Source organism: Zootoca vivipara, chromosome 14 (assembly GCF_965207765.1).
Source record: "Zootoca vivipara chromosome 14, rZooViv2.hap1.1, whole genome shotgun sequence".
NCBI classification, from domain to species: Eukaryota; Metazoa; Chordata; class Lepidosauria; order Squamata; family Lacertidae; genus Zootoca; species Zootoca vivipara.
Genome location: NC_142597.1, coordinates 16791343 through 17349151, shown reverse-complemented (window position 1 = coordinate 17349151; position 557809 = coordinate 16791343). Strand labels below are relative to the sequence as shown.

General features: G+C 48.6%; 28 protein-coding genes and 3 long non-coding RNA genes across 60 annotated transcripts; 13 read left to right on the top strand and 18 right to left on the bottom strand.

Annotated features, from left to right (window-relative positions):
- The first annotated feature begins 22778 nt into the window (after window positions 1-22778).
- On the top strand, window positions 22779-28681 carry LOC148683513 (uncharacterized). 3 transcript variants are annotated; one of them, XM_088658183.1, is made up of 9 exons: window positions 22779-22973; window positions 23595-23704; window positions 23824-23960; window positions 24352-24541; window positions 25013-25226; window positions 26237-26375; window positions 27113-27298; window positions 28145-28290; window positions 28415-28681. In XM_088658183.1, exons 1-9 carry the CDS (start codon window positions 22924-22926, stop codon window positions 28491-28493), a joined length of 1251 nt encoding a protein of 416 aa, XP_088514309.1. In that variant the 5' UTR covers window positions 22779-22923; the 3' UTR covers window positions 28494-28681. The 3 variants fall into 3 exon arrangements, with proteins under 3 accessions (XP_088514309.1, XP_088514310.1, XP_088514311.1); XM_088658184.1 differs by lacking the exon at window positions 28145-28290; XM_088658185.1 differs by lacking the exon at window positions 24352-24541 and having other exon boundaries at window positions 22839-22973; window positions 23482-23704.
- Window positions 28673-39469, bottom strand: BUD13 (BUD13 spliceosome associated protein). The gene is made up of 11 exons (XM_035139934.3): window positions 39290-39469; window positions 37400-37496; window positions 37038-37122; window positions 35795-35852; window positions 33587-34011; window positions 33101-33453; window positions 32543-32651; window positions 31643-31781; window positions 31117-31301; window positions 30114-30195; window positions 28673-29742 (listed from the first exon to the last, which is right to left on the bottom strand). Exons 1-11 carry the CDS (start codon window positions 39436-39438, stop codon window positions 29649-29651), a joined length of 1776 nt encoding a protein of 591 aa, XP_034995825.2. The 5' UTR covers window positions 39439-39469; the 3' UTR covers window positions 28673-29648.
- A 2129-nt stretch (window positions 39470-41598) lies between these two features.
- ZPR1 (ZPR1 zinc finger) lies at window positions 41599-51441 on the bottom strand. Its single transcript, XM_035139838.3, has 14 exons — window positions 51223-51441; window positions 50290-50451; window positions 48882-48972; window positions 47766-47836; window positions 46913-46999; window positions 46647-46769; window positions 46428-46481; window positions 46150-46216; window positions 45789-45859; window positions 45617-45706; window positions 45420-45530; window positions 44807-44893; window positions 42849-42914; window positions 41599-41885 (listed from the first exon to the last, which is right to left on the bottom strand). The coding sequence occupies exons 1-14, from the start codon at window positions 51358-51360 to the stop codon at window positions 41751-41753; spliced, it is 1353 nt and encodes a 450-aa protein (XP_034995729.2). The 5' UTR covers window positions 51361-51441; the 3' UTR covers window positions 41599-41750.
- A 6361-nt stretch (window positions 51442-57802) lies between these two features.
- On the bottom strand, window positions 57803-61555 carry APOA5 (apolipoprotein A5). 4 transcript variants are annotated; one of them, XM_035140153.3, is made up of 4 exons: window positions 61297-61555; window positions 60991-61157; window positions 60417-60528; window positions 57803-58752 (listed from the first exon to the last, which is right to left on the bottom strand). In XM_035140153.3, the coding sequence occupies exons 2-4, from the start codon at window positions 61037-61039 to the stop codon at window positions 57813-57815; spliced, it is 1101 nt and encodes a 366-aa protein (XP_034996044.1). In that variant the 5' UTR covers window positions 61040-61157; window positions 61297-61555; the 3' UTR covers window positions 57803-57812. The 4 variants fall into 4 exon arrangements, with proteins under 4 accessions (XP_034996044.1, XP_034996045.1, XP_034996046.1 ...); XM_035140154.3 differs by having other exon boundaries at window positions 61365-61497; XM_035140155.3 differs by having other exon boundaries at window positions 60991-61054; window positions 61297-61491.
- A 4111-nt stretch (window positions 61556-65666) lies between these two features.
- Window positions 65667-71172, bottom strand: APOA4 (apolipoprotein A4). Its single transcript, XM_035140049.3, has 4 exons — window positions 71056-71172; window positions 70267-70361; window positions 68880-69006; window positions 65667-67111 (listed from the first exon to the last, which is right to left on the bottom strand). The coding sequence occupies exons 2-4, from the start codon at window positions 70313-70315 to the stop codon at window positions 66154-66156; spliced, it is 1134 nt and encodes a 377-aa protein (XP_034995940.2). The 5' UTR covers window positions 70316-70361; window positions 71056-71172; the 3' UTR covers window positions 65667-66153.
- A 9894-nt stretch (window positions 71173-81066) lies between these two features.
- Window positions 81067-87216, top strand: APOC3 (apolipoprotein C3). Its single transcript, XM_088658036.1, has 4 exons — window positions 81067-81157; window positions 85063-85138; window positions 85789-85912; window positions 86897-87216. Exons 1-4 carry the CDS (start codon window positions 81101-81103, stop codon window positions 86994-86996), a joined length of 357 nt encoding a protein of 118 aa, XP_088514162.1. The 5' UTR covers window positions 81067-81100; the 3' UTR covers window positions 86997-87216.
- Window positions 87217-88522: 1306 nt separating this feature from the next.
- APOA1 (apolipoprotein A1) lies at window positions 88523-91374 on the bottom strand. Its single transcript, XM_035139905.3, has 4 exons — window positions 91336-91374; window positions 90432-90499; window positions 89901-90057; window positions 88523-89511 (listed from the first exon to the last, which is right to left on the bottom strand). Exons 2-4 carry the CDS (start codon window positions 90472-90474, stop codon window positions 88878-88880), a joined length of 834 nt encoding a protein of 277 aa, XP_034995796.1. The 5' UTR covers window positions 90475-90499; window positions 91336-91374; the 3' UTR covers window positions 88523-88877.
- Window positions 91375-94920: 3546 nt separating this feature from the next.
- SIK3 (SIK family kinase 3) lies at window positions 94921-189376 on the bottom strand. Of its 3 annotated transcripts, XM_088658035.1 has the most exons (26): window positions 189120-189230; window positions 149983-150066; window positions 133150-133266; window positions 130976-131039; window positions 121985-122146; window positions 121549-121673; window positions 120818-120941; window positions 117364-117482; window positions 117003-117113; window positions 116767-116910; window positions 116124-116201; window positions 115916-116025; window positions 115466-115619; window positions 114976-115131; window positions 114031-114101; window positions 110971-111108; window positions 106244-106394; window positions 105452-105577; window positions 104230-104315; window positions 103432-103541; window positions 102837-103161; window positions 101520-102373; window positions 98466-98629; window positions 98150-98285; window positions 97560-97734; window positions 94921-96936 (listed from the first exon to the last, which is right to left on the bottom strand). In XM_088658035.1, exons 3-25 carry the CDS (start codon window positions 133189-133191, stop codon window positions 97577-97579), a joined length of 3708 nt encoding a protein of 1235 aa, XP_088514161.1. In that variant the 5' UTR covers window positions 133192-133266; window positions 149983-150066; window positions 189120-189230; the 3' UTR covers window positions 94921-96936; window positions 97560-97576. The 3 variants fall into 3 exon arrangements, with proteins under 3 accessions (XP_088514161.1, XP_034996036.2, XP_060124623.1); XM_035140145.3 differs by lacking the exon at window positions 149983-150066 and having other exon boundaries at window positions 189120-189375; XM_060268640.2 differs by lacking the exons at window positions 110971-111108; window positions 149983-150066 and having other exon boundaries at window positions 189120-189376.
- Window positions 189377-189584: 208 nt separating this feature from the next.
- Window positions 189585-190332, top strand: LOC148683512 (uncharacterized). Its single transcript, XR_015947139.1, has 2 exons — window positions 189585-189894; window positions 190241-190332. It is a non-coding gene; the product is annotated as an uncharacterized LOC148683512 (long non-coding RNA).
- A 13522-nt stretch (window positions 190333-203854) lies between these two features.
- LOC148683511 (uncharacterized) lies at window positions 203855-204882 on the bottom strand. The gene is made up of 2 exons (XR_015947138.1): window positions 204757-204882; window positions 203855-203984 (listed from the first exon to the last, which is right to left on the bottom strand). It is a non-coding gene; the product is annotated as an uncharacterized LOC148683511 (long non-coding RNA).
- A 360-nt stretch (window positions 204883-205242) lies between these two features.
- PAFAH1B2 (platelet activating factor acetylhydrolase 1b catalytic subunit 2) lies at window positions 205243-214022 on the top strand. 3 transcript variants are annotated; one of them, XM_035140178.3, is made up of 7 exons: window positions 205243-205384; window positions 205902-205999; window positions 206239-206326; window positions 207581-207670; window positions 208641-208757; window positions 209268-209390; window positions 211090-214022. In XM_035140178.3, exons 3-7 carry the CDS (start codon window positions 206246-206248, stop codon window positions 211366-211368), a joined length of 690 nt encoding a protein of 229 aa, XP_034996069.1. In that variant the 5' UTR covers window positions 205243-205384; window positions 205902-205999; window positions 206239-206245; the 3' UTR covers window positions 211369-214022. The 3 variants fall into 3 exon arrangements, with proteins under 3 accessions (XP_034996069.1, XP_034996070.1, XP_034996068.1); XM_035140179.3 differs by having other exon boundaries at window positions 206192-206326; XM_035140177.3 differs by lacking the exon at window positions 205902-205999.
- A 1980-nt stretch (window positions 214023-216002) lies between these two features.
- Window positions 216003-237698, top strand: SIDT2 (SID1 transmembrane family member 2). Of its 6 annotated transcripts, none has more exons than XM_035140172.3 (27): window positions 216003-216427; window positions 219050-219171; window positions 219537-219701; window positions 220503-220548; window positions 221152-221253; window positions 221364-221447; window positions 221948-222047; window positions 222761-222826; window positions 223468-223561; window positions 224115-224179; window positions 225742-225813; window positions 226042-226116; window positions 226394-226441; window positions 227728-227846; window positions 228362-228435; window positions 228688-228754; window positions 229036-229109; window positions 229217-229340; window positions 230905-231022; window positions 231384-231520; window positions 232014-232122; window positions 232977-233053; window positions 233704-233750; window positions 234641-234746; window positions 235284-235394; window positions 235810-235923; window positions 236222-237698. In XM_035140172.3, the coding sequence occupies exons 1-27, from the start codon at window positions 216215-216217 to the stop codon at window positions 236282-236284; spliced, it is 2592 nt and encodes an 863-aa protein (XP_034996063.2). In that variant the 5' UTR covers window positions 216003-216214; the 3' UTR covers window positions 236285-237698. The 6 variants fall into 6 exon arrangements, with proteins under 6 accessions (XP_034996063.2, XP_034996060.2, XP_034996066.2 ...); XM_035140169.3 differs by having other exon boundaries at window positions 225742-225873; XM_035140175.3 differs by lacking the exon at window positions 225742-225813.
- A 796-nt stretch (window positions 237699-238494) lies between these two features.
- On the bottom strand, window positions 238495-239716 carry LOC118097291 (palmitoyl-protein thioesterase ABHD10, mitochondrial-like). Its single transcript, XM_088658266.1, has 2 exons — window positions 239581-239716; window positions 238495-239133 (listed from the first exon to the last, which is right to left on the bottom strand). The coding sequence occupies exons 1-2, from the start codon at window positions 239698-239700 to the stop codon at window positions 238795-238797; spliced, it is 459 nt and encodes a 152-aa protein (XP_088514392.1). The 5' UTR covers window positions 239701-239716; the 3' UTR covers window positions 238495-238794.
- A 3985-nt stretch (window positions 239717-243701) lies between these two features.
- On the top strand, window positions 243702-252238 carry TAGLN (transgelin). Its single transcript, XM_035140180.3, has 5 exons — window positions 243702-243737; window positions 247719-247939; window positions 249212-249383; window positions 250576-250678; window positions 251560-252238. Exons 2-5 carry the CDS (start codon window positions 247760-247762, stop codon window positions 251702-251704), a joined length of 600 nt encoding a protein of 199 aa, XP_034996071.1. The 5' UTR covers window positions 243702-243737; window positions 247719-247759; the 3' UTR covers window positions 251705-252238.
- A 1495-nt stretch (window positions 252239-253733) lies between these two features.
- PCSK7 (proprotein convertase subtilisin/kexin type 7) lies at window positions 253734-291888 on the bottom strand. Of its 2 annotated transcripts, XM_035140182.3 has the most exons (16): window positions 291732-291869; window positions 289378-289890; window positions 286919-287053; window positions 284279-284444; window positions 274157-274247; window positions 272062-272116; window positions 271449-271587; window positions 268934-269034; window positions 264755-264922; window positions 263390-263497; window positions 262331-262433; window positions 260041-260197; window positions 258155-258249; window positions 257080-257173; window positions 256020-256137; window positions 253734-255090 (listed from the first exon to the last, which is right to left on the bottom strand). In XM_035140182.3, exons 2-16 carry the CDS (start codon window positions 289876-289878, stop codon window positions 254734-254736), a joined length of 2388 nt encoding a protein of 795 aa, XP_034996073.1. In that variant the 5' UTR covers window positions 289879-289890; window positions 291732-291869; the 3' UTR covers window positions 253734-254733. The 2 variants fall into 2 exon arrangements, with proteins under 2 accessions (XP_034996073.1, XP_088514389.1); XM_088658263.1 differs by lacking the exon at window positions 286919-287053 and having other exon boundaries at window positions 291732-291888.
- Window positions 291889-291977: 89 nt separating this feature from the next.
- RNF214 (ring finger protein 214) lies at window positions 291978-310652 on the top strand. Of its 4 annotated transcripts, none has more exons than XM_035139280.3 (16): window positions 291978-292135; window positions 294125-294275; window positions 295880-296402; window positions 298122-298181; window positions 301189-301329; window positions 302781-302920; window positions 303634-303702; window positions 305058-305154; window positions 305421-305509; window positions 306105-306195; window positions 307528-307626; window positions 307886-308265; window positions 309075-309213; window positions 309328-309435; window positions 309613-309708; window positions 310384-310652. In XM_035139280.3, exons 2-16 carry the CDS (start codon window positions 294133-294135, stop codon window positions 310447-310449), a joined length of 2241 nt encoding a protein of 746 aa, XP_034995171.1. In that variant the 5' UTR covers window positions 291978-292135; window positions 294125-294132; the 3' UTR covers window positions 310450-310652. The 4 variants fall into 4 exon arrangements, with proteins under 4 accessions (XP_034995171.1, XP_034995170.1, XP_088514390.1 ...); XM_035139279.3 differs by having other exon boundaries at window positions 294035-294275; XM_088658264.1 differs by having other exon boundaries at window positions 291978-292882.
- Window positions 310653-312968: 2316 nt separating this feature from the next.
- On the bottom strand, window positions 312969-334709 carry BACE1 (beta-secretase 1). Its single transcript, XM_035139285.3, has 9 exons — window positions 334066-334709; window positions 327425-327513; window positions 325245-325461; window positions 324121-324258; window positions 323511-323645; window positions 321035-321136; window positions 320032-320181; window positions 317104-317275; window positions 312969-316124 (listed from the first exon to the last, which is right to left on the bottom strand). Exons 1-9 carry the CDS (start codon window positions 334324-334326, stop codon window positions 315883-315885), a joined length of 1506 nt encoding a protein of 501 aa, XP_034995176.3. The 5' UTR covers window positions 334327-334709; the 3' UTR covers window positions 312969-315882.
- Window positions 334710-341494: 6785 nt separating this feature from the next.
- Window positions 341495-364627, bottom strand: C2CD2L (C2CD2 like). Its single transcript, XM_035140026.3, has 14 exons — window positions 364253-364627; window positions 353581-353676; window positions 351921-352040; window positions 351457-351567; window positions 349625-349741; window positions 348764-348878; window positions 347367-347490; window positions 346985-347049; window positions 346504-346631; window positions 345479-345641; window positions 344179-344277; window positions 343246-343379; window positions 342802-343075; window positions 341495-342657 (listed from the first exon to the last, which is right to left on the bottom strand). Exons 1-14 carry the CDS (start codon window positions 364625-364627, stop codon window positions 342434-342436), a joined length of 2145 nt encoding a protein of 714 aa, XP_034995917.3. The 3' UTR covers window positions 341495-342433.
- A 151-nt stretch (window positions 364628-364778) lies between these two features.
- Window positions 364779-373770, top strand: DPAGT1 (dolichyl-phosphate N-acetylglucosaminephosphotransferase 1). Of its 3 annotated transcripts, none has more exons than XM_035138925.3 (10): window positions 364779-365053; window positions 367532-367901; window positions 368465-368585; window positions 368710-368923; window positions 369452-369598; window positions 369828-369912; window positions 371018-371206; window positions 371572-371659; window positions 371887-372042; window positions 372782-373770. In XM_035138925.3, the coding sequence occupies exons 2-10, from the start codon at window positions 367747-367749 to the stop codon at window positions 372845-372847; spliced, it is 1221 nt and encodes a 406-aa protein (XP_034994816.1). In that variant the 5' UTR covers window positions 364779-365053; window positions 367532-367746; the 3' UTR covers window positions 372848-373770. The 3 variants fall into 3 exon arrangements, with proteins under 3 accessions (XP_034994816.1, XP_088514186.1, XP_034994813.2); XM_088658060.1 differs by lacking the exon at window positions 364779-365053 and adding an exon at window positions 365614-366482; XM_035138922.3 differs by lacking the exon at window positions 364779-365053 and adding an exon at window positions 366301-366708.
- A 147-nt stretch (window positions 373771-373917) lies between these two features.
- Window positions 373918-376571, top strand: H2AX (H2A.X variant histone). Its single transcript, XM_035138928.3, has one exon. The coding sequence runs from the start codon at window positions 375886-375888 to the stop codon at window positions 376318-376320; it is 435 nt and encodes a 144-aa protein (XP_034994819.1). The 5' UTR covers window positions 373918-375885; the 3' UTR covers window positions 376321-376571.
- Window positions 376572-377751: 1180 nt separating this feature from the next.
- Window positions 377752-393325, bottom strand: HMBS (hydroxymethylbilane synthase). 2 transcript variants are annotated; one of them, XM_035138927.3, is made up of 14 exons: window positions 393186-393325; window positions 390265-390318; window positions 387436-387508; window positions 386596-386645; window positions 386449-386504; window positions 385880-385957; window positions 385431-385508; window positions 385062-385137; window positions 383098-383211; window positions 382803-382841; window positions 381212-381331; window positions 379888-379941; window positions 379039-379128; window positions 377752-378286 (listed from the first exon to the last, which is right to left on the bottom strand). In XM_035138927.3, the coding sequence occupies exons 1-14, from the start codon at window positions 393207-393209 to the stop codon at window positions 378116-378118; spliced, it is 1077 nt and encodes a 358-aa protein (XP_034994818.1). In that variant the 5' UTR covers window positions 393210-393325; the 3' UTR covers window positions 377752-378115. The 2 variants fall into 2 exon arrangements, with proteins under 2 accessions (XP_034994818.1, XP_034994817.1); XM_035138926.3 differs by lacking the exon at window positions 393186-393325 and adding an exon at window positions 391095-391670.
- Window positions 393326-395087: 1762 nt separating this feature from the next.
- On the bottom strand, window positions 395088-408627 carry VPS11 (VPS11 core subunit of CORVET and HOPS complexes). The gene is made up of 16 exons (XM_088658056.1): window positions 407969-408627; window positions 407140-407288; window positions 406505-406640; window positions 406106-406269; window positions 405352-405599; window positions 404446-404647; window positions 403764-403915; window positions 402909-403095; window positions 402325-402468; window positions 400447-400635; window positions 399352-399513; window positions 398002-398141; window positions 397546-397748; window positions 396866-397037; window positions 396247-396469; window positions 395088-395837 (listed from the first exon to the last, which is right to left on the bottom strand). The coding sequence occupies exons 1-16, from the start codon at window positions 408102-408104 to the stop codon at window positions 395673-395675; spliced, it is 2772 nt and encodes a 923-aa protein (XP_088514182.1). The 5' UTR covers window positions 408105-408627; the 3' UTR covers window positions 395088-395672.
- Window positions 408628-408754: 127 nt separating this feature from the next.
- HYOU1 (hypoxia up-regulated 1) lies at window positions 408755-425003 on the top strand. The gene is made up of 24 exons (XM_035138876.3): window positions 408755-409021; window positions 410919-411012; window positions 411616-411694; window positions 412122-412276; window positions 412521-412597; window positions 412727-412908; window positions 413906-414021; window positions 414500-414683; window positions 414914-415048; window positions 415246-415328; window positions 415434-415566; window positions 415797-415984; window positions 416619-416757; window positions 416841-416901; window positions 417094-417176; window positions 417522-417695; window positions 418370-418569; window positions 418723-418810; window positions 419118-419240; window positions 419844-419977; window positions 421017-421101; window positions 421519-421768; window positions 422024-422107; window positions 423162-425003. Exons 1-24 carry the CDS (start codon window positions 408955-408957, stop codon window positions 423221-423223), a joined length of 2976 nt encoding a protein of 991 aa, XP_034994767.3. The 5' UTR covers window positions 408755-408954; the 3' UTR covers window positions 423224-425003.
- Window positions 425004-426688: 1685 nt separating this feature from the next.
- Window positions 426689-445215, top strand: SLC37A4 (solute carrier family 37 member 4). Of its 6 annotated transcripts, none has more exons than XM_060268438.2 (11): window positions 426710-426937; window positions 434074-434169; window positions 436493-436943; window positions 438412-438644; window positions 440057-440300; window positions 440554-440712; window positions 441830-441915; window positions 442097-442210; window positions 442923-442988; window positions 443676-443814; window positions 443898-445215. In XM_060268438.2, the coding sequence occupies exons 3-11, from the start codon at window positions 436796-436798 to the stop codon at window positions 444062-444064; spliced, it is 1356 nt and encodes a 451-aa protein (XP_060124421.2). In that variant the 5' UTR covers window positions 426710-426937; window positions 434074-434169; window positions 436493-436795; the 3' UTR covers window positions 444065-445215. The 6 variants fall into 6 exon arrangements, with proteins under 6 accessions (XP_034994768.3, XP_060124421.2, XP_088514184.1 ...); XM_060268439.2 differs by lacking the exon at window positions 426710-426937 and adding an exon at window positions 432305-432430; XM_035138877.3 differs by lacking the exon at window positions 442923-442988 and having other exon boundaries at window positions 426689-426937.
- Window positions 438789-442273, bottom strand: LOC148683510 (uncharacterized). The gene is made up of 3 exons (XR_015947083.1): window positions 442144-442273; window positions 440927-441007; window positions 438789-439534 (listed from the first exon to the last, which is right to left on the bottom strand). It is a non-coding gene; the product is annotated as an uncharacterized LOC148683510 (long non-coding RNA).
- Window positions 445216-445361: 146 nt separating the features above from the next.
- Window positions 445362-449106, bottom strand: TRAPPC4 (trafficking protein particle complex subunit 4). Its single transcript, XM_035140027.3, has 5 exons — window positions 448898-449106; window positions 447820-447994; window positions 447596-447699; window positions 446425-446551; window positions 445362-445766 (listed from the first exon to the last, which is right to left on the bottom strand). Exons 1-5 carry the CDS (start codon window positions 449070-449072, stop codon window positions 445688-445690), a joined length of 660 nt encoding a protein of 219 aa, XP_034995918.3. The 5' UTR covers window positions 449073-449106; the 3' UTR covers window positions 445362-445687.
- Window positions 449107-449209: 103 nt separating this feature from the next.
- RPS25 (ribosomal protein S25) lies at window positions 449210-451304 on the top strand. Its single transcript, XM_035138882.3, has 5 exons — window positions 449210-449255; window positions 449366-449461; window positions 450383-450566; window positions 451045-451142; window positions 451245-451304. The coding sequence occupies exons 1-4, from the start codon at window positions 449253-449255 to the stop codon at window positions 451137-451139; spliced, it is 378 nt and encodes a 125-aa protein (XP_034994773.1). The 5' UTR covers window positions 449210-449252; the 3' UTR covers window positions 451140-451142; window positions 451245-451304.
- Window positions 451305-452024: 720 nt separating this feature from the next.
- On the bottom strand, window positions 452025-459784 carry CENATAC (centrosomal AT-AC splicing factor). The gene is made up of 11 exons (XM_035138881.3): window positions 459578-459784; window positions 458842-459008; window positions 456729-456827; window positions 456133-456199; window positions 455974-456036; window positions 455286-455350; window positions 454987-455131; window positions 454190-454220; window positions 453491-453574; window positions 453225-453357; window positions 452025-452239 (listed from the first exon to the last, which is right to left on the bottom strand). The coding sequence occupies exons 1-11, from the start codon at window positions 459764-459766 to the stop codon at window positions 452173-452175; spliced, it is 1110 nt and encodes a 369-aa protein (XP_034994772.3). The 5' UTR covers window positions 459767-459784; the 3' UTR covers window positions 452025-452172.
- A 1497-nt stretch (window positions 459785-461281) lies between these two features.
- On the bottom strand, window positions 461282-468044 carry FOXR1 (forkhead box R1). 2 transcript variants are annotated; one of them, XM_088658054.1, is made up of 6 exons: window positions 467915-468044; window positions 464290-464388; window positions 463759-463874; window positions 462953-463182; window positions 461962-462194; window positions 461282-461725 (listed from the first exon to the last, which is right to left on the bottom strand). In XM_088658054.1, the coding sequence occupies exons 1-6, from the start codon at window positions 468033-468035 to the stop codon at window positions 461607-461609; spliced, it is 918 nt and encodes a 305-aa protein (XP_088514180.1). In that variant the 5' UTR covers window positions 468036-468044; the 3' UTR covers window positions 461282-461606. The 2 variants fall into 2 exon arrangements, with proteins under 2 accessions (XP_088514180.1, XP_088514181.1); XM_088658055.1 differs by lacking the exon at window positions 467915-468044 and adding an exon at window positions 467252-467402.
- Window positions 468045-485224: 17180 nt separating this feature from the next.
- On the top strand, window positions 485225-531217 carry BCL9L (BCL9 like). 3 transcript variants are annotated; one of them, XM_060268466.2, is made up of 8 exons: window positions 485225-485359; window positions 520122-520239; window positions 520795-520920; window positions 521976-522174; window positions 522589-522673; window positions 523021-525298; window positions 526723-526983; window positions 527537-531217. In XM_060268466.2, the coding sequence occupies exons 2-8, from the start codon at window positions 520200-520202 to the stop codon at window positions 528595-528597; spliced, it is 4050 nt and encodes a 1349-aa protein (XP_060124449.1). In that variant the 5' UTR covers window positions 485225-485359; window positions 520122-520199; the 3' UTR covers window positions 528598-531217. The 3 variants fall into 3 exon arrangements, with proteins under 3 accessions (XP_060124449.1, XP_088514178.1, XP_060124448.1); XM_088658052.1 differs by having other exon boundaries at window positions 520122-520503; window positions 526819-526983; XM_060268465.2 differs by having other exon boundaries at window positions 520122-520503.
- Window positions 531218-531377: 160 nt separating this feature from the next.
- On the bottom strand, window positions 531378-544434 carry CXCR5 (C-X-C motif chemokine receptor 5). Its single transcript, XM_088658053.1, has 2 exons — window positions 544346-544434; window positions 531378-537419 (listed from the first exon to the last, which is right to left on the bottom strand). Exons 1-2 carry the CDS (start codon window positions 544397-544399, stop codon window positions 536247-536249), a joined length of 1227 nt encoding a protein of 408 aa, XP_088514179.1. The 5' UTR covers window positions 544400-544434; the 3' UTR covers window positions 531378-536246.
- Window positions 544435-557809: the final 13375 nt, after the last annotated feature.

The window sequence follows — 557809 nt, the reverse complement described above, 5'->3', positions numbered from 1 at the left end:
CACCCTTTGATCTGAAGATCTCAGGGCAGTTCATAGCATAAAAACACAAAATGCATAATAAAACAGGAACAAACCAAACCAATAATGACTCCCACAAACACACTTAAAAGGTCATAGAACGTTAATCAGCCAAAGAGGAACATTTTTGCCTGGTGCCTAAAGATGTATAATGAAGGTGCCAGGCAGGCCTCACTGGGGAGAGCTCTCCACAAATGGAGAGCCACTGAAGAAAAGGCCCATTCTCGTGTTGCCACCCTCCAAACCTCTCACTGAGTGGGGCACACAAGGAAGGACCTCACATGATGATCACAGTGTCTGGGTTGGTTAAAATGGGGAGAGGTTGTCCTTGAGGTATCGCAGTCCTGAGCCATTTAAGGCTTTATCGATCAAAAGCAGCACTTTGAATTGGGCCCAGAAACTAATTGGTAGCCAGTGCAATTTGGCCAGGACTGACGTAATATGCTCAAACGGTCTTGCAACCTGGCCATTGAATTCTGCACCAGCTGAAATTTTCAAACTGTACTCAGAAGCAGCCCCATGTATAATGTGTTATAGTAATGTAACCTAGAGGTTATCAGAGCATAGATGGCAGACATTTGACTGTCCCTGTCCAGATAGGGACACAGCTGGGCCACCAGGCGAAAGCTGGTGGAATAGAGACCAAGAGAGGCTGGGACAAGGACTTGTGCAAGAGGTTGTTACATGGGCATAGCCAGGATTTTTGTTAGTGGGGGCAAGCCTATTGTTACGGGGGGGGCAGAACCTGTTAGCTATGTATTTTTATTGTTTTTTGTTTCTTTAGGGGGCAGCTGCCCCTCCCTGCCTGCACTTGCCTACGCCCATGGGCTGTTATAAGCCCTGGACACTGGAAGTCTCAGGCTGGCTCCCAGCCACCTGCTGGGTCCTCCCTTCTGTCCCTGAGGATGCCTTTTGCCAGTGGTTCTGCTCCTGCCATGTCTCAAACTTCCACAGCTCAGAGAAACTGTTTCACCTTCTGTTCCTTGCAGATGTTCTGATAAGAGATGACTTTTCCCTCCAGTGGGAGAAAGGGATCTCTTTTTCATTGCTGTTATTGCTTTCGCATCACTTCCTACCTACAGTTTTTGGGATGGCGGTCTTGGATCTTGAGTGTCTCGGCAAACCCTGCTTGGCTGATCATTGTGACGCCTTAGGTTACTGAAAATGAATATGGATGCACATCTGCCTCCACTTAACAAATTATTGGAGATTGTGTTAAATTGCCCTGAAGTTGTCCCATATGGCAGTGGCTATCACCATTCTCTCTCTCTCTCTCTCTCTCTCTCTCTCTCTCTCTCTCTCTCTCTCTCTCTCTCATACACACACATACACACACACACACACACACACAAGTTGGGACTTGCCACCAAACACTGCATCCCTGGAAAGTTTAAAAACTCACTGAATATTTTTTCCTGCCTATCCTTCCTTTATCCTCTTGCCATCTCCAAGCCAGAGTGGTTGTATGTCTGTATCAAAACATGGTGAAGAAGCAAAGGGAGCTTATGTGAGAGTTCAATCCCTCCCAATCTGGGGTGGATCTACACACAGGGACGGGGGTGAAAGCTACAAATAACTCAGAAATTAAATCATTATAACAAAAGGGAAAACCCTATGTAAAATCACATAGAAAAGTTTTGTGCTCTACAGTGCCATCTGGTGTTGCATGTTTATAATGCATTTAAAACATGGGTTTTTTTTAGTAATATAGTTGAGTCCCTGTTCTGGCTGGCTGGCTTGCCCAGTAGCAGGATGACAAAAAAAATCTACAGCCTTCTGTTCCACTCAGCATGATCCTGGCCATGTTTATACCTGGTGCTTCGGATTAACCCATTCATTTTCACACCTCTTGGTTCCTGAGTTGTGGAGCACTATGAGCATAAAGGATGCAGAACGTTGATACTGTCAGACCTTTAAAGAGAAGGATGTTCCTCCGCTAGTGAGCTGTTTGTCATGTGATGGGGCTAAGCAGGACTGGGCCAGGTCTTCTGCCTCCCGGGGTACCTCGGCTCACTGACGAAAGTGCTATGGTTCTCTTCTTACACTTTTTAGCTGATCAGAGCCAAGAAGAATTCTTGGCAAATTCAACATGACTTTATTAGAAATCACCCTTGGAATGACACCTCTTTGGGAGTGAATGGCCTGGCAGCCTTTCCTGAAGAACCTCTAAGGGTCTCATACTGCTTATTTTCATCTGCTTCAACATGGCCAATAAATAAGTTGAAGGCTAACTTGGCCCTAGGACCATAGCTCCGTGGTAGAGCATCTGCCTTGCTGCATGCAGGAGGTCCCAGGTTCAATCCCTGGTGTCTCCAGGTAGAGCTAGGATAGGAAAAGCCCTGTCTCTAGCCTTTCAAGGATGTTGCCAATCTGTGTGGACAACACTTAGCTAGGGGGACCGATGCTCTGACTCAGTATAAGACAGCTTCCTGTGTTCTCTTTGTTGCTGAAACACAGCCAAGCCACTTGCCTCCACAGCACCAACTTCACAGCACTGGCACGCTGATGCTGAACTGGTCTGGGTGCAAACAGATCCCACAGCTCTCTTGGTGTCTGCACTGACTCACTCTGCTGTTTCATTTCTGCTTTTAAAGATCCATCACATTTTGCCTTTCTGCTTCCTCTTGACCTGGCCCAGGACCATACCTTGTTGCTGCAGATGAAAGTTCTGCTCTGGAAGAGGCTGCTGTATAGCTACTTGAGGGGGTTCTAGTTAATGTGGAGGGAAGGCTCCTCAGGTTTAGTCACCTCAAAACATTGATTGCCAAGGAATCGTCCTAGTTCCCAGTAGAGAGTCAGTCATGCTGTCTTGAAAGCCACGTATCTCAAAGCACAGGAAGCAATCTACATTGGAAAACAACTCTTTGCACCGGAGGGAGAGGAAAGGAAATTACATTCCTCATAGGCTGCCAATTCCTTTCCTGTCCAGTGTCTAGCCTTTCCTAGAATCATAGAGTTGGAAGAGACCACAAGGGCCATCCAGTCCAACCCCCTGCCAAGCAGGAAACACCATCAAAGCATTCTTGACATATGCCTATCAAGCCTCTGCTTAAAGACCTCCAAAGAAGGAGACTCCACCACACTCCTTGGTAGCAAATTCCACTGTCGAACAGCTCTTACTGTCAGGAAGTTCTTCCTAATGTTTAGGTGGAATCTTCTTTCTTGTAGTTTGAATCCATTGCTCCGTGTCCGCTTCTCTGGAGCAGCAGAAAACAACCTTTCTCCCTCCTGTTTCTCTTCTGCATTTTCCTTGGCAATTTAGACCTCTGCACTTTCCTGACCATGCACCCCTCCTCTGTCCTCTAGATTTCACCCACAAAAGGTGGCGGGCTAAAGGATTCTCTCTTGCATTCATCTCTTTTCTTCCTCAACCCACCCCTGTCTTCTTCTTCTTCTTCTTCTTCTTCTTCTTCTTCTTCTTCTTCTCCTTCTCCTTCTCCTTCTCCTTCTCCTTCTCCTTCTCCTTCTCCTTCTCCTTCTTCTTCTTCCTCTGGCACTCAAACACCAAGGCACCTGCTTCATATTGGCAGCCAGGAAAAGCAGCAATAAAGAGACTGGGGGAGGGAGAACTGAGTCACAAAACTCAGCCAAGGACATCCAAGCAGTTACAGAATTTGTATTATTATTATTATTATTATTACTACTACTGCTACTCCGTTCGTCCCACTTAATAGCCCAAAGAGGCTTTCAACACCACTTACAAAGATTTGCACGATGCAATTGCATTCAAAAAGATTTGCACCTTTAACCAAAAATAACGTAGTGCTAGGTTTATTCAACATTTTCTGCCCCCATTCTTTGATTTGCCTGGTGTCACCAGGCAGGCGGATTCCACTGGGAATCTCTGAGGAAAGGAACTCGCTGCTTTTTGCGGCTGAGGATGCTCAAGCACAGAAGACACTAGGCGGCAGAAAGCAACACCCCTTCTCCAAAAAGGGCCACATTAGCAGATCTGCAAGTGAGGCAAAGGGAACGGGATCTCCTTTCCCTTCTGGACTGGCACATCAGCCTTGCAGAACTGGAGCACCACACGTCCCACTTAGGTGAGGGGAAATATATTTTGCATGTGCTCAGGAGCATTCTGTTCTTTACCACTTTGCACTGAAAAACAGGCTCCGTGGTAGGAGCTCTGGACTCATAGCAGGAGTTGTCTCTGATGGGAAACATATTAATTTAGCAAAATCCTGCCTCACCGATGTGAATCCAGGGGTTCCTCACTAAGGCAGTGCTCCATTGGCCAGCTCCACCTGGTCCATCCCGCCCTTTTCTCTCCTCCTTCTCCTCCTCCTCTTCCAGCCCAGTTTTGTTCACCTTGATGAGTTCTTCAGAGGGAGACAGGGGGCATCCTCTGGTCCCCCCGCCCTCACCAGCGTCGTCTGCCACGTCCAGCCGCTATCAGCTCCTCCATTGTAAATGCATTGTGTGCTGGCTTTGAAGCAATTATCTGGCTGTGGCAGAGCCTTGGAGGAGCTTTGTGTGCGAGAGACAGCAGCATCTCAGGCGCTCATCTTATCAGCCTGGTGTTAGGTTAATGAGTTTTATTGAATTCCATTCCCTGTGCATATGAATGGGCCTCCAGCAAGAGGGAGTGACAGCCAGCCAGCCGGAGCAAAGGTCGGGCCCCCCTCTTGGCATCCACCTCACCGCACAGGACTGCACAGGGGGTGCAAGGGGAGGTGGGCGATTCCCTTCACTGCGGAAGAGCAAGAAAGATGGGGAGACCAGAATTGCCTAAAGAAGGCTGCCCTTCTCCCCACTGTGACTATTATTGTCTCCCTCATCAGAAACTATACTCCAATGATGAAAAACAACATGTTTCTGGTGTCCTGGGTGGCCTTTAAGGAAACTTTTGTCAGCCTGGTGCTCTCCGGGAGTTTGGAACTACAACTCCCATTAGCCCCAGTTAACGTGACCATACAGTTGTGTTCTCTAGTGCAGATGGGAGTTGTAGTCCAAGGCATCTAGAAGGCACCAAACTGATGAAGGCTGGTTTGGAGTACACACCAGCAGGGGCGGAGGATGGAGGGGGCAGTGGGGGCAGGCCACCCCGGGTGCCACCACTGAGGGGGGGGCAACATACCAGGCAGCACTCACCAGGGGGCCTGCAGCGCACCTGAGCCACGCGTCTCTCCTGGGAGTGACACAGTGGCTTAAGCGCCTGCAGGCTCCATGCTGCCCCAAACAGTCCACCCACCACCTCCCCCTCAGCTGTAGGGCGGCTGAGTGGGAGGAGGCAGGCAGACTCCTTGGAGGCCCTGCAGAGCGTCCTGCCCTGGCTGGCCCTGCCCCTGGGCGCAGGGCACACATGCCTCAGGCGCCCGATCGGCTTGCTCTGCCGCTGCACACCAGTTAAGTGATTAGGCCAGAATATTTATTGCCTCCCTCCCATGAAGAATTATCCACAAAGTATCCACATAATTGGTTTGACAAAATTCTGCAAATTCTTTCCCTTCTGTAAAGCCACCTCTTATCCTCACAATCAAAATGAAGCTTAAGTATGAGTACTGTAATTCCATTTGCACACTGTTCATTCCTTGTCCCCTTGAAAATTTAGATTGGCATCTCAAGGCCGGGTCAGGTAGGTGGAGGTGTCTCTGCAAAGTGTCTTATACACCAATAAGACAGACAGACAGACAGACAGACAGACAGACAGACAGACAGACAGACAGACAGACAGACAAGCCTCCTGTGTCAACATGGCAAGAAAACTCAGCCTCAGGGCTGACCTGAAATTATTGAAAGCATCTGTTGTGTGATGGTTGCAGACATCACATCATTAACACGAGACCCAGAATTCTGGTGTCCTTTTCTGATTCTGGAATCTAATTAGGATTCACTTTCTCCAAACTGAATTTTGGACCCTAAAACTATATCTATGGATGCTGGGAAATAAGAGGAGCAGAAGAAGTTGCCTTGGTTCACCTCATCTAACCCAGTATTGTCTACACCAGGGTTTCCCAAACTTAGATCTCCAGCTGTTTTTGGACAACAACTTACATCTTCTTCTTCTTCTTCTTCTTCTTCTTCTTCTTCTTCTTCTTCTTCTTCTTCTTCTTCGGCAATCACTTGTAGCCAAGTAAGATTGTCTTCCATGAACACAGTCTTAAAAATGAGTCCATAAGTGACAGTGGAGGCCAATTCTGGATGAAAACATCCTTCCACAGTGGGGACATAGGTTTCTGGGCAGGAGTTGATCACGGTGAGGGTTTGCCAAACATCCCTTCCTCTTAACACGTTTCTCCCTTTCATCCCAAGTTCAAGCATCTTCAAAGTTTTTGACACCTTTGGTAAAGGCTGTTCTCCAGTTGGAGCGCTTGCAGGCCAGTGTTTCCCAATTGTCGGGGTTTATACTACTTTTTTTTAGATTTGCCTTGAGAGAGTCTTTAAACCTCTTTTGTTGACCACCAGCATTACGCTTTCCATTTTAAAGTTCAGAATAGAGTAGTTGCTTTGGAAGACGATAATCAGGCATCTGAACAACATGACCAGTCCAACGAAGTTGATGCTGAAGAATCATTGCTTCAATACTGGTGATCTTTGCTTCTTCCAGTACACTGAAATTAGTTCACCTGTCTTCCCAAGTGATGTGTAAAAATTTTCAGAGACACCATTGATGGAATCTTTCATGGGAATTGTAGTCCAAAAACAGCTAGAGGCCCAAGTTTGGGAAACCCTGGTCTACACTGTCTAGAGGCAGCCTGCTGGGTTTCAGATGGGGAATACCCTGTCCAGTTCTGGGTGCCACAACTTAGGAAGAATATTGACACACTGGAATGTGTGCAATAGAGGGTGACCAAGATGATCGAGGGTCTGGAAACCAAGCAATATGAGGAATAGTTGAAAGAGCGGGGTATCTTTAGCCTGGAAAAGAGGAGACTGAGAGGAGATTTGATAGCCATCTTCAAATATCTCAAGGGCTGTCACATGGAAGAGGGAACAAGCTTGTTTCCTCCTGCTCTGGAGGGTAGGATTTGAACCAATGGCTTCAAGTTACAAGAAGGGAGATTCCAACTAAACATCAGGAAAAACTTTCTGACAGTAACAGCTGTTTGTCAGTGGAACAGCCTTCCTCTTGGAGGTTTTTAAGCAGAGGTTGGATGGCTATCTGTCATGGATGCTTTAGCTGAGAATCTTGTACTGCAGGGGGTTGGACTAGATGACCCTTGGGGTCCCTTCCAACTCTACAATTCTGTGAGTCTATGATTGCATCTGGATATGTGGTTCTGCCTTTGTGGACGGAATTGAAAGATGCTCCCTAACAGAAACAAGGAGAAGCTCCCTGCAGCAGCTGCCACCAGCCTGCTTCTTCTGAGCAGTTTCAGAGTAGAAAGTCAATAGCCACAAAAGGAAATGGGCTCAACAGAGGAGCAATCTTTAGAAACTTCTCATCCCTCGGAAGCCCAGGGAGCAGCGTGACTTGCTAAAGGTGACCCCCAGAATCCGTGTTCCTCCCTTCCCTGCTCTGCCACCACTGCCTGCCGGAGGATCCTTCCCTCCCCAACGTGTTTATTTCCACCCAGGCTGCTTTGTAATTTCATTATTTATCTCCCGTTTAGCCTTTGACAGATCAAAGTCTCAGCCCAGGCAAAGCAAGTTGCGGCATGCATGCAAACAAGCCTGATACATAATTAATTACCATAGAACAGTTTCATTAGGAGATGGTGTTACACGGCTGTTTGTCTTAAAAATTTAAGCTGTGTAAAGAGAACAAGGAAAAGTATGTCTTCGCCATTCAGCCTGCGGTTGTATGACAGCTCTGGGGCAGGCAGGGAGAGGAGGGGGGTTTCAGGGAGAATATTGGATAAAAGATTTGGTAAGAACTCTTCTTGTTTATCTTTCTTGGCTGCCCACCGTGAGAGGGATCAGGTTCCCTGAAGCCTGACAGAAGGTGGCTGTATGGCGCTACTTCAGGGACATTTATTTTAATAGAAACCACCCACAAAAGTACAAAGATCAAATGTGATTTCAAGCTCGCTGGCTCTTCTTCAGTCTGGGCCAGGAGAATTAATCCTCTCACGGATACAGACCGCATCTCAAGTCCACTCACTGCATCAAAATACTTACCCACATTCAGACATGACTTGAAGCCATGCCTTCGCCAGCAAATTGCAAAGGCTCACCCTCAGCCTCGCCAACAAGACTGATGCGCCAAGTCTGGTCCCAGAAGATGACAAGATCAGGCAGTTGCCAGGGTCCCAAGACCAACAGAGGGCCCCCTGCCCTAACAGCTCTTCTGCATCCACGGTGCAGCCAGGGAAATGAGGTGCAACAACTTAAGAGGAATTGTAGTTTGTATGCCCTGCCTCTTCTATATTTTTTATTTGGGGGGGGGTACAGCTAAGGGCTTCCAAAATCCTGGACCCAGCACTGGGATGCATCACAGCCCAGGTGTACTGAAGTATTTGATTTTTTTAAATGACCCAGTTTTCTTTATATATCACAATTATTTATATCCCACCTTTTCCCCCAAAAAATCCTTTAAATCAAAGAAACTGAAACCAGATCCAGGCACTCTCTGATTATCTAGAGCCATTTCAATCAGGGTTTCAGCCTGGTTTCGGCATAGAAACTGTTTTGGTCACCCTGTATACCTCTGTCGGAAGAGAGACAGGGGAAAGGTGTCCCTGTTAATTCTCCTCGGCTTCTCAGTGGCTTTCGATAGCAACCAAGCACGGATATCCTTCTGGAGTGGCTGTCCGAGTTAGGAGCGGGTGGCACCTCTTGAGGTAGTTCTGGTCCTGTTTGGAAGTTATATACTGAAGACACACGGCTCTGCTTCTCCTTTACATCTGCAGGTGTTGTGGTGGATTAGACCGCTGTCTTGCCTCAGTAACAAGAGCCAACAACCTGAAGCCCAATCCAGATAGGAAACTGCTAGCGGGTGGTTCCCTAGACCTGATGGGTGATGGGTGGGTGCCTACACTTGAGGAGGTCACACTCCCTTTGAAGCAGCAGGCAAGTAGAGGGTCTTCCATCAGCTTCAGAGAGTGGCCCAGCAGCAAAGGTAAATGTAAAGGTCCAGTCAAAGCCAACTATGGGGTGGTGGCGCTCATCTCGCTTTCAGGCCGAGGGAGCCACCATTTGTCCACAGACAGCTTTCTGGGTCATGTGGCCAGCATGACTAAACTGTTTCTGAAGCAACGGAACACCGTGATGGAAGCCAGAGTGCACAGAAATGCTGTTTACCTTCCCGCCACAGTGGTACCTATTTACCTACTTGCATTTTGATGTGCTTTCAAACTGCTAGCTTGGCAGGAGCTGGGACAGAGCAACGGGAGCTCACTCCATCTCGGGGATTTGAACCGCCGACCTTCCAATCGGCAAACCGAAGAGAATCAGTGGTTTAAACCACAGCACCACCCGCTGCAGCCGCCCAGCTGCACCCCTACCTGGACAAGGATGGCTCTGGTAAGCTCTGCCTCTGAAGACGGTTCAGAAACTTCAGCTGGTGCAGAATTTGGCAGCAAGGTTGCTTACTGGGCAAGACCGTGTGAGCGAATGACACCGATCCTGGCTTGACTGCACTGGCTACCACTGGTTTTGGCCTATAAAGCATAAAGTAGCTCAGGACTGCAATACCTCAAGGATCACCTCTCCCCATATGAACTGACCCAGGCCCTGCAAACATCCTTTGAGGTCCTTATTTGTGTGACTCCTCTGCAAGAGGCTTGGAGGGTAGCAACACAAGAACAGGCCTTTTTTTGCAGTGGCTCCTCGTTTGTGGAATGCTCTCCCTAGAGAGGCTCACCTGGTACCTTAGTTCAGCGTTTCTCAACCACTGTTCCGCGGCACACTAGTGTGCCGCGAGACGCTGGCTGGTGTGCCGCGACGTGCGGCGACGAGAAGGGCGATTTGCATTGTCACATGCCTGGCGGCCGCCAATGACCAGCACTAACCCGCCGGAAAGCAATATTTCTCCTCTTCTTTCCCAAAGCTCAGTGCAAACGAGCCTGGCGGCCGCCAATAAACTACACAGGCCCACCGGAAAGCAATATTTGGCAAGCGTTTCTTACAGTCATAATTATAATATAGGGCGGCACAGAGTTAAATTTTTTAACTTTTTTAATGGTGGTGTGCCTCGTGATTTTTTTCACGGAACAAGTGTGCCGTGGCCCAAAAAAGGTTGAGAAACACTGCCTTAGTTCCATAGCTGCAGGCACCAGGCAAAAACATTCCTCTTCCCCCAGGTTAATAGTCTAAGGCCTTTAACACTATGGTGGGGTTCTTGTTTTCATTTGTTATTATGGTATGCATTTTTGTGTTTTAATTTGCAAACCCGTCTGGACTGAGCTGGCTCCTTGTACACAGAGGCCCTGTAGGGATCACCCCATGGATACCTTTGAAAAGGTCTCTGTCTGTTTAATCCCTGCACTCTTCAGCCTGAGCTACAATGAAAGCTCGTCCATTAAGTTGCCTTTGGTCACATTTGTTAGCCTCCTCTCCTAGCTTTCTCCTCTCTCAGTTCACTCCCTGCTGTCAGCTTGACATGACAATTTTCTCGGGGCAATGATCTGCCTCTCCAGTTTCTTTTGTAACATGATATCATTTATTTATTTATTTATTTATTTCATAGAATTTATACACTGCTTGCTTGTAAAAAATAAATTAATTAATACGTCAAAGCAGCTTACAAAGAGATGAAAACAATAAAATTACAGTGGTACCTCGGGTTAAGAACTTAATTTGTTCTGGAGGTCCGTTCTTAACCTGAAACTGTTCTTAACCTGAGACACCACTTTAGCTAATGGGTCCTTCCACTGCCGCCGCACTGCCAGAGCACGATTTCTGTTCTAATCCTAAAGCAAAGTTCTTAACCCCAGGTAATATTTCTGGGTGCTTATGCAACCTGAAGCATCTGTAACCTGAAGCGTCTGTAACCTGAGGTTCCACTGTATCAGTAACAACAGCAAAAGCAACTATTTGAAATGTTCAGAAAAGAAAATAGCAATAAACTTAAAACAGATTAAAATACGCATCAACATTCTACATGTCTGGGTAGGCAAAATGTTTTTAAAGGTAAAGGTACCTCTGACCGTTAGGTCCAGTTGTGGACGACTCTGGGGTTGTACGTTCATCTCGCTCTATAGGCCAAGGCGTTTGTCCGCCGACAGCTTCTGGGTCATGTGGCCAGCATGACTAAGCCGCTTCTGGTGAACCAGAGCAGCGCACAGAAACACCGTTTACCTTCTCGCCGGAGCGGTACCTATTTATCTACTTGCACTTTGACATGCTTTCGAACTGCTAGGTGGGCAGGAGCAGGGACCGAACAATGGGAGCTCACCCTGTCCTGCGGATTCAAACTGCCGACCTTCTGATCGGCAAGCCCTAGCCTCAGTGGTTTAGACCACAGCGAAAGAGTCCAGTGCAGTCACCTGCCTGGTGTCAATAGGCAGGGAGTTCCAGTGAAGATGCTGCCACACTAAAATATTGATTCTTAACAACTGTGAAACAGTCATTCGGCACCACGCATTCTGTTCAGATGGTACTGGTATACATATTTTTCCAAAAGCACAAACACAGAAGTTGGGGGGCAGGCAACCCCACACCCCTTTCACCTCCTTTCTGATCTCATCCGTGACTGCACCAATCTTGGGCATCTTTGCTTATTATCTGGGTGTTGTTGGGTTTTTTTTTCTAATTCTATTAAGAGATGGCCAGGAGAAAGAACATCCATTTCGGATTAACAAGGTTATTAGCACTTAATTATGTGAGGTGTCTGTAATTGAAAAGGGAACAGGCGGCACTCCATCAATATCCCCAGACTCTCTAAACTCCTTAGGGCTAAATCTGTAGGTTTCTCTTTTCCTTCTTTTTTTAAAAAAATATTATTCACAGGGATATGAAAGTATAAATATTAAAACATCTTGCAAAAAAAAACAAAGAAAAGAGAATTACAAAGAGAGCGCAAGGGGGGGGGGTTGCGCTTCCCCTCTGGATATTCCGGTGCGTGGGAGGCTCTCGCGTTTACAAATATTCATTAAGGAGGATCTGCTAAGTACCACCATAGCTCACAGAAAGCGGGAGGGGTGTTAATTAGCCGAGGGAGGGGGATTCAGAGTAAATATTTTTGTAAGTTTTCCCTGTGAACATCTCCACGCATACAATCCCAAGCAGAAACAGGCACGTCCATCCGCTTGCTCCAGGGGGGGCAGATGGAGAGAGCGAAATAAAGATGCTGCCGCAGACTTCCATATGAAGGTAGGAGGGGGGAGGGAGGTTTCAGGGACCGAGATTTGCCTGGAGGAAACGTAACCCCAGGTATGGAAACTTTGCAAGAGCGAGGGTCTCTGAAAGGGGGAGGCGAGGACGTAGCCGGTGAGGAACAGGAAGGGGGGGGTGATTCAAATAAAGAAAGAAAGAAAAATACTTAACTAAAAGTAGAAGCTGTAGATTTTGACCGATTGTTCTGAGCACTTGGGATCAAAAGAAAGTAATTTAAAACAACAACTGTTGTTGAGACATTTCAATCTGAAGTTGCTAGACAGAGCCAGACAGACAAGTGGGTGTCCTGCCCCCTCCCCAATATAAATCCTAGCTACGTCCATTGAGGGGTGGCCTTCCTGGGACAGGGAGGGACGGGGCGGGACGCTGCCGTTTAGCTTCCCAGCTGCAGGAATCCTTCGCCTCTGCTGAGGGAAACCCGAGGATGGGGGAGGGATCCCGAAACCCTCTTCCTTTGAAGCTGAATCCAGCTAAAACGCAGCCTCCCTGCCCCGCCATTCCCCATCCACCATGGCACCTCCTACCTTTTCAGGCACCCCTGCCCCCCCCCACCGGCAAAAAAATCCCCGCAGCTGCAGCATCCAACCAACCTCCTTCGCTTTGTATCAAACGCGCATCTGGCGCACTGCAGCTCCGGCCACGCACGAGCCAGGCGAAGGCGCCCGGGCAGGTGGGCTCCCGCACCTGGATTGGCGTTTGCTGCCATCTGCTGGCTGCGCGGCAGGTTGCAGGGGCGCAGAGCTGGCTTGCATGAGGTCGAATGTAGAGATACCTGGCCAGCGGTCCGGCCCAAAGGCTCAGGTTGCACCCACGCAATTCCCTGCAGCTTTTCGTTATGCAAATAGCAGCCCCAAGCAGCAAAGCCGGAGCAGCCTCCCGCGGGGGTGGAGGGAGGCGGAGTAGAGTTTAACTCAGGCATAGGCAAACTCGGCCCTCCAGATGTTTTGGGACTACAACTCCCATGATCCCTAGCTAACAGGACCAGTGGTCAGGGATGATGGGAAATGTAGTCCCAAAACATCTGGAGGGCCGAGTTTCCCTATGCCTGGTTTAACTCTTTCTCTCCCTGCTACAAGTCTTCTGAATCTAACAAAGTAAGAACATAGCAAGGGTCTTTGCAGCTGGATCAGGCCAAAGGGAGCCCCCCACCCCACCCAGCATCCTGTTCTCACAGTGGCCAACCAGCAGGGGTGGACTTTTGGCCTTTCAGATTTCAGTGGCATCCTGATCACTACATCATAGTTGTGATGCCCTGCGATGTCCCCTAGGCCTGGTGCCCAGTACAGCAGAACTGCCCTAAATCCACCTCTGCAACTAGAGGCTGCAGTGGGAAGCAGTGGCATAGTGTTGGTTGCCAAGGTACAGGGCAAGCTGCAAAGGGGTGGGGCACCATGGCTCCCCTGTAGCCTGACACAGGAAGCTCCACCAGTCTGGCCCTGGAACTGGCACACTGCCAGCTCACGTGGCCACCTCTTCATCCACGCTGGGCACTCTGGCGACAACCCGCCATGCCTAGGGCTGCCTGATCCCTCACGGGGCCTTGCAGCAGCCCTGTGACATAAGGGAGCCGAGGGGGCCACCCGGTGCAGCAGCGACCCAGCGCACATGGCAGCGGTGCCATCCAGGGTGCAAGAAGCATGCAGCGAGCTGTCCCAAGGCTAGAAAAGGGAGCCAGCAGTGGTCTCCTAGTCAACGTGATGCCTTTGGGACTGCTCCAGGCCACTTGCGCCCTTCTGAATGTGCGCCGGGGCAATGGCCCCCAATACCCCCCTCCAGCACCCCCTACACCACTGATACGAAGCCCCCCCCCCGGGGGGAAACAGCACCTGTACACCATAGCAACTCTCCCCACTTGCAATTCCCTCCCACAGGTATTCAGAGACACCCTGCCTCCTCCTCCTCCAGGGAAGGTAGGATAGTCATAACCACTGATAATTTTATCCTTCATGAATTTGTCTAAGCCCCTTTTAAAGCCACCTATTTTGATGTCCGTTACTTCTTGAGGTAGCAAATCCCATTGTTTGCTTACACGCTGGGTGAAGGAGTCCTTCCTTTTGTTTCTCCTGAATTGTCCACCATTCAGCTATATTGGATTTCTTGCCCTTTTTCTAAACTAAAGAGCCCAAAACGTTGTAACTATTCCTCAAAGGCGAGTTGATCCACCCCTAGAAGCAACTTAGCTGCCTTTTCCAGCTTTGCAGTATCCTTTCTGAGGTGGCTTAACCAAAAACTGTATGCCGTAGCCCAAGTGTGCTCCTTACCACAGATTTATATAACGGTTTTAATCTCGGAGGTGGAATTTGCCTTTTCAGCGGGGCGAGCATCTTCACTCCTCCAAGTTTTCAATCCTGCTCAGTCACTGCCAGTTCAGACCCCATGGGTTTATATGTGAAATTATGATGGATTTGCCTCCATGCGCATCACACATTTACACTTGCCAACACGGAACGGCATTTGCCCTTTTTCTACCCGTACCACTCTTTTAGAGCTCCTCACAATCCTTTTCCATTTTAAGCACACTGAACTTCACCCCTAAGTCTAGATTATTATTTTTTTAACAAGTTTAAAAGCACAGGCTCTGATCCATAGCTAAAGGTAAAGGGATGAGACCTCTGACCGTTAAGTCCAATCACGGTGCTCATCTCGCTTTACTGGCCAAGGGAACCGGCGTTTGTCCGCAGACAGCTTCTGGGTCATGTGGCCAGCATGACTACGCTGCTTCTGGTGAACCAGAGCAGCACATGGAAACGCCATTTACCCTCCCACCGGAGCGGTACCTATTTATCTACTTGCACTTTGACATGCTTTCGAACTGCTAGCAGCAGGAGCTCACCCTGTCGCTGGGATTTGAACTGCCGACCTTCTGATCAGCAAGCCCTAGGCTCTGTGGTTTAGACCTTCCTCCATTGGGAGAACTGTCCATTTATTCCAACACTCTTTTTCTTTAATCATCAGTCATAAAATGACCAATCGCCATCATTACATGCCTTTAGGCCTTTAGGCACCAGGCAAAAACATTCCTCTTTATCCAGGCTTTTAGCCATTAAATAATTTATGGTCTGTTAAAGTTGGGGTGGGGGGTGAGTGACTGATATTGTGCTTATTTTTTATTATACTGTCTGTTATAATGTGTTTTATTATGTTTTTATTAATGATGCCCCATATAATGTGTTCTTAATGCTATACACCACCCTGGGATCTTTTGATAAAGGAAGGTATATAAATTGAAAATAATAATAATAATAATAATAATAATAATAATAATAATAATAATATCTGCTGTTTTCATTTCAAGGGCAGCTCCCATTTGCAAATAGCAGCTTCAGAGGGGCTGCTTTTATGATGACTGTGACAGGAAGAAAAAGAGTTAAAACTTCCCTTAGGAAGGGCCATGGCTCAGAAATAGAGCACCTTGTTCATATGCAGAAAATCCCAAATTCAATCTATGTCATCTTCAGGTAGGGCTGGGAGGGACTCCCATCTGCAGCAGAGAGAAGTCCAGAAGCAGATGTAAGGAGGACAGCCAAGAGGCACAAACGGGTCAAGCTGGGGAAAGCTTGTGACAAGCTCCCCTTCCCCCTGGTATCCCAGAACCAGGAGAGGCATGAAAGGGGCAGAGGAGAAGGTGGCTCCACACAGGTGCAGTCTCAGATTGCTTGGGAAAAACCCTGGAGAGGTAGGGACTGCAAAGAGGCAGGATGTACTCATTAGGACTGACACTCCTGTGCAGATCCTGTTTTTGTTAATAACTTGCCTGGTGTGATTTACTGCTGGCTCGCTCCTGTCAGTCAGGCTAATGTGAGGGGATGTGGCTGAGGAGGTGTGGCCCGTGGAGACCCCTGAGGAGCCAGTTAGAGAGGTCTGAGCAGCCACATTTGGTACCACTGCCTCTTTCAGTTCCTCACCACTCTTCCAGACCTGCATCAACTTTCCAAAGAGGACCTGCACCCCCTAAAAGATCTGGGAGGCCCTCCCACACACGACATCCATCTTCCTCTTACAGCATCCCTTATTTCTTCGCAAGCTCATTTGATATGTTGATGACAACCTGGAGCATTCCGCCCCCTAACATGGCTGTAATTGCAGAGCATCTGCTCCCAACAGTGACTGATGAGCCACCAACTCTGACATCAGCAAGAGCTATTAGAGAGGGCGGCAGCGGCAGCAGCAACTGAGAGCCAAAGGCAAAGGGGTAGCCTATCCAGAGTTGCTGTTTTCCAACTTCAGCATGAAAGGAAGTGTGCCGAGGCCCTGGAGCTCTCCAATGTGGAGAGGTGAATTAATGTATAAACCCCTGCCACTGAAAAAGGATGGGTGGCACCCTTGGCCAAGGCTTCCCTGTGCTTATTCCATGCCTGGCTATTAAGCCAATAGAAATACCTTTAAAAATATTAATCGGCTAGAGACAGGAGGGGCAAGGCAGCCAAAACCAACCACCACACCAAAGCACATCAATCTCTGCCGAACTCTGCCGACACACAATCCCCTTTCCAGGGGGACCACCAGGGAAGACCAGAACTCTGGGTGACAACATCATAGGCAATATAGCAGAGAAACAGCAGCTACGCCGGCTTCCAAGGCAATTCCAAATCAAAGACCGTTCTCCCATGTTGCTGTAGAGAGTTCCCAATACAGTTTGGAGGTTCAATTGCAATTGAAACATTGAAATTGGGAGGTCCCCCCCCCCAGACAATTCCAGTTGGAAGGCCTGGTTGAGACTAGGGATGGGAGATATGTATCATACAAAACTGGTTTGAAGTCCATATTGTGATATCGGTTTCATAGTTTTCGACCTGGCAATGTATCGTGAATCGTGATGTTTGTTGGGAGCTGGGCATTACCGTATATCATCCAAAACCAGTTACAGGTCTGTATCGTGATACTGGTTTCATAATTTTTGATCCGGCAGTAACCATGGGGTGTGGGTGTGGGTGTGTATGTGGGTGTGGGTGTGTGATGCAAAAATCACAATGTGGGAAAAACCATGAAGCAAGCCAATGCCTCTACATAACTCCATCCTTATTTCAGACATTGTGGTATATCAGTATATTGTGGTGTTCAGCTAGTGATCTATCGCGATGATAAAAACCAGATATTGCCCAGCCCTTGTTGAGACCTAGGAAAGATGTCTCATTCCCCAAGTGTCTTCTCCTAGCTGAGGCACAGGGAACATCTGTTGCCTTCCAGGTGGTTCTGGGCTCTATAACTCCCAGCAGGTGACCTGGCTCAAGATCCAGACATGATGGGAGTTCTAGTTCAACAGTATCTTGGAGGACCTCCTCTGTCCCCCAGCCCAGGGCTAGCTGGCAAGTGGCCTTTCCCACTGTGCCCTCCCACCCACACCCCTCAGGCATGTTTCTATGGAGGTGGTTTGGAGAAGGAAGATGGGGGGGGAGGAACTCTGGGTGATGTTGTGCACTGAGGACTAAGCCCTTAATCTTAACTAAACACATTACTGATGAGCTCATCAACAAAAATCTAATTATTATGTGTGAGGCCAAGCTTAATTGCTTGTCCTTGACATGCATAATGTACCACATAAGCCTATTACCCAGTGTAAGCCTATTATTATTATCATCCGGCTTCCTGTCAAAAGTATAAAAGTAAAACAGTTAAACATTGGGGGGCGGGGGCGGGGAATAATGCCGCACAATTAGCAGCCAAGCCGTCATACAAGAGATCTCAATTCTCAATAGCGTCTGGATTTTACCCTCGCATCCCCTCAGGTGCGTCAGACAAAATGAGCAACAGGGACACCCTAGAGTCTCTGTCCTTTCCCCCCACACACACACCAAAAAATACACAGCGGCCAAGGAGGTGCACTTAAGCTCACACACCCCTCTAGTGCAACCAAGTGATAAATCCAGGATGACATACCATCTCCTAAGTTCTGTAGTGAGGCGGAGTAGAATCTACCCACAAACATGCCTAACTCCCTTTCTGATCGGATTACCTGGTTCTCAAGTGTACAGAAGTGTAGGCAAGGTGTTTTGAGGGGCACCTAATCCACAACGTGCGAGATGGAGCATGCACCTTAATGAGCTGTGGGCTGATTTTCAGCCCCATCAAGTTTGCAAACAGGTCTTGATAACGGGACAGCGCAAGGAGGCTTGGGAAGAGGGAGGAGTTTGGGGGAATGATGTCACAATGGAGAAACAAGACCATCTTTGGTGGGGTGCCTCTTCTAGGCGAGAGGGTGGTTGTTTTGAGGTGGGGGAGCAAGTTGGGTGGAAAGTCCACCCTTGGCTTGCCCTCCTTCAGCACTTCCTGAGATAACCTCTTCCCTTTGTTTTAATAAAATTTATTTGGTTTTTGAAATAAAATTTTTACAGAGATATATCAAACATAAATCATAAAAAGAAGATTCCAAGGAATCTCTTAGACTTCCATCCTCCCCTTTGTGGGTCCTTTTATTCATCCTTTCCTCCTGCATCTTTTATGATCAACCAAATCCTTTACCTCTTCCATTATGTCCAGAATTCAACCTTAAACTACAAGTGATATTCCAATCCTACTAACGATTTTAACTGTTTACAATGGTCTTTAAGGTAAGTTATAAATTTTCCCCATTCCTTGTTAAACTTTTGGTCTTCCTGATTTCTAACTCTTCTGGTCGTTTTAGTCATTTCAGCATAGTCCATTAACTTCTCCTCTGGTGGTGATAACCTCTTCCGTCCAGGTCCGCAAATCTTACAATTTGCAAATGTGGACATTATTATACCGTGGGCAGAGGCTGCGTTGTCTCCATGTTGAGTACAGCATCGAGCGCAAAGTTAAGAACCACCAAGCCAAGGCTCTGCCACCTTCAACTTTCGAATACCTCTTGCCAAATAAAATCCAAGCTTGCCACACCCTCTCCTTCCCATCAGCTCGGTCACAGGCACCCCTCCTTGACCCGCCACCCTCGCCAACCCCGCCGCTGTGCCCACCATCCCTCTCACGCTGCTTGACTCCTGCTCATCACTCCCTAATTAAAGCGTGCTAATGAGACAATCAGGATGCCAGCGCCGGCTGCACCGCGTCCCCACCCGTGTGCCAGTGCCATGCAGACTTATCACCACTCGCAGGATGTTTACAATAATTTTTAATTTGTACAATTATTAATCATTTTTCTATCTGCCTCATTTGCATAATGATTAGCCTGCTCAGTGTTTGCTATGACTGTGAATGACAGCATTTTAAATTAAATTAAGATTTTAATATCCTCTCCCCCACTCTCCTTCCTATGGCTAAGGCTAATCAAAGTCGACCGGCGACGTCGGTTTTGAAGGCAGCAGCTGCCTTTCCAAAAATAACACTCAAAGGAACATGGGTGGCAACTGGGCTAGCGGCTGCCGCACGGAAGGCGCAACGCCACCCCAGAGCCAAGGACTGGGGACGTCTCTGCGGCCAGCCCAGGGGCGGAGGAAGGGGGTGTGGGAGGTGAGGATCACCCCAGGTGTCACCACTGAGGGGGGTGACCAAATGCTGGGTGGCACTCACCACGGGGCCTGCAGCGCGTTCGACCCACTCATCTCTCCTGGGAGAGAGCTCTGTGCTGGGCAAGCTCTGCGCTGCCCAAACGGTCCACCACTGCCTCTTCCCCCCCCCCAGCTGCAGGGTAGCTGAATGGGAGGAGGCAGGCAGACTCCAGAGGCCCCACAGTGCGCCCCACCCCGGTGCCCAAGCGGCTTCCTCCAGCCTCTCCGCACAGGAAATTTTCTCCAGTGGGGAGGGGGGACCACGACGCACAGAGCAAGCTGTCAAAAGTCATGCTACAGAACCAAAGGGCCTCTTTCTTTCTTTCTTTCTTTCTTTCTTTCTTTCTTTCTTTCTTTCTTTCTTTCTTTCTTCTATCTTTGAAATAATTTTTATTTGATTTTACCAGTAAAAAGTTATAAAAATCCAACTAGATCCATATCCAGAGATTTCTCCGAATCTCAGGACTTACCCCACCCCACCCCCTCCATGGAGTCCCATTTTAAGCCATCAAAACTGCATCTTCTTCCAAACTCTAACTTTTATTTCAATCCATATTGTCCATGGTCATTGTTACGCTACAAGTGAAATCAAAATCCTGCCCATGTTTCCATCGGCTTACAGTGGCCTCTTAGATAACTTATAAAAAAAATTCCCATTCTTTTATAAAGTTTTTGTTCTCTTGGTTCCTGTGTTTCCCAGTCAGCTTTGCCATTTTGGCATAGTCCATCAGCTTGGTTTGCCATTCCTTTCTGGTAGGAGGGACCTTGTCTTCTTTGGACCATCTCTGGGCTAGTAGCATCCGAGCGGCTGTTGTTCCGTACATAGAAAGTCTTTTCTGGTCCTTTGGAATGTCAGTACCTGTAATTCCTAATAAGAAAACTTCTGGCTTTTTAACAAAAGCTATTTTAAACAAAAGGGCCTCTTTCGATCCATATAGCGCCAGGTAAGTGTCCATCAGTAGCAGGTATGCTAAGGTCCTTGGAGGCAAGAAAAGATCCAGCCAAAAATGCATTCCAGATCCAGCCCTGACATTGGGCAGTGGGGCAATCGCCTCAGGCGGTAGATCTTGGGGCAGTGGTGGCAACCCTCTCCTGCAGCTTTACTTCCTAATCTCCGACAATTGAGCCCCAGCAGAGGGAGGGGAGACTGTGCCGTGTGTTCAGCCACCTTGTGCTTTGTGGTAAAAACCTCTCTCTGGCCAGGAGAGTCAAGAGGTCTGCCCATGAAACTGAAAATGGAGGGTGCAGAAGTGCAGCCCCCCAAATTAGGGGTGAAGTCTGTCGCATCATCATAATTCAAGACACCATGCAAACCTACGCCCATGCCCCTTTCCCTCTGCCTTCCATCACTTATTTGGTGAAAGCAAAGCTGTAAGTTGTTTTTTTAAAAAATAAATTAAGCAATAGTAAAATAATGATGATTGATTGCACTTGGTTCAACCGAGGCTGCCTCACTCCCACATACAAAGCATACAGAGAAAACTCAGCAGAGAAACACAACAGTGAAGAGAGCAATTCCAAGGCGAGCTGATAGAAAGGAAAAGAAACACACATTTGTTCATCTGCCGAGTATTTAGGGGCCGGACGGAAAGGTCTTGGAATACGCCCTGAAAACATAAGCTCCCAGGTGTCCCTGTTTGGGGGGATTTAACCCTGGTAAATCCACACACGTTTAACATGTAAGCATGCTACAACCGTTGTTCCCTAGGGTCTCTAGCAGTTTCTTCCAGGCAAAAATGCATCTTGGTTTCCAGAGCATATGCCACGGATTATGCATGCATGCCTATGAACACGGAGGTATGATGCAGTTCACCACCTGCTCTTTTACACACAGCAGGAAAATTTTAGCACTGTTGATTACAGATTCATAGGGCAGTTGGTCTCACAAACATATGGACTCTAGGAGGGCAATGCCAAGTGTCAGCCGAAGACATTCTACTGCCCAATGTAGAGCTCAAACGGCACCGCTTCCCCCCCCCCAGTTCACAACGCCTGAAGGAGGCCACTTCACCCCATGCTGCATAGCAGGGCCGGCCCTCTGCAGGAGCAGCAGGTGCCTTCCAGAATGTGTGGTTTGATTAGGGGAAGGGGGCTGTCAGGAAGTGATCCTTGGCACAGGGACTGGGGTGTAGCATTCAGGACTTTGTAATTGTTTGTTTATTTGTTTGTTTATTTCTTTATTTCTTTATTTATTATTATTATTAATTGTTGTTGTTGTTGTTGTTGTTGTTGATGTTATATTTATATTTATGTCAGCCCTGAGTTCTCACTGGAAGGACAGATCCTGAAGCTGAGGCTACAATACTTTGACCACCTCATGAGAAGAGAAGACTCCCTGGAAAAGACCCTGATGGGAAAGATGGAGGGCACAAGGAGAAGGGGACGACAGAGGATGAGATGGCTGGACAGTGTTCTTGAAGCTACAAACATGAGTTTGACCAAACTGCGGGAGGCAGTGGAAGACAGGAGTGCCTGGCGTGCTATGGTCCATGGGGTCATGAAGAGTCGGACACGACTAAACGACTAAACAACAACAACATATTCATATCCTGCCCATCTGGCTGGGTTTCCCAAGCCACTCTGGGAGGCTTCCAGCAAGATATAAAAACATAATAAAACCTCAAACATTAAAAAATTCCCAATACAGAGCTGCCTTCAGATGTCTTCTAAAAGTTGTGTAGTTCTTTATCCCCTTAACATCTGAAAGGAGGGCGTTCCACAAGGAGGGTGCCACTGCCGAGAAGGCCCTCTGCCTGGTTCCCTGTAACTTCGCTTCTCGCAGTGATGGAACTGCCAGAAGGCCCTTGGAGGTGGATCTCAGTAAGACATATCGGAGGAAATGCAAATATGGTCTGTCAAAACTTAAGGAAGGCAGAGCATGCAGCAGAGAGAGAACCAGTTGCAGACCAGCTTCCAACTACACAGGCCCTGCCTGCTTTGTGCTCCAGCTGTGCCAGGCACTGGGACTCTGAGAAATTCCACACCTCAGCTGGCAAATACAGAAGGCCTCTTGGGGAGCAGCTTTCATATTCAAATCCCCCCTGGCAAAGAGGAGGGGGGAGAACAAAAGGAGGGATTTGTGGACCTTAGCAACCAGCACAAACCCCTTGAGTTGAGTTCTGGCCAAAAGCAAAGGACAAGCCTCTCCGAGCAGGAATCCGAGCAGTTTTAGTCCTCTCTACAGAGCTCGACTCTGCAACGGTGAAGATCTCTCTCACACAACATGGAGAGCCCTCCCTTTAAAGAGTGCCTCTGCGAACTCTGCGACTGTGGGTAAGTGCAGTTCCTCTAGGTTTTGCTGGTGAAATGGTAGCTGGTGACAAGGAGCAGCTGGCGATGCGTAGACCTTTACCCAGGCCCCGCATTCCCCCTTCCTCACTTCCAAGGGTGGGTCCACTCAACCCAAACCACTTGGACCAGGCGTGGCGAACCTGGAGCCGTGAAAAATGTTGTTGGACTCCACCTCCCATCTGTTCTGACAGCCAGCGGGGCCAATTGTCGAGAATCTCCGCCAGCACTTGGGAGGGGCACAGCTTCTCTACCCCTGACTCAGAGTTTCCGTAGCTGGAAATAGATCTGGTTCGGCTTAAGCAAGTGAGCCCATCTACATACAGAAGAAGAAGAAAAGCAGGCAGCAAGCAAGCCCAGCTGCATTGGAGCACATTGCAGAGAGGATGGTCTGGAGGCTTGGATTTTTAAGGGATGCTCCGATCCCAGAGCCCTCACAGTGGTACGAAGCCTGGCCCATCCTGCCCACTGCACTTTCCATTTTCCAAACCAGGCCTTTATCTATCGAGGCGGCCAGAAAACGTCCGTTACAGAGCAGCCTATAAAGCAGAGACAAGCCCCCTTGGTGCCACCTAGTTCTCAGGTGCTTGCTTGCTTCCCATGCAGCCGCCACAAGCGCCACAGGAACTGCCGAAAGCAACGGGTGCTGCTGGCGCAGCCGAAGACTGGGAAGGGCTGGCTCTCTCACTACAAGGCAACTTACACTTGCCCACCAGGTAAGAGGGGAAGGGGGCCCCAGCTGGCCTGGGAAAAGGCTGGGTCAGTCCCTTCATTTCCCTGATCTCAACCCTATCCCAGCACTTAACTGCTGTTCTTTCCCCCCTGCACCAAACAGCTGTGCACCCGCGCAGCAGCAAGAGGCCCCCCTGCACCCCTCCACACCCAAATCCTCCTCCCATGGACCTCCAGACCACCCAGAGGGCAGAGTTTGTCATCTGGGATCCAGGCAAGAGAACCGAGCATCCCATGAAGGTAAAGACAAGGGGAGGAGGTCTCCTGTCACCTGGGGTGAGGGGGAGGTCCCAGTTCTGCACGCAAATACCTACTTAATTTGCCCTCTTGCTTTTAGCACACCTCAGGGGGAAACAGCTTCAAATACCTTGGAGGGAAGAAAGGGGGGCTTTTGGTTGGAATTATTTCTGCTAAGTGGGAGGAAACAAAGTTGTTTTTTTCCCTTCATCTCTATGCAGCACCCTGCGCAGGCCAAACCTTGGTTCAGGGTTGCTTGTGCATTTGATAAAGCACCCTGCTCTTAAATGTAACATCATCACAGCGCTTCACAGTTTTGTGAACACACAGGTGGAAAGCCAGAGGCGTGCAGGTGAGATTTACTGAGCGAGTTGTGGGGCCATCTGCTTTGCAGGAGAGGAGAGGCCAGCACCCACAGGGACCCTTCCAGAGCCGGGCTCTCTGCTGCCTCCCCTCCCCACCACAAGCATCTGCTATCTCGCAGCATCCAAGCAAGCTCCAGCCCTGCAGCCCTGCAGTCAAGAACAGCTCCAGAAGCAAGGGGAGCTCCCAGGGATTCAAGAGGGAGCTTCCAGACCAGCCAGGTAAAGCTAAAAGTGAAGAAAGCAGCAGCACCAAAACTAAGCTTGATAAGGGACATTCAACTAACCTCAAATATAGTATTGGTTCTACCAAATCAGAGCCACGCTGGGGCAGGAATGGGAGCCTGGTTGCATTTCTAAGTTGTTTGAGCTAAAACAGGCATCCCCAAACTTCGGCCCTCCAGATGTTTTGGACTACAATTCCCATCTTCCCCGACCACTGGTCCTGTTAGCTAGGGATCATGGGAGTTGTAGGCCAAAACATCTGGAGGGCCGCATTTGGGGGTGCCTGAGCTAAAACAAGCAACTAAAATGTTTCCTCTCTTCCTGTATCTGCCCCCACCTGAACACAGTACAGGTGAGTTTTTCCTAGGATTGAAAGCAGCCTTCCATACAGGGCGAGTTGCAAGGCTTAGGATCCGAACTCTTCACACCAAAATAAAAGGGTATCATTCACCATTTTCTGCTCTGCAGGAGTAAATGTCATCACCACCCCCAGCCACCCCTTGCCCTTGGAGAAGGGGGCATTCCTTGGAGAGAAGAGGGCCATCACAAAATCCTCAGAACCGGCAGCAGCTGAATATGTGACCAAGTACCAAAGCGATTTCCCAGAACAAAGGTCCTTTCTTGGCCAGGCTGCACCTGCCCTGCCTCCTCTGGACAACCTGGCAATTAACCCAGCTTTCAGGTGAGCATCACAGGTGCTGGGGGACGATTCTGGGGAGGTTTGGGGCTGAGGAGAGACAGGAGCAGGGACTTCACGTTAGTCTGATACCATCAAAACAAAACAAAAACCACAAAGAGGCCAATGGCACCTTAAAGACAAAGCCATTGATTATGGCGCAAGATTTTCTACATTGGGCAATTGTGCCAGCACCAATGGGAAAGAATAAATGCACAGAAATAGGATTTCAGAAAGGAGAACATTTCAACCTACCAGACCACTCTGCTGTTGATCTTGGGGAGGCAGGGGGCCATCCTCAGAGAAAGAAACTTCAGTGTGAATCCGCTGAATTACGACTCATCAATAAGTTCAATAACGTTCATTTGAGTCTGAATAGAAACCATGGCTTCCTGTCCAACTATAGGTGTTAACATAATTATCTTTGCAGTGCTGGGTAAATGATCACCAATTTGCTGTGTCAAGGGTTCCTGTGCCTATTTAACATACCCTCTAAGCTCTAACTGAATTATCACTGATGGTACTTTTTGCATCTCATGACTGTTCAACTCCCACCTTGCATTTTTCTCCTCCTGCATCTACACCTGTCAACTGAGATATCACTTCATGCATCTGATGACGTGTTTTGGTCCACGGAAAGTTATGCCATAAACCAATAAATTTGTGAGCCTTTAAGATTTAAAGTCCCAATAAAGGTTCCCTTTCATCCCCTCCCAGGACCCCTCTACCCATGAGAAAGTGTAGCTGCTGCTTCTTGGGTATTGTTACATTCCCACAGGTGTACCCAGGGCAATTTTCATTGGCCAACCATGAAAAGGTCAGTGACGTAAGACCAGGCTCTTTTGAGACTCTAAAAGCAGTTCCCAAGAGGATCAAATGAATCACTATTCCTTCACAATGAGAGAACAAATACTGCTTCATGGTGCAACTGACTTAAAGGCCTTTTGGTAACCTGAGACTTAACAATGGGACTATTCACCGTACGTAGATTCTTACACGCCATCACTTCTGCACAGAACCAACTTCCAGACTGTCCACAGAGAGAGCTACCGTAGCTGGAACGCCTCTGCATACTCTCGTGCCAAGCTCATCACACTGAAAAAGAACAGGGGGGCAGAGGAAGCTGGGAAATTTGAAGGAGACGATGTTACCAAGGTAAAGGTTCATCCCAGCAGCAAAGGAAGTTGGTAAGAGAATGAGGGCAGTACTTTCCTGCTTGAAATTTATCTCCCCTCACCCCTAAGGCTTAGGGAGGGAAACAGTGGAGCCCATTGAATTTCAAAATATGAGGGTCCCACTTCCTATTGGCATCATGCCCAAGACCTTCAGGCTTCACTTACAGGGTAGCTTCAAGTCCTCATTGCTCGCTTGGCTCTACTGGAATGAAGCCTAGTCACATCCCAACCCAGTGTTCCACCTCTAACGTGGGTCAGCTAGCTGGACAAGCAGGTAATTCCCTCCCCTGCCTCCTTCACCACTTCTGCATCTACTTATATCCTTTTTGAAGGGACGCAGGTGGCGCTGTGGTCTAAACCACTGGGCCTCTTGGGCTTGCCGATCGAATCTGCTTGATGGTGATGAGCTCCCGTTGCTCTGTCCCAGCTTCTGCCCACCTACCAGTTTGAAAGCACACCAGTGCAAGTAGATATATACCGTAGGTACTGCTGCAGCAGAAAGGTAAACGGCATTTCCGTGCACTCTGGCATCCATTGCAGGTTCCATTGCACGCTTAGTCCTGCTGGCCACATGACCCAGAAAACTGTGGACAAATTCCGGCTCTCTCAGCCTGAATCGAGATGAGCACTGCACCCCAGTCACCTTTGACTAGAGTTAACCATCCAGAGGCCCTTTACCTTTACCTGTATTCTTTTTGCATTCCTCTCCTCTTGCAGCTTCCTTGTCACCTTCCTGTCATCCTCAACCACACGGAGCCCATTAAACATCACAGCACAGCCTTGAAGTCTCTGGCTGCCCAGTTTGAAAACTCCACAGCACACAGGTTCTTCTTCAGGGACTGGGGAGCTCAGCCTCGTATTCGATATGGAGAACCCCAGGAAGGAAGCTGCACCCACTCCTTGGTAAGGGACCCATTGAGCAGAGTGTGCTTCGGGGCAGAGCTGTAGCTCAGGGGCAAAGCCATCACTGTACCCTGGAATTCTGCCTAGTCACATCCTTGAATAAGGCTCCAGGTCCAGTCTCTGGCATTTCCTAATCTAAAGGTGATGAGAGAGATGCACCCTGCTTCAGCCCTGTCAGTCACAGCAGACAATACTAGGCTAGATGGAGAAGTGGTTTGTTTTGCTGCAAGGATGTTAGAAAGAGGAGTGGGATGGCTGTCCTCTTCATGGGTCAAGGAAGAAAAACTTGCCCCAGATGTATAGCTTCTGTTAAGTAGAATCACAAAAAGGGATGTGTTGCAGGCTCAGGAGCCTAGAGGCATCAATAGCAAACCCCAATCTTGCTCAGTAGGTGAACCGATGTGAAAAAAGCAGCTCCCACCCCCCCTCGCAAGAGCCAAAAATACCTGTTCCCAATCTCTCAGGGCACTGCAGATTTCCCAAGGGAAATGCACCTGTTGTTCAAGCCCAAGGAAGTAGGAGTTGAAATCGGATCAGCTCTTCATTAGGAAGAGTGAACAAGATGCATGCACACTGCCTAGCATCATTTTCAAATTTCCTCAAAGAGCTACTCCACTCTTAGTCCTTCCCATTTCTAGTTAAACTACCTCTTCTGCAAGTATATATGAAGCGGATGTGAACATGGTGGATTGGGCTGCTCTCTCACCGGACCGCCCTTTGTTGGCTCCTCTCATGGCTGTGGCTTAAGGTGCCTGGTCATGCTCAGACAAAGGACATTTTAATACTGCATCCCATCTCTGCCAATGGACACTGAAAGCATCTGCTGCTTGTGTTTTGTTTCAAAAGGGCCATTTTGGAAGCCAAACCACAACATGCAGCACTTATCTGCTGAAGAGAGCGGAGAAGGCCAAGAGCTACAAGCCAGAACTGAAACCCATCCAGACTGAGGGAGGAGGGCAAGATTTTGCCACCATCCACCGAGAGGCTTACAGGTATCCAGCCAAATAGTGGCCAAGAATTAAGCCCCAGGGAGGCATCCAAAAGTTTGGATGGGCTGTTGCAGGGTAGAGATTGGAACAACAGCAGCTTAAACAAGCTCTGCGTTCTCTTTTGCAGGCATATTCCACTCCCTGTCTGTCGATTGCAAATGTACCTATCCCAGCAACAGAAGTCTAGAAAAGAAGCAGACAACTAAAGTGTGGCTGTGCCAGAAGGATCAGACCTCAGGGACTAATGGCTGAACATCGTGGATTTTAAAGGGGGCTGGAATCTATGCTCCTTCATAAATTCTAAAATTGTACTCTCAAGTTGTGTTCGTGTTTGGATATCGCCATAGCAAAAACGTACTTGTGTTCAATAAAAAGGAGTAATATAAACTTGAAACAGCTTAAGACCAAATCTTTCTTGTTCCCTGGTACAAACATGGTGGTAACAGAACTTTACAAAAGGAAAAGGAAGTTGTTATTTACAAACTGTACATCAAAAATACAAAGAGTAGTAGAAATTTTAGCTGCAAAGAATCCCATTTCCTATGAAAAAGTCTTTGCATTTAGTTTCCCTATGTTTTGCAGGAACAGAAGAGACTCCTTCGGTGACACCAGCAGATGCTTCAGGGGAAATGCAAAAGGGTTTCAGAACTTGCACGTTGATTTCCCAACTAGCTCCTTGAGGTGCTGTTGGAGGCAAGTACTCAAATACTACAGTGTGGATTTCCAGCTGGTCCTTTTAGGAAAAAGCTATGGGAAAATGTTCTCCCTGCCCAGGCAAAAGCTGCACAGTCCAGAAGTGCGTGCACCCGACAGTGCAAGACAGAAAACCCAAGATGGTGTGCTTATTTACACCCGGATGTTCAGAGCCACAAACCAGCCAGTGGTTTCAACCATGGTGAGCAGCCACAAGAAAACAGTTAAACCCTTCCAAGGCGCAGAAGGAACACTATTCAATGAAGGGAGTTCTCCTTAACCTCGTCTCTCGCTGTCCCTTACCCAGAAAAAGCACCTGAGATTTCAGATACAGCTTTTGTCAGCTGCAGCATCCTCAACTGCTCCATGAGGCTAATATGGAAGAGACCAGTTTCTTCCAGCAGTGGATTTCCAGAGGTTTCCATCCGAAAAGGACTTGGGGCTTCTGCACCATAGGTGGCTCTCTCTCACACCTCCTTGTCCAGTCTATATATACTGCAGGAATTCCATCAGCCTCACCTTCTGCCTGGATACGGCAAGCTGCCTCCAAGCCCTTCCAAAACCACCTGGAATAGTCTTGATAGGTGGACCCCTTTAACCCTGTTGCAGAGGAGATCCTTCCATCTCCAGCACTGGGAGAAGGTTCCGTCGCATCTCAGGATGGAAAATCACATGTCCTCAACACTCCACTTGTATGCCAGCTCCTGAACTGCCTTCTTACTTGAGATCCTAGCAAAGCGCTTCTGCTCAAAGCCGTTGGACCTACAGGAACAGAAACAATGTCAATAAGGTGACCCAACAAACAACTGGGGCAGGCAGATTTGTTGGGGGAGCTGGGTGGCCTTCACGGTGCAACCAAGTCCTTCAAATTTCCCAGCCCCAAATCTTGGTCATGAGAAAGTTGCCAACAGCAGCTGAATGGAGATATCCCACCCAGCCGCAAACTTCACAAAGAAACCCCACTAGGGATACTGCTTCAGAGTCATAATCAGGGACAGAGGACAGACGCGAAACCTGAAGTGGTTTCAGCAATAAGTCAAAATTACATGTAGGAAATGCCACATGGGTCCATCACGTGGTTCTTTGTAACTGGAGACCATCTATTACCATTACTAGCAGAAAGACAGACTTACCTGTCCACTCCATCCCAGCGATACCCAGGCCAGATGTTGAACCTATTAAGTGGGGGTGCTGGTCCATTGTATCTTGGTTTTTCTGAAGGAGGGAAGAAAAATAAGCAAACAGCTTCAACATTTTTTTTCAGTGAAGCCAGGGAGTTATGTTAGCACTGACCCAAAACACATAAAGTCGAGAAGAACCAACAACAGTGGTCCTCAAAGACCGTGTGATTTACAGGGAAGACAGTGTGCAAGGCACAGGGTTCACAGGAAGATAAGAGGCAAGGCAAGAAAGCAGAATGCCTAATACAGTGGAACCTCGGTTTATGAATGCGATCCATTCCACGGAGGCGTTCGTAAACAGAGGCATTCGCTCCCCAAAGGCACACTTCTGTGCGTGCGTGAAGCGTCGATAGAGCGCTTCTGCAGACACACGCTGCACAGATCAGTTCTGTGCGTGCACGAGCTGCGCAGATCGCGTCTGCGCATCCGACGCCGCGAAACCCAGATGTAAACACTTCCGGGTCCGCGGCGTTCGTAAACGGAAGCGTTCATAAACGGGACTGTTTGTAAACCAAGGTACTACTGTATGCCATCCATCACAAAATGCCATCCTAGAGGAAGCACCCATGAACATCTCCCCCCCCCCCAAAAAAAAACAACCAATTTTTGTTGAGGGGAGCTTAGAAGTAGAATGTGAGGACTGGGTGTAACAGAGAAGGATGAAGGGGGAGTTTCCTGCCCAGTTCTCTTCACCACAAAGCTTTACTCACTCCTCTCACTCCTGACACCCTATCCTTTTCAAAAGGCATTGTTGAAAAATCCATTTAGGTGCATCTCTTAGGATCAAAGTTATTTCCAAGCCGAACATTCCACCTCTTAGCTGTAACAGACCAGAACTCACCTTTGGGAAGTACGAGAATTAGCACAGTGCCTCTTCCTGTCTGTCAACCACAGCCACCCTCCCCACCGCCACAAACCTTTCTACCAGTAACACCTGGAGACTGCAAGTGCTGACCTTTTGTATCTTTCTTCTCCTTGGCCTTTTTCTTCTTAAGGAAATCAGCCATGGGGTCCCCTTCACGCTCCTGCTCCCGCAGCATCTTGTCCAAGTCCTGGTCGTCAATGTACCGGGCCAGTGGCTTCTGCATTTCTTTTGCTGCATCTTCCACATTCTGCTGCTGCTGCCGGCTCTGTGTGAGGCTGCAGGGAGAGGCACAAACCAAAGCAGGGCATAAGCGCCTGGAGTCACCATATTTTCTTGCCTTTTTTGCACAAGACACTATAGGAGGTTTGGAAAGAGAAGGGTCACCTGCTGTTGCCCAAGTCAGCAACACACCAAGGAAGGCTTGACATAGCGGCTCTTCTCTTAGGGTAACAGTTGTGGCTCAATGCTACAGGCAGGAGGTGTCAGGTTCAATATTCTGAGCTGGTGTTAGGACACCTTCCTTTCTCACTGTTAAGTGAGTTTCCCATCCCCATTTTTCAGTGGTCTGATAGGGAAGTGGGGCTTCTGCCCTGAACACAGGAACCATTCAGCTTACCCCTTTCCCCATTTGGCATACTGCTCATCTCTCTCAGATTTCTCCTGTGCTTTCTTGCGCTGTTCCAGCAACTCCTGCTTCAGGTCCCTCTTGCGGCCCGACTTGTCCCGGAAAACCGTTTCAGTATGTCGCGATTCAACTGGGGGAGGGAAGGGGGGGGGAGAAGGAGCCAGGTATTCAAGCTAGCCACAACAGGAGGCTGAAAAATGTCGCACCATCGAATTTATCTGTTTGGTGAACTCAGCACACCCAGTAAACATTTGATTATTTCTGTAGAAAAGCAAAGCTGTAAATGATAAATTGAACTGGTATTTTTCCGCTTGCAGGAAATGTGGGTCTCTGGACTGCAGAACTTTGCTTTTAGACTTACAAGGAGCCAAGGACGAGACAAATCGTATGACTCACCACCACAACTGCTAGCAGCTCTTGAGTTTCAAAGGTCTATCTGCATTTCCTTTCAATCTGCTGGGTGCTAACTTCATTGGGTGTGAGCCATTAGACCCCAAATATCTGCACATTTTTCAGTCATAGCCCCTCACACCCGCAGGAAAGGATGGTGGTTCACAGTTTAGAGAATGCAGCAGCCGCAACTACCAATTCCTGCAACTAGCAGTCCCAGCTGATCACCACTGCATTTGCAGGAGGACCTGCCAAAACTCTGGTGGGCCCTGCTCCACTATGAAGGGTCACAGCCAAACATTTCCTTCTGAAAGCCGCTTTCATTCCTACTATAGTTACCCAGTCTTGGTGGTGATGACATGTCCCGATGGGTTTTAAACAGAGGGGCCCATACAACCCAGGGGGTGAGGGCTGGATTCATGTCCTACTTGTGCCACGAAGTCACTGTGTGACCCTGAGAAAGTCCCATTCTCCACCTCTGCCTCCCACCCCACAGCTCACCTTCCAAATGTTTGCTGCTGCTTTGCTGTTTCCTGAGCTCATGCTGCTCCTTCCTCAGTAGCTCAGCTGACACTAAGCCAGCTTTGCCTCCCGAAAGCATCTGAGGGCCCTGCAAGCCAAAAGCAGCACAACAGCTGTGTCAAAAAATAAAAATGCTACCCTTGTGCCAGTTCCACAAAAGTACTGAACCCCATACAATTCCAGTGTAGCTGCCTCTGGGGGAAGTCATTCCCCATAGCACTTGGGGAAAGCATACAGGTAACCTTTACAGGGTTCCACAGCTCCTTACTTATTTATTTAGAGCATTTTGTACTCTGCTCTTCAGCTCAAAAGGCTCCCAGAGTAGTTAGATACAATCAATTAAAACAAGACATCCCTGCCTGAAGATTTACCATCTAAAACAAAAAAGAAAAACACAACACACAAAGAGAAAAGGGGCAGGGAGAGAAGAAGAAAAAGCAAAGTCTGGCACCAATTCTTAAGCAGCAGTTCTTATCATGGTTGCCATGTTTACAAAACAGAATCAGCACATTTACTGCTGAATAACAAAGTCCCCACCTTTTGGACGCCATCCTTCCCTTTGGTGTCCTTGGCCCGTCGAGGTGGTGAGAGGTCAGGGGGGCTCTTGGACCTGTGGGCCTTCCTCCTGCCTTCTTGACCTCTTCGGGGAGGGGACAAATCAGAGTCTGAAGACTTGCACCGTGTTCTTCTGGGAGGAGAGAGGTCGGAAGGAGAGCTCGGGCGCTGTGAGTGTGTACTGCGAGAGGCCCGTGGTGGGGAAAGGTCCGAATCTGAGGAGGTTTTGGCACTCCTCCTGGGTGGGGGAGAATCGGAGTCGGATTCAGAATCATGTCTCTGGCGCTTCCTTGGTGAAGGTGCTGATGAATGGGACTGTTTATTGGCTTCAGAGTCTGTAAAGTGGCATACAAGCATCAAAACAAATTACCAAATGTGACTGGACGTTTACCAGGACTTCCAATAAGAATAACTCACCCTCCCAAAACATACTCCTCTCTGGAGAAAGGCTTCCACAAATCTACTCACCTCTGGCGTTGCTTTGCTTTCCTAGACCCCCAGTGGGCAACTGCCGTTTCTGAGACAGCAACGGGCCGGCATCAGAATCACGCATCTTCTTCTGGGGTGGGGACAGGTCAGAGGTAGCTTGCCACCTCTGATGGGCTGAGGGCTTGTCAGCGTAGTGTTCCTTTCGGCCTCCATGCGAGCTTCTGGTATTATTTTTGCCTGTGTCAGAATGATGCCTTTTAGGTGATGGATCAGGTGAGTCCCGGCGGCCCCTCCTGGGTGGGGACTGATCTGGTGAGTCACAACGGGTCCTCCTGGGCGGTGACTGGTCCGGCGAGTCACGGAGGACCCTCCTGGGCGGTGATTGGTCCAGCGAGTCATGACGTCTCCTCGGCGGTGACTGGTCTGGCGAATGCCTTGCTCTTTTTTGTTTTGTGGCTTCTGAACTGGAAGGGAAAAGAACAACGAAAACCAAAATGCACATTAGTCAAAGCTTCAAACAGGCAAGTCACTTTCAGTAAAAAAATTGCTGCCGTATATGGTTTTGACACAGCAAGCTGGCAGCAAGTAGGGAGTAGTAATCCTGACCAGAGAACACCCCGTGGGCTGACTCAGCCTCCTGGTGTTGGCACTTGAAACTCTGCCACTGCCAGTTTCTTTGCCAATACCACCACAGCCAGAATGCCAACAGTCCACTATGTGTGCTCTTTCTTTGGAATCAAGCGACAGTTAATTATTTATCTTGACGCCGCCCCTCTTATACCACAATATGGCCAGCCTAGTTCTAACTATGTTCATAAAGATGTTGGGAGGCTTACTGTGCCCTTTTCAACTGTGCAGAGCCTACGCAGTATGTATTCAATGAGCCTGCAGCAAGCTTTATGCCTTAGCTTCAAAGACTTCATACAGCTGGTGTGCTGCAAACATGAAGTGCTAGTCATTCCTTCCACTCACAAACTATGTTAAATAGCTGCTCCAATCCAGAAGGTTAAAGCCACTGTCACAGCAGCTATTAAAATCATCTTGAAGGAGCTGCTCCTCCTCCTCTTCTTCTTCTTCTTCTTCTTCTTCTTTTCTTCCTCCTCCTCCTCCTCCTCCTCCTCCTCCTCCTTTGGTGATCCCTCGTAGACAAGTAAGACTGTCTTCCACGAACACTGTCTTAACATTGAGTCTGTAAGTGACTGTGGAGGCCAATTCTGGATCCACCCGTCCTTCCACAGTGGTAACATAGTTTTCTAGGTGGAGTTGCTCATGGTGAGGATTTGCCAAACATGCCTTCCTCTTAACACGTTTCTCTCTTTCGTCCTGAGTTTGAACGTCTTCAAAGTCCAGGACACCTTCGGTAAAAGCTGTTCTCCAATTGGAATGCTCGCAGGTCAGTGTTTCCCAGTTGTCAGTGTTTATACTATGTATTTTTAGATTTGCCTTCAGTCTTTAAACCTCTTTTGTTGACCACCAGCATTACGCTTTCTAGTTCGGAGTAGAGTAGTTCCTTTGGAAGACGATAATCAGACACCCGGACAACATGACCAGTCCAATGAAGTTGATGTTGAAGGATCATTGCTTTGACACTGGTGATCTTTGCTTCTTCCAGTACACTGGTATTAGTTTGCCTGTCTTCCCAAGTGATTTTTTTTTAAAAAATGGGGACACCGTTGATGGAATCTTTCAAGGAGTTGGAGATGGTGTTTATAAGTGGTCCATGTTTCACAAGCATGCAGTAAGCTTGGAAGTACAGTAGCTTTATAAACAAGCATTTTGGTTTTCCTGTGAATATCCCAGTCCTCAAACACTCTGCTCTTCAATTGGGAGAAAGCTGCACTTGGCGAGCTCAAGCAGTGCTGGATTCTGGCATCAATGTCAGCCCTTGAGGAAAGGTAGAAGTGATTAACACTTTTCAATGTTACACCATTGAGTTGGATTTGTGGCAGAGAGGTTGTTTTGTGCTTGTTGGTGCAGCACTTTGGTTTTTGGGATGTTGAGCGAAAGGTCAAGCTTTTTGTAAGCTTCTGCAAAAATATTTAGGATGGTTTGGAAATCATCCTCCGAGTGTGCACACACTACGTTGACATCAGCATACTGAAGCTCTATGACGGAAGTTATGGTAACCTTACTCTTTGCTTTCAGCCTACTCATTAAAGAGCTTTCCATCTGTTCCTCCTATACCACAGATGTCTCCTAGTCAGGAAAACATAAGCTGTTAAATGCTCAACTAAATACCCTCCTTACCTCTTTGTTGACTTTGCAGTCACAGAACGATCAGATTCTTGTGACTCTTTCTTCTGATCTGAAAAAAGAACGCAATTCAAGCCATGTTTATGTAGACCTCTGAACTGTCTACATAAAAATCTACATTATGAGGGGATGCAAATTTTGTGGCTTTTGCAATGGTCATGCAAAGGACAGCAATGTCTAGAAAACTAACCCAGGAGCAGTGATGTGGAGTGGAACATGTTCCAGTGCTTTATCTTTCTGCAGAATGCATTCCATCTCATATGGTAATTAGTAACAATGTTATAATACAGTGTTAGGCAAGTCAGACAGTGTCAACCTTTCTAAGTGTTGTTTACTAAATATAAGTAAAATAAACACACTATATTAGATCACCTTTTAGAGCATCAGAAAGTTTTCCAATGCAAATTACCCCAATTCAAAAAAAAATTCTGGAAAATTCACATCACTGTCCAGGAGAGCACATATTTTTCCATGCAAAAGATCCCAAGGATAATACCTGGTGTCTCAAGGTGGGAGAGACTCCTGCTAGCTGGATGGATCAAAATCTGACTTGGTATAAGGCAACTCCCTGCATTCCTATGCTCGCCCTGCTCCCTGAGCAAAAGTAAACCCCCGACAGGCTTTTTTGGCAACCCACAAACTTCTTTTTCAAACTCCACTTCCCACAAACTGTTTCACCCTGCAAATACTGCTGGACTACAACTCCCATCATCCCCGAGCATTAGCTATGCTGGCTGGGGGATGATGTGAGTTGGGATGTCATTGAAGGGTCACTGTTGACCCACTTCTGTAGCATAGTCATGAAAAACGGATTACACTTGATACGTCAGAGCAAAAATATTCACACTAGCTGAATTCTACATGAGATTTCATTACTAACAGTTTGCATTCTTATGACTCATAATGTCTTATTTTTTTAAGACCCCAATGAACCTCTACATTGCCTAAACACTAATAAGTAGAGTGTGTTTATTTTCCTTCTTCATTCTTTTTTGTGCAGTGACCGCAATCTCTTGGTTACACTTCCATAACATTTACTAGGCTATTTCTCTGTTCACCTAACCTCACTCTTCTGCCACACCTACAGAGAGACATAACTACACAAAAGAACCCCCTCACTCCTCCCCCAAAAAATGTGCTCGTCTTGGCTGTGTGTCTACATGCAGAGCTAACCTGATGAAAGCATCTCACAAAGCACAAAATCATCACCCCATTAGAAGAATTACAGAACACTAACCTCCCAACAGCTTCCACTTGTTACTGGTTCGGAATTCTTCCATCCATTTAACCTCATCTGGCCGCTCATCAATAAACTCAGCCACCTGGAAGGAAAGACAGGAGATCTAGGCAATCCCAAGAGACATGTCGCACTGCGAAGCCAAAATCTCCCCAGCTGAGCGACCCTTTTTACAGTGTGTACTCAATGCATCTGTGCTTTTCTGAACCCTCCAATTCCAATGAGTAAAATGGAAATTATATTGACTTCCACTACACACAACTGAGATGAAAAGACGATGTACTACTCAGAGAGTTAAAACAGTTTTAAATAAGTGATGGTACAGCTAAGCACTCTGTTTCCAACTACCTCCAAATACTCACCACAGGTAAGTCTCCATCATCCCCCTCCTCATCCTCTTTTTCCTGCTCAATAGGGATATTTTTCCAGCTCGTGTCATCATCATCCACTATGCGAATTCTGGATGTCAAACAGATAAAACAACATGATCAAAGATCAGCATATTGTTTAAATGTAATATCTGAAAAAAGAGAAGCTCTCTATAATAACAAATCACAGTAGTATCACAGTGTAGCATCTTACAAGCACTTCAATTTATTAAGCCATCACACTCATGAATAAATTTTCTAGATAACTGCTAGGCTGTTAGAATGTAGTTTTGCTTATCATCTTGCTGCCATGACGTGCCTATTACAGCCCAATTTCATGCATGTATTCAATGGGGCAACCTTAGGCCCTAGAGCAGAGCTTTCCCAACTTTTCATGTTGGTGACACACTTTTTAGACATTTTGTGGCACAGTAATTCAGTTTTACTAGCAAACTGTAGGTTAAACAAACCCCTTTCCAACCCCAGGATGAGCATGGGAAGCATTTGTGTGACACACCTACACACTACAGCCAACACACTAACATGTCGCAACACAGTTTGGAAAGCTCTGCCTTAAGAGCAAGGGTGGGCAACTGCTGCACTCTGCCTAATTTCATGTAGGTGGTAGAGAGGGGAAGATGCCATTCCCCAAACAGATTAACCCCTCCCCTAAATGTGGCTCTGAACAGGAAAAGGCTCCAAGGTACCATAAGGGGAGAACAATTTCATAAATCTACCTAGTTATTAGGTTTCCCACATCCAAGCCCAACATGCTAACTACTCTGTTGGAAGCTCAGAATGCACAAGTGGGCTGCACCCTCATTTTTCTTATTACCGGTATGTGGTGTCCACTGCTTTAAGAGGTCGTTTGCTACTCTACCTGAGTGGCATACTAAAGGCCTCTATGGGCAGCACCATCAACATGCTTGCCATTTTGCAAGATTCTTATACAAAGACTACAAACTCCTGCATTCTAGGACCTTACAATCTGAAAGCTATAGTAAACTCCTAGGAGAGGCAGGGAGGGAATAGGATGAATGGCAGGCCAACACTACTGAATAATACTGAGGCTTGGTTACACAGCTGTAGAGAAAGAGGGTAAATAGAAGATTGGTGGAGGCATAAAAAGAGTCTCGCATTCCAGCACTAATCTGGTAGCAATAGGAAACCAGAAATTGCACAGACAAGATCATGAAATGCCACACAAGTGATGTGAGCAAGTGGGCTGCCTGGAACGCTCTGTCAGGTGGTCCGGTGGGAAAGACAGAATTGGACTGGTTCACCTTTGTCATACGGGAGGAATTTCACAGGTACGGCATAATCCCAGTATGAAATGCAAGCAGCCTGCTAGAGAAGGAAGAGTCTCCTCTACCCCACCCTGCCGGGCAATGCTCCATCCCTCCTCTGCCCAACAAGCAAGTAAAAAATGCTGCAGACCAGTATATTTGGGCATATTTGCAAGGCTATTAAAAACATAAATGGGCGTTGTGGCTTGAAAAGCAGGGCGGGAAGTCTGACCAACCAAGGCTGCCCTGCAGTGAACTTCGGCATTCGACCGTCATTTATTCATTTATATCCCTTTCTTTTTGCCCTCAAGAAGCTCAAGGGTGGCACACATGGTTCTTCCTTCCATTCTCATTTAACACCCCCCACACACAACAACCCTGAGAGGTAGGCGAGGCTGAGAGGCCGTGCGAGGGGATTTGAAGCGCAGAGCTATTTCTATGCGTTCACACCCCTCAAAAGGAGGGGGAAAGCAGAGCGGGGAAAGGGAGGAGGGTCTCTTCGTCATCGGCAGGGAGGAGGAGAAGGAGGAAGCGGCGACAGAGCCAACATCTACCCCCGGCCCCCCATCCTTATTCCCTCCCTCCTTCCCTATCCCACCTTCCCGGAGGCAGCTCCTTCGCCGCCTTCTTCTTCTTGCGCCGCTTCTTGGCCTCCGAGTCCGCCGCCGGCCCGCCGGCCTCCAGGTAGCGCCGCCGCAGGTATTCGGCCTTGGACAGGCCCGAGGCTGAAGCCGAGGCCGCCGCCATCTTCCTCAGGCGGGAGGAAGCGGAAGCCAGGTCGGCGCCAGGGTCAGAACCATAGAGAAAGAGCCTCTTTTTTTTTTTTACCCTCCCCTTCTTCTCTATGGTTGGAGCAGCTGGGGCCGGGAAGAGCGTTGGAGTCTGGGGCGCCCTCTAGCGGCAGCATCTCTGCGCGAGGGATGGGAAGCAATAATCCCGCGCCTACCTGGCGGCCAGGCAAGGGGGCGGGGGGAGGGGGCAGAGCAGCGACCCTTGTTTATTATTGCAAGCCTATCCGCAACTTTTCCTTCAGGGTGTTCAAGGTGACTCGCTTGATAACACTTGTAGTTTAATGGTGAATTTTAGATATAATGAAAAAAAATGGATTATTATAAAAAATGCAGGAGAAAATGACTAATGATAGGACACATGAAGAGGAGGAGGGAAGTCCAGGAGATTCTATGGAATCTTGTCTTTATGTTGTATGTTGGATATGTGGTTGTAAGACTGTAATTTGAAGAACCAAATAAATAATTTTATTTTTAAATGTGAATCGCCTGGTTCTCTTCCTCCCCACTACAACCCTGAGGTGGGCTAGGTGGAGGATACAGGAACTGGCCCAAGGTGAGTTTCACAGCCAAGCGAGTGGGGTGGGGAACAGAATGACAGAACTGCAAAGTTGGAAGACCCCAGGGGTCATTTAGACTGACCCCCTGCAAGCAGGAATCACAGCTGAAGCATTCCTGACAGATGGCCACCCAGCTTCTGCTTAGAAACCTCCAATAAAAAAGTGTGCCACCTTCCGAGGGAGTCTGTTGCGCTATCAAACAGCTCTTAGCGCCTGAAAGTTCTTCCTAATGTTTAGTTGGAATCTCCCTTCTATTTTAATCCACTGCTTTGGGATAGTCCCAAGAGATTGCCGTAGTAACACAGTCAAAAAGAGGAGTGGAGAGAGAAGAGGCAGGTGCAGACCAACCGCCTATCTTAGGATCCCTCATAGGGATGCATTGGAGCCAACTCCTATATTTGAGGGAACCAGGGGGCCCCAAAGCTGATGGGCGTTGCCACTCAAATGATGTGTGTGTGACACGTCTTGTAATGCGGGGCAGAGCTTACCTGGCCCTCCAATATTTTATTGAAGTTGGCACCCTACAGGCCAGCTATACTATTGCCAGGCTGGGAGGCTTCCACATCCCAGGAACAGAGCAATATGAGTGATTGCCTGCTGCTGCCCTCACCTCCTCCTGACTGTGGGTTTCCCAGAGGCACTGGGGGGGGGGACAGGACAGCAGGATATGTACTGTATGTCTGATCCAGCAACACATTCCTGTTTGGTATTCTCTACCCACTGCAGCACAGGCCAGAGAGCCAAGAACATTTCCATGTACACCTTTCGTCAGGTAGAAAATATGATCACAGACACAGATCTTCAGAAGCCCCGTAATTTGCAGGAGCCTTTGTCCACCTGGTACCCTCAAGATGTTTTGAGCAGTCACTCCCATCAGCTGCCCTTTCCACCCACCAGGATGATCATCCAAAACAGCTGGAGAGCTTCAGCCTGGCAAAGGCCAATTTATGCCAAGATGGAGAGGACTACCTTATACAAACCCCATTACAAGTGTGCAACGGACAGATCTCAGCCTTGACAAGTTTTTAGACAAAATTGCCCAGCCTTAGCTAACACATGAAGAGGAAAGCAGACTATACTTAAAAGCCCCTACCCTTGCGAAGCAGAGATAATCAGCGCTGCTTGTGTGAAGAAAATGATACTTTCAAGGTTGGGTACCAGCTTTTAGTTTAAGAGGGAGCCAAGGTCGATTACATCCCTACTGTTCTTCAGGACTTGAATATCCCTCATTTCTCTCCCAAGAGGAGAGTGACTTTAGCAGAGGGCGAGCAGGAGTTGTCTTTTCACACACCTCACTTTTATTGCTCTGGAGGGGGGAAAATGCAAAAAAAACCAAACACCCGTAAGGGAACAGGGGAGAAGAGAAGACTGACTATGTTGCCTCCCTTAGTGAAAATGCAAGACACTACTCATGCAGGAGGCAGCACTCAATACAGAACCAAGTGCTGAAGATCCTGGGCAATGATATACCTGGGCATCTAACTTCGATGGGCCAGTTGGGGGAGTAAATCAAGCAGAGGATGACCTGTGCCATAACAGAATGAGCCTCAAACGAGAAGCAATGCTTTTGCTTTTTATGAGAAGCCCTGCTAGCAGCTTTCCATGGGTCAAATTCAATCCAGAGAGTCACAAGACGACCCTTCCTTCGCCAGGCAGGCGCAACTGTTCATCTTTCTCTGCACAACGCTGTCCTGGCCTGTGTGTGGCGCTGCTACCGCTGGGAAGAGCCGTCTGCTTCGTAGCCCTCTGTTTTCATGTCGTTGAGGCCCAGCTCTTCGTTCTGCTCAAACCGCCGCTCGTAGTGCTCCACTTGCATCTCCGGGTCTTCCTCAGGAGCGTAAACGTTCTGCGAGCAGCAAGAGGCGGTTGTGTTATACGGGGATACGACACCGAAACCCACCCTGCACAGCCCACAAGGAATGAATCACCAGCTTTGGGGAGTCCGGGGTGTAGAAGGGCACCATGGCCTGCTCCCTGTTTAGCTCATTTTAGGAAAGGGGTCACGTGGCTTGCGCAAGGGCCAAATCTAGAGCAGGTGTATATTGAGATCAGTTACATGGAACATGCATGTGGATGAGAGCTATCAGCCAGCACAGGAGGTGGTCTGGGATGTTGAGAATTGAGTCCAACATTCATCTGGAGAACACCAGGTGTCCCATCTCTGACTTATATACACTTCTCTCTCTCTCTCTTGAATTCTTTTCAATGCATGCAAAGCTGGGCCTGAGCACAAGCATGCTTGGATTCTCCGGCATTATGTCTGAAGGCACCTGGATATCCGAGGTTTTTCCCAATCTCAAAACACCCCACTCATCCTCAAAATCCGGAACACTAAAGCCAAGAAGATTGCAACTTGGCTCAAGCCATTTTCTGTCCTGTTCCTGACATGGATAAGGAAGGTACAGACTCCTCTGTGGCCCTGTAAACACCCCTGTTGTAACCTCCGCTCCTCCAGCATTCCCATCCTCCACTGTCCGGAGGTCTCCAGCTCTGTCAAATGACTCTGCCCTTTCTTCCCTTGCTGTCCCGGGTGCTGAGCTGGGTCACATAGCACCTGGGTGGTGCCATCTTAGCCTGTTCTCAGCAGTGTCAATATCTTAGGTGTCTCATCATCACCATCATTTTGCGCTCTTTCTCCCCAAGCACTTTGAAACTCAATAGCCAGACACATGCATACACCACAGCCTGTCTTTTTTTAAATGGGCCATTCTCAGAACTTTCCTGTTCTCAGGAACCAACATGGCCAGCACTTGCTACAGAACGATCTGCTAAACAGTCCCTTGTTTCTTCCGTCCCAAGTTCACTGTACCTGGAGGTAACTGTTCCCTGCAGGGTCATCCAGGACAAAATGTATCCTCAACTGTCCATCAACTACCTGGAGAGAAACAGAAAAGGGATGCCCATCAGAGAAGGCTTCACAGCCTCTTGACCCAGCCAGAAAATTAGCCCAAGTACAGGACGAGCATCAAGCCAAAGAGCCCAAATGCCCTTCTCATCATTTATTTAGCTTATATACCACTTGATCAGAAGGTTGGCAGTTCGAATCCCTGTGACGGGGTGAGCTCCCGTTGCTCGGTCCCAGCTCCTGCCAACCTAGCAGTTCGGAAGCACATCAAAATGCAAGTAGATAAATAGGAACCGCTATAGCGGGAAGGTAAACGGCGTTTCCATGTGCTGCTCTGGTTTGCCAGAAGCGACTTTGTCATGCTGGCCACATGACCTGGAAGCTATACGCGCTCCCTCGGCCAATAATGCGAGATGAGAGCGCTACCCAGAGTCGGTCACGACTGGACCTAATGGTCAGGGGTCCCTTTACCTTTACCTTTTACCACTCGATATTAGCAGTCTCAGAGAGAGACCTCAGAGATTATAGTGGGTAGCTCAATGAAGGTGTCAACCCAGTATGCAGTAGCTGTGAAAGGGGCAAATTCCATGCTAGGAATCACTAGGAAAGGAAAGGAAAATAAAACTGCCATTATACAAATTTATGGTGTGACCACTTTTGGAATACTGTGCAGAGTTCTCCACCTCAAAAAAATATATAGTCGTACCTTGGTTCTCGAATGTAATCGGTTCTGGAAGTCCATTCAACTCCTGAAACCATTCAAAAACCAAGGCACGACTTCCAATTGGCTGCAGGAGCTTCGGACGTTCGGCTTCCGAAAAACATTCGCAAAACGGAACACTTCCGGGTTTTCGGTGTTCGGGAGCCAAAACGTACGAGTACCAAGGCATTCGAGAAGCAAGATACAAGTACAGTGGTACCTTGGGTTACAAACACCTTGGGTTACAAACACTTCAGGTTACAGACTCTGCTAACCCGGAAGTAGTACCTCGGGTTAAGAACTTTGCCCCAGGATGAGAACAGAAATCGCACACTGGCAGTGCAGCAGCAGCAGGAGGCCCCATTAGCTAAAGTGGTGCTTCAGGTTAAGAACAGTTTCAGGTTAAGAACGGACCTCCGGAAGGAATTAAGTTTGTAACCAGAGGTACCACTGTATTGTAGAGTAGGAAAAGAGTAAAAAAAAAAAACACAGGCAACCAAAATCATCAAAAAGAGGTGGAGAAACTCCCCTATAGAGAAAGGTTACAGAATTTAAGGTGAATAAGAGGAGACATTAAAGAAATGTATAAAATTACTCATGGCATGTTGAAAGTAGACAGAGGAAAAAATTCCTTCTCTCATAATGACAGAACTTCTGGACATCCAATGAAACTAAAGAATATAACTCACACAGTAAACAGCTCACAAATATGAAACATAACTAAAAACCAGTAGGTAAAAAAGGTAAAGGTCCCCTGGACGGTTAAGTTCAGTCAAAGGCGACTATGGGGTTGCGGCGCTCATCTCACTTTTAGGCTGCAGGAGTCATGTTTGTCCACAGACGGCTTTCCGGGTCTTGTGGCCAGCATGACTAAACCGCTTCTGGTGCACAGGACACTGACGGAAACCAGAGTGGTACCTAGGTATCTACTTGCACTGGCGTGCTTTTGAACTGCTAGGTTGGCAGGAGCTGGGACTGAGCAACAGGAGCTCACCCCGTCACAGGGATTTGAACCGCCGACCTTCTGATTGGCAAGCCCGAGAGGCTCAGTGATTTAGACTACAGCGCCGCCCGCATCCCATTTACTAAAAATCAGTAGGCATATATCAATAACACCATAAAATCCAGTAAAATTAAAATTTACGAACTACAGTAAAAAAAAATGTACAGAAAAACAGAATACCAGAGAATGCTGAGTTAAAGGCATAAAGAGACACCAAACCTGTTGCAGCTTCCTGCCAAAGGCACAGAGTTTTTCTGCTCTGTCTGATGTTGAGCTGTCCCCCAGAGTGAATGGGTTCTTTGCCACCTGTAAGAGATGAGTCAGAATTTAGTCCCTGTTCAAAAGCATATCCCCCTCCCTAAGCCAGTCAGTGACTCTGCTCACATCCAGCAGATTCAATCTTCCCAGTCTGTCACATGAATCCTGTCTCCTGTCCCTCCAGAGACCAACACCTGCTGGCAAGACCCACATCTGTCTAGAGCAGGCATAGGCAACCTTGGCTCTCCAGATGTTTTGGAACTACGACTCCCATGATCCCTAGCTAACAGGGCCAGTGGTCAGGGATTATGGGAGTTGTATTTCCAAAACATATGGAGAGCCAAGGTTGCCTATGCCTGGTCTAGAGGAAGGACATTTCTCCAGCTGAATTGCAGCCAACAAGTCAACTCTAATTTGTTTTGCATTCCTACAGGTTTAAAGGTGTCTCTCCCCACCCCCCCAGCTCTTAATTTAACAGCTTCTTTCCAATATGTTTTTTCATTAAGTGCAAGTCGCTTTGTGAGGGCTTTACCTTCCAAGGTAGGATATGCATTTATTTTATTACAAAACTCACCAGGGTCTGGATATCCTTTAGCAATCCTTCCAGAGTTGTGAATTTCCCACCCAGGGCTCCCATTCCTAGCTCAAATTCAAGCTCTGGAATCTCCACTCTGCAGGTTTCGGACTGCGGAAGGAGGAGGACATTTCACTTAGTTTCTGGAGGCAGAAATTTGCAAGAAATGGGCAATGACGAAGAAAACAGCACCACACCTTGAGGATGTCCCTTGTCATGTCTGATGGGTCAGTCACATGAAGGGTTATCTTGGTCCCCAAAGGCTCTATGGCTCCTCCAGATTTAACCTGTGGACAAGTAGGAAAACTGTAAACCCGGACAGAGTTCATCCAAGGAAACATCAACCCTGCCAGACCAAAAGCCTCTCACCTCGTTTGTTCTGTGGCCACAAGCATCACAGTTCATAGCCATGATAATGACTTCTTTGAAATGAGGAATCTCTGGAGAAGGAGAAGTCAAGGAAACCAGCAAACAGCTAAACTCACATACCTGTTTTACTGATACATATGCAAGACCCACTTCTTTGCTTTGTCAGATCTCCCAGCCCTAGAACAGCACTCCAAACCACCCTTGACACAGTTCCTCCACCACTAAAAAAAGGAATAAGGTATGTTTGGTTGAACTGCGCTCTTTGGCCAAGAGCAATGCATCTGCACGCACGCACTTTATTGGCCCCACATGACCAGACTGGAATGTGACATGTTCCTCGTTCACAGACTCAAAAGGATACGCACCAGCTTCATGTTTGTACTGGCTGGAGCATTACATTCGGGACAGTTGGTGCCAAACTGCAGCACCTGGAATACAGGAGAGGGGCACAGTCAGTAGAGCATGAGACTCTGGATCTCAGATTCCTGCATTGCAAGGGGTTGGACGAGATGACCCTTGTGGTCCTTTCCAACTCTACAATCCTATGATTCTAAGTCCTTTTCTGTAGGATGACCCCTGCTGGGAACAGGAACCCTCCAGAGGGCGCAGAAGACTCTGCCAAAACCTCAAGGTACTCACTTCATTCTTTAGGTCGTCCACAGAGTCAGCCAAGTCCTCCTTGGATTCCTCAGCCTAAGAAAGAACAGAGATGTTGGAATTTGTCTGTTGCACACTCTTAGGACCTGCAGCACGGCTCAAAGGTCAAGTGCCACATGAACTAGAACGCCATTGCCTAAACACTAAGTTGCGGAGCCTTCATGAATCCACTGAGCCCAGACACGCTCCAACTCGTGCTACCTCAATTCCAAGAAGAGCAGCCTGCTGAGCAGTTCTCCTGTAGTGGGTCACCACCAGGGCTTCGTCCCTCTGTGGGGCATGAGGGTTTTCCACAAAGCTGTTGCCAGAGGGGTCATCTAGGATCTGGCAGAGAGAAGGGAAGTGGAAGGGAAGAGCCATTAATAGCCTCTGTTTGCTTCTGCAGGGAACAGTTGGGTGCATGCCAGTACTGTATAGGCCAGAGCTCCCCACCCCCCTAAAGGCAGCCCTGTCCTGGTGGTACTTACAAAAGTGAAGGTTGAATCCACATCTTTCAAGCGCTTCAGTTTACAGATGAATTCCTCAATCTTCTCTGCAACGTCTGGGTGGGTTTCCTGAGTCCAGAAAGCAGAAGCAGTTGCTTTTAGCCTCTATTACCCAGGACAGCTTGGAAGAAGAACTTGGGAGTCCAACATCACACTTAAAATCCAACACCACAGGCCACAACTCCCCTCACCCCTTGCACTCAAGCAGGGCCAATGATCAGGGAGGATGAGAGCAACAGCCGGAGAACCAAACGTTCCCCTTCCCTGCTTTACAGCAAAGGATTTTAAACAAACAAGCACAGAGAAAGCTGCCTTATATCCTCTGCTTTAGGACCAAGCTCTCTGCTATTTGTCCAGCATCACTTGCTGCATGTTATTGCCAGACATATTTAACAAGTGAGTTTTTGTTTACCAAAGGGGGGGCAGGTAAGGTGTTAGCCACCCATATTCGGAACTTCTGGGGCCTTTAACAATACTGCTAGAAATATTTGGGACCAGATTTACTAGCTCACAGGAGTGCGAAAGAGCTGTCCAAACCAAATAAAGGGAGTTCAGTGCTTCTAGGCATTTCTCAAGTTCTGCTTCCCGAAGGGTGACTTCTAAACCTAAAGAAGCCCAAAATTCATTTAATATTCTGGCCATGCAGTGAGCACTGCCATAGCAACTGCCAATGCCAGGTATCTTGTTCAATAAGCAAGAAATCATTCAGCAGCTGATGTCTCCAACACATGCATCTTTCCCCCAGACAGATGACCCAAAAGCTCCATTAAATGACAGGTCAGCCCATACAAGCAAGAAAGTCCTCCCGCCTGCGGAGCCTTTGCAAGCAACTTACCCTGCGGAATGGCTGGTCCTGCTTCAATCCTTCTATGGCTCTCTCAATTAACCCTTCAATGGTGGTAAGAGCTAGTGAGAGATGGATAGAGAAAGGGCAGACACATCACTACCCAGCAGTCCACATCCCACCAGTTATATTCTTCCACACTGGCACGCAAAAGTGACTGTTATTTCTAGAAATAATGAGGTTGGCTCTTTTGCTGGCTCTCATGGACTGATATCAGTCCATCCTGCCAGCAACCAGATCCTCTACAGCAGGCACCCCCAAACTGCGGCCCTCCAGATGTTTTGGCCTACAACTCCCATGATCCCTAGCTAACAGGACCAGTGGTCAGGGATGATGGGAACTGTAGTCCAAAACACCTGGAGGGCCGAAGTTTGGGGATGCCTGCTCTACAGTGAGCCAAAGACTGGGTAGAACAGGGAAGGGTGGCCCCAACTTTTGCTTTTCAAAAGGCAGCCTGGCAACACAATTCCTTCTCTGCCTTGTACCCCCATCAATTCCACTGCCCTCCCCACCCCACCCCAGCCGCCCTTAGAAAATAATAGCAGGTGGAACTCGCACACTGGCAACCACTGCGAGTGCACAGAACACAGGGTGAGCTGGCATCCCCATGATTTAACCAAGGAGCACCACTACTTTGGAAAGCAGTCAGCAGCGTCAGCCACCAACTTGGATGGCTTTAGAAGAGGGGTAGGCAAATTAACGGAGGAGAAGGCTCTCCGTGGCTACCTGCCGCAGTGGCTACGTTCTCTCTCTGCTGTCGGAGGCAGTAAGCCTCTGCATGCCAGTTGCAGTTGCACTCAAGTCCTGCTTATGGGCTTCCCAGAGGCATCAGTTTGGCTGCTCTGAGAACAGGATGTTAAATGACATGGGTCTCTGGCCTGATCCAGCAGCCCAACAGTTAATTCTCATGTTACTCAGATCAGGAGAAACATGAAAGCAGACTCTCAGAAAGCAGGAAGTTATCTAGTGGAGATCTGGAAAATGTTCCTTTTCACACCCTCAAACAGCAGCTCCTCCTCCGGAACAGGTCGTCAGGAATGTGCTAGTAGCTCCTTGCACCCCAAAGACCAGCTGCCCCAAGACATAGTGAAACGACCATATACCCACCTCCCTTCTGAGAAAATGCAGGGATTTCAAAGTCTAGCTCGGGGACTCTAGCTGTGGCACAGTCAGTCTTCACCACTTCCCTATTCATATCCTGGGGAGAATGATTTACAGGTTATACCAGTCTAGAAACCCGGCAGCCCACCTGGTTGGGTGAGGACAAGGACAAGCCCAAAGCACACATGAACTAAAGGGGAACACAAGCTGAGTGATAACACCTCCCCAACTAACCCAAACCCAGAGCAGGGGTGGGGAAAGAGGCCTTTTGAGTCACCTCCAGCCCACCCCATTCCTTCTGCCTCTTCCTAGAAGCTTGTACCCATGTTACCATTTATCCCTGGTAACCAGAGATAAAAGGGTGACCAAAGCCAACCTTTAAATGTGCAACGGAGACAGGTGGCTGTTAAGTTACCCCACAGCAAATGGCACGAAAACCCAAATGCCTTTCAGCTATTTGCAAACAGATGTCACCAAAGTATCTCTTCCAAAGAGCAAGGCAGCTGTTTTCCCTTCCAGTTTCAGGATTCCACTTTCAAAGAACATTCGGTGTTACAGGAAAGAGACCAACCCCTGGCCCTACATGTTTGTATGAAACACTGCCATGGATGTCACACATTCAAAGGTTGCCCCCTGTCCAGTTACCAGTTAATTCTAAAGGACAAGCTGGACCCAAGTTCCGATCCAGAGCACACACACCCATTTACTTTGCCCGCATGGTTTGACTGAAAACTGTGTGGGCAAAGGAAAACAGGTCACCTGACATGATGACATCTGGTGACTGACAGGTGGGTTGCCCCATGCACCTGTCAAAGTTGGCCCATGGGGAGTTGGGGGGGGGATGTGTAAGGATCTGGCTGCTGGCTGGATCCGGTTCCCAAACCCTGCTAGATGCCTATGTTATGTTTTTATGCAACCTGGGGGTCACAGGCGTTTTTGAACTCTGCACTAGAGGAGGGGTGTAAAAGGCACAGTAAGTTTCTGGCACTGATTGAGTGGTTTTCTATATGTAATCTGGGTTATGGCTTCTACACTGCCTTGGGTCTTGGGAAGGTGGCTATTAAATCTTTATATAACATAAGATCACACAGAGCGACCTCAAATCTGGATTTCTTTAGTCCGTGATTTCTGCAATGTGACATCAGCAGCCAGCCCAGCCCACTTGCAGGCACACACTATGCTGCCCTTGTATTGTAAGAAAGCACGCTTAATTGATTGAAAGCTTACTTCTCTGCCAATTGTGGTTTCTCAAGCCAGATCAGCTTTACAGCGAATCAGTTCTGTGACGCAGTGGATCCAAACGGGCAGGGATGGTGCCAAAACCAATCTTCAAACTTGCCAAATTTGCTTCTAAAGCAAAATCCAAGGTCCTTAAGCTACCACAGGGGAATGGGAAGCAGACAAACCCACTCACCTGCTTGCTACGCACAGTCAGCACATAGCATACACCTTGATCCTGGATCCGGCCTGCCGACTGGATCTCTGAGTTGGTCGAGCCACATTTATTGCAGGCGAAGGAACTGACAATGATCTCTTTGAAGAAGGGAATCCTTGTCAGCAACAACCGAGTCACCCCCTAGGTAAGGAAATGAAGAATAAAGCCAAACTGCAAGGGCTCAGCATCCCAAACATCTGGGCTGCTGCACAGTCACACTTTGCACCTTTCCCCTTTATATAAAGACACCACAACTTCCCCCTCTGCACCAAAGCTCTGTAACAGACATGCCTTATCCCAAACAAAAGCTACCTGCTCCTATAACCCCAATGCTGAATGAGGGTTGTATATGATAGTCGAATTCGGAGGAGACCCGCTGAAGTCAATGGGCATGACTAACTTAGGGGTGCTATGTCCAATGGGCTTACTCCAAACAGAACGAAGAACAGTCACCTATCCCCCCTCCCCAACCGAAATTTAATAATGATGTTTAGAAACTTTATGGCACCATGGGTGGGTTTTTCTGGGAGGGAGAGACGTCCCTGCCCAGAGGGCAGCTGATTGGGGGCAGGGGGGGGGAGAGAGAAACCAAGAGAGCAAGGCCTGAGAGGGGTCGCCCAGCACAAGGAAGGGGTTTCTCTCCAGGGGCAGGTCCTAGGAGAGGAGAAATAGGGAAGGAAGCGATGGAAGCGGCGGAGCGGGGTCTCCATCTTGGCAGAGGCTACTGCCATTAAGAAGAAAAACCTGCGTCCTAGCAAGCCCCCGCGAGAACCCTCTCGTCCCCCTCTTAAGAAGCTGCCCGGGGGGAAGGAAGTGTCCCACCACCCCCGGAGGACGGTGAGGCCCCACAGCCAGGGGCGGGGAGAGAGAAGGGACCAGCAGAGTGAGGACTAGCATCTTGGGGAGGCTCACGTTGGAGTGACAGTCCATGCAGAGGGACTCGATCTCGTCCGGCAGCTGCTCCACGTCATCGGCGCTAAGCGGACGGAACATCGCCGGGGCCGCTTCCCCGCCGCCCCGGACAGGCTCCAGGGTCCCGATAGCCGACATGCTTCCCTTAGCAGCAGCAGCAACAGCAGCAGCAGCGACCCAGGCACGCTTCCGGCAACCCGGAACTTCCACTCAACGCATGCGCATTCTCACGCACACCGCCAGATCCCGCGGCCTAAGTGGGCGCGGAAAGAGGGCATCGGCTTCGGGTGACGTCACAGGCGTCGTGTGACCGAATCAGTGCGTGGTACTCTCACGCGGGCCTCGCGGGCTTTCCCTAGGCCTCGGCTCGACTCAATAAGAGGGCCAGCGGGCAGGCAGAAGTTCAACGGGGGAGAAACCCCAGGGTGGAATTTCTGCCTGCATGGCTGCTGTACTGGAAAGCCAGGCTGCTAGATCCTCCCGCTGGCGGTTAGACCTCAAAAGGAGGCGTTCCCCTCCCAGTCCGGTGGCAAAGGCACCACCAGGAACCGCCTGGCCGGCTGGGGAGACAAGTCGAGCCTTTGCCGAGGTGAGCCTGGCAAGGCTGCAAGCCGTTGGGACATGAGAGGACTCGATAGAACCTCCAGATCCAGGGGCAGTCTACCTCTGGATACCACTAGCTGGGGAGGAGCTGCTTGCAGGCATCCTAAAGAGTTGCGCATGCCCAGTGTGGGTGGGAAACTGAGTGCTTAGCTAGACAGGTCCACCTTTGACCTGATCCAGGAACCAAGCTCTTCCAGTTGGAGGCATGTGGGCGTGCGTGCGCATGTATGGGGTGGGTGTCTGCTTAAAGTTTAATGCCTGGGCCAGAGTGTTCAGCCCTCCCTTTGCACTGTGGTAGACTGCAGATTCAGACAAAACAAGCGGCAGACCCAGTGGAAATGTTACTTTATTACAGTCAAAAAGCCATTTACAATACAGGACAAGGAAGCCAGGGTTGATGCAGAAAGTGTAGCAGCAAAGCTTTGTTCACAGATTCATACTGATCAGACATGCATGCGCACGCACACACATATTCAGTCGTACCTCCGTTTACCCCTCTGGTTACATAAACTTCGGGATGCACGCATGGCAAACCCAGAAATATTTTACCGGGTTTCACCCCGCGTGCATGCACAGAAGTGTTAGATGAAGCAGTCCTCTTTGTGGCAACCAAAGCAGAGCTTGGTAAATATTTTGTGCTTTGTTTAGCAACTATTGGAAGGCAATTGAAACCTGGAAGTTCAGCTGTTCTGCAATTTTAGTCCATTTTTTCATTTAAAAAATAATTACATTTCTATTCCACCTTAATACATCTATACCACCTTAATTACATTTCTATACCACCAACCCATCCAAGAATCACAAAAATACATATCATAAGTAACAAGAAAAAATAACACTCCCCCTACGCTGTTTAAAAGGACAGATTGTTTAATTAGCCAAAGGCTTTGAAAAGGAATGTTATTTTTTTTAATGATTTTTATTGGTTTTATATACACATCAACATCACACATAAAACAAATATTAAAAGAAAAATAAAAAGAACAAGTAACAAGAAAAATTACAATACAATACAAATAAAGAAACATGAAAATAAAAATACATTTAAACAAATATCAACTTAATTCAACTCTTACAACCATTGTTTCTTGTGCTTCCCCAAAACCCTTCTAACTGATTTTCCTTTTCAAATCGTCTTTAGCAGTTTCTTGTTCATTGCTTCAAATATTAATCATCATATTATTATTCCTTCTCTTTTTACCTCATTCCTTTAAATTTAATTCATTTATCTTTTTTCCTCCCATCTTATTCTTCCCTAATGCCTTAACAACAAATTATTCCCATAGATACTCAGTCTTTTATGTTCTAAAATATTTCCCTAAATATAATTTGAATTTCTTCCAGTCTTCCTCCATCATCTCATCTGCTTGGTCCCGGAGTCTTCCTGTCAGTTCCGCGAGTTCCATAAAGTCCATCATCTTCATTTGCCATTCTTCTACAGTAGGCAATTCATTTTTCTTCCAATATTTCGCAATTAAGATCCTTGCTGCCATAGTAGCATACATAAAAAAATTGACATCTTTTCTTGGGATTTCATCCCCAACTATACCAAGTAAAAAGGCTTTTGGTTTTTTCGAAAATGTATTCTTCAATACTTTCTTCAACTCATTGTAAATCATTTCCCAGAAGCCTTTTATCTTGGGGCAAGTCCACCACATGTGGTAGAAGGATCCTACCTCTTCTTTACATCTCCAGCACTTGTTGTCACAATTATGGTACATTTTAGCTAATTTAACCAGTGTCAAATACCATCTGTACATCATTTTCATTAAATTTTCCTTTAAAACAGTGCATGCAGTGAATTTCATTCCCTTCTTCCACAACCTTTCCCAATCCGCCATCATAATATTATATCCTATATCTTTAGCCCATTCAATCATTACTGACTTTGTTTGTTCATCTTTCAAATGCCACTCCAGCAATAAATTATACATTCTAGACACATTTTTACTTTTTGCCTCTATTAATTCTGTTTCCAGTTTTGATTTCTCTGTCTGGAATCCAATTTTTTATCAGTTTTAAACACTTCATTTATCTGTACATACTGGAACCAATCATCTAATTTATCTTTCAATTGATCATATGGTTTTAACTTAAATTGGTTCTCCACTTCTAACAAAATATCTTTGTATTTCAACCAGTTCTCCTCCATGTTTAACCATTTACGTTTCTTTGCCTCTAGAGGCGAGATCCATCTGGGAGTTTTTCTTTCTAACAAATCTTTTGTATCTTATCCACACATTGTACAATGATTTTCTTATAATATGATTTTTAAAACCTTTATGGGCTTTCACCTTGTCGTACCACAAATATGCATGCCAACCAAATACATTATCATAGCCCTCCAGATCTAGCACATCTGCATTGTCCAATGAAAACCAACAAAAGGCTGCAGCTTCAAAATAAATTTTTAAGTCTGGCAATGAGAATCCGCCCCTTTCCTTTGCATCTGTTAAAAGTTTGTATTTAATTATGGGCTTTTTCCCCTGCCAGACAAATTTGGACAATGCCTTTTGCCAATCTTGAAATCTTTTCAACTTGTCAACAATCGGGAGAGCTTGAAATAAAAATAACATTCTTGGCAATACATTCATTTTGACAGCAGCTATTCTGCCCATCATAGACAATCTCAACTTTGACCAAATATCTAAATCTCTTTTAATCTCATTCCATAACCTATCATAATTATCCTTATATAAATTTAGATTTCTTGCTGTCATATTCACTCCCAGATATTTCACCTTTTTCACACACTTCAATCCTGTACTTTCTTCAACCGCATGTTTTTCCTGAGTCGTTAATTTTTTTTCCAATACCTTAGTTTTCCTTTGTTTAATTTAAAACCTGCAACTTGTCCGAACTCTTGTATTATTTGCAGTGCCCTTACTGCACTGTATTCAGGGTCCTGTAAAGTTAAAACTAGATCATCTGCAAAGGCTTTTAACTTGTACTGTTTTGTCCCTACCGTAATACCTTTAACACCATCATCTCTCCTTATCATATTTAGCAACCTTGTCTAGTTCCTTTTTCAATTTGTATTTCTTCTGAGACCACATTATTTACAATAATTTTAGCTTTTTGCTCAGAATAAATGCCATTAATACCATTAACAAAGTTCTGATCAACCTCCATTTTGATTAAATTTTGCTTCATAAAGTTCTAAGAAATATTGTCGAAGGCTTTCTCTGCATCCACAAAAATTAGCATCGCTTTAGTATTTATTTTAACCTCCAACCTCTCCAAAATGTCTATTATATTTCTTATATTGTCTTTCTCTTTTCTCTTTTCACCTGAAGGTCTGCTTTCCATCAATTAGGCTGGGAAGAATAGGGGAGTCGCCCTTAGACATTCCAATACCCAAATAAAAAAATTCCTTCAGTAGCACCTTAAAGACCAACTAAGTGTTTTTTTTTTTGTATGAGCTTTCGTGTGCATGCACACTTCTTCAGATACACTTGAAACAGAAGAGTCAGACCCTTATGTATATACAGAGGGTGGTGGGGGTGGTTGGGAATGGGTGATGGGCTGATGGGAGTGGTAAACCTGTAGATGGCTGTTAACGACTGCTGATGACTGCAATTGGTCCTGCGGGAGGGGTAGCAAGGGCTGAGGCGCTAAAAAAAGCTTGATCATGCACAATGAGATAAGAATCCTGTGTTTTGTTCATCCCAGGTGGCTCCATGGTTGTAAGCTTGGTAATGAGTTCCAATTCAGCAACTTCTCTTTCCAGTCTGTTTCTGATTTTTTTCTGTAATAAAACAGCTGCTTTTCATAGTGGTTCAGCTAATATCTAATACAATAAAAAGGGCAGGAGAAATTATGTATTTAGATATATGGAGCATCAGAAGTGGCAAATGGCAGTAGTTTCATTCATTGTTATCTCTCAGTCTATCTGGCTCCTACTAAGCATAGCAGCTAAAAGTTGGGTATCATGGGAGCTGGTTGAACCTTGTTTTAAGCATGGCAAAAATGTTTAGGCAAAGTCACCACCATGTACTCACATGATGAACATAAGCCTTTGGAGGTTTCAGTTTTCAGTGCTTCTCTTGATGTGGCAATTTCTCTGCCCAGAGGTGCATTTACAGTGAATGCAGAAGTGAGTAAAATTTACACTGAGGAGGCACAGTGAACACGAGAGTGTAGCCTCTCATGAATAAAACATGGCATGGTAGGGTGAAGTTTATTTATATACCACCTTTTTTTAGCCAGAGGCCCCCAAAGAGGTGAACAACATGAATGCATATTATTACAAAATATATATTTACAGCATTACTACAGTATATATATATATATATATATATATATATATATATATATATATATATATATACCTACAATATAAGTAAAAGGTAAAGGGACCCCTGACCATTAGGTCCAGTCGTGACCGACTCTGGGGTTGCGCGCTCATCTCGCATTATTGGCCGAGGGAGCCGGCGTATAGTTTCCAGGTCATGTGGCCAGCATGACAAAGCCACTTCTGGCGAACCAGAGCAGCACACAGAAACGCCGTTTACCTTCCCGCTGTAGTGGTTCCTATTTATCTACTGTACTATTTATCTACTGCATTTTGATGTGCTTTCGAACTGCTAGGTTGGCAGGAGCTGGGACCGAGCAACGGGAGCTCACCCCGCCACAGGGATTCGAACCGCTGACCTTCTGATCAGCAAGCCCTAGGCTCAGTGGTTTAACCCACAGAGCCACCTGGGTTCCCCACAATAAAAGTACAATACATCAAATAGAAAACAGTGGTAGGATTTTTAATCATCAACATTGCCGGGGCAAGGGGAGGGGGATAAAATGTTCCGCTAAGAGGAGATTCAAGGAGGTACTCCATATCAGAAGCAGCCTCCTAACACTCTTAAAACATGAGTAAAATTAAGATGGGAGCCAGGTCTTAATCATTCTAACAGAGGGAGGTCCAATTTTTCGTACCAATTGGGACACATGTGTACAGAAGCCGTGGGACGGACACTGTCTTGCCACACAGGAGAGAGGAAGGCCAAAATTTGATCTCCCTCCCCTCTCACACACACACCCCTCCCCATGCTGCCTTCTCAAAGCTGGCTAAGAGATGCACTTTGGGAAGGAGGCACAAGGGCTCTGGCAGGGTCCTGGAGCCCTCTCACCTCCTTCCCAAAGCTGGGAAGCATTAACTAGGCTTTGGGAAGGAGTCAGGAGGACTGTAAGACCCTGTCAGTGCCCTCACATCTGCTTTCCAAAGCCCAGCACCTTGCTTACCTGGCTTTGGGAAGGCTGACTGGGTGTCAAATGTTGCCGAGGTCCACACTTTGGACCACCCTGTCCTAGCATAACCTTCAGGAAACTCAACTGCATGGGTGAGGAACTGGATGATCTGACCCACTGGGCCAGATTCAAAACTCGCTCACCTGCTATATTGCCACCTTTGATAGGTGAGTAAGCCCCACCCTCAGCCCCCTGGCATCCAATGATTCCTTTTCAAGTTGCAATTCGGCACAGTTGTGCCTTTTTCTGTCACCGCAAGGTACCAAGTTCAAAAAAAGTACTGAATTGCAACCAGCGTCTGGAAAGGCGGAACTGCTGGTGACTTCATAGGTTGTCAGGTGATGGACAGGTGGGCATGGTTTGGACCCAAAAATGCCCTGGACCTAATTGGGATGTGTGTGATTATGCCTGCAATGTGAAGGTTCCACATCACTGCTCTCATGGCTGTGGCCTCCTATTTAAATGTTTATCCCCTACCAAATAATAGAGAAAAGGAGAGGGGAGAAAATACTGTTTACCACAAGACATGATGTATTCGACTTAGCTGTATCCAATAATTCTACGGTCCTGTAATTTTGAAAAGGAGAATAAAAGCCACAGGAGGAGCAACGTGCCCAAAATAGGTCCCAACCATTAAAGTCTGATGTGGCAGTCTAGGGAAACCACTACTGCTCAGAAGGGTTTGATCTCCCCCACCCCAAAAGCAGGTTATTTCAAAGAGGCCTCCACTGCCTAATTTGCCTTCAATATAAGCTGGTGCTTGGCTCATTGAGACTCTGGAAAATATCCTTCCACAGGGAGTCTAGTTTGGCATGCAAGTCTTCCAGTGGCGTGGAGTTTTCCTGGAACTCTTCCAAGTATGAGGGTGTGGGAGAGAGCTTGGACTTCATTTCTTCCATCTCCCTGTCAGTGGTCCTTGTGAAGTTGTCTATCTGAAGGATTGTACCTCTCCTGAACTCCTCAATTCTCTCCTGAACCTCCTGAGCCATGTTTTCCAGGTAGGAGTCCACAGACAGCTGGTGGTTTTCTTGGCTTCTGTGGGAAGGATGTGCAACCCAAGTGCTGGGGTGGAGGCTCAGCTGCACCTTTAGTTGCTCCAGGTTCCTTTCAATCTGGAGGTGCAGAACCCTCGCATTGTGGGTGAGCTTGCCAGAGAATTCTTGTAGATATTGACTGAGTCGCTGGCCCATAACTGCAGTGTGAGGTGTTGTGTTTTTGTGGAGTTCTTCCATGGTACGGTGGATCTCAGTTGCCAACCTGTCAGCATATGGGTGGAAGATCTCCTTCACCTGGTCAATAAAGGTAGCTGCCTTTTCAGCAAAAGAGGCTGTAAACTTCTGGAACGCACCTGGAGTTTCCACCAACGGAGCCTCTGCGTTGAGGTTGGGCCTGAAATGCTGGTGCAATTCTCTTGCGCATAGCGAAACCTGTTCCATCAGCTGCTCTGTGAGGGGAGTCAGGCGGAGACGGAGAACTTCTATGTTCTGGCTGATTTTTTGGTGCGCCTCATCCATATAAGGAGAAAGTTTCCTCCGGAGGCTTTCGACCTCCCTCTGGATGATCTGCCGAAGTCCATCGGCGTCTTGGTAGAACTGGGGTCGGAATCTCCTTTGTCCTGGGGTCAACTTCTCAAGGACGTTTCCCACGTAGTTGGCTCCATCTTGGAGACTTTCCTTCACGTTTCTGAACAAAAGAGAGAATGCACACATTTGCAGAGGGGACACAGACCTGAAAATATAGTCTTGAGTCTGAGAGCCCATTATTAGGATCGTACCAATCCCGCCCCCTGTAACTGTTCCTTATGGCTTCAGCTTGACGACTGATCCACACTCCAGCCGGCATCTCTTCACCACTCTTAGCCTCTTCTCAGTTGTCATCACAAATCCCCCAAGACTGGTGCTCATTAAACAGACAAACAGGAATGCAAGTACAGTGGTACCTCGGTTCTTGGAAGTAATCTGTTCCAGAAGAATGTTCAAGTTCCAAAATGTTCGAAAAAGGTGGCCTGCAAATTTCATTGAGGAAATTGAGAAACGCACAGTGGAAGCCGTTCGACTTCCGAGGCACATTTGAAAATGGAAGCATTTACTTCCGGGTTTTCAGCATTTGAGTTCCAAAACATTCGTCAACGAAGACGTTCGAGAACTGAGGTACCACTGTATATGTTCCACACAACACTGCTCAGAATCCAGGCAAGCAGTTAAATTAATGATTAAATAAATACGTTGCAATGTAATAGCAAGCAGGTTTTCATCTTGTTTTAAACGTATTTGTTGTTTTTGTGTTTTAAGCTGTTTTTAGTTATCTTGAGATGGTGGTTTAGAAGGCGATTAATCAATCATCACCGTCACCCCCTGCATGTTGCACTGGGAGCCCAAACAATAGGGGAAGCCTCTACCAGTGGTCAATAGGGGAGACTCCTTCCCCTCGCTAGTTAATATTAAAGGCTGGTGAACCCCCCTCACCTCCCTCTTACCCCGAGAACCATCTCTAGCTGTGGGTTGCAGATGTGCAATTCCAGGATGTTACAGTGGAAAGGCAGGATATAATCTTACAAAATAAAAAGATCCTGGCTGCTGGGTCAGGTCAATGGAAGCCTATCTAGTCTAGAATCCTGCTCTCACAGTGACAGGCCAGAGGCCCCATTGGAAAACCCACAAGCAGGACCCCATTTCAATCAATGTTCCCAGCACAGTTTCCTTAGGCCTGATCAGGGGCTAATTCTGTTGGCTGTACTTGCTTTCTTCTGCCAATATGTCAGATGTTCTCTCCCCACAATGGTTCCCACCCCCAGGGCCGGCCCTATGGCCAGGCTGGGTGGCGCAGGGCGCCACGGTGCCGGCCCTCCAGGGGGGCGCATCGCAGCTGCGCCCGCCCGCTGGCCGCTCTTCCGCGCAGCAGCGCCCTCGGCAGTAGCGCTGCGTGCTGCGCCTGCCCGCCCACCCGTCGCACTGGGAAACGGGGCGGGGGGCGTCGGAGGGATCCGTCGCACCCCGGCGCCAGGGTGCCAGAGGTGCTTAAGACGGCCCTGCCCACCCCTTCCCCTACAAATCAGGGAATGGAGGGGTGGATAGTGTAGAAAACCTACAAGTTGTGTCCTTTGTTCTGTGAGAACCAGTGTGGTGTAATGGTTAGAGTGCCAGGCTCCACGCCTAGGAAACCAGGGTTCAAATCCCCATTCAGCCATGAAGTTCACTGGGTGACCCTGGGCCAGTCACCTGTCTCAGCCTAACCTACCTCACAGGGTTGTTGTGAGGATAAAAAAAATAGGGAAAAGGAGGATGATAAATGTCAGAAATGAAAAAGTACACAATTGTACTGATAAGCTTAGAGTGAATCAGACTCACTTCACCCCCTGCCCTCCTTTCAGCTGCTGGGCTTGCTCCGTGCTGCCCTTATCACGAGTCAGTTGGCTGAAGTAGTCCCAGACGTGGCTCTGCTGAAGACTGGCTGGAGACGCTGTGCAGATGAGGCAAAGAGGAAAGGACAAAAAGAAGACAGTCTATGGAAAAGCCAACCCACTCCCAACCAACAGAGTTCTCTCACATTGCTGGATTCTCATACTGAGAATGTTGCACAACAGTGCAAGCAACCAGGGAAGTCACCTGTGCAGCTCAGGGTCGTTCCTGCTCTTTAATGTAGCTGCTAGAGGGGTCTCCGGGGGGGGGGGACCCTCTGTGCCCAGGTGTCCAGAAGCTGAATCTATTAGGCACCGTGCCAGCAGCTCTGATTGGGACTTGTGACTAGAAGCAGAGCATTGTAAGCACTGTGTTAAGGCTGTAGCCCACAAACACATGCTCAGAGGTCTCCGAGCTGTCCCTAACACAACCCAGAACCTCCCCACTCTCCAAATGCACCTGTATATTATTATTACTATTATTATTATTATTATTATTATTATTTTATTAGAAAGAGCCTAACCTGAAAAGGTGGCCAGCAGCACTGCTAGGAGGGCAGCTTTGATGCACATGATGAAGCGAGGATTCTGCAACAAGGCGTTAAAGGGACATGTTAGCTGTGCAACCACAGCAATCAAGGATCTCCTCCGCCGTCAGACTCGGCTGAGTATGAATAATGCTCCTTCCAGGCTGTAAGATGAAGTTCATCTGCATGATTATCCCTTATTTCAATTTTAAAAAACTGAGGAATTGGTTGATCAGAAAGGTGTACTTTTGTTTGCTTAGAACCCAAAGTTCACATGCCAGATTGTAACCACTTTTGCCTTACCTTATTCCTTCAGGTATTTTGCTCAGCTGCTACCAAATGGTAAGATTGTTCCCCCTGTGTCCTCCTACTTGTATGCTTGGCACTGGTCTCCTCGTGGTTGGCTCCTGTAGGTGCCCTGCTGCCGCACCCTTTTATATATGCCAGGCAGGATTCACTGCCTTGCACACAGCTGCAGAGCCAGCCAGCCTGGCCCTCATTCCGTGTAAACACAACACGAAGGTTGAAAGACGTTGACAAAGAGATGACGTCTGCATCTGTCGTGAGCAGGGGACAGAGGGCTTACTTTGACCGGGGTGTGTGTGTGTGTGGTGGTGGTTTCTGAGATAAGGGGGGTCTCTTTTGATCGACCCAGCTCTCTGTACTTGGGAGGCAAGCAGGAATAACCTGTGGCCTTTGCCTTCCCATCCCAGTTATTCAGTCTTCTGCAACTCCTGGCCCAAGCACAGGGGAAACCATCATGGGACAATTAGTCCAAACTGGGTGAGAGTTCAAGGAAAGGAAAACACAGAGAGTGAACCCGGGGGGGGGGGGGCTAACTGCATCCCAGGCAATGCTACCCTGGCCAAGGGAGCATTGAGATGCAGGAAGGTAAAGAAGCTGGATCGGTTTTTTTTCTTTGTGTTGCTCTTGCCTCGCTCAAATCTTTCATTTCATGTAAAACTATCCCACCAATGAGGCTCGGTGGTTTGCAGTCCAACTCGGCAGGAAATGGCTTTGAAGGAGCAAGCGCAACTCTTTCCTTGGGAGGGTCCCAGCATTGTGAAGAGGTGAGCATGGCCTCTAGCAAGAGATGCATGTAAACCGACAAGAGATTTCTTACAAAACATGAAGCAGGGCATGAATTAAATAATAATTACCGTAGTTATGTGTGTATAAGACCATTTTTATTATTATAAAATAATGTTAAAAATTAGGGGTCATCTTATACACGGATAGTGCTGAAGGAGGGGTGGGCGGTTGTTTGCAGCTGCGAGCAGGAGATTGTCAGCGGTGATTGGGCAGGTGATTGGTGGCTGTGGCAAGGCCTGCTGTTGATTGGCTGCTGCTGCCGCAATTGTGCAGGTGATTTGCGGCTGCTGGCGGCTAGCGGGCAGACAATTGGTATCTTTGGCGGCAGGTGCAATTGTCAGTGCCGGTCTGGTGGGTGAACAATTTTCGGCAAACCCCCCCCCCAAGAAAAGCTCAACAACCCTGGGCAACCCCCCTTCCCCCCCCAAAAAATACAGGTCATCTTACACACAGGGGCATGTTATACACAGAAAAATACGGTGCCCTGAGCAAGATGGGCAGAGTTACTGCAGATTAAGGTGATGTTGAGGGACACGGGTGGCGATGTGAGTTAAACCACAGAGCCTAGGGCTTGCCGATCAGAAGGTTGGCAGTTCGAATCCCTGCGACGGGGTGAGCTCCCGTTGCTCGGTCCCGGCTCCTGCCAACCTAGCAGTTCAAAAGCAAGTTGAAGTGCAAGTAGATAAATAGGTACCCCTCCAGCGGGAAGGTAAGTGGCATTTCCGTGCGCTGCTCTGGTTCGCCAGAAATGGCTTAGTCATGCTGGCCACATGACCCAGAAGCTGTATGCCGGTTCCCTCGGCCAGTAAAGCGAGATGAGTGCCGCAACCCCAGAGTCATCCACAACTGGACCTAATGGTCAGGGGTCCCTTTACCTTTACCTTTAAGGTGATGCTGAGAACCAAAGCTGATACCCTCTCTCCACTGACCACCACAAACATGCATCTTTCAGGCCATTTCCCCCTGACTACTTTGAGTAAATGACTTTTTTACACTACAGGTTTATGCCATTTTTTCGAGTATATTTCAGACTGCCATGGCTTCTTCCCTGAGAACATTGCCATAGATCTCCTGCAGTTCCCCCCAGGATTCTCTAGGAAGAGGGAACGTTGCTTAAGCCAGTTTAAACCTGTACTGTGTTCATGCAGGCATGGAAAGCAGCCTCAGAACCAGCTCTCCATCTTGTACCAATGGCTGGGCTAAAGTAGCAGCACCAAAAAAAGGCTCAAGCAGGGGCAAGAAAGGGCTTATCCACACTTCCTCTTGCAGGCGTGCCAGGTTCCGCCCAACATCATGGGTGTCCAGCATGCATGTGTGATGCCACACATGCTGCGTATGACATCACACACTTGGAGGAGCACCGGTGCGCCCTCCGAAAGGCCCGGTGGGGCCTGCTGTGGCTGCAGTGGGCTCTGTCGGGCCCAGCCACTGCTGTGACGGGCTCTGTAGAAATCCTCTACTGCAGTAGAAGGGGCCAACGGAGACCACCTGGCTATAGAATATTGAGGGGCACCGGCTCATTCACTGAAAAATTTGTGGGTACCTGGGCACCCACAGCCCTGCCGAGGTGGCGCCAGTGTCCTCTTGTCCCCAAGGTAAAGCGCTCTTTAGCACTCAGTCGAAAAGCACAGGATTGCTGTTTGTTCCCACTGAAAACTAAAGAACAGGTTTTCCCTGGAAGAGGAGTAGGACAATGGAGAAACCACTCTGACCTGAACTTTCTGGGCATGAGACAAATGGGAGGTGAGGATGAGCCCTAATTCAATACAAAAAATTCCTTCCAGTAGCACCTTAGAGACCAACTAAATTGTCATAGGTATGAGCTTTCGTGTGCATGCACACTTCTTCAGATACACTGAAACGGAAGTCACCAGACCCTAATTCAATGTCCACAAGGCCCTAATTCAATGTTCACGTGAGTTGCCCTGGCACCTAATTTGTAAATTGGCAGGCATGTGGGGAGAAAGAACTGTTTTAAGAGAAAACAATCCAATGACAGCAACCCTCCCCCATCTCTTCCATGTCTGTAGGGAGTTTGGGGTGCGCCCCCCCCCAATCTTCAGCCATTCAGAACACATCCCTGGCCAAGGCCCTCAATGGCCACAGAGCTATTCCCAGCAAAAACCTCTGTGCGAATATTCAGAAGAGGTCAGAGTGTGCAGAGCCAGCCAAGACCAGCTTGTGGCCAGGGGAAGTTCCAAGCAGTCATTGCTCCCAAGCTGGTATCAAAGGGCAGCCCAGCCAGCCCCCAATTCTTCCCAAAGGATAGGCCTCTCCCTATGCAACTCACCCCCACCAGCAATCTCTAGCCCATGTCTTCCTGGGCAGAAATGCACTCCCTGGTGCTGGAGGGGATATATATTTTCTTCCCTGAAGATGACCTCTGACCTTTCCAAAAGTGGTTTCAACCAATAGATTCAACTTACAAGAAAGAAGAAGATTGCAAACTAAACATTAGGAAGAACTTTCCAATGGTAAAAGCCGTTTGACCGTGGAACAAACTACCCCAGAAGGTGGTGGACTCTCATTCATTGGAGGTTTTTAAGCAGAAGTTGGATGACCATCTGTCAGGGTTGTTTTAGTTGAGATTCCTGCATTGCATGGGGTTGGACTAGATGACCCTTGGGGGTCCCTGGCAACTGTACAATTATATGAATCTATAGTGCTCTGCATGGTCCAGCTCCTTTCACCAAAGCAACCTTCCACAACTTGGTGCCCTCCCTAATTTTTAGACTCCATGTTGGCTTGGGGGGTGAGGGAGTGTTGATAGGAACTGCAGTCCAAAACATCTGGATGTCATCAACTTGCAAGAGGTCACACTAAAGACTGAAGCACCCCGAAGCTCCTTGCGCTTTGAAACTTCATCTCCCCACTTTGTCCTTCCCATGGTCTGTAATTAGCAAATTGCAATCTTGCCAGATCAAAGCTATGTGCCTTGCAAGGTTCCTCAAAGGTTTCCATGCTGCTAGATCAAAGCTTTGCGCTCATCTCCTGTCAAGTCAGCTCAGATCATCTCTGCTAAAATGGAGTCATTAACGCCTCATGTCTAACTGCAGACACGCAAACCTAGTGGTATTTTTGCTTTTTCTACTAGCAAGCCAAAATTCTTATGTGAAAACAGAGAGGAGTCTTAAACCTGATGTTCAAATGCACATCGCAGCAAGAGGAGCTACTTGAAATATGTTGCTTGTAGCATGAGACATTTTAATACTTTTGCCCATCCACCTACGGTACCCATTTCTTTAAAAACTCTTGGATAGATGCCACCTGGACCCAGTTCCTGGTCCCCAGTTCCCCACCCTCCCACCATTGCTGGTAGGAGCACCTTCCCCACCCCAGTTTCTGCTGAAAGCACATAGACTCTCCCTCTCTAAGTCCCATGTGAGCTTTTTCTCCCACCCAATGTGAAATTTCATTTCAGCTGAAAGAACCTGCACTGTGTCAGACACTGCTATAGTGGCTGATACCTTTCCCTCTAACAACTGAATGCTTGTGAACATTCCTTGGCATCACACTCAATCAATGGTGTTGCAGTGGGGAGGCATTCCCAGAGAGGCAGGTGACAATCAGGTTGCAGCCTATTTATGTAACAGATTTTTATTTATTTTCAAAAACACACACCTGTGAATTTATCATTTTTGCAATAAAAGTCTCCCTGGGTGGGGGGGATGCTCAGCTCTGTCCCCACCATTCAGCCAAGGGCATTCTCATTTTCCTCTTCAAAAACACTTTCATTTGGGATCAGATTCCTCCATCCCACCCACCCCTTCCCTTCCAAGGTGGACCACATTAAGGGACAAAAGAGCAACCCGCAGGTATTGCTGAGGAGTTTGTTTATTGCAGCAGAGAGTGTGTGTGTCTGGGCACACAACAGTGCCTGGAGATTGTTAGCAGCAGTGGACACAGAGGGTAGTAGAAATGTGGCCACCAGCACCGCCCCCAAACATTTATTCTGGGCTGCAGCATCCTGAATCTTGCCAGGAGTCCTGTTTTCGGTGGTGTTTCAGTGGTGGCTTCAAGCAGAAGACACGCTGGGGCCGTGGTGTCAGAAATATAAGGTGCCTTCTACTATTCCTCTGAAGAGGGGAGAAGGGCCTTTTCATTGGCCATCTGCTTGAGGCTGTCAAAGAAGGAATTGAGCCTGTCCCTCACGTCTTTCTCCAGGAAGCTCAAGTGATCCTCCGTCTCACCAGCGTAAGGCTCCAGCTTCTTCTTCATCTCCTCCACCTTCTGCACCAGGAGCCTGTTGAAATTTTCTCCATAGGGCCCCACCACCTGACGGAACTCCTCGATTTGCAGGTCGATCTTTTTGTTCAAGCCTTCCACGTAGGGCGTCAGAGATTCGCGCAGGTCAGCCGCGTCCCCCTGCAGCTTCTCCCTCAGCTCCTGGGCAAGAGGGCTCAGCTTGAGGCGCAGATCCTCGGTCCTCTCCGAGAGCTGGGCCCGCAGATCCTCGATGCTCTTCTTCATCTGGAAAGACAGTCCCTCCAGCTGGCGGTTCAGCTGCTCTTGGGCGTCCTGGGTGTAGGGAGACAGGCTTTTCCGCAGCTCTACCATGGTTTGGTCCACCTTGCCCTTCAGCTCATCAGCATAGGGTGTCAGGCTCCCTTTGATGTCCTCCACCTTCTGGTTGACCTGCTGCTGCAGCTCATCGGCATAGGGAGACAGGGAGGTCCGGAGGCTGCCCATGTTCTCCTGCAGCTTGGCCTGCACCTCCTGGGCCAGGGCCTCCAGCTTCCTGCGCAGCTCTCCAGCATTCTGGTTCATCCGGGCCTTCAGCTTCTCTGCATAAGGGGCCAGGTTGGCCTCCAGCTCCCGAATGTTCCTGCCGATTGCTGATTGGAAGTCGTCGGTGTGAGGGGCCAACTGAGCTCGGAGCTGCTGCAGCTCCTGCTGGATTTGCTGCTTCAGCCTCTCGGACTCTCCTGCCAGCCGAAGTTGCAGGTCTGTGGCAAAGGGGACCACCTTGTTCTGCATCTCCCTGGCATAGGTGTTGAGGGCCTGGACGTTGCCTTGGAAGAGGGTGCTGTGGAGGAGCAGGAGGAGAGAGGTGAGCAGACAGGCAAGCACTCCTTGGCTCCCAAAACGCTTGGGAGTTTCAGCGTTCTTGCTGCCGTGGATTTCCCTCTGGTGCCCGGTGGCCACAGTTGCCCATCCATCTCCACTGCTGCACCACACAGCGCAGCAGCCGTGGCACTTTCCCACTAGGATACCCGCCCCACCCCACCCTGCGCTTGTGTCCCAACCCTGAGGTTTGTTCCCAGGCTGATCCTGTCCCTTCCAAGCCAGTTCTGAGAGGACAGCAGTTCAGGGCTTGCACCCTACACCAAAGGTGAGGAGCCTCAGGCCCAGAAGTTCAATGCATGCCCCCCCCCCCAGGCCTATACACCTGGCCCTCAAGAGCCAGTGTTCAAAATTAGCTGGGCACCAGGTACGTTTTGAGAAGAAGTGGAGATGTTTGGTTGCCAGGTTTGGCACCTAACATCTCCACCCTGGCTGGCTGGCATGGCTGCAATGGTGCACCAGTCAGCTGATCTGTGGGGCAGTGCAGCACCCAAAGAGACATGTCTTTCGGTGCTGCATGCATGAGACAGTGATTCACGCAGCAGGCATGTTTTATATCTCAGTTTCTAACACTGCATAGGTCTCTCCCCAGGCTGCATCCCTCACTGGTCCTATGCTAGTGATATTGACTGGCTGGAATGTCTGAACCCTGACAATACCTCTTGTTTCCTGAACAGAGGATAGAGGGTAGTGGGCATCTTGTAAAGCCCACCGCTGCTGTGAGACACGCCCTCCCCCCTCCCCAGAAGGTTGCTAAGAAGGGAAAGTGGCCCTTGGGCTGACAGAGACTCCCCACCCCTGCCCTACAACAAGGGCGAGCCATGTGTAGTACAACCCTGCATGCAGCACGTCACCCAATCCAGCAGATTATCATCTCCCGGAGAATGCCCCCCCCCCCCGGCAAAAAAACTACAGAAACACAAGCCCCACCCCTGCCTTATATTCTGCTCATTCTTGGTGTCTTTGCTGGTTTAGGTATTGCACAGGCTTTGAAGTGACCTCAAAAGTCACCTAGTTTTTAATTTTAAAAAATCACTATTTAAATTAAAAACAAGTTTCCAAATAATAGTAAGGGGCATTAAAAGAAGATCTTTAAAAAGCAGCTAAATGTGTGTGTGTGCGTGCGTGCGTGCATGCATGCGCAGAAGCAAAATAAATTCCTCACTTGATAAAACAGCAGTATCAAACTATTTCACAGCAAATACCCTATAATCTATCTGAGTGAATTTTGAAAGCCTTCCCATGACACCTGAAGCTTAAAAGTGACAGTTGATCTAGCAAAGATTTTAAGTGAGTTTTAAGAAAAAAATGAAGTGGCAACAACAGGAGGAGATGGACATGTGTTTGCAACGGGAGCGGGAAACCTGGGGGGTGTTGTTGTTGTTTTTAAAATGTATTAAATTAAAAGAATTTGGTTTAATTTGTAATCATTTGGAAAATCAATAAAATAATATTTTTTTAAAAAAGTGACAGGAGAATGGGGAGGGGTTATCTCACAAGTAGGGTACCCCATCAAAAAGACCCTTCCCTCCTTACCAACTGCCTTGCCTTCGAAGGCAAATGGAGAAGCTCGGAAAGGGACAAGGGAGCAAGCAGGCAAGGTGTGTGTGTGTGTGTGTGTGTGTGTGTGTGTGTGTGTGTGTGTGTGTGTGTGTGTGTGTGTCCCTAAGCCCAGTCACCATCATGAGCATTCCCCACCTCCACCGGCCCTGGAGGAAACAGCTACTCACTTCATCCTCTTGCTGATTTCTGACTGCTGGACTTGATCCACCGTCTCCTTGGCATTGTTGCCCATATCAGTGAAGTACTTCCAGACCACGTCAGCCACCTGGTCGGCGCTAATCTCGGCCTGGGCCCCTACAAGGATGAGGAGGGAGCAGGTTGGTGCTGTGTGTGACCCAGCTCAGAGCCTCCCACCCCAACTCCTCTGCCACTTGCCAATGTCCCACGTGTCTGCAGAGCCACAGCTGAACTCACATCATTTATGGGAATACTGGGAGAACCACACAGACCCTTCCCTTTAAGAATGCATGCACATATCCATCAAGTTTGGGTAGGACCAGGACTTCTTCAAACAGATGAGGCCTCTCAGCAAGGCTTCCAAGTTTAATGTATGCTGCCAGGCCCAGCACAGAAAGGCTAGCCACATGCTTCTTTCCACATGCCCAGATTTGCCAGTTTTCCTTTCCATTTCAAGCAGGCACCCTGTTTCAGCCTGATCTGCCTCCTACTCTGAAATCCAGTCTCTCGGTTTGCTTTTCTCCTGGCCAGTACATTGAGGTTTCTCAAACAATGTTATTGCCAGGCAGAGGACCTTCTCAGCAGTGATGCCCTCCCTTTGGGACACCCTCCCATCAAATGCCAAGGAGATAAAGAACTACACAATTTCTAGAATAAAAAAATTCCTTCAGTAGCACCTTAAAGACTAACTAAGGACCTATTGCAGTCATCAGCAGTCGTTAACAGTCATCAACAGGTTTACCACTCCTATCAGCCCATCACCCATTCCCATCACCCCCACCTTCTGAATATACATAAGGGTCTGGTGACTTCTGTTTCAGTGTATCTGACGAAGTGTGCATGCACACGAAAGCTCATACCAAAATAAAAACTTAGTTGGTCTTTAAGATGCTACTGAAGGAATTTTTTTATTTTGTTTCGACTCAGACCAACACAGCTACCTACCTGTAACTAAGACACCTGCAGGCAACCCTGTATCAGGAAGTTTTTAAAGTTTGACGTTTTGTTATGTGTTTATGTGTTGGAAGCCACCCAGATGGGTGGGGAATAATACGGTAATAATAATAATAATAATAATAATAATTGTAACAACTGGGCAAAGGGCTTTAGTAAAGAATCAATCTGCTGTGCACGACTCACAAGGTTTTAGCTTAATCACACTGATTTGCTACACCTGAGCTGCAAGACAAGCATCACTCGGTAAATTCTGAGATCTGAGCTACGCAGCATTTCTCCCACTATGCCTTGACCGGCCAGCGCAACAAGAAATAGGTCAGTGAGAATTTACAAAGACTGAACAATATTTAGAATTCAACAGTTGGAAATAGGACCAGAGTGAGTGCAGATAACAGGATCAGCAAAGCCCTTCTGGGTTACCTGTGATAGCCAAGAGGCTGAGGATCAAGGCTGCTGCCTTCAGAGTCATCTTTTGTGGCTGGGGGGTTTCAGACACCACCGTTTAAGGATCAGATCTGCGAAGAAGAAGAAGAAGAAGAAGAAGAAGAAGAAGAAGAAGAAGAAGAAGAAGAAGAAGAAGAAGAAGAAGAAGAAGAAGAAAGAAGAAGAAGAAGAAGAAGAAGAAGGGTCAAAACTAAGTCAGTGGCATTGCCATAAACACAGCCCCCTGATCTCACTCTTAGCCTTGCTCCAGCATCCCCTCCAAATTCCTGCCCCCCTTCCCCATCCCCATCTCTTATGGCTCTTAAGACATATTTTCTACATCACTTAGACCACCCTTAGCATTGCGCCCTCCAGATGTTGCTGTACTACAACTCCCATTAGACCTTGTAGTCCAATAACCTATGGTTGTTGGCAAAGGCAGAATTAGGCAGCTGAAGCTTCGCTGCTTAGCCCTGAATCTGAGCTGGGGGGGGAGAGGGGAGAACCACAGAGGTCCCCCCCCTCAAAACAACTTGAAAGGTAAGGCCAGATTAAAATTGGCCAGAGGTTTCCCCTTCTAACTATAGGTTGGGATAGAAATAAGGGGATCACAAAGGCAGTGCCCCGCTCTTCAAGTTCCCAGTAAGTAAAGCAGCACAAAACCTCCCCTGCTGCATTCTCCTGAACCAAACAGGGCTCCTAGCCCATCAGCAGCACCCTCCACATCAATAGAAGAGCAATGTTCAAGCCTGAACCCTGCAGGCAGCTCGGCTCAGCTCAGCTCACCTCTTCTCCTTGCGCTGTCTCCTCAAGGTGGCTCAGCCTGCTTTGCCCATCCAAATTTATACTCCTCCGATCAGCTTCTTCCTGCTTCCACGCAGCAGGCTGCTGACACATCCTCAAGCTTTTGGACTTTAGCAGGAGCGCAAACGTGGACGAGGGCTGGATGGCAGCAAGGGAACCCACCCACCCCCCCCGGGTCTTATCTGCTGGGCAAGCAGAGCTCTTAGCAGAAACAGCCACGCCAGCCTCTGACAGAAAGGCAAAACAACGCTTATGGGGGGGGCAGCAGCATGGGAGTGCATGCTCTCACAAAAGAATTCATGAGGACTTGTAACTGCAATTGTGCACACTGTGCGGACCCTATCCGCCCTATGGGAACAGCACCAAGATATGTCAGGTTCTTCGAATTGACCCCACCGCCCCAATCTCGCAGGCTGTCATCATGGCAAGGCAACAGTTACATACAGCTTCTCCAGAAGGTCATTCAAACAAACAACCTTTCCGAATGCTGGATTTGCGCACACGCCCCTTCGCATATCAACGAAGGGATTCCCCTGATAAGCACCGCCTTACTTTGGACCAATTCAGATCTACCTACCTTCTTCAGAGGAACCTCACGTTCCTGACACCAAACTCCCAATATATCTATCTAAGCGGTTGCGCTGTGAGGTCCCTGCACAAGGAGTTTTCAGGGACAGGGGACCATATCCCTATGACAGCCTACCGGCCATTTAAAGAACAGGAGGTCCCCAGCCCCCACGACTCATGGCCGAATCAAGCCAAACGGGGAAACGTGGCTCCGCGGATTCCTTCCTGCATATGGAGCCTTCGCAAACCACCTTGACGTCCTCCGTCTTGCGGACATCCTTCTACAGTTCATCAAAGAATCAGAAGCCATCACACTTGCGGTTCTAACCCAACTCACCCAAGTTCGTCTCCTTTCGACAAAGAACAGATTATGCACAGATTATTTATTATTTTCAATTGGAGGCGCTTGCAAACTAATAGGCACAGAATGCTGCTCTTATGTGTCAGACCAGACTCTCGACATCACCGGCCATCTTCAGACGCTCAACTCCCTCACCGAGACTTTACAATAAATTCCTCACGGGGGACTCTCTGACTGGGACCCATGGTCTTGGCTACTGTCGACCACATGGGTCCGCAACCTCGCTAAAGGGATTTTACTAATTCTCATGTCCGTCATGTTGTTCCTCACCCTCTTCTGCTGCTGCATACAGTGCTTCCCCACCATGATGACAGCACTCCGCAGGCCGCCACCCCTCAAATCCAAGCCCCCCTTCGAACCGGCACCACATACCCCAAGGTTGTTCCAATGTACCACCTGGGGAATGGAGAATACGTCACTGTCAATTATGTGAGGCAATGATTGGTTGTTATACAACAATATTGCCTCAGAGAGGTGACTGTTATAGAAAATTATTGGGGGGGCAGGACACCATTATTAATGAACAGAGAGGGGTGACCAAATTTGACAGCTGCATCTACCCAGAATCCTGTTCAACGCCATCTTCCCCATCTCCTCCCGCTTGGACACAACCCTGCCTTAAGGAAGGCTTAAGGATCAGCATATGCACACATTTCTCAACGTTAGCATAAGTTCACACATTTCCCCTCTTCACCTTCCCCTCCACCCCAGAACAAAACAATGACAGCGATTCACATTTTCAAGCCAGCAATAGCCTGTTAATCCTTTAAAAGGATTCAATGAGGTTTGGGTATACATTGCAACACTGACAGCCAAAAGATACCTTTGTTTCAACCTCCGAGATGATGTTTCCATGAAAAAGGAGGGGGAAAGCTGCCCAAAAACAAAGTGACAGTTCACTCAATAGTACAATCATTGAATAATGCAGCCCTTTATTATATGTCTCCTTATTATGTGCCTTTTTATACGTCTCTGGGAAATCTAGCCTTTTCCTTTAGATTGTCTCAACAGAACCTTTTTGCCTTAAGTTATGCCAGAATCTCTCTGTATTAGAATTGCTTTTTTATATCTTAGAACCTTTATATATCAGGACTACTACCTTTTGCATAGAATTCTCTGTATTAGATATCTCTTCTGTAAAAGGAAATGCTGCATAAACCATGTATGACCCCAGCCCACCTGAACCCTGCCCCATTGCCACCCTGTATCAATTCAAAAGACACACACGGACAATGATGGATTAGCTGGGACAGTTTATTCAAACTTCCAGAAGTGTCACCTTTAACATAATCCCAGGGATCATCCTTGCATGACCTGGAGGAAAACACCTGCCGGATGGACCCCAACCCCTCGGCAAGGCAATCGCCAGGAACGGTCCCACCTCGACTCCCATCTCGACTGATTGTTCCCTCCTGTCAAACAAAAGGAAAACCCATCAGCAATGGGAGGAGAACAATGGACATTTCCCCATATGAAGAAATAGTCGTATCAACACCCAGTTAATCCCATAAGCACCCATTTTCCTTGCCTTTCCCGTCCCTCCCAGTCCAGGGGTTTCCACGTGGGGACAGGAGGGTATAAAAGCAAGATGATGAATTGGCAGGATACCCACTATTGCCACAGATGCAGAACTGGTTTTCAATAACAGGGAACAGCCCTGAGGCAACAGCAATAAAACATAGTCTCTAGGCATGGGACACTACAGCTGTAGTCTTTTCATTTCTGTAATAAAGGGATCAGTTTGTTTTACATGACAGCATCATGTGGTCATTTTCCCGGCGGAGCTGAACTTAGCGCAAATTTTGGAGCTTCCGATCCGTGTCTGTCCGATCCGCGTCTGTGCATTTTAGGGTCATTTTTCCATAACAAAACCAAAGAGGTCAGGAGGAATGGAGTGCAACTACATAGGGCAGATAAATGGTAGGAAGCTTGATGGATTTTGGATTTTGGGGTGTGGCATGACTGAAAACCAGGCATGGGCATACTCCAACAGAATGTGGCTTGAAGGCCCAGGAGAGGGGGGTGTTATTGTGGTAAAATGAATGGTGGCTGTGGGCAGCTTCCCCGTCCTGTGTCTGGCTTCCCTCAAAGCGTCATCTCAGTCTGGTCTGCGCCTGGATAGAAAACAGCCCCGTCAACCTGCTCTCCCACCTCCAACCCTCAGAGTTTCTTTTTTAAAGGAAGACAGGGACCAAAGTGTCTAGTCCAGTGATGGCGAACCTATGACACGTGTATCAGACGTGACACGCAGAGCCCTCAGTGCTAGCACACGCCCCATCGGCCCATTCGCACTGTTTTTGTTCTTTCCCCCCCCATTTGTTCTCCCGCTCCTCCTCCTCTCCGCTGTTAAAACCCGGATCCCTTTTTGTTGTTGTTGTTGCTGGTAGCCAGAGATTGGTTTTTAACCCTTTCTGTGCTGGTTTTTTTGGTGCTTTGGCAGACTATGTCGGTGCTGCGTGTTAGTTCCAGCGAAGGTATTATTCGTCATTTATTTCTGTTCTCTTTCCCCCCCAAAAAGCGCTGCCGCTTTGGGGCATCCCCCCCAAAGCAAAGCAACTTTTGCACACACCCCCCAAAAAACCTCCAAAACTTTGGTCAGCAGCTCCCCCCAAAAAGCTCAACAACTCTGGGCACTTTGTGATAAATAAGGGTTTTTTTTGTTTTGTTTGGTTAAATAATTAGTTTTTGGTTTATTAAATACAGTTATATATTACAATCATACATTTTTGTTATTTAAACTATAAATATCGCAAAATTATGGTGTTTTTTCTTGAAGTGACACCACCTGAGTTATGCTGGTCTAATCTAACTACACCCCTTACCTAATCTAACACTGGTCTAATCTAACTACACCCCTTACCAAGCATGGCTCCAGCATGATCCAGGGATGGACATTCTGCCCTGTCTAGATCCCTGTAGCGTTTAAAGGTTGGGATATAGCTGCAAGCGATTTATTCAGCTGCTGCCAGCTTTGCAGCAGTTGCTCTGGATTAACTTGGCATCGGAGGGCAGACTTGAGCAACACTGGATTTCTTCAAGCGCTCGCTATGATGAATTGGCAGGATACCCACTATTGCCACAGACGCAGAACTGGTTTTCAATAACAGGGAACAGCCCTGAGGCAACAGCAAGAAAACATAGTCTCTGGGCATGAACAGAGTGCATTTAATTTGATTTGATTGACATCCTATGCCCTTTTAAAATGTGGTTCTTTTGGGGGGTGTTATTGACATTTCCCCCCTATATATATATATATATATATATATATATATATATATATAGTAAAGGTAAAGGGGCCCTTGACCATCAGGTCCAGTCATGTCCGACTCTGGGGTTGCGGCGCTCATCTCGCACTATAGGCCGAGGGAGCCAGCGTTTGTCCGCAGACAGCTTCTGGGTCATGTGGCCAGCATGACAAAGCTGCTTCTGGCGAACCAAAGCAGCGCACGGAAACGCCGTTTACCTTCCCGCCGGAGCGGTCCCTATTTATCTACTTGCACTTTGACGTGCTTTCGAACTGCTAGGTGGGCAGGAGCTGGGACCGAGCAACGGGAGCTCACCCCATTGCAGGGTTTCGAACCACCGACCTTCTGATCAGCAAGCCCTAGACTCTGTGGTTTAACCCACAGCGCCACCTGGGTCCCATATATATATATATATATATATGTGTGTGTGTGTGTGTGTGTGTGTGTGTGTGTGTGTGTGTATGTATGTGTATGTGTGTGTATATATATATATATATATATATATATATATATATATATATACACACACACACACACACACACACACACACACACATATATATATGTTTTATATTTGGATTTTGTCCTGCGAACCACCCTGAGACCTCCAGGTATAGCGTGGTATATAAATTCAATGAATAAATAAATAAATCTCTCTCACCCCCTTCCATAACCATTTCTCGCACATATTGGCTTAGGAGCAGGGCTTGTAAGAGGAGGCACACTTGAACCCAAAGGTACCCAGGGACTGGGTAGGCTAGCTCACCTTCTGGGTAGTAATTTTCAGAGGTGGAGGGAAAGCTCTGTTTAGCTTCCAAGGAAATTCTCTTTTTGTACCTCACACCCTCACACCCCAAAAAACCCAAGGGGAAAGATATAACTTTGTTTTCTGGAAAATCCTAATGTTGGGACAAGGTGTACATCAAGGGCAGAGAGTTCCCAGGTTTGGAAGCCACTACCGAAGAGGCCCTGTCGCATGCTTCTATTCTCTGTTTAACAACAAACTTGTTTATCCCCAGAGTAAGAAAACGGCCAACTCCCCCCACCCTGGACCCCCGCAGGATGTTAAACAAAGTTTATTGGGGACATAATGTCTTATGTGCTTGATAAGAACTGCTCAGTTTATTTGCTCTTGTTTGTTATTGGAAGCGCCTGGAGTTTCCCCTCTCTCCCACTCACCCTCAGCCCTCAATTGAGTGCTGCTTTCCCACTTTGGTGGTTGGTTTTCTGGAGAGTAAACAAAATGAAGGAGGGGAGGGGCATGGAGATGAAAAAACTGGGAGGATGAATAGCCCAAGATGTGGAGTTTGTAAGAGTCTTAACATGGAATGTAACAGGTGACAGGAAAGGTCAGCTACCAGTATGTTTTCTGGGTACAAACTGATAGCACCAAGGACTTCTGGGACAAAGAAGCAACAACAACCTGCCAGTTTCTCTCTCTCTCTCTCTCTCTCTCTCTCTCTCTCTCTCTCTCTCTCTCTCTCTCTCCCCCTTAGCATGAATTCCCCCTAAATAGACATGTTAAGAATTATCCCCTGGTGCAATGCACCTTTGTCTGCTATCTGCATAAACCAATGCATTTTTATGTACACTTTCTTCCAGTATGCATTTTGTACCCATTACTTGGCTGGAGAACCACGCTGCAAAATTCAAAGGAGCGTGAATTTCAAAGGAAGGTTTTGCTGTGGTTTGCTGATAGTTTGGAATGCAACAAGGTCTGGATGTGGCCATTGTCACCCCACTTTTGACACCCCCAGAGCTTGAGAGGTCATGGAGCCTGTCCCCTTCCATCTCAGCAACCCCCTTGGGTTTGGACTCCTTCTTGAGTGTCTGCTTGTGAGGCAAGGCAGGGGCCAAACTCCCTTGCGCTGCATTTCCGCACTGTAACCCTTGGCCATTTCCTGGTTTAGCAAAAGCAGTGGGCAAAGTCTCCCCCTTGCACATCACTCATCAGTCAGTTCAGCTCCTTTCTGACAGATGCTGAGCTCTCTCTTCACTCCCCCTCGCCAAGGGAGTCATTAGAGCACCATCTCTGTTGCAGAGCTCAGCAACATGAGACCGGGCTGTGCCTCTGAGCATGTGCAGAGTGCCTCTCCCTCCCCCACCAAGCGAAAACAGCCAACCCGCAACTGGCAGGATAAGGGTTTCGGGCTTCCAGGCATCTTTCTTGGTTTAGAAGAAACCACTTTATGGCATTGTTCTCTGGCCTGTCTGCAATGTGTTATCTTGGGGTCACAGTCCAAGGTGAGGCAGATTTGATGTGCAGGATGGAGGGGCAGAGCTCAGCCAGGGATGGCAACAGGCAGGAGGTCCAAAGATGAGCTCATTCATTCCTTAAGGCTGTTCCCTTGTGTAATACAAGATGGTTCAAGGTTTCCCGGATGCCTATTCTTGCCAATGGTTGCCACTCATTCCAGTGCATCCCTCCTATGCAGAGTACTATGGAGGCCTATAACAGAATTTTCGGAAGGAGCAAAAGGCTGGCCAGCTCAGCCCCCTGCTGGTGAGCTCAGGCAACCACCCACCACCCTCCATAATCCAGACCACAGCAAATCACAAGGAGGTAAGAACTGCTTGCAGGACAAAGAGGCGGCTCTGGCAAGTGAGCCAAGCCACAGGCTCCAGGAAGAGACAATGCACCCAAAGCAGCAACAAGAGTCCATTTAACCTGCAAGAAACCCATCCATACTGATTCAAGTCTTCCTGTACTTCTATTCTTAGCCAAAATTGCACCATGCAGTCCCAAGAGACAGATAGCAGACTCAGGTTAAGTCCAGGGTAAGCAATAGTACAAAAAATCAGCAGATAAATACTGGAGGTGGGGGAATGGCCCCCAAAATCCAAAGGCATGGAACACTGGGAGACTGAAACCCTCTTCAGGCATCACGAAGGAGGGACAATAAACTGTTGGACAGGTTTGAGCTCTTTCCCTTTCTAAAGGCTCCCTGGTTCATACAGTTACCTTCCGGGAGCTGGAAGGTGTTGGGGCAGGAACAGGGGGTCAGAGATAAATAGACAGATGAAAGAACCACCTCATTGCCTGGATAGGTCACTTAGGAACATAGGAAGCTGCCATTTAGCTCACCACTGTGCCATTTAGCTCACTCACTTGCACACAGTGGGCAAGTATCTCAGATCCAGGCCAACAGACAGTCCAGACTTGAGCGGGAAGCTGGCAAAGCTGTCACTCACGAGCTCCATTGTGCAGTGCAAGTTCCCCCAAGCAGGAATTGGATCCAAAGACCCAATTTCACTTTGTTTCTTCAAAATGTTTCTAGCCTTCTGCTCCAAAGCTCACGGCAGTTCACGACGACCGGTGGAAAGTACCGTTAACAATTTAAAAATACTCAAGCATATAGAAGGAGAAGCTTTACTGATGCAGAGCCAGCATGGCTTCTGCAAGGACAAGTCCTGTCTCATGAATCTATTAGAGCTCTTAGGAAGTGCCAAGAAGTATATAAGTAGAGGTGATTTGGCTGACACAGTCCGGTTGACAAAGCTGGTTGACTAACGATCTACAGTTAGGGGTGAGTAGTGAGGTGGCCAAGTCATAGCTGCCAATTTATCCCTTTTTTTAAGGGAAATTCCCTTATGCTGAATAGGCTTCCTCGTGAGAAAAGGGAAAACTTGGCAGCTATGGGCCAAGTTTGCTGATAATGCTAAATTGTTTAGATATCCAAATAGCATCAATTCTGCTGGATGTTTTTTTGACATCCGAAAAAAGGTGTAATCTCTTTCCTCCCTATGCTTGTATCTCCAAGAGTCTATCAAATCCAGATTGTCTGTTAAATTTGTGAAAGCTACTGGTATCCTCCCCTGACCTTTTGTTTTCCCTGATCTGTCTAAATGCAGATTAACCACCCCATTGAAATCTCCCCAAACTATCAATTTACTCCCCATATATTCCATCAATTTTGCTTCTATATATTTTTTTTACAAAAGGCCGTTTTTTTCTCATTTGGTGCATACAGTCCCATTATTATCATCTCTTCCCCCTGATGTGTTATTTTAACTATTACTATTCTCCCATTTACATCTGAGTATATTAATTTGGGATCTAGGGTTGGTCTTATATACATCACCACTACTCTTTTCTTTTTTTTGGTCTGCTAAATTGTTCAGGGTTCTTAAAAGAAAAAGAGACTGTGAAGAGCTCCTAAAGGATCTCTCCAAACCGAGTGAAATGGCAAATGCAATTCAATGTAAACAAGTGTAGAGTGATACATGTTGCAGCAAAATTTTTCTTAATTTCACATATATGTTTGTGGGGCAAATGCACATATATGCACTAGTGGTGACTGGCCAGGAACAAGATCTTGGCAGGTTATAGTAGATGGCTTGATGAAGATGTTGACCCAGTGTGTGGCAGCTGTAAAAAAATCCACAAATTCAATGCTAGGGATCATTAGGAAGAAATTGAGCATAAAATTGCTGATATAATGCAGCTATACAAATCTATGGGTGACCACATCTGGGCTGTTGTGTGCAGTTCTGGTTGCCTCACCGCAAAAAGAATATTTTAGAGTAGGAAAAGGTTTGTAAAAGGGGAGAGCAAAATGACCAAGGGAATGGAGCGACTGCTCAATGAGGAATGGTTGCAGCGTTTCAGATTCTTCAGATGCGACATAGGAGAAAGTAGAGAAAGTGGAAGAAGAAAAGTTATCCTCCGTCTCTCACAACACTAGAGCTCCTGGACATCCGACATAGCTGAATGTTGGAAGATTCAGGACAGAGAAAAGGAAGTGCTTCATGCAGAACTTGGAACTCTCTGCCACAGGAGGCAATGATGGCCACCAACTTGGATGACATTAAAAGAGGATTAGACAAATTCATAGAGGAGAAGGTTATCAATTGCTACAAGCCACAATGGCTATGTTTTACCTCCACAGACAGAGACAGCAGTACTTCTGAATACCAGTTGCTGGAAACCACAGAAAAGGAAATTGCTTTTCTGGTTGAATCCTGCTTTGTGAGTTTCCCACAGGCATCTGGTTGGCCCTGTGAGAACAGGATGCTCTACTAGACGAGCCATTGGCTTGATCCAGCAACAGGCTCTTCATATGTTCTAAACAAATGTTAAGACAAAAGATTTGTGGTACATCTGCAGAGCAAGCTGAAGCCAGGGTGTTTTTGCCTCCTGCAATCTTGTTGACAATGCAGTATTCCGAACTGCAAACACTGCCGGTGTTGACAGGCAGCTTCGAATGAGCTTTGCATGTGCCCCAAATAGGCAAGGATACGTACAAACATTGCTAGAGGAAGAGAGGCATCAATTCCTGCTCCCCGAAACAATGAGCAGGGTGGTGGTTGTGGTGCACAGGAGATACATTTTATTCAGGGTCAACGATGAGCCAATGCAGTGTGCAAGCTTTTGAACTGCACCGAACTCTCCCTCAAGAAGAATACTGATGAAAAGGAAACTCAGCAGTGCCAGACTCAGCAGCGCAGAGCACCAACCTGGGCACACAGTTTCTTCCTGACTCTGGGCTAGCGGCCCTTACGCAACAAAGATGACGGGAGCATCTTTCTTCAACAAATGGAAAGAGTACCTGCCATACACGGGCAATGGGTAAGGCTAGAGTGCTATTCCTGGGAAGAAGAGCCACCTGCTAGCCCATAAGGAAGACCAATGCCAAAGGCAGAGAGGGCCAGGCAAGGGCTGCCCACAAAGCAATGCAGGGACCTTGGTAGCGGAGAGAGGGGATTTCTCCACCTCCAGCACAGGCTTCAGCTGAGCAAACATGGCGACAGCATCGGGGTGGGGGGTAGGGAGTCAGCAAGAGATGGGCCCCCTCCCCTCAGGTCTCCTGGTTGACCTTTGGTCCAATAGCCCCTACAGCCTGGGGGTTTATAAATGAGAAGCTGCCCAGGCAGGCACCAGACAGCACCTCCTGGGAAGAAGAAGGAGCAGGTAAGAGTGGGAGAGACTTGCTGGGTGGGGCAAAGGAGGCGGGAGGGGAGCCTGTTCAGTCACAAACTGCTTTGGAGCACCTGACTTCTTCCAGGCCAATTTGTGAATTTAAAAAGGCATATCCCCCCAAAGGAAGAACTGCTCACCCCTACCTTTTGCCAACAGGGGAGCCAGGGCTTAATCTTGTTATAAGAATTATAAGGTCTCAATTCTACAATAAATAAACAATAAATGCAAATGTATCTAAATACAGTGGTGCCTCGCAAGACAAATTTAATTCGTTCTGCGAGTCAATTCATTTTGGGAAAAATTCATCTTGCGAATCGCGGTTTCCCATAGGAATGCATTGAAATTTCTTTTTTTGCCCGTAGGAACGCATTAATTAAATTTCAATGCATTCCTATGGGAAACCGCAATTCGCAAGATGAATTTTTCACAAAACAAATTCGTCTTGCGAGTCACCATCAGATCGCAAGACGCATTTGTCTTGTGGAAAATTCATCTTGCAGGGCATTTGTCTTGCGAGGTACCACTGTATATGAATCATGTGTCTGAAATAGTACATGAGAGCAATCCTGAAGCCATTTTGACTCTCCCAATGACCTCAAATATTCCTCTGCATGTAGGGAGGTAAATGAGGAAAGCCTTCCCATTGTCTTTTCACTTACAAATCCTGTTTTAAGGGCATAAAGGTAAAGGACCCCTGGACAGTTCAAGTCCAGTCAAAGGCAACTATGGGGTTGCAGCACTCATCTCACTTTCAGGCCAAGGGAGCCAGCGATTGTCCACAGACAGCTTTCTGGGTCATGTGGCCAGCATGACTAAACTGCTTCTGGCGCAACGGAACACCGTGTCGGAAACCAGAGTGCATGGAAATGTCGTTTACCTTCCCACCACAGCTGTACCTATTTATCTACTTGCACTGGCATGCTTTCGAACTGCTAGGTTGGCAGGAGGGCATATTTGTGTATGAATAGGGTGAGCCTGGATTCAGGAACTAAAGTATTCACCATCACAAAAGAATGGCCAGACTGCCCAGGTAATGCAATCAGTGACCATTAGCAGGCATCCTAGCAGACAGGATTTCTGCTGTAGACTGCCTCCTTTGATGTATGTATGATGATTTTGGGGTGGTCTTTGGTTAAGGGGGGGGTTGGGCAATGTCAAAAGTCTTTAAGGTTCCTGCACACTTTTGTTCAGGGTTTCTCTCCCTGCTTGGAAGGAGGGGAGAGAACTCTGTTGCAAAAGAAAAAATAAATATCTGCCTTGCTTTCCACTGGATCTTGCCCCCATCCATTCTTCTTTAACCGATCATGGACTTAGGAGACTTAAGGCCCCATGGGGAGTTGGGCAGCAAAAGCCAAACCTCAATTTTTACATCAATCTAAACCAGTCTGAGCCTAGACTCATTCCCAGGATGAAATAGGAAGTGTGACTCTAGGGATGTGCAGAGGGCTTTTCCCTCCCCACCAGAGGCAGATCTACGATGAAACTAATGAATCTTAAACCTTAGGTTGTTCCTTAATCCGAGAGGGGCCCCAGAAGCAACTTTAGTACACATTGCTTTTTTATAAAAAGGGTCTAGTAGACTCAGTTTCAGTTGCATTGAACGAAGTCAAATTGATTCTTTTTTGTTGTTGTTGTATATATTTCAATGATCCCAAAGTTTGAGAGTCAGTAGCACAAATGCTGTAAAGGTGTGGTGGAACAACCCCACTGAAAAAGGCAACAGTGGTTACCTAGACTTTGTTGCTGGTTGTGAAGGAACACCCCCCATGACAATTCAAGCTTCAGGGCCCCCCAAATGTAGGTCTGCCACTGCTCCCCACAAACAGCCTCATCACAATTAGGAAGAGAGAAGGGGCAAGGGAGATGGTCAGTTTAGGATCCCTTTATCCTTTTTAAAGATAGCTGGTTGAGATTTCAAGGAGCCACTGCTGCAATCTATGGAGCAGCAGATCCCACGGAAGCCAAATCAGCTGAGCTGGCCACACCCTGCCCAATCTGGTCTGGAACTGAGCCAGGTCCGATGTACCAGCTTGGATCATCTAATGGGCACAACAGGGCACCTTATCCTGAGGCAGATGTTGTTGTTGTTTAGTCGTTTAGTCGTGTCCAACTCTTCGTGACCCCATGGACCAGAGCACGCCAGGCACTCCTGTCTTGCACTGCCTCCCGCAGTTTGGTCAAACTCATGTCCGTAGCCACCATCCTGAGGCAGATATGTGGCATATTTGGCCCCGGCCATGCCAAATCTTTTTTTTAAAAAGGAATTTTATTACAATTTCAAATAAACCATATTCAACAACACAATAAACAAACACATCAACAGCAAACACATCAACAAACAACCAAAACAAAATTTTCTCATTTTACACTCTATTCAGCTATTTTACTTCTTTTTGCTCTGCCGAGCTTTGACTTCCCTACCTCCCCTCCCTCGGTTTTCTTATCCATTCTTATCTCGCAGTTCCTTTTAATCCACCTACTTAAAGTCAATTCGTAGGATTTATTTCAGTCCTGCAAGTGTCTTTAAACTTATACAGTTTTTCTCCATATAGTCCACAAATTTACTCCATTCCTTTTGGAACTTTGCCTCTCCCTGGTTTCGGATCCTGCAGGTCAACTTCGCTGATTCCGCATAGTCAATCATTTTCATCTGCCACTCCTCGATCATCGATATCGCCTGTGTTTTCCATTTTGGGGCTAATAAAGTCCTAGCCACGGTTGTAGCATACATAAATAATTTTTGATCTCCTTTTACAATCTCATCTCCTATGAGTCCTAATAGAAAAGCCTCCGGTTTTTTGGGAAAGGTGTATCTAAAAATCTTTTTCAGTTCATTATAAATCATTTCCCATTTTTTTTTAACTTTTTCGCATGTCCACCACATATGATAAAATTCACCCTCTTTATCCTTACATTTCCAACATACTTTACTACTCATTCTATACATCTTAGCTAATTTTACTGGTGTTAAGTACCATCTGTACATCATCTTCATTACGTTTTCTTTCAAGGCAGTACATGCAGTAAACTTCAATGTTTGATTCCATAATTTCAACCACGCATCATATTCAATATTATGCTCAAAATCCTTTGCCCATTTTATCATCACATCTTTTGTTAAGTCATCTTTCATATACAGCCTTGCCAAATCTGACTGGCAGGCACTGTCCCGTGTTAGGTAAAGCAAAGTCCCTTTCCAAGCCCAGCCACCAGAGACCTTCTTGATGCTGCTGAGTGGGGGTGGAACTTGAGACCCCCTGCATGCACAACAGGTGGGAGCTCTGTCACTGAGTGCTGATGCCCACCCTCCTGGTAGCAGAGTTGGGTGTGGGATTGAAATCTACGGGGGCTTGCCAAATCCCGGGGCTTGCCAAAATCTAGGAGCATAGGAAGCTAGCTGTCTTATACCAAGTCAGACGTCTGCCCATCTGCCTCAGTGTCTTTGTGGATTCTCCTTCCTTGGAGGTTTTTAAGTTGGGTGGCCATCTGTCATGGCTGCTTTAGCTGAGATTCCTGCATTACAGGGGGTTGGACTAGATGACCCTCGGGTCCCTCGCAACCTTACGATTCTATGATCCACACGGCTTGGCAACAAGAAGTTCTCTAGTGTCTTGTCAGGCAGGGTCTCTCCCAAACCTACATAGAGTCGCTAGAAAGCGGGGACTGAACCTGCGACCTTCAGCATGCAAAGCTGATACAAAACTGCATCAGAACCGATGTTCTACCCCTGGGCTACAGCAGCCCTTCCTTCTCGACACCCTGTTCTGCAAAGCCAATGACTACTCCGGCACTAGTCTAGCACAGGCCTCGCCTCAGCCCCAGACTACTGGGGATGGTGCCTTCTTGGCCTTCAGTGGCCAATGGTGATCTGACCTGCCTTTCCTTCCCCATCACAGGTCCAGCCAAGCGACAGAATGAGAAGCCCCCTTCCACTGCTCTTTGTCCTTCTGGCACTGCTTGCTGTGTTTGCACGTAAGAAATGCCCCACCCCACCCCCCTGTGCCAGAACTGTATTGCTCTCACACATGCCTGCCTGTGTGGGAGACGGTGCAAGGGGCACAACTGAATTCCAGCCAGCTACTTGGCTCCTGGTGGGAAGAGGAAGGGGGAAGGGGGAAGGGGGATCCCTCCCCTTGAGGCCACCAACTGAGTGCCTGTACCCTGCAACAATTCTCCAATGAAAATAGAGATATCCTACCATCCCATCCAACATTTCTCCGATGAAGATAGGGATGTCCTAAGGAAAAGCCGGACATTCCGGGATCAAATCAGAAACCAGGACAGCTTCTGTTAAATCCAGGACTGTCCCTGGAAAATAGGGACACTTGGAGGGTCTGGGTGCCACAGGCTCCCTAGCTTACATGAGCATCACTCCTTGGCTGAAGCAAGAGGCAAAGGCACACCTGGTTGGGATAGGAAGCACCTGAAAGAACAGATAATTCACACACCCATGTGGTCCCCGCCCACCCCTATTTCTTCAGCATGGGAAATCAACCAACAAGGCAGTTGAGATTCTGTCCTCCGCTCCCCAAAAATAGAGGGGGAAGTGTATGTGTAGGGAGGGGAGCGGGAGAGTGCTTGTTTGCTCCATATCCCACCCCTTTTCTTTTTTTGTCTTGCAGGAGCTCAAGATGCCCCAAAGGAGAGCCTGGTGGCCAAAGTGCAAGTCTTTGCCCAGCAAGCCATCCAAAAGACCCAGGAGCGCTTCACCACCCTCCAAGAGTCGGAAGCAGCCCAGCAGGCCAGGTGGGGGAGGCCTTCCAAGCTCAAGGAAGGGGAAAGTTGGGATAGAGCAGCAGGGAGGGAGGGACCGGGTGTGTGGGTGTGCATGCATGCCATAGGAGCCAATTCCAGGGGTCCATGGGTGCTTAGGCACCCACAATAATATAATGAGCAGAGCCACAAAGTCAATGAGCAAAGCCAGAGATTGCCAACCAGCCAGCCTCTGCCTCCAAGAGAGAAGCAGTTCAGCTCCGCCCTTTGCAGCCAGCCAGTGAGTCACCCGTTTCCAAGGTTGGGGCTCGGACTCGGAGGCAGATCTGCTGGCCACTACAACATGGACATGCGGTGTCACATGCACACACCTGCACATAGTGTGATGTCACAAGCACGATGCACAATGTTGCATTGTGGTTTTGGAGGAGCCCCCCCTCCAAAAATGCAACATGTGACATCACACACACTACATGCAGGCATGCGTGTGTGACACTGCACATCTGTGTTATGGTGGTGGGCACCCACAATCCTGAGGGTGAGATGGCACCCTTGATGCATGCCGTGTGGGGCTGCACATATAAGCAAACAGGATTATCTCCTGAACCTGCCCCCTTCCTAGAACCACCCCACCCCCTCCTTGGCATAAGGAAACCCTTAAGCGCCCCTTATTCGCTTTCACCCACTGTCTCCACTGGGGCAGCAGCCCCTTGCTGAGACCTAAAGGGTGCTATTGCCGCCTGTCACAATACGTGGGGCAGAGGTGGCTACTTCTGGGCCCACAGATGTGGAAGGTTCTTGCAACGCACAGTCGGCGTAGCAGAACTCTGGCAATAGCCAGGCTTTCAGGGGGCTTGGAAAACCCTACTTTCCCAAAGGGGTTGAGGTGGGGGAATTTCTGAAACCAGGAAAAGCTCTCACTTGCCACACTGCCCTAAGTGACCCTTTACAGGGGGATCCACAGCAATTAAATGCACCTTTTCCTTCAATCTCTCGCCCACCCCCACTGCCTTTTAGGGAATGGATCGCTAATGGCTGGGCAAATGCAGTTCAATACTTTGGCCGTGTAAAGGAGAAGATTACCACATTTTTGAAGACGCCGGCGCCTGCAGCATGATGGAATTCTGATTCTACACAATTCCAGGAGGATCTCTCGCCTTTCCCAGTACAGCAGCAGGGTGCTAAAGTTGTCTAGTGATAGGCAAGGATTTCAACATTTGCTACCATTTCTCCTTTTCCCTGCCCTGCCTAGTCACTCCTTCATTCCCTCCTTCCCTCAGACATCTCAATGTTCATTAAGCATGGCGCTTTCTCCCCATTAAATCTTGCAAACCCTTTGCATGCTTGAGTTTCTTGCTGTGAACCAACAAAGCAAACTGGGCAGAGGTCTTGGTGGAGCAAGAGAGACACTTTCAAAAAGACTTTTTGGGAGGCTTTCAGTGGTTTCCCACCAGAACCACCCAAGAGCAAAACAATCACATTTCCAGATGTGGGTGGGATCCCCTTCCTTGAGCAACTACGGTATGTAAGTGGGCAGGGAGAGGCATCCTGGGGAAAGGCCCTTTCCAGTTAAAACTCACTCTCCAGAATCAAGACTTCGCCCTATCCAGGCACCTGCTTAATCCCTTCCCTCCTGCTGCCAGGTGGGATGAATTTAGCCTGAATCTGGGGAAGGGGGCGGGGAGAGAGAGAATCTTGATGTGTTCGTGGTGTCCTAGATTTGGTGGGTTTGGTGGTGGCAGGCAAGCAAGCAGGGAGAGGCATCTTCACCTGACCAGGGGGTCTCCTGCAGCTCCTCCTAGCTCCATCTGCCAGCACAGGAGAGTTGAGAAAAGTTCTGCCCTGTGCTACCTAAGGACAAAGATCAGTTGGCATAGCAGGCGGCCACCAGGAGGCCAAATGGCCAAGACAATAATTGGCTAGGCACTTGTTCAGTTTCAGGTTTAGTCGCCCTGTTTTTGCTGAGTTGAGTGTACATTTTTGTGATGGGCTACACAGAGAGAGAGAGGGGGGGGGGAAGGCCAACCTCAAACAGCAGGGATTTTTTCCCTGGCTCTGCCCCGCTCCCAAACTCCCTCTGGTTGTTCCCAGTCCCAATATGTTTAATTTCAAGAGCTGGGAATAAACAGCAGCAACTCTGAAGACCCACAAATTTGTCTCACACAGTGGCAGCAGCCCTTCTTCCACTTGGCCTTGCCTAGAGATTGCCAGGGGCCTCCCTGAGCGCAGGATGCAGGGACACTGGGTAGCTGTGGTGTTGCCTGAAGCTTTGAGGTGGCTATCCTTGCCTGCAGATGACTCCCTCTTCCTTTTAATCCCCAAACTTCTGGCACCTGAAGCAGCCTCCTCTCCCTCAAAGTCTCCCCCTTCAGGACCCACCCTCCCATAGTCCAGGCCTTCCCCCACTAGGGCATTGGGCATGGTGGGGAGATACCCACAGAACTAGCCAGGAGGAAACGGGACCTTTGGACTGGCAAAACCTGCAAAAGGAACCCCCACCCTCACCGCAAATGCCAACGCTTCACTTCCTACCCACCTCTCACTGCCCTCCCCCTTCTGACCCCCACCCCCCACCCCGCCAGTCATGCCCCAAAGCTCCCAACCCCCTTCATGGGAGCAGACATCCATCACACAACAGCCATATCTCTTAAAGTTGCTTTTTATTTGGCAAAAGAGAAGACAGGCACTGGACTGAGCAGGTGGGGATGGAGGCAGGGAGAAGAGGGGGAGAGAAGCTAGGTTTTCTTCCACTCCAGCCTGAGGTCTTCCAGCTGGAGTTTAAAGGGCGTGGGGAGGAGTTGCAACCCCTCCTTTCCCTGCCCACCCCCCATAACCCACCCAGGGTTGTGGTGCCAAAATGTGGGGTGGGAAAGGTCAGCGATAAATACCAAACTGGGGAGGCAGTGCTTATTCAGGGGAACCCTGATTAGAGGGAAGAGGGAGGCCCAAAGGTCCAGGCAGGATCCTGGAAGGAGGGGGGGGGCTGCCATGCTTCTCTCTAGGCAGCTTGCTGTTCCTGCCCCTTCTTCACCTCGTCCTCCACGGCCTTTTGCACAGTGGCGATGAGGCCCTCCACATAGGTCTTGAAGCCTTCCACGCTAGCGGGCAGTTGCTCACGCACTTTCTCCACCATGGGTCCGATTTTCTCCCGGAGGGCAGTGAAGTGCTTCTGGGCGTCGGCCTGAAACTCTCTCAACTTGGGGGCGCCCTGCTCCCGGATCTCCTGCAGCTTCTGGCTCAGCCTCTGGCGCATCTCTTCGGCATGGGGGGCCACTTTCGCACGAAGCTCGTCCACGTGGTCCCGCAGCTTGTCCCGCGCTTCCTCGGCCACTGGCCTCACCTTCTCCTGAATTGTCTCCAGGTTCTGGCGGGCAATCTCCCGCACCTCCTGCCCGATGGGCTCTGCCTTGGCCCGGATAGCCTCTAGTTCCTCGTGGAGCTTCTTGCTGAATTCATCAAAGTAGGGTTGGATATTGGCATTCACGCTTTCCAAGTGCTTCTTCAGCTCCTCGATCCCCTTCTCCCAGTCTGCTTTCAGCTCTTGCTTTAGTTCTTCCATCTCGGGAGCTATTTCTTTGTGCAACTCAGCTAAAAACTGGTGCACCTTGTCCAATTTCGGAACCAGGCTTAGGCTAGAGAGAGAGGATGGGGAGACCGAGTTAGTGGGTGAAGAGAGGGCAGAGTTGGTGCCTAGCCCTCTTGTTCCAGCCCAGAAGAAGAAGGGAGACTATAAGCCCCCCAATATCTGGCTTTTAGCCAGTCAGGGGAGGGAGGTGGTTGGTGCTGCACCACAGTTCCATGAGGGTGAACGGAGATCTGGGGCATCTGGGTTTGGAAAGGCCTCCACAGATATCCACAAAGCCAGCCAGCCAGCCACTCCCCCCTGCCCCTGCGCAGATGGAAAGCCCTCCTGAGGCAGAAGCATAATCTCCTGAGGACGTCAAGGGGAAGGAGCTTTGGGCACCCCAAAAGCCTACAGCCTGCCAGTTCATTCCCTGCTTGCCCCTAATTTGCTACTCACTCCATTTCCTTGCCCCAGGCAGAGTTATCCACCTGAGTGATGGCTTCGCGGACACCAGCCCTGATGGTTTCTATGTAAACGGTGAGAGCGTCGTGCACGCGCTCCAGGGGGGTTTGTTGGGGCTCATCTTGCTGCCAGAAGTGGCGGGCCTGGGTTCCTGCAGAAGTAATGCAATAATGGTTAAAGCCTAAGGGCAAAGCGTTTAGAAAGGCATAGCTGCCAAGTTTTCACTTTTCTCACGAGGAAGCCCATTCAGCATAAGGGAAAATCCCTGTAAAAAAGGGATAACTTGGCAGCTATGTAGAAAGGGGCAGTCAGAAGCGAGCCAGGTCTCCCCAGTTCGGCCCTCTGAAGGCACAGCCCACTCCTCTAGGGCTGCTCCTCCCTCCACCCGCAAGCAGAGATTAGCGGAGATCACAGCATGTCTTTCAGAGCTCACACACACACCCCCAAGGTTCTTGGGCAGGAGTTGGGCTGCCTCAGGGAGAGCTGCCATTCCCTGCCCGTGAGCACAGGGTCGGGGGGACTCACCTGTGAGGAACACCAGGGCCAGGGTCACTGTGATGGCTCTCATCTTGCAATGCGTTCCAACCTGGAGACTGCAGAAGGGGATCAAGTCAGGCCAGAAGAATCCACAGAGATGTAAAACAACAACAACAACAGGATTTCTTGAGCTTTTCTCTCCCAAGACCAAGAAAGAGAGAAATTGGAAGTGAGAAGAAAAAGAGGCCTGCTAAAGATGAGCTATTAGCCAGAAGAGCCAATGGGAAGACCCACACCCACAGGCATTGGATCTTGCCGGTTAGCAAGCAACACAGGAGGACTAGTTACTGTAAAGTCTTGCTTGTGGGCTTCCCATGAGGCACCTGGCTGGTCATTTTGAGAAGCAGCCGGATTCGAGGTGAGGTGGGCTCCCCTTGGCATGACCCCACAGGCCAGCTCTTTCTGCCCTTAAGCAAGAATCGCTGTGCACAAGATCTGCTACGTCCACCTAGCCCAGCAGCAGCAAGATGCCCAGAGATGCTTCCCAAGCTGGGGCACCTGATCATTGGAAGAGTCCAATGAGCTGCCCTTCCAAAGGTATACACCCCAAGGTATCCATTGATATATCCAAGAGGACGTCCCAGGCAAAACAACCAAGTCAGCCTTTGCCAACCAAGTCAGCCTTTGCCAGCCTTCCTGATATGCTTCGGCTGCTGTGCTAGCTGGTGCTGATCAGATCTGTGGTCCAAAACATCAGGTGGGCACCAGGGAGTTGGCAAAGGCTGATCAAGAAAGAAATGGAGAGGCAACTTCTCCGCAGGGGAAAGTTTTTTCACAGAGCTTTGAGAGAGAGAGAGAGAGAGAGAGAGAGAGAGAGAGAGAGAGAGAGAGAGAGAGAGAGAGAGAGAGAAGCAAGCCCCGGAATAGTACCAGGAGAGGTCCAGATTCTTACCAGTCCTTTCAGCGTCTGCTGCTTCTGCTGCTTCGTGTGGCCGATCCTCCTCGGCAGTGGCTATTTATAACAGAGGTGGTTGTTTATTGCCGGAGATAAGTCAAAGCTGTAAATGGGGAATTCACTCCCAAGTCGTGACTATGTGGCGCTTAGAGTTCAAGGATCAAACACACATCCCCAGGGGGAATGCGCACGATCAAGGAGCAACAGGGGCCTGGCAAGGGACTCCGGAACAAACACAGAAGCTGGGCCCGGGGCCAGCTCTCTGACCCAGATTTGCACTTGTGGGCAGAACAGGAACCCCACGGACCCCTCCGCTCAGCTGGGCAGCCGCCAAGGAAGGAGATTTGCAAGGCTCCTGTTGTTGTTCCCAAGTGGCTTGAGGACTCTGTCCTCGGTGCCTTTAGCAATAACTTCAGAAGAATAACTCTGTGACCTGAAGCCTCCCAGCATGGACCAGGCAAGCCTTTAACAACAGGCCAATAACTGGGGTTGTTCTCCTCTGCTGGGGGACCAGTGTGAGAGGAAAATTGTACCTACCATAAGTTGCTTTCTATCCTGGCTCCCCACTTCCCCAGGCAAAACCTCACCTCTCTTGACAAGGGCAAACATCAGAGAAAGTGGCTGACTTGGGCCTGGCTGCAAGTGATGGTGAGGGTTCACACGCTGCAACGCTTCCCCATACACAAGAGGAAGAAAAAGGGGTTTGCACCTAGCAAATGGGCAGTTATCAGGCAGAAGGGCTCTTGCTTCCAGCAGGTGCCTGATTATTTGCAAAACATCTGGACAGAGCCAGGTTAGGGAAAGCAGCTCTATGGGAAGAACCACCTCAGCCGTAGAGGGTTGTTCCAACGATGTCCGGGGCTCTATCTACACCAAGAAGAACCTCCTGACTCCACTAAGAGAGTAACTGCAAACTGAACACATTGTGCAAACTCAAGCATTTGGATGCATTTGCTTATTCTGCCTACTTCATTCTTGGATTGGAGATAATGTGGATCACCTCTGCCCCACCCTCTGACCGCAAAGTCTCCTTAACAAAGGAAACTGCCTTATACCAGATGAGACTTTGTCTTGGCATGATACGGTCTACTCCAGCCTTCCGCAACCTGACGCGTTCCAGAAGTTGTCAAACTACAACTCCCATCAGCCCCAGCCAGGAAGGTCAAGGGTAATGATGGGAGCCACTGTCCAAAACACTGAGGAGGCTGGTGTCCTCTGACAAGGGCTTTCTAAGATCTTAGGCACGCAAGGGTCTTTCTGGTCATTTTTCAAACTTGATGACACCAGGGATTGACCTACTGTGGGCAGAGCAAGTGATCTGCCAGAGTTATTGACCCATCCCACGACTTCTGAGATTCCATCTCATTGTTCAAAGTTGGAAAGGCCTGAAAATTGCCTTCCCAACTTAATGGAATGCTCTCCCCCCCCCAAGGGAGGCCCACCTGGTGCCAACCTTGCCATCCTTTTGTTTTCTAGGGCATTTAGGCAGCACCAATGATACAGTATTGTGCTGTTTTTAATATGCTGACGTGATTTTATCACTGTTATGTTTTACTTAGTGGCAAACCACTTCAGGACTTTATTCAGTGTGAAGCAATACATACATCCAATAAACCTCAACCTCTCCCTGAGAGTGCTGGATTTTACATCAGATAGGAAGGTTGGTGACTGTGTGGTGCAACTGACTGCATGAAATTCTGGGCATGGCTTTCTCTGCCATGGGGACGGACGGACCTGATTACATGAAACCTCCATAAAAGACGAGAAACACATCCTGACTCTGTTTCCAGGCATGTGTTAGTCTGTTGAAGCAAAAGCCAAGTCTAAGGGCACCATAAAAACTAATAATCCCTATCGGCTAGCACCATTTTGCATGTGTCCCTTTACTGCCATTCCATCAAGAGTTTTGATATACAGTACAGTGGTACCTCGGGTTATACACACCTACTCTGCTAACCCGGAATGCCTTGGATTAAGAACTTTACCTCAGGATGAGAACAGGAATCGCACGCCGGTGGCATGGCAGCAGCGGGAGGCCCCATTAGCTAAAGTGGCACCTCAGGTTAAGAACGGTTTCAGGTTAAGAACGGACCTTCGGAATGAATTAAGTTCGTAACCAGAGGTATCGCTGTATATGGCACCTTTGAGGCTGGGGACACAGGAGAGAACAGCAAGGGAAACTCTGCCAGCCTTTTCACTGAAGCCCATACACATCAGAGCAGCCTTATGGAGGACTGCAGCTCAGTCATAGGAATGCCTTCTACTAAGTCAGCCCCATAAGGCCCAGCCAGCTCCATATAGTCAGCACTGGCTGGCAGCAGCTCTACAATGTCTCAGACAAGGGACAAAATGCATACAAGGAACTTCCAATCCAGACTTTCTGGAAGAGAAATCCAAGTAAACCCATTTGGGCACTGTGCTCCATTCTTAGCCTCCCGCCCTGGGAAGGAATCAGCAGGACTCACTGGGGTAGGAGAAGGAAGCAGTGGTGACACCAACCCATTCTCTTGAAAGCCCACCGCCCAAAGAAATGTGACTGAGGTTGTGGAGGTTCTGCTTGGGATCCTAGCCCAAGGCTACCAGTATCAAAATGACAAAAATGCTGCTCTTGCATCAGCCAGCTTGGCTTTAAAGGACAACCAACTTTTCTGGTGGAAGCAAAGGTCTCCTCAGGGAGCACAAATTGCCACTGGATGCCACCAGACTAAAACTCTCAACAGGACCCGACCTTAGCTAATCACTCCTTGGCATGCCATTTTCAGACAAAAATGCTCACATCATGGCACCCCCTCAAAGGGAGATGCTAAGCAGATACATACTAAGGAGCATTCTAGTCCCAATAATGCGCCCTTCCTCTAGGTCAGGCATGTCCAACAGGTAGATTGTGATCTACCGGTAGATCACTGGACGTCTGTGGTAGATCACTGGTAGCTCCCCCCAAAGAAGCTAAAATTTTTTGGCTCCCCTAAAAAAAACCTCAACATCTTTGCCCTCCACCTCTAAAATGACCTGAACCACCAAAAACAGGGCTTTCCTTCCTAAAAAAAACCTCAGTGTCAATGTTGCTTTCCTCCTCCCTAAAGAAGCTCAACAACTTTTACGTGAACCCCCCAAAACAGGGCTTTCCTTCCTAAAAAAAAGCTCAACAACTTTGACCTGGGGGTAGATCACTGCCAGTTTTTAACTCTGTGAGTAGATCGCACTCTCTTGGAAGTTGGCCACCCCTGCTCTAGGTCATGAGCAGTGTGCAGCAGGAGGGCCTTTTGATACTAACCCTGGTGATGGGATGCAATGGAGGAGGCAGGTGGGGCCCTGCGATGAAACAGGTTTGGGAAACCCTGTGCTAGACAATTCAACCTGGGAGCTTTGGCTTGTGAAGCAGATGTTCTGTCACTGAGTTATGGTCCCTTCCCTCGCGCCCGAAGCTCTACTGATCCCGAAGTACCAATGCAGCACAAGGGTCCTCTGCCTAAGGAGGGTCTCCAGAGCCATCACTGCCACTTGTCCAGGGACAATCCCAGCTTAAGGCCCCGCCACTCCCCAACCCTGGACACAAAAGCAAGAGAAAAGCCAGACCAGAGCTGCTGAGAGCCAATCATAATCATGGGTTTATTTGTCATGATCCCACGTCCAACTAAGTTACTAGTTGCAAAATGACCCACCAAAAACGAACAAACAAACGGAAAAAAAACTGAACTAAGATTTTGCTGAAAATCTGGGGAGTTTGTGTTTGTGTGGGTTCTTGTTTTTAGTCCAACATAAATGAGAAAAAATACTTTGGACATTTCCCCCAAAACAGAAATAATAGCAAAGTATATGATACATTCAACATATACTGCGAGTATTGATTACTACAATACAAAGCAATGATTAAAAACAAAAGAATCCCCCCCCCCCCGCAAAAACAAAAAAAACGAAACAAAAAGTGTGATACTGCAAAACAGCATAGCCAGGCCAGTCCCTGCACGGAGGTTTGTTTGGAGGGCGGCTGATGCTGCTGTCATCTCTCAGGATCATGTAAACAGAAGGAAAAACCAAAGCAAGAGTCCAAAGCCAGGCCAGAGGAGGCTTTTGGTGCCTTTTGGCCCCTCCCTCCCAGTGGCAGGAGGGAGCAGTGAGCAGCCCTCAAATCCCCCCTGCCCCTCCATGGCCCACTCTTCTTCCCTGGTAAGCGAGTCCCCTGCTGCCTCAGTGGAACAGTGGCCACAATCCAGCCTGGAGGGGGAGCAGGAGCAGGAAGAGGCTTCCCCCCACCATTGCTTGCACATCTTGGTATCCAGATGCTGCTGGAAAGGTGAGAACGAGGAACAGGAGGATGGTGATGATGATGATGATGACGATAGCAAAAGAACCTCAGCCATGCTGGTCTCACACTTCTTCTGTGCAAATTCAGGAGGGCTGCATTGATATATATATATTTATATATATATATATATTTAATCCTTTAAAAAATTCTTCCAAAAAGAGTCAGTAATAGGGATTTCTCTGTTGCAGCTTCGTCAAAAGTTCCAAAGGCAGAAAAGATGACACAAGAGACTCCCCGGAGGCCCAGCCGCTGGAGGTGCCCCAGACCCTGGACCAGTCACAGAAAACAAGTTCCCCAAGGGCTGCGAGAGAGGGAGAGACAGTCTCCGCGGCAACGCCAGGGGCACCACCGCTGCCACACTGGAGAAAAGCCAATACTGGGAGGAAGATGGGAAGGGCAAGCAGCAACATGGGGCAGGGTAGAAGGGGAGGGGCAAAATGCATCCTGCCTTTTATTAACAATTAATTTATTATTAATAACAATAACAATAATAATAAAACATTTACCAAAACAAATTCCTACATGATCTGAAGGGAAAGTAAGTTAAAAACAAGAACCAGGTTTTCTCGGGGGGAAAAGGGGAAAAAGAAGAAGTAGTAGCACATGGAATTAAATGGGGGGGGTGTACAAAAGAGAGAAACCGAAGAAAGGACAGAGTGACAAAATTTAAAACAGAAAGGCTGACAGAGGAGAGACACACAAAAGCAATATTGCACCACTGCGGGGGGGGGCAAATGGCCAAGGGGTGGGAGGCAAGCGATGCATGGAAGGCAGACGTGGAGGCTTGGCTCTCGGCCCCTCCGCAAGCATAGCCCCCAAGACCCCCACCCAGCCCCCTGGCCTGGAGGGGCCACTGCAAAGGCAGATCATGAAGAGGCACCGTCCAAAACAGCTGCTTATTGCTTGCGGGTGGGCAGAGCTCCTCTCCCTTTCTGCCATCAGGTTTTCCAGGCAAGGCTGACTGCCCCCTCTCCCAGCACCTGCCACTGACCGGGGAGGGGGCCCCTCCAAGCTGGCAGCTGCCCTCGAACTGCCCCCTGCAGCTTCTGTGCGAGGGGGCGTGCTCTGGTCCTTCCAGAATGGCTGGCGTCACAGGCAAATATGGCAATAATGAACATCCGAAAGGAACAAGCACACCGTTGAACCAACGAGGAGGTGGAGGAGGAGGAGGAGGAGGAGGAGCCGCCACAAGATTTCCGTCAAGGAGAAACGGGACGGCCATTTGGCGCAAGGCTGCGAGATACTGTTGGTTTGAAATGGACCTTTTTGTTTCAAAGCTGTACATACCCCTGCTGGAAAATGAGAGAGACAAAGAGACGGGAGTGGGTGGCAGGAATACTTCACACCTGCCTACACTGCTACACAGAGGAACCTCACCAAGCCTTTCTTGTGCCCCACGCTGCTTCACACCCCCACCGCCAGGCACAAAACTGGCTGGCCTAGCAAGGGGCCCTCTTGGCAATGGCTTCAGGAGCAGGAATAGCTCACTGGGGAGCCAGAGAGAGCCCCAAGCCCCGCCCCTTCCCAAGGGCAGCAGTGAGCAGTACACCTTTCACACTCTGAGCCTACTAAGCCTCTTGACCTCTGAGCCAGGAATGCGACGTCCAACCTTGGATGCCCCAGGGACGCAGACACAATATTTCCTCATGCCTGGCTCTTCTACCAGCAAGGTCCTGAGACTTGCGGCTGGTCCAGAGAGAGCTTTGCTCAGCTCCAGCAGCAGCAGCAAACACCCCTGCAGAAACTTTGGATGTGGCGCTTGCTTCCCCAGTGAGCACGGTGTAGTGCAGGTCCAGGTAGTGGGTAGACCAACATTAAAAAGGAGGGTAATTCCCCCCCATCCCCTTTCCTTCATGGAAGGGGTCCATGCATCTCCCCAGTGCCTGGCACAGGTTTGGACTCAAATGCTACTTACTGTAGCCTGCCTGCTCTCTAGACCCCAGCCTGCTCCATCCCAAAGGGCACCTCTGGGTGCTTGTAACTCAGCAGGACGTCAGTAATACACGTGGAAGAGTAACAAGAGGTGTTTAGATGCTGGTTGCCGTCTGCTAGGTTCAAGTGCTCTTGACCTTCCAAGTTCCCTCCACAGTCTGCAAAACCAAAGACAAGGGAAGCTGAAGTGACAGTTCAGGCAAGGCCTTGAAGTGTGTGTTTGGCTCCAAGATTTAGGAGCTACAGGGCATGCCAAGCGCAGCATGCCCCAGGACCCAGGGAGAGAGGACTACAGCTCAACCCGGAAAGCTTAACAAAGGATCCCGCTGTCCCATCTAGATGTTCAACCTGGCTCCTAGTGCAAGAAGGGTGGAGTTGTTAATGTGCCCGTTCCTACTCCAGGCCCACAGACACAGAGCACTCACAGACGCTCCCCACCTCTCAAATCTAGAACCATCCCCGTCTCACTTTCCTGGGCCAGGCCAAGCAAGCGGGTCACTCTGCCCAGCTCTAAGTCAGATGCCTTTGGCTGGACATGCAAAGAGGCACCACCTGGAGGGTGCAAGCGCTCACCTTCTTCACTCTCCCCACCATGGAGCGGCTGGCTGCCCATGAGGGAAGACTGGCTGAGCACAGCATCGGACATGCGGGCAGAGCTGAGCGCCTTCCCTGCCATTAGGCTCATGCCTGGCAGAGTGTCCAGTTGCACCTGGAGGCAGGAGAAAGGAAAGGCTCAGAAACCTGCAAGGGGCACTGCTAAAGAATGAGAAGGAAGAGGCTGGCCAGAGGAGGTGGGACCAGGGCCTTCACCTCCACTACACCATAGAACAGGTGTGTCACCTTGACACGGGGGCCCCCATCCCCACCCACACCCCTCTCCCCAACATACATAGGCATCATCACTGTTTTGAATGGTGTGGTGTCTCTGCAAAGGCCGGGATCTGTGATGCACACCAGGAATCGGCCTTGTGGGGTAACCCTCTGGCCCATCTGCATCTGGCATCTCCACGTGACCAGGAGAGCTTCTTTCCATGCAACCTGTGACCATGGAGTCTTTGTGGGCAAGGGAGGGAGGGAGGGAGGGAGGGAGGGAGGGAGGGAGGGAGGGAGGGAGAGAGAGAGGGAGAGAGAGAGAGAGAGAGAGAGAGAGAGAAGAGGAGGGAGGGGGGGAAACCATTATGTCCCTTCAAAGGCACCCATTCCTCAACCACAAGTACCCTAAAATCCTTCTGGCTCAGGCCGTAAGTAAAAGGAGAGAGAGACCCCTTTTCATTCCTTTTTCTCATTCACTGCACACTCTTTCCATCAAGACGTTCATGGGAATTACCCCACTTTTATCCTCACAATGGCCCCGCGCCGGAGCACAACCGGCTGTGTTGGGACTCCTGCTGTTGGACACACAGTTGTGCAAAGACCCACGAGCAGCTCCTGTTCCCTGCAGGGGAGCCTGTGCAGGAGATCCTTCCCCCAACAGGCATAAAGTGCCTAGCCCAGGCCCACAAAGCACAGCCCGCTTCCTGGCATAGGCCCACCTCCCCCCATTCCACACAGTGGAGACATGCAGTGGAACGATTCTAAAAGGCGGTGCTCCTCGTTCCAAAGGGGCCAGGCCAAAGATCAACTGCTGACAAAACTGTTGTGCTTGCAGGGTGTAAAGGCTGTCCTTTATCACCTCAGGAGCCACCACCCACAGGGCACGGAAAGGGCTGCTAGCATCTGCACAGCACAACGTCCTCACCTGTGTCTCCCCCAAAAGCTCTTTCCTCAGGCCTAAGGTGCAACAAGCCCTGGATCTGGCCAATGAGTAGGAGGCATGGAGGTGGCCTTTTTGTCAGAACTAGGATTCCATATTGGAAACAAGGACAGGAGGGAAAACACTCTTTGGGGCTCCTTTTCTCTAGCCCCCCCCCCTGACTGTTTTCAGCCCAGCTTGTTGTTTTAAAGAACTCTTAAACTTTCAGAACTGGCGCTTAAGCATACTCCCCCCCTCCCTATTCCTTTTTCTTTTTTTTTGTGTTGTGCCTTTTAGAATGCAAGGGGCAGTGGTGGGTTTTTAAAAATAAAGAAGTAAATAAAAATCTGTAAGCTGCTCTGGGAGCCTTTTCAGCTTGAGAGAGGATAAAAAAGGACTTCAAATAAATAATTAGCCAGGATTTCACAATCCCAAAGAGTACCCAGGATTCCTGTCTATCACACCACTCTTTCTATATGTAGCCACAAAGCTGGAGTCAGTTTAACTTTCCTGGAAAAACAAACAGAGGATGCTTCAGGCAGGAGAGGGAAAATATGGCTGACTCTGCCACTGCCCTCCTTCCTGCTGCTCCTCCAAATGGAGAGGACCTCCAGTGACCAGCTGCCTCCCCCTCCCCCTGACATCTGCTAGATCTTGCAGCAGCATCCCATTGCCACCACCAAAATGAGCAGCAGGCCATATTTGACCAGAGCAGGACAAGGCACGGAAGATAAATAGGGTCCTGATCAGGGGGCTCATCAAGCCCCAGGGCGAGGAAGGGTGGAAGGCATCACACAGGAGCTCTTAGCTTGGGCTGAGGAGGCAAATGTGAAGCCTGGCTTGCTTGCTTTCCTTCCCTCGGGCCACTTTCCCATGCGCTGAGAGCACCAAGAAGCTCCTTCTCCTCCTGAGCAAATTCACCCCCATCCCATCCCCATGCCACAAACACTTCCAGAAGCAAAATAAAAAAAATCCTTCAGTAGCACCTTAAAGACCAACTAAATTTTTATTTTGGTATGAGCTTTCGTGTGCATGCACGAAAGCTCATACCAAAATAAAAATTTAGTTGGTCTTTAAGGTGCTACTGAATGATTTTTTTTATTTTGCTTCGACTCAGATCAACACGGCTACCTACCTGTAACTTCCAGAAGCGTTTGCTTGGTGCCTGAATGCCGACCTGCCTGCACTCTTAATCCCCTGAACTTGGGGGGGGGGGGCACAAGGCACCATCATTCACACAAGGTCAATCCTTCTATACCAACTTGGAAAATGGCTCTGCAGTATTTACCTTGCTTGTCCTACCATTTCTGGGAATGGTTAAGACCAAGAGAGGATGGTGGCTCACCCCAGAATCCATGTGAGTTCCCAGCTCAGCTGAGCCTTGAGCCTGCCTCTCCCAGAGCCAATCCACTGAACTGCCATTAACTCAAGCAACAAACTGGAGGGCCCTAGATGATCAGAAGAGATCAGCAAACTATTTCAGCCGTGGGCCTGCCCACTGTCCCTCAGACCTTGTGGGGGGCCGTACTATATTTTTTGGGGGGGGGGGGAATGAATGAATTCCTACGCCCCACAAATAACCCAGAGATGCATTTTAAATAAAAGGACACATTCTACTCATGTAAAAACATGCTGATTCCCAGACCATCTGCGGGCCTTAGTTTGGGGATCCCTGAGCTGGACAAAGGCAATGACTCTTCTGGTCCCAATGCCTCTTAAAGATCTCAGAAGGAATGTATGAAGGCAACAGCCCCTGCTGCTATTGCTCCTCAGAAGATGGTATCAGGAGGCAGGAAGGCTCCAAGCTTGAGGTTTCCCTTTGTTGGCATTTCCTCTCCTCCAGGCTCCATGGATTTGTCTAACCCCCTCTGAAAGCCACAGGCCATCATGACATCCTGTGGCAGCCGATTCCATAAATTAGCGATGTCTGGTGCGAATAAGCCCCTTTCCCCCCTCCAACCACCACCCTGGCCACGCCCGTAAGCCATGGGACCCTGCCCTGCTCTCCTCCCACCTGCCCACCCTCCATCAAGACAGGTGCCACTTGCAGAGAAGCATGCGAAGGTGGCCTGCTTGGCAACCCAGGTCCCATTCCTCGGAGTTTCCTGTCTCTTTCCGCCCCCTGCCTGCTCTGCTCATCCGGGCCAGCCCCACCCAACCAGCCACCCAACGGTGCCCTGCTCTGTGCCCCTGGGCAGGGCCTGGCCTTACCTCTACCGGGCACCTTATTCCGACTGAAGGTGGTGGCTGGCTGGTGCCTGTAATGGTGCGCCCCCAATTCCTGCTCCTGCTTGGCAGTCCCAAACAAAGCGTCTGGGTCCCCAGGACCACCGGCACTTAAGAGCAGCGGAGCCTCGTGGCAAGCTTTGGTCTTATTGCCTGGGAAGCTGTCCCGTTCCCCTTCACACACGCAGTCCACTTCCTCCTCCATGCTCTCTGAGTGGACCAAGGTGGGCTGGTGAGCGTACCCGTGGGCCGGCACCGAGGCTGGCGCCTGCTGGATACATTCATGCGCCCTCACTTTCAAGAGGTGCTGGGGACTGGTGTGGTGGTGGTGATGGTGGTGGTGATGGTGAGGGTGGTGGTACGTGTCAGTGTTCTGATAAGGCAAAGACAGAGCCTGGCGCTCTGACAGTTTCTGGGCCACGCTGGTAGCCACATGTCCGCTCTCCCCTTGGCTCATGTGCCGGATCAGCTCCTGGAATTCCTGCTGCTGCTGCTGCTGCTGCCGCCGCTTAATGAGCTGCGCCACCTCGGCCTGGGGCAACCGCAGGTCCGTGTGGCCCGTGAGCGAGTGCCGGGGCGAGAGCAGGCCCTGCAGGATGTGTGGGACTTGCTGGTGCCGGCTGTAGTCTGGCGGGGTGGGAGACAGCAGCGCCTGCTGCAGGGCTGACGTGGCGTAGTGCTGCTGCTGCTGAGCGCTCTGGGAGAAGCTGGGGAACTGCTCCACCTGCGGAGGGAAGCCCACTGCTGTAGCTGGGCTGTAGCTGCTTGGAGAGACACGGGCCTGCTCCGGAAACAGGTGGGGGTGCAAGTGCACCTGGTCGTAGCCAGTCGACGGATACCTGTGCAGATTAAGAGATGGAAGGAAGGAAGGGGGCTCTTTAGGAGCACAGGAGAATATCCTCCTTCTGTGCCTCAAGAGCTTTGTGGCCCGGAAGGAGGATTTGGGCTGGTCTTCAGCAGCAGCCAGCCAGTTAGCCCAGAAAGAAGAGCTGACCTCATCACTTCCACAACCCACATCATCCAGCCTCAGGACAGAGAAAAAGTTCCATTCAGAGAGAGCCTGGCTAATAATCATTGCTCAGCTGCCCCTCTGCCCAACCCTTTCTCGAAATCTACTTAAGCGAGATATCATCACCACCAGCAGACCTCACAAATGGAACAGGCCTAGCATGGGAGAGAAGCACTGTGGTCCAGGGAGGACACCACTTGGGAATCTCGCACTCTGCGTAGCTGCTAGCCAGGCCAACTGTGAATTGGCACACATAACACCCTGAAACTACCTCATTGTTGCCATAGCCGTACCTGTGCGATTCTGCGTTGTCCGCGCTGAGCTGCTTGGAGAGGGGCCTGTGCCCGTAAGTCAGGGAGGCCATCAGACTGGCACGATGGTGCATCTGCAGCTGATTGGCACTGGTCGGGGTGGGCATGCCCCGCCCAGCCTGCAAGAGGCTGCCGCCCATCCCATCTCCTGGCTCCTGCATTTGGATGGCTACCGGTTGCCCCTGCACTTGCTGCGGCATGCCCATGCAGGAGAGGGCCACATTGGGGGGAGGTGAGCAACTGCCCGACTGCTGGAAGATGGCGCTGTGAGAGGGCATCCCTTGGAACTGCGACGGCGAGGCTGCACCTGCGAAATGGAAGTCTTTCCATTAACTGTCTTGGCTGGGATTCACAATGGCTACTCTCTGTGTAAGCAGGAGGCGGGGGGGTGTTCTTTGTCCACCATATCAGGAAACAACTGTGATTGCTCACTCATCCCTGAACTGAGTTCTAATGGTGAAGGTGGCAGACTGCCTAACCTGAGACTCTCCCAGCTAGCTGGAGCAAGCAACCCCCAGCGGGGATGGGGACAAAACAAAATGCAGCATGGCAGGAGAGAGATGCTGCTGGAACTTACTGTGGCTCTGGAGCATGCTGCTGCTGACTGGAGGGGGGCTGCTGTCCGTTTGCCTGAAGAGATGGTTGCTGGGATGGTTTGGAGGTGGGCTGGAGGGCTGGATCCGTAACCTACACACACACACACACACACACACACACACACACACACACACAGCATATCAGGTATGTTTATGTCACCATAGAAAATCACCAGCACAGGCCTAATGGCGTCATCGTAAGGGCGAGCCAAGCAATCTGTAAGATTTTATGGCATATCAGCACCCAGGCTGTATTGCACAATACATTGGATTACGTTGCCAGAATGCGAGAAGGCAAGAGCAGGCCTGGGCAAAACACACCACCACTGCCTTGGCCAAAGCTTACCTATAGCATGAAGTGCAAGGAGGGTGGGGTAGGGAACTGACATTGGAAGCAGCTGGGAATGGGGCTTCCTCACTTGGCCAATGCCCCAGCAGCCCTGCCATTCCCCAGCCTTCTCTATAAGGCAGTCCTTGCAGTGACTACATGGGCCTGTGCAGCCTTTTCCTGAAAAGAACACAATAAGACAACCTCCCAGCTGAGAAGGCTCCTGTCTGTCTAAAAAAAAAAACTTTTCTGAGTCTTCCATCTAAACTTAAGCATCTCTCCTTTTTGCCTCTTAGCTTCACAGATGCAGCCACCGAGGGAGCTACAGCAGGCCAAAGGGCCTAGGCTGATCAAGCTGAGACTGGGTCCCTTTGAGCAAGAAGATGCCCACACTTTCCTGCAAGGCATGGAGAAGGCTTGAGGCCTACCAAGCGCAGGAGCTGTTCCTTACCTCTGAAGCTGGTGAGTGAGCAAAGCAGGCTGGCTTTCTCCTGGAGCTTGCAGTGGTGGAGAAGGCTGAGGAGGGCGGACACAATCCTGCGCACCACACAGGAAAGAGGAAACAAAGAAGAGTGCTGGTGAGCAGTGGCATCCACAGTACACTCTGAGAGCACTGCAAAATGGGGGCAAAACAGCCCCATGGAGCCAAGCAATGCCAAGGCGTTCAAGCAACTCTCTTCCTGGCTGCCTCAGAGAAAGCAACCTGTCAGAAGCTCAGGAACGGAGAGAGATGCTGCTGACCCTTACTGTGGCTCTGGAGCATGCTGCTGCTGACTGGAGGCGGGGTGGAGAGCTGAAAGGGCAAAAGGACTACCTAACTCTCCAGGTTGCCCTATCTAAAGAAAGAGGGCCAAATCGGGGAAGAGTTGGTTCAATCTCTGGAAGCACAGCATCTCCAGCTAAAGCTGGTAAAGATCCTTGCCTGAAACCCCAGCAAGCCTCTACCAGCCAGTGTAGATAATATTCAGCTAGATGGACCAATATTCTGAATTGCTGTAAGGCAGCTTCCTGTGTTCCTATGATACTGACCAACAGGGAGGAGCATTTCAGCACTAGTCAACTCTTTCTTTCTTTCTTTCTTTTTCTTTCTTTCTTTCTTTCTTTCTTTCTTTCTTTCTTTCTTTCTTTCTTTCTTTCTCTCTCTCTCTCTCTCTCTCTCTCTCTCTCTCTCTCTCTCTCTCACCCACCCCAACCACAGTGGAAGCGCTTGAGCTGACAAGACAGTGTTTTCACTTGACACAGACATGCTCATGGATGTCAGGTGTGGGGGAGGCACAGGAAACTGACTCCTACTGAGTTAGACCTTTGGTTCATCTAGCTCAGTCTCTTTTATACACTGACTGGCAGTACCTGTTTCCAACAGGAGTCGCTCCCAGCCCAACCTGGAGCTGCTGCTGGGAATTGAACCTTCTCTATGGAAAGCATTCAGTGGCATTGGGTTAGAGCAGTTTCCCAAACTTGGGTCTCCAGCTGTTTTTGGACCACAATTCCCATCATCCCTGACCATTGGTCCTGCTAGCTAGGGATGATGGGAGTGGTAGTCCAACTACAACTGGGGACCCAAGTTTGGGAAACACTGGGCTGGAGCCATGTCCTAAAGGGGGCTGGGCTAGCATGGCACAGTCCAGAGCAGAGAATGCCCTCCTCCTCATGTTCCTTGGAAGTGCCAGTACCTGGATCTGCTGATGAAAGATCTGCTGATGCTGTTCCTGCTGGTACAAGATGTGCTGCTGCTGCGTCTTCTCCAGGGTCCTCTCGTCCATGTGGCCCCCATACATCTTCTGGAGCTGCTCACACTCCTGAAACAACCCACCAAGTGAACTTTTGCTGCTTCTTGGCTAAAGAAAGCCAGAGGGGGCACGGCAGGAAGGAGAGGCTCATAGGCAGCCTTGCCACTGTGGCTCCCTCTGGTTCTCAGATGAGCCCCACTCATTGCTTCAGTGGCACCAGGAAGAGAGACCCACATAGCACTTGCCCCTTCAGGCACTGCCGGCAACAGCAGCAAGGTAGCCAGAGGGGGCAAAAGCCCCAGATGGGGCCAGCTGGATGCAAGAGAAGAGAAAGTCTTGGGACTTGGGAGTGTTCCCTCCCCACCACAACAATCTCAAGGGCAGGTCCTGGGGAAGCATCTTATTTAAACGGGGTTCACCATCACATCTTTTCCTACAGGACACTGGGAGCTGCTCTAGTGCTGCGAGGACTCCAAGGCTTCCTAACCCCTGCTTTACATTTGTTGCAGAGCAGGAGACAAAGCTATTATTCAACCTGGCCTAAGAGCAAGATACAGGAAGGATGCAATGAACAATGGTGGGATGCTAGGTGAAAAGTGGATGGAGGTTGAACAAGGAAGGAAGCTTTTCCTGGGAGCTGCAGAGCTCCGTTCTGCCAGGAGCCTGGATTGCTGGCCCATGCTGCTCCCTTTCTTGCCTGGCTTGGTTTCCGCCCTTGATCTCCCCTCTCAGTACCTGCTGCAGCTGCTTGATGCTGCTGTGGTTGCCCATCTTCTCCAGCTGGGCCTTGAACGCCTGGATGCTGGCAGCCCCGTCTGAGAAACGGCGGACCGGAGAGAAGCGCTCCGTGGGGAGGTGCAGAGTGTTGGAGTCTTTATAGACATAGCTGTGCATGCACGGAGACAGAAAGGTGGGATTAGAGGCACCAGCTTAACCAAAACTATGTTCCCAGTAGCCTAGCCATGTTCTGCCCCCACCCCCCACAGTTTGGGCAAAGGAACTTGCCAACTTGCTCTTTGCGCAAAAGAGATTGGAAGTGTGGTGTCCTGGGGTGCTTGCAACCCTAGAAACAGGAACTCGTGGCTCTGCTCCAGCACCCATCAGTTCTCAAGCCATGTGAGACACCCAGCAGACCTTCCAGCTCCCAGGGCCTCAGACTTTTGCTCCCTGGCAATAACCGCTGGAGGACCTGCATTATCCTGCACAAATAAAAGGGGGTCACTTGCAAGCTGCTGAATCATAGCACCAGAGAGTGCCAAGAGCAGGGGATTGTGTCCCAGCCGGGGAGGCCTTGGCTAACTACTAAAGCTGCCCCAGCCAAATAAGAACAGAGGAACATAAGCAAAGCCTGCTGGAAGAACAGGCCAGTGGCCCATCCGGTCCAGCATCCTGTTCTCACAGTAGCCATCAGATGCCTGTGGGTAACCCACAGGCAGGACCCAAGCACAGGAGCCTCTCCCCTGCTCTGGTTTCCAGCTCGATGCGGAAGATAACCATTGTGCATGGTAGCCATTGACAGTCTCCTCCTCCTCAATGAATTTGTCTAATCCTATTGTCAGAGGTTGTTACGGCTACTCCTGAGTAATGACTATCCACATACTTGTCTTTTAAAAGTCTTTATTGGTGCATGTTATTTACAGTGTAGTGAGCTGTCGGTTTCATGTCCTCTCATTCCGTTTCAGAATCCAGCACTGCCCCATTGCATGATTTTGACCAACATAACAGCCTCGGGACAGTGAATCTCCTTCCCTTTCTCCTCCTTAATTCCGGTGCCGGGGGAAAGGGTCTACGATCTGTCTTTTCCCTGTCCCCCCCTTTCTGCCTCTCTCTCTTCCCGCCTGTGGAGCAGGGGCTCTCCCCTGCTGCCAGAGACCTGGCACTCTCTCTCCGCTTCCTGACTAGCCCCTTCAGACCTTGCGCTTTCATGGCTGCTTGGGGACGAACTGCTCCTGATGAGAGGGGGAGGTTCTCTATAATCTCTCCCCCTTACACCTATTTTAAAGCCATCCAAGTTGGTACCCATCACTGCTTCCTGCAGGAGTCAATTCTATAACTTAACTACCGTGTTTCCCTTAAGACACCGTCTTATAACTTTTTTCCCTCAAAAAAACACAGGGTGCCTTACTTTCGGTGGGATGTCTTATTTTTTTATTACCGGTACGGCTTTTACGGCTCAGGGCACTGCTGGGCTCTCTTAAGTGCTTGGCGCTGCAGCAGCCACCGGTTCCGGGTGGCGGGGCGGGAGGCGTCCTTGGCTGGGCCAGGCAGAGGCCACTGGCTCAGGCGCTCCGCCTGCTGCTGCAGGGCGCTCCAAGCTCCTTGGCTGGGCCAGGCAAGGAAGAAGCAGTGAGCCCAGCGGTGGTGGCAAACACGGAAGTGGCAGGGACAGCAGTGGACGAGAAGGCGGAGCGCGGGGATGCAGCCAGCAAGGTGGTAGCGCGATCAGCTGTTAAGCGGAGCTCTTGGAGCGCCGTTTCACAGCTGATCGCGCTCCTGCAGTGCCGGCCGCATGGAGTGACTCTGTGAGTGGAGGTGCCTGTGGGGGTTGGTTTCCGCGGCACGGAAGTATGGCTTATTTTCGGGGTATGTCTTATATTTCTCAAATGCTTAAAAACCCTGCCATGGCTTACTTTATGACTACGTATTAAAAAAGGGAAAACAGGGTATGTTCTTTCTTTCATCTCTCCTGAGTCTTCTCTTCCATCATTCAGCTTTAATGAATATCATAGAGTTCTAGTATTTCAAGAGAAAGAAAAACCCTCTCACTGTTCACTTTCTCTACACTGTGCATCATCTTCTACACCTCTATTGCGTGCTCCCCTTTTCTCTCAACTAAAATTCCCCAGATGCTGCAACTTTTCCTCATAGGGGTGTTGCTCCTCTCCCTTGATCATTCTGGTTACCCAGCTGGTTCACAGTATCAACAGATTTAGGGAAGGCGGCCTGTGATGACTGAGGAGTGAGAAGGAAAGACCCAGAGTCCCCTAAGCACTGCTCAACCAATATCCTCTCAACCAATATGCTGCCACTTGTCTCTCCCCCTCTTATCCCTCTTGCCTTTGTAGCACCCTTTTGTTGACAGTACTGTATATTACATGAACATATGATGGCTGGGAGGGCAGTGCCAGCCAAAGGACAGCAAAGGACTCCACCTCAAAGGGAACCCTTTCTTCCCCAATAAGCACATCTGGCCCAGGTTCTAGCTGCAATGCCCACAGATGCCCTGCGCTAAAGACATTTAGAAGAAGGAAATGGGTTTGTAGGTCCACAGCCTCTGCCTTCCCTGCTGCAAAGCCCTGCTAGGCTTGCCCTTCTTTATATGTAAGCATGGAATTGACAGGAATGTCTCACTGCAGAATGTAGGGTGAGCACACTGCAGAATGTAGGGTGAGCATACGATCCCCCTCCCTGACTTATTTACATCCCACCTTTCCACAGTGCAGGTCACATGGTCTCGTTAGGAATTAAGCAGCGCCAAACAAGTCCCACCTCTCCACTCCCAACCACAACATTGGATCCAAGCAAATTGTCTTAGGGTGGCAGCCCAGGAAGGTGCTCTGTAGTGCCATTTCCAACTGTGTTCCAGCAGAGGAGGTGGTTCCCAAAGAGCAGCAGGGCTCAGGCTGCTCAGCCCAGCCTATGTAAATCATGGCTCTGGTAGGCATCAGACAAGATGCAGCCTTGCTGAAACCCCTCTTAAAACACAAAGGATTTTCCACTGGACATGTTGCAGGGTTAAGTGACTCTCAGCATCTCCAGAGCCGGTTGCATTTCATTCTCACCCATGTGCCCTGCCTGCCTAGGAAACCCACTTCTGATGCCATCACCAACCCGTTAAAGGAACTTCAAGGGAAACAGCAACCATTTCCTTGCAATGTTGAGCCGGTTGTGGGTGGCTGGAAAGGAGCTTTGACACTGAATCATTGGTGGATTCAAGAAGAGCCTGTTTATGTGCCAACACCAAAGTCTATAGCAGGCATCCCCAAACTGCGGCCCTTCAGATGTTTTGGCCTACAACTCCCATGATCCCTAGCTAACAGGACCAGTGGTCGGGGATGATGGGAATTGTAGGGCCGCAGTTTGGGGGTGGCCGCAGTTTGGGGGTGCCTGGTCTATAGTGTTTAGTTACTCAGGCCTTGAAGTTACCTGGAGCAAAGAGAGCTGCAGAAAGAGCTCTTATCTCTTTCCCACCTTCCCTGGTGTAAGCCCTGGAGAAGGGCAGGTGTGCCAGGAGAAAGGCCTGCAGTGGTCTTCCTTGAGCCAGCAGGAGGAACTGGGCACCTGGGAAATGCACTGAGAGGCTAGGAGGAGGGAGATGTTGGGCTCAGAGCTGCCCCCACCAAAGAATTCTGTTTACTCAGCCCCATGATGTCCCTGTCAGAGTCACACAGGTCTGTGCTCCTGTCCTGCAGCAGAGCTTAACCAGGAGTTACCCAGGGCCAGCACAGCTTATCTTTGCTTTCCTCAGGTTCCAGCGTGGCACCAGCATGGCCTCAGCCAGCTCAGAGTTCAACTGTTCCAGCTGGCGATGTCACTGCTTGGCTCAGAAGCTATCCTGACAACAATTACAAAACAGGCTTGCAAGTCGCAGCAAGGTGGGTCAGGAAAAGGGCTCGGCAGCAGCAGCTCACACCTAGGACTAAAGGAACAGGAGGACAGCAGGGTGGGAGGGGGCGAAGGGCTACAGATCATATGTGGACAGACTTCCAGCAGGAATCCAGGGTTGTGTGTGTGTGTGTGCACGCCATATCATGGAGAGCCCATTTCGCAACAGTCAAAGGTCGCACTTGTTCCTCTGCCACAGCGCCACCCCCTCCCCTGGAATTTTAGCGAGGAAACATTGCAGGCAAAAACATACAGTTCCAGTGGTGCCAATCCCATGACAGAGCTGTTGACACAAACAAGGTTCAAAGATTCTCATCTAAGGGCTGTTATGGTGAGGTAGCAGCTCATACCTCTATCAGACTATTCCAATAGCCTCAGGTCACTCAAACGATGCTGTGTGAACCCCGTCCACCAGGGGTAACAATCCTGCAACTATGTACGTGGTCGCTATTCATATGCTGTGAAAGAACATTAAGTCGAGAGCCCCTGATCTTTGTCCAGGGGGGGGGCAGGAGGAGGAGCTGCTGACACTCTCTCAACTAACTTCCATTGCTGATTCACCCCTCCAACATATGGGGTCAATAAAAACAGCTGTGACACATCCTTTCTTACAGAGGTTTCCTGCTCCCCAACAGAGTAACAAAGCACCCCACCCTTGCTTTGCCATGCCCAGGGCTGAGCGACAGCTGCCTCCTACCTAATCCTCTCCTGCATGTAGAAGGCCTGGAGGCAGGGCAGCCCCTTCAAGAGCCTGATCCAAAAAAGCCTTTTCCTTTCTTTCTACTAGGGGGTGCCATTCTGCCCAGGACAAGTTCCCTGGTGCAGAACAGCCCAAGCGGCCGGTGCCACCTACTCACCGGTGCTGGTCGGGTGCCAGGTGTGATGCCCGGGAGCGGAAGGGCTGCTGTCCTAGCTGCCTCTGCAAGTCGGGCGGGATTTCCGCGGTGGGGTTGGTCATTGCCAGTGTGTGCCTTTTTGACCTATTGGCCAAGTATCTGCAACAAGCAGGAGCACATTTGGTGAGAGGGAGGGGTGGGGGCTGTGCCTGGAATGCTCCAAAGAGGGAGCTAGGGGGGTGGAGAGAGGGGACAGCGAGGCAGTGGAGGCACCCACCACCCAGCTTTCTCAAAAGAGTTTCTTTAATGGGAATGGAGGTGGGAGAAAGACCACCCTTTGGGGGCCCAGGGAAACTCTGGAGAAAGCAGAAACGCCAGCCTACAGAAAATCCAAGCAAAGCATTGGTGGAGGTTAAGAGCAGGCTCAGAAGGTTGCAGCAGGTGTAAGGAGGAGGACTCCCTTCTTGCCGTAAAAGGGGACTGTGGGGGAAGGTGCTATCTTGATGCTGGCACTGGGCCAATGAAGCTAACAAGCTTCCTGGAGAAACAGGCAGCTCATTCTGACACAGGACTCCCAAGCAGAACTCACCAGAAAAACTGCACACAGGGAAAGTCCCCTCAGCCTTTAAGAGTTACCCAGAGAGGAGAATTTCCACTGGTGCAGCCTTTCTGAAGACGGTGAGGTGGGGAAAATGATGGCTGCAACAAGAGTTTCGTTTGCGCCACTCTTAAAGGAGCAGGGGCCCTCTGGCCATCCAACCACTGCAGCACTTGGTCTAAGCGATGCTAGAAGGAAGCATCAAGAGCGCCACCTAGACTCTGTTCTGGGGCACTTCCAGGTGCACCTGGGCAAGAAGAGGGGAGAATAAGGGGATGTCCAACACAAAGGGAATTGTTCAGGACATGTATGTAAAAGCTGCCATGTTTCAGCAAAAGTTAGATAGAAGGGCAGCCTGTGCCTCTGAAAGACTCACTTGCCTCCAGGGAAGGGAAAGTTTGGGGGGGGGGTGACCCCCACAATTCCTGGATCTGTGCTAGGGACCAGCTCTTACAGGGATTTCAGCTGAGTAACCTACAACATGGCTTCCTGAGTTCTCTCCTAATTTCATTGCTGAGAGTGTTGAGTCCATTTATCAAAACCAGCTTAAAAGGCAAGTGAGGAACTTTGTTCAGGGAAGCCAGTGAGCTTTGGCTATAGTATACTTGTACAGACTTCAAAGATTTTAATGCCAATTATGTTGTGACCAAAGAGGAGCAGCAATTAAAGCTATTTGCCACCACCACCACCACCAAGCAGGAGAAAAGCAGAGTTAAGAGGATGGAGAAGAGTTAGTGCTGTGGGAACAAGCCAGCACCTCAGGTGGAGATCAAGTCATTTCCTGAAGAGCTCTAAATCTGCCGCTTGCTAACAGTGTTTCATTTCGATATCCCAGAGACCAATCTTTCCCTTAACTACATCAAGCAGTTTCGGAGGGGGAGAGAAGAACGAGCTGCAATTCAAGGTCAGATACTTCAAACAAACCCAGGGCAGGAGGCGAGAGACCAGCCCATGGGTCCCCTCCAAGGTTCTGCAAGCAGAGCAGCTAACACCGTTCTATGAAGGTCAATATTTGCACCCACCCCTGCCACTCTTGAGACGTGGCAGCCTGTGGCATGGTGTGACAGCCAACGCTAAGTGGGAAAGCAGGCAACACCATATTCTCTAGCCACGTAGTCTCATCCCAGTATGTGAGGGGATTTGACTCAAATATGTTGGTTCCATTAACCTGCCCAGCAAGACTGACATCTGTCGAAGCCCAAAGGCAATGGGGAGAGGACATAGTTCACAGGCAAAGCACCTGTCTGCCATGGAGGTGCTCCAAGTTCCATGTACATCATCTCCTATTCCATTTTTTGAGAAACAGGTCATGGGAGGGAGGATTTTCTGCCCAAGATCCTGGAAAGCCATGACTGGTCAAAGTTGGCAAATATTGAGCTGCAGTGGTCTCGGTTTAAAAACAGATTCAGGCAGACAGGTGTATGTATAAAAAGAATCCTAGTCCAGTGACCAGAGTCTCCAGTTAAGGGAACAGAGGCAAAGACCTCCATGAACCAAGAAGTTGGGCTCTAGATGCATTGCCAGCTAGACTACTCCAGGCTAGAGGAACTACTGGATCAACTCAGCATAAATAAGTTCCATGAGTCGTTATAAAGGATATAACACAGGGTTAGATTTAATGCCACAAAGGCAGTCTCATCTGATTTACATACTGCAGCTCTGCCCCATCATACAACGACTGCTGGAGAATGGAGAGTGGGAACGGAGAGGACTCTACATTCCCAAGGGCTTTGAAGAGGGGAAAGAGGAACCACTGGAAAGCCTCCCCCAGATACATGGAATAAGGGACCACAGCTATCCCTGATAGAATCCTCCATGGATATTTCATTCCTTTTAAAAAGCCTCAACTGCCTCACCAACCAACCTTTATACCCAGTTTCTGTCTGCCTTCTTCCATCTCTAAAGGGGAAAGGATACCCCAATCTTCAAGGAGGCATCTTTTCCATGCAAACTCTGAGCTCTTTACAAGCAAAGCTAGTTGCCTGGAAATCAGGAAGGCTACTGTTTAAATAGCAAGCTGCTTGGTAGATTCTGTTCACAGCTGCTACCAAGGCAGCCTGCAAGACTTTCCTTGGGACACAGGCTGCAAGGAGCATCAAAAGAAGCATGCTAAAGAAAATGGCTTCAGCAGCAGCATTGTAGTTGACCATTTTGGACCCCCATCAGCGAGAACTGATGTAGCCAGGGTGTCAACTGTAGGCATCTTCTTCAAAGAGCCATACTAACAGCTGAGGCCCCAAATACTAGAAGATCCACCTACCCAGGGAGGTTAGTGGGAAGACCAGGGGAGGGAGCAGGGGCAGGTCACAGCTGCAGCAGAGTCCACATGAAACACCAGTTCCCAGAGAAGCAGAGGCAAAGCAGAAACCACAAGCCAACCTGCTGCCTAGCTATGGCTAAAGCAGCTGCCAGGCACCAGAGGGTGCCTCCGATGACAGCACCACCACCAGCAGCAGCAGCAGTAGCAGGAGGAGGAGTGTTACCTCTGCACAGCTTCCTGATCTGGCTCTCCATCTGAGCTCTCCTCATCCACAGGGGTCACGGCGGGCACTGCCTGGAAGGACAAGAAAGGGAAGGGGGCTTGGCTCTGCAGAAAGGTCTTTACACGCCCAGGTACTCCACACTTGGCACCCTTCCCCACACCCTCCCATTCCAGACCCAGACCCACCTGAAGTTCATTGCTTCCACAGAAGATAAAGATACCCCAAGAAAGATTTTAAACAACAGAACTCTTCCCCAAGGGAGACACATCCTAATGCCCCTTAAGTCCAAAGGACTCAAGAGGGAAATGCTTGGCAGGGCTGCTTAGTTTGTGCCAATGAATGTCTCAATAAGAAGTCAGCCTTGGCCTCATTTCCTAAACAGGTTTTATAGCAGGCATCCCCAAACTGCGGCCCTCCAGATGTTTTGGCCTACAACTCCCATGATCCCTAGCTAACAGGACCAGTGGTCGGGGAAGATGGGAAATGTAGTCCAAAACATCTGGAGGGCCAAAGTTTGGGGATGCCTGTTTTATAGGGTTTGTTCTTTGTTTTTAAAAAGAGGAATCCTTCAGAAGGAATAGGGAGTTAGGCCATGGATCTGAGAAATACCATCTGGTCACATGCACTTGATCCTGCCCACTCCCCACCCACCCACCCCCAAAGCCCATGGACATAGAGCCAGCCAGCCAGTCTCAGGTGGGGAAAGGGTCAGTAGGAAAACTAGGGAGAAAAACTGAGTTGCAGAAGATGCATCCTACACCAGCAAGGATGAAGGACCAGCTGAGAGAGGCACTCTGCATGTGGCAGGGCCACCACTTTTATCTGCCATGAGTAAGCCCAGAAGAAGCAGAATGCAATCACTTGGTCCATATCCACGGAGCTGTGAAATACTGTGAAAAGTGGGCACAGTGCTGTGCTAGAACACCCCACCTTTCAGTTACTTACTGGTGTCATTGTAACAAGTGGAGAAGGGCCGCGGGGACGCTTCAAGAGCTGTTGTGCGTGCAACTGGATATTGGCTCCTCCATCTGACGCCCTCCGTCCAAGGGGTCCCATTCCGTTCAGCAACTGCAAAGTTGGGGGCTGCAGCAAGGACTGCTCCTGCAAGAAAATTCCGCATCTCTACAAAACCCGGCTGCATAACTCAAGAGTCAGGAGAAACAGCAGGGTCTGATGGGCATGGGAGAACCATGATCACACAAAAGCAGGCACTGAAATAGCAATGGAGACTTCATCCCCTTAGATTGGCAGCCAGGACAGTGACAACTTGGGTCTCCATGTCATACAGCTGTGTGGGCAGGTGGGAGGGTGGGTGGGTGTCTTCTTAATTTGGTTTCAGGTCCGATTCAACAGGCTCATGAAGCCGTGGTAGCTGGTAATCTCACAGGAATAGGGACTGATGCTCAGAGTTCCCAAGGAGTTTCCTTTGCCATACCTTGTACTCTAACTGACCAGTTGGTTGCAGGTGCTGCATTGGAAGCATGTTGGCTGCCATGTTCATGTTGGGAGCCACCTGCAGGAAGGGGGCCTGTGGTGCAATGCCTGGGAAACCCGGTAGCAGCTTCTGGAGATCCTCCATCACCTCCGTACTGCAAACACATGCACAATAACAACTCAGGAGACGGTCAACGCAACCCTGCTTCTCTGCTCACATTCTGGGCTGCTGGTTTGTTTCCCACCACTTAGGAGCAGCAGAAAGGAGGCTAGCATTTTCCAGGCCAAACTTGTTAGATAATGTGTCACTACAGAGGCCACACCTGCCACTAAGGTGAGACAGGAGCCAGGTCCCTCTTAGGACAGAGGGCTGCAATACTGGAGGGAAATTTGCAACGCCCTTTGATGGCTCTGGGATTGTTTGTAAGAAGCAGCAGGCACCAAAACTCACCGAGGATCAGCCACTCCCACCGTGTGCCTCCTCATGGAGAGGTAGCGGACCAGAGCTTCAGGGGACGGCTCTTCCCCTTCATCACTATCCAGAGTCATTGCTCCATCAGTCTAGGGCAGAAACACATACCGTAAGGCGGTTTGTGGGGAGAAATGCAGGCGCACCTGTGACTAGCAAGGGGAGATCCTGGAAGAGAAAAACAACTTACCTCCACTATTTGGTTCTCGGGGTTGATGAGCTGCACTTGTGGGACACTGATGCTCACTGGGTTGCCCGCCTGCTCTGCCTGCAAAGCAGACACAAAACCAAACTGTGAACACCAAATGCAGAAAGCCCATGGAAAGGCCAACCCCATTCCTCTTGCTCAGCCACCACCAGAGGCAGATACTTACCCTGGCCTTCGACACCTGATATATTATTTCCGGGACACACCCAATTCTTAATACTATTATTTATTTTAAGCTGTTTTTAATATTGTATTTTAAATTGCAGGCCCTGACACATTATGGGTAAGAAATTGAAATAATCTATTGTGGGACTCTCCTCCCAGCAACGGGAGTAGCTGCCCAAGGTAGCAAAGAAAGGCTGAGTGGACACCTGTAGGGATGCTGAAGGCAGCCCTGTAAGTCACCTTATCAAAGTAACGAACCCTGAAATATTTTTAAGAGGCCGTCTGCCTACACAGACAAGAGTTTTTCATTTCCAGCTCCAAGAGAAATAGCAATTGTTCTTGCACCAAGGCTAGTTTTGCACAGTGCAACCTGCTAGCCAGGCACCCTCTGGAACTGCCCCTTCTTGCATTGTGTAAGTTAATCTGAAAGCAACAGAGCTGCACCTCACAGAAGACTAACCTGGATGCTGGCTTGTGCTGGGAAGGCCATGGTCCGTGGGAGGCTGGGCAGGGTGGCAATGCGCAAGTTCTTATGCCTCTTTAGACGGTCACAGAGCAGACTGTAGATTGCACTGTAGTGATCGTAAGCATCTGTCCTCAATGACTAGGAAAGCAAGGAAACAACAAAATGATCAGCCTCACACCAAAGGCAAACCACTCTATTTCTACCCCAGAGTGCCTGGAGGCAGCCAGTACCTGGAGGGTGCGCTCTTTGTCCAGCCCCATCTCGGCCATGGCAAGCAGCACATCTTCATTCAGCGGTTCCATCTGCCTCTCAACCTTCAAGTGTTGACATTCGGCTATTAACTGGAAAGAACAGAGCGTTTCAACAGCCATAGCTTCCACAACAAGGAAAAGCACAGGAACTGTTAAAGGTTTGGGGCTTGCTGGTCACAGACTGGGCTGGGGAAATGCATCTCGATTCCATCTCCCAAGCAACCTCCTAGGGCAAGGAAGAGCTGAGAGATGCTGAACTCCTCAGGGAAACAAAGACAAAGGAGGCAAAGAAACTGCCTGGATGGAGAGCCACCAAGGAAGTAGAGTTGTGCTGGCTCACCGTGTCGAACTCCGTATCCACCTCCCCAAGCTTCATCCACTTGTGCTTGCAGATCTGCTCCATGGAGAGCCGCCTGCTTGGTTCCAGCACCAGCATGTGGCGGATCAAGTGCTCACACTCTGCAAGACAACAGCAAGAGGCTGCTGAGGAACTGGGGGGAGAGGGCACCATCACCAGCCACACCCACCTCAGCACATAGAGGGGAGCCTTTCCACTTCTGAACATCACCAGGATGCATGCAAATATCAGGAAAACCCCGTTAAGCTCCTACAACCCCGCAGGGCTTGGCTGCACACAGTGCAACCCCACCTCTCACAAGGTCTCTACATAACAAATCTTACTCCCTTATTGTAACAGCTACAGAACACAAACCGCCAGGCTCATTAGGATCTGACCACTGGAGAAACCAAGTGTGGCTTCTGCTGACCACCACAAGACTCCAAGAAGTTACTTTTTAAACACACGGGTGTGAAACCTGTGGGGCCCTACAGATGTTGCTGGACCTCCCCCCCATTCCACCAGTCCCAGTTAGCATGGCCAATGGTAAAGGTGATGGGAACACCAGTCCAACAACATCTGAAGGGCCTCCACAGATATTCCCAATCCCTAGGTTAGAGTATCCATTAGCAGAAACCTGGCATTAAGTCACACATTTATTTTTTGCTTAGTGGGGACTGGGCTTCCCACAAGAAACCAAAGGAGAATGTTGGGCTTTGATAAACTGATGTACAGATAAAATACATCATCATCATGTCTATATTGCCCTTCATCTGAAGATCATAGGCTGGTTTACAATACAAAACCACAAAAATACATACCACAATAACAAACAATAACAATAGTTGCCTCACACACAGTTTAAAAGGCCATAGATTGTTTAATTAGCCAAAGGCTCATAGAAGGCACTCTGCACCACCTGAGCCTCAAGCTACAACAATGGATCCACAATACCCCCAAGCTTCATTACCAGCTCCTTCACTAAGGTTGGAGAAGGCCAACACTATATGAGAAAAGCCGTATGGAACAAAACAGGGTTAGATTATTGAAACATTTCAACCAGGGCTGTGGAGGCAGTAACCTCATTCCAGCTCTCCTAAGGATGAGCTCATAGCAGGGAGACAGAGACTGTCCAAACTGGATGCATGCCCAAAGAGCAGCAGGCCCAAAGCTCTTGCCTGTCTTCCATACAATTCTGAGAGAGACAGTCACATCTGTACAACCCATTCACAATGCAAGTGCTCAGTTTTTAAAGGTGGGCTTTGCCTTCCGCAGCAAAGCTACATTTCAGGGGTCTCTCTCCTGCGCTTGCCCCTCACTGATCTCTCTTCCCCACCTTGACCCCACGCTCCACACCTCAGCTGCAGCCAATCATTCTCTTCCATAGGCCAGAGACAGTCATGCCACATCTTTGGCAGCAAGAATTGTAGTTCTGAAAGAGGGTTTTGGTGTATCAATATACTCCAAATAAGTTAGACCTGGTCAGCCAATGGGAATTAGAAAGGGACATCCCCCCCCCATGCCTCCAATAAAAGTGCAGACAAACACTCCAGCCAGGGGCTTCAGTGCCATGAGAGGGGAAATGAAGGAAACAGAAAGAAGGCACACTGTTCAGTCTCTGATGCATCTGCCTACTGGAAACAGTTTTGTTTTTGGTTTTTTGTCATCATCAAGCTAATATGGCTCTCGCATTTGAACTGGCTGGGCCACTGTTGCAGCAGCTGCTAGTCCTGGAGTGGTTTGGAGGTCTTAGGTAGTGCTACCAGGGAAAGCTTCGTGGGGAGGTCTCAGGAAACCCAAGGTAAGTTGGATTCACCAGCCACAAAGACAGCAGGATACACAAGCACTTTGCTCTCCGTGTGTGTGTGTGTGTGTGTGTGTGTGAGAGAGAGAGAGAGAGAGAGAGAGAGAGAGAGAGTTGCTCTAGTAACCATTTACAGTCATACCTTGACATCCGAATGCTTTGACTTCCGAAGGTTTCGACTTCCAAAGTCGACAACCCCCGGAGGTTCTTTTGCCGCGTGCACCCAGCACGCACGTTCCGCGCCTGTGCAGAGCGGCAGGTGCGGTTGGCGCATGCACAAAGTGCGAAATTTCGCGCTTTGCGCATGCGCCATAACAGCACTTCAACATCAAAAAACCTTGACTTACGAAGACGGCTGCGGAATGGATCATCTTCGTAAGTCGAGGTACCACTGTATGTGTGAAACAAGAGACTTTGGAAAATTAGCTGGTAAAGAGAGAGATCTCAATTCAAGCCCTTTGAACAACAGATGGACTGTCTCAACCAAACCACACATACAACAGGTACACTTACGATGGGCCTCTCCCACCCCTTGGTATACTTTTCTGCTTGGGGCTTCAGCTATCAAATGGGTTTCTTGCTGCTCAACTGATAAAAGCCTCACACTGCATCACTAGTCATTAAGCCACAATAAGTTCCAATTAACAAGGCCAACAGGAAGCCAGCAGTCATTTCTAGACAGTGCTCCAGCAGGCTGAAAATTAATTTTCCTCCAGTTAAATGTGGACAGTCATAAAACAGCCCTTTGCTCACAGGAAGATGAAGGACAACAGGTTCACTGGGTGGGCTTGCTGCATTGTGAGCAGGAAGGTCCAACTGTGAAGGTCTCTCATGACTGATTCAAAGCACAAACAACCAATGCATGCAAGCTGTCTGGGACTCTTCTCTAGACAGCCCTCATCCATCTCTTCCCAAGGTCCCAAAATGGCTCAGGCTTTCCCTGCTTGATACAGCCAGCATAAAATAGGGTTCCATCTTCCTCTTCGCCAACAGCTCCAGGAGCAGAATTTTGGGCAAGCTGGTGGGTTTCAAATTACTAATGTCTGCCTGCAGCACATTGGAAAGGGCACTGCAGCAGGTGGTTGGGGAGAGGGAAACTCAGCATTTCAGCTTTCCAGCTGAAGCAGTTTCTCTCTGACCCGCAGGAAAAGAAGGACACCAGAAACTGAAAATCCAGTTTTAACATAGTCATGAATTTAGCTTTCTATGAGGAGGCAGGTTCAGCTCCCATATAAGTAGTGCTCAAAGCACATAGAAGGAAAAGAGAGGGCAAAAGAACCCAACCTACAACTCTTGTCTAGCGTGTTGGCCCAGACCACCTAGCATCCAAATTCTCTGACATTCTCTGCAGTTCCTAGTTTTGCCATCACCTGGCGTCCTCAACAGCTGGGCACTGAAATGCAGTTACTCAGTCTACAAGGGATTTTGTTGCAGCTCTTTATTTCAAAGAGATCAGAGCGCCAGGCATGGGTTTCCCAAGTGAGGCCACCTCAAATTCAAGAAGTTGCCAGTGTTAAACTGAACCCCTGATGTCAGCCAGTACCTGTAGCTGCTGACTTTGCTGAGGAGGAGGAGGAGGAGGAGGAGGAGGAGGAGGAGGAGGAGGAGGAGGAGGAGGAGGAGGAAGGGGACATCTCCCCACAGAGCCTTTACCTGTGGACATGAAAAATGGAATGCGAAACTTCCCGCTCAGGACCCTCGCCCGCAAGTTCTGCAGCGTACTCCCATCAAAAGGCAGGGCCCCGCAGACCAGCACGTAGAGCACCACCCCAAGGCTCTGCAAGAGAAGAGTGCACAAACATTAGGTACCATTTGGGGCAACAGCAGCATGAAGTAAACCTGTGCCCTAGAAGGAAAATCTATTTAAGAAAAGGGGCCCCAATCAGAGGAGCCCCTTTCTAAAAAGGTCCCACTTATATCTTTAAAAAAGTTTAAAATTATTGCACATGGACAATGGCAAAAGTTGGTTCACTAGTCAAATACATATACAGTGGTGCCTCGCTTAACGAATGCCCTGCTTAACGAAATTTTCGCTTAACGAAAGGTTTTTTCTAGCGGAGGTTGCCTCGCTAGACGAATTCGTTTTCGTCTAGCGAATCGTGGTTTCCCATAGGAATGCATTGAAATTCAATTAATGCGTTCCTATGGGCAAAAAAAATTCAAAAAAAATTCAATGCATTCCTATGGGATTTGCTAGACGAATTTTTTCGTTATAAGAAAAGACCCGTGGAACGACTTAAATTCGTCTAGCGAGGCACCACTGTAGTGACAAAAAGGCTTTCCCCCAAAGCTGCTTCAATGTGCTCCAGAAGCAGCGTTCCTCTTCCCCCCCTCCCCTTGCAAAGAGAAATGCTGGCAGTGCAGAGTGGTTCTTGATGGTTTACCCAAATGTCCACCTTTGGCCCATCATACTCCTTCCCTTCAAAGAGTTCAGGGGCAGCATAGGGGGGACTTCCGCACCAGGTCTTCAGCAGCTGACCAGGTGTGAAGATATTACTGAATCCAAAATCTGGAAGAGAAACAGGAGGGAATCAATTCAGAGACCACCCAGTACCATAGGTTTTCTATAAAGGTTTCTAAGCATTTCTTTTGGATCAGCTCAGCAGTGCAACAGCAGCAGGGAAGGCTGGCCCCAGGTGGAGGTGCAGAATCATGAATAACTAAGCCCTAAAAGTCTGGCAGGGCAGTGGAACACCATCCTTGGTAGCCAGGAGCAGAAGCAGCAAGATCTGTCACTTGTCAGAAACCTCAAGTTGTCAGGATTTGACCTGTGCTGCTTTGCTTGGGTAGTCTATGCTTCCATCTTTTAAAATGGCCGACCTGCTATTTTGATGTTCAGATTTGCATCCAGAAGCAAATTCTCTGCTTTCAGATCTCTGTGGACGATGTTACGACAGTGGCAGAAATGGACAGCTGCCACTATCTGCTTAAACTTCTTCCGGGCTTCTTTTTCAGCCATTCGTCCATGGGCCACGAGGTGATCTGAAGGAGATGAGGTGAGGAGGGAGAAGAGAGAGAAAGCATAACTGTTGTTATTGGAGCAGTATAGACATACTTTGGTTCACTGGAGGACTTGTAAGGCCTGCACTGCCCAGAATGGATCTATCTAGTCTAGCTCATCTGTTGCTGGGAAAACAGCAGAAGGAGGTGGTGGCACAACTGCCAGGCGAAGTGTCGAGACGTGCCCCAGCTCACAGAAGCTAACCTCTCTAGGTCTGCAGCAGGAGAGCTCCTTTCCTATTTGGGCACATCTTCTCTGCCTATTTCAGTTGGATTCAAAGTCTGCCCTATGCCCAAGGATGGTGATAGGTACTCCAATCACCAGCCCTAATTAAAGGCCTTAGAATACTTCTGCAAGATGCTAAGACTCAGACTCCATGCCAGAGCAAAAAAAATGCCTCTCTGGGCAACCATAATGTTCCAATGGCACACAATTGTATTTTAGCAACCATGATTGATAAAAGATGTCAGCTGTAGGTGAAGGCTGTTGTAATTATGCTGAGCACTGTGAGTGAGTAACAGGGGAGACTCAGGGGTCACCTTCCCATGAAGAATTACAGGGATTGGGGCAAATTTGCCCCAGAGGGGGAAAGAGGCTCACGAGATTCACATTCCATATGCAAGAAACCAGAGGAGATGCAAATGAAAGAAAAGTCCCTGGAACAGCTGACCACTACCTTTGAAGGGGTGCATTAAAAAATAGTGTGTGAGGGAGTAGGTGTGTATGATATGTTGGATCCTGGAAAAAGGAAAAGGCTGAGGCTCTGAAGGGAAGGCAAAGTTCTGCCAAGCTTCCTTTGTGAAGATGAGATTTGATTTGATTTTGATTTAGCCCCCAGAGTATATGGAGCCCCTTTTAGTTGAGACAAAAGCCCAGGGCCAGCAAGGAAGAAGCCTCTGGGATGATGGCAGCAGCCAGAGCAGGGCAGTTTCCTGTGACAGTAGCTGTTGGCTCCAGCCTTCTCACCCTGACAATAGCTCTTTTAATAAAGAGGCAAGCAGGAAACTGGCCCAAAGGTTGTTTTTAGCTGTTTGCTGCTTCTGAAAACTGTGAACACTGTGCAACCTCCAGTTGTCAATGGGTTATTTAGAAAATGTCACAAAAGAAACTCCTGCAGAAGGCGGCCATGGATAAATAGTCCGCAGCTCTTTGGTGGGACTGGTAGATCACATGATGCCTGCCCAGCTTGAACAACAAGAAGTAGATGGCTAAAAGAAAAAAGCAGGGGGGAGATTATAAATTCCTACACATTAATGTGGAGGGAGGGGAATGGTTGGGTCAAGATAGAGAGCCTGTTTGCTAACCATTTGGGAATTCAAGGAGAGAGCCATTGCACAGTGAGCAGAGCATCTGTTTTGCATGCGGAAGGTCACAGATTCAAATCCCAGCATCTCTGAGTAAGGCTGGGGAAGACTCCTGCCCGAACTCCTGGTGTCACTGCCAGTCAGTGCAGGCAGTACTGAGCTAGGTGAGCCGATCATGTGTCTAGGCAGGAGGCCCTGTCTCAGGCCAGCTTCATTTGAGGCAAGGGGAAAGGATGTACATAAAGAACACCAGGTAAAGTATGGGCTCATTCACACTTTTCTTTGTCAATTAATCCCCGCAGGTCCAAAAGCTTTCCTTGTTGTTCTGCGGCTGTGTCTTCCGAAAGTCCAATTTTACCCGCTGAATTGGATCTTATCAGATGTGCAGAATATCCAAAGAGAGATTTTGCTGAACTGAGCATCAGTTTAAGGGGTAAGACCACGTTTTTGCAAGGCACAGTGACAGAAAAATGAGAAAAGCTCCCGGGTCCAGATGAATTAATCGGAACACAATACAATTAAACTACGGGTCAGGTGAAAGTGTGGCTGTGCTCTATTATTGCTTCTGGTAGAGAGGAACAACAGTTTTCAATTATAAAGCACTTTGGAACCATTATTGTATTTTGCTATGGGAAGTATTGTCTTTAATTTGCTATATGTATATGCCACTCTTCCTCCCAAGATTTGGCTGCATAAACACCTTTTGAAGTAGATCAGTCAGTCAGTCTGTGTCTCTCTCTGTCTGTCTCTGTGACAGGGATTTGAACCTAGAGTTTCCATGGCTTCTGAAGCACAATTTCCTATCTGTAATAGAGGTAGAATATGTTGGTGCAGGAGTATAAAATGTATAATGTAAGTATAAAAGGAAAATTCCCTGGGTGTCAAGTTCTAGATTTGGGACAGGTACTCTTTAGTGAGAGAACCCCAGCAGAGATTCAAAATAACAAATATGCAGCAAAGCATGGAAATAGAGGCTGTTAGACCTATAAAATCTATCCTTCCAAGTTCCTTCCAAAGTCCCTCACTTCTCCTAGCACAGGAAAAGGCCACACATTTGGTAAGTTAAAAATGGTTTCCTTACAAACTTTCCAAAGGTTAGATTCATGTGCAATCAGAAAAGTTGCACAAGCAGCAAATGTGGCTCAGTTACAGGGGTGAAAAAGTTCCTAAATTATTGGTAAAGGAACTCAAGAGAGGCTGGTTAGAGCCATGCAGTCTGAACTGCAGCAATCAGCTCAGACCTCCTCACACATTGAGCTTCTATGGCTGAGGCACAATAATACTCTTGACTACCTTCCTCCCAAGCTGCGGGAAAGTGACCTAGCTAAGCCTAGCAGGACAGCTTATTCTATGGCATTAACCCCTTCATGCACTAATTAGACTTAAGCGTGTGGGATATATGAGACTAGTTATCCCACAGAATAGTGAAGTCGTTTTACAGACAGGGAATTGATACCTTATTCCCCAGGCCTCACTGTGCTAAGAGTGGCCCTGCTATGAAGAAGTAAAAGTAGCAATATGATTTCTGTTGGCGGTGGGAAGGAAGAAACGGTGGCCCTCCAAATACTGCTGGACCGCAGCTCCATCATCTCCGAGTGTTGGCCATGCTGCGCCTGATGGACTCAAGCTATATCTCAAGGACATCAGATGCTTCCCACTCCTAGCCCAGAGAACTTAAGAGTCAAGGCCACAAGCCCTTCTTACATTCCCAGGTGGGATCAAAAGCAGCTCCCTCATACTTGTTTCCTTCTTTTCTCCCTTCACAGTTCATTTGGACTGCTTCTTGGGTATTCATAAAAGAAGAATTTACTCTGTAAATAGTTACTGGGCTCCAGAGGCAAGAGCCAAACCATGTCTGTAATCTCCTGGAGGAAGGTTGCAAACATTTCACCTCCTTTGTCTCTGAGACAAAAGCTGCTGCCTTTTTGCCATCTTCCCTTGTAACCAGCTTTGTATCATGGGCCTTTCTGCGTTCTAGTGATTAATGTCAGAGGTAGCTTGCATCTACAGCTTGTGAAATACAGAATTATCCAACAGGCTGCTCTTTGCTCTAAATCTTGCACAAATTTGGCAGCATTTCTGCAGCTGATAGGCCCACAAGCCATCTTTCAACCCATGAAGGAAGGTGGGCTCCCTCTCTCTTCTGCATTTCTACCTGGGTAGTAAAATTTCACACCTCAGCTTAAAGAAATATTTGCCCAGTATGTGCTAAAAGAAAGAAAGGGGCATATATGTGTGTGCACTCAGAGAGGCCAGGAGGGTTTGTGTTTTAGAATGTGTTTGTGTTTTGTTTCTTTGAATAAAGAGTTAACTTCATGGACACCTTGTGAGTTATTGCTGTTCCTGATTCCCACCTTGACATTAGGGAGGCTTCAGGAGAAGCTGCAATGTTCACTCCTGCATCCAAACCCAAGACTCTACCTCCTCAGCTGCTCCTTAAGAAGAACAGCAGTACAATCCTATGCATGCTGACTTAGAAGCAAGTCCCACTGAGTTGGGCTTACTTCCTAGTAAGTGTGTATAGGCACCCTCTGCAACTTTACCACACACCCACTTCACTGCCTGCACCTGGTATCTTTTATTATAAATGAATTTTAATCAGGGAAGGAAAAGAAGCTTGCTGGCTGAAAGCCCCATCAAAATATATTAGAAATACAACATCAAAAGAAAGAAAATGCTCTTTATCTGGAGAGGCAGAAGGCTTTTGATGTGTTTGTGTAATTAGTATTTACTGTGAACTGATTGTGCCTGGGTATTTTAATTAGTGGGCACTTTTGGCCAAAACAACCACCTAATGGGAAAACTTTAGCTTAATTTTGATTCTCTAAAGCAGACTTTCATCTTTTGCTCTATAATTAATACTGTTTATTAAGGGAAGCAGGTTGAAGCTGCCCAACCTTCCCCTTTGAGGCCAAAGCAGCAGGCGCCTTCTGAAGAAATGGTTTCTTGGATGCATCTGTGGTGTCGTTCCCAATACCACACACTGGCTTTCCCACTGCAATTGAACAGTTCCTAAAGCACAAGGCTGAACTAGGTCAATGTTTTTGGATGAATCTCAGCCCTTGGCAGGCAACCAAATGGTGATGGGGGTGGGCATATCTTGCTGTTCTCAGCTGAGAGCTATCATCTCAGGTGCATGTGCTCCATGTAAACAGTAGAGCAGGTCCTTCATGAGAGCAAATCTCCCTCTCTTCCTCTGTTACTCAACAGTTGGGTAAAACCAGAAGGATTTGCTTGATGTAGTCAGAAGCAGCTCAGATCCCATTCTAAACCATTCAGCACCTTCCAATTTTGCTCCACCTCTCTAGCAAGACCAGGCAATGGCTCCCTTTCCACCCCAACTCCCTTGTCCACCAAAGAGGCCTGGATCAGGCTGCAGACTTGGTCTCTCCAGCAGTCCCAGCCACCATTGGCTCTACTTGTAGTTGCCAGCTGGGATAAAGTCTACATGGCTTTGTTCCACTGACAGGAGGAACAGAAGTACTTTTTATTACAATTAATGATGTTATGAAGAGCCATTTGCCTGCTCCAGGAAAAAAGCACATGTTTAGCAACAAAGCCTTCCTGCAAATGGATCAAAGCTTTCTAAGAATGGCCAAGGATCAACCTTGCTGCAAAGGCACAGAGATTTGTGTCTATTTTCTTGGACCTGAACTGGTGTTCTGTTTTGTTTTTCTAAAGTAAACACTTCCCTAGGTTAATGACAAATAAATGAGTTCTCTCTAAAAGCTCTTTGCCAGACACCAGGTCATTGGTACCAGGTCATTTGGAGACAATATCTCTCAGGAGGAAGCTGAGTGAAAGCTCCCAATATCAGGTATGAATGGCGTACCCAGAGCAGCTATTGGTTCTCCTCTTGGTTGGGGTCACTCAGTATCAACTCTGCTTACCTAGAGCTAAAGTGGCAGCCAGCTGCTCCACTAACACCCTTAGAAAGTCATCCCAGCAGCACGTCCTGACTACATGATTTGCTCAACTCTCCCAGGGCCACAGAGCAGTAGTGGGTGGGCCCAGAACCACAAAGTGGCCCAAACAATGGATGGGACTACACATGTGCAGTAGGCTACAACCCAGTTGTGCACAAGCCACAGTTCTCTGCCCTCACCCCACACATTCAGGCAAGCAAGGGACATCATTACACTTCAGAGACACATTCCAGCCAGGCACTGGGGTGGGGTGCACAGACAGATGCCTGAAGTGCTGCGCTTGGCCCCTGAGCCTGTAGCTCACTACCTCTGGCCTAATTCGATTAGGGGAACTTTGGTGGACCATATGAGAAATTTGCTTATACTGCTAGGATCGATAGATGTGTGGTATGGATCATGTCTACCCAATAAGCAGCTCCGCTCTAGAGAATCCTAAACATGCTCCCCAATCTCCTGCAGCTATTGTTCCCATGCAATGAAAATTACTGCATCCTACCCACACTCTTTATGTAGGATTTACAGCTGTAAGGTATGCTTCATGCCCACCCGGCCCCTCCTTCTGAAGGCCTCTGAAATTGCTGAAGATTGTCAGAGCAAACGGTAGAGCAACACCACCCATCACCACTAGCCATCCCCTTCAAAAAGAAGACTGACATTCGCACCTATGTTTTACCTAAGGGGCAGGTTGCAAGTCCCACTATGATGCTATATGGGTGGCCCAGCCAAGAAGGGAAGGAGGAATTTGAAAACCCCTTGCCATTACACCACAAAGGCCCAGCAGCGTTCAACTGCCTGGAAGCAGCTCTGCTCAGCAGAGCTCCTGCTGCTGTTTCTCCAGGCAACGCACAGGCTGCTCTGAAGCCAACAGCGGCAATGATCTGCTTGGGCTGGCGGTGGAAAGGGTAGCTCAGCGCTCTGGATCATGTCAGGGCTGCAAGTGCTCCAGCTCCTTACCCGCAAACTTTGGCCAGATTACCAACGGAAATTAAAAAGTCACTTTAAACATTGGATAAATTAAGCCGTCTCCTCCCCCTCCCCCTAAATGTCAGGTTCCTTTTTACAGTAGCTGCAGTGTAAACAAGTGACAGGGCGTTATTAACACAGCTGCAGTCAGGGAAGCCGCTCTGAGAGCTGCTCACAGTGCAGCCAGTGACTCCAGTGGAACAAGTCACCCATACAGAGAAAGAGATCCTGAATGGAAGCCATGTGGCCAGCTAAGGGAGCTGCCTGAAACTTTCTTGTTTCAGCACAGAAACAAGCCAGCAGCTAGAAGAGACTCCTCTTGGGGTGGAAGTTATCAAGGAAGGGAGAGAAACGCTGGGCCTCTGCTTCCTTCAACAAATCTCTCTCCTCCTCTCTGGAGCTCCTGAGAAGCTTTTCACTAGGAAACACGGAGGAAGTTCTGGTTTCACTCTCCCAGCAGATGAGGGGTTTAGGGCTAAAGTAGATCTTGAGTGGCGGATGAAGACAGCTGGGGAATGATGGAGGTAAACAAGATGCACAGGCCAGGTGACAGAAGCAGGTTCCACAGTTAGGCTTGCCAGCAATCAGCTAGCAAGCAAGGCCACGGGGGTTGGATGGCGTGCAGCGGATCAGCTGCTCCAAACGAGCTGAATTTACTGCAGCATGAAGGGCTTCCAAAAGCAATGGGGAGATTTCCATCCGCTCTGCACGTAACAAGGTTATTTTAGTAACCATCAGAAGATGCCTGATCAAACTCACACAGGGCAGCTTGCTGGAGGGAAGGCTGCTCGGCTAAGGGCAGATATGCAAGGGACAGAAGCTGGGGCTCCCTGAAAAGGAGAGTTACTGAAGACAATTTGCATCTGACCAGCCAAACCTCCCCAGGTGTATCCAGCAGAGAGCTCATGCTTCTGTGTTCCCTCCACTGGACAACTCATCTCCCAACAAAAGTGAGAATAAGGCAACCACAGACCATGCAGTCTTCCTTGGAGAGTCCAAAAGGCAAGATCTCTTCAAAATGTTCTTGAGGAATTGATTGAAACAGTTCTCCCTGACCCCCTCCTTCTTGTCAGACCACTGATGTCAGTCGCCACAGACAATGCTGTGCTAGGTAGACAAGTGGCTGGCCAGCTATAAAGGCAGCTTTCCATGGGCAGGCACTTTACATTACTCTGTCTTTAAAAATGCTGAAAGCAGTTGCTCCATATGCAGCAATGTTTCTTCAGTTATGTCATTATAAAACATTTCATATCACTTTCCATTCCCAGCAAGGGCCCCCAACGCAGTTTACATGAAAGAACAAAATATCACCAAGTAACAGAAATTAAAACTAAAACCTTCACCAGAAGTGCCTATGGCTTCCTTTAAAATGATGACTTCCACTCTATGCTTGTGGCTTGGCTCGCTTGCTTGAGCTACCTTTGAAGGTGCTCTTGCTCTCTGTGGTCTGCTTTTCAGGGGCTAATCTCTGTCAGACGTGTGTGCGTGTATGGTCTGAGTACAAAAGAATGGTCCTGTTCTGCAGTGGCACACTCAGACTGGTGGCCTGTCTTTCTCTTCCAATTGAAAAGTGCTTGTCCGGGTAGCTACTCTTGAAAAATGCAGAGCAACAGTCCTCAGCTGTGCATTTTTCACTGACTTATCATATACTATCAACAGTTTAAAAAATAACAAACAAACAAAAACCTTAACCAGCTGGAAAATGTGAAATGGCTGGCTCTGCCTGGCACTGTAAATCAGATGCTGCCTCCTCTGCCCCACAGAGATTAATTCTGCAGAGCAGGGATGGAGAACCTCACTGTGGCCTTCCCTAAGCCACTGGTCATGATGGCTGAGGCTGGCAGGAGTTGAAACTCAACATCTGGAGGACCACAGCTTCCCTATCCTTGTTACTGAGTCCAGGGAAGAGAGCTAAGATTTGTAGAATGACAATTCACCCAAACCATTTTTGTAAAACACCTCACCCCCAAACCATAAGGAGGGCAAAGTGTTTTCAGGTGACACAAAAGCCCTGAGAATGTGGCTGTATTGTGCATGTGCGCATGCTGTTAGCCAGAATCCACAATAGAAAGCCACAGAAGGTATACTTGAGATTAACAAGAGAGCTTTGGAGATTTAGCAAGGCTGCCCAAGAGGTTATTGAGTTTTATGCACTGGAAAATGCAATTTTCTAGCCAGATATGCATTGGGACCATTTATTAGCAACTGTTTATCAAACTAACCCCCCGTTTAATTTTCACAGAAGCTGCAGTGGATCATTAGCTCCATCTTTCCCACAGAAGAGGCCAACTCAGAACAGCTTTGCTCTGATCAAATGCAACCACCAGTTCTGAAAATGAATTTTAAGCTGGCAAAACTTTTTCCAAGGTTGCACATTTCAGGCCTTTAGTTATGAAAGGCTCCCTCAATTTTTAAATGTTATGCCTCCCTAGGAAGGCAACAAGGCCAGTTCACTGAAGCTTGCAAGTCCTCCCTACCAAATATGTTGATCAATGGAAAGTTCCAAGACCTGAAGGGCATCACTCAGCTGAAAGCGGAGAGGAGGGGCAGCTATTTTAAGTTTACTGTAGTTGACTAAGTACATTATCTGATTAAAGAATGCAATAAATGTACTTACCAAATATTTCCCCTCCGCTCGCATATTCTGTCACCAGATAAATCATTCTCTCTGTCTCCATAACCTGCACAAGGACAGAAAACTGACAGATAAGGAGATTGCCTAGGACAAAAGGAAGCTGGCGCTAATTGGACCTTACTTTTTGAGACTTGCATCTTTAATACACTGAGCCACACTCAACAAATTAGAAGCACCCACCCAGCGGCTGCACTTAAGTGCACAAGGTCTTTTAAGGACCCAAACATCAAGCAAACAAGACAGGCTAAACTTCAGGCTAAAATGCTGGAAGTGAGTTTTCAAGATGCCTTTTCCAAGCTGAAAGAGCCTACATTTCCCATTCTGAGGGGCCAATGTTACTGTAAAGGTGCTTCCACAAGCCATGCTAAGAATGCCTTTGGGTCATTAATGCCTCTTAAGAACAACAACAACTTGCAAATATGGTAACTGAAGCCTATAAGGATGGGTCTGTCATTTTAATTCAAATTATATAAAGGCATTTAATCTGAATGACCTGACGGATGTTTTAGCCAGCAAAAAAGACCAGCCCATAGACCCTGCTTTCTCAAAAGCATCCAGGTGCAATGCTCTAAAGCATTTTCAGAGGTGGAGCTAAGCTCCATCGTTGACCTCATAACTTAAAACACTCAAGTAGCTACAGACTTGCCAGCAAAGGGAGCAGTGTCTCTTTGCAAAGGCAAAGAACACCCCACAAGCAATTCAAGCATCTCAACAGCAGAGGTAACTAGCTTGGCTATTCACACCGGAGGCCCTTCCATTCTGTTTAATCCAGGCCAGATATCTGACACGTCTCAGGCAAAAAATGCACCCAATTAAAGCCTTCTTGTTGTGCCAAATAACCTTGGTTCCTTGGGTAAATGATGCAGATAGCCTAACAAAGCCACTGTCTGCCATGTCATTCAGACCACTGGAGATGTAGCAGGGAAACTCCTGGAGAAGAGGCTGGTCAGCCACAAGTTCCCTGAAGGCCTCATATCCTCACCATGCAGGGCACAGTGAATTGTGGGGAGAAGTGGGCTGGAAGGCTGGAAGCCAAAAAATCAAGGCAAGAGAATGGTAATGGTTCTCTGCCTTGTTTTCCCATTGCAGTTCCCCAAATACTGTATCTGCACTAGTACCAATGAAGATGATGATGAAGAAGAAGTGAGGTGCAGAACTGGTGCTAAACAGATTCTTGCTGCAAGTGACAATGGCAACACAGAGCACAGTAAGCAGGTTTTCCCAGATCAAACTGCTAAGGTTCTCATTACTCAACAGGACACATGGAATAGGACAGGGGGTAGGGGAGCAGAAGGGATGGTTTCACTGAAGTGCCCTTTAAATGTCACACTAGCACAGTGGGAGACACTCTTCTGTAGACTCGGAGCAAAACAAAAGTGTAAAAGTTTAAAAAGCTTGTAACAGGGAGCAGTGTGTGCATGGATGAGGTCGAATGAGTGTGTCCGAAGGAATTTTCACCCCATGACAGGAGCACCAGGTCAGTCTTTCTGACAGCACCCCTTCATATTCAAAGGGGTCCCTGCCCAAATGGACCCTTGTAGTGAATTATGGAGCCTGAACGTTAGCCAGCCGAGAGATTCTCTCCCCCCCCCCCCAACCTTCGATGAGCAGAGTGGAGAAGGGCTTTAGCTTGGTATCTTTCAACTTATAGCTTGTAAATTGCTGGAAGGAAGGAAGGAAGGGACATTTCTAGTAGAAAATAAAATTTGGGCACTTAACAAGCAGTCCTTTTTGCTTTTGATGGGTATGGAGGAACCACGGAGGCTAAAGAAATTGCCTCCCGATCACCCCACTTCCATAGACTGGGGGGGGGGGCATTTCTTATGGATAGAGTGGTTTTTCAATGTGTCTCAAAACAATTTGGTGGGTGGGAGCTTGCTGACAGGAAGATGGTTGTGCAGATTCTGGAATGGTTCATCTTTGACATTATAATGTGCATTCAGTTGACAGAAAGCTGCTTCTCTCAAGAAGCTAAGAGGCCTCATTCCAGCAGCAGTCACTGTAAAAGCTGCCTGCCTCTGTTAATGCCTGTTGAACAGCTGAATTTGGAGGTTTCCCATGTCCCACCCTAGTCCCACCCATGGTCTTTACTCCCAAACCTCAAGGACACTAACAAGTGAATCCTCAGAGTGGACACCAACACACAGCATTCATACCTGATACAATCTGATGATGTGTGGGTGGCAAAGCATCTTCATGATCTGAACTTCTCTGAAGATCTTCTTGAGGTTCTCTTCATCCAGCTGGGTCTTATCAATTATCTTTATGGCAACCTGAAAGGGGCCAGCAAGACAGGCCATTAGAAAACACAACCTCAGACCGGTCAAGTGGAATTCAGAAACATCATTGCCTCTTATAGCAAAAGTGTCAGTTTCCAAACTGTTCACAAGAAAGGTGAACAAGAAAGGCACAGTCATTATTGGGGATTTGCACGAAACTGCCTAATACCAAGTCAGGCTATTGGTCCATCTAGCCCAGGGATGTCCAACAGGTCGATCGCGATCTACTGGTAGATCCCCGGGAGTGTTGGTAAAACAGAATCCAGCCCCGCCCCCTTGTCCCACCCTCCATTGTTGCACAATCTGTAGAGTGAAAGACGGAGATTACTCTATGAGGCTATATGTTTCCCCAGTGATCTGTTAGTGAGTGGCTGTTCCCCTTTCTCCTTTGAGAAATCAGGGCTTTCCTCCTCCCTAAAAAAAACTCAACAACTTTTTTCCTGCACCCCCCAAAAAACAGGGCTTTCCTTCCTAAAAAAAGTTCAACAACTTTGATCTGAACCCCCCAAAAGGGGGTAGATCACTGCCAGTTTTTAATTCTGTGAGTAGATCGCAGTCTCTTGGGAGCTGGCCACCCCTGATCTAGCCCATCACCCTCCATTTCCGCTGCCCAGGTCTTTCCCAGTCTCGACACCTAAGATGCAAGTGCCAAAGGTTGAACCTGTAGCCTTCCCACATGCTCTCATTACACTATGGCATACACACCCCACACTTATGTCTTATTTATTGGGTCAAGAAAGTTGTTCCACAGAATGTCTGCAACATCTCACATCAAGCAGCCTTGCTCCTTACGTGCAGAGGTGAAAAGGAAACAGGTTTTACAGACAGTTCCAAGCACTTTGAAGTTTACCACAAATGTAGAGAAACATAAGCAATCCCAGTAAAGCTTCTCTCTCCCCAGAGGAGTAGATCATTTTAAACAATAAACATCCAAAACATTCCATTTGCTAGAGATATGGACCAGAAATTAGTTGCGTCTCATGGGGCCACTTTCCAGTTGTAAAAACGCAGGTCACCTAGCACCCATTTTTTAACATCTTAAATTCCAGGATACATGGATAATTCTAACCAGGACTAGTCTCCTGGTTGTAGCCCTTTGGTGTAATACCCCGCAGAAGCAAGCCTAAAGCAACAGATCTCCAAAGCAGTTTTTAAAAAGAGAGAAAGAACTCCAATTCAGTGTCCTTTGAAGATTAAAGCACCACCATCACAGTGTGGAATAGTTAGAAAACAGAGTCCAGATTGCTAGCAGCCCAACATGTATTAGTACGACATATGTAGTCAAAGAGAATCCTGTCTAGGCCCTGATAAATTCAAGATTTCCTAGATCTAGGCCACTCTATTCATGTTACGTGCACTTATTTCTCATAGCATGGAATGTCTTCTGTACACCCGAATTATGCCAGCATGCATGCAAACAGCGCACACAGGACTATTGCCAGCTTACTAGTGGTAAGTGCTAGTCAGTGACACCTGCCTAGAGGAATCTGCTGCTGTCCTCTACCCAGCCCATTCATTACTGCTTCCTCTAGTGCTCTTCCTGGAACAGCAAGTGTCTCATTCCACACTGACAAATGTCCTCACTGAGGCATGCTCTACAGTGTTTGAAGCTGCCTGTTTACCCGTCTCCATGGAGATGTCCAATTCCACGTGAAACCCAAGTCACTGTTGCCTTCCTGGCACAAATGTCGTAGCAAAGCCTTTCACGGGTAGGGAAGTAGATTGAGCACAGCAGCTCTCTTGTCTTGCTGCTCAGCCAGCGAAATGTTTTTCCAGTCAAATCTTCATCACTACCCCACCCTTCCCTGAAATGCAGAATCATAGGTCACTGATGCATCTCTCTCCTCTTCCCCTTTTCAGTGCCCTTTTCAGGTGAGCAAATACCCCTTCCCTTCCAGCCTGCTGGCCTACTTTGTCCAAAGCACATGTAGCTGTGGATGTGTTCCAACATATGGTATAGAATATTGGTAGGCTGATCAAAAAGAGCTAATTTCTCCACCAGCACCAGCCATGTGTGTACAGTAAGCATTGGCAAAGAGACCACGTCAAAGGTCTGCCATTGAAATGGCCAATGTTAAAAGCTGCTGGAGCTCTAAGAGCAAGCTAAAAGAGCTGCCTTTAGGTGACACCTCCAGAATTCAGACAACTTCCAACCCAAATGACTGCTCCCGTTATAAATTCAGTGGGACAGATCAGCAGGATGCTGCAGCTTCAACAGCAAGATTCGTCAGAGAACTTGGTATGCTTCCCCTGAGTGTTACTGGGGAAGAAAAGGATTAAAATATGCCTTAATGTAACCCCCAGCTCATCTGAATATTAACCAAGTGAGTTTTCCTGGATAATTATAAAGTGTATGCCCATTGGCAAACCTCCCTCTGAGGCTCCTGATTCTTCAATCGGTATTACCCATTTATTTTCAGTGGAAGCCATAGGTGTTATCAACTCAACCCTGGAGGTAGTCATCTTCTCAGTTCAAGGTTTTGGCTGGGGATGGTGACCAATGGGGTGTACTGTCTCCACCAACTGCAGCTGAGTAGTCAGCCCCATATACTCCAAAGCTGCCTCAAGTTCATGCACAGGTTGACCCAGATTCTGCTCAATCCACTGGACTGCAGCCACAATTAAGTGTCAAACTAGTCTACAAACAGTATCTCATCAGTAGTGAAACTCCAAAACAAAAACCCAGGGAAATTAGCAATCCCATTATGGGACGCTAACAAAGTGTGTAGCATCTGCAGGAACTATGCCAGCTCCCAGCACTCATGCTGCCATCAATTAGTAGTGCTTAAAATCCAAGCTGCCTTCCACTTTCCTTCTGTCCAAACTTCAACATCACAATTTGAGAAACCAATTGCTTAAGAAGCAAGGTTGGGAGAACTACCCAACACTCTACTGGGAAGAAGTTAGGGGCATAATAGAGTTCAAAGCTCTATTGGGAGCAAGTGAAAGTAATGCTAATTCACAGGTGGTGCTGTTTTATAGTTGAACATTCCTCTGCATTGCTCAGCAATGAATTTATGGGAACCCAGCTGGTGGTGCTCTCCCTCCGCAGGGATTAGAGGTAGAAGGGGGCTAAAATCCAGGGCAGAAGAGGCTTGTCCCTACCCTCCAACTGCCAGTGTGCCACCTCTCAGACCCCTGCTCCTCATCTTGCAATTCTCAAGTTTGCTGAAGCAAGAGGCAAAGAGAGGTCTACTGCTTATGTTGAAAAGATGGTATGAGTAACAGCCAAAGAGCTGAGAGGAGCAGCCCTGGTGGAACTGCTCACACACTTGCCTAGGTACACCACCTATTTCATCTCCTGCATCTGTACCACTCTGGTTTTGAATTATTACGACACTTGTGGTAGAAAGTGATTCGGGGTGTTTAAGAGCACTGCTGTCTTCCAAGTGCAAACAATTTCATCTGAGCCAGAAACAAGTGCTCTAATCTTCCCGATATTGTGGATTGCATGACTGCTGGCTCTTGCTGATCTTGCATTGCTCCCAAGTTCCAAGATCCTCTATCATTATGGAACAAAAAGTCAGTGAAGCTAGAATGCCTTGGCTTTTGACCTACAATTTCCCAAAGTAGGTCAAGATGGCATGTAACTATTGGGCTTGTCCGCCTTCAAAAACGCCACAGTGCAAACACCCTGGAGTGGGATGCTACATCTTTTCCACCACCGTGCCATTTCACCCAGAAGGCTGGAACAAAGACTCTGAAGCACTTGCAAAGCAAGCCAGGGATTCTTTCGGCTGCTCCAGCATAGAAAATTGCTGGCTGTAGACTAACTCCAGTATTGTCTGCTTATTCCACAGGGTGCAAATGCCTCTGGCTCAGACCAGCAGCCAGCACTCTGCAGACCTCATGTTAATAGTCACTGGAAACTTTGCTAGGCAGGAAAGGTCTCCTAATTAGAAAGCCAGCCAGCCATTCCCATTCCAGCACAACTTGGACAAAGAGCACTGGGTAGAACAGACCCTGGCTCCAAAGTTGACACCACACAATTTTAATGAAAATAATCCTCTCCCCTTGAAAGCACATTCCCTTCCAAAAGAGAAGTGCAAGTGCCAATTTCCTGGAAGCAGCTCCTCCAGTGAGGGCTTGCAGCTTCCACGGTGCTAAACGCGCACATGAAACCTTCCTACATTGCACTGGGGAAGGATAATGCCTGCAGGAGTATGATAAACAAGAGTAGTCCAATGTCACAAATAAAACAGGCATTGAGACTGTGTATGCAGTAAACATACAGGGGAGTCGTGGGGATGAGAATGTGAGCTTACTATTGCTATTCCACTTGCCTCCCAAACTTATGGAGGGTGACACTGCAAAACAGGGAACCTTCCTCTGCTTACGGAGGTGCCCTGCACATTCTAGAACCCTGGAAAAATCAGGGTTCTAAAATGGGGAGGGCACCAACATGAGTACAACAGACCCCTCACTTCAGAAAGTGCCCTCCAACTCATGAAGGGTTGCTAGAACAGTGACAGCAGCAGAGTGAGAACACTCATCCCTATTGCTCTACTACTCCCCATGTTTATACCATAAACCATCTGAAAGGCAGAAGAAAGCTACAGGCGTGCCGTTTTTGGGACCATTGAAGAGAGAACAGCCCAGCCAAATGTTGCAAGAGGCACAGGATCACTCCTCACTGATTTGTGGAATAGCGCTGCTTGCTCCCAAATTGCTCAAGGTTCTGTAACTGAATATTACTGTCCAAGGTTCAAAATTAGCAGGGCGCCAGGCGCATTTTGCACCTAAAGATTCCCCATTTGCGAGCGCCTCAAAAAGTCTGGGTGCCATTTTTTGTGTCTGGCTGGTACTGAAGGATTACTGAAATGTATGTGCTTTGATGTTTCGAAGTATATGTTAAGGACAGACAACATGTTAAGGAGTTTAACAATAAAGAGTAGAGTTTTTGAAAACTGAAGAATGGCAACAATATTTTTTATTGCAAACACCAAATTAAACATGTATTAATAATTCTGTTAAAAATGTGATAATGATGTGTCACTTATGTGAATTGCATATTAATTCATGCTCATCAAAATAATAAATAAAAAGTGTTGCCGACACACACACACCCCCACCGTGGCAACTAGACATTCTGTTTTGGTGCCCATAACCCCAGTGCTTTTCTATCCCAGTTTCTAACACTGCCGTCCCTCTAAGAAAGAAAAGACGGGGCTGCTCTTACCTACTCTACAATGCACTTACAACCTTGTAGGCTTGTGTTCCAATGTTGTACAGCAACACAGGCCATGGAACTGCACTTCCTGATAGATACAAGGAAGAGACTATACCCAGAAACATTTGTTAGATTAACAGCCTGCACTGCTCAAGGAAAAACCTGATTGACTCTGCTTCTGGAGAGCTGCTATTTAGCAAGCTAAAGTGTCAGAATAATAGAATTGAAGAGTTGGAGAGGACCCCAAGGGCCATCTAGTCCAATTCTCTGCAATGCAGGAATCTCAACACACAGTCCTCCATCTAATTTGAAACCATACTGGATCCTGCTTAGCTTTGCAAATGTGCGAGCAGTTTTATTGCTGCACCACTAAGTGTACAAAAGTGTACAAAAAATAATAATACAGCACACTAGAGGCAACATCAATCTCTTTACACGGAAGGCAACACCCACTTGGCACAATGAGGAATCAACGAAAACATCCTGTTTATCTATTTCAAGTGGGAGTAACATCCAGACAGGATTCCTTGAAACTCGTATTTACCTGCTAGAATGTAAACAAAATCCATGCCAATACAAAGGGGTGGCAGGATTTAGTCCTACACTCCCCCCCCCCGCACTTCCACTTCATTGATGTTTCAAAATGAGAAAGCAAAAGGCCTCCATGTCGCTTGGCCTTGAAGCCATCAAGTCCATCTCAGATGGGCAGCAAGGAACAGCAGAAAAAACCACAATGCTCTTGGGCAGCTTTACTTCTTGTAGAAAGTGATATTTCCTGCTCAAGCAACATGAAACCCAAGCAGGACCGAACAAGACATCCCACTGTCTAACACGTGCAGAGACTATGACAGCAGTAGCCATACAAACAGAAGTAGGTCAGCTACACAAAGGACTCCAGGTTGAAAGGAGGCAGCCCTTTGTCACATTATGAACTTACCTGCCCCATTGATTCTTTGCTCCATCTTTTCCACAGAAGCTCCCCCTTCTCTCCCCAGAAAGCTCACAGTTCTCCCACCACAGACGACTGTATAACAACTTGCCCAGATACAGGTTTTTCTCTCCCTATCAGCTGGGAACTGGTCAGGTAAACAAGGAGCAGAGGGGACCGAATTGCCAATGCAGGTGAACTTCCATGCCCTGTGTCTGCTCAATCAAGTGCCGCCCAAAAGTCACAAAAGGCCCATAGAAGCCTATTAAAACAGCAACTGCAATTCTGAAAGAGATGCCCAACAGCAGCCATTCAACCTGGACTCCACAAGTTCAGCACCACAGTTTGTGGATGGGTCCAGAGTACCATCTAGTATTAAGGCATGCATTTCAGTTTCTTTGGCCTGTAGACATGGACAAAATCCTTGTAGGAGTACAGTGGTACCTTTGGTTAAGAACGTAATTCGTTCCGGAGGTCCGTTCTTAACCTAAAACTGTTCTTAACCTGAAGCACCACTTTAGCTAATGGAGCCTCCTGCTGCCGCCGCGCTACCGGAGCACAATTTTTGTTCTCATCCTGAAGCAAAGTTCTTAACCTGATGTACTATTTCTGGGTTAGCGGAGTCTGTAACCTGAAGCGTTTGTAACCTGAGGTACCACTGTACTGCTTATAACATGCTTGCTTGATCCTTGCCATCCTTGCCTCTTTTTTAACCTACCAGAATAGGTTGAAAGTCTGGGCCCAGGAGTTAAAAGGTAAAGGTAAAGGGACCCCTGACCATTAAGTCCAGTCGCGGACAACTCTGGGGTTGCGGCGCTCATCTCACTTTACTGGGCAAGGGAGCCAGCATTTGTCCGCAGACAGCTTCTGGGTCATGTGGCCAGCATGACTAAGCCGCTTCTGGCAAACCAGAGCAGCGTACAGAAACGCCATTTACCTTCCCGCCGGAGCGGTACCTATTTATCTACTTGCACTTTGACGTGCTTTTGAACTGCTAGGTGGGCAGGAGCAGGGACCGAACAATGGGAGCTCACCCCATCACGGGGATTCAAACCGCCGACCTTCTGATCGGCAAGCCCTAGGGTCTGTGGTTTAGACCACAGCGCCACCCGCGTCCCTACAAATGCCTAATTATTGGGGTGTGAATATCATCTGCCGTTTAGGAGGCAGTCATTAGGCAACAGGCTAATACGTTTTTGTTTTTCGCATGTTGAACCTCTGTATTCCCTACACCCTTTGGTGAGACTTGTTGAACACTGCCTTTCATTACTTTATCCTGGTTTTGTTCATTACTGTAAACCACTGTGGGGATTTTGAATCGAAGGGAGAGAATTACAATGTCTTAAAAAGTAAAGGAATCTATTATTTTGAGTGCTGCAAGTTATCAGGCCTTCCATGAAATTTGCTCCCCCTTAAGCTGTCCTGTGAAAGCCAGTAAAGGCTTGGTCTTTCAGGGTTCTAGAAGCAGCATTTCCATCCCATTGTGTGTGCAAGCAGCCAACAGATGGCAGTAGTGGACATCAACACCACAATAATCACCCATTGTCTCAGAAAACCAGACTGCCATGGGAAGCCAGTTCTCTGGCCCAAGAGCACTCTTCTTCAAGCCCAAAATGCCTTACAAAATTATCCCTGGGGCCACAGCTTGCCTGTCAGAGTCACAGAGGAAGCTGGAGAATAAAAAGTCAAGACTGCCATCTCTGAAGAACAACCAGCACTTTAAATCCAAATCAAGCACTCCCCAGGCCAAGAATATCAGGACACAAAATTGCCACACATTTGGGGTGGGGAGTGGCAGGGCCCAGAAGCTTTTGGGGGTGGGGAAGCTAAAGAGAGCTTTAGGGCGAATAATTTCAGCAACCTTACTGTGAGGGGGAGAGTCTTGTGGCTTATTTTATTTTACCACCACCACCACCACCTGGGTAAGCCTCTTGCTGCTGCCTTTCTGCCATAGTATTAAGCGACTACTGGAAGTTTCACTTTTGCTGCTCTGCAGCCTCAAATTAAATCCAGATCAAGTGAGGAAAATGCAGCCATTCAAAGAGCTCTGGGCCGTTTACTCACATCTGGAGCCCATTTTTATTGGCAGACGCACATAAATCTCAGCTGGAGACAAGGCTCTGAACTTAGACGCTTTTGTTGGTGACCTTATATAACAAACCCTCCATCAGCATTGGGCAACTCTCAGGATCACACCACAGCACACGGCTTCCAAGCATGCCGTCACTAAGCCCTGCCTGAGACCATGTGCCAAGGTCCTTTTGCACATTCAAGTCAAGCAAGGTGGCATCACCACTGTGCCCTTACTCTCTCGATCACCATGCCTCCCTGCCATGGCCTTGCCATCTGCTTCTGTTTGCAAGCTCTAGTGGAAGCTCTCCTGTAAAAGCACTGGAGTTCTTTTCAATTCTCAAAAGTAATGACGTATCCAGACTCTGTACCAGTTCCACAATTAGGATTCTTTTGAGGGCAATTAAGAGTTGAGAGCTCTGTTCTACTCCTCATTGTCAGGGGTGGTGGTGGAGAAAGGGCCCAACACTGACTAGATGGGGAGGTTGCATTTTAATAGTGGCAAATGTAAACCCCCTGAGAAGGCAGCCCATCCAAAACCTTGGTGCTCTCCCCTGTGGGGGTTGGGTGCATTTAGTGACAAAGAGGGTGAGAGGCACAGTCTCAGAGTCTTTCTGGATAAAAGGGACCAACTGCAAAGCTGCTATTTCCTGTGCCTGCCCCAGCTCACACTGTCAGACTTCCTGTAAGCCTGCAATTTCCAGGTACAGGGACAAGTTGTCCACAGTTTCAAGGCAGTCTCAGTAAAGCCCTGTTTGCATTAGACCCTTACACACCCAAATCTCTCTGCCATGGAGTTTATCTATATATATATAAATGTAAAAATTGTGAAACTGCGTGTTACACTTTTCTCAGTAACCGCTTGACCGATCGTCCTGAAATTTTGACACAACGATCCAGGCCACTCCCCAAGCGTTGTTGGGGACAAAAATCCCTCAAATCACACACCTGGGCAGGTATAGACCTGGTTTTCCACCAAGTCAAACAGCTCCCTCAAGTGGCGTTATACCCTCCTCCATCCCCTCCCTTCCTGTGAAATCTAAGCCACATCCACAAACCAAATGACATCATCAACCAAGCAACTGAAACCACCAAGGCGGCCATTATCAGGCCCCTAGGCCCCTGCCAGGCTCCTAGGCCTCCACTAGGCCCGGGGGGGGGAGGGAGAGGGCGAGTGCCCGGATCGCAGGTCACACATTGCCAAGTGGAGGTAGGGGCCTGCCTGGGGGGGGGGGCGAATAGGGAGCAGGGATACATAATGGGTCAGAACAGGGTGGGGGGAGACACAGGGATGAAACCTGCCCTCTCCACAGTATCTTGCCTCGACTCAGGGGGACTCTGAGGCTCAGGGGGATCTGAAGGGGGGCTATTACCCTCCATTTCATAGACTAACGCACAGCAACGCGTGCAGGGCCAGCTAGTTACCAAATAATTCTGTTAAGTGGCAATGCATTCCAAACACAGGACAATGGGGTATTTGCATACTTATCCTCTTGTACCAGTCACCCCCAGGCTGACAATGTTCTCGCCTGCCTTTAGCAAAGAGCAAAAGCTACCTAGTGCAAACTGGAGCAGAGAAAAGTGCTATCCTAGACCACCTCCCTTTCTTGCACATACACCACCATCTGTGAACAGGTCACTGTGCATGGCTGATGGTACAGGTGACAATATTGACAATGCCGAGCGGTTGCAGAGAGGAGCCCCAAAGCTAGCTGTAGGAGTCACCATACAGTCTACAATGGCCAAAGTAGTATAAGGTTTATCAGACACTGTAGTTCAGTTTTATTTTCTCTCCTTGCTCTGGGCGAAGAGATACCAAGTTGACCTTCCAGGCAACACAAGCATTCCTCCCTTCCCTCAAACTTCTGATTATACTACTCCTAAAGCAGGATTACTAGAACTTGAAGAGCAAAAAAGAGGACAGCCCAAGCCACTGACAGCCCAAGCCGGGGAAAAAGGTGCACAGGCATGAGGGGATGTCACCACGCACGTTTGCCCCTTTGCCTTGCTCGGGCTAGCAGTGGTTGCAGTTTTCAGAGCAGCCTGAGCCCCCCCCCCAACAACAGACATTTCCTTTTAAATGTAAAAACCCACCTGGATATTGCCCCCCCAAAGAGGACATGTCTGGGTTTTCCTGGACATGTAGCAACCCTACCGGAAGTAATTTAATTACAGGTAGGTAGCTGTGTTGGTCTGCTGTAGTCGAAACAAAATTTAAAAAATCCTTCCAATAGCACCTTAGAGACCAACTCTAACAAAAGCTCATACGAATAACAAACTTAGTTGGTCTCCAAGGTGCTACTGGTGGCGACATGCAGGTGGCGCTGTGGGTGAAACCACAGAGCCTAGGGCTTGCAGATCAGAAGGTCGGCGGTTAGAATCCATGCGATGGGGTGAACTCCCGTTGCTTGGTCCCAGCTCCTGCCCACCTAGCAGTTCAAAAGCTCGCCAAAGTGCAAGTAGATAAATAGGTACCGCTACAGCGGGAAGGTAAACAGCGTTTCCGTGCGCTGCTCTGGTTCGCCAGAAGCGGCTTTTTCATGCTGACCACATGACCTGGAAGCTGTACGCCGGCTCCCTTGGCCAATAATGCAAGATGAGCACCGCAACCCCAGAGTCGGTCACGACTGGACCTAATGGTCAGGGGTCCCTTTACCTTTACCTTTAAGGTGCTACTGGAAGGAATTTTTTTATTTTGAAGTAATTTAATTCTGGAGAAAAACTGTCACCTATTGCTGAATAGCAGAACCCAGCTTTTCTGGTAATTGACAAGACAAGTTCACTTCAGTAACCTGGTACATCGCACACATACTGCCAGTTATTATTTTGATTTATTCAATTTATTAGTTGCTTGGTATGTAAAGCATATCAAATTGACTTTAAAAACATAAAGCAGAACATAAACATGAAAAAAACAGCAATACTGTACATTATAACAAAACCCATACTAATTTCCATAGAAAAGAGTCAGTAAAACAACAACAACAATCATCATGATCCATCAAAGGCTTGGGAGAAGAAAGAAGTTTTTCCCTGGTGCCAAAAAGTTGTTAATTTTTTTATATTACTTAAGACCTATACTGCTTAATTATTCACATTTCTAAACAGTGTACATAAAAACTATTCACAAAAAATGGGACAATGAAACAATCAAAATTTATCATAAAACCAAACACTACTTTAAAATGTCTGCTAGAACAAGAAAATCTCAGTCATGTCTCTGACATTCAGCAAGGAGGGCATTAAAGATGGCACCAGGCAGACCTCACTGGGGAGAGCACAGAACTGAAAAGGTTCAGAGGTAAGCATTCCCATCCAGCACAGAGAACCTTCAAGCACTCACAACTCAACCAGAAGGAGTCTCTGGGGAGGCTCTCCCCACCCAGTCCTTTCCTAAGAACTTCACTGTCATTGAAGAGCATCCTCAGAATGCAATCTGGGTTTCTGCATCACATAGCAGGAAACAGGAAAGCCAAATGTGCACATCTTCCAATGATTGCTTCTTTGAGGTGAACCCCTGCATTTCCTAGTCACCCAGTCAAGGTCCAGAGGCAGCCACCCAAGAAAAGTTCTCTACATATCCCTCACTTCAGTACATGGCAGTTCCTACGAGAACTAATATGGCTAAAAGGTAACAATCCACCTGAACTATGGGACTGGAGGGAAAGAGAGAAGAATGCATTCTGATGCAGCTAAATATCATTGCTCATGGGGATAAAGGTAGGTAAAGGAAAAGGACCCCTGGATGGTTAAGTCCAGTCAAACTTGACTACAGGGTGCGGTGTTCATCTTGCTTCAGGCCGAGGGAGCCGGCGTTTGTCTACAGACAGCTTTTCTGGTCATGTGGCCAGCATTAGTGTTCAAAACTTCCATTGTTCTAGGTACATTTTGTGGCAGGGAATGTCATTAATGTGAGCAGTTTCTGAGCTCTGGGCACAGTACTGCACCTAAAATTTCAGATGAAAATTCCAGAGTGGAAGGAAAGGAGGACCCTTTTCTGCCTCCCCACTTTCACCTACTCTCTGAAGATGAGAGAAGAGACCCTCATAAAAATATTAGGGGGGAGGGCAGGGGAAGGACTAGACCATGTGAAAAATTAACAAAATATTTTAGCTGCAGTTCATTCATTTTCAGCTTTGTGTTCTTGTTATAAAAAATGTGTGCCTAGACATTCCGTTGTTGCGCCCATAACCTAGGTTTAAGGTGCCATTTAGCTCCTAGCTTTCATAACTCAAACACTGGCCAGCATGACTAAACCACTTCTGGTGCAACGGGACACTGTTACAAGTGCCACAGTGCATGGAAATGCCACTTACCGTCCTGCCGCAAGCCAGAGCACATGGAAACGCCGTTTACCTTCCCACCACAGCAGTACCTATTTATCTACTTACACTGGTATGCTTTCAAGCTGCTAGGTTGGCAGGAGCAGGGACAGAGCAATAGGAGCTCACCCCATCACACAGATTCAGACTGTTGACCTTTGATTGGTAAGCCCAAGAGGCTCAGTGGTTTAGACCACAGCACCACCTGCTCCCTCGGACTTGAATCCAAAATGTCAAGTATCTGCTATTTAGCAGTTCCTAACACCAAGGCCCCAAAGGCACATTCATGTTTGGAATATAGGCCCTTAAGCACTCATAGGGTTGGGCATTTGAATGGTTTAGATCTGGGAGTGCTATTAATCTCTCACTCTTCTGGCTCAAGCAACCTCCGTGTCACAAGGGCTCTTTTATCAATGGGGGTTGGACTGCAGCCCTTTCTGTAGAGGTAGCCTAGCCAGTTATCCATGCCCTATTAGCTTCAACACTGGAATACTGCAATGCACTTTACCTTTGAAGACAGTTCAGAAACTGCAGCTAGTCTAGAACACTGTGGATAGAATAGCTAACAAGGATTGGGCAAAGGGATCATGTATTGAAACAACTCCACTGGCTGTCAGTCAGTTTCTGAGCTCAATTCAAAGTGCTTGCATTAGTTTAAAATCTTATATAGCTTAGGACCCATATATTTGTTTGATCACCATTCCCCATATCAATCAGCCCATCCACTGACAGAGTAATCTGAGGACTTTCATGGAGTGGCGACTGGAGCAAGAGAATTTTTTATTTAATGGCCATGAGAGAACCTTTTTTGAGGTGTCTTCTCACATTTGGAATGTTCTCCTCAGAGGTCCACCTGACACCATCATTGCAAACATTTAGGTAACACGGGGAACTATTTCTGTTTTTCCCAGCTTTTAAGAATTGCTACTGTTGGGATCTTAGGTTAGCATAGATCAGTTTTCCAGTCTATCTGAATAGGTAGCTGAAATTTTACTTCATTGTTTTAATTTACTGAATTAGTTTTATGCCTTATTTTATCAATAAATTACACTCATTCTTCTTCTTACTGCTCTGTTAGCAATTTATGCTGAAGGTGAGGGATACAAATTAAACAGGCTAAATATTTTAAAATCACTTCATTAGCACAACAAAATGAAATGAAATCATACTTTTACTGTTCTGGCCAGTGGCCATGACATCATCCATAACATCAACAAACACTAAATATGCAATAAAACCACAATCAAATCTAACACAAACCTTTGATACAAGGACAGATAAAATAGAAGGGAGTTGCATATGGGATTAGTTCAGCAATAATAATTTAATAATAAAAATATTTGATGCCTATGCTACTTACAAGAGATTAGTTAATTTCTTTGTTTCACTACAAAAGTTAACCTTGTTTTTTATTTTAAAAATATCAGTTTATATTCCAACTTTCACCAGTGTTAGGAATGTTTTCTATAAAAGTGAATGACTCACTGAAACATTCTTCTTTTCCTTGGCTTTGGCTTTGATCACGCAACAGCAGCCTTTCCCAACCAAGTGCCCTCCCGATGTTGTTAAACTCAGCTACCATGGAGTATAGGGATATGAACAGCTACCAGCCACACAGTGTTAGAAACTCAGATATACAGGTGAAACTCGGAAAATTAGAATATCGTCGAAAAGTGCATTTATTTCAGTAATGCAACTTATTATTATTTTTTCTTTTAATTTTTACAAATGCTTTCTTTTGGAAATTCCACAGTAATAAAACAAATAGTTACAATAATACAAAAATAAACATCGCTATTACATTTCATTAATTACATTCCATTTATAATTGACCTGCCTAACGACAAATAATTACAATTACAACAAATAAAGGCTTGACATATCTTGCTTTGAATGTCATGCATCTACCTCATATATTGGTTGCACCTTTTAAGTTGCATTACTGAAATAAATGCACTTTTCGACGATGTTCTAATTTTCTGAGTTTCACCTGTATAAGCTAGGCACCAAATGGCTCCTTAAACCAGGGTTATAGTCGCCAAAATGGAATGCCTAGTTGCCATTTTGAGGTTGTATTTTTCAATATGATTTTTTGGTTCCTGAGATTCATTCTGATTGTGCAGATAAAATATAACGGATAGAATTCTACAGGATGTATTGCTAGTGTGTGAAAACAGTCGAGGTCCAAGGATCCCCAAGCATGAATCCCCAAGATGGTGGAGACATCAGGCGCCATCCTGGCACCCAGGCATCTTCACTTGGTCACAAATGTACCTGGCAAAATTTGAACGCTGCAGCCATAATGACTATGTTCTACCTCCACTCCACTGGCAAAGGAAGTATGCTTCTGAATACCGTACTAACTGCTACGACTCATCAATGGTGAGAATGCTGCTGTTGCACTCAGATCCTGTTTGCAGACTGGCTGGCCATTGTGAGAACAGGAAGCTGGACTAGATGAGCCCATTTAGTCTGTTCTAGCTCTAGGGCTCTTCGAATGTTCTTGGTCCCAATCACAATTGCCAATGGTCAGGAATGATGTGAGTTGTAGTCCAAAACATCAGGTTGGGGAAGGCTGCCCTACAGTTACAATTTTTAAGAAAATTGCAGTTTACCCTTTCACTACTGCTGACTCCTTGTGTTTATCTTTAGCAGGCAGCCAGCAGGAGAAGCTTTCCTGTGCTGCGAGGCTTGGAACTGACTTCTGCCAACTCAAGAGCCAAACAGCTCTCACTCCTGCCCTGGCTAACAAATGACATCACCAGGAAATTAACAAGCAAGCCACTAGCAAAAGTGTGGCATTCTTGGATTCAGAGAATAGTTGACAATATTTGGCTGCCATCAAATATTAGGCAGTCACTTGACAGGATCTGCCAGATGTCTGGCATGCCAACCCTAAGAGTCTTTGTTCCAATCTGTAGCTTCGCAGAGGTGGCCAGTTTGCCTGGGAAACCAATGGCATGCTAGGAAATGGCAGCAGAGGAGTACCAGTGAGACAGCAGCGACGCACAACAGCTTAGTCGCAGCATTCCCCGCAGAAATCCCCTGATGTGACTTGCCGCCACCACCTCCCAAAGGATAAATTACACATTCTTATTACTGCACTTTAGATTGGTTCAATCATTTGTGTGAACCTTATAAGAAATAGGTCGTACCATACGCCATCTGGAAGCAGGCCATCGCCTGTGCTGGGAGACAAGCTGCTTCTGGCTTTCTACCACCTGTCAATCAGCAGCCGTCTTTCCATCAGACTGCCTGAACTATTCCATTGCAGAACTGGTGCCCAAACTTGCCTTTTCCCTCCCCATCTCTTTTCCCATATGTGCCATGTCTTTCAGACTGTAGACCAGAGCTGTCCAAGCTTTGGACATCTGAAGGCAGCCCTGTTTAGGGAAGCTTTTAATGTTTAATAGACCACATTGTATTTTAATATTTTGTTGAGTGGCTGGGGAAACCCAGCCAGATGGGCGGGGTATAAATAATAATATATTACTTACTTATATTATTATTATTATTATTATTATTATTATTATTAATAATAATAATAATAATTTCATGTTGGTGACACACTTTTCAGACATACATACATCATTTTGTGACACAGTACCCAGGTGGCGCTGTGGGTTAAACCACAGAGTCTAGGGCTTGCTGATCAGAAGGTCGGCGGTTCGAATCCCTGCAATGGGGTGAGCTCCCGTTGCTCGTCCCTGCTCCTGCCCCCCTAGCAGTTCGAAAGCACATCAAAGTGCAAGTAGATAAATAGGGACTGCTCCGGCGGGAAGGTAAACAGCGTTTTCGTGCGCTGCTCTGGTTCGCCAGAAGCAGCTTTGTCATGCTGGCCACATGACCTGGAAGCTGTCTGCAGACAAACGCTGGCTCCCTCGGCCTATAGAGCAAGATGAGCGCCGCAGCCCCAGAGTCGGACACGACTGGACCTGATGGTCAGGGGCCCCTTTACCTTTACCTTTAATTTAGTTTTACTAGCAAACTGGAGGTTAAACTAACCCCTTTCCAGCCCCGGGAGGAGCACGGGGAGTGTTTGCTCGACACACCTACATACTGCAGCTGACACACTAACGTGTCACGACACACAGTTTGGAAAGCTCTGCTGTAGACTGTGGGCAGGGACTGTATTGCATCTGATTTTTGTAACCTCTGAGAACCTTTTTGCAGGGAAGTGTAGAGTAACAGTACTTTAACCAAATGAATGAAATAAATACATTTTTTGAGAGATTGGAATGGAATCTCTAGCTGGTCTCCTGGTCCAAGGTTTCTCTTTTGTCTCCAAGAAAGGAAGCTCTTAGCTGGAAGACAAAGGTGATATACATTTAGGAACCCCAAACCTGGCTCTTGACCAAAACTCTGCACTTTTATCCTAATTGTTTGAAGAAAGTTGCAGATAACCTATTCCCAAGATGTTTGCCTTGGCCTTGAATGCCAGGAAATCAGTTGTGTGCCAAAGGGGGAAAAAACCTAGTTTATGTCAGGGGCTTGTTGGGGGCAGGGGCACATTGAAAAGCAAGGAGAAAAAATGATAAATATATTGAAGTGAGTTCCCTGCTAGTCTGCCTGGGAGGATCTGACTTGGCCTGGCAGAATGGTACAAGTTTTCAGCACGGGGGTCAACCACAAGTTGCACATGCCCACAACTCTGCATTTCCACAAGTCTGCATTACTTGCAAAACCCCACACATATTTTGGGGACTCAACAAGAGGCTTACATTACCGGGAATTTCCTGCTTCTTCAACCCCAGATCTCTGCCCTGCTTATTTCTGGATCATCCCTGTCCTTGCTGCTTTTAACCTTGCCTCCCTGTGACCTTGCCTTTGCACAGAGTACCAGGCTCCTGGCCAGATCAGAGCCTCACTGGCTTGGGGGCTAGCTCAGATCCCACACCCACTTATTCCTGGAAGGGACTTCCTTCATGTCACCTCTTCAGAGAGTCTGCTTCCATCTGTGCCAAAACCACCCCTGCTAAGCCACCATGACTGTACAGGATGCTCTGGGAAAAGATTGCCAGCAGCACATCCTCGGTCCTCCAGGAAGAGCAGCATAAAGCTCAATGAGAAGTGAGTTCACGAGGCAACCATTTTAATCAAGGAAACACAAACACAGAAAGGCCTGGCACAAAGCAGATGATCCAAGCAGAGCTGTTCCGTCCTCCAAGCTGCCTTTTCCCACACATGTACCATAGCACGTGGGAGGGAAGAGGAAAAACAGCTCACATGTGTTCAGCTCCGAACCTCCGAAGGGGAGAGAGAGAAAGAATGAGGGGGGAGGCCAGCACAGACGTCATCGGGGTGCTGTGATCTTGCAAAAGGCCAGGTTGCCTGGAAACCAAAGAGGAAAGGGAAAAGCCATTTCTTCAGGAGCAAAAAATGCTTTTCATAAGCAAGAGTTTGGATCAAAGAGCTAACATGGGTGCTAATTAAGGGAGCTCAGCTGGGTGTATTGGTAACATTTAAGTCCATACAACCAGCCATGCAGTGGTACAGCATGGGGTTGGATGTGCATTCTCTGGCAGAGAATGGCAGAGCTGAAGGATTGGCAAGATTTCCTTCCTGTGGCAAATTGTGTGTGTTTGGAACTAAGAGATGACCAAATGGAAGGGTGGAACTGTATGTCCAGTTCCTAGAAACTGGTATCAGTTTCCAGAAACCAGCTATGTGATAAAGCTGGAACAACCCCCCCCCATCTCCTTTTAATACAAAAGTTTTTTCGTTTGGCTAGATTTTTGTTGACTCAAATCTCAGATAGGCATACGTGGCCACATCAGTGAACTTGTTGCAGCTAAATTACTTGGAAGCACAGCAGAACAAGTGAAATGGACCAATTTAAAAGACAAGAAGGAGATGGCAGCATGGGGAACCTACTGAGCAAGTTGCAGAGGAACCTCTAAAGAACCCCTTTGGAACATAAAAAAATGGCTGTGCAGCTGCAGGTACACTGGCGGCAGTAATGGTTGTCTTCTTCTTGGTAGTGGAAGCAGCGCTTGTTACAGGATTGTTAAGAGAGAGAGAGAGAGCTGCTACATGTCCACATAAACATTTTCAATCCCTTGCAGTGAAAGTGCTTCACGAACACAAAATGATTTCATTGCACAACTGCCAAGGACTCAAGAATGAAACCAAAGGCAGTCTCTGTCCAACTGTGTCAGGCTGCCAAACATTTAGCGATAAAATACCATATTAAAAGTGGTGTGCTCTCATAAAATGGAGGCGTGCAGCCCATGAAATCAAAGAGTAGCCCCTGCTACTTCACCCAGAACCAGCAGCCAGCAGTGGTAGCAACGTCTGTGCCAAACACTGCTGCTACCCTGGCCAAGACATTCCCTCTGCCAGCTATGGGACCTGCTCACGAGATAACCTGTCCCTTAATGAATGTGTTTCTTAGATTACCAGGCTTTGCACTGCTGCCAGAAGCACTGGAGCCCAGTACAGCTGCTACGCACTGGCACGACATAAGAGAGAAGCTGGAACGTCAGGCAGAGTTGTTTAGCAGCTTGGGAGAATCACATGTTGTCACAGCAGTTTTTGCCTTGAGAACACTGCATGCCAAGAACTGCCAATAAGCCTGCTGACTGACAAGCTCTGAGAAATCATTCTGCTGAAACACAGACAAGGCAGGCGGAATGAGGGGTGGGGGTTGCTAAATCACCCAAGGAAGCTGGACAGAGGTGCTGGAAAAGGTGGAGCAGCATTCGTGCCTAGCTCTGGAACTGTCTCAAGAGAGTTCACAGGAGGTAACTTGGTGAGGAAGAGTTAAAAGAAAGGCCTGTGTGGCTGCATGCACAGGAGAGATGCATCACCATCAATGCTATTCGCCAAAAGTGTTTATCACTCCCCACCTTATAATAAATACTTTTCTGCAAATGGGTTTCCTGTGCTTCCACCATATGGGTCAGACAATGCACAAAAACTAGCATCACACTCAAAAGAGCATTGTGTCACCAAGGAGGCTCTCCAAGGGCGAGCTTCTAAGGAAGGCAGCTGACAATAACTTGGACAATCACAAAGCAAGAGCAACAGCAGCTTTCACTCTTGGACACCTCCTCATTTCCTCTTCCTGCTCACCCCTAGAGTGCCCAAAGCCAAGTATTTTAACTAAGGCTCCTGCCATCAAGTCAAGCAAGCTGGCACGCAACCCAGGGCATGCTGCTCTTAGAGCCCCAGGCCCCAGGGTTGCTCAGCACCTCCCAAAGCACAGCACCAGTTATACCACATGGCCTCCAGGAGGAGATGATGCGTGGGATGGCTTGGCTCATGCATCCAACTGGCAGCAGTTTCCAGAGGAATCTGTCATTACGTCCAACAGCTCCTTTTACACAACTCCAGCCAGAGAAGCTGAGTAAATTGTTAGCAGCAGCTTCTGGTTGAGCTGTTACACTGAAGTCTCCTCCTCCCCGTGTTCAAAGTGGAGGCCAGTGGGCCCCAGCTCATGCAGGATTTAACATGCTGTAACAGTCCACAACAGCTAAGCTCAGGGCAAGAAGACCTCACCCTCTGTTATGCAACAGCAGACAAAAGATGATCCAAAGTGACAGGCAGAGGCATCTCTGTCAAATTGCCACTTCACTTTAGGTTGTGGGTATGGTAGTTTTGATACGGCAATGGAATAAGACACACATGGGCCTAGACACGTTTCTTTACAAGACTGGCGTGCACACAAGTGGGTATAGAAATATATACAAGGCTGCTGTATATACTTTTGGTGCAAAGACTTGTAAAAGTATTTACAAAAACTAGTGTACACACACATCACTTTTCACACATGACAGCCAGGAGTAGGAGATCGGAAGCCAAACCAGGAGGGCAAACTCCTCTGCAGCAAGGAAGTGGACTCTCAAAACGAAATTGTAACAAGACTTATGAGCGTGGCCCAATAATTCCTTGCTCAGCAGCCACATGCACAAAACTCAAAACAACCATCACAACCAAGAGGAGTTGACAAGGGTTGGCTTGGGTGGAAATTCTCTTAGAAAGGCTGCCCCTTGGAAGTTAGCAACCCCAAATTGATTTTCTAATGTATTTAGAAGAACACAAAAAGCAGGCTTATGTCAAGCTGGACCATCTAGCTCAGGACTATTTATGCATTAAAAATGTCATTAACAGCCTTTATACAGATACCAAGGCAATTAATAATACCTGAGGGGAAGTGTGGCCCCAGTACTGTGCAATCCCTTCTGTGGAAGCCTTCACTGGACCAGTTTTGAATGTGCTATATTCAAGCAAGGTGCCTGAGCATGTGGTGGTGATGGCCCAATTCTGAACTTTCTTGAATGAGGCTGATTATCTGCTATCATTTCCAATCTAGCTTCTGATTTGGTTTCAGGACTGAAACTGTCTTGGTCACCTTAGGATAGGAAAAACCAATGTAGTGCCCTCTAGATGTTGTTGGCTAATGCTCAGGGATGATAGGAGTTGGGCTACAACATCTGGAGGACACTAGGTAGCTACCCCTGCTCTGGTGGATGACCTGCACCAGGAGATAGCCAAGAGGAGTACATCTCTATTAATTCTCAGACCCTCTGAGTAGCTTTACCACAGGATCCTTTTATAGCACATAATTGAACTGTAGTTGGGGCACCGCACTTTGGCATCTCCAGTCATTCCTTGAGGGCCAATTCCACAAGGTGGTGCTGAAAAACTGCTCCTCCACATATCTAAAATGAAAGAGCTCAGCCCTCTAAAGACCTGGGATTTATATTAATTTATTTGCCCAGTTTTTATCTGATTTCCCCCCTACAGAATTCACAAAAGAGGCCATGCTAACATTGCCAGATAGGAAAAAGTGGACACAGTAGAACAATGTAGTCACCTATAAAATACCTGTGGGAGTGATCTAATAAGAGAGAAAGGTACACTCACTCACTAGCAGCAGCTCCCAGGTTTTAGGCAGTGTTTCTTTCCCAGTCCCACCTGGTGACACCAGGGACTGAGTCTGGGACCTTTTCAATGTAAAGCTCTACCACTAAAATATGACCCTTTGAGGAAAGAATGATAGTAAGAGTAGCTAAACATGGCTGCATCTGATGAGAGATGAAGTCCAACAACATATGCAGGGCTAATCTCTGGATTAGTTGATGTGAGAAACTGAGAGGAAGTTAGATTTTCTTGACAAGCATCTTCTATGCTATTTGCTGCCATCACCCAGCAGTTTCTATGGGAACCACTGTAAAGTAAAAGAACCATTTGGGCTCTTGCAAACTGTGGTAGTTTCCAGCATTTCAATTCTACAACTGCAAATCAGTGGCCGAGAGCACCAGAAAGACTTCCAATAGCCACTCTTTATACCAGAAGTAGAGCATAGAAGAACGCTCACATGAACTCAGCAACATATCTAATGGGTGGGGGTAACATTTTCACCACTTTCCAATGGCTTCTCGTTTCTCTCTTTTGGGGATATTTCTGAGATCTAACCCTATGTTCAAACAAGATGGCATTCCAGTGGAACAAAAATGAGCCTCCAGGCACTTTATCACAAGAACAGGGTTACCCCCCGCCCCCAATCTCTTCCAAAACCACTTACCCATCCAAAGAGACACTCGCAACCTCTCCTGATCAAACATTTCAAAAGTCCCCAAGGCAGCCAAAGCTGAAACAATGTGTAGATTCAGAGGCCAAGTTACGTTTTCTCATTTGGGGGGCTGTGTTAAATTCCCATGTCAGCCCATGGAACTGAACCACCAGCTGCTCTGGCCTCGCAATGCCTAGCAATGGGGCATTGAGGCAGTTTCCAATGCAAGCGGAAAGGTCGTGTTGGCAGTCAACGACTTCTAGATGACATACCCATTTTATACAAATTTGGGTCAGAGTACCACATAAACACATTTTCTTCAAATGGGCAAAAATTAAATAATTTAACAGATAAATGGCAATCAAAGAAGGAAAATATTAAAACACTCCTGGTCTTGCCATTCATGGACTAGGACGCTATCCAAGTGACAGCCTTTTGTTTCTCCAAGAACGACCAAAAAATTCTTGAAATGCTATCACCAGCTAATTCCTGGGTTAGTGCTGAGCAGCCGTGGAATGTTATCCTATCTGCACTAGCTGACATTTGCTACTTAATCACAAGGGCTGCTAGCCTTGCATTATAGCCACGATCTTACTCAGAAAGCCGACACCTGGTCTGTTAGAGACACTTGCAGCTCTTAGGTCACAGTTTCCACAGGAGCTGGCTGGGATTTGCAAAGGGGCAGGATGACTTGCGCTCTCCCATTTACAGATACACGTAGGAGGAGGCTGTTTAGTAAACAGCAGTGAGGTGAGCTGGTGGCAAAGAAGTATATTTGGGGCCTGAGAAAGGAGAGGCTAAGAAACACAGAGAGTTCCCATATTCCACATTTCAGCAATTAATGTGTTTAGAATGGAAGCTTTGCTCAAACTGCTGAGAGACCAAACACAACATTCCCAAGAAGGAAGCCATTTCAGGGGCTTCATACAACCTGCGCTAACTCAGATCATAATAACGTATCAGAAAACCGTTTTACAACCCTCTCGGATCAATCATACAATTTCTAAGAAATCTAAAATCAGAAAAGAGGCTCATTTTTTAATCATTCACTGAGGTGTCTACATCACACACATAATCACAGAATGGAAGGAATGATCTCCTTAGAGCAGGCATGTCCAAAGTTCGTTCAAGGGCCTAATCTGGCCCGCCGGTCGATTTAATCTGGCCCTCGTGGCAGTATATGTCCTGGGGTAATATTGTAAAAAAAAAAAAAAAAGCTCAACAACTTCAATCCTTAAAAACTTTGGTAGGCCTTCACGCATGTTCACTTCATCAAATCTGGCCCTCTTTGAAAAACGTTTGGGCACCCCTGCCTTTCACCGAGATAATTGTTGTATGAACTGCTTTGTGACCATCTATGGCAAAAGCAGTCTATAAATACAGTAGTACCTCGGGTTAAGTACTTAATTGGTTCCGGGTTGCCATTCGCACCCCGAAAAGTACTTAACCCGAGCAGTGATGGTGTGTGTGCGCAAAACGCCAATAGAGCGCTTCTGCGCATGCACATGCAGCAGAACCCAGAAGTAAACACTTCTGGGTCTGCTGCATACTTAACCTGAAAGTACGCAACCTGAAGGTATGACTGTATTGGAAATAAATCTTAAAATACACCTCCTTTGGCATATACTACACAATATAATGCTGATCAAATTTGCAGATAAGGCTTGGAAGCTGGGGACAATAAATGTCCAAGCATTTGTTGACAGATACCAGTTAGCAAGACTTGCTGAACGCACATCCAATATGCCATCAATCTACAAGCAATCCTATGAGTTTCAAAGGATAAAGCCATTCTCTCAGTCAGGTATTATTTTATGTGCTTCTGTCTTGCTTTTTCTCTAAGGACCCAGGACCCTGTAGGATCAGGATTTGCTCAAAAAGCTTCATAGCTGAGCAGAGATTTGAATCCAAGACAGCCCAGTTCAAGTGCAACAGTTGATCCACGGCCCCACACTGGTTATCTATAGCATATCACCAGCATGGCCAAAATATTGGAGCAAGAAGCACACGGTGTTCAAATGCAGCATATGGGCAACTTAAGGAAATCAAAAGAGAGGGAACTTAAAACTACTCTTAATTTGCATCCATGTTAGAGACCCAAATTTGTTTCCTGTAGGATGGGAGTATTAGTCAGTCTACAAGGCAGGAGAATTAATGAGTATGAAAGCCTGACTGGAAAGGCTTCCAAACTCACTAAAGAGGTTCGACTGGGAAGAGACTGGCAGCAATGGAGCTCTGCATCTTATAGCTTTTTTGCAATATGAAGAATTCCACACACTGTAATGAGGCAGGGGCATCCCTGGACTATCACACTGCAGCTGAAACCTCCAAGGCTATAGATCTCCTCTTCAGGTCCAGGTGCCCCTTTCACAAAGAAACAATAGCTTCTACACTAGTCTTTCTTCTTCCAAATCTCCACCTTCCTTGGAGGTTTTTAAGCAGAGCTTAGATGGCGATCTGCCATGTATGATCTAGCTGAAATTCCTGAATTGCAAAGGGTTGGAGTAGGGTCCCTTCCAGCTCTACAATTCTTTGATAATAGAATTCATAAATGAATGAGTGAATTTGTTCTTTAACATGGAAGCTGACCAGGTTACATTCAATGAGAGTACAATGATGCATATGATCGTGTTCGCAATATGCTCCTGTTATCTATAGAAAAACCATCTCAGATTATTCTTTTGTTCAATCATGCCTCTGTTTTCTTCACCAATCTTCCAGGGTTTGAATCCCCACTCAGCTTTGAAGCTCGCTGGGTGACCTTGGACCAATCACCACCTCTCAGCCTAAACTACCTCACAGGGTTGTTGTGAGGATGAAATGGGAAGGAGAACCATGTACCCCACAACCCTTGGAAGAAAAAAGGTGGTATATAAATGTAATAAATGCCTTTAAAAAAATAAGCAGCATTGAAATAGCTGCAAGAAAATGAATTTTTAATCACCATTAGTTCTGCCTTAGCTGATTCAATCCCTCCTGGAAGTAAACAGTTGCCACCTTATACTTAACAATGAACCACTGTGTTGCCTGTTATATATCATTACCCATTCTCAGGAGTTTTGTAAAATCTGTTTCTAACCACAGATATATTCCTGCCCTCCAATTACATGTGTGTAAAGAGACACCTGAAAGCAACATACAGTGCTGGGGTTGATACTGTGACCCAAGTGATATGTGTTCCCCCTTAGATCTTTGACCAATCCATGCCCAAATTCTTCTTCTTGCTCTCGTTACCATATCGGTCTTTGGGCTCAGAGTCCAAGAAACCTCCAGACAGCTCTGAGTGTTGGTAATGAGAGTACCGTGATCAAAAAGGTATTGTGTCTCAATCAAGCTATCCTGTCCTATCAACAGCAGGGGGATTGTGAAGTATCAATTCAGAAATAATTTTTAAGATTGCATTTTACCGCCTAACCCTTTAGGTTTTTCTTCCTTGATTCAGGAAAAAAACCCAATTTCCCAACTATAAACATTCTGGACTGAGCTGCAATTATTCCAAAAACAGATGGCCTTACCATGAGACCAGTTGCTACTGTCTTAAATTGTTAAACCTTTATTGGGGCAGGGGGAGTGTGCTAAGGCAAAGAGACTCCTGTACTCTTAGGATGGAGAAGGGTGCTGAGGGAACGCTACTGTTTAGCAGGCAGTTGTCCTTAGAACAACCTTCCCCAGCCTGGTGCCCTCCAGATGTTTTGGACTACATCTCCCATCAGCCCTAGCCTACGCTGGCTGGGGATGATGGGAAATGTAGTCCAAAACATCTGGAGGCACTAGGCTAAGGAAGGCTAATAACCACACACTGGGATGAGGAGCTACTGCTGGGTCTACAGTGGTACCTCAGGTTACAAACGCTTCAGGTTACAAACGCTTCAGGTTACAGACTCCACTAACCCAAAAATAGTACCTTGGGTTAAGAACTTTGCTTAAGGATGAGAACAAAAATCATGCTCTGGCGGCGCAGCGGCAGCAGGAGGCCCCATTAGCTAAAGTGGTGCCTCAGGTTAAGAAAAGTTTCAGGTTAAGAACAGACCTCCGGAACAAAATAAGTTCTTAACCAGAGGTACCACTGTATTCTGGTTTTGGTTTCATTTAATAAATACAAAGTAGGTTAATGGTTGATGCTCTCTGAACCCAAAATGGTTCCAAAGGGACCACATTCTGTTGTAATGTAAGGAAAAGAACAGAAAACCAGCATTTGCCTCTGGACAGAGGAGAAGACTTGCCACTGATGGGAGAATTCAACAACTAAGGCAAAACACATTTGCCCCCCACCGACAGAAACATTTTACTTTCATATTGTCAGGGCAGGGGCAGATGCTCCTAAAGCTCCAGCTCTCAGAGGAAGATAGCAGGCTCAGAAAAACAAGAGCTTTCTATAGCTCTGCCAAACTAGCTTAAAACACTGCTGTGCCTCTCTCCACTGGGCACACAAACAGCCAATTAGCAGCAGCCTTCCAAGACTGTCACAACTGCCAGAGCTGCAGCCCCATGTCCTTATGCAAGGCACAGTGACGCAAATGTCCCTCCCCTGCACATCAAGAGTGCAGGATGAGCCAGCTCGAAGGAATTTCAGATCACATTTCTGTTCTTCCCTGCATTCACTGGAATCCTTTGCTGTGACCTTGTTCTCCAGAGGGAACCATTACCAGGATGTCGACAGCAGTGACAGGCAGTGTTTATAGCAGTGGAAGCTGCACATTAAGAAGCCCCACCACCAGAGCTGTCTTGCAAAGAGGACCTGAACTTTCCCCCTCCTGGTCCGAGAGATTGTAATAACGTTACCAGTCACTTGCTACAACACAATGGTCGCTAGCAGTCAACCCTAAATTTTTAGCCACCTCAAGACTCCATTTAACCAACCCCACCTGAATAAAGGCCAAATACAGCTTTATCACTTGGGATGTCATTTATAATTTTAAATAAGGGAAGTGTAACTGAGGCCTTTGCCTCTTGGCTTTGGCATTGTTAGTGCTTCCTTCTTTGACACAGAGGGCAGTTGAGACAGTGAGTTCCTTCATGCTGCTGCCCCCTCCCCTAGCAGGTGGGTGGGTTATGTCCCCAGGAAACCCTGCTGAGCTCATCTGCCCCCTCACAACCACAATAAACGTTGAGTCAGGTAGAGAAGCTTCTTGGCTGCTCACTTTGCAGGAGATCCCATTTCACAATACACAAGCCAGATCTGTCAGTGGAAGCTAAATGCTGCCTTGCCATCCGTCAGCAGAAACTCCCGTGCTGCCGTCACTGTAGAAAGTCACCTTCCCACAGTCCTGGTCCAGAGCACTCTCCGATTCACACGCACAGGATGTTCAGTGCTTGACCCTCCCTTCACAAGCTCCAAGCCACAACCAGCTGATGACAACAGTAGGATTAAGCACAAGCAGTTCAGCTGTATCTATTTTTGTGAACAGAAAAAAAACGCCACTGAAGACTCAGCCCCCTTTGTGGGCTTTGGGGGCCATTATTCATACTCATGCATATCACAAGCCTGAGAGCTTCGGGGATGGTAATACATGACAGGAGGTTGAGGTGAAGAGATGGAATAGAAAGCATTTGCATAGAGGTTAAGCTATGGGGGCAGGTAGGTTGTTTTTTCAAAGAGTGAGTAGACTTCAAAACGGATCCCTAAAAATTAAAGGACTCCCTCATTGTAAGGAGGTGGCTTACCTTGGAAAGTATGGTGCTTAGGGTTGGGCTGAAGAATTTTCAATAAAAGATTTCTATGGGCTCCCTGCAAACTGTTGGGAGAATTTCGGGGGCCCTTGGAGAATACTTGGTGAAATGTCCGGTTCCAGCCTCTGCCTGTGAAGTAATGGGCGCATGTGCAGGGCCCATTTTGATATTTTATATTTTAAGATTTATTATTTTAAGATTGCTGAAGAAAAGTGTGAACTTGGCCCCTCCCTCCTTCCAGCTCTCCTCTGAGTCCACTGTATTCCTTCAGACACTAGTAAGAACCAAAGAAGACAATTTAATTTCAGTATGAACAGAGCCAACATTTATTAGAATATAATGTTTGAGATTTTTTTTCAGTCATTCGCGGTTGTTGGAAAATTCAATTGATCCTCCCCCCGCCACCCCATTTCATCACCCACAAATAGGATGCAGAATTTCTTGCCCAGCCCAAATTATTGTTTGTATTCCATGTCTCACTTCTCACTGTTTCACAATATTTAAACCATCTTTTCCCCTCCGCCCACTTTCCTTTCTCACCTCGCAAGAAAACCCAGAAGAACTTATTGGACATCAGGGGTTTTAAAGCGAGCTTTGCATAACCATTCCTTATTCCAAAGAATATGTTCCCAATGCACAGGCATGAAAATAAGAGCCAGACACCAGGAAGTACCGTAAGAGCCAAATTCACAGCCAATCAAAGATCACAGGGCTCAGACACGTTCAGCAAACAAACTTCTTGAAAACTGGTCAGCCTAACCTGTGCTGACACTTTGCAACTACCGTAGCAGAGGTAGTCAGTGCCCAACCACTTCCCTGACTAGCATTAAGAATTTATAGGAGCAGCAGCAATTTGAGAAGGCGCCCCAAATGCCAGGGGGGAAAAACAAGAGTAGATGGCTTGTGTTGTGGCTGAAGTTCAGTTGCACAGTAAGCCCCCAGCATGGAGGCACCAACCTATTTCCCTAAAGCAGAAAGTAGCTTTAGTGAGAAGACACTTATGCATTTTCATAATAGCTGGTCCATGGATTTGAAAAGCAGCAGACATAACATGTGTGTCAGAAGCTGCCAGCGCCCAGCATCAGGAGTGCTGGAAGAGAATGTTTCTTGGTGGGAAGTGGGCCTTACATTTATTTATTTATTTATTTATTTATTTATTTATTTATTTATCAAGAAGTATTTGTACACAGCTGTTCACAAAACAACATGATAGCAGTTTACAACAAATATACCTGTACATTTACACAACAAAAGCCATGAAAACATTTAAAACCAGAGATCCCTTATTACATGTATTTGCTTAATTGCCAGCATAAGCTTGGTAACCAGCCTAGGGGTGGCTCTCCCAGTAGCCCGCCAGCATAGTCAAGGGGCAGAGATGGTTGGAGTTGTAGCATGGCAACATCTGGAGGGGCACAGATCCCCTACCCCTGCTCTGGTCAAATATTGCTGAGTGACAAAGAAACTCTCTCCATTGCCTTAGGCAAAGAAATAGCCTTTCCAGCCAAGTTAACCAAGACTGAATATGGAGAGATTCTGCACTTGAAACCTTCTGCATGCAAAGCAGCATGTCTCTACCACTGAGCTAGAGTCCCTCCTATGAGAAAGCAAGGAGGAAACAGGGATAGGAATGAGGGAAGCACACACTGGCTTTAATCGAAGTTACCTTTTCTAAACTGCTTTTTACAGAAAGCAGCAATATGAACATACAACCACAGGCAGCAGCATCTACCCATGGCTAGCCTAACAGGCTTTGCCACCAAAGGCTTCCAAAAAACTAACAGCTGATTTGCACCAAGGTGTGTTATCTTCTACAATGAAAGCAAAAGTTACTCCTTGAAAATGGGATTTCAGTTCTAAGGGATCCCTAACACGCTTTGAGTTCAGCTGCATGGCCCTTGCTTGCCCCACCCCTTTGTGACGTAAGAGCGCCAAAGCCAACAGAAGAAGCCTGAGGAGGAATCAAGTCCTCTGGTGTCATGGAAGGCAGGGCCAACTGTTGCCAGCCCACAGATAGATGTCTCATACCAGTTATGAATAAGCAGAAGGGGGGAAAGCATTATTATTTTCCTTCTGCTTTGCACCTCCTGAAAACGGAAGGCTTAGTACACCCAACATCACACAACCATGAAGGGGTTTATGATACAATGATTAGATCAGACTGTGGAAAGAAGTGTAAATATCTGGACAAACATCATCAAGGAGAAGGCAGTTTTCTGCATCAAGTTGCATTACTGGCAGACAGGCACCCAAAGCCAGAACTGGAAGAGTATGCCTTCCCAGGCATTGGGGGCCTTGGCTCTCAAAACACTTCCAGGGCCTGGCAAAGAGAGCACTAGATACCCCTGCATTTTCAGCTCTTCTGCTCCATGTCTCCCTTTCAACCATATGTTTACTGAACACTTATTTTCAGGACTGTACACAGGCTTAGCAGTGCTTCCTGTGCTGCGCTTGGCAGAGAATACCAGAGACCAGTTGGCAGTGCCACTCAGTGCCAAGCTGCCAAATGCTGAGGCACCTGAAGAACTGAACAAAGTCCCAAGGTTAAAGAAAAAGAGACTGTACCATTCTTTTTGGTTGCAAAGGGGGTGGGAACTTTCTTGCCTCATTGGTCTTGCAGAAGACACCAAGGCCATTGGAGCAAGCGACAAAATAGCAGCAGGGCACTATTAAGAATGGCTGGTTTCTATAGTAACCCTGTATCAGTTACAGTTTCATGCCCATTTCTCTCCTCCTCTCACTTGAGAACCCTTGGCTTTCTGTCTAAGGGAGGCCTGTCTGTCTGTCTCTATGTGACCAAAAACAAGCAAAAATTTTCAGGCCTGCAGGAAAGGAATTGGGGGAGGTGGGTGTGGGAGAATCACATCTCAGCACTGGAATGTTCAGGACGATAAAGGGCAGTGAGATAGCATGAGGACAGAGAGAGAGAGAGAGAGAGAGACCAGTACAACACTCAGGTTTGTCCTCAGTCAACTGGCAATGCCAAAAAGGCAGCCCAAGAGACATAAACAGCTACCAAGATTCAGTAAAAAGTCACTTTCCTACAGAGACTTCAGTTTACAAAAAAAAAAAGCTCTATGTGTTAAGAGTGATTCACTTGAGAAGAATGCTCCATCACTCCAATGCAATGGAAAAATCTAGAGATTTAAATGCTCAATCTACCCATCCAAGCTTAAAAAGGTTAGAGCAGCATTTCTCAAGAACACACACAAAAAACTCTATTACTCATCATTGCTCCAGCTACACTCCACTGAAGAGGTGGAAAAATTAAGCTGAGTAGTATTAGCAGCTCTCATTGATTATACTGTAGTTACCAAACAACAGGCTGAGGGAAGATGCAACAGATCAGAGCTGAGCTACTTTACCACATCATCGTGGCCCGCTGCAAGCATGTGAGTTATAGATGCCCAAAACTCTGCCATTCAGGTCCCTTCCAGATGGAAATGTGTTGCTTCCATTGGTTTTGCCATCTCTGCAGCTTTTGTCAACAAGCTCACTCCAAGATGAGAGCTGCTCAGATTCAAAGAGTGTACCTATATTCACACAGTGAGAACAAACATATCCTATGTAAAAAAAAAAATTCAGTTTGACCGCTGTCAAGGCAGCAGCAGTGATTTGGCAACCTCATGATGAATCAAAAGGAAGCTCCTTAGTCTCAAAGCTTAACACTCCACAGTATTAAGAATGTGTATTTGTGAATATGAAATTTTCCTTCTCATGGCCTCCTCTGCAGTAGAATTAAACACCAGGTGTTAATTTCGTTACCCATCCTGCAACTTTGGGCAATGATTCAACTGACTCATGAAGAAGTCTAGGGCTTGTTTTCCCTGCCTGACAGTTCCAACGGAGCCCCCCCCCCCTGCACAGCTTGCTCACTTTCATTCACAAGAGCGTGCCCTGAACAGGCAAGAGCTAGTTGCAGTCAGAACATCTGGCAATGATGCAAGTGGCCGCTACAGGTGTGTGTGCGCGCACACACACACACACCTGAAGAAAGGAGGCAAAGAGTCCAAGGTTGACCCACTCAAGAGTTCACCTATCAGAAGAATGGACGGACATGCCTATGCCCCATGGTAAGAATCTTCAAACATTACAAGGAAGTTCCAAAGAAGTAAAGTTCCAAGGAAGTAGAAGAGCTGCTACAGCAGCCCTCAACTTGCCAGCTCCTTTCTTTCTATCTATCCATCCTTCCGTGTGCTGCATTTCTGGTAATATCCCTTTCATCTCAATCTATTTAGCAGAGTGTAAAATAATCAGACTTACTGTCCATTGAGTTTGGATGGTAAAGTCAGCAGTGGGCAATCATCAGCACAAACAGTCAAGATTGGAATAATGACTCTCAGCACCCCAGGCTTCCTATCATACTTCCAATCGAAGTAGTAAAGAGTTGTAAGGGGGACGATCTCCCAATGTTTCAGTGCATTCTTATGGGTGAATGGAGAGGCGCTCCAGCCTATATTGATTTGGAGAGCAGGCGAGATACATCACAGAGCTACCACTGAGAGTCAAGGCATAATTCTCCAAAGGGTAGAACTATCATCAGCTGACAGAGCAGGGGTAAGTTAGATCACTGGGGTCTGGCCAATTCAGAGGCAATTCTCGAAAGATTGATAGTTTGAGTCTTACTGAAAATGTAACATAGGAAAGGCACTGCTGGATCACACCAAAGTCATATCTACAACAGTATTCTGTTCACCTTGGGATGCCTATGTGAAGACCACAAGCAGGGACAGAAATGCAACAGCACTCTCCTTATCTGTGAGCCCCAGCAACTGGTATTATCAGAAGCATACTGCTTCTACTTCTAGAGGTAATGCAGCCATCAGCACTAGCAGCCATTGATGCTATGAATTTAGGGTGTTGCTGCCAATCTAGAAAGTGTTTAGCTCTATCAGGGTACAAGTACACCCCCCTCCCCCCAAAAAAGTAAACAGGATATATGGCACCTTACCAAACTACAACTGCAAAACAGGCAGGCTTCTGCCCACAAGAAGCTTATTCAAAATAATGTAACAGAGGAGTTCCTACTCATATCCTTCTGCTTAAATAACAGGGGTGGTAATGGGAAGGAATATGAGTTGGGATTGCAGAGATGGTGACAGTTAACACAAGACAGTTAACACAGACTGCTCTTTATTCTAAACCTATGTGAGTCCTTTTTCCCCCTTTAGGAAACACAGTAAAAACTGCTCAAAATTTACCATAGGGGTAGCTATGAAGAAAGGATTTTAAAAGAATAGTTCTTATGTTTTAGGAATAAAATATCCCTTCACCCTTGGAAAAAGATGATTTTTTGAAATGTGCTGGGGATACAGACCAATAAGTGACACTGTTTCCTTACTGTGCATTAAACTCCCTTCCTCAGTCCCAATCCAAACTATTGCAGTTATTAAACTTTTAAGAATATTGGGTGATCCAGTCAGTGTCGCCTGTAGTTGCGCCTTAGGCAACAGTAGGTGAGGCAAAGAGAAAATAAGATGAGGAAGAGAAGGCCAAATGCAGTTACAGGTCCTTTAAAACTTGGGTTAGTGTTGAGAAAGGATTAAAAACACACAGCAAATCACTTGACATGGACAATATACAAGATGTAGCAAAATGTAAGCACTCATAAAACATTATTTACATACATTCTACAGAAGTGGGCATGGAGGATATAGCATATAGATGCAAATGCTTTCTTTGTTTACCAGTTGACAACACTACCGGTATGTCAAAATATATACAAAACATAACACAAATACTTACTGAGTTTCTATTTTATACAGGGGTGTGTGGAGTGTTAAGGGAGTGGCAGTATCTCTGGTGGGAGACATGCCATGCTCCTGGGGCAGTTTGTCCACCTTTGGACCCCATCCTGCACTCAGTTCTTCTGGAAGCTGTCAGCATGCAACAGCAGCCACTTCTGGGGAAACAGCTTCAATGGGCCAGCTAAATCGAGTGAGGGTAGCCAATGAATCTCAGATCTTCCATGTGTTAGGGACTTCCCCTGCATGCAGAGACAGACTGGCGGATTGAGTGAACGAGACCAATAGTGGGTCCAACAGTCAAGGAAGCAGTTACTGCATGTGCTGTAGGGGGAAAGGAGGGGAAGATGGGGCTTGTCAACCTGGGAAGGTAGCTCATCTAAGAGAAGGAAAATTGTGGTTCTAAACCTCTGCTGCCTTGCAAATTTGTGAGAAGGGCTTTGGGAGTAAATGGTAAACCCTGAAGAAAAATCAATACTTTCTGCCTTGTGGGACATCTTTGGGAGAAGAAAAGGCTAAGGAGCAGAGTCCCTGAGACGGTTGGATGGCATCTTGTATGCCTCCTTCCAGCAACTCCTGCAGCCAAGCTGGTACCAAATGTATTTCCTTAGGACCACATCAGCGAGTCCGAAAGTGGAGTCTTGTCGTCTGGACAGCCCAGGACCTCCATACACACTGCCCAGGCTTGCGCCCCAAGGGTGCTGCTATCGCAGCAAAAAACAATGCAGGAGGCAGCAGTTATAAGTTACCAGTCTCTGCAGCCACAACAGGCGCTGTGATTCTCCATTCGTTTGACTTCATTCCCAGAAGCACCTTCCATTGTCTCTCAAAAGTCAAGACAGACAGATGCCAACAAAATTTTATACAACAGCATAAAATTTAACATTTATCCATCTCACCTGTCAGCTTCCAAGTGCTTCCTAGAAATGCTTACTGGCTTTAAGATGCTAGCTCTGGACATGCCATAGAGTTCAGGTTAGGTGTGCTTTACCTACATCCCAAGTCCAAAAATTTGGAACTCACAGCAGAATCAACAGGTCTGATGGCTATTTAAAATGCCCTGTTATGTGATTTACCCAGAAGTCAATCCCACTAAATCCATTGGAGCATGTTCCCCAAAATGCATGAATAGAATGTATTTATTAGCACTAATTTACTGCATTTGTGTCCCACCTTTTCATCTAATGAGCTCATGGTGGTATACATGGTTTCCCCACCCTCATTTAATCTTCACAACAACAGAGTTGTTGGGCAGTGACTGGCCTAAGGTCACCCAGTGAGCTTCAGACAGAGTGGGGATTTGAACCCTGGACTCCCAGGTCTCAGTCAGCACCGCTTTGCCACCACACAGCTTATTCTAGTTAACTTAATTAGCTAGCATTTCATGTTCCAAAGTCTTAACCTGCTCAACTACATGCAGTCTGTCAAGTAGCTTTGAGATTATTAGCAGGGCTCTAAATACATTCGTAGGTTAAACTAGAATATAGGTAGGATTTCCCAGAATACAAATTGCTAGGAAAGTTTTTAATGTGTGGTGTTTTATTGTGTTTTTAATATTTTGTTGGGAGCTGCCCAGAGTGGCTGGGGAAACCCAGCCAGATGGGTGGGGTATGTATAAATAAATAAATAAAATTTATTATTATTATTATTATACCACAAACTCCAGGTGTAACCTCACTTGTCTAACATGATGGCAATCCTTGCACAGCTTTTAAAGGTAAAGGTAAAGGGACCCCTGACCATTAGGTCCAGTCGTGACCGACTCTGGGGTTGCGCGCTCATCTCGCATTATTGGCCGAGGGAGCCGGCGTATAGCTTCCAGGTCATGTGGCCAGCATGACAAAGCCGCTTCTGGCAAACCAGAGCAGCACACGGAAACGCCATTTACCTTCCCGCTGTAGCGGTTCCTATTTATCTACTTGCATTTTGACGTGCTTTCGAACTGCTAGGTTGGCAGGAGCTGAGACCAAGCAACAGGAGCTCACCCCGTCACAGGGATTCGAACCGCCGACCTTCTGATCAGCAAGCCCTAGGCTCAGTGGTTTAACCACAGCGCCACCTGGGTCCCATTGCACAGCTTTTAAGTTCCCCAAAATACTAGATTGCTAAATTAAACTACTGAATGCAAGGAACTGTTGTGGAAAGTTTCTCCAAACAGCACATAGTACTCCTGATTTAATTTCAAACCCAAACCATCACACACAGCTCCCAAGGTAAAACAGTACTTATCAAATAGGTGTGCACACCCCTTAGCTGTGTTAATGAAAGCAAATAATAGTTTGGATGTGTCTCTTCCCCCCACCCCATATCACTTGTTTCAACTAGACCATCTGGCTCCAGCGCCTCTATGAAGTGTGACTCACTCCCGCAAGCCTGAGGTTTTGTGTCCTAGAGTACCTCAAGTGCAGACTTCAGAGTCAGAAAGATATAGTTTCCCTCCTGAATACCAAGAAAACAGGCTTTATTTATTTAACACGTTTCACCTTTCCTAGGGTAGTTTTCTACAAAACACACACACAACACCAAGAACAGAGTAAAGCAGTGCTAGGACCACTCACAGCAAAATTGGGGGGCAGGGGAAGCACAGAGTGTTCAATACCAATAAAATCAAAAGGGCATTTGCCTGTTGTCTAGGAGAGAGCAGTGGAGAGAGCAGTGAAGGTGCTAGGGGAGTCAGGAGAGAATAAAAGTACTGTAACACCACAGCTGAAAAGTGGAAATGCCCTTTCTCAGAGCCATGTACCTCACATCAGCTGAGGGAGGCAGCCAGAGGAAGGCTTCTGAGAGATATCTTTGTACATTCCCTGGCTGATGTGAGAGGAGAGGTTCCTGCAAGTACCCAAGTCCCAAGCCATGCAGGGCTTTAAAGCGAACACGAGCACTTTGATTTGTTCTCGGAAATAGACCAGAAGCCCGTGGAACTCTTGAAGCACTGGCAAGTTGCATCCCCGTTTCATAGCCTATCAACTAGATTCTGAACTAGCTAGTCTTCAAAGGGCAGCCCCACATACAACACACTGCAGCAGTCTAACATGGAAGTTACCAGAGCACGGATAACTGTAGCCATTCTCTCTCTTTCTCTCTGGGAGCATGCAATCCTTAAATTGGTGAAAGACACTCTGTGCCAATGAGATTCTTGGGCCTCTAGTAAAAGAGGTGGATTGGAATCACCCAGACTCCAAACAAATTACTTTGACAGGACAGCCAACCATCCCACAAGATGCTGAACACCATGTCTCTGGACAGATAAACCAAGCACTCCATCACATCTTCTAAGATGGCCCTTATTCAGTTGTTTTGAGTGTCATCTGCAGACTGATGGAGCCAAAACCCAAAATTCATCCCACAGTTTCATGTACTGTAGATGGTGAGAAGCCCAGTGGAAAAGATGGAGCTCTGTGGGACCCAATGTCATAGATGTCATGGGATTGAGCAGAAGTCCCCCACTACCACCATCATCACCACCTTCTGGAATTGGGCTCCTTTAGAAGTAGAAGCACTAAACACTAAACCCCTGACTCTCCAACTCAGTGAGCCTCCCTAGAAGATCTTCTTCTTCTTTGGCGATCACTCGTAACAGAGTAAGATTGTCTTCCATAAACACGGTTTTAACAATGAGTCCCTAGACCATGGTTAGTGGTACTATAGGTGACCTGAGAGACCCAGGAGAATTAGAAGCATTTTTCTGTAACATTTCTATGCCACTTGGTATAGAAGGCATTTGCACATATTCCCCCATTGCACTCCCCTGTTCTCCCAGTGCAGGCCGTCCTTCCGGGTGACCTGAACAGTTTCTGCAGTAGCAGCACTCTCAATCAGCAGCACTTGTCAGAAATGGGAGAGCTTCATTGCCAGGCTGCTCTGGATGTTATGCTTTAGACATTTCATTCTATCTGGCAGCTTGTGTTCTTCAGCCATGTTTGTCAACATAGCTCACAGTATCAGTACTGCCATCAGCACTCTTTCACAAGGCCTTGAACATACCAGACAAACACATAATGCTACCTTCTACCAAGTCAGATGATTGGTTCATTCAGCCCAGTTTTGTCTGACTGGCAAGAACTCTCCAAGGTCTCAGGCAATCTTTGCAGCCCTGTTACTTGGGAGTGCTTTCAAATGAAGATGCTAGGGGTGAACTTGGACCCTTCAGCATGCAAAGTCACATTATATCTATGGAGTTTTTCCCCAACTGGGAGCGGGAGCAGCCGTGGGGGGAGTATTTGCTTTGAGCTCTTTGCTCAAGACAGAGTATCTTTGTGGAATACAAGAAAAGCCATTTCTTCAGGGCCAGTGACTTTCTCCGATTAACTAGCACACTGCTTAAATCAGGCAAAGTGTTAATTGGTGGGATCAACTCCACTGAGACTTACAGCCCTCCAAGGAAGTTGTGTGGGTGCCACTAGAGTCTGTATCTGTGTTGTTCATGGTGTTGTTCTTCTCTTTATTGGAGCAAATTTACCCATCATTTTATGTATTCTCACCAAGTCAAAAAATGTACAAAGATCAAAGGTGTTGGTCTTCAGCTACTGGGGCAAGACACACTGGTGGGTGAGGGATATCCACATCCCCCATTGTTACTGTCCCTTTTCTTTAAGTGAAAGTGAAAAATGGGGGGGGGGAGAGTGCTGAGAAGCAGTCAAAGTGAAACACTTATTGCAGGAGGTTATAAGTGGGTCTCAGACCACAAAAGGAGGCTAACAACAAACCTCAAAACAGATTTCCAGCTCAGCCATCATGATAACGCAGGTGGACAGATCCATCTTCTTCCCCCATACCCTCACTGCTGCTTGTGCTCTCTCTGCTCCCACCCCCCACCCCATGTAAAAGGCTTGCCTAGGCAAACACAATTGTGATTATGTTTTCCACCAGCCCCTGAGTTAAAGCAATGAGGACAGAATGGGGTATTTTTCATTATGTAGTGAGAACACAAACGTGAGCTCAGCCCTTCAATTTAGAATACTCTGAATGGAAGATGGTCAGTGCTGTCTTTTTTATTTCATTATTGTTCATTATTGTTTAGACAGGAAACTTAAAATGGATAACTATGTGAAATGAACAGTATTTCTCTCTGGGTGGGGGGGGTGCACATATGTTCATATTTATTGGTTGAGCAACTGCACAAATCTACAGCATTGACATACTGGAGAGTATAAGGAATTGTACAGCCTCACTGTGACAGAAATTCACATTTTAGTGGTTGAAGGAAGGGCCATAGGAAAGACTGGCATTCCAAAGCCCTTGCCCACACATCCCTAGGGGCAGCGTGGGAAGAGAACCACACCCACAAAGTCTGAGGAAACTCTTCTGGGTGTGTTGCTGTGGATACACATTTGCATCCAGTTTAGCTGTTAAAATGAGACCAGCAGGTACAGAAGTGGGGTGAGCTTGTCTCCCTGTCTGCTGCCCAAGAGTCGCTGAGCTGAACTTGCACCATGACCTGTAAAGCAAACATAAAGCAGGAGAACAGCCCAAACAAGGCAAGCCAGGCGTCTCCCCTGCCCCCACCCCGATTTACCCTCAGCTGCTAATACAGACAACAAGGGCTCCATTGCTGCAGGCCTCCTCCACCCTATTTTCCTTTCTCTCTGTAGATAACCAAAATGTCACTCGGGCACAAGTAGGTCATCATTTTAGAGGTGGTCAGTGGACTGGAGAAGTCTGTCGCAACAACGTTCAAGGAAATAAAAGGAGAAGAAGAGGACTTCCTGGAGAGGCAATAAATCACCCAAATAAGGGGGGGGGAGAGATAAGAAGAACCATGCAGGGAGAGCTGAAGTGAAGAAACACACTTAGCACTATGTGAGCATCTACTGTAGGAGAAGGAAAAGGGCAGTTTGGGCAGCTGAAGACATGGTGATGTTTTTTATTGACTGGGTTTCCAATTCCCCTGAATGGAGCAGTGGTTACTGTTGCTAAGAAAGGAGCATTTGATTACACAGGGAGGGGAGAACTTGAACCATACCCTAGAATAGAAGAAGAGCAGCTAACCACTACCAAGAGGGATGGAGGCAGCCAGAACCCCTGCAGGAGCTACAGCATGCTGCCATTGCACATGAGCAAGGTTTTTTTTTGTCAGTGGAGTGGACCCCAGCCGCGAGCAAGCCACAACAGGCCCCATTAGAAACAGAGCTGATTTTCCATGCTCTTTAGCCAAAGTGGGAGCCTGGCACAAGGCTAGTGCTTTTAAGGGAAGCTGTCAAACATTCCATTTGAGGTTTGCAAGGAAAAGGGTTATAGACTGAGTAGGAATCTTTACCCCCAATGCAGAATACCCAATGCTAGAGTATCTCCAACTGATGGCAGCCAAACCTCTGCTTGAAAACCTCCAATGAGGCAGAGCCTACCCTGTGGTCATTATTTCCACTGTTCCAACTTTCATCAGCAAGAGGTTTCCCTAAACGTTCAACTGTAACAACTTCAGTCCCTTACATCTACACCTACCCGGGAGGGCGGGAGGAGAGCAGAGAACAATTGTCTATCTCAATATAAGGCAGCTTCCAGTATTCCTATCTGATGGTTCAGTTCATAGTCAATAAAATTCCATAAAATGTCAATGAATAAGGGAGTAATAAAATAACAAAAAATACAGACTTATGCCATCCATTTGACCAGCCAATGTACAAAATCATTTGAGTGCATAATTTGGGCATGGCCATCTTCATCCTCCTCCTCTGAGTGCATCACAATTTACCTATAACTTTCTGAAAGAGTGGCCCAGACACAAAACACAGTTCTCTAGAAGAGGTTGAATTAGAGCATAATAAAGTAGAACTGTTACTTCCTGTGACTTGAAAATAATGGTTTTATTAATGCAGCCTATAAATCATGGTAGCCTTTTCTGCAGTCATATCACAGTGATGGCTCATGTTCAACTACAATCCCAAAATCCTTTTCACGTGCTAAGTAACCCCCATGCTATACCCGTGTGTCTTATTTTTCTTACAGCCTAAATGCAGAATGTGGCATTTTTCTCTGCTGAGTTTCATGTTGCTTCAGCTCTGTTTTCTGTTCTATCAAGGTAATTCTAAATGTTATACCCCTCTTCAGAGGCCTTAGCTATAGCAGTCCCTCCCCATTTTGTGTCATCCACAAAACAGAAAGACTCGGAAGATTTACTCCACACCTTCATCAAAGTCACTGATATAAAAGTTGGAAGATAATCAAGACCACAGCAGATGTCTGCAGCATTCCACTCAAAACCTCCCTCTGGTAGGATGAGGAACCACTGGTGAGCATTTAGAGTATGGTTGTCCAAACAGCTGTGAATCCACCTGTCCAGGATGCTTAGCGCTGCAAGCCAGGCCTTTTAGCCACTTGCTTGGAAGCAGTTCTCATCACAGAAGAGTTAAAAATATTAGTTCTAGTTTCATGGAGATCCCCAACAAACAAACAAACACACACACACATCGTGAAGGCAAGTGGGCTAGTAAACTCTTTAGCTTTGTTTTCAAGGTCAGTCTTGGGGCAGAGCGTACAGACAAACAACTACAATGCACTGTAAAGCACATCTCTCTTTACATGAAGCAGAACAGAGTCTTTAATAAGGGGGGTGGGAATAGATGAACACTCACTTTGCTTTGTTCCTCAGCTCTGAGCAGCTCTCCTGGGCCTCTTAATCCCAGGCACTGGTTGTTGTTCCTGAACTACAACAGTATCCATTTCAGACCATAAGCCTATCTAAGCTTCCGGGAAGCCTCCCTGTGGATCTGTTCCAGCACGCTCCACTTTTGTTCCACAAGCCTGGGAAGCAGTCACAGCCCGTGACAAGCAGTGCACCCACTGCCATATCAAATCCCACCTTTGTCCTAAACAAAGCTGCTCCCTTTCTAAACTGCAACCCATTGGTGTAGCTTGCTTGACCCTCAAGCAAGCTTGTATGAAAAATGATGCCTCTATACAACATCAAGCACCACTGTGAGGCATCTGCATCAGACCTGGGTAGATGAGAAATGTGCTTTAGGAAATATAGACAAGCAAAATTCTGCAATGTGAGTAGGCAAAGGCTTTTTGAGCATGTTTCGAGCGCTACAAGCTGCCTTGGGACCAACGTCTTTGTACTTTTGCCACCAACTGCAGGGTGTGCAAATGCAGACAACCATCTACGGGTCAGCACAGATGCAGCACCAAGACAGCTGAACTTTCCACTAACGTTTGCAGCAGTTGTAGTTCCACACAAATATATAAATATGTGAGCACACATGCACACACAACGGTGGTATCTGAAGCACTCCAGAAGCCAAGGGAAGTTTTCAGATTCTTAACACTTAAGCAATGCCTCTTCAGTTCTGTGATCTGTATTGCATAAATCACAACGTGAAATACAGCTGCAGCTTCAGTTTCCAGAGCTCAGACAAGTGCCACTCGGAGGTTATGGAAAGTTCATGAGCACCGACTGGCAATTTGGCGGCAGCACTTGCGCTACATTTATTAGGACAGGACAGTCTCCTAAGCCTTCACACCCTGCAGCTCTGATCCCTCCCTGGACTCTTAGTTAGCCCACCACCCCCTGACCCCTATTGCCTTTTCACTGTTCTTAAGCCAGCAGAAGCAACTCTGTTCTTGGAGAAGGGGGCGAAGGTCCCTGGTTGCCAGTACAGTTTCAAAGTTATGGCAGAGTCATTCTCTTGCCTCAACCTCCGTGTGGCTGACCTGCTTTGTTTTTCTTTTCTCTCCCTGACAGGAACAGGGTATGTTTGTTGCCTTGGCAAAAGCTGCAACACATTTACTTTGCTTTGCACACAGATTTCCTGCCTCGTTGGCATTTGTTCTGGATGGTCAAGACTCTCCCCTGCTCTGTGACCTGCCATCTTTCTATGCCTTTATCTCACTCTAAGGACACTCCTAGGGCTGCCAACCAGTTAGGGGGTCCTTTGGTCTGTTTTGGTCTGTTTAACAGATTCAGAAAAAATTCAAAGGTTGCAAATGTACGTATTGAAAAAAGCTTTGGTGAACAGGTATTGAGGAATGGAAGGAGACAACCTCTCTGCTGCAAAATCACTTTGACCCAAGCCAAACACAGTGGCAGCAGACTGGGGCAACATGATGCAGGATGCCACTAAGAGCTTCTCCAAATAACCTACCGTATTAATTGAGCATCCATCCCAGTTTGCTGCCACAAAGCTTACAAAGGTTATATTCAATCTGGTCTTCATTGTGTATTCCTTCTGACTTGTCATCAGGAAGTTCATTCTTCTCTTACCCCAGTTTGTTTGCAAGGTGCTTACCATATCCACCTTCCCATCAGTTCACTCCACATTTTTCAATTCATTTACCCATCACTTTCCTAACCACAAAAGGTCTGTTTCTTTTTAAAGTGGATTTATTGAGCTAGGATAGAGCACTTTAATCCACTTTAATAAACCTACATTTCACAGTATTCCTTGAATTCCTCCTAGAAAATGTTGACAATCCTAAGATACCCCTAGTGAATATATTTAGCATGCACAGGGGAGGGCAGAAAGGAGTACTCAAAACTTCAGCTTGCGCTCTTACCAACCCAAAGCCACGTCTTGTCAGCTATTTTTTATTGTGGCTGCAGTCTCCAAAGCTGTACCAACCCGCACTAGGAGTAACACAATTAGGGAGAATGTGCAGGTAAAGGAATTGGCATTCCCTGGTGCCATCACATTTAACTTGTTTCAATGCAAAAAGAGATCTTACACAAGTAACCACTCACTGTTAGAATGCTACCGTATCTTTTTTAGTTATGTTTGTTAATTTTAAAGAACCAACTCTAATTAACACTGGATGCAACCCTGGATGACTTCAAAAACAAGGCTCAGAGATGTGGATAGTGCAGGACAGGAATAAGGAAGCAGTGGCTCTCCAGGCATTGTTGGACTCCAACTCTCCTTTTCCCCATCTGACATAGCTAATGGTCAGGGATGATGGAAGATAGAGTCCAACAACATCTGAAGTGTCAAAGGATTCCTATGCCTGGTGTAGGAGATGCAAGTTTAAAAAGGTATACTGACAGTGGAGCAAATTACTCTGTAGACTGGCACTAAGCAAATAAGATCTAGATAACTACACAATCCATTTTCCACTCTGAAAAACAAGAGTCTCCTTAGAAATCATATCCAAAATCTCAACGTATGCACACCATACATTCCTTGGGCAAACCTACGTCAATGCAGCCACTGACAGGCAGCTACCATCACCTTAAGCTGCCAGTGCTTTTATTATGAAAAGAAATCCACAGCAGTTACCCTGAAAGGCAAATTGATGCAGAATGGAAAGAAAACCCACTGCTGAAATATCATCCATCAATGCTGGTGCAGGGAGCAAAATACCAGGACCTCTGTGGTTTGCTTGCTGGCAGATCCTTCAAGAGTGCCAAGTTTTGGCATGATGTTCACATCATCAGTGAACCAGAGCCAGTTTTAATCTGGGATTTAAATACTAAATGACTGCAATTAACTGAAACATCTTGAGATACCAATGCTACAATCTTATTCCCGCTTCCCTGGGAGTAGGCCCCATTGAATTCAATAGGACTTCAGAGTAGATGTTAATTAGGAATACTAACAAAAATTATTAAAAGAGAAGAAATCAGAGTGTGGTGGTGTCTGTCTGCCAAGTACAAAAATCTACTGCCCAGAAGTTACATACAGATAAAGCATGAAGCTGCCTTTTACCATGTCAACATGAGCTACAATAGCCTTGACTTCAATGCGAGATGCCCTCATCAAGAGAGAAGCCTCAGTAATAGTTGTGAATGGCCAAAGGCTAGACACACAAGTCCAGCACAATGGCACCCAGAAGACAGCTACTAGGAAGGGCCATAGCTCAGGGACAGAGCATCTGCTTTGCATGCAAAAGGTCCTAGGTTCAATCTCCAGGTAGGGCTGAGAAAGATCGTAGTCGGTAACCCTGGAGAGTAGCTGCCAGTCAATGTAGACAATACTGAGTTAGCTGGACCAATAGTTTGACTCTGTATAAGGCTGTGTTCCTCCTGTCATGCTAAAATATATTCTTTGGTTTTAGTAGTCATTCTGGGAGGAGAACTACACACTATCCTCTCAGAGCACGTTACCAAATTCATGGGGGCCGGGAGAGACCACATTTGGAAGTCAGAGTCAAATCAGGAAACGGGGGCTTAACTATCTGAATCTTGAGGCCTAGCTGTGGAAGCGATGGGATAACAGCAGAGTTTGCTGAGGAGATTGGATAGGCATTGAATTAAACACTACTACCTTCATGAGCGGGACGCGGGTGGCGTTGTGGGTTAAACCACAGAGCCTAGGGCTTGCCGATCAGAAGGTCAGCGGTTCGAATCCCCACGATGGGGTGAGCTCCCGTTGCTTGGTCCCAGCTCCTGCCAACCTAGCAGTTCGAAAGCACATCAAAGTGCAAGTAGATAAATAGGGGAAGGTAAACGGCGTTTCCGTGTGCTGCTCTGTTTCTCCAGAAGCAGCTTTGTCATGCTGGCCACATGAACTGGAAGCTGTACGCCAGCTCCCTCGGCCAATAACGCGAGATGAGCGTCGCAACTCCAGAGTCGGTCACGACTGGACCTAATGGTCAGGGGTCCCTTTACCCTTTCCCTTCATGAGCATGATGTTGGGAATCTTGCATTTGTCTTAACTTTGGTAGCTTCATTCTCTCTCTCTCTCTCTCTCTCTCTCTCTCTCTCTCTCTCTCTCTCTCTCTCTCTCTCTCTCTCTCTCTCTCTCTCAAAAAAAAAAAGAACACACAAATTAGTTACATTTCTGGAAGTGTCTTAATCTTCCATTCTTCTGCAAAGCTTAGGCTGCTGCAGGGCCAAGCCTAGCCAGCCTCTTCTGAGGCAAATATGACACTAGAAGCAGCAAAGAACAAGCAACTTGCCTGCTTTAGTGCATGAGTGCTGGAGGTACCAATTTTGGCAGGGTATTTACAAACTCTGCATTATTGTGCTGGCTCTACTGGTTTGTCTTCTCTAGATGCTTGAAACACAGAGATTTTCTGGGTAGGATGTTTTTTAATAAAAAATGGAGTGCTACTCTGTGTACACAGTTGTCATTATGAGGACTATTCCATCTCACTGGCCAAGACAATTTTGCAATTTAAGTAGATCTCACCATCACTCCAGCATATCTATGTTGCCTCACAGCTGGGAAAGACGCAATCCACTTTCTTTAACCACCCTTCATAATCTTGGAGCCCAGTTTTAATCAGTTTATAACCTCAACAGAGATTTTCCCCTCCCAAGCTTATTAGTCTCTCCTCCACAAACTTCATAGCAACACTCAGATAAGCAAAACACTTGACATATGAGGTGTGTGAATGTCCAGCCCTGCATTGGCCAACAATTAACTACATACCAGCTCAGGACGCGCTACCTTGCCTTCTGCGATGTCAGACTGGAATTTCACAGTTAACCAAAACTGACAACCAAGCACTTCCAAAGCAAAGAAAGGTCACTATGTCAGATTCTCGGCCAGTATGCTACTGCAGGCTCAATCACATAAAACACAAGCACTGTTCAACCCCAGATTCTAAAGGGAAATTTTGGTGTATGGCAAACAGGCAACGAGGTACTGTTCATCAAGTTCCTGCCTTTCCTATCAACATTCACTATACTTTTTTTTTTAAGAAAAGAGACTGTTCAAAGCAGATTGAACACCGATTATCTGTGTTATCCCTATAACAATCCTATGAATTGTTTCCCATTCCGTCATGGAAACTGTGCCATTGCTTTCTGGAAAGCATGGTATGCTATCAGCCTTCTCCCTAACTTTCAGGCATTGTTGCAGCAACAAATTCATCCCCATGCCTTCCCAGCTCTAACTTTCAGGCATTGTTGCAGCAGCAAATTCATCCCCATGCCTTCCCAGCTCCATGAAATGAAATGGAGTATCCTGGAAGAGGGCCTGTCTGGAGGTGAACTGTGAACAGGAAGACCCTGTTAGAAACACTGCAATATTTTAATTCCCACATGGGAATTAACAGGCACCCTAGGAACTTGCTTGGCCAACCTGACAAAGTCACTCAAAAGACACAGTTAAAAGCCACACTTTCTTGGATGTACTGTATGTGGACAGACTTCAGTAGTTGTCATTTATACATGCAAAAAGAGAGCGGGCACTGCTACTATGTGTTCTTTCCTTCAGTGTAGCATTGGCACAAACTAACCTAGACATTTTGCAAGAAGGATGCGAAGATACCCTCTGCTGCAGATAAGAGCATCCACCATGCTCTTGCCCTCTTTTAACAAACTATTTTAAACCCTCCCTGCCCAACTCTTATGTTTTAACATTATGCAAAATGAAGAGTTATGTGGTACTCAAAAGGTAGATTAAAATGTCTTGAATGGTTTTTTTACTGAGACCAAATAAAAATCAGACAATACCATTCCAGTTGGGGGGGGGGGCAAGTTTCCAAAGTTAGCACCATCCTCCTTTTGCATGCCCAATAAGACCGACACATAACATTTTCAAGAGACAATAAAATAATGTGACAAAACTGATAATAGAATTGATTCAGAAGCAAAGAGAACATGCCCATCTCTTCAGACAGGGCCAATTGACAGACATCATGGGAGAGAGGGGACACACAAAGCAAAGGAGGGCTTGGAAAACATTATTATATATATAGAAACAGCGCAACTTGTTTCATCTAAAGCTTTAGCCCTGCTTTCACTTTTACAGTTGTTTCAGCTTTGCTACAGTAACTTGTCAGTGGCCACCCTGAATGCTGTTCATAGGAATAAGGTGCCATACAAATTTTTAATAAATATTGAAAGAGACATACTGTACCGAAGAAACTTTGAGAGATTTAGAAGAAAAAAGAGTCCTTCTTTAACCAGGCCTTTGGCTGATTGACATCCAATGCCCTTTTAAAATGTGTTGGGGAGGAGAGGGATTATTGGATTGTTCTTGTTTTTAGTATGTTTTGTGTTTTTATATTGTGATTTTATGTTGAGAACCACCCTGAGACCTGTGGGTATAGGGCGGTATACAAATTTAATCAATAATAATAATAATAATAATAATAATAATAATAATAGTACCATGCAGTGCCCCTAGGCCAAACAAGATCAGACAGACTGAAATGCCAAAGAGCAGTGTTGGGAACAGAGAACACTTTCATATTCTGTGATCTCCAGAAGCAGGTAATTCATATCACATCTGGCGCACGAATAAAAGGATGAGCTACAGCCTGTTAAGAGTGGCCCAAGAGTTGTCAGTAGAAGAAATATTATTGGTTGCATAGAGAGATTTTCTGTAGCCCAACAGCCTCCCTGTTACCTAACACACACACACACCAAAAGAGAGAATGATTCGCAGTCATTAGTAATTTTTAGAACAAGTGACTCATCTCCACGCAGAAGTCCCCAATACATACGTACTGAAAAGAGGGTACCACTGATGCTTGGGGCTTCTCCAAGCCTTTCTCTATAGAGCTGTGGCAGGTGGCTACACTTCAGGCTTTTCAGAAGTTCACTGGATGTAGGCTGGAATTTTATGTAAATTGAGTTCTGAATTTGTTTTGAATTTTATTATTCTGTTTTATTATTATTATTTTAATATTGATTTTATTTAGTCTTTCAATATGTATAAATAGCAAAACAGGGCTCCAGAAGCTTGGAAGTCCAATTTGCAAATGTGGAATTATATTACCTATAGATTCATAGTGATCTTCAGGTATGATCTTTAAAAAAACAAGTGATCCACAGAATATGGATTCGAGCAAAGCTTCACCACAGTTAACACAGATATTGAAAGCAATGGGCATTTAAGGGCATACATGCACTTCTCTTGTCCCCACCCAACATGAATGTGACCACAAGTCACTACAGTAATTCAATTTGTTTCTTAGAGCCATTTCCAGTCTTTTCCAACAATGACTCAAAAACCAGGGCACCTCAGAAATTTTGTGTCTTGTGGGTGGTGTACAGCCACAGCATGTAGGTCTCTGGAAACATCTGTGTCTGCCACCAGACACAGGGAGTCATGTGCATGCAGTATGCCAATTACCATTTTCCCTTCCAAAAGGGGTGCAACACAGAACACACTAGTCACAAAGTCAGTCAGCCAACTCTGATCCTCTTTCTGGCCTTTCTCCCACCCCAGCAGACAGTCACTGGAAAACAAGCTGCAGTACAAGCATCAAGAGAGGGAGGGATGAGCAAGTGCTGTTTGTTTATGAAGCAAACAAGTGAATTCTTCATAATGCGTTTTTGGCATTATCTAACCATGGAAAGAAATGCTGAACAAGATTTTGATCTACCTTAAATCTCAATATTGCAAAGAGCTCTCCAGCAACCATCTGATAAGAGCTTGAGAGAACACCAAAGCTCTGGTCTTGTTTCCTCAGATTTGATCATGTGGAGCTCTTTTCTTTGGGGAGGGTTAGGCAAGAGCTAGACCTTAATCCCCCCTCCCCCGACACACTTTCCGGTTTTTACAACCCTCACAAAGGAGGTGTTTTGAGACACACAAATGTCACCTGTCAACAGAACTGAGCTGGATGTGCTGAACATTTTATAGTGGTCCTTTGGCTGACTACACTAAAATACTTTTAGAAGTTAAGAGTTGTTTAGAGTCAGATAGCACAGTTAAATACATTTTGGCGATTAATGCATTCTTCTGCCTCTAAGGAGTGTCGAGGGAATCACAGAGTGAATACGCTGGCAACAGTTCTCTGCCTCTTTTCCACATCCTTCTTCATTCAACAGCAAACATATCAGGATTCTTTGAGAAACCACAAGCCCCAGGAGTACTGCTAGAAAAGGTGTCTTTCCAATAGATGTCAGACATATTTCACAAGATTCAATTGATAGAGGGGAGAGGGAGTCATAGTCCCTGTGCACTGTGAGTAAAGATCTGAACCAGAAAAAATGCCCAGACCAAGCTAGCACTATGCCATGATCAGGAGACAGCAGTCTCCTAGTATACATTGCCTTGTGTGGCAGAGGGAGGTACAGTATGTGCATGCGGAACAGCAAAAGAGTTGAACAAGGAAGGAGAACAGCCCTGAACATGACCCTTTTCATTTTCAGCATTCAGGCAAGTAACAAATCACAAATGCTCCCAACAACTAGCCCTTCCAAACATGCCATATAAGAAGTCCTGCAGATTCCCCAAAGAACAGACGCTTTTCCCCAACTCATCAAGTAGTAGTGCTTCGTTTGACGACGATGATGATGATGATGCATTTTGCCGATCTGACTACAAAGGATTTCAACAAACAGAATTGTGGTTGCTGTTCAACATCCTACACCTCAGACTCAGAAGTTAGGTCAGCCAGGAAGCCACATTTGCCAGAAGCCACCAAATGTGAAATGTCAGCAAAAAAAAAGCAGTTTCACTTTCCTAGTTAAAATATTGGTAAACTGGGAGGTAAACTTAGAGCAGCCTGGGAAAACAAGTGCAGATACCAATATTGAGGCCAGGGGGAGAGGTCTCTCAGTGGTAACTCTGGCAACTTGGCAAGTTAAGTTGCTTTCAGCTTACAGTGCAGCTTAAATTAAAATTGACTGGGGAGTGGGGTAGGGAAGAGTTAGACAACAAACAATCAACTTTTCAGGCAGGGATCGGCAAACTTTTTCAGCAGGGGGCCGGTCCACTGTCCCTCCGACCTTGTGGGGGGCCGGACTATATTTTTTGGGGGGGATGAATGAATTCCTATGCCCCACAAATAACCCAGTGATGCATTTTTAATAAAAGCACACGTTCTACTCATGTAAAAACACCAAGCAGGCCCCAGAAATAACCCAGAGATGCATTCTAATAAAAAGACACATTCTACTCATGTAAAAACACGCTGATTCCTGGACCGTCCGTGGGCCGAATTTAGAAGGCGATTGGGCCGGATCCGGCCCCTGGGCCTAGTTTGCCTACCCATGTTCTCATGCATGAGTGATGTGTGAGGAAAAGGCTACACTATCAGTAACACCTTCACCTTAGACTTGTCAGGATTGTCCCCAGCATATGACAAGGTAATTAGCCCTTGCAAGTTGAGCTTCCAGAAGGCAAAGGCAGGAAACCAAGAACTAACTATGGAGACTGTGAGTATGCATCTCAGACAAAGCCTACCTGGCCCTCCTGAGGACACAAGATGGAGGGATTGCAGCATTACTGAGAGAGCACTAGCATATTTGCCAAATGCAATGCGCTATTGATGCACATCAGGTTTCTGTACAAAATACTACCGGTATCTTGTATGCAAATACAGCTACACAGCATAATGTTGTGAGAGAGAATCACCAACAAAACTACAGCCAGAATAAATTAATGGATAAGGGCCCAAGCCTCGCCACAGTTGTGTAACAGACACCACACACATGGCACTGCCCAGTTATGGGGCAATTTCCAACTCCGTCTGCCTGCAGTGGCACTACTGGGTTGACAGTGCAGCAAATTCTACTCTGTAATTCAACAAGGCCACTAGAAGGATTTGTACACAACAGCCTAGTAGAGGGGTCATAGAGCATTTTCCCTCCTCCTTGTGCAACATCAGAATGTAAGAGAAATGAGGTGAAAGGACACAGGAAACAGAGAGGGAGGAACACAGTAAGATATCCTGCAGGTGTCCTGTTAATACCCCCAGAGAAGCAAGTCGGTTCCTGTCTAGCTGACAGCAGCATCCTTGCCATACACAAGAAGTTACCAGGATTTAAAATCAGCTCCTCTAAACCTAGCTTTGCATGCATGCATCAAAAGTTTATTTCACAGATAGTGGCATCTAAACATTGTCTCTGAAACCAAATAGCCTGCATTTTTCAAGTGAACAATGCTCTCTTACCACAATGTTCCATCACTGTGAATTTCAGCAAACAGATTTTCAAGGTTAGCAAGAACGCGGTAAATAAATGGACCATCTGCGCTTTTAAATGAAAGGGTCCATTTCAACAGTGTTTGTGGCCTTGTCCTTAGAAGGAAGCTTGCCAGCGTTAAGCTCAAAAGTATTTCTGACAGACAAGGAGACTGGAGACGGACTACTGGGAAAGCTGGAAGTCTCTACTGAGAAGCAAGGGGTCTTCCATAAAGAAAGGCAAGTAGGCAATAAAGTTACCCCTGTTAACAAGCAAGAACTTAAGGACTTGTATGAAGCAAGCCACAATGAGTCTCCCAGAATAAAAAAAAAACCAATGACAAGTTCTGTGAACCATGAAATGTTATTGGTCTAATACAACAGCTCCTCTCACCTATTTGCCCTTCCAAAATGATTCTCAGAGTTGTAAAACAGAAGCATGTTCCATATTTTTCAATGCTTGTGGCTTTACCAATTTTACTGAGAGTTCCATCCTCCAAGAGCTCTTAACAAACAGGACTCTTGGATTCTGCAGCTTCACCATAAGCAGACAGGGGAAAAACATGGGTAACCTCTACTGCAGTCAGATTTCCCCCCCCCCAAAAAAATGTCTCAATTACTATCACAAAAACTCTGTGAAACCTTTGGATATTGCCCCAGGGCTCCAGTTTTCCATGGATCTGTCTGTCCCTACCAAAGTCTACTTAAGTCAAGCCCCAGACAGAATTCCTGTTAACTAAAAAAACACTGGTCTGCTTTTCAATGGAGGCGGGTGGGGTGGGCATGGGGGGATTTCCCCACAACACTTTCCCACTTCAGTATTAGTGCCTTGCTTAACACTTCAGGCTTTCTGGTGGACTTTGTAAACAATCACTTATTTGTTTCTAAGCCTGTTTGCAGCCAGCCATCTCTGAATCACTACGGTGACTGCCTCCAATTGAGACCACAGAAAAACACAAGGACTGGATAAACCCCGCATGAGCAGACATCTGCTGGTCATGTACTCTGCTTGCTGGAGACAACAAAATGAACTTGAGGAACCTTTAGATGAAAAGGTTTCGAGAGGCACAAGGATCCTCTGCCCCTTCTTCAAAGTCTGCATTTCTTCTCTCACCTGCCCCCACACACCCACACATGTTTTGAGAGTACAGGTCAGATATTTGGCCTTCAAGAATTCACTTTGAACTCTTGATTGAATTACAAACTCGGGTCAGGCTAAATATTCTCAGAATGCAAGTTGCTCAAACTGATCAGAGACTCGACTTCCAAGGAACAGCAGTTCTTCTCCACCCACTGGCAGAAGTGAATCAACAGGTTCAAGAAGCATTTCAGATACATGCTAGTCAGTCTCTTGATCCAAGAAGCTATGAAAAAGTCTTTGCACAACTAAGACCCACTCTGAACAAAATAAGGTGGAGGAAATACAAATTTATTTTAAATTAGGATTTCTCGTGTCAGATGCAATGAGCTGAATCCATTCTCATAATGAACAGAGAGCTCTACTAGGTGCTTAAATCATAAAAAGGGGTTGGAGTGGCAATTCTCATCAATTCCTCCTTTCTCTTACAGTCCCCTAAAAAGCTGCTCCAGGGGATTCCGGAACAGCATGGGAAGTGATTCTGGGGGCTGGGGAAATAGAAGTTACTTCCTCCTGTCTCACCCACTTTCTAGCAAGAAGCCTCTTCTGGGTGCTGGTACCTTCTGCAAGTGGAAGGTGCCCTTGCATTAGCAAAGTGGCATGTTTTGATCCAATCCAGGAGCTCCTCAGTCAGTAAGTTTTTGTATTCAGGAATGGGCTCCAGATCGTAAGATATGCAGGGAAAACTCTCATAGAAGCAGGTTCTTCAAACTTCAGTTCCCATACTAAGCCTCTGTTATTCATTAACAGGGCTTTCACCCTGATATTTTCATAGACTTTAACATCAACCACTGTCAGTAATCCTGGTTGAGTCAGGCTTTTTAAATATGAATGTAACAATGGAGGATAGCTCTACCTGGGAAACTACCTGGAGTACATGCACCCATATGCTGTTGTTGGACTCCACTCTCATCATCCCAGCCAGCATGAGCCATGGTCAGGGGTAATGGGAGTTGTAGTCCAACAACTGGAGAGCCACGGGTAGGGAGAAAGCAGCAATTAAGCTCTGCAACAAACTGAACTGTAGCACCAGCAGCTGTGTGCCACCTCAGGTGTTGCACACCACAGCCATAGATGGACCCTGGGACTTCTTATATAGATCATAAACTCACCATCATATGACTACTGCTTTCTGCACAATGCAGAAACAAAATATCAGCACAAGTAACAGAGCTGATCTGGAAGCTCTGCTGGACTACCCTGCAGACAGAGATGAAGACTTTATTCCAGATTTCTGCAGAGCACTGCATTGCTGCCCTGGCACCAGATTAACAGTAGATGGGAGCAAGAAAAAAAGCAGGAGCACTGACTTATTCTCACCTGACTTATTCCAACAATAGGAGAATTTCTTATAACGTATATGTTGGTTAGTCAGACTTGCTGTCTAGCTGCATTCAGCAAGATTTGATGAACAAGCAGCTGCTTGGTACATCATCAGTCTAAAAGGCCCAGCAGCTAAGATGAAAACCCAAAATTCAGTTTCATGATCAGAGGATACAAGTAGTACCTGTGTTTGGTTCAATGTAGCATGTTGAAGACCAACTAATATGTTATGGCAAGTTTCATGGACAAGAGTCCACTTTATCAAATGCATAAAGTGTAGTCCTCAGTTGGCAGATATATATATATATATATTATAGGGGGAAGTAAAAGATAGAGTCAAAGATTGTAGTCCTTAAGCTTCAATGCCATTTAACAATTCAATTAGAAGTTACGTATGTGCAAAAAATAATAATCACAATGACCACTCATAGCACCAGTAACTGGTGATTAAGGAACAGACTACATGGCAGGAGACCAAAAAACAACAACCCAACAACCCCTTTTCTCCCACTATTGATCTCATCAAGTTGCTTTCTCCTCTTAGAACCAGAATTCTAAAGTATCATCAGACCAGCTGGTGACACCCTCCTCCCACCAGTCACCCGGGATCAACCATCACAAGCCAGACCACTCCGTTTCACATGCAGAATGATAATTGCCATCTCAGAAGATGCTTACAAGGCAAAAATCTTGAGATTACTCCTGCCAGGAGTCAGGCTTCATACTTAAGAGAAGGTGTAAGATTCCAAGGCTGCTGCCGCCAGATCAGACAGGAAATTCTGTCCTGCCCCAGACAGAAGTATCCTTGGAAAGTGACCAGCTTTGGTTTAGATTCTTGTCACATGGTGAATGAAATAATCTGGTCAGTTTCAGAATATTACACCTTGGACAGAGAAAATGCCAAATCAGATCCCAATTGATGGAAAGGGACCCTGCCACTATGAAGCCATCATCCAACCTGGCAAACGTAAGCAGCTAGCACAGGTACGCATTGCCAGCTAATGCACCAAAAGCATATGAAAGAAATTGACTAAAGAAAAAGGCACCAAGCTCTGCTAACAGGTGCCGGGCCTCACAAAAGGCAACACTCACTGCCCTTGCTCTTTTCAACAGCACAGAAGCATTCCAATCCTTCTTCACTGAATAAAAATTGGTCATGAGAAGCCTTAAAAGGTTCTGCTGTTTAAGCAAAATTTAAATGAAACAAAAATCTAAATGAAGTTTCTGAAGCATCTCCTAAAGACCACATAGCAGTGATACAAAGGTAAAACAGAAGGGACTAACCTCCCACAACACCCAACTATCTACACTATCAACAATGTAATCTGAGTGCTGAGTGATGCTTGCTCTCCTCTCCACAGACAGGTGCACACACACACACACACACACACACAGAGAGAGAGAGAGAGAGAGAGAGAGAGAGAGAGAGAGAGAGAGAGAGAGAGAGAGAGAGAGAGAGAGATTTTATTTATTAGTCGGAGATCAGCAGAGGCCCAGTGCAAACTGACAGCAAGACCGTGCCCGGCTTTCTGATGAACCTTAACAGTGCTGGAAAGCAAGGTGCTCTCAAAGTTACCACCGTGGCTACGTTGCATGGAGGCACCCAGGCTGCCTGCATCCGTAGCCATATGTGGCTGGTCCACAGCAGCGCCTGCCTGGACCACAGGCACTTCAGCGAGCCAGCAGGCAAAGGGAAGGAGCAGATTTGCTCTGGCAGGGAAAAGTGGTACTCTCGGGAGAAACCTCCCCTCTCTGGGAGCGCGGAAAGCGGGAGCACAAGCAGGGCAGCCTGGTTGTGGGGACCAAGTACTGGACGGGGAGGCGGCAACAGCATCCCTCACAGCAAGGAGGAAAGGGGCAAGACCACCTTCCCAAGCCAGTCTCCTGCAAGCCCAAGGAGCCCGTTGCAACGCCTCCGGGGATGCCCAGAGTCGCGCCACGCACATTCTCGGCGTGGCAGGGCTCGGAAGGCTCCCGCCGGCATTCTCAGGAGAAGAGAAGAGAGGAGGGGAGGGGAGAGGAGCCGGGGTGGCCGGTGCCGGGGTGGCGGTCTGGTCTCCCCTCTCGTTTTGTCGCTGCCGGGCACGAAGCAGACGCGACCCACCACCACCCCGCAAGGCCGCGGGGGCGGCGCGCTCCAGCCTCGGGGAGCGGAGCTGTCAGGCTACCGCGCGCCGAGCGGTGGAGGAGCGGGTCCGAGGCCCCTCAGAGTCGCGCCCGCCTCACCTTGACGCGCGTGACGAGGTGCGTGGCCAGCTTGACGACGGCGAAGTTGCCCTTGCCGATGGTGCGCTCGATTTCGTAGTAGCCGATGCGCGCGGGGCCCGGCGGCCGGGCCGCGGAGGGCGGCGGGGCCGGGGGAGGCAGGCGGGTCCCGGGCGCCGGGAGCGGGGGGCCCCCGGCGCTTCCACCGCCACCGCCGCCACCGGACGCTGCAGCCGCCGCCGCCATCTTGTTGTGAGGGAGCAGCCGCCCCTCCCCCCTCCTCCCGGGGCTGCGGCACCGCGTGAGCTCATCCGCACGGGGGCGGGGCCCCAGCCGCCGCCATGGCAACCGGCGGAGGAGGAGGAGGTGGTGGAGGAGGAGGAGCAGCGCGCGGGCCTAGCCGCGGCGGCTCTGACGCGAGAGAGACGTCAGCGCGCACGGCAGGCGGCCGGCGCGCGCGACGGCTACGGGGAGCGCGAAGGGACAAGCTGCCCGTTCGCTGTAGTTCCGGCGGCAGCTGCTGCTGTTGCTGCAGATCAGGCGTGCGGGAGACCACCAATGAAGTGGTCTCTTCCCCGCTGCACGAGGGCTGCCGGACACGAGGCGCGGCCCTTCGGACGTGCGACCCGCCGTTCGTCTGCAGAGCCGGGCGGCTGCACCGCCACATGAGGAAGAGGCGCGCCGGCTGCCGAGGGAGGTTGGGAGGCTGGCGCCCAAGGCCCGTTGGGCGCAGTGGGACTCCCCAGCGGCTGAAGCCCTCCAAGCCAGCCGCGGTCTCTTGGCATCAGAAACTTGGGTGGATTAGCCATTCTCTTGGGAGATTATAGGGACAGTTTTTTAACAAAATAATACCGGTATGTATGCACAAAAATGGGTGGAAGAATTCCCCACCAAAGAAGAATGGAGAAGTAAGGTCAGATGGATCATGGGCGTAGACAGGGTATTTTTTAGGGGCCGCCAAAGTTGTTCAGCTTTTTTTTTTTTTTTTTGCTTTCTTTTAAGGAAGTCAAAGTTGTTGAGCCTTTCTTGGGAAATCACGGGTAAAAATACACCGTAGAGGACAAGAAGACATTGCTGGGGGCAGGCTTCTGTTAGGAGTGCAGAACCTCGGAAAATTGAGTACTTTCTATGCTTTTCAACAGTGCTTGTGGATCTAGGGGAGCACCTCCCCCCCACACCCTTGTCTACACCCATGTGGTGGACTATACAGAACTGGCGAAGTTAATAGCCGAAACAAGAGAATCTAACGGTGATTGTTTTGTGGAAGAAGGGAAGCCCTTTTCGGACTACTTAAGGAAATCCTAGTTTGATGAAATTGCAAGGAGGATTTTAAATATGAGCAACAGAAGGAACTAGAGAATACAGTATTGATGTGTTGGTAAATGAGGTACACAAGGCAGGAAGAGGAGGAAGATAGAGCAGGAGCAACAAGCTCAGCTAGCTGGAAGCCTTGACAGGTTTCTTGTGATCACTGCTGAAAGCACACCAGGCTCATTAGCAGCAAATGCCACAGGAGCCTGATCCAGTGTCTGTGGACATGCCTGTTGTTGCTTTAGAACAGGGATCAGCAACCTCCGGCCCATGGGCTGGATGTGGCCCATGAAGGCCGTTTATCTGGCCCACGGGCCGCCCCTGAACCGAGCCGCCTGCTCGACGAGTCGCCCCCCCCCGGCGCTGTGCTAAACCGGCGCAGCATGGCATGGGGACTCGCCAAGCGGCACCGGAAATGGCGCCTGCGCCAATGCCGGAAATCACATCTGCACATGCCTAGACGCCGGAAATCACTTCTGCGCAGGTGCGATTTCTGGCATCTGCGCAGCCTCAGAAGCAATTTCTGGTGCTGCAGACATGCGCAGACGCCATTTCTGGTGTCTCACTGCACCCGTCCGGCCCACAGACGACGTCCTTGGGAACGATCCGGCCCATGGCCAGATAACCTTGCTGACGCCTGCTTTAGAAGCAGAAACAGCTTTGCCTGAGGATGCTTCTGCTTCTGCTCAGCCATATATTCTGCCAGAGAGTATTGACCTAAAACTTTTCGCTGTTATTAGCTATTGGCCTAAAACTGTTGATGCAATCCAGTTTGAGCATTAAGCACCAGATCACCACTGCACCTGCACAGATCTCCGTTAACCATCCACCAGGCATGGAGCACTTTGTACCACAGAGGGTTGTGCAACACCGCTGGTACCTGGGTGCATAAAGGTAAAGGTAAAGGGACCCCTGACCATTAGATCCAGTCGTGACAGACTCTGGGGTTGCACGCTCATCTCGCATTATTGGCCGAGGGAGCCGGCGTACAGCTTCCAGGTCATGTGGCCAGCATGACAAAGCCGCTTCTGGCGAACCAGAGCAGCACACGGAAATGCCGTTTACCTTCCCGCTGTAGCGGTCCCTTTTTATCTACTTGCACTTTGACGTGCTTTCAAACTGCTAGGTTGGCAGGAGCTGGGACCAAGCAACGGGAGCTCACCCCGTCGCAGGGATTCGAACCGCCGACCTTCTGATCGGCAAGCCCTAGGCTCTGTGGTTTAACCCACAGCGCCATAATGCTGCTATTTTAAACGAGCTCTGCCTGAGCAGCTTTTGCTACTAGGCATCGCTGCGTCACAAAAGGTATTGCACCTGCTGTTGCCATGGGCTGTGTACACATCTCACAGCCGTTCTGGGGGTGGATAAGCAAACCACATTGTAGTTCTTGACATAAAAAGGTCACATACATGAAAGCAAACAAGCCTTAATGTCCTAAAATATATTGCACCTACACTCCACACACCCAATTCAGTGTTCATACATAGCCTGAGCCATCAAAACAATTTGGTCAAGCTATACAATTTGCTTACCTCTGCACCCTAGACCAGCAGTTGCATGCTTGCAGTTCATTTTTGCCCTTCGGGGTAGTATCCAGGACCAGACATACTCTGTGTAGTGCCATTGAAATTATTCTGTATTCTGAAATTATTCACTGTATTCTTTTTGGTGCCTGTTGAAGGCGTTCTCAGGTGTTTATAAAGTTCTATGAGTTTTAATTTGTTTTACTGTATTTTATTGTGGTTTTAACATGATGGTTGAAGTTCTTTAAGTGATAATTTTCTTGTTTTAATCTTTTTTGCAAACTGCTTTTGAGGGTTTTTTTCTACAATCAAGCGGTATATAAATTTTATGAAATAAACAGATATGGCCTAAATGTTCCATTAATTCAGTGTGTCTACTTGGAATAACCATCAATTGGATACAGCACCGTACATTTTAAACATAATTCTTTCCTCTTGCCAAAGAATTGATCATTCAGACTCAAAGGGGCCCCCAGCTGGTCACACACAGATGATATGTAACATTGTCTTACCAAATAACTGCTACCAGCACATGGCCATGAAATGTTTGACTCCACAACTTAAGGAGAGACACTAGACTTGCCCTAGAAGAATTATAGATGAGCTGCCCTGAAAATCTGGTTCAATGTGCACAAGAGGCTGAGCTATGGTACTTCTGTACTCCACCATTGCCATGTGCAAAGCAAATTACTGTTTTAACAGCACAAAAACCAGTCAAAACCAGCCCCCATCCACATTAGTAGGATAGCCATTGTTTATTTTTGATGAGGAGCACTGCACAGTCACCAAGGGAACTACACCAGAAGCCTGTGGGCAAAATTGCTCGTTGATGGCTTTGGCTGTTCCATAGCTGCTGGTAATACAGTTTGAAAAACAGTGAATAAACCAGAGAACGCTCCACTTTTTAATCAGTGCCACCTCCATGAGACAAATTAGGGCCATGGGAAGCTGCCTTACACCAAATCAGAACATTGGTACATTAACATTTACAACTACTGTATTAACAAGCAGCAAAGTGCAATCTCGAAGGAATAGTAAAAGACGGTATAGAATCTAGTAAAAAGAATGAGTTCACCAGAATAAGTTATGCCTCTCCAACTTATTGAATATGATCTAAGATTGTTGGGAATGTGAGGTGCCGTGTTGGACTAGTTTTCCATCCAGCCCTGTATTGTCTACTATTGACTGACCGCAGATCTTCAGAATGTCAAGATTCTCCATTCCTCATTGCTCAGATGTTTTGTTTTTAATGGTGACTAATACTGATTGGACCTGGAACCTTCCCTTATATACAGCATGTACTTTGCAACTGAGCAAAAGTACTACATTTAAGTACATTCTACATAAAGAGAGACATTGGCTTTGGTTTGGAATCATCAGTGGCAAGAAGCACAGCATGAAGAAACAGCCTAGTAGGGACAAGCAATATCACAGGTTTAAGCAGCGCCAGGGAAGGGGCATAGGCCAGCAGAACTGCCTGGGTCACACACCCTTTGCAAAGACCCACAAAGCTAACTCATCAGGCTTGTCGTCTCCAGCCTCACAGTCATTTTAAGATGAGAAGTCTATAGTCTCGCTCCACCAGCAAAAATAAATGCAGACATTTATCCTCTGGAGTCTAGAATAAAAATGCAAAGCAGCAACATCAGCATAATACCTTTTTTCTAGGACAAAACAAACAAGTCACACCAGAACTCTCTTATAATTCACACAACCCCCAAAAAATGACAGTGAAAGGAGGACACTACAGGGAGATGCGCAACTTCTTGGGGAATAATGAGGCTCCCCTTCCTCAGATGAACACATAAAATACTTATCCTCATTCTCCCTTATTATCCAAGTCTAGGGCACAGCTCTGTATTGTTGAAAAAGCAGCTCTTTTGAATTTGTTGCAAGACTAGCAGTTTTGTTCCCTGTTGTAGAAGCTGATTTGTTTCCACTGTACTTTGCTTATATGTTTGTATTTAAATAAAATAAATGTTGCTAAGCCACTGTAAGCCTCTAGTTTTCGCTTTCATATCCAAAGGAATCCAGCCCAGTACAGCTACATCTTCTCAAGAACTAGGGAATTCATGAAAAATACCAAAGTCTTCAAACAAAAGCAAGCCTTTTAAAGCCTGTTAAGGCAAATCCTCAACCCCCACACCATTTTGCTCATCTTTGTAGCCTGCTTACTAAACAGCCTAATTCATCCTCATACCCAGAGATTAGGCTAAACCCATCTTATTTGTGTATGTTTAATGGTACAGGAACCTGGTCCTCTTTCCCAACCTAATTCCTGCATCGCAGCTATGTCCCATTTTTCTCCCTCCCATCTGGCAGTCTCATTTTAGCATGATGGGATGTTACAAAGCTGTACAGAGTGGAGAAAGATAGCTTTTTGTTACTCTTCTTCCATAACACCTGAACCCAGTGGTTTTCAACCAGTGTGCCATGGCACCCTTGGGTGCCTTGAATGGTGGTCAGGGGTGCCATGGGCAACACAGGCCTCTGTCCCTCTTTCTTTCCTTCCCTCCCTCCTCTGATGCCCTCTTGTGTCTCTGCCTCCCAAAGGCTTGCACAACTGTTTGTTGCCGCAGTAGCTGCCCAGAGGACTCTCAGGGAGAGGAAAGGAGGCTGAGGGAACACTGCACAAGGGACAGTGTTCAAAAAAGGGTGCGAGGCTGCCAGCTCTGCAGGCAAGGGGTGACATGACTGGGCTCCTGAGCCCCCACAGGGGTGCCACAGAAAGAATGTAGTTGCTTAAGGGAGCCGTGGACTCAAAAAGGGGTCCAGTAAAGTGGCAAGTTGGAAGGTTCAGAACAGACAAAAATAAAGGCTTTTTCATGTTGTTCACAGTTCATCAAGGGAACTTACTGCTGTAAGATGAGACAGTGGCTACCAACTTGGTTGTTGATGATGTCGACTTACTGTGGCAATGGCTCTCCAGAATGCCAGGTATTGTCAGGGACTGGGCAGAGGAGGAATGGTGACCCTTCCAGGGAGGAGGAGGAGGAAGACGGTATAGATTTAAAACAGGAGTTTGAGGGAGGTTGCAGCTCTGAGGCAGATGAGAGGGAAAGCTGGGAAATCGTGGGAGAGCCGGAAAAACACCCAGCTGATACATTGTCATTAGAAAGCATTCCAGGCCCTCCATCTTCCAGAACCCAGCAAGTCTTAAAAGTAGGAGAGCAAAGATCTCAAAGACAGGGGGCACGTAGCAGCATGCGTAGAGGAGACAATGAGAATGACGAATGAGGAAGTGGGAGAGGCAGGGCAGGTGGACGACGCCATTATCCAGGAGGCTGGGTTCTATAGCTTTAAATACAGATCGGAATTTAAAAGTACTGTCAGAAACTTTTCCTTGTCTTTATACTTTCCTTAGCAACCAGCCGGGAGCCACTGACAGCATAATGACAGGTATAAGTCTTCTCCCAGCCCTGTCTGAGCATAAGCAGCACTTGGTGTGGTGGAGCTGTGGCACTCAGCTGACCATTGCTACTGATTTCTGGGAAAGGGGGCATAGACATGCTGACAATGCCAGAGTGGCACTCCTGCTGGTGCTTTTGCACTGCACTGACTTTGCCACCACTGTAAGCAGCAGTAACATCAGGTGAGCACCACCATACTGTCTGCTACAACTGGAGACACCAGAGATTGAATCAGGGACTTTCTGCATGCAAAGCCCATGTTCTGCCATTGAGCCATCTCCCTTGTGCCCCTATTCCTGCAAGCAGTTTATTATGTACCTTCAAATGTCAGGCAAAAACATTCCTTTTTAACCAGGCCTTTTACTTTTAACTATCTATGGCCTTTAAGGGTGGGTGGGATGTTTACAAAGCATTCCCCCCCCTGGTTTTAATGTATGGCAGGGGTTGGAAAGTCGCTCTGAGTTGCAGTGGCAAGTAAAAAGGCAACTAGTAAGTTTAATAAATGGTGATGGTGATGCAGCTAGGAATAAATTACTGGCCTGGGTGGCAGCTTACTGCTGGCTGGATTTTGTGGGGAAGGGGTAGATATTCCAATAGCAGATTTGTTCATTCACAAATGTTGATCACTGGTGATTTATTGGCACTGTTATTTCAAGGAGAGGGGAAGCTCATGGATTTGGAAGGAATAAATTTCATATGCATTGCAGGTGGTAGGCAGCCGTTGCACAGGAGAGTGGGTGGGAGCTGGAGAGAGAAAACTAGGGCAACAGCTGTGAACACTGCAGACATTGGCAAAAGTGGAATCTGCACAGCAAAACCCCCGAGACCAAAAAAAAACACCAATCCTACAACCTGCTGTGCCCTCATGGGTCAGGCAACATGAGCCAAACTATCTGACCTTGCCCTTCATTGATGGGTTTGGTTCCAATTAGATGCCATCTACCTGCATCTTTCATTCATTAAGGCTGTCTCAGAGAACTTTGTTGTCATGGTTGCCAAGGGAAATGACTGAGTTAGCTTCAAGTGGCCCAACTGTTGCCCGTGGCAACACTAGAGCTTCAGCTCCCCTGAAAATAAGGGACAGGTGAGTTTCAGTTGCCTCCTGAAAAGGGAATTAAATTGACACAGCCTTTGTTTAATATTCATCTTCAGCCAGCTGCTCTCGTATGTAGAGGAAAGGAGATAGTGTGTGTGTATTGCAAGGGACAGGTCATTTGCCTGACTTAACTTTTCACAGTTCAGCTGAGGTCTCTGCACTGATGAACATGTAATTACAGCTTTAAAACCTTTTGGAAACCATCACAGCCAGTCTACTCTCTTTCCTTCATGCTCCCACTTTCCCACAGAACTATCTTCTTCCCTCACTTCTTCTGTAACGTGTGCTCTGCAGGGAGTTCTGGGTGATGACAACAGCAAGTTGACTTCAGGGATGCCAGGGGTGGGGGTGGGGGAGAGAGAGAGAGAGCTTGTTATGGCCAAAGGAGAAAGGGCCTTGAGCCATTAGCCAGAAGGATGCGAAGACAACATTAAAATAAGATGCAATCCTTAAACGCTTCAAGAAGGATATAGAGAGGATCTCAGTCCCTTGTTAAGAGATAACCATATGAGCCCCAGGCTTAACAACATAAATCTCTTAAAGTCACTGCCACGTTGAAGGAAGTGAATTACCGTAGTACAGTTGAGGATTTTCTCCATGAGATAGGAGGAGTGTGGAGGATTGGCTGCTCAGAACTGGGAAAATAGCGATGGTGGACAGCCAAGTACCTATATTTTGCTGACCAGTTGTCATTTGAACTAGTTTCCACAATCTGTAAGTGGGAGAATTCATGGATAGGCATAAGAAGTGGTTTGTCCACGGTTGCCTTATAATGAGGCCAGGATGGTAGCTGTGGGACTGCCTCAGGAATAGGAAGAAGCCATGTTTATGGTGGGAGAGATGGAGATGATCCTCCCAGCCACCAGCCTTTCTCAAGTGGCAGGGAAAAGAAAGAGAAGCAGCTTGGGGAGCTGCCACCCTCCAGCTCCTAGTGGTAGCTCCTCCCTCACCCAACTGCCCCCACCTAGCTGCTTCTGAAGGACTAGTGCAGGCATCGCCAAACTGCAGCCCTCCAGATGTTTTGGCCTACAACTCCCATGATCCCTAGCTAACAGGACCAGTGGTCAGGGAAGATGGGAATTGTAGTCCAAAACATCTGGAGGGCCGAAGTTTGGGGGTGCCTGGCCTAGTGTATTCTGAAAGTAGCAGAGAAGCAGCAATTGCAGCTCGTTCTAAACAGTTCTCTGTTCATTTTATTCTAATGCACTTTTTAAAATCAATGCTTTCAATCTTTGGTAAACAGCTATGTCAGGTCTGCCTGAAAATCAGTATAGAAATACTTCAAATAAATGCATTAATCAGCCTATGGAGACCCAGAACAAGTCCTGAAATCAAAAGAAGTTCTCTCTGTGTGTATCTTAATTTCTATGTGCTGTCCAGGGGAATATTTGTTTAAAACAATGAAGTAAAAGTAATTTTATTAGAAATGGCCTTTCCTGGGCTTCTGGTTAGGCTCGCCATGGCGGGGGCTGAATATAACATCGCAGCCATTTCACATGGAATGTTTTGAGGATGAGATGGGAGTAATCATCCTCCCTTTGCTACTGGTTGTTATGTCGTGAGTGTGATTTCAGCTCTTCGTGAAGTCAGCTCAGAATAGTGATTCAGCATACTAGCAAGGAACTGCTAGGAGTCAAGTATAACAAGAACAGTCTTCTTTATTGCAGTAGGAATCTTGACTGAACTGGAGGGAAAGGGTGAGCTCCTTTTATACTCTCAGGAGCAGGGGTTGGAGAAAGGATACATTTAGATTTTGGCGGGAACCTATCAGAGTGAGGATCCAAATTGTGCTAACAAGTTAACCAATAGCAACTGTCACTGCACCCATTTGAATCGCCCAGGAGCGGTAAAGGTACTTACAGGACTAGCAGAGAAACTCATGTACACAAATTAAACCAATACATAACACTGGTGATAAAGGTAAATGGTGGTCAACTGGGGAGACCAAGCTTCTCTTTCAGGAGGAGGAGTTTATGCTTTAATGAGCAGCTGCTTCTATGCCAGTGATGGCGAACCTATGACACGCGTATCAGACGTGACACGCAGAGCCCTCACTGCTGGCACGCGCCCTATCGGGCAATTCGTGCTGTTGTTGCCCCCCCCCATTTGTTCTCCTGCTCCTCCTACAGCTTGTCTCCGCTACAGCTTGTCTCTGCTGTTAAAACCCGGATCCTTTTTTGTTGTTGTTGCTGGTAGCCAGAGATTGGTTTTTTAAAACTTTCTGTGCTGCTTTTTTTCTGGCGCTTTGGCAGACTATGATTGGGTGTAACAGCGTTCGTTTTTTAACCCGTTCTGTGCTGGGTTCCAGCGAAGGTATTATTCGTCATTTATTTCTGTTCTCTCCCCCCCCCAAAAAAGTGCAGCGCTTTGGGGCATCCCCCCCAAAAAAGCAAAGCAACTTTTGCACCCCCCAAAAGAACCTCCAAAACTTTGGTCAGCAGCTCCTCCAAAAAAGCTCACTTTGTGTTAAAGAAGGGGTTTTTGGTTTGGTTAGGTTACATAATTAGTTTTTGGTTTATTAAATACAGTTATATATTACAATTATACATTTTTGTTATTTAAACTATAAATATCGCGGAATTATGGGTTTTTTCTTGAAGTGACACACCACCTGAGTTATGCTCGGTTTTTTGGCAAATTTTGACACACCAAGCTCAAAAGTTTGCCCATCACTGTTCTATGCCATCAAGAAGCTGTGGATATAGCAATAATATGTAAAATAGCTAGTGACATACAATTAAGCCAAACAAATTTGACAAAACACACTTGGGAATCAGATCTAGAGGCAGTAATTGAAGAGGTAGATTGGCAGAGCCCGTGAGCCAAGAGGCCCTTAAAGTCAGTGTCCATACTTATAAAAGAAAATTAGCTACAGTACTACACAGACAGCATTTTACACCTTTGAGGTGTAGTCTACAGTAGTCATATTAATAAAGTTATTTCTCCTCTTAGCTAAAGAGGGTGTAAAGACGTGGGAACACTGATGAGTGTATGACAGATTACAGCCACTTCGGAAAAATGTATGAATATAATATAATATAAATAGCTGATTAATTTCTTTTAGTAGGAGCCCTACAACTTGTTGCCCCAAACTGGAAATCTTTGCAATGTTTACAAATCTCACAATGGAAGCAAAAAGTATGGACTATAGTACTCTCAGAAAAATTGACCAAAGAAGTTAAAGCCTTAGCTGGAAAGAGAAATGAGAACAATTTTATAGAGACATGATACCCTTTCATCATATACTTGACAGAACATCAATTACAGTGGCATTCACCAGACTTGCGTTTGAAACTTTGGAATAACATTTCCCCATAGGACTTTGTGGCTTGGGGGAGGGGGCAGGTAAGGGGAACTGTTTAATAAGGGGAGTTATGTTCTCATGGTTTTTTTTTGGAAAAACCACTTTAAAACATTTTAAAAAGAAGCAGCCACAGATAACTTGCCAAACCAAGATGGGAATCCTGAGATTTCAGTAGATGAAATATGTGCCAAATGGAACAGGTTGAAATTAAACACTATCATTATTCTGTTTACAGCTCCATACTATATCATGCAATGCTTAACATATCTGTCAGGGGGTTGTTGCGGCTACTCTCGAGTAAAGACGCTACAGTCCACGCTGTCTTTAAGAGTTTTATTGTGCATACTACTTACAGTGCAGAGATAGCAGAAAACATGACCGCCTAGTCCGATTCAGAACCCGGCAATGGCTTCTGTCTGCTTTTCGGCCAGCATAAAAGTCTGGGCACACCAAAATGCTGCCCCTTTGCCCTACGTGTGGGCGCGCACCTCAATTTGGGCACCGGAATGAGAGGTCTCCCCTCTTGCTGGCTGAGGCAGTGCCTGGGCTCTGACGTCTCGCTGAGCCCCTCATCCGCTGACCCTCGACCAGAGCGGTGCGAAGGCTCTGATGTGTCTCTGAGCCCCTCCTGCACACACTGTTCCCCATAGCACTGCCAGGGCTCAGACGCCTCACTGAGCCTTCTCTCCATTCCACTCCATTCCTCCTTCCCTCCTCCTAACTTGCTGCTCATGCTGTCACTGGGCGAAGTGCTGGTCAGGATGACGGGGGGGGGGGGGGGAGGCTCCCTGTAGGGAGTCCCCCTGACAATATCCATATGAACTATTTCATCAATTGTGTTTGAAATATATGTTTAGAAACTTCAAATGGTAGGTAAGGGGTGGGCCATGATGCAGTTCATGTCCAAAACCGCCCAGTCAGCCTGACATCAATACCAGGAAAGATTCTAGAGCAGATCATTAAGCAAACAGTCTGTGAGCACCTAGAAAGAAACTCTGTGATCACTAAAAGTCAGCATGGGTTTCTGAAAAATAAGTCATGTCAGACTAATCTGATCTCATTTTTTGACAGAATTACAAGCCTGGTAGATGAAGGGAACGCTGTGGATGTAGCCTATCTTGATTTCAGCAAGGCCTTTGACAAGGTGCCCCATGATATTCTTGTAAAGAAGCTGGTAAAATGCGGGCTAGACAATGCTACCATTCAGTGGATTTGTAACTGGCTTACTGACCGAACCCAAAGGGTGCTCATCAATGGCTCCTCCTCATCCTGGAGAGTAATGACTAGTGGGGTGCCACAGGGTTCTGTCTTGGGCCCAGTCTTATTCAACATCTTTATCAATGACTTGGATGATGGGCTTGAGGGCATCCTGAGCAAGTTTGCAGACGACACCAAATTGGGAGGGGTGGCTAATACCCCAGAGGACAGGATCACACTTCAAAATGACCTTAACAGATTAGACAACTGGGCCAAAGCAAACAAGATGAATTTTAACAAGGAGAAATGTAAGGTACTACACTTGGGCAAAAAAAAATGAAAGGCACAAATACAGGATGGGTGACACCTGGCTTGAGAACAGTACATGTGAAAAGGATCTAGGAGTCTTGGTAGACCACAAACTTAACATGAGTCCGCAGTGTGATGCAGCAGCTAAAAAAGCCAATGCAATTCTGGGCTGCATCAATAGAGTATAGCATCTAGATCAAGGGAAGTAATAGTACCACTGTATTCTGCTCTGGTCAGACCTCACCTGGAGTACTGTGTCCAGTTCTGGGCACCACAGTTCAAGAAGGATACTGACAAGCTGGAACGTGTCCAGAAGAGGGCAACCAAAATGGTAAAAGGCCTGGAAACTATGCCTTATGAGGAACGGCTTAGGGAGCTGGGTATGTTTAGCCTGGAGAAGAGAAGGTTAAGGGGGGATATGATAGCCATGTTCAAATATATGAAAGGATGTCATATGGAGGAGGGAGAAACATTGTTTTCTGCTGCTCCAGAGAAGCGGACACGGAGCAATGGATTCAAACTTCAAGAAAGAAGATTCCACCTAAACATTAGGAAGAACTTCCTGACAGTAAGAGCTGTTCGGCAGTGGAATTTGCCATCAAGGAGTGTGGTGGAGTCTCCTTCTTTGGAGGTCTTTAAGCAGAGGCTTGACAGGCATATGTCAAGAATGCTTTGATGGTGTTTCCTGCTTGGCAGGGGGTTGGACTGGATGGCCCTTGTGGTCTCTTCCAACTCTATGATTCTATGATTCTATGAAAACCATGCACCATGTTATAAGCTTGTGTGTACAGCATCTTAGGTCAAGGGTGGAAAGTGACAATCTTCTGACAAAGGCTGTTGCTGCAAGTGCCCTATTTTTACCTTAAAGTACCCCTAAGCTCTCTCTAACCTTTCAGTTACTGCACCTCTTATGGTGCTTTTTATTATAAAAACAAACAAACATGCTTGGCTACCATTCTCTCCAGGGCCAGCCCTATTTGGCCAAGTAATAATTGCCTCAGGTGGCAGATGCTGGAGGCTGCCCCCTGACACTTAGCCCTTAACTCAGGCATCTCCAAACTGCGGCCCTCCAGATGTTTTGGCCTACAACTCCCATGATCCCTAGCTAACGGGACCAGTGGTTGGGGATGATGGGAATTGTAGCCCAAAACATCTGGAGGGCTGAAGTTTGGGGATGCCTGCCTTAACTGTTCCCAGGCACTCGTTTGCATCATCCACGGCCTTTTCTGATTCAGGCATTACAGAGAAATTGTGCTGAGTGGTGTGGGTTTCATTTTTTTTTAATAAATAAATTTTATTGATTTTACACATTACAAAACAGTACAAACATAACATATTTTCCACCTTCTTCCCACCCACCCCCTCCACGGGCCCTCTCCTGCCACAAGAGAATCCCGTGCAGGTGGACAGTCGAAGGTGGTCCATTTTATAATTGGGTTTATGCCCTCCTCCCTCTCCCCCGCCCCAGAGCCCCCCTCTGCCACCAGAGAGCTCCAGGGTAACAGGGCAGAAAGAAGGAAAGTGTCCACCCAACTATTTATCCACGTACTAAAAAAGAAAAACTATACTAAAAAGGAAAAAGATAAAAAAGATAAAAAAGGAACAATTAAAGAAAAAAGAAAAGAAAAGAACACATGAAAAGAGGGGGGGGGAATACTTTTTCAGTTCAGTATCCATAAACCATGTTTTGAGGGCTTCCTCAACCTCCCCCCTTCCCCGGTTTTCATTTTTTAAAATCTTCTTTAACAGTTTTCTTATCCATATCTCCTTAATCTTTATCCATTTCCTAAGGTTAGGGGAGTGGTGTGGGTTTCAAAATGAGACTGAGACCTTCTGCACAATAGGTCCTATTCTACTGTTAAAGGGCCAGTGCATGAGCACTGCCTTTACTTGTATCACATCACCCAAATTTAAGCAGCTTAATAATTATTAATAATTAAAACATTGTTTTGATCTTCTCTCTCCTGTTCCCACCCTGTCTCTGACTTTGAGTCACTTTCCTTTAAGGGGTGTGGAAGTCTAATTCATGTGATTATTATCTTCCTTCGGCTCTCAAGTTGCTAAAATGAATTTTAAAACTTTCTCAATTTTATAGGGAAGGTGATGGAGGAATTGAAACAATTGCAGAAACATGTAAATACAGTGCTTGTGAGGATACAATGTGAAAATAACTACGGTATGAGAGCAAGAAGCAATTAGAGAGATGAATATCAATTGCCATGTAGTAGAGGAAAACATTCCTGAAAACTTAATGGGAATCATTCCATTGTCTACTTTCCCACTGCTCCCAGAATCTTTCTGTAGTGATTTACCAGATGATGTGGCTGAACTAATTATTAAGACACGTCGTAATGCTATTTTGCTTTGAGTTATACCTGTTTTTATTAGGTTCTATTGCTTGTATTATTTTAGATGTTTATGCATGCATTTGATAAGTTATATCTCCTCACGCTAGAGAAAGGGAAGGACTATTAGCATGCAGAAGCTCCAGATTCAGTCCTTGGCATCTCCAGGTATGCCACGAAGAATCCGTCTTTGTTCCTGGATAACTGAACAAGATTGGAAGAGAGAAACTGAGAGAAACTGAAATTGACAAGAGTCACCCATCCTTACTTGCAAATTTATTATGGAACAAGTGTTTTTTGAGTAGTCTCCTTCATCAGATGCATGAAGTGTTTTCTTGAGAATTTATACATCCATGGGTGATGGTTAACAATGTGGTCAGGAGAAAATGACCTGTGGAAAAATGGAGTTGTGACAGGTGGTGTAGACTAGCCACCCAAAATATAACACGCCAGGCAGCCTCCAAATCTTTGTGGCTGGGTTTCTCTACATGTTTTTTGTCCTTGACTGCAGGGTGTGGTTTCCTATATGTCTCTTCCTCACCCTCCCTTTCCTAGAACTGGAAACTATTTTTTGCTATTGTGGAGGACCATGAGCCACAGACAGTTTTAGGGAAATGGTGGAGAGACAATGACACTGATTACCATTTTCAGGACCGTACTGTGTCCCATACTGGAACAACAATCACACTAAGAGTTGGACATATCAGAACAATCTTAAAATTCTTATAACACAATAGTAGCTATAACTTCATGTCAAATAGAAATGTCTCAATGGTAATTTATGTTCAGATCCAGAAAGGAAGCAGCTTACAGACAAGTTGCAATTTCTGATTTTCCAATTACATTTTAAAGAACTTAAAGAACTTAGTCCTTAGTGACACCAGTAATATATTGGGCTATATCAAACTAAGAGTAGAAACATTTTTAGGCTAAACAAAAAATTTAAAAAAAATCCATCCAGTAGCACCTTAGAGACCAACTAAGTTTGTCATAGGTATGAGCTTTCGTGTGCATGCACACTTCTTCAGATACCTGAAGAAGTATCTGAAGATACCTGAAGGAACAATACCTATGACAAACCTAGTTGGTCTCCAAGGTGCTATTGGAAGGAATTTTTTTTGTTTTTTTTGTTTCGACTACGTCAGACCAACACGGGTACCTACCTGGAAATTCATAGGCTAAGGTTAGTCATGCCCATTATTTTTAATTGGCCTTCTCTGAGTAAGAACATAATTGTACAGAACCCACTGGTTACCTGCTGCGAAAAAAATCTCAAACTCACACTACGGGACACCAAACCTATGGCATCATCCAGAACGCCACTCGTTTCATCGTGACGTCATGGGCCTGAGCGGTGATGTCACCGCCACGCGCCCACTGGTTCCTCCCGCAAGCCTAGAGTTCCTCCTCCTCTCAATATGGCGCCGGGTGAGACTCCGCAAAAAAAGAAAAGAAAAGAAAAGAAAAGGCGCTGAAGTAGCGTAGGTCGCATGAACCCTCCGGCGCGCCGTATTAGACCGAGGTGCGCCCCCTAGAGGATCCAGTTGAAAATAGCGGAACGGGAGTTCTAAATGGGCGGGATTTCCTCCCCGGGGGCGAAACTGATTCGCTAGCGAAAAGGGCGCAGGGCGGAAGCAGATCTTTGCGCAGGCGCACTCCAGGGGCGGCCGGAGACGGAGCTGGGGGGAGGGGTGCGCCCGCCAGAGCATCAGGGAGGAGGAGGAGGAGGGTCGAGAGGCGAAGAGACTCGAGCGCCATGGAGGAGCGGGGGGAGCCGCAGTCGCCGCCGGCGTGAGTAGGGGCGGTCGGGCCGGTTTTTCCCATGGGCCGTAGGGCGGGCCTCCGTTAGCCGCCCCTTCCCCAGCACGCACGCCCCCCGCACGGAAGGCCCGGCGCGGGAAGGAGAGGAGGTCGGCGCGCTCGCGGAGCCCTCATCTGAGGATGCGCTCTGGGGCTGGAGGGGGGCAAACAAGGGCGGGCAGGAGGGTGGGCCCCAGAACCCCCTCCCGGCCCCCCCTCCCCGCTGCACCGGGGTTCCCATGGCAACGAGGCTTGGCGGGAGGCCTTCGTTCTGCGCCCCTGCTGGCGCCTGGCCGAAAGGCACCGAGGGTCGCCTGAGGTTGATGGCCAGGGGGGCTCCCTCGGAGCTGAGCCGGAAACCCTTCACCTGGTTTCCACCTTTCTCATTTGTTTTGGCTTGCCGCGGCAGAGGTGGGGGCTCGGGGTCGTGGTTGAAATCTTAAAATATTAGGCGTGGGAAGGCGGGTGCGAGTATCTGTGTCCTTCCTCATCTGTTGTTCCATCTCAGAACCTGTTCCCTCCTCTGACTGACTGCCGTGCAAATTCTTCTGCTCCGTTATGTTGTTGACCCATGTGTTTCTTCGCGGTATGGTCCGAGATATAAAAGTACGGCTTCACACGTTTATTTGTTTACATGTACAGTACAGGCAAGGTGCTTTGCAGTTTTTCACATGTGGTAAATGCATGTTCTTTCACATAGTTTCAAACATGCTTGGTGCCTTGTGACATCTGAAATGTACCCCGAGTGGAATAATTGTGCTAATATATGTGTTTCTGTATAACTCGTTCATACGACAGATCTCACTGTTACAGAATAGGGCATGCTGAAACTGTTGTCTTCTCAGGGATAGGATGAGCCAGGGTGACTCAAACCCAGCAGCAATTCCACATGCAGCTGAAGATGTTCAGGGAGATGACAGGTGGATGTCACAGGTAAAAAAAACCATGTTATGCTGTAGCAGGGTTGAGTGGGTTTTTCTATCCTGTACGACACTTGAGGGGATAGTGATCACTGCTGCCACTATAGCTCTTTTGTGAAAGGCACAGTCTTTGTGGCAGTCTCTGTGAAGACTGTCTGGCTGACTTGCCTATAGGGTATACTAGTAGATCCATTCTTAACATAATCCCAAATTGGAAAGTGCTGGAGGCTTTACTTCAGTTTACATGTCAAATTGCTGAGAGTTGAAGACAGTGTACTGCTTTGCATGACTGTTCTCTATTACAATATGCCTTAAGGCAGGCGTAGGCAACGTTTTCCGGCTGTGGGCCGGAGGATTCAAACAGACTAACGTCCATGGGCTGGACATGCGCAGAAGCCATTTCTGGCGCCGCGCTGCCCATGTTTGGGGCACCGGAAATGGCTTCTGCGCATATCCGCGGCTGTGCAGACATGATTTCCAGTGCCACTCAGCAAGTCCCCGTGCTGTGCTGCCACGGCTTAGCGGAGCGCACGGGGGACTTGACGAGTGGGCGGCTCGGTTCACTGGCAGCCCGTGGGCCGGATAAATGGCCTCCGTGGGCCGTATCCAGCCCATGGGCCGGATGTTGCCGACCTATGCCTTAAGGAAGCTCAATATGCTCAAGACTGGGTAGACTTCCTATAATTAATGATATTATACAATTATTCTGCTTTTCATACATAGATTGTATCACAAACCCAAACTGCGGCCCTCTAGATGTTTTGGCCTACAACTCCCATGATCCCTAGCTAACAGGACCAGTGGTTGGGGAAGATGGTAAATGTAGTCCAAAACATCTGGAGGGCTGGAGTTTGGGGATGCCTGAGTTAAAAGGAGATGGCTCCTGCTCTCAGCCTTACAAACAAAAACGACAAGACAAAGAATAGAGGAGGATCAGTTTGGCAAGGCGAGAATGAAGTGACAAGTTGTAAATGGGCATTAGTAACCAGTTTTGGCCAGACATATCTTCCCTTGTTAGGACACTTGCTTGGAGAAAGGTTGGTTGCAACTACCTGTTAGTTCTCATTCCTTTTGCTAGTGGCAGGGGCCATGTGTATGTGTGCTCACTACTGTCCTCACCATAGTAGTGGGCATCTGCAGTAAGGAAATATCAGCAGCAAAATGGCAGAGTTGAGAGGCAGTCAGGATTGTAAGTCCAAAGATAATTGGCTCTGGGTGCAAGAAAGCTGCTTGGTTGTCTTAATGCTTTTGCTTCATTTTTATACAGCATAACCGTTTTGTGTTGGACTGCAAGGACAAGGAACCTGATGTGCTGTTTGTGGGGGATTCCATGGTTCAGCTGCTACAGCAATACGAGGTACTGAGTGGTGAGGCTGTGGGGCTTGTTATATTAACACACTTGCTTTCCATCAATTACATAATGTTGACAGTCCACCAACAATGGACAGAGCCTTCTTTTGAAAACCATGCATAGGGCTCAACCCATGGAAGGAAAAGGGAGCCTTTGACCCTGTGCTTGACACCACATATCCCTTTGGCCCAACTTCCTAGGCATCCATCTGTTGAGCATAATATCTGTGAAGGGTTAGCATGGTGGATATTTCCATTGGGAGGGCATTGACCTAGATCACCTTTGAGGTTCCACCGTGGCTGCAGTTCTTACCCTGCCCACAGTGGCTGCAGTTCTCACTCAGGTCATGTATTAAGTTTGACTGCAGTACTCATTCTGGCCACCGTGGCTGCAGTTCTTACCCTGCCCACAGTGGCTGCAGTTCTCACTCAGGTCCACAACATGCAAATGAAGGATTGAGACTGCTGTTCACGGATTGGGTAACTAAGGGAAGTTTTGTTACTGTTGCAAGTTACTGAGTACTATATAAGCCAGCCGGCTAAGCTATTGTGCAGTCCAGGACTCAGAGCTGAAATAAAGAGCTGGTTGTTTTAAGAGCTGTGTCTTCATCTGTCTTTCCCACAACTCAACACTTCTGATCCCAGGAGACCTTCATGTGTACAGCTGTATGCAAAGGCTTCTCTTCTGAAGATCTCCACATACCGTTAGCTGTATGGGTGGGCCTGCGACTGCACACAATATTAGTGTGGGGCCAAGAGGCACAGTCTCGCATCCCAGCCATGTTCTTAATGCTACACATAGACAGCAACATCAGAAAAGAGCTTTGAAGGTTCTTCAATCCAGGTTCTGTAGATACTATCCTTTTTAAAAAACAACAACCCAACAACAGATACCTTACCGGTGGGTTAGACTATGATCAAAAATTCTGCTTTTGTTCAAGGGTGATCTAAAAGAGTGAATTGGTTTCTGGTTATAGATATGGCGAGAACTCTTTTCACCTTTACACGCACTGAATTTTGGGATTGGAGGGGACACAACGGGGCAAGTTTTGTGGAGACTGAAGAATGGTGAACTGGAGAATATTAAACCCAAGGTAAGCTGGGGGTAATGACTGTGTGTATGTGGAGGCTCTCTTTTCAAATGAAGAGTTTGCTGGCTGTTGGTCCCACCGAAACAGTTCTGCGCTGATAAGCACATAATGATTCCATGCCAGTGTGTTTGTCTGTTGTATATATTACATTTGTACATTGTAATTTATAACTAGCAAGGAAGCAAAGGCCTAGGCTGTGAGTGATATTGTCAAAAATACCAAAGTCTGGGGGAGGCATCAGCAGTAGCCTGCTGAGGGATTTAACAGCAGGCTGCTTTGGCAACTATTTCCAGGCCAGAAGATTCAGGTGCAGTTGGAACATTTGAGAATTTCTAGGGGGGGTATCCTGTAACTATTGTCTGTTAATTGTATTTTAAATATATTTTATGTCTACAGAACTTTGCTCTGTAGGTGTAGTATGAATACGGCAAATAAATATTAAATGCATAATACAATATTCTTTCATTTGAGGTTGCGTGGGTTCTTTCTCTTGTCCCTTCTCTTCATCCACAGGTCATTGTTGTTTGGGTTGGAACAAATAACCATGAAAACACAGCAGAGGAAGTAGCTGGTGGAATAGAGGCCATTGCAAGGCTCATCAATACGCGGCAGCCTCAGGCCAAGATAATCGTGCTGGTATGCATTGCTGTGGTCAAAGAACAAGTAGCAACTTTGGGAATGTGTGCACTTTCTGCAAGCTCCTCTTTGACCAGGAGGAATGGTAGTAGCAGTATGAGAAGAGAAGGGCAGTGCCACTCCTTCTTGCAGGGATGCTTCTGGGAATAGTAGGTCTCTGAAGCCTTCTCTTGGCCAAGGCAGAGGAAAGAAGGAGCACTGGGTGTAATGCCTTGACCATTATTTATTTAGGGAAAGGTTTCTTGTGCTTCAAGAGTGGAAGCTGCTGTCATAGCAGATCAGCTAAATCCTATATAATAGCTGAGGATAATTCCCTAGATGTGCAGAATTTAAAAGGAAGTAGGTCTTTTGTGGAACGCTTTCCCTAGAGTGGGGAGACTTTTCCAATTTTGATGTGAGGTTTAAGATTGGCAATGTTCTCCCAAACGGAGTGGTGGGTTTTGCTGTTTCAGTTTCTCTGATCCTTTTAACATCAATTTTCATTATTTTTACTGTAAAACTTATTGTGGTTTTTATCTGTTTTGTTTTACAAATTGAATAGCCATTTGAACACAGTACAATCACACAGGGGTTGTGTTCACACATATAGACATACTTATACTCAAACCACCTCCTGGCAAACATCCTTATCCTTTCTGGAGCTGTGCGCTGAGTGGGTCAAGCAAGGGAGAATGGTCAAAAGCTCTTTCATTGCCAGGAAAACCCTGTGCAAAAAGAACCTTTAAGCTCTCCACATTCCATTCATTTAATTTGTGTGATTTCAACCGGCCAGCCTTCAGCCACATAAAGTTGAAATCACACGTGTTATAACACACATAAGCCGCAATTGAACTGTTGATTCATTATTTTAGAAAATGGAGTATTAGTTAATCATATTCCTTTCCTGTTCACTTTAAATTATGATAAGGGCACTGAGAACTTTGTATCAGTTGCACAGTTGGGGGGGTTATTGGTTTGTTTTTGTTTTTATTACCTGTTTTGTGCTCTCATTTTGTATTTTTATGTTGTGAACTGTCCTGTGATCTTTGGATGAAGGGCAGTATACAAAATTGATAAATAATAAGGCGTTGGAATAGTCCATGTATAAATCATTTTTTAAAAAAAATGGGAGAGGAAGGTACAAACCCTAGGGTGCTTATTCACCTATGTTTTACTTAGAATAGGCTTATTGAAATTAATGGCCATTCATTTCAGTGGGTCTACTCTGAGTAAAACTCAGTTGCATGCAGGTAGAGAATAAAAGTTGTCACGTGCTTCTTAATGATGAGGTTCCTAGTGGGTGAGAAGGAGAGAGATGGTTTATGCAGCATCATTTGCCAGGTCCCAGAGAGATGATGATGTGGATGCCTGGGTAGAGTCAGTGCACAGGGAGATGCCTGGGCGAGATTTCGGGAACATGCTTCTTACAGTGCGGTGAAGTGGTTAAGAGCAGTAGACTCATAATCTGGGGAACCGGGTTCTCGTCTCCGCTCCTCCACATGCAGCTGCTGGGTGACCTTGGGCTAGTCACACTTCTTTGAAGTCTCTCAGCCCCACTCACCTCACAGAGGGTTTGTTGTGGGGGGGGGGAAGGGAAAGGAGAACGTTAGCCACTTTGAGACTCCTTCGGGTAGTGATAAAGTGGGATATCAAATCCAAACTCTTATTCTTACAATACTGAGCGCCTTCTCACATGCTTCTGTCCTGTTCCATGCTCAAGGGCCTGCTCCCTCGTGGTGAGAAGCCAAACCTGCTGCGGCAGAAGAACGGCAAGGTGAACCAGCTCCTGAAGACCTCGCTGCCCAAACTCTCCAATGTCCAGCTGCTGGACGTGGATGCCGGCTTTGTGCACTCAGATGGCACCATCTCCTGCCACGACATGTTTGATTTTCTGCACCTATCGGGTGCCGGCTATGCCAAGATCTGCAAACCCCTCCATGAACTGATCATGCAGCTGCTGGAGGAGACCCCCGAAGAGAAGCAGGCGACTTTGGCCTGATCCCAGCTGTGTCCGTGACACCCCAGCTCCATCAGCGCAGTTCTTTTTATCCTGGCACTACAGAATCCTCCTTACTCAAAGTGCTTTCCATTGTTGAATGTTACTGGGTGTTGTGTTTAGCATTGGAAAGGAAAGGGGTCTGGGGGGGGGCGGTGGCTGGGATGGCAGCACATGGGTCAGCTCAGTCAGTCAGAGCCACCTGCAGAGGGTGGTTTAGATTGACCGAAGAAGGATGATACTTTAAAGTCATTTCTTGTTTACAGTGTGAACGTTCCTGTCACCTGTCCGTTGCTCATGTTCTGCTGTCACTCTGCCAGTTTCCTCGCCTTAGTGTCCTGCCAGGCTTATTATTCCAATAGCCCCTAAATGTCTGAGCTCATTAGCTGCACTCACATTCCACTTCCTGAACTGAAAGTAGCCTGCTTCTTTAAAAGTTGGAATTGTTTGGAGAGTTTTTATACTTAACTGGGGTTGGGTTTTTTGTTTTAAGTGATCTTAGCTGCTTTTCTGGCTTTGGCAGCAACAGAAAACAGGATAAAGCTACATCAGACAACTTCAGACGTGTGAAAAATTAATGTGTTAAGTGAGTGGACTCATTTAACTCAGCCTGTTTTCATTTTTGCTTGATGGATGTCATTCTTATGCTGAGGAAGAGGGGACTGCCCAATTTCTGCATCCTGGTAGAACCATTTGTTCTCTCTTCTCTCTCCCCTTCCCCCTTTTGTGTGCTTTGATTCAACATTCCCAGCTCTTAAAAGGCCCAGTGGCCTTGGAGTCCGGACAGTGGCCAATATAAACTGACATTTCTTCCCGTTGTTCCATATTGTGCTTCAGAATGCTTTGCAGAGCTGTTTGTGTTCTTTTTAAAAGAAAGAGCAAAAAGCAAGTGACTGTTACTTCCCCTACCCTCTTAACATCATAATCCTTGCTCATTTACCTTCTCTCAAGGCCAGGAGTAGGCTGAAGCTTTACAAGGCCCAAGGTTGTGTTTCTTGGTTGGGTCTGTCCTGTACAAGCATTTTATTCAAGCACATGAGGCCTCTGACAGCGAGGGACGTAATTGAGCTATAGCCGTTACCTCTGTTGAGTAGGAAAGGGTCCAGTGTGGAAAACATGTTTCTGGGGATTCCTGTATAGAGATTACCAGGGATATAAAGCCTTAATTCATGTCTACATGGATGGGAGAGATTTTCCCATGAAGGGAAAACCTCTTTCAGATTTCTGGTTTTAGGAATCTGAAAATAAAAATAAAAAAACAAATATGCTTCCATCTATGGTCTGCTTTTACCTGAGCTAGTTCAGCAACATCAGCTATTTAAACTTAGCCAATCGTGCATAGGTCTAACATGTGCTTCTGCCCCCCCCCCAAAAAAAGTCTTGTGCATGAGACTTTAGTGGCTCTTTTTGTCGTGGAAATGCTTTTTCATATCAGAAGGTTCTTGGGAGCAAGTTCACTTTCTGAACACGCTCACTTGATGTCTTCCAAGTAGGCCTTTATCCTAGCATTTATCCCCTCCCCCTCCCCCAATTACCTTGCTCCTGTAGACTTCCTCCAGCACAGGTGGGGAAATGCAAAAAGCACAGAGCTCCTACTCCACAAAAGAATGGTGGGAGAACAGTGTCTGCTGGAATCCTGAGCTGGGGATGGCCGTGGTTGAGCTGGCCATATACTGCTGGGGCTTTCCTGCTTACCCTTTTGTGGAAAAGGTAGCACTGGCCTAACTCTTCCTGAAATACCTCTCTGGTGTTCCCTCCATGCTAGTGAAACAACTGCTTGTGGTCCAAATGCTCCTTTTGGAAGATGTTCCTCCCCTTCACAGACCTGGCCCTGAACTAACTGCTTCTCTCGGGTCTGCCTCAGTTGCTTTTTGCCATTTCCCCTGCCTGCTGCCCTGGATCCGACCTAAAGGCAGGTCAGTATCTTCCTGTCTGTCCTGTCACAAAGAGAAGCTTCTCATTAACAAGACTGAGAATGTTGTAGATCCCGCCCCACCCCTTATTTGAACCCTTGCCCTATTTGAACCCTGTTGCATCTGCAAGTGCTGACATTATGTATCCTGCTCCTCTGTATCCCCAAACAAGATCCTAATATTGGGATGTGCTTGGCTGCCAAGTGCTCCTGGTAAGCCAGGAATATGTCTTGTGCATCATATACTGCCCCGCCTTGAGCTTTTACTTGGCTTTTCCCTCTAATCTCATTGCTGTTTACAGTTGTATGCTGCAGCCCAGAATCTCGTCTGTGCAGTGGTATATGAATATTGCTAGTTTTATATTTATTGCAGCCAAGAAAAAGTGTGAAAGAAGGTTAAGGAATGTTGTCTTTCTCTTGTCGTGTGTGTGTGTGTGTGTGTGTGTGTGTGTGTGTGTGTGTGACTGCAACAAAGGGACCCTGTGCCCACAGGAGAGAATTGTGGTTCTGGCAGCATGCTGGCTCAAGGGTGTAGAAACTCCTTGGAGCCTGACCTTTTGCTGTTGGGAGTTTGGGAGGGTGCTTTCTCCCCTCTTTTTTTATTATTATTTACTGGTAGCCAATTGAACTTTCCACCCCCACCACCAGAAAAAGTGATGATAATTGCTTTGGCAAAATGGCATTGATGACTGGTAGAGCTCACTGTTTAGTGCATATTTCAATATAAATGTATATGTTTCACCAATTAGTTCTTGTGAGTGTCTCTCATTTCATGTAGGGTGGGTGGGTGCGCTACTTGGAGCCTCCCAGACTCTTGAGGTCTAGCCCCAAACTGCATTAAGAACCATGTGTGCATCAGAAATGTACTAGCTCTCTGTGTGAAAAAGAAAAAAAAACATGGGGGAAGGGGACATGTATATCAACAAGGTTATACTGGAGAACAGGGAGCTGTAATTAAAACTGTCAGATTATAGAGGGGTGTATATTTTTATTAACCACAAGTAGGGGTGTTTGGGGGAGTAATTTTCAAATTCAAAAAATCATTCTAAAATCTTGTTCAATTTGGTCTTCATTTCTTGTTTGTAAGCTCTTCCTACAAGCGAGGATGTTCCTGAAATTCCCCTTCTTTGTGGGCAGCCAAGAGGCTATAAAATATAAAAATGTGCCTCTTAACGAGGGATTGTTGGTGTTTTCCAGGAGCACGGCCAGTGTCGTCCTACTGGTTACAGCATGGCAAGTTGCTGCCTACCAGCCATCTGCATGGAGGTGGGGAATGGCTAAGCTCTGTATCCGGGCAACAAATTATATAAACTCCCCTTTTGTCAGATGAGTGCAGTGGGTAAGCTCTAGACTAGGATTCTGTTAGAAATGCCCTTCCATCCACCGTTTTGGCCTCCATAATAGGCAGAAATGTCCTCTGTAGCCCGCCCCATTGTAGAAACAGCTGCCTTGATGCTGGACAAATAATAGGTGGCAACCTTGTTTCCTGGTAAGGAAGTACTGTACTGGTACACCTAGGGCTGAAATTGGAGTGTTGCATCAAAACTAGGTGATCCCATTTCAGCGGGGTTTGGAAACCCTTTTTAAAAGACATAAAAATTGCAGGTACCGGTAGCTACGTTAAGCCGGGGGACAGGTGGGATCTGAACTCTTTAAGAAGACCTTTATGCAGGCCAACTCCAACTGTTGGATTTAGGTGCACTTTTTTGGGGGGGGTAAGCATTTCTGAGAACCACAGCTAAAGAGGGCCAACAAATAAATGTCAGAAGAGACTAAACAAGTATTCCAGTTCAGGGTGAATGTTAAGCCGCCAACAACACAAGGTGGTGGCAGTGAGAACTGAGCATGCTGCTGGCAATGCCATCAAAGGCTCTTGCTATTGCAAGAAGCAACTGCAAAGTTCTCCTTTAGTAATGATTTGTAGCTTGCAGTTATGCACTGAATAGTAAGCAGGTTCCAGTTCGTCCTCCTGTCTTAAATTCCTGACTCCAGGAATGAGCTCTTTTTAGATTTTATTTCTTAAATTTCTATCCTCTCAAAGGAGACCCAGGCAGCAAACATCCAAAAGTTAATACAATTTTAAAAGACGTTTAAAACGCTTCAAAATCAACTAGAAACAAGTAAAAAAACAAAAAACCAGGCATTTAGAACTTTTTAAAGCAATAGCATACCCTCAAGCCTGCTAAGGGCAAGGTTACCCTGACCGGAATCCTCCAGCCACCGAGTGCCTGCATAAGCAGAAATGTGTGTACATTTCTCCTGAAAGTCAGCAATGCTGGAGGCAGAGACACCTTCCCATATACAGACAGGTAGGCGCACCTGCCGCCGCCTCTCTTTGTCATGCGCCTAGCTGACGCGTCCTCTAGTGCATCTCTCTTGCTGTGCATTGCCTTTCCGCTGAAAACTTCAGCATCTACTAAGAACCTGGATCGTCCGCGCACGGGAAATGCAGTGGCTGTTTATCACAAAAAGGGCACATTTCTCCGCGTCCCGTGCACCATTTCCTCTGCCGTGAGAGGGCGGGGGTGTGTGTGTCCCCAAAAAAGTCCTATTTACGAAAGAGGCCCCCAGCCCGAGGCTGCTCGTCTGCAGCCGGCATCCTACCCGGGCTGTGCATAGGCAGGGCAGCTGCGGCCGTCCGCCTCCTGCCCCTTTAAGGGGGAGCGTCCTCGGAGGTGACGTCACGGACCGACCGGCCCGAGTGTTTACCGCGCGGCCTCGAGCCAGTCGCGAGCTCAGCGAAGTAGCGAGAGGAGCCTTAAAGGGGCCGCGCTTGCCTCTCGCCCCATGGGGAGGCCCGTCCTCGGGCCTGCTGCGGGAGCCCCGACGCTTACCGACGGGCATGCTGGCTCCAGCCGCTGACGACGACGACGCCACCTGCTGCTCTTCCTCCTCCGCCCCCGTCAGCCGCCGCCGCCCGCCTGCCGGGCTGGGGCCATGCTAGGCCCGCAGGGGGCGCCCCGTCTTCTCCTGCCGCCTCCGCCGCTGCTGCTCCTGCTGCTCCTGCTCTTGCCCGGGTCGGAGGCGGCGGCGGGCGGCAACAAGACCGTAGTGCAGAAGGAGGCCGACTTCGACAAGCCCTACACGGACGCAGTCAACGGCGAGCTGCTCAACATCTACGCCTTCAATCACACAGTCACGAGGAACGCGGTGAGCAGCCTCTGGGCGTGTGCAGAGGGCGCCATTGGCGCGGGGACAGTGTGGGGCCCCGCTCGGGAGGGGGCGCTGCTGGGCCGCCCAGTTTCGTACACCGCTTGGAAAGGGACGGAGCTCCCCCACCCGCTGTTGTCCCAGTGCGGGAGAAAGGGGATTGCTGGGCATTGTGAGGGTACTGGGGGAAGGCTTTGGCTCTCTTGGGTAGGACCGTCCCCTTTCGCAAATCCGCGAAGTGCAAGCGTTTCTGGAAGGGACCCAGAGAAGCCCTTGCTTGTCCAAGCAGAGAGGGCTACAAGAGAGCCGCGTCCTCTTCCGCCCCACCTTGTCCATATTTGTTTACAGTCAGTCATAAGGCTGTGTGGGTGTCCAGCCAGCAGCGATTCCTGCCTTTCTTCCGCACTTGTGGAAGGCATAGAATTGTAGAGTTGGGAGGGACCCTGAGGGTCATCTAGCCCAACCCCCTGCAATGCAGCAATCTCAGCTAAAGCATCCATGGCAGACGGCCATCCAACCTCTGCTTCAAAACTTCCAAGGAAAGAGAGACCGCAACCTCCAACAACTCTTACTGTCAGAAGCTGGTTTCCTGGTGTTTAGTTGGAATCTCCTTTCTTGTAACTGGTCTCAAGTTCCTAGATCTCAAGGAATGGCGTCTGCCCAGCAGAGCTGTTGTCTCCGGAGCTGCGCCTCTACAGCTTAAACTCCCTTTCTCCCCAAAGGTGTGTCAAAGGTGAGATGAGCTGTAAGATCTTCTTGGCAGACCTTTGGTCTCCAAGTGGCACCGGGGAATTCTCACTCTGTGCTTTGTGATCTGGTGTGACACTTTGCTGGGTTGTGACACTTCAGCCTGTTTATTCTGGGCAGTTGGCCTTTGTATCCACAGCCTCCCAAGTTAGCAGCCAAGAAGGTAGAGGGCAAAGGTAGATATCCTTATTCACCACCAGCAGCTCCCAAGTCTAGAGGATGCATAGAGCTTACAAGCCCTTCTGCCAGCTGCTGTTTTCCAGGTGAAAATCCACCTGCAGCGTCATTCCTGTCTCGTCACCTAGTGCATGTGTACAGAAGGATCATGTCCCTCCTTAAAGCAGCCACTGTGAGGGGTGTGGCTTAAAGATCTGAGTCATCAGCACTAAGTTGAGTTCCTGCTCCTGGTGCTAAACTTAGAGAGAGAAGTTTTTCTACACTTAAACATGGCAGCCCAGGAAATAATACTTATTTAAATTCCGAGGCATGCCATTGGGTTCCTTTGGGAGGAAGAGAGGGGGATATAAATTTAACGAAACAAATATAAAGTTAAAAAAAACAAAAGGGCTGGCAGTGCTGTGCCAAACTGAAAATGTTGTTCTGCTCCCTTGGCACCAGTGCAAATTACAAATCATTCAGTACCAGCACAGGCAGGTGCCCAAGGTTATTATTTCACACACACAGGCATCTCACTCCTTCCAGTGCAGTTTTCTTGGCTTTCAGTCAGCTGTCATATTATTGCCTCCGTTACCCTGCTCACCACAAGTTAGGAGGATCCCATAGCATAGGCAAAAGCCAGCCTCCTTCTGCAACAAGGTGCAGGGTCATAGCTCAGTGGCAGAGCATCTGCTTTGCATGCAGAAGGTCCTGGGTTCAGTCCCCAATGGCACATCCAGGTAGGGCTAGGAGATATTCCTCTCTGAAAGAAACACTGTTGGTCAGAGTAGAAAACACTGAGCTAGAAGGACCCAGTGGTCTTGACTCCGTATCAGACAGCTTCCTCTGTTCCTAGCTGCTGGGAGTGCCTAGTAAGGGGTCTCTAGACACCATGCCAGCAAGAATGCAATGCCTCTTTTTCTTTTCCTGGGTCTGGATTGTTGAGAAGAGGGCTTGTCTGGGACTCAGAGGCCAGTCCAGGAGCAGCTCCCCACTGACTGACTCCTCCTTGGCTTAGGATCACCTCTCCTTGGTCAGTGTGTCTGAGATGCCAGGGCAGCCTTTCCTGGGATGCGGCAGAGCCCGACACTTTCTGCTCCTGAAATGGTCCCCCCTTGTTTTGCCCAGTCCTCCCTGCGCCAGGAAAGGTGTAGAATCCATACCTCACTGCAGAGTAACAATGACTGGTGGCCTCTGCACATCCTAGGACAGGCATCCCCAAACTTCGGCCCTCCAGATGTTTTGGACTACAATTCCCATCTTCCCCGACCATTGGTCCTGTTAGCTAGGGATCATGGGAGTTGTAGGCCAAAACATCTGGAGGGCCGCAGTTTGGGGGTGCCTGTCCTAGGACCTTTGCAGGGGGCCAGAGTAGAAGATGTATTTATTGAGCAACCCAAGCCTTCTTTTCTTTTTGACAGATGGGAGCACAGGCCAGGTCTGAGCTCTTGTGCAGACCTTTCGGGGAGTTGACCCAGGCGGCTGGCTGCAGAGTGCTTTCTTGGGCACCTGCCAGCCAGACTCATTAGCATCATTAGCTGTCTGCTGTCCTTTGCAACTAGTGGCCTCATGGGTGCCTTTGGTGGGTGGGAGGAGAGAGAGAGAGCAGGCGAAATGTCCGAGGATGCGGCATGCTTGGCTCTGCCTCCTGCCCCTTGTTTGCTGGACTGCTGCATCCTGAGCCAAACCCAAGATCTCCTCTTGTTTTCGCCCCTGCAGACGGAGGGAGTCCGGGTGTCGGTAAACGTGCTCTCAGAGCTGAAGGAGACGCCGGTGCTCTTTGTGGTCAGGCAGAAGGAGGCCGTGGTGTCGTTCCAGGTGCCGTTAATCCTCAGGGGCCTGTGAGTATCTCTGTGTGATGGACAGACTCTTCTTTGCCCGAGTCTTCTTGGCAGGTCCATGGGAGTGGCCTCTTCCCAGCTGGAGGGATGCAGCAGCGAAGCATCCTCCCTCCCCTGCCACCCATTCCCATTGGGTGCCCCATGGTCTGGCTCTTCTTACCGGGGGCTACCCTTGGCCAAGGACAAGGTGACTGTGGGCCTGAGACCAGCTGGGTAGAAGGATGCTGATGCCAGGTGGGACTTCTGCTCCTTCTGAGCCACAGAGGTCTCTCTCAGATGGGGCTGTTGGGTATTTGAATCGGACTGTGCTTGGGTGCCCCTGGTTGGTGTTTGCCAACGCCCTTCCTTCTGCCTTGGGCCTCCAGGTACCAGCGGAAGTACCTCTACCAAGATGTCAGCCGCACACTGTGCCAACCTCAGACCAAGAGTGAGGTGGAGATGCAGTTCTTCTATGTGGATGTTTCTACGCTGTCCGTGAGCAACGCCTCCTACCAGCTGCAGGTCACTCGTGTGGATAACTTTGTGCTCAGGTGAGCAGCCTCTGACCTCTGGGGGTTGAAGCAGCCGAGGAGCCAGCTGCTTGTCCTGGCAGGTCCTCTTCGGCTGAAGACCAGGCCCAGGAGTGGGTGAGGTCATGGTGGGAGCAGCAACGGTGCCCTTTGCTGGGTGCGGAATGGGAAATAAGATACAGAAGAATGCAGGGTGGGGGGAAAGAAGGGAACACAGGCCCAGACACTGAAGGTGTGAAGGGGATCACGAAGTTCCTCTGAGCATGTGCAACATTCTGCCCCCTCCCAAACCCTTAGGTAAAGTTAGGGGACTCACTTAGAGGGTGCAGCTTTCAGGCCAACACAAAATTGGCTCCTCCAGCCACTATAAGTGTGTTCCTCCCAGCAACAAACACACACTCTGCACACACTGCTTTGTGGTTTTGCTCTACAAGAGGTATGTAACTTGTAAAGGTAAAGGTACCTCTGGCCGTTAGGTCCAGTCGTGGACGACTCTGGAGTTGTGCGCTCATCTCGCTCTATAGGCATGTCCGGGTCATGTGGCCAGCATGACTAAACCGCTTCTGGCGAACCAGAGCAGTGCACGGAAATGCCATTTACCTTCCCGCCGGAGCGGTCCCTATTTATCTACTTGCACTTTGACGTGCTTTCAAACTGCTAGGTTGGCAGGAACTGGGACCGAACAACGGGAGCTCACCCCGTCGTGGGGATTCGAACCGCTGACCTTCTGATCGGCAAGCCCTAGGCTCTGTGGCTTAGACCACAGCGCCACCCGCATCTTTTATGAAACTAAGTCTTTCCTTTTCTCATTCCCTGACACAGGACCAATGAGCACTTCACCTTCAATGCCACGGCAGCCCAGCCACAGGTGAGTTCTCCACAGGTGTCTCTCTCTGTTAGGGCGAAGAATGGAGAGGGCACCAGATGGTAATTGCAAGAAGGAAGGCCTGTTGGACCGAGGTTTCGTTTATGAATCACGGACTTGTGGGTGGCTCTGCATCTGGTTGTGACGTGGGAAGAGCTTAGGCTGGTTTGTAATACCTCAGAAACAGTGGCTCTGGTGTTGTTGTTGTTGTTGTTGTTGTTGTGGGAATGCAGGAATCTCTTGCCCAGCAAGCTCAGGATTGTCTCTCCGGGGCCAGAGAGAAAGTTATTTTTAAGAACGTGGCCATTAATCTCCCAGGAGTAGAGATAGCACAGTTGGTAGAGTAAGAGACTCTTAATCTCAGGGGCATGGGTTCAAGCCTCACGTTGAGCAAAAGATTGCTGCATTGCAGGGGGTTGGACTAGATGACTCTTGGAGTCCCTTCCAACTCTACAACCCTATGATTCGAATTTCTGAGCTGCAGCTGATTGTGCTATTTTGGGGGAGGGGGCACAATAAAGGAAGGGGAAAAGGTGCTAGGGGTGGGCTTTGTGCCTTCCAGGGCCTGTGTGTGTCTCCTTAACGCCTCTCTCTTCTCCTGGACAGTATTTCAAGTATGAGTTTCCGGAGGGTGTAGACTTTGTGATAGTGAAGGTGACCTCCGCCATGGCCTTCCCCTGTTCTGTCATTTCCATCCAGGACATCTTGGTAAGTGAGATGGGTGGTTAGACCCGGGGGGAGGGTGTGTCTGTCACATAGGATCCTGCCTTTTGGGGGAAGCAGAGTGGCTGACCCTACTCCTTCCTTCCTTCCCACAGTGCCCTGTCTACGACCTGGACAACAACGTGGCCTTCATCGGCATGTACCAAACCATGACCAAGAAGGCAGCCATCACTGTGCAGGTACCGAACTCAGGCTAGGAGCTATGCCAAGTGCAATCTGAGCCCTGCAGAAGCGGCCGGGCTGGCTTCCCCATTGCCTCTGGTGTCTGGTAGCATCAATTAGCAGATGGTTGCAATGGTGTTGCTTGTGCCGGGGAATATTATCCGTGCCCTTGTGCTCCTGAGGAAGTGATGCTTGTTGGAGAGAGAACTGATTCTTCGGGTGCTTTGTGCAAACAGGAACAATTCCTCTGGCTCGGTGGCTGGCAAGTAACGGGGATTCGCAGCCCTGGTCTGGCCTCAAATCCTGCCATCAGTTGGTCTGCCACTCACTAGGAGCATCTTAGGGCGGTGTATGTGTGTATATAGGTATACGTATATGTATATGCTCTCAGAAGAGCCCAGATGCCCCACGTGGGAGTCCTTTAAGTGCCTGCTAGATGGCACGTTGTCATGGAATTTCTGCAGCCCAAGGAAGCTGGTTCCTGATACTGCTCTTTCACCCTCTTGTTAACTTCCAGAAGAAGGATTTCCCCAGCCACAGTTTCTACGTGGTGGTTGTGGTGAAGACAGAAGACCAAGCTTGTGGTGGGCCGCTGCATTACTACCAGTTTTCCAAAGGTACAGAGGTGGGAGTTTGGTGATGGGGTGGGGGCTTCAACAGAGGTGATTCCTATGTTTTGGGTTTTTTGCCCTGCCACTAGGGGGCCGCCATGGCAGAATCCCAAAGAGACAGCGACTGGGTGGTGGGGTGTTCTGTGAGTCTGGCATGTTTCTATATCGCTTTTTATTGTAATTTGCTCTGGGAGACTTGTTGCCAAATAAACACTTTGCATGCGAATACAATTAAACAATACCATGAAGTGATTTGGAAGAAAGTGCTAAGGTGAGCTAACAATAGATCCTTTGAAAACTACTGGAGATTTATTTTTATTTTATTTTTTTAATTTTTATTTTTGAGAGGGAGATGCAAATTATCTGTGCATTGTCCCCCTGCCCTCAAGCCTCTTCCCATTTCCCTTGGACTAGGAGGCATCCTGCTGCTGGTCTGTGTGAATAGCCCTTTCAGGGATCTGTATATAACCCTCTTTTAATAAACCTGTTACATTGCCAACCCCTATGTAGACAATGAATCACAGTGCAGTACGGTCAGAGGAAAGGGAGTCCCATGCTGACTCAAAAGGGTAAAATAGTGGGTAGTGTCTGGTTGTAGAAACGACCAAGAGAAAGTATTGCATCCTGCCTGCTGAAGAGATCCATCCTGCCTGCAGAAAAATGACTGTGTACTGTGCTGCCTTCTTCCTTGGCTAACCCTGGTCTTTTTGTCCATTCAGACGAACCTGTTGACCAAGGCAACCGCCAGAAGACCCTGGACGTGGTGGTATCGCCAGCAGTCACTTGTAAGTAGCCCTGGGTGTCAGCTGCACCCATTTGAATGGGTGAGGGAGCACAGGGAACAGAGACACCAGGTTCCACCTCCTTACCCTGACTAGGGTTTTGAACCGCTGCCACTCAGCTTTGAAGGGCTGCTGCAAAGAGCATGGAGCATATCTGTTTTCTGTTGATCCACTGGTTAGGACTCCCGACTGGTGGCTTCAGATCATCCACAAAAGGATTTAGTCTAAACGTTAGGAAGAGTTTCCTGATGCCTCAGAAGGTGGTGGACTCTTGAGCAGAGGCTGGCTGGCCACTTCCTCCTCCTCCTCTCATTGATGCTGTCGGCAGTGGGTTTTCCGCATCAGCAACAGAGGGTTGAGCTGGATGCCCTTTGAGGTCTGCTCCAGCTCTGTGATTCTGTGTAGCCCCCGATCATGTACTGAAGGGGCAGGAATCTTGCATGGGAGTGACTTAATTCCTGCACCAGACATTTTCACTGGACTATTTTTCCATAACATGGAGGTAAGCGGTAGAGAAAGGAAGAGAGCCTAGGTGGACCTAAGCAGACATCTCACCTGTGCTTTGAAACAGGACTTTAAGTTGTCAGCTCCAGCGGCAACTGCTGCACATCTACAAGGTCTTCCTCTTTCTCCCTTCCCTGCAGCACAGGCCTATGTGAGCGGGATGCTGTTCTGCCTTGGGGTTTTCCTCTCCTTCTACGTCCTGACGGTCCTCATCGCCTGCTGGGAGAACTGGAGGTGAGTCCTACCTTTGCACCCAGAGGTGGTGTGGCTCTCTCCTTCCTTGGCTTACCATTGCAGAGAAGCCGGTGCTCCTGCCATGCAGGTGGTCACCATCACAACTGTCCATCAGCTTGGAATACGGGTCCTTGTTACCTTCTGCCTTCCTAAGGTGTCCCAGAATTCAGTGTGCGGCTTGGCTGGCTTGCGAGAGCCATCTGGAAGAATAAATTTCCCTGCTTTCTATTTGGTGTCTGGATTGACGTGTGGCGGGGCACTCCAGCTTTGCAGCGGTAGTGTGAGCTGAAATAGCCCTCCCTCCCCAAACCGTACAGGTTTCCTGTGACTCCAGGCTGATACCATCCTTTGTACCTCCTGAAATCACCTCTTTTGGGGCAGAACTCTTCACAGTAGTCCTGTGGACCCCCCTCCTCCAGAGGGACAAAGGAACCATCCAGCCCACTCCTACCAGAGCCTCCCCCTACTCCCTTCCATGGGCTTTTTTGGGGGTGGAGAGTCTTTTTCTTTGTGGATGAGGCAGCTGTCTGAGGCCCTCTTCATTACTTTATAGGCAACAGAAGAAGAAGAAGCAACTGGGACTGTTGGCTGCCATAGAAACACCCAGTACTGAAACTGGTAGGTGAGGTCTGTGTGTGTGTTGTGGACTAGGAGCCAGGGTGGTTCTTGCTCCATGCCGTAATGCTACAATTTCTGCGTGTGACACCATTTGTGTCTGCCTGTGCAATTGCCTGCGGATGTACTTTCACTCAGCATCAACATCAACATCTCTGTTAATTAATAGCCTTCCACACGCTCATGCATCATGGCAACGTACAACATACAATAAAAACAAGTAAACACACACACACCAAAAATGGCAGCAGATAACTTTAAAAACAAAGTAAAGTAGACACTCATGCCAGAGACCTCTTTATCTAGCTGGGAAAGCCTGTCAGAACAATAAGGTCTTCAGTTGTTTATGGAAAGTGCTGTTAGCGGGTGCCTGTCATATCTCAACAAGGATTCGACTGAACAAGGGCAGCCACACCAAAAGCCCTGCCCTGAACTGCTGAGGAAGGGGCTTCTAGGTCTTTCTGGGTCCCCTGTAGAGCTTTTGATGGATCAAGAGATCTTTGAGCAAGGGGACAGGCGACGGTGATGGCGAGTGGGATGTTTAGGGAAGGGGGGTGTCAGATGCACAAGGGGAGGGCACTGGAGCCATGGGCAAAACCTCTGGTTCCAAAACTTCCTGCAAAATCAATGAGATCTAGTACTGTACCCATTTTTCCCTCAAAAAAGAAGCGGCGGAGAACTGAGTTGCTATGGAAGTCCAAGCTTGTCACAAGACTCAAGTTCCCACTCAGCATTCCACATTTGTGCAATTTCAGTTATCTAAATCTTCAACCTTGGGTCCCCAGATGTTGGTGCACTGCAGCTCCTAAATCGGCTCATCCAGTTGCCATGGAGGATGGGAGTTGTAGTCCAGCAACGTCTGGCAACCCAGGGTTGAAGAAGGCCGGCCTGAATGACCATTGACTGCTTCAACATTTGGATGGGAGCCCTTCTTGTTGCCTGCCGCTTCCGGCTCTTTCACAGCATGGGGGATCTGCACTGGCCAGCTGCTGTGTCCCCCCTCCCCTTGCCAGAGTCGGCTCAGGCTTTCCAGGGGCTCCTGCTGTGGCTCGGGGGGGGGGGCAGTTGTGGTGGAGCATCCCTTCGCAATTAAAGTTTGGGTGTTTACACCAGTAACTCTGTCTCTTTTTCCTTTTCTCTCTCTTGCTTCCCTTCCTCCTTTTTCTGGGGCACCTCATGCTCAGCTTCTCTCCTTGGTAAGCACCAAAAACCTCCTCCTTTCTCTTAACTTCCAAGCAAAGGATTCTCCCTCAGCTTTTTTGTTTCCTTTGCCTTGAGGGGGATGTCAGGTCCAGATGGGCTCTGAGGTTCTTCCCTAGACAGGAACCTCCAGAGCCATGGACCGGGGCTGCTTCTGGTTTATACCTCTTTGAAGAGACCTCTGTGATTGGGCGGTGAAATAAAAAACTGGGCGACCTGTTCGCTCTGCCTCCTCTTCCCCAAACCTTTCCCTGATTCAAGACTGAGTCAAGGAGGAGCTGGCACCTTCGCCTTCCCACTGCACCTGCTCTGCTCCTGCCCACCCCCGTTCCCCGCGGTCACTGTCTGCTGATGGTTTGTTGCAGGGCATCCCCACATCACCCCAGACTCCTTCCTGGGGCGCCAGCCTTACAACGGCTACAGTTATGGTTCCTTTGGTGAGTCCCAGGGGCAGATGGTGCCTCCCCCTGAAGCCCCTCACCCCACCTGTGCTGCAGGTATAGATACCAGGCCTGGCCTTTGGGAACTGCTGTGCCTGTTTGTCCAGGAAACGGGGGGAGGGAATTGCCGCCACCACCTCTCTTGTGATCACCTGACAGGTCTGAGCCTTGCTGCGCCACTCACTCCGTTTTGCCCCCTCCCTGCCCTCCCAATTGCTGTTGCAGACAACGGTTCTACGGCCAGCACAGAAAATGTCACTGACAGCCTGCTGTCCACGGAAGCATCCTACAGTTACGCAGGTGAGCTGCTTACCTGGACGGGTGGGAGTCTGGGGGATGCAGAGACCAGATTCCTTCTCTCAAGTGCCTGGGTTTTGCATGCTTGCATGGTGGGAGGCAGCCGGGTACCCCAAGAAGGTGGGCACACAGGGTGAGCCGGGCTGCTGGGCCTTGTGGATCTTCGGGCCTTGCAAACCTTTTTTGGGGGAAAGTTCCTGGCTTGTCGGTTGCTGTTGGCATTTCTGTGGCGGGTCCTGAGAGCTAACTCCTCTGTGTAACTCTTTCCTTTCCTTTCAAGGGCAGGATACCTGTCAGCATCGCCAGAGACACTGGGCCATTGCAATGGGTAGATGCTGGCAGAGAGAGAAATTGCCAATCATTTCACAATCAGGCATGGCATTCCTGGCACCAGACTTCCTCGCCCCACTTCCTTGACCAGGAAAGGGAGAGGGCATTTTGGCCAGGCACCTCTGCTGCGTTCTGTGCTCTTTCCGTGTTATTTCAATATCAGTTTCTTGCCCCTGACAGCTGGCAAGAGAAATACGGCTGGTGAAATCTCAGACATGGAGCTCAGTTTAAAACATGGATAAGAAGCGATGGGGCTACACCCTGCCTAAGCCACCCAGCCCTGACAGTACAAATCCTAGCAGTGGCTGCTTGGTGGTGCAAGGAACACAGTTCAGGCTGAGTTCTGCTGGGCAGCCAGAAGGGAGCTCAAGAGGGTCGAGCTTTGCTCTCCTCTGGCCTCCCTGGGGAGCAGAGGTGCAGGCAGACTCACATGCAGGATTCAGGTTGTTTTGCAGCTTCTCCTCCACCAGCTTGGAGATATAAAAATATACTTACAAAAATGAAGCACGGAACATGCAGTTGGCTGGCAAAGATGCTCCCTGGAACCAGGAATGTGATGCAAAGGCACAAACCCCAGCCCCCTCCCCAGTGCTCCATCTTGAGCTGCCTGTGGCTTTCTGAGGGGCTGCAATAGCATGCTGCTCCCATCACCGCCATCCAGCAACATGGGATTGGGATTCCTGTGGTTTCCTTTCAAGCCTTGTGGGGTTATTTGGATTCCTGTTGCAACCTACGGTTGCGCTTGTCCTGCTAAGAATGAGGCCACTTACCCTCAGAAAGCTCACAGCGGAGGGGTGGGTTAATCTGCATGATTCCAACTCCCACACCACGAAATTGCATGAATCAGGTGCATCCAGGACAGGTGATTGCTGCTCCTGGGGAGGGAGAAGGGGCCAAGCTCACTATGGGGGCGGGAGAACCGGGTGGCAGAGCACAGCATGTTGAGGGTCTTTCCTGACATTCCTTGGCCTACATTGGGCAAGGCGGCTTCTTGTCGCCGTATCTGCCCAGGTGTCTGAAGTCCCCTACACTGAGCTGTCTGCTCTGCAGAAAATGAGGCAGCCAGGAGGTCCGTTACATCGTTAATTCGATGGCCCTGGGGCTGATCTGACCTGTTGCCTTTTGGCCATGAAGGCTGCCAGATGCCTCCCCGAAACTAAATTGTGTTGGGCTGAATTCACCCACACCCACACACACCTGGGGTTGGGGTGTGTGTGCGTGCCTGGCAGACCAGCTGGCCATGCGTGTGTGCCTTGTCAGTCATGCTGCCCCCTCTGCCCACAGATCACTCCCTCGAGAACATGGCGGGGCGCCCACGGCTCGACTCGCTCAGCTCCGTGGAGGAAGACGACTACGACACGCTAGCTGACATCGACTCGGACAAGAACGTCATCCGCACCAAGGTGCCTTGCGCAGGGGAGCATGGAGGCATGGGAGCCCAGAGTCTTCCTCTGCCATCGCCAGCCAGTCCTGCCTGCCTGCCAGTGCTATTTGCCAGCGGTGGACCTGCCCTGTGTGTTGAGGGCTGGAAGTGATGCTGCTTCCCTTGCTTGCCATTTCGAACAAGTCAGAGAGCCACAGGCTGTGGCAAGGGAAGGAGGAGACACGGGAGGAAGTGGGGCTGAGTGAGCTGCACGTGGCCTGGCTGACTTGCTTGCTTGCATGCATGCTTGCGACACCCAGAATGATCTGCAGGTGGCTCTTGATTTCTATGCCTCTCTTTGGCTTTACCTGCAAGATGGGTTGCGCTGGGGGAAAAGGGATCAGACGAGATGAGCGGGGGTAAAAGCAGTCTCAGGGTCTGGAAATGCCGACCTTCCTTGTAGCCTCACAGGTTATCTTTCTATGGGGGGGGGGGAAGTGTCCGCTCCGAAGGAGACCCACAGTTCACCCTGCTCCTTGCATCTTCTCATTGCAGCAATACCTGTATGTGGCGGATCTGGCCCGCAAGGACAAGCGGGTGCTGCGGAAGAAATACCAGATTTACTTCTGGTGAGAGAGGAGATGGATATTGGGGGGTGGGGTGGGGTGACTGTGCCCCACCCGTACTGGGGGCTAGCTCTCCCTTCTAGCCATCAGTGCTGGGTAAATGGGGCAGCCTGGCGTCGTGGCTGAGTGGACCTGCATGGCCACTCCGGAATGCCCTCAGTGGGTCAACAGAGAGCCCACCTAATGCTTCATGGTGGAAATACATCTGGGGTGTGGGACACACATGTGCCCACTTACCTCTGGTTTCTCCTGTAGGAATATAGCTACCATCGCTGTCTTCTACGCTCTGCCCGTCATCCAGCTGGTCATCACCTATCAGACCGTAAGTGGTTTTCTTTCCCGGGCTTCTTTCCATGGGCCATTGATGACATGGCCACCTTGGTGCTATGTCGTCCCCAAAAGCCTGGTCTACCCATTTGCCCTCCTCTGGGCTGGAGAGGTTGGCTTTTGCCCCAGCCCAGCTCTAAGCACCTAGTGCCTTCTCTGTGTCAGTGTGAGCTGGTTTTCCCAAATCTGAGCTCTGCTAAAGGGGGCGGTGGATTGTCAAGCCAGCCCTCGCAGTTGGGTCCTCTGCAGTGCTTACACCCCCTTTCTCATTGGCAGGTGGTGAACGTCACCGGGAACCAAGACATTTGCTACTATAACTTCCTGTGCGCCCACCCGCTGGGCAATCTCAGGTAGGAGCAAGGGTCATTCAGTAGCCTCTTCCCTGGGTCAGAGCCTCTCTGGCTTTTGCCCAGCGTGCCTTGATGCAGACCTTTCTGCCTTGCTTTCCTCTCCCCAGCGCCTTCAACAACATCCTCAGCAACATGGGCTACATCCTGCTGGGGCTGCTCTTCCTGCTCATCATTCTGCAGCGGGAGATCAACTACAACCGGGCACTGATGCGCAACGACCTGCAAGCTGTGGTGAGTCGCGGTGGGGGGATCCAGAGGGTGGTTTCGGTACCCCAGAGCCTTCGACACCAGGTTCTGCACCCTCATTTGCCTCTCCTGCCCTGGGACGCCTTTTTCTTCCTATCCCAGATCCCTAGTCTTAGAGGTATATTCAAGAGGTAAGTTCAATGCAGAGCTAAGAACAAAGGCAGAGGGTGAAACTGGCAGAAACAACATTCACAGCAGCATTTTATTTATTTGCTAGGGGCTGTCACCCCAATCCACATTGCTTACCTTCCTCAACCCCTGCCAACCCCCAACACTGTTGCCAACCCTCCTTGGCTTTGCATGCATATTCAGTCACCAGCGTGCTGACGGATAAGTGCAAATACAGTGGTCCCTCGACTTACGAATTACTCGACATCCGTAGGTTTCGACTTACGAACGGGACAAATGGCCGCATGCTTACGAATTTTTCTACATCCGAACGGAAACCGTTGGCGGCTTTAAATGCGGTTTTTTTCGACTTACAAATTTTTACATGCAGTTTTTTCAACTTACAAATTTTCCCAAATATTTTTTTTTCCTATGGGAAACCGCGTTTCAACTTCCGAACTTTTCAACCTACGAATGTGCATTCGGAACGGATTAAGTTCATAAGTCGAGGGACCACTGTATAATATAGGGAGATAAATGTATCGGCTCCTGTTCAAAATGCAGTATTTCCCCACCAGTTTAAAATCCTATAGAAAAATAAACAGCGTAGTGCAGGTCACAGCAAAAGATTATGTCTATCTTTTCATAGCCTCACCTGTAGTTTTATAAATCATTTTACGTGTCAATACAAATGGAAGTTGTTAATGTTGCAGTTGTTGTATAAGGGATTGTTATTTTGACCTGAGTGTAATTGAAATTATTAAGATTTTGGTACACAGAAATAAAGTAAATAATCAAACCATCAATTCTAGCATGCGGGGAACCACTTAAATTATATAATTTGGTATCTGCATGAGTGGCATTAGCATGAGTGGTATTATAATGAGGCTATTACTGGATTTTAATTGAAAACTAATAAAAATTATTATTATAAAAAATGAGGGTCATAGCAGCAGTCAAAATACATCAGATCAATGAATGATAGCTAGCCATACTAAAAATGTGTGCTTTATGAACTTTAGTCTACACACCAACCAATGTTGCGGAACTACAACTCCCATCAACCCCAGACAGCATGGTCATATGATACTGGGGCTGATGGGAGTTGTAGTCCAACAGCATCTGGAAGGGAACAGGTTGGTGAAGGCTGGTAGAATCTCTCCATCTCTCCAGGCACACAAACACGCAAACACTTGGGGGAAGTACGTTCCCTTCCTTTCCCCCTGGTTTGCTGTAGTTGTGCAGAGAGTTCTGCTCTTCTCACCACAACTTCCCAGCCCCCTTTTCTCCCCAGTAGACGGGGGCACAGTCGACTGTGACCCATGGGAGCAGAAAGGGCTGCAGCTGAGTGCCAGCTTCCAGGTGGGTGATGCAAAGCAGAAGCCACTGCCCAGCTTCTCTCTGAAACAGGAGCACCCTCTGCTCCCTTCTCTTTTCCCAGGAATGTGGCATCCCTAAGCACTTTGGCCTCTTCTACGCCATGGGCACTGCCCTCATGATGGAGGGGCTGCTCAGCGCCTGCTACCATGTCTGCCCCAACTACACGAACTTCCAGTTTGGTGAGTGTCGCCTGGAAAGTGGGGCAGGACCGGAGGTGAGGGGCTGCCTGTACCCGGCAGATCAGGCACCCCCAACCTGGTGCCCTCCATCCTGCTTCCAATTGCAACTCATATCAGGCCCAGCCAGCATGGCCACGGCAGCTGGAGGGCACCAGGTTGGGAAAGGCTGGGCTTCACAGTCCAGGGGCCATGGAGAACTTACCAGAGGAGCCCTGCAGAAGAACATGCAGCAGGTGCCCTGCTTTGTACGTCGGGGCAAATGTGTACAAATAATGATATTAGGGGCAGCCCCTCTGCCCATGTGCCAAGTGCACTTTGCTTGGCCCTGAACAGCCACCTGCTGCTGGTCTCTTGCTTGCAGACACCTCTTTCATGTACATGATCGCCGGGCTCTGCATGCTGAAGCTGTACCAGAAGCGGCACCCGGATATCAATGCCAGCGCTTACAGCGCCTATGCTTGCCTGGCCATTGTCATCTTCTTCTCGGTCGTTGGGGTGGTGAGTAGCGATAGGAATCCTCCGGAAGGAGGGAGGCAGCTCTGAGCTGGGACAGTGGCCTTACCAACCCCTGGGGGCTGGTGTCCTGTTGGCCCGTGTGGGTCTTTTCATTCTTCCTTTTCATGGGTTTTTGCGAACAGCGTTGTCCCTCTCCAGTGTCGCCCTCGGTGGCCTTGCCAAAACATTTCAGATTTGTTTTAAAAACAGCGAACTGCGGGAGGAAAGCCTTTCCAGCGATTATTACGCTTAAGGAGTACAAATCAGGGGATTTGTACAAATCCACCCCTCTGGAAAGACGTTGCAGAAACCGCTTTCTGCTCCTCTTCCACCCCAATTTCCTCTTAGAATAGTGGGGAAACCCCAGAGTCCATTGAAAGGAGGGAGGAGGCAGAAAGGAGACTTCCTGTCTTGCCTTCTCAACCCGCTCACTCCCCCAGCCTTGAATTCAGTATCATGGCCCCTGCAAATGGCATCATACGCTCCTTTCTCCCAGGTCTTTGGCAAGGGCAACACGGCTTTCTGGATCGTCTTCTCCATCATCCACATCCTCTCCACTCTGCTGCTGAGCACCCAGCTCTACTACATGGGCCGGTGGAAACTGGGTGAGTTCTGCCAGCCCCTTTTTAAAATAATAATTTTTTAATTAAATTTTTTATTTCACAATTTCAAATAAATATTTTACCAACTTTAAAATATCCAGTGACTTCCCTTCTTCTCTTTCCGTGGTTCATTTACGTATCCTATATCCCTGCATATTTTAGTATAACCATTGAAATCAATTTTCCACTTTTACATCCATCAATAATTCTTTACTCTGTTGAATGTATCTTAATGCTGCCAGCATTTTCAGCTGTACTTTCCATATACTCAATAAATCTCTTCCAATCTTATTTAAACACATGTTCTTGTCTCTTATTCAATATGTTACAATCTGCAAGTTGTGTGTATTCTGTCATCTTAAGTCGCCAAGCCTCTTTATTTGGGACCTCGCTCACTTTCCATTTTGGTGCTAACAAAACAATGGGCGTAAGAACAGCTTCTGGCCTCTGCTGAGAATCGCCAGGCAGCCAGATTTACCCAGCCAGCACCCTCTGTTCTGTGCATCTTCCCTCCCCAGATGCATCTTCTCTGAGGACTGGCACAATGCAGAGGGCACAGGCCTCTTGGGGAGTCTCTCGTGCACAGACCCCCTTTGCACAGGGAGCCAACAGAGGCATGACTTGGGGATCAGGATGACCCTGAATTGCAGGAAGAAGAGGCTGAGGATTTGGTAGTGCGGGGATGGAGGCAATCTGGAGGCCAGACAGACCAAGAGAAATCTCGTCGCTGATTATGTAAACATGTCCTCTGCTTGGTTCCCAGGACCAGCCTCCTGCCCCCTCCGAGTCAGCCCACAGAGCAGGGTGCATTCCTGGGTCCACATAGCTTTAGCATGTCTCTCTCTCTCTCTCCACAGACTCTGGGATCCCGCGCAGAATCTTGCACGTGCTTTATACGGACTGCATCCGCCAGTGCAGCGGGCCCATGTATGTGGTGAGTAAAGCTGGATCTATACTAATTAAAAAAAACAACGCTATAAAATCTCTCAGTGCAAAATCCCATTGGCGACTGATCACTGCTCTACAGCGCCACCTGGTGTCACATGTTTGTAGTGCAGTTGAAAAAATATACAGTGGTCCCTCGACTTACGAACTTAATCCGTTCCGAATGCACATTCGTAGGTCGAAAAGTTCGTAAGTCGAAACACGGTTTCCCATAGGAGAAAAAATATTCGGAAAAATTAGTAAGTCGAGGAAACCGCATGGAAAAATTCGTAAGTCGAGGAAACCGCATGGAAAAATTCGTAAGTCGAGGAAACCCCATGCAAAAATTCGTAAGTTGAGGAAACCGCATTTAAAACCACCAACAGTTTCTGTTGGGATGTAGAAAAATTCGTAAGCGTGCGGCCATTTGTCCCATTCATAATTCGAAATCTATGGATGTCGAGTAATTCGTAAGTCGAGGGACCACTGTAATTGACACTTGTAGCTGAGTCCTAAATGTGTCTGGCTCTCTCCTGGAAGGATCACAAGGGCTGTATGGAAACTCCCCTCCCTCTCATTGGGCCAGGGCCCCCGTGGGTGCTTGGCTGGCCTCTGTTGCAAATGCTAGGCCCCATTGCCTCCCTCTCTTTTCCTCCACAGGATCGAATGGTGCTGCTGGTGATGGGCAACGTCATCAACTGGTCTCTGTAAGTCAGGGCTGTTGGGCAGGGCAGGGGCCAACCTGGGCAGAGAGGATTACCCTCCAGTCAAAGGGCAGGAGGGGTGTGCGTGTGTATTTATATCAGATTAGGCAAGAGACACAGGGCCTTCTCTCTGGTGATGCTGTGGGAGACGGGCTCCCTCTGCCCTTTCTAAAGGGAGGTTAGCAAATATGTATTTTTTTTAAAAAAAGATTCCGCTCGCTTTTAACACGTGGCCTGCTGCCATTATGGGATTCATCATCATCATTCTTTATTCGACCGTCAGTCAGAAAACCATTATGGGATTTGTGTTTTTCTTCAGGATGCTCCTAGTCTCGAATGTTTTGTGTGAACAGCTCCTGCCTTATTCAGGTTTTAGAGATCAAACGGAAAGGTTCCAAGAACTCAGGCCAGGAAGGAGATTAATGATAACTTCTTCAAACTGTTTAAAGCTTCAAGTAATGAGACAAATTCCAGTTCGAATAATTTTCAAATACAGGACAAGGCCTTGTTTCGTTTATTCTTGTCCTGTATTTGAAAATTATTCTAACTGGAATTCGTCTCATTACTTGAAGCTTTAAACAGTTTGAAGAAATTATAATTAATCTCCTTCCTGGCCTGAGTTCTTGGAACCTTTCCATTTGATCTCTTGATTTCACCAAGAACTCCAATTTCTACGGTTTATTCAGGGTTTTAGGTCTGCCGTTGTGTGTGTGTGTGTTTTAAATTGAATTTGCACTTACACGTGGTGGGGCAGAAAGGCAGAACAGATTATCATAACAATGGCAGGAGTGGTCCTCTCAGGCTGGCAGAGCCCCCCCCCCGGCCTTGAAGGGCCCCCAGATGTTGTCCTTGGGGAGTCACATTTCCACTTGACGATCTCCTTTCCCCCGCAGGGCTGCTTACGGCCTTATCATGCGGCCCAACGACTTCGCCTCCTACCTTCTGGCCATTGGCATCTGCAATCTCCTCCTCTACTTCGCCTTTTACATTATCATGAAGGTGCTGCGCGTAACCTGACTTGGCTCTTGGGGCCAGCTTCTCTCTGGGCGGAATATAAATTGCATAAATAATAACAATTGGGGGGGGGGGTCCTATTCAGAGGCGGCAGCTCACCAGGGCAATGGTGGGTGGTGAGTTGTGTGCGTGATGAAAGGATGTCGGGACGTATCCAGTATCAGTCCCCAGCGTGGGGCTGCTTCAACCTTCCTTCCCCTCCATGGCAGCCGCCGGCCACTGAAACTGTGCCAAGCTCAGCTCCGTGTTTGGCTTTCTCTGCCCCCTGATTGTTTTTTTGGACATTGGGGGGTTCCCCCAAAAATTATTGTATGTGGACCAAAAGGATTTGACCAGCATGAGTTGGTGCCCCTGCTCCCATTCATTATGGTGGGGTAGCTTCCTGCTGGGTTGGGGCCCCTCTGTGCTCCCTTTGCCTGTGAATTCAGTACTGTACATCCACAATAGCGACCAAGAAAGTTGGGATTTCTGCCTCTCTCCCTCCCTCAACTTTGTTTCTGATCAGCTTTCCTTGCCCTGCAGCTCCGGAGTGGGGAACGCCTCAAGCTGATCCCCCTGCTCTGCATCATTTGCACTTCTGTCGTCTGGGGCTTTGCCCTCTTCTTCTTCTTCCAGGGGCTGAGCACCTGGCAGGTGAGCCGTTTCCCCACCCCACCCCCAGGTCCCACACAGGCTTGTCCAGAACTGCCCATGGCAGAGCAAACCTCCCCCCCCCACCCAGCCCAGTTTGAGTAGCAAGTTGAAGAAGCTGCACCTATAAAAGGCTTTAGAAAAGCTCTCATGCAGAAGATCCAGCCTTGTCCTGCATCGCTGTTTGGTTAGGGCAGCCTTAGCTTTAACCGTGGCTCCCTCCGTACCTTTTGGGGCTACAACTCCCATTCAGCCCCAGGCAGCGTGCTGGCAGTTGCGTCCCCAGACCTCTGGAGGGTGCCAGTTAGGGCGCCAGTTGGAGCTTGTTGGGTGGGGGCAGCTGAATCCAGCGCAGGCTGCGCAGACCGCCTGCCTCCTTCCAAGCATCACGGGCCACCTTGTTGCTGTTCCTCTGCAGAAAACGCCGGCTGAGTCCCGCGAGCATAACCGGGACTGCATCCTGCTCGACTTCTTTGATGACCACGACGTCTGGCACTTCCTCTCGTCCATTGCCATGTTTGGCTCCTTCCTGGTAGGTGGCATGGGCCCGGCTGGCCTGGCAAGGGGCAGGAAATAGCAGCACCCAAACAGTGGTCCCCGGTGCCGGCTGCGCCACAAGGGCCAGCAAATAACTGGCGAACAGAGAATAATCTGGAGGGAGGTTCGCTGAGGCGGTGGGGTCCCTGCGGGCTGGGGCAAAAGCAGCACCCACGTACTCCCCCTTGCACAACAGCACAAAGCTACCTGCATTTCTGGGGGAAGGAGAGGGTGGGCTTTAAACCACCACCCACCTCCCTAGCCTGACCCTCCCTCCCTTCCTCTTCTTGTAGGTATTACTGACTCTGGATGATGACCTCGATTGTGTCCAGCGTGACAAGATCTATGTCTTCTAGAGGCCAGGATTCCCCAGCAAGGGGGGAACGGGGGCTTTCCTGCCTGCTGGCTTGGGACAGGCCTTGCAAAGGCTTCTGGCTGGAGCCAGGATTTGCAACAGGCCTCCCTACCCGTTCAAATGCATCGTGAAGATGTCACCTTTGGCAGAGCCTGCAGGAGCAACCTAGGCTGACGGTGGGGGGCACACCCTCTTTCAGTATTTGAGTCTTCACGGTGCTGGATGCCCCGGGCAACTTTGAATGTTGCCTGTCTTGCATTTCCAAGAGCTCTGGATGCCAGGCAGGCTCCGGCTGTGTCGCTTGGTCCCGCTGCTGCGCCAGGTTTTCAAGGAAATCGGCACCTCGTTGGCTGCCAGCCTCTGAGGGTTGGCCTATGTGCCCACCTACTCCCCTGGGCATGGCCTGGGTCAATAGGGAAATGATAGTTTCCCCCCTGCCGCTGCCTCCTCCTCCTTGTTAAAGGGGTGGGGGCTTGTTGTTAGGGGCCAAACTGGGGTCTTGCACTTCCAGCACGGGGCTCAGGAGTGGGCTGGGCAGCAGCTCCTAGGCAAAGGGGCTAACAGGAGCCTGCCTTGGGGGCCCTCGCCCTGGGAGTTCTGCATCCGCCCATTGCCTCACGCGCATTTCTGTCAACCCTGAGTTAAGCACATCTTCCCCCTCTGCGGCTGAGGCCACGTTGCCTCCTATCTCTGGACAAAGACTTCTGACCTCCACGACGCTGCCACAACTGGTGTGATCTTCCTTCCAAGCGTGGCCTTTCTGAGGGGTGGGTGGCGCTCAATGGGGCCCCTCTTGCCAACTAGATGCCACTGCCCTTGCTCTGGGATGACTGCCATGCCCAGGAGGAAGGGGGCACCGTTTTATCTCTGTTCTTAAAGCACACGCGGCATTGGGGAAGGGGCTCTCTCTTCAGTGCCTAACTAAATTAGGGTGGCAGGTTGGGCTCTGTCTCCTTGTCTCCCCTTCCGCCTGCCACTGGGTGGGCCTTGGCAGCTGCGTCGCCCCCTGACGGTTTACACTGCACTGCCTGAAGATGTTCGCTCCTTTTTACTCTTTGTTTTCTGCTCAGACCTAGAATCCGATCCAGGAGGCCTCTCTCCTCTCATTGTTCCATACGAGCTGCCCAAAGTAGCCGTACTAATAACAGTTATGGGTGGCCACTCCAGGCTGCAAGCCAAAGGCCTCCTTCAGTGGCCCCCACCCACTGCACTACTGAGCGAAGAGCCTTCCCCCCCCCCAAAAAAAATAACAATGAGAAGGGCCTCCTACATTCGTCCATTCCTGGTTATTGATTGTGAGTTTGTTTGTTTTTTAACCATTATTTGTGTAAGACATTGCAGAACAAAATAACCGTTTTCATTTCTTACGGATTCTGCTGCCAAATGCAAAGAAATAAACAAAAGCCTTGCTTTGCCCTTTTGTGTGGTTCTTCCTCCTCTGGGGGTGGGCAATGGTGCCGGCCTTGTGTGGGTACTGCCTCTCCTCTTCACCCTCCCCATCAAAAATCCCTTTTGGCTAATCTCTTAGTGGCATTGAGTGAGGCAGCGTGGTTCCCAGGCTCTCCCCGGCCCCCCACCTAACATCCCTCTTCAGGGGGAAAGGTTCCCCTCTTCACTGAGCAGGGAATCCTTTCCTTCGGGGATTTAGGGCACCGGGCGTACACTCAGCCCAGCTCATAGGTGCTTGTGGCAATTGCTCTGGGGGCTGGAAAAGCAGGAGATGTGAAAATGAAGGCGTTTGAGCAATTGGGCACCAAAAACGCTGGTGCCACGTATCCTCACTAAAACAATGCAATTTGGGTGCCATTCTTTGCTTTCCTTTCGCAGGGCTTTCAGTTGGACTAAGGTGCACTGGAATTTGTATCAAGAGGGTGCCTCTGGGCAGCTTTCAATATGAAGCAAAATAAGAGCCAATCTCAGTGTGAGGATGAATGCTTTCATCGGTGCCACGCACACCGTTTGCCATTTGCATTTTTTTAACAATGTGCACATTAAATGCAAATGCCTGTTGAATGGCCTTCCTCGTGTTGGCCTCGACTGAGCGTTCCCCTTTGCTGCTCCAGGTGCAGACCCCTGACCCCCCCCCAAAGAGGGGGCACAGCAAAGTGGGACATTTGTTCACAACTGGAAACGTCTAACCAGGATTGCCTGCTTGTCACCACTTCGTTCAATCCTGGGGGTCAGGGTGGGGAAAGTGAAAGGAAACTCCAGAAAGATGCAGGTTTGCTTTATTAGCAAAATCTCTCTTTTGTCTTGAGAATTTTTCATGCATGGCATGCAGAAAAGTTACGGGCACCTTCTCTGCCTGCAGCCTTCATCCCTTGCTTCCCCCTTCCTCCTAGGCCTTCTGTCCTTTTAAAGTGTTCCTCCACCCCCACCCCCACTGCAATGACCTGGGCAAAATGCTGTGTGGAGTAGCCAGGAACCCCTTCAGGGCCTCTGCGTGGTCAATCTAGGCTACACCAACTGGATCCTTGGGGGGCTGCCTTAAGCTTCTGCCCCCCATGAGCTTCAGCCTTCCTGTGGCACCAATGCCAGGAGGCCCCTGACAGCCCCCACCAGTTCGCTGAGCTCCTCCTCTTTGGCTAGCCCATGCTCCCCTCCTTTGAGCAGCATGATGTGGACATTGGCACTCTGCAGCCGCTCTGCCACCTCCAGCGCTCGCTGCCAGGGCACGGTCTCGTCCCTCAAGCCGTGCAGCAGCCGGACAGGGCAGGACACGCCGATGGATGGGCGCTCCAGCAGGCCGTGCTGCTCAGCCTCCTCAAAGAAGCCCCATTGCATGAACAGGGGTTCCTTGCCGGCCCTAGGGAAGGCATAGAGGCCATTCTGCTGGGCTTGGCTCCTCACCTGGGCAAGAGGGCAGAAAGGGCACAGTCAAAACAGGGTGGAGCAGGGGCCACCGTGGCCTCACCCACCCCAGGGCTGAACCTAGCCCCAGTCTGGATGGCAGCAGAGCCCCACATTTGCCACATGGTCCATGAGAAGCATGCCCTTTTGGGGGGCGGATACCAGACACCCCAATTCCCACCCCCCTTGGTGTTTATTTACCATATTTACTTGAATGTAATGCACACCTTTTTTTGCCAAACCACACTGCGAAAATTAAGGGTGCACATTAGATTTGATGGCGCCATCTAATGCTTTTTTGGTTCCGAAGTTTTGGAAATTGAGGTGCGCATTAGATTCGATGGCGCATTAGATTCGCATCAATACAGTATCGGCCAAACGTCTATCCCTCCCTCCCTCCCAAATGATCCCAGGGTGCCCCCCCCTCTTTGGCTAAGAGCTGCTCACCTCTGCGGGGAGCCCCCTAGCATGGGCGATGAAGGCATCCACGCCAATCCCTGTGGCAACTAGCCCAGCAACCCTGCCTGGGCGCTCCAGGGCCACCAGCAGCATCAGCCAGCCCCCCATGCTGGCCCCCACCAGGATCTGGAAGAAGAGGAAGAGGTGTTTTCCCTCTGCCACTATCTGGAATGGCAACCCAGATCTCCGGGTTCTCCGGGCAATCTCTGAGTTCTCCGGGCAACTCTATGCTGTACTTCAAAAGCAGCTGGTTTTTGTGCCCATCTGTGAGCTGTCTAGTCCCATTGCATGTTTGGGGTGAAGAAGCCTAAGCCATTCAGTGAAAGATTCTGCCAGGGGTGGGGAGGGGGGGTTGGGTAGGAATGGACATAGTGTCAGGCCCTATTGTGTGCAAACAGAGCCAGTATGCTAGCTCTTTCTTATTCAGTATGCTGTTTCCTTTTAATACCATCAACCATGACATCATTCTAGACCATCTAGAGGAGCTGGGAGCTGGGGGCACTGTTATACAGTGGTTCCGTTCCTTCCTCCTGGGTCGTGTCCAGAAAGTGGTGTTGGGGGATGAGTGTTCACACCCCTGGGCTCTCACTTGTAGGGTGCCTCAGGGTTCCGTCCTCTTCCCCTTGCTTTTTAACATCTACATGAAGCCACTGGGAGAGATCATCGGGGGGGTTGGGGTTGGGCTGGTTATCCATCAGTATGCAGATGATACCCAGATCTACCTCTCTTTTAAATCAGAACCAGTGAAGGCAGTGAAGGTCCTGTGTGAGTGCCTGGAGGTGGTTGGAGGACGGATGGAGGCTAACAGATTGAGGTTGAATCCTGACAAGACAGAAGTACTATTTTGGGGGGACAGGGGGTGGGCTGGTGTGGAGGACTCCCTGGTCCTGAATAGGGTAACTGTGCCTCTGAAGGTCCAGGTGCGCAGCCTGGGAGTCATTTTGGACTTGCAGCTGTCCATGGAGGTGCAGGTCAATTCTGTGTCCAGGGCAGCTGTCTATCAGCTCCATCTGTTACGCAGGCTGAGACAATACCTGCCCACAGACTGTCTCACCAGTCTGATCCCCCTGATCCCCCCTCCCCTCCCCCTCCCCACCCCCTCCCCACCCCTTCTCTACATAAGTGCCTGGGGACTCCTATTTCACTGTAAAACCAGTAGGAGAACATTTCAATCTCCCAGGACATTCTATACAAGATCTCAAAGTAGCTGTCTTACTACAAAAGAATTTCAGAAATAGACTGGAAAGAGAAGTTGCTGAATTACAACTTATCACCAAGCTCAAAACCATGGAGGGACCTGGTTTGAACAGAGATATCGGATTATTATCTCATTATACATGATAAGCGATCTTCAGCCATCTCAACCCTTGCTTTTTCATGCAAAACCATTTGCAGTCGTTTTCGGTCATCAACAGCTATCAGTCAGTCAATCACCCACTTCCACCACCCTTCTGAGTGATCCCCCCTCGCCTCCCCCTCCCCACCCCCTCCCCACCCCTTCTCTACATAAGTGCCTGGGGACTCCTATTTCACTGTATCTGAAGAAGTGTGCATGCACACGAAAGCTCATACCAAAATAAAAACTTAGTTGGTCTTTAAGGTGCTACTGAAGGAATTTTTTTATTTCACCAGAGTGATGCATGCTTTAGTTATTTCCTGCTTGGACTACTGCAATGTGCTCTATGTGGGGCTACCTTTGAAGGTGACCCAGAAACTACAACTAATCCAGAATGCGGCAGCTAGACTGGTGACTGGGAGTGGCCACTGAGACCATATAACCCCAGTCCTGAAGGACCTACATTGGCTCCCAGTACGTTTCCAAGCACAATTAAAGTGTTGGTGCTGACCTTTAAAGCCCTAAACTGCCTCGGCCCGGTATACCTGAAGGAGCGTCTCCATCCCCATCGTCCATCCCAGACACTGAGATCCAGCTCCAAGGGCCTTCTGGCGGTTCCCTCACTGTGAGAAGTGAGGTTACAGGGAACCAAGCAAAGGGCCTTCTCGGTAGTGGCACCTGCCCTGTGGAACATCCTCCCACCAGATGTCAAGGAGATAAACAACTATCTAACTTTTAGAAGACATCTGAAGGCAGCCCTGTTTAGGGAAGCTTTTAATGTTTGATGTTTTATCATGTTTTTAATATCCTGTTGGAAGCCGCCCAGAGTAGTTATTTGTATAGTGCATTTCAGGTGTGAAAAGCAGCGCTCTCTCTCGCTCTTTCTCACACACAAAATTACAACAGCCCTGCAAAGTAGGACAGTATTGCTCCCCTGTTGCTAAAGTGGGGGCTGAGGCTCAGAGAAGATTGAATTGCTTAAGGCAGCTAGTGCATTTGTTTCCAGATAGGGATTTGAACCAGCATCTTCTGCCTTAAGCTTGGATGCTATCCTGAGCTCACTTCCTTCTTTCCTCATTTGTTCTCTCTCCAGAAAGGCTTTATTTACATTGTTCTGGTGGTTCTTGTAACCTGTGTCCCCTGCACCTTTTGCAGCTGCAAGATTACCTCTGAAGGATGAGTCAGCCAGAGCTTCAGATGAAGATAAAAAAGGTAAAGGTATCCCTGACCATTAGGTCCAGTTGCGGACGACTCTGGGGTTGCGGTGCTCATCTCGCTTTACAGGCCGAGGGAGCCAGTGTTTGTCCGCAGACAGATTCCGGGTCATGTGGCCAGCATGACTAAGCCGCTTCTGGTGAACCAGAGCAGTGCACGGAAACGCTGTTTACCTTCCCGCCGGAGCAGTGCCTATTTATCTACTTGCACTTTGACGTACTTTCGAACTGCTAGGTGGGCAGGAGCTGGGACCGAACAACTGGACCTCACCCCGTCACGGGGATTCGAACCACCGACCTTCCGATAGCGGTTTAGACCACAGCGCCACCCACGTCCCATACGAAGCTGCAAATGACACATTTCTCAGTCATTTGTGTAGCATTTACCACTTACTATTCAGTGATTAATTATGTAAAATAAAAAAATTTAAACCCATACCAGACTCGGATCTGGGCTGGATCTAGACACAACAAAGAATATTTTCAGTTAAATGTGTTGCAGACTTTGTATGAGAAATCAGGTTAGCAAAAATGGGACTCCACAGTGCCACCTGGTGTCACAGTGTTAGAATACATAAACAACGCGTATAAAGTGTTTTTGTTCTTCGCTAATGTAGCTGAGTCCCTGGATTCGAATCTCAACTCAGCTATGGACTTAGTGGGACAGCTCACTCCCTCACATCAGCCCCAGTTCCCCAGTGTCAATTAGAAATAAGTTGGTGTCCTGCCTTACAGAATTATTTACTATAAATCTTGTAAATCACTTTGTGATATGCAGCTGCAGTCAGTTCTGGCAAGGCCAATAACTTGAGTCAAAAACCCAGGGGGGTGAGGAGCCAGGGAAGGCTCTGGCTGTGCAGCAAAAACTCCCATCATCTTGGAGATTCAAAGTTGGCGAACTGTTACATACCCTGTGGAAGAATTTCAGGGCATCTTTATTGGGCAAATGTTTAGATCCATGTGGGGGGGAAGATGTTCATCCATTACTATCTTAAGGAGATCTTTACTCAGCAGGGAGGGACTGGATGGTTGCAAAATCTTGCGCCCAACATCTTGAGGGGCATTAGGCTGAAACTCACCAGGTGTTGCAAAATCAAGAGTTATTATTCAAACAAGGTTAGCTCTCATTGGTACTTTATTCCTTCCGCCCCTCCACCCTAGCAAATTCTTTGTATTCTGACCTCACAGGGAAAGCAGTGATGAGGTCAGAGCAGAGCCCCCCCACCTCCTTCCCGTCTCCCTCCCTCCCTCCCTCAGCATCCTCTGTGCTCAGCATCTGAGCAAAGCCTGGAGGAAAGTCCTGCCTAAAAAAGGACTGACTCTCTCTGGTCAGGCCCAGGCAGAAACCACCGTCTCTCACTTAGGCATGTGGGGAATGTCCCTGGAAGGCTCCTTCATCACTGTCTTTTGGAGTCTTTCCCCAAATATGGTGTCTGGAGAGCAGAGTGGTGTGGGGGTGGCTTGGTGGGGAAGGGCCGGCGATGATGTCACTGGTCAAGGAGCTGGAGGAGCCTTTTAGCTCCAGTCCCAGCCTCCGCTGGCTGCAGAGCGTGGCCAGAGCATCATCGGAGGAGAGCAACGCGGAGCAGCTCCTTGTAAGTGCCTCTTTTTAGGTGTTCTTGGGAAACATGCGTTGGGGGGCAGGGGGTGCTGGGCAGAGGGATGGTGGAGCTGCTGGGCTGGTTATACTGATGGCCATCAGTGCAGCACATTTCAAATGACTTAAGCAGGCAATGGAGAAGTTGCACGTCCCAGGAGGGTCTGGTTTCTTCTTCACCTGTAGCGAGCCAGGCATGCTCTTGGACGAAAGGCAAACAGGCAATGGGATGGATACATTCCAAACTCTTCTCCACAGACAGTCCATGGCTAAATGGATCCTCCATCTGCAGCAGCTAATATACAGACCCTCCAAGCGTCCCTATTCCCAGGGACAGTCCCGGATTTACAGAAGCCGTCCCTGTTTCTGATTTGATCCCGGAATGTGCCACTTTTCCTTAGGACGCCCCTATTTTCATTTTTTATTGTAGTTAAGTGACTCCCCAAGCCAAGGACAACTATACAGGCAGCTCTGTATGGGGAAGTTTTCTAATGTTTAATGTTTTGTTGTCTTTTTGTACATGTTGGAAGCCACCCAGAGTGGCTAGGGCAACCCAGTCAGGTGGGTGGGGTATAAATAACAAAAATATTCTTCTTATGGAACAGGACATCCCTATTTTCATTGGAGAAATGTTGGAGGATGTGCTAATAGGCAAACTTTAAGGAAGGGTGGTGGTCCTCTTATGAGCTTCCTGAAGGCATCTGGCCGGCTGCTGGAAGAAAGCAGCTCTTCTGAGCCTGATGGACTCTTCTGATACATACCACCATTCCCAACTAGAAAGAGGCAATCTTTGGCCAGCTGGGATCCACAGCTTCTGTATGCGCTGCCTTGGCTGTGGCCCAGGCTGGGTGGGTGAACTTCAGTCAGAGCAAGGAGGGGCAGCTGGATCGCGCACCTTCTCTGAGTTCTCTTGAACTTTGTGCAGGAAAGTAGCCAGAAGGGTCTGGCTGGGGGAACTTGCTGCAGCTTGTAGAACAAGCACTATTTTGCACAGGCAAATCCAATAACAGACTGGTGCTATTTTTCGAGCCTGTCGGTTGCATAAAAAGAAACGTTGCCTCTTTGAACCTCTGCAGAAGTCACTATTTGCCACTGATGCTGCCTGTACAATTTCCTATACATAGAATCATAGAGTTGGAAGGGACCCCAAGGTTCATCTAGTCTAAGCCCCCAAAATGCAGGGATCTTAACTAAAGCATCCATGACAGGTGACCATCCAATCTCTGCTTAATAGCTTCCAAGGAAGGAGAGCCCACAACCTCCCAAGGGAGTCTGTTGCACTGCCGAACAGCTCTTACTGGGTTTCCCCCCCAATCTCCTTTCTTGTAACTTGAAGCCATTGGTCTGTGTCCAACCCTCCAGAGCAAGAGAAAACAAGCTCGCTCCATCTTCCATGTGATAGCCCTTGAGATCTTTGAAGATAGCTATCATATCTCCCCTCAGTCTCCTCTTTTCTAGGCTAAACATACCCAGCGTGTTTTGTTTGTTCGAAACTATTCTGCACCATAGTGATAAGGCAAGAGTGTGACCACCAGCAGAGTGAGATATTGGGGGGCAACCAGGGGGCCAATGCTGGCCAAGGGTGTGTCGCCAGCGGACCATCATGCTGGCCTTCATGGCTTCTCTGGCTATTTCTAACAGATCAACCTTGGATATTCCATCCAGCACAACTTGGCCTTCCGTGGGTCATTGTGAGGAAAACCTTTGGGATATGCTTGTGTGCCCCAATTCCCAAGCAGTTCCTTTTGTGCTCCATCAGAGAAGTGTGCCATGTGGAACTTGGCTTTCACGGAGGCTGCGAAACAGAGCCTGGGCAACAGGCAGGGAAATAAAGACTTGCAAAAGCATCTCTCCACCCCAGGGAATTAATCTCCAAAGAGCTTTGACTTCGAGAAAGTGAAGGGAACACTAAAGTAGGGATCAAACTACCTTGACAGGTTTGGGATCTGCTGGGGTGGGGCAGGGCACAAGGAAGGCTGGTTGAAGCTGTTACTCAAGTGAGCTGAAGCGCAGGGAATCTTAGCCATCCCTACTTTCCGACCTCCCCTCTCCAAGGTCTGTGGCTGACAGCCCCACTGGGAAAGTTCAGGTACTGCCCATCCTTCCAGGCCAATACCTGCTGTGCCTCTTGATTGGAGGGTCTTTCCAACGGATGGTTCCTAGAACCATAGCAAGGGGCACTGAAGGTGGGATGACCCGAGGCATCCATTCCGTAAATAATAATAATAACAATAACAATAATAATAATAATTTTATTTTATTTATTATTTGTACCCTGCCCATCTGGCTGGGTTTCCCCAGCCACTCTGGGCGGTTTCCAGCAAACTACAAAAACATAATAAAACGTCAAACATTAAAAACTTCCCGATACAGAGCTGCCTTCAGGTGTCTTCTACAAATTGAGTAGTTCTTTATCTCCTTGACGTCCTATGGGAGGATGTTCCACAGGGAGGGCGCTACCACCGAGAAGGCCCTGCAGCATGAAACACGCTGTGGATTTTAGCGTTATGTCAACATTACACTCACACCTTTCTTCCAGTGCCATCAAGGTGGCATGTATGGTTCCTTCCGCATTTTATCATCACAACCCTGTGAGGTAGGTTAGGCTGACTGTCCCAAGGTCACTCCTAAAGGGTGGGGATTTGAACCCTTGGTCTCCCACGTCCTAGTGAAACACTCCAAACATGATACCACAGGTTTCCCACCATAGAGACTTATTTTGACCGGCATAAGAGAGCTTACAGCCTCAGCTCGGAGGCAGCACTCCCTTCTTTTACCCCCACTTCCAGTGTCAGCGAGTCCCAGGCTTTTCAAGCCCAGGAACACCAGCACCTTGCCAGACAGAGCAAAAGATCTCAGGCTCACTGCCTCGCCGCCAGGCTTAGCTTCTGTTGAATGCTTAATGTGGGGCTCTGAGGCATCGGCCTCACCAGCCAAGGCTTACAGTCAAGACCGGACTTACTTGGGACCTGAACGCTTCAATACTGGGAAGAAAAGACCTGCTATGGAACTTATACATTTGGTGACATCTGCATGTGACAACTTCTGCATTTGATCTGAGCCGTTCAGCCTGTCTTGCTGGGCATGCGCCAGAGTGCATAGAAGTTACTTTCTGATGGGACGATTCCACAAGGATTCTCTTCTTTACTTCGGAATAAACCATTAGCATACCTTTGTCCTCCCATCAGATGCCGGAGAGCAAGAGAGGGGCAGGGCAGATGGAGAGCAAAAGGCACTAGAGGGCAACAGCCTCTGGGTCGTGCTTGTCTGCAAACAAGGACTTTGGGCCTCTGCCTTCTACAGTTGTCTTGTTGCAGCATCCTCTTTCTAGCGAAGGTTGCTAAACACAGTGTTGGCAGTTTCCCAGATGCGGCTGGGTTTTGTGGTGGTGGTGGTGGTGGGGTGTGTGTGTGTGTAAAGGACAGAAATGCTGAGCAAATGCCTTATCTAGGGTTGCAATACATCTGGGAAATCCCAGACATGTAATCTGTTGGGGGGCCAACATGCAAATGTCCAGGGTTTTTCAGGGGGAAGCTTTATTTTTTGGGGGGTTGCACGTGGCTTGGGCTCAGGCCCCTCTGCATGCCGCGGCCGCTTCCAGCCCAAGCCGGGGAAAGGGACTGGCAGTGTCTCGAGCTGTCCTCTTTTTTGCTCTTCGAGATCTGGCAGCCCTACCTTCTCTGTTCTTTGGGCTTTTCTCTGCAGTCAGAAATAAAGTTTATGCATCTCTACCCTTCACCCACAAATGTACACAGATGGGGAAATGGGAATTCAGCTCCCTCTGGGATGCAGAGGGTGCTGTCTATCTTGCTGGTCACATTCCCATGCTCCTGACTCCAGCTGCTCTCCGTGTTTTGCTCTGTGGGACAGGGGCAGGGGCGCAGGATTCTCCCGGCATCTGCCATTGTCCCAGAACCCACTTCCTAGCTTCTCTGAGCCAACCTCACCTCCCTGCCCACCTCTCTTTCTGTCTTCCCAGGTTTTCCTCCTCCTCCTCCTCCTCCTCCTCCTCCAACAAGCATGGCAAACAAAGGACCTTCCTTTGGCCTGAGCAGAGACGTCCAGGCCAAGATCGAGAAGAAATATGATGATGAATTGGAAGAGCGACTGGTGGAGTGGGTTGTGCTCCAGGTTGGGGCAGATGTGGGGCGCCCCGAACGTGGCAGGCTGGGCTTCCAAGTCTGGCTGAAGAATGGCATTGTAAGCACTGAACAGCCCCCTGCTTGTCCCTTTGTCTCCCTCACCTCGGGGCTCAGCTGTGGACTGCGTGGTGCAATGGCAAAGGAAACAGTGACTCGGGGCATGAAGAGTATTCTCTAAAACTGCCCAACTAATCCTGTGACCCCCCAACACCACCACCACTATTTGATAGCGGGGTTCCCAGGTTAAATGGGGGGAGCATAGAATCCAGGCACATGGAAGCCCTGGTATGCAGGCAGCCTCCATCACAGTCCATCGGTTTCTTACAATTGCAGCCCACCATTTTCCCACCATGGAGCCCAAGGCAGCAGCGACGGACTTTGGGGTCTCCAATTTCAGTGGCCCCCTCACACGCCGTTCAAAATCATAGTTGTGGCATCTCCAGCAGCGCCCCTGAGTCTCCTCACCCAGGGTGACCAAACCAGTCGTGCTCCCCTAAATCCGTCTCTGAAGGCAGCATGACTTGTACCCAGGCACTCGCCTACCAAAGCCCTGATCAGACCCAGGCCTGCTAAGCTTCAGTAAGAGGGTGGCTTCCTGGGCCTTCAGACCATATCCCGGGGCCCGTTTTGTTTGGCCACTTTGGCAGCTACACTTTTGACCTGCTCCAGGATTTGCGAAGGCAAATGCTTCCTTGAGCCAGGAGGAAACCAGTCTGTCAAATCGACCCAACCAACCAACCAACCACACATGCACTCAACCAGGATTGTGTGTGAGGTCTTACAAAGCTTGCCCCTTGGCATTTTCACTCTCTGAAATGGGGGAGACCCAGGTCTCTCTTACGGGGTTTCCCAATACATTTTGTCGCCTTAGATCACAGAATTATAGACTTGGAAGGGATCGTCTCTAGCCCAACTCCCTGCAGTGCAGGAACATGCAGCTACCCCGTATGAGGATCAAACCCGTAACCTTGGCATTATCAGTACCATGCTCTAACCAATTGAGTTATCCAGGACAAGAGATCATACAGTGTACACTCACTCACTCACTCACTCACTCACTCCTCAACTCTTCCTGAGCTATCAGGCTAGTGTAGGGGACCTAGGATAAACTCTGTGGTATGCACAGCTCTGTCCTCCAAGAGAGGGGAATAGCTGGTGGGGGGCCACAAAAAAGAGCTGGGAGGAATCCACTTCTGTCTCCCTCCCGGCACCTGCCCCCTGAGGTGGCTGCCTTATTCTGTCTAATGTTAGGGCCGGCCCCGGGGTTTCTGGTGACTTACGATGCTCCAAGTCCTTGAGTGACTGTGGCTCCCTTTGCTTCCTCTGGCAGATCCTAGGCAAGTTGATCAACAGTCTCTGTGCTTCCAAGCCTGTGAAGATCCCCGATACTCCTCCCAGCATGGTCTTCAAGCAGATGGAGCAGATAGCCCAGTTCCTGAAGGCGGCAGAGGACTACGGCGTGGTGAAGACGGACATTTTCCAGACAGTCGATCTGTTTGAAGGTAGGAGGGTAAGGAAGGCCTTCTGAGGCAGGTGGCAATGAGCAGGCAACAGAGAGCTCACAAAAAGTGGAAGGGAATAAGTGTGAAAATGCCTCTTGGCCTCTCCCCTGTAAAATTGGCATGATGTTTGCCTTCATGACAATAATGCAAAGTAAACTGTCATTGTATAGTGAACACACAGAGAGGCAGGCAGTGGCGCCTCCAAGACGGTGCAAAAGCAAGGCAGGACTTGAACCCAGTGCAGTCCAACCACCTAGAGCCCATTCAGGTTTAGACCTCTGCTGACATTTTTTGCCTCTCCTTTGGAATATTCCACCTGGCTGAATATTTGCTGGTGGAAGGTTGGCTTTCTAGGTTCAAGCTCTGTCTAGGTACGTAGAAGCTGCCTGGACCCCAAGAGCAAGAGAAGGGGAACCATTTCCAGTTCCCTTCTGGACAACCTTTTGGGGGTACATGCCAGTAGTGGGTGGGGCCAGAGGCAAAAGTGGGTGGAGCAATGGACATGAAGCTGGAACAGTAGGCTAGCTTCTATGCAAACTCTCATGCACCCCTCTCTGTCCTCGACCCAGACAAGCTACAGGCATGATGCATTTCAAGCCAGGCACTTAGCATTTGAAGTAGGATGAAAGAGAGCAAGTGTGGTCTGGGGAAGGAGCAGGTGTAGTTCATCATCCTTGGCCATGGGGCTGAAGCCTACAAGACATGCCTGGGTCATCTGGCAGTGGCCTGTCCTGGTTTGGAACAGATTTTGGGATTTGCTGCTTGGAACCTTTGACCTGCCAGATGTTGATGAACTACAACTCCCATCAGCCACCGCAGGCATAACAGGTGGCCACAGGTGGTGGGAGTTGTAGTTCAGCAACATTTGGAGGACCAAGGGCTCTGCACACCTGGTTTACTTCCTGAGCATAGGAAGCTGCCTGGTGCAGAACCAGATCCTTGGCCCATCCAGGGCTTCAGGCTTTCCCATCCCTACCTGATGACGCTGTTGTGGATTAAACCTGGGACCTTCTGGATGCAAAGTGAGTGCTCTGCCTCTGCATGACCCTCCCTTATCTGGAGAAGCTTGCAGGCTCTTGTTCTGTACAGCAAAGAAGAGGGGCGATCTGCTAGTGAGTTGTGGCTCTTGAGGACGCCAATGGTGCCTTGACTCAGGCCAACCTAAGAATAATCGCCTTCTCTCTCATCCTAGCAAAGGACATGGCCGCAGTTCAGAGGACGTTGATGGCCTTGGGCAGCCTTGCTGTGACTAAGGACGATGGACTGTATCGTGGAGACCCTTCATGGTTCATGAAGTAAGTGGCGTCTGAGCCTCTCTAGGGCGTGGAGCCAAGAAGAGCAGCAGGTGGATCGGGCCCAAAGGGATCTTGTTCTCGTGTCCCAGTTGGAGGACACAAGCAGGATCTGAGCGCAACAGCTGCCTGAACCCCAATCATTATTTCTAGGAAAGGGTATTAAGAGGCATTTTGCCCATTTAGACTTGGACAGAATTCTCACAAGGGTCAAGCGACTCAAATTCAGTTCAACTTGCCATGACTATTGTTATGTATTGGTTTACCATTGACATAACAACTATAGCATTCACCTAGTGAATGCTTCCATTCCCAAATCCCCAGTGCTAGAATGCAGAAATCCATCCTTTGGCAGCTAGATTTATGCACAAAAAGGGATTCCTGAGCAACAGACCTCAATTTAGATGCAGAATTTGTGTTAATGTGCCAACAAAGAAATAAAAATACAAAACAAAACCCCAGCCTTGCACTAAGGGGCAGGATACTGATTGGTGGTGTGTGTGTGTCGGGCTGGGCAATATCTGGTTTTCAGCATCGTGACATATCACCAGCTAAACATGATGATATACCAATGTATCATGATGTCTGAAATAAGGATGGAGCTATGTAGAGGCATTGGCTGGCTTCACAGTTTTTCCCGCATCGTGATTTTTGCTGGTGCCTGCTCTTGTGATTTTGCATGAGGCAGAGGAAAGCTGAGCTGGCAGGGTTAACAGGGGCTGCAGGAATCAAGAGAAGCATTGGCTGGCTTCACGCTTCCCCCCCACATTGTAATTTTTGCATAGCATACATAGGCATAATGGGCCAATATATCGCCCAGCCTCAGTGGCGAGTACTGCAAGAAGTGAGATCGCTGACCCTGTTTTCTCTCTATTTTACTGCAGGAAAGCCCAGGAGAACCGGCGGGACTTCTCAGACAGACAGCTGAAAGAGGGCAAGAATGTGATCGGTCTACAAATGGGCTCCAACCAAGGAGCCTCGCAGGCAGGCATGACAGGCTATGGCCGACCCCGACAGATCATCAGCTAAGCAGGATGCAACCCTCCCCACCCCACACCCTAGCAGAACTGGCCCTGCAGCTCCTGCACAAAGAGCCCCAATGCCACCCTGACGAATCATGCTGCAGGGGCAGCAACGGCCGCCAACTGGGATTTTTTTTGGGAGAACTTTTCAAAATCACCTTAACTCTGCCCCAGAAGTTACTACGTACCTGGGGGATTCTTACAAGGTTGCTACATAGCAACAGGCCTCCCCACCCCCCAAGGATCCTGCTTGCTTCATCTCCACGCCAAATGCCAGCCCCTTGCATGCTCGCTGCTTTGCTGCTTTTGCCCCTTTCGAAGCTGAGGAAGTGGCCATTCACAAAGCCAAGGGCAGGAGGGGAGAGGGGATATTGCAGCCTTGGCACCTGCCCTGGCGATGGAAAACCTTGCCCCTGATGCATATTTGAACGTGGCTGAAACTTGCAGATAAATAAGACCTCTACGTAAGTGGTGGAGGGGAGTGTGCCTCTCGCCCATTTTGTACTTTGTTGTTGTTCATCCATTAAAAACAATGACTCTTTTTTTAGGCTGTTTTCTTGGCTGTGTACCTGAAGCTGCTTCATTCTGTTGCTGCAGTTATTATGCTGGGAGTAGAAGGGCAAACTCCCTAAAGAATGAATCCCCTTTGCCTCCATTTGCTCCTCATTTTAGCGACTGCCCCAGTCTGGCCACCTGGGGCTTCCCTGCTTCTGGGCGAAGTGCTAAAGCCAGCAGGTGCAGGCCGATTGGCTAGACTAGAGTGTGGTGCTGCTAACACCAAGGTCGCACGTTTGATCCCCGTGTGGGGACGGCTGCATATTCCTGCATTGCATAGTGGGTCGATGATCCTCAGGGTCCCCTTCCAACTCTACAACTCTGTGATTCTATGAAGGGCAGAGAAAAGTGGCCAAAGGCCGGCAGTCCTCTTGGGAACTTCCCTTTCAGTGTTAAGCAGGGAAAACACAGCAACAAGGAAAATAGGCACACTTAAAAAACCTCTAGGCTCAGACACCCTAGCCTTGAACACTGGTGTGCTGGTTTCTCTCAATAGCTGCAAGGATCTTCAAATTGGCCAAGGTTACTCCCTCCCTGCTTGGAGATGGCTCTCCAAACTCCCCTCCTCCAAGATGCACAGGGAAAGCTACCCCAGCTCACTGCCCAGACACCTGGGTCATGCTTATTAAGCAGCTTCCGAGAAAACTAGGGAAGTTATTTTACTGCCCTAAACCTTGAGGTCTCCTCCTGGCACCCATGAAGCCTCTGAGCCCCTGTGCCCCCACAGCTATCATAACATGAAGAGTGGCTCAGGTTTTCCTCCCTTGAAAAGTACACCAAGCAGAAGCAGGAATTCTATTTCAGTGTATCTGAAGAAGTGTGCATGCACATGAAAGCTCATACCAAAATAAAAACTTAGTTGGTCTTTAAGGTGCTGCTGGAAGGAATTTTTTTTATTTAATAATAATACCCCACCCATCTGCCTGGGTTTCCCCAGCCACTCTGGGCGGCTTACAACAGAATATTAAAATACAATAATAATCTATTAAACATTAAAAGCTTCCCTAAACAGGGCTGCCTTCAGATGTCTTCTGAAGGAAGTTGGGAAGAGTGCCGCTCTTTCCCATTTCCTTTCTCAGCTCTATGGGCTTTGTCAAGGCTCAGGCCAACTGGATCTTTTCTCAAGATCCCTTGGAAACCCACGTGTGGGTGCTGCACACACTCTTATTTCTGCCTGTCTCTTGGCAGGCAGGGGAGAGACACGACCAGAGGGGCCGGCACCCGTTCATGAATCCAAAATTTGCCAGCGTGCCGAAAGCAGTTGGCAACCCCTGCCCTGAAACTTGACGGATTCATCTTATACAATGTATTTATATTCCCGTCTCTTGCGCTAAAACCCAGAGTTCAAAAATTGCTAATATCCCCCACCCTTTCCTATATTAATAAGAAGTGCCACCCTTTCCTGTATTTAATAAGAAGTGAAGCTCGTATGTGTATTTCCAACGTGCCGCTTGAAAATAATACAACAGAAAAGGAGAAGGCATATTTTAATGGGTTTATTGGAAAGCTGCAAAGAAAAGCTTTTTGCTGTTAATTAAAAAAAACACGCCCAACTGATTTAGAAAATAATAATTACCCACCCATCCCTGCAAAGCTGGATGACTTTGGGAGTGACACAAAGGGCTCACTTCTTCAGCCTACAGAAGACATACATGTCGTTTCTTCTCAATGGGATGTGGGTCACAGCAGAAACAGAAGCCGCCGCCCCAGCAGGAGAACGGCTCATGCAGCTGCCACCGAAGACTGTTTCGTTCGTTGACGTGGTCGCAAGCGATTGCCTCCACCCAGCCCTCAACTCCATGGAAAGCTGCAAATGCCCTGCTGCTGATCCTGGATGTGTCAGGATACATGTACAGAAAGGAAGTGCATTGAATGATACCCTTTTAGGTTCCAGTGGTGGAGGAAGGCCCCCGAAAGCGGCTCCTCTTTGCCATTCGTCAGCAGCAAGGCAGGCGATGCAGGAGGGGGGCACTGGGACAGTGTGAGAAGGCTGGCAGACGGGGGGGCACCGGCCAGCCCAGGGTCTGCTGTGCCACTTGGCAGCAAGATAAGGCAGCGAGTTGGTTGAGAGCCCACAGGCTCCTTTCCGCAAAGTTTGTGGGAGCACCGGGGCACTGCAGGGGCAGGCTTCCTCTGCACCCCACCCTCTTGGCACACCCCCAGATCTCAGCCCCAGGATAGGAGGAGCATTCCTCCGTCCTCACCGCAGACACTGAATAAGGCTGCCCACCCCTGGGCAAGGCTCAGCCTCTGTGCCAGCCACAGGCACCCTGGCAATCCCATGGCACAAAGCTCCTTTCTGGAATACTCCTCCTGTGAGACGGCACAGGCGGTGGCCCCCAAATACAAGAAGGGGCCAGGGTTAGGGGCAAGCTGGGCTACCCGCAGAGAGATGCTTCTGTCGGCCAGACTTCCTCCCTGTGCGCCAAACCCAGGGCAAGCACTGGTTCAGTTCGCGTGTCCAGGGCTCTCTGCCAGCAGTCAGTAGACCCCGGGTGAGGTAGCCTGCTCTTGCTCTGGGAGGTTCAGCAAGCCTCTCCCTGCCGATGGTCTTGGGGTGCCCACAGCTCCAGCCGCCACTCTCGCCGCCTCCTCCACCCCCAGGCAGGATGGTTGCTGCTCTGGCTCCAGCTCCTTCCCTCCATACAGGGGGACGGTCTCCTCCATCTCTAGCCCATCCTCCAGGCTCTTGGCTGTCCTGCCTTCCGAGGACCACGGGCAGGCCATGGCGTTGCTGCAGGCAGCCAGGTCAAAGGTCATGCTGTGGCGCATCAGAAACACCTCCAGCATGTAATAGAAGGTCCAGAAGACAGCAAAGCAGCCCAGCAGCATCAGGGTCTGGGAGGGGAGAGAGAGGGGAGGTCGGAACTGGCATGGAGTAAAGAAACCTTTGCAAAAGACAACAGACCCGGGAAGAGGGAAACCAGGGAGGGGAGAGCATCCTGGCTGAAACAGGAGTTCAAAGCTCCTATGGTCTTGCGAGCAGTGGAAAATATGGGGTGGTGGGTGCTTGGGTGGTTTTTTACCTAAGTGGCACAGAATCTGTCATGTCTGGCTTGGCTTGGGCCACAATCCTGGCAATTCAGTAGCCTTGGAGGCTCGGACTATGGCTGGCCCAGTATCACCCAGCGAACTTCACGGCTGGCCAGGGAGGCAGTGGATGAATGTGGTCTCACCAGCTTAAGTCCAACACGCCAACCTTTGGCAGACCACCCTTTGCCAGCCTGCAATTATTCTGAGACTGTTGGCAGAACCTAACTAAGTTGAGCTCTCCCTGAGGTCCATGGCTAGGGGGAGCTGACATGATGAGGCCCTGCATGTCAAAATTTGCCACTTCCACCACCCTAGTCTAGCCACCCCTCCTCACCAATTAGCCAAGATTACCCACAGCCTCCGATGACCCACAAGGCTGCGATAAACCTCACTGAACACACACGTTCCAGGGCTTGTCTGCTCCAAACCACCTTGCAGCAGTCAATCAAAAAGGGACCCCATTATTCCACTGACCAAACCCACAGTGGCCCTGTTGCGCTGACTATCGCCACGTCACTGCCCAAGCCCCTGCCCCTTGCTAGCTCAGTCGGTAGGGCTTGAGACTCTTAATCCCAGGGTTGTGGGTTAGAATCTCCACATTGGGTGAAAAAAATCCCGCATTGCAGGGGGTTGGGCTGGATGACCTTCATGCCTGCTTCCACTTCAACAATTCTATGATTTTTTCTTTCTCCACTGCCTGTTGAGGATCCTGCTAGAAGGCAGGTGTCCATTACCTTGAGGGTGTTGGTGGTGATGGTGTAAGGCTCCTGTGCAGGGATCTGCAGGCCTGGTGGGCAGGGCAAGGAAAAATCGCCGTCCAGGTATCGCCCACTCATGGCCTCTTCAACCAGCCTGCAGGAGAAACAGCCTTTTCTGAATTACACCAACAGGCAGGGGGGCAATTTTTCCTTTCTTCCTTTCAGCCAGATTTTTGAGGCAGGTTCCTACGGTCTACCCTCTCTGGCCAAAGCCTCCCCCCCCCCCGCCAATTTCTCCAGGATCCTGTTCTGACAGTGCCCAACCAGAAGTCCTTAAGCACAATCTGAGTGAAACGGCAGCACTCCCACCCACACTTGCGATTCCCAGCAACTGGCCTCCGAGCGTGCATAGCCACCAGACAACATCATCCAAGGTGGCTCGTGCTAGCTAGCCAAGCCACATATCACAAGGGAAAACAAAATAAGAAGAAAAATGTGAAAGCCAAAAAACACCCTTTGGGTCATTGCTAGTCTGACCTAAGAAATATTGCTTCCCCCTCCCAATTAGGGTGATCAGGCCCGGCCCAGAACAGAAGTATTTATCTGCTTTGCAAGCCGCCTTGAGTGTGTTTTGTAGTGGAGTCATTGAACACATGAAATTGATCAGGGGGGATCCTTTCCAGTGGGGGCAGGGGAGCTACAAGAACATTTTAACTGGGCATCCTCTTGCTCCTGACTGAGACTAGGGCTGGGCGATATACTGATGTACCATCCAAAACCGGTTTGAAGTCCACATCATGTTAGTGGTTTCATAATTTGTAACCTGGCGATATATTGTGAATCTTGATGTTTGTGACTATGCAAAAATCACAATGTGGGGGGAAAGCGTGAAGCCAGCCAATGCCTCTACATAGCTCCATCCTTATTTCAGACATCGTGACAATATTGTTATATCATGATGTTTAGCTGGTGATTTATATTGCAAGATATTTCCCAGGCTTAACTGAGACAGAGAAATGGAGTCGAATTGCCAGGCCAGGCCACCTCCCAGCGTCTCTGACGCTCGTGCCTCTGCCCCAAATCTCACCATCCTTACCTCTGTCGCTCCTTGATCTCGGCAAGGGCCCACGAGGATCCGTACAGAGTCAGCTGCCAGTGCTTCAGCACTCCAGCCCCCAGGGTCTCGTCCCCTGCAAAGGAGAAGAATTGGCAGGAAAGACTAGCGAGGGAGAGGCTTGTGGGAACACACAGACAAGAGGCAAGAGGGGAGCTCGCCACCTCTAATAATAATAATAATAATAATAATAATAATAATAATAATAATTTATTTGTACCCCGCCCATCTGGCTGGGTCCCCCCATCTACTCTGGGCGGCTTCCAAGTTCCAACAAAGATTAAAAATACATTAAAATGTCACACATTAAAAACTTCCCTAAACAGGGCTGCATTCAGATGTCTTCTAAATGTCAGATAGTTGTTTATCTCTTTGACGTCCAATGGGAGGGTGTTCCACAGGGTGGACACCACTACTGAGAAGGCCCTCTGCCTGGTTCCCTGTAGCTTTGCTTCTCGCAGTGAGGGAACTGCCAGAAGGCCCTCGGTGCTGGATCTCAGTATCCAGGAGGAACGATGGGGGTGGAGACGCTCCATCAGGCATACTGGACCGAGGCTATTTAGGACTTTAAAGGTCAGCACCAACACTTTGAATTGTGCCAAGAAACGTACTGGGAGCCAATGTGTACGTCTTTCAAGACCTGTGTTATGTGGTCTCAGCGGCCGCTCCCAGTCACCACTCTAGCTGCCGCATTCTGGATTAGCTGTAGTTTCTGGGTCACCTTCAAAGGTAGCCCCACGTGGAGCGTATTGCAGTAGTCCAAGTGGGAGATAACTAGAGCATGCACCACTCTGGCGAGACAGTCCGCAGGCAGGTAGGGTCTCAACCTGCGTACCAGAGGGAGCTGGTAGACAGCTGCCCTGATTCCAAGAATCCCTCTGGAAAAGGCAAGGGGGTAATCAAGGGACTTGATTCTAGGCGGTCACAGTGCTGGCAAGGAGCAGGTGAGTGGCACATGTGCAGGAAGACATGCAAGGCTCTGAGGAGACTTCACACACAGCAAGAGCCACATAGGGGGAAAGGAGGGGACAAGAGGCAGCGAAGCTGCAGGACTCACCAACATCCCGGATCAAGAGGCGGTAGGTGCCCTGCGCCTCCTCACCCCAGCAGCGCACGGTGGAGAAGGTCCAGTCCGCAAAGCCACTGGGATCCCTGCAGGAGAGACGGAGGACATGGAATCTGTGCTGCGTCCGCAGAGCTTAGAATTAGAAACCCACCCACGGATGACAGCCTTCAAGCCCTGAGTTACCCAGCCCTTTCTTGGCCTAGGGTGAGGAAAGAGACTCAGGAAGGCCCTACTGTGCTCTGAGGGGACTGAGTTTATTTGTTTGTTTCTCTCTCTCTCTCTCTCTCTCATTAAATTTTCTGTTTTACAATTTCAAGTACTCATTTTATACATCCTTAAGATTTCGATGACTTCCCTTTTTCTCTTTCCATGGTTCATTTTACATATCTTAAATCCCTGCATATTTTACAAAAAACTATACCAATCAGTATTCCATGATTGCATCCATCAAAACTTATTTACACCGTTGAATTCATCTTAATGCTGCCAGCGTTTCCAGCTGTACACAATTACATTCCATATAGTCAATAAACGTTTTCCAATCTTCTTTAAACATACTTTCTTCTGGTTCTCTTATTCTATATGTTAAGCCTGCAAGTTGTGCATATTCTGTCAGCTTAAGCTGCCTTTCTTTGGTTGGGAACTCGCTCGTTTTCCATTTTGGGGCTAACAAAAGACGGGCCACAGTTGTTGCAGACATGAATAACCTTTTCTGACACCTGGGGATTTCAGTCTGAACTATCCCCAACAGAAAAGACTCTGGGTTTGGGGGGGGAAGTACTTTTAAACTTTTTTTTCAATTCATTATAGATCATTTCCCAATACTCCTTTACCCTTTTACATGTCCACCACATATGAAAGAATGTTCCCCCCGCCTCTTGACTCTTTTCATTTCTTAATTGTACTTCTAGCCTGGTCTTTCACCAAATATTCCATTTTTTTCTTCAAAAATAAATGAACATGTTCTTAATTGAAACAAGTATACAACTTAAAAAACAACAAACCTAATACGGTTTACTTAAAATCATAAAATAAAACCACGAAGCAACCCATGGCAAAATAACAAACAAAATGGCAGTGTCGTAAGAACATGAGAAGAGCTTGCTGGATCAGGCCAATGGCCCATCTAGCCAAGCATCCTGTTCCCCCCAGTGGCTGACCAGATCATAGAATCATAGAACTGTAGAGGTGGAAAAGACCACGGGGGTCATCTAGTCCAACCCACTGCAATGCAGGAATCTTTTGCCCGACGTGCATCTCGAACCCATGACCATGAGATTAAGCGTCTCATGTTCTACCAACTGAGCTGTTCCAGGGGATTCCTGCAGGAAACCCACGAGCAGGATTCAAGCACAAAGGCGCTCTCCCCTCCTGTGGATTCCAACAACTGGCATTGAGAAGTGTTACTGCTGTGGAGCAAAGCATAGCCATCATGGACAGCAGCCATTAATAGCCCCTCACCTCCAAGAATTTGTCTGATCCTGTTTTAAAGTCATTTAGCTTGGTGGCCACCCAGTGGGAGTGAGTTCCATAGTTTTAAACTATACCCTGAGTGAAGAAGCCCTTTCTGTCGTCTGCCTGAATCTTCCAAAATTCAGCTTCATTATGCTTATGGGCAAGGGAAGAAACGTTTTCTCTATCCGTTCCGCGCATTATCATATATATATCTGCATCATGCTGCCTCTCATTTGCCTTTTCTCTAAATTGGTAAGTCTCGGATGCTGCAACCTTTCCTCCATCCCCTACAATATCCTGCCTGAGTCGAGGCGACCAGAGCAGCTCACAGCCCTTGCAAACACAAAGAGGTTTATCTGATGGGCTGGTGTTGCTTCCGGCGATTCCCCCACCCGCTTCCTTCCAGGGGCTGCCCCACTCACGAGTCCATGCTGCGCGGCGTCCCAATCCAAGACTTTATGCCGCTGGGACAGAGGAGGCGGATGTCCAGGTTGCCACGCCGGGGGTGGGTGATGGTGACGGTCACAGCCACGTGTTCCAGGGTCCTCATCCCCGAGAGCTCCAGGTCAGCTTCTGTGACTGAGAGGGGAGTGAAGCATCTGCACAATGGCCGCTTGCCCTGAACCCTAAGCGCTTCTCCTCCTGCAAGGCCTTGGGAAGGCTGTGCATGGGCAGAGGGGGTGGGCTGGGCATCATCCTGGCATGGATGCAAGTGGGACAATGCCCCATGGTCCACAAACCACAGCTGGGCCTAATCGGTTGCAGCAAACATCTCGCTTGACCTCCGGTGAGCACGACTTGTGCCATCTGTGTGCACGCCAACCACTCGTGACATTACTAGCACACGTGGGGCTCGGGACAAGGGTGCCAGCACCCACTGGGAGCAGCAGGTGGGAAGCAAGAAGCAGAGGAGCTGGCCAGGCTCAGATCTGCTCCTCCTAGCTTCCTGCCTTAAAAGCTCCTCCAAGTTTTGGCCACCTCCGTGGCAGGTTCTTCACTAGCTCCTCCACAAAAAAGTCAGTGTGCACCCATACCTTCCTCACAGGAAGCTACCAAAGAGGAGCCTGGATGCTGGATCAGGCCCGAGGGGGCCCACCTGGCTTAGCATTCTGTTCTCACGGTAGGCGGCCCGTTTGCCCCAAAGCAGTGTTTCCCAAACTTGGGTCTCCGGCTGTTTGTTGGACTACAACTCCCATCATCCCTAGGTAGCAGGGCCAGTGGTCAGCGATGATGGGAATGGTAGTCTAAAAACAACAACAGCTGGAGACCCAAGATTGGGAAATGCTGCCGCAAAGGGAAGCCCACAAGCAAGACCCCGTGATCTCCCTTTCAAGGCTGCAGTTCCCTCCACCCTCAGAGCCTGACTCTCGCATTCCTCTCTGGGGTTCAGCCGCTTTCTGGCATTTCCTACCCTTCTGTTTGTTGTTTCACATTTTGCCGGAGAGAATTCCTTTTACGGGAAACAGGCAAGGAGAAGCCCTGGTCTCCCTTCCAAGGACTCCAAGACTCTGGGGAGGGCTGGGAACAAGCTGAAGCCCACAGGGGGATCTCCCCCCCCCCACAACCTTAGGATCATGTTGCGTCTTCCTAGAGCTCCCCAAGGGCCTCTCCAGGGCATGTTGACTAAAGACAGGTTTTTTTTCTAGTATTGATGGGGTAGCAGAGGGGGCAGGGAGGACCCAAGACAGCCCCCCACGCCTCCCCATCCTAATAAGGCACTTCATGTTTCCCAGGCAGGGCTGGCCCTCTGTGCCCTGACAAGGCAACCTTATCTAAAAGTGCTCAGGAGCCCCATGGGGGTGGGGGGAGAGTCGGAAGCTCCCTGGTCAAGTCCTGCCTGCCCATGGCACTGGAGAGGCACTGCTAGGTCAGTGGGCCTCTCTCGCTGGTGGACAACGTGAGCCGCATGCCCTGCAACAAATCCCCCCACTTGCACGAAGCAAGGACACAAATTAGGAGGCCTCGAGGCTTCTCAAGGAAAACAGAGGGATGGGATGAAGGCTCCCCCGGGAGGCATCAGTAGCTGCAGAAGAGAGGTCTCGCGATGTGTGTGTGTGTGTGTCTTGTTTGTGTGGACGGAAGTTGGCCAAGACAGGAGCTGCTGCATTGCCTAAAATGGGCAGAGGGAGCCTCCAGCCTGGGCAGACATCCATGCGCACACATCCTGCTGTGGTGGCCTGGCGTTGGTTGGGGTAAAGAGGAGGGGGACAGCAAAGCAGTTCCAGCTCTCTTCTTCCTCCTGGCCGCAGCATGAGTGTGTTCACACAAATGCTCCCCGATTCTGCACTCTCCCCACCCAACTTAAACCTACCATCGTAGGTCAAAATGATGGAAAGTGCAAGGAGCATTGCTTTCTGTCCTGCTAGTTGACAGGGGTCCGAAACCACAGGGCGGTTCTCCTCTCAAAGCTCCCTCATTTCAAAGGAGCACAGGCAGAAGAGCTCCCAAGTGGTTCCTGCCCCAGGGAGTTCCACAGGCTGAAACTTGTTTTTTAAACCTAGCATGGCTCCCCCACTCCCCAGGAGTTGCGGGGTCTGTAGTTTTGCAAGGGAACGGGGAATTCCTTTGGAGAGCAACAGGCTTTCAAAGGCCTGCCCCTCCCTGGGTTCACTGGGGACGTCAGGGCAGCTAAACCGGCTGAGATTTATTAGTTCATGGGACAGACCTTTAGAAGCAGCCATGCCCCTCCCCTCCCCTCCAGGCTCCACGAACCATTCCAGGTGACCTCCAGCTGCTGTGGTGCCATGGGGATGGTTTTGCTCTCCTTCAAGGTGGGACTGACGTAGGAGGCCAGGTAAGGGACTGACTCCCAGATCTGCCAGTAGGGGAGAAGAAAGAGAGGAGAAGGGGAGCGTTGAGTACCACGCAGAGCTTTCTCCTGCTGGCCCCTGCATGCAGCACCCTCTACATGATGTTGTGCCCCAGTCTCCAGAAAAGGAGGGAGCAGGGGGCACTCAGCCCAAAGTCATTTCACATAGAATCATAGAACTGCAGAGTTGGAAGGGACACCGAGGAACATCTAGTCCAACCCCCTGCAATCTCAACTAAAGCATCCCTGATGGGTGAACCATCCAATCTCTGTTTGAAAACCTCCAATGGAGAGTCCACCCCCTTCAGAGGGAGTCCGTTCCACCACTGAACAGCTCTTACTGCGCACCACTGAACAGCTCTTACTGCGAGAAAGCAATAAAACCACTGGCACGTTTGCAAAGCTAAGCAGGGTCTGGACTGGTTTCAAATTGGATGGGAAACCACATGTTGAGATCCCTGCATTGCAGGGGGTTGGACTGGATGACCCTCAATGTGTCCCTTCCAACTCTACAATTCTAAGGTTTGGTCGAAATGAGTCTTTCTTGTAATCTGAATTCACTGGTTCTGGTCCCACCTTGCATGTGAAAGCCCTTCAGATATCTGAAAATGGCTCTTATACCACCAGTTCATCTCCTGGCCTTAATTGCAGAAAAACAACTTTGCAAGCCTGTCAGCTTGCAGGCATCGCCCCAGCCCTTTCAGCCTGCAGTGAGGGGTGTGGGCGTCTTGTAGGGGGTAGCATGTCCATCCCAATACTCTCTGGCTCCTGCCCCATGCTTCTGGTTGAGGATGCCCAGGTGGAAGGCAGCCCCCTAAGATGTACCAATCCTCTCTCCCTTTCTCGGGGTGTGTGTGTGTGGACAGGACCCAAATGAGAATCATGGGGCAGACAGCTGCCTTCCCCCCCACCCCCCATTCTGACAAGCAGCCCTAGTCCTTGGTCCTCTTCTTGCCAACTACCTTGGCTGCGTTGACCAGCCTCCAAGCGTTCAGCAAGCCAAACCCGTGCTGGTGACTGTGGCTGAAGCCGGCCTGGTTGACATCCCAGCTGGCCCGGTTGTCTTCATACTGCAAAGGGAGGCAGGGAGCTGATTAGCTGGGGCAAGAGCTTGGGCTTCGGACAGGGAAGGCGGGAGAGACCGCGGCTTCAGCAGGATGGAGGGGCCTTTGATGCTGTTGTGTCCCAGGTAGCCTGATTCAAACAGCGATGCGAGAAGGAAGGAGCTGAGCACCACCCCACCACCCAGGGCAGGCAGGGAGGGAAAATGCTGGGGAAGAGGAGCCTGGAGCCGCTGCAGAGAGTAGGGTGCAAGGCTGGATCTGAAACGCTGAATCAGCAGGGCTGAAAGGAGTAGGGAAGGTTGCAGCTCTGGATCTGAAACAGTCCAGCTGGCAGTCCCCCTGCCCAAGCGTCCTGCTTCGCTGATACACCTTTGAATCAGCAGGGGGTTGTGGGAGGAGGGGAGAGCACAGCCACACCCCACTCCTCCTTTTCCAGGTCTCTGGGATGGGAGTGGTTGGCTCAGCACCACCATTGATTCAGTTAAGCATCATATCCAAACTCACTGAAACATTCACGCAGAGTTCTCAAGTCCAGCCACCCCTGAGAAATGAAGGGGGGCGATGAGGAGGGCTTGCAGAGATTACTGTGGCTGGGGGGGGGGGTTGTGGGTTCAAGGTTGCTCTCCACCCCACAGACTCAGACATGGCATTGTGGGGGCCCCTCTTTGGGGCCATGCAGAGGCCCACACTACCATTCTCCTTCAGGGTTCCAAATTCTGCCCCCGAGACCTAACCCTGGTGCTCGACTCATCGTCAAGGATTGATGGTTTGCGGAGAACAAAAGAAGAGCTGCAGGATCAGGTCAAAGGCCCATCTAGTCCGGCATCTTGTTCTCATGTTGGCCAACCAGAGGGAAACTCACAAGCAGGATCCGAGCACAAGAGCCCACTCCCTGCTGTGGTTCTCAGCACATGGTATTGCTGCCCCCCGACTGTGGCAAAGCACAGGCATCCTGGCTAGCAGCGACCGATAGCTCTCTCTTCCCTGTGAATATCTCAAACCATCTTTTTAGGTTAGTGGCCATCAGTGCCTCCTGTGGGAGGGAGTTCCACAGTTTAGCGATGTCCTGTGGGAAGGAGGTGTCAGGATTTTGCCATGGATTGCATTGTCTCTTTCAGCTCAGTCTGCTTCCTTCCTTGCTTTTCCATCCTGCAGCTGGGCTTGGGCTCTGTTAGCCCATCTGGGCATGGCTGGCACTGTGAAGGTTGCCCACAGAGGAAGAAAGACGGGGGGTGGGGGGCTACAAAGGTGCCCTGGGCTCACCTTGGTGGCTGTGAAGACGATGATGTGCTGGACGTCCCGCCAGGTGAGACAGGGGCGCACCTGCAGCATCAGGGCGATCATGCCAGCAGCCAGGGGGGCTGCAGCAGAGGTGCCGGTGTGCCCCTCCGTGCACCCGGTGCCCCTCTGCAAATCCCAGTCTGTGGTTGCCTGGAAAGAGAAGAGAAGGAAGCTGGAGGTCACTGGTTCGAATGGAATGTTTCTGGGCCCAGAGGGAGGGCTGGCTAATCTAGAGGTGTCATGCATTGGCTGGGGCTTCTGGGAGATCCAGCCCCAAACAACTGGAGGGTACCAGTTCAGGGAAGGTGGCTGCAACTCAACCCAATTTCCAGCTAACACAGGCATAGGCAACCTTGGCTCTCCAGATGTTTTGGAACTACAACCCCCATGATCCCTAGCTAACAGGGCCAGTGGTCAGGGATCATGGGAGTTGTAGTTCCAAAACATCTGGAGAGCCAAGGTTGCCTATGCCTGAGCTAACACCTGCCTGGATACGTCACACAACACCCCTCTTGCATCTTTCGCTTCAATTCTTGAAAGATCACCCTTCTGCCGCTGTGAACATGAGTAAGCCCAGTCACCAGGACTGCCTTGTGTGCTCTGTAAAGCCTTTATTTATTTTCTCTTCCTAGGACCAGGCAGGCTGCTCTGACACTGAGCTTTAGTGGGCACATTTTTTCAGGGAGGATGGGGCTCCAAGCAGGTGCCAAGTAGGGAGGGAAGGTCACTCCGGAAGGAGCCCAGCTCAAAACAGCTATGGATCCCTTTTCCTTGGGGTGGATTAGTAAAGCTTGCGCAGCTCAAGGAAAACATTGAGGATTGATCGATTATCAAATTCTGGTGGTGTTTTTTCTCTACCAATGCCATTGCTCCTTCAAACTTCTCCTGCAGAGCCAGAAGATTCCTGTATCAGCCAAAAGGCAACTGGAGAAATGGACCTTAACAGCCTGGAGAGCAGAAAACAACCCCCACCCCCTTCCCTCCCTCTCCCCCTTCTCTGTCTGTCTCTCTCACTCTCACACAGCTGCCTAAGAAGAGTTTTGGGGGATTAACCAAAGGTTAAAGGTTCAGCTGGAGTGAATATAAACTTGGGACTGCTTCTCAAAATGAAATTACATAATAAGAGTAATAATACTCTAAGCATGGGGACCTGCAAATAAGGAAGCCCTTGGCACCTGGTCTGACCCTGGCTCCCCCTACCATCATTGCACTACAAACTTATCTCCTTCCTCTCCGAGGCTGGGTTTCTGCAAGGTGGGATGGGGGCAGAATACGGACGGAATCAATCCTTGTTTCTGGCAGCCCATGGAAGAAATGCACTTTGTGTCTGTCTGTTTTGGGTGACTTGGAGCCCCTGGTCTGGCTCTGAAGCTGCAAGGATAGAATTTCATGTGCCTTCCTTCCACCTTAGTGGTTCAGTCCACCCCTTTGTAATACCTAGTGCCTGATTTGCACATGCAACTCTGGGTGGGTGGGGGAGACATAGTGGGACTTGAACACTATGGGGCAGCTCTGCTGGACTGTGCAATAAACCAGCTGGAGAATCCCCCTTGTTTAAAGAGGGGGAGATGGAGTCAAAGGCAGTAAACTAGCACCAAGGGTTGACAGCGATTGGATTTCTGCCTTTGTTCCTTCCACCTTTCCCCACCCCACCTGCTGCTGTGGCTCAAAGAGGGCTGGGTCCATTTTTGCACCACTTCCAGCACCTTCCAATTGGGCTTGGGGAAAAGGGAGACACCCGGCTGCTTCCACTCCAACCAGCCCAGGAGAGCCTTGAGCTCCTCGGGGAAGGCACAGAAGCAGGGGAGGGAGATGTCCTTGCTTGGAAAGACAATGCCACAGAAGGGAGGAGGCCACTTAAGCAGACATAAAAGGAAATACAAAGGAAAACGGAATGGTGCACCTTAAAGGGGGGGGGCAGTGAAGGAATGCATAGTGCAAAACTTGGGAGAACAAAATGTCCTACATTTGTGGCACTGTTTTTAAAGGATTAGTAACAAGCTGCAAGGGGAGGGGGATTTGGATTGGGGGCATTATTATTATTATTATTATTATTATTATTATTATTATTATTACAGTCGTATCTCCGAAGCCAAATGGAATCCTTTCCGGAAGTCCATTCGACTTCCAAAACGTTCAGAAACCACAGCACGGCTTCTGATTGGCTGCAGGAGCTTCCATCGGAATCCCCATCGGACGTTTAGCTTCTAAAAATAGTTCACAAACCGGAACAGTCACTTCCGGGTTTGTGATGTTTGGGAGTCAAAACGTTTGAGAACTAAGCTGTTTGAAAACCAAGGTACAACTTTATTATTATTATTATTATTATTATTATTATTATTATTATTATTATTGAATTTTGTTTTAATCTTGCCCAAGAGACTTACACACAAACAAACAAACCAAAAGCCCCACATAGATATAGTAAAACCAAGGGGAAAACCAAAATGCATTAAAAACACCCCACACACTTCTAAAAAGCTACGGATAACTAAAAGCCCAAACTAAGACTGGAGGGTCAACTCCCCCCCCCCCCGCAACATGCTATATTGAGAGCCCCAGCCAGTTGCATGGGGGCCTGTATGAACTATCATCCTCGCCATCTGCCTGTCACCCTAAATTCCCAGGGCAGGTTACAACAATTAAAACACAGCATGTAGGACTGAAATAAATCCTACGAAGTGACTTTAAATAAGGAATAAGGAACTGCGGGATAAGAGTTGGAAAGAAAACCTAATGAGGGGAGGGAGGGAAGTCTAAGCTCGGCAGAGCATTGGGAACTAGAGATTTAGAAATAATTGTCTAAAAAGAGAAAAATTGTGTGTGTTGTATTTGTTTTTAAATGTGTTGTTGTGTTTATTTGTGTTTAATGTGTTTAATGTGTTTATTTGGAAAATTTAATAAAATGTCTTTTAAAACACAGCATGTAGGTACTTGTATGGTATCTGTATGTCTCGGGGAGTGATTAAGATCAGACATCTGTATTTGGAGAGGGGGAAAAGAGGTTAATTGGCTCCCGTGCCCCCACTGCTTCCTTGATTTAACTAGCAACCCATTTGCTTGCATTTAAAGGAAGCTGGGCAATCTCAGCTCTCCTTGTGCAACAGGCTGTTTTGCTCTTAGTTCTACTGCAAATAAATGAAAGGCAGGCCTAAGAAGAGTGAGGGGCTTTTTTGGGAGGAAGGGGGAGGCTGCTGCTATCATGCCTTGCCTACAAGGTCCTAGAGGCACCTAGCCAGCCATTCGAGCAACGGGAAGCTGGCCTAGGTGGACTCTTGCTCCGTGATCGAGCAAGAAGGCAGTGTTTACGGATTCTTGCTTTTTAAAAAAAGATCACAGCTCTGTTCAAACTGTGCCAGTGGAAAGGTCTGGCTGCCTCCTTCTGTCTTGCCAAGCACAGTCCTCCCCTCCCCTCCCGCCGCTGACTTTTAGGTTGAGCGTGGAACCATTCTGTCGGCTGTTGACAGCCTTTATTTGCACTTGGACACTAGATGCACGTTTTCAAACATGCACTAGCTTGGCCAGGAAGCGTCAACAGGAGCCAAGAAACTGGGTTAAATTCTTCCCATTAAGGACACAGTAGAACAGGGGTCCCCAGACTACGGCCCCCGGGCCGGATGCGGCCCAATTGGCCCCCCAATCCGGCCCGCGACGACCCCCGCCGCCCGCTGCCGCCGCCCGCTCTTACGGCGCACGGCGCAGCGACGATCTTCAAAATCGGAAAATCGCTGAAAATCCTTTCTGCGCATGCGTATGGGCCTCTCCCGACCCAGAAGAGGTCATTTCCGGTGCACTTCCAGGTCAGGGGAGGCCCATACGCATGCGCACAAGCTATTTTCGGCGATTTTTTCCGACCGTGTGCGTGTGCGCATGCGCACGGGCGCGCACTCCCCCGCCCTCCGGCCCGCTGCGTGCGCACTCCCCTGCCCTCCGGCCCGCCGCGGGGTCGGCGTGGCGGGCACCGGCCCGAAGCCCGGTAAGTCTGGGGACCCCTGCAGTAGAACATCATGCTAAAAGCCCCTTGTGGCGACGGGCAGAAGAGCTAACTCCAGAGTTTGCAAAAGCCCTGCATAGCAGAGCACACCAGGCTCCTTGCATGCAGCCTATCAGCGCCTGCAAGAAAGACCCTTGCTGGCATGGGGGAGGCCTGTTGGGACTCACAATGCTCCTCATCATCTTGTCCCCCCCGCTGAAAGTCACAGCCAGCATGGAGGCACACTCCTCAGCATAAAAGGGCATGTACCCCATCTCATCCACTGCACCTGGAGGGAAAGAAGGGGCAAAAAAAGGGTTGAAGAAAGTGGCACATACACACCATTTAGTATTTAGTAATATCCTGGAAATGTTTTCAGTGGGATAAACAGAGCCAAGTCTCTAGCAGGACAGCTCTGGGGGAGGGGGACACACACAAGATTTGGGCATCTGCAGCAGGACACGTGAAACAAAGTCATGAAAAATAACCTCTCCCCCTGCATACTTTGATTTGTCTCCTGCCTCGTGGACAGCTTCCCCAAACCCCACAAACATAGGCTTATTCATCCTGCAAGAACGACCTAGTGACTGCTAGTGCAAGAAAGGAGCAGAGATTCCCAGGTGGAGGGCAGACCTCCTAGCTCTTCAGGGGCTTCTAGCGCAGCCCGGCAACTGCAGCAAGAAGCCCAGGGCTGATGGGCGAGAGGAGGGGAGAGGGGAGAAAATCTCAGCGGTGGCGGCAGAGAAATGCTTTTCCTTGGGAACCCAGCTGTGCCCAAATCAAGTTCCTGCATTAGGAAAAACACATGCAAGCTATGAAGGGCTGCTTGAGAGAACCTGGATTTCAGAAAGAGGTTGGAGCCCAATGCACCTCTCTCTCTCTCTCTCTCTCTCTCTCTCTCTCTCACTCACACACACACACACACACACACAGAGAGAGAGAGAGAGAGAGAGAGAGAGAGACCTTCCACACAAAGCCCCCGCCTGCCCGTGTTGGTCCGTTGACAACAGTCCATTGACAACACTTGCATCTTCCGAATGGCCTGCATACAGATGTCGACTTTGTTTAGATACATAAGACAATATTTGGAATGAGTTTACGCAGAATGAAGTAGGCTATTACCATCTATATGTTTTAGGATAATCAGGGCCGGCCCTACGGCCAGACTGGGTGGCGCAGGGCGCCACAGCCGCGCCCGGCAGCCATGCTGCGCTCGCCCGCCCGCCCACCACGCAGCAGCGCCCGGCAGCCGTGCTGCGCGCTGAGCCCGCCCACCCGCGCTGGGAAAGGGGGCGGGCGCCGGAGGGATCCGCCGCACCAAGGCGCCAGGGATGCTTAAGACGGCCCTAAGGATAATAACACTATATCAAATTTATATAAGAATGTATGGGAGTATAGTACATTGCTCTTCTTTTTGGGGGGTATATATTGTTACAAAAGCCCAGTGCCTGCCCCTCTCTCCGCCAAACTATGGCAGGAACGCATGGGGCCACTGACACATATACCCGGGTCTGTGTCCCCTTGGACAGCGGAAGACACAGCAGAGACTGTACTGCTTTAAGAAATATGGGGTTTTCTCCTAGGTATCTACACCTTCAGTCTGCATGGAGGGGGTCCAGATCTTATAGCGTGGCCCAAAGTATTGCAGGCAGTCCTCCTTCTTCTCCCTTGCCAAGATGGATCTCAGCCTTTTTTCCCCTTTCTTCTTCCCAAAAGCACCTTGCCCTCTTCCTCCAGAGCAGTTACCCTGGCAACCTTCCTAATCTCCAGTCTCTAGTCACACCTGGGGCAAGAAGGTCTGTTGTCTTCTTGATGACCCCTTAACAAGTCCATTCTTCCCTCAGCCAGTCAGGCTGGCTTGTATAAGGCAGCCCGGGAATTCCCTGTCTGGCACAGCCCTGCAGTTATGATGGTGTTTTTTTTTAATTTTATTTATACTTCTCAAGGTTATACATTTCACTAATTTCACAATCATGTTGACATTTCAAAACTTGACTTCCTTCCCCCTCTTTCTGTGGTTCCTTAAATTTATTTTTAATATCTCCTGCATATCCAAATTAACTTAATTTGCTCATTTATTCATCTTCTTTAAATATATGCTCTTATGAAATGGCAGGTTATTACAATAATCCTGCCAATGTTTTTATCTGTTTACAATTTTTCTGTAAATATTCAACAAACCATTTCCATTCTTTTATACATAAAAAATGGTTATCTCGATTTCTTATTCTTCCGGTAAGTTTCGCCATTCCTGCATATTCTATAAGTTTTTGTATCCGTTCTTCCCTTGATGCTTCTTTCCATTTTGGGGCAAGTCATATTCTTGCCACTGTAGTAGCATACATGAATAGCAGTTGACCTTTTAATCCATCCCCCAATTCATCAAACCCTGGTATTTATTAATTTCTAGAGTTTAGAGCAGGCATCCCCAAACTGCGGCCCTCCAGATGTTTTTGCCTACAACTCCCATGATCCCTAGCTAACAGGACCAGTGGTCGGGGAAGATGGGAATTGTAGTCCAAAACATCTGGAGGGGCGAAGTTTGGGGATGCCTGGTTTGGGGTTCTGTAACACATCTTTGATTTCGCCTCTCCCTCACTTCCCTCGACCCCCCCCCCTTTGCATCACTTTATTTCTTTACAATTGAAATTCTTCCAGTAAAAATATTAATATTAAAAAACAGGCCCCTGCCTGCCCTATTACCAATGGTGACGGTGTAGATGGAGTTGGCGTAGCCATCATAGTTGCAATTGTCATTGTGCTGCCCTCCGTTCCCACTGGCCACCACGAAGATACTGCCAAAGCCCTGGCGGCCGGCCATCACCCCGTGCTGCAAAGCGGCCTGGAAGGGAAAGGGGTGGGTTAGCTGAGTGAGCTGGGGAGACCTTGCCCCACCCCTCCTCACAGTGCAGTGCATCCCCGCCAAGCCCCTTGCTGAAGAACTTCCAGCAAGGACAATGGGGTCTGTGACAGGGAAAGCCCTAGAAAGCCCACAGGACGGGAGTCCTAGACCAGTGTTTCCCAACCTTGTGCCTCTAGATGTTTTGGGACTACAACTCCCATCATCCCTAGCTAGCAAGACCAGTGGTCAGGAATGATGGGAATTGTAGTCCGAAAACAGCTGGAGGCACAAGGTTGGGAAACACTGTCCTAGACCCTTCAGCTCCCTCAAAACCCGTGCATGCAATCTGGTGGCTGGCGGCCAATCGCACGCGGCAGTGCTGCTTCCCTCCTCCAGAGCCACCCTGCAAGGGTCAGTGTTCTCCAGGTCTCTCGGTCCAGCAGGGAAGGAGACGGCAGAGCTCCAACTCCATACCTTCCCAAGCTGGTGAGGACCATCCACGGTTTTGCCATCGTCATCAGGGCCCCAGCTGCAAAGGGAAACACCGGGAAACAGAACTTAGGGACAAATCTGAGCGTCACAACAACCTGGGGCATCTAAGGTAGAGCTAACTGTTGGAGATGCAATAGGGATATTGTTTTTTCCCATTGTCCTATATCAAAATATTTTTGGTAGATGCTAACTGAAACTCCTAGCATTCATTTAACAACCCTTGATGTGCTGCTCTGTACAACATTGCCCTCAAAATCAGGTTGCCCCATGCTTGTTTGTGGATGTCCATCCCCTGTGTTAATCTACAAGACCCAGGTGGCGCTGTGGTTAAACCACTGAGCCTAGGGCTTGCTGATCAGAAGGTTGGCGGTTCGAATCCCTGCGACGGGGTGAGCTCCCGTTCCTCGGTCCCAGCTCCTGCCAACCTAGCAGTTCGAAAGCACGTCAAAATGCAAGTAGATAAATAGGAACTGCTACAGCGGGAAGGTAAACGGCGTTTCCATGTGCTGCTCTGGTTTGCCAGAAGCGGCTTTGTCATGCTGGCCACATGACCTGGAAGCTATAAGCCGGCTCCCTCAGCCAATAATGCGAGATGAGTGCGCAACCCCAGAGTCGGTCACAACTGGACCTAATGGTCAGGGGTCCCTTTACCTTTACCTTAACTGAAACTATCAACAGAACTAAATTAAAAAATTCCTTCCAGTAGCACCTTAGAGACCAACTAAGTTTGTTACTGGTATGAGCTTTCATGTGCATGCACACTTCTTCAGATACACATCTGTATCTGAAGAAGCGTGCATGCACACAAAAGCTCATACCAATAACAAACTTAGTAGGTCTCTAAGGTGCTACTGGAAGGAATTTTTTTTATTTTGTTTCGACTTCGGCAGACCCACACAGCTACCTACCTGTAACTATCAACAGAACTGTATGGAACATGGAACCTTACAAAAGGACAATATGAGGGGACTCCCTGTGCCCTTACCAAACAGCAAAAAGACTGATACTGATGAATTGGAAAAATAAAAATGCGGCTCCCTTCTACAATTGGATTGAAGACTTATACAAACTCGCAACATACAGGTGAAACTTGGAAAATTAGAATATCGTTGAAAAGTGCACTTATTTCAGTAACGCAACTTAAAAGGTGAAACCAATATATGAGATAGATGCATGACATGCAAAGCAAGGTATGTCAAGCCTTTATTTGTTGTAATTTTAAGTATTTGTCGTTAGGCAGGTCAATTATAAATGGAATGTAATTAATGAAATGTAATAGCGATGTTTATTTTTGTTTATTTCCATATTGTTGTAACTATTTGTTTTATTACTGTGGAATGTCCAAAATAAAGCATTTGTAAAAATTAAAATAAAAATAAAAAATAATAAGTTGCATTACTGAAATGAATGCACCTTTTGACAAAATTCTAATTTTCTGAGTTTCACCTGTATGAACAGCTTGCATATAAACGCAGACTTGCCATGGACAAATTCAATGACATTTGGAATCCATTCTTACAAATACTGTAATAGGTTAAGATCTGGTGAAGCATAACAACAACCTTGTAAAGTATACAGTTTGGGGTTTTCTTCCCTCCCCTCCCTTTATTTCTCGTTCTACACGGGTTCCGATTCTCTTTTTCTTGTTCTCTCTTTTATTTACGTCTCACAATATTTAGTGCACATATGATTTTGTACTTTTTGAACTTTCAATAAAAATGTTTTAACAACCACCACCCGGGATATCAGGAGTTCCTGGAAGTGGCAGGCCAGGGCAACAGAACCCCCTTTTCCCACTTCCATGGGGTCACACAGGCTCTGCAGCGAGTGAACAGGATTCCCCATTCTCTCCATCACAACTGACCCAACAGCTCCAGTCTGCAGGGGAGACTGTAGGAAAAAGGAAGTGCTTGCCCTGGGGTGATTCCATCATGCATCTAGCAAACAAGCCCTTCTGCAATTGGGACCAGAACCCGTGGCACGGACTTTGCCCACAAAGGGGACTTGGTTCACATCCCTGTGATCAAAGCCCTCACCCCAAAGCTTATTATTTATTTGCTGTTCTTCCAGCACTGACCTGCAGCTGTAGATGTCGTTGATTTGATAGTGCTTGTTGAAAGCCACAGCCTCCATGCTGTCAGTGAGCGGCCCATCCAGCACTCGGATCCCTGCACAGACAAAGACAGGTAAGGCAAGGGCAGGAGAGACCTGGCAAGCAGTTCAGACACACACACACACACACACACACACACACACACACACACACGGACAGAGGCTTCCAGTGCCATCCAAGAGCAAGGAGGCCTGTGTTCAAGTCTTGCTTGACACTGGCTGCTGCGGGACAGTGGCTTTCTCCCTCTCAGCCCCTCCAGCTGTAAAATGGGAATAAAAATAACCCACCTCAGAGGGGTATTGTGAGAACCCCCAAAAAGGGTGAGAATACTAGGTACGTTAAAGGGACTGCATCATGGGTGGGGGACCTTCCAGGGGCCACACACCTTGCCCTTTGAAGGTGACTCGGAAACTACAACTAACGCAGAATGGGGCAGCTAGACTGGTGACTGGCAGCAACCCCCAATATCAAATAACTGGGGTCCCAAAAGACCTACATTGGCTCCCAGTATGTTTCCGAGCACAGTTCAAAATAATCATGCCAACCTTCAAAGCCCTAACAGCCTCAGCCCTGTATACCTGAAGGAGGGTCTCCACCCCCATTGTTCAGCCTAAACACTGAGGTCCGGCTCCGAGGGCCTTCTGGTGACTCCCTCAGTGCAAGAAGTGAAGCTACAGGGCCTTCTCAGTAGTGGCACCCCACCCTGTGGAACACCCTCCCATCAGATGCCAAGGAGATAAGTAACTATACAATTATGCAACCTTTAGAAGACATCTGAAGGCAGCCCTGTATCAGGAAGTTTTTAATGTTTGATGTTTTATTATGTTTCTGGATATACTGGAAGCTGCCCAAAGTGGCTGGGGAAAGCCAGTCAGATGGGCAGGGTACAAATAATAAAATTATTATTATTATTATTATTATTATTACTACTCTCAGGCAAGCAAGGACACCAGCTCAGCCTCAAGATCTTGGAGGAGGAGTCTGGGAGGGCAAGCGTTAACATCCCCCTGCCCTTCAGGAGAGTCCATATGTCTATGTTCAACAGTTTAATAAATTGTTTTATGTTCACAAAGATGTGAACATGAGTCCAAATACTTTCATGTGGTGTCCCTGCAGTTGCAAGGGATGTTCCAGCCAGGTAACATCACTAGAGGAGGGCCAGTAAAGGAGCCAGTGAGGGGTGTGGCTTGAGGAAGGTGCATGGCCTGCACAGTCCAGAGGCCCAGAGAGAGGGGGATGCTGGGCTGCATTTGGCCCGCAGGTTGAAAGCTCCCCACCCCTGAGCTATTTAAGCAGTGCCTAGCAATGATGTATCCTTGGCGTGAAAGTGGAGCTGGTGGAAGCCACACCTGCTAAACAGCTAAAGGAAGTTGGGAGAACTTAATTCTCACCTGCTGAGCCAATCCCAGACTGTGTGTGTGTGTGTTACACAAAAAAAGGGGGAAGGGATGGAGTCAGGAGGTCAGAGGAGCAGCAAGAAGAGCTGGGCTGGAATCTGCCCTGCTTACCTCTTACGCCCAGAATTCCTGTTTCCACCATCAAGGTGGGATGTGTTCAGCTGCCACTCAGCTCCACTTCCATCTAAACCACTTGCAAAATGCCAAGGGATCGTTTCGGCCACCAGCCCACCCTGTGTAATGCACTGATTTCATACTATCAAACCGTGAACGTTTGCAGCTAGATTTGGTTTTTTCCAAGCCGCAAACCTCCCGCAGGGAGAGCTGGTGAGAACGAACAGACACACTTGATCCGGAGCCACATTCCCAATGAACCAGAGAGCTGCTAATTGAGCCAATTTGCATGGGAGGTCTAGACCGGCGGTGAGCAAACATCGCTCCAGATGGGAGCTGCCTCCCCAGCTCAGCGGCAGAACAAACATACCACCCTCCTTTGTTCTCTGCAGTTCGGGGAGCTGTGAGCAGGGTGGTTACTGCCTCACCAGATCATCTTGGAGGGGGGCCACAGACAAGCCCCCAAGGCTCAGCCAGGCTCCCCTCTCGCACTGCATTTGCCAGTCTGCTCTGAGAGCACATGGAAATCAGTGTTTGTGCAGTTCCAGTTTGCACCGAAGAGGAATGCATGCACCACACACCCTTGAAAGCCTGTGAAGCAAAGCAACCTATGCTCTGAACAAGAGGCGGGGGGGGGTGGGTCTGTCCTCCCCACAAGATTATTTTAGGAAAAGAGCACTGCTCATGATAGGGAGAAGACACCACCTGCTGTCCATAGTGGAGAATGGCAGCCTATGACTTTCAGGCTTGTTGTTGACACCCTCCCTTGCTTTCCACAGCCCCCACCTCCAGATGTGACAAATATTGTGCTGAAGCCAAAAGGTTAGGGTTGCTATATTTTGAAGAGCAAAAAAAAGAGGACACATTCGCCAACGCCTGCTTTTAACTATGGATAGCTTTGATGACTCTCGTTTTAAATACCCTTATTTAAAAATATGTAGGCTATAGCAGCTGGTATATATTGATACAATGGTACCCCGGTGTGAGGGACAAGGGATACAGGGAAGTCCCTCCCATCTTAAGTTCCAGCCCATCCCCAAGCGCTGGAGAGAGTAAGGAGAGCTCTGCCTCCAGCGGAGAGTCAGGAAGTGGTGTCCGAGGCTCAGGCAAGGTTGTGGAGCCCATGCCGCAGGTGGGACAGGAAGTTGGACGCACGGGGGGGGAGGCCAATCCCCCCAACTCCCGAATTGCGACGCAAACGTAGGGGGAAGAGGTTGGGTCTGCCAAAGCTTTGGTGCTGGAAGAAAACGCGCCAATCGCCATTCGGAGGTTCTGACACCTCACCTTAAGGATGCATTTTTACTGCTCTGAACACTGTAAATAATCAGCACTTAATAAAAGCCTTAAAAGACCATGCTGGAGTCGTTACTCTAGAGTAGCCATATCAGGCCCTCTGACAGCAACCTCCGAATCTTTTTTTGGCTACTTTGGAGTGCAGCGATGAGCGCTCAAGAGGCTGAGCATTGGAGGCTGGAGGCCGAAGCAGCGAAGCAGGAGCTACGAAACCTCACAGCGCAGGCACAGCAGCAATTGCATGCCGCTCAGGAGGAAGCGCGAGGGGCGCAGGAGGAGCTGAACAAGCTGGTGGACCAGGTGAGGACAAAAGAGGAGACTGAGAAACAGCTAAGGGTGATGGTATTGGACCTGCAGAAAAAGTTGGAAGAGGAGAAAGCCGCTAGAGGTGGGGGGGCGCCCCAGCCGCAGCTAGTCCAAGTGAGAAGGGGACAGAGCCTAGTCACCAAGTTTAGCGGCGACCCTAGGGAGTACCTAGGATTCGAGACAGAAATAAATTATGCGCTGGAATTGCATGCAGCAGAATTCCCAGATGACGCGCACAGAGTCTCCTTTATCATAGAGCATTTGACGGGGGCCGCCCGAGAATGGGTAAGACCGCTCATCGCGCAAAAAAATCCTTCCATGAAGAACGCAAAATTATTTCTAGAAGCTTTAAAAATAATGTACGCTAGTGACAGTGAAATGGAGGCCACTAAACAGGAGCTTCATAACTTAACACAAGGAAAATCGACAGTTAGGGACTACTGGGCGAGATTCACCATGCTGGTGCACAAATTGGGGTGGGATCTGCAAAGTGAGCCAGTGAAATCAGCCTTCTACCTGGGTTTGCACGCAGACGTTAAGGATGAGCTGGCAAGAGGTCCTAGACCGCGGACTATGGATGAGTTAAGCAAAGCGGCGCTAGCGGTGGGGGTGAGACAGGAATCCAGATGGTATGACAAACAAGCGACGCGCGCAGCAAAACCTTGGTTCCCACGCTCCCAGGACAGACCACATCACCAAACCCCACCCCAGGGCCCGCCCCCAGACCCGCCCAGACCAAGCCCAGAGCCGGAACCGATGGAGATCGGTGGAGCGCGCGCGGGGGCTTTTCAAACCCCGGCGGCGCCAAGACGCAAGGAGGGAAGAGGCGGGAATTGCTTTCTCTGCAACTCCCCCCGGCATCGCGTCAGAGACTGCCCTCATCGCAGAGAGTGGCAAGGAAAGGCGGGAACGGTTGTACCTTCCCCCACTGAAGCAGCACCACAGCAGGGAAACGAGACAGCCTGGCTGCAGGAGACAAGGGGCAGCAGCCAGGCACAGTCAGCAGACAACAGCCCCAGCCCGCCCACCCGCACAGAGAGGAGCAGAGCCAGCCCACCCCTCCCAGAGCAGGAGTGGTTCTAGAAGTCACGCTAACGCTCCCAAATGGCTATCCCCTGACAGTCCTCGCCTTAATTGACAGTGGTGCCTCAGCCAACTTCTTCTCGAGAAACTTTGCAGAAGAGCACCAGATCCAGCTTCTGCAGCTGGATTTTCCCCTGCACGTAGCCACCATTGACGGCAGAGAGTTGCTGGGAGGGGCCATCACTCATCAACCCCCCCCATGAGAATGACGGTGGGAAGGCACTCAGAGACACTGGCTTTCAACGTCACAACCATCTCAGACCCCCCCATCGTTTTGGGAATGAGCTGGCTGGCGCGCCACGACCCCTCCATAAGTTGGCACCAGAGATGCATCACGTTTGGGTCGGACTTTTGTCTGGAACATTGCATGCAGCACCAACCAGGGGAGGGGCCTCCAATAGCCACGGTGGCCACCATGCATGTCAAAGGGGGTGAGGCGATACCCAAGCAGTACTGGGACCTGCAGGAGGTCTTCAGCGAAGCGGAGTCCGACCACCTACCCCCACACAGGTCTTTCGACTGCCAGATCAACCTGGTGCCAGGGGCAACGATACCCCCAGCCAAGCTGTACGCCATGTCAGATCAGGAACTCGAGGATTTGCGTGCGTTCATAGACAAGAACCTCAAACGGGGGTTCATCAGAGAAAGCAAGGCAGCAGGGGGCAGCCCGGTCTTCTGGGTGGACAAGAAAGACACGCAACAGCGCCGTCTTGTGGTGGATTTCAGACGGCTCAATTCAGTGACAGAGCCAGTGGCTTTCCCCATGCCCAGAGTGGACGATCTCCTGACAGCGGCACGCAGGGGCAAGATTTTCACCAAGCTAGACCTGAGGGGGGCGTACAACTTGATCAGGATTCGGGAAGGCGATGAGTGGAAAACCACGATGTTCACGCCTCTGGGCTCTTTTGAATTTCTGGTGATGCCCTTCGGGTTGCAAGGGGGCTCAACATGCTTCCAGGCCTTCATGCACCACGTCCTGGGGTCCCTTCTCTTCAAGAACTGCTTAGTCTTCCTGGATGACATCCTTATCTATTCCGCTGACCCAGTGCAACATGTGAAGGATGTCAGGGAGGTATTGCAACGCCTGAAGGAGAACCACCTGTATGTGAAGCTGGAGAAGTGCAAGTTTCACACCAGGGAAGTGGACTTCCTAGGCTACAAACTGTCAGACAAGGGACTGGCGATGGACAAGGACAAGGTGCAGGCCATCCTGGACTGGCACAGCCCCAGGACGCGCAAAGATGCCCAACGCCTCCTAGGATTCGCCAATTTCTACAGGAAATTCATCAAGAACTTCTCGCGGGTTACGGCTCCCATCACGGACTGCCTGAGAGGCAAGCAGAAGTTCAGGTGGACGCCAGAGGCGCAAGCAGCGTTCGAAAGCCTCAAGAGGGTGTTCGCGTCCGACCAGAACCTGTTCCATGTGGTGCAGGATGCGCCCCTACGCGTGGAGACAGACGCTTCAGACCGGGCGTTGGGAGCGATCCTGTTGCAACTGGACGCCAACAGATAGTGGAGACCTTGTGCCTTCTTCTCCAGGAAGCTGACACAGCCTGAACGCAACTACACGGTGTTTGATAGGGAACTTCTTGCGATCCACGCTGCTTTCCAGCACTGGCGACACTTCCTGGTGGGCGCCAAGCACCCCATCCAGGTGTGCACAGACCACAAGAACCTAGAGTTCTGGAGAACGGCCAGGGTGCTCAACCAGCGACAGATACGGTGGGCAGAGTTCTTCTCAAACTTCAACTTCTCCATCCACTACATCCCGGGGGAGCAGAATGTCAGGGCGGATGCCCTCTCCCGCAAACCAGAGTACATGGAGCAGGAGTTGCCACCAGCGCCCAGGCACATTTTCCCCCCATCAGCATGGTCCTGCGGAGCAGCAGTGGTGAGCGAGGCAGAACTCACAGCACTGACGGCAGCAGATGAGTTTGCCTCCCGCATCTTCAGAGAGCTGCGAGGGGGGAGGGAGCAGGCTAAAGACTTTGAGGAAAGGAGGGGTTTGCTTTTTTACAGGGGAGCCCTGTACCTGCCCACCAAACAGCTGAGAGGTAAGGTCCTCAAGCAGATGCACGACAACCCAACGGCGGGTCATTTCGGAAGGGACAAAACCACTCACCTAGTCATGAGACACTTCTGGTGGCCAGGGGTGCGGGAGGATGTTCGGGAGTATGTAAGGGGATGTGACACCTGCCAGCGAGCAAAGGTGGTCAGAGCGCCACCAGCAGGTTTGCTGGAGCCATTAGCCACACCGCACAGGCCGTGGGAAGTAGTGTCCATGGACTTCATCACAGACCTGCCGTCGTCCAGGGGCAAGACCGCAGTGTTGGTGGTGGTGGACCTCATGTCCAAAATGTGCCACTTTATACCGTGTGCCAGGGCGGTCTCGGCAGAAGAGACGGCCAAACTGTTTGTTGACCACGTATTCAGACTGCATGGATTGCCTTTAAGAGTTATTTCGGATCGTGGCCGCCAATTTGTTTCCAGGTTCTGGCGGCGGCTAATGAACCTCCTGCAGGTGGAGGTCAGTTTGTCTACGGCTCGGCACCCGCAGACCAATGGACAGGCGGAGCGGGTCAACGCCATTCTGCAGCAGTACCTGAGATGTTACCTCAGCCAGAGGCAAACGGACTGGGTGGATCGCCTGCCACTGGCAGAATTTGCCTACAACAATGCGGTGCACGTCTCCACAGGGGTGTCGCCCTTTAAGGCCAACTACGGGCGCGACCTCAGATCTTTCCCGGAGAGGGAGGGGGAGGAGGAGGAAGAGGGCCCACAGGCAGAGGATTGGGCAGAGGACCTGGAGACGGTGCACCAGCAGCTCAGAGAACACTTGGAGAGGGCCAAGGAAGCGTACAAGAAGGGGGCAGATCGCCACAGGCGACCGGGAGAGGTCATCAGGGTGGGGGACAAGGTTTGGTTATCCTCGGAAGGTCTTCCCACTAGGGGGCGATGCAAGAAGTTAGCACCCAGGAGGCTGGGCCCCTTCACGGTCACGCAACAGGTCAACCCGGTAGCCTTCAGGCTAGCACTGCCTGAGGACATGAGAGTGCACCCAGTGTTTCATAGATCGCTGCTGTCGCCGTACAGAGAAAGTACCAGGTTCAGGGACAGCGATCAGCCTCCAGAGGGAGGGGGGGAGACGAGAGACGCCCGACAGCTCAATGAGGCAACTGAGATTTTAGACTCAAGGAGAGGGGTGAGAGGGCTGGAGTACCTGATAGCATGGGAGGACACTCCGCCGTCCCACAATGAGTGGATACCGGCCACGGAAGTACAAGAGGAATTCTTAGTGGAAGAATGCCACGCCCTTTTCCCCCACAGGCCCAAGCCCTGGCACATGGAAAGGGAGGGAGAGGGGGAGGGGCGGGAGGAAGGGATCGCAGGCAGCAGCTCTCCATGGAGATGGGAAGCGGAATTTGAGGATACGGAAGAAGAGGTGTGGGTTTCACCGAGGTCGACTACGTCAGAGGCAGGAGAGGACTGGCAGAACATTTTTACTCCCACCAGCTCTGACGCCACTGACTTCTTGGGATTCCCGTCTTCTCAGGGGGAAGGAGAAAGATCGCAGGATTGGGGGGAAATTTTTACACCCACAGGCTCGGATGCCACAGACTTCTTGGGGTTTCACTCGTCCCCAGCAAGCGGAGAGCCACTAGGAAGGGGGGGAGAGGAGCCTGGGAGGGGGATGGATGTGAGGGACGAGGGATACAGGGAAGTCCCTCCCATCTTAAGTTCCAGCCCATCCCCAAGCGCGGGAGAGAGTAAGGAGAGCTCTGCCTCCAGCGGAGAGTCAGGAAGTGGTGTCCGAGGCTCAGGCAAGGTTGTGGAGCCCAGGCCGCAGGTGGGACAGGAAGTAGGACGCACAGGGGGGAGGCCAATTCCCCCAACTCCCGAATTGCGACGCAAACGTAGGGGGAAGAGGTTGGGTCTGCCGAAGCTGTGGTGCTGGAAGAAAACGCGCCAATCGCCATTCGGGAGTTCAGACACCTCACCTTAAGGATGCATTTTTACTGCTCTGAACACTGTAAATAATCAGCACTTAATAAAAGCCTTAAAAGACCATGCTGGAGTCGTTACTCTAGAGTAGCCATATCAGGCCCTCTGACACCCGGGTTACGTACCTGATTCGTTCCGGGGTGCGGTACGTAACCCGAAAAGTACGTAACTCGAACAACCATGAAAGCGCGCTTCTGCGCATGCGTGAACTGCACAGAACGCTTTTGCGCATGCGCAGGCGACGAACCCGGAAGTAAACACTTCCAGGTCCGCAGAGTACGCAACCCGAAGCGTACGTAACCCGGGGTACGACTGTAGTAGGAATGTACTCAACTTTCAACAACAAAATAAGTATAATACATATTGCTCCCTCACTCGCCAAATGAAAGTATTTGGACTCGTGTTCACATCTTTGTCAACATAAAACAATTTATTAAACTGTTGAACATAGACATATGGACTCTCCTGAAGGGCAGGGGGATGTTAACGCTTGCCCTCCCAGACTCCTCCTCCAAGATCTTGAGGCTGAGCTGGTGTCCTTTTAGTTCAGCCACAAGAGAAGGGATTTATACAGTACAGTCATACCTTGGATCCCAAACCCCTTGGGAGTCAAATGTGAGTGCCGCAAACCTGGAAGTGAGTGTTCTGGTTTGTGAATGTTTTATGGAAATCGAACGTCCAACATGATTTACGCGGCTTATGATTGTGTGCAGGAAGCTCCTGCAGCCAATCAGAAGCCGTGTCTTGGTTGTCGAACGTTTTCAGAAGTTGAATGGATTTCCGGAATGGATTCCGTTAGACAACCAAGGTACGACTGTATGTAACTAGTTTAAGATGCTGCTCTGTTGCAATTCTCTGCTGCAGACCAGCTTAGGTGCGTCCCTTAGATTAGAGTCTAATGCACTAGAAAAAAAATCTCGGGTTACTGTAAACACAAGAACCAAACAAAAAAACCCTCCATACATTTTGCCAAATTTTAAAAATCCACCCGGACATCAATTTTAATCCCAAAGAAGAGGATGTGTCTGGGGCATAGCTGTCAACCCTCCCGTTTCCTGCTGCAACCCCGGACTGTAAAATACCCCGTAAATGTCCTGACTGGCTGCTAGCTCACTTGCCGAGTGCTGCCGGAAGCGATTTCTGGTGCCCAGACATGCGGACACGGGCAGCCCGGCACCAGAAGTCGCTTCTGCGCATGTCCGGACATGCGCAGAAGTGACTTCCGGTGCCGCGCTGCTGCTGATCCCCTATTTTCTAATCTGGAAGTTGACAGCTATGGTCTGGGGGGAAAGAGGACATATAGCAACCCTACAAAAGGGTTCCGGGGTGAGGCTGCTGTCGCATGCTGAGCTACAGGTGAGAGCTGAGTGCAGGGTAGGGGCCAGACAAACTACCCCAAAAGAAGCAACATGTCGCCCACCAGAAGAACTATCCCTCCCCTAACACCCCATACACCCCTGTATGCCCTGTAGTAATGTCATTATTATGCCCGTATCTGTGTATGTGTAAACATGCAGGGGTGTGTGGGTGTTAAGGGAACAAAGGCTTGCCTAAGGTCACCTCGTGAGTTCACAGTAACCATGAGGGGAAATGGGGACGCTCTGCCACAGCAGCTCTTGGGACACTGCTTTGCCTGCAGAGATGCAAGCCAGCTGAATCCCACCCACCTTCCTTGCAACAACTGGGCAGAGTCCAACCCAAACAGAGGAACACTGGAAGCTGACTCTTCTTCCGAGTCAGATTGCCAGCCCATCTAGCTCAGTGCGGTCTACACTGGCTGGCAGAGGCTCTCTAGAATGCCAGGCAAGAGATTCTCTCCCTGCAGATTCCAGGTGGGCAATGCTCTGACACTGAGCCACAGCAGCTCTTCCCTGCCATCGGGTGCCAGTACCTGCGATCCTGCTGCCATAGGCAACTCCCACAGCACAGAAGCTGTTGTTGGAGACGGCTGCAATCTCCCCAGCACAACGGGTCCCGTGATGGTTGCCGTTTTCCTCGTCCGGGTGCGGCATGGGGTCTGGGTCGTTGGAGTTCAAGTCATAGCTGCCTTCAGGGCTCTGAAAGAGACCAGACCCAGAGTTGAGAGTCCTTTTTCCTGGGATTGCGAGGGTAACAGCAGCTGGGGAACAAAGCACTCAGGACTCAACAAACACCAGTCACCGCCCCCCCCCAATATCTCCCCTGCCCCTTCTTTCCTGCTTTATTGTGATTTTGTTGCCTACAATACAGGTGAAACTTGGAAAATTAGAATATCGTCGAAAAATGCATTTATTTCAGTAATGCAGCTTAAAAGGTGAAACCGATACATGAGATCGATGCATGACATGCAAAGCAAGATATGTCAAGCCTTTATTTGCTGTAATTGTAATTATTTGTCGTTAGGCGGGTCAATTATAAATGGAATGTAATTAATGAAATGTAATAGCGATGTTTATTTTTGCATTATTGTAACTATTTGTTTCATTACTGTGGAATTTCCAAAAGAAAGCATTTGTAAAAATTAAAAGAAAAAGAAAAAAATAGTAAGTTGCATTACTGAAATAAATGCACCTTTCGACGATATTCTAATTTTCCAAGTTTCACCTGTAATTGCACTCGGTTTTATTCCTTGTAGGCTCTAGTTCCCAGAAGGGCTAATCTTTTAATTAAATAAAAAAATGGCTGAACCGCATAATTTCCTGAGGGGGGGGGGAATCATGTTTATTTATTTAAATTATTAAGTTTATGCAGCGTCCCTCATCACAAGATCTCAGGGCGGTTCACGGAATAAAATATATGATAAAAACACAAATAAATAAATTAAAACAAAAACAACAGACACATTTAAAAGTCTGAAGAATATTAAGTAATCAGCTTCCTCCTCATCCCAAGACCCTAAGGCAACAGGTGCTGCTTCTGGGCTCAGGATAAGACCGGAACAAGCATTTGGGTAATCTGTGGCACACCCAGGAAACAGTCCTCAGTCACCATTGGGTGCTCTGAGTCAGAGTCACGACCCTTGCCCCCTTCCATTTCAAAGAGGAAGTTGAACAGGACGGGACAGGAAATGTGGGTTGTGACCAGTGCTATTTTTCTACAAAAAGAGGTGCCGGAACTCACCATGAATGCCTCCCTTGTCTCTTATACTAGCAATGGAGCCTACCCGAGAGGTGCCAGAACTCAGTTCTGGAACAAAGCCCTGGTTGTGTTGACCCCAGTGCCTCCTTTCCTGCTGCCTCGGTAGGGTTGCCAGACTCAATAGTGGACAGGACTTTTGTGCCTTTAATTGCCCTGCTCTCTTTTGAGTCTGGAAACCTTAAAGAGAAACCAGCAGACCCTTTGTTTAATTTCCAAGCAGAGGGCCTGCTGGTTTCTCTTTAAGGTTTCCAGTCTCAAAAAGAGAGCAGGGCAATTAAAGGCACAGAAGTTCTGTCCACTATTGAGTCTGGCAACCCTATGCCTCGGGTGAGAAAAAAATGCAAAAGCAGTTGCACAACATCAAGACCAAGACTTGGTCCATTTTCAAAGACCTTCAAGGGTGGTTTTGGCAACTGCCTGGATCTCTACCATATTTGGGAGCGGCATGTATATAAGCTATCCTGAGCCACGCCAGGTCTAGGCCCGACCCTCCTTTGCTCCCATCTGCCTGGACTCAAGCTAACCGGCCAGTTGCCAATTAAGCCCCAGCCACCCGACCCAAAAGCCAGTTAGGTTGCTGCCTGCTGGATCCAGGTGGTTGAGTTTTAAAAGGCCAAGTGCAGTCCTGGAGGCAAGGCTCTCGCACCTCTACGGTAGGGCTGGGCAATATCTGGTTTTCAACATCGCGATATATCACCAGCTAAACATCGCAATATACCGTTATATCACAATGGCTGGATCTAGACACATCAAAAAGAAAGTTTCAGGAAAATGTTGTAAAGCTCATAATGCAAAATCACATTGCCAAAGGATTGAACTCTACAGCGCCATCTGCTGTCACAGTGTTATAATGCATTTAAAACACTTTTTAAAAAATTAACGTTGCTGAGTCCAATGTCTGAAATAAGGACGGAGCTTTGTAGAAGCATTGGCTGGCTTCACGGTTTCCCCAACAATGTTTTATTTTTGCATAGCATGCACACACTATGATTCGCAGTACAGTGGTACCTCGCAAGACGAAATTAATTCATTCCGCGAGTCGCTTCGTATAGCAAAAATTTCGTCTTGCAAAGCGTGGTTTACCATTTACCTGGTTTACCCGGTCTACCCATTTAATTACTGCGTTCCTATTCGTCTTGCAAAGCGCGGCCATAGGAAACTTCGTCTTGCGAAACGCCTCGCGCAACGCAAAACGCTTTCGTCTTGCGAGTTTTTCATTGCACGAGGCATTCGTCTTGTGGGGTGCCACTGTATATTGCCAGGTATGAAACAATATGGACTTTAAACCAGTTTGGGGTGGTATATCAGTATATCACCCAGCCCTACTCTAAGGCTCCAGTTGGGCCCTAACTCTCCAAGCCCAGCCCATGCAGCTGCGGTGCCCCCAAGGGAAGGGGTGGCACCAACTACTTACGTAGTTGGGCTTAATGTCTTTGATGGTGTGCTCCACCCCGTCATCCACCACGACCACTGTTACGCCCTGGCCGGTGACATTCCTTTCCCAGACGCCCGTCACATTGATGTCCATCCCGGGGCTCTTGCGGTTGTTCTAGGCCAGGAGACAGAAGGGAGGCACAACGTTCAGAGGGCACAGCGAGGAGGCAAGCCAACATGCACACACAAGAGCAGATCCTGGGTTTGCTGCAGATGTCATGGACCGGTTGGATGCAGAGGAACAGTGGGAGGAACCAGCTGGGGAACCCCCAAGGGAAGGAGGCTCAGAGTCCAGGGAATGGTGGTGGGATGGCGATGATTGGTCAGAGGGAGAAGACTGGGAAGAGAAGGTGTTGGCAGTGGAAGAGTAATAGGGCTTAGTGAGCAGGGAAGAGTCCGTGGCAGAGAGAAGTCCAGAATCAGAGGCAGAAGTAGAAGAGGGAGGGTGGGATGAGGGAGGCCAAGAGGCACAGATGAGTCAGGCTGGTGAAGAAGTCTCCTCCCTTCCTGCTGCAACAAACTCCCCTCTCCGCTGGTCTCCCAGGACCAGGAGAGGCATGAAACGGGAGGAGCAAAGACAGGCACACAGGTGCAGCCTCTGATTGCTTGGGAGGAAACCCTGGAGAGGAGGGGACAGGCAGCTGTGGAGAGGCAGGGACCTTCAGTCTTGGCAACTGCTTCATGGGGGGAAAGACCTACCAGGGATGGGTTGCTGTGCTCATTAGGCCTGACACTCCTGTTCCAAGCATGTTTCTGCTAATAAAGAGTTAACTACGACTCACTTTGTATGATTTTCTGCTGCCCACTCCTGTGAGTAGACAGGAGGAAATAGCTCAAAGGCCACCTCCTGATTTCACTCAAGTACCTGGACTCATTATATGTACCCTGAAACACAGGTGCCGAGTCCCCAAGGCTTGGGATGCCCTGGCTCCCATAAACATTTTAAATGGCGGGGGCAGGCACTCATAAAGCGTGGCGCAGCCGCAAATGTACAGGGCGCATGTGTTCTCCATCGCTAAGCCCCTGTGTATGCACTACATCACCGTGCCATGACACATGCTCAAGTGACAACAGCACGCTGGGGTTGTGGCAACGTAGCACACATGGCCCCAGCACACATGACGTCACATGGCCCCAGGCACCCGTGCTTGCGGGGGCAAGCTGGCACCGCTTCCCTGCAATGGGATAGCTGGAGAGCCTGAAGAGCACCTCCAGATGCTGCTTACCTTCCAAGTCCCAGACTGCAGAATCCAGGACCGGCAGCCGTGTGACGCTCCGCCCTTCTATGGGCACCAAAAATGGCCGACGACGACACCGGAAGTCGTGTCTATGCACTTCCGGACATGCGTAGATGCGACTTTTGAAGCCGGCAGCGGCCATTTTTGGTGCCCATAGAAAGGGCAAATCGGAAAGAAAAAATGGCTGCCGGCAGGAGAAATTAACGGAGAAAAACGGGAGACGAAGTGATACGGGAGACCACCGGGAAAAGGTAAGTAAAAACGGGGGTTTCCCGGGGAAAACGGGGTACTTGGCAGCTATGGATGCTGTTGGACCACAACTCCCATCTACCTTGTCCAGGGGCTGATGGGAGTTGTAGTTTAACATTGCCTAGAGCAGGCTTCCTCAACCTCGGTCCTCCAGATGATTTTGGCCTACAACTCCCATGATCCCTAGCTAGCAGGACCAGTGGTCAGGGATGATGGGAATTGTAGTCTCAAAACTGGAGGGCCGAGGGTGAGGAAGCCTGGCCTAGAGCATGGGTAAGCAAACTAAGGCCCGAGGGACGGATCAGGCCCAATCGCCTTCTAAATCCGGCCCGCAGACAGTCCAGGAATCAGAGTGTTTTTACATGAGTAGAATGTGTCCTTTTATTTAAATTCTCCCCTGGCCTCCTTGCTGGCCCAAGTAGGTCTAATTTAGCCAGCTGGCCCTGCTGACTATCTAATGTTTATTGGATGGATTTCCCCCAAATTGATTTTTGAACTTTGAATTTTGTTGTTATTCATGCTTTTATACTGTATTTTATGCTGCTTTTATGTTGTATTGCAATTAAGTGTTTTAAATTTGTTGTTAGCCGCCCTGAACCGCAGGTTTCTGAACCGGGAAGGGCGGGGTATAAATAAAAAAATATTATGATTATTAAATTTATTTAAAATGCATCTATGGGTTATTTGCGGGGCATTGGAATTCATTCATTTCCCCCCCAAAAAATATACAGTAGTCTGGTCCCCCACAAGGTCTGAACAACTGTGGACCGGCCCCCTGCTGAAAAAGTTTGCTGACCCCTGGCCTAGAGGGTTACAGGGGAAGGAGGCCCTTGGAAGTGGGCAGCAGCACCTGCCTCCTCCTCTGCCCCACCCAGAGTTCCTGGGCATCAGCTGGACTTGCCCCCCAAAGCTGTCTTTTTGTCCCTCCCACAAAGCCAGGGGCCCCACTCACCAAGTGCCACTGCTGCGGAAACTTGGGGTCGTTAAAGTGCAAGCTGCGCTTGGAGCGTTTCAGAAACCGCTGCTCGGCGTGCCACCTCACGCTGTCATGCTGTGCAAAGACCGCCTCCGCTGACCGCTGGATGGCCTCCAGGCCGAGGCCCGCTGGGCTTGCCAGCTGGTAGCCAAAGAGGTAGTGGCCTCTGAGCTCCCCGATCCGGCCAATGTTCACGAGGCCGGCCTCCTTGGCCAGTTCTTCTGCCCGCCAGTCCAGCTCCTCCTCAGAGGAAGGGGATCCCTCTGGCACCGTCAAATGCACTGCCCACGTCAGCTCCCCGCGGCAGTGGGCTGCCTGGCAGGGCTCGGCCCCACGAGGCACTTTTGCTCCCCAGGCAAATCCATTTGGCAACAGCAAAGGGATCCAGGCCGGGATCAGCCAAAGGCACATGTGGACATGCAGTGCGGCTTCCATCATCGCTCTCCATGATGGCTCCGTCCCCCTCCAGGGCGGCATCCGACAGGCGAACTGCAAGGGCAAGGGCAACGTCAGAACATGCCCCCCTGCTTTCCCCTATGCCTGGCTTGCCTCCAACCCCAGCAAGAATAGAGGGACTCACTTTGCCCCAAACCCCTGCTGAAACCCATTTACCTTGAGTGCAGAAAGCAGAAACACCCTCTTTTGCACTCCCTGTAGAAACTGAAACGGATTTCGTGTTTGGTATTAGTACCTTAGCGAGGGGTGGGGGGATGGGGGCAGAGACAGCAGGCAAGCTAGGGAATCTCACCTTTCCACCGGCAGAATGGTTACTAAAGGAGAGCATTTCTGACTCCTGGGCTGCAAAGGAGGTCAGGCGAGTTAATGTTTCATCAGCCGATCTTCTTTCTCTCACACACTGTCTGACTTCAATTTCTGCAATACTGTTTCTTAACCCCTTCCTGCTCCAATTCAGCAGCAGGGAGGTGAGGGAGAATTCCTCTTTATTACTTTACGGACAACAGCCTGGGAGAAAATGCACCTGAGTGGATGTTATGTTCAGGAGGCTGCTGCTGCTGCTACTCCAGAAATGATGAGTCTGCTGGCTTTTATTTATCCAAGAAGAAAAATAAGTCATGGCTGGTTCATCTGGCAAGTGCCCTGTTTTGAAAGTGGACACAACTTTTGGGATGCTGTCTTACATGCTGTTGTGAAGAAAGGATCAACTGGAGTAACAACTATTAACTCGACTAATATGAGAGACTGACGATGCTGCCAAGTGAGTGCCCTGCCCCCAATAGATACCTTTCAGATTTCTATTACTTAATTTGAAGGCTTCTTGCAGCAAAACAAGGCCACAGAGGCCGCATTTTATATACCTTATCTCTGTTTGAAACTTGCGAGCATTACCAAGGTGATCCATTCAGATGAGGTCAGAAGTCTATACAGTACCAAAGTTCAAATGCTTCCAAAGTCGAAAGAACATTAATTTGTGTTATTACAGCCGGAAGATGACAACTCATAGTCTGTTGCATTTGGTTCCTAGGAGCTGTTATCTCTTTGGAGAGGGGTACCCAGAAATTGGTCACCTCAACTGACCCAAGGGTTTTGTCCTGGCTAGTGTCTAGTCAAAGTTCATTCAAAAGACTCAAGGCATCAAAACCAGATGCCAACTTCTGGGTTTTGCTGTAGCTCCAAACACTGGTGCTTTTCATCTCCACCTCTTGCCCTCACCTGGAGCTGCACCTGCCCACCAAGATTGCCAGTGACTGGTTGGCAGAAGGAAAGCTCCCTTGTGCCAGCCCTGCAAGAAGAACCAAAGGTGGCAGCGGCAGCCCAACAAGGAAGTCCTGGGACGGGCCTGCTCCTTTGGCACCGGGTTGGCTTCCTTTCACAAACAGGCACTAACAATGGGGAAGCCGGTCAGCCGGTCCCAGCGGGAAGGAGCAGGAGGAAACCTGGGAAGGGCAGCGGAGACAGCAGGGGTGAATCTTGCATGTAGTGGCGGGGGCAAGGCTGGCTGCAGCACTCCAGCTTCTTCTCCGCCGAAGTCGAGGCGGGAATTTCTGGATGCTGCCCTATTTCTACTACGTATAGCCGGCCCCCTCGAGGTGGCGGTCGGAGGGAGTCTTACAAGCATCGGTCACAAAGCGCAGCGCCCCCGGGGGGCAAGTGCTGGGGGTGTGGCCCACCCAGCAACATTGGCGGCACCCCGGTCTCTCCCCGGGGCTGCTGCTAGCCGACGGCCTGGGCGCGTCCCGGGAGTCGGACGGTCCCCGACCGGAGCTGCGGCGCGGGTATCGTACTGGGCCCGCCAGGATCGGCTCAAGCGAGGACCGGGCGCGGAGACAAGCAAGCCGCTCCGAACGATCCCGAGCAGCTGCTGCACCTACCTCAGAGGAGGCGGAGCGGGGCGCATGGGTCCGGGCGCAGGCGGCGGCAACGGCCTCGCTCCCCGGGACGCAGCTGCCAGCCCGGCTTCTTCTGCTGCTGCTGCTGCTGCTGCTACTTGCCCGGTTCCGCGCAAAGGCAGCGGCAGCCAGCGAGGTCGGATCCGGCGGGGGCGGCCAAGGCGGCGCCACGGCCGGGCGCGTCACGTCCGGAGCCCGCCCCGTCGGCCCTCCCTCCTGGCTGCGCCCGTCCCCGAAGCCGGAGGGCGGGTAGGTGGGCTGCAGGGGCTGCGCCCCAAGCCTCTCCAGGGCGCGCGAGAGAGGGGTCGCGTCCCGGGCAGCGACCCAGCCACCCACCGAGTGTCGCCGCTTTCTGGAGGGTAGAGAGGGAATTTGCTGACGGCGCGGTAAGTGCGAGTGGTTGGAGATGCAAGAGTCAGGCTGACGCTCCCAAATGGCATCGAACGAAGCGCGGCGGTCGGTCAGCGTCTCCGGCGGCCCTTCCTGGGGACCGAGCGGCGCTTTTTCTCCAGGGCCACCTGCAAGATCTGTGCGGAGAGGGGGTCCCCGTCTCACCCTCGCCCCGGTTGCTTTTACTGAGCGCCGCGGCAGCGGGGAAGGAAGTCGGCGCTCTGCACACGCTCGGTTTCCTCACCTTTGCTTCTAACACCGGGCAAGGAGGTTCCGGGGCTCAGCGGGGATAGGGGGAAGCGTGCGATGGTGGCGGGCAGGTGCCCCCCTAGTTGAAGTTATTTTGGGGCGGTGGTGTGTTTGGTGGCTGGCTCTGCAGGAGTGCTCTTGTCCCTGGGGGTGGGGGGTGCATTGCGGGCGGTGGGGTGCTTGCTTTTTCTGCCTACCCTACCCACCCACCCACCCACCCCACCTCCTTCCAGCGCTCCGGTGGTTCGGGGGCTCCCTCCTTCCCTCCGGGGCGGCAGGGGGAGCTGTGCGCAGAGGCGCCTGCCAGGCCTCCCTCTTGGTCGCGCTTCCTCGGCGGGGCGGAAGGAGGGGGGGAAGGGGAAGGAGACCACTGCCGCCACCAGGCCGCGCTTCGTCCCGGGCCGCCGCCGCATCCGGCTCCCCCCGAGCGAGCCAGTTGAGCGTCCCAGGCGAGGCCCGAGTCGCAGCGGACACCAGAGGCAGCGCGGAGCACGGCAAGTCTCGGAAAAGGTCCCCCCAACCCCTGGCAACTGGCCTTCTCGTCTCCCCACATAACATGGAGCATTTTTGCAGATGGGGGGGGGTGCAGGAGTGCCAACTTAGCCCCGCGACCGTGGGTGCCCGGGGCCGTGGGTGCCATGCAGAGTGCATGGCCCTGGCACCGAAATTTGCGAGTGCCCGGCCCTTTCATTGGGAATTGTGTGGGTGTTCGGGCACCCAGGGCCCCAGGGAGTTGGCACCTATTGGGGGTGGGTGGGTTTAGGTCTCCCCGGCCCTACCCTCCCGCATCCCCAGGAAAGTGATATTCTGAAAGGTTTTTTCTTTCCTCCTCTCCTTAGTATTTTGCATCCGGATCTTTTGTCGGTAGAGCTGGCTTTGGTAACCTGAATTGATAGCCCCCCCCCCAAGCTGGTCTTCTCAACCTGGGCTGCAAAGGAAGCTCTCGCTGTGCTCCCTTCGGGGCTTAAATTCGATTAGACTTGGGGGGGATGCCTCCTGATCCTCTGGACCGCTGCTTGCCAAATATTGCACTCAGTTAGATGCACCCCAGACCCGTTGGGATTTGGAGGCCCAAGTGGCCTTTACTGGTGGCTGTTGGGCTGACAGGTTGGGTAAAAATAGAGCCAGAAGCAGCAGCAAAGTCCCTGCACCCAGTTGCCAAGGGAAGAGTTTTGCAAGCACATCCCTCTGCTATGCAAGGAACAGGTCCAGGAACCTCCCCTCTCTTTGTGTGTGATGGAACCTGGTTAAGGAGCAGGGAGCCCACACAGGCAACTAGTCACCTGTAAATCCTGTCAGGCGTGTTGTGAGTTTGACACCCGGATCTCTCGAGCAATCCAGAGGTTCTGCAGTGAGATCAGCCTCCTGTACTGCTGTACCCCAAGGTTGTTGGCTGCCGTATCGTGTTGGTTGTTCTTGTGGTGGTGGTAGATGCCTTTCCCTTGCTGCTGCCTCTAGCCCAGGCATACCCAAACTCGGCCCTCCAGATGTTTTGGGACTACAACTCCCATCAACCCTAACTAACAGGACCAGTGGTCAGGGATGATGGGAGTTGTAGTCCCAAAACATCTGGAGGGCCGAGTTTTGGGGTGCCTGCTCTAGCCCCACTCTGTAACACCCACACTGGTTCTGTATCTCTGCAATAGGAACCTGCTGCCAACTGGCCATAGGAAGACAACCCCAGAGTGAGTTGAGGTCCCAAGTGCAGCTGTGACTGTTGGATTCTCTGCTTGCAGAGAGAGCGATGGCCTCTGAGCAAACCAAAGATGATGAAGAGGAGGAGGAGGAGGAGGAAGAAGAGGTGGAGGAGAGCGAAAGTGTTCCTGCCAGCCAGCCTGCCCCATGCGACTCTGAGCTTCCCAAAGGATTTGCCAGTTTGCCTCTCAGGTAAGCTGGACACACTAAATGTTGCTTGGCAGGTGGGAGTCCAGAATCCTCTGGAAGAACAGCAATGGCCCAATAGAATAGAGCCCAAATGACTCCTCCAGTAAGGAGGTTACAGGGTGGTGGTATTCAAGGAAGCAGGATATGAGTTCCCTCTCGTTTGGGTACCTGCTGTGTCTATAGAGAGGAGTGGTGCTACAGCCTAGCTGTTTGCTTTGAGGGAGTGTCAGAGACCCTTTTCAGTGGCTTTGATCCTCTCTTGCTGTCTGTCCGGTGCTGAGCATCCTGATGCCTCTCCTTCTTTGTTGTTAAGGTGTGGTCAGTCTCATTCTGGCGGTGGCTTGACTTTTCCGCATCCGCGCTCTTTCCTTTCTGCCTCTGATTTAGGGATTTGGTTAAGAGGCTGTGCAGGCTACAATTGCAAAGCGAGATGTGGCTCCAGGAACTCCTTTGCTAGGAACTTGGGGTATACAGTGAGCTAACAGATGGCTATCCTTGCCATGTGGCTATTAATTGTGTAGCATGCTGTTCTGGGAGGCATTCAGAAGGAGCAAGAATTTCTGGTGTTTGCTTCTGAGTGCCTCCAAAGCACCGTGCAAGATAGACAAACCAACCCCACCCTCCAAAGTTGCAAAAGATTTTGGTTCATTTCTTAGTATCGTGTTCTCTGACCGGCAGTGGCTCTCCAGTGCTCTCAGGTGGGCCTCTTCCCCAGCCCTACCTGGCATTTAAGCCTGACTCCTTAGATCTCTAAGAGAGGTGATGTTAATGGTTAATGCTCAGCCCCTCCTACACCACCCCCTCATTGTCTCTTGCAGCCACCAGGCAAGTACTTAAATGCACAGCTAAGATAATGTATGTGAAACACTTGGAACACTCAAAAGGTGTTGTTGTTGTTGTTGTTGTTGTTGTTGTTGTTGTTGTTGTTGTCAGTATTTGACTGAAGGTGTGAAGTCAGGAGTGAACAATCATGGGAGTCACTTATAAATGACATGTATGGTGTTTTTTCCCCTTTCTTTTTTTAAACATTAAAAAAATTACAATTGTGGCACCAGTGTTACTGCCTCATCTGTATTAGCTTTTGAATGCATCTCTTTTTTAATTTATTTTTTCAACTTTTATACACACATAAAATGATATCCATCATTTATCCCTTTTCCTAGGACTTCCCAGTCCATCTCTCCGTAGCATTCTAAGCAAACCTTGATCGGCTGCATATCCTGATATTCCACCCATTTCCCTCTCAAATCTTCCTTTATTTGATGTTTTATCTGATGCTCGTATGTTAACTCCTATTTGCAGGTTAAATTGAATATTGTAGCCTCTTAAGATAGTCTCTGAAACACTTCCACTCTTCTCTTATTTGTATGTATGGTTTTTTTAAATTGCTTTCTGAGCATTCCTTTGTCACATTTGGAAGACTTTCTCGACAAAAGCTCTTAGCCATTCGTCTCTTTGCAAGGGCACCTGAGCAGGTAGCTTGCAAGTTCTTCCCCTTTCCTGGTAACTGTGTGTGTGAGGTGGAGTAACTGAGCGCTCTTTGTTGCACACTTGGGTGAAATTTACAGTGGGCATTGATTGTTCTCTCTTTTTGTTCTCTGGGACAGCATAAGTGACCTTTCCATTCACGAAGACGATTGCCTACCACTGGCTGCCACCACCAATCACACCCACCTGAAAACTAGCGAGAGCTGGGAAGGTGATCACTTGGAAGAAGCAGAAAAGGATTTTGGGGAACCGGAGAATGACTCACCCTTGCCAGTTGCCCAGGACCAAGAGACATCAGAAGAGCTTTTGCCTGGCCCCCTTACTGAGGCTGCCTCGCTGCCCTCAAGTGAGGAGCTGCCTTTGCCTGATTTGGACAATGCCGTTGGAGAAAAGAGACCACCTCTGTCTGGGGAAAGTCTACCAATGGCTTCACCGCTTACACAGGCAGACTGCTCCATGGACCAGACCAGTGACGTCCTGAACTGCTCCAAGGATGAGCTGGGATCTTTGATCTTGCAGCATGACAGGCGGCAGAATGGGTGCCCAGATCTGGAAGACACGCCCTTGGCAGTATCTCCAAGTGAGGAAGACCAAGACCAAGAAGGCGTATTCCAAAAGCCCTCCCAGAACATTGCAGTGCAGGTCAAGTACTCATTTGGGGAGGCTGCGGGAGGTGGGGTGCTTTGGAGAGACTCCTGTCTGATAGAGAGTCTTACCATACACTGAAATTGGCATAGTGGGGAGGGTGCATGGGACTTTTTTTCACAGCGGGGGCACCAAGGTCATTGGTAGGCCCTCCTTGCTTTGGCAAGTGAATGAGATGATATGGATACCTTCAGGTTTTCGTATTGTTTTTGATCGATTAGCATAGAGGAAGTTGGAGAATGGGAGAAATAACCAAGAAGCAGCTGGATATACTTTTACCTTTTCTATGGTAGGGTTCCTCATGGTGGCAGTTTAAATGGCAATACTTCTTGGCAATTCTATTTAAAAGGCTAAAGGTTGCATTTCTGCTGGCTGACGAGCTTTAGTTCAAGCTTAATAAGCTTTGCAATTTATTCTATAAACATCCCTTCTTTGACTGTCAGCTGATCCTAATAGGTTGTTACACTGTACACCCGTTGCTTTTGGGGGTTACACAGCTGAGAGTTCTTAGAAAATGGCAACCAAACATTTCAGGCTTAGTCGTGTGTGTGTGAGAGAGAGAGAGAGAGAGTATAATAGAGGTGCATAAAATTACACATGATGATGCGGGAAAAGGGGTACCCTGTTTCTCATATTTTAAGACATACCCATAAAATAAGCCATAGCAGGATTTTTAAGCATTCAAGGAATATAAGTCATACCCCGAAAATAAGACATAGTGATAGGTGCAGCAGCAATGCCGGCTGCGGCAGGAGGAGGAGGAAAAAAATAAGACATCCCTTGAAAATAAGCCATAGTGTGTTTTTTTGAGGAAAAAATAAATATAAGACGTGTCTTATAATATGAGAAACATGGTAGAGTGACTTACTAGAACCCTGAGGGTAACCAGTGCAGCTGAATGTTGGAAAACTGAAGACAGACAGAAAGTAGCAATGTTTCTCAAACTTGGGTCTCCAGCTGTTTTGGGACTACATTTCCCATCATCCCTGACCACCGGTTGAACTACAACTCCCATCATCCCTAGGTAGCAGGACCAGTGGTCAAGGATGATGGGAGTTGTAGTGCAACAACAGCTGGAGACCCAAGTTTGGGAGACACCAATGTAGTGCATAGTTAAAACTATGGAATTTGCTCCCACAAGATGTAGTGATGCCCATCAACTTGGACGGCTTGAAAAGAATTAGGCACGATGGCTCTGTTCTGTCTCCACTGCTGTAGGCAGCGTGCCTCTGATTGCCAGTTGCTGGGGGCCACAAGTGGGTGGAGTGACTCTTCGCTCAGGGTGTAGTTATGGGGGACCGCCATGTTTTGCTCCTGTACTTCAAAGTGTTTAACTACATTACTGACCAAAATGCCTCTTACCAAGGAAAGTAGTCTTGCAAAGTGTAAGTCTTGCAAATGGAGGCAAAGGGCTTTGCAGGTTTCTAGTCCTTCGCAGCAGGGTTAAACAGAAAGAGGACCCACTTAGTGGCTCAGCCTGTATCTGAAGCTGTGCATAACCCCTCCAACCTCTGAAACAGCATTTCTGTTTAGATTAGCTTTGGTAATCAAGTGAAAGGGGAGGCATGGCCTTGCACGCTGAGCCTGGGCCCTGTCGACTAACAGCCCCACAAAGCGACTTCACCAGAGCTTCTTGTCACTGTAACATCCAAAAGAGCATCACAAAATGCATCTCATGACATATTTGACAGGCTGGACTTTCTCCTCCCTTTGCAGACCGACTTCAGAACAGCTGACTTGGAAGTGAACACTGATCAGGATATTGAAAAGAGCCTGGTAAGCTGTGCTGTCTTCTGCACGGGTAGCTCCCCCTTTCCTCCAATAAGAAAGTGTGCAGGAAGGCAGCCTCAGATCTTCCTGCTCAGAGCGGGGTGGGGTGGGGTGGGGCTTCTGACTCAATCCCTGATGACTTCTGCCTTCATAGCGGTCAGGCGCTGCTGTGTAAGGAGAGCCCATTGCAGGGCTGAGCCCTACGTGGCCCTCCAGAACTCTCTAGCTGATCCCCAGGCCACACACCCTCCCCAATTGCACCACCCACAAGTGTTTTGTCCCTGGCTGAAATGTGTCCTTGAATACAGATAATGAATCCTGTGTGCCTGGATGGAGCACAGAGCGGGGGGGGGGGGTGTCTGTGAATGTCTGTGCTGAAGCTAGCCTAAAACGAGAAGTGCAGCCTTTATCTAGCAGAGTTCATTTTATTTATTATAGGTTTCCTTGTGATTTATGTGGAAATCGTTCAGTTTGGTTGCGTATTTTTATGTTTAATTTATTGTATACGACGGGTGTCCAACCGGTCGACCGCAACCGACAAATTGATCCACGAATGATCAGGTTGATTGCGGGATCCTTATCACTCGCGTTGTTTAGAACCATGTCTCTGCCCCTCTCCCCCGTTTGTTGTCTGTTAGCGGCTGTTAGCGGCTGTGTTGCTGGTGAGCGATTTATTATAATTATAATTATATAATATATAATTATATAATTATAATTATATAATTATAATTATAATTCTTCACACTCACTGTTTAAAAAAAGCTCATTAACTTTGACCTGCCCCCCCTAAAAAAGGCTCAACTACTCTGAACCCCCCCCCAAAAAAAAACAGGTAGATCACTGTTATTTTTCTCCCCGGGAGTACAGTCATACCTCAGGTTACAGATGCTTCAGGTTGCATGTTTTCGGGTTGTGCACCGCGCCGCACCCGGAAGTGCCAGAATGGGTTACTTCCAGGTTTCGGTGCATGCACAAAACCACTAAATCGCACTTGGCACATGCACAGAAGTGCCAAATGGCAACCCGCGCATGCGCAGATGCGGCACTGCGGGTTGCGAATGTGCCTCCCGCACGGATCACGTTCGCAACCCGAGCGTCCACTGTAGATCACAGTCTCTTGGGAGTTGGATGTCATGGTATGGACTACTTTTGTTACGTTGCATGTGTGTGTTTTGTGTGTGTTGTAAGCTGCCTTGAGCACAGTTTGAACACCGGAAAGGCAGCATACTAATAAAATGACATATGTACCTGTAGCACCTTAGAGACCAACTGATTTTGGTCTCTAAGGTGCTACCGGACAATTTTTTAATTTTATTTATTTATTTCAACTGTGTCAGACCAACACGGCTACCTACCTGAATCTACGTATGTACCTATTTGCTTCGAAATAAAGCTCTGTCAGACACAAAAGGATTAATCTCCTTTTGGGGATTCTGTGCACTTCAAGGGGAAAAGATGACTTGGTGCTGGGGGGGGCAAGGGGGTCACCTCTCCTCGTTCAGATGGTAGATCTGTTCTTTCTGTGTTGAAGAGTTTCTCTCTCTTCTCTTCATAGTTCAGGTTGCTTCCCTAACTGCTCCTTTAGCCCAGTAGTCCCAAGGATAGATGAGGACAACCCCAGCTCTGTGCTTGGGTAATTTGGAGGCATAGAGATAAGTGACATGTTTGCTGTAGATGTTTTCCTTGAATCTGTGCCCAACTGTGGCACCTGTATGTTGACCCACCTCATATGTTTGGGAAGGTAGAAACTGTACCACTAAGAAAAACACCTATGCCAACACTGAGGCTGAGGTTCACAGAAGAACCAGAGAACTAAAGAACACCTGGTGGATAAGAAAAAAGCTCAAGAGGTCCAGCACTTACCCGATACTCGTGATGCACAGAGTTTCCTTAAAGCCCAAAGACCATCTATGGACCATTAAATAATGGCATATGTCCCCTACGCTCAACAGATGGTGCCAGACTTCTAAAAGAGAAAGAAGATATTGCATTGCACTGAAAAGAACATTACCAGCATCTCCTTAACAACTCCCCCGTAGCTGCCGAGGTCCTCTGTGACTACACCTTTCTCCCAATTGAAGAGCAGAGTGTTTGAGGACCGGGACATTCGCGGGGGAACCAGAATGCTTGTTTACAAAGCTATTGTACCACCAACCTTACTGTATACCTGTGAAACGTGGACCACTTATAAATCCCATCTCCAACTCCTCAAAATATTTCATCAACAGTGTCTCCAAAAAAATTTACACATCATTTTGGAAGATAGGCAAACTAATGCCAGTGTACTGGAAGAAGCAAAGACCATGTGTCGAAGCAATGATTCTTCAACATCAACTTCGTTGGACTGGTCATGTTGTTCAGATGCCTGATTATCGTCTTCCAAAGCAACTACTCTTTTCCGAACTTAAAAATGGAAAGCATAATGCTTGTGGTCAACAAAAGAGGTTTAAAGACTCCCTCAAGGCAAATCTAAAAAAAAAATGTAGTATAAACACCAACAATTGAGAAACACTGGCCTGCGAGCGCTCTAGTTGGAGAACAGCCCTTACCAAAGGTGTCATATACTTTGAAGACGCTTGAACTCAGGACGAAAGGGAGAAACACGCTAAGAGGAAGGCACGCTTGGCAAACCCTCACCGTGATCAACTCCTGCCCAGAAACCTATGTCCCAACTGTGGAAAGACGTGTGGCTCCAGAATTGGCCTCCACAGTCATTTACGGACTCACTGTTAAGACCATGTTCATGGAAGACAATCTTACTCGGCTATGAGTGATCGCCAAAGATGATTATGTTTGGCAAGGCGGAAGTTGGCCTGGCAACGTGTTATTCATGGAAATGGAAAGCTTGCTGGTTCAGAACAGGACAGACTCCTCCCCTCCCCCCCCCAATTTCCAGGTTACCACCTCTTCGTTATCTGTCTAGGGAGAAAAAGTTACTCCAATGGGTGGTGTAATTGTGAAGATGGAGAAAGGGGTCCCTCTTTTCACTTCTTTCTTCTTTGCACCCTGGCAGGATAAAATGATGTCCGAGAGGGCTTTGCTGAAGGAGCGTTACCAGGAAGTGCTAGATAAGCAGAGGCAGGTGGAGAATCAGCTCCAAGTGCAGCTGAAGCAGCTCCAGCAGCGAAGGGAAGAAGAAATGAAGAACCACCAGGTAACCAGAGCAGCTTCTTCCTTCCCTCTTTCCACGGCAGCTAAGCCAAGGGGAGGCTGCCTGTCTCTAGTGTTGGACAGAACCACAGAAGGCAGGAAGCTGCCGCCTTGTACCAGGTCAGGCTGTTGATCTCCCTGGCCCAGTAGGGCTTCCTGCTGTGGCTGACAGTGGCTCTCCTTCAACTCAGGCAGAGCAAAGTCCTGCCTCCAGCTTCTGGCGGCAGCTACTGCTGCCTCTGCCATCACAGAGGAGGTACCAAAGACCGAGCGTGGGACCTTCTGTGTGCAGCAGGGCCACTTCTTGCTATGCGAGTGGTGTTAACAGTGGGAAGTATGAAGATATGGCCTTGCATGGGAGAGTCATAGGTGGTGGACTTCCTTAGCTTGGTGGGTTCAAGATGGAGTGGAAAGAAAACCTTGGTGGAATTTGCTTCTTAAATTTCTGTCCCACCTTTCCTCCCGAAGGAGCCCCAACAGCAAATGACAAGTAATAAAACCATTTTATTACAGGGCGAAGGTCCACTTGTGCAACGGGATGTGAATTCTGCTGTAGTGAGTGGACTGTTATGGAGAGCTCTCTGTTCCTTCCCACTTTGGACATTGTTGGTCAATTGGGAGAAACAGCCAAGGGTGTCTCTCTCTCTCTGTTTTTAGAGAGCCATTTGGAGGGTGATTGGCTTTGGGGAAAAGCATTGATTAGGCCTCCTGTGGTCGACCAAGGCAACCACGTTAACAGAAGCGGGAGGAAGACTAGGAATGCGCTGAAAGTTGCAATGAATCTGACCCCAATATTTTCTGGTCCAGAGCTTTCTTGTACCTTTGATAGCACTCTGCCACTTTCCTGACTTCAAAACGTGTATTTTGCATGCAGGGTAGGGCATAGCTCCATGGTGGGGCATGCATAAAGCCCAGCTGGTAAAGTCTCCTATCTGAAATTCTGGAGAACCACTACGGCAGTCAACATTAACGATACTGCAATAGATGGAGCAATGGTCTTTCTTGGGATAAAGCAACTTTCTATGTTCCTAGATTTTTAAAGATAATTTTTTAACATTCTAGGTAGTGTCATGGTGTAGCGCACCAGCTAAGAGTGTGTGCTGTAATTCAGGATGCCATGAGTTCAGATCTTGGTTATGAACTTGCTAGGTGGTCCTAGGCAAAACACTGCCCAGCCTCTTCTGGAATATGGGGGTGGTGATGATTACAGGAGTTTTTTTTTTTAAGAACTTGTAGAAGTTTTGTACTTCTTTTTCATTGGATGGCTGCTGCTGCTGTAGTAGTTGGGTTTATGTGTTTTATTTTGAGTATTTTCAACACCACTTTTTAGATTTTATCTGAATTTGTTAGCCACCCTGGTAACATAGTGATGCTGAAGGCATATAACCAATGTGAAGCCTTTTGAGCTCTGAAAGCCCAATATAAATGCCGGCTATATTGTCCCCATTCCTCTAGGAGATTCTGAAGGCCATTCAGGACGTGACTGTTAAGCGGGAAGAGACCAAGAAGAAGATGGAGAAGGAAAAAAAGGAGTTTTTGCAGAAGGAGCAGGATCTGAAGGCAGAAATTGAGAAGCTCTATGAGAAAGGCAGGAGGTATTTATGAGAGTTAGAGACAGCAATGCTTGGGCCGCTCTGAAGGTTGGGTCAGAATCCAAAACAGGAGGAAGTCTGTGTCAGGTTGGCCAGGTTTGTGGGGAGGGGTCCTTTTGATCTGCACCTTCTCACCAAGTCTGCTTTTGCTCAGCAACTTCAGCTGACCCAATGCACCCTGCAGGCTGCCTGGTGCTCAGCCATGGTTTCCGGGAGATCCCATTGGCCCAACTGTTCTCCAGTTGGAACTGGAAGCACAGTTGCGAAGCAACGTTTCTGTTCTCTCAAGCTTTCCCAGCCTGGTGACGAAGTCTCTGCCGTCATGTATCATTTTTGACTCTCACCTTTTTGTTGTTTTCCTAAATGTTTTTAGCTGCTTCTATTGTTTTCGGTAAAACACTTTGGAATGAACGTGGAAATAATAGCAACAATGACAGCAATGATAATAGAGATCGGCCTTGCTGGATGTGAGTGTGGCTGAGTCTTGACTTGGTTCCTCCACCCAGCCTTGGTCTCTGTGGATGTAAATGCAGCTCCCTATGGGCCAGGCATGGGGACCCTAACAGACTTCACCTTCCGTCTGCTTCAGCCCACATGGCTAAGGCTCAGGGATGATGGGAGCTGCAGTCCAGCCACATCCGGAGAGCCAGAGGTTCTCCCATCCCTTCCTAGGGCAACGAATTAACTTGGCATGTCCCGTTTCTCTTTCCATACAGGCTGCTGAAAGAGCAAGAGGAGAAGGAGAACAAGATCGTTTCCCTTATTGCTGAGCAGTCTGAGGAGAAGTAGGCCTCTTCCTTTTCTTAAGAATGTTTTTGCTGTGCTTTGCCCTCCTTCGCATCTCTCTCTCTCTTGGCGGTCTTACCAGGAGACTGTGGTTCACATGAGAGCGTCTGTTCCCACTTGTGGGGAGAACTTTTCAGTTCCCCTCTCTTGTGCCAGTTTGATGTCGGCATCAAACTATTACATAAAATGATACGTGGGTGTGGAGAAAAGGGATGGAGAGAAATGGTTTGTCCCTCTCACAGAATGCCACAAGTCGGAGGAGCCCAGCACATAATTAAAACAATAGAAGTAGCTCTTGCAAGATGGCCACCAAGTCAGATGGCTTTAAAAGAGGTTTAGACAAACCTGTGGAAGATAAGGCTGTGTTCTCCCTGCACTCTTAGGAGGCAGTGGGCCTCTGAATATGAGTGGCTGGGAACTGCAGGTGGGGTCCTGCCTTTGGGCATCTGGCTGGCCACATTGAGAACAGGATGTTAGACTTGATACACCCTCTTTTTGGTCTGATCCAGGAGCCAGGCTCCTTAAATTTTTCAAAAAATTTTTTACAAAGTAATACAGTACTGTAATAACAATTTATTATTGATATCCCGCCCATCTGGCTGGGTATCCCCAGCCACTCTGGACGGCTCCCAACAGAATATTAAAAACACGATAAAACAGTAATAATAAATAAATAAATAAATAAATAAATAATGTGCACCCCACCACCGAGACCATTCCATTGTAACTATCCAACCTCCCAAAATTTCAACACCTCTTGCGATGGTTCGACCCCTTTTCGTTTTAACAGTATAAATTCTACAAACACCCTCCATATCTCCTCAAAATAATTTCTCCTGCATATTCCCCATCTTGCCTTAATGGCACATGTTAATTTATCATTGATAGCTATATCCCACACCTCTTTATACCATTCTTCCATTTTATATTGCCCTTGCCCCTTCCACTTCCTAGTTGTAATATTTCATGCAGCTGTCAATGAATTTGTGAGCAACTCTCCTTCATAGCCTGCGAATCTTCCACCCCATCGTGAATTGTGGAGCCAGGCTCTTAGCTTCTCATGTACTCCATGTTCAGACAATCTGGAATTGTTGTTAACCTGGGTTATAGTTTCTGCCCGCAAGCATGGTTTGCAAGGGTTAGGGGGGGGGGACCTTTGTTTATGGCTACAAATGGATGTCCAAAAGATGATGCGAGGAGGGTTAACTAATCTGCGTTGTCCTCTGGGATGTGTGCACAGCCAGATTGGAGGCTCGCCAATGAGGGTTCTGTTTAGTGAGACAGGAATATCCTGGAGTAAGGGGCAGTTCCACTTCCTGGACCCTAAATTGGAGCACTTTTCTTTGCTCCCCAGGGAGGTGTGGGAGGTGGAGCTGGACAAGCTGAAGAACCAGCAGGATGAGATCAACCGGTCGATTCTGGAGGAGACAGAGCGGGCTTGGAAAGCAGAGGTAGGTAGGCACCCTGCAGCCCTCTTTGAGGCTGAGCACCCTCTGGGTGCCTACAACGAAAACAGCATATTCCATGTGAGCCACAAGGCCCAAAGGAGAGCAGAGCATCACTGTTGCTTGGCTCTGCATGCTGTGCCTTGGAAGTCACTGAGCAGCGGCTTCTGCCTGAGAAGGGGCTTCTTGCAGGACTGTGGTTGGGGAGTCCCAGAGAGCCGTGATCCAAGTGACTGAGTGCTTCTCCTGCCTGACCCTCTGTTCTTGCATAGATCCTGTCCCTGGAGAGCCGAAAGGAGCTGCTGGTGCTGAAGCTGGAAGAGGCAGAGAAAGAAGCTGAGCTCCACCTCACCTACCTCAAGTGAGTACATGGCCGGGACTTAGCAGAGGGAGAGGCAACACAGTGGAGGTTCGTAGGTTGACCGGGTGGTGAGAGGAAATTGGGATGCTTGCACTCTCCATTCTGGTACCTCACCATCTTTTTCTAGCAGGACCCAAGAGAGGAGGGTCTCCAGCTCTCCTTTGCTACTCTCCCCTATGAAAAACCACAAGGAGGTGCCCAGGGGCTCCTCCTCTGGTGATGACAACAACTGCCTCTGCCCTGGAATCCTTTTCAGGAAGCCTCACAGCAGGTTCTCTTTCGGTGGGCACTTGGCCCTGGGAGTGGGAGCAGCTCAGATGTTGAGGAGTTTTCCTCCATGGTTCTTTCCCTTCGAGTAGGAGCCAGGTTGTACCTTTGCAGTGCTGGAGGCTGCTACCTGTCCTGTGACATCACACATGCCCGTCTGTGACCTGAATGTATGCAGCACCTCACACAGAATCTCAGGGTTAGAAGAGGCTTCCCTGGCTCAGAGGCTCAGTGGAGTTGGGCAGAGAGGGAGCGGTGTGTGCTTCTCCTCCCTTCTTCCGGGCCTCTTCCTTGCTGAAGCTCTTTTGTTGCTGTTCTGTCCGGGCAGGTCAGCCCCCCCAACGCTGGAGACCATCCGGCCAAAGCAGGAGTGGGAGACGAGGCTGAACAGGATACGAATGACCAAGGAGAGCGTCCGTGTAAGTGCAAAAGGCTCCCGCTTCTCGGATTCTGCAAGATACAGAATCTTCGAGATACAGCAGAATCCCATTATCTGCACTTTCCGGAAACAGCTGAAGACATTTTTTTCTTCCAACAGACTTTCCCAGTTGGATAAGTGGGTCTCTACTTTTTTTTTGCCACTTAGTTTTTATTCGTTTTCAAATTTATAACACATCAACACTGAATTAAAATTAATTTAATACAGTTTTTTTAAAAAACAAACAAACAAACCCTGCTTTCCCACTCTCTCAGATATATTCCAATTTATCCCCTTTAACATGCTGCTTATTTTACAACTTTATCTCTTTTCTTAGCAAATTCCTTGTCCTTCAGCTGTCCCTTTATCAACTCCTGTATATAGATAAAAGAAAATTATCTCAAGTGAGGTTATAATACAGTGGAACCTTGGGTTATGTACCATCCTCCTTACGAATGCTTCGGATAACGAGCTCTGCTAACCTTAGTTGTGAACTTTGCCCCGGGATGCGAGCGGAAGTCGCACCCCAGCGGCGCGGCAGCAGCGGGAGGCCCCATCAGTAAAAATGCCTCATGTTAAGAATGGTTTTGGCATAAGAACAGACCTCAGGAACGAATTAAGTTCGTAAACGGAGGTACCACTGTAATTCAAATCTTCCATTCTTCTTTGCAGCTTGTATTGTTTTTTTGTTTTTATCCCTGATAATTTTCAGGCTCTGCCTTTTCATGTCCCCTTCTTAGGGTTTTAATATCGTTTAAGTGTAGTTGTTCTATTTCTGTTTTAGCTGTTTTAAACAACCTAATAATAATAATAATTTATTTATACCCCACCCATTTGGCTGGGTTTCCCAGCCACTCTGGGCGGCTCCCAACAGAATACAGTGGTACCTCGGTTTAAGTACACAATTGGTTCCGGAAGTCTGTACTTAACCTGAAGCGTACTTAACCTGAAGCGAACTTTCCCATTGAAAGTAATGGAAAGTGGACTAATCCATTCTAGGCGGTCTGCGAAGTACTTAAACTGAAGCGTACTTAACCTGAAGCGAACTTTCCCATTGAAAGTAATGGAAAGTGGATTAATCCGTTCCAGACGGGTCCACAGAGTACTAAAACTGAAAGTACTCAAACCGAAGCATACTTAAACCGAGGTATGACTGTATTAATAATAAAATAATAATAATGTGATAAAACATCAACCATTAAAAACTTCCCTAAACAGGGCTATAGTTCACCTTGAGGCGGTGGTTTAAAAGGCGAATAAATTAATTCTGATAATAACAACTCTGATACTTCTTTTTAAATTTTGTTTTGAATATGTGCGTTTCATCTCTTAGGACCAGTACAACGACCATATCCAGCTGGTACGGAACGGGGCCAAGCTGAGCAGCCTCCCACAGATCCCCACGCCCCCCCTGCCCCCACCACCCCTGGAGGTGAGCACTTTCCCTCCTCTCCCAAGTCCAGGCGCAGAATTTTTGCGGGTGGAGGCAGGCATGCACAACTGAACCTGAAGACGGAAAGGCAATGATGTTGCAAAGCAGCTCTTTATTCTGCCTGGCCCAGCTGCAGCTCCTAAGCTGTGCTAGGGAGTCCCTGTGACCTCAGAAGAAAAACCTGCTTCAAAAGAGGGAGCTGGCAAGTGGTCACTCTGAGCTAACGGGCACCCTTCCTCTTTCTTTTTCTTCCTCTCAGACAGACTTCCTCCTACCAGCGTTCCAGCCCAACTCCTCCCTTGCCCCGCGTTTGCCCTTCCCCATTGGGACAGTCCCCATGCCCATGGTCATGCCCAGCGCTGACCCCCGGGTGCTCTCCTTCCCGCTCCTCAACCCAACCATCTCCAGGCCCAGCCAGCCCTCGCCCCCTCTGCCCGCTGCTTCTCAGGGCAGGAACAGCCCCATCCTCAGCTCCCTGGCAGGTCCTCGCGTCACGCCTGCCACCGCCTCGCTCCCTCCCCCGCCGGGTCTGGGCGGAGTCAAAGCGGCGCCAGAATTCCAGAGACCCCCTCCGCCTCCCGTGGACAAGCTTGAGAAGTTCCTGGAAAAACTGCTGACACGATTTCCCCAGTGTAACAAGTGAGTTGAGCTCCTTGGCCTGTCAGAGCTGTCTTGAGAAACAGGAGCTGCTGGGGATTCACCTTGCTTGGCTCACCTGCAGCGCTTGTCTAGGGAGCTGCGAAACACAGAGGGTTCTCTTCGCAGCCCTGGGGCAGGTGGCAATGGCAGCCTGGGTGGTTGCTGCAGAGCTGAGCTTGCAAGCAGTAGCCTGGGGGAGTGAGGGTAGGGTAGGGGCATTGTCTAAATGATAGAATGGCAGAGTTGGAAAGGGAGCCTGAGGATCATCTGTTATGCCAACTGTCCCATGTGGGGATTGAACCTGTGACCATGGTATTATCAGCACCATTCTCTAACCATCTGAGCTATCCAGTGGCGAGAGGTGCATTACATTCTGGAGCAGCCCTGTTGCCAGCTTAGGCTGCCTGATCCATGGAAGAGGCGCTGCCTGGGGGAGTCGAAGGGTTGTTATGGGTGGTTTCTTAGCCTTCATATAAAGAGCATGTGGGGGAAGAGGCCACAGTTGACCCCAAACCCTCAGCTGCAAGGCGAATTGCAGGGAGCAAACTTTGCTGTGCCCTGTTCCAGTTGTTCTGCGAAAAAGGGGTCGTTGGATTGCTGCTGCTACTTGGTTTGAGGCTGAGGTTTGGTGCCTGAACTTGGGGTGGAGGGGCTGCTCCCCAAGATCAGGCTTGCTTTAGGGAAACCCCTCCCTCTCTCATCAGATTGTATGAGAGAACATATTGATAACCCCACCTCCTCTGGCGGGCAGCATCCACCTCCCCATTGTAATAACTGACCAAGTGCATACTCTCTCCTGCTCTCTCCAGGGCTCAGCTGACCAACATCCTGCAGCAGATCAAAGCCGCACGAAGGACTCTGGCTGGGCTGACCATGGAGGAGTTGAACCAGCTGGTGGCTGCCAAGCTGGTTGAGCAGCAGGAGCGGGTGGCAGCTGTCGGGACCCAGGTAAACAAGGGGGAAAGAAGGGGCTGGGACCCTCGAGGTGGGGGAAATGGCTTGGGCCAAGGGGCACCTGATGCTAAACCACCACCACCTTCCCGGCTCTCTCTGCTACTGCAGCCTCTTGGCCGGATCCATTCCCCGATGTTCCCTGCTCCTCTGCCGCAGATGACCAACCCCATGTTCTTGCCCTCGGCTCAGGTCTCCTACAGCGGGACACCACCCCAGGTAAGACATCAACATGTCCTCACCTCCCTGGCCTTTCTGAACTGGGCCTGGCAAAAGGGGGCAGGGAAAGACAGGGAGGTTGTAGAGGACACCCTCCCTGCCCGCTGGTCAAAGCCACCCCCATTAACTTGCCACCCCATAGCCTCGTTGCCACTCTCTTTTCTCTGTGCCCACCAGGTTCCTGCGGCCTGCAAACTGTGTCTGATGTGCCAGAAACTGGTCCAGCCTAGCGAGCTCCACCCCATGGCTTGTTCCCATGTGCTGCACAAGGAGGTGGGTGCTCAGAAGTGCCCTAGAGACAGGCAGCCTGTGGGGTATGCCCAACACGGCATCCATCCAGGGAAGGACTCACACCATGGGGTTCCGTCACCTGGCTGCGGCGGAGCAAATTGTAAGGCTATCACACATTCAAGCTCTAGTCCAGGCATAGGCAACCTTGGCTCTCCAGATGTTTTGGAACTACAACTCCCATGATCCCTAGCTAACAGGGCCAGTGGTCAGGGATCATGAGAGTTGTAGTTCCAAAACATCTGGAGAGCCAAGATTGCCTATGCCTGCTCTAGTCGCTATAAAGAGCTGCTGCCGCTGTTACTCAGGAGTTTCCCCACCATGAGCCAAATGGAGTGAAGGCCCTCTCCCTCCTAGGGGAAGCAGCTTCCTAGGGTCTTAGTAGGTGGGGTAGGGAATTTCAAGATCAGAGTCTGTTCCGCCTTGCAGCTCTCAAGCGCTGGTTTCAAGGACCCTTAACCTGGTTGCTGGTAGAGGGGTAAACCCTGAGAATCCAGCTAGGTCCGGATTAGTAGGTGGTAGCTGGCATTTTCTATAGCTGCTGCTGATGGGAAAAGACCCTGTGCGGTTTTGCCCGCTGTGCAAACACCGCTTCTAGCCCCCACCCCTTACCCCAGGGGAGGCGGTTGTGAAACGGCAGGCTTTGTCCTCTTCCTCCAGTGCATCAAGTTCTGGGCTCAGACCAACACCAACGACGCTTGCCCCTTCTGTCCCAGTCTGAAATGACCATGGGTGCAAAGAGGACAACAGCGGTACTCGGCCTGGGTGGGACGAGAGCTCCAGCAAGACGCCAGGCACCCCCAGAATTTCTACAGCTCTATATTTATATGGCCATGTATACACATGTACATTTTTATTCTATAGGGAATGTGTGTATAGAAAGTCTGTATACATACCAGTTCATAATAAAGTGTGTATATTATGCAGAATGTGTGTGTGTGTGGTGGTGGTGCTGTTGCTGCTGTCTGGGCCCCCTCCACTGCGGCTTCCTGCCCATTCCCCACCTCCTTTCTTCCTTTGCTGCCAGTCCTGCCACACCAGAAATAATGGGGCTTGAAGCAAAAGAGGCGGGGAAAGAAAAGGCTTTTTTTCTTCTCTTTAATGCAATAATTTACCATGTTAAACATTCATGTTTCTGACACAGACATGGGTTGGGGGGAGTTACAGTGCTGGAATCTCAGGTGGCGCCTATCCCAACTCCCTCATTTTACACTCGCTTTCTCCCAGCACCACCTGATTTTCTGCTTCTGCCACCAGGATCCTGGTTATGTCGCTCTTCGGAAAAGCTGTGGGGAGTGGGAGTGAGGCCAAGGACCTTGCTGCCCCTCTCTGGCCTTGGCTGCAACAAGCAGCAGCATCTGCAACCTGGCAGTCGTTGGGCCTCCCCACTTCGCAGTGCTTCCTTCCCCCCTTTTCAAGCTGCCTTGAAGTCCCTGTAGCAGCTGATTAAGGCAGTGTTTGCTAGGGAGCCCCCAGAGTCCTATGTGGCTGGGAGTCTCTCGTGCTGTTTACCAAATCGAGAAGGGTTGTCACCATGCAAGAGGTTCAAGTCATGGCTTGGGAGGTGGTGGCCCCAGTCCCCTAGGGGTTGGGCTACAGTGGCTGATGCTTCCCTACCATGATCTTAGAATCAGCTATGTCAGAACCTAGTACTCTTGCCATCACCTCATCCAAGGCAGGTCACCACAACCGTCCCGCTCCATACGAAGAGAAAGTAAAAAATTAAGTGGGTCAAACAATGCGTGGCTGAGCATGAAGGTCAAAGAGTACCATCCTAGAGCAAAGTTGGTTTAAGGCAGTGTTTCTCAAACTTTTAAACGGGGTGCCACCTTCTGAACTTACTCTGCCTTCAGTAAACACATATCTGCCCCACTTTTCTGGGATATGTAGAATGGGACTCTCCTACCGTGGCCATGACAAGGGAGGGCACTAGAATGCGGACAATGCCTTTTGCTCACCTTCCAAAGCCAGCTCAGGAAGGATGCAGAAGTGCACAGGTGTGCACACACACACACCCCTTGGGCCATGCTTCTTGGCAACTTCAGATCTGCTTTGGTAGCCTGGGGAGGGGCAGTGGTGCTTTAATTCTGCTGCAAGGGCAAAAAATGCCGTAGGGTGTGGGAATAGTGAACCTATTGGCCATGATGGGAGCTGGGGGTCTATCACTTAGAGGGCCACCTGCCTTCTCCATCACTGTGTGGGTCATAGCTGCCAAGTATCCCGTATCCGCCGGGAAACCCCCTTTTTTCTTACCGTTTCCCGGCGGTCTCCCGTTTGGTGAAAAATCCCGGTATTGTCCCTTAAATTGGCTTCTGCCCGGCGGCCATTTTTCTGGTGCCGCTTTGCCCTTCTATGGGTATCAGAAAATGGCGGCGCCGGCGCCGGAAGTCGCTTCCGCGCATCACCGGAAGTTGCGTGACGCGACTTCTGGTGGCGCTTTGCCCTTCTATGGGCATCAGAAAATGGCGCCGGCGGCGCCGGAAGTCGCTTTTACGTGTTTCCGGTCATGCGCGGAAGCGACTTCCGGCGCTGGCGCCGCCATTTTCTGGTGCCCATAGAAGGGCGACGCGCCACCGGAAGTTGCGTCACGCAACTTCCGGTCATGCGCGCGCTGCCGATCCCGGATCTTTACGACCCGGACTTGGCAGCTATGGTGTGGGTTTTTTGTTGTGTGCGTGTGTGCGTGCTCTCCCACAGTTTGAAAGCTGTGGGTCAAGGTGCTTGTGGGCCATAAGGACCAGACCAGATGTGCACAAAAAGGTGGACCCTCCCCTCCCCAAGCCTTCAGCAAAAAGCTATGAGTGGCAGCTGCATTGCTCTTCTTTCCCAACTTGCCTGTGCTTGGAAATGTCCTGATCTGTCCTGATGCTTATAAAATGGTATTGAGCTGTGGGTGGGTGTGGGTGTAAGGTGCTTGGCTAGGGCCATTGCTGTGCTTGGAGGGGGGGCAGGACAGGAGAGAGGGCCTTCTGCCATCACACCACTGAGGTTATTATTTGAAAGTGAGCTTTGCAAACTGCTTCAGTGGTGCTGATGGCCAACAAGTGCTTCACTCCCACTGTCCCACAAGCCAGACCATCCCAGGGAATGGGAGAGGGGCGAGAGAGAGAGATAACACCCCCCCCCAGCACCACATGAAGCCTGGTACAGTCTATAAAGTGCATTTATCCAGCCCAGAGCTATCCCCCCCCCCAACATCCACCCAGCCTCCCACCACCTGTCCATTAAGCCTTAGCAAACAAGTGTTTAAAAGGAACCAGACATTTACAAAAATAAAAAGGGTCACTTAGCTCCTTTCTCCTCCACTTCCATTTGAGATAAAACTGGGAGGATTTGGGAGCCAGTATTACAAATATTTACAGAATATTGTACAAGCAGATGGCATCTGGCATTCTAGCAAGCAGAAGGCAGTCACCTCCGTCCACACTGCGGAAATAGCCCTGCAACTATGCAAAAAGGTTTTTTTGGAAAATAACAATTTCAAGAACAGCCAACATAAACATATATATATATATACACATACATGTATTTGAAAACAATGGACATGTGTCATTGGAAGGGGAGAGAGGATAAAGCCACAGCCTCTTGCAACCTTCGGATCAACTGAGACACACACACACACACACACACTTCAGTGGCAGAAGTTTGTCCCTTCTGAGCAATGCCAGGCAGAGGCAGCCTCCCCGTCTATGGCTTTGGTGGCTGAGCAGCAGCTGGCCGCCAAATGCTTCTTGGTCCCATGTCTTTCCTGGAGCTGGGGCAATTCCTTGCTAGCTGCCTCTCGCCAGTGTGTGGCAGGCAAAGGCGTGGACCTCTGAATGCACACCCCTAGAAAGAGTGAGCAGCAGCACCAACCCGTCCCAACAGAAGCTACGGGAAGCCCTGCTGGACATCCTTGCAGGAGGAATGTGCCCCAACCCCTTCATACCCTTGAGAGCCCAGGCAGGGCAGTGTAAGGAGGTCTGCTGCTGTGAGTCCAGGCTGCTCTGTGCCAGCCTCCCCAAAAGCTTATACTCTACCCAGCAACAAGGGCACGGCACAGCCATTTGTCCTAGGCAGAGGCATCTAGTAGGACATCTACCACCAAGCAAATGGTGTGGGAGCTGGGGAAGGGAAATTCCTATGGTGATGTGATGCAGGGCTAGATTTCCTGAAGGAAAGCCTGGCCTCCTGCCTGCTCTCTTTCTGGGAAGCTAGTCATAGCAAGGCTGCGTGCTGCAGCCACCCAACTGCGAGGCAGGCAAGCCAGGCACCTGAGCAGCTGTCTCCAGGCCACTAGTCCAAAGTTCCACCCCCAACCTCTCCAGGTAAGGCAAGGAGAGACCCCTGCCTGAACTGCTGACAGCCAGGGGCAGAGCAGCCTGTCTCGAGGCCGGCACTTGCCTGGTGTTTTTGACTACAACCTCCATCCTTCCCAGCCAAGCACAGCTGTGCTCCCTTCTCCCAGCATCACACAGCTGAAGCTAATGGGAGTTGTAGTCCAAAAACAATTGGAGGGCACCACCTTGGGGGAGGCTCATGTTGGACAATATGGGGCTAGATGGACTGGTAGCCTCCCTCAGCAGAAGGCAGTTTCCTAGGTTCAGTGATGCTCAGGTGACAACGGTGGCCGCAGAGGCAGCACCTGGCTATTAGCAGTTGCCCAAGGATGCTCAGCAGGCAATGATGAAATGAGCTCTAAATATCTATGGCAACGGGCAGCCCAAAACTCCTGGACCATGTTCAGACCGTAACAGGGAAGGGGGGGTCCTGTTTCCTTGCAGAATAAAGAGTTTGGAACCCCCAAGAGAGGGGGAGCACAGCACCTTCCAGGTGGCCCCAGATCTGGCTCACTGAACCTCCACAGCTACCATTGCCCAGCCAGCAGGACTTAACAATGAAGAAGCCACAAGGAAAACATGGAAGGATGGAACTGGAAAAGAAAGGGAGGCAGGGTGGATGTGTGGGTGATAAGTCCCCTGGAGGCTTGTTAAACCCAAGTGAGTCACACATGGCTCCAGGTGTGATGGATGTCTGCATAAAACCATCCTCCCCAGATTGGTGCCCTCCAGGTGGACAACAATTCCCATCAGCCCTGGTACACAAAGCGGGCTGAAGCCCCACGATGGGCAGGTCCTGCAGAACTCCACCGAGTTCTGCCACCCCAGAGTCCTGCTCATGAAGGGGGCAAGAGATGCTCCATGGCGGGTGGGCTGCTCCCTGAAGAGAAAGAGCTTCTCCGGGGAAGCAGCTAGGAAAGGCAGCTAGACAGCCTTGAGGAGGGAAGAGGCAGCTGTTCCTTCTCATCAATGGCTACAAAACTCTTCCGACTCCTGAAAGCCATTTTGATGCCTGGGATTAAAAAGGGACCGCCAAGACCCATCCACTGCCAGGGACAGGAATCGTCCCTCCACTTTGCATGGTTAACAAACTGGAACCCTCACCTTGAGATGGACACTTGTGTGTCGCAGCTCGCCTTGCCCCCAAACCCTTTTTTGGGGGGGGGATTCCTTGAAAGGAGTGCGGCCAGTGAAGGGCCCAGAAGGAGCCCAAATGCTCCCTGAGTGGGGTGGGGATAGACTCCCCCTCCTTCAGTTTACCATTGTATAAGTTACATATATTTATATATATCTCTCTATATATATTTTAGAGAGAGACACACTCACAAACCCTTTAAGAAAGGACAGCCACTCTCATCGGCGCTACACAGAAGCAAGACTTTGGGGTCCGTCCATCCCCGCTGCCCTTTTCGGTAAACCCTTCCAGGTCATGAGACCCCGCGAGTAGTCCCATCGTCACACACAAGCAAAACGGGGAAACCAGCCATGAAGCCCTGAGGTGGGAAATAGCTCTGGGCCCCTCCTGAGCTGAGCAACCAGAGTTCCTGCTTCTCCTCCTTGCACGTCGACAGTAGGGCCTCTCTTGCCCACTTTGCGGGCAGCAGGAAGAGTAGGGCCTCCGTAAGCTGCCATCCCACAAACCACGGCAGGAGGGAGGAAAAGGTTGTGCGTCTTCTGCCACTTTTGGTGCAGCCGGCCAGTCCCCCGCTCGCAGGTGGCCCTGAGGCAGCCGCAGCCCCACACACGGCAGAGGTGGAAGGGGGTGGGAGGAGTTGGTGGCTCCCGGCAGCTGGGCCCCCCGGCTGCCGGCACAGGCCTGAGGGTGGGGAGGCAAGAGCGCTCACTTGAGCAAGGAGATGTCGTCGGCAAAGTCGTCGTGGCCCCGGTGCAGGCAGCGCAGGCAGCGCCACTGGGAGACCATGAGGCAGAGAGGGAGCATGAAGAGGGCGCAGATGGCCGCCATGACGTAGGCGATGGTCATCAGCGTGGACTCATCTGTCTGGGGGATGTTGTAGCCACAGTCCTCCATGTTGGAGTGAAGGAAGGGGCCGTCCACAGCAGCCGTGCGGAACTCGTCGTGCACTGAAGCCAGGGGAGCAGAGGAAACAGAGGATAATGAATGCAGGACAGCAGTGGTAAGGCAGACGATCACGTACAGAAGGCCCCAGGTTCGATCCCAAGTAAGTACCATATTTTTCCGTGTATAAGACGATATTATTTCCTTAGGTAAAGGGGCCCCTGACTATCAGGTCCAGTCGTGTCCGACTCTGGGGTTGCGGCGCTCATCTCGCTCTATAGGCCGAGGGAGCCGGCGTTTGTCCGCAGACAGCTTCCGGGTCATGTGGCCAGCATGACAAAGCTGCTTCTGGCGAACCAGAGCAGCGCACGGAAACGCCGTTTACCTTCCCGCCAGAGTGGTCCCTATTTATCTACTTGCACTTTGATGTGCTTTCGAACTGCTAGGTGGGCAGGAGCTGGGACCGAGCAACGGGAGCTAACCCCGTTGCAGGGATTCGAACCGCCAACCTTCTGATCAACAAGCCCAAACTCTGTGGTTTAACTCACAGTGCCACCTGGGTCCCTTTTATTATTTCCTTAGAAATAGGCAAAAATTGAGGGTCGTCTTATACGGATAGCAGGGGGGGGGGAAGACGGGCGATTTGTGGCAGCAGCCAGCAGGAGATTTGCAGCGGCAATAGGGCATGTGATTGGTTGCTGCGTCCAGGCGTCCACCTTTCTGACACAGTAAGAGCTGTTTTGACAGTGGAATGGTCTCCCTCGGGAGGTGATAAACTCTCCTTCCTTGGAGGCTTTTAAGCAGAGGTCAGATGGCCACCTGTCATGGCTGCTTTAGTTGAGATTCCTGCATTGCAGGGGGTTGGACTAGAAGACCCTCAGGGTCCCTTCCAATGCTACAGTTCCATGGTTCTATGAGATGCATAGGCAATGGTGTGCCTGAGGCAGCTGCGCAGGTGAGTGCCACCCAGCTCTGCCCACTGGAAGAGGCTGCCCGTCTGTCTGCCCCTTCTGCAGTCAACTCCTCCTGACACCTTACACTTACCGTGGCAGGCACTGACTGCAAAGCCGATGCGCTTGCGAGCCCGGTCAAAGACCACGTAGAAGCCCTCCATGATGACAGCGCCCATGACGGTGCCCGTGGAAGACTGGGAGATGGCGAACTTGTAGCATTCATCCTGAGATGTGGCCACGTCCTCAACAGGCCGCAGGTATTGCTGAGGGAGGGAGAGGCTTTTGGTAAGCTGGGGCGCAGAAATTCTACCTTCCTTCCCCAAATGAGAATATCCTGCCATGTAGGCTCAGAGGCATCAGGGTTGCCCAACGAGATGACGAAAGCACTCTGCCCATGCACAAAGGCACTCTTGTTTTTTCTCACAAGGGCTAGGACTGAGGCCAGCTGTCATTTGCTATCAAGCTGCGCGCAGTTTGTTTCCTCCCTGCTCATCAGGAAACACCAGCCAGAGCTAAGTTGCATAATTGCTCTGCTATTTTTGCTTCAAAATTTTGAATTTGTGATTTGAGTTTCAGCCAAATCACCCTCCTGAAAGCTCAGCTGCATTTTCCAAAGCACCTTGGTCTTCTGCACAGCTACCGTGTTTCCCCCTTTTTAATACGTAGTCATAAAGTAAGCCATGGCAGGGTTTTTAAGCATTTGAGAACTATTAGACATACCCCGAAAATAAGCCATACTTCCCAGCCAGCTAGCGGGACCCAGCACGCCGGCCGCGACAGGAGGAGGAAGCCTGCCGGGTCGGGTCGGCGCCTGTAAGCGGCGGCGGCTGCTGCAGCGCCGATAAAGTGTGCAGCAGTGCCGCACGGAGCACGAGCGGCAGGAGGAAAGAGAGAGAGAGGCTTGTTGCTTGCGGCCGGAATAGGGGACAGCAGCTTGGAGCAGCCCGTTAACGGGAACAGCTGCTGCTGCTGCGGCAGTTCGCTGGGCGAAGAGGGGGGAATTCCATTGCCGAGGCTGAGCCCGGGAAAACGTGTGGAAGGACGGCAGCGTGCGCGCGTGGCTGCTGACGAGGCCAGTGCGCGCCAAAGCGGGAAGCTGCAGCGAGGGCTGCCGAAGCGGGAGGAGGAGACAGCGGCCACAGCAGCAGCATCGCGGAGGAACAGGGAAGCTCTGTTTCCCTCTGGCATTTGTGTCCGGGAACTGGTGGCTGCAGCGCTAAGCGCGCTGAGCGCCCTGCCGGGCCGGGTGGAGTGCCTAAGCCAGCGGCCTCCCCCTGGCCCGGCCAAGGAGGCCTGCCTCCCCGCCGCCCAGAACTGGCGGATGCAGCGTGGAGCGCGCCAAGTGCTCCACAGCGCCAAGCACTTGGAGCGCCCTGTCGGTCCGGGCGGAATGCCTGAGCCAGCGGCCTCCGCCTGGCCCTGCCAAGGAAGTCTGCCTGCCTCCCCCCGCCCGGAACTGGCGGCTGCAGCTTGGAGCGTTGGAAAAGACTCCTGGATGAAGCCCTCTCTCCAGGCAGAAGAGAAGCTGGGGGTTTGTGAGTTGACCCCAGGGCAGAAGAATCGTGGGCAGCGTGGAGGGATGCAGAATGAAGTCGGGCAGAGCAGCGTCAATTGCACCTGCTTGCTGGTTTGCTTTGCCCTCTTCTGCTTTGCACTAAGCAGCAAAGGGCTTGAAAATGGGGACTAGTTAAAGGAAGTTTATTTTTTGCACAGCAGGTTGCTCTTACACTCACATGAGCAGAGCCAGTAAAAATAAGTTGGCAATCCTGCTGTTGCAATGTAGTCTAACAATATGTTTTGAGTTGTACTTTTGCAAGGTACAAGTAGGGTTACCATTTTTCCTCCTTCTTGATTAATCCCCAGGACCACCATTTATGAGATAATTTTATTTCCGTTCCTAGTCCCAAGTACAAGATAGATGCTTGTGACATCCATTTTGAAGTATGGTAACTGATACTGTGTTTTTATACATGAGTACAAAATTATCTCCTAAATTCTGCTTCATTTCTTTGCCATGAGAAGTTTTGGAAACTCTGCAACTGGCTTCCCTTTAGAATGGTTTGCTGGGCTGATCATTGCACAGGATCCAGCACAAAACTCAATTGTCTACCTAAAGACAACTGAGAAATCATACAGACAGATGTGCTCAAAATACTTGGTCAACTGGAGTGTCTGGTTCCTCAATAATAAAACATACCATAATAAAAACCATACTGGTAATAAAAAAATAAGACACCCCACCAAAAATAAGACACCCTGTGTTTTTTTGAGAGAAAAAAGTTATAAGACGGTGTCTTAAAAAAGGGGAAACACGGTAGCTGTCTTTGCATAAAACACTATCATAAAATAGTGATAAAGGTAAAGGGACCCCTGACCATTAGGTCCAGTCATGCCCGACTCTGGGGTTGCGGCACTCATCTCGCGTTATTGGCCAAGGGAGCCGGCATACAGCTTCCAGGTCATGTGGCCAGCATGACAAAGCCGCTTCTGGCGAACCAGAGCAGCACATGGAAACACCATTTACCTTCCCGCTGTAGCGGTACCTATTTATCTACTTGCACTTTGACGTGCTTTCAAACTGCTAGGTTGGCAGGAGCTGGGACCGAGCAACAGGAGCTCACCCTGTCGCAGGGATTCGAACCGCCAACATTCTGATCAGCAAGCCCTAGGCTCTGTGGTTTAACCCACAGCGCCACCTGTGCCCCAGTGATAGATAGCTATACATAAATATATACAATTGTGTTTGATGAGGATCGTAACTACTGTATTTTATATTTTCCTTTTTCTATGTTATTCTTTTCTTTTGGTGCATTGACTGTCTTTCTATAAAGAGAGTTTGGATTTCATTGCTTAATATGATACAAACTTCTAATACAATTCTATTAAAAAGGGGGAAATAGAGAACTCCTGGCTCCTCCAAGCTGCAAGAACTTCTCCTGAGAGCCAGATGCAATGCCCCACCTGAGGTTCCCTTCACACTCTGCCTACCCCAAAGCACACATGCAGTAGTGGCACCTACCTGTGGCAGGATGCTGATCCGGAAAGACTGGTTGGTGGTCTCGCCCATCAGGTAGAGAGAGATGACCGGGAAGATGTGCCAGGGGGTGGTGCCCACTTGCCAGCAAACCAGCTGCTCTCCCAGCCAGAAGCCATCAGGGAACTTCTCTGTCTGTTGAAGAGGGAGGGAGGGGGTCTTCTTGGCACCAGTACAAGCCACACCAGATTTTGGGGGAGGAGAATCAGGGTGGGGAGGCTGCTGCTTTTTTTTTTTGCTTTTCCTCCATTCCTCAGGTCAACAAAGATGGCACAGCTCCCATAGCTGCCAAGTCTCCCGTATTCCCCGGGAAACCCCCATTTTTCCAGCTGTCCCCAGCCGAAAAAACAGATTTTTTTGTTTTCCCCCGGTTTATTCTGGCGCGGTGGCCATTTTGGAACTGGGCGGAGCATGCTCAGAAGCGACTTTTGATGCTGCTTTCCCCAGTTCCAAAATGCCCACAGCGCGACTTCTGGTGCGGCAGCCATTTTGGAACAGGGCAGAGCAGCATCAAAAGTAGCTTCTGAGCATGCTCTGCCCACTTCCAAAATGGCGGCAGCGCTACTTCCGGTCTGCTACTTCCGGTCCAGTCCCTTATTTCTCAGGCTGGAACTTGGCAGCTATGAGCTCCGGGTTTCTGACTCTCCACCTCCACCCCAGGGAGTAATGATGCTTTGCGCTAGAACATCAGCATGGAGATGCTGGCTCACTTGCCTGGGGTGGTGTGGAGGGACGGTACCAGGAACGGGTTTCACCATTTCCATGCATTGCAACACATACCCAGAGGAGGCCCAGTTACTCTAACTGATTCATTTTTCACAATATATGACCCCATTGCAGGATGTGAATGTTCTGGTCCCGGAGCCCTTGGTTTTCAGGATTCGAACACAGAGCTGGGCACACTCCACTCTCCGCAGGGCCCACAGATAGGCAGACCAGGAGGTGCTCTTTTCCCTTTGCTGACCCCACCCCCCAATGCGTTTCTCACCGAGGAAGCTGTCTTTATGGACTTCACTGCTGCCTCAAAGACTTTCTTGGGGAGGCGGAGGTTGGTGGTGCCGCTGTCCACGATGCTCTTGTCATAGTTGTACTGCGGGGAAAGGCAAAGGCACTCAGGCTCCAGAAACGCCAATCCCCCCCTTCCCAAGCTCATGCACACCAGCTCCCAACCAGCCCTGGCAGTGGGGGACAGAAGCTGATTCTTACTGGAACCTGCATGGGTTGGGTGGGGGGTTTCTGAACTAGAGTTCCCCTGCTGCGGCCAGGCTGAGCACAACCTGATCCCAAATCTGTGGCAAGTCCCTGGGCAGAGGAGCAAGGGCAGGGTCCAGCCCTCTGTCCAACCTCAGTCCTCAGTACCAAAAGCTGTTCCTATGTCCTGCCTCCACCTCCGAACCAAGGCATCTCATTGGTGGGCACTGCTCAGGTGCTCCTCTGTACATACCATGTTTCTCCTAAAATAAGACACGTCTTATATTTATTTTTCCTCCCAAAAAACACACCACGGCTTATTTTCGGGGGATGTCTTATTTTTTCGAGCGGGAGCTGGCAACCGCGCTACCGGCCGAGCAGGGAGGAAGCACACGTGCCCTCCCAGTGTTCCCCAAGGGATCTTGTGGGCCGATCCCTCCGGACCCTCTTGGCTTTGGGGTCCTTCGCTCCCTTTCGCCGCCGTCCTCCCCGCCCCCGGGCAAGCGCCTGTCTCTCCCTAGGGAATGGCATCCACACGGCGCGCATTCCTGAGCCGGCGGAGGGGCTGCTGGGACTTGTTTTGGCTCAGAGGGCCAATTCCTCCATTCAAACGCCAGTGTGCAAATCTGCCCTTGCCTGCCTATAGCCCGGCCCCCTTTCGGCCTGGGACCAGGCTGGTGACTGGTGACTGGTGACTGCTCCCGCCAGGTGTGTGTGTGTGTGTGTGCAAGGGATGAGTAGGCGAGAGTATGCATGGGCGAGAGGCGGACCGGGTGCGGGGCTAAGACGGAGGAAGGCAAGGAGGGAGGAAAAGGGCGCGCGCGCGCCACCAAAAGACAAACGGAGCGGGGAAAGTGGACCAACTCCCCCAGCTGCTCCTTCCGGCTCGGGAGTTTGCTCCTTGGGATGCCCGATGCCCTCTCAGCTGATCAGGCGCCTCTTCGCCACCGCCGCAGCGCTCAGGGCGCTCGCCCCCAGTCGCCCACGCAGATCCCGGGCTTCACCTGCAGCCGCAGCTGCCTCTCACCAGGCTCTTCGCGCTGCGCTGCACTCCCCAAAACGGCTCCCACCCCCGCAAAACATAGTGAGGCGGCCGCGGGGGAAGTGCCGAGAGCGCCCAGGAGCGCAGCTGCAGCGACGGTAATCCCAGGGGCTGCGGAGGTGGCTGTGGGCACGCGCCAAGCCCCAAAGCACGGCGGCGGCGATGGAGACGGACACTGCGAGTGGCATGAAAAGAAGGTCGCCAGCAAGCGCGCTGTTGCCTCTTGCCGGCTCTTCCGAAGGCGCTTAAATGCCTTCCTTTCCTTGCCAGACCTGCTCCCCCCCGGCTTATTTTTGGGGTATGTCTTATATTTATTCTACTCATGAAAAGCCTGCCATGGCTTATTTTTAAGGCCCGTCTTATTTTAGGAGAAACACTGTACTCTGCACACACATCACCAGTCAGTAAGATTTGATTTAAATCTTCTTCTTTTTACAGAAAGATCTTGCTGGTATAATCTTAATATTTACAACCAGATGAAGCTTTCATTTTTGGAATAATAAATTTCCAAAGTAGTTTCTACAGTTATATCAAAAATTACTGATTTGGTTATATACTATTAGACATACATAGACCAATATTTATGAAATTATTGTGAGGTTTTATAAGTTAACTGTTTATATTTGGACAACTTTTCTGCTGTACAGTCGTACCTCCGCTTACATATCCCTCTGGATACGTAAACTTCAGGATGCGAACGCAGCAAACCCAGAAGTATTTTTCCGGGTTTCGCTGTGCGCGAATGTGCAAAAGCACTAAACCGTGCCACGCGCATGCGCAGAAGCGGTCCTCTGGTTGAGAATTCCTCAGGATGCAGCCGGACCTCCAGAACAGATCCCATTCGCAACCGGAGGTACCACTGTACTTTATTGGAAGGAGAAAAATAATCATTTCCTTAATAACAATTTAAACAATTTATTTAATTAAAACCATAACATTATAGCACATGTATCCATGTTTGTTAGCTGATGTGGTTAAACAATTTTTTAAAAAAACTTAGACTGAGTTTTAACAAACATGAAAAAGTTAAACAAATCCTTATTTCCTGATGAACAGTCTATGGACTATAGTGTAACTTAAACAGAAAACTATCTTTAGAAAGATTTTTCCTGCATAAGCATTTCATTTTAAAATTCCGATTTAAATATTAAAAAATCCATTTAAAAAAAACAAAAAAAAAATCATTGATTTTTATCCACCCTGCACCCGAGCATCCCTGGCTCCCTCTCACCTCCTTGCAGTCCATCTGCAGGTCCTGCCCGTTTATCTCTATCCTGACAATGATGACCTCGTAGTACCACTCTTTCCGAATCGGGGTGTACCATATGCTGCCCACGTAGAGGGACGGATCGATGCCTCCAATGATCTGCAGGGACAGGGGCATGGCAGGAAATGGCATTAAGAGGAAGGGGCCAAGAGGAGGGTGGTGGGTGCCCCGTTCCCCTCCTCTCCCCACTACTCCACAAAGCACCGGCAAACTTCCTGCCTGGGCTGCTGGAGGCTCAGAGCTGCCTGGAATCTCCAGTCCAGGCCAAGTGCAAATGGGACAAAGGGGGTGATGGAGAGGAGAGGACACTCTGCGTGTGCTTTGACACACTCTTCTCCTCATTAGAACGCTGGCCTTCCACATACTCGCCCCCAAAACAGGAGAGCCCTCTTGCCTGAACCTCAGCACCTGGAGTTGGGCTGTGGTTGCTTAATGGTGAGGGGAAGGCACTCTGCAGATGCCCAGAGGTGCTCTCAACCTCTGTGTTATGTAGCTGTTCCGAGACTGGGAACAGGTTCTGAGGATCCAACTTAAAGGAGGAGAACGAGACCCTTCTTGCCCCTGCGCCCCTCACCATGCTGCCCCCCACAGAAGCCAGGGCGTCCGAGACATTGGGTGGGAAGCCGGCTCCACACAGCTGCAAGGAGAAGAGGTTGGGGACCTGGGTTTGCTTCACCAGCGAGTCGAAGAAAGGCTCCAGGGTGTCATCAGGCTGCAGAAAAGGAGAAGGGACTCAGCATCAGTGAGCATGGAGTAAGCACGTAGGCTGTGAGCTAGCTCTGGGCTTCAGGCTCACAGGCAGGCCCTGCTGGGCTATGGAGGCTCGGATGCTTTACAACAGGGACGTCCAACTCCCAATAGACTGCGATCTACTCACAGTATAAAAAGACTGGCAGTGATCTACCCAATGTCGTTGGACGGACCAAAGTTGTTGAACTTTTTTTAGGAAGCCAAACTTGTTGAGCTTCCTGAGCTATGCTCCTTGGGAATGGGGAACGTCTGGGGCCCTGCCAACCCCAGCTACCACTGCCCCCAGCTAGCATGACCAATGGTCAGAGCTGATGAAAGGAGTCGGATTACTCCAGAAGAGCAACAAGCTCCCCAAACTCGGGACTAGACTGCGCATTTCATTCTGGGCAGCTTCTGTGTTGCCCCCTGGCAAAGGCGTGAAGACCTGCTCTCCAGAGACCGGAGATCCAGGGTGGCTAGCTGGTCAGGTTAGGCAAAATCTACTATGTAAAGTGCTGGAGGTCTTGCAGAGGACTGCCAGAGGACAAATGCAAGGAGACTGTTCTGCAGGTGGCATTCAAGAGGGCAATGCCCTCTAAGGGGAGCTCAGTTTTAAGAGCAACAGGATTGGCCCCCTAAGCCCCTTTGGGCCTTCCAGGAGTAAGGGCAAGGGGGTTAAAGGAGGGTTATCCTATGCTGCTTCTGTGGCTGCATTTTAGCTTCCAAAAGTAAAACAAACAAACAAACAAAAAACAGGTAAGCCTCTAAACTGGAAAACTAGGGAATTTTAATAAATATTAACTGCCCAACACATTTCCATTGGGAGATGTTGTGGGTTTTTTTTTTTACCTCTGCTGTTGTGATTTGTGCCGGGAGGGTTTGGGGACCCCGTCCCCTTACATGATACAGTTTCCACAGTGGCAAGGGGGTACATTTCTCCAGAAGTGCCCACACTGATGCCAGGCTCACCCGGGCAATCTCCGCATACGCCAGGCCCAGGATCCCTTCCCAGTTGGACCCGTTGATGAAGAACTTGTCTGACTCGGTGATGGCAGCAATGTTGGCGCGGACGGTGACATTTGGGCCGTGGGGGATGGTCACCAGGTCAGTGCCGAGCTCCCCTTCCCACTTGCCCTGCGTGTACGGCACGTAGACTCCTTTCCTCAAGTCCCGGTACGTACCAGAGCTGCAAGAGACACAGAGGAGAGGGTATGAGACAGTGAGAACACAGCTAGGCAGCATGTTGTTGAGGGAGCTACCTGCCTGAGGTAGCCTCTAAAACTCAAGGAAAGACCAGAAAAGACTGTTTATGTATGCAACAACAGCTGCAAGGATGTTACTAGCCCAAAGATGGAAAGAACCAAAAGTCCCAACTAAGGAAGAATAGCAAGCCAAACTGCTGGACTATGCTGAAATGAAAAAAAACTGACCGGGAGACTCAGGAACCAAGAAGATAAACACTTCGAAAAAAGAATGGGAAAAATTCATAACTTACTTAGGAGATCATTGTAAACAGATAAAGACGTTACCTGGACTTTAAAAAATCACTCGTAAAGAAACAAAAGATATGGACAATTTAGAGAAATGAAAACTGTGGAGAATGTATTGATATGCAGTTTTAGAAAAATTACTATAAGGACCGGACTCATGTAGGGGACGGGGCAGGAAGTCACAAGATTCAGTGAATCACATGAATTGATATGTTAAAGGTGGTCCCCCCCCCCCATTACTTTAAACTTGTTTGTGTAAAAACCAATAAAAATATTGAAAGAAAGAAGAAAACTCAAGGAATGGTGCAGAAGAGGCTGCAGTTAAATCGTATGATGTTTGGAAAGGGCTGCAGCTCAGTGGCAGACCACCTCTTTTGCACGCAGAAAGGCTCGGGTTCAAATTCCAGCAGCATCTCCCAGTAAGGCAGCGGAGGCAGGGAGCCCTGTTGGAAACCCTGGAGGGTTGCTGCCAGTCAGTGCACACAATACTGAGCAAGATGGACTAATTGTTTGGCCTGATATAAAGGAGCTTGCTATGCTCCTAGAATGTTCAATCGCTGCTCTGCTTTACTATGCCAGCAACTTGGAACATGAATGTTATACATAAATTAACAACTGCACGCCTCTCCTTTGTTTTCCTTTCGCTTCCCTTTCCAATGTCTCTTAACTTTTAAACTGCAAGCTTGTGTGCAGTCCTATTTTGTGTGGGTTTTTTTAAACTAATGATCAAGTACAGTACAATATGTGCCTCCAAAAAGTAACAGAACAATGTACGGTATATGGATGAACATCAGCATGGAAGATTTACGTTCCATGGATTATTCCAAACCCCCCCCCCCTTTTCCAGGTACTCCTGCTACAGTGACAGAAACACCTGCAAAGAGTCATGTGGGGGGGGGCAACCCCTACAATTAACAGCCCACAATGTGACAGCACAACTTTACACCAGTCCCCCTCTCCCCAACCTAGCACAAATAATTCCCTACCCACTGTCTTCATTTGGGATATTAAAAAAAAACGCTCTACCCCGACAGAGCATAAGATACAGTCTCTGCCAAGTATGATTGGATTTTGGTGGGGCTTGTAGTGCAGCAACACCTGGAGGGGAGCAGATGGAGCGGGGAAGGTTGATTGGCAGCCTCTGCCAGGAAGTGGCTCAGGCCCAGACCTTTAGCAAACCTCCACCAGGATAAAGGAACTGAGCAACAGAAGGGTAGGGCAGCCCCCGTGCCTCCCTGGTCTGCTTGTCTCCTGCGAGGAGGCAGTGAGCAGACTGAAGCGGAAGGGAATCAGCCTGCCATTGTCCATTGTGCCCTCCAGCAGCAGCTCAAGGGCCAGACAGTAGCTCAGCATTTCTTTCCCCCATGGCACAGAAAGAAGCCATTTAGCCCTGATCTGTGTGCTGGTGTCACCTGGCGCCACCCTGGCACTGCCAGCCTGGTCAAGTGTTTTCAGAAGACCAGAGACAGATGGCGCAAAGGGGCATAGGGATTACGGCTGGCGCTTGCAAAGGCAATAGCCCCTCGAGCAAATCAGGGGCTAAACACCTCCCTGGTGGAAGAGGCGGGCGGGACAGAAGAGGGGAGAGGAGAGGTTTCCTTGCAAGCTCAGAGCTGCCCTCTCCTGCCCGGCCCCACATCAGCTTCCCTGCATACTCACAGCTGGCGCCGGTAGTACCGCCTGAGGAAAGGATGGGGTGCTGCACCCACAGCAAAGTTACTGCTCCCTGTGTCCACCAAGATATTCAGCTGGGGGAAGAGAAAGGGAGAAAGGTCAGTGCGTTTCATGCAGAAAATTGCAGGGCAGCCCAAATGTGCACAGAAACATCCTGTCTGGGACAATGAGCTTGTGCCTGACCCACTCACAGCACAGAATATAATAGCTCCAGGGTGCATAATGCAGCACCACATCTTTTAAACAAGGCTGGCTTCTGTTAGCATTGGGCATATGCAGCCTTCTGAACTACACAGGTCTCTACCTCAGGCAGAAAGGATCTAAATTGGGCACACAGAGGCCAAGTTTGGCATCAAGATGCAAATGTTCTGTCGCTTTGGGCAGCGGCCTGTTCCAGGTTCCAAGTTCCAGGAGTGGAAGGCAAGTTCCCCCAAAGAAAACGTCTCTGTGCCCATGTCTTTAAGCCAAAGGGTGAAGCCGGCTTGGAGCACAAGGTCGCTGGTTCACCCCCTGCCCTTGGTCTGCAGCGACAGCAGCAGCAGCTCCTCTGTGTGGTTTAGCCCGTCTCGGAAGAAGCGTCAGCATCAGCAGCAAGCTGCAGGTGTATCAGTTTCCACGTCAGCTGGGGAAGGTCAGGGCTGCCAGACCCCAAGGTGGTGGTGCTGAGGCTGGAAGGAGCCTGCCTCCCCCCAAACACTACGTGGCCTAACCCTCTGCACACAAAGGGCACAGCAGAAAGACAGATAGCTTGCTAACCTTGTGGGGTCAAACGCGGGACAAATTGAAGTGCAGTTGTCTGAAACAGCACAGGAACACTGTCCTTTACACCAGGAGTGAAGAACCTGCCCCCCACCCCAGATGCTGTTAGACTTGCACATCACTAGGGCAGATGGGAGGTGCAGTGCAGCAACAGCTGGGGGCCAGAGGACAGATGTTTTCCACATCTGCCTCCAAGAAAGGAAGGGACACCCCCTTGCACTAAGGCACAAATACCCTCCAGGGATGGGTGCTTTGAGAGGGTCTGAGTCACTCACAGAAGAATTCAAAGAGGGGTTATGAAACAAGACTATTTCAATGTTCTGTGCTCACTGTTCATATGCTTTATAAATAAGAATAGTGCACTGAATAGACCCCCAACAGCACATGCCTCCACGTGGCAAGGCTACCGTACTGACATGAAACTCCTCCCAAACATCGCTTTGCAAAATCTATTTCATTAGGATGCCTGCAAAATTTTATCCCGGCGGCAATAATGTGCTCCACACAGTATTTGTTTCTTAATGGACTGTCTTGTTCGTTTGCTGCTGTTTTTGAAAACTGAGTGAGCACATCTTTGAAAAGAAAAGCACCAACTCTCCTGCCTGGATAGCAATGCAGCAAGACAGGCTGTAGATGGGAGAGTATGATGCCCATGCAGGCTTGAGCCCAGCAGCTTGGGAAGGAATTTCTCTCCAGTTAAAGGTCATCGAAAAAGTCCCTCCTAGCCTTGCTTGCCTTAAGCAGCCCCAAATGGAGCAGGGAAGAAACCTTGCCGTGGAGGCAAGAGGTCAGCACAGAGGCAGGCTGCAAGACCTCAAGTCACTTCCTCCAAATGTCAGAACAGGCAAAGGCATTTGGAGCTGTGCTCTCTCCACATTTCTGGGAAGAAAGGCACGTGTGCCTAATCACAATGAGATCACAAGCAGGATGCCAGATACTTGTTGGCTCCCACTCCTGGATCGTTCACATAGGATTCTTCTATATTTATACAGCATTTTACCAAAATTCATCATCGTTCCGTTCCATATGGCTCACTTAAAAGGTCCATCAGCAGCCATTAGTACACAGGCTTCTCTAGGCTATGAGCTTCCTGTGGCTCAGTTGCACAAAGATGCAGAATGCCCAGCACATCCTTAAACATTTATACAGCACAGAGCACTTGGCTTGGCACCTCCTGCATTTTATTACCAGCACTTCACATAGGGATTCCCCATACATATTCACCTCTGCCTCCTGACCACCCCTACTGGTTTCTTATAGGCAAGACTCTTAAATGTCAGTGACTACCTGGCAGAGTAAGAAGATGCTCTGGTAGGTCAGGAACTCTCAGGGCTGATCTAGAACTCGAGACAACCCCAAATGACAAGCAATGACCCTTAGCACAAAGTGTGCAGCAGCAGCAGCACCTCAGCAGGAGTGGAGAACCTCTGGCCCGTCAGATGTCGCTGAACTACAATTCCCATCAGCGCAGAAAGCACGGTCATGGATGATGGGAGTGGTAGTTCCCCACCCTTGGACCTCAGAGGCCAAGACCAAAAAAAATAAAAGAAATAAAAAATCCAAACCAAAAACAAACAAGAACCTCCTAAGCAGACCATTGGTTCAGAAAGAGCTTTTGGGTTATAGTCAGAGGCAGGAATGCTGCAGAAAACCACCAGAGGAAGAGTCTACTTGTTCTGCTTGCAGCCCTCCCATAGCTTCTGGTTGGCCACTATGAGAACAGGATGTTGCACTCAAAGGGCCATTGGCCTAATCCAACAAGCAGGCTCTTCTTTTGTCCTTATGTTACCAGTGATTTGCTGTAACTGGCCCATCTGCAAGTGGTTAAGTCACTGCAGCCAGGTGTGCACCGACCCAAGTCCACATGGGTTGCACATAGGGTTGCCATACTCAATAGAGGACAGGACTTCTGTGCCTTTAATTGCCCTGCTCTCTTTTGAGTCTGGAAACCTTAAAGAGAAACCAGCAGACCCTTTGCTTGGAAATTAAACAAAGGGTCTGCTGGTTTCTCTTTAAGGTTTCCAGACTCAAAAGAGAGCAGGGCAATTAAAGGCACAGAAGTCCTGTCCTCTATTGAGTCTGGCAACCCTAGTTGCACATCAACAGAGAGAACTGAACTGAAAAGGAAAACAACAAAGAGGTGATTGGATCATTAGGAAAGCAGTTCAGGAAGATCCACACCTCAAAAAAAGAGTTTTGTGCTGCTATTTTGTTCTTATCATGTTAACTTATTTCATAAGGAAAGGTGGGAGCCAAGAATATTTCAATGGTGTTCTTAGGGGCAGCCAATTTCAGTCCCTGGTTTTCAGAATGCATTGCAAAATTACTCTGTACTGTAATCTTGCGACTGAAAATGGTTGTGCCTAAGAGTGCCCTGGAAGAAGGATTCAATTTTGTTGGGCTCAATTAAAGCCCAATTCTGTGCCTAGAGGTCTCCTTCATCCTTTCCCTGCCTTTGGGGACCTGCCATCTCACTTTCTCTACATGCGATTGCATGTGAAAACCCAGGCACTTCTTGTTAGTATCTGAGAGTGTGGAGAACAGAAGCCTACCCACTGTTTTTGCCCAGGACAGCAGTTATTCACTGCACCAGAACAGCCTCTTCCCTGCATCCCAGAGGACATAGCCGCAAGCCACCACTGGGTTTGCTGGCAGTAATTGAACTCCCTCTGTTCAGCTGCAAACCTGGGCAATAAACACAGACACCAATGGCGGAAGTGTATCAGAGCAGCCATACCAATCTCCTCTTGGGTCCTGCTGCAAAATCTCTCAGTGAGCAGCTGGGTGGGGTCTAAACAGAGAGGGGGCATTAGAGAGCCTTGCCAGGTCATGCTGCTGGGCAGCCTTAATCCTGACCTCACAAGAGCTCCGTCTTCTCCTAATCCCCCACCGAGAGTGTGCCAGGAAAGGACTTACTGCTTTTGCACTAATCAGCAAACCACAGTGCACATGTGTACACAAAGCACAATCTCTTGCTTTTTTTTTTGAATGCTGTCACCTGCCTCCTTTGAATACTCACCATCCAGGCAACAAACAAATTCAAGTTTCCTTGGGTTGTCACCAGTGCCAGCCCTACACAGAGTAGGCCCATCAAAGTTAATGGATATGGCTAATTTACAACCAGTTGGGTTTAGTTGGGTCTACTCTGAGTAGAACTTCTTTGGCTCCAACCCTGCAAGTTTAACTAAATTAACAGATGTCAATGAATGGGGCTGGCTTGTGCACTCAAAGCCATCTTCGGGGGAAACAGAGTCTGCTCTCTGCTTCTGGTGCTACCATCTCTTTGCCTGAATGTGAAGAGTTGAGCATAAGGCATTTAAGGGTGCAAGACCAATACACTCTGCACAGGAGTAACTCCAATTGAATAGAATGGAGCTTACAACAAAATGAGCCTGCAGTGACCCTGGATGGCACAACATCCTTTTAGACTGGAGGAAGCAAAGCCACGTGAGTCAACGTGACTCTTCCCCCCACCCACCCACCCAACAGAGTTTGTTTTTCCACCCAGTGGTTCAAACACTCAAGCACCACCTTGACAGGGCTCTACGTCCTGGCAATGGGTCCCAGAGGGAGATGGCAACAGCCTTTGTTCCAGAAGACAGCAAGGTCAGCTCCCCAACCCAATGTCAAACACTCAAGCCCTGCCAATCTCACTTTGCAGCTGGCACCCAAAAAGGCCAACAGTTTGCGCACACACACACACACACACACACACACACACACACGGGGTCACCACTGAGGATGCTCTGCTCACTTGCAGTCAGACAAAGGCTGCTCACCAAACCCCTTGCAAACTCACATTTCCCCTCATCCACACAGATATGACGCCCTGTAGCTTGTGGCACCACATTGTCACTCTAGAGAAGGCATCCCCAAACTGCACCCCTCCAGATGTTTTGGCCTACAACTACTCCCATGATTCCTAGCTAACAGGACCAGTAGTCAGGGACGATGGGAAGTGTAGTCCAAAACATCTGGAGGGCCGAAGTTTGGGGATGCCTGCTCTAGAGCCTCTCCAAAGTCCAAATACAAGCACTTTTGGGAAGCAATGCCAGTGTTTGCTCTGGCTTTGGAGGCTCAGCTTTGCAGAGAGGTTTAATTCACTAGCCCGAATTTTGCCACTGTGGGCCTAAGAAAACAAATGTGCTCATAATATGCACACCTGGTACCACTTACTCACGCACACATATAGGCTTGTACTTTTCCCACTTGCTTTCACACACATACACACTTTATATAAGGAACCTTTAATTCCACTGAAAGCACCATATGCTGTTGGCATCTCTTGCTTACTTGGCCCACAGCCAGAGAGCTGAAGAGGCAGCCGGCAGAGGAGGGTTGGGGAGCTGCGGGAGCCTTCCTGGAATCCGGCAGCTCTGAGCAAACCCGCTTGGCAAGGCGGGGCAAAGGGGTGAGGGGTTTCGAGGCCTTTTCCCCAGCGGCAAAAAGTCAGCTTGGCAGTGGAAGGGCACAGAGAGCCCCCTCACCCACAATGTGGAGCACGCCATGGTCAGTTTGGAAATAAGCAAAGGAGCTGGAAACACGTTCTGCACATTCTCAGAGGCTATCGCCACTGCCCCGCAATATTTCAGGCCAAGCCCCAGCGCTAAAAATAAGTTCCACGGCTAAGCTGTGGCTTAAGCCTCAACAAATGCCCAGGTACATCCAGCTGCTTGCGTAGAAGCAGGCAACCCGGCTACACAGAGGGATCCCTGTGAAATTTTGTGTCTTCGTACACGACAAAAATGCCACTTCTCCCCTTGCATCCACGTACATGTTCCTCACCCACCCAACCAGTCGCTCTCTACCGCAGTTTCTCATAAAGAGAAGCAGCTCCAGATAAGCACAGCCTTTTTTCACCAGTCTGTTTCAGTGGAGAAGAAATGCTCCGGTATCCCATAGGAAACAAATGATTTCCACGCTCTGCTCACTTTAATCAATGGCGGCACCTCTTCCGAAAGCCCTTCCCCCAGTCTGTCCCCTGGGGGGACCCCAAATAAAGCTGCTGAGGAGCCAGCAAAAACAGCTCCAACCAACAAGGACTGCTTTGCTTTGCACTGGAAAGGCTGGAGGATGTCAGCTAAGGACACAATGGGGCTGGCCCCACGTGAGCACAGGGACGGTCACTAGTTGTGTGGTCTGGTTAGACATAGTGAGGCCCGATTTCAGGGACAGTCCATGTCTGAATAATTTTCATCCATCTCCTCCTTTTTAAAAAGTGTTTTGAAAGGATTCAGATAGGACTCAGAGCAGATGGCCTCCCTTGCCATCTTGCCCTCCCGGCCATGAAGCCAGCCCAAGGGCGAACAAGTGGAGGGTGGAGCTCCTGAAAATCAGGTGCAAAGTGCCCCACCAGAAGCCCAACTGAAAATCCTGGGCTGGGGGCTAAGAGTCAGAGCTGTGAGCTAAAAAGTACAGGCTGCAAGGTTTATCTCTCTGCCCTGAACTTGCCAGGTGGCCTTGGGGAGCTTCCCCACCCCACACAAGCATCACACACACTTACTCTCTCCCCCACACAGCCCCATCCCCACCTGCAACCCACCGACTTTCTTCGGGGGGGGGGGGTCCACTGGCCTTGGATAGGAAGCATTCTGAAAGCATCTAGAGCACTGTTTCCCGAACTTGGGTCTCCAGCTGTTTTTGGACTCCCTGACCACTGGTCCGGCTAGCTAGGGATGATGGGAGTTGTGGTCCAAAAACAGCTGGCGACCCAAGTTTTGGAAACCCTAATCTAGAGGGACCCTCCCCCAGCATGGCGAAGGGCGCTGGCCTGACCGGATGCCCCTCGCTGCCCGCCCGCCCGCCCGCCCGCCCGCCCGCACACGGGGGTCAGTGGGCGCCAAGCTCGTGGCCCGATGGCAGCTCACCTTCTGCGGGGGGCTCCCCACCGTCATCTCCACGTAGTAGCCCTGCCCGGACTTGCCCCGCAGGTTGTCCAGCATGTCGGCGAAGACGCCGCCGCCGCCGCTGCCGGGGCGAGGCTCGTCCTGCTCGTCGGCCGAGCGCGGCGGCCGCGACTGGATCGGCGCGCTCCGCAAGGGTAGCCGGAGCCCGACGGGCGCCTGGACGGGGCCTCGCGCCACCCCGGAGCCCAAGCACAGCAGCAGCCCCAGCAGCGCCCGAGCCATGCTCAGCTCCGCCGGCTCCTGCTCGAAGGCCGCGCGGGGAGGAGGAGGGAGAGGAGGAGGAGGACGGGCAGCGGCGAGACGGAGCGGGCTACTTCCCAGCGGCCCGGCGGCGGCCTCGGGAGGCACCTCCAGGCCGCGGCGGGAGCTGCAGCTGCATCGGGCGCCGCCGGCCTAGGAGAGATGCAGAGGCTCCTGTTGCTCGGCACCGCGGGCCGGCTCCAGCGCAGCAGCTGGGAGGGCTCCGCGCTAGAGCCTGGGCGGCGGCAGCGGCAACTATCCGAGGCAAAGGCTTTTCCTTTTGCCGGAGCTCGCTGGGAGTTGTAGTCCACGGGCGGGCCGAGCCGCAGATAAGCAGCGGCTCCTTCTGCGCACGCGGGAGCGGCAGCTTGCTCGGAAGGCGCGCCTGCTGGGAGCTTCGTAGCGCCGCCTCCTCCTCTGCGCGTTGGCCCGGCTGATGCCCAGGGCAAGGAGCATATTCTCTCGGCCTGGCTCTCCTCAAGACGCCTCCTGGCCGGAGGGAGGCCGGTGCCCGCGGCGCACAGCACGAGCTAGAGGAGTTGAAGTCCCTTTGCCCCTCCATAAAATATTTGACGGCGCCGGACAGACCCCCCCCCCAAAGCTGATGGTGGGCATCAGGGGTGCCAACTTGAATAAAATATTGGGGGGAGGGCAGGTAAACCCCGTCCTGCATAATCAATAACGTGACGGGGTGCTCGCACACCATTTGAATGGCAATGCCCATCAACTTAGGGAGGCAGCCCCCTCAAATATTTTATGGGAGGGCTGAAGACCCATTGGTCCCTAGCAATTGGCCATTCAAGTGGTGTGCAGGTGCCGTGTCTTGTGGTCGATTATGCGGGGTGGGGCTTACCTGGGCCCCCTCAATTTTGTATTCAAGTTGGCACCCCTGGCACAAACCAAGGCGGACCAAGTGTTGTTTTTTCGCACCAGAGGCAAAGAGGGCAAGCAAACGGCTGCCCTTTCTTGGCGAGCCTCAGCAGCTCCTGGGGACTGCCTCTTCAGACCTCTTAGGTGGCCCCCGTTGCCTATATTGTGTGGCAGGCCCAAGAGGTCAAGGAAGTCCCTGCAAGAGAGCCACAGCGGGAAAGCCCAGCTACAGAAGAGCAGACAGTGGGGTTGTCGAGGGAGGGGCCAGACAAGGGCAGGCAGGGCTCCTGGCCATCTACAGGAGTCCCCACCAAGTACTGTACAGTGGTACCTCTACTTACGAATTTAATGCGTTCCGAACGCACATTCGTAAGTCGAAAAAAAGTAAGTCAAATCCCATAGGAATGCATGGGGAGAAAAAAATTGTAAGTCGAAGCAACCCTATCTAAAAATTTGTAAGTGGAAAAAATCCCTATCTAAACCACATCCAAGATGGCGGACGGAGCTCCATTCGTAAGTAGAAACATTCGTAAGTAGAGTTATTCGTAAGTAGAGGTACCACTGTATTGGGCTGGTCAAGGTTTCACGCTGCTGGCCTCCATGGTTGGACAGATTCCTTGGAGAAGTGAGACCAGGCCTGTGTCTGGTTGACCTTTGCCCATCCTGGCTGGCCAATGGGGCAGAGTCTGTCATATCTAACTAAGTGTCTGCCCTAGTAGGTTCCTTCCTTATAGTGGGGGTGGTTCCCACCATTCTGAAGGATGCTTTGTACGGAGAGAGCCTTACTAAAGAAATCTGCCCTCGGCACTAGTGGTATGAGTAACTATTACCATAGATAGGGTGCCGGTGCCTTGGATTGCATCTTCAATCCAGGTTTCTGAGTGAAGTTGAGCACTTAGATCCATTCCATTCAGGCTTTAGGCCTGATTTTTGGAATGGAAACTGTCTTGGTCACCCTGATAGGTGTCCCATGCCAGGTGATTTTCCTGGCTCTCTTAGCAGAGTTGGTACCATCAGTCACGGTATTGTTCTGGATCTGGCTAGGATGGGTATACATGATGCCACCTTTCAGTAGTTCATCTAAGAACATAAGAAGAGCTTGCTGAATCAGGCCCATGGGCCATCTAGTCCAGGTAAGGTAGAACATCGCCATCAGGATTAGTAGCCATTGATAACGTTATCTTCCATTAGTATTCTCCCTTTTTTCAAGCTGTCCCAATTTGGTTCCCATCACTGTGGGAACGAGTTCCATACTGGTGCACGAAGGACTTATTTTTGTCTGTTCTGCATCTTCCAACATTCAGCATCATTGGATGTCCATGAATTCTAGTGTTACTTTCATCTTCTCCATCCCCTTAACCTTTCTGGTTGTTCCAATCTAGAAGCCCAAACCCAGAATACTTGGAGGTGCTTGGAGGTTGAAGTTACTGCTATGACCTTTGTGGTACCACAGATCCTCATCTGTGCTTTTTAATATCTACATGAAACTAACTGCTGGTTGAGGCAATTGAAACAGCATGGGCCTGGTTCTCCTATGCAGCTGACACACCGCTGCTCTGCCTCTCATTCCCATCACCCAATCCCAGGTGATGTCATTTTCAGAAATGGATGTGGGTTAAGAACATAGGCCGCCTTCCGCAAATCAAGTAAATAAATAAAAATACTGAACTAAAAGTAGAAATTACAGATTTTTCTGAGCACTTGGGGTCAAAGGAAAGTTTTTTTAAAACAACAGCTGTTGAGACATTTCATTCTGAATCTGCTAGACAGAGCCAGACAGAGGATGGTGACAGGTGGGTATCCAGCCCCTCCAACCCAACAAATTCTGGCTATGCCCCCTCACCACAGTGCAGCAAGGCTGGCAGGGGTAAAACAACGAGAGGGGTGGGGCAGCTCCTAGAGACAATCCTACGGTTTAAACTCTGTACGGTGGAGAGAAGCCCATTCTTTTGTCTGCTTTGAACCTCCCAACATTCAGCGTCATTGGATGCCCCCGTCTATGTTACAGGCTGTTTGCACGCTACACCTTTAACCAGAGTTTGCTCCTGATTCACCTTGTTTTCTTAGACAAGTTGTTGCAGCTGGTAGGGAACGAGAGGATGGAATGAGCTGCTCTCGGGACACAAAGGCTGAATTCAGCCATGCTTACAAGTGCCCGAGAGGGAGCCCTCGTATTTTGTGCAAAAAAAAGAGTCTACGCCGGCGATCACTTGTCTTAGATCAGGTATCCCCAAACTTTGGCCCTCCAGATGTTTTGGACTACAATTCCCATCTTCCCTGACCACTGGTCTTGCTAGCTAGGGATCATGGGAGTTGTAGGACAAAAATCTGGAGGGCCGCAGCAGTTTGGGGATGCCTGTCTTAGATCCACCGATTTAGCAAACTTGCTTGTTTTTCGGGTGCTGCAAAACTTTGCGGGGTATTCTCACCCGTGCTGCCGCCCAGTGGCCAAAATCTGCAAGGGCTGCCTGGTTACAGCACGTTGGAGAGCGCTTGGAGGACTGGATAGAGAAGCGGTTGCGGTGGGAGGGGGGAGGGCGGAAAGAGTGTGATGCGAGGGTGAAGAGAGATTGATGGAGCAGGGGAAGGAAGAGCAGGGGAGTCAGTGTATCACTAACTCAGCACTTTCCAGAGGGTTGGTGTTTTTGTGTGTTTCCCCCCTACATACAGATCACGCAGAAGGAAACCTTCCTTGCCAGAGTTTGCTGCAGCTGTCAGAAATGCAAGGGCAAAAGAAAGCAACTTAGACAACTCAAAAAAAAGAGTATGTCTCTGTTTTGACAAGCAAGTCGAAGAGAGATTTGTATTTGTGACCCACCCGGAAAGAACCCCAACCAACCAGCAGCTATGAGAAACAGGTAAGGTGGAGACCGCTTGTGGTTCCAATTCCATTTAATAAGTTAAAAGTCCAGGCCATCACACAGCAGTGGAACTTTCCAACATATACAAAGGTGCAGAATTTCACAATCATCCTTAAATATATTTTTTTCTAGTCCTTTAAATATCTACACAGTTCCTATTTCTTTTAATCTAAGCAATCTGGGGGTTACAACAATCCACCCACAGAGAAGGCCTCAGGTACAGAGGAGCCCATGTGTTTGGGGAGCAGGAGCATGTGAGCTTGGGCTCCATTTTGGGGGGGGGGTTTGGTCCAGCACCTGCACAAAGGTGACACAGCCTAGAGGGCAGTGACGGCTAAGCAGTAAAGGATGGTGGTCGGGTGGGGAGACAAAGCAGCTCAGCTTCCCATCAGAACCCACCTTGTGGAGCTCCTCGCTGCCACCCCAAAACATGACTGAAAAAGCGTTGTGAAAGCAGAGATTTCTCCACCCCCTGCCTAGTTACTGCCCCATCCTGCCTCAGGTGGGCAGCCATTACCTGCCCGTGAGTTCACAGCCTGCTATCCTTCCTATTAAAATGGCAAGGATGAAATGAGAAACTCCTTGTGCCCGGGGAGAAAGGAAACTGAATGTAGATGGACAAGCGGTGAGCAGAGAAGGCGAGGGGACCCAGCTTGTTCCAACCTAAGTAATGTTCAAGGTGCTCCGCCCTCACCTTCCTGCTGGTGCCTGGCAGTGAGACATTAACACTTCCTCTCCCTCTTCCCTATGCCACCAGCCAGGTTTGGTTTTCCTAACTCCAGGTGGAAATTGGACTTGGAGGTTGGGGTGGGGTGGAAGGTGTTAAGACAAGGCCACAAATTGTTGCATTCAAAAGTTGACAAAAGCAAGTGCTAGTCCTTTTTTCCACAGGGAGAAACTGAAAGGAGAAGATGCCAGAACCTTAAATTACTATTTAGCCACCACCACCACCCTGAACATTCATCTGAGTCTGTCACATTTCATTGCCTTGGAATTTTTTATCACATAATGCAGTTCCCAAGAGGAGACCCTCGTGCCCATTTCTCAGCTTGATAAACCCTGAGCAGTGGAAAGGTTCTCCCTAACCCCCCACCCCCACCCCCATACAAGCTGTTGGCAGCATAGCGGGTCCAAGTCTGAGCTACTCAAGATACACATCTCCATGCTGTGCTGTGCTCAGCCTGCGCTTTTTAATTCTTTGATGGTCATTGGCTTGGAGATTCCTTCATTACCTGAATCCAGGGATCTGTATGTTTGATTTCCTCATCAAGCTGTGTATATACACTGACCAACCTGAACCATCAGCAGCCTTTTAAAAGCAAAAAAGACCTGGGCTAAAGTGCCATGGCGATGAAGCCTCAACTCCTAGCATAAGGTGGGGCCAGGAACCTTCAGCTGCCTATCTCAAGAACAGGAAAAAACATTTCAAAGTCTCTTAAGAGGAGATGATCCCAGGGAGACCCATACCCATCTGCAGCCAGAAGGCTTCCTCTGTCAGGATCCCTGACATCAATTTTTAAGTGTGCAAAAATTAAATCTGTCTGCATGCCCATCAAGTCTGTAGTGAAACCCTTGCATTTTAAAAAAAAAAAATTGCCAAGAACAATGCCTAAGTGCAGGCAGCCCCTGCCAATCATCCGGTTCAAGCATACCACCACTGTTGCAAATTTATGCAGCCCCAAGAAGCAAGCCTTATGAAAACAAGAGTGGAAGAATAAGTAGGAGTATTATTATTATTTTTTACGACTGTGATCCCGTATTTTTTTTTTAAGACTGTGATCCCGATCTATACCCCACTCAGAAATGCAAAAATGGCCAGAAGTGCAGAGAGTAGAAGAAGCCCCTGAAAACCTCTAAGGAATCCATGATTAGTGAACTGACAAATTAGGGAAGATGGACAAAGTTGCAGTGTTCAAACTGCTTAATTCAAGTGAAGGGGTTTCGCCCAGGAGATAAGTAGGTAGGTAGGTGAATTGGGGGGGGGATTAGGTGTGGGGGGAGCAATGCACACAGCACAGCCTATCTTCACAGTTCAAATGGACTGGGGGGGGGGTTCAACTTGTACTGTACTGCCACCACCATCCTCCCTTGGTCAACATGGGCAAGTGCAGCTATCGGTTTACCCTGTGCACAAATGGCTTCCAGAAGTATCTGCCTTCTCCGTGGCTGAAATAGCCTTACAGGAACATACCATGTGGGCATCCCCTGGATAAGAACCGCCACACCTCCCCATTATTATTTTTTATCCAATAAAGACCAATTCCAATAATTTGTTAAAATGCGGTGGAGTCTCTGGTCCAAGGCTGAGACAGCCATTGTGCAGCCATTGTGCAGACAGAACAGTCAGGTTGTTGCAGTCCTCCAGATGTTGCTGGACTCCAACTCCTGCCCTCCCGGATCATTTGCCAGGCTGGCAGGGCCTGGTGGGAGTTGTAGTGCAACAGCAGGTTCTCCACTAGTGCTTTAGCAGGAAGGAAGTCTCTGGGGATGGGCAGCAGCTCAACATCTCCCTTTCCACAGTGTTCCTTCAATACCAGGGCTGGGGAGCCTATGGGCCTCTAGATGCTGCTGGGCTGAAATTCCCATCACCCATGACACAGCTGGCTTCTGTGAGCTGCAGTACAGCAACAACTAGAGGCTGGCAGATTCACTATCCTGTCGAGCTGCCCTTGCTCTGCACTGCCAGAAGTCTCCCTACAGCACACCCTCCAAGAGGACTTCTCCCCATAGTTTCTTCCAACCCCAAGACAGAATCCAGCCTCTTCAGCCTCTGCCACTTTGAACCACAATGAAGACAGAGACCCCAAAACTAAGAGGGATGGAGGGCTACCTTCAGCCTACAATGGTGACAGAGGGGGTCTGCAGAGGGGACAAGGAAGCCACAACTGCAGCACAGCAAGGGGTTGCCTAGGTATGCTTTGCACTGCAGAACAAGCCATGATTTGCCAAAAGGATGCAGCTGGCCTCGTGTAGGGGAAGACGATGGCAACTTCGCTTGAAGACACAAATTAGAGGAAAAAGGAAAAACGGAGGGAGTAGACACCATGAAGCCAGAGGCTGCCAGTGGCCCGGTCATTGCTGGCCAAGCCTTACCTCTGCAGAACTCAGATAGGATTGCTTGGATTCATTAACCCCACTATGGCTGGGCTTCTCCAGCATCTTCCTTGGACTAAAATGCCCTGCAGTCTCTGCTTCCAAGAAAAATACATTTTGTCTCGGGCAAGTGTCTTCCGCAATTGTTGTAAAACCTGAGTACTGAATTTTTGGATGACCCAAGTGTTCGTTTCCTTAGCCCCTGCCCCCACCCCTACCCCTCATCCGTTTTCAGTAAGCTGCAGGGAGGGACCAGCCCAGCCTAAGCAGATCCCTCTCTCCCTCCCTCCCATCCCTCCCTCCCTCCCATCACACACACTGCCTGTCAGGATACGGCAGGATTTTACAAAAGGTGCTGCTCAACTTCACTCAGGTACACACAAGGCCTCATTTCAGGAGAGCTGCTTCAGCCCTCTGCCCTACTCAGAGTCAAGCACAAGTTTCTGCTGGAGTGACCTTTCTCCGGGCTCAAAGGGAGTTGGGAAGCCGTTTCCTGCAGCACCGAGTTCTCTTCCATGCCCTGACGCAGGGCAGATCAGCAACCGTCCTTCCACATAAGCTAATCCCAGTTTGTCAGAGAGAAGGTTCAAAACACAGAAAGGGCCACTTCTTTCTATAGAAGGCAGAGGCCTCCCCCTGCCCAAACACTGTGCAGGGTCCCCTTCTCATCTCCGTAAGACACAAGCCAGGTAAGTGCTGGTGGCAGCAGATGCCTCTGTATCGGAGGGCCACAACTGGGAGTTCCTACTACGGTGACCTTCGTTGCCTCCATGGAAGAGGAAAGAAGCCACTGGATTCCTCAAGGAGGCTCATCCAGTTTGACATGTCCACACAAATTGGGCAAACACCAGCAGCTTAGCCAAATAAGCTGGAATCAATTGATACCTCATTCCCTGTAACCATGTCTTATACACATGCCCAGCACAGAGAGAGGGGTTCTTGTTAAGCCAACCACCAAAGTCTCCTCCTTTGCGCACTCCCAGGATTTCAAATTCAGGCTGAAGGTAGCATGGGGGGGTCTGCATCCCCCGCCACGGCAAGACAGTGCACACAGATCAGCTACAAACAGGGCCATTGTGTGCCATTTGTTCCTCTGGGAGGCAGCGGCATTCACAGTAGCTACGTGGCAAAAGCTCCAAACATCAAACACCAACCATCCAGGTAGACTCTGGAGGAGAGAGAAACTGGGCTGTGATGTAGATACGGAGTAGGGAAAGCTTCGACAAAAGGGGGCTCCTAGAGAACAGCGTTTGACCACTGACGTCTCAGTGCTTGTCCATGGCCAATGTACTCCCGTTGGCCTTGGGTTTGGGCTTCGACTTGAAGGAAAAGCGCTTGATGAGGCGCCGAGAGAAGCTGCCAGATTTTTTCCTGCCAGAGGAGCTAGCACCGGCATTGGGCAAGTCATCATGAGACTGGCTGAGGCCGGCTTCCTTCTGCTTGTTCTTCCTCCGGAAGATGAGTTTGGTGCCACTCCGGAGGAAGTTCACTGCAGTGGGAGAGAGAAACACGTGAACATCCAGGGGACTCTGCCACATCTTATGCCACCATCCGAGCTTCTCTGATGCCAAAAGCAACAGGGTGAAGCTCTGCTGAGGTTCTGGGCACCACCTGGGCACACACACAGCCTCACCTTTGTGATCTTTCAAGCTCCTGGTCTCCAGAGCACCTGTCGAGCCTGTTTCGGATTCCACATCCTCCAACGAGGGCCTTTCGGAGATGTCCGAGCGCGTCGTCTCATCCAGCTCCCTTTGGGCAGAGTATGAGGCTTCCAGCTGCTGAGTGGCATCTGTGGTGCTCTGCCCATATTCAGATATGCCGGTTGCAATAGAGTCATCCTGGAGATTGCCCTCCAGCGAGGCAGCGTAACCAAGAGAGAGAGCCATCTCGTCTTCGGCAATTGGTACCTGGGGTTGGGTTGGGTAGGCGAGTGAGAAGAATGATCCAACAGAAGCCAAAAGTGGTCACTGTCTCCCTGCCCCCACCCTCTGATCAGGACTATCTCTTCCTTCCTCTTCATCATTCAGGGCTTCCTAAGAAAGGATGGCTGACTCCAAGCAAGTAGATAAGCAATTACCTTGGAAACTCCCGAGATTATCAGTGTACTTCGCTTTGTCGGGGTCTTTTTGGCAGGTTTATTGGTCAAATCTGTCAGCTGCCTGATTGCCGTCTCAGCCACTGGGTCCAAGCCATTGGATACGTGGCTGCTTCCTGGAGGAGACACAAACACACACACATGCGTGGATATTTGAGAGTCATTGTATTGTTTTATGGGGAAAGTGAAAAAAAGTGTGGAAGACCTTCCTTCTTTGCCACTCGTACTGTCTAGAGCAGGGGTTCCCAAACTTGGGTCCTCCAGCTGTTGTTGGACTACAAGTCCCATCATCCCTAACTAGCAGGATCAGTGGTCAGGGGTGATGGGAATTGTAGTCTAAGAACAGCTGGAGACCCAAGTTTGGGAAACACTGGATTGGAGGTCCAAACTGATCGAAACAGATGTTGAAGTGCAGTCTGCTTTTAATATACAAGGTGGGCCAGTTTCTGCACTCTGTTTTCACCCCATCTTTCCTCCAAAGGAATTCGGGGTGGTGTATGTGGCTCTTGCTCCCTCCCTTTTCCCCACCTCAGTTTTATCCTCTGAGCAATCCAAGTAGATTAGGCAGAGGAGATGGTGACTGGCCCATGATCACCCAGTGAGCTGCATGGCTGTGGGGGGATTTGAACCCTGGACTCCCAAGTACTTAGTGCAACACTCACAATTACGCTACACAGGCTTCTCAGTGGCTCATCCTGGTCTCCTCCCAGACAGGAACAAAGCAAGCCAGCAAGAAAATAGATGAGGAAGAGGACAAGCTTTCCATGGGTTCATCTCCAGCTGGGCCCAAAGGACTCTTCAAGCATTTCCCTGGCATGATGTGGGGCAGGGAAAGGGATGCCACTTGGCCTAATCCTTGCAGCTCTTTCTAGTGTGATCAAGGACAAAAAAAAAAATGGCTCCCTGGTGACTTACTACTACTGCAGGGGGAAGAGCTGGGACAGCCATTTTCTGGAAGCATCGTGGTCACTTTCTCTGTCACTTCCACCTTCGATGGAGACCTTGAGGGTGAATCTGGGCTCCAAAAGAAAAGGGGTGCAAAATCAGCAAACAGGGTTGCAGGACCCAATAGATGCTTCACACACAAACAAACACACACCCCTTTCCAGGCTTTCTTACAATAGGCATGTGGTTCACTTGCTGGGGAGGTGGGAGACTCCCTGCCCTGATAGAACTCAGTATCCAGTATCCTCAAAGCAGGCGTGCTGTTATACGTCAGAGTGATACTGCTGCACAGGGCCCAATATCCAAGGGAAGGCAGGGACTTCAAAGCAGAGGGGTTGCTATATAAACAACAGCCCTGAAGGAAGCGGGCCATTTCCATCGGGAGAAATCCTCCTCTACCCACCAAGTATGTTTTGCCTGAAAGCGTTGGATGAACTTTAAGACAAGGCTCATGAGACCTCAGCCCCAGAAATATAGGTGAAACCCAGAAAATTAGAATATCATCGGAAAGTGCATTTATTTCAGTAACACAATTTAAAAGGGTGAAACCAATATATGAGATAGATGCATGACATGCAAAGCAAGATATGTCAAGCCTTTATTTGTTGTAATTGTAATTATTTGTTGTTAGGCGGCTCAATTATAAATGGAATGTAATTAATGAAATGTAATAGCGATGTTTATTTTTGTATTATTGTAACTTTTTGTTTTATTACTGCAGAATTTCCAAAAGAAAGCATTTGTAAAAATAAAAATAAAAATAATAAGCTGCATTACTGAAATAAATGCACTTTTCGACAATATTCTAATTTTCCGAGTTTCACCTGTAGAGATCCACACCAGGGACAAGTAAAATATTACTACTACTACTACTACTAATAATAATAATAATAATAATATTCTGTTTATACCCTGCAGTGAGGAGGTCCTTCTGCCTCTCACAGCACTTGCTGCCAAGTGCATCTCCTTTACAAATCGGTCACCAGCTACTTGCTGTATCTCTCCAGATCCTGGATAAGATGCTCTGTTTCCAGAAAGGTGTTACTCCCATCACTATGGCCCATTTGGCAAACAGGCTGGGTTCATAATAAATTGCTGGTGCCTCTCCAGCAACTGCAGTTCCCTCTTGGCTCCCTTTGCCATTCCAGAGGAGCAGAGAAAGCAGCACCACTGCGCTTGTGAATGAATTAACACACACACACACACACACACACACACACACACAGAGAGAGAGACAGGTGAACACACCCTGAAAGCAGGGTCCCCTTACCAATCTTGCAGTCCATTTTGGGCCTGGACTGGATGGTGGTGACGGTGGTGACAATGGTCCCGTCAGGCATGATGGTGCGGTCCATCTCAATCTTTTTGGTGGGGGTGATGCTGGTGCGCAGCGAAGAGGCCAGCTGAAGCTCCGGCAGTTCCTGATAGAGCAGCTGCCAAGAGAGCCAAATGCAAACCCTTCAGACAGACAGAGGTGGGGTCACATGGACACACACCGGGGGTGGCACTCAGCTCAGCAGCTCCCCATCAGCAGAACCAGCTTCCCTCCAACAGCGGGTGATCTTCTTGCCCCAGAACAGGAAGAGACCAGCACCCCAGAACCTGCCTGCTTTGCTCTTTCTGCAGCCAAATTGCCTGACATAAAGCTGGCCTGGCCTTGGGAGAGGGATTTGCACGCAGAACAATAACAACAACATTTTTATTATTTGTTATTATTTATTGAATTATATATACCCGAAGGTCTCAGGGCGGTTCTCATAAATTTATATTTATATGCCACCAAACTGACTGGGTTGCCCCAGCCACTCTGGGCGGCTCCCAACAGAATACTTGAAACATCAAACATTAAATACTCGGGTTTCACCTGCAGCTTCTCCAGGCAGAGCTGAGAGAGACTCCCTGGCCCAAAACCCTGGAGATGCACTGCCAGTTAGTGTAGGCAATATGAGCTAGATGGACACAAGGGTCTGACTCAGGATGAGGCAGCTTCCAGTTGGTTCAGTTGGGAGACAAGGGTCCGTGCCCCTCAAGGGACTGTGGCAACATCAAGGAAGGAGGCCGGCGCCTGTGGCTAATGGCTCTGAAGCAGGGGTGGGGGTGGGCGGGGGACCCTCCAGTAAGTTGCAGCTGGACCACTTCAGTCTCAGTCTCAGTCCCTTGCTTCTCCCTCCCCAACATCTGCATACAGAATCTCAAACTGAAAGAGGGAAAGCCCTGCAGAGGCCGCTGGTTATTCTACTCCAGAGATTCCTGCATGGAATCCTTGCCCCTTTCGCCTGTCACTTCACACTTCACCTCCACTGCAACAGCTGCTCCTGCAGGCAGCTTCCTGACAGCTCCTGGGGTCAGTGCGTACTGCCGCTGTCCCCGTGGCTCTTTGGAGGGGGAGTCCAGCGGAATAGTGGCAAATCCCAAGAGCACATCTGCAAGAGAGAAGCAACAAAGAGGGGACACAAGTGGAGATTCTCCTTGGTTCCAGGCGCTGGCAGCAGCCCATGCTATTCCAACTTAAATCATAGAAACAGAGAATTGTAGAGTTCAAAGGGATCCCCAGGGGTCATCTAGTCCAACCCCCCCAAATCACTGATCCCTTCTTCCAAGTCAGCCTCCAACCTAGCTGCTCCCACTGACCACTCATTAATATCCAGCCACCGCTTCTCAGTGTCCAGCCAGTCCCTGACACTTCATTTGAGAGCCGCCACCAGGCCCAGCAGCCTTGGCCACCCACAGGTTACAGCAATCCTCAGCTCCATGGCTGGTCCCAGAAAACACTTACCTTCTCCAGAACTGCTGCGCCCAAGCACACTCAGCTTCAGCTCTCTGCTCCTCGATCCAAGCTCCCTGTCCAGGCACAGGAAGAGGAAACAGGCATTCAGCGGTTTAGAACACTCTCCCCCTGCAAAACACGGGCTCCTTCTCCCATCCTCAAATTTGAGGTCCATGAGTAGTGCTCTCCAGGGGAAACGGAAGCTGCTCTGCCCCCTCTGGGTGGAGGTGCTGAAGGGAAAGCATTGAAGTGCTGCAGCAGGACACACAGTCCAAGGAAGTTGGCTGCAAACCAGAGATGGCGCTGCCTATTCCAGAAAGCCCTTGGGTTCTGGCCAGCCAACACACCCTTCCCCAAATATGCAAAAGAACAAAAAACCGCTGCTCCTTACAGAACGAGCTTGTCTGCCCACTCCACTTTGGCTGCAGGGCTGGAGCTACTGGCTGGCACCAACTTCGTCCTCTTCAGCTGCCGAGGGCTGTCCAGCTCTGCCACGCAACACAACTGCCCACTTCCTAAAAGGGACAGAGAGCAACATTGGGGTGAGGCCGTGCAGACACCTGAGAAGCCTTGGGAGGTGCTGCCCAGAAAGAAGAAGCAATAGGGGCCACTCGCTGAGCATCACTAGGCTGAGCAGGGATTTGTCTGCCCAGCCCAACTCACCTGGATTCCCACCCAGATCTTTGCACATCTTCAGCACATGCATGGCGGACTGGAAAGGAAACCCGCACTTCTAAAGTCACCCATCCCCTGAAATCCGGCTCTCCCTTCAGAGTCTTAACCCTTTGAAAAGCCCCAAGCAGGTGGCTATGTAGTGATGCTGCTTACAGAATCGCCTTCACCCCTTGGCAAGAGGCATGCTTGGTTCTGCAAGTGAGAGGTGTGACGAATGTCCCTCTCTCTATTACTAAAACGCGACACAGGAATCCAGAGGTGAAGCCACACACACTCTTCTCCCGCCGCCTCCCAAATAAACCACTTTATACTTGGGAGTTTATAAGTAAAGAGACCCTCCTTCCAGCTCACGTGGCCTGATATCAAAGGAAAAACTCTAGGCTGTTTGAAAGAATAACCTCCTGTCACCAGTAAAGGGTCCCTCTCGGGGCCTGATTCCCCCTTACTGTAAAAGTTTGCCCCTTTCCACGCTGGCAACTTGTGGACACCTCAGGTTATCTTTCTAAGCCTCCTCAGTGTTACTCTAAGACACAAACTTTTGCCTCCTTTCCTGAGCTAAGTTTTGTCCTCTAATGAGTTACCACTTCTGTGAGTCCTGATACCTTGCTGGAAAAATAATGGCGATACTTCTTGGCACAAAAGAGAAGAATTTTATTAGAACATAGTTATTTATTTAACATTTCATGTGTTTATAAGATTCATTTCGGATGTAGGTAATCTCCGTCAAACACTTAACATCTAGCCTTCCTGAACCTCATCTAGATCCCCACTCTCCTGGCCTCTCAACTCTTCTTCACATCTAACCACTCCCTCCCCCTCTCCTTAACTGACAAAACCGCTACTCCCTCCTTTTAAACTGGGAACAGACCCGCCCCCATCAGAATGTTATGTCAGTCAGGCTGGAGGTGGATTAACTCTTTTCCAGCCAGGTAGGAATAGATATTTCAAAACCGTGTCAATCCGTTTACAAGAGGATGCAGCCAACATTAGGTCTTCACACCTAGCCCAAAGCTGGCCCAGGATGCCCCATGCCATGCCTTCAAACACAGGTGCTCACTCCCACCCCGCAGAGCAGCCAAAGGCCTGAAACATCTCCTGTGCCTGCAATCATACCTCGAGTCTCCTCAGAGCCCAAGTGCAGAGCTCGCAGGTGCTGGAGAAGCAGCTTGGGCACCACTGGGGCAGCTGTGCTGGATGGGGACCCCTGGGAAAGTTTACTGCAGGACACCTGAGATAAACAAGGAAGGAAAGGACATGAGCAGGGAACCACTGGCACATGCAGTCCCAACTCCCTCAAGTCATGAATGGGGACCTGCAGAGGTGGTTGGACCGGACCACAATTCACATCAATCTCAATCATTGGGCTAGGCTTGATGGGAGCTGGATTTCCAAAACTCCCCATCCTTGCTGTAAAACCAAATGGCTGACAATAAATGCCAGCTACATCCAGGGGTGTGGATAATAAATAAAATAAATAAATAAATAAATAAATAAAATCTTATTTATTTATTTCCCACCCATCTGGCTGGGTTTCCCCAGCCACTCTGGGCAGCTCCCAACAGAATATTAAAAACACCATAAAACATATAAAAATTCCCTAAACAAGGCTGCCTTCAGGTGTCTTCTAAAAATCAGATAGATGCTTATTTCCTTGACATCTGATGGAAGGGCATTCCACAGTGCGGGGGCCACTACCGAAAAGACCCTCTGCCTGGTTCTCTGTAACCTCACTTCTCCCAGGGGGGGGGAGCCGCTCCTTCAGGTATACGGAGCCGAGGCCGATACCAAACTTCCCCCGCTCGTACTGGGCTAGAAGGAAGAGTCCCCTCACTCAATAGCAAAGAGGCAATTTTTTTCCTGGTTCCAGGTGAGGCTGTCCATGAGCCTTCCCCTACCACCACCCCCTTACCCAACCCCGCAATCACACAGCAATTCCATGTGGGGAAAACACGCCAATGTGGGAAAGATCTTTACCGCATTGCTGCCAGCGACACAAGCCTTCAGATTCACCATCATGGCAGGCTGAGTGCTGACGACAGAGTCCTCAATCAGGTCCTTTATGGTGGACAGGTCCACTTTCCCGTCATTCTCCTGGATCACAAAAATAAGGTCAGAAAACAAGCCCAGAAGGTGGAAAAGATTGCATTTCTTGCAGAGAGTGTCCCTCCTTTACAGGAAGGTTAAAAGGCACCTGCAGCCAAAGGGAGGCATCACTCTCAAGACTTCCACTGACCCCAGGAAAGGAGCTTCTATCAAGTGTTCCGTGTGTGTGTGTGTGTGTGTACTTTTTTTAAATTAAATTTTCTATTTTACAATTTAAAAAACTGATTTAAACATCCTTAATATATTAATGACTTCCCTTCTTCTCTTTCCCCTGGTTCATTTTGCATATCATAAATCCCTGCATATTTTACTAAAACAAAACCATTCAGTATTCCACTATCTTTTATTTTTATTTTTTAAAGATTAAAAATTATCTTAATTGATTCCTTAAAAAAAATACAAACAACAACAAACAATAGTATTCTGCTATCATATCCATCAAAACTTATTTACTTTGTTGAATTTATCTTAATGCTGCCAACATTTTCAAGTGTACACATTCCCCCCCCCCATATATTCAATAGACATTTTCCAATCTTCTCTAAACGTATGTTCTTCTCTTATTCTAGATGTTAAGTCTGCAAGCTGCACCCTCCACTGACCCCGGGAAAGGAGCTCCTATCAAGTGTTCCTATAGCACCATCTGGGTGCCAGGAGTTGTAGAATACAAAGCTTTCATTTGAGCACCCCACGCAACGCAGGTCCTTTCAGATTCATGGGGCATCCTGAGCAGGTTGCAGAAATGGCCCGCTGAAAAGCAAGGCAAGTCTGGCAGCACTTTCCTATGCTAAGATGTCTCACGTTATAGAGAAGCCACATTTGCTCCCTCTGAATGTAGCATCACGTTCAGCAAGCAAGCCCATGTAGGTTTGCATGAAAGACAGGGACATATGTCCACCCTGCTGGAGCATGGAGGTGAGCCAGGACAAGCATGGTAATGAGTTTGGTTCTATTACTGATGGCTTGAATCAGAGTAACAGATTTTCAGCACGCTGCATGTCTTCATTAGCTGACCAGCAGTAGTGGCTGGAACCCTTGGTAGGTGAAACCAAGTAATTCTAGTTTTGTCCCCATCCTCCTCCCTTTTGAGCTCTACAAGGGGCCAAGGAGGAGGAAGCTGACAGCCAATGCTGATAGTTGTAAGGAAGAAGGCAGGCAAGTGGGGGCTGGCTGAAAGCAGACTGAAATGGGGAAGGCAGCCCCCCCCCATTTGCCCTGATGGAAAAACATTCACTGCTTATCACTGCTGAATATTTGTGTTAAGAGCAATACCCGTTTGCAAAGGGTCACCAATCAGCTTCAGCATAATCTGTACTTTTAACTTCCCTCTGACCTCCCTGGTTACAATTCTAGCCCCCCGTTACCACCGGCGCCACTCCCCCGCCCCCCCATGTGTATATATGACTGCAGTTTTTTGGAGAAGTCTCCATGCACCGCATGAAGTGGGCTCTAGGTCATTAAAGCTTTTGGCATAATGAACTAGTTGATTTCGCCAAGTTGCTTTGCTGTTTCTGCTGCAATCTCACTAGCCTTGCACACACAGTAGCCAAATGAGGGGTGTGACACTGAGCTTTCTCTAGCAGGAGGGAAGAATTCTAAAGCAGTCATGTGTGTAGAGTCAGGACCAGTGGAGTCCTCTGGCTCCTCCTTGCAGAACAGGCAAGTGTGACCTCCCACCCGGCATTCCTCATCTGTTTGCTCACTTCACGTAGCTGGAGCCTTGGAACGACGGACAGGTTCAGCTCTGGTCTGTCTTTGAATGCCCAGGATACCAGCAACCCTTCATCTTGAATCTCCTCCAGGTGGATCTCCAACTGGCCCAGGAAAAATAAAAGTCTTGTCATCACCACCACCACCACCACCAGGAACATCATCTGCACCAAGATATTTATACCCACCTATTTTGTATAATCTGTAGGCTGGCAATATTAATCCAAGTAAACAATATCACAACCCAAGCTTTTATGCAAAGTAGACTTAAGCAAAATAGGCAGAGGCCTCTACCTGCAGATGCGCCCAGGCACAAACACTGCTAGCAGCAGCCTCTGCCTACAATAACTCAGAGGGTGGCCCAGGGCAAACTTCCTGGCAGGGGGGACGACACAGAGTGGTGGAGTGGGCAGGGGTGGGAAGGAGAGAAAGCCTCAGATCCCAGCCCCACAGTTACCTGGGCCTGCAGCACAGCCAAGGTGACGTGATAGGTGTCCATGGAAACGGCAGCTGGAGACTGCTGAGTGACTGAGACAGGGAACTGCAGGGTGCTGGCAGAAAGGTGGCAACACAACATCTGGAAGGAGAGTCGGGAAGGGAGAGATGGTCATTGTGCCCAGCTGGAGGGCCAGCCAGAAGGCAGGTGACAAAGAGCAGCAGGCAGTGAAGACGGTTCAGGGGAACATTCAGGGGTTCATTGTTACCACTACGCCCAATACCAGACACCTCCTTTTGGGCATAACTAGGGTTAGCTGGTAGGGGGAAATGATTCTATGTTTTTATATGTGCTGGAAGCTGCCCAGAGTGGCTGGGGAAACCCAGCCAGATTGGCTAGGTATAAATTATTGTTGTTGTTATTTCCCCAACTACATCTCTCTCATTTTATACATAAATGTAAACCCTGCACTCAAGCATGTGGCCTTGGAAGGAACACCTCTCCCCCCCTCTCCCCCCTGCATGCTTATGGTGCAAAGTGGGGGACACTCATTCTCTCCACAGCAAATGTGTTTCTCCTCATGCCTGCTGAGAATCATGGGTTCTCTTCTGATTTCCTGCCCGGATTCTGCCCTGGTCTTCTCCATGTCACGGCAGGAGCTTCCAGCCTCTGCTGCTGCGGCAATTAAACATTCATGCAAGACTCACTGCCTACATCCTGCACAGAACAGCTAACTCTTCTTTGATTGCCTGTTGGCCTCCACTTGTTTCTCATGATGCTCCTTGGTAGCTTTCCTTCTCTGTTGCTCTCACACCATCTCTCTCTAATCACTACTAACTTCTCGATGATGTTTGACCTTCTCCAAAATATTCCCTTTCAGATCCGCTGCCTCACAGCCCCAGTGTCTATGGGGAATCCTTTTCAGACAGAGGGCCACACATTCCCTTCTAGGCAGCAGCTAAGGGCCACATGCCAGTGGTGGGTGGGGCCAGAAGAAAAGTGGGTGGAGCAACAGATGCTATTTTGACTTCCATACAGTAGGCTTGCTTACACACCCCTCTAACCTCCACCCAGGCAAGCAACAATATCAAAGGGCACATTCCAGCATGGGAAAAAATTTTCAAGGAGGACACGGAGCAGGATCTGTCAGGGGTGCGGCCTAGGAGAGTCCCAAGGGCCGGATAGAGAGGCCTGCAAGGGCCGCATTCTACCCATGGGTCTGAGGTTTCCCCTCCCTGGTCTAGGCTCTTGGTTGAATGTTAGACTGGTAGTTTTCAGCAGGTATGTTTTCATCCGACACTGAGAGGGTCAAGAGCATCTGTCAGGAGGTCTGTGTAGCTCCTGAGACTGCCAAATCTTCCTGCCCACACTAAACAAAGCTGGGCAGGCCCAGGGCAGAAGCTCCTTTAAGCAACCATTTCAGGAGTGCAAATTAACACAGGAATCTGCAATCCAAAAACAGAGCCTGAACATTGCAAAGAATGGCAGGAAGAGGGCAGGGCAGCTGTCTGGATCAGGGCGGGCTTTCCAGTGGTTTGGTTCTGAGCACTGAAGGCCACTGGCTAGCAAATTCCGATTGGCTTTCACTGCTCCCCCCTGATCTAACATTGTGCTCCCCTCTAAATGTGGTGGCAGGGGAACGTAACAGCACAAGGATCAGAATGTGACAGCAGCAGCCTACCATACTGCGATCCGACTGGTCCGTGCACGTCACGTGGTCAATCTTGACAGCCGGTAGTTGCTGAGGACTCTCCTCAAACGTAATCTGGACTGAGCTCTGGGTCAAGAAGAAAAACTTGTTACTCCCCAGGCCAGGAAACCCCAACACAAATACAGTCATACCTTTGTTTAAGTATGCTCCGGTTTGAGTACTTTCAGTTTAAGTACTCCGCGGACCCGTCTGGAACTAATTAATCCACTTTCCATTACTTTCAATGGGAAAGTTCACTTCAGGTTAAGTACGCTTCAGTTTAAGTACAGACTTCCGGAACCAATTGTGTATTTAAACCGAGGTACCACTGCAGTTGAAAATGGGCAAGGCAAGCTTTGCCACACCAGCCATGGCACAGGGGGTGGGCAGAGGCATTTCACAAGGCTCATGGACCACCGAGGAATCCCCTGCAAGCATCCAGATGTTGCTCTACTCCGGCTCCCATCAGTCCAAGGCAATGTGGCCAATGGCATTGTAGGAGTCCAGCAGTCCAGAGAAGGGCACTGTTTCTCCACCTCTGGCTTATGGACTCAGAATTGACTTTCAAGCCAGTTATTTCCAATTCTCAGTCCATAAAGAAGACCCTAGCAAGTCAGACCTCCCCACCAAGTTATAGTCCAAAGAAGCTTGAGAACCCCCAAAGGCAGCATCTAATAATAAGACTTTGCATTTGTACTGTATAACTCTTCGAAATGTTCAAAGTGCTTCACATACATTATCTAGTTGGACTCTTTACAACAACCCTGCAAGTTAAATCAGTATTACTGTCCCACCCTACCCACCCAGTGTTCAAAATTAGCCAGGCGCCAGGTGCATTTTGCAACTGGCATGAGTCCAATTGCGATCACCTGGAAAACTCTGGATGCCAGGTTTACAACTGACATTTCCATCTGGCTGACCCTTCCAGGTTTCTTAAACAGCTAAGCAGAAGAGCTTATTTATTGCATGTATATCCTACCTTTTTCACCAAAGAGTACATGGTTCATGCCACAACCCCCTCCCCAGTTAATCCCTACAATGACCCCATGAGGCAGGTTAAAAGGCTATGACTGGCTCAAGGTCATCCAGTGAGCTTCATGACTGAGTGGGGAATTGAACCCTGATCTCCCAGGTCCTAGTCCGACACTCTAACCACTACACCACCTATGGGGCAGCTCTATAAATCAAGCAGGTAAATAAATATGGTGAAAGCAAAATGTCACTTAGAGAAGGGTCTGAAATATTCTCCTTGAAGATTGCATTTGTTTTATTCTAGATTGTTTTATTTGATGTTTTAAATTTAATGTGTTGTAAACTGCTTTGAGATTTTTTTCTTTAAAATATAAAGCAGTTTAGAAATTAAATGAATACTGTAATAAATAATAATAATAATAATAATAATAATAATAATAATAATAATATATCACCACAAAAACACTCTGTTGTGGCATCGAAAACCTAGGTTTAAGATGCCATTTGGCAATTAACTTATACATCTGAGTTTCTAACACTGCTGCTCTCCCATAATTCATTGGGGAAAAGGAGAAAACTTGACTTCACTGCAGAAGTGAGGATGAAGCAGGAGAATTCCAGATTCAAGTGGTACTGGGGCAGAGGGAGAGAGGACCACACAGGTTGAAACCATAGTTTCTGGCTGGGGTTGTGTGCTGCTGAATAGAAACACAATGGGGAAATTTGGCAGGTGAAGCTTCCCCCAGATGTGAGCAATAAGAAGTCTGGACCTGTGCGATTTTGACCCGGTAAGCACCATGCAGAAAACTAGATCAGGCAGCTCCGAATCAATAACTCCTCTAATAACAGCCCTGCAGTGGTTGCCTGTTTGGAAAGAGAAGAGATTGGTGTGCCCTGCTGGGCAGTTCTTGGCAACAAGGCAAAAGTGAAGGCAGGAAAAGAGAGTTCTGTGCTTCACAAGCAGCAGGGAGAGCTCCCCGTTTGCTGCAGTTCCTCCTCTCAAGGTATTATTTACTGTGTGCCCAGCAGCCAAGGAGCTGCTGTGAAAGCAGCACTCCCCTCCATTCAAATCTCAGATCCGTAGGCTGGCCAAGGCAAGCAGGTTAAGCAAAGGCAGAGTTGCCATGGGAGCCGGGGGTGGGGTGGGGAAGCTGGCCCAGCGAGTGGCGGCACAGAGGCTGCCTCCGCACTCTGCAGGACCCTGGCAGTCACATTGGACAGTCTCTGAGCAACTAGAGGAGAGGAGAGGAGAGGCTGGCTGGCTGGCTTCCTTCCAGTTTGTTGAAGTGCCCCTTTCTCTGGTCGCTGGGATCCACTGAGGCAGATCCACTCACAGCCTTTCTCTGCTGCCACCAACTTGGGGAAGGAAGCCTCCGCTCCCGTGGCTGGGACTCTCCCCAAACAGGCCTTGATCTCCAGGGAGAAATGCAAACATTGGTTGCTGGCAGTGAATTCCACTCTGCAAGAGGGCTTGCCCAAGAAAGCAGCTTAGTCCAACCTGGAGGAAAACAGGTTTGGCTGGTCAGCTGCCATTGCCCTGCAGGGAGAGCAAGGGAAGGCCTCCCTGCCCCCAGTCAGAGGCACTAAGGCCATCACCTTCCTTGCCAGTCCAAACAGACACTGCTGCAACCTTCCCCCTCCCTCTTCCATTGAAGCACACAGCAAGGAAGGGCAGCTCTCCCCTAGGCTCTTGAGGTTATTCAGCTCTCTTGTTGATCCAGCCACAAAACACATCTTCACCAAGGCCTTCCGGACTGTTTCTGGATCCAGAAAAAACTCCTGGTCCTTAGCAAAGCTGCCTTATAATGAATCAGACCATTGGCCCATTTAGCTCAGTGCTGCCTACACAGACTGACAGCAGCTCTCCAGGGTTTCAGGCAGGGATTCCCTCCCAGCCTTACCTGGAAATGCTACCTGCATGAAAACCCCGTGCTCTACCACTGAGGTATTCGGGCCTTTCAGGCCATACTCCCTTCCCCATCAAACTTTCTGCAAGCATCTCCCAAGACAGTCCTGCCCAGCTCCTCCTGCGCATTCCGCCATCTGCTTCCAACAACTCTACCCATCTGGTGGCCCTCAGAGCAGCTCTATGTTCCTTCTAATCCTTCATCATGATCCACTTGTTCTATATGGCCTTTGGCACCATCCCTCAAGTCCTTTCCTCCCCTTCTGAAAACCAAGGTCATATAATTGGAGACACAACCTCCTATCCATGTTTCACTTCCACCTTGTCTTGAACCTTTAACCTGCAGGTCCCTGCCCAGAAAGACTCCACAAAGCACCATCAACACTGAGAGCATAACAACCAACAACCTGGGCAGGTCTCCCTAGAAAGACACAGGTCACAGCTGTCAACCCTCTCTTTAGGCAGCCCTGTTCAGGGAGGCTTTTAATGTTTAATAGATTATTGTGTTTTCTGTTGGAAGCCGCCCTGAGTGGCTGGGGAAACCCAGCCAGATGGGCGGGGTATAAATAATAAATTATTTATTACTATTTATTATTATTATTATTATTATTATTATTATTATTATTATTATCATCATGCTGGAAATTCCCTTATTCCAGCGCCGTTTCCCGCTACTATCCTGGATTGTTAGATATACCATAGACCAGGGGTCAGCAACCTTTTTCAGCTGTGGGCCGGTCCACCATCCCTCAGACCATGTGGTGGGCTGGACTACATTTTGTGGGGAAATGAACGAATTCCTATGCCCCACAAACAACCCAGAGAGGCATTTTAAATAAAAGGACACATTCTACTCATGTAAAAACACACTGATTCCTGGACCGTTCGCGGGCCGGATTGAGAAGGCGATTGGGCCGCATCCGGCCCATGGGCCTTAGATTGTCTACCCCTGGCTTAGACTGTCCCTGGGACAGGTGAGGCTGCTGATCCCTTATTTTCAAATCCGAAAGTTGACAGCTATGACACAGGTACACCTTCAGACGATGCTAAGACATGCCCCACCCCCCAACAAATCAGTGAAAGGTTGTTGTGTGGATGTAGATTGAAGCATCCAATAGCATGTTTGCATCGCTTCTTCTGTTAGTTTACAAAGGCTGAGATGCCTATAAGGCAAGCATCTCTTTTTCACAAGGTTTTGCCTTCCCTGGGATTAATCTTCCCCCAACCAACAACAAAAAAAGTCATTTATATTTATAGTTTGCCACGCTCTTTGGGAGAGATGAGCCTCACACTGGTCGCCTGATTCCTTGACAACCTTCTTCAGCATAACGTATTTATTTCTAATTTCCAAATGTATTTCTGCATGACTGCATCATTAAATATCAGGGTGGAAAACCATACAAATAATCACAAAAGTGACTGGCTAGTTAAAGAAAAAGGAAGGAAAAATGTGAACAGCTGCACAGCATAATAAAGCCAAGAGCTGCATGGAAGTTAGCAGCATGAATGCCTGCCGAATCTCTGCTCATGGGACAAGTGACACTACCGGTAAATTCCTGACTTCTGATTGAGGCTGGTTGGATCTGTATACCATGGGGGACAACTATAACTGTGCTCCTGCAGACGATCAAGCAGTGATACAAGGGCTCAGTTATCCTGGACCTAAGCTGTTCAGGGCCTTGTGGATCAACACAAGAGCCTTGAACCTACCCAGGTAGCTAATGGGCAACCAGTAGAGATATTTTAGCACAGTCATCACATGCTGTCAGCCACCTGCCCTCATCAGCAATCTAATCACTAGCTGGAGTTTCCAGGCACATTGCAGTCACCCAGTCTAACACATGGACTACATTGGGTATCATGAGGCTTCAGCAGCTGTTTGCTTGCCTTGTGGAGTGGAGCACATTGTGACCAACTTGATGAATCCATGACTTTTTGTGTGGAGCAGGGGAAGGGGGTCTTGTGGCTCTTCCGTAAGCCAAGCAAGTATAAAACCTAAAACCCAGAGATCCATTCTGGAAGGGAAGCACCTTGGACAGCAGCCACCTCTAGCATCCAGGTTTCTGAGGGCAGTAGCTCCAGGGCACCACTGCTCAACTAGTACAGAGGGCACAAGATCAATCGTGAGCCTTCATTCTCTCCAACCGGTGCCTCTTGTGCCAGCTCATAACTAGAAAATGCCTAGAGATAGGTTTGGATTTGTTCCGAAAAAGGAAAGCACCTGCTAACAGAAACAGAAACTGGGTGAAGAGAAGGTTGCAGAGGATGGCAAGCATGCTGTGCTATTAGGGTCTCTAAGCCACAAAGCCCCTAGGATGGAGGAAAAGGCAGCCCAATCCTGCCCTGCTCCAGTCAGCTCTGAGCACCATCAAATGACTCACACAAGTTATCCGAATTGGCAAAATTCAGCAACATTCTGACCAGGGCAGTTAAACACTTTAATGCTTGGAGATCGAAGTTAAGTCAAGTCCTTTTCAATGTGGCCAGTAAAGGTCTACTGTCAGCCTTACCATGATGCTAACAGTATGAGTCCTCACAGCAACAGAGACAGCCAAACCATCTCAGGCCACCATGTGTGTTGCCAGCTCTATTTTATCTCACGTAAACTGGCTCAGTATAAGGCAGATTCCAATCTGTCCATCATCTGCCCCAGTACTGTCTCTTTTGACTGGCAGCAGCTCACTGAAGATGTAAAGAGCTGAACCTAATCACCTGGTGAAGGCCAAGCAAGTGCTCTGCTACCACTGAGCAATGCTCCTTCCCCAAAGGGCAGGAATGGTGATCCCTGGACTGCTCTAACAAGAAAGAACAACGCAGAAGGAGCAGAAGTCAACATCTAAAATAAATGTGAGAATTTAACACAAGAGAAAACAACTGTAAGGTGCAATCAGGGCATTTTTTCTAGAAAAAGAGGATGCTGGGGCTCACCACAAACTTTCCCCTTGTTCTGTAAGAATAGCAATGGTGCTCACCTGAGAAGTGCCAGAGCTGAGCTCCGGCTGGAAAAAAAGCCCTGGGTGAAATAAAAATGCAACCTAGGAAATATACAGTTGGTTTCTGGTATGGTTTCATCAAAGCCAACAAGAATAAAAACTGGGAACATGAAAAATTATGAGAATTCTAAACCCATTACTATTAGGTTGATGTACCTGGAAAGCACAGCAATAGCAAGAGAACCAGCAAAATCCAGAACTCTTGAATACTCAGAATATTCAGGAAGGGACAGAAAGCCTGCAGAGTATGACCCAATATCTAGAAGTAAGGTTTCTTCTTTCATAAATTAACCCTAATCTGGTTGTGTAGGGTTCCCTGTATGCCTTCCAGAAATCTCGGGATGCATTGTCATCTGAACAGGATGCTTGTGAACAACAAAAGACTGCTATTTCATGAGTCCCCAGAATGTGATTCCCATCTGCTTGGGCAGCAATAATGCTTTAAGTCATTAAAATATGAGCAGGAAAGATGACAGAAGTTCATTGAGTCAGCTGTTTGTGATAAATCACTGGAAGATGTGAAGCCCGATGGCTCAGTCCCTTCACACTCCCAAATGCAAACAGAGCTTGGCCTCAAACTCTTGCCGTCTCCTTCCTGCACATGCTGGTGGAGAATTAGAGGGAAATGGTGAGGCAAAATATGTAGAATATTAAGTCTAGTGCACTGTGAAATGCAAAAAGGGAATGAGAGGTGGGGGGGGGGAGAGGAAGAGAAGTTCCACATACATCCACATCTTTTCCACCCAGCACATTTTTAAGGATTTTCATTTTCATGAAACTAAACAAGCATCCAGTTCTCATTAGCTCTCGCATCCAGTTCTCATTAGCTCTCCCACCCGCCTGCCCGGCCGCCGCCCCCCAATCATCCCAGGGTTTTTGTTTTTTTTCATGAGCTAGATTTCTGTATGGCTTCTCTACAATTCAAATTGCTAAGAGGGGGAAACTGTGACATCAGAAGGAGCTAAAAATAATCCTATCCAGAGGGGACCTGAGATCAGTTGCCTCCAAAAGAACATTTATCCCAGATTCCTCTTGGATTTTCAGAGGGAGAGAGAGAAGTTTTCATCACTGATTGCACAGAGAAGGATCCAGCCTTAAGCCCCTCCTTGCTCCCCAGATGAAAGATCATCATCATCATTGCAGTCATTGTGGATTAGGCGGGGGGGGGGGGGTAGAGAGAAAAAGCTTCTTATTAAGAGGCCAGAATGTTTTCAGTGGCAAATCACCAAAGCCCATCAGTACTCTGCTGAAACTGAATTTCACCTATGTTAAACGAGAGGGCTGGCAGGTAGTACAGGAGCAGCCTCCTCTTTGAAAAGAAACTCTACAAACAGGGTCGGTCCCTTCTGGAGACCCCCCCCCCAAGCTTCAGCCTATCCTGAAAAGCTAGATACTGGTTGCCAGGCATGGAACATTCCAGCTATGCCAAGAGAGCCCAAGCAGACATGCAGGGCAGGTTGTTGGGACTACAGAGGAAAGATGGAGCAAGCAACTGGGCTTATGATGCTCTTTAGCAAAGAGAGAGAGAGAGAGAGAGAGAGAGAGAGAGAGAGAGAGAGAGAGAGAGAGAGAGAGAGAGGAGGATGGTGTCTCATATTTGCCAGCTTCCTTCCATAATATCTGTAATGAAGAAGGACCCCAATACCTACATACGGTTTTGGTCACATGAAACCTGCTTGTTTTTGAGACCACAGAAGCACCTCACAAAGGGCAGGAAAAGCTCCTGCCCAGTTTCACACGCTGATCAGCTGACAGCTTGCAAGCTTGATTAGGTTTCTGCCCTGCCGCTGCAAAGGTCATTACCGGTTGCTCTTTCAATCTGGCTCCGGTTTAAAATTCAGATCTTGCGGAAACAGCTAGAGCTGCCATCTTTATTCTATTCCTTTTGCTTCTAACGTTGCCTCCCACCCAGTGAGCTAGTCATGCCTGCTCCCTTATCAATCTCCTCACTCTGGCTAGTTGTGAGCAGATTTCTCAAGTAGGTGGGTGTGAACCTAATGCATACCCCAAGTTCTTCCAACAGGCTTCTTCACCCAAGAGGATTTTTCTGCCTGGGAATCTGTCTAGTGCAGGAAACCATGCATACAAATCATAACATATTTATATTCTGCTGCATATGGTTACAGAAGCATAGAACTGTAGAGTTGGAAAGGACGCTGAGGATCATCTAGTCCAACTCCCCCAACCCCCGCAATGCAGGAATATGCAGCTGTCCCATACAAGGATCGAACCTGCAACCTTGGCATGATCAGCACCATGCTCTAACCAACTGAGCTATCCTGTGTGTCCAAGAAAGGCATTTATGGCTCCCAGCCTCTGTACAGGTAGCAAAACAGAGAAGCACCTGTGACATGCTATGGAGTGCAGCAAACAAATTGGAATGGGTTCAAAGGATGCCAAAAAAGGTGGACCATGGAATGGAAAGCAAGTTGTCCCCTGAGGAAAGCTTGAAGGAACAAGGTAGGTTTAGCTGGGAGAAGAGAAGACTGAAGAGGGGGAGGAATGTGGAAGTACTCTTCTTGCAGGCAAGAGGCAACGACTGGCATTCTCTGCAGCTCCAGAAGGCAGGACTAGACTGAATAACCTTACATTACAGGAGGGGAGATTTGGGCTGAACACGAGGATAACCCTTTGGATTGTAAGAGCAGCTTGGAAACAGAACCAGCGACCCTGGATGGGTGGCTGGGCTCTCTCCTGCTGGAAGTACTTGAATAGAGGCCACCCAAGTGAGGTGGATGAAGCAGCAGAAGCTCTGGATTTCCAGCACTGAGGGAGTGGGGCTGGACAAGGTGTCCCTCCCTAGTTCTATCTAGGTACACAAAAGACTCCTGAGGAAGAGTCACCAACTCCCAGAGGCCACCATGAGATGGGGAATCGCAAGTACCGGTTGGCCCACATCCACTATGCAAGTTTATGATGAAGCTGCCCTGCGCTGGCTTAGACTCACTCTCTCCATCATCGTATTTGTAGTCACACCAAATAGGGTGACAGAAATGCAACAGTATCAGAAGACAGCTTGCATTTCCTTTAACAGGTAGGGTTGCCAGACTCGGTAGAGGACAGGACTTCTGTGCCTTTAATTGCCCTGCTCTCTTTTGAGTCTGGAAACCTTAAAGAGAAACCAGCAGACCCTTTGCTTGGAAATTAAACAAAGGGTCTGCTGGTTTCTCTTTAAGGTTTCCAGACTCAAAAGAGAGCAGGGCAATTAAAGGCACAGAAGTCCTGTCCTCTACCGAGTCTGGCAACCCTATTAACAGGATGCTGCATGCAATGGGTGCTGGGGCAGAAGAGAGACAGCAAGAGAGAAAAACTCACACAGGAAAGCCTTGGGTTGGGAAGGGGGAAGATCTGAGGGAAGACTGAAACAGGAGGCCCTTAGGAAGGTGCTTTCCATCCATACACAGCTGCCGTTGCAGTTTTCCTTTGGATTTGGTATCATTTACTTTAAACAAGACGCAAGTGAAGGTTTCAGCTTGCACTGGGAGGAGTCAGCCTGGCCTCTTGTACATACCAAAATGCCACTGCCCAGGCAGCCAGGAGAGTGGGGTGCCTGCCCATTGTGTTAAAATGCCTTCTTAAAGAGCAGCTCCTTCCCCCCCCCCAAAGGAAGATGAACCCAACTCCACCCTGTTATCAGTGCAATGCTCTTTAGTATAATTGCAGTCTTGGTATTTTGCCCTTGTTTGCAAACTTTCGCCACCCCAGATGGAATTGCAGTGACCTTTGGCTGATGTAACAAAACACTTGATTATGTAGTTTACAGGAACACCAAGGAAGAGGGTTCGGTTCCAGGAGTCTGCCAACTGGAGTCCCAGCACCTGCAAGACTGAGAAGCCCAGGAACTTTGATGCACAAGGGTGGCACATTGCTGCCACCCCAGCCAAGCATCCCTTTCCTCCCCTACTTCTTTACTGGTGCCAGAGTCAACACAGAGTCAAACTGGTTTACTCTCCAGGAAAAATCAGGGCTGACTTTCCATTTATTGCCATTTTTATTGGAATAATGCCCCCCCACTTTTTTTTAAAAAAAAAAGCATTTCGAAATTAGAGGAGAGGGAGAATGCACTAAACCTTTATACACCAATCAGAAGGGAAGCAGTTCTGGGGGCTTTTAGGTTCCCCAAAAAGAGAAAGGAAAGGCATATACAAGCAAGAAATAAAAACTTTCGCCTCCCCTTCCTCTCCAAAGGACGATACCACCTAGAGGCAAAGTGCCCCTGCCCGGTCGCTGCTCCCTAACCTCTGCGAGAAATTGGCCTGGCTGGCGTGGGTGGACAGCGCCGGCGAGGAACCTACTGCTTTGCACAGGGGCGGGCAAAATGCGGGGGTGGAAAGGGATCTCCTGGCGGCGGCGGTGGCAGGGCAGCTCCTTGGGGAGAAAGTGGAACCCGCATCGCTTTCGTCTTTGCTGCTGCGTTTGGCTCTCGGGCTGAACCACCGGCAGGACTGCTGGGGACCGATCTCTGAACAGGTGCAGAGTGCTTCCCTCTGGCATCAGGTGCCACCTCGCGCAGGCTTCAGCCTGGGACGCCCCTTTCTCCGCGGGGTCCGGCAGTGCCGGGAAAGAGCAGGCAGTCGAGGAAGGCTGGCTCGAGGCCCAGGTGGCTCACCTGTCACCCTCTCGGTGTCACCCACTGAGGGCGCTGCCCAGACGCACCGCTTGCCACCCCTCCACACCGGGACCCCCTGGGGCCAGGCAGTCAAGCGCCTGCCCTCGCAGCCTGGGAATGGGTGAGGGTGCTGCTGCCAGGGGACCCAGTCCCCACCCCGTCCCGCCCCCCGGCCTTGCTTACCCCGTGCCGGCGGGCCTGCTCGTTGAGGGCTCTCAGCCAGGCTCGCTGCCAGTTATCGCGGAAGGCTCGGAAGGCGAAGAGCGACTCCAGCAAGCCGCGGGCCCCCGCCGCTCCCTCGGAGCCGGCCCCTTCCCGGGCCGAGCCCAGGCGCCGCAGGGATGCCCAGAGGCCGGCGGCCGCAGTCGCAGCTCGGCCCCGCGACTGCAACGGCGGCGGCGCCTCCTTCGCCGGCCGGTGCCGTCCACGCCACAAGCCGCGGGCGAACTGCAGGAGCCAGGCCGAGACGGTGAGCAGCGAGGCGGCAAAGAGCAGCACCAGCGCCGCCCAGCCCAAGCTCAACCCCGGCTCCGGCTCCGGCTCTGGCTCCGGCTCCATGGCGGTGACTCACGGGGCGTCGCGGCACATCGCGCTCCCTCCGGGGCAGGGGCGTCGAGGAAAGAGAGCCGCTTCCTGCCTTGTTCCGCGCCGGCTTCGAGCTACAGGGGGAGGCGCGCAGCGCTCTCCTTCCTTCCTTCTTGCCTTCCTTCCCGACCGTGCTGGGCGGAGCGCGTTGGAGCTGGAGACGAGCTGGCCTCGACGGCCAGTAGCGGCTTAGCTGGGCAGGGCCAAACTCTGCTGCTGCTGGTGGTGGTGGTACTGCTGTCGCCGCCTCTTCCCTTCCGCTCTCCTCTCCCTCCCTCCGACCTCTTAAAGGCGCAAAAACGAGCGCACCGGACCTCGAGCTCGGAGACCACCGAGGGGAGCTACTACTGGAAAGGACTGAGGCAGCCCAGGGGCATCCTTCGACAGGCCGCCCGCTCGGTAAGGGTACCGTCTGAGGGTATGCGGGAAGCGTGAAAAGATGCGCAGCCAGAAAGAAAGAGGCGACTCCTGCGTTGGGGATCAGGATGACATAGGAAAATGAAACGTCCGCAGGTCGACAAACATCGATCATGCCTGGGGAAGCCGGGACGTTCCTTTTGCAGCTCAAGCCTAACATTATGACAGGAAGGATGTCTAGGATTCCTTCCCAGGGAGCGAAGCCGAGTTGAAGTCTCCGGGGAGAACTCTTGAGTGCTCTGGTCGTGTCTAGGGAGGTGGGCGGACCGGGTTGGGGGTGGGTGGAACCAGGACCTTGGCTCCACCAGTAGACTTTTTCTCTTTCTGATTTTTTTTATCGAGCAGGATATGGCAGGGACTTTGGGATGAGGATGGCTGTTGATATGTAGTAACCGAAAGATCTGAGTGGAAGTACCGTGGCGCTGACCATCCGCGACGGGTGGTTCTGAAATGGTTATCGCGGGCACCATTCTGTTGCGGCAACATGCGGAAACAAGAGCCTTCTGCAGAAATTTTGGACTCCAACTCCCACCACCATACAGTATGATTCTAAGGGCTGATGGGAGTTGTAGCCGAAAACATCTGGAGGGCATCATGTTGGGGGCGGCTGATCGTGTGGCACCTTAAGAGATTGGCGGGTTCTGCTACAGTCGATTTTGAAGATTCCAGAACATGTCTTGCCTGTTGTTGTTTTTTTGCAAGAGGTTATCACCGTTTGGAATAGGGGTGTGGTGTCTCATGGCCCTCCAGATGTTGCTGGGGTGCCAAATGGCCATCATCCCTGACTACTGGCTATGCTTGGCAGGGGCTGCTGGGAGTTGTACTCCAAAACATCTGGAGGGCATCGGATTGCGGTAGGCTGGTCGTGTGTCATCTTACTGCATCATCTGAAACTAGGGTGGCTTACCTGTGCCCCAGCAGTGCCACCACCAACACGTGTTGTTGGAATTACAACTCCCACCATCCCTGAAATATGCTGTGCTGAGTGAGGCTGACGGGAGTAGGAGTCTCAACATCATCTGAAAAAACACAGGTTTCCCCTCCCGGACATAGAATTTTAGGGAAGAGCTCCCCCTCCAGCTGGCTTCCTGAGATTTCCAAACAGCAGCTGTCCCTTTAAATGGCCCCGCTTGGCTCTGGAGCGCCGCGCCGAGCCAATCGGCAGCCAGGTGACGTGTAGTTTAACGAAACGACCAAGGGCAGTTGTCACGTGATTCTCGGGGGCCGCCATGTTTGGTGTGGGCGTCCCTTGTCTGCGTTACAAGTCTGTGACCGTCGTATTTCCTCCGCCAAACTTGTCAAAGAGTAACACCCGATCTTTCGGCACATGGCCCGGTTTTGAGGATCCGATATGCCACACCGTCGATTAGCCAGCAACGAAGATGGTGTCCGCGGCTTCACAACGCATGGAGTGCGTTTTGTAATATGCTGGCACTGAGTGGGTCGCGCTAGGATTTAGCGGTGTCACGTCATATAATGTCCGGGTGGAAACTCCAGCCAAGCTTATAGGGAAGTTAAAAGGAAATCCCTCGCGTCCTTGCCAGAGAGACTCCCTTCCCGAGTCTCGCCGACAGCTGGATCAAGCCGGTGTTTCGGTGGCCACGGGCAGGAACCCAGGGGAGCATCCTGCGCCTCTGGTAGGCCGGAGTCTGGCCACTTTCTCCGAGCTGGGGGGGGGGAATATTTGGGTGCCGGGGAGCAGACAGAAAACGATAGTTCCAGCTCCGGAGTGATTACCCATTGACCCTCCAGGTATTGCTGGACTCCAACTCCCACCATCCCTCACGGTTGGCCATTCAGGATGCTGGGACTGATGGGAGTAGGGATCTAAGAGCACATGAAGTGCTGCTCTTTAGCGGGTGCACGGTAGGGATTGGCTAGTCTACCGTCTTCCATGTGTTGTTGGACTCCACCCAGCGTGACCAGTTGTCAGAGATGTTGGGAGTTATAGTCTAGCAACATCTGGAGGACCCTAAGTTATCCACCCCTAGTTTAGGAGGAGACAACTGTACCCCATCACCAGGAACAAACCAGAGAGTTCATAGAATCGTAGAAAAGTAGAGTTGGAAGGGACCCCAAGGATCATCTTGTCCTACCCCCTGCAGTGCAGGAATATGCTGCTGTCCCATAAGGGACTCGAACCTGCAACCTTGGTGTTAACAACGCCACAGTCTAATCCACTGAGCTATCTAGGTCCATATCCTATTCATTGGCACATGTGTGCTGTTTCAGCAAAGTGTGTGGGGCAGTGATTTATGGGCCCCAGATTGCTTGATCCAATGCACTTTTTTTTGGTCAATGGTCATCTTATGCCCACCTGTGGTGATCCTCCCTCCATGGGCAGGATGACCCCATTTGTGGCTAAGGTGTGCATTCACATCATCTGAGGAGAATATGAAATGCATGTAAATTTTGCATTCAGTATGAATTGTTGGTTACCAGCAATTTTTTTATTCTTAGTTATGAAGATCCATCACCATGGCTGCTGCTGAAGCAGGAACCTTTTGCCAGTGGTTGTGGCCTAAGGGTCCCTTCTCTGTTATGTTACTTCTGACAAGAGGTGTCTGCTGTGGCTGTCCCAGATAGGCTGCAACTGGAAAAAGTGCACGGACGACAGACAGACTTCCTTGGCTTATTGGCTTCGTCATTTGGGAGCACCCAGATCCAGCTGTGAGATGGGGAAGCTGCTAACCACCCCCCTGCTGATCAATTTCTTTGGCTCCCTTGTGGGCTTTGTAGCAACACTGACACTTATTCCAGCCTTCAAGGATCACTTCATTGCTGCCAAACTCTTTGGGATTGATTTGAACAAAACTTCCAAGCAACCCATGTGAGTAGCTCTTGATTTTCCTGTATTCAGTTTTGATCCAGCCTACACTTGGGGGGCTGCCAAGTTAGGGGCCTGTGAGGAAGTGTGGGGCTCTGATCTGGTGCAGGCATACTGGGGCCCTGTGCAAAGACTGATAATCCTGGGCTGGATCTCATACTCCCAGAGCTGGCAGCCAGCGGTCAATAAAGGGGATTCCCTTTTTCTCACTGGGCGTTCCGGCTTTCTTTCAGCTACCGTGTTTCTCATATTATAAGACATGTCTTATATTTATTTTTTCCTCAAAAAAACACACTATGGCTTATTTTCAAGGGATGTCTTATTTTTTTCCTCCTCCTCCTGCCGCGGCCAGCATTGCTGCTGCGCCTATCACTATGTCTTATTTTCGGGGTATGGCTTATATTCCTTGAATGCTTAAAAATCCTGCTATGGCTTATTTTATGGGTATGTCTTAAAATATGAGAAACAGGGTAAGTCTCAACCCCTATCCGGCACCCCAGTAAGCAGGACAATCAAGGTCCTGGTGAGATGAGGTACCCATTACCTTGTTTGTTGTCTTTTCCCAGCCCGGAGTCCCAAGGTGTCATAAGTGGAGCAGTGTTCCTGATCATCCTCTTCTGCTTCATCCCAGTGCCCTTTCTGAGCTGCTTTGTGGAAGAGCAGTGCAAGGCATTCCCACACCATGAGGTGAGAGTGGCTGCATTGGGTGGAGCCTGGAAAGGAATGCGGGGTGTGTGTGGTGGTGTTAAGAGTTGATTCGGTTAGATGAGTGAAAGGGCCAAGACTCTTACAGCTTCTCCCTACCTTGCAGTTTGTGGCCCTCATTGGCTCCCTCCTCGCTATTTGCTGCATGATCTTCCTGGGCTTTGCGGACGATGTTCTCAATCTGCGCTGGCGCCACAAGCTGCTTCTGCCCACCATGGCGTCCTTGCCCCTGCTCATGGTCTACTTCACCAACTTTGGGAACACCACCATTGTGGTGCCTAAGCCTTTCCGGATGTTGCTGGGCATGCACTTAGACCTAGGTAAGTGCCCCAGGGCTTGCCCAAGCAGGTCTGGTCTGAGAAACATGCTGAGCATTAGAGACACTGCCAAGCCTCTCACCCTGTCTTTCCCTGTGGATAATTATTTATTTATTCAACTTACACACTGCCCTATACCCGGAGGTCTCAGGGCATTTCACAACAAGACCACAACATATAAAATCAAACCAAAAGCAGTAACCCAATAAACTGCCCCCCCCCAAGCCACATTCTAAAAGGGTGTTGGATATCAATCAGATCAACCAAAGGCCTGGTTAAAACGGAACATTTTTGCCTGGCGCCTAAAGGTGTATAATGAAGGTGCCAGGCGAACTTCCCTGGGGAGTGCACTCCATAGACGGGGAGCCACTTCAGAGAAGGCCCGTTCTTGTGTTGCCACCCTCCGGACCTCTCAAGTAGGAGGCATATGAAGGGAGGGCTTCGGAAGATTATTGAGGTTATTGCGGTCCCGATGTTGCATGGTTTGTGTCCTCACAAGGAATTTGAATAAAAGTGGTTTTTCTCTTGCAGGAATCCTGTACTACGTGTACATGGGGATGCTGGCTGTGTTCTGCACCAATGCCATCAACATTCTTGCGGGCATTAATGGCCTGGAGGCTGGGCAGTCGCTGGTGATCGCTGCCTCAATTGTAACATTCAATATCGTAGAGCTAAACGGTGAGGAAGATTTAAATGTCAGGGGGCTGGCACGTGGAGTTTCTTGAGTGGGATGATATGCAGTTCTTCAGGCTGGATGCAGAGCAAATGTGGGGCTGCCCCTCAGCATACATGCTGGGATTGTAGCAGCAGCTGTGGGCTTGGTGTGGACTAGCACATGTGCAGCTGGAGTGTCTGCAGTTGGTGCCAACTGGTTGACCTTCCTCCTTTTTTAATTTTTTACTCCCAGGAGACTACAGAGATGACCACGTTTTCTCTCTCTACTTCATGATGCCCTTTTTCTTTACTACATTGGGACTGCTGTACCACAACTGGTAAGAAACTCCATGGAACTGAAAAAGCCAGCCTGTTTCCAACGGAAGGGTGTGTGTTTGGGGGAGGTTGCAGGCTTCTGAGTTCACTCATAGCAAGGCAGGTTATGGTGCCTCGATACAGCTGCCATTTGGTGGGTTTGCCTGGGTTGCATAATTCCAGCCAATGTTCTTGTTGGGAGTTCTAGTGTGAGAAATAAAATTTCCAGAGCAGTGCCTTCTCTGGATTGTTCTACGGGAGGATCTGGTGGCTATGAGGGCAACTGCATTAGAAGGAGCTTCAAAGTGCTATGAAACTAAATGCTCCCATTTAGAATATTTAAACAAAAACACAACTGTGCTTGTGGGTCATACATGTGAAATCTAACTAGGAGGAAGATCCCCACCCTACCAAATGCCAACAAACGCTACTGTAGGTGCAGCTTTTTGACACCACTGAAACTGGAATAAGCACTCGAGGACATATCTCTTTCCTCTCATGCTGTGCCCAGTGTTCCACAAGCTGTTTCCTCTCCCTACATCATTCGCCACTCTATATTTAACAACAACAATACCACCACCACACACACACACACACACACACACACACACAGTCAAATCTTGGCTCCCAAACGCCAAAAACCCAGAAATAAATGCTCCAGCTTTTGAAGATTTTTCAGAAGCCGAACGTCCAACACGACTTCCGCTTGAGTGCAGAAAGCTCTTGCAGCCAATCAGAAGCCGTGCCTCCGTTGTCGAACATTTCAGAGGCCAAACGGGCTTCCGGAAAAGATTATATTCAACACGCGAGGTTTGACTGTAATATGTTTTCAGTTCATAAAGTCCATAAAATCCATTGTGAGTTGGGGGGGGGGGAGAGAAACTAATTTAACCCAGCAAGCTCTTCCCTCTCTCACACACAAACAAAACTCACTGCAATTAACTGAATGCAACCAACCATGCTCTGGGCTCTCCAACCTCATGCACCGCCAACAAAAACAAACACGTTATTTACATTTGACATAATAATGGGTAGCACATGAGTGCCAGGAGTGACCCCCTGCTGGGTCTTCTTCTGCAATGCATTGCCTGTGTTCTGATTGACCGTCTCTCCTCTGGATGAGTGCAGGTATCCATCCCGTGTGTTTGTGGGCGACACCTTCTGCTATTTCGCCGGCATGACCTTTGCTGTGGTGGGGATCCTCGGGCATTTCAGCAAAACCATGCTGCTCTTCTTTATCCCACAAGTGCTCAACTTCCTCTATTCATTGCCACAGCTGTTCCACATCATTCCTTGTCCACGCCATCGGCTGCCCAGGTAACAACAACAACGACAAAAACCCTCCGCTGTTAGATGCCGCCTTGGTTTGTGTGCAACTAGAGCGCCACAAATGTAGTCCTTGGCTTCTAACCAAGGGATGTTGAGAACTGTAGTCCGATAAAGGGGTTAGGGAATCACTATCAAAGGCTGGAAAGCAGTTGTAAACTCCGGTTTCCAAGAATATTTTGTTGAGGCCTGGATAGTGTAAATATGCCCGTCAAAGCTGTCTGTTTTCATAGGGAATGGATTGGTGAGAGTCTCCTAGGTTGGGTACTTTCATCCATTCCTGGCAGAACTTCATCCTGCATTATTTCTCCCATTGTGTCCCTTTCCATTGCTGATGGGAGCCTATCTTTTTGCAGATTCAATCCAGACACAGGAAATCTAGAGATGAGCTATTCCAGATTCAAGCCCAAGAACCTCTCTCCCTTGGGAGCAAATATCCTCAAGGTAAGGACAGAATAATATCACCTTCCATACACTTTGATAGCTCGGCTGAAATAAAAGGCTTTGAGAACTAGTTAGAGGGGAAAGGGGTTGAGTAATAGAGAAAATTGCAATGGAGGTGGGAGCACCTAGGTTTACTTTGGGCTAATGAAATACGATTGGGTGGAACACTTGCTGCTTCTCTAGCTTAATCCTAGAGCAGCACCTGGTAACTAAGGTTCTCTCCCCAGATATCTGAGAAACTCCATCTAGTGGATGTGCATCAAGGAGTGGACAAAGATGGAGAATTCACAGAATGCAACAACATGACACTCATTAACTTTGTGATAAAGCTTATAGGACCAACCCCTGAGCGAACCCTGACCCTTCTGCTGTTGCTGATGCAGGTAAGTGGCACTGGGAGAAAGAGCAGGCCAGTGTGGAAAGTTTCGAATAATGCTGTACCTCTGTGTCTCCTTTCTGCAGAAGTGGGTTGGTAATCCAACTCCCTTCTCCGAGTTAAAATTTAGTAGGCATTAAATCACATCAACTGCCGCATGATTTTTAATCAAGCATTGATGGTGGGGGGAAAGAAAGAGCAGAGAAATTTGCCCTTCCTCTAACCTGCCATATTCATTTTCATGGTGTTGAATGAAATTATTAATACGGTCGCAGGCCAGCATCAACACGCACAATATCACAGATCATAAAACACATCAAAAATACAAAGGACAGTATGAGTATAACAAGGATTTAAATATAAAAATTAAAATTAATTATTAGCGTACCCCCTGTAGTTAACATTTACGGGTTTGATCATTATGGGATACCACTTGCTTCCTGCAATTGATTGCAGACACACAGAATTTGGCTAGCGGTACATTTAATGTAGTCTTGGGATTCTTGTCCTCTAGCAGTAGTTTTAAACTATGGTGTTCGGATTCTTTCATGGACTTTTGCAAAACAGGTGTAATAAAAGTCAAACGTATATCCTCATAAAAACGACAACGTAATAGTAATAGTACGTAATAGTACTATGTACATGTACGTAATAGTACATGTGAAGCAGTTTCATGGTGTTGACAACTATGTGGGCAATATCCCATCTTCTCGGATTACACAATGTCCTTTGCCTCTGTTTTACAGGTTGTGGGGAGCATCATCGCCTTTTCTGTCCGGTACCAGCTCGTGCGGCTGTTCTATGACGTCTGAGCTGCCCTTGCCCCGTTGGTGCTTGCTCATGGACTGCCTCGCAGATCTCTCCCCCATGGCCCACAGCTGCACTTGCCCCAGGGCAGTCAGCCTTCCTTCTCAAGAGGCAGAAAGGCTTCTGGGGGCACTTTGGGGATGCACTGATGTCTTGTGGGCTTTGGTATCCATTTGGAGAGCATCCACTGCTGCTGCTGCTACTCCTGTTGTAGGAACTGCACTTTGTTTGTATGTCAGCGGTCTCTCTCTCTCTCCATGCTGTATACTGACAGGGGAGGAGATGCCATAATTTGGGGTGGCAGGAGGGTTGGCTTTTGAATATCTTTCTGCAGTGGAGCATTGTGCTGCTACCCTGAAGCGCAAACAGGCAAAAAAGTGCATGTAAGCAGAACTCAGCTCTCCCTATTGCAATGCTCCCCACTTCCCCTGCATCTTTTGTCCTTCAAGCCTCCTGCTATGAGAGAGAGAGAGAGAGAGAGAGAGAGAGAGAGAGAGAGAGAGATAGCTCTAGGAGTGAGTGTGTTTGTCACTCCCCAACAGAAGGAAGCAACTTTCCCCTTCAGGCTACCTGTAACTACTTGAGCAAGGCTTCACTGTCAAAATCTTGATAGAATCAAAGCAGCAAACAGCTCTGATGGGGGTGTGGGCTTTGCAAATGCAGTTTCCCTCCTAGTTGTTTGTGCTGTATTTGTTCTGAAGGACTTTATTGTTATGGTCTCCTGGCTAAAACAGTGCCAAAACAGTGACCCCGAAGCTCCTCCGACCAAAGTGGGAAGGAATTCTGATTGGACCTGGTGGGATTGACTTCAATTCAAACCTGCTTAAGATCCTGTTGACAGTCTATTCAGGGCTGCTCTTCCAAACCGTTCCTATACTACTGTCCAACTCTCTCTCGCAAACCCAAATGAAGATAATTTGGTACAGTATAGTGCTTTTTGGTTTCATTGTCTTGTGCTTAAACAGAGCTGGCCTGAGTGTTGAAATGGAGGAGGAGGATTGGATTAGCTGGAAGTGACATCTTGTGGATGGAGGAAAGAGGGAGGAGGGAATGAAAAATAATACATCACCAAAGTGACATCCTACCTTTTAGTCATGAGGGAAGGACAAACGACTGAAGGAAGAGGCGCACAACGAAGTTTTCAAGCTTTCTTAGCCAACTATCCCTCTAGAACAGGCACGTCCAACTCCCAAGAGACTGTGATCTGCTCCCAGTATAAACATTCTGGAAGTGATCTACCCATGGGGGGAGCAAAGGTTTTTGACCTTTGGGGGGGGCAAAGTCAAAGTTGTTGACCTTTGGGGGGGGGCTAAAGTTGATAAGCTTTTAAAATTTCAGGTAGGTAGCCATGTTGGTCTGACACAGTCGAAATAAATTGTCCAGTAGCATCTTAGAGACCAACTAAGTATGTTCTGGGTATAAGCTTTCGTGTGCATGCACACTTCTTCAGATACCACTTTTTAAAGAAATAGCAAAGCATGTAGAGCTCACCTACAACAACAATGCAGCTGTGACAAGTACTTTCGCTTTCTAACTCATCGACATAATATCTATTTCACACAATGGAGGAAAAGAGCAGCGGCGGGGACTTCCACTCCATTGCTAATCACTACCGCCGATCAAAACAGATCCCGCGAGCGACCAGGGTTAGACATCCCTGCTCTAGAACATCTACCATGAAGTGCACCCTGGCTACTTCCCCTTCTAGCAGAGCCAGGGCAACCCCCTTCTACAAGCTGCCGGGGCCTCTGTTACTCCCCCTACCCTTCCATTGCTTTCTTTTAATCCACACTATTCTCCAATACTTTGGCCACCTCATGAGAAGAGAAGACTCCCTGGAAAAGACCCTGATGTTGGGAAAGATTGAGGGCACTAGGAGAAGGGGACGACAGAGGATGAGATGGTTGGACAGTGTTCTCGAAGCTACGAACATGAGTTTGACCAAACTGCGGGAGGCAGTGGAAGACAGGAGTGCCTGGCGTGCTATGGTCCATGGGGTCACGAAGAGTCGGACACGACTAAACAACAACAACAATTCTCCAATATCCATTTGCAGCAGCAGGGCCAATGGCATGGGCGTAGGAAGGATTTTTGTGGGGGGGGGGGAACTCACATGATTGGTCATTTAGTTAAGTATTTCTATTATTTTACTTGATCTGGAGGGGGCAACTGTCCCCCCTTGGCTATGCCCATGGCCAATGGTGAGGGAGGATCGCAAGTCATACTGCCATACAGTACTTCCCACTGTTTTTGAGATGAAGTTTGAAACTTGATACTGTTGCCCCACAAATGTGAGATCTTGCTAGAGCTAGAGAGTTATATCTTTCTCTGATAGCTCTTCACATGGAGAGTGAGATGCACTTTTTCTACCAGGTTTTGGGCTGATTATCTACTTGTTCTTGTTCCTACAACTATGGGTGATTGCTTTTAAAAATAGCATTTACTTTGGGGGTTAACATTTTAGAAAAGTGGTAGATGACACAAATGCACATTAATATGTACATGATGTGTGTTGGTAGACCCTGATTTTCTACCTGCTGCAGACATAGGAAGCAGCAGTAAAGGAGGGGTGGCAGCGGCTAGGTACCTTTCATGAGCATAGCCAGGGAGGTGCAGAGACAGCTGCCCCCGCCCAAATCAAGCAAATAAATCTAAATACTGTACTGAACTAACTGACCAGATAATTTGGTTCTTCCCCTCGCTCCCCAACATAAAGCCTGCCACCCCTAAAATAAATCCTGACTCTGCTCATGCTGCCTTTCCTGTTTAAGGTGGCGCTAAAATCGAACGCCGAATACCTGCCCCCACACATTTAAATTTGGCGCGCGTCTTTCCTAGTGGCTCCGCAAACCAACCAATGGGCGATCAGATTACGACCCGTGCGTTCGTCTGACGCAGCCGAGGGCCAATGGGAATGCTAAAAGGCTGCGTCCAATGCGAAGAAAGAGCGGAGGCTATAAATGGGTAGGAAAGCGCGGGCTTTCCTTCCTCATTCATCCTTCCGTGGGCCATTCACATTTGGCGCCAGATCTAGCAGAGAAGCATGTCGGGCCGCGGGAAAACCGGAGGCGGCAAGGTTCGGGCCAAGGCGAAGTCGCGCTCGTCGCGGGCCGGGTTGCAATTCCCGGTGGGGCGCGTGCATCGGTTGCTGCGGCGCGGCCACTACGCGGAGCGGGTCGGGGCTGGGGCGCCCGTCTACCTCGCCGCGGTGCTGGAGTACCTGACTGCCGAGATCCTGGAGCTGGCGGGCAACGCGGCGCGGGACAACCGCAAGACGCGCATCGTGCCTCGCCACGTGCAGCTGGCCGTGCGCAACGACGAGGAGCTCAGCCGCCTCCTGGGCCGCGTCACCATCGCGCAGGGCGGTGTCCTGCCCAACATCCCCGCCGCCCTTCTGCCCCGCAAGGCCGGCACTGGAGGAGCGGCGAGCGGAGCGGCGCCGAGGAAGAAGGCCACCCAGGCCTCCCAAGAATACTAGGCGAGCGAGCAGCAGCAGCCTCTGGACGGGACTCCGGTAGCAGCCGGCGAGGGATGGACACGAGGACGGGTCACGCAACCCCTGTTTTCCTTGGGGTTTGGTTTGGGACAAGGGTCAGGCGCCGGGACTGAGCGCATTGGTTGCCTGGCCCACAAACGGATTGCTGAACTGGGTGGAGATCCCGTTGAAATTACGTTGCAGGGATCTCGGTATTGACTTTTGTTCTATTAAAGAAATTTGTGCAGTTTAAACTGGGGTTTCTTAAGTTTATATTGGGGGGGGGCAAGCTGGTTAGAAAATAAGCGGAAGGTGAGCGCTGCAAGGTTTCGCACTTGCACTGGAAATGAGATCAAGAGCTACCTTCAGTGCACCAGTCTCAGTAGGATGTATGATAACTCTTTATCATGAAGTTTTACATTCTTGCACTTTGTCTGGGGGCCCAGGTTCAAACTCTGGGGAAGGCTGGGATTGCCCCTTGCCTGAAGCCATCTGCAGGGCCTTTGCCCGTCATTGTAAACAGTACTGTACTGAGCTGCAGGAACAGTGGCCTGGCTGAGTGTAAGGAGCTTCCTGTGTCCTCTTGGTTGTTACCAAAAAGCTGAGGGTGTGGCAGAGACATGGTTCATAGAAAAAGCATAGAGAGGAGTATCCACTGATGTGGATTGATTCATGGTAGCCCAAAGCAGCATGGCTAACAGACAAGAGAAAGGTCATTGTTGGCTAGGCATAAAAAACAGGTGGGTTTCCCCCCCCCCTCCTGCCCCCACCCACCAATTAGACCATGCTGACGGGGGCTGACATTTGTTTGGTGAAAACAGCCAAAGGGTTCCTTCCTAAGTTAATGAACTTTTCTGCCATTGGGCAAAAGGGTATTAGATTAATGGAGGTGACTTATAGCTTATAGCTTCCTGCATCTTGCTTCAGGGCTGTTGCTTTCATGTCCTGCTTATTGTATGGGTGCCTGGAAGCAGCTAGTTAGCCACTGTTGGAAAGAGGATTGAGTTCTGAAGATCTTATGAGATTTACAAAGTTTGCTCCTTCCTGCTAAAGCCCTTTGGTGATTATTTTGCAATATTTATGTGAAAACAGGTCTGTTTTACAAACTAAAGAATTCTGGAAATTATGGTTAAGAGTGCTGGTATTGCAGCTCCCAGGGTTCTTTGAGGGAAAGCCATGTGCAATCATAGAGTTCGAAGAGACCACAAGGGCCATCCAGTCCAACCCCCTGCCAAGCAGGAAACACGATCAAAGCATTCTGACAGATGGCTGTCAAGCCTCTGCTCAAAGACCTCCAAAGGAGGAGACTCCACCACACTCCTTGGTAGCAAATTCCACTGCCGAACAGCTCTTACTCTTTAAAGGAGCTGGTATGCATACACAAATAAGCGGCAGTAGATTCAGCTATAGCTAAACAAATAAGAATTCCACTGCTTTCAGTTTAAACTTCTTTAATCCATTTGGCAATAATTAAAAAAAATATACACTTCATTCTATGCAACTGTACCATGTTACATTACTCCTGACAGCAATCAATGAAGGCACCAACTTCTTTTAAATGGTTCTCTTTCTCAAAATTCAAGCTGTGTGTTAAAGGGAGTGATCCCGGCCAGCATGAACCTTCCATTGGAGACTACAGCATGAGCCAGTCCTTAGTAGCACAGGCGAACTGTGGCGTAGCTACCATAATAAATTAAGATTCCCTTCACCGAGAGGGCAGTGGTTGATTTGCAAGAGACTTCATTGCTTCCATGAAGGACAAAGGCAAGAGCAGCTTGACATCCAAGGCAGGCCACCATCAGGCATCGTTGAGCTGTCGGGCCACGTTGAGGATGTGCTTTGCCCCTCTGCTCAGGAGGAGCTCAGCCACCTGAATGCCTAACTTCTCTGCAGCCACTTGAGCAGACTGAGGGAAATTCTTTGCAGTGATGCCAACGTGCTGGATGTCATCGTTGGGGCCATCTTCGTTCTGAAAAGCAAAAGAAAGGTGCAAAATCCCTTAGCCAGCAATAGGACGTTTTAGGGTTAGAGGCAGTGATTCAAGATTCACATTTATTGAAGGAGAGTGAGCCTCCTTAAAATTGTAACATTGATTTTGTTTCCTGCAGTAAAATTAGAAGGGGGGGGGGAACAACCCATATGAACAAGATGCTAGGATTGTACAGCTGGTCTTTTAATGGAGGAGGCTGAACAAGTGCGACTCCACTATTGGCCAAAACAGCTATGAGCTTGTTAGCACATTGCAATAAGCCACAGTTTATTGTGAATGAGCAGCATGCTACTGCATACTTTGCAATAGTTCCTGCTTTACTCCTGTGAAGCAAACCAGGAAGTTGCACTTAAGCTGAAACCCAGGATTAGGGTCTGTTGCTGCCTTACATACAGTGGTTTGTTTGGGAGCAACAGCCCACAGTCTCTGCTTTGAATATACTGTAATATGAAGCAGAGCTTAGATCAGGCGTGGGGAACCTTTGGCCCTCCAGATGTTACTCAGCTGCAATTTCCATTAGTCCAAACAAGCAGGACCCATTGCCAGGAATGAAGGGAACTAATTCAGCAACAGCCAAAAGCTCCCCACACTTTGCTTAGATGTAGTTTTATTGGTTTTTCTATCTCATGTCACAGGAGGAGCCAAGTCAAAAGAACAGTAAGGGCCTGGTTTTCCCCTATGTGGAAGCCTAGAAAATGTGCTGTTTTGAAATACTGTACAGGAATGGGTACCTCGTGTGGAAAATAATTCATGCTTGCTTGCATGGTCTCACGTAGGCTCTCAGATCCATCAAGGCTGTAGACCGCTCCAGTCAAATACAACTAGGGAAAATAAAGAGAAAATGTCAACAGCCACCGCACACAGCTCTCTCCTTGGAGAAGGTGCAGGAAAGCCAAGGGATGACACAGGCAATATGTGACATGTCTTCTACATGAGTCTGGGATTCTGCATTAAGTCACCTTTTAAAAAAGGAAGGGTCCCAGAAGGACAGGAAGGAATTATCAGGCTGGAAGCAGCAACTTGAACTTTTATGGGAACTACCAAAGAGGGAAAATCAATGTCTGAAGTGGAGGAGAGAACATCTGTGACCCTCCTAATGTTGCTGGACTCCCAACTCAGCATTTTTAAAGTGGTTTATAAATGCTTTTAAATTATAACACTCAGCCACAGCCAATGGGGATTGGAATCAAACATCTGGAGAACCACAGATTCCGCACCCCTGGTCAGCAAACACCTAGTCTGTTGATAACCATTTGGACCCAATCTTCCAAGTAATTTACATACATTATCTTCTGGTGACCCTTACAACAACCCTATAGAGTGGGTTGGTGTTGTTATCCTTGTATTGCAGGTGGAAGGCCAAGAATGTGAGTTAGCTGGTTCGAGGGTTCTTTGCTCCATCTCAGTCAGGGAACACCTCCCTTCATACCAAGCAGGGCTGTTGCATCCAGCACAGGTCTCTCCCTCCACCAACTGCTTTCAATGCTGGGAGCGGCGGCCCACAAATCATTGCTAAGAGAGACCCACCCTGGCTGCTGGCTGGGGAAAAACGAGGCCTACGGTATTCTGAATTGTCTTACCTGGAAGTCCTTCAGCACAGTGTTCACAGCCACAGGGACACTGCAGCCGCCTTCCTGGAATGGAAAATGTCGGGGAGGTGAATGACACAGCTGTTGTTGCTGCTGCCAAGCCTCCCTCTTCATTTCACTTTTAATTTGCATACCACTTTTCTATATTACTAAACTAGGTGGTTCACAGCAACAAAATACACAGCAAAGAACACACCTTATATTAACCTGATCCAATTAAAAAAGCCGTAACACAGCATAACTTTAAAATGAACAACATATCAAATAAAGTAATAATCTATTTGACTACAATGTTACACAATAAAATAAAACATCAATAATGACTAAACAAATTCACTCTTAACGATGGCAATAAATAATTACTAAACTACTATCAATAATAACTGCAAGTCACAATGCATACAGTGAAGGGGGAAAGTATTTGATCCCCTGCTAAATTTGCCCGACCAGTCCATAATTTTAATGGTAGGTTTATTGTAGCTGTGAGAGACAGAATGACAGGGAAAACCCCAGAACAAAAGTCAGTGAGATTGATGTGCATTGTAATGAGTGAAATAAGTATTTGATCCCTTTGCAAAAGATGACTTATACTTGGTGGCAAAAACCCTTGTCGGCAATTACAGAGGTCAGATGTTTCTTGTAAGTGGCCACTAGGTTTGCACACATCTCCGGAGGTATTTTGTCCCACTCCTCTTTGCAGATCCTCTCCAAGTCAGTAAGATTTCGAGGCTGATGTGTACCCTGTTTCTCCAAAAATAAGACGTAGCCATAAAATAAGCCGTAGCAGGATTTTTAAGCATTCAAAGAATATAAGCCATACCCCGAAAATAAGACATTGATAGGCAAAGCAGCAATGCCGGCCGCGGCAGGAGGAGGAGGAGGGAAAAAGTAATACATCCCCTGAAAATAAGCCACAGTGTGTGTTTTTTGAGGAGAAATAAATATAAGACGGTGTCTTATTTTTGGAGAAACACGGTAGCTATTCGAACCTTCAGCTTCCTCCACAGATTTCTGGGGTTTTTCCTGTTGTTATGCTGTCTCACAGCTACAATAAACCTACCATTAAAATTATGGACTGGTCATTTCTTTGTCAAAGGGCAAACGGGCAAGTTTAGCAGGGGATCAAATACTCCCCCCCCTCACTTTTTTCCCCACGGGAAAGGATCAAACTGAGAGACAAACACAACTCGTAGAACTATTTTTTTAATTAAAAAATCCCTGAACTCCTCCCTGGGAAGGAAGCACCCCACTGCCCTGAGCCCCACATAAGCAGGTGGCTGCTGTAGCCTCCGATCAAGCACTTCCTGAAACCTACCAAGTGCTTCATGAAGGCCCTCTCTGCAATGCAGCGCAGCACCGTCTCACTGTCATGCAGGACGGACACCATATCGAGGATCTCCTGGTCTCTGGCTCTCACCTCCACTGCTAAGGCTCCCTGGAGAAAGGAAGAGGAACAGGGAAAGAGGCCCTTCTCAGCTTCTAGAACAGCCTAGTGACTACACAGCTCCCACAGCGTTCAAAGCCCCTGCTTTGCAATGACCAGGGTCAGCAGTCAGAGAACAACAGGAGCAGAGTCTCTCTACTCTAAAGCAGCCATGAACTTGAGATGGAGACATACGACCACCAAAGCATCCAATATCCCTCCCCCCACAAGCCCCTGCTAAAAACTGCTTTGGACAAAAAAAGAAAGCGAGCCATACCGACCCATAAGAAAAATTACTAAATCCATATTATGCCAATGCCTTTATTAGCTCAACCAAAATGTCACAATATGGTGCAAGCTTTTAAGTGTCTGGGTTTTTTTTACCAGTGGTTTTCAACCAGTGTGCCGTGGCACCCTGGGGTACCTTGAATGATGGCCAGGGGTGCCGCAGGCAACATAATTACTCTGTCCTTTCTTTCCCTTCCTCCTCTGATGCCCTCTTGTGGCTCTGCCTCCCAAAGGTTTGCACAACTGCTTATTGCAGCAGCCCTGGCTATAAGCTCTCCAGTGAATGTTGCCTCTGGGAGGCACCTCTCTTAGTGGGGGGGGGCAGCTCAGAAACCAGGGACAGCAGCAGCTTCTGCCCAGAGGACTCCCAAGAGGAGGGGAGATGAGAGGAGACTGAGAGAACACTCCACAAGGGAGGGTGTTTGAATAAAGTTGAGAGGCTGCCAGCTCTGCAGGCAAGGGGTGACATAGCTGGGCTCCTGAGCGCCACAGGAGCTGCAAAAAGAATGTACTTGGATAAGGGAGCCATGGACTCAAAAAGGTTGAAAACCTCTAATCCAGCCCAATGAATAGTTCTGGGGGACTCAAAAGCTGGCACGATATTTTCTGACATTCTGGTTGGCCTTAGAAAGGAATTGCCCTGCAATGGGTTTTGGCATTTTTGTTGTTGGAATTTCCGAGAGACAAAAGAACATGTCTTCAAGGATTGCCACGATGTATACATTTCACCCATGTTTGGACAAGGGGCAAGCAAGGCGTGCAATGAAAGAGAGCTTAGTGGCATTTTGAGTGATTTTTAAATTTGAGAAAACAGTTCGGGGGACACCCACTTTTACAGTTTACAGTTTGTGTACTTTACAGTTCATGGACAGGATTAATGGGAGATGTAGGCCAAGAAACTCTAGAGGGCTACAGGTTAGCCATCCTTGCACAAATGGGTTCCCCCCCCCCCAGGGCAAGGGGCGCAGCCTCGGAGCACCAAGGCAATTTAACCTTCCAGCTCTGGGATTCACACCAGTTGAGAGTTTGCTCTCTAGAGAGAATTCATTGGAAGGTGTGCATAGCCTGACTTTGGGATGCTCATTTGAGGGCGAGGAGCAGGAGAATGAGCGAAAGGCACCCTCAAGAAGCAGTGTTGGAGAGGCTCAGCTATTCGCACACACAGGAGGACCAGAATGGAGAGCACATCACATACCTGCCCAACTGCGTATAAGCAGTCTGCGGGGCTCAGGACCTGGAGGGAAGCAGAACGAGGGTTGGTGATGCTCAGAACAAAAGTAGAGCGAAATATTTTATTTATTTTGAATTTGAATACAGCCCTATACATCTCAGGGCGTTTCACAAATTCATTCAGTTTATGTATTCCGAAGGAATGCAGACATCAGTGAGCATCTTAAGAACTGAGGACACAAGGAGGAGAAGCTCCCTGGGCACAGAGGGGCAAGGGGGGGGGAAACAACCTTCATCCCAATCTCTTCTGCCCCACTTACTTGACCAATGCGGCTGTCCCAGCCCATCCGCCTGAGGCCAGCCGCTGCCAGGACGATGGCGCTGAAATCCTCCTTCTCATCCAGCTTCTTCAAGCGAGTGTTCAAATTTCCCCTCTACAAGAAGGATTAAGGGAAAACCACAGAGCTCCCTGGTTGGATGGCCCATGGCCTGCACTTCCAGAGCTGGCCACCAGGGAGGGTGTTCTAACACCACAGTCCCTCTCTGAAGGGAAGGGAGAGGGCTTAAGACCAGGGGTAGGCAACCTACCGTGTTTCTCCTAAAATAAGACACGTCTTATATTTATTTTTCCTCCCAAAAAACACACCACGGCTTATTTTCAGGGGATGTCCTTTTTTTTTTTGGTGTCTTTGCGGAGGGGGGAGAGACGGAGCGAGGCAAAACGGTGTGTGTGTGTGTGCAGAGCACAGACTGCCCACCTCGCGGGGGTAACCTCCTGCTGCTGCACCTGGGTAAGGAAAAGGGGACTTCTCCCTCGCGCGCGCGCGCACACACAAGAGCACCAGAAGAGTGCTCTTCGGGCTGCACTGTGCTCCCCAAGCGGCAGCGCGAAAAGCCTGGTGAGAGGCAGCTGCGGCTGCAGGTGAAGCCCGGGATCTGCGTGGGCAACTGTGGGCGAAGGCACTGAGCGCTGCGGCGGTAGCGAAGAGGCGCCCGATCAGCTGAGAAGCGGGCTGATCGGGCGCCTCTTCACCACCGCCGCAGCGCTCAGTGCGTTCGCCCCCAGTCGCCCACGCAGATCCCGGGCTTCACCTGCAGCCGCAGCTGCCTCTCACCAGGCTCTTCGCGCTGCACTGTGCTCCCCAAGCGGCAGCGCGAAGAGCCTGGTGAGAGGCAGCTGCGGCTGCAGGTGAAGCCCGGGATCTGCGTGGGCGACTGGGGACAAGCACCCTGAGCGCTGCGGCGGTAGCGAAGAGGCGCCCGATCAGCTGAGAAGCGGGCTGATCGGGCGCCTCTTCACCACCACCGCAGCGCTCAGGGCGTTCGCCCACAGTCGCCCACGCAGATCCCGGGCTTCACCTGCAGCCGCAGCTGCCTCTCACCAGGCTCTTCCCGCTGCGCTGCACTCCCCGAAGCGGCTCCCACCCCCGGCTTATTTTCGGGGGATGTCTTATATTTATTCTACTAATTAAAAGCCTGACATGGCTTATTTTTGAGGACCGTCTTATTTTAGGAGAAACACGGTAAGACCCGGGGGCCGGATGCGGCCCAATTGCCTTCTCAATCCAGCCCGCGGATAGTCCGGGAATCAGTGTGTTTTTTACATGAGTAGAATGTGTGCTTTTATTTAAAATGCATATCTGGGTCATTTGTGGGGCCTGCCTGGTGTTTTTACATGAGTACAATGTGTGCTTTTATTTAAAATGCATCTCTGGGTCATTTGTGGGGCCTGCCTGGTGTTTTTACATGAGTACAATGTGTGCTTTTACTTAAAATGCATCTCTGGGTTATTTGTGGGGCATAGGAATTCGTTCATTTACTTTTTTTCAAAATACAGTCCGGCCCACCACATGGTCTGAGGGACGGTGGCCCATGGCTGGAAAAGGTTGCTGACCCTTGCTCAAGACCTTAGCTCCTCTGCCAGGCCTCCGGGCTGCATCTCAGCACAATGGCTGGCTAGGCCCTGGATTCAAAGCCAAGCCAAGGATGTGTGGCCTTGAAAAAGTTCTCATATTGCAGACCATTTTTTCCCACCTGGCCAACAAAGGATTGAGACCTGCTTGAATATAACAGAAGCCGCATATTCAAAAGAATGGCCACATTCCCCACTAGGAAATTCACCCCCCACCCCCCAAGGTGTCATTTTTACACATCATGGCAAGAGAAGCTGATTTGAGTGCAGAGGTCAAGCATGGCGAGGTGGGGGGGGGTTACGGAGAGGGGGCATTGATGTTTGGTTTTTCAAGGGCCAGTCTTAAGTCAAGGGGTCATTTTCAAAGGATACAATATCTCTGAATTCCAGGTGAGGGAACTTTCTCTTCAGCTGAGCTGCCCGGCGAAGTGAGCTGGTCCCGATGACGCTGCCAGAGAGCCAAAAGGAAAACGGCGTCAAAGAAGTGTCTGGACTGGTCAGCCTCACCCATCTGAGCAGAGTTAGGAACAGTCCCCTGGAAACCTCTGCACGGGACCATGTGCTGTGACTTCCTGGCAGCAAAGTGTCAACTCTGGGCAAGAGCGGCTGGCCAAGACCTCAGGCAGGCAGGGACCTCTCTCAGCACTGCTACCCAAGAGGGGTTGAAGCTGGGGCAAAATGCTAACTTCAGCCCTTCCTGCAAACCAGATGGAACCCAAGGAAGGAAGAAGTGAAACTCACCTCTTCTCAGGGAGGTTGTGGAGGCTCTTGCCTGCATGCTTAGGGTGGAAGACGACCGCATCATACGGACTCTCTCTCCTGCAAGGGACAGACGGGGTTGCCTTTTAGGGAGCAGGTCAACTGGGTTGTAGCAGCAGCAGCAGCAGCAGCTGCCTCCAAGTTTCTTGCAAAGAGACAGCTAGAGGCTCCATGAGTTGGACTTTTGTCTGTTCACAGCAAAGGCTACCACTTGGCCTAAGGCAGTGGCCAGTTTAGATGGGTTAAAGAAGTTGTTACCCATCTGATGCTCTGGAAGTAGGTGGTTTGGTGGGCACGCCCACTTCCGCAGGGACCAACAGCTGACATGGAAAAGGGAAGGCGGATGCCTGGCCAGGGCAAACTTTGATGGACCAAGAGCCGGAGCGCTGAGCACCAGTCAGGCAGAAAGAAGCAGAGGGGCCCAAACTCACTTGCAAATGGCACCGATGGTGAAGCCGGGTGGGAGGGATGTGGGCAGGTCCTTCAGGGAGTGAACCACCAAGTCAACCCTGGAAAGGAAGAAATGAGCTGGCCATGGGTGTGCCAAACGTATGGGCCCAGGATGGGCAGAGAGAGCAATTATGAAGCATAAGACCTCAGAGCAGATCCCTGCTTGGCTATGAAGCTTCGCTGGGTGGGCCTGGGCATGTGGCCTACTGCTCAGGATTGCTGTGACACAGTTTTAAACACCAGGCCCTGATGTTTCAGGAAAGAGCAGGAAAAACACCCATTATTTTACAGGAGGGATCAGAGCACTCTCTCTCCAGTTATGTGTCATGACTGGGCTCCCCTTTCCCACAATTGCTGGACTCCCAACCTGCAACGCTGGGTTAGAGGAAATGCTTTTGCTCAAGAGAAGACTTCCTGGCTCTGGAAGAATCCATTGCCTACCAAGACGTGGACACCTGCTCAGAGCAAAAGCACCAGCGCCAAGGGCACCACCAGGTATTGCCTACCAAGGAGAGCTTTCTCCTGCACCTCCCAGCCAAACAGAACTTACTCATTTCTTTCCAGTGCATTTTCCAGTTCCTTCGTAAATAGGCTTTTCTCGCCAATCTAAATGGGAAAAGAGCATGTTACAACCTGGGCTGCTTTTTCTATCCACTGCTGGTTGCGTCATGAGCCCAGGGAGCATACGGCTGCTTACCTTGGACAGAGCTGTGTCCAGGATCTTGTCACCTGTGGTTGACATGGCAACTAGAGAGAGAGAGGGGGGGGGAAGGAAGAGGGAAGATCAGGAAGGATGACAAGCACCAATAGGGCATGAGACACAACAAGGGGGAGCAATGTGTGGACTTCCTAGCTGCCCACTGCTTTAGTAGGGTAGGACACAAACTGGCGCCAGGCAAAAACACCCCTCTTATCCCAGGCCTTTGGCTACTTAAATAATCTATGGCCTTTTAAACTGTGTGGGCGGGGGATATTGTTTTTGTTTGCTACTATGTAACATGTGGCATAACTGATCATGTGTTGGGAGTAGGCCCTGGGAGACCAGGGTTCAAATCCCCACTCAGCCATGAAGCTCACTGGGTGACTTTGGGCCTGACACCATCTCTTAGCCTAATCTACCTCACAGGGTTGTTGAGAGGATGAAATGGGGAGGAGAACCATGTACACCACCTTGAGCTCATCGGAAGAGGGGAAATGCATATAAATGTATTAAATAAATAAACAAATGTTATGTATTTTGGGGTTTTATATGGCAAGCCACCCTGTGAGTCTTGAAGGAATGGTCGTATAGAAATTAATAATGATGATGATAATAATAATGATGGTGTTTAATAATAATAATAATACAAAGCTAGGTGCCAAACAAGCCCATCTTCTCCATGCACCAGGTCAGAAAAGCCCGGCACTCTGTCTGTGCAATTCTTTAGCCCACGTGAGGCTGCTGTCACCCAGCACCTGGATGGAACTTCTGGGCTGGCTTGTTTTCTCCCCATCCACTACTGTGGCCCATTCCAGGCTTCCTGCCTCACACACTCACCAATCTCAAAGCAGAGGTGAGGGTGGCGCTCCTGCAGCATCTGAACCACGCTGTCCGTCTGGATCCGGGCGAGCTGCAATTTGAGAGAGGAGGAGGGCAAAGTCAAATCAGTGTGCCCTACCTATGACCCAAGAGGTGCAGACGGCAAGTGTCCCCAACACACCTGCTGTCAGAGGAAGACATGTGCACAGAATCCTGCTCCGATATCCTGCTCCCACAAGAGCCCAGAAGGTGAGAGACTTCCATTCCCACTTCCTATGCACTTCATGCTCATTGGTTTTGGATCTGGTTCATGTCTGTGATCCGCTCCTGCCCGTTCCCCCCCGGCTTTGGGAGCCACAGAAAAAAAGCTGGGCATGAAGAGACCCAACCTGCCCTGAGCCAGTCAGAGAATGAAAAGGCACTTCAGAGCCCACAAAGGAAGCAGAGGCAGCAGCGCAGCTGATGTGTGCTCAGCAAACCTCCCAGAACGAAGCTCTGTAGAAATACCATTCATTGAAGCCTAGTGGTGCAGGATTCCGGACAGGCAAAGGGAAGGGCTTCTTCACACAGAGCATAATTAAATTGCAGGGTTTGCTCTTACAAGACATAGAGATGGTCCTGAATTTCAGGGGCTATAAAAGGGCTAGACAAATTCGTGGATGACAAGGCTATCAATGGAATATTACCTAAAATAGGACCCTCATACCTACAAGACCACCTCTCCTGGTATGCCCTGCAGAGGACCTTAAGGTCCATAAATAGCAACACTCTAGAGCAGTGTTTCCCAACCTTGTGCCTCCAGCTGTTTTCGGACTACAATTCCCATCATTCCTGACCACTGGTCTTGCTAGCTAGGGATGATGGGAGTTGTAGTCCAAAAACATATGGAGGCACAAGGTTGGGAAACACTGCTCTAGAGGTCCCAGCCCTAAGGAAGTCAGATTAGCCTCAACCAGGGCCCAGGGCCTTTTCATCACTGGCTCCGGTCTGGTGGAAAGCTCTGTCTCATGAGACTAGGGCCCTGCGGCATCTGATTTCTTTCTGGCCTTTGGCTTGGAATCAGCCTGATCCCTCCCTTTCCTTTTCCTTCTGTGATGGAACCCCTATTTGGGGACTTCCCTGGCTTTTTTCTGGCCCACGTAGGACCAGTCTGGATAGTTGGCCTTGGTGAAGTTTTGACGTTTTATCCCCCCCCCCCAACAGTTCTACTACTACAACAACAATGGCTGTGTTCTGCGTCCAGCGTTGGAGGTTGTGTGCCTTTGAGTATCAGTTGCTGAGAATTGCAATAGTGAAAATATTGCTGCTTGACTCAGGTCCTTCTTGTGGGCTTCCCAAAGGCATGTGGTTGGCCATTGTGAGAACCGGATGCTGGACTAGACAGGTCTTGGATGTGACCCGGCTGCAGCGCAATTCTTATGTTCTGAGAGAAGGAGTGGAGACCCACTTCTGGCCCCCAGGACAGGGCTCCTAGGGAAAAGGAGATCTTTCACACCCCAAGGTGCCGCCCCATCCTAGGCCCCTGTTCTGAACAGGCTTTCTGGGGGTTTATTCCTGAGCTGCCACCAGCCTCAACAACAGGAGGCAGATGGGAGATTAGCTCTCCACTGCAAGGGTGGAGCATTATCTTTCTTTACAAGTCTGCCCCTCCCAGTCTTGGCTCTTGGGCGTATTTCTTTGCTCCTGCTGGGGCGGCACATGGGGAAATCTTTGAATCCTCCTGGCAAATAAAGGTCAGGGGAATTGATGGTTGCTCAACACCACCAAAGCAATTCAGCTGGAGTGGAGAAGTACGGATTAATTGCCAGGCGGATAAAAATGAGAACTTTTAAGATTGTTCATCAATGAGCATCAGCGGAGTAGCACAGCTGACAAACACTTAATACATTACAAATGAAACCCTGTGGCTGCTAGCAAATTACAGCAATAGTAGCAAAGGGACAAAGTCTTGAGGAGCAGCACTGAGTGAAATATAATTCAGAAATAGGCACATTTGGGAATACAACTCCTGTGATACTTAGCCCAATATGAATTTGGAATTTGCTGTTATTGAAGGAGAGGGCAAGGATAGTTCCCAGAATATGTGAGTTCCTGCACAGCAGCCATTAAGAGCTGCGGCAGCAGTGGGGGGACTCTAAGTCTAAGCCCTGCTTGATACAGAAAATCCAGCAGCATCTCTAAGAAAGGACTCTCCAACCTCTGCCTAAAGACCCCCAGTGAGACAATACAGGAAGCTGCCTTATCCCAGGACAAACCATTGCTCCCTCTAGCTCAGTACAGTCAGCACTGGCTAGCAGCCATTCTTCCAGGGTTTCAGGCAGGGAGTCTTCTTTCACAGCCCTACCTGGAAATGCCAGGAACTGAACCACAGGTGCTCCACCACTAGCTTTGTCCCTTCCCAAGAGAGAGCCCACCATGGTTTCAGTGTCAGAACTGCTCTCGCCTTTAAGAAGTCTCTCCAAATGCTCATCTGAGCTCTTCCCTCCTGGAACATAAGCCCCTAGGATCTAGTCCTGTCCTCTGGGACAATAGAGGGTAGTTCTTCATCCTTTTCGTAAGGCATTTTTTATATATTGCTATTATCCACCCCTATAACCCAGGCCTTCAAGAATACACTTCGTTCTAGGGCTTGCTCTCTTCAGCACCAGCCGCCTTTCCCTGCCCTCCTCTGTTTCAACCTGGTTACTAGGAAAGGAACAGAAAATGCCCTGTTGTCCCAAAGCAAATCCATTCACCAGTCAATGCACAGTCCTGTTTGTATGAACGCTTTGCAAGAAGCAGGCCCAGGAAAAGCAGAGAGAGAAAAGCAGCAGGCAAGCAAGAGAATGGTAATGACAAGAACCTCACCTGGCTTTTCCTTGTTCCCACGCGGATAGTCTCTTTCTTCAAGCCATTCTTCTCCTGTGAAGAAATGTCTCCAATTACTCCGAAGAGGGAGGGTTATTGTGGTGGCATTTTCACAATCTCCCCGCAAAACCCTACATCAAGAGGAAGCTTGCACCAGCCAAGCCTTTCCTCGCAAAGGGGCTGCCAAGCAGGGTGGTACAGTTGAGCCATGGAAGTGGACACAGAAGGCATCCCAGGAAGCCCCACACTGGAACTTACCTGGGTAGACACCTTCTGCAATGTTCGCTACATTAAGAGGAACAGCCCTAAAGGATAGCTGAGCAATGTGCAATTAGACACCCATCCTTTTTACCTGCCTCCCTTGTGTCAGATCTAAAATTCTACACTTCTATGGGCAGGGACCCACCTTTCCCTTTGGTTGTGCTGTAAAGCACCATAACATTGTTGGCACAACCACAAAAACAACTATTACTAATGCCATTTTTATTGCCTGACCTGACCAGCCCTAGCCCAGCAACCCTTGACAGGCTTCAGGGCAAAGAACACATGTGTCAAAGACCTGAAAGAAGCGGAGGTTATTCAATAGCACAACTGGCCCCAAGGGGCAGAGTCATCTAGAAGTATTCCTTGGTAGGGTCTGTCTCTCGCGGTAAAGTTTCATCCCTAAATATGTCATAACACACACAGCTGAAAAGAGAGATTGTGTTTGCATGTGTTTGGGTAAGAGAGGCAGGGAGAGAAGTATGAAGTCCTCTGTCAAAATGGCTGTTAAGATTTGGAAATATTTCCCCAGACTTGCAAAGAGGCCTGGAGAGACATACACCTCTTACCTGACTGTCCTGCAACACCACCTTTGCCATCTCAACAGAGGTTTGCAACCCAGGACCCAGTGAAGAGGAGGAAGAAAAAGATGTATTTGCTAGAGGCAAGAGGAAGACCTGCTGCCTTGCTCTGTCAGCGTCTAATCAAAGGAGTCTCTCCTTGCAAACTAGCCCCAACCTGGCAGCAGAGATAAGGCAGAGAAGGGGAAAGGGCGTTCAAGGGGGGTGGGGAGAAGGAAGGAACTGAGCCTGGAGGGAACTGCAGCTGCAGGGGCTGCTTGCGAGGAACTGTCCGGGTTTTGCACAGAAAGAAATTGTTCTGGGAAAGACAGGCAGCAGAAGACAATCTCCCAGAGCAAAGCCATTGACAAAGGGGCCATTTGCACAAGTGAACAAGGGACATTTCAACCACTTGCTGTATTTGCAATATAGGGCAGGGGGAGGGTGGTGGCGCAGAAGGGGAGATACACTCAAACTGCATGGCAAACAACTATAATCTCCGTGGATCAGAATGCAGGAAGCTATCATCCTGATAACCTCCTTGCTTCCACCCATGGTGGCCAAGGCTATCTGTTCTGCAGCAAGGAAGTGCACAAGCTGGGCTGATATTTACTTTCTGGGACATCTCCCAAGAGAATGTGGCTCTTAGGGTAGTGGCCGTGGAAAGGAGTATATAAAGACAAGAAATGGGATGCTGGGAAATAGGGCAAAACGCAGGAACGGGGCACAGGTGGGCAGTAGAGCTGAAAATGGGCAATAGATATCAATCGTTCATAGGAGAGATTGGTAGTCACAAGGTACTGCAGCCCCATATGTGACTTCTGGAAGTCAACCCCAAATCATCAGTTCCCTTCAGTCTTCATCAAACATAGCCATCAGCACTACCGTAGACGCTTAGCTTTAGGGAAGAAAAAGAGATACCATGAGGGTGCTGAAAGCAGCAGTTTCTGTGTTTGTAGAGCAATTATGCAGCCAAGGGGAACAGAAAGAGGTGCTTCGTGTGAAGAGAGAAGAGACCAAGGGCACAGAATTTGTTTGAATCTGAGACTGAAAACACAGAAACAGGCAAGCTGTGTAGGTGTCCACCATACAGTATCACCCAAAAGGCTCAGGCCCAAAAGCCCAAAATCCAGGCAAAGTCTCAGGTGTGGAAGCTAATATAACAGTCCCCCCATGGGAAGGCTATGGGATGTATCCCCAGCGGCACTTTGAAAGGGTAAGTGAAAGTGTGAGTGTGCACGCAAAAACTAGAAAAACAGCTTGATGAAGCACCCTATAGCAGAGGGATGCAAGAGGGCACCTGAAAGAAGCAAACCCACGCTTCTCTTCACCGCCACCACACTCTGGCTCACCTTGGCTGCCAGTAGAAACTGCCTGGAGGTATCTGTACAGTGTACTACCTAACAGGGCAGAGGTGCGCACTACAAAGCCACCCTTTGGATTAGGCAAGAGTGCCTTGCCACACAGAGGCAGAGCTCAAGTTGCACAGGGTTGTGCAAGAAACAAGAGGCATCTGACTTTGACAGGAGCACATTCTAGAAATGCAACCTGCCTCCCTTGACCGGCAAAGGGCAAAATAGCCCTGGGAGAAACACCAGCCCAATGTTTCTCTGTGGCTATAAAGCGGATTACAGGACGGGATACCAACATGAAACACGGCTACCTATCTGTAACTAAAATTGTGTGTGCGTGTGCGCGCGCACACACACATATAAATCGAGTTTAATAAAAATCAAACTAGCACCACCATTTAACAACTATATTCCCCCTTTCTAAGAAAAGTAGCACTGGGGGACACACAGGTGTAGAAAAAGAGAGATACCACCCACGTAAGTCGGGTTGGGGGGGGGAGAGTAGCAGAGAGGCAGCCATGGTCGGAGGCAACCCCCGTCCCCAGGCCCACCAGCGGGGGCCGAACTCATTTGCATCTCATTAAAGACCCCCGGGACGCGCGTGAGGTCACCACCATGCACAGAGGTCACATCGCGACGTCCTCCGCCATTGGCTGAGCCCCTGGAAGCCCCGCCCCTTTGGCCCCTATCTTCCTCCCCTCCCCAAAGCGAGCGAAGTGCCGGTCAAGTCAGCGGCGGAGAGGCTCACCGAGGCGGGCGGCGAGCTGGTCATGCCGCTGGTGGCGCCGAGCAGGGAAGGAGGCCGGCAGGCAGGCGGGGCGAGGGCTGGAGGGGGTTCCGCTCTGGGTCAACTAGGCGCTGCCGGCTCCATCGCCACTCCGCGGAGTCACGCATGCGCCTCCCCGTCCCGAACGTCACTTCCGACTTCCTGCCCCGCCCACACGCGGCTTTCTATGAATGGGAGGTGGCCCCCGACGCCCCTTATACCGTAATTCCCATTGACGCGGTGCACGCCCTTTTCGGAATCGCGAAGCCGGGGGCGCCGCTGTGTCGCCTTGCGCTCCGGTCCTTGCAGTGAGGCGCTGTGGATGCTGCACGTGGCTCCGGCCGCATATTTTACGGGCAGCGGAGTGTCTCCTGCCTAAGTGCGCCCGTTAGGCGTTTGAAAGGGGCTGGTCTAGATAGCATTATGCGAACTATCTGCAAATCACCTTCAAAAGTGTCACGATTTTTTCTAAAATTGGAGAAACCGGCTTGAAAGACCTGCGAGAGCCGCTGCCTGCCAACCAATGAGGCAGAAGGGCCAGTGGTCTGGTCGGTGTAAAGCTGCTTCCTGTGTAACTCTGCTACAAGAGGAGCTGACAACAAACACTACCTTAAACGGAGAGGTCTCTCAGGCTTCTGATCCTGAAAAATGGAGCCCCCACTTGCACAAGAAGTATATCACTTGCATACTGAAAATGGGACCCACTGACTGGTGTTCATCCCTGATGGGTGCTGCAAATGAGTTTATTGGAGGTGGCCTAATTTAGCAAGTGCAACTGGCAGGTTAGTAGATGAGTGTGGTGCTTGACTGGATCCAGCAAGGAAATTGGCATGTGTTTTATTAAAAGGGGATTGGACCAACTGATGGAAGTGAAGAGGTTTAACAATGCATATTAGGAACCCCAGCTCCCAAAGAGCATATCTATAAATAGTGTAAGAGCAGCTCTACTGCTGTAGCCCAGACACCACCTAGTCCTGTATGCCAGTAACAGCCCAACCAAGTGAGAGCAACCAACCCTTCACCCCTTTTACTAAACTTTTCTCTAAACCAGTCATTCCATCCATCATTTTGGGTGCCCTTTTCTAACAATGTAATATTTTTACAGTTGAAGCGTCTAGGAGAGTATAGAGTATTCCAAATCCAGTCGCCATAGATTAGTGTTGCAGCATTATGATATCAACAGTTTTCTTTTCAGTTCCTTTCCCAATGATCCCTAGCACGGAAGTTGTCCTTTTTCACAGCTGCCACGGGCTACCTCAACACCTTCCTTGAGCTATCTACTGCCACCCACAAGGTCTCATTCTTGGCAACTCACCATCAGATTCACAGACCACGAGGTATGTGTAAAATTAAGATATTTTGCCCCAACATACATCAATTGATGGTTTAGAGTGAACTGCATTTTCCTCATTATCTCCAGAGAGAGAAAAGAGCAGGCAGGAAGCTCAAGCCTGCATCTAGCCTCAAAGACTATTCCTCCCTCTGTGGTAGAAGATGGTGCCCCAATAAAGATGAAGGAGCAGGAAGGAAAGTCCCTGTGGCTTGGAGCACAGTTCCAATGCATAATTGCTCTTGCAAAGTCAAGGACCAAGGAGTGAAGTGAGGGGGTGGTAGGGAGCTAATTGCAGCAGAGGACATGGGAGGAACCAGCTCAGATAACAGCCATCTGCCTGCAGGCCCAGCTTCTACTACCACCCACAAACGGTCTTATACCAGAAATCTAATCCTGAGCAAGATTAGCCACAGAACTGGGCCTTTTCTATGAAGCAGCTCCTCTGGGCTCTCACAGAAATACCAAAGATTTGGGGAGGGCGGGGGCGAGAGACAGGCAGTTGTTCAGAAAGGAAGCAAGAGTATACACATACATATACAGGAAGACCCGTCTTTCTCTTCACCCACATTCACACACTTTATAGCTCAAGCAAGTAAACTGCTATTAAGTGAAGGGTTACAGAGATGTTAGTGCTGAACATTATTTACATCTTCAATCCACCTCCCCAGGGAAATAACTCTTCCAGTTCCAGAATCCGGTCAGTTTAGTTCCACGCTGTATCTCTGATGAAGGGCAACACAGGCTTACTAGAGATCCTCCTCATACAGAGCACAGCTCGGAACACAAGAGGCACCAGGAGAAAGTTGGGGTGGAGAGCTCGTTTTCACCACACAGTCTTACATGAGCCCACTGCTAATGCTGAAGCACCAGACTTTTAACCAGGAGACTTGACCAGCAGGCTGTAAGGCTTGGAGAAGCAGGCCTGGCTGTAGTCAGGCAAAATAATAATAATAATAAAAAACAAGCCAAAGTTCACTTGGTCTCTCTCTGTTTCCTAAGCCAGTTACACAGCCCTCCTGGTCTTCAGTCAAATCCTACCCTCTTTCGGGTCACAGTGCACTAGAAAGAGAAGCTGATTGCATCACTCGTTCAGAGAGCCAAGGTCAGGGGACTGAAGGACACCCACCCACCGCCATCTAAGTGCTCCGTTTTGTGTGTATCAGCAGCTCACGCTGCAAGCCCGCATCAAGTACTGCAGCAGATTTGCCTGGAGGAAGGTCTGTGATGAGGGTGAGCTTGTTGAAAACGCCTCGGCCAAAATAATCCGCAACCACAGAAAAGCTGTCATTGGAGCATTTCATCTGTAAGATGGAACAAACAAAAGCTTCACTTTAGGGGGTGTTTGGGGTGGGAGATTCTATCATTTAATATGCATTTTGGAAAATGGTTTGCCATGTTCGGCCACCTCTTGAGATATCATTGTCAAACTCAGCACGATGGTTCCCAAGGTGGGGCAGCAGACTTTGTTGCTGTTTGGGCACAGACACCATTTTGAACCAAGATGGTGGACCAAAACATGACTTTGGCATGTCCTCACCCAACATCCAGAGTGATGGGTTAAAACACAAATTACACTACGCATTTAAAACAACACAGTATTCCCCCCCCAAAAAAAAATCTCAGGCAGGGCTGAGCACTTCCCACCAGTTGGATATAAAGTGTCATAATAAACCAGACTGGAAATCCAGCTGGGCAGCCAGGGAGCCCCACCTGGTGCTGGAACTGGTCATGCAAGTCCCGCTTCTGCTCTTGAGCGCGGATCATGTCCATGACTTTGCGGTTCTCTGGCAAGCAGGTGGGACACTCCGACCCACTCTCCGAGTAGCTCTCAAAGCAGTGCTGGTGGAAGGAGTGGCCACACAGAAAGTGAACGGAGGGCAGCTCCAATGCACTGGTGCAAATGCTGCACTTGGTCTTCTGGAAGATCTTGGGACTGAGAAAAGGAAACACACAAGGGAAGGGCAAGGAAGAGAGATGCTTTTCAGGGACACACGCATGCGCAGAAGCAACAGCAACACATTCCTATGATGCCCACATTGCATTTGGGCATCAAGCTTCTCCTCTGCCTTGGATTCCAGGATTGCTACAGCAGCTGTAAGTGAAGAGCAGCTGTACTCTGGAAGACTGGCAGATGAATGAAGTCTCCTTTGGAGTCCCAATCCATTTCAATCCCTTCCAAGGAACCACCTGGGCTTGTTCATCACACTGCACCACCCAACAGAGCACAATGGGCAGAAGGCAGGAAAGTGGCATCTGGTGTTGTCTTGCTCCCTCTGGAGGCCGTGTCTTATGGAGGTCAGACAGGCCCAGCAACATGGACTGCGGCTACCTGCTTTTGAGCTCCTCGATCTCCTTGCGGATCCGCTTAGTCTCCTCCCGGTACTTCTGAATCCTCTGCTCGTCCTGCTCAATCTGGCGGCTCTGCTTCTGCAGCTTGCTGACCAGGTAATCCTTGATGACTGACAGGGTGGCTGTGGAGTTGTGAGCCAGAGTCTGCACAACTGGACAGAGGGGGCAATCCATCAGCACAGGGAAGTAGACGGAGTGGGGGCGATTTATATTACACTTGGGCGAGCACAAATCCACCAGAATTGACATGCAAAGCTGCAAGCACTTGTCCCTTCAAACCACAGGGGAGGGGCCCTTCAAGCATCCCCTGTCCCACTCCACAACACCCCAGAGCCTTCAACGGCCAAGATTCAAGCAGCTGAGGCCAATTTAAACTTGCTGTCCATTGATAAAGGGTGGATCAGAAAAACATATAAACCTTCAGCCAAAAGCGTCAAAAGTAAAAAACAGCAACTGGCCTCCATAGGGTCTTGGAAAGCAGGTCATTCTCATAAAGGGAGAGATTGAAGGGAGCCCTGGATTAAACTAGCAGCTCTTTTGCTTGAGAGACTGGTTTTAATTCCCAGCTCCATCCACCCCAGAAACTTCCCAGAGTCAAGCCTCCCAAGGAGACAGCCTCAGCCATGCCCACCCCCTGCCTGGAGGTGGAACCTCCCTCACCCAGCAGGGGCGGCATGAGATTCTTGGTCTCAATGTGCTTGAGCACAGCTGTGATGTACTCTTTGCAGTCCTCCTCCTTGTGGGCGAAGTAGCCGAGGGCTTGTTCCCAAAGGCAGGCCTCCTGGTCTCCGTACAGCTCACAGACTTCCACCACCTTCTTGTACTGCTCGTTCTGCATGTGGTAGTGCATGATCTGCTGGAAACTGGGGAGGGAAGGAAGAAGAGGGCCCTTTCCACCAGGAGGCCAAATATAATGCCCTTGAGCCCACCTGCTGCTCTCCAATCCTTCCTTAGCCACATAGCCTGGGCACAGGTCAGCCAGGTACAAACCCTGCGCATAGGCTGCAAAGCCTGGTCTACAATATCCAGCACCCTCCTCATTGGGGAAGCTCCAGAAACCCTCTTTCACCCACAGACCCACAAAGAGTAGGAGGCTGCGGGCGCCTCTAGACTCACAGCTTGCCCTGTTCGTAGAGGTACAGGACACCATCCTTGAAGTTGTGCATCTGGCACAGGACCAAAGCCTTATCGAAGACGCTCCGAAACTTCCCACTCTTCAGCAAGGAAATGGCTTCATTGTGCAGCCTCTCTTTGACCTACACGGAGCCCAAAGCCAAGATAACATCAAGCTAATAAGCAGAGCTCTGCAGCAACCGGATCAGGCCAAAGGAGGCCCATCCAGTCCAGTATCCTGTTCTTACAGTGGCCAACCAGATGCCATAATGCAAGGAGAGCTAAATGCAACAGAAGCACTTTCCCGCTCTTGCCCACCAGGCACTGTTATTCCGATTCTGGAGAGAGCATGCAACCATCAGGAATAATAGCATTGCCCTCCATGAATGTGTCTAACCCTTTTTTGCAGCCATCCAAGTTGGTGATCATCACTAAATCATGTGGGAGTAGATAACCATATTTTGTGTCCCATCGTCCCATTTCTCTGCCCTGAATCTCTCACTCTTCAGCTTTGCTGGATAACCCCAGGATCAAGAATTAGGAGATGGGGCAAGGGCCAGGGGTGGCTACTCCTCATTTCAAGAATGATCCAGACACACACCTCCAAGCAACTGTTCTGGCACTGCCCCAATAACCCTCCAACTTTGGCAGAAAATAATAATGAAACGGACATACAGTGGTGCCTCGCTAGACGAAATTAATTCGTTCCACGGGTCTTTTCTTATAGCGAAAAATTCGTCTAGCGAATCCCATAGGAATGCATTGATTTTTTTTGGATTTTTTTTTTGCCCATAGGAACGCACGATTCGCTAGACGAATTTTTCGTAAAACACATTCGTCTAGCGAGGCAACCTCCGCTCGAAAAATCCTTTCGTTAAGCGGAAATTTCGTTAAGCAGGGCATTCGTTAAGCGAGGCACCACTGTACTGCTGTGTGGTGGGTGGGCCCTAATTGGGTGTTCGTGTGGGTGGAAACTGTCCTCTCCCTGGTCATCCAACTGATCATTTGGTGTGCAGAGAGAAAAAGATAATCTCCACTTCGCAATTGTCTGCATAGATCAGCTGTGTGTGTGTGTGTGTGCAGGCAACAGTATATGATAGTATCTGGTGAGCACCCACCGCTGGCATGCAGTTCCCTGCCCCCTGTGAGGGTTGACCAAGGTTCAATGTGGCACTCAGGCCAAAAATGGGTTATCCACCTGTGTCACCAGAGCCCCATGAATTGAGCATTTCTCTCTTGCTGGCCAGATTTTCACCGGGCAGGTCACCCAAGACCTTGCTGCCAATGGCTTCCACCAGTCAACCTCCCCTGGGCACAACTGGAAACCTGACCCCAAGCAGAGGGAGGACTGACCTGTGGATCCTGCTCATGCGCCCAGTTCTGGAGGCGGAGCTCCAGCAGTGTGTCATACACGCCCTGTGGAGAGTCTGGCTGCACTTCTGACATGTGCTCTAGGAAGGCCTTCAGCTCCCGGGAGTTGTTGGCAAAAATGGGAATGAACTCATCAGGATTTGCCTATATTACAAAGAGAGAAGAGAGTGGGGAAAGGCAGGCAGTAGCCAGCCTAGATGGAACATTCTGTGTCTCAGTTCTCCTGGCAGAGCCTTCTGCAGCCCCAACTGTCCCAGAGCTCCCCCCCTCCCCCACAACACGCGGGGAACCTTTGGCTCTCCAGATGTCGCTGAACTACAACTCCCACCAGTCCCAGCAAGCAAATGGCCAGAAAGGATGGGCACTGTAGTTCAGCATCACCTGGAGGGTCAGTGGCTCCCCACACTTGCCCTACAAGGGGCCTAGCAAAGACTGGCCAGTGCTCAGGACACAGCAAGTATCATCACGTGCTATTACAATGAACCCGGGATAAGGTATGTGTGTGTGTTTGTATGGGGAAGAATGGCTTATCTGAACAGCAAGCAAACAAAAACTCTGGAAGCTACACAGGTATGAGCTCTCTGCTGCCTCCCAGAGGTTGTTCAACATTCCTGCCAGCTCAGTCAGTAGAGCAGGCATCCCCAAACTTCGGCCCTCCAGATGTTTTGGACTACAATTCCCATCTTCCTCGACCACTGGTCCTGTTAGCTAGGGAACATGGGAGTTGTAAGCCAAAACATCTGGAGGGCCGCAGTTTGGGGATGCCTGCAGCAGAGCATGAAGCTCTTAATCTCAGAGCTGCAAGTTTGAATCCCGCATTGGGCAACAGGGGTTGGACAAGATGACCCTAATGGTCCCGTCCAACTCTACAGTTCTATGACTCTGCTTGTCCCCACAATACATTGCAGGCTATCACCACTGAGCATGCTTGCCCAGACTGTATTTTACACTCAGCATTTTGTTCACTTAATGCCAATTACTCCTCACCCCCCTGCTCCCCTTGGTGAGCACCATCCTCAGCTGCACAAGCAAAGGCAACAACACAGCCCCCCGCCCCGCCCCAAATCCAGCCGATACCTTCCTCCCTTCTAGTGCTCCAGGACCCTCACGATCCCCCACCGGCTGGTAGTTCGTGCACAGGACCTTCAGGAGCTCAGTGGTCTCATTTGGGACGTGATGCATGAGGATCTTGCCGTACCGCTTCATGTTGCTCTCGGCCTGCTCAAAGGGCAGCTTCCCAATGTAACGCAGGGCTTCCTGGTAGTTCTGCGCAAGAAAAGGGCAGGTGATAGGAGAGAGAGGTTGCTTAGGAGCCAACGCGTTGGCTTTCTGCCTGTACGCAGAACAGCTTTCCCAAACCGGGTGCCCTCTGCATGTTTTGCTGTACAACTCTCCTCAATCCTAGCCAGCACAACAGCTGCGTGATGATGAGGGCTGATGGGAACTGTAGTCCAAAACACACGGGGGGGGGGTACCCACTTGAGGAAAACTGCTGCAGAACCATCACACATGGAAAGTTTGCGAGACAAGTGTGCCAGCTCTGCCCCGCTCACTGCCGTTCCTGTGGGTCCTGCTGACCTTGCAAAGCAGGGAGCCTCCTGCACTCAAGGAAACTCTTCAATGCATTTTAGAACCCTGACTTCAGCGTTTAAAAGTGCACAGGGAGCCTCAACAAGTACAAGAAGCTCAGAGCTTCAGACAGTTGGCCTCCAACTTGGGGGAGGGCAATAGGAATGAAAATGAGGGGGAATGAAAATGGTGCCTCACAAGACGAAATAAATTCGTTCAGTGAGTCACTTCGCATTGTGAAAATGTCATCTTGTGAAGCGCGACGGAAACCAAGGAAACCGAAACAAAAAAATTGAAAAAAGGTCGTCTTGCGAAGCATGGCCATAGAAAAATTTGTGTTGTGAGGCACCCAAAAAATCGCAAACCCCTTTCGTCTAGCGAGTTTTTCGCTGCACGAGGCATTCGTCTTGTGAGGTACCACTGTATTTAAAGAACTACCTATAGTGAGATGAAAATGCAAGCAGGACTTGAAATATGAGCAACAGTGTGAATTATTTAGATAAATAGGTTAAAATGGATGTACAGTCGTCCCTTGGTTGCCGAATGCCTTGGAACTCGTACGTTTCGGCTACCGAACCATCAAAAACCAGAAGTGAGTGTTCCGGTTTTCGAATGATTTCCAGAAGTTGAACGTCCGGCGCAGCTTCCGACTGGCTGCAGGAACTTCCTGTAGCCAATCAGAAGCCACGCTTTGGTTTCTGAACGTTTTGGAAGTCAAACGGATTTCAGGAATAGATTCCGTTCGGCTTCCAAGGTATGACTGTATTGGATATTATATGTGAAATATGCAGCATTCAAGGGTAAATGTGGAAACCATGGAAGGGGAGGATGAGAAGTCAATGGATAATATAATTTATGGTCTATGTTAAAGGTTTTTGTCTGTCTGTGGGTTTTTTTGTGAAAAATCAATAAATAATAATAAGGAAAAAGAACTAAGCGGCAGGCAGTACTGCCTTTTATTCACCATACAAGTCACATAGACCCTCTTGCAGCATAGGAGCAGTTGCCCCACTTAATGTAAAAATGCTGGCAAGCCCTTTTAAACTCGCTGCTGTGGCCTTGAGACCCCAAAACATTTAACAACTAAGAAAGTGTTTGTAACAGGCCAAGTGAAAGACCCACAGGAGCGGGCAAGTTACCCACCCTTACGCTAGTCTAACGCCTCTTTGTCTGCCATGTGGGAAAACAGATGTACACAGTCCCAAACTGTGGACACCAACTATTCCCAGTGCAAAAAAGGGAGAATGTAGAGAAACACGGTCGTCACACACACTCCTCCCGAGCCAAAGCACCTCTCAGGTTTCTCCAGCATCCAGATGCACTCCGAGAAGTCAGCTTTAAAAGCTGGAAGTGAAGCTCAGCACCAGACAGGCAGTTTGGCCTCACCTTGATATCCTCCAGCTGGATCTTGAGGTACCACTCGTGGTGCGCATGCTTCTCAGCTAGGTACACAGCATGGGAGTAGCAGCCTGCCTGACGCAGAACCTTGATGGCTGTCTCCACATCAAAGTGCACCTCACTCTCACTAGTCTGTGTGGGGGAGACAAAGCAAAGAAGGCATTCAGAAGGGGCATGTCTACTGAGAAAGAGGAATGCCTCTGTATCTCTCCCATGAAACCGTAATACATTGTGGCTGGAGCCAGAAGCAGCAGGTTGCCCCCTGAGACAAAGAGAAAGCCTCTGCTTCTTTCTTCCTATGAGGGTAAAAAGAAATAAGGGAAGACTTCTGATCCTTCTAAACTCCAGGACGGGAGGAAAGCACCCACCCAACCTCAAGCAGCCAATTGAAGGGTCCTTCCATTACCAGGAAGGCTCTCTCAATCTCTGCACTGGGAATGTGAAGCAAGCAGGCACCAAAAGTTGGAGGATAGCTGCTAAAGCACACAAGCCCATTGAGGCATAATGGGGAAGGGGGAAAAGCTACCCCTAGAGCCAGCGTGCCAAGGCATCCACACCCTTCCCTGTTGTACCTTGATGAACTCCTCAAGCTTGGATATGTCTTTCAGCTTGGTGTAGCAATTCAGCAGCAGTGTCGTGTGGTCTGCATTGGCCAATGACTGCAGGTGGAGCGTCTGCAAGTACGCAGTCAGGTTGTGTATCCTCTGAGCATCCAAGAACTTGCGGATGACGTAGGACGGCTCTAGTTTCCCAATGGTACTAGGGGGAAAGAGGACCCTATGAGGACCCTATTCCGGGTAATCGAAAGCCGAGAGAGAGGATGGGAAAGTGTGCACGTAACCCCTACCTCGCATCTGGTTCTACAGAGGATCAGAAGGTGCAGCCACGATTTCCAACACAAATAGGGCACGGGGAGAGGAGGTGGCTTGGAATATAAATGCCAAATCAATTGGGGAGAGTGGGAATCAAGTGGGTGTAAATCAAAACTTGCAATTCTCACAATCTGGGGCTGGAAACTTATCTTGGTCTGACCTTCACATTGCCAACGGTAGTGCAATCTGCTGATAAGCACCTCGCAATCTGAAAAGCCAGGAGCAGGCATTCCCTATATACTATCTCAGTAAATAAACCCCAGTCCACTGGGATCCAGAGAGCCAAACTCCATTTGGACGTGTCAGAGCTCACCAGGGCTCTTTGTGTTTGCAAACCACATTTGGATAGATTTAGTTCCCATCTCATTATGGTTTCCCTGGTGAAGCAATTCAGAAAGGAAGCCAGCAAGAAGGTGGCAGGTCGGCCAGATTAAAAATCCAGATTTGTGGCACCCAGATGCTTAGATGGCAAGGCCTATGGTCTTTCTTCTCACCCCAACATGGCTGTAATGGAGAGGGAGGGAAGGAGGGCCAAAACTCCCCTGTCCCGCCTACCGAATATATTGCTGAATGGCGCCATCGTGGTTTCCCTTGTTATACAGATGGTCTCCATACTGGCGAAAGATCTCAGACAAGCCGTCACTATCCAGGTGGTGGCTCCTGGCCAGGTGAATAGCCATTTCAAAGAGGTTCTTCCTGAAGAGCATCTGTTGGAAGGGAAGGGCTTGCTTGCTTACAAACGTTGATGGGAACAACAGGGTTTTAAGGGTTATATTGACTATTCATAGCTATTGTTCCATGGGGAGCTGCTTAATTACTGGGGTCCTCAAGTATGGAATGCACACTGATGTATTGTTTTGTGAATGCAGAATGATATGCATTTGCAGCTTTCGTAACTGTAAGAGGAGAAGCAAGGGGCTCTCCCTCCCTCTGTGCCATTTGGCACAGATGCCAGTTCAGAGTCACTTCTAGCCCCTTACTCAGGCTCCCAACGGAGCAACAGCAGACCACAACAACCTCCCACAAACTGGAGCCCTCCAAATGATTGGGGATACAGCCCCCCTCCATCAGCCCCAGCCAGCACAGGTGTATTATGCTGGGACTGACGAGATTTGCAATCCAAATGGTCTGGTGCAAGGCAACGTCTGGGCTTTGAGCTGCAGACAGCTGCGAATAAGCTTTGGACCTCAGAACCCCACCAACCGCAGAGGAGGAAGAAGCGATCAAGGTCCCTTGCCTCAAGCTTGGTTTGCGTGTCCTTCTCCTGCAGTGCATGGAGCTTCCCATCTCTGGTCAGCACATAGAGGCACCCCCACTCGGCCAGGACATCCACCACGTCGTCAAAGACAGAGCTGTATGCAATGAACTTGTTGCCCAAGTCATAAATATTCAGGATCTGCTTGTCAGAGTTTTGTGGATCACTCCCTGCAAATTCCGATCTGGAGTACAGAGGAGCAAAGAGTGAAGGACAGCCTCAAAGATAGTCTTTCAACTTTCACTCACAGGTCAGAAGTTCCCTTTTGTGCATTGGATGAATGAATGGTCCACACTCACAGCCTCAGAGAGTCTCAAACTGCTGGTCTTAACATTTCCAGTAAACATTAAAGTCAGCTAGCAGAGCCCTCTGTGAGTACCTGATGAATCTAAAAAACTGATGGCCAAGCTTTTGCATTCCTATGCATAAGCTGCGTCTGCCTCCTATTTCTCCCCCACGATATGTACGTCAACCTTACTGTTTCTGAGCCTTGGATAGCACAACATATCGCCTTGCTGCAAAGTAGGGTTTCCCTACCCAACCCCCAACTCCACACTCAGCCATTTGGACCTTCCAGCCTTTCAGGACAGTCATCACAGTCTCAAGATTACTTGTACATGTCCCACTCATCATATTCAGAAAATCCAAGATCTGATAGGAAGCTGGAAAGGAAAGCTGGATTTAACATTGCCTGCAAATAGGGATTGGAAGGCCAAGAACAAATCCCATGCAACACACAATAGCTCACTCCTACAAAAGAGTTCCTAACCAGAAGCAATAAATAATTTCAAAGCAACCACCTTTATCCAGATCCCACACCCAGAGTTTTTAAGAGGTCAAAGGGGAAAAAAATTCAACAAGTTATTCTGTCTTGCAGCTCTGTCTTACTTTGGAGAAGGCTTCCGTTCCTTTGAAACAATGACAAGGTAGCCCCGATACCAGTGGGCTATCAGCTTCTGGCCTTCAAAGGCAAAGCAGGGCCCACGCTCATCTGGCTGGTACAGATATACACAGTCATCTCCTGCCACAATGAACTGGAGGTCCTGGGAGGGATCGCTGAGTGTGGAGCAACGCAGCCCACAGCCACGTGTGTCCAATTCTAGCTTCGGATAGTCCTTCACTGAAAGTGTGTAACACTGCAAAGTCCACAAGGAGGAGGACACAATGAAGTTTGGAAAGCCACAAGAACAGCTCACAGCTCAGAAACTGGGGCGGGGCAGGGCATAATAATAATAATAATAATACTTTATTATTTATACCCCACCCATCTGGCTGGGTTTCCCCAGCCACTCTGGGCGGCTTCCAACAGAAGTATTAAAATACAATAATTTATTAAACATTAAAAGCTTCCCTAAACAGGGCTACCTTCAGATGTCCTCTAAAAGTATGGTAGCTGTTTTTCTCTTTGACATCTGATGGGAGGGCGTTCCACAGGGCGGGTGCCACTACCGAGAAGGCCCTCTGCCTGGTTCCCTGTAACTTGGCTTCTTGCAGCGAGGGAACCACCAGGAGGCCCTCAGCACTGGACCTCAGTGTCCGGGCAGAACGATGGAGGTGAAGATGCTCCTTCAGGTATACTGGACCGAGGCCGTTTAGGCATGACACACACCACACACACACCACGGTCAACCAAACATCTTACCTGGATGTTCTCTGTGGTGGCAACAAACAGATGTGTTGTTTTTCCAGACTGACGGAAGGCAAGGCCTGTAACTGGGTAACTGCCTTCATGAAGGATCTGACTTTTGCTGTGCCGATCTCTTGTGATGTCTCCTTTAGTGAGCACAACGCTCCCATCTGTAAAGCCTACAGCAGAAATGGGATACAGGGTGCATTCCATGAGACACCCTGGGGAAAAGCAGGCATTCTCTGCCATCAGAATACATCAGTTAAGTCCACCAAATGGAAAGCTGAATTAGATTAATATGAAAAGACGAAGGAGCACTCTCCCCAAAACAAAGTAGATAAATTTCTGCAAGATCAATTTCTCCTTTATGATTTTATGTCTGTAACTCACAGCAGCAATTTCATTTCCACTTACCAATCGCCATGAAGTTGAGATTCTCATGGACTGTGAGGCAGGACACAACTGTAGGCTTGTTGCCTGGTATTGCAGGGAAAATCCTGGTGCACAGAGGATTCCCACCATCACGCTTCTCTAGATTCCAGACTTTGACCTACAAGTTATTATAGGGGGCTTGTTGAGGAAAACCACTACAAATTGGGCCAGTTCCCTTTTTATCTAAAGGTAAGTGCTACTGTGCATATAAGATGCCCATTTCCCCCTTTCTCCAGTCAAACTCTGGGACCAGGAGTACAGACATAGCTGCTGTGGAAAGAAAATAGCCAAATTTACTCTCCTAGCAGAAAGTCACTGCAGGGCAAATAGGCAGAAGGAGCAAGACACCCTTCTCTTGATCAGGCTTAAGCCAAATTTGCGCAAGTCAGAAAAATAAAATAAAAAAGCCAAAAGCCCTGAACACCTGAGTTAAAGGCATAGGTGACAAATAAATATTTAAAATCCCTATATTCCAGCAACAACGTTTCTGAAGAACTGGTGGGCCACATTTATCTCAGCCTTGTTATCACAGAAGACTCCTCCTTCCCTACAACTAATCTTGCAAAAGCTTTCCATCAAACAGAAAAATAAGTCCAGCTTCCCTCAGACCAACTTACCAAAGGGTTAATACCTTCTTCATCCTCCCCAACAGAAGCCAAGATGCTGTGCTGCTTCAACTGGTAGAGGTGTGTCACTCTCAACTTATAAGCTTGGAAACTGCTGAGCTCAAGGTTGCGCAGCAGGAACCATATCTGCCCTTCCATATGTAGGTCTGAGTTAAGGAGTCCTCCCCATAAGAGTGCAGAAGGCACAAAAGGCTCAGTGGTTCGCTTCTAAAATCTTTTATCACATTATGTTTATATCCCATCTTTCTTCCATGATGGAACTCAAATTGTTTCCGCCGCTGCCTCCCACCCAGACACTGAACAAGACCAGCATATCTGAGCTGGGTCAAAGGTTAGTGGTGAAGCACCTGCTTTGCATATAAAGGATTCTAGATTCAATTCCTGGAACCTCCAAGTATGTAAAGGCTTCTACTTTCTGTCTGTTGGTCATAGAAGACTCAGGGTGCCTACCTAACCTAACCTAACCAGATGTTGCTGGACTCTTAACTGCCATCAGTTTGGGCAATGGCCATGGTCGATAGTCAGCAGCAAGGGTGACAACTCAGCCACCGCGATGTAGGCAACATTGAACTAGCTGAGCCAATGCTTTAATCAGGCATCCCCTTATGTTCTGAACTTGAATAAGCCCACGGGGCAGGGAGGAGGAATGCCTTCAGACTTGGGCAGAAGGCGAGCCATGGCTGCAGCTTACCCAAAACTCATGTCCGCTGACCGAGACAAAAGTCCTGCCCAGGCAAGCTGGTTGAGGGAAAAAAAGCACTCCACATACGCTCAGAGGCACCCTGCCCGCCCCCCGCGACACCACTAACAGCAAGGATATCCCCGAAAACGAGACTGCCCCGGCCCGAGTCGCAGACCGTGATGCCTGGCGGCAATAGCACAGGCTTCCCATCAGGCTCCGTCAAGACATCGCAGTCGAAGAAGGCGAAGCGGCGCCACTGCAGGTAGGCCGCCATCTTGACAGGTAGGCCCAACTCCGGAGGAGAGTCATGTGACCATGCCGCTTCCGCGTTGCCGCTTCTCTTAGCGCTGGGGCTGCTGGGATTTGTAGTTCGCCGGGTCTCTAAATCCCCGCCTTAGTGCGCAAGCGCAAAGAAGATCGCAGCCCTTGCGCCGCTGTCCCCTTGTTTTCACGCGGCGGTATTGCTGGCATCCCCGCTGAGCCCGCAGGCCGAGGGCGGGTGACTGTGACTGACTGGTGGGCCGGCACAGATCAAAGAGGTGCTGGGGGTGGCCAAAGGAGAGAGGGCAGTCTGCACGTGCTCAGGAGCTCTCCGGTCAGGCCTGTCGCTTCCCCCGCCACGCTAAGAAGCCCCGCCCCTCAGCCAATGACCGCGGCCGCTGCGCCCGGCGCCGGAGACGTGGCCCAATGGGGAGCGCACAGGGGGAGACGCCGGGCCAATGAGCTCGCGCCGCGTCCGGCTCCGGGGAGGGAAGGAGGGCGGAGCCCAGCTTTCGCAAGCGAGGGAGTCCGGGAGGCCGGCCGGCCAGGGAGAGAGAGAGGCAGCCAGAGCGGGAGGGAGAGAGTTCGCGGAGACGGAGTCCTAGCCGAGAGCGAGCGATCGGGCAGAAAGCCCCCGAAGGGAGCGGTTGGCGTGCCGGGCCGAAGAGAGCGGCGTCCGCCTTAGAGGTGGCCGGCCTCTTCCGCGTGGGGGTGGGGGAACCTCTGGGTCTCCAGGTGAACCTTGGTGCCGGGCCTCGCTGCTGCTCCTCCAGGCCGCTCCGTTCCGTGTCTGTCGGAGAAAAGTGCCCTCCCTGCCTCGCCTTTCTTTCCAGAACGGGGTTTGGCGGCCCTCGGTCGTCGGGATGGCTCCAGCACGCGTGTGGCCGCTGCTGCCCCTCCTCCTCCTGGCTTCCCTGCCTGCGCACTTGGGTAGGTGCATCTCTCGCCCCCGCGGGTCCGATGGAAGGACCTGGGAAAGAACATGGGGGTTGTTTTGCAAGTTGCCGAAGGATCAGGCTCGCTAAGCGGAGTTGGGCAGGAGCGAGCCCTTTCATCGCATGGTTTGATCCGGCTCGTCTCAGAATCATAGAATTGTGGAGTTGGAAGGAACCACTAGGATCATCTAGTCCAGGGTTTCCCAAACTTGGATCTCCAGCTGATTTTGGACTTCAACTCCCATCATCCCTATCCTTTAGGACCAGTGGTCAGGGATGGTGGGAATTGTAGTCCAGACAGCTGGAGACCCAAATGTGGGGAATCCTGATCTAGCCTAACCCCCTGCAATGCAGGAATCCCTTGCCCAACATGGGGCTCGAACCCACAACCCTGAGATAATGAGTTGTATACTCTACTGACTCAGCTATTCACCTAGTGGTGTCTGAAAAGCTAACGTGTATCCTGTAAGTGGGCGGGATGAAACTGACCAGCAGGAAGGGCAGAGTGTTCCTTGGATGCTTCTGTGCACACTTTGAGGTAGCCCAAGGGTGCTGGTGGTGACAGTTTGACATGGCCCTGAGAGTGAAAGCATTTCCATTTTAGCTGGCATTGGACTCATTATGAACTACTGGAATGTGGTAACTGGCCGCTGTCCATGTGAGACCTGATGGAGACAACTTTTCTAAAGGATGCTGCTGATGGTGCACTGCATTTATTTATTTATTTATTTGGTGGTATGTTTCATTTGCCACCTCTGTAGAAAATAGTGTGTCACCATTTAAGCATTACAGGCTGTGTTGCATAAAGAAAGAGGAACCGGCGGTACATTCTTGCAGATCTTTTTTTTTTTTAAACCAGTTTAGTTCTTGAAAAGAGGCACTGTAAATGATAGCGATTTAGACCCCATTTTAGGTTCAGAACCCATATTAGGAGAGGTGTTTATTATGGCAGGTATTGCTATAGCTTGCGGGGAGCTTATGGGGCCCCTGGATATTACATTTATTGGTACATGGAGTCCATTGGCAAGAATAAGAGTGCCTTGTTTCTAGGCATCCAGCAGAGGTTCAGTTTTTTTATTCAGACCTATGCCATATCTTGTGTTTACGAAAACTAACTTTAAAGTAAATATGTACTGTAGAGAGCCATTTTTCAAAATAAAATTGAGAATGCTGTAACCCTTTTTTCCCGGATTGTGACTGCACAATCCTGATTGTTATCTGCCATTTGTAACCTCTAGGCTAGGCTACTAAGTATTTGGCATGGGGGGGGCATGCCAAATACTTAGTAAACGCTTCCGGGTCCGCCGAGTACGTAATCTGAAAATACGCAACCCGAAGCGAACGTATCTGCATTGGAGGGTCTCCTGTAGGTGCCTCCATATCTGTGGTGAAGCAAGTAGCTACCAAAGACTAGGCCTTCTAGGTGGGTCTCTGGAATCTAGTTTATTTTTCTTTCAGTAGCAGGAAAGACACCTCCTAATTTCCATGTAGACATAATTTTAATTCTGCTGGTTGTTTTATTATGCTCTTACTACTTTGTAGCTTTTAGCTTTATAATTTTATTTACATTTTGATTTTGTGTTTGTTTTTTTGTATTTACTTTCTATAAACCTCCCTGGGAATATGGTGGAAGAATGCTTTAAAAATACTTAGAGATAAAGAGATGTTTTGAGATGTTTCCCTACAAATGAGGTGCTCTGGATGATACAGTACTTGTGAAACTTTCTTCTGGTGGAGTCCTCCAGGTGTGCTGTAACGCATCTGTGTTTAGACTGGCTTTTTGTTTCTTATCAGTTCAGCTAATCATTAGAAATTGGAAGGAGGCTGGAGGGTACTATCTGGGGTTCTTCCTGGAAGAAAAGTACATTTGACACAATACTTTTGTTCCACAGATTCGTTGGCTGTGATGTCAGTGGACATGGGTAGTGAATCTATGAAGATCGCCATTGTGAAGCCTGGGGTGCCAATGGAAATTGTGTTAAACAAGTGAGTGGGCTAAATATGTGCTGGAATGAATGTGACTGTGGCAACAACTGTTTTGGAGGGCTTGACACATCATAGAATTGTAAAGGTGCCCCAAGGTTCATCCTGTCCAACCGCTTACAGTACAGGAATAAATCCATGTCTTAGTGGTGCAGTACAGAATATATGGGCCAGCTTCCCATAGGTGTAACATCCTTTTGCCCTTATTTATTGTTCCCTGATCTTAGATGTGGTTATTTAGAAGAGACTCCGATGTGTTTCTCTTCACTTGTTCCAATGCTGAATCCTGGCATTGAAAACCAGTTCTGCATATCTCCAAGGAACCCAGAAGTTAGACCCCAGGAATCTCTGGGGCAGGGCCATTGTGCAGTGACAGGGCACCTGCTTTGTTTGTAGGAGGTCGCGTATTCAATTCCAGGCATCTCCTGTTTAAATTTATTAGGTACCAGACGATAGGAACAGTGTGCCTCTGTCTGAGGCCCTGGAGAACCACTCTAGACCTGAGTCAGAAATATAGCTTCAGCTAGATGAATAAATAGCCTAGCCTGGTTATTAGACAACTTCCTATCTCCCCAGGAAACAGTTCTAGTTTAATTTTTCTTCTAGGGAATCTCGGAGAAAAACACCAGTGGCTGTAACTCTAAAGGAGAATGAGCGCCTCTTTGGTGACAATGCTGTGGGAATGGTAAGTCCCTTAGATGTCCACTCACACATACACATCCCCTCTGCTTTTTCTATACTTTGCACCAAGAGTATTTATTTGCATGCACAGCTTGTTCTTCTGGGGTCCTATCTCTGCTGCACCTTCCTCTTTACACTTTCAGCTTCAATAACATGTTCCTCCCCACTGAGATTTGTTGAAGATACAGTGCTACAGGTCCTCTTTAGCAGGTTAGCTCATGTTCCAGAGAAGGACTTTTCCAGTGCTGGCATGCGGTGACTTTATTGGTTTTGGAAACGGAGGGTCCTAAATGCCACTTTGGGTATTTTCAGTAGTTCAGTTGTTGAGGGTTTCTGGTGTGCATGCCTTTTAAAAAGAAATTTATAGGGGATAGGTGAACATTCCAGAAGAATCAGCATGGTCGTGTGTTTTTCCTGTTTTTTTTTAATAGGGCATCAAGAACCCAAAAGTGGCTTTCCGGTATTTCCAGGATCTCCTGGGCAAGCGCGTTGATAACCCACAAGTGACCATGTACCAGTCGCGGTTCCCAGAACATGACCTGGTGAAAGATGCAAGGAGGGAGACAGTCAGTTTCAAGCTGTCAGAGTACGTTTCCACTTGGAGGTTTGCCACGTGGCACTGCTGAGCAAGACAGGCTGTGGCATCTTTCCGTAAGCCGCTGCTACATAGATTTGGTTGGCCAAATGCCAGGGTCAGCTTATATTTGGTATGTGCCCTGTTAAGGGGCAAGTGGTATGTGGAAGTGATGAGCCCTCACCCACGCTCAAAAGATGCATTTCACAGCTGGGATCAGGAATTTAGAATTTATCATTCTTGTTCTTCCTTGCAGCAAATTGAAGTATACCCCAGAAGAGATCCTGGGCATGGTTCTCAACTATTCTCGGGCACTGGCAGAGGAATTTGCAGGTTAGAAATGACTCTTGAGTGTTTGAGGCACAAGAGTTGTCTTTCCTTCTTCGGTCAGCAAGCCTATGAATAAAAATGAAGAGGCACCTGAACCAGGAGCTCACACCATACCTTCTCCTTATCATACAGAGCAGCCTGTCAAGGACGCTGTGATCACTGTCCCTGCCTACTTCAACCAGGCGGAGAGGAGAGCGGTCCTGCATGCAGCAAAAATGGCAGATCTCAAGGTTTTGCAGCTCATCAATGATAACACAGCTGTGGCTTTGAACTATGGGGTGTTCCGAAGGAAGGACATCAATGCTACAGCCCAGGTGCTTGTAACTGGACGATGTGTGTGGCTCGGGAGGGGGGAGGTTTTTACCCAGGGCTCAAGCTCATTGTGCCTCTGTAAGCTTACCTAGAAAACAGAAAATTTGGGCAGGGCAGTCTTCTTGGTCAATGAGAGCTCCCTGTTTGAATCCCAACTTTTATGTACAGATTCCACATTCCCCTAATTCCAGCTAGCCACATACACAAGCGAGCAGGGCCCATTCACCTGTCGGTCATCTGATATTACTGTACTATGAAATCTAGTAACCAACTTATCCTTTGTAGCAAGGCAAGCTGTGTTACCAAAGCCAAGCCAAGTTTCAAGTTAGTACCTACTGGCCAATAGGCAGTGACTCCAAACCTGCTTTCTGCAGGGATTGGCTCTGTGGCTGGAGTTTCCTCTGAACTTGGTTGCACATCCGATCCACTGGGCTTGGAGTCACCAAGGCCATAGGTGGAGACTTGAGGCCTGTTAGAGTTCTGCATGTCTGCTTTTTCTGTCAGCTGATTGACATTGACAGGAAGCCTCCCTTGCCAATGCACAATTTGAAGCATTCTTCAGGACTCCCAATATAGCATCTTGTCAGCTGCATCTTTCTCTGTCTCCCACCTGACATCACACATGACATCTAGTGTGGGGCTGGTGGGCATACTTGGCAGAAAACGGCCTCATGGGCCAAATTTGGACCCGTGTTAGGTCTAATTAGGCCTGCAGGCTGGAGGGCTGACCCACCTCTGGACCAGTTGAACAAACAGTCTGACATTATTATTATTATTATTATTATTATTATTATTATTATTATTATTATTATATATCCCAGCCATCTAACTGGGTTACCCCAGCCACTCTGGCAGCTTCATACTCTTGTATATATTTTTAAGCTTGGAGACGGCTGATCTGACTTCCCACAGACATTCATGTACCATCCTTCAGACTGTGATACCTCCTTGCCTGCTGTTGCCTGCTGTCTTTAGCATTGGTTCTTTATTGAATTCCAGAATATTATGTTTTATGACATGGGAGCAGGCAGCACTGTGTGTACCATCGTGACTTACCAAGCAGTGAAAACCAAGGACTCAGGAACCCAGCCTCAGCTTCAGATTCGGGGTGTTGGGTAAGAGCTTGATTCTTGGAATTAAATTTGCTAGGGAGTCAAGAGAGAGCAGGATATCTGAAGTAGAAAGGTCCAAACTGGGAGGCGTATTGCACAAAGCAGAATCAAACAAATGCATAATGGATCATGTTGGGTGGGTCCTACCTGGAGTCAACATGCCTCTCTCCCCCCACCCGTTTTAAAATGATTTCATGGGAATTGCAAATGTGGAGAGTGCTATTGCATTTGTTTCCTATTTGATGGTTGCCCATAAGCCACTGTAAGATTGGGATGCTGGATTTGGATGGACATGTGGCCACAGGGCTCTTGTGGAAGGATGTTTAGAAAACCAAAATGCTGGTTTTGGGGTGGGAGAGAGTAGAGAGATATCAAGCTTCTTGAGAGGAGTGGTAGCTGGAGAGGTAGTTGCTGGGCTTCTTTGCAAAGGGCTGCTGGCTTGAGTAGCTGCTTCCACTGCCTGCCTCGTTCTCCTCCTCAGATTTGATCGCACACTGGGAGGGTTGGAGATGGAGCTGCGCCTCCGTGACCATCTGGCCAAACTCTTCAATCAGCAACATCCATCAAAGGATGTCCGGAAAAACCTCCGGGCCATGGCCAAGTTGCTAAAGGAAGCCAATCGTGTGAAAACAGTGCTAAGTGCCAATGCTGACCATGTGGCCCAGGTAGGTTGTGTGCATTTGGTGTGGCATGGGTGCATGGAAAATGCCTAACCTTCGTCGTCTGCTATAGTCAATTGTAAGCAAGCTATCTGCTTATGTGTACACGAAAGGCTTCTACATTTCATCAAGGTCTTAATCCTGTTTTGAAGGCACAGTAGAAGCAGTGTGGTGGCTTCAGAGAGGAAGTGCTGCATGTGTCTGTGAGATAAGATGCTCTTGGCTTCTCTCCCTAGATCGAGGGCTTGCTGGATGACATTGACTTCAAGGCCAAAGTTTCACGGCAGGAATTGGAGGAGCTGTGCTCTGATTTGTTCGAGCGGGTTGCAGGACCTGTGCAGCAGGCAGTCAGCAGTGCTGAGATCGGTTTGGTAAGTGCGGATGGTTTTGTTAAAAGGTCTCTAGTTTTCACCAAACAACGTGAATTCCACAGTGCAGGCCATGGTGAGAAGCACTTACTGCTTCGTCCAGGCCACCTACATCTGTGCAAGCAGAACTCTAGATTCAGAAAGTGTAACAGAGTTCAAGCTCAGAAAGTCAGACCCTGTTATCTTTCTCCAATTTCCAGAATGAAATTGACCAGGTGATCCTTGTCGGTGGTGCCACTCGCGTCCCAAAGGTGCAGGAATTTCTGCTAAAGGCAGTTGGCAAGTAAGCATCAGCCCAGTTTTAGTGGTACTTTCTGCCTCCCAGCCCTCAAAATATTTTCTGTCCAGAGCAGGGTAGCATCTAATCATTCTTTTGTTGACAACACAGGGATGAGCTGGGCAAAAACATCAATGCTGATGAAGCAGCTGCAATGGGTGCTGTCTACCAAGCAGCTGCCTTGAGCAAAGCCTTTAAGGTGAAGCCTTTCATTGTCCGTGATGCAGCTGTTTTCCCCATCCAGGTGAGCTGTGGTTCATTATCAAGTATCAGAGTAACAGCTGACGGGTGTGCTGTGGATTTCAGGGAGAGGGTTGGTAAAAAAGCCTGTCTTGAAATTCTGTCTCAAGCAGCCCAAGAAAAGTGCTGATCTTTGTCCCTTAATGACAAGACGCCTGTTGGCATGCAGTTGGCTCTGCTGTGTGGTAGAATCTAGAAGAGGTATAGTTGTGCTTTATCCTCTCCTAACCCTAGGTTGAGTTCACCCGTGAGGTGGAAGAGGAGGATAAATCCAAGAGCCTTAAACACAACCGGCGGATCCTGTTCCAGCGCATGGCTCCGTATCCCCAACGGAAGGTCATCACCTTCAACCGATACACAGATGACTTTGAGTTCCATGTCAACTACGCAGATATGGGCTTCCTGGGTGACAGTGACTTGAAGTGAGTGCAGTTGTGGGTCAGCCACAAAAACAGAGCATGCTGGCTCTTGCTTTCCTTTTCCCTTTTGTTATGGTACCGTAGTTACAGCTGCCCGGGAATTTGGTCTAAGGAGGGAAGAATTAAGGGTTTCCATAAGGAACAAAAGGAAAACATGACAGAGGGAGGAATAGCTGGATATTGTACGTGGTAGCTGGAAGTCCCATTTACTTATTTTTGTTATCCTTTTCTTTTTCTTTCTATTTTATTATTTCCTTAAATATTCTTTTTCTTTTATTTTCTTGGTATTATTTCTGCTTTGGTCTGGTCTTCTATAGAATTTTGAAAAGTCCTAATAAAATCCTTTTTTTAAAAAAGGCTTAACTTGGCTCATGTTCTCAGAGTTTATGATTCTGCCTGAACTCAGCTTTATGTCAGTGGCTACGGCTTTGGGAACTCAATTTTGTTCTCAGCTGTTTGAACTTGTACCCTTGCAGCTGAGTATCCAGGAAATAAAATTTCTATATTACTGCCCTTCAGTGTTTCTACAAAGTTTTGTTATTTCTGTGGTAGAGCTAGAGAATGGGAACAGAAAGGAGGGGTGGTCAGACACTTGTGCTCACCCATCCCAATGTGTGTGCTCATGTGGTTTCTGCAGAGCTTTTGGGTCCTTGAATCTCACAAGGGTGAAGCTGCATGGAGTGGGCGAGAGCTTCAAGAAACATTTGGATTACGAGTCCAAAGGCATCAAGGCTCATTTCAACATGGACGAGAGTGGTGTGCTGAGCCTCGATCGTGTAAGTACTGCTTCTGTGCCCTTCATCTCCGGCTCACTTGCTGGGCCTTCCAATCTCATTCTGCTCCGTGTGTTGTCTCCCAGGTAGAATCTGTGTTTGAGACTCTGGTGGAGGACAAGCCAGAGGAGGAATCCACACTGACAAGTGAGTTGGTTGGGTTGCATTTTAGCAACAGCTCTTCTCGTACCATGTAGGCAGCTTTACTTAATCAGCCCCTTCCCAGTTTTCAGCATCACTTTGAATGGTTGGAGGGGGTGGGTCAGGTGGCAGACAAGATCTGGGTTTTCTGGGTGTAGAACCCAAACCTTTCATAAGTATGTTTCTTCTTTCGAGCAGAACTTGGGAACACCATCTCCAGTCTCTTTGGAGGAGGGAGCCCTGTGCCAGAAGCACCTGAAAACTTGACTGAGACTGTTCAGGTGAGCTCTGTTCTGTGGAGAGCCTGCAAGCAAGATGCAGGATTTGAGCCTAATGCAAATGTCAGTGGGGACTTGAAAAGGGGCACAAATATGAAAAAAGAACAGGGGAGGATCCTGGTCTTAGTCTCAAGAGTTCTGTGAACCTGTTCAATGGCACTGTGTTCTTCGCTAAAACCATAATAAATACTTCGAGTCAGAAGGAATCCATGGCAAGTGACTGTCGCAGCGGAGCTTGTAGCTGGACCTGCTGGGTCCCTTCAGAGTCATGCCTGTCTTGGCTGAAGAAGCCTAGCTGCGCGAGGTTCTTATTACTGATCCTTGGGGAATTTCTCCTCTCTTGCCCAGGAGGAAGAGGAGAGCCAAGCGGAAGCAGGTAAGGAGGACCAGAAGGATGACAATGGCGCTGCTAGTGAGGAGGAAGAAAGTCGGCCAACGCCATCCCCATCTCAGGAAAAAGCTGCTGAAGATGCTTCAGCTGAGGACCAACAAGAGGAAGGAAGAGAGAAATCAGACTCCCAGGTGAGCAAGCAGTGAGGAGGGTCACTGAAGAGCCCCCCTTTTTTATCCAATAGGAGACAAATGAGAAGGCATCCGTAGGGGTGAAGTTATTGTAGGGAACAGTACTTTTTCACGCTTCAAATCCCCTGAACACTGTTGTCTACTTATTGGAGTGGGTGGGAAACCTCCTTTTAAGGTCTCATACCTATGGGGTTGTGTGAGAATTCTCTTGAAAAATTGGCATCTCCATGGTTCCGAGCCTGTTTTTAGGTTGGTGGACTAGTTTCTGGAAGTGATGGCTGAATCCAGGGCCATTACAAGACATTTTGCTACCTGAAGCAAATATGGTGGCTTCCACCAACAACAAATTGTGCATACAAACTCTGACTGGACCAGCAGTTGAATTTTTTATTTCAACGTTGCCAGTGGAATAATGCCCCCAACCAGCCCTGAGGGCAACAGAGTAGTTATGCAGGCATAGATCTTACATCAGAAGGATATGGCCAGGGAACTCGGAAGGAATGGGGTTGGTAGGTGCGCTGTTCCCAGAAGTTAGCACTTGAGGTAGTTGCCTCTCTTCCTAATGGCAGGGCCGGCCCAGCTTAAATCTAAAATTAAAGCAAACCTGTCAAATGTTGGCTCTAGCTGGTGGCTGAAAACAGCCCCCTGTTAGTCCTGGAATTGCTCCCATCTAGGAGGCCCAAGAGAAGACAGATACTGGGAAGGATGAGGAGCCTACAAAGAGCCCTGAGGGCCATGGTGCCAAAGCAGCCGAGGAGGAGAAAAAGCTGAAGCCACCAAAGAAACAAAAGCTGGTGGAGGAGATTGCAGTGGAGCTGGATGTGAATGATGTGCCAGAGTTGCTGCCAGAAGAATTGCAGGACTCCATTAAGAAGTAGGTGGATCTTCAGGGCTGCCTCTGCCCCCTAGCTGTGGGCTGGGATGAGACTGCTTGCAGTCAGTGCATGGGGATGCTTTTTGTCTTCTCCCATTCAGAGAAGGTTGTGACCTTGGGTACCTTGTCCTTCCCACCTTTTTCTAACATCAGGTTGCAAGAATTGACTGAAAGAGACATAGCAAAGCATGAGAGGGAAAAGTCAGCCAATGGCCTTGAGGCCTTCATCTTCGAGACTCAGGTAGGTCCCGGGAAAAGCATCAGAGGGCATAGATGGCTTTAGCGGGTTCATCTTGTTGCTGATGATCCCACCCCCATAAAAGTATTTCTCCATCAAATCTATGCTGCCGTTTAACTTATGTGTATCTTGTCTTTTGTGTAAAGTTGCAGCACTATTGCAACTTGAGCTGTAAGAAAACTTGGAATAGGTCAGGGAGGCTGCCGTGTCACCTTTAGCTAAATTTCTGTCAGGAGGAGTCAGTTTTGTGAATGTTCCCATAAGTCACAAGAGCTTCAGAGAGATTGATTTTGTGTGTGTCTTTTACCAGGATAAGCTACATCAGGAGGAGTATAAGTTTGTTTCAACAGAAGAAGAGCGAGAGGAAATTTCCAAGAAGCTGAGCGAGGCTTCCAACTGGATGGAAGAGGAAGGCTATACAGCCACAACTAAGGTTGGGGCACCACTTTGAACTGCGAATACCTTTTTCAAGGGAAACTTCTCTGTATTGTTAGGCTAGAGTTTGAAGATTCTCAGAGTGTGTTTCATGTGGGTTATCTGGACTACAGAAGTGGCTTTCCCTTGCCAAAAGCGCTTTGGAAATTTTAGCCAGTATTTTTTGTCAGAATCAGAGAAACAGAAGAGGGTGACTTGCTATGGTTAATGAGAACAACTTTAAATATGGTACATGCTTGATCTTCCTTGATTGCACTGCTTTCTAGGCAATGGCAAAGCACTTTGTCATTCATAGCTGCAAGCATTGTGTGGGATTCCCGTGGTCTGCATGTCTGACTAACCTGCAAGTGTCACATTTGGCTTGTGTCCCCTCTTAACTTTGGGACGGGGGTTTGAACTCCCTGGGAACTGGATGCCCTAATAGTTGCTTGGCTGTCACTGTGGAGCCTCCAGGCGGGGTTCTAGTGTGTCTCCAGGCAGGCTCAGTTTGTGGGTGTTTAACCCCTACTTCCTGAATTTCCAAGCCATCCGTAATCTTTGCAAGATGATATATGTGCCCAAGGCAGAATTTTAGTTTTTAAACTTCTGTTCCAATTCACAGGAGCTGAAAGAGAGGCTCTCTGAACTGAAGAAGCTGTGCCGGAGCCTTTTCTTCCGTGTGGAGGAGAGAAGGAAGTGGCCAGACCGTCTAGCTACCCTGGAAAGCTTGCTCAATCACTCCAATATTTTCCTCAAGTATGAACAACCAAGATGTCTTTAGTAGGAGAGGAGGGGACTTGGGTTGGGGCAGAGGGGATTGCCTTACTCACACAAGCAGCTGAGATCAGCACCCTCTGGACCCAAAGGGCGTGCATGGGGAGCTGTGCAATCCAGCTGTTTAAATCTCAGCAAGGCAACCAGGAGACAAAGAAGAGTTTGCTTTCATTGGACCATTTTTGGTTGTACCAAACAACAGTTTTATTTTAATAAGCCTTGTTCTCAAGCTGATATTGGAACTCAAGGGAAAATAACAGCAGGTTCCAGTGCTGTAGCTTCCTCTTGCTAAAAGTTATATATGAAAATGATCCCCATTTGTGATAAGTTGAGATTCTTATCATGGAGCGCTAGAGTTGCTTTCCAAATCTCTGCTACCTTGAAAGGAAGTAAGGGTGCATATCAAGGACCAAGATAATTACACATGTACACACTGCTATAACGGTGTGGTGGAGTTTGCTTTTATTATGGAGGGCTGGTATTTTGCCGTAGTCATACATACTGGGTTTTTTTCCCTTGAACTATATATATATATATATATATATATATATATATATATATATATATATATACTGTATATATATATATATATATATATACTGTATATATATTTGTGTAGAGCTTCGGAGTTGCTGATTCCATGTCTTTGTCACCAAATAGAAAGGAAAATTGTTTGAGGCAAAAGAAATTGGCACTCATGGTCACTGGGGGGGCGGGGCGGCGGGAAATCCCGCTTTGTAACCATTTCCCAAAGTTTCACCTTGTGTCCATCTCACTTGTTAACATGGTTGTCAAACTTAGCAGTTGAAATTAGCTAGAAATGTTCTAACCTAGATATTTCTGTGCTGCATCCTGTGTCCCAGTTGTCACTTTTCCTAGAATAGTAAAGCTGAAGGTGTTGTCTTTAGCAGTTGTTGTTGTTGGCTGCACAGGAGCCAATTGCACCAACTGGAGAGCTTTAATGCAGTGTGAAAACTGCTTCAGGGCAAGAGGGAGACACATTTCTCATTCATTTTTTCAGGGGAGCTCGCATGATCCCAGAGGCTGATCAGTTATTCACAGAGGTGGAGCTAAGCACCTTGGAAAAAGTTATAAACGAGACAACGGTAAGAAGGGTCACAAGGAGTGCAGAAAATCTTTTCAGTATCCAAACTGTGTGTGTTCATGCATGTGCATGTCTTGTCCCTTCTGCTCTAGGCTCCAAAAGATAACCCTTTTGGTCTTTTAGTTAGAATGTTGTGATTCGGTTCACAGGTAAACCTAAGAATCCTGCCAAAATACAGTAAGCCCACAACTTGTGCTCACTTCATGGAGTGGGGGGTATGAACAAACGAATGAATGGTTGTAGAAATAGGGCTCAGCAGAGGCCACGTGGAGCTTTTAAACAGTGATTTTGCATTGAGTAGTGGGGTTTTGTCTGGTCAGAAGGCCATTGGCACTTGGTAATGAGCAGCACCAAACAAGGCTGGTCTTATCAAGTGGAGCCTAAGGATAATACGTTTCCCTGGGTTGGTTTGTTTTAGTTGTGGAAGAATGAGACCCTGGCAGAACAGACCAAGCTGTCACCCACCGAGAAGCCTACTCTGCTTTCCAAAGACATTGAGCTGAAGATTGCAGCTCTGGACAGGGAAGTGCAATACCTCCTCAACAAAGCCAAGTTTTCAAAGATCAGGCCCCCCAAGAAGAACACCACAAAAACAGAAGCGGGCAAGAACACCACTGTGCCTCCTGAGGGTGAAAAGGTCATTCCTCCCAAGGATGATAATCAAAAAGGTGAGAAGGTCTCACAGCAGCATCAGTAGTCTTCTAATTCCCCTGTTCATATTCCCGGGTGTTTGAAACTAACCCTGTGGAAGACTGCTTGGTGTAAAAGAGGGTCCTCAGTCTTGGCTGCCTCTTCTAGCCTTTGTTGTAAATGGCTGTGTTGTAAATGGCTAACATTTATCTTGGGTGATGTGGTGTGCATCCAGTTTGGTCATGGCACATACCTCTGCAACTATGGATACCTTTTTTTCTCCTTCCAACCAGATACACCAGAAGATGCTAGCCCAGTCAAAGAACCACCCACAGAAGAAAAAGCACCACTGGATGATGAATTGGGACCAGACTCTGGTAAGGAATGACTCGATTTATTCAGTCACTGAGCAGAACTCTGGTAAGGAAATACTGGGCTGAGAGAATTGGAATTCCCTAGGCCATAAAGGTAAAGGGACCCCTGACCATTAGGTCCAGTAGCGGACACTTTTTCTTGGGTTCTCCACATCATAGTGGGAATTCGGGAACCTTTTATTCTGGAGCCATGCTATTGTGGGCCTCAAATTCACAATGTGAAGCAATATAAGGAAACAAGTTATCCAAATTACTATTTTAATAGCCGTAGTCAATTCATACATCTGATGCTGGGAATCTGCATGCCACCCTGGGGGGCTGTCTGCAAGGCAGGGGGAGACGTGGCTGCTTTCTGAAAAGACTTTTACAGCTGAAATGGGCACTGTGATGTTCAAGGGGCACCAAGAGCATTCGCAACATTCAGGGAGGGAGGATGAGAAATACAGAGGTATTCCCAGACAAGGCTTGCTCGCTCCTTTCCCTGCCAACCCAGCCGGGGGGGGGGTGCTCCTGGCAAAAGCTCCTCGCCAAGTGATCTCAACAGGAAGGAGCCTCAAGAGCATGTGTAGGGAATTTAAGGGGCACAAATGTGTAGGTTTAAAGTGGCACAAAGCTGATTGAATTTTCATGCAGCATGCATCTCAAGGATGGCAATGTATTTATTTTTTTCAATTACCCTTTTCTTACTTCCTGTTTATCATCCCTGCACTGCACGAGGATTGGCACTGGGAATCTTGAAGAACCAAATCCCTTTGGAACCGTCCAGGGTTAGGGTTGGGATTTGTAGAGGCGGCAACCCTTTACTTTTCGATTCCAAATGTTCTTCCATCTGCTAATAGTGTACCTGTTCTTTCACTGTCAGAGCTGTTTGAGTCTCAAACCATGGCTTTATCTGCATGCTCTTGCTTTCTAACCCTGCTACCCTGTTGTTGCAGGAATTTTTCTTACTCTTTGTGTATCTGAACATGTTCCCCTGGTACTATCTTGATTTGGAAAGTTGTCATCCTTGCTGCACAGTTTTGATTCATTACGGTTTTTTTGTTCTTACTCATTTCAGGGCAACAAACTGACAAGAGGTCGGAAACAAGGGAAGACACCAGAGCCAATGATGAATTATAACAGTTCCTTAGCCACCGCCCCTTGCACCAACACCTATTTATTTACAGTTAACTCCATTGTTTTTATGATGGACCTGGTTAGTGGAACATGGCACAGACTGACAACAAACTGCAATAGAGCTGTACATTTTCTTTCTTTCTGTTGGGGATTTATTTGTTGCTGATTTTGGTGTGTTGTCTTGTCTCTTCCTTTCTTTAAAAATGACTTTGAGCTCACTGGGCACTCTTGCTGTGCTTTTCACAGCACTATCCCCTGAATTGCACTTCTAAACAGTAGATTTAAATCTACCTGAAACTGTTCTAGGAAATGACAGTTTGCATCAGCAGTTTTTTGGGCTACGCTTCACCTTCTGGAAACATTATTTGTCTGCAACTGGAAATATCAAATTGGAACCTTCTGCTGAAGCCTCATCATGTTATGGTTCATCAACTAGGCTTGAATGAGCAAGTCCCTTTATAGCTTTACTCTTGGGCTGTTGATGGACAGTTTTCTGTTTTGGGGGTGTCTGTGCAACCGAAATGGATGAAACAGGAGTGGGGAGTAAAAGTTGATAACGCTTGGAAGGAAAACCAAAATTCTCAAACAGATAATTATACGACTCTGCTTTCAGAAGTATTTATCAGACAGTTGTAGCATAGCAGGGATGGCCACTGATGAGACGCACATCCCTAATTCTTACTATCAGTTACTGCCTTTAGTAAAACTCCCTAATGCCAGTCATTTTCTAAGAGGCCCATGAAACTATGCTGTTGTAATAAAGCAGGAAATCTGATCTATCCCAGAAAGGTACTATTTTATTTGCTCCACTAGTTGGTAGATTTGCTTTCTAATTGCCTTCCCAGCAACACTGGGCACTGTTCTTAGTCTTGCAATTTCCTAATACTGCTGATGTTATTTGGTGATTTGGGAAGCTGGCTTACAAAGCTTGCTGTCTTGGGTGGTGAATGCACATCTTTGTGTGTGCACCTTTTATTTACTAGCTCACTCACCCTATTGGCAGCTGAACTTTACACTTTCCACTTTGGCCACCTAGTAGTGTAGTAGGGACAGCTTTGGCTACAGGACAAATAATTGTGATACTTCAGTTTTCAGAAGTACAAATCAGTCCAACTGCACATAAACTAGAATATGTAAAGATGCCACAAAGTAGAGGAAAAACTTCATCCAGCCCTTTTTACTCCAATTTCCCCTCTACACACAATGTCCAAACTGTTCAAAGAAATATCATATGTAGACCATGGTGAGACCCTGTTTTATTTAACATCATTGCTCAGCAACTCATTCCTAAGCACTGCCTCCTAGTCCCTAAAATCAATTTGGAAATGTGTTCTTCTCTTGAATTAATTTCAAGACGTCTTTGTCTTAACTTGCAGCTTTGAGGAATTATTTCTCTTGTGTTCAGGCAGAAGTGGTATGCCAAACGCTACAGGCTCCTAGAACAAGTCAAATGTGAGAAATTAATACTAAATTGTGTGCTGCCTGTTGTAATGTCCCCTTTCCCCTCCATTTCAACAAGCTTTATACTTGTGCTTGGAAGTTTAGCTTGCCATCTTTTCCAGTTGTGTGTATATATATATACACACCCAGGTGTTTTTGCCTCTGTTAAAATGTACATTGAATATATGGATTTTGATGAAAATGGAGTTTAAAACCTTATTAAAAACAGAGCAACTTTCTGCATACCTCTGTTTTGAGCAGAATGTGCATTCTACTGTGAGCCTTGATAAAGTAATTGGAATTTGAATGTAAATCTTGCTTTCCTGAAAAACATTTCCCTGAATTTGTCTTGTGCTGTGTCTGTCTTTTCTAAAAAAAAAAATCCCCCTTTTGAACAGGGCAGGCTTAGAAGTTTTAATTTCTCTGTCATGGGAATGTAATTTGGGAGTGAAGGAGGAATGTTCCCTCTTCCATTCCTCTGCTGCTGCCTAAAACCCAACTAAGCCTAATCCAGAAAGCCCAGTAGGCAAGAGAGTACCTTCTGCTGCCACCTTTTGTGTACTCTGCAGAAACTGTGCAAGTTCCCTCTGCCATATTGGCACTTACTTAGCTGTAGAGTCTGGAGTTGTTTGTTTTACATCAATGTTCAAGTGCTCGTTGGTCAGTTCTGTTAACTTTCTTTTCTGGAGGGAGGAAAGGAGAAAGCGGGTGGCGATCACATTTTAAGTCATTCAGTTGAAATGTATTTGCTCCTTTTGAAAATGGTTTCAATAAAATAACTTGCTTTTCTAAAAAAATAAAAATAAAAAATCACTCTTTTTAAATGGAAGGATGAAAAATGGTGGAGCCTACACTGGCTACCGTCTCAAACAGGTGGATCCTAAAGTGCCACCTACTGTCTGCTGCGGTGATGGATTTCAAAAAGGTGAGGGGCTGCCTGTTTGGTAATCCCTAACCCATCCAGGCCTCCTTATTTTTACAGGTGTGGGCAGTGAGAATTGGCGGTGCCTGAGTGCAGTTTTCCTTCCCCTCCATATTGGTGGATGCATTCTAGAGCTTGGGTAGTCTAGTGTGGTGCCCTCCAGGAGTTGGGCCCCTATTCTTTTAAGCCCGAATGGCTTAAGCCCAGAGGCAGTCCAGCAACATCTGATGACCACCATATTGGCTACCTTTGCTTGTGTGTGATTTTTCCTTGTCCCTGAACCTCTTTTTAGTGTGGAATCCTGTCTCACGTTAAGCCCCCACTAAAGGTAAAGGTAAAGGGACCCCTGACCATTAGGTCCAGTCGTGACCGACTCTGGGGTTGCGCGCTCTACTCGCATTATTGGCCGAGGGAGCCGGCGTACAGCTTCCAGGTCATGTGGCCAGCATGACAAAGCCGCTTCTGGCGAACCAGAGCAGCGCACGGAAATGCCGTTTACCTTCCCGCTGTAGTGGTTCCTATTTATCTACTTGCATTTTGACGTGCTTTTGAACTGCTAGCTTGGCAGAAGCTGGGACCGAGCAACGGGAGCTCACCCCGTCACAGGGATTCGAACCGCCAACCTTCTGATCAGCAAGCCCTAGGCTCAGTGGTTTAACCACAGCACCACCTGGGTCCCCACTACGGTATATAAAAGGATGTGTTGGATGTTTTTTCCCTAAACTTTAAATACTCCTAGCATGAAGGCAGGACCTTGTTTGGTGTGGTGCTTGATGCCTTCAGTTGGGCTTTCATTTTTGACAGGAGGGACAGGGAGGCTGTTGCCTTGGTGACCATTCCTCTGTGGAAGTCGCTGGCCAAGGGGAGAAAGAAGCACTCTTTTATTATTATGTTTCTTTTTATTTATTTATTTATTTATTTATGGCCCCCTTCAGCTTCTCCTTAAAGTGCTTCCTCCTTAAAATGCTTTGAGCGCAGCCTTTGGCTGCCTCAAGAGGCGCAGCCCCCTTCTCGCCGTTACTTTTTGGCGGGAAAGCTGATTCAAACTTTGAAGGCTGTGAGCCTGTCAGTAGTGGGAAGCGCGCGTGCGCTGCAGCTTGGCTTGGGACTGAGGCCGACGGGAAAACAGGTAAAGTAGGCCAAACACTGGTGGCGACCCTGCTTAGGAAGGGAAGCGTTACCATAGGAAAACTGCGCGCGAGGGGCAGGGATTGGCCGGAAGCTCTTACCTGTGGATACGGACAATGTGGATTGGAGGAGCCAGGAGAGTGGCGTGCCCCTTGCCCAATAGCCGAGGAGAATGCTTTCCGCAAGGCGGAGCTTCAAGCTGAGGGTCGCTGAGGAGCCACTATCAGGTTAGCCCACTTTTCCTGCGGCTGGTGCAGAGGAACCACCTTGGTGGGTTGGCGGCAGCGAATGAGCCACGTCCGGCTTGGGCAAGCGCCCTTTAATTGTATGGGTCATAGGTGCCCGGGCCGACGTTGATGGGCGCCCGGAGGCCTTTGGGAGCGGGAGGGAGGCGCTGGGGCGAGCGTGATAAGTTTCTTCCTGGATCCTCGCGACCTTTGCTTGCTTTGTTGTGTGGATCTATACTAAAGGGTCACCGATGCCGCGCCGCTACCCTCTCCGAGGGTGAGGGGATGGGGGCCACAGCGCTCCCTGGGGCAGGTGGGCTCATCGCACTGCCTGAACCCGTCCCCAGGCGGGAGGAGTGGAATGCGAATAGCCTCCGCCCGGGGTCGGGAGACCCGTGCGGTCTCCTTCCTGTCTGGCTCCGCATGGGGTACGTGCCAGGCACCCCCACAAACACCCGAGGCTCAAGATCCTGCTGCCGTTTCTCGATTTAGCCCCATCTCTGCCTAGACCACGTCACGCGGGAAGGTGTTTTAAATTACGCGGCATTAAAATCATAGCTGCCAAGTTTTCCCTTTTCTCACGAGGAAACCTATTCAGCATAAGGGAATTTCCCTTTAAAAAAGGGAGAACTTGGCAGCTATGATTAAAATTCGTTATTGTTTTATCTAAATAGCCTTTGGCACCTCAATATATAGGACTCACACTGTTTGTATTTCTTTTAATACTGATTTCAGCATTTTACTTTTTAAAATTGTCATACTTCCCGCGACCGCATGATGAAAAGGCGGTAAGAAATTGGATAATACTGTATTTGGATTGTTTGTTTTCACAAATGCGAACCTATATATGGAAATGAAGAATAAAGGCAGTGCAAATCCTAATATATAGCGCTATTCTCCAATCCCAAACTTTTTAAACTCAAACATTCGTTTAAAGGATACAGAATTATCTCAGTGGGTAAATAGGCTAAAGTTGAACTGTTAATTCCACTGTAACTATTGCCTCCCTCCCCTTATTATTTACCGTGTTTCCCCCTTTTTAATACGTAGTCAAAAAGTAAGCCATGGCAGGGTTTTTAATCATTTGAGAAATGTAAGACATACCCCGAAAATAAGCCATACTTCCGCGATGTGCGGAGCAAGACCACTGAGCGCCCCAACCAGCTAGCGGGACCCAGCATGCTGGCTGCAACAGGAGGAGGAAGCCTGCTGGGTCGGGTCGGTGCCCGGAAGCGGTGGCTGCTGCTGCAGCGCCGATAAAGCGTGCAGCAGTGCCGCACGGAGCACCGAGGGCACAAGCCAGCAGGACCCAGCTCCTGCAATGCCGGCCATGGCAGGAGGAGGAAGCCTGCCAGGTCGGGTTGGCGCTCGGAAGTGGCGGCGGCTGCAGCGCTGACAAAGTGCGAAGCAGCGCTGCACACTCTGTGTGTGTGTGTGTGTGTGTGCGTCCGTCTCTTTCTCTGTGTGTGCGTGCGCGTCTCTCTCTCTCCCTGTGTGTCTTTCTCTCTCTCTCCCCCTGTGTGCGCGTCTGTCTCTCTCTGTATGTTTGTGATCGCGTCTCTCCCCCCCCTCCCCGACAGAGAAAAGGTGCCGTGCAGGTTCCTCTTTGGCTCATCATTCAGCTGCCCTGGCCTCCTTGCCGAGAGCTGACGCCGCTCCTCTCCCCCTCCTTCCCGCACGGAGCACCAAGGGCACGAGCGTCAGGAGGAAAGAGAGAGGGGCTCGTTGCTTGCGGAGGGAAAAGCGTGGGCTCGTTGCAGGTTTACCTCACAGCTGAGGGGGCAGCAGGGGCCAAGCACCTTCCCACCCCTCCCCAGAGCCCAGCCCGCAGGCTGTTCCCCTCAGGAAATGCGGCTCTTCCCGTCCCCGAGGAGAGCCGCCAGCCCTGGAGCGCCTCTCTGCCGCCCGAGGCTCTCGAAAGGCCGCCTCAGAAGCAGGCAGCTCCCTTACGCCATCTCCGTATCCCGCCGGCGGGGTTACTCAACCCGTTCGGCAGGACTGCCCCCGCCCCCGCCTCTTTGCAGAGTTTGTGCAGCTTGTGCGGCTCTGCCTAACTTCTTGCGCGGCAGGCAGGCGGGCGTCCTCCCATCGGCGCGGCGAGCTTTGCAGAATCGGGTGCTGCAACTCGGAAGCCGGCCAGGCGAAGCTTAGCTGCCAATCAAAAGGACAGGGGTGTACGCAAGACGTTCTCCTTAGTTGCTTGGACCAGTTTGGTGATGGTGATAATGATGCCCTTTGTTGAATCGGTAGAATTGTAGAGTTAGAAGGGACCCTCGGGGGTCATCTAGTCCAACCCCCTACAATGCAAAAATCTCAGCTAGGTCATACATGGCAGGTGGCCATCCAGCCTCTGCTTAAAAGCCTCCAAGGAAGGAGAGCCCTTGACTCAGGATGGGTAGGAGGGGAAAGGGAGAGAATAGAAGAGGCAGAAAACGGAAAGGACCATAACAAAGTGGCAGAGCACCCTGTGCTCTGTATGCATAAGGATCCCAGGTTTAACCCCCAGGTACCCCCAAGTTTGAAATCCTGGAGAGCTGCTGCCAGCCTGGTTGACAGCAATAATGGTAGAGGACACACGTAGCATTAAAAAATCCCAGTTTCAATTGCTGCAATTGCTTGCTATGTATTATGTATTGTATTTAAATAATCTCCTTATTTTCTTGTTTCATTTAATGGATGTTATGTACATCATGTTGTGCATTATGTTACAGTATTATGTTGTAAAACCTGGATAGCTCAGTTGGCTAGAGTGTGGTGCTGATAATGCGCGTGGAAGAGAGCGCTGAGCATCCTGAGCCAGTGGGACCCAGTTGTACCGGCACTTTAAAAAAAAGAAAGAAAAAAAGACACCCCCTGAAAATAAGCCACCGTGTGTTTTTTTGAGGGAAAAAAGTTATAAGACGGTGTCTTAAAAAAGGGGAAACACGGTATTAAATTAAACTTACTAGTCACTTGTAACCCAACGGGTCTCTGAGGAATGTAGGTTGGAATATATATGTGTGTGTGTGTGACAATGGCACACAGAAATACATAAATACAGTCATACCTCGTGTTAAGTACGCTTCAGATTTAAGTACTTTCAATTTAAGTACTCCACGGACCCGTCTGGAATGGATTAATCCACTTTCCATTACTTTCAATGGGAAAGTTTGCTTCAGGTTAAGTACGAACTTCCAGAACCAATTACAGTCATACCTCAGGTTAAGTACGCTTCAGGTTGAGTACTTTCCATTTAAGTACAGTACTCTGCCGACCCGTCTGGAACGGATTGATCCACTTTCCATTACTTTCAATGGGAAAGTTCACTTCAGGTTAAGTACGGACTTCCAGAACCAATTAAGTACTTAACCTGAGGTACCACTGTACATTACATCATATACTACATTAATATTACAGCATATTAGGAAAACACACAAACCCCCATTTGTTGGCATCCATCTGTCTCAAGAGACAATGGAAGAATGTACCATCAGAGGTAAAGTCAAACGGAGAGTTACAGCGCCTGTTGCGGCTGAGATGCACCACAGTGTTTCTTCTCCCTGTGCTATTCCCAGTGGTCATTTCTCCTCTGGTCGCTGTGGATCATGACCTGACACTCTCCAGACACAATAGTTCTCTGCAAGGGTTTCCATATGGCGAGGTTAATGTCAGCCTTCATGTCACATTTGCAGACATCTTTGTAATGCAGAATTGGTCTACCAGCACCAACCCTAGTGCCTGAAAGCAAGCTCCTCCTAAACCATATCCTTTGGGATCCTGCTCTCCTTAGGAAGATACACTAATAGATACGGTAGCTGTTCACACAGAGTTGTCTTCATTATAAAATGTAATGTAAGGTATCCTAATAAAAAAAATTCCTTCAGTAGCACCTTAAAGACCAACTGCAGTCATTAGCAGTCGTTCACAGCCATCTACAGGTTTACCACTCCCATCAGCCCATCACCCACCCCCACCATCTGACTCTTCTGTTTCAAGTGTATCTGAAGAAGTGTACATGCACACGAAAGCTCATACCAAAATAAAAACTTAGTTGGTCTTTAAGGTGCTACTGAAGGAATTTTTTTCTTTTGCTTCAACTCAGACCAACACGGCTACCTACCTGTAACTAGAAGTAAGGTATCCTGTAAGTCTTGGTTTTAGATAGAGGGGTAACAAGTGACTAGATAAAAATTTTACACTGAAAAAGTGTACATAAAAGCATTTGCAACCATGTAATGTCCTTGGCCCAGTCCTCCAGCTTGGCTGACTGCCCATTGTCGGCAGTTACCCAATTGTAAAGTTATCTCTGTTAATTATTCTTTGGCCTAAATTCAGTAGAGGGAAAGCTCCGCTGACTTCATCAGACTTGTATCAGAACCATTTTGATGGACTTTCCTTTATTGATTTTGCTTGTTGGTTTCCAAGCCCTTTTAGGCTCTAGAAAGTCATACTGTTTAAGTAAGATATGGAATCTCCTTCAGAGGGCTGTGATAAACAGGGATAAATATGATCATGCTCTTATCACACTTGCTCAGGACAAATGTCTGCAAGCTGCTTCACTGTGTCCCAGGAATAAGCCCTTCCAAAAAGCAAGTAGCTGGGGGAATTTAGCTCAAACACAGAGCAATAATTTTCTGCTGCAACCCTGTCACTCTTTCTGCCAGAAGCTGCTGTTACCCCAATAGCCTTTCTTACTTACCATATTTCTTACCTGATTTTCTTTGCCAAACCAATATCAGAACATGTTATGTTAAAATTCCAATACACAGTTAAATAAACACCAATAGAGTAGAGCTCTCCCATATATTAGCACTCTTAGCATGTGAGTAACTTGGGGTTTTCTAGTGAAGCTAGCAGTGTGCCCTTGTAAGGGACTTTGGGTGAGTGACCAAGATAGCACCAGAGCATTTCTAGAAATAAGAGTTTTATTGAGAAAATATACTAACATTGCAATTTAATAGTTAACTGTTAGCAGAGACAGGAAGGTTAGAGAGAATGGTCATGAGAAGTGATACTGAAGGAAAGCTGTACAGTGAATTGCTTTGGCTTCTCAGGAAGGGGAAGTGGGCAGAGAAGAATAGCAGTAGGAATTAAAGAATTGACAAGAGAAAATGTTATATCTTTTTGTACTTATGCTCTGTTGAAGGGGGGAATCCTTGGTGCCATAGTGAACTCCAGAATGAAGAAACTCATTGGCCATGGCAGGATGCTACTGGGTAGAGTCCACCTGAAAGGAAAGTGCAGAAAAGGGGCGCTCAAAGCTGGGGGGGATCACTAAGCCTACATTTATCACAACAGAATCCTTTTATGGAATCCTCTGGAGCTGAAGGGTTTCAGAGGTGCAAGAGTGAGCACCCAGGCAGGAGTTCCTAAGGCTAATCAAGCAAGATTATCTGCCAATCAAGACTGCTTCTTAAATCACTCCGCTTTTGTGACCTCAGGACTTTCAGCTGAATCTTGGATCTAAGATCATTTATAGTCTAAAAAGAATGGGATGATCCTAGCTAAAAGGAGGTAGGTTCGGCTTTAGGTGAAATTTAAAGGACTTCTTGTTAAGGACCTTTGAAATTGCAGGACTCTGTAGCCCATTTATAATTTTAGGTGGTCCCACATCTGTGCGGGGGAATCTGAGTACTGCCTTGTCCATTTCTACTTCATTCTACTTTGCTCTCTACTAGTTCTCTACTAGCTCACTTTTCCAGACAAAATTTATCCTTTTGTTTCAAAGTCCCTGTGAGGACACAAAAATGGCAGCAAACTACAGTAATGCTGTCTAGCAACACTGCAGTGAAATTATCACATGTCAAAGCAGATTTTTAATCTCTGAATGAGATTTGTTCTTGGAACTCCTTAAAATAAGCAAGTAAACTTTTTTTTAAAGGGGGGGAGACATTTTTCAGCTCATGGACAATTGTTTTTGCAGAGGAGAAATATCAGTGGTGCCCAGAGGCAAAAAGTGCATAGAACAACGGCTGTAACTTATGTCTTTACAAGAGGGTACATTCCAGCATCCAGCCACAAGTTACCCATCCTTCCATCCATGCTAGCAAAAGGCATTATCACAGTTCAGGGACACATTCCAGCCACACAAAAGGACTTGAGAAGAGTACAGAGCTGAACCAGTTAGGAGAGTGGCATGAGGTCTGAGGGGAGAGGCTCCATCAGGCAAGGCCTCTTTCCACCTGCCTTGCCTCCCCCCATGGCCCTGGGACTCCTCATAAGGAAGCTGTGCCTGGAGGAAGAACTGTGAGGGGAGAGGCTCCATCAGGCAAGGCCTCTTTCCACCTGCCCTGCCTCGCCCCCTCCGGCCCTGGGACTCCTCATAAGGAAGCTGTGCCTGGAGGAAGAACTGTGAGGGGAGAGGCTCCATCAGGCAAGGCCTCTTTCCACCTGCCCTGCCTCGCCCCCTCAGGCCCTGGGACTCCTCATAAGGAAGCTGCCTGGAGGAAGAACTGTGAGGGGAGAGGCTCCATCAGGCAAGGCCTCTTTCCACCTGCCCTGCCTCGCCCCCTCAGGCCCTGGGACTCCTCATAAGGAAGCTGTGCCTGGAGGAAGAACTGTGAGAGGAGAGGCTCCATCAGGCAAGGCCTTCTTCCACCTGCCTTGCCTCACCCTTCAGTCTCTGTTTTTCAATTTGTATTGAATTTTTTTATGCACTGTGGCTTGCTGTTGTTTTATTGATTGTTATTTTGAAATTATTTATTGTAAATGTTAAGAGTGGGTTTCTGTTTAATTTTCATATGCTGATATTATTCTATACTATTCTAATGATTGTTGAGCGTTACATTATTTGATTTCTTATTTTAAAGCTATGTTTTATTATCACATTTTTTATTGCATTAGATTGTTATAAGGGTGTTTTGTATTTCATTAGATTCTGTTTCTTCAGCTTGTAAACCGCTTTGAGTATTGTATGATAGAAAGGCGGTATACAAATTAAAAGTGATGATGATGATGAGGTCTGGGTAGAAAGGCTTGGAGGGTTGCATTTGGCCTCAGCTCAGATTCCCTACGCTGTCTTGGACTTTTACAGTACTTTGCCCCATGGCATATGTGGAGTGCCACAAGAGTGTTTCATTCTTTCTGTTGTTTAAGAAGAAACTTGCAGAGCAGTTGCTAATATGCTGACTACACTCAGCTCTATTCTTTTCATACAGGATGAGCAGGTGAATTGCGGTCTGCCATGGACCAGACAAATGCTAATAAACTTAACAGTAATAAGAAGAGGGCCAGTTCATCTAATCAACCTCATGGTGGGTGTTTCCTTTTCTCATCCATTCCTCTTACTGTAATAGTTTGCATCTTGGGGATATCTTGGTTTTATGCAGCCTTATGCTGGAAGCCCAGATGGCATCTAACACAAGCCTTTCAGCAACTTGGGCTGATGCACCTACTGCACCTGGTAACCATTGTCTGTGACCTGGTAACATCTAACTTGGATTACTGCAAGACTTCTAGGAGCTGCCTTTGAAGACCACACATAAGCATAAACTGATGCAAAATATGACAACTAGATTTATTGACTGGAACGCACTGCATGGAATTGTGTCTGCATGTATGTCTAAAACTTACTTTTCTGTTTTCATGGAATAAGCTGTTTTGGAATACTAATGATGGGTGAGATTACTCTAGTGCTTGGGGTACCTGTTTTTTGCAGCCCTGGTTCTGTTGTGCCAGAGGACAGGCTGTTGAGCAAGAGGAGCTGGCCTAGAAACTAGCATGTTTATCAAATCCACAGAAAGCACAGCATGCATAACTTTAGGAACCTTAGTCTGGCGAGCAGAGTGCCCTAAGGTACCTGAGAGGAAATAGTAGAGACAAAGCCTGAACCTTTCCAGAAAAAGGAAGTGTTAATTATTATAAAAGGCAAATGGCAAGCGAAATTATGGAAGGTTTTCCTCTTATGGGCGGTCCCTTTAACGTGGGATATATTAAGATATGGTATGCCCCAACAATCTAATCTTTCAGATGTGTGCTTAAGATCTTTCTATTTGCCCAAGCCTTTTCTGACTGAACTTTTCTGTTGTCATCCATATCAACTTTATTATTCTTGATGTACATTTTATACTTATTCTTGTTTTTTGTACACCACCCTCATACAGTGGTACCTCGGTTTAAGTACACAATTGGTTCCAGAAGTCTGTACTTAACCTGAAGCGTACTTAACCTGAAGCGATCTTTCCCATTGAAAGTAATGGAAAGTGGATTAATCCGTTCCAGATGGTCCATGGAGTAAACCTGAAGCGTACTTTACCCGAAGTATGAGTGTAATTGGTTCTGGAAGTCCGTACTTAACCTGAAGCATACTTAATCTGAAGTGAACTTTCCCATTGAAAGTAATGGAAAGTGGATTAATCCGTTCCAGACGGGTCTGCGGAGTACTTAAACTGAAAGTACTCAAACTGAAGCATACTTAAACCGAGCTATGACTGTATTTTATAATGTGAGTGCTTTATAAATAATTAAAAACGGAGGGGAGAGAGAGCTTAAAGGGAGATGGAGGGCAAAGGTGGACACAGACAGAGAAAGATATTTCAGTGTTTCTGCCAAGCTATATGGGGCAGGTAAAACAGGGCTGAGTCGAAAGCGGGTTTGCAAGCACAGCTGATCAGTCCTGTCCATATGGGCTTTCAAATCCGAAGAGTAAGCTGATTGTCTGGTCTTATGAAGCACTGTTTATGGGACTGTGTTAGTACTTTCCTGGATGTGCCTTTGCCTGCATGGTTTGATTTCAAACAGTGTGTGCAAAAGCAGTTCATCTAGTGCTTTAAATTGATTTGGATTTTAATTTTATGCTGCCTTTCTGCATTTTATGCTTTTATTTTTGTACTTTTACATTTATACGCCTTGATGTTTGTATTTTTTGCTGTACATTTAGAAGCTTCCTTAGGAATTTTGATAAATTGAAAGGCAGAATAAAAGTCTTCCAAATTAATAAGCTTGATGGTCCACCCTGGAAATACAGTAGAGGGAAGTGTTTGGTTTTTAATTCACTTACAGTAACTGGGCCATCACTCAGTGGTAGAGCCTCTGCCTCTGCCTTGCATTCAAAAAGTCCCAGGTTTAACCCACAGCAGCCTGAGGTAGGGCTTGGAGATACCCCTGCCAAAACCTGGAGAGATTCTTGCTTGCCTGTCAGTGTTGACAATACTGACTTAGATGGACCCATGATCTGACTCTGTAAGGCAGCTGCCTATGTTTCTGCCAATACAAGAGACAGCCTTCTTGCCTTAATGATTTTGACAAAGCTCTCCATCAGTGTCTGCAATTGCAGGATAATGTCTTTACAGCTTTGCACCTTCTTTCGGGAGCAAGACTCTTTCCCTAGGAAGCGTGGTGCTAGGTAGACTGCCCAGCCCATAGGCAGCTTGCTTCTGCATCAGGATTTAGTTCCTATCAAAGATTATATTGTAGACCTGATTCAGGAAGGCATTGACCCCCCCCCTTTACTCCATCGTGCTATTTGAGTTCAGGGGTCAGAGTGTAGTGGGAGTGAGGAAACCCTTGTTAATCTTTCTACTCGGAAGAAAAGCTCTGTTTATCCCAGGCTAGTGTCTCTTGTTTGTTTCACTGTAGGTGGATGGATTTATACTGAACAGTGTGTCCAGCCATGTTCCCGGAGTTAATTATTCTCCAGAAGGTGGCCGTGAGCAGAAAAGAGAGCAACAGCGAACTCCAGCAAACCTCCGGGCTCAGCAGAAACCCTGGCAAGCGCCTGCCGCTCAAGTGCTCTGACAGCTGCTGGTTCCCTGCCTCTCTTCTTTCTAGCACATTGGTGCCGCCACCCCTCTTTTCACATTTACTGTAAACTGGGATCTAAAGGCAGAACTGCTACAGGCACCTTCTCTCCGTCCTTAGAGGCACAGCTCTGAAATCGCAATGGCAGGAAAGGGCTATGGCTATTATCGGGTGGTGATATTCACTGCCATGTTCATCGGCTACACCCTGTACTATTTCAACCGGAAAACGTTCTCGTTTGTGATGCCTTCAATCATGGAAGAGATAAGCCTTGACAAAGATGACTTGGGTAAGAGCTTTCTTCTTGGAGGGAGATGGTACATGCAGAACATGTTTGTGGTGCTCAAAAAACTTTATCCTGAAAATATTTTCTTGAGATTTGGGGGGACTTCCTTTCTTTGTGCTTAGGTAGGGATTCAATTAGAATTCAGCTGTTGCTTTGCCAGGGAAGTTCTCTTTGGATGGAGGCCAGTCACTTAGAGGCCAGTTTGCAGTTCTGGGACTGATGTTGAAAGGCTGCTAGTTGTGCTTCTCTGAGTACTTGCATTTTCTTTCATTTCCAGATAAAGGCTGTCATTGTTGTTTAGAGAGCCTACCTTTTATCTGTAACCTGCCCCCTCAATGTCCACTGTTAAGAATTGCATCACTTCTTAACTTGATGTTACAGTAGTGCTAGTATTTATTTGTTCTTATACTATGTTAAGCGCAATGCACCATAATTAAAACTATATAAATAATAATAGGAGAGCAGGCGCCTGCCCCAAGGCGCTTACAGTCAACAATCCAACAAAGGAAAGGAAGCAGAGGCAGAGGCAGGAAGGGCATAAAAGTACATAATGTTTATTTCCAGTATGAGTACTTAGAGTTATTTTCACTAGGATATGGTGACTAAAGGATTATGCCAGACAAAGGGTCTGTGGACAATTGTTTACCCACAAGCTGGAAGCAGCTACAATAGATCAGTCTAAAGCCTGAGCAATATATTCCCAGTTTGCCTAGAGAAGGACAAACAAACATGGCCTTTCCTGAATGTAGACTTAAGCTTGAGGTAATAGATAGAAGGGCATCAGAATCTATAGAGCCTCTGTGTCTGTGTCATTGTTGTTGTTTAGTCGTTAATCGTGTCCGACTCTTCGTGACCCCATGGACCAGAGCATGCCAGGCACTCCTGTCTTCCACTGCCTCCTGCAGTTTGGTCAGACTCATGTTTGTAGCTTCAAGAACACTGTCTAACCATCTCATCCTCTGTCGTCCCCTTTTCAATCTTTCCCAACATCAGGGTCTTTTCCAGGGAGTCTTCTCTTCTCATGAGGTGGCCAAAGTATTGGAGCCTCAGCTTCACGATCTGTCCTTCCAGTGAGCACTCAGGGCTGATTTCCTTAAGAATGGATAGGTTTGATCTTCTTGCAGTCCATGGGACTCTCAAGAGTCTCCTCCAGCACCAGAATTCAAAAGCATCAATTCTTTGGCGATCAGCCTTCTTTATGGTCCAGCTCTCACTTCCATACATCACTACTGGGAAAACCATAGCTTTAACTATACGGACCTTTGTCGGCAAGGTGATGTCTCTGCTTTTTAAGATGCTGTCTAGGTTTGTCATTGCTTTTCTCCCAAGAAGCAGGTGTCTAATACTGGCTAGCATTTTGCTTGGTTTAAGTACTGTACTACTGTCAACGAGGCTGAAGAGTTCATTTGCGACCAAGTTCCTTTGGCATAACATGAGCATGGCATAACTATTGGGTTCTCATCCAATGCAGGTCTCATCACCAGCAGCCAGTCTGCAGCTTACGCCATTAGCAAGTTCATTAGTGGAGTCCTTTCTGACCAAATGAGTGCCCGGTGGCTTTTTTCCTCTGGCCTCCTGTTGGTGGGCTTAGTCAATGTGGTCTTCTCTTGGAGCTCTACCGTCACCATCTTCGCAGGGTTGTGGTTCCTCAATGGGCTGGCCCAGGGCCTAGGGTGGCCCCCATGTGGAAAAGTACTGCGCAAGGTAAGTGTGTGTGTGTGTGTGTGTGTGTGTGTGTGTGTGTGTGTGTGTGTGTGTGTGTAGGGCATGCTGCTGCTTTCTGAGATGTTCCTAGCAGCAGGTTTCCAGCAGGGGGCCCTGTGCCAAGAGAGCAGTCAGTCGAAATCCATTCTCCAGGGCAATGGAAGCTGAGAGTTGCAGGTGGCAGCAAGCGGTTCTGGTAGCTTTTGTTTAGTGACTGTTTCTGTTACTGCTGGTCATTAATGCCAGAACCTCACTTGCTGTTTTCCTGTCCCAGGCTGCAGAGATAGAGGCCTTGCCTCTTCTCTCTGCTCCCAATAGGTGCCATGTTTCTCTTGAGCTTTGACTTGGCAGCGGTGGTGGGAGCTATCAATCACTAGCCATATCATATTTCACTTTGAGATATTCTTGGGCAGCTGGCACCCCTGTTGCCCCCAGCAGCAGCAGCAGGCTGCCTAAAGTAATGATCAAATGACGCTGAGCAAGTGGGCCTTGCAGGGAAAGTGTTTTCTGTGTTGGGCCAGGCATTCTGTACCCAGGAAGAGCTGGTGTGCAAGCAGCATAAAGAAGTAAGAAGAGCACTGGCAATCGAATCAAAGGCCCACCTTGTTCAGCATCTGGTTTCCTATAGTAATCAACCAGCCACCTCTTGGGGGACATACAGTAAGCAGGACAGGAAGGCAATAGCTGTTGTTCCCCAGCAAACAGAGGAAGAGCGTGCCTCTGATTCCGATGGCAGAATATATGCCTCATAACCAGTAGCCATTGATAGTGTAACATCCAAAAGGAGAAAGGGAAGCTCTCTGAGGTCCTGGCAGTAACATACAACCCCCTCTGCAGAAAGATTGGGGACTGGAGGTGTTTCTGGGAGCAGTAAACTCCATTATTCAAATCTGTAAAATAAAGGAAGATTATTGTGAAGTGTTTTTGACCAAGAGGCCACTCCAGCTCCTTTTGTCCCACCTTCAGCCTGTGCAGAAGCCTCTGTCCCTTTCCCATACCAGGGTCTGGCTGCAGGCAGCCCTTTGCTTATTAGCTGTGCAAGACCCTCTGCTTTTTTGAGCTGCCCTTGGTTATGCCCCTTTTATCTGTCTCCTGTTATTTTTGAGAAGTTGTTCAGACTTAATTGATTGTATCTTGTTTCATTTTCTGCTGATATGTTTTTTATACTGTAAACTGCTTTGGGAGCCGTTTGGCTGAAACATTTTGGGAACTGTGTTTCGAGACGGACACTTTGAGATGCAGCTTGGGGGACTGGTTTGCGTCCCATTGGTGACTCCAGCAAAATTTTGGCCATCATTGTTCATGGCTTATGGAGCGGAGTTCTAAAGTCGCATGAGCCTTCTGTATGCATGCCGGGCCCTGGAATGGGGACCTGCCCCAACTCATGTCCTTTCTCTCTCCCTTCTGTGTAGTGGTTTGAACCTTCCCAGTTTGGGACTTGGTGGGCCATCCTCTCCACCAGCATGAACCTGGCAGGAGGGCTGGGCCCTATTGTAGCTGCTCTGATGGCTCTGAGCTATGACTGGCGCACAACTCTGACCCTTTCCGGTTCTGTGTGTGTGGTCGCCTCCTTTGTGTGCCTGCTCCTGATTAAGAATGAGCCCTCGGACGTGGGACTGCCCAACATTGAGCCTGGGCCCAAGAAAGGGAAAAAGGGTGAGTGTCTGGGAGGCAAGAACTGGCTGAGGTGGGACAAAATGGCAGAACTGCCTGATATGACCTACTTTTGACCAAGCTGCAAAGTGGAAGGTGTAGAATCCGGCAGGGCAGGTAGCCCTGACAGGATTATAAGTCAGCTCGTGGAAGCCTCCAGTGAGGATCAATGGGAAGCCATGAAATTCTACGGTACTGCCAAAGTTTTATGAGAACTTAGCTCGAGCTCAAGTGAGTAATGGTTTCTTCCTTGTAGGCTCCTCAGCAAATGACAGCACACTGGCTGAGCTGCTGCTTTCTCCATACCTCTGGGTCCTGTCTACCGGCTATCTGGTTGTCTTTGGTGTGAAGACATGCTGTACAGACTGGGGGCAGCTATTTCTCATCCAGGAAAGAGGACAGTCTGCACTTGTGGGTATGAGACACCAGCCCCAGCCTAATGTTGTGTTTTCCAGAGCTAGTCAAATCCTCATGGCAGGCAATTAACCCTACCCTTGAAAATGTAAGAGAGTTCATTGTGTGCCAATGTCAGTTGGGAGTTACCAACATGATTTGCTTGAGGGCTGCCTCTGAGCCCTATAACTGCCCCCTTCATCATGAGGCGGTGAGAGATGGTACCTTTTCCCTACCTTGAAAAGCATAGTGAGAGGAAATTGCAACTCTATGTGCTTCTCCTCTTGCTGCTGTATTGTGGTTTTCAAGGCTCAGATCTGCAGGTAAACAGAAAGAAAAACAGAGTAGGGGGAAGGTTGGAGGGAAAGGGGCTGATCTGGGAGGCAGGTGCAAGGGTCAGAGAAAACAGCAGGTACAGACATATGAGTCTGATCTAGACAATGAATTCTCTTGAAATGGCTTAAGTTTTTTTCTACAGGTTCACTACCACCACCAAATCACAGGTCATATCTGTCTCCATTGACAGAATTGTAAAAATTACAGATGCAATGCTTTTCTTTGCAACCATGATGCTGAACAACATGGAGCGAAGACATGGATCTTTGTGGATCCTCATTATTTTGACAGGATCTTCTCAAAACCACCATAAATCATAGATCACCTCTAGATTGGTTTTTTTTAATATTCTGTGTAAAAATCATACAGATCAATGAGGATCCATTCCTTGTATCAATGTTTTTGAAGTACTGAAAAGCACTGGCTATTATTTTTCAAGTGTATCCTTCCCTTATTTGTCTGAAGAGGAATAGTGACACAGGTGAGAGAAGAAACTAGAAAGGGTTGAGCCCACAGTACCCTTGCAAAATTTCAAATATGCACACAGGCCCAAAAAGATTGGTGACCCATGCTCTAACCTGCTACTGGCCTTTCTTAATGCCAGATACCATTTGTTTCCTGAAATATTTCGTGGTGGGAAAATATATGAGAAACTGCTTTTAGCTGAGAAGTGTTAGTGCAGCAGGCAAGAAACTGTTAGCCTGACAAATCCCTCATTTCCATGTTCAACAAGGAAGCAGAATTCCCATGTGCAGATTCTCCCTCTAGTGTAAGCTGGCTTCTATTTGTTGTATACCCTGTAGGAAGTTCCTACATGAGCGCCTTGGAAGTTGGGGGCCTGGTTGGCAGCATTGCAGCTGGCTATCTTTCAGACCAAGCAGTGGCACGGGTAAGTCACCCTGTCTCAGGCTGTACAAAGGACAGCTACTCCTGGACGTCTGTTTCAGGCAGCCTTCCAAGGCAGTTGGTGAATGGCAGTACGGACATAGGTAAAGGAGGGGCTTGGCAAGGCACAGGTACTGCTGAGGTTGTTGGCTGTTTTAACGCAAAGGCATATTCATGTCTTCCAGGTGGGCCTGTCAAATTATGGGAACCCTCGACACAAACTTCTTCTCACCATGATGGCAGGCATGTCGGCTTCTATGTACCTCTTCCGGGTCACAGTCACAGCCAGCTCTCCTAAGGTAAGCCATACAAAAGCAATTTGTTGCCACAGCTCATTAGGTGAGACAGATACAATTCAGACAGAAAGCTGGTAGAGGAAAGGACAAAACTGTTCCCATGCACAAGCAAGGACTATTTCCTTATTGCAAGACCTGATCGGCTCACAGCATCACCTGCTCGGAGACTGGACATGTACCGGTAACTCTCTCAATTCCTTATGCTTTTTAGTAAACAGTAGCACATCCCAGGAGAAGGATTTCCACAATTGAAATGAAGTTTGACTTCTGGGGCATATGTGATGTTCTCTGGCTTTGGATCCCTTAGAGTGAAAGTTTATTGGGACCCTTCCTTTCTGGGCTTTTTACATCCACAATTGAAGCTATAAATTTCACAGCTTCGCCAGCTTTGCTCTGCCTTAGAGAAGCAGTCAAGGGAATTCCCCAGTTCCAAGCAGAGCATCACACGAGCCGATGTGGGGTATTTCCATTTATGGCAGGAGTAGGACCCTGTGGTCCTTTAAAATTCCAATCAGCCCTAGCCAGCATGAGCAATGGCCAAGGATGATGGGAGTTGTAGTCCAACAACCTGTGTATGGCCACAAGCCTCGATCATTGATGTACAGCATTGAAGGTGGTGGTGGTGTTTCTGAATGGCAGGCTTTACAGTTATTGCAATGCCTTTTTCTTCTTCTCTCTTTGCAACTTGCTCATTTTTTCCTTCTTTCTCTCTCAGGAAAGCGACTATTGGATTCTAGCCCTCCATCCTCTTGCTAACCTTGTGGGCTTAACAGAACACGAGGTCTATATCCTGCTTTATCTTTATCCTGCCTTAGCTTCCCATCTCTTGTTTCTCTGCTGTTATTCTGTGGGGTTTAGAACCTTGAAGGAATGCAATAAATGTCTAAAAGAAACCAAAGCCCTGTCTGTTCATGCTGTCAGCTGCTTCACACATCTGTCTCCTAACACATGTACTTCGTAGGTAGCAGCTTTGGAGCATCTGCCTATGGTGAAAGGGTAAAAGGAGCTTCTGGGATGCTTAGGGAGACATGATATAATCCTCTGATTGCACTGATAGATAATGTTGCCCTAGACACGTTATCAGACCAGTGTGCTAAAGGTTCTCATTTTTACAGTGATATATATTTTAAGGACAGTTTTTGGGGTACTGTTGTAATTTGTGCATCTGCAAACAGTGATTTTAAAGCACTTACTGATATCTAACCCCATCAAATGCTCTTGCACAACCTTTGCTTTCTATAGAAACTGCTGCTCATGTTTGTTATTCATCTAATTAACCAGATTGCTAACAGTTCCCCTTGACTCCAGAAAAATGGTGTTAAGAGCTCTCACAAGTACTGTATAAGATCTTTCTCAAGTGTAGCCTGAAACACTACCTCGTAGACAGAGATCCAGGTAGCAAGCTATAGGGTAGCTGAAATTTTATAACCCCCACATTCTGATTTTCTTTTTGGCCTTGTTTTGTTAGTTATGGATCCTGCTATTAGGAGCTATCTTTGGATTTTGCTCTTATGGGCCGATTGCATTGTTTGGAGTAATAGCCAATGAGAGTGCACCGTCAAACCTGTGTGGAACTTCACACGCCATTGTTGCACTAATGGCAAATGGTGAGTGTAGTCCTTTCAGAAATTGAGGATGGCAACACATTCTCTCCCCCTGCCCTCAAGTGACCTTTTCTTCTCTTTTTCAGTTGGAGGGTTCCTGGCTGGGCTACCTTTCAGTACCATCGCCAAGCACTACAGCTGGGGAACAGCCTTCTGGGTAGCAGAAATTACCTGCACAGTCGGCACAGTAGTGTTTTTCTTCTTGAGGAACATCCGCACCAAGATGGGCCGTGTACCAAAGAAGGCTGACTAAAGCACAGCGGTGGCTTGGCTGTTGGAGGAGTCTCCCACTGCAACCATGGGTTTTTAAAAAGTACTCCAACAACTATTAGATCAAAGGCAGAACTAAGCTTTGACAGAGCATCCTGGACCAGGGTAAAGTTTTCTGTTAAAAAAAACAAACCACTTTGCTGCCGCCAGTTTTTGTTCCTTAAAATGGGAATGGCCAGAATGGTTTGGACCTAATTGACTAAACCTTATCCTGCTTCTCCCTGGCAAAGCCAAGGTTTGGCAGCCCCACCTGTATTAGCCTCCTGATGATCTCACTGGCAGCCTGCACTTCTTCCAAATGTGTTGTAAGCAAGCAGCATATGGACTCATTTTCACTGCCTGGAGAGGAAGGTATCACTTTTCTACCTCCATCACCTACAGAACACTTCTCTTGTGTATTTGTGCTTAATTATTCCCTTGATTCCTTCACCTTCCAACATTCAGTTAATTTCGATAACACTCTTCTCAAACAGTCTATGGTTCATTGGGGGTGTAATTGATTTGGAGACATTCACAGGAGGGGAGGCTTCATTCCTTAATCTTAGTATTTGGGGCTGTAGCTAGGCAAGGATAGATGGGCATGTGTACCTTACTAAGCATATAGACATGCAAACCTCAGAACCGGACCCAAATGTGGCCATCCAGGCCTCTTTCATCTAGTCCTCTGGATTCTTCCCCAGGCCCCATCCCTACATTGTTTTCATCTTCCAGAATGTGTTCTTGAACTCTTTTAATGCTTCTTCTTTACATGGATGGAAGAGGGGGTATGTATGCATAGAAACTAGTCTACGGTACAAAGGTAAACTTTACATGAGTTATCCTCCTTTTGCCTCTGGCACTGTCTTCTGCTGGCATGTTGGCAGGAAGGGAATGCAGCTCTCAGACTGATGTAAACAGATACATGATAATGAGGAAGTGATTATCCCCCTTTAGTGTAAGGAAATGTAGCATTTAGCAGTTGCACTGATCAGAACTTCCCTGGACACTTCTGCAGACATTAACTATAATTGCCATGAGGAGCCGATAATGCAGACTAAAAATGGATTGTTTTCTGTAATACTGGATTCCAAATCTTGTTCATTGTTATCGAGTGTACACTGACAGCAATAAAGACAATAAAGTAGAATTAACCTATGTTACTGCGCAGAGGCCTCTTCCTAAATAGGATGACTCCACTAGAAAGAAGCCCACAGAGATTTGCAATTTGGTTCAGGCCCTTACCCTCCCTGGATGCTGAACACCAGATAATTCATTCCCAGCTCAGGAATTCAAGTCCCTCCTTTTCCTTTAAGTAATGTTTTATTTACAGTTGCAGACATACAGTGCTTCACTCATAAATTAAAAGAATACATTGCAACATATATGTACATGCACCACTCTTGAAGGAATGGTGTAGCTCTCATGTTTTCTTTCAAGCTGCCAGCCACCTTCCTTTAGCAGCAGCCAAGGTTCAGCACCAACCACACCCACTCAACAGCAATACTTCCTGTTCTGTGCTCTGGAATTGCAGTCAAGGATGCTACGAACAGGTGGTTGGTAATCTGTGACTCACAGTTTAGTTGTTATTGAAAAGTCCACTGGGTGACTGAAGTGGGATAAATCCACCCTACAATCCTGGCCCAAAAGGCCCTGCTTTCTCTGCTACCTCCAGCGCAAGCTTCAAGTTCTGATCAAAGAGTTCACATCTGAAACGGTGAAACAAACATAAGAGGACTAGAACATAACCACACAGGAGCAGGTTTAGCACAGTAAGCCACCCATTTTCCATTTTATTCTCAGTCTAGGATGAACGTCTGAAAGAAGTGCAACTATGTGTGACTCAGCATTAGTAAGGTATGAAATACCATGTCAATGCAGTCAACTGTGGGGACTCTCTAGGTGTTGTTAGACTCTATCTACTCCCATCAGTCCCAGCAAACATGACCCATAGTCAGGGATGATGAGAGCTGGAAGACCCTTACAGGCTTCCAGGTCCTGTTGAAGATGCTTCTGTTTGCTCTCCTTGATAAGCTTAACTTCTTGAATCAACACCGGCACTGTGGATAATGCCCCCAGGTATGAAGTGTTCAGTAACATGTCTCAGTGCGAGGGCATATCACAAACTGGAGGCATGCAGACTTACTAGGCCTCATACACTATCTAATGTGACGTTACCTATTGTGATCAGACTCCGCAGCAGTTCATGGGATTTGCCAACATCCCAGGGAATAAACGGGGGTTCAGGAGCCAGAAGGGCTTTTCTCTCTTGTAATACTCATGTACATTGATTTCTAAACACATGGGGGGGTCAATTTTAGTAAGGGAGGGTTTGTTTTAGTGTGAGAATGTGCATTTGATCTATACCTGATTGGCATCTCCAAGGAGTAGAAAGGATTTTTCAGAGCAAAGTCTGAATAAATCTCATAAATCTTGCGCAGAAGGGAATCTATCCCAGACTGCCGTGGATCAGCAAGCACCACAAATTTTATCCCTGAGGATATGAAGAACAGAGTTAGAGCATGCCACATCCAAAGCAACACATACAACTGGCTTGAGTGATTTTAAAATGCACAAAAAGGTTCATTCCTTGTCATTCCTCAATAAAAGGCCCTGCAAGGCAAAGGCAGAAATCAAATGCCAGGTACCAGGCAGATGGAACAGTGAAGGAGGAGGAAGTTGCCAATTAGCTACCAAGGTTTTGTTGGTTTTAAAGCCCTACACAACTTGGGACCAGGATAGCTAGCAGGTTCCCAAGGACACCCTGCAAATCGTTCCACCATCACTGGATTGCCACTTGATAATGCAGAAACAGACCTCAGTGATGGCTCCCACCTTTTGCAGTGCCTTTGGAAAATTTATGGAGACAGTAATGATATTTAACCGCCTCTTAAAACATCTGTTTACCCAAGCTTCGTTGGACTCCTGACTCTTACACTTTTAATTCTATTTTGTACACTGCTCAGTTTTATTTGTGATACATACTTTTGTTTTTAGGTAACTTAACTGATTGGGAGTTTTTTTGTTGTTGCTTTTTGTAAGCTGCTACTGCTACTACTACTAATTATTATTAATTACAGTTGTATAATGCCCTTCACCTGAAAATGAATGACAGTTCACAACATAAAATTACAAAATAAAATTATAAGAACACAAGATAAATAATTGTTTTAAAAAAACAATTATCCCCTCCCACAAACACATTTAAAAGACCATAGAATGTTAATCAGCCAAAGGCCTGGTTATAGAAAAACGCTTTTGCCCGGCGCCGAAAAATATGCAATGAGCCTCCCCGGGGAGAGATGATTATTATATTAAGTGGTTTTTGTAAACCACTTGTGATTTTTATATTATGAAGTACCAGTATACAAAATGTCTAGTTAGTAAACATTTTTCTTTTACCACTTCTCCACAAAGAGTAGCACTTCTAGGAACATCCTCACTGAATGTAGCTGCAGAACTTTACTTGCTCAAGTTGGGTCTGCTGTCCATACTAATCAAAGGTCAAGAAATGCAGATATTATAAAAGAAGCAATACCTGTTAAAGTCTGAAAACAGTGTAACTTGAAAGTGTCAGTCTCTAGCATCTCAATTCCAGAGCTTCCCTGCTCGGGAGACAGTTGGGACCCAATCGCAAACAACCTGCACATAAAACAGAGCCCCAAATTGTACCTCTGATAAAGTCCCTTCCCTACATCAAAACCAGTCAATCCCTCTCCCTTTTCTGGGTTCTGGCAAACATCTCATCCACCCCTGACTCACGAATGGAACATGGAGGCCAGCATGAGCTTCTCATTGGATGACAGTCGGGGGCGACCAAAGCGGATTGACACTGGGTAGTTGGCTGGGTTGCCCAGGAACTCCAGCACATCCCTGCCGTCACCAGTGTACCTTCCGTTGACATCAATGCCGTTGATGGCAAGCACAGCATGGCCCACTGCAAAGAAGGGAAGAGGCAGTCATCACTCAATACCCCCTCTCACCAGGCACTGGCGAGCCTTCCTGCATCAGTAACTCCCCTGTCTCCCTCACCTTTGGGAGCTCTGCCAACCAGTGGAGTAAAGGAGCAAGAGCAGCTCCAGTATAGAATGTCATTTCCTGGAGCAGAATTTGCCAGTGACATAACATGAGGTGGTTGGTGGATGTTAGGTCTGATCAGGTTCAACTCGGGATCCTGACCTTAGGTAGGCAAAGCTTAGCCAGTAAACATCTCTGAGCCACCCTGAGATCTTTGGATGCAAGCTGGTGTGCTAAATAAACAAACAAGCAAATAAATAAATAAAAACCTTTGGGAAGTGGTCAAAACGTTTTACTATAAAAGTCACACCTGAGGCTAAAAACCATAATAAACAGAAGCATAAATGTTTTGATAATAAATTATCAATGACCATCAAAACCAGCTGCTGGGGGCAGCCACTGTACTCTGCCTAATGGTAAGGGGGTCGGAGAGGGTCGCTGGTGGGACCCAGTTGTTCCCCCTCCCCGACGCAAAAAGCCCAATTCCCTGATCCCTTGTGAGTCACTCTTTGCCAGAGGAGCCTAATAAAGTGGACATGGTTCAGGTGTGCGCTGCCACCGAAGCTTCTTCAGATCAAGGGGAAGCTGTCATGAGTTCCGTCTCCCCTTCAACATCCAAAGGCAGCGGAGGCACCAGAAAAATAAAAAAATCGCGGGTGGGTGGGTAGGCAGAGTGGGGAAAGTATACTTGTAGGGGGCGGGGGGGGAATACAGCGCGTGTTAATGAAATGGGGGGCTACGCTCGTCCCCCTCGGGCGCCCCCTGCGTCGAAAGGGGCCAGCTCCCGGGGCCGCTCCTTTGCCGGCTGCTTCCCGTCCCTCACCGCGGATGCCGTCGCGCTGCCCGAAGGAGACGAGGACATGCTCGTCGTGCGGGCGCAGCACTAGCTCGAGCGGGAAACTGAAGGTCTTCTCGGTCTCGGCCCTCGGCGCGTAGTGGTCCAGCTGGTAGATAAGCCCACCGGCCTTGTTCACCACGTACACGCTGAAGATGGCCATCGCGCTTCCGTCTGACGTCACGCCACCCCCGCCCAGCTCCCTGCCTGAGCATCTCTTCCGGTGCTGCCCCGGAAGGGACCCTCGGCTACGGGGTTTCCCGGCCTGCCCACGCCGGCGCCTTCCTTTCTGGCCGGAAATCGCTGAGGGAGAAGCAGCGACGGTAGCCGCTCCGACTGCACCATGGTAGGCCCCGACATGCAGGGCGGAGGGTGACCAGGCCGCTTCTCTCTCTCGCTCCCTGCTGCGGTTGTCCTTCTCCTCATCGCTTTCCTCTCCCTTTTTTCTCCCCGCAGCCGCCAAAGGACGATAAGAAGAAGAAGGACGCGGGCAAGTCGGCCAAGAAGGACAAGGACCCCGTCAACAAGTCCGGCGGAAAAGCCAAGAAGAAGGTAGGCCTAGGAGGGTCGTCGGAAAAGGACCGTTGCGGAGCCGCAGTGCTCTTCTCCAGAGGCACGTGCACGGCCTTCTTGGCACTAACGTGCCGGCTGCTCCGAAAAAGCACGTGGAGGACCAGGTCGGGCCGGGCCCGCCTTGCGGAGTGGTCTGGACCACTTCGGGGGGCAGGAGAAGGGCCGTGTTTTTTAATGGTCTCGCGGGCTTTTTCAATAAATAACGAGGTTTTCCTTACTGCCCAATGTGCCATCGGCATCGCCAAGCACCCCAGCCTGCAACCTGAAGTGGTATATCGTCTCCTCTTCCAACGTATATGCAAATGCAAGAAGTTGTACGTGGTGGAAGTAGTCTCTGTGAAGCAATGTTGTACAGGCATATAGAGGTGGCTACATAAACTTTGTTCAAAATGGTGCTGAATTTTTTTTCTGTATCGCTTTCCAAACGGTAATCTGCTTCTGTGTAGGCAGATAGGAAGACTTGCAGATGGGAAAGGAACCTGTGGAATTTTATATAGTAGTGTTTGCCTACCTTAATATTTGATGATCTCATGTGGCATTGTGGTTAGAGTGACTAGGACTTTGATTCAAATTCCCACCTTGATGTGTGGGAAAATGGGAAGCGGAGAGAACCATGTACAATGCCTTCAGCCGCATGGGGGAAAGATGAGATATAGAAATACAATACACTTGGTGCTCTCCAGCATTTTGGACCACAATGCCCATAAGCTGCAGCTAACTGCAGTGCTGGCTAGGGTTTAAGGCCCAAAGAATCTGGAGGACACAAGGTTGGCAGACTGGTGTATGCACATCCTTAAAACCTTACCAGTATGAAGCCTTCTTCATCTTTACTCTTGAGTAACTCTCTGTCACTTGGGCTTTTAAAGCTTTAACTGATTTCCCCCCTTCTTTCTTGAGCAGAAGTGGTCCAAAGGGAAAGTAAGAGACAAGTTGAACAACCTTGTTCTGTTTGACAAAGCTACTTACGACAAGCTGTGCAAGGAGGTGCCAAACTACAAACTCATCACACCTGCTGTGGTCTCTGAAAGGCTGAAGATTCGAGGCTCCTTGGCTAGAGCTGCGCTCCAGGAGCTTCTCAGCAAAGGTAACAACATAGCCCTTTCCACTGAGGCACTAAATTTTGCTATCTGTGGCTACATAAACCAAGGGTAGCCAACATGTCGTTCTCCAGATGTTATTAGACTACAGCTCCCACCATCCCTTTTCGTTGGCTACCCTTAGCTTAAATTAAGGTGTTGGGGGGGGTCACTGATAGCAGCCGTACTTATCTCATGAATGTGTGTGTTGGAGTCTGTCTCTCATTTGTTTGGTGATGGCAGAATAGGGCGCTAAACTGGCAGGTAGCTGGTGTTATCAGTGCTGCATACATGAATACAGAATATCCATAGGAGTACAACACTGTTACTTACTACAAAAGCCTCTACCTTAATTGTGAGCACTGTAATGAACAAGTTGCAGCTCCACAGATTTATTTTTGTACGTATAGGAAGTTGGTTGGTATGTTGCTTTTAAAAGCTCTGCTGTCCTTCATATTGAACTGAACTGTCATGTCCTTTTGCCAGGCCTAATCAAACTGGTGTCCAAGCACAGAGCCCAGGTCATCTACACCCGAAACACCAAGGGGGGTGATGCACCAGCTGCTGGGGAGGATGCATAAAAGGTGAGCTGCTTCTCAGTGCTGGCGGTATAGCTTGGTGAAATTCTATCATGGCAGTTGTTTAACAGGCAAATGGTTCTAATTAATTATCTGTTTGTTTTGCAGGTTCTTGGGAGGTTTTTAGACTCTGTAAATCACAAAAATAAAATAATTTGAACTCCTGAAGTTTTGTGTGGTTTTCTGCTCAGTGGAGTTAAGTACAATTTTGTTTCTAATAGTCAGGGACCATAGGCAATCAGTCGTTGAAAAGCCTTTACTCACTTTCATACCAGGCTGGCCTGCAAGTGCATGGCTATGTACTTTAAAAATTATGCCCCAGGCCCATAACATAAAACATGCAGATACTACCACCCAGTCTTTGTTCTTACTGTGCCAATGAGGCAATCGTGGGAGCTACTTCTAAACAGGCTTCTGTTCTTCTTATAACAGCATAGATTATTAGACCCTAGTGGAGGGATATAGGACTCCCAGCTGTCCTGATTTAAAGGCCTTGGTGTAGGAGGGTTCTGATGGTGGTGCTTAACCACCCACTCAAGCAGCCAGGACATTGTGCGGTGTAGGGGGTGTTCAGTCCAGCAAGGTGTCAAGGAGTTGAGAGCTGTTGAAGTGAACCCTCTGCTTGTAGGAAATGAGAGGCCTGGCATTGGAGCAGGCCTGCATTACACCATATTCCTACTAGATACTGTGCAAATAGAATGTGAAATTGTTAGCCCTTTGGTGTAAATGTGGAATGTTGCACAAAGTGAGCTAGTGCCTTTTAATTTTTAAAAATATATAGGAGAAAATTAAGCCCTTAGAACGGCCAGGGATAATAATATGTTCCCAACTTTTACAATAACTGCCTTAGAGGGGGCTCTCTGTTTAAGATAGATGAGTTGAGATGAGTGAAATTTTAAAACACATTTTATATTTTAATGATACTTTGCTACAGAACAACCACATGATACTTGCTGACATTCAAAAATAAAAGTCTTCATCTGGCCTCTTCTCAGGCTGCACAACCTTCTGTAACTGAATCAGGCCTTTCTTCCCTTCAGTCAGTTTTTTGCCATTTCCTTTTAGGGCCAGGATGTTTCTGTGCTTCAGATTTGAACTGATGTCTAGAAAAAGTATGGTTAATAAAAGAAGCTTAAAAGAATGAACCAGCCACCACATCAGTTGCAGAGCCACCCTGTTCATTCCCTTACAAATGAGTGTATTGCCAATTATCCTTTTAATTGGGGGGGGGCAGGGGGGAGAATAAACTCCCATACCATATATTTTTCAAAGTGTTAAATCAAATTCACCAAAGGCCTGGATAAGCAGGTGTGTGTTGACCTGGCCTTGAAAGACAAAGTAGAGGCAATTAACATTTGCAAAGGGGGGGGTTAATAGGATGCAGGAAAGGCTATCTGTTCAGCAAGAAGTCGTCTACCCTGATCTTAGGGCAGGTGATAAAGAGACATGTACACCATCAGGGACTTAAGGCTCTACGTATCAAAATTGGGCCCAGTAACATTGGTAGCCTGTGCAGATCTTGCAGAATAGGTGTTGCTGCATAGATCCAGAAAAAAAAAACAAGCTAAATTTTCTGGACCATTATTCAAAGGTAGTTCTATGGAAACAGATTATAGTAATCCACACTCCAGGTTTTCTGAGCATACAGCACTGGGCAGGCTATATTTAGAAACATCCATTGTAATAAAAGGCACTTATTGCCATTTTGTCAATTAATGAAAGTGAAGGAAACACAGGTCAGTTTAAAAAAAGAAAAGAAATTATATACCAGGACTGATATAACTTCAGTAACAAGTACTCTACTTAAAGATAAAACAAAAATTTCTGTGGCCAACCAGAAAGCGTTAGTTTTACAAAGCCAGTGTATGTTCAAAATGCTGGAGTGGAAGACTCAACTAATATGTGCTTAACGTTTGGGAACAAGTGCCTGGTAGGATTCAACCATAGATCCACCACATCTGGTTTTCTTTGTAAGAGCCAAGGTGCTAGAGAACCAGCTACAGAGCCTACCCTTTAAAAGCTGCTGTATTGTCCACCATTAAATACAGATACATTATAAAGGAAGCAAATGTGTGCCCAGAGGCTTACCTGGACTGCCACCTCCTGCCTTGGTTCCAAACCCGCCCAAAGGAGGGGAGCCACCCTTCTCCTGTCTGAGAGGTGTGATCGAAGTTGGCACCCACACGATTAGGTGGGAGCTTCTTCAGCTTCTGTTTCTCCTCTTTAAAGAAAGGAGGGTGGGGAAGAAATAGTTTTCAAGCCTCAATTGGAGTCCTAGTCTCACTTTGATTTCCATCAAGTGAGCTGGTGTCATAGTAAGTCCTGACTACAGGGCCAAAATTCTGCATACTCACTTTCCTTGAGAAATTCTTCGTACGAAGGTCCAATCTGTGCTGTGCTTTCCCCTTCCTCCTCCATCAGCCAAGGGGGTTTGGCCCCTAAAGTATGGAAGGATGACAAGTTAGAGCAGCCCCATTCTTCTTACCTCTGTGTCAAATGGCAGCCTCCCCATCTCCGGGGCCATTATCTTTCCAGATAATGCAATAAGGTCTCTTAATATTTTTTACCTTTCTGAACAAGGAATGAAACCTCCGTGGCAGGGCACATACTTTACATGGAAAAGGTACACGGTGCAAACACTGGTGTCTACAGGTAGGGCTGGGAAAGATTCTGGAACCTCAGAGAGCCACTGTTAGTCACAATTGGGCTACATCAGGCATAGGCAACCTTGGCTCTCCAGATGTTTTGAACTACAACTCCCATGATCCCTAGCTAACAGGGCCAGTGGTCAGGGATCATGGGAGTTGTAGTTCCGAAACATCTGGAGAGCCAAGGTTGCCTATGCCTGGGCTAGATGGACAAGTAGTCTGTGTAAGGCATCTTTCTATGTTTCTGTTAATGTGCCTATTAAGAATCTGAGTGTGTGGGCATTCTCTAGTTGCAACCACAGTTAGGATCTTTCTCATCTAAGACCAGAGTTTATTAAACCTCATCATAAGACAGGTCAAAACCATGTTTCAGAAAATGGAGCAATCAAATCTTTGCTAGCATACCTGTGTAAATGTTGCCATGCTCTGCTGGTTCCTGTGTTCAAAAAAGCAAAGGGAAAACCAAGGTAGAAATTATTTAGAGAGAGGTAGTATGTAAAGAGGCAAGAGTTGCATTTAATTATACAGTGCAGCTTTTAAAGGTAATGTAATTCCCAATTCCAATTCCCCATGTTCACAAATTTATTAAATTTGTATACCACCCTACATCCATAGATCTCGGTGGTTCACAACATAAAAATACAAGATAAAAACACAAAATGCAAAAAAAACAATAAAAACAAACCAATAAACCCCTCTCCCACAAAGACATTTAAAAGGGAATAGGATAATAATCAGCCAAAGGTCTGACTGAAGAACATTTTCAACTGTTGCCTAATGGTGTATAATGAAGCTGCCAGCCGAATCTCATATCAAGTTGGGAATGGGGCATATCCTATTATGTGCAATAAAGGTAAGGGACCACCAGACTGTTTGCTGGTCTGCCACTGGTGTAGGAGCTCTGCCACTCAAGTCAGAAGCCATTCATGGCAGTATAAGGCACACGGAGTGGTTTTTTTTTTTTATTCAAGAGATTTATATTCTGCTTTCTAAAGAAAATCTTTAACCAGTTAAGACTACAATAATTTTAAAAAACTATCTCAGTATTACCCAATCATTTAACACAATAAAATCCGTACCTCCATGAGAATAAAGCATAATCATACCCTAGTTAGCTATATTCATCCAGAACCCCAAACTAAAAGGCTTTCGAGGACAAATGGGTCATTGTGAAGAGATGAAGTGGGCTCCCATCTACCTACCTGATGGCCAATAAAAGTTAAAGACTGTCCTGCTTCCTGCCACTCTGACATGGTTCTATCTGCAGATCCAGGGTGTCCTTCAAGAAATGTCACGTTTCTGCTTGGCCCAGGCTGCTCTTGTTCTTCCGTGGCAAAAGCAGAGTCACTACAACACAGGAGAAGTTCTCAAGTAAAGCAGAAAGTATATGGGCACATTTTGGTACCCAGGGACTGAAAAGGCCATATTACAAAGGGCAGAAAGAGGTAATTAAGGCCTCTAAAGCAAACACCACTGATAACCATGACTAAACAACTCTTACCTTGGGCTTCCTGTAAAAGCACTGGCGGTGGCAGCTCCATTGCACAGCTCTGTCTCTGCCTGTTGCTGAGTTTGATTCAGGAAAAAACACTTGTTTCAAGAGACAATAGTAAAGTCTGCTCTGTAGGACAACCTTGGAATGAAATCACTAGTAATAAGGTGGAAGGAATCCAACCAATGCCCATCAAGAGATAATGGCCAAAGACATGCTCTTGCATTGGAGGGAAATGGGGGTCTGCAGATAAGCTTTGGCCACAGATGCCCTCTACCCAACACTTAAGGTGTGGACATATCAAGGAAAGGAAGGTAATTAGATGGGATATTTTAATGCTTTATTGTCAATAGAGCAAACAGTGGCCGGTAAAGGACTTTGCATTTTCAGGAGAGAGAAAAGGCACAGAAAGGGCATTCAAGAGGTGGGGGTGCCCCAGACCACAAACAACAGCTGTAAACTTTCAGCCAGGCATTTCTACTGGAAGTGCTAGCAAAGGGGGTTAGGAAAGGAAGGCCATACAAATGAAATCTAAACTGGACATGAGAGATGAGATGTGCTGCTGGGGACATTCACCACCTTCCCTAGTGGTTGAAAGAGAAATCACATGTTTCAACTAGAGAGAAAGGCAAGGGGCACAGAAACAGTTGTGAACATAATGGTGGATACTGCCCATGTGCATCCTGGGCACACAAACCTCTAAGGCAGCCTGCACTACTTCTTGCCGTCTCTGCTCCACCTCTCTGATGCGAGCAGCCACCTGGAATTGGGGTAGGCAGAAGACACAATGAGAACCTGAAGCAGAGGAGAAACCCAAATTCCTACCACAGAAACGCAAACACATTATTGTCCTCACCTCTTGAATGAGCTCATCTTCTTTTTCCTCATAAGCATCCAGAGCTTTGGAGAGTGATGCCTTGAAGCTGAAACAGAATCAAAAATTATATCAGTTTGTGGAGCAACAACGTGAAGCAAGGCAGTGGCCTTTTGCTGCCTCTACCACAGAAGACAGGTGGTGCAATAAGAAAATCTAAAATGATTTTACAGAAAAATTATTCCAGCCTGAATGAGTGATTACTTTGGGAGCCCCAGCAGTGTAGGAGGAACAGTATCAAAGCCCTGAAACAACCAGGTATGGGCAACACCTAACCCTGTCCCACCATCAGGCCCTCTAATAAATTAATCTTTCTCCTTTGGCCAAGGGACTACATTTCCTCTTGGGGATAACTGACAGCGGCCATATGCTGGCAGCATGGTGGAGATACCTGACCAGAAACTAATCAGCAGAGAGATAGAGATGATTTCTGCCAGTGATATGGACTTAGTATCCACTAATGGATGGATGAATGGTCTGACTTGGCATAAAGCAGCTTCCTTCTGCGCCAAAGAGGTGGAATAGCTAATCTAGCAAACAAAATGCCACATAAACTAACTGGCAAAGCGTCTACTCACAGCTCATAATCCTCAGAGGAAACCAAGAAGCGTGACTTCAGGCTAGGGTCTGCTTTGTTCTCCCACCAGAATGTATAGACTGCTTTCTTATGTTCAACGCTTGAAAAGGAACAAAAGACCAAAACATCTTAAGAATGAGAAAGGCACAAACTTTTAACAGGACTGCCCAGGCTACAGTTCTTATCCATTTGTCCAGGTGGCAGTGTTAATCCCTGTGGCTCTCCAGATGTTGCTGGATTCTAACTTCCACCATCCCTGACCATTGTGTGTGCTGGCTGGGGTGGAAAGGAATTCAACAATACCTGGAGGGCCAGGAGAATGAGTGGCTTTATGGCATACATCTCCCATTTAAGATAATCTCTGCTCAAATGTAGGTGTCTATGATGAAACTTACATAGATGGCACTGGACCTCTGTTTAACTACAGTGAGGGGGGGAAATATTTGATCCCCTGCTAAATTTGCCCGTTTGCCCTCTGATGAAGAAATGACCAGTCCATAATGTTAATGGTAGGTTTGTTGTAGCTGTGAGAGACAGAATAACAACAGGAAAAACCCCAGAAACCTAGAAGACAAAAGTCCAGTACTGTATATCTGAAGGAGCGTCTCCACCCGCATCGTTCCACCCGGACATTGAGGTCCAGCACCAAGGGCCTTCTGGTGGTTCCCTCGCTGCGAGAAGCCAAGTTACATGGAACCAGGCAGAGGGCCTTCTCAGTAGTGGCACCTGCCCTGTGGAACGTCCTCCCACCAGATGTCAAAGAGAACAGCAACTACCAGACTTTTAGAAGACATCTGAAGGCAGCCCTGTTTAGGGAAGCTTTTAATGTTTGATGGTTTACTGTATTTTAACACTTTGTTGGAAGCCCAGCCAGATGGGCAGGGTATAAATAATAAATTGTTGTTGTTGTTGTTGTTGTTGTTACTGTCCTTATTTAGAGGCTGTGATAAAATCTCCCATATAAGAATTTGTTAAATCATATTTTAGTAGCAGTACAAATGGAATTATTATTAAATTGGAAGAATGGAAGAATGCTGGTGATAATATGGTTTTTAGCCTTGACGGATAATCTCACACATCATAACAGTGATGTATGGAGAAACTCAAAAGGAAATCTTTGATACTGATTGGCTTATATTTATTTCATTTATTTATTCTCACGCATAGGAGTCTTGACCCTCTGTAACTCATAATGTTTATTAGTTAGGTTACCTGACTTGAAAGGATGATGTCATTTTGGGCTTGTATCTGTAATAATGAAACTATTTTGTACCTGTTGACCAATATCATTTGTTTGTTTGCATTGATTGTTCTGTGTTTAGATTAAAATTATTATTATTATATATGGAGGGGCACAGACTCCTCACCTCTAATATAAACTATGTAACCCCTGAAGGATAATCTCAGAGGAAAACAACAAGCAATTCTGCATGCTGTGAAAGATGCCTGTATCAGAAGCCAAGGGCAGGCATGGACACTCACAAAAAGGGATTACAAGCATGGAAAAATCAAATTTGATCCCACTCAAAGTCATATCCACATTTAGAACTATGCCAGTTTTTGACTCACTCCCAGGAGCCTAATTAGCAAGGAAGAGGTGAGCAGAGGAGTTGTTTGGGGTATGTGTATGACAACTATGAAAAATATGCTCCACTGTTTCATTAATTGGAAGAAAACTGGAATATACTTGCAAAAAGTATAAACAAGGTGACTCTGAAAACAGCCAGTTTTGCTTTGACTGCTGAAAACTGCCACCAACTTACTACCATAGCTGCCAAGTTATCCCTTTTTTAAAGGGATTTTCCATTATGCTGAATAGGCTTCCTCGCGAGAAAAGGGAAAACTTGGCAGCTATGCCTTACTACAACTCCCATGTTTCAGACTGCAAACTGGGTTACTGATACAATCCAGTACGTATATAATTGATTGGCTATGAAAATTACTTGTGCACCTTCCGCCTTCAAAAATAACTTTGTTACGACTAGTAGGTAAAGCAAATAAAAGCAAAATGTAAATAAGAAAGCCAAACAAAGCTATTCGTATTCCAGACCCACACACCTCATGCTCCAAGAAATAGGTGGCCTGCATGAGTGGAGACTCTTCTCCAAGCTTACCTGGCCATGTGCTGGAGGAGGCCGCCATGCAGCACGGCCAAGGACCCCTGGCTCAGGTGCAACTTCACCTCCTGCCTGCAGCAAACGCACCAGAATTGCCGCTCATGCTCCCCAGGGTCAAAAGGCACCACCGAGGCCCGCTTGAGCATCTTCCGCGCTGCGGCCACCTGAGCAAAATGTAAAAGAGAAGGAAAAGTGAGAAGAAGAAAAAACAACTTGTGTGAAGGATAGCAACTTGCATGAAGGATAGCTCAATTAGACGAGCATAAGCCTCTGAATCTCAGGATCGTGGGTTCAAGCCCCATGTTGGGCAAAACCATTCCTGCATTGCAGGGGGTTGGACATGGGTGTAGCCAGGATTTTTGTTGGGGGGGGGGGCAGGCAAAGTTTTTGAACTTTTGTTAGATCAGCCAAAGCTGGGGGGCGGGGGGCAGAACCTCAATTAATTTAGTACTTTCAATCACTGTTGTGCCCCCCTGGGGTTGGACTAGATGACCCTGCTGTTCCCTTCCAGCTCTATGACCCCGTGAATTCTCTCTGGAGAGCAGCTGGCGCCCTTTCGGACCGGCTGCAGAACCAGCACCCCACCCGCCCACTCCTTGCTGCTCCTTGGACAGGCCACCCGCAGCCGGGCAGGCAGAAATGCGAAGGGTGCAGCCTTGCACGAAACTCTGCCCGGCTACCTTCGGGCACTTCACCCGACCCCCCGCGCCCATCCCTGGAGCTCCGGCCGTACTTTCTCCTTCAGGCGGGCGAGCACCCCGCGAAGCCGCCTCTGGTGCCCCGTGCTGTAGAGGTGGCTGCGCCGACCGGCGAAAGCGCTGCACCGGCAGAGCGGGCAGCGGAACAGCGTCGTCGCCATGGGAACGGCGCCAGGCCCCTCGCCCCGATCGCCATCGCCGCCGCCGCTGCCCCCGTCCTCCATTTTGCAAATCCCGGAAGCGGGCGGCCAAGGAGGCGGGTCTCGCGGCGAGGGCGACCCCTGGCGGCCATCCCCAGAACTGCAGGATTACGTCATTCCCACCCACGCACGGCAATCTGCTGCCGCGCGCTTCGCCCCCTCCGGCGAGGAAAAGGCATCGCGCAGCACGTTGCGGGATCCAGAGCCCCGGGAAGGTGCGCGCTGCTCCTTGGCTTTGCTCAGACGTAAGGAGCATCCAGCACGTGCTCAGAGTCAGAGGCCCTCCTCTCGTTTCTGCTCCACGTCCTGAACCCCGCGCGAGCTGAAGGAGGCAAATTCAGGACTCGGAGCAGGGTTCCTGCATTGCAGCGGGTTGGATTAGATCAGGCATCCCCAAACTGCGGCTAAGAGGAACAGTGGTCAGGGATGAATTGTAGTCCAAAACATCTGGTGGGTCGAAGTTTGGGGATGCCTGGACTAGATCACCCTTGGGTCCCTTCCAACTCTATACAATTCTGAGATTCCGATTACAGCTGCGGGAGGCACATCCCCCTGCCATCTCGTTGCTTAGCAAGCCCCCTTCTTGGCCGGAATGAAGGAGACAGCCCTGGCTTGTCCTGAGAACAGGTGTTTTATATCTTAAATCTGTTTTGAAGCCATTTATTCCGGTTTAATCTGGTGGAATAGTGATTGCGCCAACTTTTTTATTTTTAAAATTACTTTGCACTTGCAGATAGTTCACAATTATCGTCCACACAATTATTAGAGCAGTCTTGCAGCTGTAGCTGTGCCGGAGATACATCAGGTGTGCAGAATAACATGTCACTTTACACATTTTTCTGAAGAGAATAGAGGAAGTTGGAGTACTGTATGGGGTACTATATGGGGTCCATGAAGTAGCCTAGTGGGCTTGGCCTGACATTTTAGGATGATTGGGGTGGACTGTGAAGATGGATGTAGCAACTGTGCAATAAAACAGGGTGAAGGGCACCAGGGAAAGAAAGGAGCCTTTCAGTAACAGGTACGGTCCACCACTCAGGCCCACATTTCTGACATGCTTATTCACTGCAGCTGTCAGATCTGTTTATGGGTTTTGTTTTGCATACTTGGTCACCCTGCCTTGGATAAATCAGTGCAGATGCCCCTGCCTGAAGCCAGGCATTGAATTCCTCTCACCACTGTTTTCCTGTCACCGCAGTGAGCTACCTGCAATTCTAAACAGTCAGGGAAGTTGTCTGCTGCTCACCCATCGGGCTTCTCCCCCACCCCAAGACAGGTGACGCCTAAGCTGCCGTTGAGGTGGGAGGGCAAACAGAAGCTATTTTCTATAGAGGCAGGGGTGCCAACTTGAATAAAATACTGCAGGGCAGGTAAGTCGCACCCCACATAATCAATTACATGACACAGTACCCACACACCATTTGAATGGCAATGCCCATCAACTGGGAAGGGAGCTCAAATATTTTATTGATGGGGGAAGGGACCTCGGCCCCTTTAAGTTGGCTCCTATGCAAAGAGAACACACACACACAATGACCATTTTGTGCACATTTTAACTGTTTATTACCATGCTTTTTTATCCACATTTTCAGTAACAAATAAATATATAAATAAGTTCAAACACTCCGCTTTATGCATTCTCTTTCACAGTGCCTTTCAACAAACTATTCCCATCACAAAACACGGCACCACCTCTGCTGCAAGGGGAAAACACTGTACAGGTGTTTTGGTTTATTTTTGGAGGGGATCTACTCTCATAGGAAGCTGCCCCTCCATCTGCAAATTTGGGGTTTCTTCCACCCCAGATAATATCTTCAGAAGGAAGCAAGCCACAAGCCTGGCTCTCTTAGCACAGCTGTTCCTTTCAACAAGCAACAGTGCCTTTTATAGATACTGGAGGATGCACACTTGGCTGCAGTGGGGTTTCCTCCATGCCATCCAGGTTTAGTGAGGATCCGAGGCCAAAGAGAGACCTCATCAGTTCTGGGGAAAGAGGGAAGCAAATACAAACTGTCAGGGCTGGTGGCCCCATCAGTTGATCAAGGTGACTTCCATGCTCGGGAAGCCAACAGAGAGAAGTTAGGTTTGCTAAAAGTGGAACTGCTTGCCAGATCCCTCCTCTATTTCAAGCTGTTCAGGTTCCCATCTCCTTCCTCTGGTACCTTCCCTCCTGGCCATGCTCACCCCCCTCTCCGGTTGCACACCATCTTCCTGCCCACCTGGCCTGTCCATGCTCTGACGCATCAGCCTCACCAAGTCCTCTGGCAGCTCTCGCGTTTCCGCCCGAAACTTGCGCCATCCCTCTGTGGTCAACTTCCACATGCGGGACTTGCGTTTCCCATCAAGGCACACGAAGGCGGCTGTCTTCTCAAAGCTGCTGCTGAAGCACAGGTTGTGCCGGATGGTGTTTTTCCAGCCTTCTGGAGCTGTGCGGAAGAAGGGGAAGTGCTTCCTGGCAGGGAGGGAGGTCAGCAGAGTGGCTAGAGCAGGGCAGGTGGCCCCATGGAGGCAGCAGGTAAACCACCAATAGCACTGCAGTGTAACATTCTTTTCTGTCCCCAGGGATGCTTGTACCCCATGGACTGTGTAGGGAGGGCCCCGGGGGAAGGAGGAAATTACAGACTGCTTTCTAGCACCCAGTTAAGGTAAAGGTAAAAGGACCCCTGACCATTAGGTCCAGTCGTGACCGACTCTGGGGTTGCGGCGCTCATCTCGCATTATTGGCCAAGGGAGCCGGCGTACAGCTTCCGGGTCATGTGGCCAGCATGACAAAGCCGCTTCTGGCGAACCAGAGCAGCACACGGAAACGCCGTTTACCTTCCCGCTGTAGCGGTCCCTATTTATCTACTTGCATTTCGACGTGCTTTCAAACTGCTAGGTTGGCAGGAACTGGGACCGAGCAACAGGAGCTCACCCTGTCGCAGGGATTCGAACCGCCGACCTTCTGATCGGCAAGCTCTAGGCTCTGCGGTTTAACCCACAGCGCCACCTGCGTCCCATAGCACCCAGTTATGCTGCCCACAATCATAGGAGACTCCGGCCAGAACATGCAGCTTTCAACATCAACTTGAGAGCAGCATCAAAGCCAAGCCAAGCCAGGAGAGGAAGGCAAAGTCAGAAGTCCCCTCTTTAGTCACTGAGCTTCATCTTCATCCATCATCTGCCTCTCCTGGCCCCCACCTGCCCACCCCACTGCTCATGGGCAGGTACCTTATGAACTGGTAGATATCTTGCACTGTCAGGCTGCTGCTCACGCTGCTGCTCAGGGCAAGGCTGATGAGGATGCAGTAATTAAGAGGTGGGCGGGGCCAGTCCCCCAGGGTCCTCTTCAGCTTCCTGGCATGGGATCGGAGGACCTTTGCTTTCCAGGGTGCCCAGGTAGACCGACGGGTGCCCCTCGACTTCTGAGAAAGCTGGGAGGCATCATCTTCCTGGGGGACCTGGAACCGTAAGATTGTGGGAAGGAAGCAGGGACCCTTGGTAACATTTCTCCTTTATTTACAGGCCAGCAGATTGAGCTGTGGCCAGAGAAAAAATGGCACCACCAGATAGGTGGCCTGCCCCACACGTGACAGTTACCAGCCCCGTATGGGTAGCCTGGCTCTCCAAACAAGGGTTTACCAAACTCGAGTCACCAGCTGTTTTTTGAGTACAATTCCCACTATCCCTGACCACTGGTACTAATAGCTAGGAATGATGGGAGTTGTAGTCCAAAAGCAACTGGAGACCCAAGTTTGGGAAACCCTGCAGAAAGGAGGACTGGCCCTGACCACCCATTCCTACCTTCCTTGGAAGCTTTTAATATTTTGCATTGTTTCCTAGCAATGTTTTGATACCAAAGTGAAAGGTGGGATTCAAACATTTTAATTAATTAAAAACAGAACTGACACATAGGCTGGTGGCTCCCATTAAAATCAGGAGAGCCAGCCCAGATTAGAGCCAAGCTATAGTTCATGCCAAAACAGTCCAGAAGGTAATCTTTCCGCCACTGAATTGATGGCCTTGTCTCCACAGACCTCTCTAGCGGCTGGACAAGATGAAGGCAGTGGTGCCACCACGGAGGCATGCCCAGGGATGCTGCAGGCCAGGTTTGGGTTCACCCACATCCATGGGTGGGGCTGTGGGTCAGACTCTGCAGGGAGAGAAAGCAAAGGGCTTCAGCTGGATTGCTGCGCTGCATGCAATCCCACACTCCACAACAAACCTAGGAACATCAGAAGTAGCCTTACAGCCAAGTCAGACCACTGATCCATCTAGCTCAGCACTGCCAAAACCACCAGCAATAACTCCCCAGGATTTAAGGCAAGAGTCTCCTTTCCCAGCCCTGTCTTGGAGAGGCCAAAGGGGACAGGACCTGGGGTTCTCTGAGCGCAAATCAAGTGCTCCACTACGGAGCTGCTACGGTGTCCTTTGTCCTTTAAGCCTCTCCCTGCCACTCACAGCTGGAGTGGTGGACATCCCAATCCGCTAGTTGCTGGAGAAGGCAATTCTCAGTGGAAGGTCGATTCTTCCGCCCCTCAACAGAAGCTCGGCGGCCTCTTGCTTACCCGGGGCAGGAGGGTGCAGGACCCGTGTCATTCTGCGCATTGTCAGCTGTTCCAAGCGCCTTATCATCAGGCCACGAGCGCTCCTGGTGTCCTCGGGAGCTAAGGGGCAGAAGGGCACACATTAAGCGGGCCAGCTGTACACACACGCAGACACACGCTTCCTCACATGTAGCCGAGTTTCTTCTGCAAACTCCCGATGGTGTCGCTGCCCGAGGGGGCGGGCGCTCGCGAGAACCTGGCCTCAAAAAGATGCTGGTGTAGGGCTGGGAGAGGGCTCTTCGTTTGACCCACTCACTCCTGCCCTACAACCCCAGAGCCCTGCTGCGGAGGCTCCCCCAAAACTTTCAGGTGGGCCGAGGAACTCCAGGAAACTCCCGCCGGTGTGGCAGGTGGTCGCAAGCATGGGCGTATCCAGGATCAAAACTAGGGGGGGGGCAAGCCATGGTTCAGGAGGCTGGCTGCTCCACATTGGCACCCAGGGCCGTCTTAGCATATCCGACGATCCCTCCAGCGTCTGCCCTTTCCCAGAGTTGTTGACCTTTTTTAAGGGGGGGGGACCCCAAGGTTGTTGACCTTTTTTATGAAAGGTTCCCCAGAGTTGCTGACCTTTTTTAAGGGAGCTGACACCACCACGCTTACACTCTTAAATCTCAGGGTTGTGGTTCCAAGCCCCATGTTGGGCAAAGGATTCCTGCATTGGAGGGGGTTGGACTAGATGACCCTGGTGGTTCCCTTCCAACTCTGTGAATGGTTCTGTTATTCTGTTGTATCTGAAGGCCTGTTCACAGGGAAGATGCAGCAAACTTGTTTTGTGAGAGATGCTTGTGGTGTGATTCCTGCACTGGAGGGGGTTGGTCTAGAGGACCCTTGGGGGTCCCTTCCAACCATCCAGTTCTGTGATACTATGATTAAAATACTCAGCAAAGGTGTGCAGAATAGAGACAGATACATATTATTTCCATCTGAAAAGTTGGTATTGAGGGTTGTCTTCATGCATACAAAGAACAAGGAAAGGCAAATGTGAAGAATAACCAACAGAAACAAAACCATGGTGTGTGCATTTTTATAACAAAATAAATCTACATTAGAGTTGTTGTTTTAGTTGCAGGATACATTTCCCCCCTTTTTTGTGGTTTTGAGTGATCTATATCCATACCTTTGAATTGATAAACATGTCTTAAGTTTGCTTCAGAAAATTAAGAATTCACAGCTCCCCAAACCCATTTGAGAAATTTCTTGATACTGATGTTTATGTAGTCACGAGGTGCAGTTTAGATATATTCTGGGGGAGGGGGATTTGTTATCCAATTTCTTTATCTTCTTACTTCAGTTTCCCAGGGCTTTGTTTATTTATTCTTAAACAATTCAAAAACAACAACCCTTTTTTGCTGTACAAATTTGATGAAAAGATGATCTACATGCAGCACTCTTCTCTGGTGCTAAGTGATGGAGGGGAGAAACACATGTTAACAAAGGGGGGGGGACGCTTCTCAGTCAGCTCATAATGTTCCCTGATGTTCAATTGGGATTGTATAGGGTATGCCTTAATGAAGGCAGGTGAGAAGGTGAAAAAGACCTAATGAGTGTGTTCCTTCTGCATTGAAAGATCACTTAGGAGCTGCAATAACTTTTGTGTTAGCAGAATGCACAAATTAGGTCTGAAATCATCACATGCATACCAAGATCACAAAGGCCTGACTCTTGGTGCAGCAATAACCAATTTTGCACCTTGTGTCTTTTTCCCCCCCTCAAGGTTTGAATTTATGGTGATCTAGTGACAAGGGACCTAATTTTATTGTCCCCCCCCCTTTTTTTTTTTGCTTAGTGCATAAGGAATGTGGGAGAGAAAGTGTTCTCTACTGCATGCTCTGTTAAAGGAGTAGCTTTGACTAGCCAGTAGCTTGTGCAGTTTTTAAACTCCTGGAACAGTCCTCAGGGTAAGTCACACCATTTAAGATAGAACTTAGGTAAAGGGACCCCTGACCATTAGGTCCAGTCGTGACCGACTCTGGGGTTGCGCGCTCATCTCGCGTTATTGGCCGAGGGAGCCGGCGTATAGCTTCCAGGTCATGTGGCCAGCATGACAAAGCCGCTTCTGGCAAACCAGAGCAGCACATGGAAATGCCGTTTACCTTCCCGCTATAGCGGTTCCTATTTATCTACTTGCATTTTGATGTGCTTTCGAACTGCTAGGTTGGCAGGAGCTGGGACCGAGCAACGGGAGCTCACCCCGTCACAGGGATTCGAACCGCCGACCTTCTGATCAGCAAGCCCTAGGGCTCAGTGGCTTAGCCCACAGCGCCACCTGGGTCCCTACAAGATAGAACTTAAGATACGTTAAAAAGCAGTTTAATTGGCTTTGGCTACAGTGCAGAAGTTTCTGTTCTTTAAAAGGCTCGTAAGAACTGTATAAGGGCTCTCCCAACCAACCACACTCACAGATTCCATGAGAAATCCCTCCGAAACACTGGTTGCTGGGCGACGAGAACGAGCTGCAGGCTCAGACTATTAAGAGCAATTTAGGTGGCTGGGCAAGAGGACAACTGAGCAGGCAAGATAAAGTCACAATAAAGCTAACTACTTGCCCCAATGAGCTAGGCTGACCTTCACTGGCCGAAGATGGGGGGGGGAGCCACACTCCCACAAAGACAACTAAAATAAAATAAAATAAAACAGTCCTGCAGCCGGGACACGCTTCCCTCAGCCACACAAAGATATGTTATTCATCCCAACAAGCCAAGCCAAGCAGCAGCAGGAAGGGAAAAAACGCTCCAAGATGCAAGAAGGGAAAAACGCTCAGCCACGCTCCCAGATGCACCCCTCCCCACCAAAAGCCTTTGCTAAACTGTAAAGCAGTTAAAAGGCAGAACATGCCCAATTAGGAAGTAATCAGCAAAGAAAAAAGCCTCGGAAACAAGACCCACCCACCCCCCAGGTACAAGCCCTGATCCCTGAACGTTACCACTCCCAGGGAGAAGGAACCTATTCCGCTTCTGTGAACAAGCCAGGAAAAGCTGAAAGGGGCGAGCGGCGAGGTGCTGCCGGCTCAAAACCCAAGGTAATCAGCTGAGCGAAGGAGAACTGGAGGCAATAAGGATGGATGACTTAGGGCTGCCGCGGCTGTTTGAATGCAACTAAACCCCACCCCCGAGCCAGCCCTATTGGGCTGGGTGCAGTAGGCAGGGCGTGGCAGCTGGGACGGCTAAGGCAAGGAGCCGATAGCCCCCTTGCCAACGCGGGGAACCGGCTCCCGCTCACAACTCCTCCCCTTTGAGAGGCTTTGCCGGAGAGACAGCCAGGGAAGGAGCGGGGAGGAGGACGGGGAGCCGCTTTTGCCACACTTATTTTTAAGCTTATTTTTTGCTTCTAGGAGGGGGCAACGGCCCCCCTGGCTACGCCCCTGGTCGCAAGCCTGACCTGCGACCGATGCAGCGGGTTGGCACCTACCGGTATTCCTTTCCCGCGGTGTTAGGGGAGGCGCTCTGCACATGCCCAAAGAGGCTTCCTCCCCCCTTCCTCTCCTCCCCCAGATCACGCAAGCCTCCTTTTGCCCCCAGAATGAATGCCTTCGCCCCCAGGGAAAGGAAAGGGTCAGTGGCCAGGAAGAACTTCAGGCCAGCCTCACCGTGGGGCAGCTCGTCGCAGATAGTGCTCAAGCCCAGCTCCTTCCTCATGTTCCAGTCCCAAAGGCCACTGCACAGGTGGAGGTTGGCCCAAAAAGCCGGCCTTTTCAAGCGCAACTCCATAAGAACTACACTGCAAACTCCGCGGGGCAGATATCTTTGCGGGGCGGGGCGAGGCGTGGTGCGCTTCGCACCTTTAGAAGCCGGGCCGGGAAGGGCGGAGCCGCTGATCTACCCCGACACGTGACTGCAGGCTCTGCAACCGAGACTCGCAGGGAGTCCCCCAAGGCCGTCTCCGTCCCATACGTTTCATGGCCTCTCTGCGCTCCTAACCCAGCAGACGCAGTTTTTACACTGGACTGTAATAAGCACCTTGACTCGACTCCATCTCCTGGCTCACAAAATCAGGGCTCTCATGCCTGGAGTCTCCAGGTTTTTCCATGGAGACCAAGCACCCCAAACTCAGAGCTTCATGATGCCAAGTCAGAAGAGAGGGACTGTGCACGACTAGGGATCTGGGTAATATGTTCTCTCTGGGAATATATTGAATTCTCTGAGCTTGCGGGTGCTTTACTTGCTCTACTGGAGTGCTGTCTCTCAGTAGATCCTGTTAAGTTCTGCAAGGACTGGGATCCCAGAGTTGGAGACCCACTCTTGCTAAGTAGTGGTTGGGAGAACCACAAGCACTTCACAACAGGTGCATTGCAGTTAACAGCAATCATAAGTGCCCCCAACAGCATCCAAGTTACCCTGGTTAAGGGTGTGGGGAGGGGAGGTGATCAAGCTCCTATGGGCATTGATATGGCAATAGCTGGGGTGCAGCTCCCCAATTCTGAAAGCAGGTGGTGCAGAAGCAGGTCACCTACTGGTCATGGGGCTAATAGACGCTAATTGCTTCATTGCCAAACCTGTTAAAAACAACAACACAGCCCTCACTTTCCTTCTTAACTCCTCCCCCCTAATGGAGATAGGTTTTCTCCCTTGAAAAGCAGTGCAGCCTCTCCTTGTTAATAATGATTTGTTGCACATGTGATTTGCAAAGTGCTTCATGATCTTGTGCTGTGTTTGAGTCCGCCTTACACATAGAGTCCTTGCACCTTACACATACAGTCTTATACATACAGTCCTTGATGCCCATTGACACCATACAGATTTATTTGTTTGTTTGTTTGGCATCCTACAGATTTGAGAAGCTGGGGGAGGGTGTGGCTTATCACAGACTTGCCAAGTGAGTCTGTGGCAGAGGCTGCCTTTCCAAGCCAGCATTCCATCTATTGAAACAGTCAATGATTTGCCTTTCCTTCCTCATGTCTGGGAGGAGCTTCATCACTGAGTTTCAGTTCGCTGCACTCTATCCAAGTGTGCGCAAACAACCCTCTTCCTCCAAAAGGAAACTCAGGGATGATTAGATGGCTTTGGTGCTAGTTACAGGAAAAGCTACAGCAAATTAAGGGAGCTCCCAGAGGGTGGAAGGAGCTGATATCCCAGCTGATATGGAGACAGAATGACAGGTGAAGGTGGATGCAGAGAAGATGGGCAACCTGGGCTGGAGAAGACTGCCTTGGAAGTAGGTCCCTCCCAACAGGTGAAGAGAGCTGTGAGAAGAATTGCCACCCCTTCTAGCCCCACCCTGATCTAACCATTCAACTCTGCTGGTCTTCCATCTTTGCTGCTCCTCACTAGCCCTTGCCCTGCAAAAAAAAAGGACTAGAACCCAGAGCATCAAAGCCCCTTGTCCTCCCCCACCCCTCAATCCCAGGCCTTAAATGCAAAACACAAGTTTCCACACCCCTGCAGTGTTGGTCCAGCTAAAAGAAATGAAAGGAACGGGCCTGCTCATTTGGTGTCCAAACCAGCACAAAGAATGGGTAGCAAGAGGAAGCCAATCGCCTCTCAAGACTGCCTGGTGTGAGTGAATGCCATTGCTTCTCCAGTGCAGCTTCCCCAGGTGGGGATGGGGGGGGAGAGGCTGACCAAACTGGAGCAGCCTTGGTGAAACTTGTCTGACCAGCCCCCTCCTCAAGGTGTCCCGGCACACACCTTGGCCATTCTAGAGATGAAGGTGTACCAGTTCCAGGTGGCAATAGCCAGAGCATTCTCTTCCCCCACTCCATAGGCTGCCTAAGACTTCCAGTCTTTCACACTAGCCCCTGCCCCATTCCAGGAAGTATGAACATGTGCAGGGCAGAAGTACTTAGCTCCTATTGCAGGTGATTATAACTTGTACTTGACTAACTCTCTAAGACAGGTCACAATTAAGACCATGTTAAAGATGGTGAGCTGGAATGAAGAGCCAACACTAGAGTTGTGGATGTAGCACCTGTGGGAAAGTCTGGGCATCTGTAGGACTGTGGGAGGTCTGGAGGGGAAATAGTTGTTATAATATTTATTTATGAAGCTCAACTTTTTCTGTCTCTGCCAGAGACCCAACACAATCTCCCTTTCCTCTTCTCAAAAGCTGCTATTTGCATTTCAAATAAAGTTCCTAGGGACACCAATAGAGTCTTAAAATGAAATGCAAAGAGCAGACAGGAGGAGCGATATTTTGCCTGCACTGGCAAGGAGATAAAGGGTTAAACATCCCTCCCCAGTCCTAAGGCAGCTGTTTACATAAGGAATAACATGCGGCACCAAAGAGCCCATGGTCATTTAGGTTCTTATGTCATCCATGGGTGAATCTGTGGCAGGGATAGAGTTTGAACCCAGGGCTCCCAGACCCATTTGCAGTTCTCCATTGTCTGAATGAAGAGGTGGCTCTCCTGGTGAGCTGGTCTGACTCTGACCTCTGCTCTCTCCCTTAGTGCTCCCTGGCAGGAACCTAATTCTGGTGCAGCAGGTGTGAGCATTTGGCTATGTGGATCAGGTGCCCAGATACCTGGAGCTGATTACTACCAGCAGAGGAAGCACAGTGAGTGTGGTGCTTTGCACCCCAGATATGTTAGCTTCAGGGTAGCCTCAACAGAAGGTTCACCTCCCTCTCCCCTTTATGTTAGAATTCAACAGATACCACCTATCTGGGCTTATGAAGGATTTTGTTTTCCCCACTTTAACTTGCTTTCTCAAGGTACCTGAATCGTCCTCCTATGAAGATACCTCTGACTTAGGCCATGCCTTGTCATCTTCTATTCAGTACTGTCCTTTATAACATACAGTAGGCTTTTAAAAACTAGCAACATGAGGTGTTCATTTTCTTAGGAGGAGGCGAGAGAGGTGAGCACAGGACAAAGGGAAGCAAGAATTACTGATATAAAGGTAAAGGGACCCTGGACCATTAGGTCCAGTCGTGACCGACTCTGGGGTTGTGGCGCTCATCTCACGTTATTGGCCGCGGGAGCCGGCGTACAGCTTCCAGGTCATGTGGCCAGCATGACAAAGCCACTTCTGGCGAACCAGAGCAGCACACGGAAATGTCGTTTACCTTCCCCGCTGTAGCGGTACCTATTTACCTACTTGCACTTTGACGTGCTTTCGAACTGCTAGGTTGGCAGGAGCTGGGACCAAGCAACGGGATCGAACCGCCAACGTTCTGATCGGTAAGCCCTAGGCTCAGTAGTTTAACCCACAGCGCCACCCGCTGATCTAGAAAAGAGGTATTCACAGTCTTATGTATTTGCTAAGTCCAGTATGCGGATGGATGCTGGCGGACTGTTTTGTGAGGGGTTTTCTCCTGGAGATTCCACTCCCCACCTCCCCCTGTCCAGATTAGTATGCGCTTCCCTTTGTTCTATGAAACCGGAATGCAAATAGATTTCTCTCTCTCTCTCCCTCTCTCTCTGTGTCTCTTTCTTTTTATTTCTCCGTGTGTAAGTAAGGGATCAGGTTGCACTGGGGATTTTCTGCGCTGGCTGGAAGGAAACTAGCCTGTACCAGTTAGAATCAACATTCCATCTTTGCCACACAGTTGTCTGGAGTGATTCACCATAGTGTCTGCATTCAGGGGAAAAAATGCAGAGCAGCAAATGCAGCCATCTTTGCCCATCTTCAGATTCCAACGCAGCCCAGCCAGCTCCAGTCAACATACAGCCCCCCTCTCATAAATGTTGTTTGGCAAAGCAGTTCACTGTCCCTCCTCCCTGGATACTGTGGCCTCAGAACTTGTGAAATGACAAGCCAAATCTGCAATAAGGGAGTGTATGAGAGAGCAATCATTTAGGTGTGTCAGCAGGAGCAAGAACTAGCGTGAAGAGCTATGAGTACACCAATGAGCCCACCCTTGGAAGGAAAACCATAGTTCAGCAGGAGAACACCTGCTTTTGAAGGTCTCGGGTTCAGTCCTCTCCATCTCCCAATAGGGCTGGGAATGTCCCCCACCTGAAATGCGGAGGAGATGCTATGAGTTGGTGCAGAGAAACAATCCTGAGCTAGACGGGCCAAAAGTTCAGTGTAAGGCAGCTTCCTATGTTCCTTTGGACAAATACAAAGTTCCCACTATTCCCTCCGAAGTGGAAATGCAGGGAGACTAAGGCCTCTGGAAGAGGGGCCGGAGGAACCACCTGAAGCCTGGGCTCTTTCCAAGGCCAGTTGGAGGGTACTCTTCTTCCTGAAGACTCACAGTGATGGCACTAGCAGACAGGCCAGCTGCATCAGAAGCCTCTAAGCACCATGACTGAACGTGGAAAGCAGATGGCTGTGGGCCGAGGGAGGGCGGGAGATGCACTTCCTAAGAGGCCTGTGGCTTCCTCTGGCAGATGCTTTGGCAGAGATCTGGCAGGGCCTGGCTGATGGCAAGTCAGGGGCTCTTTTCCTCGGCTCAAGTGAGCCTTAGGCCCAACCCTGCCTTTCCGTGGCTTTTAACAGCCTCAGACTCTGGAGATAAACAGCTGAGGGCAGCCCTCACCTTCATGAATCACTTGTGAGTGATCTTTCAGGCCACTGGACTAGTCAGACCCTGGGTCTGATCTTGCAAAGCAATCTGTATGTTCCTTCCAAGACCAAGGAGCCAATCCCTGCAGGGGATGTGTATGGATAGGATAGGAGGAATAGGAGGAATTTTGTAGCCACCTACATGCAAGATAAAGAGAGAAGAGTGCCGCAGCCCCAGAGTCGTTTGCAACTGTACTTAACTGTCAGGGGTACCTTTACCTTTTGCATGCAAGGACAGTGACTTGCTTGGTGGATGAGACACCTGAGCATACCTGGGATCTCCTGGGAGCAGCTGAATCAGATGTGGCATATTATATGCGAATGCAGTCTGTTTCTGTTCATGGAAGGTGAGCAAAATATATTTATGCTGCTCACTTTACCCCTGGAGTTGCATTCTTCCATTGTCTCCCAAGACAGACAGATGCACACAACACAACACAACAACACAACACAACACAATATAACGGATTAGCCCCAGGATGGAAGATTTATTACACCCTGGATTAGAAAGAGTTAATCCACCTCCAGCTTAATTGACAGTGCATCTTTAGGAGGCGGGATGGTGCCCGGTTTAAAATGGAGGGAATAACTGTTTTGACAGTTGGAAGAGTGGGAGTGTGGTGACGAAGAGGGAAGAAGAGGAGTGTGGGGCCAAGATAGTGGTGGTTTAGGTTAGGCTTAGGACAGGGGTCCCCAGACTACGGCCCCCGGGCCGGATGCGGCCCAATTGGCCTCCCAATCCGGCCCGCGACGACCCCCGCTGCCCGCTGCCGCCGCCCGCTCTTGCAGCGCGCTGCGCGGCGGCGCACTTCCAGATCTGGAAAAAATCACCGAAAATCATTTCTGCGCATGCATATGGGCCTCTCCCAACCCAGAAGAGGTAATTTCCGGTGCACTTCCGGGTCGGGGGAGGTGCACTTCCGGGTCGGGGGAGGCCCATACGCATGCGCACAAACAATTTTCGACGATTTTTCTGGCCTGGAAGCGCGCCACCGCGCCAGTAAATGGGTGTGCGCATGCGCACTGGTGCGCACTCCCCCACCCTCCGGCCCACTGCGCGCGCACTCCCCCGCCCTCCGGCCTGCGGTGGGCACCAGCCTGAAGGCGGGTAAGTCTGGGGACCCCTGGCTTAGGGTAACTTGAAGTTAAAGTCTGATAGAGTTAATGTATAACTGTAACTAAGCTTGAAAACTTATGCATCGTTCAGAAAAGAAAAACCTATGTTCTCAAGAAAATAAAATTCATCTTCTTTTTGTGCCAAAGGTTATTGTGTCTTGGTTATTCTAGCAGCGTATTAAAACTCACAGAGGTGGAGACTCAGAAAAGGGCAAAACTTACCTAAGGAAAAGAGAATAGTTTGTGTCCTAGAGAGTCACACAGGAAGGGCAGTATGGTGAAAACCTAGAGTACCACAAGTTTGCCAGGGTGATATGGCAGACTGATACAGTGGGGATCTGAGTTGAGGGAGTCCCTGTTCTGTAGGCAAGAGGTGGTTCATTCAAATAGCCCTGAGTGTTTGTGAGATCAGGCCACGAAAGCTGGAATTAGACTCTCTTTACTGAGAAGCCCAGAATTGAGGGGTTTATTTTCAGGCGTAAGGAATTGAGTGGGGATTGCTTTACCCCTGTACCCTTTCTTCTCATAATCTATTGGCAACGTCGGCGAGGGGGTTCGTCGTATACAACACAACATGTGATAAGGGACCCAGGTGCTGACTCTTTGTTTATAGCTTGAGTGAAGTTCTGGAACACCCCACTTATCTCATATTTTGAAAATGATTGGGGGAGTGTTGATAGGGCCTTTCCCCCATCCTCCTGCCCGCAACCCCCCTGTTCTGTCAAGTTCTGAACTTCTGGCTCTAGTGGTGGCCTCAGATCTTGGTCCCTCCTTCCAGATTTTCAAAACCCTTTCAGGGTTGAGCTTTCAAACACCTGCCTCAGCCACTCACCTTCCGCTCTCTCCCCAGCAGAACAAAGAGCTCCATTTCCCTTTGATTTCCATGTGTGTGGTGAGTGACAATAGCAGAGCAAGTCAGGACTGCTCAGGAGAAGACTCTCACATCTGCTTCAGCTGGTGGGGATGGATCAGTGACTTTTGTCAGAAGGGAAGTTGCTAAGAATCGGGTGGGAAGGGAGTTTGACGGCTCCCCATCAGTCAAACCCACCCCCGCCGCTGCCCCCAAGCTCATGCAGGAGAAACCAGAGCCGGCCTTGCCTTCATTGTAATCTGTGCTAGGTGTCTCTCTGCCTTGGAACATGGGAAGTATATTTGGAGAATGTCAGTGTGTTTCTGAGCATGTATTGAGCGGCTTTTCCTTTGTCAACAAGCTCTTGCTCAAAAAGCGGGTCTTCCTTAGCTAAAACTTGACCTGTAGCCCGACAGCAATGGATACTCACCTGCCTCTGATGGGCCAGGGGCCAAAAAGCAAAGAGCCCTTTGCCTTGGAAAATGCATTTTCCTTCCTTGCCAGCCTCGAACTCTTGTCCTGGGGAAAGGGTTGTGTGTCTCACCTGTAGGCCTCCTTCCCAGTGAGCCACATGGGTGCAGTGTGGCCTCTCCTTCCTACTCTCTGCATGTTGTCCTAAAAAATGGTGCTTGCGAACTGGTGCTTGCATGATGCCTGGAGACTCAAAGTTTCCTGTTACTTTCTGCCTTTGCCCCAGGAACTTGTGGGGTGATGCACTGTGGTGCTTAGGGGCAGGAGCCTATCATGGGGTTGCATCACCACTGATGCTAGTGCAGGCATCCCCAAACTTCGGCCCTCCAGATGTTTTGAACTACAATTCCCATCATCCCTGACCACTGGTCCTGTTAGCTAGGGATCATGGAAGTTGTAGGCCAAAACATCTGGAGGGCCGCAGTTTGGGGATGCCTGTGCTAGTGCATTGGTTCTCTTCGCATCTAGGGAACATGAGAGCATATTCAGTGCAGATGGCATGGGACTGGTTGCCACAAATGAAGCTTCCATGGACGGTGGGGCTGTGGCCATCACCATTGCTCCCCTGTTCTGGGCTGGACACGTTTAGGTAAGCTCTGGGATAGCTCAGTTGGTAGAGCATGAGACTGTTAATCTCAGGGGTCATGAGTTCAAGCCCTGCGTTGGGGATAATATTCCCGCATTGCAGGGGGTTGGACTACATGACCCCCGTGGTAACTGCCAATTCTTTGATTCTAGGAGTTTGTAGGTGCTGTGCCAGTGATACAGCAGCATCTCCCTCTGTATGGGATTGCTTGGTAAATCTGCATTCATTTGCATATGGGAAAAGAGCAGGTTCCTAAGCTGGGGGTTGCTCCCCTGGATCAGTCTTTGTTGCTAGAGGCCCAGGTGACCTTAGCTGCTAAGGGGGTCGTTTGCCAGCTTCAGCTGGTAAAACAGCCACAAATGTTTCTGGACTGGGATGGCCTTGCTAGTGTAGTGAATGTGCCGGTAACCTCCAGACTGGATTACTGATTTGGGCTCTACAAAGGGCTGCCATCGAGGTAGGTGCAAACTGCTATTGCTTGACTGCTCACTGGAGTAGAATATTTCTAACAAGTCGTCCCAAAGTTAAAATAATTGCACCAGCTACCAATTAGCTACTGGGCTGTTTAAGGTGCTTTGGTGCATAAAACCCTTTATGTCTCAGGACCAGGATGTTGTTGTTGTTTAGTCGTTTAGTCGTGTCCGACTCTTCGTGACCCCATGGACCATAGCACGCCAGGCACTCCTGTCTTGCACTGCCTCCCGCAGTTTGGTCAAACTCATGTTCGTAGCTTCGAGAACACTGTCCAACCATCTTGTCCTCTGTCGTCCCCTTCTCCTAGTGCCCTCAATCTTTCCCAACATCAGGGTCTTTTCCAAGGATTCTTCTCTTCTCATGAGGTGGCCAAAGTATTGGAGCCTCAGCTTCACGATCTGTCCTTCCAGGGAGCACTCAGGGCTGATTTCCTTAAGAATGGATAGGTTTGATCTTCTAGCAGTCCATGGGACTCTCAAGAGTCTCCTCCAGCACCATAATTCAAAAGCATCAATTCTTCGACGATCAGCCTTCTTTATGGTCCAGCTCTCACTTCCATACATCACTACTGGGAAAACCATAGCTTTAACTATACGGACCTTTGTCGGCAAAGTGATGTCTCTGCTTTTTAAGATGCTGTCTAGGTTTGTCATTGCTTTTCTCCCAAGAAGCAGGCGTCTTTTAATTTCGTGACTGCTGTCACCATCTGCAGTGATCAAGGAGCCCAAGAAAGTAAAATCTCTCACTGCCTCCATTTCTTCCCCTTCTATTTGCCAGGAGGTGATGGGACCAGTGGCCATGATCTTGGTTTTTTTGATGTTGAGCTTCAGACCATATTTTGCGCTCTCCTCTTTCACCCTCATTAAAAGGTTCTTTAATTCCTCCTCGCTTTCTGCCATCAAGGTTGTGTCATCTGCATATCTGAGGTTGTTGATATTTCTTCCGGCAATCTTAATTCCGGCTTGGGATTCATCTAGTCCAGCCTTTCGCATGATGAATTCTGCATATAAGTTAAATAAGCAGGGAGACAATATACAACCTTGTCGTACTCCTTTCCCAATTTTGAACCAATCAGTTGTTCCATATCCAGTTCTAACTGTAGCTTCTTGTCCCACATAGAGATTTCTCAGGAGACAGATGAGGTGATCAGGCACTCCCATTTCTTTAAGAACTTGCCATAGTTTGCTGTGGTCGACACAGTCAAAGGCTTTTGCATAGTCAATGAAGCAGAAGTAGACGTTTTTCTGGAACTCTCTAGCTTTCTCCATAATCCAGCGCATGTTTGCTATTTGGTCTCTGGTTCCTCTGCCCTTTCGAAATCCAGCTTGCACTTCTGGGAGTTCTCGGTCCACATACTGCCTAAGCCTGCCTTGTAGAATTTTAAGCATAACCTTGCTAGCGTGTGAAATGAGCGCAATTGTGCGGTAGTTAGAGCATTCTTTGGCACTGCCCTTCTTTGGAATTGGGATGTAGACTGATCTTTTCCAATCCTCTGGCCATTGCTGAGTTTTCCAAACTTGCTGGCATATTGGGTGTAGCACCTTAACAGCATCATCTTTTAAAATTTTAAATAGTTCAGCTGGAATATCATCACTTCCACTGGCCTTGTTATTAGCAATGCTTTCTAAGGCCCATTTGACTTCACTCTCCAAGATGTCTGGCTCAAGGTCAGCAACCACACTACCTGGGGTGTATGAGACCTCCATATCTTTCTGGTATAATTCCTCTGTGTATTCTTGCCACCTCTTCTTGATGTCTTCTGCTTCTGTTAGGTCCTTACCACTTTTGTCCTTGATTATGGTAATCTTTGTACGAAATGTTCCTTTCATATCACCAATTTTCTTGAACAGATCTCTGGTTTTCCCCATTCTATTGTTTTCCTCTATTTCTTTGCATTGCTCATTTAAGAAGACCCTCTTGTCTCTCCTTGCTGTTTTTTGGAAATCTGCATTCAGTTTCCTGTATCTTTCCCTATCTCCCTTGCATTTTGCTTGCCTCCTCTCCTCCGCTATTTGTAAGGCCTCGTTGGACAGCCATTTTGCTTTCTTGCATTTCCTTTTCCTTGGGATGGTTTTCATTGCTGCCTCCTGTATAATGTTACGAGCCTCCATCCATAGTTCTTCAGGCACTCTGTCCACCAAATCTAAATCCTTAAACCTGTTCCTCACTTCCACTGTGTATTCATAAGGGATTTGATTCAGATTGTATCTTACTGGCCCAGTGGTTTTTCCTACTTTCTTCAGTTTAAGCTGGAATTTTGCTATAAGAAGCTGATGATCTGAGTTACAATCAGCTCCAGGTCTTGTTTTTGCTGACTGTATAGAGCTTCTCCATCTTTGGCTGCAGAGAATATAATCAATCTGATTTCGATGCTGCCCATTTGGTGATATCCATGTGTAGAGTCGTCTCTTGTGTTGTTGGAAGAGAGTGTTTGTGATGACCAGCTTGTTCTCTTGACAGAACTCTATTAGCCTTTGCCCTGCTTCATTTTGAACTCCAAGGCCAAACTTGCCAGTTGTTCCTTTTATCTCTTGATTCCCTACTTTAGCATTCCAATCCCCTGTAATGAGAAGAACATCCTTCTTTGGTGTCATTTCTAGAAGTTGTTGTAGGTCTTCATAGAATTGGTCAATTTCACTTTCTTCAGCACCAGTAGTTGGTGCATAAACTTGGATTACTGTGATGTTAAAAGGTCTGCCTTGGATTCGTATCGAGATCATTCTGTCATTTTTGAGATTGCATCCCATTACAGCTTTTGCCACTCTTTTGTTGACTATGAGGGCCACTCCATTTCTGCTACAGGATTCTTGCCCACAGTAGTAGATATGATAGTCACCCGAACTGAATTCGCCCATTCCCTTCCATTTTAGTTCACTGATGCCCAGGATGTCGATATTTATTCTTGTCATCTCATTTTTGACCACATCCAGCTTACCTCTATTCATGGTTCTTACATTCCAGGTTCCTATGCAATATTTTTCTTTACAGCATCGGACTTTCCTTTCGCTTCCAGGCATATCCGCAACTGAGCGTCCTTTCGGCTTTGGCCCAGCCGCTTCATCAGCTCTGAATCTACTTGTACTTATCCTCCGCTCTTCCTCAGTAGCATGTTGGACGCCTTCCGACCTGAGGGGCTCATCTTCCAGCGTCATAACTTTTATATGCCTGTTGTCTTTGTCCATGGAGTTTTCTTGGCAGGGATACTGGAGTGGCTTGCCAGTTCCTTCTCCAGGTGGATCACGTTTAGTCAAAACTCTCCACTATGACCTGTCCATCTTGGGTGGCCCTGCATGGCATAGCTCATAGCTTCTCTGAGTTATTCAAGCCCCTTCGCCACGACAAGGCATTGATCCATGAAGGGGCAGGACCAGGATACTGTACATGAAAGATCATGTCAGCCCTTGATCACTGTGGTCTGCAGGCAGGGACATATCTAGTTAGGTGCACCAAAGGTGTAGGCCTAGGGGGCAATAAACATGGCATCTCTCCACTCTGGCTCCAAGGGGCTAGAAGCCTGCTTGCCCACTCACGGGCAGGGCTCTCTGGGCCACTCCTTGGCTGCTCTGGGTGGTTGGGCAACATGTGCAGGCTGCTCTGGGTGCCCCAGCAGAGGAATCTGGTGGCTGACATGGGCCTTTGCAGCAACCCTGTGGGGGCCCTCTCCCCAGTCGGCAGGCAGTGCTATTAGAAGAGTAGGTGGGATGCTCAGTGGGGCTCAGAGGAAAGAAAGATGGAGAGTTGAAGGAGGAGGGAAAAGGAAGGAAGGAAGGGAGGAAGGAGGAAGAAAGGAAGACAATGAGCCAAGGGAGGAAGGCAGGAAGGCAGACAGACCAGTGGAGGAGGCAGGGAGGGGGGAGGCGGAGCAGAGCAGATTTGACCTCAATGGAGGTCTAAAGGCAACAAAAAGCAAACTTTCTGAGTTTCTTATCCATGGTCTCTCTCAGCTTCGGAGATGCCAATACAGCTCCTTGCCAAGGTGCAAAGGGGCCTAGGTATGCCTCTCTCTGCAGGCGGGGCGTCCTGCAAATACTATTTTATCCATAGGTCTGTTCTTCACAATGTAGGTAGGACCTGGGCCTTTAGTGTGGTGGCACCTGCCTCGAGGAATTCCATCCTCTTGAATATTAGACAGGCACTGTCTGTTTTCTTTTCAGTGCCTACTAAGCTGAGATCTTTCCCAGTCTGCATCTGTGTTACTTGTTTGTTTGTTAGTTTGCTTAAAAAGATGTTTCATCACTTGTTGTCTGCTGCCCTGGGCTCTTGTGGGAAGAAGGGTGGGATATAAATCAATAAATATACTTTACACCGGCAGTATGTATAAGCACATGTGTTTCACTATGACTATGAAAAGACTTGCCTTGATATTTGATTTATTGACTTTGTTAGTGGGGCTTAACTATCAAGTAAGCACATTTAGGATTACAGCCTTATTTTAATTGCCAGTTTTTGATTCAGTTTTGTGGGTGAAAAGCACCTTTCCTTCCAGCAACTTGGGGAGGTGTGCTGTCCCTCCCAACACCATCTTTGTGGCCTCTTTGGGAGAATGTCCTGCGGAGACACTCTGGAAGGGCTTGGAGGGACAAGAGAAACTGTTGCTATGAATGGCTCATTCTTTATGTGTGTGTATGGGGGGGGGGGGGAGAATCGGCCTGCAGAGGAAGAGCCAAACCTGAGAGCAGCATACACACCAGTGAAAGCACACTCAACTGCAGCCACCATCCGGGTTTAATGCAGAGAGTCTTTTCCCTAGCCCCACCTTGAAGACACCAGGGACCTTCTTGCATGCAGAACAGGTGCTTGTCCTTCCCCCTTGCAAAGCCTTGATCCTCCTTCAGCAGGACCCAGAGCATTGCCTGGGGTTGATGGCAGCCTGTGTTGCTGCAACTGCATTGCGTGCAGATGTGGACGGGGCAACATCTGCTTGTGTTGCCTCTTCCCCGCTCTTGCACTTTCAACAGCAGCCTGACATGGGAAAACATGCCAAGGGAAGCTTTTCCAGGAACAGGAAAAGCTTCACCTACTTCATTTCTATTAAATTCATTTTTCTGCACCAGGTTGTAAGTGAAAAGGTAGGAAGACTGGCAGCTGGGTGCAAGGGGGCACTGGAGCCCTCTGCTGTTGCTAGGGGTGCTTGAAGTGTGAGATGGGGGGGGGGCAGAGGGAGAGCTCATGACTATCCACAGTCACTCCCCTCCCTCTCCCTGCAGTTGCAAACAGGGACACTGTGAAGCACTCCCTCCACTCCCCCTCTTCCCGTAATACCTCCAGGCCTCTGCAGGAGGAGCAGAGGATCAGAGCTAAGAGTCAAGGCATCTCTCCCTGCCCTGCTGCTGCACTGCTCACTTACTGCTTCGGAGGCTGTGGTTTGCCATTTCCATGGGAACCATTAGTTGCTAGGCGACTGGAGCATCGTCTGCACTGAGCCCTCGCATCTAATTATCCCATCACAGTGGCTGAGAGGGTCTTGGAGGGAGCAGGGGGATTAAGTCTTCCACCTCGGCAGATCTACTGACAATACTTTAGGCACATTTAAAGGAGCAGCATGCTTTTTTTCACACACACACACACACCAGCCGTGATGATGCTTGATCTCCGCCTCCTGGTACCTCTTGCTTTTCCCACAAATTGGACATAGGATGGACCCTGGCTTGGCCTTTGCTTGGCTCCTCTTGCTTGCAGGCACAGAGCAGCTAACTTTGAAATAGAATATGGCTGTGAGGCCACACGTCCAACCATCAATCTCAAGCCTTTTTACTTGAGGGCTCTGCTCCAGTCCAGGCAAGTAGGGGCTAGAGGAAGGGAAGGCACTCTGCACATCCTCAAAGGCAGTCTCACTTCTGCTCTCGCGTTAGATGTTCCAGAGCCGATCCTCCCTCCGGAAAACAATTGTGAGGCTGACTTGTCATCCTGGATCCCTGGTTTGGTCTCAAGAGTGCTCCCCCCTGGGCACATGATAAGCATCCTGTTACATATCTACATGTCGCAGGTGAAAGCCACAACATTACAGCGGGGAGATCTCCACCCACATTCTAGGAGTCTCTTGGGAAGTGAGCTAAAGAGCACTTTTGTGTTTCTCTGACTCAAGGCCTTTTACCTATACAGTAGTTCCTTTCCCAACCTCAGCAGACCCTTGACCTGCCATCAGGGAGGTACTGGACCCGGGGTCTCTGCAGCAGCCTAGAGACCACTAGCAAAAGGGAGGCTATTGGCATTCAGGGCTGGAGATGCTGGCACAGAGACTCAGAATGGGGACAAGGGACTGGGAGGGGGAGGAGGCATAAGCTGCAGGTGGCTGTTCTCTGGCCCTGTCAGGCCTTCCACATCCCCCCCCCCACCTGATAATCCGATTTACATCCCCCTTTTCTTCCACTGAATCCTCCTGTTGCCATGGGAACAGGATTCTCACTATATCATCAGCATCCTAAAGACACCCTTTCCTTGTCTTCTTTCTGCAGAGGTTGTAGAAGCCCCTGAGACCTGGCAGCAGAAGGGTGGGTGGTAACAGGGGCCAAAGGGAGCCCATGGGGCTGGAGAGGCAATGAGAGGCCTCCACCCTCCACCAGCAGAACATCTGAAACTTCCAAATACTGCAGGCTTGCCTCACCTTGCTCCTCTTTGCAATGAAGCTCACGGACGGAGGCAGCAGTGAGTGGGCTTTCAAAGGACCCAGACTGGGGTTCCAGCTCCAAAAAGGCCTTTGGGGCCTCAATCCGAGGGGTAGTTCCCCACAAATTTCAAGATGCTTTATTGCCCCTATTTTCCTGCTTGGCAGGGGGTTGGACTGGATGGCCCTTGTGGTCTCTTCCAACTCTATGATTCTATGACCTGGTTCTCACAGCATGGAAAAACAGCCTTAAAACTCCCAAATATATTAAATCACAGTAAGCTTGCCATGAAAGCAAAGCACGTTTGATGGAGTCTCCGTCTATGTTTAAACCTTCTTCTTCAGTCCCCAATCATCTCCCCACCCCAGCAAGAACAAGATGCCAGAACCTGCCATGATGCCCTTCTGCCCACATCACACATGGAAGCCACTTTTTCATTTCAGGTGCGCTGGGCCTGGCTGCTCAATGAGGTCAGAAAACCACTCTGCACACGCTCAGAGGCACCTTTATTTATTTCATCCGTTGCCCGGCTGGGACCTGGCTCCGCTGGGTGTGTGTTCTGGCTCCGACGGGACGCACCAGAAGCTGCCGGTGGGGAAGCCGCTCCCTTCCCCGCCTGGGGGTAGCAGCGCGGGACAGACGGCGGAGCCGCTGCTAGCCGATCCTTGGGCGCCAGGCGGCGCTCTCTCCGTCTCCTTTCAGTCCGCTGGGTGCTGCTCGACTCCGCTGGAGGGAGCGGGGGCCCGGCCTGGCCGCGAAGGAACGAGCCGCGCCTCAACAGAGGCTGCACCACGGCATCCCGAGAGCCCGGAGGCGTCCCAGGAAGGCTCTTCCTGCGGTTCTCCCGCGGCCGCCCCAACGGAGGGAGGGAAGGAGAGCGCAGCTGCAGGCGCCCACCGCCCGCTTTACTGGCGCGGCTTTGCCGACGTCTCCGGGCCCGACCTGGGAGTAGGGCGCCCTGTCAGGATAAGAGTCCCGGCTAAGAGCGCCTGCCAAAATTTCCTGCGTTGGCCGAGCCCGCAAATACTCGGAGGACTCGGGGTCCCGCCCGGTCTCTTTCCCGCGGCAGCCCGGACTCCTAGGTTCCCCGATTAAGTCACTCGGTTCCCTTCTCCCACCCGCCACGTGCGCCGCCGCCCCTGTTTATCTTCGGCACAAAACAGCGACGGGGAGCCGGATCTCTGGGTATTTAAAGGGTTCTGTCACTTTCTAAAGCTGCCTTTCTCTTTCAACGCAACGCCCACCCCATGTGTCCACCAAGTCAAGTCCACGCGCTAAGCCTGGCCTCCGCCTCAGTGGTTCCATCCCTGGAACCACACTTGTAATCACACTTGCGTGGTTGGTTCAAGGATGTTACGCCGTCACTCGTGAGAAAAGGCTTTCTTTCGCCCTGCCTCGCAACACGTGCAGACTTTGATCGCTTCCTTAAGCTGGATCCTTGGAGGCGCCTTCTAACGAGGGGGCGCGCACGTGCCCTCACTCTCCTCCAGGGCCCACGCGCGTCAATGAAATAGGGCCGTCGAACACCCAGCCTTTGCGTTTGCTCTCAAAATTTTCGGACATTCGACATCTGTTACTCCGAACCAACTGCGACGGCCATGGGGGAAAGCCCCAAGCGGTCCTTGCGACGGCCGAGCTTGCTTTGGGCCGCCCACTGAGGAGAGCGGCCGAGAATCGCTCGGGTGGGCTGGGCTTGCCCTACCGCCTGCGATGGCGTTGCGCAAGGCAGGCGGATGGTGATAGCAACCCCCTTCGGTGGCCCTTCCAGCCAGTCGTGGGCTACGGCGCTCCCCAGAGCGGGCGGTGCTTGGTGGCGGCCAAGGGCGCTGCAGCTTCCAGTCCGTCGAGGAAGCCAGCCTGCTCGCTTGCCGCCGCTGGCTCCCAGGTGGAGCGCCACCTTCCAAGTAGGAGCACGTGGCGGTGCCTCTTCTGTCTGGGCAGTTGTGCCCGGCCTGGGGACGCCGAATTCGCTGCTCGCCCGCCCTTCAAGCTGCCAGCCGGGTGCTGGTCCCCGACAGGCCGCTGGGAGGCCTCGCCGAAGCGGAACCAGGAGGAGGAGGCGGCGGCGGCTCTTATTTTGACACGGCGGCGTCGGCGCCTGCCTGGAGTAGCTCCTCGTCTGAAGCGGAGCGAGCGCTTCTCTTCCCCCCAAATGAGCAGTCGGAGGCGGGCAGAGGCAGGCGGACGCGGCGGCGGGCGCTGCCCGTTGGCACCGGCGGCGTCTTCTGGGCAGGGCGAGGCCGGGCCAGGCGCAGCGGCAGCACGAAGGAGCGACGCGGGAGCCGCCTCCGCGGCGCGGCCCGGCAAGTGAAAGCGAAAGAGGCGGCCCGGCGGCGCTGGAGGAAGAGGAGGAGAAGGGAAGGACTGGCCGCCGCCGCCGCCGCCGTGCGTCCCGCCTGTGCCCCCGCCTTGCCGAGCAGCAGCAACCGCGGTGCTCCTGCGGCGGCCATGGGCGAGCCCCGCGGCGGCCTCTCCTGAGCAGGTAAGCCGCGGCGGAGCGCCCTGGGCCGAGCGGGTCATTGTTTGGAGCCGCGGTGCCAGGCAGGCTGCTTGCTTGCTTGGGCCGCGCCTGGGCTGCCTCCGCGGGCCTCGAGCAGCCCGAGCCCGAGTGCTGCCCCCGAGACGGCGGCGGGCAAGGTGAGGCCTCTGTGCATGGCCTCTGGGCACAGTCTGCCCGCAGGAAGGAGGCCTGCACGTCGGGTCTCTGCTGGCGGGGAGAGCTGCCTTGGGTACGTGACTCGTCCCTCTCGCAGGCAAGACGGGACAGAGCTCCTGTTGCTGCGGCTCCGCTGGCAGCGGCAGAGATGGTTTCTTGGCTCCCAGCGTGGCTGGGAGGGGGGCAGCGCGCCTGCTCCCCTACCTTTTGGTGCGAGCAGCCGGCCACTGTGGAGCAGCTCACCTGGCGCTCCTTGGGACAACGATGGCAATGATGCCATTGGCTGAGACCCCCGGAGGGGAAGCCTCATCTTGGCAGGAGGTTTTTTTGGGGTGGCGTTGCGTGTGGAGCTGGGGAGAAGAAATCAGGAAAGCCTTTGGGTGCCAGAACCTGGCCCTGTCTTCCCCAGATGTTGAACTCAAACTCCTCCTGGCTTCTGGTGGGTGTTTCCAGGTGGGACTAAAGCCCTCCTGTGGCAAGAGCCATGTGGTGGTGGTGTCCAGCAGTTCCGCACCACAATCCCCTCTGCCACCAGATCCCATGTAGTTTTGTCATCTTCTGCCTGGAGGATCTCTCTCCTGCTGGCCTTCCCAACAAGAGGAACCAGCCCTGGGCAAGGTCTGTTTGCGAGCTTCCTTGGTGTGCCACTGCCATGTTGAGCCTGCCACAAGCCACGTGGTTGTGTGTGTGTGACCCTAAGAAGAGTGACTTGAATAGAGCGGTGGTGATGTCTCCATCCAGGAGCCCTCTTTGACCTCTGCCTGGAGAGGCGCCTGGCACTTATTTCCTGGCTGTAGGCGGGGGCAGCTTTGGATTGTGATCTTCTGCCTGTGAGAACAAGCTGTGTCTTGGTGCACTACCATAAACCTCACAAGTCTGGAACTGAGGGGTGGCTTTGAAATGTTTTAACATCTTCCCTGGCAGTTGGGGCAGGTGACCTGTTAGGGGCATGGTGTCTCTGGCCCTGAGCAAGGTAGTTTCAGGAATTGGCCCAGTTGAAAGTAGCTGCTGCACGGAGGAGGCTGACTCAGAGTCATGAAACAGGCCAGCTCTTGGGTTGCTAGGCTGGGCCTGGGGGCCGCTGCGGTCCCAGGCTGCCAAAACATCTTGGCAGCCTGACTTGCAGTGCCACAGAGTTCTTGCCTTTATACACCTGGACTAGTTGTATGGGACAAGAAGAAGCAGAGAGGTTATCGGTCTCCCCTGCCAGGCTGCCTGAAGGCTCTTATTACTTTCTTCAGGTGACCAACCTAGAAGTGACTGGAAAGTCTGCTTTGGGCAGCTGGGCTGCCTGATTTGTGCTTTTGCCTCTGCTTACACTCTGGGCGTGATTCCTTCCTGGCAGATTTGGGCAAGGTGATCCAGAGTAAGCTCCACAAAGTTCTGGGAGTCTTCTTGCCCCCCCCCCCCCCGCTTTGCCTGCACAGGATGATTGCAGCCCTAGGTGGCAGGCAGGCACTTGCAGGCTGCTAGCAGCGGTATAAAATTTCCAACTTCCTGGGAATCATCTGGCTTCCCTCCACCCGGATCTTTGGCCTGTTTCTCTGCCCTTCCCCCACCCCCTATGGTGTCAAGGTGCTGCTTCTGCCACCAGGGAGGTGTTCAGCAGACAAGGCTGTTTATTGGCATTAGCTAGTTATCTGGTTCGAATCCACAGGACTGAGTGAGCTCCCCTTGCTTGCTCCTGCCAACCTAGCAGTTCGAAAGCACGTCAAAGTGCAAGTAGATAAATAGGTACCACTACAGTGGGAAGGTAAACGGCATTTCCGTGTGCTGCTCTGGTTCACCAGAAGCGGCTTTGTCATGCTGGCCACATGACCTGGAAGCTGTACGCCGGCTCCCTCGGCCAATAATGCGAGATCAGCGCCGCAGCCCCAGAGTCGGTCACAACTGGACCTAATGGTCAGGGGTCCCTTTACCTTTACCTTTACCTTAGTTCTATGATTCAATGAATACCTACTTCAGAACAAGGGAAAGGGGAGAGAGCCAGCTCAGTTTGCTTCCTTTACCTTTACTTTTAGTCATCTGGTCATAGGTTCAGGAGTGCCAGCGATAGAGAGAGATGTAAGTGAGAGATGCATCCAGGAATTGCATGTGACACTGTGGGTTTCTGGGGTGCACCTCTCAGATTGTGTGGCCCCACTCTTTGAGCAACCAAAGCAACCAAAGAGCTTTGGCCCAGCCTTGACAAGGGTGTTGGACGGTCCGGGTTAGCCCACCTCATTATGTGTGCAAAAAAAATCTGATTCTTTATTTTGGTAGAGGTGGCTGGGGGCGGGGGGAGGAGCAGAATTCCATTTAGCCGAATGGGCACTGTGTGTGTTGGTGGTGAGAGAGACCTGTCCATGCTACAGCTGGTGCTTTCCAGTCACCTGGACTTATAGGGCTGTTCCTATTCTCTGGATCACTCGTGCTAATGATATCTCACCTGGCACTAAGGAGGGTGCTGCCTGTTCCATCTTCAGGACTCTAAAGGTGCCCTGGCAGGGAGCATATCCGGGACAGAGCTGTAAGGCCTTGTGGGTGGCCATGTGCACTGTTAGCTGAGCCACAGGCTCTGTTTGCTGAATGACTGGGGACAGCATCCCCCCTCTCTCAATTCCTTTGCATGTTCTCTTTCTTGATGGATGCCCTGCCTTTGGCACTGTTTGTAGCGGACGCTCTGGGTCTCCTGGTATTGGGTTGCCTCTCCTTGGAAGCAGCTGCATGCTTAGGCATTGAGTGTCTTTCCATTGTGCCCCCTCCTGTCTTGGGCTGGACCAAGTCCCTCTGCCACTAAACTCCTGAGATTCTCCTGGTCTTGTTTTCTGCCTCTAGTTGTGGGGTTGTAGACTGCAGCCTCCACCACACACATGCCTCTGTGGTGTGAAGATAAACATTTGGCTTTGGGGATGGGGTGCTGAGCCCCAAAGAATGAAGCTGTGAACTGTTGAGTGGGCAAAGTGTGTGAGCTTGCTCCAACTGCTAGGCATGACACACTTGTCACTGCAGTATATATTGGTTAAAACTCAGAAACTGACCAAAAGCAGGGTAGTGAGAGGTTGAAATGTGGTTGCTTTTTGTCCTTTTCTGATAATCTTCTTGATCTTCTGCTTTAGGCCCAAGCCGGCAGCCTAAGTAGGACTTGGAGGGCTAGAAACCTGGCTGGCGTTTTTGGATTTCAGCAGTAGCTACCGGTAATGAAGGTAGCAGTTTCCATTGCTTTCAACTTAAAATTGCCCTGACCTTCTGCCTTGACACTTCATGGATTCCTGGGTTTCTGTCTCTGCTGTCTCTTGGGGAATTTTAGTGCACCTCTTTCCTCTCTCCTCACCCCATTGGTAGGTTTGTTCTTGCGTTGTTCGTCAAGAGGGGAGCAAGTAGGGATTCATCCAGGGAATGGCTGCAAAGGGGTTCCTTACTCTATTGGGGTGGTTCAGCTGTTGAATGATACTAGGGTGATATCCTCAGTCCCAGCAGGATACTCCTTGCCCAAAGGGCTGGGTAAAAACTCTTTGTGGAGAAGGAAGGGATGTAAAGAGCTGGCTTGTTCTAAATCAGACCCATTGGCTCATCCAGCTCAGTAGTGGCTGGCAGTGGGTTCCCCGGGGTTTTAGGACGGGACAAACTAAGATGCTCTACCACTGAGCTTTCGAGACAGGACCTATGTGCCCTGCCAGCAATTGAGTATGGGGACTGATGGGATCCCATCGCTACCTCTGCTACATCCTGGATTCCAAATTTCTGCAGGCATCTTGTAAATGAGCCTGTGATAGTGCTCCCCCCACAAATGTGGCTGGGCCTCACCCCAGAGCAGGCTGCCTCCTATTGAGACAACCGGGAGGAGGAGGAGGAAAGAACTGTTCGCCAGCTGGGCTTTGACCTCAGGGTGTTGCTATTGGGTGTTGAGCAAGACAAGTTGAGCCTGGTTGGAACTGCCACAGCTGCACCAGTGGCCAGCAGCGGTGGGTCGACGGGCTGAAAGCAGCTTGTGTCCTGCTTGCCTGCCTGCTTCACTGTGGCCTGGTTTGAACTCCTCCCTGGCAAAGGAATCCACTGGGCCAGGCAGGCAGGCAAGCTGAGCTCCCACCAGCCCAAACAGGAGCTGCCACCTAAAGTCTCTGGGGCCTGGTGTAATGCCCAGCAAATCAGCGTTGCTTGTGGAGGTCTCTGCTGGGGGTGGGAGCGGTGAAGAGTATGTGTATGTGTTTCTAGGGGGGGGGGCGATGTGCAGCTTGGAATCGGCTCTTTGCATGGCAAGAAAAGTGCTGAGTCGAGGCTTTCCAAGTGACTGTGGCCAAAGCCCAGCTTGGCTGCCAGAAGCAACAGAGCTGGAATTTCCTCTGCCGGGTGCCAGCTCATCTCAGGCTGGCCAATGTGTCTGCGACAGGGCCAGGGTGGGGGGAGGGAGGGGGGCTCCTGGAATGGGAGGGGGGTTTGATGAGAAGCCAAGGACTACCCCCCTCCTCCTCTTCTTCCTCCTCCTGCTTTATGCCTGGTTCTTATTTTCTCTCCCAGGACTGAGCTGTTTTGCATTAGGAGGAGGAGGAGGAGAAGGCTGCGTCCCTCCCTCCTCCCCCCACCCTACTCCTGCCCTGCTCCAGGGGCTCCCCATGCAGCTGCTAATGAGCTGAGCCTCCTTGGCTTCTCTCTTCTAACCCCCCCCCCCAATCTTTGGCTTCACTTAGAAAATTTTACTGCCGATTCTGGAGGGAGGAAATGCCAGTAACGGCTGTCTCTTGTTTTTATGAGGGGGTTCCAGCTGAAAGGGGAGAGACCAGGGTGGGGGCTAATGTAGCCCAGCCACTCCCCATTCTCAAGAATCACTTCTAATGAGGAGCAAGGCTGTGCTGGTTTTATGGATAGGATCCTGGCCACACAAGTGATGGAGACTGGTGAGTGGGTGGGTCTCCGTCATGGGAGGGCAGCGTTCTAGATGTCAGCCAGCGACCTGAGACTCCTGCTAATAGCTCAGTTGGTTAGAGTGGGTGCTGATAACACCAAGGTTGCAGGTTTGATCCCCTTATGCGGCAGTCACATATTCTTGCGTTGCAGTGGGTTGGACTGGATGATCCACGGGGTCCCTACCGACTTTACAATTCAATGATTCAATGTTGGATTAAAGAGCAGGGGTGTGATGCTCTAACCCAGAGTTTAGCAACGCTCTTTGAACCCTTCACAGGGGGTTGGGGGCTCATGTTTGGATGAGTCACACAACTCTTCACGGATCTTTCATAAGTTTTCACTCTTATCAGCTTCACTCCATTTCAAGTCCCCAGCCTCCTTCCCCATCTCAGACTTGCTTCTAACCTCAGTTGGTTATGTGCCCCTCTGAATCTTCAGCAGCCTCTTCCGAGGGGGGGGGGTGCAGCATGGTGGTACCAGCCCCTTAGCTGGTGCTTAAATGAAGCAGCTGCCACTGCCTTCCTGGGCTTTGAAGAGGTCACTCCTGCTTGGGCAGCCTAGAACGGAACCTGCCTTTGGGGCTGTCATCTCAGTTTGTTGTGGCTTCCTCTCCCCCCTTCATTGTGAAGAGGCCCGGCTGCCCCTCCCAGCTGTCCCCACATGCTACCTGGCTGCCAGAAGGATGTACTTGAGCATGTGCAGGTACAGCATTTGTAAGGAGGCATGGTGGCCAGCAGCCACACAAACCTCTGCAGCAGCGTTTGGAATTTGCCAGGTGCCAGGCACATTTTGAATGTGGCTGTCAGCCACTTGCGACCAAGTGAAGATGCCTGGGTGCCAGGATGGTGCCTGACATCTCCATCATCTGGAGGAGGTGCATGCCTGGGGGGGGGTCCCTTGGATCTCGACTGTTTTCACACACTAGCAGCACATCCTGTAGAATTCTGTCTGTGGCCTTTTATCTGCACAGTCGGGATGAATTTCAGGAACCATAAAAGTCGCATCGAAAAATATGACTTAGGAGCCGCCTGGCCCCAAAATGACAGCTAGGCATTCTGTTTTGGCGACTGTAACCCTGGTTTAAGGAACCATTTGGTACCTACCTTATATATCTGAGTTTCTAACACTGCTCTGCAGAGAGCAAATAACCACAAAGGGGTGGGGTGTGGGGTGTTGAGGTAGATCATACGGAGGGGCTTGATAGTTTGGTGTGCCCTGTGGCCCACCTTGATTTTATTGTTTCACCTTTTCATAAGCTGCTTTAAGGTTTTTTGTTTTTTTTTACAATCAAGTGGTATATAAATTTTATGAAATAAATAATAGGGGCAGGTTGACTTGACCCTTAATTGTCTTGAGCTCCTGGATGGCGGCTAACGGATTGAGGTTGAATCCTGACAAGACAGAAGTACTGTTCTTGGGGGATAGGGGACAGGCTGGTGTGGAGGACTCCCTGGTCCTGAATGGGGTAACTGTGCCCCTGAAGGACCAGGTGCCCAGCCTGGGAATCATTTTGGACTCACAGCTGTTCATGGAGACACAGGTCAATTCTGTGTCCAGGGCAGCTGTCTACCAGATCCATCTGGTACGCAGGCTGAGACCCTACCTGCCCGCAGACTGTCTCATCAGAGTGGTGCATGCTCTTGTTATCTCCCACTTGGACTACTGTAGTGTGCTCTATGTGGGGCTACCTTTGAAGGTGACTTGGAAATTGCAATTAACCCAGAATGCGGCAGCTAGACTGGTGACTGGGAGTGGCTGCCGGGACCATATAACACTGGTCCTGAGAGACTTGCACTGGCTCCCAGTAGTTTCTGAGCACAATTCAAAGTGTTGGTGCTGACCTTTAAATCCCTAAACGGCCTCGGGCCTGTATACCTGAAGGAGCGTCTCCACCCCCATCGTTAAGCCCGGACACAGAGATCCAGCGCCGAGGGCCTTCTGGCGGTTCCCTCACTGCAAGAAGTGAGGTTACAGGGAACCAGGCAGAGGGCCTTCTCAGTAGTGGCGCCTGCCCTGTGGAACGCCCTCCCATCAGATGTCAAGGAAATAAGCAAATATCCTACTTTTAAAAGACACCTGAAGGCAGCCCTGTTTAGGGAAGTTTTTAATGTTTAATGCTGTATTGTGTTTTTAATATTCGATTGGGAGCCGCCCTCAGTGGCTGGGGAAACCCAGCCAGATAGGCGGGGTATAAATAAATTGTTATTGTTATTTTATTGTTATTCTCGTCATCAGCCTGGCTTTGCAATTTCAGGCTGTTTTGATTGCAGGCGCACTTATCCCAAACATAATTAACAGAATCTGTCCCATCTTTGCACATACAGTAGACATTCCTCCAGGGCTCTCTGCCACTCCAGGACTGATTGATGTGGAACCTCCTCTGTCTGGATGGTGCTGATGCACTGGTGCATGGTTATTGGTTTTGTTTTTAAACCAATGCAGCAATTGTGGTGATTTCTTGGGCTCCACAGTTCCTCTGCATTCTGAGGCAGATGCCCTGGAAGGCTTGGTCAACAATCTTGATGAGCTATCAGCTGCTGAACTAATTAGGCCTGAGCTTCTCTGTTGATTATTGTCAAGAGTTCTAGGCTCCAAATGCAGATGAAGGCCAGCTCGCTTGGCTTAAACGTGGAGATAGGAAAGAGCTAGGAACTCAATAAGTCTTGCTTTCTCATAGTACCACTAATGTTGAAAGAATTATTTCTCACTATAAAGCTATTGAAAGTATATGTAGCTCTTCCTCTCCTTGTTGGGGGACCAGCATTCTGTTGAAATAATAAAAGACCCTGGGGAGGGTAGGACTTGTTCAGACCAGGGTGGAAGAAGGCTGTGTAGGTGGGGCTTCGAATTCCTCCAAGAGTTGAGGAATATATTTTTTTCAGTCATGCTGATGCAGGTAGGCTTCCGTCAGTTAATCAAAGCAGTTTGATCGATTAAAACTGGCAGCTGCATTTCTAAGCTTGCATGTCATGCCTGCTTTGTGAATTCTCCCTTGTTGGGATACTGGCTGCAAAGCTGACCTCTTTGTGTCACACACACACAGGTGACCAGGCTGCCCATTGATGACAAGAATGACCTAGCATTTCTTGCAGGGGTGGGGAATGGAGACTACATTGATCTTAATGCCTTTTTTGTGGATTCCCCTTCTGTATAGCACTGGGTTGTACCCACTTGTATGTTGCCAGTGCTAGTGTAGCAGCAGGAGTTGTACTTAACAAATTTACGTTAGCTGTTATGATTTAGTCCTGAATCTTTCCATGTTGAGGTTCTGCATTGCAGGGGTTGGACTAGATGACCCCCCAGGGTACCTTCCAACTCTACAATTCTGATTCTGTGGTCTCTGGCTCCTCCCTCCCCGCATTCCTTCCAGCATGCCTTTGGTATGGCACCAGTTCTTCATAAATTGCTCCTCTGTAAGACAGACAGAGTTTCTGAGGTGTGCCTAGCATGGGCTGAGATTCAGGATTTGGTGAGAGACTTTAGGTGTATTTGCACAGCTCACTGATATGTAGTACATATCTCCTCGGGCCAAGGTCCTCTGATTGCAAGGGGGAGAGTTTCTGAAGGGGAGTACCATCTTCCCCCACTGGGTGTGGGTCAGGAGGCAGATTACAGGCGGGTGGCGTTGTGGGGAGGGGGACTGGGGGAGGCAGCTGCTTGAATGCTCTGGTACATAGCTGTTAGAAGCCCACCCATGAGCCACCTCTTTCTCCCCTCCTGCAATTCAAAGCAACATTCCACCCCAGAGCACAGCAGGGAATGAAAAAGGCAGCTGGGCAAAAAGGATGCAGAGGACTTGAGCGAATGAGCCAAACTGCAACCTGCATGGAGGAGATTGAGAAGGGGGTGGATTTGGCATGTGTTGTGCTCGTGAATCACAGTGGCTCTGCTCAGCTGCTTGATGCTGATTGCAGCGGCAATCTGGGAGCCACAGGTGTGCTGCCACCCTGGGTTCCGTGATAGGAGAAAGGTGAGATTCCATGCAGAAGGAAAAAAATGAAATGCGACGATGAACTTGCCCTGGGCTAGCCACAGCTTGGGCAATCTTTGGGGTTCCACCTGTGTGTCTCTGTGTGTGACTTTTTATCCTTGGGTTGGGTACGTCCCTGAACCCACCAGGCGGGCTCTGTCCTGTTATGCCACTCAGTGGCAGAGACACTCTGCTCTCTCATGAGTGTTGGGAGAGGCAGAGAGCACAGCGCAGGGTCTGAAGTGCCAAGGCTTCAGCTGGGCAGAGGCCGGTTGGTCTGGCCCACCCAAAGTGCCCTTTGGAGGGGATCTCTTTGTAGCTCGGCTTGTTTTTCTGCCTGGCCGGGGAAGGGGGTGGGCGGGCAGTGACTGCCTCCCACATCTCCTGTGCCATAAAATGGAGCATAGGAGGGTGTTGTTCTGTCAGCTCAGTAGGCTTTCCCTCTGTGAAAAGAAGCCGGAGGGGAGGGAAGAGGGACTGGCCAGGCCGAGCCAGTCTGGCCGCTTCTGCTTTCCAGGGGTGGGAATGCTCCCGAGCCCCCCCCTCCACCCCGCTGCCTTCCGGGCCTCTTCTCCTGCCCTTTGTGTGTTCTGCAGGCTCAGGGGCAGATGCCTGGCTGCCTGCAGAGGCGGCAGGGGCTGCGGTTCTCCGGCATCAGCTGCTCCCAGTCGTCGTGGATGAGCGTCAGGCAGGGGAAGTGCGCTGCCCTGGGTGGAGGGAGGCCTCGCGCCAGTCCCCCCTCTCGGGTCTCGCCTCTTTCCTTCTGTCAGGAATGCAACTTGGGAAGGCAATTTGATTTGGCAGCTGAGGCGAGCCCAGCAGTGAGGGACAGGGTTGGGGGCGGGCGGGCAGCAGGCAGCTACTGCTGCAAATGTGAGCACACATTTTGCAGAACTGGACTGGCAGCGGTGGAGGCGGCTGCTGCTCCCAGTGGGGCAGGGTAGGGAGTGCTGGAGCTTCACCCGCTAACCACTGGAAGCCCTCCTCTCTGGATTGCAGCTCAGGTGGTGGTGGTGGTGGGATTTCCTCAGGGTCTGCCCATAAGTTGTTGTTTTTTCCCCATTTCTGCAGCCTTCAGGGTGGTTCAACACCTCCCTTTAAAGGAACACTCTTAGGATGCTCCATTCCATCCCAGGTGATTCTCTGGCTTGCATAGTGCATTTTGTGATGCGCCATTCCTGCTCAGCTAGGGCTGGGGCCTGAGACTCCTGCTGTCTGGTCGGGGGAAGCGGGGAGAACCCTACTTTCAGGGAGGGGGCATGCCTACCTCCCCCTCTCTGGCTCCAGCTGTGTGGACTACAGTGGGCAAGAGAACCAAGCACCTTTCCTTCCTGGCTCCTGCAGTGTGTTGGAAATCAGCTGTCAGCTCTGAGCACCTGTACCTGCTGCTCTCACCAATTTTCTTTGGCTGCAGAGCAGGTTGGGTTGGGTCATCCTGAATGCAGGTTGTCTATGCCTTTCCTGGAGTGCTCCCTCTGGAGGTGCTGTTGTTGTCAGAAAGCCTTGCCAGCAGTGCGGTTCAGCCCTGCTCAACAGCGGTTCCTAACCCTGATGGATATGTTCTGCCTCTACTGTCAGAGACTGCGTGCTTCTGAATACAGTGGTACCTTGGTTCTCGAACTTAATCTGTTCCGGGAGTCCGTTAAGACTCCCAAAACCATTCGAAAACCAAGGCACGGCTTCCGATTGGCTGCAGGAACTTCCTGCACTCAAGCGGAAGCCGCATCGGACGTTTGAGTTCTTAAAAACGTTTGCAAACCAGAACACTTGCTTTCGGGTTTTCGGTGTTTGGGAGCCGATTTGTTTGACAACTAAGCCATTCGGGAACCAAGGTACCAGTTTCTAGTTAGCCACTGTGAGAACAGGATGCTGGACTAGACGGGCCATTGCTGTTCTTGTGTTCTTAACTGCCTGGGAAGAGATAATCTTAGGCAGTGGTGCCATTAAGTCATTTCAGACTCTAGACTAGATAGCCTTATGCAACATCCCCCTTCCAGGCTTAGAAAGTCAGATATATAAGCTAGGTGCCAAGTGACTCATTAAACCAAGGTTACAGTCGCCAAAATGGAATGCCTAGTTGCCATTTTGGGGCAAGACAGCTCTAATGTCTTATTTTCCAAACAATAGACTGACAGCTTGATTCTCAGTTAAATGTTTGGTTAGTTCAGATGACAATTTGAGCTAGTTAAGAACTTGGAGAACTTAAAGAAGAAAAGTCACTTGATCCAAGGACAGCCCACACATATAATTAACTTGTTACAGTGTTGACTGCTCCTGCTCAAGCTGCATAAAAAAAAGCATTTTGGTTCCTGAAATTCATTCTGATGGTGCAGACAAAATATAACTGATAGAATTCTACAGGATGGGGTATTAGTGTGTGGTCCCCAGGTATGCATTTCAAGATGGTGGGAGATATCAGGTGCCATTCTGGTGCCCAAGCATCTTCACCTGGCTGCAAGTGGTCAAAAACCAGGTGCAAAATGCGCCTGGCTAATTTCGAACACTGCCCTTCCCCTGCTTTAGATGATGACGTGCCAATGTGGTTAGCCTGCCCTGCTACTGCATTTGGGGCTCCTTCTGCTAATTCTTCTGACCAGAGAGCCCTGACCCTGCTGGCACCGCTGGTATTAGTGCTCTGCATCTGCTCACTGAAAAGTATTGTGTTTCATGGGATGGCTGGACAGGATGCAAGCCTTTACATGACTTTCTGGATAGAAAGAAGCTGATTGCATGCCATGGGAGATGGGCAAGGGGAGCAGGCCAACATTACCTAGTGGGGTATAGGGCAGCCTGGAAGGAGTGTGCCATTTTTCAGGAGGTGGAGCAGGTAGTTGTCATGGACTGGCTGGATGCAGAGAAGTAGTGGCAAGCACCATCTGCGTAATCCCCAAGGGGAAGAAGGCTCAGACCCAGGACAATGAGTGGTCAGAGGGAGAAGAGGGAGCAGACGAAGAGGAGGAGGAAGCTGAAGAGGTAACAGGATTCAATAAGCAGGAAGAGACTGGGACACAGAGCATGCCTGATTCAGATGCTGGAGTGGAGGGCAGGGGCCAGTAGACAGAGATGAGGTAGGCTGCTGGAGAATCCAGGGAATCTCCCCCTCCCCCTTGTCTCCCAGAACCTGCAGAGAAATGAAGAGGGCAGAGGAGAGTCTGGTTGTGTGCAGGCACAGTCTCTGGTTGTTTGGGGAAAACCCTGGAGGGGAGGAGACTTAGGCATATGTGGAAAGTCCTTGCAACTGTCTCACTGGGGCAAGGCCTACTGGGAAGAGTTGCTGGGATCAGTAGGCTTGCACTGTTTTGGTTTCTTCGAATACTGTAAAGAGTTAACTTCACTGACACCAGTGGTTTTTTTAATTGCTGACCTTCACCTGACTCCGGCTCCTGACAGTAGTGGGCAGTGTGCTGCCTTAGCCTGGGGCCTTAGAGTTCCCTGGGAACTAGAGAGCACTTGGCTGGGGACCTCCTGGGCATGTGGGGTGGGGAATTGTCACTGCCCTTGCTTTGCACTGATGATGGGGACAGAGAGTATCATCACAAGTGCAGGAGGGTAGACTTCCTGTGTATATTGTGGGAGCTATCTTTGCCCTGTCTGCGGTGCACGGGGGCTCGTTTGCCACACCAACCTGCTTCTGCTTCCGTGTTTGTGTTCCTGCCTCTAATGCTGCTCAGCATGTAAAGAATCGGACCTGCCACTGAAGTCTCATCTTTCTCTGCTTCCGTCTCCTCTGGAAGGGGGGGCTGATGCAATCAGCAACGTCAGGGGAACTCTGGATTGCCTTGAGAATGTGTTGCTGGTTGCAGTGCAGTAAGTGGTACAGCTGTCCACCGTGATAACATCCCGCCATGCTGCCCTCGAGTGACCTTACACGCTGCTCCAGTCAGAGCTGGGATATCCTACTTTGGGGCGTTGGGAAGGGAAGAGAATATAAGTTGGAGAAGTGCAGAGAGGGACCTATAACCCTGGAAGCATGCTGTGTGCATGCACACAACATTTTCTGAGGAAGGAGCAATATTCTATTCTCATTGGGCTGCCTCCTTCCTCTCTCCCTCTGCTGCTGGGGGCTGAAGCATCCTACCCATGGAAAACCCGCATGTGCCCAGGCTTGAGTCTCCTGTAGCGCTGCTGGGCCAATAACGAGTCGGCTTTAGATATGGTCTTATGTGCCCCAAAGTGCAGGTTTTGAGTGCTGCTTGCTTTTTGGTAGGGGACTGTCTGCATGTGGGTGAATCTGCAGCCTGCTGCCCATCTCTGCCATCTGCTGCTTCTGTTACATGTCTTCAGGACTATCTCCCTCTCCCCCCTCCCTCCACCCTGGAAGGCCAACTGTCCCTGCTGGGACTGAGCAGAGCTTGTTGGCTGCTTCCTGCAATGGGTTAAGAAAGCCACAGCTTGCTCAGTGCAGTAGGAGGGGGTGTTAGCAGTTTGCTCCAGTTGGCGTCTTTCCCAGAGTGCTTTGGAAAAGCACTGACCTTAGACCCTCAGTACAAACTCAGCCCAGCACGTGGGAGGCAGAAATTGCTCCCAGACCTTCAGGCTCCAGCCTGCAAGAGACGCCTGCCACAAAGCAGCCATTTTCTTGCTCCAGAGCGGGCTTCCTCGCCTTGGGCTCCTCCTTCCCCTGCTGGGCTCGAGCTTGGGTAGTGCCACAACAGTCCTGTGGAGCAGGCAGGCGGCCACCACTACCCTTAGTAGAGAACTGTCCCATGTGTGGGGTCTCACACATTTTGTTGTGTCCTGCTCTGCTGCCAACCCCGGGCATGAGTGGAACCTGCTCAGGGTTACATTTGCACGGCACACAGCCAGTCCTTCCCTGTAGCAGAGCTGAAGCTGCTCTGCAAGAGCGAGAGCCGCATATTTTATCCTGGGTTGACATTCTGCAACCGAGGCCTTGTTTGTTTTATTTGAGCTATTTATATACTGCTTAATCACCGGGATTTCTTGCTCTAAGGGGCTAGTGCATTGCAAACAAAATAACCTGTCCCGGATAGAACTCTTTGGGGGAGGTTTTGCAGAAACCCAAGAAGCTGTCGTCATACCAAGGCAAGCTCTCGGTCCACCTAGCTTGGCATTGTCTTCGCTGTGCTGAGTGGTAGCTGCTCCCCCTGGGTTTCAGGCAGGAGGTCCCCCCCCGTCCTACCTGGGGATTGAACCTGGCCCTTATGCATGCAGAGTAGATGCTCTGCCACTAAGCCGCTGCCACCAGGGGGTACCTGCTGTGAAGCAGGCAGCTCCTGGCCCCCAGCAGCAGCAGCCCTGTGTAAAGCCCTCTGGAGCCAGGGAACCTTTCCTAGTGTCATTAATAGAAAATCGTCTCGCCAGCTCAGGGAAACTAGGAGGGCCCTGGAAAGGGATGCCGCAAGCCACGGTTTAGCACTCAGTGCCCCCCTGCAGTGTTCTGATGGCTGATGCAGGATCCGCTCCTTGCTTCCCCCCCCCCCCCGCAAGTCCCACTGCTTACCCCACTGGTTCCCGGCTGCAGAAAGTGTTTTGTTTTTAACTGTGCATGGCAGGCAACCAAGCTGGCTGAGTCAGTGAGCTGGCTGGCCACCAGAAATCAAACTCTGGTTTCTCCCCCTTTTCCCTCCCGCTTGGATTTTTTCTTTCTTTCTTCACTTAGCGACAGTTTCGTGTATGCACAACAAAGCTCTTGCTGCCTCCGCTCCCCTCTTGGGGCTGGAACAAGTGTGAGCTGGTTGGATTCCTCCATAGGGAGAGCAAGCTGGGTGGCAGCAGCATTTGGTATTTTGGCACCGGGTGGAAAGAGCAGCCAGCTCCAGCCAGAGGGACTTTACTCTCTCTGAATGCCCTGAGCATCCTGCCGGCCTCCAGCGGGTCTTGCAGGAAGGGACCTCTTGGGCCAGCTTGCTGGCTGGTGCTAGGTCCCCAGCGAGGAAGACCTCTCTGCTCCTTGGCTGTTCTGCATTCAGTGCCAATGCCTGTGTAGTGCCAGCGGGCACCGCTTCCTTAGGCAAGGCACTGCGGGGGGGGGGGCTCCCTCTTTGTTTAAAAACAGCATCACCAAGGCTTGTAGCATCTTGAAAGCCTAACAGATTTATTATGGCACAAGCCTTTGCAGACTAAAACCCACTTCATCCAATGATCAAGTGGACACAAAAAAGCTTATGCCGCAGTATGTCTGTTGGGCTTTTAAGGTGCCACAGAATAGGGCTGGGTGATACCTGGCTTTCAGCATCATGATAAACGTTGCAATATACCAATATATTAAATTGTCTGAAATAAGGATGGAGCTATGTAGAGGCATCGGCTGGCTTCGCGGTTTTCCCCGCATTGTGATTTCTGCATAGTGCACGCAGACATAATAACTCATGATATATTGCCAGGTCAAAAATTATGAAACCAATATCATGATATGGACTTCAGACCAGTTTTGAATGATATATCATTCCAGCCCTACCACTCTGGGTCTGTTGGAGCAGAATGGCAAGTGTGGGTCACCTCTCTGGCTGGCTCTGTGCTGTTCCAGGTCTGAACTCTACTTCTGTCCACGATTTTTTCTGCACCTTACAAAGGGTTCTGTTGTCTATTGATAGCCTAGTGCCTGGGCAATTGCGGGGGTGCTCTTAACTCCCCCCCCAACTCCTTTTGTTGTGGGTTCAAAAGCTATTGGCCCAGAGCAGCTCCACACACTCAAGTAAACAAGGAAGACCTGCCCCTTATTCCACAAGACATTCAGTTGAGAAGTGTGTGTTAGGAAATGTTGCTGGCAGGAGTGAGAAAAAAAATCCTTGGCACCCGGATGACTTCTCAGAGGGGTGGGGGTGGGATGCTGGCACCCAGGACTCTGGAAGCCTTTATAGCCCTGGCTTCAGGGAAGTTTGCGCGAGGAACCAGAGACCGTTTCTTAAAGCAGACCAGCATCATTCCTTAAAACTTGGGAGAATTCTCTTGGACTGTGATGTGGAAGCATCAACAATATGATCCTTGTATGAGCAAACTGCAGGAACTTTGCTAAATATTAATTCTCTCCAAGCAGAGTTTTCACCTGATTAGCATGTGTAAAGATTCCAAAACGCAGCCGCCGCCACAGCAGTGTGTTACCATCTCTCTGTTGGAGCAGCAGACAATAACGGACCATTCAGACAAAAATTGAAGTGTGAGCTGCTTGGGGTGTGTGTGTGTGTGTGTGTGTGTGAGTGTGTGATGGTGGGTTTGTTCTGGAGGGGCCGCACAAAAGGAACTTCCCCCAATAGGGTCCCAGGAACAAAGTGCCAGGCTGCCTTGCAGACCTTTTCCTCTCCACTCACTGCTCCCCCCCCCCGTAAGTGTGTGCTTGTGTCTGTATGGTGGGAATAAATGATTAAATTAAAAACAAAACTTTATGCTTCAACTGTGTCATATAGCAGTGGTTTTAAAAATAAACAGGCTCAAGGTGAAATCTAAATTTAATGCAGAATGTCAAAGCTTGCAATTCTGAAGAAGTGTGCATGCACACGAAAGCTCATACCAAAATAAAAACTTAGTTGGTCTTTAAGGTGCTACTGAAGGAATTTTTTTATTTTACTTCGACCCAGACCAACACGGCTACCTACCTGTAACCCTTGCAATTACAGTGGTACCTCTGGTTACGAACTTAGTTCGTTCTGGAGGTCCGTTCTTAACCTGAAACCGTTCTTAACCTGAGGTACCACTTTAGCTAATGGGGCCTCCCACTGCCACGTGATTTCTGTTCTCATCCTGAGGTAAAGTTATTTTTTCCCCCAATTTTTTTTTTTTTGCTTTTATGAAAACAAATAAACAACAAACAACACAACAACAAATAAAGAAAACACAACATTACAAACAAAAACAAGAACATATAAAAGAAGATATACGTTTCACAATTTTTCATCCTTTCTAATCATTTTGGAGTGACTTCATCGAGCCCCCCCCCCGCCGTGCCGCGTTTCACTGTAATTCCTCTTTAGCAATTTCTATTTCTTAATCTTTTCAACATATTTTATATCCATCTATCTACACTTATTTTTAAATCTAACCATTAACTATCATTCTTTCATATTACCCTCAATCCTAAAATAAAATGCTGTAGTTTTAGAGATTATTTTAGGACTGAGGTAAAGTTCTTAACCTGAGGTACTACTTCCGGGTTAGCAGAGTCTGTAACCCAAAGTGTTTGTAACCCGAGGTGTCTGTAACCCGAGGTACCTCTGTGTCTTACCTACTTAAAAACCCGTGGCCCTCTATGCAGAATGGACTGTGTAGCTGTTTTCCTTTCCCCTTCTTTTCCTTTCTCACATTAAAAAAAATAAAAGAAAGGAGGGAAACCATCTGACTCTCAGAGGCCAATCATTCCATGCATCCTCCCGAATAGGTCTTGTATTGTTACCTTTTTATATGGGATGGGTCCCTCTTGGTCCCCCTGGGGTCTGCCAGGCATAGCTGCTGATACTTCAGGATCAAGAGCTCAAACCTGGAATGCTTGGCTACTTGATCTCTGTAGCGCTTGTCAAATGTATGGCTTTGCAAGATCCCACCCACTAAAAAGCTCAGGGATTTCCTAGCCACTTTGTGTAGAAACACTCTTCTTCTCAGTAAGGGCCAGTATGACTGGCTTTGGGAAATTCTGGGCACCCCGGTTGAAACAGTGATGTGTCTCTTTCTCCTTCTGGGTGCAAGCATCTTGCAGTGGGGTATGCGCTTTCAACTGGGAAAATACCCAAAGGCAGAAGAGCAAAGCAGCCCCCCCCTTCATCTGCTCAGAAAAAAACAACCCAAAAGCTAAAGAGAGGCAGTTCTGATCTTTAGCTTTCAAGTAAGCAAGAGCCTCCCTTACAGGTGGGTTGAGGCCCCCCAAAACGAAATCTCTCCAGTTCCCAGTTGCCACCTCCATCTCCTCTCCTCTGGCTCAATATAATTCTCAATATAATTCTGATGGGGGGGGGCAGGAGGGGGAGCTGCCTTGTGCTGCCTTTCCAAAGTCTGTGATGGATTTGGGTCATCCTGGGTGCCAAGTCTTGCTCAAGAGTAAGCATCAGGGTGGATAAACATGATTTTTTAAATTTTTCAAATTTAAATCGTAATTTTTTAAAATTAAATCGGATTTTAAAAATAAAATGCTTTCGGAGGAAAAATCTTTCTAATGATAGTTTTCTATTTAAGTTACATTATAGTCCAAAGGCTATTCATCATGAAAGAAGGATTTGTTTTAAGTTTTTCATGTGTGCTAAAACTCAGTCTTTTTTTAAAAAAAATTGTTTAACTACATCAGTTAACAAACATGGATACATGTGCTGTAAGGTTATTGTTTTAGTTAAATAAATTGTTTAAATTGTTATTAAGGAAATGATTATTTCCCCCCTTCCGATAAAGTACAGCAGAAAAGTTATAATATAAACTTATTAAACCTCACAATGATTTCATAATTATCTGTCTATGTATTTCTAATAGCATAACCGAATCAGTTATTTTTGATATAACTGTAAAAACTCGGAAAATTGATTATTCCAAAAATGAAACCTTCATCTGGTTGTCAATATTATACCAGCAAGAATGAGTCTTTCTGTAAAAAAAAAAAGATTTAAATAAAGTTTGACAAATCGATTTAAATCAAATCCACCTTGGTAGGCATGTTCTCTGCGGCCATATGTTGGCACTGGAAATGGGCATGTGAGTACCCCTCTGCCCTGTTGTAGACACTGGTCAGAAAGTACTTTCCAGCATCTCTTGCCCAATGCCTGCTGGCTCCCTTAGAAAGCACCTGCACAGCATGTGAGACCCACTGGAAGGAACAAGCTACCTGCTGCCAGCAATTTGTTTGAGGCCTGGCAGTAGCTTGGTGCTGAGCAGCAGAAGCAGGTGGCTTATTGACCCAGTGCATCACTGGTTGTGCTGGCATGTTTAGAATAATGCTTTCTTTGGTGAGGGGAAGACCCTGTGGGTCTGTCTGGTTGGGCCCTTGGAAAGCCAGTGGGGTGTCGTGGCTAGAACAGGAGAGCCTTAGGTTCAAATGCTAATTCAGGTATGAAGCTGTCAGGCTGATCTCAGGCAGACATGCCCTTTGGGGCTTGCCTACCTTACAGGGTTGTCGTGAGAACAACAATAACCAAACCACGTACCTCATTTAGAGCCCTGCAGAGGAAAGGCAGAATACAAATGCAATAAATATTTTTACTTTGCACATCTTGAAGGCATTAGCCTCGGGGAAGGGGGGGGACGAGGCTGTTGCAAAGTACAGTGGCCTGAGTTTGCTTTTTTTTTTTTTTTGTAAATTCCTCTGTTTTCAAAAGATTTCTTTTGCGAGGGAAGAAGTGGCGTAGAAGCTGTTGCACCAGCTGACCTGTAAGCAGTTTGCTTGTATTGGGGGTGGGTGGGTTCAAAGACTTCTGAGCATCTCAGTTCTTACCTGTGCCCTTGAAATAAATAAAGCAAATCTGAATGATGTTATGAAGTAAAGGAGAAAAAACCATTTTAAAGCTTGCTTGCAGGCACTACCCGAGGAAGCCACAGAATTTGGAACCAGTTTGAGTGGGAGGAGATTAAATATTGCCACTGGTTCTTGCCCATCACTAGAAGGTGCAAGGACCATAGGGCAGCAAGGAGGATTCTTATGTTCTCTTCCTTACCGAAAAACCAACCGTTGTCTAAAAGCTCTCATGCCAAAAGATGTAGGGCAGGCACTCCCAAACTTCGGCCCTCCAGATTTTTTGGACTACAATTCCCATCTTCCCTGACCACTGGTCCTGTTAGCTAGGGATCATGGGAGTTGTAGGCCGAAACAACTGGAGGGCCACAGTTTGGGGATGCCTGATGTAGGGAGCTGCCAGTGTTCTTCCAGTTTGGGTCAACAGGTGTTGTGCTACTACTCCTGTCATTCCTAGCCAGCTTAGCCCCAGTGGTCAGAGTTGATGGGACATGTAGTCCAACGGGGAGCCAAGGTTGAGGTTTATAGGTCAGTCACCACTTTTGGAAATGGGTGCAGCCTGGCCATCTTGCTTAGGAGCAGTTTGGGGCCTTGAATGGTTAATTCCAGAGCTGTGGTTCCCCAGATGGGAGGGGAGCCAGTTGCCAGGGGAGGGCATGGGTTTCTCCCACCATGCAGCAAGAACAGGCCCTGCATCACAGCACAAACTTAGCCTTCATCACACCAGTCCTTGCTCTCAAAACAAATTATGTGCCCCACTTAGGAATATTGAATATTAAGCAGCATATAAATACTTGAAGTAACTAAAATGGGGAGAGGCATCCTGCCTCCTTTAAGTTGGTTGCCTTTGCTGAAAGGTAATGGGCGGAGGGAATTATCTTCAGCTTTAGACAAGGGATGTGATACTGCCCTTATTGGGTCTTGTCATTTAGCCCCCAAAGAAAGAAGAAAATAAACTCCCACAAGGAAATAGGCAGGCAGGCGATGAGACTCCTTCCATCTGGGCATCACGGGCCACTTGTGGTGTGGAGAGGGATGGCAAGCAGAGCAGGTTCATCTGATAGGCTCTCGTTAGAAAGCCAGCCGGCATATATATTTTTTTGGGGGGGGGGTCCTGCTCCGATCGCCAGGGACCCTCCCATCAGCTTCACCTGCTCAAGTTGTCCCTCTGCAGAGCTGAACAGGAGAGAATCTCCTGCCACTAACCTGAAGAAATGTGTGTTGAGAAGCGAAAGGGCTGCCTGTGGGTGATTGCAGCCTGGGCTTCCTTCCTGATGGGAAAGAGAGGCTGCCAAGGAGTATCCTGGAATGGGCAGGCAGCCCAGGGTAGGTGGGTGTGCAAGGGAGTGGGGGCGCTCCTTTGTGTGGCTCACAGACGCTTCACCCGGGGCCTGTGCAATAAGGTGCCCTCTGTTCTGTCCTTTGAACAAACAATGCAAGTTATAACAAGGAAACAAGTGATGCTTCATGCAGAACAGACACACTGAAATTAATGGACTTAAATTGGACCTGTATTCATAGAATCATAGAGTTGGAAGGGACCCTGAGGATCATCCAGTTCCAACCCCCCAGCCCGCCCGCAATGCAGGAATATGCAGCTGTCCCTTACAGGGATCGAACCTGCAACCTTGGCGTTATCAGCACCCACGCTCTAACCAACTGAGCTACCCAGGCGTTAAAGTTAACAAGGAAATATATCCAGGATAGCTGAGTCAGCAGAGCTGAGTCACAGTCATCTCAGGGTTGTGGGTTTGTGCCCCAGGTTGGGCAAAAGTTTCCTGCATTGCAGGTAGTGGGCTAGATGGTCTGTGTGGTGGTCCCTTCGAACTCTAAAATTCTATGATTCTATATTGGGGAGGAAACACCCTGGCAGTTGGAATCCTTTTGCTTCTCTTTACAGGATTTATCTCCTCTGCTTTTCCTTGGCTAGTGGCAAAAACATAACCCATTTTTTTATTTAAAAATATGTGTTGTTTTTTTTAAAAGGGTAAGGAAAGTACATACAGCATCTCTGTTTTCAATTCTTAAGAGTCCTTTCTTCAAATTACTTATATTCAGTGTGAGACACTAACTGTTTTTGTTTTTTTTAAGGTTTAAAAATACTTTTATTTCAAAAATTTTAAAATTACATAGTAACAAACCAGAAAGAAGCAAATACAAGAATAAGAACCAACAGAAAATCCTCAAATAAGAAAAGGAGAAAAAAGAAAAAAAGAAAAAAAGAAGATTCAAAAATCCCTCATTCACAAATTTACATAAATCATATCTTATACTAATCATGCATACAAAACTAATACTTCCATACGTAGAAACACAGATAAAAATAAGAAGAAAAAGAAAAATATAAAGAATATAAAAAGTATAAAAAGTGCTTCCGGTTGTCTGTCCACTGTTATTTTACAATATACTCTTCTTCTTACTTGTTACGTTCCCCCTTTCCTTTCCGGCCAATTCCGGATAGTTTTTCTTACTTTAACCTAACATATATTATCCCTTTGTCCGGATCTTAGTTTAAACATACCACCAATTCTGAATTTAGTCCCTCTTTCCTTAAATATTCCTCTAATAATTTCCATTCCCTTTGGATTCTTTGTTTCGGGGTGTTTCTTATATACGCTGTCATCTTTGCCAAATTCATATACTCTATTACTTTGTTTTGCCACTCATATACCGTCGGTGTCTCCTCCCCTTTCCATCTCTGTGCTATAAGGGTCCTTGCCGCTACTACCGCATATAATAAAATATTCCTCCTATCCTTGGGTATACCTCTGGGTATCATACTTAGCAAAAACAGCTCTGGGGATTTTTCAAATGTACACCTTAACATTCTCTTTAACTTCTCATAAATTATGTTCCAGAACCTTTGTACTTTTTTACACTGCCACCAACAATGCATGTACGTTCCAATTTGTTCGTGGCATTTCCAACACTTATTTGAACCTTTTTTATATATCTTCCTTAATTTCTCTGGTGTCAGATGCCACCTATATACCATCTTCATTGTATTTTCCTTGATCGCTGTGCAAGCTGTAAATCTTATACTTTCTATCCACAAATTCTCCCATTTTGTACATTCAATCACCCTACCGAAATCTTGTGCCTATTTTACCATGACATCTTTGACTAATTCATCCTTTAAATTCCACTCCAGCAAAAATTTATATATTACTGCCAATTGTTTTTCCTCATTTTCAATTAATAATTCTTGTAATTTGGATTTATTTTTCTGAAAACCGACTTCCCTATGTTTTTTAAATAAACTCTGTATTTGATTATATTGTAGCCAGCTTGCACAGTGCGTTTTAACCTCCTCATACGGTTTCAGTGTATATTGGTTATCTACCTCTTTTACCAGGTCTTGGTACGTCAGCCACTTTTCCTTATTTCTTCCCCCCCCCCCCCGGGCCGTTATCTCGAAAGGTGATGCCCACCACGGTGTCCTCGGTTCCAATAAATTCTTAAATTCCAACCATACCCTGAATATTGAATTTTTAAATACATGGTCAGTAAATTCCTTATGTGTCTTTCCATTTTCCTGCAGAAGGTATGCATGCCACCCACGAGAGTTTCTAAATCCCTCCAGATCTAAAATTTCCCTATTGTCTAACACAATCCATTCTTTTATCCAGCACAAGTTTGCCGCTGCATAGTATAATTTTAAATCCGGTACACCCCATCCTCCCCTCTCTTTGCTATCCGTTAACAGTTTGAACTTTATTCTAGGTTTCTTTTTACCCCAGATAAATCTGCTTAAAATTCTCTTCCAATTATTAAAAATCTCCGGTTTCCCGATAATTGGCAACATCTGAAACAAGAATAAGATTTTTGGTAATATCATCATTTTTATTGTTGAGATTCTTCCCATTATTGATAGGTGTAAATTGTCCCATTTCTCTAAATCCTTTTCAATTTCTTTCCATAGCCTTCTATAGTTATTCTCATATAAATTAACATTATTCTTTGTCACTATTATTCCTAGATATTTTACCTTTTTTGCCACCTCCCAACCCGTAGCCAATTCTAATTCCTTCGCTTCATCCTCCCTCAAATTTTTAAGAATCATTTTGGTTTTTCCCATATTAACTTTAAATCCTGCTATTTCCCCATAATTTTTTAATTTAAGTTTCAATTTACCTACCGAATCCGCTGGATCTTCCATTATTATTAAGATATCGTCCGCAAAGGCTTTAAGTTTAATCTCACTCTTCCTAACTTTCAATCCTTTAATATCTCTGTCCTCTTTTATCTCCTTGATTAAGCATTCTATTGATAAAATAAATAGGAGGGGGGATAATGGACATCCCTGTCTCGTACCTTTTTAAATCTCGAATTCTTCCGTAATTTCGCCATTTATTAATAATTTAGCTGATTGTTCATTATATATTGCATTGATTCCTCTTAAAAAATTCCCCTCAATCCCAATCTCTTCCATTACCTTCTTCATAAATTTCCAAATCAAATTATCAAACGCTTTCTCAGCGTCAAGAAAGACAAAGGCTGTTTTTTGACTCGGATTCCAATCGAGGAACTCAATTGCATCTAAAAGAACTCTCATGTTGTTATGCATTCTACGCTTGGGCAAAAATCCCTGCTGTTCCTTGCCCAATATTCTATTTAATACTTTCTTTAATCTATTTGCAAGAATCAACGCAAAAATTTTATAGTCCGAATTCAGGAGGGATATAGGTCTGAAATTTCCAACCTCCTCCTTTTTATCATTCTCTTTTGGGATCAGAACAATGAATGCTTCTTGCCAGGTCTTGGGAAATACTCCTCTCTCCAAAATCTCATTTACCAATTTTTGATATATTTCTAATAATTCATCCTTAAAAATTTTGTAGTGTTGGTTTGCTAAACCATCTGTCCCAGGCGACTTTCCTTGTTTTAATTTATTTATTGCCTCTAATATTTCTTCCTTTAAAATTGGGGTACCTAATTCTCTTCTCTCTTCATCTTTTAATTTGGTCAAATTCAATTTCCTAAAATAACTACATAATTTTTCCTCACTTATATCCTCCTCTTTATATAAATGTTTATAGTAATTTACAAAACGCTTCTGGATATCCTCCCTTTTTGTCCAAGTTTTCTCCCCCTCCCTAATGTTTGTAATTAAACTACTTTCCTGTTTTTTCCTCAATTGCCATGATAACAAACGTCCAGCTTTCCCTCCCTGTTCAAATTGTCTTTGTTTTGCCCATTTTATCTTTTTCTCGATTTCATTTCCTATCACCATTGACAAACTATTTTGTAGAATTTTAATCTGATTTGCTATTTTAACATCCTTTGGATTTTTCCCCAGTTCCTTCTCCTTCTCTTCTATGTCCTTTTCTATTTTTTTAATTCTTTCCCTCCTCTCTCTATTAATTCTACTTTTTTGTTGGATATAGATGCCCCTCACAAAGGCTTTACTCGCCTCCCAAACTGTTGTCGTATTCATGCCCTCCCTCATGTTCACTTGGAAGAATTCCATCAATAACTTTTTCACCTTTGCGACGAACCCCTCGTCATTTAGCATCCCTTCATCCATTCGCCACCTACCTTTTCTACTCTCTTTCTCTTTCAGATTTACCATTACCGGATTATGGTCACTTATTGATTTTGGTAAAATTTCACTATTTGTCACCTTTAACATCAAATTTGTGGATAGCCACACCATATCCAATCTGGCTGCCGACTTATGGAGATCTGAATAATGAGAGAACTTCTTTTCCTTAGGATTCCTTATTCTCCAACCATCTTTTAATCCATATTCCTCTATTAAGTCTCTGAATTCCTTTGGTAATTCTCCCCTACTCTTTCTTTCCTTATTAGTTCTATCCATTTCCGCATTCCAGACCCCGTTAAAGTCCCCCATTAGTATAATTTCCTCCCCATCTAATACTTTGCTCAACTGGTCTCTCAACTTTCTAAAGAAGCCAGATTTTCCTCCATTGGGTGCGTAGATGTTAATTACTGCCACGTTACCACCTGGTAAGTGTAGCCTTGTGCCTACCATTCTTCCTTCTCCGTCCTGGAGGATCTTTTCTGTCTTAATATTTTTCTTTACATAGGTGACTACACCCCTCTTCTTTCTCTCGTCCAACGACATATATACCTCACCTAACCTTTTATTTTCTAGAACTCTCTTGTGTCTACTTGCAACATGTGTCTCTTGGAGGCAGATCACATCCCAGGCCCCTTTCTTCAGGATGTGCTCTACCTTATTCCTCTTCAGTTTATTATTCAGGCCATTCACATTCCACGAGACCACCTTGATATTCATCACTTTATAATTTCACTTTAATAATTCCAACCAATCAATAAAAAACTCACACTTTACCCTACACTTACGATGGAAGGTAGATGGAGACTTATATCTTATCGTATATATTTTTCTAACAGCTACTAAACCCGAAACCACCCCCTTAATTGTTTAATAAAGAAGAAGAAGAAGAAAAAAAGGGGACAATGTAAGAATCCTTTTGGACCTAATAGAATATTTAGATTGGGCCCCAGGTAAGAAGGCAGCTTTTATCTTTCTAGACATCGAGAAAGCATTTGATAATCTATCATGGGAATATATGGGAAAAGTATTAGAAATTAAAGGATTTAATGGGAAATTCATGGAAGGAGTTAGGGCAATCTATAAAAAACAATATGCCAGATTGATTCTAAACGGGGAGGTATTGGAAAGATTTGAGATTAAAAAAGGGACCCGACAGGGCTGCCCCTTATCCCCGTTACTATTTATCTTATCAATAGATTGGTTATTAGAAGATATTAAAAAGGATAAGGGAATACAAGGCATAAAGGTGAAAGGGACCACTTCCAAAATAAAGGCTTTCGCAGATGATATGATAATAATGTTAGAGGATCCGGCGGATTCGATAATAAAATTAAAAAGAACATTAAATCTCTTTACAGAAATATCAGGACTTAAAATTAATGAAGGGAAAACCAAAGTAATAACTAAAAACATAAGAAAAAATGAATTATTTGAATTGGAGGGATTAATGGAATGGGAAGTAGTCAAAAAAATCAAATATTTGGGAGTGGTAATAACGGCAAATAATATAGAGTTGTTCGAAAATAATTATATAAAATTATGGAAAGAAGTTAAGAAAGATATAGAAAGATGGAAGGGGTTAAATTTGACATTTTCAGGTAGGATAGCCGCTATTAAAATGGCAATATTGCCGAGAATTTTATTTCTATTTCAAATGCTACCGGTGATTGGGAAGAAAGAAATTTTTGACAACTGGAGGAAAGATCTGAGCAATTTTATCTGGCTGGGAAAAAAAGCAAGAATTCAATATAAATTATTGACAGACGTTAAGGAGAGAGGTGGATGGGGAGTCCCCGATCTAAGGATTTATTACGCGTCGGCTTGTCTATGTTGGCTCAAAGAGTGGATTTCTCTGGAGGATAAAGAGCTCCTAGAAATAGAGGGATTTAGGAATACAATGGGGTGGCATGCCTACCTCTTATTAGAGAATAAAGGGAATTCTAAACATTTCTCCGACCATGTGATAAAGAAATCAATTTTTGGAATTTGGAAGGAATTCAAGAATCTGATTGAACCCCAAACACCATGGTGGGCCTCCCCATTAGAGATGACCGCGATGGGAGGAAGGGGTAAAAATGAGAGGTGGCTGACTTATCAAGATTTAATAAAAAAAGAAGGTGAGGAATTAACTTTAAAATCATATGAAGAAATCAAAACATCTTGCGCCAGCTGGCTTCAATATTGTCAAATTAAGAGTTTATTTAAGGAGCATAAAGAATTAGGATTTAAAAAAGAGAAATCAAAATTGCAAGAAATTATAATTGACAATAATATAAAACCTCTATCTAAAATGTACAAATATTTGTTAGAATGGGAATTAAAAGACGAAGATACGAAATGCGTAATGGTTAGATGGGCCCAGGATTTGGGAAGGCCAATTCTCAAATCACAATGGGATACATTATGGAAAAAAACAATGAAATTCACGGCCAGTGCGGGTATTAAAGAAAACATGATGAAATTAATGTACAGGTGGCATTTGACCCCGAATAAATTAGCGAAATTTTATAAAAATGAATCAAAGATGTGTTGGAAGTGTAGTAAGGAGGTAGGGGATTACTTCCACTGCTGGTGGGGATGTCATAAAATTAATAAATTTTGGAGAGATATATACGAGGAGATGAAAAAATTGGTAAGAATCACCTTCAGAAAGAAACCAGAGTATTTCTTATTAAGTCTGATACCCGAGAATATTCCAGAAAACAAGAAAAATGTCTTCCTCTATGCAAGCGCAGCGGCGAGACTTCTAATTGGCCAAAAATGGAAGAAAGAGGAGGTACCCACGGTTCAAGAGTGGCAGTTGAAATTAATAGAATTCATTAACTTAGCAAGGATGACAGCAATAATTAGAAATATATCTAAAGAAAAATCTTTAATGGAATGGGAATGTGTAGAAGTGTATTTTAGGAATAAGGGAATTAAAACTGAGCTTGCGATTTGTTGGGATTAGAGTTACATGGGGATATAGTTATAGTTAGATCTATATTTACATGGATAATTGCAAAGTTAAAGGAAGTTAGAGATATTTAACGGTTAATAAAAGGGTAATGCAAGTACTAAGAAGATTACAAGGAAAGCGATATATAAAGGGTTGGGAAGAAATTTTAATTGGAGTGTATGGATGATTTTATTGAAGGATTGTAAATTATATTAATTGTTGTTTGTTTGTTTCTTTTTGTTTGTTTGTTTATGAGTTTGTATTTTTCTTTTTGTTTATGGATTTGTTGTGATTTTTTTAAAAAAAGATGAGAAATAAAGTCTATTTTAAACCTTTAAAAAAAAAAACACTAACTGTTATAGTCAGTAGATATGAGGTCGGGAGGGAAGTCTTTGAACAAGATAGCAAAACCCAGTAATACCCATCTATTGAAACAGCAGGTGAAAGCAAACAACAAAATCTGTGTAAGAACTTAAAACAAGGCCATTTAGTCTAGCATCTTGTTCTCATGGCAGCTAGCCAGGTACATAAGGGGAACCCACAAGCCTGACCTGAGCACAAGAGCAGGCCCGCTCTCCTGTGGTTTCCAGCAACTGGCATTCAGAAGCAATTGCTGCCTCCAAACCAGGGGTCAGCAAACTTTTTCAGCAGGGGGGCGGTCCACTGTCCCTCAGACCTTGTGGGGGGGTGGACTGTTTTTTTTTGGGGGGGATATGAACAAATTCCTATGCTCCACAAATAACCCAGAGATGCATTTTAAATAAAATCACACATTCTACTCATGTAAAAACACCAGGCAGGCCCCACAAATAACCCAGAGATGCATTTTAAATAAAGGGACACATTCTACTCATGTAAAAACACGCTGATTCCTGGACTGTCCACGGGCCGGATTTAGAAGATGATTGGGCTGGATCCGGCCCCTGAGCCTTAGTTTGCCTACTCGGGCTCCAAACTGTGGAGAAAGAACATTGCCGTTTAGGCTAGTAGCCATTGATAGCTTTATCATCCAGCCTATACTTTTTAAAAAAGAGAAAAGATCTCATTTAAACAAAGTGTTAAAAGACTGCCTCTTCTCTTTTTAATGAAATACCTTTCTTGTGGTGTCTCAAAATGTTTTTTTGTTTTAAGTACCTTGTTATGAAGGACATAAAATATGTGGAGTTGAGGCAGGCTGGCTAAATCTGGTGGAACAGCAATATGGAAGCAATGAACATCCTGTGGACTTCTGGCAGGAGAGATGCATTCTGCGGGGGGGGGGGGGCTCCCAGAGGCCACTCTTAGTCCTGGGGAAACGGATTCAGAGTTTGCAATGCAAGGAGCTGTCCATGTTCTTCTTGGAACAGGAAACAAAGGCTTTAAAAAGACTGGGGTGTTGGGGGTGTTAAGGAAAGCAGATAGGATTTTTCCTCCCTCACTTGCGATATACTGGGACCAGCAGGAGATCTTGGACAGACAAATGAAAGAACCTCTTTCCATGACATGCATAGGTTAATTTTTGTTGAAACCCGTCGCCACGTGGAAATGGTCACTGGCCTAGGTGGTCTAAGAAGGGGAATAGACATGTTCACGGAGGAGGAGAAAGGTATTTCAGGGGCTATTACTATGTGAAACATCCCTGTTCAGAGGCAGTCTATCTGAATGCCAATTGCTGCAACTGGGGGGGGGGGCTGCTGGGCTTCCCAGCGGCATCTAGTTGCCTAAGGTGGTAAAGAGGTTGCCAGGCTCGCTCGCAATTTCTCTTAACGGTTTCTTTCTTTGCTTTGGCGTTGGCCTGATGAAGCCTCTCCCTGCCCTTGGGTCTTTCTTTGTGGCGTAGTGAGTGGCTGCCCAAAGGAGCCTTGTTAAGCCAGCTGCTCAAGTGTCCCTAGTCTTGGCTGGCAAGGTACTTGTACTTCCACACTACAGCAGCAACTGGCCCTGGTGCTTCCTTTCCAGGAGAAATAACCACCCAGACTGGCAGGGCCCCTGAACATCCCCACTGGGTTGCCTTTACAGCTGCCTACCCACTGGGCCTAATCTCCCTACAGCAGGATGCTGAGTGGCATAGCTGGAGCAAGCATGGCTGCTGGAAGGAGCCAGGTGCCTTTGCAGGAGGCTGAGACTCCTTGGCTTGTAACATGTCAGGGCAGGATCCTGTGTCACTCCTTGGAGGCCATTGTGGGTAGTAGACTGTAGCCGTGTCTTTGGGACATGTGGCTTTGCACGGAGGGAGTGCCTGCCTCTTTTCTTTCCCACTAAACTGAGATTTGCATGTCTACCCTTTTGCGGCAGTGTGCTGGGCTTGCTTCTTCCTCTGCCTTCAGCCAGTCCCCCAGAGTGGTTGTGCCCAGGCAGGGGAGTGCTCTCTGTGTGTTTCCTCCTTATCCTTTTCATAGCGCCCTGGCAAGTGCTGAATACTGCTGTGTGGGCAGGGGTGGATACAGGCATGTGGACACATGCGGAAGCATGCTCTGCCATGCACGCTGGCTTGGCTGACTAGTGCTCAGTGTGTGGTTGGTTGCAGGGTGCTGAGAATCGCCAGACTGGCCTTGGAAGTTGCACGGAGTTTTGGGTACTGAGCAACTGGTTGCCACTGCTCCGATACATGTGGGGCCGAACTGCTGGTGTCCAATACTTAAAGGTGTATTTATTTCAGGGTGGATAAAAATCATTGATTTTTTAAAACAAAAAAAAACCCCAGGTTTTTTTTAAATATTTAAATCAGATTTTATTTTATTTAAATCAGATTTTTCAAATAAAATGCTTTTGGGGGACAATCTCTCTAAAAATAGTTTTCTATTTAAGTTACATTATAGTCCAAAGGCTATTCAACAGGAGATAGGGATTTGTTTTTAAGTTTTTCATGTGTGCTAAAACTCAGTCTAAGTTTTATTTATTTTTAAAATTCTTTAACCACATCAGTTAACAAACATGGATACATATGCTATAATGTTATTGTTTTAAATAAATGGTTTAAATTGTTATAAAGGAAATTATTGTTTTTCTCCTTCCAATAAAGTACAGCAGAAAAGTTGTCCAAATAGAAACAGTTAACTTATTAAACCCCACAATAATTTCATAATTATCTGTCTATGTATTTCTAATAGTATAACCAAATCAATAATTTTTGATATAACTCTGGAAATTGATTATTCAAAAATCTGGTTGTAAATATTAAGGTTATACCAGCAAGAATGAGTGTTTCTGTAAAAAAGAAAGAAAGATTTAAATCAAGTCTTACTGACTAGTGATTTAAATCAATTTGATTTAAATCAAATCCACCCTGATTTATTTATGCAATGCACCTTTCTTTGCTGGTTCCTACTAACACTTTTATTATCAGTGTCTGGGTTTACCTATGTTATTGAGCTGCAGCTCGAGCATCTTTACTCCTTCCCCGTTCACCAGTTACACAAGGGCTACACTCCCACCTGCTCCCCACTTTTCTTTCAGCAGCCCAACAAGATGCCTCCTTCGGGATCCACCTTCAACTGAAGTTCTTCAGCTTGAGGCAAAGACTGGGAGGGGAGGGGCTTGCAAAAGCAATTTCATTTCGTTTTTCATTATTTTTATTTGTATACCCCCTTTTTGTATTACTATACTGCAAGGTGGTTTGCAAGCTAAAGAAACAACAACATAGGCAGCAAAGATAATAACACCTAATAACAATCTGATCCAATACAAAAACCATAATGGAAACATAACTTTAAGATAAACAACTTAATGTATGTCAAATAAAGCAATATTCAGTAATCCATTAGAACAATAAACAGTAAAATTAAATACCAGCAGGTAATAATTATAAACAGTTTACACTTAACAATTGCAATAAAGAATTACTAAACTATAATCAATAAAAAATAATGGCAGGTAGCAATGCATAAAATACTACAAAACCATGTAAAATGATCAAATTGAGAAACAAGGACCATTGTTTACCTTGTAGCTGAGGAATCTGTTCTTTAATCCAGGCCTTAATTTTTCCCAGTATATATCAGGACCAGCCCTTTGAGCAATTTTCAATACTATTATGAAGTCCTGAAATATGTGCAATAATGTTTTCAAGTACCTCTGAACATGTCCAGAGTGCCTGCCAACACCCATAGCCTCAACCTGTCCCCACCTGCTCAGATCTAAGAAGCAGCAGTCCTAGCAATTCCAGGCTAGCAGATCTGCCTCTGGGGAGACGGAGTCATGCCTGAGTTGAGCCCATTGCCTTTGAGGTTCATGAGGAGAATTTGGGGAAGTTCACTGTCCCACAGAAGCCATTAAAAGTTTGTTCCCTCCCCACCGAACAACCAGCCAACAACTGATATCCAATGACAGTAAATAGGAGGAACAACATACCAATGATTGGGAAGAATGGTGAGCCAGTGTGGTGTAGGCCTAGTGGTTAGAGTGTCAGACTGGGGCTTGGGAGACCAGGGTTCAAATCCCCACTTGGCCATGATGCTCACTGGGTGGCTTTGGACCAGTCACTGCCTTTCAGCTGCTTCAAAGGGGGGTTGTGGGGTTTAAATGAAGAAGCAAGAGAATCATGTGCACCACCTTCCCCTCCTTAGTTTGGGGTGGGTGTGGGGAAGGTGGAATATAAAATGCAGTAAATGTGAGTAGCACAAGAGGAATATGGAAGACCTATGCCCAGAGAAATCAGAAGCAAATGTACACGGCTGGGTTTTTCTGGGATGGGCTACCCAGGATGGTTTTTGAAAAAAAGGGCTGCAAGGGCACTGCCCCATGGAAAGAGCTACCACCCGAAGGCATTCCCTGGCTGAACTAGGGGGAGAGGGGGAGTGATTGTACTGGCGGGCTGTTAACCCTGGCAACTTAGGTGTCACAAATGCAGGAGCTGTGCTGTGGGCAGCCTTATAGACTGGGTGGGGAGGGGCAGGATTGGCGGCTTCCTGTGACCCTTCTTGTTTAACCAGGTCAGGCCAAGAGGTGGTGATCATACCATGCATATGCCATGGAAGCTCGGTTAGAACATGGTGCTCATAACACCAAGGTTGCAGGTTCGATCCCCATGTGGGACGTCTGCATAGTCCTACATTGCAGGGGGTGTGGGAATAGATGAACCTCGGGGTCCCTTCCAATTCTACAGTTCTATGATTCTGTGTGTGCATGGCACAACTGGAAGCCTCCGGGCGCAGGTGCCACCTGTTGCCCTCCTGCTATAGGACCCTGTGGCATGTGTGCATAGCCTTGGGTTACTCTTCCTGCTCCTCTACACCTCGCAGCAGTGAGCGTGCACCCTCTGTATTATCTGTGTCTGCCCCAGGAGAGAGCCCACGTGTTGCCTGGGGGCATCTCAGGGCCTTCGGCCACATTCTGTTCCCCACCAAGGCAGACCTCGAAGCAGGCAAGCTCCTCCCTTCTTCTTCTTCTTCTTCTTCTTCTTCTTCTTCTTCTTCTTCTTCTTCTTCTTCTTCTTCTTCTTCTTCTTCTTCTTCTCCTCCTCCTCCTCCTCCTCCTCCTCCTCCTCCTCCTCCTCCTCCTCCTCCTCCTCCTCCTCCTCCTCTGCATGTGTCTGCCACCCCACCCCACCGCCAGGCAGGCTCTTGGCCTGGGTTAGGCAGCATGGAAATAAATCTCTCCTGGTGTGGAACGAAAGGGGTATAAATATCCCAGGAGTGATGTGATCTTTCCAGCTGCTATTAATAGGCCCCCAGAGACTGAGCCAGCCAGTGCGACAGGCTGACACTTAAAGGGACAGCGGCTCCCCTCCTTCCCTCCTTCCGGATTGCAGGCATAGAATTAATCTTCATCCCTGCCTCTAGGATTGCCGCCATCAGATAGGAGTTAGAGATGGGCGCTGGTCAAGGGGAGGAATGAAGGGGCTGGCCAGGCAATGCTGCTGTCACAGCCCTCAGCCCCAAATTAAACTTTTTGCAGGCATGGAAGTGTTGGTTGCCTGGGTGCTCTGGCCTCAGCTAGCTAGAGGGCATTGCTTCACCTGTAGGAATGAGTGCTCTGGGTTCTTCAACTGTGGCCCTGGCATGGTGCCCATACATAGGGAGAGGGTATGCCCCAAGGAAGCTTTTCCATTCCTCTGTCGTGTCTCAATCTGCCTGCCTGATGGCACTTGAGTTGGCAACCCTGGAGAGAGGGAGAGCAGTTCCATTCCCACGGCTGCCTCCGGCAGACTCCCTGGCAAGGGCAGCACATTGGAGGGGAGGAACAACCGGCTGCTGAATCACAGAGAAATGGTAGGCCAAGGAGCCTGCTGCCCCTCCTGGAAGCAATAGGAAAACAATCCAGGCCCTTTCAAAACATCCACATAGTTTTCCATAGAGATCTAGCTCTGTTCCACTGGAATTGGGTGAAGCTGTGCAAGTGCTTCTTCGCCAGTGCCTGGGGTTAGTAATGGGCTGCATGAGGGTCAATGAGCTAAAAGTAGATGCCAACAAAGCAGAGGTACTGTGGATTGGTGGTTCTCATGTCTGGGAACTGGAGGGTTGGCCCCTTCTGGGTGGGCTTACACACTCCCTGAAGGACCAGTCTCTTACTATGGCGTACTCCTTGACTTCCACCTGGTCACTGGCAGTGCCTATGTCCACCTCCAGCTGATAGTTGGGCCACGGTGACTGGTCCATGCCTTTGTAACCTCTAGACGTGACTACTGTAATGCAGTCTAGGGCTGCCCTTGAAGATGGCTTGGCGATGGCTGCTATTGCAGGCTGAGTTGTGACTGTGAGCGTGTTAACTGTGTGACAGCACAGCACCGTATAACCTTGGTCGTGAAGGAACTGTTGTGGTAATTGGACTGGGCACTTAGGTGGCAGCTTGGTCTGCTTCTGGACAGAGAAAGCTCTCGCTCCTCCACCCCCAACTCTGACCACCATTTTTCTTCCTTTTGTCTCTCCCCCCTCCCCCCGCCCCTTTGCACAGGTGTTTTGCCCAACAGGAAGAAGCAGCAGGGACTTGGAGCTTCCTCCAGTGTCGCTGCCAGAAGCCTTAGCCAATCAAATGCACCCTGACAATAAACTGACCAATCATGGAAAGACAGGTAACAGCAGTGCCCAGCCCCAGCACCATAATGTGAGCCAAAGCCCCACCTGCAACCTGGGCACGAAGGGCGTGGGGGCAGGGAATCATGGTGGCAAAGCCAGCCAGCAAACTCCTGGCAACTCTGGACTGAAAACCAGCCAGCCTCCTGTGCCCGTCTTTGGGGCCTTGAAGGGCAAAGTGAAGCGAGAGCGGAGTGTCTCCGTGGACTCCGGAGAGCAGCGGCAGGAAGCCACCACTACCTCACTGGACAAGGAGCTGAAAGGTGAGGGGCCTGTTGGCTGGAGGGAGAACGGCAGGCTGGAGCCATCTCCGCAGTGCTGCCCCCTACTGAGGGCTCCTGCCTCTGCCCAACTTGGCTCCGCCTTGCCTCTCTTCCAGGCCGGAGGGTGGGGGCAGGACCAGCAGAGGGGGCGTGGCCATTCCCTGGGTGCCGCCACTGCTAACACTTAACACCTGCCTGCCTACCTGCTTGCCGCTTTCCCCTCTCGCTGCGCAGTTGCCCCTCTGGGCCAGAGGAGCAGCGGGTGGCTCACGGCGCATTCCTTCCTTGTAGGCGAAGTGGCCCCCCGGAGCAAGCGGCGCTGCGTGCTGGAAAGGAAGCAGCCCTACAGTGGGGACGAGTGGTGCTCTGGACCAGACAGCGAGGAGGAAGAGGAGAAGCCTCTCAGCAGCGCCCACAGTGAGTCATATTCCCCCCCCCCCCCATGTGTGTGTCTTGCATGTCCAGGTGTGCGTGGGGAAATACTGGCCCCTAGTGGCTTAGCATGAGCCCAAAGGGCTGCAGCATTTTGAGCATCACTTACTCTGGGATTTGCGTGTTTTGCTTCCTGAAACTGCAGTGAATTGACGCCCAGAAGCTTTGCCCACAGCCCTTCAAAGCAGCGGGCAGCAGCCCCGCCGGATCACACATACAAACCATTTAAACTATACCCCTGCCCCAAGAATATTGGGAGCCGTAGTTTGGTAAGAGTGCCAGGAATTGTAGCTCTGTGAGGAGTGAACTACAGTTTGCAGGGTGGGGGAAATGGACTTTAAATGTATAGGGTTTTTCGTAGCATCCGCCTCCTCGGGTTCTTTGCGGCTGTTCAGTTTCTTCTTTTTATGGAGCGCATTTATTATGTAATTTTATTTATGCTAAAAAATTCGGTCTCACTTTTCCGGTTGGGTGGAGAAGCACAAGGCAACAAACTGAATTGTTGTACATACGAATTGTACATAGGTATTTTTAAAAACAACAACAACAACAACACAATAACAATAATCTGGTCATTAAAAGCAGAAGAGTAAATTACAGACACCCCTTGAAACAGACACACGCACAGCCATGACTTCCCATCTCCTTTCCTTTGGCCATTCCAGCCATTTCCTTAGCGAGAAGCCTCCCCACCCTCGTCTTCCCCAGCAAAGAGTGACCTGTGATAGCTGGAACCAACACAATGTGAAATGCATGGGGGACAGGGAGGGATGTCTCTTGCGGTGTTTTTTTTTTGCAGGTATGACCAGGAAATACCATCACATACTAGATGGGGATTGAAATAAACTGGGAAGGAGGTTGAGCCTCCCCTCCACGCTGGTTCATGTGTGGATTCACTCCCTGGATATGGACCTCTAGCTGTGTCTAGGCTTCTCAGCTCTCCGCTCCCAGCTCCGAGGTTTTCCTGCTGGACCCAACAGCGGACTAGCAGCTCCTGCTCTTGGCTTTCTAACTCCTCCTCTCCCCTTCCACCACTGCAGATTGTAATGTAGCGGAGTCGGCAATGACCGCGGCCTCACAGCTGGGCCCGGGACCCAATCCGCTGCCAGCCTTGAGCGAGAGCAACGCGTCCGGTACACCCCATGGAGCAACGCCCGGCCTGAGGTCGGACACCAGGAACAGTGGCGGGAAGCAGCCGTTGCAGTTCGTTTATGTCTTCACGACGTACCTCGCTAACACGTAAGCCTTCGTACGGCGGGTTGGGTTCCGGGCCTCCTTCTGCCCATGGCTGCTCCTGTGGCTTGGGGCACGGCTTGGTGGGTGGCTTTCCAAAAAACCCCACTTCTGCCCAGAATTTGTGCCCCTCTCAGCTTCTCCCCTTGGCTCCCCTCACCTGTGGCTGAGGCCTTGCGGCTCATGCTTCTCCCCAACGGGAATGGAAAGGCCCTCCAGCCCCACGGGGGCAGCGTGGAGTCAAAGGAAGTGTTGGGTTCCCTTGGAAACCCCCCTTCCTCAGCCAAGGCATCCCTTCCGTTGCAGTCTGTGGGGAAACAGCAGGCAGGGCAACGGGAGAGCCCAGGTTTCTTAACGGGATGCATGTGGGCAGGGCCGGCAAGACGTCTGCTTGATAGCCTCCCTTCTTTGTGCTTGCAGGGCGGCAGAAGCTGTCCTCCAAGGCCGAGCGGATTCCATCCTGGGCTACCACCAGCAGCATGTGCCCCGGGCCAAGTTGGATCAGGTAGGAATAGGATGGGGGCTCAGGGCTTTGGAACTGCTGAGGGCAGGGGTTGTCAACCTGGTCCCTACTGCCCACTGGTGGGCGTTTCAGGATTCTAGGTAAGTGGTAGGGAGTTCTACAGCACAAGCTGAATCCTCCTTCCATCGAGCACTGGTGGGCGGTAAGGAAATTTTACCATCAAGAAAGATGCATAGGTGGGCGGTAGGTATAAAATGTTTGACTACCCCTGCCTGAGGGTTTGGGTTGGTGCGGGCCACATCATTAAAGGTGAAGGTTGGACGTGTGCACCCTGGAACAAGCCACCCACCCACCTCACTGACCCTCCTTCCTTCCTTCCTTCCCTGCAGGTGCCCATCCCAAAGATACAAGCCACTCCTGAGCCGCTGCCTATCAACCCGTCTCCTGCAAGCACCCCGCAGTCCCAGCCTGCCATGCCCCCGAGCAGCCAAGCCCAGGGCCAGCCTCCAACTTCCGCACCACCACCTCCCCAGCCTCCGGCGCCCCCACCACTGGGTCTTGGCCAAGGACCCCTGCCTACGGCCGGCCCCCTCCCGCAAGAGGGGGCTCCTGAGGATGCCCGCCGGGACCTGACCCCCAACTCTGTTGGGAATGGCAGCAGCAGCAGCACCGCCCCCAGCGGCACCCATCCTAACACGCCCACCGCCCCCAGCTCCTTGCCTGCTGGGGCCGCAGATGGATTGATGGGGGAAGGGGCCAACGCTGGGCCCCCCTCGGCGGGGAACGGGCCGCGCAACGCCCTCAACACAGAGGGCCTCTCCAAGGAGCAGCTGGAGCACCGTGAGCGGTCTCTGCAGACCCTGCGGGACATTGAGCGCCTGCTCTTGCGCAGCAGCGAGGCCGAGCCCTTCCTCAAAGGGAGTCCCGGGGCTGGCGAGGGGGGCGTCCCACCTCCCCAGGCCCCTCCACCCCAGGCCCACCAGGCCCCTCCCCCTGGGGCCGCTGGCTTGAAGAAATACGAGGAGCCCTTGCAGTCCATGATCTCGCAGACTCAGAGCCTGGGGGGCCCCAGCCTGGAGCAGGAGGGCCCTGTTCCCTCTGGAGTGGACATGGGTCAGCAGATGAACATGATGATGCAGCGGCTGGGCCAGGACAGCCTGACGCCTGAGCAGGTGGCCTGGCGGAAGCTGCAGGAGGAGTACTACGAGGAAAAGCGGCGCAAGGAGGAGCAGGTGGGCATGCACGGCGGGCGGCCCCTGCAGGACATGATGCTGCCCCAGCCCATGGGCACCATGATGCTGCGGGGGCCTCCGCCGCCCTACCACAGCAAGCCCGGCGAGCAGTGGCTGCTGCGGGGCGTGCCCATGGACATGCCCGAGCAGATGCAGCTGCGGCCGTCCTTTGCGGGGCCGCGATTCCCTGGGAACCAGATGCAGAGGGGCTTTGGGGGCATCCCAAACATGCCCCTCGAGTCGCTGGGCCCCATGGGCAGCGTGCAGCGCCCCCCGAGGCCCGGCATGGCCTGGAACGAGGACATGCCCATGGCGGGGCCTGGGAACTTTGCGCCCGGGAACCTGCCCTACTTGCCGGGGCAGGGCGAGGCGGAGCGCTTCGTGACGCCGCGGGCTCGTGAGGAGATGCTGCGGCACCACCTGGAGAAGCGGCAGGGGGCGATGCAGCGGCCTCTGGGCATGGAGATGGAGCGCATGATGCAGGCTCACCGTCAGGTGGAGCCAGCCATGTTCGCCGGGGAGGGGCTGGGCATGGAGTTTGGGGGCTCGCGGGCCATGATGAGCCCGCCGCTGCGGGACATGGAGCCGGCGCTGGGCCCCGGCAACCTCAACATGAACATGAACGTCAACATGAACATGAACATGAACTTGAACGTGCAGATGACGCCTCAGCAGCAGCAGATGCTGATGTCGCAGAAGATGCGCGGCCCCGAGATGATGCCCTCCGAGGAAATGGCTCGGCTGCGTGCCCCCAACGGCACTGCAGCCATGATGGGGGGCCCCCCGAAAATGATGATGGGCTCGCCGTTCCCCAGTCAGGGGCAGCAGCAGCCGCCACCGCCTCCTCAGCAGCAGCAACAAGGCTTCCCAGGCATGCAGGGCCCATACCCTGCTGTGCCACAGGAGATGGGCAACGCTACAGACATGTTTGGCCCTGAGCAGGGGGGCATGGGCAGCACCACGCGGCTCAGCCACATCCCCCTGCCCCCCACCACCAGCGCCCCGTCCACAAACATGCACCAGGCGCCTGTCAGAGGCCTGGGCCGCCGCCCTTCCGACCTGGCCCTCAACATGGGGCAGATGAACTCTCCCAGCGTGGGCCGCCTCAAGTCTCCAACGCTCAGCCAAGTTCATTCCCCGCTGGGCACCTCCCCTTCTGCCAACCTCAAGTCTCCACAGACGCCCTCCGCCATGGTCAACCTGCCAGCCGCCAGTGCCACCAGTGCCCCGCTCAAGTCCCCGCAAGTTCTCAGCTCCGTGCTCAACGTCCGATCCCCCACCAGCTCCCCCAGCCACCTCAAGTCCCCGTCCATGGCTGTCTCTTCTCCAGGGTGGGCGCCGTCGCCCAAAAACGCCCTTTCCAGCCCTGGCATCGGGCAGAGCAAGTCAGCCCTTGGAATGAGCAACTCTGCACCCCTGGGCAGCATCGAGCAAGGTACCGTAACGGCCATGGATTGTACCCTGGGAGCACGGACTGCAGAAGGAGCACGTTGCTATTGAAAATAGCCAGTTTTAAACTGAAATGCAACTCTCCTGTCCTTTTTTTAAAAAAAAATAAAAAGAGTAAAGCTTACATTTATATTAAAATTTAATTAGTTGTTCTTATCAAACAGGAAGTAGGCATCTTTTAAAAAATGGAGATAAAGCAGGGCGGGGGGGGGGAGTGTCTGCATTTAGATGTCAAGCATTGGAAATACGGCTCAGTAGATTAACCGTTATATTTATTTGCTTGATGCTGAGGATCGGCTGCTAACAAGTTATCACCAACGTCTGGGTCCAGACACTCTCCTGCTGCCCTGCACGCCAAGCCCATTCTCTAAGCCCTTCTATGTGCTCCTGTCTCCCTGCTTTATGCGGTGCTTGCAGTTCTCAGGTTGTATGTGCCGTTCTGCCAACTTCCAATGAACATTTGCTTCCTGTTTCATAGGAAAACACAAATTATTGGGAAGAAGGATCAGCCCTTTCTTGTTTCTGCAAAGAGCTGGCCAATGGGTCTGAAAGCAGGTGGTCTGTTTCTGTGTTCCGAGAGAACCTCCAAATGGAAACCCTATTGAAATAGAAACACTCTGTATGCCAGCTTTCTCCAACCTGCTGCTGTCTAGATGTTTTGAACTGCAATTCTGTCACAGCCTCTGCTGGTTGGGGTTACTGGGAGTTGTAGTCCAACCTATCTGGAGAGCGCTAGGTTATGAAGGCTGATATATGTGCATGTTTTCATCCTGCAACTAGCAGGCACTTTTAATCAAAAATATACCTGAATGTGGGGGAAAGTGGTTTAAAACATGACCTGAACATAGTTTTTCTTCAGCTCCTTGCCCTTTCCCACACCGGTGGGTTGGGTGGGAGTGAAATGCAGTGGCAGTCATATCCCTTTGGCAATAAATGCCGCCCTTACTCTGGGGCCAAGATGTGCCACTGTCTTTGGCTGGCGTTGTTGGGGTGGGCATTTGTTCCTGTGCAAGGGCTGCTCACAAGTACCGGTAGCAGTTGGAGCCAGAGGCAAAAAAGTAGGCGGAACAACGGATCTGATCCATACCATTGGGGCAGTTGGCCACAGAAAATCTTCAAAGATTTCTACACCCCTCCATAGGAAGCTTCCTAATACCCTGTCAGTCCAGTGGCCTAGTGTTGTTCCACACTGACTGGCAGCCATAGGCCCTTCAAGGTTTCAGACTTAGGTGGTCTTTCCCAGCTCTGCCGGGAGTTGTGGTTCCCTGTCGCAGAACCACAGCCCTTCCACACAAATATTGATCCATGCGTCCAAGAAAGGGGTGTTGTCCCAGTTCAGGGATGCTGTGCCAGCCAACCTCCTGCTCTGAATCTTGGTTCCTAAGCTGCTTGCTGTCTCTCTCATTACAGGTCCGATGGCGCCTGGGCCTAGGAGCAGCTCCTCTGCCCCACCTAGCAACCCCTCTGGCCCCCTGAACCCCAACCTGCCTTTTCCTTCCTCTCCAGATCCACCCCCGTCCCAGAACCCCTTGTCACTCATGATGTCCCAGATGTCCAAGTACGCCATGCCCAGCTCCACCCCTCTCTACCACAACGCCATCAAGACCATCGCCACCTCGGACGATGAAATGATGCCCGACCGGCCGATGCTTCCGCCAGGTGCCATGTCTGGTAGGTATCAGTATCGTGGGGCCTGCGTCCGGCTGGGTAGGGGAAGGAATTGAGGCTGCCTGCTGCCACCTCTTCAACCAAATCTCGCAAATCTCCTGCAGTGCTGGCAGGGAGAGTCTCCACCTCCTTCCCCCAGGCTTCCCAGAGAGGCTGCTTCAGATACTCCTGCATTTTGGCTAAATGCAGGTTAAATGGCATTCGCCGTGGCAGCTGGTCTCTTTGCCTTCCTACGTGATCTCTGCTGTCAACTGTGCTGGCCAAGAAGGGCACCTCTAGCTGCAGTGGGGTGAGCCCCTGGCATCTTACCTCAGTCATTTCTGGGGAGAGAAGTGGGGGAATGTGCCTTGCCTCCCCCCACCTAATAAATTATTCTGAGATTGGGGTGGGGTGGGGCTGCCGTTGCTGAGCACTTGCCTCCACACGCCAGCCCTACTTCTGCCGTGTCTTTTTGGGGGTGCGGGGGGTGCTTGGTCCCCATGGCTACTTTGCTTCCTGTTGCCTTGCCTGCCACCTAGGAGCTAACAGCCCTCTCTCTCTCTTTTTCTGCCTACAGGCATGGGTGGGAACCAGCCCGGCCAGATGCACATGAACTCCGTGGGGCCAGCTCCTGCTCAGAGCCCCATGGGGATGAACCTTCCGGGGCAGCAGCCACTTTCGCACGAGCCTTCAATGTCCTCGCCAAGCCCCCTGGGCGGCAACATTCCCATGCACAGCGGTGCGCCCCCCCAGAACCCAATGATGCTGCCCCCCAATGCCCAGGACTCCCTGAACCAGCCCTGTGGCCCTTCTGGACAGCTGATCTTCCCCCAGCGCCTCCAGCAGCCCCCCGCGAATGGGGGCAATATGCCCATGGCTCCCGGGGGGCCCGGTGTCCAGCAACACTATCCGCCAGGCTTGGGACTGCCCCCGGAGGAACTGCCCCCACCACAGCCAGGACAAATGCCACCGCAGCAGCAGCAACGCATGGCTGGGAGGATGCCGCCGGAGCCCTACCCATCGGTGCTTCCTGGTGTGGCTTCGGTGCTCAACGACCCGGAGCTGAGCGATGTGATCCGCCCCACGCCCACCGGCATCCCTGAATTCGACTTGTCGCGCATCATCCCGTCCGAGAAGCCCAGCAGCACGCTGCAGTACTTCCCCAAGGGTGAGGGGCCGGGGCCCAAGGCACAGCCGCCCTCCAACCTGCACCTCATGAACTTGCAGAACATGATGGCAGAGCAGGCGCCGGCCCGGCCCGGCCCTCCGGGCATGCAGCGTGGGATGGCCATGTGCCACCCGGGACAGGTGCCCCCCGTGCTGGGCAGGACAGGCCTGGCGCCCCAGCAAGCCATGATGAGCAACAGCATGCACCAGGGCATGATGTTGCCCCAGCAGCAGAACCTCCTCGCCCAGCAGAACTTCTTGCTCATGCAGGCCAAGCAGCGCAGCATGTCCGTCTCGGGGGAGATGTATGCGCAGCCAGGTCACATGATCTCCCCACAAGGCTCGCTCATGGGCCCCCCACCCCAGCAGAACCTCATGGTCTCACACCCCATGCGGCAGCGCAGCGTCTCCCTGGACGGTCAGATGAGCTATGGCCCAGGAGCGGGCGGCATGACCAACCTGCCCTTCTGAGGCTGGCAGTGGGGAGCCTCCTGGTGCAGCCATGCTGATGCCATCCCCTGTCTCTGCCCTGGCACAGAGTTTGGTTTGGATCTTTCCTCTGAGTGTGAATTTCTTTCTTTCTTTCTTTCTTTCTTTCTTTCTTTCTTTCTTTCTTTCTTTCTTTCTCGGTTTCTCTCTCTCTTTTTCTCTTTTTCTCTTTCTCTTTTTTTAAGTAACCAAAATGTGCAAGAGGGTTTGGAACAGCTGTAAATAGGTTGGGGGGAAGCAGCAGCAGCAGCAGCAAAGATTTGCTGGCTTGGAATTGTTTGTATTTCTGTGTTTTAATAGAAGCCTCAAAACCTGTTTTTTTGGAAGAAACAAATGAAAATACAACCCATTGACAAAGTTCGACTCATTGTGGACTGGAAATCCCGAGCTTAAGGGCCTAGATGCAGGTTCCACCAGCTGATTCTCTCTGCTAGGTGCCAGCTAGTCAGGTGATGCAGTGGCCCTCTGCGTAGTCTGGCAGAATGCCTTCCCACCCACCCCTCTTTCCCCTTTTCCCTATGTGAGGAAAGGACGTCCTTTGGCTTGTATGGTTTTGGTCCAGTCTAGCCATGCTGTCAGCCCAGCAGCTCTACACACTGGGTCACTAGTTTGGCACACAACCATATATTTTACCCCCTGAACTCCACACAAGACATTGGTCCCCTAGCAGGTTGGGAGTAGGTTGGATGTCTGCCTCTCTTCTCTCTCATGTGTGCAGTCATAGCATTTGGAAATGAATGGCCCTCTTCTACACACACACACACACACACACACACACACACACAGGCAGAATGGGAAATGTAACTTAAATGTTGGCCGCCTCCTACCATAAGCATCTCACGTTTAGCACCCTTTTCTTCCACGGTTTCCCCTCCAAGAACAGAAATGCCAGCATTCCCATATTATTTTGGCTTGTTGCAGTTGCCACATATGTTCTCTCACAGGTTGAGCAACCCTTTGCCCTGGTGTATCTCTTCCTGTCCCCTGCCCCCCCCTCAAAAAACCCCACCTCTATACACATGTCACATAATGAGAGCAAAGTGGGGGGACATCATAGTAATCGTGATTCAGTCCATGTCAAACAAAAGTTTCATTGATCTCCTTTACTTGATTTGGCTTGAATCATAGAAACGAGCCAGTTGAATGAACGGAGACTAAAAGCTGGCTTTGCCAGAGCTCTGAATGGGAACATTTGAAAAGCCCCATCTGCACTTTTGGACTGTTCCGGATTGAAGTACAGTATTTGCATACAGAAAAAGTGAGCAGCTTGATGACTAAAAGCAAATATAATGCAGATCTCTGATACGACAAAGTTCTAGGCATCTAGTATTAAGGAGTGGGTGTTCCCCACATCTCCCCACCCACCCCATGCTCTTCTGCGCTTGTTCCAGTGCTGCACACACCTCGGTAGCATTTATCTGTTCCTTCCCCACCGAGCCTCTATGGCAAAAAACCATCACCAGCTGGGTGGTACCAAGATGACACCAGGACCTGCAAGCTTGCTCACAAGGACGACATTCCCAAGCCCTTAGGGTGTGCCACGTAATAAAGCCCAAATTACTTGCCCCATTTTAAATTCCATCTTGCCCTTTGAAAGGTGTGCGGTACTACTTACGGAAGTGTGGAGATGTCTTCATCCTCCTGCTGGCAGCAGAGATGACCTGGGAGGCATCCCCAAACTCCGGCCCTCCAGATGTTTTGGACTACAATTCCCATCTTCCCCAACCACTGGTCCTGTTAGCTAGGGATCATGGGAGTTGTAGGCCAAAACATCTGGAGGGCCACAGTTTGGGGGTGCCTGATCTAACGTGTTCTGCACTCAAAACTGATCAGTGGAAGGGGTACAGAAGTGAGCGAAGGGGAAGCGGGGAGTCACTCGTCCTGAAAAATCAAAGGGAAATGTTCCTGGTTTGCGTATTTGCCCTTGTAGCTGTTGCCCCAGCCCGAAGCCTGCAAACCTGATCCTCTGTGGCAGCCACACCTGCCAGGTGTGTCACCTTCTTCCAATCTGCTGCGTCTGGTTCATCAGCAATATGGTGGTCCTGGGCCCCTTGCCACGCAGTCATTCGCACAGCAGCCTTTGCTCCCTCCCTGCCTCACCTTGCGCTGTGAACATTGTCCAGTCTCGTGTCTTGTGCTTTCTTGCTCAGCTCCCCAGCTTGAGCGACGTCTGCTGAAAGTCTGCCCTGATCTCCTCTGTCTCTTGCCACAACCTGTCCATTTCCTGTTCTCAACACACACACACACACACACACACACACACACACACACACACACACCTGACCCAAGCGATGCAATTTCATGCAATCCAGAATTCCCACAACGGATGTGTTTGTGCCCAGGTAATGGGGACTGGCCCGCTCTCTTGTCATCCCATGTGGGGAGGGGGAAGGCCCCTCTCCCTGCCACCCATGCATTTTGTACCATTCTATAAATATATATATATATATATAAATATATAAATACAATATGTGAAGACATCTTATTGGTTTTTATTTTGAAATGATTTCTAGGCTTGTTTTTGGGTATCTGTGCTGCCTGTAACGTATTGATTGACCTGTTTTATAGGTGCCTTTTTATTAAAAAGACATTTCAAAACTCTCTTGGAAGGAGCCTTTTGTGGTGTCTTTGAGTGTGGGCAGGAAAGGGCTGCTTGCTAGTCTAATGTATGATTGAGAGGGGGCCCGATTCTGCAGAGTTGGGTTGTCTGGACTTTCCCTGGCCACAATATTCTGTGCATGTACACACCCACCCTCATGATAAGACCCATTTTTTTGCTGACAAGGGTAATGGGAAGCAAGCCCACTGGCCGTGGAGGGTGTGAAAGGTGAAAATTTCACCCATTTGGTCCAAAGGAAAGCTGGGATGGAAGAACTGTGTTTGTTTATCAGGAAGTTAGTGGTAGAAGGGAAGCCAACTAGGGTGCAAGTCCAAATGAGGTTCCCTGCTGAAAGAGGATGGCTGGAGAGTTGGCTTTCCACGGGGTAAGCCACTAGGTGGCTCAGGACTTGGTTGTATCCAATTCGATTCAGGGTATTCCATTTACAGTCATAGCTTGGTTCTCGGACAGAATGCGTTCCGGGAGTCCATTCAACTTCTGGAACTGTTCGAAAACCAGACACTCACTTCTGGTTTTTGATCGTTCGGGAGCCGAAATGTATGAGTTCCGGGGCATTCGACAACCAAGGTACGACTGTACTGTTGCTCTAAGGGAGACCACAAAGTATCTCGGCCTTCCCAAGAGCCTCTCCAGGCCTTTGATTTGCCATCCTGAGCCTGTTTCATAAATGGATGCCAGCAGGAGCAGGAGGGGAAAGTGGGCACAAAATCACTTTATTTAATGTACCCTCTGATATTATTTGCAATAGGAGCAGAATTATGCTGAGTTAACATTTCACACAAGCTTCTCATGCCCCCCCTCCACACACACGCACACACACACCCTCCCCAGCTGCATGAGCAACACACACACCTTGCCAGCTCCCAAACAAACAAGGACTCCTGCGCAGGGAGGCAACAGGTGCTGCACTGACAGGAGATACTCACCTTGTTGAATGGGGAGCTGCATGCAATCCTAGGGTGCAAGTCCAAATGAGGTTCCCTGCTGAAAGAGGGCGGTTGCAGAGTTGGCTTTCCACGGGGTAAGGCAACATGTTAGGGAGAATTCCATCCATTTGGTACAAAGGAAAGCTGGGATACGAGAACTGCATTTGTTTACCAGGAAACTGAAGAAGTGTGCATGCACACGAAAGCTCATACCAAAATAAAAACTTAGTTGGTCTTTAAGGTGCTACTGAAGGAATTTTTTTAGTTTACCAGGAAGTTAGTGGTAGAAGGGAAGCCAACTCAAAGAGTTCACCCTGTGCTGTTGGTGCTGGCTTCAGTCTCTCCACTGAACTAGGAAGGCAAACGTCTGCCCTTTGTTCACTTCCTGGACAGGGTACCCTGGCTGCAGACGTCCTTACTTGAGCGCTGGCAAGACAGCCCAGCTGCCAAGTTGCACAGAAGCCACTTTGCACCATGGGATTTCCTCGTCCAAGCAAGACGAATTTAAACTGGCAGCCATAACATGTCCATTGAGCGGTTTCCTGTTTCCGGCAGTGGGGAATGGTTGACTCCCATACGATTGGACCCCGGCCGTGCCAGTAATTCAGGGCTCATATGGGGATAATTAGCCCTGGCAGACTCCCCAGGGTGGAAGAGGACCGTCTCGTAGACCTGCAGATTGTCCGAGATTGCCAGCTTGCATTGTGCAAGCGACAGGACACTGGGTCCCAGAGCACGACATGGCCGGCACTCTCTGAAGCCACTCCCATAGCCAGGAATATCTGTTTTGATAAAATAATCAGATTTGGACAATAAACAGACATAGTCTGGACCGAAGAAGACTTGAGAAAAAACCTGCAGAATGGTACAGTCCCTGATGTTTAAGCTCGGACTTCAAAGAGATTCTCATCATGATGTTTGGATTATGAAGGATGGTATGTTCTTTTTTTCCTTCTCAACATTTACAATTGGTCTTCTACGCCAAGCCTCATTAAGAAACCTAATTTATTTTGAGGAGTACAGATGGACTTCTATTTACAATTAAATATTCAACTGCGCAGCTTTATTTGGTTTGAAAGACTTGATAAGACTTGATAAAAGAAGAAACAAGATGGCGCATGTGACGCAGCACAGAAAAATGAGAGTTCCTCCCTGTTTTGAGGGAAGTGGGAGGTGTTTGCTGGCTGACTTTGTAGTGGTTTGAGGCAATAATTTGGGACAATATTTGCATCCGTTTGCAGAATTTATTCATTAAGCATGAGAGAGAAGGCTAAATGGATGTCTAGCAGCCCCCCTCCTAGGGCCCAGAAGGGGGGGTTGTGTGGTCTCCGAAAGCCGATTGATCGTCAAATGATTTATATCTGTGGAATACAGTTCATTTACATTGCAATATTCAAACAGAATGCCTAACATCAAAGACAGACTTGGACAACAGCCCGGATGGGAATAACTCTACAATTTAATGATATGGTAGTTGCTGCATCATTAAACTTTAAAAGAAGACCTAGATAACAGTTGGAAAAATATATATTTACAAATAAAGCTATACTCTATGGATGTAAGGATATACAGTGGTACCTCTACTTACGAATTTAATGCGTTCCAAACACACATTTGTAAGTCGAAAAAAATTGTAAGTCGAATCCCATAGGAATGCATTGGGAGAAAACATTCGTAAGTAGAAGCAACCCTATATAAAAATTCGTAAGTAGAAAAAATCCTATCTAAACTGTATCCAAGATGGCGGACGGAGCTCCATTCGTAAGTAGAAACATTCGTAAGTAGAGTTATTCATAAGTAGAGGTACCACTGTATGATTATGGACATGATTGAGAATCGCATAGCCAGGGACGGAGAACTTTAAAGTGATAAAATCGGAATGTGGAAAATAGGAGAACAACAGAAAAAGGCAGGAATGAGACATGAAATATGTTCTTCAAGAGGTCGACTGTAGGAAGCCCGGAAAATAATAATAATAAGTTGGACTATAATTTGGTTCTCTTTTTTTAGTTTAATATTTTTGATTGGAATATGATTAGATGTTAATTGGCGGTTTGTATTGGGAAATTAATAAAAATGATTTTAAAAAAACCATGTGCATTGAGCATGGCGCTGCTCTTTTCCCTTTCAGAGTCTGTGACAACACGAGCAGCTTCTCTTTGGGTTCATTTTGCCTTGTCCTGCTTGCTTAAAAGGTACTCTAGGCTAGGAATGGGTCTCCAGTTGGAGAGTCCAAACATCTTCAGGAGAACTGGGAAGTAGCCACAGGTATTTCCAGATCCTGTTTGGAACAAGCTTATTACTGGCATAGGCCAGTGCTGGGTAGGGGGAAATGTAATGGAGAGGGGGACCTGACTGTTTCCTTTCATGTTGGTTTCCTGCCTTTCCTTAAATAATTTTGTAGAAGGCTGCAGGAGTCAAGATTTGGTACAACTGTTGGGAAGGAAGTTTTGGAGGAAAATAAAATTTCGAGTTGCAAAGGTTTTAGGTTATAAAGCCCCCTTTCACACAGCATTTCATTTTTAAAAGAAAAATTGTGTAGAACATTTGGTTAGGCCAGAACATAAGGAACTGTTTTTAATAGGCTTGTTGAGAATAGAATCCTGTACACGAAATATTGAAGATTATTTCCAACACTTAAAGAATAGATGGATAAAATATGTGACTGCCCTTTATTTATTTTTAAAAAAACTAATTATATACTGTTATTCATAAAAAATAGAGTGGTTAACAACAGTTGTACATAAAACCATACAATATAAACAATATTAAAAAGTTAAAATCAGAAAACAGCTATTATGGAAAGATGTATTCTTAATTGCCTGCTTAAGCCTCATGGTAAATAGAAATGTTTCCAACAGGTGTTTAAAAGTTGGAACAGAAGGTGTCTGTTGGAATCTCTTGTTTGCAGCTATTGCTAACTTCACAACCTTTTAAAGCTATCGAGAAGGAAGAGAGGCGTAAAAACTTGGTAAAATAAAAGAGAATTATTGATTATGGTTTATTCCCAAATATGAGTTATGAGTTTACCATGTATTAATGAATAATTTGGTAATAAGTAATGCAGTGTGAGTGTGTGTGTACACATACATATACAGGGTTTCCCAGGATTGCCATACATCTGGAAGCAGTGTCCAGGCAGAAATCGGCAAAATATCCGGGAAAATTCAGACATATGGCAGCATATTTTTTGCCATTTTACCTTAAAAATAGCTCAGAAACGTCTTTTTTGCAATTTTGCCCAAAAAGCTCAGTAACTTTGCGCAAAACTTTTAAAAAGTTCCAACAACTTTGAGCAAAAAAAGCTCAATAAATTTTGTGTCTTGATTTTCATTTTTTGAAATATGGCAACCCTAGGTCTTCCTCCCCCCCTTTGGAATTGTGCTTTTCGAAAGTGAGATTACGGTACATACTCTGCTGCTTTCTCCTGTTATAATCAGCCATTTTATTTCAAATTTAATTTCTTGTTATAGTATTGTGTATGTTTTGACAATAGAAAAATAATTTCATCCACGCACACAAAAAGCCTGGTGGGAAGGTCTGGGGCTTGTGAATTTCATTAAGAGCCCCCAATTCCCCCCCAAGAATGTTGTAAGTAGCAAGATAGGAGTCTCTGTGGCCCCAGAGGAAGTCATGTGGGCCATAGTTGATTAATAGTGTGGCTCCCCAAGGTGTGAGCTAACCTTGGGCTCACAACTTGAGCAGATGCTTGTGAGTCGTCTTGGTTGAACGCTGGGGCACAGCAGAGCTCCGGATGAATAGGCAGGAGAGGCGAGTATTTCAACACAAAGAAGGTGTGGTAGGGCTTTCATTGAAGCTGACAGTTACACATTCTCCGAGGTCGGGGGGGTGGGGTGGGGAGAGAAGCACTAAGGGAATATGAACCTCAGAAGCAAAAGCAGTATCTGTATCTGAAAGCATCGCATGTTCGCCAACATCATGGGACTCTTCCAAGGATGCGGGAAGGAGTGTGCACATTCATCACACACAGGATTTCAGGAAAGTGGTGCCTGGCTTACTAAGCGATGTCCTGCTCGTCCAGTCTTTGGTCTGTGGGTACTTTCTGGGCTGGTCTCTGACTTGGCTTAAGCTGAGCCCGACTCTCCCCCCTGAGCCCTTTGGTCAGCTGGGGCTTGGGGACAAGATGAGGAAGGAGGAGAGCCTTTGAATGTGGTTAGGGGATTTGTGGAAGATGGGGAGGAAGGGTGGCGGTTGACGAGCGATATGTTCGTCTCTGCGGTGCTGCTATCCATCCTGCATGTGCCCAGCATGTCCTGCAGGGTGCTCTGGCTCAGGCAGCCCAGACTGTTCAGAAGTCGGCAAGCATCGTGACGGAACCGGATGCCCACGAAAGCATAGAGGATGGGGTTGAGGCAGCAGTGGCTGAAGGCAACCATCTCGCTCAGCAAAATGGCGGTGCTCAGCTCAACCGTACACCCGTTGTCGGCGGTAGCCAGCTTGTTGAGGGTGTCCAGGAAGATCACCACGTGGTATGGAGTCCAGCAGAACAAGAAGACACTGGTGACCAAAATGGCTACTCTAACCACTTTCTGCCGCTTCAGCCGCTGGGAGCGGCACAGGACTCTGACAATGGCTATGTAGCAGAAGCACATGACCAGCGAGGGCAGGAAGAAGCCCACGATGTGATACAGGAAGCGTGTGGCCAGCCACGCGTTGATGCCGTGTTTGCCGTATTCTCTGAAGTGGCAGATGCTGGGCTGGTTGCCCCTGCTCGGCCAGACTTCGGTGAAGAGCAGGTCAGGCAATGTCAGCAGCAGGGAGATGACCCATACTGCCAGGCATGTCAGGTGGACGGAGATGGCTCGCTGCTTCTGGAAGGCCCACAGCGCGTGCACCACGGCCAGGTAGCGCTCCACGCTGATGCAGCCCAGCAGCAGGCTGCTGCTGTAGAAGTTGATCCTGTTGGTGGCGCTGAGCACCTTGCAGAGGATAGGTCCAAAGACCCAACCGGCTAAGTTCTGGACCACCCCAAAGGGGAAGGTGAACACGAGCAAAAGGTTCGCCAAGGCCAGGTGGAAGAGGAAGAGCTCGGTGGAGCTGCGGGAGCGTCGGTAGCACCACAGGATCACAATCACCATCAGGTTTCCAACACCCCCCAGCAAAAAGATCAACAGGTAGACGAAAGGGACCAGGAATGCCCTTAATTGATGGGTGCTGCTGTCGTCCATCGTGGGGCACATGTAGTCGGTGTAATTGGAGAGTTGGTCCGCATAGTCCGATGTATTGTAATCATCTAACTGTGGAACAGATAAAGCGAGACAAAGACATTAGCAGGTGATGTGGCAGGGATAGAAATGTTATTTCCCCAGCCCTTGCTGTGCTGATATTCAGCGATGCCTCCATGCCAAAATGCTTGAGCACAGAGAGACATTCATGGAAAGACTTTGTGAGTGTCTGGAGGTGGTTGGAGGATGGATGCTGGCTAACAGATTGAGGTTGAATCCTGACAGGACTGGTGACTGGGAGTGGCCGCCAAGACCATATAACACCGGTCCTGAAAGACCTACATTGGCTCCCAGTACATTTCCAAGCACAATTCAAAGTGTTGGCGCTGACCTTTAAAGCCCTAAACGGCCTCAGCCCAGTATACCTGAAGGAGCATCTCCACCCCCATCACTCAGCCCGGACACTGAGGTCCAGTTCTGAGGGCCTTCTGGTGGTTCCCTCCCTGTGAGAAGTGAGGTTACAGGGAATGCCCTCCCATCAGATGTCAAGGAAATAAACAACTATCTGAAGGCAACCCTGTTTAAGGAAGTTTTTAATGTTTGATGTTTTATCATGCTTTTAATATTCTGTTGGGAGCCACCCAGAGTGGCTGAGGAAACCCAGCCAGATGGGTGGGATATAAATTATTATTATTATTATTATTATTATTATTATTATTAATATTATTATTTGGCTGCTTGGTTTCTGCCAAATTGTTTTTATTGATTTTTCCAAATGTTATCAAACCCACCACAAACTAAAACAAATTTAATACAATCAATCAATCAATCATGTATTGTGTTTAACTAAAAACCATTACAAATTCAGTTACAGATCCAGCAAATCAATAAAAACCCGTTAAATGAAATCCAGAGATATACATCCACTTACAATAAGTCAAATTAATGAATCGCCTGCACAGTCTACAGCATTGTCTTTTATATAGCTAGCACAAATACTTTAAGCAGCTTTAGCAAATAAGGCTGTTTTGTATGTGACAAGTGGATCACAGTCAAGTAACAGTCAACATATTTTCACTTCAAAGTTCTGTCCCTGTAGCAGTGCCAGTATCTGTTCCAAAAAAAAATCAAATCTCTTTCTGGGGTTTTGATAGAGCTGACAATGGAGTATATAATGGGGGAGATCTTCTACCTCATCTACCCCACAAATACAAAGTCTTAAATGCCTTGGAACACATCTATAACTTCCATCTAAGACTGATGTAGGCATTGTTTGAAAACGGAGAGCTGTAAATGCAGTTCTCAGGAAGGCAAGGTAAGTTGACTGCAAGTACTGAGCTCTGGTGTCGTTGGGTGCAGTCGTGACCAACTCTGGGGTTGCGGAGCTCATCTCGCATTATTGGCCAAGGGAGCTGGCGTACAGCTTCCAGGTCATGTGGCCAGCATGACAAAGCCGCTTCTGGCAAACCAGAGCAGCACACGGAAATGCCGTTTACCTTCCCGCTGTAGCAGTACCTATTTATCTACTTGCACTTTGACGTGCTTTCGAACTGCTAGGTTGGCAGGAGCTGGGACCGAGCAAGAGGAGCTCACCCCATCACGGGGATTCAAACCGCCGACCTTCTGATCAGCAAGCCCTAGGCTCTGTGGTTTAACCCACAGCACCACCCGCGTCCCTTTAACCCTGGTGTGGTTAGATTTCAGCAAATAGTACCAATGGGAGAATTCTGAGATATGGATTAGAGTTAAGTCTTCCTCGTTATCCTGTTTATAAATCCAATCCCTAAGCAGTCTTTTAACTCCAGGGAATACAAAAATATCTGTTGTCTGTTTTGTTTTTTTGAGGCTAGCAGGTCTTGTACTAACTTCTTGTACTAACACCCTTCTTCCATTTTTTTCTCCAGGCAGAGTCTAGGCAAGAGGTCCTCTGGCATATCCAGGACCCTTTTATAATACGAAAAAGTAGCCATCTCCACCCTAGCTTTTACAGACACCACACCTGTCCCTGTCATAAGGAAGGCAGCTAGGGTACCTGGAGGTAGTGCCTACAGATACTTTAGGAACTTATTCTGGCACACTTCCAGGTCTTTCAGGTTATTATGATTCATCCCCCAAATCTCAATGCCATACTGCATCTGAGCTACTACTTTCCCAAGACAAACATTTAGGGCTGGGATTACCAGCCTGCCACCTTTATAATAGAAAAACTTCAGTGTAGCATAGGCTGACCTGTACTGTTGCTGTTATATTTTGTAGCTGAGGTTTCCAGGAATTTTTCTCATCAAAATATACCCCCAAATACTCTGGGTGGCTCCCAACAGAATATTAAACAGAATAAAACATCACTTGGGAGGGGTACGTTTGCCAAAGACAAAATCTTTGAACGTGATGGTGACAACAGTCCTAATGGACCAACTGCTAATTAGGACCTGCTAATGTTACCGGAATGGCCCCCAGTTTCAGAACAAGAAGTAAGCGGCAGCTAGTCTGGTGACTGGGAGTGGCTGCCGAGACCACATAACACCTGTCTTGAAAGACCTACATTGGCTCCCAGTACGTTTCCGCGAACAATTCAAAGTGTTGGTGCTGACCTTTAAAGCCCTAAACGGCCTCGGTTCAGTATACCTGAAGGGGCGTCTCCACCTCCATCGTTCCGCCCGGACATTGAGGTCCAGCACCGAGGGCTTTCTGGTGGTTCCCTCGCTGCGAGAAGCCAAGTTACAGGGAACCAGGCAGAGGGCCTTCTCAGTAGTGGCACTTGCCCTGTGGAACGCCCTCCCACCAGAGGTCAAAGAGAAAAACAACTACCAGACTTTTAGAAGACATCTGAGGGCAGCCCTGTTTAGGGAAGCTTTTAATGTTTGATGGACTATTGTATTTTAATATTTTGTTGGATGCTGTCCAGAGTGGCTGGGGTATAAATAAATTATTATTATTATTATTATTATTATTATTATTATTATTATTATTAGTGCCTTAATGACTGATAAAAGTCCTGGGGAGGACATTATCCCTTCAAAGGTCTTTAAGAATAATTCTGAGTGGTGGTCTCCCCTCCTAGCAAAATTATTTTCTTATACAGTATAAACTACTAGCACTTTCACTGAGGGCTGGAAGCAGAGTATTATCATCCTAATTCTCAGGAAAGGTGACAAACATAACCCCAAGAACTATCGGCCTATTGGTTTATTGGATATAAGCTCTAAAATTTAATACTGTTTTCCCCAAAATTGACTTCCTGCACTCCATCCTTGATGTGTCCATAATTTCCTCTTGTTGCCGCATTGTTTTGGAACCTCGTAGCTTCTGGTACCCACCCCACACGGTCAATATAGGGAGATACCGTGGTCAATGGTATCGAAAAACACTGAGAGATCAAGAAAAAGTGATAGGGTTGTTCTCCCCTGTCCCTCATTCAATACCAGATCAACAGGGCAACCCAACCTGATTCAGTCCCCAAAGCTGTAAGTGGTATCCAACTACACTTTTACTCTAGGTAGACCTATTGGAATTCATGAATATAACAGGTCTATTAATTTCAGTGGGTCAGCTCTGAGTAAAAATTGAGCTGAGCACCACCCCATATTTGTTAAAGACTCAAGGGGCATATTTGAACCAGGAAACTGCCAGTCACACTTTTTAATCTGCCAGATTGCAGATTCATTTGACGCCTTGTTGGACCTGTATCTGATGCAGATACTTCTAAATAAGGCCCGAGCTGCTCCCCCAAGATAGCAATCATCCTCGCTGCTCACAATGACCCATTTCTTCAGTTTCCTCATGCAGTTTGAACGAACTTTCTCTCAGAAAGGATGTTGTGGTTTTCAGCTGCAGAGAAGCAACTTGGTTGATACTTTCTGGTGCCCTGGGGCTGACAGCAGCTTTGCTGTTTGTTTTGCTATCTGGACCTGAGAGGAATTACACCTGTCTAACAATGGATCTTTGTCATGCTGGCCACATGACCCGGAAGCTGTCTGCGGACAAACGCTGGCTCCCTCGGCCTATAGAGCGAGATGAGCGCCACAACCCCAGAGTCGGACACGACTGGACCTGATGGTCAGGGGCCCCCTTTACCTAACAATGGATCTATAGCTTCATTGGACCTGAATGACCAAGAGCAGCTGGTGAGCTATTCTTTAGCCTACAAGATCTGGACTTTAAACAGTCCAGTTTTGTTTGCACATGGAAGTACACAACAGACACAAAGCCTTCTGGGTGAGATCAGATTCATGGGGATCCCATTCTCAGCAGAAGTCAAATTTTCATGGCATTGATTGGTCAGCCCTTGTGCCAAGCAGCAAAGCCATCTCTTTCTCCTCTTTTAACAGTTTTTTAAAGTGTGCAATCCTCACCCCCCACATTTAAAAGTACTGAACAGACGTTTAATCAGATTATGCCACCATTGGGGGGGGGGCAAATTTAAGACTGAAATGTGATTTAAAAACAACATCGTTTCAAATACTTGAAAGAGTGTCAGTATTCCTGACATATAAAGGGAGCATAAACGAAAAGAGGCAATCAGAATTCAACCCCCAAAGGTGTTAATGGGAGGGAGCTCACCTCCTGACCCCAACACATACTCCTGATTATTTTAGTTTTGTCTGAATGAAACTATTCTTTTGTTTAACACTGCAATTTTTGTTCAGAGTCATTTAGAAGCTCTGATTAAAAACCACACCAACCTCATATGCCAAAGTGGTTGCAACTCACAGATTGCTGTGCTCCCATAGATGTAAAGCCAGCTGAGTCCATGGCTTTACAATGAGTAAGTTTTCCCAGTCCAAGCATATGTTGGCTCAGCCTAGCAGTGACTGTGGGATAGGAATAAGAGAAAATATCTGGATCTGAAGGTCAGTTAACTGATTATTTTTATAAAGTTCTCAGACTATAACCCTACCTCTATGCCAAGTAGGGATTGAGTGGTCTGTCAATTTTGGTTCTTTCACTTTCTAATTTTTCTATAATATTAATTTCTCTCTCCACATTTCTGCAGAAATTTGCAATAACAGAACTTCATGAAAATTCACCAGCATTTCAGTGCGAATTTCTCTCAATGAACTCATTTCTGTATAAAGTTTTGACTAATGTACACATTTTTGTAAGTAATCACCCCAAACATAATGCATTTTGTATATCATTTTCACCAATTTATTTATATTCATGCACACTTTCCTCTAATACCGTACATGCATTTTTGTAAGCACTGTTTAGTTGGAGAACTTTGTTGCAAAATGCGGATAAGCGTGAATATCAAAGGATGGTGGCGTTTTAGTTTTCATACTGTTTAGGGAAGTGCTAGTTCGATAAATTTGCCTTTAAATGCAAACTGAATCAAATTCCCTCTCATCCCAATTGCCAGTTGCTCTCAAAGTAGCTAACAATATTAAATATTCTCCGACAATTCGTCTCATAATACACTCCATGAATACGGGCTTAAAAGCATATTCTCCAAGACTCTCAGCAGCAGCAGCAGAGGATGCTGAATAGAAGGTGGAGCCAGTACACACACAGAGAGAGGGGAGAGAGAGAGAGAGAGAGAGAGAGAGAGATTTACATGGTCTTATGTTCGCTGTGGTTAAACCACTGAGCCTAGGGCTTGCTGACCAAAAGGTCGGCGGTTCGAATCCCTATGACGGGGTGAGCTCCCATTGCTTGGTCCCAGCTCCTGCCAACCTAGCAGTTTGAAAGCACGTCAAAATGCAAGTAGATAAATGGGAACCCCTACAGCGGAAAGGTAAACGGCGTTTCCATGTGCTGCTCTGGTTTGCCAGAAGCGGCTTTGTCATGCTGGCCACATGACCTGGAAGCTATACGCCGGCTCCCTCGGCCAATAATGCGAGACGAGCGCGCAACCCCAGAGTCGGTCACAACTGGACCTAATGGTCAGGGGTCCCTTTACCTATGTTCAATTAGCCTGAACTCCCCCAATTCTTTGGAAGGCTGAACCCAAGACCTGTTAAATCTTAGCTACTTGGGTTAAATGTGCTTTGAGCCATTAAATAAAAGATTGACATGAGGCCCTCGCAGTGTGGTACAGTCCAGCAAGAGCTGAACGGAGACATAGGACAAGAATGACTTCTGTGCCTCCACACCCACGCACTAAGTTTGCCTCCACACCCAGCTCACCAGCCGGAGAGAGAGAGGTAGAAATGAGAATTCATCTTTCTCTCTAGGGGATGAGGGGAGCAGCTTTCTTGCTCTCTCTCCCATGGGACTAAGTGGTTTTGGTGTCCTGCCTGCAGCGGAAATCTCACCAATCTGTGAAGTACCAGCCAAACCACCATTGCAGGCAACTTCCTCCTGTTGAAGAAAAGCACACAGATCCTGCTCTCAGCTTCTCAAAGGTGTCTTCTTCTGAAACTCATTTGCTTCTTGAGACTCATACCCCCTTTGCCATGGCACCGTCTTTAGGTTCCACTCAGCAACCCACACGCAGCCACAACTTGCACAGAGTGAGCTAGTCCAAAGTAGACAACTGCGTGTCAGACTGTTGCCTCTGTGTGGCCATGCTGACATTTTAGCGATATGTGGAAGGAGGGATCCACAGACTCAAGAATGGACCACATGCACCTTTCAAAACCTCCCTATCAAATATAATTGGACAACTTGAATTTGACCATACATGTGAATGAAACCCACCTGAAAAGAGTTACAATCCGGAAGCACCCCAGAAGTTGCTTTGGCTGCAAAAGCTTGATGTGCCCACTCCTCTCTGCAATATTTCCTGGCCTTAGGATGGAACTCCCTCTCCGGGGCTGAGACCACATCTTTAGACTTACAACAGACCTCTTTGGGAAGGGAGATACTCTAGAGAGCCCAAAGAGCCACAAATCCACAAAGTCCCCCACCCTGAAGGATTTCAGCCCACAACTTCCATTTGTAAAATTTCCGATTTAAACTTGTAAGCATCCCAAATGACGTGTATCGAAATCCCAACCCTCAGCCTTCTGTTGCCCCACTGTGGAAGTTGAGCCTAGGCCAAACTAGCCACAACTCACCGTGAAGTTATCCATGGAAATGCCTGTCATTTCTATTATTTGGGAGTCAACCATCCTCAGCACAGTCTCACTTTGTCTTCAGAGACTGCAGCTAGTAGGAGGAAGGGACGGGTGAAGAAGGCTCCTAAATTGCTTTGCAAGGCAAATTGAGAATCTCCACCCACACACTCGAAGATCACAAAATAAAAAAAAATTCCTTCGGTAGCACCTTAAAGACCAACTAAGTTTTTATTTTGGTATGAGCTTTCGTGTGCATGCACACTTCATCAGATACGTATCTACAGAAGTGTGCATGCACACGAAAGCTCATACCAAAATAAAAACTTAGTTGGTCTTTAAGGTGCTACCGAAGGAATTTTTTTTATTTTGTTTCGACTCAGACCAACACGGCTACCTACCGGTACCTGTAACTCAAAGATCACGTTTTTAATTTATCGTTGAAAAAGTCTCAGAGTGTTCAGTGAAGTTCTCTGTCCCCTTTGCTTGAAATACTAATAATACTAATAATTATAATAATTTTTATACCCTGCCCATCTGGCCACTCTGGGTGGCTTCCAACACATAAAAACACAATAAAACCTCGAACGTTAATAGTAACAATCTGATGCAATATAAAAGTCACAATAACTTTAAAATGAACAACTTATATCAAACAAAGCAACATTCAACAATCCATCAGAATCTAATAGTAAAATTAAACATCAACAAAGAATAATTAAACAGTTCACACTTATCAACCACAATCAATGAAAATAACAGCAAATCACAATGCAGAAAATACCACAAAACATACCAAACCACGTAAAATGATCAAATGGAGAAACAAAGAGGCACAACGTATAAAACTTTAAAAAATAAATAAATCCCTGAACTCCTCTCTTCCCAGCTGCTGCTGTTCTCAAAGTCATAGTCTGGGAAAGGCTGGTTGGGTCAAGGCAGCTGGAAACGCCACTGTCTGATGAGAATCATAAAGTCTCTCCCCTCCCAGTTGTTCCTCTGGAGCAGCTCTCTTATGAAGGCTTCCAGGGTTCTAGTGTGGGGCAAGGCAGGTGGAAGTATGCCAAGACTTTTTAGGTTCAGCATCTAGGCCTGAAGCCAGGTAGAAATGGGTCCAGACAATCCTTTTCCTTCAATCACATACCCTCCAACATTTCTTCAATGAAAATAGAGACATCCTATCATCACCATCAATACCCCACTCATCTGACTGGGTTGCCCCAGCTTCCAACATATATAAAAACATAATAAAACATTAAACATTAAAAAAACCTCCCAATACAGGGCTGCCTTCAGATGTCTTCTAAAGGTTGAATAGTTACTTATCTCCTTGGCTCAGGGGTCTCATAACTCCATATCCTCCAACATGGAGAAAATAGGGACGTCCTAAGGAAAAATAGGGCATTCCAGGATCAAATTGGAGACTGGGGTGGCTTCTGTAAATCTGGGACTGTCCCTGGGAAATAGGGACACTTGGGGGGTCTGCAATCACATCGGAAGCTGACAAGCCACCACTGATCAACCACCTTGCCCAAGCACCCCAAATGGTTTTTAAATGTACAGGTGGATGCCAACAAGTTCCATGTAAGTGTCTATAGTTCAGGTAGACTGAAACTTCCATCTACTTCCATCTATTGCAGTGCTGCAAAACCATGAATTTGATAACCATAGCTAATCCCTCGTGGTTTTGTGTGTGAGAGAGTTTTCATGTGATTATGAAATATCCTGGCAATCCTATGAGTTACTATGACTTTATTGTTTTTTATTATTATTTTGTTGTTGTTGTTATTTATATGCTATTGTGTATGATCTAATAGTGACTGCAATGTTTGTTGATTTTTTTAATGCTATTGTATTAAATTAAACATCAAACACCACCCCATCAAACTTGCTTCCATCATTGGCAGCCTACAGACACATATTTAGAAGCACCACAGATGCTCAGGTCCTGTTTCACCAATTTCCTTGCCTCTTCTTCCTTGTTATAAAAATAGAATGGGCAGATCAATCCTATATTTGGATTACACCAGGACTGGAGAATCGTTGCTGTAGCTGCGCTGGCGGAATGGCTGGTGTATTAATTGTATACTCAGCCTGAGAAGGCATAAATACACTTCAGACTCTTAACAATATGAAGTTTTATTAAGAATTAAAAACAAATAAGCGAGCAGGACAAATAGACAAAGCAGAATATGGAAAATAAAATGCAACCTGCTTGTTCAAATATATGTAGTCCAGGGGTCAGCAAACTTTTTCAGGAGGGGGCTTGTCCACTATCCCTCAGACCTTGTGGGGGGCTGGACTATATGGGGGGGGAATAATAATAATATAATAATAATTTATTATTTATACCCCGCCCATCTGGCTGGGTTTCCCCAGGCACTCTGGGCGGCTTACAACAGAAAAATGAAATAAAACAATTAAACATTAAAAGCCTCCCTAAACAGGGCTGCCTTCAGGTGTCTTCTAAAAATCTGGTAGCTGTTTTTCTCTTTGACATCTGATGGGAGGGCGTTCCACAGGACAGGAGCCACCACCGATAAGGCCCTCTGCCTGGTTCCCTGCAACTTGGCTTCTCGCAACGAGGGAACCGTCAGAAGGCCCTCGGTACTGGACCTCAGTGTCCAGGCAGAACGATGGGAGTGGAGACGCTCCTTCAGGTATACTGGACCAAGGCCATTTAGGGCTTTAAAGGTCAGCACCAACACTTTGAACTGTGCTCGGAATGAACAAATTTCTATGCCCCACAAATAACCCAGAGATGCATTTTAAATAAAATCACACATTCTACTCATGTAAAAACACGCTGATTCCCGGACCGTCCGCAGGCTGGATTTAGAAGGCGATTGGGCCGGATCCAGCCCCCCGGCCTTAGTTTGCCTACGCATGATCTAGTCTAAGCTGGTGACTTACAAACAGGCTTCTGGAATCCTCATAATCAACACAGTGGAGACGGTCAGTTGCAGGGGTTGTTGTTTTTTTAAATTGCTATTCTAGCAAAAAACAAAATAACGTATAACATCATAAACATATTAGTAATATATAATTGTTGCTTAAGTTACAAGTTTTTTCTCATAGTCAAATCAGGACTAGCATCCCTGATGCAAGGGGGTCCAGAAGGCCTGCCAGGTTTTTGAATGGTTCCCTACCTAGGTTCGGCTGAGTGACAGCTGGCACTTTTAGCAGTTAGTCTGGGCACAGGGCACACTTGCCAGGCAGTCTGCAAACACCGTTCAGGAAGCTGGGAAAGATAGCAGACACCTCCTGGGGCAGGGAGATGTGTTGTGTATTTCTGCAGGTTGAAATTGCCACCAGGATTTTTCAGTCTTCCTGCTAGATAAAACCTATCCTTTGCTTGTGTATTTCAGAAAAATCAGGAAGTGTGTCTCTCAGGTCGAAATGGAGGGCAAAAGATTGGGGCTTTTCTCCAAAATCAGTATATGGGCAACTATTTTAAAACGTTTTACCTCTCCTACTGAAGTTAATGGGAGAGAAATTTCCTCGGTAAGATACCAAGTTAGTGTACAGCTGCTCCATTGATGGAGGTGTGGCTGTGGACTGCAGATGTATAAGACCCACAGCTCTTTTCCACTAGTGTTACCCATCTGGTCTCATTTTGGTGGCATGACAGAATTTCCACCAAAGGCCCCTCAGCTGGTGGGTCCTCAGCATTGGGTTGTGTCTTGAGTAGCAGTGCCTGCTTCTCAAGTCTGCAAGATTAATAAACGGGAGCCACATCTATAAAATCTGCAAAAAAGTTCTTTGATTTTGGTTTAAATGTTACCCGTAACTGGGAACTCTCAGACTGTGGAACACACAAAGTGTGCTAATGTGCATGTGGGTCACACAGTTCCAAATGTTTCCATATGTACTTTGGTTTACAATTGTCCACACATGAGCGCTTTCTGCTGAACTCTGGTCACATCCATACCTCGCATTTAAAGCACTCTTACAACACTTTAAAAGCCATGGAGAATGCTGGTAACTGTTGTTTGTTATGGGTGCTGCTGGGAATCATAGATCTGTGAAGCCAGTTCTCTTAACAAAGTTTCCAGGATTCTCAGTGACTGTTAAAATAATTTAAGAGTGGCACTTCATCAGGTGCATATCCTGTGTTACAGGAGTATGCCTGTTGATAACACAAACATCCTGGGATTGGTAAGACAATTAAGACCTGTAGCATGATAAAAACCCATTGTGTCAAATCAATCCAAAAATGGTAGCACTGATCTCTTCCTCCTGATGAATTGTATTTCAGTGGTTTCATACATGGCCTGCCATTGATTTCACTATATTTAAAGTGCCTCTCAGGTTGTAAAGTCAAGTCTGCCCAGACTTCCGGTTCCAGTCTGCCTTGATGGAGGCAGCTCCCACGACAGCAGGAGATTGTTAGCAAAGGAGAAACAAGGATGATTGAGGGTAATTATCCTTGCAAGTTCCACCCCGGGACAGTGGGGAATGGGATTCACTCGCAGTGCGTCTCGCTCCGGCATGGAGGCAGGGAGGCACTGAGTGCAAAAGCACTTCGCCTGCTCATCACCCTCCATTAAGAAGCAGATGTTCTCCTGTTAATTAGAGCTTAATTTGGACTAATGTACAGGTGCATGCTAGAAAAAGATGAGATCACAAACTGCGGAACAGAACCAACTGCAAGGTTGTTAAGGTTTGAAATTGAGAGAAAACTTCATTCAGTGCAAAAGACGGTGTGGGGGTGGGGGAGGGGAGCCTACGGCTTCTTTATGTAAAGTTCCCCCCCCCTTTACATTTATGATTTGGCAATGCTCCCTTAAATGCTAGTTCAATTTTTATATGTACAAGTGAGGAAAAAGGAGGAAACTGGATTGAAGATATGGAATACAACATTAAATGGAACTGTGTGTGTTTAAAAAAAGGAAAAAGACAAAGGGAGGGAAGCTCTATGTTGTAAAAAAATTATGATGGAAACTTAGAACTGACTTTTCCCTATCCTTTATTATTTACGGACTGAACTGGAAAATGCTAAAGGGACTCAGAATTTAATTTAATTTAATTGGAAGTACAACTGCATAATGATCTCCAGCCGAACAGAAGGATGAAAGGAATCTGTGAACTTGCCAAGGAACTGATAAGGTTCATTACTGAGTCATATCCAGTTTGACAGATCACTCTTCTTCCCAGGGTGAGAGGGGAAATGGCAAAAACAGGCTATTTATTGGGAAACTGATTTTTTCAGGTATTGTCAAAGTTTCAAAACAATGAAGCAATGAAGAATCTCTGAAACAACAATGGGATATTAGCTCTGGTAATGATGGAGAACAGCAACAACCAGGAAAGATAGACATAACATTTTACAAAGACAGGAAGAAACATCACAGACAGAATAATTGTCTCACACACAGGAAGAACAAGGATATAGTTTGAGTGCCTCACTTGCAGTTTCATAAATCGTTTAATGTGTCAACACGAATAGAAGTTATTAATATTGCAGTTGTTGTATATGGGATTATTATCTTGACTTGAATGTGATTGAAATTAATAAGATTTTTGGAACGCGGCTATAAAGAAAATCACCAAACCATCAATTCTATCACGTGGGGGGCCACCTAAATTATATAATTTGGTATTTGAATGATTGGTCCCTTACTTCCCTAATAATATAGAACAGGGATGTACTTGTATTATAATTTGTGATTGTTATAATGAGGTTATCATTGGGTTGTAATTGAAAACTAATAAAAAATATTATCAACAATCACACAACCCCATCAGCCTCCAAGAAGAAACATGCCAATGAATATTGAAAGGTTTTCGGCTAGGCTGATCATAACAGACCCTCCAAGTGTCCCTATTTTCCAGGGACAGTCCTAAATTTACAGAAGCTGCCCCTGTTTCTGATTTGATCTCAGAATGTCCCATTTTTCCTTGGAGAAATGTTGGAGGGTATGGTAGCACATCCCTATTTTCATCGGAGGGTATGGAATTATGTAACCCCCAAGCCAGGGAGCTAAGTAACTATACAATCTTTAGAAGACATCTGAAACCAGCCCTGTATAGGGAATGTTTTTTTTAAATATTTAATGTTTAAGTACCGGTATGCTTTTATATATGTTGGAAACTTCCTAGAGTGGCTGGGGCAACCCAGTTGAATGGGCAAGGTATAAATATTCTTATTCTTATGGAATAGGACGTACCTATTTTCACTGGAGAAATGTTGGAGGGTATGTCATAATGGTTAATGGATCTTATCTCAATTAATGCCTCATTGAGGAGTAAAAGCATGAATATGAAAGGAGTCCTGATCCTCTTATTCGACTGTGTACACAACAATACCTTTAAAGCACCCTGTAGTTTGTTAAGGAGTGCTAGGAATGGGAACTTGGTGATGGGTAAACTACAGCTCCCAGAATTCTTTGAGGGAAATAATGTACTTTAAACGTGTAGTGTGTACACAGCCTTCATCCTCCTCCTCTTCCTCTCCAGGGTGTATCTAAGTAGGAATCTTTCTCCATCCACAGAAAAATAAGATGAAACATTTCAAAATAGCCACACATAGACTTCCTCATATATAAAATGGGCAGGGCAGGAGCACGGCCACAGAGAAAGATGGTTTGGGAATGTTACAGAAAAAAAGAGGGTTTGGCTTTTGCTGCCCAACTCCCCAAGGGACTGAGTCCCCTAAGTCCATGATTGGTCAGAGATGAATAGATGGAGGGAGGATCCAGTGGAAAGCAAAGCAGATCTTTATTTTTCTGTTGAAACAGAGTTCCCTCCCCTCCTTGCAAGGAGGTAAGACAAACAAAGTGTGCAGGAACCTTTAAAGACTTTTGACATTGCCCAACCCCTTAGCCCAGGGGTTGCCAACCTGGTCCCTACTGCCCACTAGTGGACATTTCAGGATTCTAGGTGGGTGGTAGTGGGTTCTACGGCACAAGCTGAAACTTACTTCCATCAAGCACTAGTGGGCGGTAAGGAAATTTTACCATCAAGAAAGATGCATTAGGTTGACTACCCCTGCCTTAATCAAAGACCACCCTAAAAGCACCATATATACATCACAGACAGTGATCTATCTATAACAGAAATCCTGTCTGCCAGGATACCTGATAAGGGTCACTGGTTGCATTTCCTGGGCACCCTGACCATTCCATTGAGATGGTAAATACGGTACTGAATCTCTTATTTACACACCTATTGACAGTTTGCTCAACTTAACAGAAACTTGCCAGACCAGATTTGCAGGAAGGGCATGTTGTCAGAAAAACTACTGCTCCCTTTCCCTTATGGGGTATTCCGGAGCCCATATAGAATCTTTGAGGGTTCCCTATCGGTAGGAGGAACTAACAGAGGCCAACCAGAGTATATTTGAGAAGCAAAATGGCTAGTAAGCCTGATATTTATTAAAGGAAAATAAACTGTTGCAACAGGATCCCCACTCACCACACGCAGGAGGGAGCAGAACCCAGAAGAATGGTGCGCAAGCCCTTATATAGAGTTTGAAATTGCCCACCCTGTAGCCCAAGACCACCCCCCTAATCATCATACATACATCACAGAATGAGGCGGTCTGCAGCAGAAATCCTGTTTGCCAGAATACCTGATAATGGTCACTGATTGCATTACCTGGACAGTCTGGCCATTCTTTTGTGATGGTTAATACTTTTGTGATGGTATGAGCTTTCGTGTGCATGCACACTTCGTCAGATAGAAAGTGTGCATGCACACGAAAGCTCATACCAAAATAAAAACTTAGTTGGTCTTTAAGGTGCTACTGAAGGAATTTTTTTATTTTGCTTCGACTCAGACCAACACGGCTACCTACCTGTAACTTTTGTGATGGTTAATACTGAATCCAGGTCACAGACTCACCCTATTCATATGCAAATACACCCTTAAGACAGGATTTGTAAGCAGCAAAGAGACAATGGGGAGGCTTTCCCATTTTCCTTCCTCACTGCAGAGGAATATTTGAGATCATTTTGGGAGAGTCAAAATGGCTTTGGGGGATTGTTCTGTTTGCCAAAATAATGTGAGAGTTTCCTCAAGGAATATTTCCTAATATTTTAAAGGTTGAGGGATTGGTTTCTGTGGAGCGTGTGTCTACTATGTTATGACAGGAATAATTCTGAGTCTCCTTAATCTCAAGACATTCTAACTGAAACATTTGGAACCAAATGGCAGCTTTGTGGAGGTAAGAGAGGGGTCCTGGAGGAGCAGAGGGAACTGAAAAATAATTGCTGCAACAGGAAGGCTTCTTTCGTTCTCTCTCTCTTTCACACACACTTTCATTGTCTCAAAGCAAGAAGTGAAAATCTGAAGGGCCTCTTTCGATCTGAATGTTTCTTTAGCAATCAAGATTAAATATAATTTGAGGGGTTACAGTATTACAGCACAGCATCTTGATATGAAACAATTCCTGATGAATTCATTGAGAATTACAACAATGAATGATCCTAGTGGATCTAGTGCTTCTCTAGAAAAAACCCTCTGCTCATACAAAGCAAAACTGAATGGAGTTTGGGTGGGGTGATGATGTGGGAGATTTGCAGTCAAATCTAACAATGCATATTATTGCTAGTTAGCATGTGAAAAGGTTAAGACCACAGAGCCGTATTGTTGATAGGTGGACACGGACCATAGAAACATAATTGGTAGAGAAGGTTCTGTGTGATGTCATTTCCCCTCCTCTCCTGGGAGGAAGAAGCAAATAGGTATTTCTGTTCCTTCTCCCACCCACCCTTAACCAGACATGGGAGTGGATGTATGTCTGCTTACCCCTGCATCAGACACATTTGCTGTAAATACTAGTATTTGTCTCCATTTATTTTACTGTTGTTGCTGCACAGGACGAATGCTTGACTGTGAGTAAACTTTTAAAACTTACTTTTCAGTTTGTAGCCTGTTTCTTTGATAAACAGGGTAACAAAAGGGGGAGATCGACCTAACGGCTAATTCCTATGCTTTCATTTAAACTGCCTAAGATATCCAAAGAGTGGAAGGTCTACAAAAAATATCTAAAAGTGTATTATCCTAATAATTCCATATTGGCAGATATAGAATAACGTTTGTAATATAAAAATGAGATTAAGGAAAAATAGAGAAGAAAGGAAGAAAACTATAACGAAGACCCGTAGAAAACAAAGAATTTGAAACTGTAACATTGGAAGGACGGGAAGTGTCTAAGAGGGAAGAAATAGGATGTAACATAAAGATGGTATACGGTTCACATTGCAAAGAAGAATTTATTTTGAATTATGCATTTAGTTTTTTTTGTACTTATCTTTTTTGTATGAGATACGATGAGGAGAAAATTATTGTTGTATTTATATCATGCATATGTTCTACTCTGTATTATTTTAAACAATAAAGTCTTACATTAAAAAAAATAAACTGCCTAAGATAGGATTTAAACTCCGCTCAGCCCTGTGCTTTTTAATTCAAGCAGTTTTGCCTCAAGTACTAGGCATAAGCTTGAAGCAAGAAAGGCATAACTTTGGACTTTTCTGTAACCTTTTCTGAAACATCTCCCACTCAAGAGAGACCCAGAACCAAGAAGAAACAACTATTTTAAGGGTTTGCATTTTGGCGTGGAGAAGGAGGACATCCCCTCTACAAACAGTCAGAAATTACATCACATATAAGGTGGGGTTACTGTGGCTCAGGCAGAACAAGACAGTTTACACAAAACATTAGCATTTGAGAAGACAACCAGGATGTCTGTCAGACATCCCTCAATGCAGAGTATCTGGGCAAACAATGACAATTAATACAAAGGGGGTTCATAGATATAGGAGAGGAATCCCTTCAGGAACTTCCCCATACAGTATTGCTATCTGCTTAAGTCAGGCAACCTGAAACTGTGGCCCTCCAGATGTTTTGGCCTACAACTCCCATGATCCCTAGCTAACAGGACCAGGACCAGTGGTCAAAACATCTAGAGGGCCGAAGGTTGCAGGTGCCTGGCCTAAGTGTTCTCAGGCAAGGGGGACTAAGGAGGCAGAGGAAATATTTAGAGACTTTAGGAGAGCCAAGATAGCTTTTGGATTGCTCTCCTGTACTATTTTAGACATCTGGTTAAGTCCAGACTATGGGGGCACTGGCGGAGGAAGAGGAGTGTGGGGGGGAGTGCACCGCCCCTGGCAGCGCGATCCCGCCGGGGTGCCCTGCGCGGCTGCCCTCCGCCTGCGCAGGGCACCACGCCCCTATAGGCAGCACAGATCCCTCCGTGGGCCGGATCGCGCATGTGCCTGCGATTTCTGGCGTCTGCAGATGCAATTACCAGCACCACGGAAGCAGGCCCTTGCAGAGCCAGGCAGAGGGCCAAGTAGATAATGTGCCCCCCCTTTTTTTCCCTGGGGATCCCTGAAGTCTTATAAATACATAAGTATATACAATGGTACCTCTACTTACGAATTTAATGCGTTCCGAAAACACATTTGTCGAAAAAATTTGTAAGTCAAATCCCATAGGAATGCATTGGGAGAAAAAATTCGTAAGTAGAAGCAACCCTACCTAAAAATTCGTAAGTAGAAAAAATCCTATCTAAACCGCATCCAAGATGGCGGACGGAGCTCCATTCATAAGTAGAAACATTCGTAAGTAGAGTTATTCGCAAGTAGAGGTACCACTGTAAATAATTTTTACAAATGTTATGCTGACAAATAAGTTATGCTGACTATATTTTTTGGGGGGGAAATGAATGAATTCCTATGCGCCACAAATAACCCAGGGATGCATTTTAAATGAAACCACACATGTACTCATATACAGTGATACCTCGACTTCCGAATGCCTCAACTTCCGAAGGTTTCGTCTTACGAAGTTGGCAAACCCAGAAGTATTTTCACCGTACACGCACAGTGCGCACATTCTGCGCCTGCGCAGAAGCGGCGTGCACGGTCTGCGCAAAGCGCAAAAACGCGCTTCGCGCATGCGCAAAATGGACGCTTCAACATCCAAAGGTTTTGACTTATGAAAAGAGCCACGGAATGGATCGCCTTCGTAAGTCGAGGTACCACTGTATTAAAAAAAAACCAGGCAGACCCCACGAATAACGCAGAGATGCATTTTAAATAGAAAGGATACATTCTACTCATGTAAAAACACGCTGATTCCCAGACCGTCCGCAGGCCGGATTTAGAAAGCGATCCGGCCGGATCCGGGCTCCGGGTCTTAGTTTGCCTACCCATGATCTAGAGCACGCATCCCCGAACTTCGGCCCTCCAGATGTTTTGGACTACAATTCCCAACATCCCTGACCACTGGTCCTGTTAGCTAGAGATCATGGGAGTTGTAGGCCAAAACATCTGGAGGGCCGCAGTTTGGGGATGCCTGATCTAGAGTCATTTAAGCCCTGGCTTGTGATACCATTTGCATTGCCAGATCCTAGCAGCTTGCTCTTTGAGATTTCAACCTGGAAGTGAGTTTCCACAGCTTTCCGAGGCCTTGCCGCCTTCCGAAGCCAAGCCCCAATCTCCCCCGGACCTGCGGAGGCTCTGCGATGGGCCTGTAGGCTGTGATCGGCCTCCGAAGCCTTGCAGCCTCCTAGAGGCAAGCCCCGACTTCCCCCAGACCTGCGGAGGCTCCACGATGGACCTCCGAAACATTGCAGCCTCCCAGAGGCAAGCCCCGAACTCCCCCGGACCTGTGGAGGCTCCGCGATGAGCCTGTAGGCCGTGGGAGGCCTCCGAAGCCTTGCAGCCTCCCAGAGGCAAGCCCCAACCTCCTCCGGGCCTACGGAGGCTCTGCGATCGGCCTACAGGCCGTGGGAGGCCTCCAAGGCCTTCACAACTATCCGGAGCCAGCCCCCGGCATCCTCAGGATGCCCAGCAGGTCGCATCCCAGCCCCAGAATTAGGTAAGAAACACTTACCTAACGAAGACCAAGAGTATAGCTGCTAAGAAAACAAAGATGAAGCCCTTCACGAACCTTTGCCCCACCCCCAGCTATAGAAAGATAGGTGGCAACCAGCCAGGTAAGCCCACCTACCCTGGGGTGGTGGGGGGAGTGGAAATTTTTGGGATTCTTCAAGGGATTTTGGGATTTGTTTAAATGAGTCTGCCCTGCCCTGTGCCTTTGTCTCTGGGGTTCAGGAGCTAATCAAGAAAGGAAGCTAAGCTGCGGTACAGTAGGCTAGGATAAGACAAGTGAGCCTGACCGAGGCCCCCTTTGGAATCGGAGGCCCGAGCCAAATGGCCCATATGGCCCATCCTCTGTTTGGGCCTGCACGGAAGCGAATCCCCGCGCCTGCACCAGTTTAGCGGACTCACCGAGCGGGTGGCTCATGGGCCGGTTAAACGACCCCCGTGGCCCGCTTGTGGCCCAGGGGCCTCAGGTTGCCAACCCCTGGTTTAGACCACAGCGCCACCCACGTCCACTGTGAGGAAGATATTGGATTAGATGGGTCTTTGTCCTGATCTGACCACAGGAAAACGCATGGTGGACGCTGTCCGTGCAGACAGTGCGCTTCTTCACAGCACACATGATGTATCCTTGTGAAACTGTTGCCACCATTATAAGAATTCTACGGTCTCAAATATAGATGTGTTCAAACACATACACAAGTATATAAATGTGTCTGAAGTAGTACAGGAGAGCAATCCTGAAGTCATTTTTGACTCTCCCAAATTGACCTCAAATATTTCTTTGTGCAAGGAGGAAGGAAAAGCTTTTCAATCGCTTTTGGACTGTAGGGGCTTACACCTCCCTGCAAATACAGTCTGGCAAGTATCTGAGCAAACTATCAATATGTTTAAGAGATTCAGGCACTGAAGTATTTACCATCTCAAAGGAATGGCCAGGCTACCCAGAAAATGCAATCAAATAAGGCATTATCAGGTATACTGGCAGACAGGAGAGAAGCGAAGCTTTCAATTTTTTGCTGGAGACCTCCTCCTTCTGTGATGTATGTATGTTTTGTGGGGGTATCTTAGGCTACAGCAGGGGTCCTCAAACTAAGGCCGGGGGGCCGGATGCGGCCCAATCGTCTTCTAAATCCGGCCTGTGGACAGTCTGGGAATCAGCATGTTTTTACATGAGTAGAATGTGTTCTTTTATTCAAAATGCATCTCTGGGTTATTTGTGGGGCCTGCCTGGTGTTTTTACATGAGTAGAATGTGTGCTTTTATTTAAAATGCATCTCTGGGTTATTTGTGGGGCATAAGAATTCATTCATATATTTTTTTCAAAATATAGTCCGGCCCCCCACAAGGTCTGGGGGACAGTGGACCGGCTCCCTGCTGAACAAGTTTGCTGACCCCTAGGCTACAGGGTGGGCAATTTCAAGTGTCTTTATAGGGGTTTGCGCAGCATTGTTCAGGGTTCTCCTCCCTCCTGCGTGTGGTGAGTGGGGACCCTGTTGCAAGTTTATTTCCTTTAAGAAAGATCAGGCTTTGCTCTCAATATACTCTGGCGGGCCTCTGCTTTCTCTCCAACTGACAGAGATCTCCTGAAGGACTCTAGACAGAATCTAGATACCCCAGAAGGGAATTA

Bases quoted from the DNA above. Each gene is read 5' to 3' on its own strand.
- ZPR1 (XM_035139838.3), bottom strand. From the start codon at position 51,360: ATGTCGGCTATCGGGACCCTGGAGCCTGTCCGGGGCGGCGGGGAAGCG. The intron at 50,452-51,222 runs GTGAGCCTCCCC...TTCCTTACCTAG, and splicing joins GCATGGACTGTCACTCCAAC to GGGGTGACTCGGTTGTTGCT. The intron at 47,000-47,765 runs GTAAGTTGCTTG...TTCTGGACTCAG, and splicing joins AGGACCAGCCATTCCGCAGG to GAAACCCACCCAGACGTTGC.
- TRAPPC4 (XM_035140027.3), bottom strand. From the start codon at position 449,072: ATGGCCATCTTCAGCGTGTACGTGGTGAACAAGGCCGGTGGGCTTATC. The intron at 447,995-448,897 runs GTGAGGGACGGG...CCTTCTTTGCAG, and splicing joins GCAGCGCGACGGCATCCGCG to TGGGCCATGCTGTGCTTGCC. The intron at 446,552-447,595 runs GTATTGCTTCTT...TCATATCCTCAG, and splicing joins CTGTTTTCAGACTTTAACAG to GGATAAAATTTGTGGTGCTT.
- C2CD2L (XM_035140026.3), bottom strand. From the start codon at position 364,627: ATGGAGCCGGAGCCAGAGCCGGAGCCGGAGCCGGGGTTGAGCTTGGGC. The intron at 349,742-351,456 runs GTGAGCAAACAG...TTTGTGATCCAG, and splicing joins CAAGGCTCCAGCTACGTGAA to GAGAATGACGGGAAAGTGGA. The intron at 343,380-344,178 runs GTAAGTCACCAG...TGTCTCCTCCAG, and splicing joins CTCTTCCCCCTGCAGTAGTA to GAAGCAGCCACGTATCCAAT.
- PAFAH1B2 (XM_035140177.3), top strand. From the start codon at position 205,350: ATGGAGGAGCGGGGGGAGCCGCAGTCGCCGCCGGC. The intron at 205,385-206,238 runs GTGAGTAGGGGC...TTGTCTTCTCAG, and splicing joins GAGCCGCAGTCGCCGCCGGC to GGATAGGATGAGCCAGGGTG. The intron at 207,671-208,640 runs GTACTGAGTGGT...TTCTGGTTATAG, and splicing joins AGCTGCTACAGCAATACGAG to ATATGGCGAGAACTCTTTTC.
- APOA5 (XM_035140153.3), bottom strand. From the start codon at position 61,039: ATGTGCATCAAAGCTGCCCTCCTAGCAGTGCTGCTGGCCACCTTTTCA. The intron at 60,529-60,990 runs GTTAGGCTCTTT...TCATCTGCACAG, and splicing joins GCTGCTGGCCACCTTTTCAG to CGTCTCCAGCCAGTCTTCAG. The intron at 58,753-60,416 runs GTGAGTCTGATT...TCTTTTGTTCAG, and splicing joins AAAGGAGGGCAGGGGGTGAA to AAACGTGAAGGAAAGTCTCC.
- DPAGT1 (XM_035138925.3), top strand. From the start codon at position 367,747: ATGGGGAAGCTGCTAACCACCCCCCTGCTGATCAATTTCTTTGGCTCC. The intron at 369,599-369,827 runs GTGAGGAAGATT...TTTTACTCCCAG, and splicing joins CAATATCGTAGAGCTAAACG to GAGACTACAGAGATGACCAC. The intron at 371,207-371,571 runs GTAACAACAACA...ATCTTTTTGCAG, and splicing joins CCACGCCATCGGCTGCCCAG to ATTCAATCCAGACACAGGAA.
- APOC3 (XM_088658036.1), top strand. From the start codon at position 81,101: ATGAGAAGCTGCCCAGGCAGGCACCAGACAGCACCTCCTGGGAAGAAG. The intron at 85,139-85,788 runs GTAAGAAATGCC...TTTGTCTTGCAG, and splicing joins ACTGCTTGCTGTGTTTGCAC to GAGCTCAAGATGCCCCAAAG. The intron at 85,913-86,896 runs GTGGGGGAGGCC...ACTGCCTTTTAG, and splicing joins GAAGCAGCCCAGCAGGCCAG to GGAATGGATCGCTAATGGCT.
- SIK3 (XM_035140145.3), bottom strand. From the start codon at position 189,344: ATGGCGGCGGCGGCTGCAGCGTCCGGTGGCGGCGGTGGCGGTGGAAGC. The intron at 106,395-110,970 runs GTGAGTAGGTGG...GTGCATGCACAG, and splicing joins CTGGCACCCGACCAGCACCG to CTATGTCTATAAAGACTCCA. The intron at 98,630-101,519 runs GTAAGGCCAGGC...TTGCCCACAAAG, and splicing joins GAATAAGGTGCCCGGTAGAG to ACTCCATGGTCACAGGTTGC.
- HMBS (XM_035138926.3), bottom strand. From the start codon at position 391,124: ATGGCAAAGGTGGTGTTGCAGGACAGTCAG. The intron at 390,319-391,094 runs GTAAGAGGTGTA...ATTTCTTCACAG, and splicing joins TGGTGTTGCAGGACAGTCAG to GAGAAGAATGGCTTGAAGAA. The intron at 386,646-387,435 runs GTGAGTGTGTGA...CTCTCTCTCTAG, and splicing joins TCACCTCTGCTTTGAGATTG to TTGCCATGTCAACCACAGGT.
- LOC148683513 (XM_088658183.1), top strand. From the start codon at position 22,924: ATGGAGAGCCCTCCCTTTAAAGAGTGCCTCTGCGAACTCTGCGACTGT. The intron at 24,542-25,012 runs GTAAAGCTAAAA...TCTGCTCTGCAG, and splicing joins GGAGCTTCCAGACCAGCCAG to GAGTAAATGTCATCACCACC. The intron at 26,376-27,112 runs GTAAAGGTTCAT...CTCCTCTTGCAG, and splicing joins AAGGAGACGATGTTACCAAG to CTTCCTTGTCACCTTCCTGT.
- HYOU1 (XM_035138876.3), top strand. From the start codon at position 408,955: ATGGCTCCAGCACGCGTGTGGCCGCTGCTGCCCCTCCTCCTCCTGGCT. The intron at 415,049-415,245 runs GTAAGTGCGGAT...TCCAATTTCCAG, and splicing joins GCAGTGCTGAGATCGGTTTG to AATGAAATTGACCAGGTGAT. The intron at 422,108-423,161 runs GTAAGGAATGAC...TACTCATTTCAG, and splicing joins TGAATTGGGACCAGACTCTG to GGCAACAAACTGACAAGAGG.
- VPS11 (XM_088658056.1), bottom strand. From the start codon at position 408,104: ATGGCGGCCTACCTGCAGTGGCGCCGCTTCGCCTTCTTCGACTGCGAT. The intron at 407,289-407,968 runs ATATCCTTGCTG...ACTCAGACCTAC, and splicing joins GGGCAGTCTCGTTTTCGGGG to ATATGGAAGGGCAGATATGG. The intron at 406,641-407,139 runs GTAAGTTGGTCT...AATAACTTGTAG, and splicing joins AAGAAGGTATTAACCCTTTG to GTCAAAGTCTGGAATCTAGA.
- APOA1 (XM_035139905.3), bottom strand. From the start codon at position 90,474: ATGAGAGCCATCACAGTGACCCTGGCCCTGGTGTTCCTCACAG. The intron at 90,058-90,431 runs GTGAGTCCCCCC...TTACTTCTGCAG, and splicing joins GGCCCTGGTGTTCCTCACAG to GAACCCAGGCCCGCCACTTC. The intron at 89,512-89,900 runs GTGAGTAGCAAA...CTCTCTCTCTAG, and splicing joins GCCTGGGGCAAGGAAATGGA to CCTAAGCCTGGTTCCGAAAT.
- LOC118097291 (XM_088658266.1), bottom strand. From the start codon at position 239,700: ATGGGGGGCTGGCTGATGCTGCTGGTGGCCCTGGAGCGCCCAGGCAGG. The intron at 239,134-239,580 runs GTGAGCAGCTCT...CCTCTTGCCCAG, and splicing joins CTAGGGGGCTCCCCGCAGAG to GTGAGGAGCCAAGCCCAGCA.
- PCSK7 (XM_035140182.3), bottom strand. From the start codon at position 289,878: ATGCCGCCCTGGAGGGGGACGGAGCCATCATGGAGAGCGATGATGGAA. The intron at 260,198-262,330 runs GTTCGTGGAGCC...CTCCCCTCTCAG, and splicing joins GCTGGAGGTCACCTGGAATG to TCACAGAAGCTGACCTGGAG. The intron at 257,174-258,154 runs GTGAGTCCTGCA...TCTCCTTTGCAG, and splicing joins CCTCTTGATCCGGGATGTTG to GGGACGAGACCCTGGGGGCT.
- APOA4 (XM_035140049.3), bottom strand. From the start codon at position 70,315: ATGACTCTGAAGGCAGCAGCCTTGATCCTCAGCCTCTTGGCTATCACA. The intron at 69,007-70,266 runs GTAACCCAGAAG...TCATCCTTGTAG, and splicing joins CAGCCTCTTGGCTATCACAG to GGGCCCAGGCCGAGATTAGC. The intron at 67,112-68,879 runs GTGAGTAGCTGT...GCTCCTCCACAG, and splicing joins GAAATCAGCAAGAGGATGAA to CACCCTCTTCCAAGGCAACG.
- CENATAC (XM_035138881.3), bottom strand. From the start codon at position 459,766: ATGGAGGACGGGGGCAGCGGCGGCGGCGATGGCGATCGGGGCGAGGGG. The intron at 455,351-455,973 runs GTTTGTGTGCCC...AATCAAACTCAG, and splicing joins TAGTGCAGGCTGCCTTAGAG to CAACAGGCAGAGACAGAGCT. The intron at 453,358-453,490 runs GTGAGTATGCAG...CTTTCTTTAAAG, and splicing joins CGAAGAATTTCTCAAGGAAA to AGGAGAAACAGAAGCTGAAG.
- SLC37A4 (XM_060268438.2), top strand. From the start codon at position 436,796: ATGGCAGGAAAGGGCTATGGCTATTATCGGGTGGTGATATTCACTGCC. The intron at 441,916-442,096 runs GTAAGTCACCCT...CATGTCTTCCAG, and splicing joins CAGACCAAGCAGTGGCACGG to GTGGGCCTGTCAAATTATGG. The intron at 442,989-443,675 runs GTCTATATCCTG...TTGTTTTGTTAG, and splicing joins TGGGCTTAACAGAACACGAG to TTATGGATCCTGCTATTAGG.
- TAGLN (XM_035140180.3), top strand. From the start codon at position 247,760: ATGGCAAACAAAGGACCTTCCTTTGGCCTGAGCAGAGACGTCCAGGCC. The intron at 247,940-249,211 runs GTAAGCACTGAA...TTCCTCTGGCAG, and splicing joins TCTGGCTGAAGAATGGCATT to ATCCTAGGCAAGTTGATCAA. The intron at 249,384-250,575 runs GTAGGAGGGTAA...CTCTCATCCTAG, and splicing joins GACAGTCGATCTGTTTGAAG to CAAAGGACATGGCCGCAGTT.
- RNF214 (XM_035139280.3), top strand. From the start codon at position 294,133: ATGGCCTCTGAGCAAACCAAAGATGATGAAGAGGAGGAGGAGGAGGAG. The intron at 303,703-305,057 runs GTAGGCCTCTTC...TTTGCTCCCCAG, and splicing joins GCTGAGCAGTCTGAGGAGAA to GGAGGTGTGGGAGGTGGAGC. The intron at 305,510-306,104 runs GTGAGTACATGG...CTGTCCGGGCAG, and splicing joins CTCCACCTCACCTACCTCAA to GTCAGCCCCCCCAACGCTGG.
- BUD13 (XM_035139934.3), bottom strand. From the start codon at position 39,438: ATGGCGGCGGCCTCGGCTTCAGCCTCGGGCCTGTCCAAGGCCGAATAC. The intron at 35,853-37,037 runs GTTAGTGTTCTG...TTCTTTTTTCAG, and splicing joins CAAGTGGAAGCTGTTGGGAG to ATCAGAAGAAAGAGTCACAA. The intron at 31,782-32,542 runs GTGAGCTGTGGG...TCCCTCCCCCAG, and splicing joins CAGCAGCAAACATTTGGAAG to TTGAATCGCGACATACTGAA.
- BCL9L (XM_060268465.2), top strand. From the start codon at position 520,200: ATGCACCCTGACAATAAACTGACCAATCATGGAAAGACAGGTAACAGC. The intron at 520,921-521,975 runs GTGAGTCATATT...CCACCACTGCAG, and splicing joins GCCTCTCAGCAGCGCCCACA to ATTGTAATGTAGCGGAGTCG. The intron at 526,984-527,536 runs GTAGGTATCAGT...TTCTGCCTACAG, and splicing joins TCCGCCAGGTGCCATGTCTG to GCATGGGTGGGAACCAGCCC.
- FOXR1 (XM_088658054.1), bottom strand. From the start codon at position 468,035: ATGGAGTTGCGCTTGAAAAGGCCGGCTTTTTGGGCCAACCTCCACCTG. The intron at 462,195-462,952 runs GTACCTGCCCAT...CCTCCCTGCCAG, and splicing joins GATATCTACCAGTTCATAAG to GAAGCACTTCCCCTTCTTCC. The intron at 461,726-461,961 runs GTGGGCAGGAAG...CTCTTTCCCCAG, and splicing joins TCAGAGCATGGACAGGCCAG to AACTGATGAGGTCTCTCTTT.
- SIDT2 (XM_035140169.3), top strand. From the start codon at position 216,215: ATGCTAGGCCCGCAGGGGGCGCCCCGTCTTCTCCTGCCGCCTCCGCCG. The intron at 216,428-219,049 runs GTGAGCAGCCTC...TCGCCCCTGCAG, and splicing joins ACACAGTCACGAGGAACGCG to ACGGAGGGAGTCCGGGTGTC. The intron at 221,448-221,947 runs GTACCGAACTCA...GTTAACTTCCAG, and splicing joins AGGCAGCCATCACTGTGCAG to AAGAAGGATTTCCCCAGCCA.
- H2AX (XM_035138928.3), top strand. From the start codon at position 375,886: ATGTCGGGCCGCGGGAAAACCGGAGGCGGCAAGGTTCGGGCCAAGGCG.
- BACE1 (XM_035139285.3), bottom strand. From the start codon at position 334,326: ATGGCTCGGGCGCTGCTGGGGCTGCTGCTGTGCTTGGGCTCCGGGGTG. The intron at 320,182-321,034 runs GTGAGAAACGCA...CCTCTTCAACAG, and splicing joins CCATAAAGACAGCTTCCTCG to ACAGAGAAGTTCCCTGATGG. The intron at 317,276-320,031 runs GTAGGTGCCACT...TCCCTCCCTCAG, and splicing joins GGATCAGCATCCTGCCACAG to CAATACCTGCGGCCTGTTGA.
- RPS25 (XM_035138882.3), top strand. The intron at 449,462-450,382 runs GTAGGCCTAGGA...TTTCTTGAGCAG, and splicing joins GCGGAAAAGCCAAGAAGAAG to AAGTGGTCCAAAGGGAAAGT. The intron at 450,567-451,044 runs GTAACAACATAG...TCCTTTTGCCAG, and splicing joins CCAGGAGCTTCTCAGCAAAG to GCCTAATCAAACTGGTGTCC.
- CXCR5 (XM_088658053.1), bottom strand. From the start codon at position 544,399: ATGGTTGACTCCCAAATAATAGAAATGACAGGCATTTCCATGGATAAC. The intron at 537,420-544,345 runs GTGAGTTGTGGC...TCTGTTCCACAG, and splicing joins TTTCCATGGATAACTTCACG to TTAGATGATTACAATACATC.